This window comes from Castor canadensis, chromosome 13, assembly GCF_047511655.1.
Source record: "Castor canadensis chromosome 13, mCasCan1.hap1v2, whole genome shotgun sequence".
In the NCBI taxonomy this organism is placed as follows: Eukaryota; Metazoa; Chordata; class Mammalia; order Rodentia; family Castoridae; genus Castor; species Castor canadensis.
The window spans coordinates 107598825-108175540 of NC_133398.1; the positions used below are offsets into that span (position 1 = coordinate 107598825).

Sequence of the window (576716 nt, forward strand, 5' to 3'; positions counted from 1 at the left end):
AAAGACTAACACTTAGACCAATGGAATAGAATTAAAAGTACAGAAACAAACCCATCCTTCTCTAGTTATTTGATATTTGACAAGGGTTCAAAGGCCATTCAAAAAGGAAAGAAGTCTTTTTGACAAGTAAGGCACCATTAATATCCACATGCAAAAGATTGAAACAGGACCCCGGCCTGATACCATACACACAATTAATACAAGATGCGTGAACTAAAACTAAGAAAATCTGCATGACTTGGATTTGGAAATGTTTTAAGATATGATACCCAAAGCTTAAAAAACAAAAGAAAAGGTAGACAAATGGGATGTGAGCAAAATTTTAAACTTTTGTCATCAGTGGACTCTACCATGTATCTGGTAAGGGTCTAGTATCCAGAATATGCAAAAAAAAATTTAAAATAACCTAATTGAAAAAACAGACACAGGCCTTGAACAGACTTCTCCAAAGAAACTGTATAAATGGCAAAAAAGCCACTGTAAAGATGCCCAAGACCACTAGTTATTAGTTATTAGGGAATCACAAGCCAAACTGCAATGACACCACTTTAAATCCACCAGGATGGCTTTAAACAACAAAACAGAAGACAGCAAGTACTGGCTATGACATGGAGAAGCTGAACCCTTCCTACACTGCTGCTGATGGAAATTCAAGTGTGCAGTGACTACAGAAAACCTCCCAGTGCTTCCTCAAACAGTGAGACGTAGAATAACCACAAAGCCCAATAATTACACTCCCACATGTACATCTGCTCACACAACCAACTTATACACGAATGCTCACAGCTGCATTGTTTTAACAACCAAAAAGTACACATACACACACACACACATGAATATTGTGTTATTTGGCTTTAAAAAGGAATAAAATTTTGACACATGCTACAATATACATGAAACTTGAAAACATATTAAGTGTAAGAACCAGACTTAGAGGTCACACATTGTATGATCACATTCACATGAAGTACTGCCAAACGGGCTGGGGGTGTGGCTCAAGCAGTAGAGTGCCTGCCTAGCAAGCACAAGACCCTGAGTTCAAACCTAGTGCTGCTGAACAAAAAAAAAAAGAGATATGAAATGCTGCCAAATAGGTAAGCCCCTGGAGATATACGGTAGAGTTCTGGTTGTCAGATGAGGGGGAAGGAAGAATTGGGAATGGCTGCTGATAGATACGGAATTTCTTTTTGGGGGTGATGGAGATGTTCAAGAATTAGTGTGGATAGTCATGTAATATTGTGAATATATAGAAATCACTTTAGAATGGCTAAAGTGGTGAATTTGATAACTTATGCTATGAGAGCATTTAAAAATTGTGATGAAATATACAGAATGTTAACTATTTGAGTCATTTTAGTGGTAACAAAGCATATGCATATTGTTACACAGCCACTACCACCATCCCAGAGCTTCTCATACTGCTGAAGGAAACTGCCTGTTAAACAAGTTCCCTTCTCCCACCCCAACCCCGGCAACACTGTCTCCTACCTTCCGTCTTTCTACACCTGACTACTCTAGGGCCTCACAAGTGAAGTCGTGCAGTATTTGCCCTTTTGTATCTTACTTCACTTAGCACAGTGAACTCAGGCCTTGCACTTGCTGCACAGGTGCTTCACCACTTGAACCACACTCCCAGACCTTTTGCTTTGCTTATTTTCAATATAGGGTCTTACTGTATGCCTGAGCCAGCCTGTTATTTACGCCTCCTGCATAGCTGGGATCACAGATGCACACCACACCCTGCTTTTGTTGGCTGAAATAAGGTCTTGCCAACTTTTTGCCCCACCTAGCCTAGAACCACGATCCCCCTGATCTCTACCCTCCCAAGTAGCCAGGATTACAGGCATGGGCGACCACACCCAGCTTACTTTTTAAAATAAAAATAATTATAATCTGTTTTTCAAGGGAGGGAACCTGTTAAAAACATTTTTTTGAACACACACACACACACACCCCTTTTGTATTAGCTGAAGGATTACCAACTCAATTTAGTTAGCAGCCACCCAAAAGAGTACTGGTACAATTTGTTTTTAAAAAACACAAAAGACATAAAAGTATCCATTGCAAATTTATTATGCATTAGGAAGCATAACCTAAAAACCAACAGCATAGTAAAAAGATATGTTATCTCTGTTCATGGCAGAACAGGTTTCAAAATATATTTTCTTTTAAATGTATTCAGTCAGTACACAATCCTTTATAAAAGTTGTATATATTTTTTCTGTCAATACCTTCATTACATTTATAAATACAAGATTTACACAGCACCCCATCAAAAAAAGTAAAACCCTTACAAATATCTACATGTATTTCACACCTATAAAACTTTCAAAGGAGTGCTTTGTTAAAGGTGGGCCCTAGTTAACGGTCCATTTACTGTGCAGCAAAATACATATAAATCTGTAAAGATTTCTCTGTCCATAAAACATCTCAAAAAGTTAGCAAGACACTTGTTGTGAGCTGAGCATCACTAAACCCCACAGCTCAGAAAGTAAGTTGATGTGCGTGTTCCCATGAGATTCCAAAGTCAGACAAACAGATGAAGATAAAGATGGAGAACAAATGCATACTACACGACAGTTAAGGCAGGAGTGTGATGATGAGAAAAGCCGTGAAGCAGTGCAGGGAGACGTGGGGAGGAGCAAACAGTGACACCGGGTGATGAATCTGAATGTGGACACAAGCTCCATGGCTGGCCTGGCCTAACTCAACACTTTCTTAGAAGCATCCTCCAATTTCTTTGTTGCCACTAGAATGCTTTTTTTTTGAGATGAGGTCTAACTATGTTGCCTAGGCTGGCCTTCAATTCATAATCCTCTTGCCTTAGCCTCCCAAGTAGCTGGGATTAGAGAGGTGCACCACCACACCTGGCTTGATGTATTTTTTTCTTCTGTAAAATCATCTTGGATAGAGTAGGATACTAGGTCCAGGAATTTGAGTTGTTAATTCAACATGATTTGAATTTGTAAGAAGGATTTCCTTTATCTGGCCAAGGTGATCATTGATCAGTATTACCCATGTTCATTTTAGACAAGCATAAGGAGAGAAAATAAAGGGAGAGTAAAACTAGGTTTCCTTTGACCTTTGGACAAAGGAAATAAATCCCAGATCCTGAGTGACTCTTAACAGGGGTTGCTCAACACCTATGGGGTAAGCAGGAATAATTCTGAGAAAAGGGAAGGAAATAAAGGATTCTGTACCTGAAGTTGTGCCCAAGATGGCAGTTCCACTACCGCCTGCACCTTCTGCTAAACAAGGGCACTGAGACCCTGCTGTCACTCCTGCTCCTTCTAGTAGAGACAGGACTTTTTCCATTTGAGTTTCAAAGTTTAGACTCCAGATAACCTTGTGAGTTGTACATTATTTGCAGGGAAGTTTTTTGAATCTTACCTTGTTCTAATGTACAAACATAACGGAAAAGAATGGAAGAAAAAGAAGAGGAGGAGGGGAGGAGTGAGGGTGGGGGACACAGGGTCACTTATTAAACTTGGCCCGAAGGATGCTGCTAGCATCGCCCTCCAGCACCATGGGTCTCCGTGTGGTGTGGCTCCCTGCTCGTCTCAGAGATGATGCCTGCGGAATCCCCTCTTCTGCAGACTCACAGCTCAGTGCTCTGGTTCCCAGGTTCTTCAAAGGAGGAGAGCTCCCAGATGCTGCTGTCTTGCAGCAGTGGCTCAATGTCCTCATCACTGCCCTGTTCCGGGGTGTTGGTCAAGTTGCCACTGATGCTGCTGCTGTGTTTCTGAACCCCACTCGCTTTATGGTATTCAGGGATGAATAAGGCAACCAGAAAAGACATAAGAACTATACATGCTCCAAATAAAAATGGTGGGCCTGGGATGAGAGCTCCCTGGTAGAGGTGGGAAACAAGCACAAAGAGGAGTTTGGTTAGTTTATTTTTTCTTTTTTTGAGATGGTCTCACTGTAGCCCAGGCTGGGCTTGAACTCATGATCTCCTCCTGTCTCCACCTGAGTGCTGGGACTGTCCCAATTTGGTTTAGTTGTTTAACCCAATATTAGCCTTGGATGACCTAAAAAAACACACTACCAAAAAGTGACTTATTTTCTCGTAAGCACTCAGTAAACGTCAATGCACTCTCTAACAGAGCTTAGGGTTTGGAACACAACACAGAGTGACTCATCTCTGCTTCTAGGCCTATAAAAGCAGCAGACATTTACCTGCAATCTTGCTCTGTGGCCTCAGGTCATGTGCATGTACATGAGCATTACCAATTCCAGTGTTACAGAGAAACCTGTACTGAACCTCTCTTTTCAAAAAACAACAGAAAAAGCACTGTCACTCAACTTTTAGCTAGATTTTCAGGTTATCTTATATTTTATTTAGCCTGATCTTAGCCAGAGAACAACATCCTGATCAGAGTGACTGTGTAGGTAAAAACAGAATCTGGATAAAGTTAAGACAAAATGTCTATATAAAGATATTAAATCTCTGAAATGATCCCTTCCTGACTCAGGAGGCAGTGAACACAGAACTTACTGCTGTCAACTTCAATAACGATATACAAGTAAGAAAACTAAATTCAAGGTCCCAAGATTTTGCTAGAGCTGGACTCACTACTGTTACCTGTAGGGCATCATCATCTGAAGTCAACTCTGGGCCCAGCTCCGATAGCTCCACATGGAACATGTAGAATATGAAGCCGTACAGTGCCGGCCCCAGGCCATTGCACAGTCCGCGTATTCCAGTTATGATTCCCTGGGCAACTCCTGAACAGAACAAAGAGGGGGCATCAGCCTTCTCTGGACAGCTTTGCAAGGTGTGCGGCTCAGCACTGCGTACTACAACACACAGATCTGTTGCATCGAGCGCAAAGCGTGCTGAGAAAAGTGGGCTAGGAAGACCTGCTGTTTATCACATCTTCATTCATCACACAAACCTTCTCTCGGTTTTATTATGTCCATTTAATGCTGCCCTCACTCTACCTACTAAGGTCTATGAGAGACCAAATGACAGTGATCTGTTTCTGAAATCTTTTTAGATTAGATCTGCCCTTAAATGAGGAATAATAAAATATGAAATTAGCATTTTCCATTTCAGGTAGTATCCATTATGCTACAGATTGAGATTTCCTTGCTTGGCTCATTTAATGGTGCATTTCCAATAAAAATCTGCCTTTGGCCTCAACAGCCTTGGCCATGTGAATACAAAGCAGCACCTCCTCTCTGCACACCTTCAGGCAGACTCAGTGCTCACAACTGCACCTGCATTCCAGGCCCATTTCAGAACAGGTGTGCACTGAAAAAATTCCACAAGTGCCAATTTTGAGATTTCTCACCTTCCTAACATGGCAGGCAAAAATTAGCCTGAACCATGTGAAATGGGTATCTCTCTGTCTCAGAAATAGTCAAATATGATTTGGCCTAATACAATGTAATCCAAAAGTTTTGTATGTTGATACTTTAAACACTTGTACTAATCTGAATAAGCATAAAAATCATCAAAGACATTTCATGTCCCGAAAGACAGGACAGTCCTCTGCAGATGGCTCAGGACTTCACTCCAGACACATCTCCCTGAGGACACACAGCCTGCTGAGTTCCTGCAGCCAGAAGTGATGCACAGATTTGTGGCTAATTGCTTTCTTTTCTTTTAACTATGAGTGCTTTTCTAGCATGTGTGAGGCCCTGAATTTGATCGCACAAGTTGCATACACATGCACGTATGCACAGGTGTAGACATGTATGTTTGCATACATGTTTGTATACATTCATACACAGTACATCCTCTAAAACTCACTACTTGCTGACTACAGGAAGGTAAGTCATCAGGAGATGAAGAAGGAAAGGGTTAGCTCTGGCAGTGACCACCTGATTGGGAAGTGGAAGTGCAGAAGGTTGATGGCCTGTCTGCCCTCCACACAGCAGTCAGAACTTACCTGTCACTACTGTATCTAATTACCAACAATCACATGGACTTCCCTTATCCTCCAAAAGAATCACTTCCTCAAATAAGTTCACAGACTTTTCATTATTTCAAATTAAAGAAATTGTAGTGATTTAATGAGTACCTCATTGGTAACCAGCTATCATTTAATAGCAATCTGTTGAAATGCGATTACAGTCAGCTCAAACCTGATACAACTGGACAAAAGGAGTCAAAGCTGAAGAAGGAAAACGGGTATTTTCTAACTCTTGATAACATGACCTGTTGAGTTTACGTTTAAAGTATGACAAAGTAAGCAGGTATGCTTCTTGCAGGGACCACTGGGCTGTCACTCTTGCTCTCGATGTGAGAGCTCAGGGCTTCGTGCTTCTGGGCAGGGAAGTCCCAGCTAAAGGTGGAAACAGCAAGGACCACAACCTCACCTTGCTGATCGGACTCTGCGTTCTGAGAGACGAGGGCACTGACTGCCGGGAACGTGATGCTGGACATGGCGGCCACAGTCCCTGCTGCCCACATCATCCTACGACGACAGGAGAGACTGTGGTCAGACCCAGGAACTCGTGGCAGAAGTACAAACGTCTTCTGTTTTCTCATGTTCGCTTTTATTTTTTGCTCTTTAAAAATTCATGTCCAGCTTGTTTTTGAGATAGAATCTAGCTTTTGCCCAGGCTGGCCTTGAACTGTAATCTTCCTGTCTTCATCTCACAAGTAGATGGGATTAGACATATGCTGCCATACCTGATCAATGAAGTTCTTAAGAGGACTTCTCTTGTTTCTATAAATACCACATTTCTCCACTGATTTTTCCAATCTGTTTTGTATTTCTCGAAGGCTCACTTCACACTGCCCTTGAGCTGCGCAGCCTGCTAGCTTTTGACAGTGCAGTGTGCCATCAAATGAACAAACAGAGCCCAATTCCCTCAAATCTTTTCCTTTTCTCAATGAAAGGCTTATGTGTGAGTCTGTAGGCAATATGAAGTGTGAGTGTGAATAAAGTGAGGCCCAAATGCACTTATGACCCACTGGGCCAGACTTCCTTGGAATGGTTCCACTGAAAAATAAAAACTCTTTATGCTGACAAAGTCTTTTTAATACTGCAAGAGTCTTGACTGAATTGGCCAATGACCACGGTTCACAGGACCAAAATAAAAAAGAACCAACCAGGGTTGGCAGAGTGGCTCAAGCAGGAAGAACGTCTGCCTAATAAGTACAAGGCCCTGAGCCTAAGTTCTAAATCCCAATGCCACAAAGGAAAAAAAAAAACCAAGTTAGCCTTAGGCACAACATCACCCAGGAAGAGCGAGTGTTCTGAAGAAATACAGAATTTCCTATTTTTTGTTCCCCAATTAACCAACCTCTGGCCACTGAAGCATATCAATTCTCTAAATTATGCCTGCCATGTATATATGCAAAATGGGGACAACTCTGGTGTCTAAAATGGAGCCAGGGACTGCAGTATTTGGCAACCACAAAACAAAATGGAGCTCAGGATTCTTTTTGTTCCTTTTTATTCCACAGGGCTTATTCTGACCTTGCTTCCTGTTTATGGGAATTAAAACGAGGGACTAAAAACTGCCTCAGGATACACATGGTTTTGGAGGAGATCTAAGTGTTCACCAAACTCAAATGCTTTACTTCACAATATCTATTATTGCTTAAGGTCACTCAGTTAATTATGTGGATGAGGCTTACTATAATCAGTCATTTTTACTTGTCTTTTTGTTTTGAATGTAGGTGATACCCCTAAGAATTAACAAATGTGCTTAAAAAACAGACATAAAACTTTATTGGAGGGCTGAGGGAAGAGGGACACACTTCAGTTAAGCAATGATTCAGTGAAGGCCTGATGAGGTATAGGCAAGCTTTACAAGTCATCTTGAATTATCTAGCTCCACCCTTGCCTAACATGAAGCCTGAAGGTTTCTGAAATGGTGAGTATAGCAAACCAGTGAAATAACCTGATTCTTCTCATCACACTCAGCCAGCTTGAGCTCCTCTCTAAGACACATCAGCTCTGCTAATTTCATGAGAATCTAAGGGTGAGGCTTACCATGCCTGGGATCCAAACCCATACCAGGCCAACTGGAGCATCTGGAAGCCCAAGCCAAGGAGGACAGTATTCTTATTTCCCAACGATCTCATCAAGATGCTAAGAAAGACTGTCTGTAAAGAAAAAGGGGCAACCCCAAGAAATGTGAGCACATGAATGTGAATGCAAGGTTGAATTCAGAATGTGTTCTCTGAGAGTATAACTCATTCGCTGATGACCAAAGACTGCTGAGGGAACGCTGCCTGCCTATGACCTCAGTGGCTGGGCAAGGGGAGAGTTTCAGGGGCTTAAGCCCTGACCTAGGATTCGGGGCTCTTGGCCTTCTTCCAGAGAAGCCTGCTGACACTTCCCAAAAGGTTATGTCAGCCATTTACCAGTTATGATGACTGAGAAGGACTCTGGAGAAATGCCAAGCACTTAACAATGGGAGAACAGTAAACCCTGATGAACATTTAAAGAAGATGTGGAGTTTTGCTGGAGTTTAACAGTCTTACAAAAGCTGGGATTGGTGTAAATTTGATTTTAATAAATACATACTCTGTAACTAGTTGGGATAGTCTGATATGGAGTGAGGTAAAAGAAACCTCTGGGCTAACAGACTAGAGTTAATGTAAAAAACAAACCAAAATCAGGACCAATGTTTAACATTTGCTTATAGAGTAAAAATAACAACAAAAGGCCTTAGAGAAAGAATTTTGCAGCATTCTTGTTCTTCCAGAAAGCATTAGCCACAGAATAGCTCTCCTTGGCCTGGTGGCCATTTCAAGGCAGTCCCCTAGGCTGTCCTGGAACAAATACTGAATGCACCTAAGCACGATAGCATGTAATTAATATAAAGTACATGTGACCTGTCTTTTGTGATTCCGTATTTATAACAGATAGGAAAAATTTAATCCTATGTATATCCTAATATGATGATTCATTTTATTTAGTCCTGGAGACACAGACCTAGAACAGTTATTGCTATTCATTTCTATTTCCTTTTCACTACTAAAGTAATACTGAAACATTCTCTTAGTTAATTTTTCAATATTTAAAAGCTATTTTGTAATTTTTTACAACTTCAGTTATTTTAAAAGCAAATGAAAGAATTGATCTGGCAGAAGTTCCAAATAGTCTTATTGAAAGTTTTATGAAATGAAATTCCTCCTAATCCTGACCTCAACATTATGTCAAGAAGGAATGGGTCTATGAGTCAGATTCCTGGACTTGATGTTATATTCTAGTTGTACAAGTGTCCCATAGCAGGAGATCCTCAGGAAGCAGGGCCTGTCAGATTAAAAACAAAACTTAAAGAAAAGTAGAGGTGAAATAACACTCACCTGAGCTACAATGGACAGAATTCCTACCATAGCTATGAATGCTGCAATTTTAACAGATCCAAAACCTATGACCTATGGAAACGGAAGACAGCACTTTAGTGATAGAGATAATCTGATAGGAGAAATCACTAGAAGCAGGCATAACTTAAATTGTGAAATATTTTTAAACATTTTTATTATACCTATTTTCATCTTCCCCCTCCACCTCCAACCCACCAATCAACAAATGTAACAATAACATGTAGTAAAGACAATATGAAAGATGCTGCCAATCCAGAATGTCCTCATCAGTGAAGCCAGTGCCTCTCAACTCAGGTGGCATTAAAGTCATGTGGGCAGCAGAGAAGGGAAAGGAGGGAAGCAGTAAGATGCCAGAGCCCTCAGGAGACCAATTACTTCAGATCCTCTGGGGTGTTCCCCAGACACGAGGATATTCTAAGAAGCTCCCTCAGCTCTTCTGAAGAGCAAGCAGCTGCAGTAGGCTAGCAACGGCTTCTAAGCCTCTCACCCTAACAGTACCTTTGAAATGCCTTAAATTCTTAAGTTTTAAAATGGACAAATTATTTTATCCTCTACTGAAAGTCTATAAAATACATAAACAGTCCCTTAAATTATCTTATATATTCTTCCCATTTCATACATGAGTGTCTTGTTCCCATTCACACAACTAGGCAGTAAAATCCTAGGCTAGACCCTCTGGCTCCCAATGCAGTGGCAATGACATTAATAGCATTCTTTTACTATCTAAGCCCATGCAATTACAAAAATCAGAACCTAAAAATGTGGCTTTACTGAAGGAATGTCTCTCAGCCTATATTTGTAAATGTGTATATATACAGGTTTATGGAACTAGAATTTAAATAGCATACAATTCACCCACTGTTAGTGTACAATTCAAAGGTTTTAGTGTGCCCACAGAGTTGGGTAACCATCACCAAAATCACTTTTAGAAGACTTTTACCATCCTTAAAAATTTGGTACTCATTAGGAGCTCCTGACCCCCAGGCCCCCCCCCCCGCCCGGCCTCCCCTAGGCACAAACCTACTTCCTGTCTTTATGGATCTGTCTATTCTGGGCATTTTATATAAATGGAGTCATGCAAGATGTGGTTCTTCTGGACTAGCTTCTTTCAATTATGTTTTCAAGGTGTGCTCACCACCTGGGAGCATATATTAGTACTTCCTTACTTTCCATTGCCAAATAATATTCTATTGCATAAAGAGACCACATTTGTTAATGTGTTCATTAGATGGTGCATGTTTGGGTTGTTTCTGCTTTTCTGCTACCATGAGTACTGATCTGAGTACGATTTTCTGCATTTGATGTGTTTTCCTTTCTCACGGAAATATGCCTAGGGAAGACTTGCTGGGTCGTATGGTAACCTCTATACTGAATGTGTTGAGGAATTGCTAGACTTCTCCACAGAGGCTACAGCATTTTACATTCCCACCGGCACGCAGGATGGCTGATTTTTCCACACCCTTGCTTTTTATTATAGCCATTCCAGTGTGTGTAAAGTATCAGCTCATGGTTGTTTTGATGGCTAATGATGTGTGTCTTTTCATATGCTGATGAGCCTTCTGTATATCTTCCTTGAAGAATCAATCTATTCAAAGTTCTTTGCTTATCTTTTCAATTGGGTTATCTTTTTATTGTTGAGTTGCAAGAATCCTGTATGTATTCTGGATATAAAAAGCTGATTGAATATATGAATTTCAGCATCAAATGTAATTTTAATTAAGTTGTCAGCTTGCGTCAACTGCTCTTAAAAGTGTGCACTGGGAAGTGCATTGGTACATGCCTATAATCCCAGGTACTTGGGTAGTGCGGATAGTGAAGATCATGGTTTGAGGCCTACTGGGGTTAAAAGTGAGCAAGAACCCATCTCAATTAATAAGCAGGGCATGGTGGTGTGTGCTGTAATTCCAGCGACTTAGGAGGCTATAGGTAGGAGTATTGTGGTCTGAGGCTGCCCATGTGGAAAACATGTGTGACCCTACCTGAAAAGTAAATAAAGCTGGGGGCATGGCTCAAATGATAGAACACATGCCTAGCAGGTACAAGGTTCTGAGTTCAAACTGACAATAGTCAGTGACCTATTTTGGTGGTCAATTTTTTTAAAGAGAAAAAAAAAAAAACAGAAGAGGAAAACCTCAGATTGTTGCTTGTGGACCACTTTGAGGTCCATGAAGTGCACACACTGTAATGATGGATATGTGCCACTATTCATTTGTCTGAACCCCCAGAACACACAACACCAAGAGTAAACCATAGCATAAACTAAAGAGTCTGAATGATGATAAATGTGTCAATGTAGGTTCCTCAACTGTAACAAACAGACCACTCTGGGATAGGCTGCTGACAGCAGGGAAGGCTGTGTATCTGTTGGGTCAGGGATATACAGAAACTCTTTGTACTTTCCTCTTAATTTTGTGTGACCCTAAACCTGCTGTAGAAAAATTATGATAAATTCTGTTTTTGATAGTACTCTCTCTGTATTACTTGTTAAGGGATTTTTTTCCCCACACTGGATCTCACTATATTATATTTTATTATTATTATTACTATTTTTTTCCTTGAGATTGGGTCTTGCTGTCTTGGCCAGGTTGGTCTCTAACTCCTGGGCTAACTTGACCTTGAGAGCAGCTGGGACTGTGGCTGTCCCACCCTGGCCTTTTCCTATCTTTTAAGTTATCACTGTACTATAGGTCCCTATTTACTAATTCTCTGTCATCACATTTATAACTAAAAGCAAGTTTACATTTTCTTCTCTACAGTGGTTACCCCAAATTAACTGTTGCCAAATATCAATCTTTGATATTCCTCATGTTTGGGGGCAATGAGGCATCTAGCACTTACCTGCCTGAGATAGAGAAAAAAACTGGAATACTGCCCAGCTTCCGGAAGGTATGAAAGGAACACGGTGATGCAGATTAGTAAGACAGTGGAATCTTTGCCAACTTTCTTCAGTGACTGGGAATAAGCAGAAAGCAAACAAATAAAAACATAACAGACCCAAACAAGTATCTCCACGGTTCTGTGATATAGACTTCACTATTTTGTTCTGTTAAAATAGATAATGCAAGATGAATGGATTAGAACAGGAAGTGAACTTAACATTAAATCTACCACTATCTCTATAGAAGTCACAGTCCTCATTTCAAAAGTATTTCAAACAGTTTTTAAAATCACTGCTCATTTTTGTGAACACTGTCTCACATCCATAAACAGATCCTGTAAACATCCCATAAGCAGACTCTGAGAGAATATTTCTACAGAACCCTTTAAGAAAATCACGTCTCTCTTATTTGTATTATAACTCACTTTAAGGTAAAGTTATGTTTGGTTATAGGGCTTTCATTATACATATCCATTCTATCCTTCAAGTTGTTGGTATTCAATTCACCTAGAAACCTGGTAGACAAGTATGTTCCTAACTACTCTGAACTTTGTGAACACTCCTGCTTGTTAAGACTCCTTCACATAGGATTGGTACTGCAGGAATAGAACGTGCTGCAGAGCTTCCAGCCAACCATCCCATAAACTTCATGTAATCAATAGCAAATGTAGCCAATGCTTATTGCAACCTTGCTGCATGCCAAGACACTAGTTAATTTACACATTTTAACTGGAATCCTCCTAACTCCCCTGAAAAAGAAGCCCCAGACTTCACAGGCATTTCTATGTGTAACTCGACCAGTTCATGGCAAGGTGGAAAGATGAACCAACTGGCTCCCCAGCCCACTCTTGCTTGCTTCCCCATATTGGTCTTCTGCTGTCTGACATTATGGTATAAAAAAATAGGCAAGGTCCCGAGGTCATGCACTGAGGAAGCATTTTAGTAAAGAATTTCTGATGAATTACTCTCTTATACATATTTTTCCTAAAAGTTAAATTTGGGGGAATGAAAACCAAAAATAGTCTCTGGTTCTTTTCTTCCTGCACATCTTTTTTTTTTTTTTTTTGGGGGGGGTGGAGTTTCAACTGAGGGCCTCACACTCGCTAGACCTTCACACTTCAGTCACTCCCCTCTCCCCCCGCATTTATTTCTTTCTAGAATCTTTCAAGATTTGGGGAAGGCAGTAATGGTAGGAAATGAGATACTTTTCCTCAGCAGTTTTTCTGGTATTATTGCAACACAATCCCCCAAACTCCCTCAAAATATAATAGAAAACAAAGAAATTTGAAAAATATAAGCTAAAAGCTTCTGGCTGAAGTAGATGTAGATAACTACCTTAGTTAGACAAAGTGCATTTATAATTTTTGAATAAAAGTGAATCCATTTCAAATGACCACTTTCATTTATTCTGTTTAAAAAAAAAAAAAAAAAGATGAAAAGAACCATGTCAATGAAACTTCCTTCCCAAACTGCCATCATCCTTCATTATGACAAGCCTGCCTTAGGTACCAAGTATAGATATTTCTTATTGCACAGACTCTCTCAGCCCCTTAACTTGTAGTTAAAGCTTTCCTACTTTTAACAGAAAATGAAATGGATCCATAATTGTGGGGATCCTTGAGGCTGCATGTATACTCTTATTTGTGTAGCTTAGAGAGATATTTGAGAAGTTAGTATTTCATATTTTAATTTACCGCAAAAGGGTCAGCTTGTTTCCAGGAAATTTGAGCTCCCCAGGAAACAGGTCTAATTTTCTCTGGCAGAGATTCTGGAACAGCCAGCAAGATGAAGCAGATGTCTAGAAGAGCCACCACTGTGGCTACCAGTACAACGAGGCTGTCTCCATAACTGGCAGAAAGGTACGCTCCAATGGCTGGACTGATGACCAGACTAGCTGCAAAAGTGGCTGAGACCTGTAGGAAAAGACAAGGTCACTCAGGGTCCCACATATTTGTTCCCAGGGCCCAACCTCCTGTAGGTGTGTACCCGCAGAAGAGCACATTCTCACATAGGGCCTGCAGGTACACACCTGTGGCCAACCTTTCCTAGCTTTAAACAAGAGAAACATATTGTATATAATTTTTAAGACTGAAGGAGAAATAAAGCAATTCTGTTATGGAATTTGTTCACAGTCATTAATTAACAAGTGATACCTTGAAGGACAATATAAAAAACGATGATATTAGAAATTAAAACTGTGAAAGTCTTCTCCATAAAGAAATCATTCATCTTTGGTCTTCTTAATTGGGGAATGGAGATGTGTAGTGGCTGTGAAAACAATCCCTCCAGAGCTGATGGGGAAAATCTAAAAATTTCTTAGGAACTATACCTGATTTATCTTCCAAAGACATTGCACAAGAGGTGCAAGCAAAGGGAATGTGTAATATATTCAATAAAATAATTACAGAAAATTTCCCAAATCTAGAGAAATCTATGCCCATACAGATGCAAGAGGCCTCCAGAACACCAAACAGACCTGACCAAAATAGAAGTATTCCACAGCATATTATCATTAAAACAAGTACAGAGTCTCAAGAAAGAATACTGAAGGTTGTAAGAGAGAAAAAACAAATAACACACAAAGGTAAACCCATCAAAATCACAGCACACTTCTTAACAGAAACATTAAAGGCAAGAAGAGCTTGTGGTGAGATCTTCCGGGCACTGAATGAAAATAACTTCAACCCTAGGATAACTATCCTAGGAAAACTATCATTCAAAATAGATGGAGCAATAAAACTCTTCCATGATAAGCAGAAACTAAAACAATATGTGACCACAAAGCCACCACTACAAAAGATTCTTCAATGGATTCTGCACACAGAAAGTGAAACCCAACATAACCATGAAAGGGCAGGCAGCAGCAAACTATAGGAAAAGAAAAAGCAAGAAAGTAGAGAGTAACCTCAACTTAGGTACAGACAATCAAACCTTCAAACAACTAAGACAACTAAATGACAGGAATCACTGCATACCTATCAGTACTAACACCTAATATTAATGGCTTAATTCCCCCATCAAAAGGCACCATTTGACGAACTGGATTAAAAAGGAAGATCCAACAATTTGTTGCTTACAGGAGACTATTCTCACGGACAGAAATAAGCATAGGCTTAGGATGAAAGGCTGGAAGAAGATTTACCAAGCCAATGGCCCCCCAAAACAGGCAGGAGTAGCAATACTTATCTCTGACAAAGTAGACGTCAAACCTACATTGATCAAACGAGATAAAGAAGGACATTCCATACAAATAAAAGGGGAAATAGACCAAAAGGAAATAATAATCATCAACCTGTATGCACCCAATGTCAACAAACCCAATTTCATCAAACATACCCTGAAGGACCTAAAAGCATATATTAACTCCAACACAGTGGTCATGAGAGACTTTAACACCCCATTATCATCAATAGATAGATATCCATAAAAAATCAATAAAGAAATCCTAGCTGTAAAATATACCATAGATCAAATGGACCTAGTTGAGGTCTACAGAACATTTCATCCAACTTCTACACAATATACATTCTTCTCAGCAGCCCATGGAACCTTCTCCAAAATAGATCATATTCTAGGGCACAAAGCAAGCCTCAGCAAATATAAGAAAACAGAAATTATACCATGTACGCTATCTGATCACAATGCAATAAAACTAGAACTCAACAACAACAAAGACATAAAGCACGCAAACAGCTGGAAACTGAATAACTCATTGCTTAATGAACAATGGGTCATTGATAAAATAAAAGAGGAAATTAAAAAGTTCCTGAAAGTCAATGAAAATAAAAACACAACCTACCAGAACCTATGGGATACAGCAAAGGTAGTCCTGAGAGGAAAGTTTATAGCCATGAGTGCATATATTAAAAAGACTGAAAGATCCCAAATCAATGACCTAATGATACATCTCAAACTCCTAGAAAAACAAGAACAAGCAAATCCCAAAACAAATAGGAGGAAAGAAATAATAAAAATAAGAGCTGAAATCAATGAAACAGAAACCAAAAAAAACCATACAGAGAATTAATGAAACAAAAGCCTGTTCTTTGAAAAAATAAACGAGATCAATAGACCCTTGGCAAACCTGACTGAAATGAGGAGAGAAAACACCCAAATCAGTAAAATCAGGAATGCAAAAGGGGAGATAACAATAAACACCATGGAAGTCCAGGAAATCATCAGAGACTACTTTGACAACCTACATTCAAATAAATTCGAAAATCTTAAAGAAATAGACAGATTTCTAGATACTTATGATCATCCAAAACTGAACCAAGAGGATATTAATCACCTGAATAGATCTATAACACAAAATGAAATTGAAGCAGCAATCAAGAGTCTCCCAAAAAAGAAAAGTCCAGGACTTGATGAATTCTCTGCTGAATTCTATTAGACCTTTAAAAAACTAATACCAACCCTCCTTAAATTGTTCCACAAAATAGAAAGGGAAGGAAAACTGCCGAACACATTTTATGAAGCCAGTATTACACTTATCCCAAAATCAGGCAAAGACACCTCCAAAACGGAGAACTATAGGCCAATCTTCTTCATGAACACTGATGCAAAAATCCTCAATAAAATAATGGGAAACCGAATTCAACAACACATCAAAAAGATCATTCACCACGACCAAGTAGGCTTCATCCCAGGAATGCAGGGGTGGTTCAACATACAAAAATCAATGAATGTAATAAACCACATTAACAGAAGCAAAGACAAAAACCACTTGATCATCTCAACAGATGCAGAAGAAGCCTTTAATAAGATCCAACATCATTTCATGATAAAAGCTCTAAGAAAACTAGGAATAGAAGGAAAGTACCTCAACATTATAAAAGCTAAATATGACAAACCTATTGCCAACATTACACTTAATGGTGAAAAACTGAAACCATTCCCTCTAAAATCAGGAACTAAACAAGGACGTCTACTATCTCCACTCCTATTCTACATGGTACTAGAATTCCTAGCCAGAGCAATTAGGCAAGAAGAAGGAATAAAAAGAATACAAATAGGTAAAGAAACTGTCAAAATATCCCTACTTGCAGACGATATGATACGATACCTTAAAGACCCAAAAAACTCTACTCAAAAGCTCCCAGACACCATCAACAGCTATACCAAGGTAGCAGGATATAAAATCAACATAGAAAAATCATTAGCATTTCTATACAGTAACAACGAACAAACTGAGAAAGAATATATAAAAACAATTCCATTTACAATAGCCTCAAAAAAAAAATCAAATGCCTAGGTGTAAACTTAACAAAGGATGTGAACCACCTCTACAAGGAAAACTATAAACTTCTGAAGAAAAAGACTGAGGAAGACTATAGAAAGTAGAGAGATCTCCCATGCTCATGGATTGGTAGAATCAACATAGTAAACATGTCTATACTCCCAAAACTAATCTACATGTTTAATGCAATTTCCATCAAAATCCCAATGACATTCATCAAAGAGATTGAAAAATCTACCGTTAAATTTATATGGAAACACAAGAGGCCACGAATAGCCAAGGCAATACTCAGTCAAAAGAACAACGCCGGATGTATCACAATACCCGACTTCAAACTATATTACTAAGCAATAACAATAAAAACAGAATGCTACTGGCACAAAAACAGACATGAAAACCAGTGGAACAGAATAGAGGACCCGGATATGAAGCCACACAACTATAACCAACTTGTCTTTGACAAAGGCGCTAAAAATATACAATGGAGAACAGACAGCCTCTTCCACAAAAACTGCTGGGAAAACTGCTTAGCAGTCTGCAAAAACTGAAACTAGATCCATGTATATCACCCTATACCAATATTAACTCAAAATGGATCAAGATCTTAATATCAGACCCTAAACTCTAAAGCTTGTACAGGAAAGAGTAGGAAATACTCTGGAGTTAGTAGGTATAGGCAAGAACTTTCTCAATGGAACCCCAGCAGCTCAGCAACTAAGAGATAACATAGATAAATGGGACTTCATAAAACTAAAAAGGTTCTGCTCAACAAAAGAAATGGTCTCTAAACTGAAGAGACCACCCTCAGAGTGGGAGAAAATATCTGCCAGCTACACATCAGACAAAGGACTGATAACGAGAATATATAGGGAACTCAAAAAACTAAATTCTCCCAAAATTAATGAACCAATAAAGAAATGGGCAAATGAACTAAACAGAACTTTCTCAAAAGAAGAAATTCAAATGGCCAAAAAACACATGAAAAAATGCTCACCATCCCTAGCAATAAAGGAAATGCAAATTAAAACCACACTAAGATTCCACCTCACCCCTGTTAGAATAGCCATCATTAGCAACACCACTAACAACAGGTGTTGGCGAGGATGCGGGGCGGGGTGGGGGAGGGGCAGCGGGAAAGGAACCCTCTTACACTGTTGGTGGGAATGTAAACTAGTACAACCACTCTGGAGAAAAATTTGGAGGCTTCTTAAAAATCTAAACATTGATCTACCATATGATCCAGCAATAGCACTCTTGGGGATATACCCAAAAGAATGTGACACAGGTTACTCCAGAGACACCCGCACACCCATGTTTACTGCAGCACTATTCACAATAGCCAAGTTATGGAAACAGCCAAGATGCCTCACTACTACGAATGGATTAAGAAAATGTGGTATTTATACACAATGGAATTTTATGCAGCCATGAAGAAGAATGAAATGTTATCATTCACTAGTAAATGGATGGAATTGGAGAACATCATTCTGAATGAGGTTAGCCTGGCCCAAAAGACCAAAAATCATATGTTCTCCCTCATATGTGGACATTAGATCAAGGGCAAACACAACAAGGGGATTGGACTGTGATCACATGATAAAGCGAGAGCACACAAGGAAGGTATGAGGATAGGTAAGACACCCAAAATCTAGATAGCATTTTTTGCCCTCAACGCAGAGAAACTAAAGCAGATACTTTAAAGCAACTGAGGCCAATAGGAGAAGTGGGCCAGGAACCAGAGAAAAGGTTAGTTCAAGAAGAATTAACTTAGAAGGTAACACACATGTACAGGAAATCAATGCAAGTCAACTCCCTGTATAGCTATCCTTATCTCAACTAGCAAAAACCCTTGGTCCTTCCTATTATTGCTTCTACTCTCTCTTCAACAAAATTAGAGATGAGGGCAGAATAGTTTCTGCCTGGTAGCGAGGGGTAAGGGAGGGGTAAGGGAGGGAGCGGGGGCGGGGTAAGGGAGGACAAATGACCCAAACATTGTATGCACATATGAATAAAATAAAATTAAAAACAAAACAAAACAAAAACATCGCACAGTTTCAACAGTCAGTTGGTGACTATTTCATTAGTGCAGAGAGAGAGACTGTGAGTATGTGATACACCCCCTGACATTCTTAGAAGAGAAACAACTGTAACAAACAAAATGAGGGCTAGGAATGTAGCACATTGGTGGAAAGCTTGTCTAGTTACATAAAGCCCTAGATTCAACACCCAGCACTTCAAGGAAAAATAAAAAATGATGCTTCTTCACTAGAAAGCTGTGGATTTCTGTCACCCGTCACTATGTGGCTGCTGTCTTGTTGATGGTGCCTGCAACCTGGAGCTCCTACATACTCCTACATCTCCACTTTTTAGAATGCAATGTGGATATTCAGAAGCTTTGTGAACAGTTTCCAGATTATTAAGAGATTGGGTCCCAAAAGCTTATCAATAAGATTTAGACTTCTAATATATCGTAACAGAAACAACAGCAATCATTATCTACAAGTTATATAATTAGGATTTCCAATAAGTCAATGATATTCTTCCATCATCTATCATCCCTCAACTGAATATAAAAATACACCTGCTATTAGTACTATACTAAAAATACTATACAAGTCAAAGAAAAGCACTGAGAGAGAGGGAGGGGTAGGAGAGGGTTTAGAGAATTCCAATTCAGGGAACAAGATTCCTTCAAATTCACTATTTTCTGAGTATCTACTATCTGCCAGATAAAGATGACAGAGTTCTTGCCCTTCAGATGTTCCCACTTTGAGAAGATAAAGACAACCACACAAATGCTTTATAAATTGCAATGACATGCAAGGACTGTCCTCTCTTTGGGTGTTATGCACACACTGGGGTATTATCTTCAGGTACCATGTGTTCATGACTATGAAGTTTATGACCCACTGAAGCTATGCAAAGTACGGTGTCTTTCTCAATATCTAAAGTAACCTACTTGTTGAGCTTTTTTTTAAATCTAAATTTATCTTTCATGTAACATTCAATAGAACTGTGGTGAGTAACTCTAGAAGGTGACAGGGATGCCTTTACCACCACACACTCTCAGTGAGTGAGTGGTGACTTCCATATTAGTAGGACTATTCATTTCTATGGCTCTCAGTTACCAAATCCTGCTTTACCGGGGGAGTTTCAGTAAGGAAGTTGCACATGTTTTGTATGTTGCTTTAGTGGGTCTCAAAATGCCCCTTAAAATGACCAACACATCCTTCAAGTAACTGCAATAAATTTTTCTATCTCTGTAAGATAGGCAGTCTACAAGGGAACAGTGTCAAGGTAGACTGGCCAAGGTCCTGGTTCCAAGACAAATCCAGAAGCCTGCTTTGCTGAGTCACTCGAGCTCGCTACTAGGCCCACACTTCAGCTGAGACTCACTCAGACTTCTCTCCCATGCCCCATGAATAGGCACTAATCCTCACTGCCATTTTACAATGAGGAGCTGAGCTAGCGAGGGTAAGTTATAGTCACTTTGGTGACTTCTCAGAAGGCTTTCCTTAAAACATTCTGCTTTGCATAGAGGCTTTGTGAACTATTTCCTACTGAAAGCAAGGAACTTCTAATAAAAACTTCACCATATAGAAAGGATAAATGTCTAATCTTTTATGGAGGTAAAATATATTTAACTTTGATAACGTGAAAGATATACAATGAAACATTCCATGGTACCTCCCATTAATATGAACAATTTTGATGTTTTTATGTATCAGTTAAAATGTTTTCGAAACCTAATGAACTTGCAAAGAACTGAGTATCTCCACAGGCATTTGCCATGGTGCAGAAGAAAGCTGCTCTAGAGTGATGAACAGGCCCGTGGCACTCTTCAGCTCTGATGGCCAACCCTAACAGCCCACCTTGGACATCCTGCCTGCTTTGAAGCGTTCCAATTAGCATTTCCCCATTTCCCTTTGTCCTCCACAGCTCCTGAAGATGCCCTTGTTATAGGATGTGTCATGAAAGGCATTCATGGCAGGAAAAGAAAGCAGACAGCAATCAGAGGAGGAGTGGGGTTCAAAGAGCAGTGTTCAAACTACTGATGTCTGAAGTCAACAAAGTAAGTATTTCTTCTCAGTCTTTCATCTAGGATCAAGTGTAAAGTCAAAAGGTAAAACTTGTGTTTTGCGAACAGCAGTAATTTATGTATATGTCCATTACGGATTCATGAAATTATCCATTTAGCCAGCCAACAGTGAATCACAACTTTACTCTATATCAGAAAGTGGGGTCTATATGGGTTGCTGGCATTCATCCTCATGTAACCCACTACCTTCTCTATCCAGCCACATCATTTTTCCTCTTAGAGTGTACATTTATGTGTCCCAACAGCTTCAGGCTCTAATTCTGTGCTTGTGACTGCTCATCCATATGCACATGTTATCTTTCCCCCCAAACCACTTGAAAACCACTTGTAGAATTGTGATCCTCTGGCCCAAAATGTTTCTACTGCCAGCTTTTAATAGATCTTTCTTCTATATAATCATCATGTCATTATCATGCCTGAGAAAATTAGAAAGTGTCTAATACCAAATTATCAAAAACATCACCCATAACTTTCCTTATTTATTCCACAACGATTTGCTGAATGAGTGGTCCCTCTACTAGAGTACTATGTCTCAAATTAGTGCCTGATTTGAAACACACAACCAGCAACAGAGGAACAACAGATTATCATTGCTGAGGTTCCAACACCTCTCCACTTCCACTTAGGAGCTTATTTAAATATCAATTTCTGGTGAATATTTTTTTTCTTTTTTGTACTGGGGTTTGAACTCAGGGCCTCATGCTTGTTAGACAAGTGCTCTCACCAGCCCTTTTCTGTTTTGGATATTTTTGAGATAGGGTCTCGTGAACTATTTGCCTGGGTAGGCTTCGAACCACGATCCTCCTGATCTCTGCCTCCTGAGTAGATAGGATTACAGGTGTGAGTCACGCCCCTTGGCATGGTAAATTTTTTATACAATATTAATTATTATTCCAGTTTAAAAATAAATGTCTAAGCCAGGTGAGATGATGTATGGCTGTAATCCTGGCACTGAGAGGCTCAGACCATAGGACTAGTTGAAGGCCAGCCTAGGCTACAAGGCAAAACCCTGTGTGTGTGTTGGTGGAGATGGGGATGGGGGTGAGGGGAAACTCTATTGTCTTACCCATCCATAAGCAGTGCTTCGCTCGTGCTCCTGAGTGACATCAGCCACATAGGCAAATATCACAGAGAATGTGACTGAGAAGACTCCAGACACAGAAATCATCGCAAAATACCACCTGTAAAAAATTATTTTAATTATCCAGGAAAGACTTTTACAACCAGAGTCAAAGATATCATGTAAAGATTATAAATGGAGAAATAAGCAAATACACATGTATATGTATGTATACTTAGAAAAAATGGAATACATCTAGAAAAATGAAAGAACAGAAGAGAAAGCAGAATTAAGTAAGGGGGTTAAATAAAATTTATAGTTTTAGGTAGCCAACAGAATGAAGTGTTTTCAAATTTCCCAGCTTTAGCAAGTAGAAGACATACAACAAATGACTTTTTTAAATCTACCCAAAAGCTGAAAGCATAACAAAAAATTCAAAACCATTAAGAACAAAACTTTCTACCATATGTATAAATACTGAAAAAAACCTAGTTAAAATATCAGCAGAGTATTACAGAAAAAGTTTATTCCAGAACACATGGATGTTGTAATATTACAAAATCTACTAATGTAATCAATCATACTAACAATTCTTTAGAAAAAGCAAATAATCTTCATTCATGATAAAAGAAAAAACCCCATCTATTAAAGTTTAATATCCAATCTTGATTTTGAAAAAGAAAATCTCTGGATAAAATAGTACTTTCCAACCCAAAAGCTAGCCTGAGTGTATTATTATAACACTCTCTTTGGTACATGGAGATAAGCCCACAATCATCATTGTTTAACATTATTCATTAGTCAACACAATTAGCAAAAGCAGTGAGCAGTATGAAAACTGGAAGGTAAAGGATGAAATTATTTACAGATGACATTAACACACCCAGAACGCCAAGCAATTAGAAGAGCCCATTTTTGCATTAGGTCAAAAAGGTTAACTTACCAACAATGCACAAAATCTAAAGGAAGAATTTGTTTGTTTGTTTGTTTATTTATTTATGTATGTATGTATGTATGTATGTATGCATGCATGCAGCGCTTAAGTTTGAACTCAGGGCCTTGTGCTTGCCAGGCAGGTGCTCTACCACTTGGGCTATGTCCCCAGCCCTTTTTGCTATTTTTGAGATAGGGTCTCGCTTTATGCCTGGCCAGCAATCCTCTATACTTCCTGCTTAGCTGGGATGACAGGCACATGCCACCAAGACCAGCATTTATTGGTTGAGATGGAGTTTTGCAAACTTTTTGCCTGGGTTGGCCTCAAATTTCTATCCTCCTGATCTCTACCTCCTGAGTCCCTAGGATTACAGGCTTGAGGTACTGCACTTGGCTAAAGAAACAAATTTTAAACAAACTAAAGGACATTAAAAAAAACTCACTAGAAAAACATGACATGTTCTTGGACATAAAATAATTATGTTGGGTGCCCAAGAAATTAAGAATGTGACAAATGTTGGCATGATATTCCTATCTGATAAACATGAAAATATTTTTTCATATGAACCATAAAAAAATCTGCTAATAACATTAAACAATCAAAGCAAAAGCTGGGGCTGGTGGTTTACACTTGTAATTCTAGCTTGGGAGGCTGAGATAAGGAGATGGTGGTTTGAGGCTAACCAGGGGCAATAGTTCTCTTGACCTCATCTCCAAATAACCAGAATGGACCGGAGGTGTGGTTTAAGCAGCAGAGTGCCTGTTGTGCAAGTGTGAAGCCCTGAGTTCAAACCCCAGTGCTGCCAAAAAAAAAAAAAAAGAAAGAAACAGGAATACAACCAAGCTCATATCCCCTCTGGCAATTAAATGGGCCTTAGTTACATATAAACACTCTCCCTGGATTTGTCACATTGAAGGAGAAAAAATGAAGTTAAATTTCTACCACGATTTAGAATAGGCTATGTACCTTACTATAGCACAGACAAAAATGACTCCTGTCTATTATAATATAAACTATGTTTATGTCAGTGCTCCAAAGGAATAAGCTAACAAAAACAAGTGGTGAGGACAGGGGAGTGTTAGCCCACTCCCAGGACTGAATTCTAAAAACTAACAACATGGCAACAACAGTGTCCTTACAGGCACCTTTTAAATCTATTTCGACACCTACATAATTTATGTCAGACTTAATTCCATAGTAGCTTCCTGCCTCATACATCAGAGAGAGCGCTTTATGATGAAAGGTAAAACATGATGGTAACTACCCAAACTGGCTGCCAGGATTACTGAGGAGATCAAATAAAAGCACAGGTACAAATGATTTGAAGGCTTGTAAAGTATTCTGCAGATGAAAGTACAGAGTAAATATCCCTTTCTGAAATTCTGGGGATCAGAACTGTTTTGGATTCTGGATATTTCTTTTTTTGGAATATCTACATGTACACAACAAGGTATCTTGGGGCTGGGATCCAAATCTAAACAGAAAATTCATTCATGTTTTCTATACACCTTATACATACAGCCTGAAAGTAATTTTATGCAACATTTAAATTATTTTCTGCATGAAACAAAGTTTGTGTACCTTGAACCATCAGACTTGTGGTGTCAGGCCAGCACTCGAAAAAATTGGGATTTTGGAGCATTGGGTTTTGGATTTTTGGATTATTTACATGTGACTCAAAATAGACTATACAACAGTGAAGGGCTGAGCCACTCACCATGGGCTGATCCTCATCAGTGGAATAGGGAAACAGGTGAAGAAGACTGTACCAAGGAGAAAGGGCTTCCTGCCCCACACATCAGAGAGTGCGCCTATGAGTGGAGCACTCAGAAAAGAGAGCAGGCCCTGGAGAAGAAAGGGAAGCAAAGGTTAGATTCAAATGAGATTACTTGTACTTCTTGTTTTCTACATGCATTAGCCCCAATTCACTTTATTAGTCCCCAAAACAATAATGTGAGATATTAAACTATTAAAAAAAATTTCTAAAAAAAACATAAAAGGGAGGGGAGGAGGATCTCAGCATGATGGCACATGACTGTTATTCCAGGTACTTGGGAGGTGGAGGTAGGAGGACCTTTCTAAGGCTGGTTCTAGCAAAAGCACAAGACCCCATCCGAAAATCAAACAAATCAAAAGGACTAGGAGCGTGGCTCAAGTAGTAGAGTGTTTGCTAGCACAAGGGCCTCAGTTTAATCTCCAGTACTGGGGAAAATAAAAGGAGGGTAAATAACTTCTCCCTCCCCCCCAAAGAAAAAGAGGAAAAAAATATATATATACAGTTTGGCCTTAAAATGGAACACACAGCAAGTAGGAAGAAGCCAGAAGCTTAATTCATTTAAATAAATACACAGGACATATCTCTTCTTTGCAAACCTCAGTATTAACTGGTGCAATAAGGACACCCAATGAATATATAGCGTATATAGGAAGAGAAAAGATAGGTGTGCATACACTAAAAGTCTGAAAGAAAAGCAGATTCTTTATTGATCAAAGACTGATGAATTGAAGAAAAAGGAAATAACCCTGTTTAACAGAGCTATGGCTAAGGGACGGCAGCTCTGAGAAGTTACTTCACTTAACACAGAAACTCATCTACTACTTGCCCATAACTGACCAGTGACTGCTGGCTCTGATCCAATCATTACTAAAGACAAGAGGTGGGAGGCAGTGATAGACGGGTGATGAGTACATGGCATGCATTATATTATTCTCTCCTTTTATGTATTTGAATTTTTATGAATACATTTAGTTAAAAAGTCCTGACAGCATACAAATAGGAAGCATCAAAATCTGCCCCTGGCACACATGTGCTTTGGCTATGTGCAATACTTGCAGTTTTCTGAATATATGATGATGCTTTGTGCCAATGGGCCTGTGTACAGGTCCCTGCTGTATCAGATACCCTTCCCACACCTGGAGCCAGTAAACTGCTAGTTGTGCTTCCTGACCAGGAGCAAAGGTGCATCTCTTTTATGATCTAGTCTGTTAGCTACTGAAGCAGAACTCATTACATGAATTCTTCTCCACGGGAGAAGGAGCACAACAAGCAAACAACCCCTGCCCAGTACATATCATTATAATTTTAACACTCCATTACAATTTCTTCTGACTATCTTCTGTATTGAATTGTGAAAACTGAGATTAATGTCAGAGGGATTAAAAGGACATCTCTGTACCCTCAGATTAATGTCAGAGGGATGAAAAGGACATCTCTGTACCCTCAGTGCTCAGGACAGCGTCTGGCATACAATGGTTTTCAAGGATGCCTGGTCAATTGGATAGGATTTTTAAGAGGACACAGGCCCAACAGAAGTTTCCAAGGTCACATGACTGGGAAGAAATAGGAATGGATTTCAACTCCCTACTAACAGTGGCTACCAGTTAATTCAGCAGAAATGTCCAGGACAAGGACATAGGTGAACTGAAATAAGGGAAATCAAGATGGAGACTCAGTGGAGGAGAGGCAGGCCGAAGAGAAAAACTTTCAGACACCTATGAAATAAAAAGTTTATCCACTGCCCAGGAATCAAAATGTGATTCTTGAGCCATAGTAAACTTCAAGGGAATTTGGTGTGTTCTCACATCAAGAGATAACTGATGGAGGATTAAATGATTTTTCTTTAATAACTGAAAGGCTATAGATGAGGGGCTCAAATTTAAACTTGTGGCAATCAGCTTCATGAATTTTAGAAAACCCTTTATGTTGCTTTAAAATTAAGTACCAAAGACCTGAGCACCTAGTACTGTATAGCTGGTCAAGAAAACAATGTAAAGAAATTTAAGGTGGCAAGGCACTAGAAAATAACAACTATCATCACTACCAAAAAAGTAGCAAAAACTTTTAAGTACAAAGAACCCAGAAACAGTTTTTGGACAGTTTGGATTTCAGATTTAATATAATGCTTAAATATGTGATGTGTTCTCCTCACCCCCCAACTCTTATCATGCTGGGGCTCAAACTCAGGCCCTTGGGCTTGGAAGGTAAGTATAAGTCCTCTTTTTTTTGAGACTGAGTCTAGCACTGTAGCTCAGGGTGCCTTCAACTCTTGATCCTCCTACCTTGCCTCTCAAGTGCTAGAATCACAGGCATGCGCCACCATGTCCAGCTAAAATATGTTCAACAAGTTTGAAAATCATCTATAATGGAAATGGGCAAATATATTATGGTATTGTTATCTAATAGAAAAGCAAATAATCATTGCAAATGCTGGTGATTCTATCTTTCTAAAATTTTTTTTGGTGGTACTGGGATTTGAACTCAGGGCTTTGTGCTTGCTAGGTAGGCACTCTACCACTGAGCCTCACCTCCAGCCCTTTATGCTTTAGTTATTTTTTCAGATTGGGTCTTGCGTTTTTGTCAGTGGCTAGCCTCAGACCATGATCCTCCTATCTAAGGCATTTTGCACAGCTGGGATCACAGACGCAAACACCACCCCTAGTTCATTGATTGAGAAGAAGTCTTGCTACCCTTTTGCCCAGGCTGACCTCAAAGCCTGGTTCTCCTGATTTCCACCTCCTGAGCAGCTGGAATTACAGATGTGAGTCACTGCACCCAGCCAGTCCTTGCTTTATATGGCAGTGTAGGACTGCCAAATGACCATGCAAAGTGATCTCAATAATCAATAAAAATACTTTTCAATAATCTTTAAAACTCTCTTATTGTCCTTACTAACCATTTTTGTGAAACAGTAAAACACACAGCTCACTTATTTTTCGAAATTGAGAATTACAGTACTTCTTTGTAAAAAAAAAAAAAATACTAGAGGAGGATTCTAGGAAGATATCAGAGTAGGAAGCACACAGCGTCTGGGTCTCCGTCTATACCACAATGACAGTACTATTTTGACATTCTGGTGTCTATGGGAGGCTTACAATTTCTAGGGGCGGCTTATACAAGAAAAGTGCAATCAACTGCAGCTCTTAGCAACAGTGTCAGCTGCCTATTTTCTACCTCAGCTTCTGGCAGGCAGCTGAGCAGTGTTCCTGAATAACCTGCACTGTCCTTCAAATACTAGGGAGAGGTGCTGTGGTCACTGACTGCTACCTCTGATCTCAGAGTTCAAAGAGGCCATGGGTGCTACCCCTCCCCCTATGGCTGAAATGATTTTCAGGGGACTTAAAGGGACTTTTCCCCCTTCCCTTTATTTTTCTTTTTTTCTTCTTTTTGGGGGCAGACATTAAAGATTAGGACATTCAAAAACAACTGTACATGTAGGAGTAATTATACACACTCAAAGGAAGGTGAGGTTGAGAATATACCTTAAGTTTATACCTCAGTCTGATCCTGGCCCAGAGCCAACGTAAAACAAAAATAAAACCATTAACAATAACAACAACAAAAAACTCTGAAGAGGAGAATCTGAGTCCCAGACTTAACATATTATTAGACTAAAATATCCAGTTTTCAACAACAATAACAACAAAAAAATCACAAAGCATACAGGAAGCTATGGCACATTTAAAGAAAAAAATAAAAACGGAAACTGTCCCTGAAAAAAACTTGATAGCAGATACACTAAACGAGGATTTTGAAACACCTGTCTTAAAGAGCAAAAAGATGATGTGGGGAAAACCAAGAAAATGCGTATGAACTAAATGGGAATATCAATAAATAAAAAACTTAAGAAGAAACAAGTCAGAAATGCTGGAGCTGAAAAAGTACAAACATGGAAAATTTAAAAATCTCTAGGAGGATTCAAAGGCAGAATTGAGCAGGAAGAATCGGTGAACTAGAAAATTGGACAATGCAAACTACTGGGCCTGAGGAAAGAAAGAAAAAAAAGATTAAAGGAGATGAAGAGAGCTGAACGGCCCCATGGGACTCCATTAAGTGACTAAAATATGCACAGAGGGAGACCAGAAAGGAGAGAAAGGGGCAGAGAGAACACCTGAATAAATAATGCCTGAAAACGTCTAAATTTTGATGAATACAAATTCATCAAATTCATAAATTTTGTTTAAAGAATATAAACAACCAAGAAGCTCGATGAATTTCACAATAAACTCTGAAACCTATCCTGGTGCTCCTTACAGTTAAATTTTAAAAGTCAAGGAGGAGAAGAGAATGTTTCAAGATTCAGCAAGAGGAGACAATGCACGATGATCAGTGCATTTCTCCTGGATACTTGGGAGGCCAGAGGGCAGTGGGCTGATTCATTCAAAGTGCTCAAAAACAAAAACAAAACTTCAGGTGATTCCTTTTCAATTTCTTCTGCACACACACGTGTGTATTACAATCTAATAACATGGTAAGTCTGGGAATGAGATTCTCCCTCTTCCCCAGAGTTGCTGGGGTTTCCTATTTATTGGTCATTTCCAATTTATTGATTATTACTGATATTTCCATTTAGTTCATTTTCTTGACTTTCCCCTACCCCTTAGGCTCTGTAGGCTATACTATTTGTTTATGCTTTTTCAAACATTACATGGTGTTCTTAAAAAAATGTGTTCTTTATATGCTTGTATGATATATGGCTATATCACAATGCATTTAGTCTTACAATTTAAGGGCATTTATATTGTTTCCATGCTTACTAATAAAACAAAACTAAAATAACTCTTTATTAGAATCTCTGAATAATGCTATTGATTACAAAAAGTTTCTAGAAATGCAATCACTTCAATATGTGATTATGGCCCCCCATGGTGGTTGCTAGGGATTGAACCCAGGGTCTTGCACATGCAAGCCTAGGTCTCTCTCACTGAGTTAGATCCCCAACCTAACTTTATGCAGTGGCAGTATCAGTATTGTAGCCAATAAGGTTTATTTGAGGTGCAACTATTGTTCATTGAAAACTTTTTTTCATCTCCATCCCTATATGAATATTTAAATTTTTGGTGGTAGCAGGGAGCAAACCAGGACCCTGTACATGCAAGGCAAGCACCAGCCCATACTGTTGGGCTACATTCCCAGCCTGAATACTATTAAAGGTCTTACAATACAGCATTCCAGAAAGGCTGTACCAATTTATGCTTGTATTAGTACCTTCTTTACTCAACTGAATAAATTAATTCTTGTCAGTTTAAGCTTTTTTTTTTTAAACCAACTTAATATGTAAACTATATTCTGATTGAACTTAGTGTCTTTTGTTACTTTTAGACTGACATCTTGTAAACTGCCAGCTTACATTCTTTGTCATTCTGGGGTTATCAGTCATTTTCTTAGGGTTGTATTCTAAGAGCACTTCCACATCGAGAACAGTATTCTCCCATCTGTTAATGCTACAAATAACATTTTTTTCATTTGTCTTTCAAATTTGATGATGGTTGTTCTGGCTTACTGAAGTTTAGACTATTGATGTAACCAACTCCACTTTTCCTTTATGAATTCCCTTTCTAAAATCTAGGAAAAAATGTTCAGTAATACATATTCCATTCTAGTAAGTTTCTTGTTTCTGTTTACACATTTTCCTTTGCAGCACTGATTTAGAATACTAGACGTGCTCTAATGACTGCACCGTGCTGGTGACTGCATATATGATCTCATTTAATACTCATAACCACCTTAGTACAAAGTGCTTTGGTCTTTCCCCTTTCCCGAATAATGAAACTGAGGCTTAGGGAGATTAAATTACTTGGGAAAAAAATGAATGCTAAAGTGCATTCCACTGTGCTCATATGCATGTAAAGAAATTTTAATGGAGCTGTATACCTCTATCACTGAAAAAAATAACCAATTTAAAAACTTTTAAATCCTTATTGCAGTTGAATTCTTGAAGCTCAGCATTACTGAAGTTCATTAAGCCTTTACTCAAGTCCTTGAATACACTGAAAACCTTTTTCTTTCTTGTTTTCTAGAATGATATGGACATTCCAAGATGAAGCAAAGAATGTTGCTCATCTCTGGTGGATGGATGCAGTTAATTTTGCTTGCAGAGCCAGACACTTATTATTTTTTTTAATAAAATTTTTATTAGGATATATTCATTATACAATGAGAGTATTCATAGTGACAATTCCGATTAAGTTTATATTGTACATTATTTACATTGCCCCTATCATCTCTCCCCCTCACCCTCCTCCTATTCTCTTTTTTTTTAATTTTTTTATTATTCATATGTGCATACAATGCTTGGATCATTTCTCCCCCCTGCCCCCACCCCCTCCCTTACCACCCACTCCGCCCCCTCCCTCTTCCCCCACCCCTTCAATACCCAGCAGAAACTATTTTGCCCTTATTTCTAATTTTGTTGTAGAGAGAGTATAAGCAATAATAGGAAGAACAAGGGTTTTTGCTGGTTGAGATAAGGATAGCTATACAGGGAGTTGACTCACATTAATTTCCTGTGCGTGTGTGTTGCCTTCTAGGATAATTCTTTTTGATCTAACCTTTTCTCTAGTTCCTGGTCCCCTTTTCCTATTGGCCTCAGTTGCTTTTCAGGTATCTGCTTTAGTTTCTCTGCGTTAAGGGCAACAAATGCTAGCTAATTTTTTAGGTGTCTTACCTATCCTCACCCCTCCCTTGTGTGCTCTCGCTTTTATCATGCGCTCAAAGTCCAATCCCCTTGTTGTGTTTGCCCTTGATCTGATGTCCACATATGAGGGAGAACATACGATTTTTGGTCTTTTGGGCCAGGCTAACCTCACTCAGAATGATGTTCTCCAATTCCATCCATTTACCAGTGAATGGTAACATTTCATTCTTCTTCATGGCTGCATAAAATTCCATTGTGTATAGATACCACATTTTCTTAATCCATTCGTCAGTGGTGGGGCATCTTGGCTGTTTCCATAACTAGAGCCAGACACTTAAAATATTTTATCACCTTCTCCACAAGACAAACCATCTGCTAAACAACTTTCCCCAGAACATACTGTCAGGATATGTTTACACACTGTGGTTTCATGGTACTCTCTCTCTCTTACTTACTTTTTCTTTTTATCTATGGTGCTCACAAACTAGTACTAAACAACCCCTCAACAGATTTTTGGTGATATTCTTCTTCCTTTTAGTAAGTATTAAGAACTTGTTTTAACATTTAAACTGTCTTGTTTTACATATGTTATGATTATCAGTATCCTCAATCCTTTCTGAAAATAGGCAAGGACTAAATGATATTCATTATAGCTAATGCTGCTCAAAGCTGGGAATCCAACAAATTCCTATGGCCGAATCCAGCAAATTATTAGGGCATAATTTTAAGTATGTTACTCAGTACAAAGTTTATTTAATGACAGAATAATAGTATCTAAGCTGAGATGGACAAATTAGACCTGATACCCATATTCTTTATGATAAAGCAAGACTAGAATATACCATTATTTTTTAACTTATTTGCAAACTTTTCTGATATATGTAATATTAAAACTGAAATAATGAATTAGCCTAACTAAAGCAAGTGGTTAAGAACTTAGCAAAACCATGGCTTCAGCATTAATCTGACCAGAAGTCTAAATATCCAACTGAATTCTGATTTTCCTTCTTCCTCAGTCTCAAAGTTTACCTAAAAGTGAACAATTGCCTACTTTATTCTGTTGCTAGGCAGAGCAGTTAAGTAAAGGTTCATATAATAATCAAACACTTTATAAATTGCTGTGTACATATTAATAAAAATAAAGTGAGGCCTACAGGGTATTCACAATGCTTTTAACAGCAAACTATTCTACCTATACCTTACATATTTGTGTTTTATTTTATTCTGATTTTGGTAACCCAACTAAAAATTTACATTTAAGTCTCCAGAACAAACAGTAATTGTTTCCCTAAGACCCACTTAAGCCTCCAGAGTTAAACTACTAAGGATTCCTGAATTTGGTCTATTATGATCCACACAAAAATTGTTCTTACCTTTACACCCTGAATGAGACCATTCATAAGGAATGTGTGTTGAGGAAATGTTTCGTGTAGAACCTGCAAAAAAGCAAATAAACATCAGGATATATTCAAAATGTACATTAAAAGAAAAGATTTCTGCCTCTATTAATGGCAAGCTACATAATGAAAAATTATAAACTATTAATGGAAACTTAAAGGCATGAAAAGGTAGTAAGACAGTGAGGCAAAAATCTAATAAGGCAAGAACCCCAAAAGTTCTAAGTTGCTTCTGGAAGGAAGCATTTGTGGCAAAAATGTGTTATTTATTGATTACTCCCTTAAACTCCAACTTTATGTGGATACCCACAGAGGGTATGTACCCAGCTTCATTACACCTACAATGTCCAGAAAGAACTTCAAACCTTACATTTGTATTACAATGGCTCTAGACTGGCACCACCACCAAATGCTTAGAAGAAAAACCTAAAATCACTTCAGAAAAGGCCATGATCTGGCTTCAAATTGAAAACACATATATTCTTTTCAAATATAATTACCAGCACCTTACCAAAGATGAGCATATATAAAAGGAAAAGAGATACTAAGAAACAAATACTAAAAACAAAAATAAAGCAAAATATTTGCAAAAAAAAAATCTGATAAACAATTGCAGACTGGAGTGTGGCTCAAGTGGTAGAGTGCCCTACTTTGCAAGCAAGAAGCTCTGAGTTCAAACCCCAGCTCCATTAAAAAATAAATAAAATTAAAGAACAGAAACAAACAAACAAAATTGGTAGCTAAATTTTACAAAGTAGTACTAAGGCGTAAAATAAGAAAACTAACAACCTGCTTAGCTGGTAAGATGGTAAACAAGCACATGAAAAGAAGATATCATTTAATCAGCAAATGCAAATCAAAACAGATACCACAACACAGCTATTAGCATGGCCAAGATCCAGAATACTGACAATACAAATGCTAATGTGGATACTGACAATACAAATGCTAATGTGGACGTGGGGCAAGCTTTCATTCACTGCTCCTGGGAATATAAAATGGTCCAGACACTCTGAAAGACAATTTGGTGGATTCTTACCAAGGGTGCTCCCAAAGGAGCTGAAAACTTGTGTCTGCACAAAAACCTGCATGCAGATGTTTACAGTAGCTTCTATAACTGCCAAATCATAGAAGCAAAAAATGTTCTTCAGTAGCATAGGTGGCACACATAGATTATTGCTAAGTGAGTTACCAAGCAATAAAGGCATGGAGGAATCATAAATGACTATTCCTGAGCAAAAGAAGCCAATGTGAAAAAGCTACCTACTGTAACATGACAGTCTGGAAAAGGCAACACTACAGAGGATGATAAAAAGATCATTAACTGCCCGGGGTTGGGAAGCAGGATATAGAGGACATTAGCAGTGCAAGTATTCTGGATGATACTCCAATGTGGATACATGTTATTATACATCTGTCAAAACTCTTGAGAATATAAAACACAAGAAGAGAATCCTAGCAGGGTGTGGTGGTTCATGCCTATAATCCCAAGACTAGGGAGGCTGACACAAAAGGATCTAGAGTTTGAGGCTGGCCTGGTGGTGAGACTGACTCAAAAAAAAAAAATTGTTATAGAACCTCCCTTATAACAATTCTACAAATGAAAAATGGTGACCCAAGCATGCAATCCCTTTACGCACTTAATATCCACGTGTGAATGACATGCATTTACTGAGTTGGGCAACAGACTCAATAGATCTATTGGTATTTCTGGGACTGTGGGACTGTTTCTGGGCAAGTAATCCACCATGCAAGCAACTCCTCTAAAAGCTTTCAATCTGCGTTTTGAAAACTTTTCATAGCAGGTGTGGTGGTGCACACCTACAATCCCAGCACTTGGGAGGCTGAGGCAAGAAGGATCCTGAGACTGAGGATAGCCCGAACTACATAATGAGTTCAAGGTGACACTGGGGCTATATAGTGAGACCCTGTCTAAAAAGACAAAACTAAACAATCCTAAAACTAAAGACAAAAACAAACCTTTTCTGTTCTCCATTTCCCCCCTCAATAAGAGAAATGTTGATCCAATTAGAGAAATATGTAAAACAAGTCAATAATTTTTAAAAGGGCTAAAACTTTATATGTAGTGCAATTGTAAATAAAATAGCAATTCTATGCAGTTTATAAATTTAAAATCCAAAATAAAGTCTACAAATAATTTAACTACAAAAGATAATTAATATCAGAATAAAGGGAGCCTAATTTTTAATTTTATTTTACCGCTTTACAGTTACTCACATGTGTATACACTGTCTCCCCCTATCCCGCTTCCAGGCAGAATCTGTTGCACCCTATTCTCTTCCAATTTTGTTGAAGAGATAATAAAGACACAGCATTTTTGCTAGTTTGAGATAATCTCTCTGCTATACAGAGATTCCTAGTGTTGCTTCCATGCACTTGTGTATTGCAACCCACACTGGTTCATCTCTGCCTGACCTCTTCACTATTTCCTAGTCCCCTTCCCACTGTGGCCACTGCCAGTTTAAGATTATTATATTCGCTCCTCTACATTGAGTATATCAACTACATTCAAGTTTTAGGTTTCTTTCCCTTTCCCTATTCCTCCCGTGCGCATTCTCCCCTTCATGTGTGACCCATGTCAATAATATTACTGCATTTGTTCTGGATTTGTATAGGAGGGAGAACATGTGATTTTTGGTCTTCTGAGCATGGCTAACTTTGCTTAAGATGATGTTCTCCAGTTCCATCCGTTTACTTGCAATGATAACATTTCATCCTTCTTTGTGGCTGAATAAAATAAAATTGTGTATAAATACCACATTTTCTTAATCCATTCATCAGTAGTGGGCATATTGGCTGTTTCCATAGCTTGGCTATTGTGAATAGTGCTGCAATAAACATGGGTGTGCAGATGCCTTTGCAATGACCTGAGTTGCATTCCTTCGGGTATATCCCTAGGAGTGGTATTGCTGGATCATATGGCAAATCTGTGTTTAGTTTTTGTTAAGAAGCCTCCATATTGTTTTCCAAAGTAGTTGTACTAGCTTACATTCCCACCAGCAATGTATGAGGGTTCGTTTTTCCTGCATCCTCGCCAACATTTGTTATTGGTGGTGTTTTTTGATGATAGTTATTTTAATAGGAGTGACGTGGAATCTTAGTGTGGTTTTGATTTGCATTTCCTTTATGGCCAAGTGATGGTGAGCATTTTTTCATGTGTTTTTTGGCCATATGAACTTCTTCCTTTGAAAAAGTTCTGTTTAGTTCAGTTGCCCACTTCTTTATTGGTTCATAAATTTGGGGGGAGTATAGTTTTTTGAGCTCCCTGTATACTCTGGTTATTAGTCCTTTATCTGGTATATAGCTAGCAAATATTTTTTCCTACTCTGTGGGTGATCGCTTCATTTTAGAGACCATTTCTTTTGTTGTGCAGAAGCTTTTTAATCTCATGTAGTCCAATTTGTCTCCTTTCTCTTAGTTGCTGGGCTGCTGGAGTTCTACTGAGGAAGTCCTTGTCTATATGTTTGCTTCCAGAGTATTCCCTGATCTTTCCTGTACTAACTACAAGGTTTCAGGTCTGACATTAAGGTCTTTAATCCACTTTGAGTTGGTACTAGTACAGAGTGATAAGCATAGATCTAGTTTCAGTTTTCCACAGGCAGATAACCACTTTTCCCAGCCACATTTGTCGCAGAGGCTGTCTATTCTACATCGTATGTTTTTTGGTGCCTTTGTCAAAAGTAAGGTGGGTGTAGCTGTGTGGATTCCTATCTGGGTCCTCTATTCTGTTCCACTGGTCTTCATATCTGTTTTTGTGCCAGTAACATGCTGTTTTTACTGCTATGGCTCTGTAGTATAGTTTGAAGTCGGGTATTGTGATATCTTCAGCATTGCTCTTTTTGCTCAGTATTGCCTTGGTGGTCCTTTGTGTTTCCAAATGAACTTTAGGGTAGATTTTTCAATCTCTGTGATGAATGTCGTTGGGATTTTGATGGGAATTGTGTTGAACATGTAGACTGCTTTTGGTAGGATAGCCATTTTTACTATGTTGATTCTGCCAATCCACGAGCATGGGAGATCTTTCCACCTTCTGTATTCTTCAGTGGTTTGTAGTTCTTCTTGTAGAGGTCATTTATATCCTTTGTTAAGTTTATTCCTAGGTATTAGGTTTTTTTGAGGCCATTGTAAATATAATTGTTTTCCTATATTCTTTCTCAATTTGTTCACTGCTGGTGTACAGAAAGGCTACTGATTTTTGTAAGTTGATTTTGTATCCTGCTACATTGCTGAAGCTGTTTATGGTATTTAGGAGGTTTTGGGTGGAGTTTTTTGGGACTTTGAGGTATAGGATCATGTCATCTGCAAATAGGGATACTTTGACAGTTTCTTTACCTATTTGTATCCCTTTTATTTCTTCTTCTTGCCTTATTGCTCTGGCTAGGAATTCCAGGACTATGTTGAATAGGAGTGGGGAGAATGGGCATCCTTGTCTTGAGGAAGCCTAATTAATTATGAAAGAATTGTCAAATATCTGAGGTAAGATCAAGGCTTTCACAGGGTGCCATAGCTCACATCTGTAATCCCAATTACTCAGGAAATGGAGACAAGGAGATACCAGTTCGAGATCAGCCCTACCAAAAGTTAGCAAGACCTCTTCAAGATCGATAAGCTGGGCAGCTAGCTACACAGGAAGCTGTAGGTTGGAGGATTACAATCTGAGGCTGACACAGAGCAAAAATGCAAAACTCTACCTGAAAAATAACTAAAGCAAAAAAGGTCTGGTGGGGGGTGTGGCTGAAGTGGTAAAGCACCTGCCTAGCAAGAGCAAGATCCTGAGTTCAAACCCCAGTACCACCCTCCCAAAAAGATCAAGGCTTTCATTTTTAACATCTCCCTTTAAGAAAATCTCAAAGAAGATATTTCTAATTATTTTTGAGGACTACAGTAAATGTAAAATACAATGGCGTTTGTTAATCACTTTAAAAAGTTTTGAGAATGGAACTGTTTACTAGTACAATAAAACATGTGTAAACATATACTACACATCATAGACAGATCTGTGTTTCTTTACTTCCACATGTAACAGAAGAAAAACGAATTCTAAATGTATAGCATCCCTGGAAAGCCTCACTATTGTGAGGCAATTCTGAATGGTCCAGAGTAGATGAGGAAAACCTGACAACAAAACCTGTAAGAGTAGAAGAAAAGTAACGTCTAACAGTGAAAGAGACCTCTGAATAAATAAATTTCAGATTCCAGGAAGAACTCTCTCATATCAAAGAATCAGGAAAAACAGCCTTAAATGAATGCATTATTAAAAGATCACAGAATTAAATCTCTGCTATCTTGCTCTCAAAGCTGCTGACCTTTGTATTTGGACACAAAATAACATTCACAAGTCTAGTTTTCTGAAGTGAGACTTCTAAATGGAATACTTGCAGAATTAAACGGTTAAGATATACTATACAGGAAACCCTAGGCTGCACACTTTCACTGACCAAGAGCTGCTATCATCAGTCCCTGCACTAAATTTTAAGGAATAGGGCTTTCCACTCTAGCTACCAGAAGTGACTAAATCACAAGTTGCAAATTGGTTATGACCTGTCTGTAAACTGATGGCTGATGCACTTCTGGTTCATATTTCAAAGTGTGAATGTCACTGTGTAAATTTCAAAAGTCTCACCAAAATCTGTACAATCTTCTAGCTCTTCATGGGAACCCAGAAGACCTCAAAACACTGGGCTTGAATCACTCTGTCGCTGCCATAGAAGAAGCAGACATTCTAGCTGTAACACCAGCCTACTCTACCCCACTTCGCACGTTTATTCCACCTAACTACAGAAGACATTGTTTTCTCAACCCCTAATCTACATTCGCTTGTAAATATAAACAGATATACAAAATTTAGGAAAAATTTTGAGGAAATCCATTAAAAAGCACAAAAAAGACACACATGCAAAAAGGAAAATATAATCTACCTCACACCAGTAAGTTAATTATGGTAGGAGACTGAAGCAGGCCTTAAAGTAAGCATGAAAGTTCTCCCATAGATTTAAGATGCCATGGGCATTACAAACAACACTACACAGCAGAATTCATCAAAAAAAGTCTTCAAGAATTGATTACAGAAGAATATACAGAAATTCAGAAGGAGGAAGAGCTTCAGAATGGAGAAATATTACAGTAAATCCAACTAGATACTGAATGTATAAATTATTAATAATATATTGTGGTGCTAAAAACCATTCTGAGCAGACATCTAGCACAAAAGCTAGATGCGGCCCATGGACCACAGTCTGCAGAACCCCAACCCAAGGGGAATGACAATTCTTACTATCATATATAATGGATGCCAGGAAACAGAGAAGTGATATATTAAAAGTGCTGAAAAATCTATAACAAAACCAAATGCTCACCAGAATGTTTTGTATATGAAATTTTAAAACAAGGATGCTCACCAATGGTTACCTTACATTCCATGTCAGTTCTTCTTATAATGTCACGGTTGACTAGGAAATGAGCACTGACCTTTAAAGGTATGTGACAGACTACCACACACAACAACAGAACAGAAGTAAATGCCAAGCAAAGCTTTATTGCAGCTGTGTGGTAAATGCTCCTTATAGCAGAATAGTCAGATATGCAAGAGAAAGCAAAAATTTAACAAACAGTGCTGACATATTACAGATACTTTGATGAATGGTATTTATCTGATTTTAATAATTATCATGTAATAAACAGGCCTGTATTCAAAACAATTAGAAAACTTCCAAAACAGGTGAGTCTGAAAATACCTTATGATTCCAGAAAGCAAGACAGTCTCCAAGTGACTATAGTTAGAACATTACTTCCTTTTCATGTAAAGAGCAAACTATTCAACAAAGCGTTTATATATTCTGTGCTCAGAAACCACAAAGAGGCTGTAGAGCAGTATTTCAGCTGGCTATAAGATGCATTGCAGGGTTTGCCAGGGACACAGAAACTCCCAAAAGTTACCTGCTTTGGGCAGTTAGATGGAAGATACATCAACCTCCGGGGGAGTATTAAAATTAGTTAATGAACTGAAATAAGAGCTCTTACCATCTGGCCAAGGATTAGTATGGCTCAAAGGCTGTTACGTGTCTGGAAGAAGGTTTTAGAATTTGATAGGGCTGCATCAAATATACTAAGGTATTTTCTTGGGCTAGAATGTGGCTCAGTGGTAGAGCACTTGACTAGCATGTGTAAGGCCCTGGGTTTGATTCCCCATATGCAAGAAACAAAAGCCCAAAATAAACACACTAAGGTATTCTTTCTTCATCTCAATTTGAATTCCTACTAAGTAAAGGATGGTCATGGGATTATTTCTTTACTGAGAAATCCACTGAACCACTAGAACACAGTCCATCACAAACTCTTAACTTTGTAAGCAAAGAAGCTGGGCAGAAGGGATAATCAGAAAACTAGTATCAAAAATGTTAAAAATAAAAAACAGGGACTGGAACTGTGCCTCTAGTGGTAGAACACCTGCCTAATAAACCATGAGGCCCTGTGTTCAAACCCAGTACCATCCAAAAAACAACAAAAACTCAATTAATTAAAATCGGTATCCTGGTCTGTCTCATACACACTAGAATGGCTACTATCAAAAACAAAACAAAGGGCAGTGTGGTGGTACATAATTGTAATCTCAGTGCTTGGGAGGCTGAGGCCAAGTTCCAGGCAAGCCTGGTCTACATAGTAAGACCCTGTACCAAAAAGTAAAAAATAGGGGCTGGTGTTGTGGCTTAAGTAGTATAGTGCCTGCCTAGCAAGCCTGAGGCCCTGAGTTCAAAATAAATAAAACCAAAACAAAACATCTAGAAAACAACAAGTGCAGGCAAGCAAGTGGAGAAATCTGGAACCCTTGTACAGGGTTGGTAAGAATATAAAATGATGTAGCCTCTCCACAAACAAGCTTGGTACTTCCTCAAAAGATTAAAAATAATTCCTGTATGATCCAGCAATTCCACTTCTGGGTATATAGCAGAAAGAATTCAAAGCAGGAACCTGAACAGGTTTTTATAGACCCATGTTCATGGTTCAGGTTTTTATAGACCCATATTCACTATTATTCATAATAGTGGAAAGGTGGAAACAAACTAAGAGTCTATCAGCTGATGAGAGGATAAACAAAATGTAGCACACATGCAGTGGAGAACTATTCATCTTTAAAAAGAAAGGAAATCCTGACACATGCCACAACATGGATGAATCTTAAGAGCATTACGCTAAGTTAAAAAAAAAGGCAGTCACAAAAGACAACATTATGGTAATCAGTCCTGGAATTCACAGAAACAGACAGGAGAGTGATGGATGCCAAGGGAGGAAAGTAGGGAATTATTGATCAATGGGTATAAGGTTTTATTTTTATAAGACAAAGAGTGCAGTGGTTCACACCTATAATCCTAGCTACTCAGTAGGTGTACATCAGGAGAATCACAGTTTGAGGGCAGACCAGGCAAAAACTTAGCAAGAGCCCATTTCAACCAATAAAAACTGGGTGTGGTGGTACTCGCCTGTCATCTCAGCTACACAGGAAGCAAAAATAGAGGATTGGTCCAGGGCAACTTGCACAAATATGAGAACTTATTTGAAAAATAACTAAAGTGGAAAGGGCTGGGGGTCTGTCTAGCAGGCATAAGGTCCTAAGTTTGAAACCCAGTACCCGCCAACTTCCTTAAAAAAATAAAAAGAGTTCTGGAGACAGTGGTAGCAACTGCCAACATTGTGAATGAACTACACTTGAAAATGTTAAGACAGTAATTTATGTTAGGTTTATTTTAACCCAATTTCTTGGTGTGTCTATATTCATACTAAAATGTGACTCAGAGAAACATTTACTTGAAGATACATGTGTGTGCCTGCAATACACATTATTTGTTAAAAGAAAATAGTTATTAAGCACCAGCTAGGTTCCAGGCTACACAAGGCTCTAAGTGACAAAAGGTCAGAGCTCATGAACTTAAAACGAGGGTCATTTCTCCTCACTAACAAATAACTAATCACTACAGTAAAGCACTACAAAGAACAAGATAGGACAACAAGAAAGAATAAAAGAGGGTCAGAGACGCAGGCAATTTTTTAAGTTCAATACTCCATCCCAGTTATAATTTTAATTAATAAGAATGCATTTTAAATGTGTCAAAGGACTTAAAAACTCTAAAAGTTCAATAGCAAAGTCTTATGTAAGGTTAACTGGCTAATATCCACCCTCTGAGTTCTCTAAACCTAACTGGGGAACAAAGATTACCTGTACCAAAAGGAATTCTCTGGGAAGAGTTAACCTCCAATGATTTTTAAAAACAACTGACAGGGTAATTTAAATTATCTTTATTAAAATTAAGTGTTAAATAATTAGTAGGCACCTAAAATCTGCCCTCCAATCTTTTCGTCAGTACTTGTTTTCCCTTTAACCACACCACATATTAAACATTTAAGTTCTTACTAAGAAACTCATTATTGGGTCTGAAGAAATGGTGGTAGATAAGCTATAAAACCAAAAATGTGGATATCCTTACATTTATTATTCTCAGCTGTTACAAAGTACTTATCAATCTCCTACTTACTATGTCCTAAGTCAAAGGTCACTAATATCCACAGAAAGAAGACAAATTTCAATAATACTTTGTATTTCCTATAGGATATCTAAAAGACTTTCCTAAATATATACAGTTCACCTAAGACTCTGGTTCCATGGCAGTGCAGTGCTACCTGGGAAAATTTAATTGGGTGTTTTCTTGCAGGTGGTTCATATTAAATCATGAAAACAGTCAAAATGAAGTCTTTTTAAAAAAAATTGTTTATACATTTATTTATATATGTATACATTGTTGGGCCATCTCTCCCCCCTGCTTCTGCCCCTTTTCTCTTCCCCCAACCCCCTTCTCTTCCAGGCAGAACCTAGTTTGTCCTCATCTCCAATTTTGTTGAAGAGAAAACATAAGAGATGATAAGAAAGACATAGCATTTTTGCTAGCTTGAGATAAAGATAGCTATACGGAGAGATTCCTAGCATTGCTTCCATGCACATGTGTATTGCAACCTGAATTGGTTCCTCTCTACCAGACCTCTTCACTACTGCCTGGTCACCTTCCCATAATGACCTCTGTCAGTTTATGATTACTTTATTATCTCCTCTACACTGGGCACATCAAACACTTTCAAGTTTTAGGTTTCCTTTCCTTTTGAACACAGTCTTAAATTACTATCCAGAGCTACTCCCAAACACATACACAGACATATAAACATGGAGATGTATGCACAAGCTCTCTTGCCCTCAGTTGTAATACTTACAGTCAACATTGGAGTTGTCAACAGGCCCCACGCAAAGAATTCAAGGAAGATGACGACAGCAGCGTGATAAACTCTTGGCCGGCCAAAGCCTTGTAGCTAAAAAGAAAGAAAGCTAGTTGAAAAATAGTAGAGATATAAGAAACTCACTGTCTTAAAATGCTACAGAAAAATATAAAATAAATTTTGGACCAAAATATTAGATGAATGGAAAAAGAACTTCTTTCAGGGCAATGTCTTTTTACCAATCTCCCATTTTAAACAGTGAAACTCAGAATACAGAAAAAAGTTTGGAGTGAATTGCCCCATTTCTTCAACAAAGAAATGGTATGGGTAAGGAGGGGGGGGGTGAAAACTACATAGTATGTAGATTAAAAGAAATTTAAGAACTATTAACCAAAGCAACAAGTAATCTTTAAGTTTTGACTAAAACTAAGTGGAAAAATGGTAACTTTGACATGATCACAGAATGTGAAAATGGGAGGGGGCATTAGATGACAGTAGAGTTATACTCATTGTGACGTATAAGTTATATCAAATAGTAAGAACGGATAATAAAATGAAGCAGAAGTAGGAGCAGCAGCAGATGAAGAGAGAAGGGTGCAAAGTGGTAGTTAATGAAGATGAATGAGCAGCACATGGAAGGGGGAGTTACGTTCTTCTGTCCATATGTAAAAACCTCTATCATAAAACAAAACAAAACAAAACAAAACAAAAAACCCTCCATCATAGATTGCTTTTTAAGTTGGGAAGACCAATGACAAAGATACTACTTATAAAAAATTCTTGCAAATATGGGTTTAACTTAGGCTTTATATAATTTATCATTTCTCTGGCATTCCTTCAAAACTGGCACTCATATAATACACCACTGTTTAGAAACTAACATTCCCTGTTTTTGGCCCTTCATCTACAGGAAAAGAAGCAAGAACATTTGATCTCAGGAAACTGAAATTTATACTTAGCAGTACTTTAATAAATGTCAATAAAATAATCGCTACTGTAATGCTGGGAAAATGGTACTGGCATTGCAAAGACACATAAAATATCAACTTAAAAAACTGGGTATAAATTGTGAACTGGAAATCAGAGTATGTATCAATTTGATTCATTTATAGCTAACCTCAAAGTGTCAACAAAGGATTACTGAGATAACTACTCAGCATCACCTTTGTGTAAAGAAATTTCAAAGCAATTTATTTTCAATATAAGCTATACAAAATATAGAACACTAAGTTACAAAAACTGCATATACATATGAATACTTAAGTTCTAGAGCAATGGGCAAATTTTTAACTGCTAAATAGTATTCAATTAAGTACTAAGAAAGAAAAAAAAAAAACTAACAATTTCCTATTTGAGTGAAAAATCCTACAGGTATCCAAACCATATTGCAAACCAATTGATTCCACCATGCCTGGGTCATTCATTGAGATGGGGGATCGTGCTAACTTTTTGCCTGGGCCAGCTCAAAATGCAATCCTCCTGATCTCTACCTCCCATGCAGCTGGTACTACAGGCATAAGTCAATGTACCCCCCTAACAAACATCTCCTCTGAAATACATACATTCTTTACTCTCACCTCTGGATAAATTACTTTAATTGAACTGCCATAACAAACATAAATCTGCCTTCATTCAATTTCTTCCTGCGCTCCTGGTGGCCAGTACATCCCAAACGTTTTTTCTTTGAATTAGCTGAACTATTAGAAAGACTATAAAAAATTAACCTTTCTGGGGGGCAGGGTTGAACTCAGGGTCTACACCTTAAGTTCTGGGGCTTCAACTCAGGGCTTTCACCTTGAGCCACTCCACCAGCCCAATTTTTTGTGACAGGGTTTTTTGAGATGGGGTCTTGCAAACTATTTGCCTCAGGCTGGCTCAGAACTGTGACCCTCCTAATTTCTGCCTCCTGAGTAGCTAGGATTACAGGCATGAGCCACCACACCTGGTCAACTATTTTTATTGAGCCTGATCCATGGCAGCCTCTCTAGGTCAATTGTCTCTTCAGTCCATTTTTGTCTTTTCATAAATCAGTACAGAATGTCTTCAGACATCCCAATTCCAAGAAGCAGAGGATGAAGACTGTGTGACAATGTCACTGCCACCTTTTCTACTGATCACCGCAATGGCCTCCACCCTGTCTTAACTCCTTTTCCCCTCAATCTCTGTTGACAATACACTCTGATCTTTCTGAAAATACAAATCTCACCCAACATAGCTGAGGAAGACTGCAAAAATTAAGCTATGTATGAGTTCCTCCCATCTCTGTTGCACATTTTCACAATAAAACTTTGCTGCCAATTCCATCACAAGGTGAAGTCTTGGTCCTGGGATACAGTACAGTGGTAGAATGTGTGCTTAGCATGAGTGAAGTCCTGGCTTGATCCCCAGCACCACAAAAAAAAAAAAAAAAAAAAAAAAAAAGGAAGAAAAGGAGGAGGTCTATTTTTCTGCTTCCCTAGATCTGGGATGGCTCAACAACTTGTTCTAACCAACAGAAGTGACAGGGGAAGTGACAACACAGGCTTGTGAACCTAGACCTCTTGTACTTAAAGACCACCATGTGGAGAAATCTCTTCTAGCCAGGAGGCTGAGGGCAAACGAGGTTCTTCCTATTAAGGCCTACTGACCAACCAGTTTAAAGAGCCACCACCAACTGCCAGACACAGGATATCAAGCCTGAAGATGACTAACTTCCGAACTGCAGAAGCTCCATCCGAATTCCATCCAAACTGCCACCCCCCAAAACTGTTATCAATAGTACTGATTTAAGCCACTAAGTTTTAGGGTAGCAATTATTAACTGATACAAACCTTCCCCTTTGCCTTTGTTACAAAGATGAAACTCTTTCAAGACTTTTTATGAGGTCCCTTTTGCAGCTCTCACATCTCATCTCTCACCACATTGCAAATCAATAAAACATTTGGAAGCCAGGTGTAATCCTAGTTATTTGGGAGGCTGAGACCAGGAGGATCGAGGTTCTAGGCCAGCCCAGGCAAATGGCTCACAACACCCCTTCTCCAAAATAATGAGAACAAAATGAACTGCAAGTTCAAGCCGTAGAGAAGAGTGCCTGCTTTGCAAGCACAAAGCCCGAGTTCAAATTCCAAGCCTGTCAAAAAAAATTGAGATGAAAGAATATATTCTTTTTCATAAAAACTTCATTTTTCTATTATCTTTATTTTATTTTAATGAGTAGATGTATGACGGACATTTATGGTGAGAAAAGGCAACAATTATTTTGAGATACATTTTGAAGGACAGACTTAAAAAACACAAACAGTTCCCAGTGTCAGTGGTGCTAGGGGAGGGTGGGAGGAAGGTGTCACCTGACTTCATATATAAGCATGTAGAGCGTGCTACTACATGAATGAGCCTTGGGAACATTATCCTAAGCAATATAAGCCAGTTACAAAAAGACAAGTACTATGTGGTTCCACTTACATGAGCTATCTGAAGTAGTCAAACTCATGGGAACAGAAAGAAGGGTGGTGGCCAGGGGCTGAGGGAAAGGCTGCTGCTGCTTGAAGGGGAAAAAAGAAGTTGCTTAATGGATAGCTTCAGTTCTGCAAGGTGAAAAAGTCCTGGAGATTGGTTGCGCGACAATGTGAAAGAGCTTAACACCTCTGAATCACATATTTAAAAATGGTTAAAAGGGTAAATTTTGTGTTATGTGCATTTCGCCACAATTTTAAACACACACGAGCCATATATCTAAGTCATGTTATAGACCTCAAAAAGAGCATTCTCCTCCTTTATCTTTCTTAAAAGCAGCTGACATCAAAGGAAAGGAAGTTGCTGTGATAAATGATGATGAGACATCCACTTTGATTAAGAGCCCCCTGGTTTTGAACATAAACCCCAAACAGAAAGACCCAGAGCAGCTGCAGCTTTATACTTGTGTACAGCAGCTGGGTGCTCCAGGGTACAAGCTGCATCTGTTTTAACCTGATGAAGGTTTCTCCAGCTTCCTGGAGCTGCCAGGTGAATAAAAGCCACAGTCCCTAGCACTTCATGTAGAAGACTGTTCCTATACTACTCATGATTAGTAACAGTAAGCACTGAAAATCTGTAACTGAGGAAATATTATTGCTAGAGAAGAAAAACCTCAGGTAAGAGAAAGAAAGAAAAGGCATCCAAACTGGAAAGTAACTTAAACTGCCCGTTTGCAGGCATGATCATATATATAGAAAACATAAAATACGCCACCAAAACAACTGTTAGAATGAACAGACTCAATAAAGTGGCAAGATACAATGTCAACACACAAATATCTGTAGTGCTTCCATACATGAACAACAAACTATCAGAAAAAGAAATCCCATTCAAAACAGAGGTACAAAATATCCAGAATACCAAAAACCTCCTACAATTCAAATACTGAAAGAAAAACAAACAAACAAAACAAACCTCACAACCAAATCAAAAAAGGAGTAAAGGACTTAAAGAGATATGCCCAAGGAGAAATATAGATTTTATAATTGTTTTGATATGGAGACAAGGATGGGGTGGAGTCTCACTACCTTCCTCAGGCTGGCCTTAAACTCCTGGGCTCAAGTGATACTCCTGCCTCAGCCTCCCAAATAGCTGGGACTACATGCTCATGCCATGTGCCAGCTAAGAGAAACACAAATGGCCAATAAAGTACATGAAAAGATGCTTAACCTAAGTAATCATTAGGGAAATATAGATGAAAACATAATGTCATACCACTTCACACTGATTATGACAGCTCATAGTTGTGCTATGACAGAATACCTGAGACTGGGTAATTTATAAAGAATACAAATATTCTTCAATTCTGGAGGCTGGAAGTCCAACAGCAAGCTGTTGGCATTTGGTAAAGGCCTTCTTACTACATCTTCACATGGCAGGGGCTGAGGACATGACTCAAGTGGTAGAGTACCTGCTTAGCAAGCTCAAGGCCCTGAGTTCAAAACCCAGTACAGCCCAAAAGGAGGGGGGCATCTTCACATGGCAGAAGGGCAAGAGAGTGAACCCACTCCCACAAACCCATTTTATACAGGCATTTATTTGTTCACAATGGCAGAGCCCTCCTGACTTTAACACCTTCCCAAAGGCCCCCAGTTTCCAACACCATTGCCTTGGAGATTAAGTTTCCAACACATAAATTTTGGAAGCCATATTCAGACCACAGCATTTATGATCAAAAAACAAAAACAAAAACAAAAGCTGGGTATGGTAGCACATACCTGTAATTCCACACTCAGAACACTAGGGCAAGAGGATCACAATTTCCAGGCCAGGCTAGGCTACACAGCAAGATCCAATTTCAAAACCAGGCACTGGTAGCTCACACCTGTAATCCTAGCTACTTGGGAGGATGAGATTGGGAGGACCACAATTGGAGCCTAGCACAGGCAAATAATTAGCAAGACCCCATCTCCAAAATAATCAGAGTAAAATGGACTGGAGGTGTGGCTCAAGCAGTAGAGCATCTGCTTATGAAACCCTAAGTTCAAACTCTAGTCCCACCAAAAAAAGAAAAAGATCTCAAAAAAAGAAAAAAAAATCAGAAAATAAAAGTGCTAGCAAGGATGTGGAAAAATTAGAATGGTTGTAGAATAAAAAATTGTACAGCAGCCGTGGGAAAAAGTGGCAGTTCCTGAAAAAAATTAAACATATAATTACCAGATGATACAGCAACGTCACTTCTGGATATATTCCCCAAAGAATGTAGGAACTTGAACAGAGTGTTAGACACCCACATTTACAGTGGCATTATTCACAATAACCCAAATGTAGAAAGCAACCTGAGCGTCCACTGACGGGTGAACGGACAGAGGAAACGTGACATATACATCGATGGAGCGTTACTCATCCTTAAAAGGAAATTCTGACATGTTATCACATGATGAACCCTGAAGAAACCAAGCTAAGTGAAACACAGCACTCACAAAAAAGGCACTAGGTACACGAGGTACCTAGAGTAATCAACTTCCGAGACATGACAAGTGCAATAATGACAAGCTGGGTGATTACTGTTTAATAGCTACAGTGTACAATGGTGTGAATTTATTTAGTACCACTGCACTACACACTTAAAATGGTTAAAATGTGACTTTTATGTTATGTACATTTACCACAATAAATATAAGCAACTCAAAACAGATCACAGACCTAGAAATAAAATGAAAAACTAGAAACTTCCAGAAGATAATAGGGCAAAGGAAGATAGGTGTGGTGGCTCATGCTTACAGTCCCAGCTATTCGGAAGGTGGGAGTAGGAGGATCAAGGTCTGAGTCCGGGCAATAACTGGAGACACTTTGCTTGCCAAGGTCCTGAGTTCATGCCTCAGTACTGCCAAAAAAGAAAGAAAAGAGGAAAGGAAAGAAGGGAAAGGCAAAAAGGAAGGAAGGAAGGGAAAAGAAAAGACAGAAATCTGCAAAGGTCCTGGGGGTGTAGTGTGGAAAAGATGTGGGTACTAGGGTTCACTTTAGGGAGACAGAAATGATCTGGAATTAGATTATTATATTGTGAATATACTCAAAACAATAAAATTACATACTTTTTATGGCATGTGAATACACCCCAATTAAAAAAAAAAAACATAGTGGGGGAAAAAAAAAGAGAAGAGATTCTTTTTCTGCTTCTGGATGTTGTTAAGTGTGTGAAGACTAACCCGTGGCAGCCATCTTGAGACAAAAAAAACACTGGAAATGAAAAGACCCTGGGCACTTAATGCTAAATCAAGGACCAATCCTAAGACTGTCCTATCTCAGCGTTCTTATTAAATTAGATCATAACCCCTCCCCAAAACTGCTCAAAAAGGGGAGAGGATAGGATCCAAATAGGTTCCTCACCCAAAGATGATAATACTGATGGCAGATATGTTCAACATGTCATTGCCATTTAAAATGCAAATTAAGAGTAATGTGATTGCTGAATGGCTCTTACATGCACACTGCTAAGTAAAAGAACCAAGTCTAGACTAGTGTGTGATAATATTAATATGACATTCTGGAAAAGGCAAAACTACAGAGATGGTAAGCATATTAGTAGTTGCTAGGAGTTTTGGAGCAGGGTTAAAACAGGTGGAGTCCAAGAGATTTTTTTTTAGGCTGTGAAACAGATCTGCATACCAAAATGACACTATGTTTCTCGAAATCAACAGGACTTCTCAGACCCTTCACATGCTAATTCCTAAAATACATTTAGAAGCAATAGTTCCCACAGTTCCTGTTTTTTTATCTCCGAGTAAGAAGACTGCTGTGGGGTGGACTTGGTGTCCTCAAGTCCTGCATGGACAGAGGTGAGTTCTGAGGAGGTGATGGAGGGAGCAGGCAGTCAGAGGGCCATCTGTGACATGAAGGAAGTTGGGGTGAGCAGTCAGGGGACAGGTATCTCCATTTTCCAGCCTACAGGCTGTGGTGTGTTTTACAGATAGCGCAAGGGGGTGAGTCTCTATGTCTGGTGTAAATGAGTTTGTCACTGAGCTCCCCACGGAGGGATGCCACTGGAGGGGTTGTGTCCTAGAGGGAGATGGCTCCACAGATTCATATGACAGGCTGGTTAATATAAGCCTGAGTCTGATTGGACCAAAGCCTAACTTGTAACTTGGACAAAATAATGTACTCCGTGTGCCTGAACTCCTTATCTACAAACTGGAGATAAAAATTACCAGAACTTATAGGTGAGGAAATTAAACAAATGAGTCTGTGGCCTGCAAAATTCAGAGATGAAAAGTACAAGATTTTGGGACCCTGGCTTTCTCGTGTGATACAAGCAATTTGGAAAGTGTGGGTGATGACAGTGTCAAGTTCATGGATGGTTTTGAAGATTAAAGTAGATAAATCTAATCCATGGATTTATCCCTTAGCAATTATGAGGATTTCCAGAACTCCAGGGATATCTCACTTGCTTGTCAGGGGATCCTGCTCCATCTTTCTTAGGCAAAGAAATGGCGGAGTAGTGAGTGGGGAACTGGGGCCTTTGGATGCCCATGGCATTTCCTCTAGGCTAAATTAAAGGACTCTGCTTTTCCTTCTTTCTTTGAGGACTTAGGATGGGGAGAAAGACACTGGTGGTTCAGAGCCAGTCCAGGCAAATAGTTCACGAGATGCTATCTCAAAAATATCCATCATAAAAAAAGGGCTGCTCAAGTGGTAGAGCACCCACCTGGCAAGCGTCAGACCCTGAGTTCAAACCCAGCACTGCCAAACAAACAAACAAAAAAATTCGACTAATCCACGTGGCCTCAGAGAAAAGAACTCCATCTCAAGTGGATTAGGTTTGAAACACTGCTGCCTTTCCCTGGCTTTGTTCCAAATTGCAGTTAACTTGGAATAACTCACTGAAATTTTGAACTTCAAGTTTCCAATAAAAATAAAGAAAAAACCCAGGTTAAGGAATCCAGAATGGAATACAGAATGTGACAAAAAGGAAAGAAAACAATTATATTAAAATCCATAAAATAACCTCATAAAAGGGGGTGGTGGAAGCACCAAGTAATCTGAAGAATAAATGGAGTCTGTAGGCTGAAGCACCATGCTGTAGTCAACAAACTTGTTCCCCAGAGGGACTCGGGGTAACAATTATGAAACCACTACACCTGTTTACTGGAGTCAAACAAGTAAGTAAATGGACGCTAATGGTGACAGGCAGTTTTCTCACTGCTGGAGAGTGGAAGATACAAAGAACTAACGAAACTCAGTTTGAATGGCCCATGTGATAACAGATTAGAGCTGGAGACACCCTTGTGAAGGCTTTTGTAGCTTGACATAGATGGTCACATCTTGAAATATTCCTAATTATGTGTATTATACACACAAATATTTCCTTACTCTGTCAGCTAAGAGAGCCTAAAAGCATTGATACCCCCCAAAACTCAACAGCAATAAGCACATCTAGCATGAGGTCTTGGTTTCAAGTATAATTCTCCAACAAAATGGACTAGGGTTCCTTAGAGAAATGGCTAATTCTGAGACTGGGACAAAAACCATACATAAGGAGCCCAGAGAATCATGTAGTGCCAGAATATAAGTGCTACTCAAAGCGGGCAAGGGGTAGTCTACATGTCAAAAAGCTCTCAAGGGCCAAAGCTTGACCAAAAATTTCTTTTTGGCAGTAGTGGGCATTGGACTCAGGGTCTTCTACTTGCTAGGCAGATGCCCTCCTACTTGAGCTCACTGACAGCCTCCCCTTTTTTTGCTTAATTCTTTCTGGATAAGGTCTTAAGCGTTTGTTTTTCCCAGGGCTGGCCTCAGCTGGTCTCCTACGGTCTCCTACCAATGTCTCCCGTGTAGCATGGATTACAGATACACATCACCACACCTGGCTTATTTGATAAGCTTGAGTCTTACTAATATTTTGCCCAAGCGGGCTTGGAACCACGATCCTCCCGATTTCTACCTACTGAGTAGGTGGCATGTTCCACCATACTCAGCTTATTGGAACCAAAAAAATTTTTTTGGCAGTTTGAACCCAGGGCCTCTTGAGACATGCCTCTAGCCCTTTTTATTTTGTTTGCTTTTTCAGATAGGGTCTCTAGTTTTTGCCTGGGCTGACCTTTGACTATGTCCTTCTACCTCTACCTCCCAAGTAACTGGGATTACATATTTGAGCCACCATGCCTGGCCCCAAAGTTTGAACAATTTCAGCAAAACCCAAAATGTAAAACATCCCAGACTACTGATAAAATGACTAAATAAGTAAACATAAAGAAGAACAGACAAATCTATTTATATGGGGCCATTACAAATAATTTATGTAGACCCTCTGGCCTAAGGAAGTGGAGTATAACTTCTTGTTCCAAGTGTGGGCTGCACACAGTTATTTCCTTCCAAAGAACAGCAAATGGGGTGGGGGTGGGGGGATAACTTTATAGTAGAGAAGCTTGACCAACTACATCAGCATATGATCAAAGTTAGCACCAACAATGAAATGTACCACTGATGATGTAATGAAAGCCTCTGTAGGACTCTTCCTCCAAACCCACAGTCCCATTCTAATGAGAAAAAGAATTCCAACTGAAGAACCTTCTATGAAATACCTGAAAAACTGTCAAAACTGTCAGGGTCATCAAAAACAAGGAAAGTCTGAAATTGTCAAGGTATGAAAGCTAAATGTAATGTAGTAGAGACTGGACTTTTACTATTGAGTCTTATAGAGAAGTTGGAATATGAATAAACAGAATACAAAGAGATATTCAGCATGATAACTGACATGGCTCACATTCCCTGACTTCTGTAAGCACTGTCACATCCCGGCAGCTTCTGTCTCCTTAAGCCCGTATGCTCCTCTTATACTGCACACACTTCTGGAAGGCACAATCTAATGGTGTTTCTCTAAACATACTCTGAGCTCAGCATATAATAGGCGTAACAGCAGTAAAAGATGACTGGCTGTGGTGCCCAGGAGATACTTGCCAACCCATTCCCAGTGCTGTTCAGATTTCCCAACTGTGTAGTGATGCTGCTGTGGTCACCTTCTTAGGAGGCTGGAGAGTTCCCAAGATCCAGCCAACTCAGCCAAGAGGATTCCATGACTGAAGACAGGAATGAGCCACATGGCCTAATTACGGCAATCAGACAATGAAAGCAAACATGTGGAAGGGCTTCTGGATGTTTCTTCACTATTCAAGGGACAACATAACAAAACATTACTGCTTCCAGTTTGGGAGCATTGTTGTGTTAAGGATGATACCTAGTATTGCTCAGTCATCTTGAGCCCACCAGGGGCCAATCCTGAAGATCAAAAGCCAGCACATGTCCCACTGCTCCGGAGGCAGAGGCAGGAGGATTGCAGTTAGACGTCAGTCTGGACAAAAAGTTAGCGGGATCCTATCTCAAAAACAAGCCTGGTATGGTGTGGTGGAGCATGCCTGTGGTCCTAGCTACTCAGAAGGCAGAGGTAGGAGATCATGGCTCAAGGCCAGTCTGAGATCTTATCTGGAAATCAACTCAACCGGCCCCCTCCCCCCAAAATAGAAAAAAAACACAAAGAATGGCAGCACAGCTCAAGTTACAAAGTGACCTGAGTTCAATCCCCAGCAGTGTGTAGGGCATGCGAGGGTGGTGGGGGGGAGGGGCAGCAGCACACCAGGAAATGCAACAAATAAGAATATAATGTGTCCAGGACCTTGGTGACACCACTAAGCTGTTGAGCTCAGCTCACTATTCTGAGAGTTCCTACTATGTGCAGTAACAAATCCCCTCATTCTCAAACATACCATGTACAAGCATTTTGCACAATGACAACCTATTAAAAATGATGTATTTGGGGTCTGGGGGAAGTTGCTCAAGTGGAGGAGTAAAGTGTGAAGCCCTGAGTTAAATCCCCGGTGGAGGGTGGGGGGAGAAAAATGAAATAGTTGAGCTTGGTTTTTATAAATAAGTAGGGAACCAAGAATATAACTGCAAAAATTGCTGGCGCTCTTGCACTTCTAATAGTTAAAAATATATTCTAATTGTTGAAAACTGAACTCCACAGTCGAAAAAGCTGCCCCAAGATTCAGTCATTTCTGCACTACTACTGAAGCTACATATGAGAAGTATATTTTTCTTTGAGCTATCAGTATTTTAATAATTCACACATTTACTACTTTTTGCCTCATATCATCCATATCTATCTGGCTAAAAAAATGCTCTTCACACACAAAAGTGTGTCTGAAAACTTTTTAATATAAACACAACATAAAGAACATAAATGGTTCTAAAAACCCAAACCAATGATTATACCTGAAGCCTTTTTTCTTCTTCCTACTTAATAAGACTACTGAAATAAAAGAAGGAAAAACCATTTTACTGGTTATCTTTCCAGATGAATTAACTTTTCTACAACAATTTTCTCAGCACTATATTAAAATAGTTGAATGAATGACATGTCTGTCACATTGGGGCAGACTAAGCATTCATTAAATACTTTTAAAATAACCACTTTTCACAACTTTTCAAATTAACAATTTACCAACCACTACTTAAGCAACTTAAGCAAACCAAGATGTCAAGAATTATTTCTATAAATATTTTTTGTCTCTGCCAGGCCATGTGGCTCACACCTGTAATCCTAGTTACTTGGGAGGCAGAGATCAGGAGGATCTCTGAGGTTTGAGGCCAGCCCAATAAAACAGTTCGTAAGACCCTATCTCAAAAATATCAAACGCAAAAAAGGTCTGGCAGAGTGACTCAAGCAGTAGGTGCCTGCTTAGCAAGTATAAAGCCTTGAGTCCAAACCCCAGTACTGCCAAAAAAAAAAAAAAAAAATTCTATCTCTACCAACATTCTTTCACAATAAAAATATTCACCTGGAAGTGAATATTCAGCACATATTTGTTGAATTCTACTTAGTATAAGAGAGACGCAGAGGAATGGGAGGATATGATGGTTAGCAACAGAAGAAATGGTTCCTGCTCGCATTTCATGGACTGTACCATTATAAATGGAAATACACATGTGATGAACAGTGACACAGACTAGCAGAAAATTATGCAAGCCACTGAGCAGTGTGCAGGCAAAGTTAACCTGGAACGGTAGTAGTAACAGACATCATGCCAGGCCCTAATTGAAACACATCATATTTACTGTCACTTTATCCTCACTACAACCTTTTGAGATAGGAACTGTTATTATCCCCATTTGACAGATGACCAACCTCAGATGCAGAGAGTTTAACTAACATGCCCAATTCATACAATGTCTGAGCTGGCATTCCACCATGACGGTCACGCAGTTCAGAGTGTGCACCATTATCCATCACAGTATGTCACTTTTCTTATGGAGCCAGATTCTCCACAATAGAGTTAGCATATACATATGCAGGCATCTCCACTGCAGCAACCTGATTAGGAGGCGACATGGTGACCTGAGCAGTTCAGATGAACGAGGGCACCTGGCTTTTCTCAATCAGATCATCTGCTGTCTGCTGGAAAAAGATAAGATTGGAAGCCATTCCCAATTGTCCTACACATGATCCCAACCCAAAGATCAAAGAACACAGCCAACACCAGCAACTTGCCAGTACAGAAGCAAAAGGACAGTCACTTTCCCTAACATGTCTAGCTGTTCCTCCTCCCTGCCACAGTCTGCACTCATCTACAGGGTGGCCAAGGCTACAGGACAGACAATATGGCCACTTCAGTTAGAGAATGAATTAGCTGCTTGTCATGAGATGGGAATTTTTTTTAAGGGGGAAATGGCAGTGTCATTATCAGTCCTAGACAAAAAAATTATAGTTCTTTTAAAGTAAAATCTAGATAAGATGCTTTACTTGGGGGGGGGGGTTAATAATAAAGCGATCTTTATGTAATCTTAACTTAAAAATAAAGGAAATAACTCTTACTATAATGTAATCTTTCAGTTCAGTTGAAGATCTTGAGATATAGATCAACTTCTAAGAAAAGTTATAATCTTCCTTTAGGCAGTATAAGGTATCCTAAGAGTAGTCAGAATGGGGCTATAGTTAACAGAATGTACCAGCAACTGCATATACACTCTTCAACACTGAAAATACGAAAACCGCCACTGTGAAAGATCAATAACAAGTACAGGTTGAGAATCCCTAATCTGAAATGCTTGGGACTGTTACCTTTCCATTACTGTGACAAAACACCTAAGACAACCAATTGAAAATGAAGAAGGGTTTATTTTTGATCATAGTTTTAGAGGAGGTTTCAGTCCATGGTCAGATGGCCTGTTGCTTTGTGGCCTGTGGTGAGGCAATACATCATGGTGGGACCATGTAAGAGCAGGCTGCTCACCTCACAGTTGCCAGTAAGCAAAAAGAGAGACAGAGCCTGTCACTGGTGGTTCATGCCTGTAACCTATCTACTTGGGAGCTGAGTGGGAGGATCTGGCTGGTTCTAGGCCAGCCTCCCCAGTTTCTAAAACTCCATCTCAACAGAAAAGGGCTAGGCATGGCATGCACTGTCATCCCAGTGAAGATGGGAAGCCTAAAATAGGAGACCCAGCTTGGGCAAAAAGCTAAAAGTGAGACCCTATCTCCAAAATAACCAAAGCAAAACAGGATGGAGGTATGCCTCATGAGGTAGGTCTGCCTAGTAAGCACAAAGCCCTATGTTTAAACGCCAGTACCACCACCACCACCACCACCAACAAAAAAAGCAAACCCAACAAAAACAAAGAGAGAGAGAGAATGACAGGAAGAAGCCACAGTCCCATTATCCCCTTCAAAGGCAATCTTCCAATAACCTAACTTCAAAAGAAGCACTAGGCCCTTCCTCCCAATAGTGCCATGAGCTAGGGACCAAGCCTTCAAAATAGGCCTTGGAGGAATTTAAGTGCCAAACTGCAATACCATGCAAATATACAAACGTATTTTTAATGCTGTGACACTTGTGTGTGACCAACATTTATCATCTTCACAGCAGTAAGTACATTGTTGCTTCATAATGCTTAATAGTAGGTTAATACTTTACAACATGATGTACCACAACTGTTCATCAATTCTCTTTCAAGTTACAATCTTTCAAGCTTATACATCATTGATGCATACATATCTTACAAATATGCCTCTGTGGTCTTGTCCAAATAATGTTTTAGGGTTAGTCCCTTTAAGTAGGATTGCCAGGGCCAAAGGAATGGGCTTTTTAAAAAGTACATATTAAATGCTGGCCTCCATATAGGTTTTATCACCTGTGGAGTATAGTATAAAAGAAAGGAAATTTAACAATTGAAGCAATGCTCAAGAATCCTAATGCTTGGCTGGGCGCCAGTGGCTCACGCCTGTAATCCTAGCAACTGAGGAGGCAAAGATCAGGAGGATTGCAGTTTGAAGCCAGCCTAGGCAAATAGTTCTAAGACCCTATCTCAAAAAAACCCTTCACACACAAAAAAAAGGGGCTGGCATAGTGGCTTAAGGTGTCGGCCCTGAGTTCAAGCCCCAATACTGAAAAAAAAAAAAAAATCCTAATGCTGGGCTGGCAGAGTAGGTTGAGTGGTAGAACACCTGTCTAGCAAGCATGAGGCCCTGAGTTCAAACCCCAGTAAAACACACACACACACAAATCCTAATGCTAAAGTCACCCCCTTATCTTACAATGTATCATCTTACTACTCTCTAGTTCAGATTCATGATATTCACACATGTCAGAGGCTAATAACCTAAAACATAAAGCCATTATCTTTCTTCAGGGAACATCATAATATAGTACCATGCTACAGAGCCTGTATTTCTTTTTATACTTTTACTACATCACACTATCTTACTTGCAAAGGAGCAAATACTTTTAAGTACCTCCTTTATGTACACTTCATAGATCTATCCATAAAAACTATGAATATGTAAAATTCATAATCTTAACTGAATTTGGAAAAAAGTTTTGTTATTTCTAAAGTGTAGGAAATAGTCAGATGTATAGTAGTTGATGATCAAGAAGCAGACTGTCCTCAGAATTCTTTATATTTCAAGATTGGGGATGTAGCTCAACGGTTAGAGGCACTTGCCTAGAATTCTTCAGCTTTCCTCTTGGCTTGTCCCAAGGTAGAAACAGTGTAGTACAGTGGAGCTGCTTAAGCAGGAGCAACTCTGTGACTGCACATGAACAAGAGACAAGGCTCAGATAAGGTGGGAGTTTTTCCCTTCCTCTATTGGTGAACAGGAAAAGCAACATTGACTAAACACTGAGCTGTGTAACACTAGGACTGGAGCTGTCAAGTAAGAATTAGTTTAGAGCATGGAGACAGAGGAGAGTTCCAGCACCACCAGTCAGCCTAGCCATTTTCAGCAAGTCACCTATCTCCATGCACTCATGTTTATCTCCAGTCACACACCTACCTTACAGTCATCGTTAAGAATGGATGAATAATGACCAGTAAAAGCATACTAGCATTCCTTACAACATAACATGTAATAACATTCATCATTTCCAGAAGAATTTCTAACAAAACTAAGTGAATGAAATGAGAACCACTGGTTTGATTAAGGAAGATAACATACCAAAGACAGGAAAACATACAGGTATTTAGGAGCTATGTTACTTCGCTTCTCCAGAAAAGTCCAATGCCATACACAGTATTATTAATATAATTCCTGGTAAGAGTGGACTTCAAAAGAGGACAGGGCAAAAAGGGGACTGGAAAGTACCCCAGAGTGAAGCTGGGGAGGGGAGAAAGAACTTCTCAAGTAGTGCCCTCCCCCCATTTTTCTTTTCTTTTTTTTTTTTTCTTTTGGTGGTACTAGAGTTGATCTCAGAGTCTTGCCTTTGCTAGATAGGTATTCTAGCACTTGAGCCATGCCCCCAGTCCTTTTTGCTTCAGTTATTTTTTAATAAAGTCTCACGATTTTTGCCCAGGCCAACCTAGACCACGAACCTCCTATTTCTGCCTCCCAAGCACCTGAGATTACAGGTGGGAACTACCACACTCTGCCTGCTTCCCTCTCATCTTAATGAATGCCACAGAAGTCAAGATCATTTTCTCTATAAACGTACTGAGAGGACTCATGAGGAAGGAAAGAAAGGGTAGAAAACCACTGAGAATGGAACAAAGCAGTAACATTTTGACTGAGATACTGATTTTATAAGAGAAAGACTTTTTTATGTCTGAGAAAGGCCATTGTTAATTTAAAATTAATGAGATACTAGAAAAGAAGAAAATCTGAAAAGCAATGAAGTTAATCACCTACCTTAGTGAGATAGGGCTACAAAATAAATCTTTAACACAGTAGAAAAAATAAAAGACAACAGAAAATATAACTGTAGGAAAGTAAAGCAAAGCCAAAATCTGGTTTATTTGGAAGGACTACCAGAAGTTATTTGGAAAGACTAATTTGTTCCAAAAAGGATGTGTTAAAAAACAAAGACATTTCTCCTTCAGGTAAAGACAGTGCAACTGAAACCAGATTACCTTCCTACAGTTAGACAACTATGGGGGGGGAGACATGGGAGGAGGGAGGGGGAAGGAGGGAGGGAGGGGGAGGGAGGGAGGGAGGGAGGGAGGCAGGCAGGCAGGCTGGCTTAGACAATGGATGCCAGCAACAAAGGCAGAGATCCCTGAGGGTAAAGAGGCAACAAGCTGTGCTTTATCATGACCCTAGCTTACTGCCTTGGTGGGAGTTCCCAGGCCCAGGCCCAGAAGGAAGAACCCAGGCAAAGCCTGAGGACTCCACAAGTTGAGACAGAGCTGAGAGCCTAACAGAGCAAGGCAGGAAAGTACTGAAGATAGAGATCCTGAAGACAGAGAAGCCAGATCTGCAGAGGATCCACCATGAAAATGCAGAATACTGATAAACACGCTGGAGGAAATTATCAAGAGGCAGGAAGAAAAAACATCATAAAGGTGTCCACATTTGGCCAGAAGCTATACTGGGCTTCTGCATGTCCTACCATCCAGACTTTTAAGAACTCACTATTCAGAGTACTGGGAAGAGTAATAGGAAGATATTGTTTGAGTAGTGAGAGGAAAATAATTAAGTCCCTCAATGAGTATCAAACTCTGAATGTGCCTAATAAACTAATAGCATATTAGACAACACAGAAAAATGACAGAAACATGTAATTACATAAGTTATATACACATATTCACTTAAAAAGGACACTTTAATTATGTATACACTTATTACAGTGAATATGAAAATACAATATATATTATTGCAATTTTGGTTTATAAACTCCACCTTTATTTCCTATACGACTTAAAAAACAAATGCATAAAAATAATTATTTATTGATGTTAGGAGCACAAAAGTGTATAAAGATATAATTTGTGACAAAACAATATAAGGGGGGAGGGAGAAATATATTAGATTTTATATACTTTCCAATCTAAGTTAACATCAATCCAAAATACACTGTTTTAAATTTGGGATGTTAAATGCAATCTCCATGGTAACTGTAGATAAAATATCTGCCATACATACACGGAAGGAAATAACGAAATAGTATACTACAAAAAGCTTCTAAATTAAAAGGAAAAACCAGAGAAAATGAAGGACAAAAAGTTAAAGTATACAGAAAACAAAGAGCAAAATGACAGAAATCAGTAGTCTTTCCTTACCAATATTAACTTTAAATGTAAGTGGTTAGCTCTCTAATCCAAAAGCAGGAAATGGCAGAAAGGATTTAAGAAAGCATATAATCCAACTATATGCTCTCTACAAGAGACTCACCTCAGGTTCAAGACAAACAAAAGCAAAAGAGAGGAAACAATATTCTGCATAAACAAAAACCAAAGGATTACTGGGTGACTATGCTTATTCATTGTACATAGGTCCTCCACATCTGTAGTTTCAACTAACTGTGGATTGGAAATATTCAGAGAAAAAAAAAAATCCAGAAAATTTTCTCATTATTACCTAAACAATAAAATATTAACAACTAGCATTAACACTGTATTAGGTATTATACTCTATAGAGCACACAAGAGAACGTGTGTAGGTTACACGGAAATACCACACCATTTTCGATGCATTCATGGATAGGGAGGGAGACCCTGGAAGTTATCCTGGAACTGTACTTAAAATGGGCTAAGATGGTAGAGCTTATGTTACCTGTTTTTACCACAAAGAAAATAAAAATAATAATAGAAGTAATAGTAGGAAGAAACTTTGGTAGATGACAGCTAGGACTATGGTCTTGGTGGTGGTAATTTCACAGATACATACTTATCCCTAGGCTCAGCATGTTATATATACTAAATATGTAAGCATTTTAAACGTGATTCATAGATCAATAAAGTGGCTGAATTTATAGAAATGTAAGAAATAAAAAAGGATACCACATTAACTGACAAAACATCAGTTTTTCAAGAAGATACAACTGAAAACATACATTGAATGACAGTCTCAAATATATGAAGAAAACACTCAATATTCTGCAGAGTAGATCATATACTAGGCTACAAAAGTTTCAATTAATTGTAAAATACAATCATAAAATCATACAAAGCGTCTTTTCCAATCACTAAACAACGAAGTTACAAATCAATAACAAAAGAAAAACACGTAGAGACTAGAAGTGGTTCAAGAGGTAGAGTACCTGTCTAGCAGTCTCAAAGCCCTGAGTTCAAACTCCCTGAGCTTCCAAAAAAAAAAAGAAAAGAAAAGAAAAACATGTGGAATTTAAAGAACATAATCAATCCACAAATGGGTCAAAAAAAATATCACAAGGGAAATTAGAAAAAATTTAGAGCTGGGCATAGTGACACTTGCCTGTAATCCAGACACTGAGGTGCTGAGGTAAGAGAATCACTTGAGCCCAGGGCAACATAGTGAGACAATGTCTCAAAAAAGAAAAAAAGAAAGAAAGAAAAGAAGGGAAAATAAAGATTAGAGCAGAGATAAAGTAGATAATAGTAAAATGGAATTAATGAGTCTAAAAAGTTGGTCCTTTGAAAGTAAACAAAATTGACCAAATGTAGGTAGATTAACAAAAAAACTGGAAATGAAAGTGGAGATGTTGCCACCACCAATCACAGAAGCACACAGGTTACCAAAAGAACACTATGAACAATGGCTACAACTGTAAACCAGACCACCTATACGACCTGGACAACTTCTTAGAAATAGACAATTTACTAAAACCCAATCAGGAAGAAATACAACATATGAATAAACCTGTAACTTGAGGAGATGGACTGTGTAATCAAAAATCTCCCAATAAAGTCCAGGATAAGATGGCTTCATTGGTGAATCTATTGAACATTTAAAGAGCCCTTCACATTCTTTCAGAAAGTAAGAGAGACCACTTATTTCCTAACTCATTCTGAGTCCAGCATTACTTTAATACTAAAGCCAGAAAAGAAAACTAGAGCCAGGAAAGAAATGACACCATACTAGAAAATTACCAACAAGCATGCCTGTAATCCTAGCTACTTGGGAGGCTGAGATCAAGAGGATCGTGGTTCAAGTCAGCCCAGGCAAAAATTTGTGAGACCACCTCCAAAATGACTAGAGCACAAATAGACCAGAGGTATGGCTCAAGCAGTAGAGCATGAAGTCTCAAGTTCAAATCCCAGCCTCACCAAAAATACATAAATCAATCAATAAAAAGAAAACTACTAACAAATATCCCTGATGAATACTGATGCAAAAATTTTAAACAAAATAGTAGGAAATCAAATGCAATAGTACATTATAGAGATCATACACCTTTACCAAGTGAGATTTATTCCTGGTATGAAAAGGGAGTAAACATACAAAAATCAGTTTAACACATTAAAATGAAAGGGTGAAACCACATGATCATCTCAATGGAGAAAAGGCATTTGATAAATTTCAACACCCTGTGAGTTGGGTAATGTAGATCACGGGTAGAAAGCATGCTTTGGATGTGTGAGGTTCTGGGTTCCAACCCAGAACAAATCATTGCTGAAACTAAATTTCAAAATGCTTAGGTAGAAAGACATTCATGTTCACAGGAAGGCAGACTTAATATTGTTAAGATGTCAGTACCACCAATGATCATAGATTGAACGTACTCCCTATCAAATTCCCAAAAACTTTCTTGCAGAAATGGAAAAGCTGGCCCACAAATTCATACAGAAGTGCAAAGGACACCAAAGAGCCAAAACAATCTTTAAAAAGAGCAAAGTTGGGGGCTGCCTCGTGGCTCAAGTGGTAGACCACCTGCGTAGCAAGTGCGAGGCCTTGAGTTCAAACCCCAGTACTGCCAAAAAAGAACAAAACTGGAGGACTCATACTTCCTATTTTCAAAGCTTACTACAAAGCTATAGTCATCAAAACAACACCATACTGGCATAAGGACAGACATATACACCAATGGAACAGGATTGAGACTTCAGAAATAAACTGATACATCTATGACCAAATCATTTTTTAACAAAGGTGCCAAATCCAGCTAATGAGAAAATAAGTCTCTTCCACAAATAGTGCTGGAACTGAGTTTCCACATGGAAGATAATGAAGCTGTACCCCTTACTTCACATCATATAAAAAAAATTAACTCAAAAGAGATGAGTGGCCTCAATATAAAAACATAAAACTCTAAGAAAACATAGTAAGAGTATCTTCAAAATACCACCCAAAATACAAGAAACAAAACCAGGTAAGTTTGGCTTCATCAAACCTATAAACTTTTTTCCCCCTCTCTTTGGGCGCTGGGGATTGAACCTAGGACCTTGCACCACATGGTTTTAATCCGTAGCATTACAAAAAAACAACAAAACAAAAAAAAACTTCAAAGAAAATATACAAATGGTCAAGAAGGATATGAAAATACGCTCAACACCACTAATCACTAGGGAAATGTAAATTAAAATGACAAGTTATCACCTCCCACCCATAAGATGACTACTATTGCTGGATCCCCAGTGGCTCACACCTGTAGTCCTAGCTACTTGGGAGGATCGAGGTTTGACACAGACCTGGGCAAATAGTTCATGAGATCCTATCTTGAAAATAAACCCTCACAAAAAAGGCTGGTAGAATGGCTCAAGTGCTAGCGCGCTCGCCTAGCAAGCATGAGGCCTTGAATTCAAGCCCCAGTGCAAAAAAAAAAAAAAAAAGGACTACTATTAAAAAATAAAACAGAAAACGACAAGTATTCGTAAGGACGTGGACAAATTGGAGTCTTTGTATACTATGGGTGGAAATGTTAAATGGGATAGCCACTGTGGAAAAGAGCTTAATAGTTTCTCAAAAAATTCAAAACACAATTACCCTACGATCCAGCAATCCACTTCTAGGTATATATCCAAAAAGATTGAAAGCAAGGTCGCAGAGGTATCTGTATACCCATGTTTACAGCAGTATTACTGATAGTAGGTAAAAAACAGAAACAACCCAAGTGTTTTTATCCATTGATAAATGGATAAACACTTTTGTAGTATATACACACAATGGAACATTATAAATATAAAACCTTAAGGGGGTGGGGGGTAGGGGGAGAAATGGCTCAAACAATGTATGCACATATGAATAAACGAATAAAATAAAAAAATAATACCTTAAAAAGAAATTCTGACACATGCCATACATGTGGCACTTATGCTAAGTGAAATAAGTCAGTCACAAGGAAATACGGTATGAGGGTATGAGTCCACAATTTCACTTATATGCAGTATCTAGAGTAGTCAAATTCATAGAAACATAAAGTAGAATGGTGGTTGTCAGGGAAGGGGGGAAGAGAAGAAAATGGGATGCTGTCATTTAATGGGCATAGACTTTGTTTTGCCAGAAGAAAAAGTGAGGGAAACTGGTTGTACAACAATGTGGAAACATTTAACACTAATGAATTCTATGCTTAAGATGGTTAAGATGGCTAACATTGAGAAGAATGTGGTTCCAGGCCACCCTGGGCAAAAAGTTTATGAGATCCTATCTCAATGGAAAAAAGCTGGCACTGTGGCATGTCCTGTCATCCCAGTGATGGCAAGAAGGATAAAATAGGACAGCAGTCCAGAGCATCCTGGGCAAAAAGCAAGACCCTATCTCCAAAAAAACCAAAGCAAAAAGGGCTGGAGGTGTGGCTCAAGCAGCAGAGGGCATGCCTAGCAAGTTTGAAGCCCTGAACTCAAACCCCAGTGTAGCCAAAAAATAATTCAAATGGAACATAAGCCTAACTGTAAAATCTACAGAACTACAAAACTTCTAAAAACACTGAAGTCTTTGTGATACTGGGTTACTCAAGGATTTCTTAAATATGAAACCAAATATGTAATCTATGAAAGATCAAATTGATAAATTTCATCAAAACTTAAAGCTCCTCAAGACATTGCTCAGGGAATTTGAAAAGATGAACCACAGAGTAGAGATAAGGTGTTTGCAAAACATCTGCTAAAGGACCTACATCCCAGATATAAAGAACTAAAAAAACTCAATTACAAGAACACAATGAGGGGGCTTCGGGTGTAGTTTAGTAGTAGATTGCTTGCCTGGCATGTGCAAGGTCCTGAGTTCAATTCCCAGCAAGGAAAGAAAAAAGGAAAGGGGAAGGGAGAGAGAGCAGGAAAGGGAAAGGAAAAGAGGAGAGGGGAGGGGGAAAGGAAAGGAGAAAAGAAAAAGAAAGAGGGGAAGAGAAGAGAGGACGAACAACCCAATTAGGCCTCAGAACAACAGAACAGCCACAAGTCTTTGTCAAGATAAAGTGCAGGCTTGATGATGATAAAGACTTGAGTAATTCTAAATATGAAATATAAATGTTTCTGCCATAAATGCAGAATAGATCTCTTATGAACTGCAGCCTATCAACTGCTCACAAGTGCTGCTGTTTTTTTTTGCTTGTAATTTATTTATTGGCTCCTAACAGTGTTGAAAAGCTGAAAGTTCACCATTACAATGTTCTCCCCAATACAGCTCTAAGTCCTTCCACTTCTTTACAAACGAAACATATTTAGTTGTTTTACCATTTTTTTAAAAATAGAAACTGTACCTCCATTCTGCCTATACTCTTGTTCTGAAAAACCAACATTGTCTGGAACAGTCTGAGGTAAATCAATTCAAGAACATTAAATGCCACCAGAACGACCCTGATCCTGTGTCTCTCTACATCAGTGCTCCTAACTGGTAACCAAGTATTGGCTTCTTGGAGTCCATGAACATCCTGAACACCACACTAAACTTAGTGTATTTTTTCTGCAACAAATCCTTAATTTTCATCAGATGTCCATGAGCAAGTGAATGTAAAAGAACTGTAACCACAGTTCTAGGCCAGAGGTCCCACTGTGGGGGACCCAACATGTCAGGTGTGGTCACTCGCCCCAAACAGAGCAAGTAAATAGAAGCCACCTGTGAAAAGGCAGGAAAAGATTTTAAACAACATAGCTATGTGGGGAGATGAAAGAGTACTACATCTCAATCCATCTTTGGGGCACTGACATGAGCTTTAGGTTTAAAAAGATAAAGAACTGAGACAGAAGGAAAGAGATATGTAAAATTAAGCAGTGTTGCTCAGTTCTGCAAGACAGCTTGAGAGGACAATCCAGTTCCCAGGATGACTTTTCCTGCTAGGTGGTGATCTTAACATGGGGTGGTCTGTCTGGGAGGCTCGCTGTTCCTGGAATCCATGGTGATTGTAGATTTAGGGCAATAACTAGAGACTTTCAGGTGCCTTTTGGGGGATCTGGGACAGGACATTCTAAAAGCTGACTTACAGTAAGACAGGTGTTAGTACCTTTAGTCTCAAAGGGGATGAAATAGGGTTAGGTGTCACCAGTTTTTAGACAGACATTCCTTGAGTTATTAACATGCTCAACTGTAGAGTTAAGTAGGAGTCTGACTCAAAGTCTTCAGACAAGGGAGACACAAGGATGCTCCTGCTTTTAGTTCCCTTGTGGGCCCAAGTGAGGAGTCAGTGCTTTTTAGTAAAAGCAGTTTCTAAGTGCCTGTCACAAAAATTTACCTTTACCTGGCTATGAAGATTATGCATAATGGAAAATTTACACTCAATGATAATGCAAGTATTTCTGATTTTAAAAAAATCAAAATGTGTGTGAATACACAGTAAAGGATAGAGCAAAGAGAGGCCAATAAAATGAGAACTTATTTGATTCACACACCTTCCTTTCCAAGACAGAAATATCTTATGGAGGAATTACTTGATTCCCTTGTATTTTACAGATCATGCCATCTCTTTACCAACATAAGACAGAAAAAAGTTGTCAGGCATCGGTGGCTCATGCCTATAATCCTATCTACTCAGAAGGCAGAGATCAGGAGGATTGTGGTTCAAAGCCAGCCTGAGCAAAGAGTTCACAAAACCCTATCTCGAAAATACCCGTCACAAAAATGGCTGGTGGAGTGGCTCAAGGTGAAGGCCCTGAGCTCAAATCCCAGTACCACAAAAAAAAAAAAAAAAAAAAGGAAAAACTTGGCAGCTGATTTCCTGTACATGGTCAGACTTCCCTATGATTACTAGTGGTACCAAAGAACCTGAAACCATAAAATGGTTAGACACATTAAAATGAAAGCAAATTATAGGGGCTATAGGACACAGCACATGAAAGTGATACTGGAGAGAAACTGCAAGCAGAAAAAAATGCAGGATTTGAGGGTACTGGCATAAGATAAGAACACCTACAGTTAAAAGCACTCACTGCTTTCCCAGCTTGTACACACTCAGAATAAGCACTGGCCAAGTCCACACTAGTCATCTCACTAACCAAGCAAACACCAAGAAAACTCTTCAGCTTCATAGCAGTTTATCAACACGGGACTCCAACTACTCTCAGAGACAAGGATCCAAAGGAGAAAGAATGGGGAATAAACTGAGTCTAAGTTTCTTTGAATAAACATCCTTCAAAAATTCCTGCCCTAAGCACATAAAATTAGCAATATTAATTTTCAGGTTGGCGTTTTGTTCTGCTCTAGGTTAGGAAGCAGGAGAGAACTAAGAACTTTTATCTCAGTCAGGGAGCCACATATAGATTGTGATATTCAAAATTCATACATACAAGAAACACTGAGAATAACACCATCACCTAACATTTATTTAGGGCTTACAAGGTGCCTGGTTGCAGTAGCCCTCACCGCCCTCTGAGATCAATACTATTATGACAGGTTATATAAAGGAACCTGGGTTACTGACTCAAAGTAATCCAGGTAGTAAAGGTGGAAACTGGAATTCCAAGCACACTCACCTGGCCACTACGCTAGTGACGCTTCCACCTGGCAGTTTTTACCCGGTAAGCCAAGGAGCCAGTGAAAAGAATGAAGGACAGCGGTAATGACCACATTTACATTAGCAGTAACGATCGCTCATCAGCAATGTGGAAGGCAGAACTATGGTGAGGTGAGCAAGGGCCTCAAAAGGGATGGTCAATGTCTACGTCAAAAAAGCTGAAAAGCGATGGGGGAATGGCTCAACTGGTAGAGCACCTCCTTAGCAAGCAGGAGACCGAATTCAAACACCAGCACTGGCAAAAAAAAAAAAAAAATGAACCATAGGAACAGGGAGGAGAGGACAAAAGTTTCAAATCTGAGCCTGGTAAATGCGGCGGCACTGTCTGGTTGTTTTAAGTATGGGAAGAAATGAAGGAAGCCACCTGTCAGGTTACTGGCTTAGCCATTGGTTAGCACTTACCGTCCATCAGCTGGACAGAAGGATTTGCTGGTAGTTTAGTTTTGTTTAGTGGGTAGGAAGATGACTTCTCCTTAACCAAAATGAAAGAAACCAATTCTACAGAGTTCCGAACCCTGACAAGATAAGCTTTCCAAGCTGGACTGGCGCATGCCAGCGACTTCGGAGGAAGGAGGTTCCAGGCCAGCCTGGACAAAAATTGTCTAGACCCCATCACAAAGGAAAAAGGCTGGGCGTGGTGGGTGTATACTCGTTATTCCTACTATGGAACAAATCACAGATTAGAAGGATCGTGGTCCAGGCCAGTCAGGCATAAAGTCAGACTGTATCTCAAAACTACCCAGAGGAAAAAGAGCTGGAGGCATGACTCAAGCGGTAAGCCCTGAGTTCAAATCGCGATACTGCTCAAAATAAAAAGTTAAGATAAGTTTTCCACTTTAGAATGATCTTATCTTTAAAATCCTTTGGAAAAAAAAAGAGTCAGGAAAGCCCTTCAACATCGCTAAATTGTAATTTTACAAATTAGGCACTGAATGGGTAGGCTGTGTAATATTCTGCCCAGAGTGGCCCTGTCGTGGTAGAAACAGGACTAGAAACCAGCTCTACTTACTGCTCCTGCTTCCCAGCTTCCCAACTCTACCAATGGGGATTCACATCACCAAATGTGCACATGTAATCACTTAGCATTTTAAACTAAAAGTAAATACAGATCTATAAGCTTAAAATCAGAAGCTGATCATAATTTTTTTTTCATAAAATTCTCATTTTTTTCCTTTGGAAAAACTTTTCCCTAATATCAGAGTATGTATTTATTATAACATTTTCTATGTTTCATTTCCTAAATACACTCCTTACCTGCAAAAAAAAAAACTTTAAATTTAAGATTGAAGAAATGATAGTTCCTCTAGGTTTAGCTTTCCACAATAAAGAAACCAAAGCGCCCTGACATGGTCTGGTCTGCCGAATCCAGGCTTTCATACGCTGCAGTCAGTCATCTCAGCTTCAAGGAACACAGCAGGCTCAAAAGCCCAGTCTAAACTTGCTCTCCGCGGGTCCAGAGAGTAGCAGCTTCGCCTAAGTCGCCTACAGAACGCGGAAGGAGCGAGCAGGACGCCACCCGCCTCCATCGCCAGCTCCCGGGGAGTTCGGCCGAAGGTATGCTTCCAGGACTCTCTCCACACTGTCCAGGCTGGTTTGGGAGAAACTGCACCCCGAAGACTCTTATCAGCTGACACAGGGATAAAGAACCCTGAGACACCCCAATCACTCACATTTACCGTGGCATGCATGCCCGACGCCTTTTGAAACAATAACCAAATCGCCCAAAGTTTTGTTCAGCCATTAGGCCAGCGAGGAATGTGGCTCACCCGGAAAGGACCGGTCATCCCAAGCCGGAGCCCCGCGCGCTCCGGCACCCCCCCAAACCCCGCCTCCCAGGCTGGGACCTCCGATCCGCCAGTGCTCACCCAGCTGCCGCCCGCGGCCTGCGCGCCCGCGCGCTTCTCCGGCATGGCTCCCGCCTCGGGCTGCAACGCCGCCGCCTTCCACTCCAGCTCCCGAGGCGACCCCACGTTCATGCCGCGGCCATGCCCGCACTGGTCCGCGGCGCTGCGGTACAACGGCGACGCCGCGGGGGCGGCGGCGGGGCCCGTGCCTTCATGGGCTCCGCGGCCCGCGGCGGCCTGCGGTTCGGACGGCGGCGCCAGCGGCGACGCCAACTGCCGAAGCGGCGACCGACACTGGAGCCACTGAGGAGGCGAGAACCCAGCAGCTCCAGGACCAGTTGCGCTCGACCACACGACCCCTACTCAACTGCAGCCGGTAGCATCCGTGGCGGGCAAGCAGTCGGGCAGGCAGTCCGGAGGCCGCGCCCCGCCCCGCGCCCGCTCCCCACAGGCGGACGCCGGCAACAAGCCCCGCCTCGCGCTCCGCTCCCGCCTGGAGCTTGGGCACCGCGCACCCAGTCGCCTCCAGCAGCGCACCGCCCACCCACAGACCCCGCCTCCCCGCAGCTTCCGCGCCGTACGGCGCCGCGCGCAGGAAGTGCGTCATCTTCCGGGGACCCCCCTCTTCACACACACACTCCTCTCCAGCCCCCCAGGTCTATAATACTTTTACCGAGACTGGTGGGTGAGTCTCGGGTAGCTGGAGTTTGGGAGTGTCCGCTCGTCTGCTGTTGGTTTGTCGATAACCCACCAAATGAATGGTAATTAATGCACCTAACAGTTATAAAAATGGGCACATTCTGACACGGACAGAGCCCCTGGATCCTGAACCGGGGTAGTGGAATATGTTCTATTAATACTCTGCTCCCCTCCAAAATCTAAAGAGAAAGTGACGGAGCGCTTACCTGGGCCGTGGGATCTGAGTTAAGCGTACAGTCTTCGAAACACACGGGCAGCGTTCCAGTCCAGAGCCTCTGGTTCGTACCAACAGCGTAAATATTACCCTCATCTGTAAAGTAAGGACCATACTTTAGGTAAGGTGATGTAAAAAATGTTGTTATTGTTACTAGCTTCAAGGGACCTCGTAAGACACCACAGCCCATTAAATCCGATCCGTTCACTATTGGTTTGCAACTTGCAACGAGATCTAAATACTCTGTGCAGACTAAGCTTCACAGACTTCAACGTTGTCCAGACATTGGTTCCCAGGGTATGTTGACATTACAACATTGGCCTTTCCTATAAAAACACAACATTTTCTTGAGTTTAGGTAATCTGCCCACACAGGTTGTAGGACTCTACTGCTATTTCATCCTGGCAGAAAACGCTCTAGTCCATAGTGGAGACAGGATTTTGGAGCCTCAGCTTTGCACTGATAGCAGAAAATTCCCCGACAATTCCCCAGGCAGCTTGCTCCTTTAAGTATCATTGGAGAAGATATGTTAAACAGACCCAGTGCATTTATAGATAGTTGTCATTTTCTGGAATTGTATCATTTTATTGAGCCAAAGATTTCTTGCTTGTTTCAGCCATGCGATTACATGGTGTTGTGAAAGTCCCAAGTAAAATGCAGGGCTAAAATTATCACACAGTAAATAATATTTGGTGGTGAGGCCATCAGTGAGGTCTGGTCCCTTGATGTGGAGAGTCATAAAAAATTTCTTTCTTTTTTTCTGTGCTGACAAACACTACCACCAAGCTACACCCTCCCATTCCTTTGCATGGCTCTTGCTTCTTTAAAAAAAAAATTTTTAATTACTTTTGGTGGGATTGGGGTTTGAACTCAGGGCTTCATGCTTGCAAAGCAGGCTCTCTACCCCTTAAGCCACATCTCCAGTCCATTTTGCTAGGGCTAGCCTCTAACTGTGATCCTCCTGATCTGAGCCTCCCAAGTAGCCACTGTGAGCCCTAATGCCTGGCTTTTTATGTAATTTTAAGAGATTGTTTATTGTATTATATTGACAGTTAAACAATAGAAGTTCATTAATTATTCACTAGTTCAGGTAAAAAACGTGAAATTCCACCTAATTTAATGTAATGGTCTTTGCTGAAAGATATATATGTTATCTTGTTTCGTCCATGAGGTGGTTTAGATCTACCTGTGGTTTGAATTCATATCAGAGAAACAATATGCAAGAAGAAGAAGCGTCTGTCCCGTGGTGGAAAATATGTGTTAAATAATAACAAAATTAAAACATTTCCTTTTTTGTTGCCAGATTTCCACAAGTTTTATAAGAATCTCCAAGAAAATAATATAATAAGTTGCGTTTCCCACACTTACTTGAACACAACACTTCTATTCTTGAAACATCGAATTAATAAATTTGTAGAATGTATAGGACATAGTTTACAAAAGAATGCCTATTTATTGTTTTTGAAAGATATGCATTAAATCATAGAAGGATACAACTCTAAAACTAGCACAAAAAAGACTGAATAATGTAACCTTTTTACCTGGGCATTATAATATATGCATGTCATCCTAGCTACTCAGGAGGCTGAGGCAGGAGGGTCACATGAGTCCTTCACTTCAAGACCTTCCTAAGCAACATAGTGAGACCCTGTCTCAATAATAATAATAATGCAGTAATATCATTTTTAAAATAGAAAAAAAAACACAAAAGTTTCCATTAACAGTGGTTGGCTCTTGAATTAAGACTTTTTCTTATAAATTTCAGAAATTTCTCATTTTTTGCTCTGACTATATATAATTTACTTTTGTAATCAGAAAAAGAAAAACAAATTTTTCAATTTATACAAAAAGTAAGTGGAACACAGTGGCACATACCAATAATCCCAGCTACTGGGTGGGTGGACTAAGATAGAAGAATCACTCAAGCCCAGGCTAGCCTGGCAATATAGGGAGATCTGTCTCAAAACAAACAAACAAACAAACAAAAACAACTGTAATGAATCATATACTTTGTATTATTTTCTTCTTGCTACGCAGAAAATTACTGTAAACTTGACTTAAATCAACACTAATGCATTGCCTCTGTACCCATAGGTCTGGAGTCTTGAAAGTGTGGTGTCTTTTTCTGAGGATCTCACAATCCTGGATACTCACCTGGGGACTCTACTAAGTAAAGATCCACTTCCAACTGTCCTCAAATATTATGGATTGAAACTTAATGTCCTGCAAAGGCCCGTGTGGTAAAGACTTGGTCTCCAGCCTAAAGTGCTATTGAGAGGTGGTAGAACTTTGAAGAGGTGGGGCCTAATTAGAGAAATTTAGATGATTGGGGTGTGCCATTGAAGGTGGTATTGGGACCCTAGCTGCTGTGCTTTCTGTCTCTGCTTCCCAACTATCATGAAGTGAGTAGACCTCCACACATGCTCTTGCCACCATGATGCACTGTTACCACAGGCCCAAAGTAATCAGGCTATGTGACCCTAGACTGGAACCTCTAGAACTGTGAGCTTCCTATTAACTTGATTTTCTCAGGTATTTTGTTACAGCAACAGCTAGCCATTGATAGTCATTGATAATATTCAATTTACTGCTTTTTATATAATGTGAATCCTTTTTTAAGTATGACTTTTTCAAGCCTAGTATGATAGTGCATGCGTATAATCCCAGCACTTTGGAGGCTGAGGCAAGACAATTGTGAAGTCAAGGCAAGCCTGGGCTACATAGTGAGACCCTGACTCAAAAAAACAAAAATCAGTACTGGCACTGGTGGCTCATGGCTGTAAACCTAGCTACTCAGGAGGCAGAGATCAGGAAGATCATAGTTCAAAACCAGCCAGGCAAATAGTTTGGTTGACCCTATCACAAAAAAAAAAAAATCACAAGTAAAGAGTTGGTAGAGTGGCTCAAGTGGTAAGAGCACCTGCTTAGCAAGCATGAAGCCCTGAGTTCAAATAAGCTAGGCACCAGTGACTCACACCTGTAATCCTCCCTACTCAGGAGCCAGAGATCAAGAGGATCGCAGTTGAAGGCTTACCCAGGCAAATAGTTTGATAGATCCTGTCTCAAAAATATGTAACACAAAAAAGGGCTATCAGAGTAGCTCAAGTGGTAGAGTACCTGCCTAGCAAACATGAGGCCCTGAGTTCAAACCCTAGTACCACCAATATGTATAATATATATATTATATGGCTGGAGGTGTGGTTCAAGCAGTATAGCACCTGCTTTGCAAGCACAAAGCCCAGTTGAAATCCCAGTCCTACCAAAAAGAAAACCCCCTTAGTTTTATAGATTTTAGTTTAAGATAAAGTTCTAGGGCTGGTGGAGTGGCTCAAGTGGTAGAGCACCTGCCTAGTAAGCATGAGGCCCTGAGTTCAAATCCCAGTGTTGCCAAAAAAAGATAAAGTTCTAATCAAGTTATTGGCAGAATTCAGCTCCTTCTGGTCTTATGACTGAGGACCCCATGTTCCTGCTTGTTGTCATCTGGCTTCTGCTTTCCATTCCTTGCTGCCATTCTGAGGTCCTTGCCTCAGGATCCTTCCCATGACATGGCAGTTTGCTTCTTTTAAGTGTCTGACACATTACTTTCTTCAAAGGACTCACCTGGTTAGGTCAGTCCCATCCAGGATATTCTCCCTTTTCATTAGTCAAAGTCTACTGATCAGTGACCTGATCATAGAAGTGATATCCCATCATATTCACTGTTTCTTCCATACCCGGGGAGGGGATTATAGAGGGCATGTCCAATATCTATATATATATATATACAGGTGTGTATGTGTATATCCATTCACCCTAGCATACATATAAAGTACTTTCAGAATGTCTAACCAACCTGAGTATAGTGTTTATGTATAGTTCTTTTGTTTTTGTCCTTACAGTATTCAGTTGAAACAGTTGTTTACCACCTTCTTTTTTCCCCACTCCTATTTGGGGAGGTTATGTCATACATTTGCAATAAAATTAAGCTAATTTGTTACAGCCTTATTCTATCCTGGAATCCCCCTTTAATTTGCACACAGTAAAGTTAACTCTTTGGATTTTTACAAGTGGATAAAGTTAGCACTCATCTCCATAAGACCATACAGAATAATTCAAGTGTCCTAAAAATTATAAAGTGTAATCACTTTATAATCATCAGTAGGAGGGATTTTTTTATTCAATTTGTCCATTTTTACATAATTTGAATCTTTTCAAAAAGCATAATGCAATTGGGTTGTTCAGTAATACATAGGAGTCTCCTGACACTGGCATTGTCTACTGGGAAGTAAATCCACAGGTGACGCTGGCACAACTCAGCTCCAAGCCACATGTTATGAAGCTGTACCTCCTCATGGGGTCTTTATTGATCTAGTTCTCCACACCCCCAGGGCTCCCCATGTCAGGTGATACCAAAACTGTCTTACAGTATTTAAAAATTTACAGCATACTGTGCTCATTTTTTGTTTATTCTGAGTACTAGTTCATTAGTGCAAGTATAACCTAATATGTTAAACTTATTTTCAAGATGGGCATGAAAAATTACATGCCTCTAATCCCAGTACTCAAGAGACTGAGGCAGGAGGATCACAAGTTGAGGCCAGCCTGAGCTATGTACATAGTGAGACCCTGTCTCAAAATCCAGAAAATTTTTAAAAATCAACTTATTTTCATAGATTTTAGTTTAAGATAAATTTCTAATCAAAACTTATTTTTGATATTTACCATTAGCTACCAGTCCTATTTGAGAGAATTTACTTTAGTTGGCTTATTTTGCGGTACTGGGGTTTGAACTCAGGGTCTACACCTTGAGCCACTCCACCAGCTCTTTTTTCTGAAGGGTTTTTTTGATACAGGGTCTCATGAACTATTTTCCCAGACTGGTTTCAAATCCTCTGCCTCCTGAGTAGTTAGGATTACAGGTGTGAGCCACCGGTATCCTGTTTAGTTGGCTTATTTATTAAATGGAAAACTCTGGTTACTGAATCTCTTCAATTCTTTATGTTCTATCTGGCACTAGGCTAAAAGGCAGGTGTGATTTGCTATATGGAAGAAAGTATGTTGGGCTGGCATACATAGCAAGGTGATCTAGAACCAGAGCAAGTGGGCAAACCTCTGATAAAAAACGGCAGAATTTTGGGTGACCAAGCAGATGAAAGGTTTATTCTACAATGTGTATGAGCCATGTAAGAAGGTAGGAATTGAGGCATATTTTTACTTGTTCTCATCCCTGTTTCATGTGCTGGAAATATATGCATCTGCCACCTGCTGACCCTGTGGCATTTGCACAGTAGTGACACAATCTATGCCTAAAGCCAGGATTGTGGCTGATGTAGGTCAGCCCCTCCTTCTTCTTGCCACCCCCTGGAAATCAATGATCAAATCTTACTTGTACCTCGCCCACCTCCTACCTCTCTGTTCCCACTCCTACATCCAGGCAACCACCATGACCTTTTTATTCCACATCGTTCTGTGTCTGCTTCTTACTACCACCACCTCCTGAATTTGCTGCCTTCCTACTCAGTACTGTGGTGGCTTTATTTGGGGGTTCATTTCCAATGTGAATGCATTATCCAGACAAAATTGGCTTTTTAAAAGCATATCTTATTATGTCACTTTTTTGCTAAAAATTCTTTAAGATCTCCTGTTTTCATTCGGGATAAGACTCCAGCTCATTAGCATGACCTGCATGGCTCAAGATCTGCCTGCCTACCTCAGCTTCATGTGGCATCATCTACAACCAGGTAGATGCTCCCTTCCCACCCCTTCTGCTTCTTCTCCAGAATTAGTCCAACTCCTGTTAATAGGCCAAGACTGCTCAGTTATCTTCTGCACCACACCTTCCCATATCCCTTCTGCATCACCCTCCCTTTGCTCTCACCTTCTATGTACTTTGTGTCTATTACTCTGTCTACTTGTAATTCTCTAAATGTTAAAAATATAAGTCTTACAAACAGAGGTATTGAGCTGGCAGAGTGAATCGAGTGGTAGAGAGCCTGCTTAGCAAGTGTGAGGCCCTGAGTTCAAGTTCCAGTATCACCAAAAAAAAAATTGACCAAAAAGAGCTGTTGAGGCTGAGGGCACAGCATGGGTGGGTAGCATGCTTGTATAGCATGTGTATGGCCCTGGGTTTGACCCCTAGCACCCACCAAAGACTATAAAGACACTGAGGGAGAGAGAGAGAGAGAGAGAGAGAGAGAGAGAGAGAGAGAGAGAGAGAGATATTAAGCACATGCCAACATTTTACTTACCTCATTAGAAAAGGAACCCATAAAATGGTTCAAAAGAGAATTCAGAGAACTAGAATCATTACCATGAATACAAACAGAATGGAATAATGAGCCCAGGGCCTGGTGCATGCTAGGTTAGTTGCTCTACCACTGAGCCGCATCCCCAGCTCAAGATTGCTAAATTTCAGAAAACAATTGCAAGATCAGATGTAGCCCTAGTTAATATCTTACAGGGCATTACAGGTAGCATTTGTTATCTTATTTTTCTACCTTAGAAAAGAAAACCAACTCATCGTTTTTTTATAAGATAACTTTTAACTTTGAGGGGATATGAAATATGTGGGTCTAATCAAAACTATACTGTCATAAATAATCAATTTATTTTCCTAAAGAGTTAGAATTGTTGGACAATTGTCCTGTTGGACAATTTTCTTCTAGAATGACAATGATAGAGGGCTGTGGTGTGGTTCAAGAGGTAGGACACTTGCCTAGCAAGCATAAAACCCCGAGTTCAGACACCAGTACTGCCAAAAAAAAGTCTGAATTTAATAACTGCAAGAACAAAATTAGGTGAATATGGTAATTGCCCTTATTTGATCATCATGCATTGTATATGTGTACCAAAATATTGCACTGTACTAGAATGTCACTGTTAGAAATAGCATCTGTTCATTTTATTTCCAGTTTTGGGGTCATTTTTCTTAGCATTATTTTATTGCCCTCCCCCCCATTCCGTACTTTTTAATTCACTCAGTCCTGGTACACACTGTGAATCTGGGGAACCTATGGCTTTAGTGTTCAAATATCCCCCTTGGAATATGGGGAGACTTTAGGGTTTCATGGCCCTGGATAGCTTGAAATTGACCAATTCCCAGGTCCTCACCCTAGGGTGTGCTCTCTTCTACTACCAACCTTTTCCCAAAGGCTCTGCAAATTCTTTCACACTTCCCATTGCAGTCACCTTTCTGCTACTTCACCAAAGCTTCCCACCCTTCCCATCCCTGATTATAGGGCACATCCTGGGGACCTCGGCATCTCTGGAGGACTAGGCAAGGAGTAATGTGAGAGAGTCTTGCTCCTGACAGTGTGTTTTCATCTGAGCACGAGCCCCATCAGGCCTCCTGTCACAGAGACTCCTAATAGATACCATGCTTATTTAAATTAAACCATAAAATAAGAATTTTCTGTCAGGTTGTGACTTGGATTTGGCCAATGGGTTGACAGTGAGAAGTGGCTTTAGCAAGTAGGGTGATTAGAGTGATTATGCTTCATTTTTTTTAAATAAACTCTTTAATTGCACATTTGCATCCTGTGTTATTCATGGGTCAAGAAACCCCCTCCTTACTCCCAGGTACAATCTGTCATCATGGTCCAGCTGTCAGTGAGGAGATAGGGTGAGTGCAGGGCTATGACCCAGGACTCTTCAGGGTAGGGAGCTCAGACCATGGTTGTACTTGCACTGCTTCAGAGCCTCACTGAAGCCCTCACACAGGGTCAAGTCACTCTGAGTGGTCGAGCAGTCCAGGAACTGCTTAATCTCATAGGAGCAGGGCCCCATCTGTAGGGGCTGGGGGGCAGCATGGGCAGGGGCCTGCTGGACAACAGGCTGAGCAGGTTCTGAGCCTCCCCCACTGAAGGCTCCGGTCAGTGCGCTGCCCACGACATGTCCCACAGCAGAGCCCACGGCTACCCCAGCGGCTGTGGATGCCATCTGTGCCATGAGGCCAGGCTGGCCCGACTGGACGGGAGCTGGGGAGGCTGCTGAGGGCGGTGGGTGCGCGGGAGGGTGGGCAGCAGGGCGGCTGGCTGGTCGGACAGCAGCGCTGCGGCTTCCCCGAGGCATGGTAGCAGCGGTTGGACACGAACGCAAGAGACAGCGACCGTAGCAGCAGATCTATGTTGGGGACAAACACTGCAGCGCTTGTGATTATGCTTCATACGGTGAACAAGCCAAGTGGGCTCAAGAGTTTGACAGAAGTATGTTGAAAACCTGTCTTCAAAACCCTGGAAATTACATTCTTTGCATCTATAAACTAATGACAAATTTAATTGTCCATTTAAAAGTATGGTGGGATTGGATAGTTTGGGTTTTTGTGTTGAAAATTATTCAGAGTTTACCAGGAAAGACATTTAGTATAACAGGATAAAAATGGGGAGAAACATGCAGGAAATGGGAGTAAAGACTCCTGAGTTGTTTTTAAATCTTTTATGGGTCAGTGTTTTAGCTTTCCATCATTATAGCAAAACACTTGAGCTAACTTACTTATAAAAGGAACACATTTATTTTGGCCCTCAGTTTTAGAGGTTGCAGTCCAAGATCGATGAGGCCCACTGTTTTGGGGCTCTGATGGTAGTGCTGGACAGCCATGGCAGGGAGCATGTGACACCCAAACCCACTTATAGCACACACCAGGGAGCAAAGGAGAGGAAGAGAAAGGGGCCAAAAGCCTACAGTCCCCTTCAAGGGCATGTTTCAGTGCCCTGTCTCTTTAAGTTTCCATGCTGGGGACCAAGCTTTCAACACATAGGTCTTTGTGGGACCATCATTCAGGATCCAAATGGTGGAAATCAACAAGCAAAAAAACCAAAACCACTGCCAGGAAAGCAAGCACTGGGCATCTGAACTCCAGCTGAAGCCACAGCTAAGTCCTCTTCTGCTGTAGATCCTGCTGTGGGAGGTCTTTGTAAGTGCTGCCTCTCCTTCTCCCTGGTCAGCTGCTCTTTTTCCAGTGGTTTCATTTTAACTCTCCAAATATTGGCTCCAAACTCAGCTTTCCTTACTGCCTTTTGTGGGTGAATGGAAAGGTCCTAGGATTGATTCCATCCTGGGTCCCTGTGGAGAGTGTTTGGGAAGTGCAGGTCAATGCAGCCTGGATCACATGACTGCGCCATCTGGCCCAGCTCTCTGCTCTTATGGTGTGTCCTCCTGCCTGTCCTTTCCCTTTCAATAAAATTTCTCTGCTGCTTTGTAATTTGTGTCCCTGTCCAGTTCTTTGATCTGAGATCTCAATCAGATAACATAGTTGGAGGAAATTGGAGGCATGCCTTGATGAAAATATCTTGTCTTCAGACTCTTTCTGTCTGTCTCTCTGCTTCCATGCTGCTATGAGGTGAGCAACTTTCCTCTTCCGTGCCCTTCTGCCATGATGTTTCTGATTTGCCACAAGTGAAGAAGCAAGGGATTGAAACCGAAAACAAGCCAAAATAAATACTTCCTCCTTTTAATTTGTTTATGTTAGACATTTTGGCACAGCAAGGAAGGCTAAAATACCAACCTAAAAGATTCTTGCTAAAGGCAGGCCAGGGCAATTAGGTATCATCACTTGGGGGATGGTGTGGAATGAGGAATCTGACAAGATATTGAGGGTGGAACTTTGTGCTAAACTGAATTTTAAACAGGACTTTTTACTAAAAGTTACTTTACTCCACATGCGGTCCAAGAAGGGAGTTCAGGAACCTGACTGCAGTTTGGCCAAGGAGACGCTAATCTTCGTTAGTGTCTGTGTACCTCATGCATGGATTGTGACTTGCTCATCTTTCTCCCTTGGTAGAAACTGACTCATTACCAATTTTTATCTCTTTGCTTATTATGGGGCTTTTTTTGTGCATGTGTTTTGTTTTTGTTTTCCATAATTAGTAAGACTGCACATAAGTGTCTGTTGTGGGTGGCTATGTCTAAGGTCATGTCATCAATTGTATTTAACAGTGCCAAACTGCCTCCCCAAAATGTGGTCATTGAAATGTTACAGATTTACCAGTAGTCTCTATATAATGTTTAATATTGAAAACGGAGACCTTGTATGAGAAGGGAGTACAGGACATTTTAGAAGGAAAGATCACACAGAATCCCACCTCACTGGCTGATAAAGCTGACAGAAATTCCAATTTAGAGGAATTTCTCAATCTCCCTAATGGTTCCATCTATGTTCTGTGGGACTGTGATAGGCTCATACCACATGATACCAAGGAAAATGAAAGAACATATCCTCTTTCTCTGGCTTTGGCCTTCATGTGTATAGCCAGTGAGTTGTACTTGGAAGTCAGTTTCTGTGGCTGGAACTTACCTAGTACTAAAAGATAAACTGTTGTTGCACCTTGTTGAGTGTCTAAGAAATAATGAAAAGAATCACATAAAATAAAACTCCTTAAGTCACATTTTTCTGATTCCCATTTTTTATGTGTGTGTAAAAGGGAATAGAGAAATTTCAAACAAACAAACAAACAAAAAAACCTCAAATGGATTGTAATGAAAGCGTTTCAGTGACAGTCCCACTGAATGGAGGGGCTTGAATGGAGATGGAGTTGTGTCCTCACTCAGTAGACCATCTTTTTTTTCAAAGCTTCTTGGTAGACTCACATTGGAAGATTTGAATCAGGTCTTGTGGGCTGTAGCTTGGATCAGTCATCTCCCTAACCTCTCACTCATTCAGATACTTCTAGTCATTTTTCTTACCTGCTGTGTGGCAGATGATGTTCCTGGCACTTGGAGTGCTGCCATGAGTAAGCTTTGAAGTTATCATCATCAGTCCTAGAAATTGGAGAGCTTCCTGAGCCTGATGTTCCCACATTTGCTTCTAACTAGAGCAAGTGACACTTTCCACCAATCCCCATCCTGCTTAGGTAACTCCATTTGTGACTCATAGCATCTCATTGCAGCTTCTTGGATTTCACTATTCACCCACAAGTGCGACCATGGCAAGGGTTAATTCCAGAGTGAGCTGGATTTCAGTCAGCTGAAATTTCTCTACCCTGATGTGATAGGGTAGTGGCTGCCTAGATGGAAAATCGAGAGCCTCCTCAGGATTGATGGGGGCTGTTGCTGTGGGAATCTGCATTCTCCTCGGGGCTGAGCCTTTCCAGAATTCCGCTCCACAGGCCCACATCTGTTGTGTATGTGTTAATATAAGTCAGATGCCTCCAAAATCTCAAATCTTTAATTTCTACACAAGGGTCTGGTTCCATCTGAGTTCATACTGGAAGTCTAACCTCTTGTCAAGCCTTGCTCCATGGGTCATTCCTGGAAATTGCCTAATTTCTCAGCTCTTCTTTGTTCTGCATTTCTCATCTATACCCTTGCTGCATTTTCTGCATGTCATCTCTGGCCACTTGTTCCTCCAAGGTGATCTGTTTGTAACACACAGTTCCCTATCTTGTCTTCCAGACATCTTAGTTTTGAAGGCAAGATAATGGCTGTAACACTTAAGAATATATTATCACAGACTTGGGGATCACACTAGTCACTTTTGAGAAGAACAAAGTAAAACCTGAGCTTCCAGTGAGGATAACCCCTGCTCACCCTGAAGGAGTCTCATCTGCATTAAAAAAATTGAGATTGAAATCACATAACATAAATTTAACCTTTTTAAAATACATTTTAGTGACATTCATAAGGTGTGGCAGCCATCATCTCTATGTGGTTCCAAAGCAGTCTCATCACACCCTCCTCCCCCAATCCTTGACAGCCACCAACATGCTCTCTTTTTCTATGTATTTACCTATCCTTGGTGTTTCATATAAGTGACATCATACAATATGGAGCTTTTAATATCTGGCTTCTTTCACTTAGCATAATGTTTTCTGAGTTCATCCATATTGTAGCATGCATCAATAATTCATTTCTTTAAAAATGAATTTTTAAAGAAAATTGATGGTAAAATATACACAGAAAAATTATTTTTAAGTGTAAACTTCTGTGCCATTCAGTCCATGTGCATTTTTGTACAACCATCACCATCATCCATTTCTATAACGTTTTAGTCTTCCTAAATCAGAACTCTGAATCCTTCAAAGATTGATTTTCTACCTCCCATTCCTCTTTGCCCCTGGCAACTACCATTTCTTCTCTGTGATTTTGACTATTTTAGGTACCTCAAATAAGTGGAACCGTCCACATTTGTCCTATTGTGTCTTTGAAGGCCATCCATGTGTCCAAATTTCCTTCTTTTTAATCTGATTAATATTCAGTTCTATGTATATACCACATTTGCTTATCCATGCATTGTTTGATGGATATTTGGGTTGTTTCTACCTTTGTCTATTAGGAATAGTGCTGCTATGAACATTTATGTGCAAGCGTTTGCTTGAACACTATTTTAAATCCTTGAGAGTATGTATCTAGGAGTAGAATGGTTTTTCATTTGGGAAGGTAGCTCAGTGGTAAAGTCCTTGCTCAGCATACACAGGGCTCTAGATTCAATCCCCAGCATCACACAAAAAAATTAATAAGACTAAAACCAGCATTATAGTTACCCTTGTGGGTATGAAGTAGTACCTCTTGTGGTTTTGATTTTCATTTCTCTTAATGATGTTGAACACGTTTTCATATTTGTTGTCTACTTGTATATGTTTTCTTGAGAAATGTGTATTTGAGTCCTTTACCCATATTTTAATTGGGCAGTTTATGTTTTTGGTGCTGAGCAGTAAGAGTTCTTCACATGTTCTAGATACTAGACCTAGGATGTCCCTTGAAAAGGACATTCATGTGTTATGCACTGAGTGGACACTCCCCAAGAGTCTCCATGAAGCCTTATGAAAGTAGAAAAAGACTCCTTTCATCCATGCTTCCCTAGGACAAAGGAGATTCTTGGTATTCTAATCTTCTTTTCTTTTCCCACCAAAGGCCTGGTTGCCCTAACTGCTTCCATGAGACTGTCTAGATAAAGCAGTTTAACAACCTGCAAATGTAAGCTAGGTGGTAAGCCTCACAATTTGGACAGAGAGCTTCTTACTGGGGAACACAGCCAACTCCAAATAGAATTTGTCCCAGATCAAAGTGTCCTCTGTAATAGCTTTATCACACGAGATGCTGGTTAGGATTACAGAGTCGGGCCCTAGGGCGTTGGTGTCTGCTCCACCCTCTGCATTACCCAACTCTCAGAATCAGGAAATGCCTGCTTCCTGCTGCTACAGTCAGCCCTGACCACAATTTCAGAATTTTGAAGTCATATGCACATTACAAAAGGCCATACTCAAACTGCTTGTAGATTTTGTGTATTTGTTATAGTGACAGAAAACTAACTAACACAAATGACTTCTGAAAACAGAACCCCAGTGATGGAGGACAGATCTGCGGTTGTCAGGAGATGGTGGGAAGGGTGTGGCTGCAAGGGAGCTGCATGAGCGAGTCTTTAGGAAGTAAAATGTTCTGTTGCTAAAGTAACATTGCCATATGACCTGAAATAGATGTGGGTCACTCTTTATAAGGAACCCTATTGCTCACTTAAAAAGGACTGGCAATGTTAAAGTTTTGACAGTAGATAATATTCCTACTCCTCTATGTAATGAAAACAATACCTTTTTTTTGTTTTGTTTTTTGGATACAGGGTCTTGCTAAGTAGTCAGGCTGATCTCTAACTTTCAATCCTCCTGCCTCAGCCTCTGGAGTGCTGAGATGACAGACATGTACACCATACCTGGCTTTAAAAGTAGTATCTTTTAGTCAAGCACTGTTGGTGCTTAGATACATTAGGTTTCTGAGTTAGACTTTTAAAAAAATTATGGCCATATATCCTAATTGAAGCAATAAATGTTAAATGATTTTTAACATTTCTGTGGAGGATAAAGTAATATTTTTCCTAAAACCAATCATAACAAGAAGGCATTTCTGCTAGTGCAAAGTGACCCTCACAGTGTGGTGTAGGGAACTCTGGGGATCCCCATTTTTTTTCTTAGGGCGTCCATGAGGTCAAGACTTTTTGTTTTTTTTTTTTTTAATAATATGAAGAATGATTTGCCTAATTTATTCTCATTTTATGTAACTTCTTTGATGCAGGGCCTTCCCAAGTCTTTTGCCCATTTTTACTTAAGCTCTTTGTTTTCTTCCTGTTAAGAGAGTTCTTTATGTTCTCTGGCTACTCGTATTTGTCAAATAAGTAACATTTTCTCCTAGTCTGTGGATTGTATTTTTATTCTCTTAGAGTATTTGCAAGCAAAAATTTTTAATCTTATCAAGGTCAATTTATCTTTTTGTTGTTGTTGGAAACAGGGTCTTACTATGTAGCCCACACTGGCCTCTAAGTCATGATCCTCCAGCCTCAGTCTCTAGAGTGTTCGGATTACAGGCAGTATACCACACCCAGCTCAATTAAGTTTTTGGCTAGATCTTGTTTCTGACATCATATCTAAGAACTTTTACCTAACCTCAGTTCATGAAGATTGTCCTCTATGTTTTCTTTTTAAAAATTATAGTTATAGTTTTTAAATTTACATATATGGTCAATTTTTAGTTGTTTTTTGGCATTAGGTGAGATTTAGATCAAGGTTCATTTTTTTTGTATTTTGGAAAGACTTTCTTTTTGAATTACTTTCAGACAATTGTCAAAAGCCAATTGGCAGAAAGGCATGGTGGCTGTCATCTGTAAGCCCAACACTTGGAAGGCTTAGGCTAGAAAATGCCAAGTTCAAGGCCAGCCTGGATTATATAATGAATTCTAGGTCTGCCTGGATACTTAGTGAACCCTATCTCAAAAACGAAACAAAAGAAATAAATTGGTCATTACCTAATACCCATCAGGATGGCTAACATTTGAAAATAATAATAATTGATAAAAAGGGCTACTGGCTGGTGGAGTGGCTCAAATGGTAGAGCCCCTGTCTAGCAAGTGTGTTCAAACCCCAGTATTGTCAAAAATAAATAAATAAATAAACAAACCAAGTTAAATGACATTCTTAAAAGTAAAGGAGGGGGTGCTGCTGGAGTCGTAGCTCAGTGGTAGAGCAAGGTTTGATCCCCAGCAGAAAAGAAAAAAGAAAAAACCCACAAAAATAATGTTGGTGAGGCTATAGAGAAATTGGAACCATTTTACGTTGCTGTCAGGAAAGCAAAATAGTATCCTTCTTAAAGAAAACAATGATTCCTTAAAAAATTAAAACTATAATAACCTGTGACCCAGCAATTTTACTTCTAGGTGTATAGCCCAAATAATTGAAAGTGGAGAACTGAGCAGATATATGTGCACCCCTGATTATTCATAAGAGCCAGATGTGGAAGTATCAAGTTTCCATCAAAGGAAGAACAGATAAACAAAATATGATATAGATATACAACCCGAAAAAGGAAGAAAATTCTGACACATGGTACAGTATGAATGAGCCTTGAGTACATTGTGCTACATGAAATAAGCTAGACACAAAACACAAATATTGTGTGATTCCATTTATATGAAGTTTCTAGAACAGTCACATTTATAGAGACTGAAAAGAGTACTGTGGCCAAGGGCTGGGGAAGGAGAAAAGGGGAGCTGTTGTTTATTGGGTATAGCGTTTACTTTGCAAGATAAACAAGTTTATTTACAAAATGTGAATATGTTTAATAATACTGAACTGTAAACTTAAAAACAGTTGGGATGGTAAATTTTATGTTGTGTATATTCTATCATAATTTTTAAAAAATCAATTGGTCGTTTTTTGGAGGATTCCATGTGTTCCATGGATTCATAGATCTATGTTTTCTTTGGTGACATTAGTTTTATAGTAAGTCTTAAAATTGAAAGTATTTTTTTTACTTGGGGAAGGAGTGAAATAAGATGGGTAGCTGTAAATAAAATATGAACTATAAAAATAGTTGAAGCCAGATGCTGTGGTTCATGCCTATAATTCTACCTACTTAGGAGTCAGAGATCAGGAGGATCAAGGTTCAAAACCAGCCTGGGCAAACAGTTCTGGAGACCCTATCTCAAAAAAACCCATCACCAAAAAGTGCTTTTGGAGTGGCTTAAGGTGTAGGCCCTGAGTTCAAGCTCCAGTACTGTTAAAAAAAGTTGTAAATATATTCTGAAATAAACACAGTAGACCAAGTCTTCTAAGCTTTGTGCTGAGGCAGATGGGTCCGTTCTATGTACATCAGTATGTACTCAAAATGAAGTTTCGACAAAAGCAATGGGCAGAGATACTGTTTTACTCATTGCAACCTAAAATGCAAGAGAAGCGTGGAATATTAGAACTAGAAGCAGTCTTTTGTTGTTGTCACTTTAAAAAAAGTAGTTCTTTAAACATAAAATTTATGTGCTTTAGTGGTGTTGGGGTTTGAACTCAGAACCTCACACTTGCTAGGCATGTGCTCTACCACTTGAGCCACTCCACCAGCCCTAAACCTAAAATTTAACATAAACCTAAACATAAAATTACCATATTGATGTAGCAGTTCCACTTCTTGGCACATATGTAATAGAACTGAAAGAAGGAACTAAAACATATTGTTTTAGTTCTGAATACACTAATGTATTCAGAAGCATTATTCACAAAAGTCAGGAGGTAGGAACAGCTCAAGTGTCCATCTCCAAGTGAAAAGATACATAAATTATAGTGCATGCATGCACTATATAACTAATGAGAAGTAGAATTCTGATACATGCTACAACACATAAATAAACCTTGGGGACATTATGCTAAGAAAAATTAGCTCAATAAAAGGGCAAAGATTGCATCATTCCACTTCTGTGTGGTACATAGATAGCGACATGGATACAGACAGTAAGCACAATAAAGTTATCAGGAGCTAGAGGGAGAAGGACGGGTAATTAGTGTCTACTGGGTACAAGTTTCAGAGTGGGATGATGAAAATTTCTGGAGATGCAGAGTGGCACACCAACATGAATGTATTCAGTATCATTGAACTGTGCATTTAAAATAGGAAAAACGGCTGGGCACTGGTGGTTCACACCTATAATCCTAAGTACTTGGGAGACTGAGATCCGGAGGATTGCCATTTGAGGCCAGTCCAGGCAAATAGTTCGCGAGACCCCACCTCCAAAATAACCAGAGCAAAATGGACTGGAGGCATGGCCCAAGTGGTAGAATGCCTGCTTTGCAAGTGTGAAGACTAGAGTTCAAACACCAGTCCCACCAAAAAAAAAAAAAAAAAAGAACAAGAACAAGAAGAAAATGGTAAAGTCAATGTGTTTACATAAGTTTTTCTTTCCTGCTTCTTGGATTCTTCCCAGTCTTTCAGTCTTTTTTTCTTGGGGAGGGGAGGGGAGGGGACTGGGGTTTGAACTCAGGGCTTTGTGCTTGCAAAGAGGGTGCTCTACCACTTGAACTATACCTCTAGCCCTTCTTCCCAGTCTTAAATAAGGGATTTTAAAAAGTAGGACTCAAATATCATGCTAGACAAGTAGTTTTTATATTTTTATATAGTTAGATGTAGAAAACTTTAAACTAGAGTTTTTGTTGTTGTTGTTTTGTGGTACTGGGGCTTGAACTCAGGCCTACACCTTGAGCCACTCCACTAGCCCTTTTTTGTGATGAGTTTTTTCAAGATAAATCTCATGAACTATATTGCCTAGGCTGGTTTTGAACTGCAGTCCTCCTGATCTCTGCCTCCTGAGTACCTAGGATTACAGCCATGAGTTAAACCATCACTGCAAGCCAGGGCTTCCCCTCCATTTCCTTCACACCTCTCATACTACTCAGTCTGAATGGAAGAGAAAATGACATGATGGTAGAGGTGGGCATGGGAGAAATCAGGGTCTTGAAGTAAAATCTATTCTTGCCAAGGAAATTTCTTAAGAGAGAAGAGCCATTCTGTATCAGATATAGTTTACCACATAATTCTTACATCATTAACAAAGCGACTTTACTTAAATTTGTAACTTATATTCTGTTATGTGTAATATTGAATAGAACAGGGAGAATATATGTTGCCAGATTCCATGTTTGTGGAATTTTCATTTTTTTAACTTAAGAATAATTTCTTACAATATGATTTAATGCAAACTACTAGAGTGATGAGGGCATTTCTGCTTGTGAAATCAACAATTGGGACACCTTGTGTACAACAGTTGCTATAAACCTTGGAAGGCCATTGTGTGAAATCATTGTGGTAATGAAGTAGAACTTGGACATCATATTTTACCTACTGGTGAAAAATCTAAAGACACTGACATCCACAGAGAAGGGAAACTTAATAAACCTGCTTGGCAATGAGATTATAAATTGCTAATTTGATGTGCAGACAGCAGCTGCATCACTCTGTTGGGGAGATCAAGTTGCTACACTTGCTCTGCTCTACCTGGAAAAGAAGGATGCAGTGGCCAGCTAACCAACTGGCACCAAAGACTTTTGTAAAAGACCGTTCTATCCTGTGTGTGTGCATATATGAGTGGAACATAAAGAGAAGAGACTGTTTACATGATTGGGTTTTGGCATAGCCTAATAAAATATACTATTTTACAACAAAACTTGGAGTTCTTCCAGAAAGGGACATAATAATTATTATTCGAAAAAATCATTCCATTAGCTCTGAGGTCTTGTCTTCCTTAAAAAGTTCAAAACTTCATCTTTTTTCTTTTTTTTTTTTGGTGGTACTGGGGTTTGAACTCACAGCTTCATACCATGAGAGCCAGACCTCCAGTCCCTTTATTTCATTTTTTTTTGGTGGTACTGGGGTTTGAACTCAGGACCTTTTGCTTTCTAGGCAGGTGCTCTACCACTTGACCCACACCCCTAACAACCTTCATGTCATTTATAAAAACATTTATGTTAGTAGAAGTAGTCTTGGAAAAAAACTAAATTAAGCCTACAGAATATTTTCAAGTATACACTACAAGGATACACAGTCAAAAATTTTCCATGGGGGTTGGTATGTAGCTCAGTGGCAGAGCACATGCTTAGCATGTCTGAGGCTCTGAGTTCAGGCTCTAGCATGCATACACACAAATTCCATGGAAGTGTTTCTTAAAATGACAGTTGAAAATTTGAAACATCGCTTGTTTGGATGTGGCAACTGTCTTACTCTTTGTCTTTTGAACCATATAATGTAAGAATGTTTGTTTGTTTTGAAGTACTGGGGTTTGACCTCAGGGCCCTACACCTTGAGACACTCCACCAGCCCTATTTTGTGATGGGTATTTTCGAGATAGGGTCTCAAAAGGGTCTTGCCCGGGCTGGCTTCGATCCTTCCGATCTCTGCCACCTGAGTAGCTAGGATTATAGACATGAGTCACTGGTGCCCAGCTGTAAAAATGTTTTAAACTACTTTCTTCTTTCACCTTCAAAGTACTTATTGATAGCTCAATTTTTCTAGGTTTGTGTTCCTTTCTTTCTGAAGAGCTTCTTAACAGATGAGAAAAATAATTGTAAATGTGGTTTTATGGACAAAGATTCTACCTCATCTCTACCGGAATCAGTGTGTGGTTTGGCCAAGTCATCTCTGTCTTCAACTCTTTATATCCTGCATGTTTATAACCTTGTCCTTTCCTGATCTATTAGAAAAGTTATTTCTAACCTCAGGGCTGGAGGTGTGGCTCAAGCGGCAGAGCACCTGCTTAGCAAGCATGAGGCCCTGAGTTCAAACCCCAGTACTGCCACCAAAAAAAGTTAAAAAAAAAAAAAGAAAAACTGCCCATTAAAATCTGCACTTTACAGAACCAGGGAAATGTTTATACTAAGTTATTCCCTCAAATATGGTGGGAGTTTTCTGTGGGAAAACTCATCATTACAATGCCTCACAGCACAGTCATTTGACTGCCTCACTGCATCGTGGCGTATTTTCAAGAGCAAAAGCTTGCTAAAACCACAATAGTGGAAGCATTCACTTGAAAATAAAGAGAAAAGTCACTTAATGCTTTCAAGGGAAAAAACAGTGCTCCTGGTTTTAGGCGTTAACGTTCTGAAGATCCCACCAGGAATAGTAACAAACAAGCAGGGCTTCAGAATATGGAGGAGCTTGGTATTTCAAATCGAACCTCCGTCTGACATTTGCAGGGGCTGACACAAGAATGCAAAGGAGGCATTTAAGTTATAAATCAAGTTAACAAACCATCATATAAAACATGCTCTATCTTTCTATCTTGACTTATGCACCTATAATGTCAAACATTTAAAATAGGTTTAAAGCTCTATATTTCCAAAGAGAAAAATTGGTAAAATGTCAAGATTGGGTGTGATTATAGTTACACATGTCTGGATGTTATGATTATGAGCTGCTGATCGGGGGACATGTAATAAAAGAAAGACACACATACTAATTTTTGGCCTTCATTTCAGCCAAATCACTAATTATATTATTTTAAGCAAAATTTGCATGTAATTGCTGCTCTAGTGACACTACTGATGCTTGTTATATCTAGCCCTACATATATACAAATTTAAGAATAATATATCATTAATCATTGCAAAATGTTTCTCAGACGTCTTGCATAGTTGGCGCGGATTCTGCGGCAATGTGAAGTACCTCCAGAATCAGAACTGGAATGTGAAAAAGAAGCAAGAAAATGAATGCCCAGCATACCAATATTTTAATTAGGTCAGAGCCTATTGCCTTCATGCTATCCAAGTGTGAGTATGTGGCAGGTCAGCAAGTTGTTCTCTTTCCTAAGTGCTTCCTCCTCTCAAACCCTTTCTCTAGTTGGAAGAGTGTCCGCTTTGACATCAGCTCCTTGCCTTCCCATGCAGGGGCCTATGTTTTGAAAACAAAGGGCAAGAGATGTGGATAATCCCGCCCATGGTGAGCCCTGTTCCACACAAGAGTGGGTGTTTAGAACTACAGGTTATGCCATACCAGCACTGAGCCTGGGTCTTGAGAGACAGAGGCACAGCGCCTGTGACAGAGCACTGCAGGTGTCTGGGGTGTGAAATGAGATGGGCTGTCAGGCTCAGGGCAGGGTCCTCTTGCCAGGGTCCAAAGGATATGTTGGAACAATTCATAAACCCGTGAAACACATGTACTAATTATGCCAAGGAAATTCTCTGGTGGTGCTTTAATTCATACAGGCTTGTAGTGTCTAATATAATAAAGTATGATTTCATATATATGTTTTTAAGAAGTAGGCTCTGCATAAGAGTAATAGAGACATGTGGTGATAAGGGCAAACAATAAATCTACCTGTTCATTAACAAACTGTGACTGTTGTTGAAAGTGTGATAATTAAGGCTGATAAAGAATCTCACAAAAAGCTACATTTGGAAGCCTACAATATTACAGCGACATAACTGACTAAAGAATCACTTTAGTACACCATAGAACTTGAGTTTGGAGATTTTCACTTCACTGTTGTTATCGTTTCTTTTTTTAAACATTTTTATTAGCATATATTAGTTGACCAGGAGGGTTTCATTGTCACATTTCCATATATGTTTACAGTGTACCTTTGTTAGATTCATCCCCATCATCATTCTCCCTTGTCCCCTTTGCCCCTACTTAAAATAATTCCAACAAGTTTCATTGTTCTATTTTCATACAAGTATATAAAGAACATCAACCATACTCCCCCTCCTTCACCCTTTTCATTTACTCTCCCCTTCAGTGAGCTGGTGGCATACATGGTTCTAACTCCTTTTAAGTTTTTCTGTGGGGTGCATGTTCTCTGGCTTGTTTGCTCCATGGTTTGTCTGTTCTCTGTCATGGGGAAGAAAACAAGGCATGTTTTCACATAATCACATTTCGCTTTTCTAGTTAAAGACACGTATGTGTCACGAGACCAAGACTATGTGTTTCCTAAGTCCAAAGTAAATTCTTTAGAGGATCTTGCATTCTCTCTGCTGGAAATAAGACATATTAGAATTATTAGAACACAGACATTTAAGCAAATATATTTTTATTTCTTAATGTATTTGAAAGTACCATTTGTAAGAATGCAAATTTTTTGAGAAAGTGACTTACATCCTTATTATATTTAACTGTTAAAAGTTTTCCCTTAGTGAGAGTATCATTTCAAATACAATAAAAGCCTTTCTTTTTAGTTACAAGATAAACAATTAAACAAAAAATAACCTTTAAAATTATTAGTTCAGGCGGCGCTCTGGGCGCGCGGCGCGGCGCTGTGGTGGCTGGCGGCGCTGCGGGGACGGAGCCGCATCTGGGCGGCCATGTCCACAGGTGTCAAACCACAAGGGTTGACAGCAGAGGAGAGGAACCAGGTTCTTCTTGACCTGAAAGCAGCAGGATGGTTGGAATTAAGTGAGAGAGATGCCATCTACAAAGAGTTTTCCTTCGAAAATTTTAATCAGGCTTTTGGTTTCATGTCTCGAGTTGCTCTCCAAGCTGAGAAGATGAACCATCACCCAGAATGGGCCAATGTGTACAACAAGGTCCAGATAACGCTCACCTCACATGACTGTGGCGGCTTGACCAAAAGAGATGTGAGACTGGCCAAGTTTATTGAAAAAGCAGCTGCTTCTGTGTGATTTCTTCCAAAATGCATATACAATTTGACACGTCTTAGCTGCAGTGTGTTTCGAAGGCAACTTACATGAGCAGATGCGGTTGTAAACTAATTCACCCTTACACATTTTGTACAATCATTGCTTAAATACAAGATGATTTAAACTCCAAAAAAAAAAAATTATTAGTTCAGATAATCAGGAGTAGACTTTTAAATCAAATTGAGAAGCAAAGATTTTAGGTTAATTAATTTCCTTATTCGTTTCCATTCGTTTTTAGTTACCAGCTCTCAAGAGCTGTTTCCTGTAGTAAGTAATTAGCAAAGCCCTGCTGCCTGACCTCCAGGAGCTCACATGCTTGGATCAGAGAGGTAGAAGAGATGACCATGATTACTTCTATAAATGATAATGCTAAAATATTCCTTGAATGGTTTATTTATATAATCTTTTGTGTGTGTGTGTGTGTGTGTGTGTGTGTGTGTGTGTGTGTGTTTCTGAGGTTTGAACTCAGGGCCTACACCTTGAGCCACTCCATCAGCCCTTTTTTGTGATGTGTTTTTTTTTTTTTTCAAGACAGTCTCACAGATTATTTGCCTGGGGCTGGCTTCAAACAATCCTTCTGATCTCTGCCTCCTGAGTAGCTAGGATTACAGGTGTGAGACACTGGCACCTGGTTTATATAATCCTTTCTTGAACATAGGTTTTCAGTTTACCAAATGGGGCTTACAGAGAAAACAATCTTCTATTTAATTTTTAAAAAGTGGAATTTGGCAATAATTATAAAAATATTTAAGTTGAAACCTGGAGAAAACCTTGAATAAACTCTCTAGCTTCATTTATTTCTGGTTACTCACTTCTATCCTGATTTTTGAAGTCACTTACCTAAACAAGAAAGTAATAGACTCCTATTAGCTTTACTGTGGAAAACATCTCTGGTATATGGTCATTAAGGTAATGATTGTTTGTGGGGGAATTTGGAGGTAACCTTGTCTAGCTCAAACTGGTCAAAGCCATAGACCCCTTCAGTTGTACCTGCCTAAGTGTTCCTTGGGTGGCCTTTTGATGTCAGAGGGCCAAAACTACCCCCCACAGTTCATGCTAATGCTGCCATTTTCTGTATATACCTCCTGTGAAGAATCATAACATTTGATTGTGTATGCACAAACCACTATTTCACTCCTTACTTCTACCTTAGAACACCTTGTTTTTTTAACCCATAAACATCCCTGAACCCTTTCCATATGGAGGTAGATTTGAGGCTTGTTCAGTTGTCTCTTTTGCAAAAACTCTCTTTTAGTCATTTTGGTGATTGGCATATTGTGTGGTAGGCAAACAAATCTGGTTTGTTGACAATTTATTGCCAAGAATTTCTATCAAGGGTAGAATAGAGCTGGCAGAGTGGCTCAAGTGGTAGAGTACCTGTCTAGCAAGTATGAGGCCCTGAGTTCAAACCCCGGTGCTGCCAAAAACAAAAAAGAAGAAAAAGGAAGGTAAAGTAGGACCTATTCTGATTATGGCTGAGACAACATCATAGCACATTTCCATATCGAGTAAGAAGCCTCAACCCTGATCACGCTAGGTTGAGTTGTCCAAAAACAAATGCCTTGTTCTATAAGGCCAAGGACTTGTGGATATTGCATTGTATCATGAGGCCCATTAATCACTTTAGCATCAAAACATTGCCTCCTGCTCATTATATTGTAAATCTCCCATTTAGAAGCAAAGTATTAGCAGGTTGCAGGTGGCTCATGCCTGTAATCCTAGCTATTCAGGAGGCAGAGATCAGGAAGATCTCAGTTTGAGGACAGCCCAGGCAAATAGTCCATGGGACCTTATCTCAAAAATACCCAACCCAAAAACCAGGGCTGGTGGAATGGCTTAAGTGGTAGAGTGCCTGCCTAGTAAGCGGGGCCCTGAGTTCAAATCCCCAAAAGGATCAATGTATTAAACACCATAGTTATAAAATGCAGGGTTGACTCACACTGAGGAACTTTTATTTGAGGCTGGGAGTGTAGCTCAGTGGTAGAATCAAACTTAACTTTTTCGAGGCCCTGGGTTTGATTCTAGCACTCAAAAAAAAAAATTAAATCTAAGTTTAAATAGCCATATGCTTGGTACTCTATTGGATAATACACAATTATTCAGCTTTTGCCTAAAAATCAATTTAGATTCTGACTTGAATTGTATCTTTCTCCAGGGCCTCGGGCATGCCAGGCAAGCACTCTACCACTGAGCTAAAACCCAAGCCATAATTGTTTTTTTTAAAGACTGATTTTCCAGATGTGGCCTCATAATCAGATCAGATAAACACTCTGTCTGACACTTAGAATAGCTATTTTTTAACTATTTTTCTTTGTTCTTTTCCACTCAGATCACCTGAAACATCATGCTATGGTATCCAAGAAATAGATAACTCTTTGGCGGTAAGCCCAATTCTAGTCAATAATCACACTGGACACAGAATACAAGATACAGGAGTTAGGACAAAGATCCTGCCAGCATTTTTACACATTTATGATGCTGTGTTGAAAAACTCAGAAGAAAGGAAATTACTCAGCTGATTTACAGAGATATATGTACCATGAAGTTGGGAAACATATCCAAGAAAATACAAGAAATTTATTAAGGGCAGAGCTCTGTGGAATGTCCAGATAACCCCCATATTTTTAAAAAATAGAGAAGATACCACTTTTTGTGTCCACTATCACTAAGAAAAAGATGGCACTTACGGATTTGGCAAGAAGATACGCCATATTTGGGCATCCTTCTCTGACTCGTTTATGTGGTAAACAAATGATGCTACCTTTCAAAGGGGACAGAGAAAATGTGGCTTCTGGATAGTCCAGGGCCCAGTACAATCAGTTCTCCCCTTATGACCCAATGGAGCCAAATGGTGTTCAAATATTGTGACAGAGGAGGAAGGGAAATGAAAACAGCAAACTTGATGAGAGCCTCCAGTTTGGGAGTAGACTGCTTATCCACCTTTGCTGAACTTCTGCTCATTTTAACTCTGAGTCCCTGTTCATATTGGCTCATCTGGTCATCAAAGTATTCTAGGAGGTCACCTTTAATCAGAGCTATTTATCAGAGATTATGTGGTTTTGACCTATCCATCCATAAACGTGGGCTTTCAATGTGGTGAAAGGGTCTTTGTCCTAACTCTTATGTCCTGTATTCTGTGTCCTATGTAATTATAGACTAAATTTAGGCTCACAGCCAAAGAGTTTACCTATTTCTTGTGTAACATAGCATGATTTTTCTGGTAATATGCGTGGAAAGGAACAGAGAAAAATAGTTTTAAAAAATAGCAATATTCCAGGTGCCAGGCATTGTGTTTATCTGAACTGATAATAAGGCCGCATCTGGAAAATCAGTCTGTATTGGGGTTAAGTTTTTTTTTTTTTTAACCAATTACGGCTTGGGTTTTAGCTCAGTGGTAGAGTGTTTACCTGGTATGTCCAACACCCTGAGTTGGAGTCCCCATACACGCTTATTTCTCTTTTGTGTGCGTGCACACACACACAGTTAATCAATCCACCAATCACCATTCTGCAGGAGGAGGAGAACTGAATAAAGATGAGACTGGATCTAAATCTGGCCTCGTTCAAGTATTCATTACTGGCGGTGATCTCTAGAATTCCCCCTGGGTGGTGTATTCTCTTAGGAAAGGGAATTTTTCCAGCAGCACCCACCTGTCCTAATTTGCTATAGTCTCTTATCCCCTGCCTTCAATAGACAGTGAGAAGATTCAGCTAGCTCTTGAGGAAAATGAAATTTATCATATAAACAAATTAGAAAACACTCTCAGACTAGAGTCTGGAGCACACTGAGGCAATCCTATTTATCTGACAGCTGTAACATTTATAATCCCAAGGAATTAGCAGTATCTAAAAGTCTCTGACTTGTGCTTATGGCTGCTCTCCAGCAAACCTAGGCAAATAGCCTCAGTGTTTTCTAAGGAAAGTGAAGAGAAAAACTCGACTACGCTGTTGTCCTGGGCAGCTTCATGTGCCAGTCTAGGTGTTTTCTCCATCCCTACTCTGTCCTACTCTGTCCAGAGTAGGAGGTGGTATATGTGGATGATATCTGCATGGTCCCTGGACTTCCGGCTTCCGATAGAGATCAGATTATGGGAAACATCACCCAGAGACTGCAGGGTGGGAGAAAAATGAGGTCAGGATACTTGTCTCCTCCCGTGGCCTCTTAGAGGCTCGATTACAGAATTAATGTATTTATCTGTTGGTCATTTCAACATATGTCATAAGAAAGTAATGATGAGTGCCAAACACAAAGTCTCAGAGCAATTACTATATTGAATCATTCATGTATATAGATAGTTGTGATAAACCCAGAATTTTTTTATTTTCAAAAAAAACTTTATTCATGACACATATTAAAAAATCATACCCTTTGGAAATGAGCTAAAGAAATAAATAAAATCCAACATCTTCCTCCCTGTTCCCACTTCCTCCCATCCCCAACAATTAAAAGGGAAAAAAGGCAAAGGAAACAAAAGACTAAAAAGCAAAAAACACCCCTAAAGACCCAAAACAAGGTAGCACATTTCCCCAGGGGAAGGGGAATTTACAGGAGCTGGTGAGAGCAGACTGAGATCTTCTGGCTACAGAAACCTGCAAAGACACTCAAAACAGCAAAAGAAACACAAAAGGAAACAAAGTAGGTTACCAGGCAATCTGGAGGGCAGGAAGACCAAGAGAGGGGTGGGATGGGCAGTAGAGCTGGCAGGACAGGAGCAGGCTGAAAGCAGGGAAAAGATGGAGGGAAGGTAACAAGCTGAACAGTTTGATGTTTTCGGAGCCCCATAAACCTAGAATTTTAATATATGTCATCAGAGGTTGGTGCACCAGTTACAGATAAGCACAACCATTTCATATAAGTATCACTGTACTATGACAATTGTGTATCCATGTCTGCTAAAGACAGCTTCATCATATGCTACTATACTGGATAATTCGCATGCCTATGTGAGCTTATCAGTGTCCACGAATGTCACTATGGAAGTTAATATGAGCTCCACACACTGTCACCATACTATTTTACACATTTGCTGCTATTGTCATCCAGTCACACATTTAAATCTATGAAAACAGCATCTTACCATATGACTACATGTACCACACAGTGCCAAATGTGGTCTTTCACAGAGATTATTTTATTGAGTCATTCATGTGCTTAGTCCTTTGAACAATGAATTTCCAAATATGTCACTTGAGGAATTAGTTCCTTCACCACAAACTGTTTCTTCCAGCTATCAACAGACTGTACGATTCACACACCCAGCTCTGGTACACAGATTTTTGTATGTGTCACAAAAGAAATGGGCACAAGTATTATTCCACAACACAACTTTACACACAATAGTCATGATTTGTTCATGCATCTAGGTCTCTATTACAATTTCCACATGACTCAACAGAGAAAGTAGTTCGATGCTTCGCAGGTTTGTCGTTATACTCATTCATTCATATGCATAGCTCTAGATCTCTTAAACAGTGTCACATGCCATTAAAGAAAGCAGTTAATGTACCACACAGCACTAAGCAGTGTTTTGTACTGTTGTCACTGCATGGATTCATTTGCACATGAATACACACAACTTCCACAGAATTGACTAGAGAAAGTATTTCATGCACAACACACTGCTGAACACACTCTAGTGACACATGTATATATTCACACACGGAAGCCTATATTTAGTCATTTTGACACACATCACTCGGGCAATTAATACTAACTAATACCACACATTATCAATTGCTTAATACTTAATACATAGTTGATACTAATTAGTAATTAGTTAATACTTAATACACACAGTATTTAATATTTATCAGCACACTGAATCATTCATACAACTTGCCCTGATAAAGAGTTTTATAGAACTAGAGAATGTAGAATCAGCTCCCAACACTGCTGAACATGTCATAAATTGTTGCTGTACTGATTCACTTACAGGGTCCAGGCCCACCTGCCATGGCACCCTCCTTCCTGCAGTCCCAGACCCCATGGAAGCTCACCTGGCATCCTAACCTCCTACTCTGAGTTCCAGACCCCATGGACACACATAAGTGATTGTCACCCTGTTCCATCTGCAGCAGGCACTAGAACTAGACCCTGGTTTGAAGACAGTGTGCTAGAAAGAACGAGAAGACCACTGTCACTGGCCAACCGGGAGAAAGGAAACAATCACTGCTAAGGATTCAAAGTGAGGAAAAACCGTATTCTGTGCCTTATTTACCTTTGGATACAAAAGTCTTGGTGTTATTGTGGTGCAGTATTACCAAGTCAAACAACAAATGCACAAATGAAAACCTCTAGGCAAATGTTCATAGCAGCATTTTTCATGAGACTAAAAATTGAAATTACCAAAATGTTCCCAACACATATAAATATATATGGTATAGCTGTGCAAGGGAATATCATTAGGTTATAAAAAGAAATGAGGTACTAATTCATGTTCTTCATTGATAAACTTTGACAATATGCTAAGGGAAAGAAGCCAGATTAAAGGCCACATACTACATGAATCCATTTGTATGAAACATCAAGAACAGTGAGATCCATAGACACAAGAGTCAATTCCTGTTTGTTTGGGATGATGGGAATGGGGAATGACCTCCAAGGGTATGGGTTTCCATTTAGGAGTGGTGAATATTTGGAACTGAGTAGAGGTTGCATAACCTTGTGACTGTCACCAAAATATACATTTTAAGGGGTTAAATTATGATATGTGCATTATATCTCACTAAGGCTACACTTAAAACAAATTTATTTATTTTTGTGGCACTGGGGTTTGAACTCATGGCTTCATGCTTGCTAGACAGGTGCTCTTTTTTTTGTTTGTTTGTTTAAATTTTTATTTTATTCATATGAGCATACAATGTTTGGGTCATTTCTCCCCCCTTCTCCCACCCTCTCCTTTACCCCCCCCCGCCCCCTCCCTCTCCCACCCTACCCCCTCGCTACCCGGCAGAAACTATTTTGCCCTTATCTCTAATTTTGTTGAAGAGAGAGTATAAGCAATAATAGGAAGGAACAAGGGTTTTTGCTGGTTGAGATAAGAATAGCTATACAGGGAGTTGTCTCGCATTGATTTCCTGTGCATGTGTGTTACCTTCTAGGTTAATTCTTCTTTTTTTTTCTTTTAGTATTCATATGTGCATACAAGGCTTGGGTCATTTGTCCCCCCTGCCCCCACCCCCTCCCTTACCACCCACTCCACCCCCTCCCTCTCCCCCCCACTCCCTCAATACCCAGCAGAAACTATTTTGCCCTTATTTCTAATTTTGTTGTAGAGAGAGTATAAGCAATAACAGGAAGGAACAAGGGTTTTTGCTGGTTGAGATAAGGATAGCTATACAGGGAGTTGACTCACATTAATTTCCTGTATGTGTGTGTTGCCTTCTAGGTTAATTCTTCTCGATCTAACCTTTTCTCTAGTTCCTGGTCCCCTTCTCCTATTGGCCTCAGTTGCTTTTAAGGTATCTGCTTTAGTTTCTCTGCGTTAAGGGCAACAAATGCTAGCTAGTTTTTTAGGTGTCTTACCTATCCTCACCCCTCCCTTGTGTGCTCTCGCTTTTATCATGTGCTCAAAGTCCAATCCCATTGTTGTGTTTGCCCTTGATCTAATGTCCACATATGAGGGAGAACATATGATTTTTGGTCTTTTGGGCCAGGCTAACCTCACTCAGAATGATGTTCTCCAATTCCATCCATTTACCAGCGAATGATAACATTTTGTTCTTCTTCATGGCTGCATAGAATTCCATTGTGTATAGATACCACATTTTCTTAATCCATTCGTCAGTGGTGGGGCATCTTGGCTGTTTCCATAACTTGGCTATTGTGAATAGTGCCGCAATAAACATGGGTGTGCAGGTGCCTCTGGAGTAACCTGTGTCACAGTCTTTTGGGTATATCCCCAAGAGTGGTATTGCTGGATCAAGTGGTAGATCAATGTCTAGCTTTTTAAGTAGCCTCCAAATTTTTTTCCAGAGTGGTTGTACTAGTCTACATTCCCACCAACAGTATAAGAGAGTTCCTTTTTCCCCGCATCCTCGCCAACACCTGTTGCTGGTGGTGTTGCTAATAATGGCTATTCTAACAGGGGTGAGGTGGAATCTTAGTGTGGCTTTAATTTGCATTTCCTTTATTGCTAGAGATGGTGAGCATTTTTTCATGTGTTTTTTTGGCCATTTGAATTTCTTCTTTTGAGAAAGTTCTGTTTAGTTCACTTGCCCATTTCTTTATTGGTTCATTAGTTTTGGGAGAATTTAGTTTTTAAAGTTCCCTATATATTCTGGTTATCAGTCCTTTGTCTGATGTATAGTTGGCAAATATTTTCTCCCACTCTGTGGGTGTTCTCTTCAGTTTAGAGACCATTTCTTTTGATGAACAGAAGCTTTTCAGTTTTATGAGGTCCCATTTATCTATGCTATCTCTTAGTTGCTGTGCTGCTGGGGTTTCGTTGAGAAAGTTCTTACTTATACCTACTAACTCCAGAGTATTTCTTACTCTTTCCTGTATCAACTTTAGAGTTTGTGGTCTGATATTAAGATCCTTGATCCATTTTGAGTTAATATTGGTATAGGGTGATATACATGGACCTAGTTTCAGTTTTTTGCAGACTGCTAACCAGTTTTCCCAGCAGTTTTTGTTGAAGAGGCTGTCTATTCTCCATCATATGTTTTTAGCTCCTTTGTCAAAGACAAGTTGGTCATAGTTGTGTGGCTTCATAGCTGCGTCCTCTATTCTGTTCCACTGGTCTTCATGTCTGTTTTTGTGCCAGTACCATGCTGTTTTTATTGTTATTACTTTGTAATATAGTTTGAAGTCAGGTATTGTGATACCTCCAGCATTGTTCTTTTGACTGAGTATTGCCTTGGCTATTCGTGGCCTCTTGTGTTTCCATATAAATTTAATGGTAGATTTTTCAATCTCTTTAATGAATGTCATTGGAATTTTGATGGGAATTGCATTAAACATGTAGATTACTTTAGGGAGTATAGACATTTTTACTATGTTGATTCTACCAATCCATGAGCATGGGAGATCTCTCCACTTTGTATAGTCTTCCTCAATGTCTTTCTTCAGAAGTGTATAGTTTTCCTTGTAGAGGTCTTTCACATCTTTTGTTAGGTTTACACCTAGGTATTTGATTTTTTTGAGGCTATTGTAAATGGAATTGTTTTCATACATTCTTTTTCCGTTTGCTCATTGTTAGTGTATAGAAATGCTAATGATTTTTCTATGTTGATTTTATATCCTGCTACCTTGCTGTAGCTATTGATGATGTCTAGAAGCTTCTGAGTAGAGTTTTTTGGGTCTTTAAGGTATAGGGTCATGTCGTCTGCAAGTAGGGATATTTTGACAGTTTCTTTACCTATTTGTATTCCTTTTATTCCTTCTTCTTGTCTAATTGCTCTGGCTAGGAATTCCAGTACTATGTTGAATAGGAGTGGAGATAGTGGGCATACTTGTCTGGTTCCTGATTTTAGAGGGAATGGTTTCAGTTTTTCTCCATTAAGTATAATGCTGGCTGTAGGTTTGTCATATATAGCTTTTATAATGTTGAAGTACTTTCCTTCTATTTTTAGTTTTCTTAGAGATTTTATCATGAAATGGTGTTGGATCTTATCAAAGGCTTTTTCTGCATCTATTGAGATGATCAAGTGCTTTTTGTCTTTGCTTCTGTTAATGTGGTTTATTACATTTATTGATTTTCGTATGTTGAACCACCCCTGCAACCCTGGGATGAAGCCAGTTGGTCATGGTGAATAATCTTTTTGATGTGTTGTTGAATTCGGTTTGCCATTATTTTGTTGAGGATTTTTGAGTCAATGTTCATTAAGGAGATTGGCCTATAGTTCTCCTTTTTGGAGGTTAGACAGGTGCTCTTAACTCTTGAGCCACTTTGCCAGTCTTTTTTTTTTCTTTTGAGATAGGATCTTGGGAACTATTTGCTTAGGGCTAGGGCTGGCTTCAAACCATGATCCCCCAGATCTGTGCCTCCTGAGTAGCTAGAATTGCAGGCATGAGCCACCTGTGCCTGGCTTAAAACAAATTCATATACACTTAGAGCTCTAAAACAAAACAGATGAATTAAACAACATAATCAACTGAGTAGACACATTGAGGAAAGAAAGAATGCTCTGGGAGAAATTGTGCAAAGCACACCACAGGTAAATAAAGAGAAACAAAATATGAGAGACAGTTTGTGAGAAGTGGAGACTAGAATGATAACATGCAGCACGATGATACGAATTGAAAAATAATAACCTAAAGAGGATGTAGAAGAGACAATATTTTAAATAATTGTGTTTCGTGGTGATTTAAACATTTTTTCCAAAGGCAGCACAATGCTCAATCTTTGCTTGTAAAATCCTCCAATTTACATTATTTCTCTTCATTTAGCAAAGTGTTTATTCAAAAACTTCTGAGAATCATTTAATTGTCAAAGAGAATGGATATCGCCTTTCATTGCCCAACTAACCCCCAGGCAGAGGCCGAAGTTAAGCCGTTTGCCTAGAGCGCCGCCTAATGGTTATAACTGAGATTACACCAAGGCTTTGGTTCTGCCGACCTTCTGGGTCTTCTTAAAACGGACCCAAGAAGAGTTGTGCTCCCCTTGGTTTGGAAAAAAAGGAAGGAATCATATCGGTACTGACTGACCTCCCACTCTTGGACTATTTTCAAAGTATTAGGAAATTACTTTGAAAAAAATTGAAGTCAGTGACTTCTGTCTAGGGTTAGGATGATCTCCAAGCTGCATGAAACTTTGAGAGCTCAAATTTTAGGTACCCTCCTCTACTCTACTCTAGGAATAGGGGGCATTAGGGGCATTAGGTTTATTTCACTCCATACACCTCAGTTGCTCACCCTCTCCTGAAAACCTTTTTTTTTTTTTTTTTTTTTTTGCAGCGCTGGGTATTGAACCCAGGACTCAGACATGCTAGGCAACCACTCTACCACTGAGCCTCCTCCCCAGCCCCCTGCAAACCTTTTTTGTTAAGGTTTAAGTTAAGATGACCAGTTTCACCCGATTAAAATGTTCATGCTCTGGCCCAGTTAGGCGGAATTAAGATGGACCCCAAAGTTTGCGCCAACAGATTTCTTTCCCAATTGCCTAACAGCTCAGACAGCAAATAGCTTGGGACAGTCAAATTTTTCCCTCTGAACTGCCCACCCCACACCTGTGCAGAGTCACACTGTCATTTTTAATAAAAGCCTCTTTCTCTGCTGTGCTTTTTTTTTATCTGCTTATTTTTCCTCTTTCTACCACCGGGATGGTGTGCTAATTTTAGTCATTGTACTGAAAGAACCAAGACAATGACAACATTGTCGCACTCACCAACCACTGGCAACAAGTAATAGAGAGGGGGAGGCTTGGGGAGGATTCCCAGCTCTACACAGCCCGGGAAATGCTGATCCCAGGCTCTGGTGGTAATGGAGGAGGCCAACCTGTTCCCCTCTGTCAAGCTTGTTCCCTGGGCCCTGGTGCAGAGCTACTCATGTTCTGACTCTCAGACATCCTCAGCTTCTGGAGCCCAGTACTCTCCCCTCCGTGGAGAAAAATGTTCCTGAAACAGAAATGGACATTGATGTAATGTCACGCCTTCCATTGCCTCATTTCCCAGGTCCTTTCTGGTGTCCCTCTTATAAACAGAAGAGCCTGCCTTCTTTAGCCACAGTCTCACAGGGCAGTGGAATATCACATTCAGGGAGTGAGCAGAGGAGGCCTTGTCAATAACAGCAGTGGGAATGCCACTTTCAAAAGGTAAGAAACAAAGTAGGTGACCAATGAAAATGGATGCAGCAGAGAGATCCAATCAGTGGGGACAAGAAGATGTTGCTTTAGGATGGTAACCAATGAATGGAAAAATAAACTGCACTATATATATATATATATATATATACACATACACATACAATGGAATATTATATAGCAATAACTAATGAAATTATTTTCAGTTAAATGGATGGAATTAGAGATCATCATGTTAAGTGAAATAAGCCAGACTCAAAAACACAAATATTACATATTTTCTCTCATTTGCAGAATCTATGTGTAAAACAATGAAAAAAATGAGTAATGATATTTTGCTATAGAAGGTTCAGTGGCATGAAGGGGATAAAGTCATACTACAGAAGACTGGACACATGGGGGTGGGAAGTAGGAAGGGGCAGACGGGGAAGATCTTGCAACAAATTTTGGAAACAGAATGAAGGGCACACACACATGCATGCGCACACACATGCACATCCATACACGCATGCAATGCACACACACGTGCACACTTGTACACACATGGCATAAATACAAATGTGGGAGTGTTTGTGGGGAATCAGCAGGAGGGGGGAGAGGGAAAGGAGAGGCTGATGGAGGTGGATAATATTGAAGTACATTGTGCCTATGTATGAAAATAGTATAATGAAGCTCACTAAAATCTGTAAAAACAGGGGTGGGGAGCATGATGGAGATAAGCAACAGCAATAGAGGAGGTGAATTTGATCAAAGTACAATATATGCATGTATGGAAATACCACAATGAAATAAGTACTAATAAAAGTAATATGACCAGTGGCTCACACCTGTGATCCTAGCTACCTCGGAGGCAAAGATCATGAGGATCATGGTTCGAAGTCATCCCAGTCAAATAGTTCGTGAGACTCTATCTTGAAAAACCCTACACAAAATCGGGCTGGTGGAGTGGTTCAAGGTGTAGGCCCTCAGTTCAAGCACTAGTAACACAATAAATAAATAAATAAATAAATAAAAACAATCTGAAGAGCATAATCTGTGTCAAATGAGCCTTTAATTTCCTAAATAGCTGCGAACATAGAATATATTGAATCTAAGAATTGAAATAAAAAATAAAAAATTAAAATTAGAAAAAAAAAGTCCTGCAGACTCAGTGACAGACAGCAAGGCCAGCTTTTTCTTTGGTGAGCTTGTCTCAGTTGTGAAGGTCACTGTTTTGTGAGCAATTATACAAGAAGTGATGTACAAAGACCTAATGAATACTGAGAAAAAAATAATCTCAGCAGCAGACATAAATATACTATTAATAAAGAAAAGTTGAGGTGCAAAGAGGAGCTAGTTCTTAGCACCTTGGAAATAACATTGGCCTCAGAATAAAACTCACAAATTGACCAGATGCATATTTGTCATAGAGTGGAAGGGTCCTGACCAGGCCAGCAACACTCAACACAGATACAAGGATGTGTTTTGAAAACAGAGCATGAAATACTCCAATGAGAAAGTGTCAGAAGATGGCCTGGCTCAGCGAGTTCACCACAGACTATGTGGCAGGTGGAGGAGGGGAAGAGGGCAAGAAGGAGAATTTTTTGGCTATATAAAAAGATTCTTTTAAAACATTATGTGGGAACCCCAGCAGCATCCTAAGCAGAAACAGTGTAGACAGGAAGAAGTGGGATTACGTGCTTAAAGAATGTCTGAAAAAAAAAACAAAACCCTGAGCCAGGAATCCTATGTCCAGTACAGGTGTGTTTAAAAAATGAAGGGGTGATGAAGACATGCCTAGATGAACAAAACTGAGAGAATTTGCTCTTGGAAGAACTGCTTTACAAGAAATACAAAATGAAGTTCTTCATTCTGGAAGCAAGTAGTCTCAAATACTAATTCAAATTCACACAACACCAGTAAATATGAAATAATAAAATAAGCAGTACAAATGCACACTTTCTACTTTTTTCTGATTTAGTAAGAAATTATATGAAACAGGATATGTAAAAATATATTGCTCTTCCTGTAAGATATATAAATGTAGTACGTTTGTCAACAAGAGTAATGAATGAGGTAGGATGAAATAAAGCTTTGTTGGATAGAAAAAAAAGACTCAAGATAGTAACTCAAATCCATAAACCATATGAATAGATCCATAAATGATAAAATAAGAAGGCTAATGCAGCAAAATCTCTAAATATTTATGTTCTCCTTTCTCCTTAGCTTCTTCAAAACATATAAAATTATATAATGTAGCTGGGCTCCAGTGGCTAACATCTGTAATTCTAGCTACTCAGGATGCAGAGATCAGGAGGATCACAGTTCAAAGCCAGCCCAGGCAAGTAGTTCAAAAGACCCTATCTTGAAAAAAACCATCACAAAAACAGGGCTGGTGGAGAGGTTCAAGTTGTAGGACCTGAATTCAAAATCCAGTACCACAAAAAGTTATATAATGTAATAACTGTAACAATCATTGTTGAATTTGTATATATGTAATTTAAATGTTGAATTTATATATGCTGAATTTATATATGTAATGTATATAAGAATAATTCCTAAAGAAGGTATATATGAAGTTTGTGGAGCTATTTGGGTGTAAATTTTTAAGAAGAAGGGTATACAACTATGTAAAGTAATATTTCATATTTAACTGGAATTAAGTTAGTATGAATTGATACCTGATTCTAATAAGATATACATCAGAGCTGGAGGTGTGGGTCAAGTGGTAGAGCATCTGCTTTGTAAGCATGAAGTCCTGAGTTCAAACCCCAGTCCCACCAAATGAACAACAACAAACTGTTCAGGATAAGCCCAAGTATACCCATAAGGGCAATATGTAAAAACAATGTGGAAAAAATTAGAAATTTAAATGCTATACCAGAGAATTTTTACTTACTGCAAAAGAAAGCAGTAATGAGGAATAGAGCAGTAAAATACATGGAAAAAGAGAAAACAAAAGTAAAATGGCAGACTTAAATCTAACTGTATCAGTAATAATATTACATATGAAGTGATTAAACAATCCAATCAAAAGGTAGAGATTGTCAGCCTCAATAAAAAAACAAGACCCAACCCTTTACAGTGTACAGGAGTCTTCCTTTAGATCCGAAGATACAAATAGATTGAAAGTAAAAGGACTTACGCAGATATAACACCAGCCCTCTGTATTAATAGTTTCTACATCCATGGATTCAACCAACCTTGGGTAAAAAAATGTTCTAGTAAGTTCCCAAATGTAAAATTTGAAATTTACCATGTGCTGGGTACTACCCTGAATCCTCACAATGAAGTGATGGGTAGGCATGGTATTATGTGTCACAAGCAGTGTAAGTGTATTGCAGGTTGTTCCCGTTATGTGCAAATATGATGCCATTTCTACATAAGAGACTTGAGAGTTCATGGATTTTGGAGTCTGCAGTGTTCTGGCACCAATCCCATACAGATCCTGAGGGATCTATCACGCAAACAGAAGGCACAAGAAAGCTATAGTAAAGTATCTATATAATGTCAGATAAAATTGATTTTAAAACAAAAAAAACTTTATTAGAGATAATGAGGAACATTTTATCATGATAAAAGGGTCAACCATCAATAAAAAGAATCAGTATAAATAAATATATATATATATATATATATACTTTAATAAAATATTACTAAAATACATGATGTAAAACTTGATGGAAAAGAAGGTAGAAATAGAAAATTAACAAAATGTTTAGAGGCTTCAAAACAGCACTTTCATTAATGGGTAGAACAACTGGCAGAAGAGCATCAGGGAATAGGAGACACGATGTTATAATTCCATTAGGCTTGAAAAACATGACAGAACATTCCACCAAGAACAGCAAGACATACATGCTCCCAACTGCACATGAACATTGTCCAGAAGAGCCTCTGGGCCAAGCCAAGAATCAAACAAGAACACATGTAACAGGATAGAAATAATACATAGTATGCTTTCCAACCACAATAGGGTAAACCTGGAAATCAATTACATAAAAATAAGGAACTTCAATTTTATATAAATGTGAAATATATTAATGAAACAGCCTATTTGAAAAAAATCAATTTACTTATTTTTAAGGTGCTAGGAATTGAACCCAGGGTCTTAAGTGTGAAATGCACACTCTTACCACTGAGTTATATCCACAGCCCAAAATAACCTTTTTAAACATAGGTAGTTAGCAAAGAAAGTATTTCTTTAATATTTGATAGTACTCAATTTTATAGCCCAATTGATTTTGTTTTTGTTTTGTTTTGGTACGGGGGCTTAAACTCAGGGTCTACACCTTGAGCCACTCCACCAGCGCTTTTTTTGTAATGGGTTTTTTCAAGATTTAGGATCTCGAAAACTATTTACCCAGGCTGACTTTGAACCACGATCCTCTTGATCTCTACCTCCTGAGTAGCTAGGATTACAGGCGCAAGCCACAGCGCCTGGCTGAGCCCAGTGGTTTTACATAGCAGGCATGTATGTAAACATAGGAGACCTGTGACAGTAATGGGTAGTGGAAGTGTCACAGGGCAGTATTGGTAGGTTTGCATGTTTCAGTTATGGGGACAGCCATATTTAAATCTGTTGCTCCATTCTGAAAATTAGTTCTTTTACTCTGAAAAAATATAGATAACTGTTAATACTATACAGCACTTTATATTTCTGAGTTATGTGATAAAAATATAAACTTCAAAGTATCAGAAATTTTATGTAAAAAGTGACTTACTGATCTAGAAAATTGACTAATTTCAATTTCTGTTTGAAACAATAACTATTGAGAAATAAGTTTATCTAGAAATAATTGGATTATATTTTAGATCACTTATTCAGTAAAGAATTGTTATCTTTCTAAAAAAATTAGGAACTTCTATGTGGAATTAAACACAACAGACTCCAAAATTATAAAAAGGGTCAAATAATAAACCAAAATAGACATTAGAAAATATACTCAGATGACTGAAAGTGAATATACAATACACAACATTTTTGGAAGGCAGCTACAGTAATGCTTAGGAGGAAACGTACAGCTAAAAAAATCTATAGTAAAAAAAAATGATTTCAATCAATAACCTAAGCTTCCATGTGAAATGCTGAAAAAACAAGAGCAAACAGAATCTAAGAAAAAAAGAAAATAATGAAAATTACAACAAAACCAATGAAATAGGGAATAAACACACAGTAGAAAATAACAATGCAATGAAAAGCAGGTTTATGAATGATCACAATTGACAAACCCTTTGATACTCCAATAAAGGAGAAGTCTTGAATAACTAACAGCAGAAATTAAAGAGGGGACATTACTACAAACCTTATAAAAAGAAAAGATTATTCAGAGAAGAGTAACAAGAACAATGAGATGCTACTACATTAGATAATTTAGATGAAATAGACAAATTCCTTAAAACACAAACTATCAAACTTGACTCAAGAAAATAATGAATTCCCTGCTTTGTTTTGTTTTTTTTTAAGACAAGTTCTTCTTATATAGTTCAGCCTGGCCTTGAATTCATGATCCTCCTGCTTCAGTCTCCTGAGAGCAGGGATCACAGGTGTGTGCCACCACGTCTAACTGTGTAGATTTATGTTAAGAGATTGTATTAAAAAAAAACCATTTACACACCAATAGAATCCCATATCCAGAAACTTCTCTGATGAATTATAGCAAACATTTGCACTTGTCATTTCTTCCTAAACCCTCCAAAAAAGTAGAAGTGATATACTTCCCAAATCATCTTATGAGGCAATATTTCCAGCCATTCAATAATATCACAAGAAAGTTCAGATTAATATTTGAATCAGATACAAACAAACAGAATCCAGAAACATATAAAAATAAATTTGTTCTCACTCTAATCTGTAAATTTGATTTATCTCTTGGTTAAGAGAAAAAAACCATTAATGTATGTATAATACCATATCAATACAATAATAAAACCAGATGACCATCGCAATAGATACAGAACACAATTTGCTTTTGGTGCTACTGGGGTTTGAACCTAGGGCCTCACGCTTGCTAGGCAGGTGCTGTACCATTTGAGAAGCTCCACCTGTCCCCAACATTCTTTTATGATAGTAACATTTAAAGAAGTAGGAAGAGAAGATGCTCAAACTGATAAAAGGCATCTGAAATCCCCACAGCTAACATCATATTTAATTAATCCTTACTATCACGAACAAAGATAAATAATCCACTTTCAACACATCTATACATTGTTGCACTGGCAGTTCTGGCAAAGACAATTTGGCAACAGACATAAATAAAAGACATCTATATTGGTAAGGAAGAAGTACAATTATTTTTATTTGCAGATGACATGCTCTTCTATTTAGAAATTTATGAAGAACTCATGAAATAGTATTTTAATTAATAAACAAGTTCAGGAATGTAGCAGCATACAAGACTACTATACAAAACTGAATTGTATTTTTGGAATTGCATTTTGCACACAAGAGAACAATCAAAAAATTAAATTAATTAAACAATTTTAGTTATAATAGAACTAAAAGAAAAATACTTAGGAATAATATTGCCAAAAGAAGCATAAACTTGAACACTGAAAACTCCAATGCACAACTAGTTTTGGAAACACCTAGGTATCAACCCTGAGCCATTTCTCCTTGACTCTGAGGACATTACCTTCACTGGGTGAGAAAAGGTATTTCATGGCGTTTATATTATTTGAGGTGGGCTCAGGGTGAGGTTTACAGTTCAGATAAGTATTACTATTGCCATTTTTATGGATAGAAGACTGAGGCCCCCAAAAAGAAATCGACTATCCATATCCTAGAGAGTGGAGTTATCAAGCACTGATCCTACACACCTATCCTCTATTAATCATCCTGTATTTAAAAGATCCCTAGATATCATTCTAATAGATGTTTAAAGGCAGAGATCAGCGTTCCAGGGGTCTAAGAAAAGGGCCCTAAAGATTCCAAAGCCTGAGCCAAGAGGGCTCTAGGAAGATCAACCCTGAATTCCCCAGATATGCTGAATAGTCAGTCACTGAGGATCAGAGGAGGTACAGGAATTTGAACAAGGCAAGAGCATACATTAGAGAAAAGAGGAGACCAGGGATAAGTCTTGGGCAAGAGTCAACTCTGGCATGTCCCCATCTACCCACCCTCAAAATTCACCTGGACCTCCTGGTGCTTACCACGACTGTGTTCTTACATTGACCAAATAGAAAGAGGAGACAAAGTAAACCTATCCCACATACACCTCTGTACACTCTGTACGTGGGTCTGCATTGTGAATGGGGAGACATGGGGGAAAAAACCCCACCACTTCCACCCCATCCTCCATTCCTCAGCTCCAGCCCACATCAAAGCCTGATCACTCAAGCTGGGTATTTCTCTGTTTGTAGAGGAACTTTGGTGGAAGCAGAAGCTCTGAGAAGCCCCTCAAGAATCCCTTGGTTAGTTTGAGGCAGAAAGCAGGGAAAGAAAGGCAATATCCAAGTCCATTTCAATACACACAGACATACAAAACAACACAATAGTGATCTGATAGATAACATGGATGGGTGGGTGGAACTTGAGAACTTCTGGGCAAACAATGATCGGATACTGGAAGAGTAAATTGGCCCAAGGATTATGGAGTGTATCTACCCTATCATTCTGCTATTTTATTCCACCGTATATTGTACAACAGCTTTTTCCAGTTGTGCAGTATAATCCATCAAAGACTCACAGATTAGAGAACAAATGTCTTTTAATGATTCAAAGAGAGTTACCATATTGATTTTGTTTCTTAACAAATTTAAAGACATGATTTCTTATTCTTTAGGATGCACCTATAAAAAACAGACATGGATTCTGTAATAGTAATACCTAAAGCAAAACCAAAAAAATTAAAGTTACTTAGTATCGCCCACCAATTGGCCCATATTCAGATTACCCCATCACTTTCACAATGTGTCCATATGTCAAACTGGGATTTAACAACGAAGCAGAACTCCACATTTCTGCTAGGTCGGTATCGGTCAGATCCCAGTCTTTGGGCAACAGCGCGGTGTTGGGAATATAAACGCTTCCCCCTTTAGTAGCTAGTAACTGGCGCAAATTCTTGTGGGAAATGTAGTTGCCCATCCAGTGACGTCATTTGTACGAGACCCTGGCACGGCTGTTCTACGTTCCTTCTGCGCATGTGCTGCACGCAATTTCCGGAATTCCCTGAATTTCAGGCCTCTGGTGCTGAAATTGTATTTTGTGTTTCTGAAAGTTGGTACGAAGGCAGAGGTGTGAAAGAGCCTTGGAGGGCCCTAGGGAGCAGGACAGGTGTGTTCCCCCTTCCAGTTGGTGGAAGCAGAAACATTGAATCTTAGGACGACCGGACCTGGCGTGCTGGTGCAAGCTTTGAGCCTACGACTGCACTACCTATGTGACAGGTCACTACCTGTGTGACATCAGTTTACCCGTCTGTAAGATGAATCTACTAACAGTACTAGTGAAATGTCCCCAGATTCCCTGGAAATCAGTGTGAAGTGTGTGCAGGCCGAGTCTTGCACCGTGGCAGTTGTACTTTTGGGATTTTGTGGCGTTGCTTTCGCTGGTGAACTTTCTGGTCCCCTCTTGCACTTAATGGCCTAACACTCCTGACTTAGATTTGCAGAAGTTGATACAAAACCTAGTATCCAGGAACATTGCATTTTTGTAAGGGGTTGAGATAATGGAAGATGACCCCTTTTCTTTGGAAAAAAGGAAATTTTCAAAGATTGAAGGAGGATGCCTTTAAATAGTAATCCCACCTGAAAGAACACTTATAAGGCCTGAACCCTCTGGTGCTTTATGGAGGCAGAAATGTCTCAGGAAAAGGAAGATTCTAGTTTTCCACAGTCCAAGCAACTATTGATCCTACTGCTTAGTGCACTATTAACAAGAATCATTTATATTATATATATGTATACACATGTATTTGGCAGTATTGAGGTTTGAGCTCAGGGCCTTCATGCTTGCTAGGCAGGCGCTCTACCAGTTGAGCACTTTTTTGTGTTGGGTATTTTTGAGATAGGGTCTCACGAACTAATTGCCGGGGCAGGCTTTGAACTAGGATCCTCCTGATCTCTGCCTCCTGAGTAGTTAAGATTACAGGCATGAGCCATCGGTACCTGGCTAATCAGACTCATTTTAATAGCTATCAAAGTCAGAGTGATATTGGAAGGGTTTGAAACTGAATTTTAGGCTCAAACTCTAGGGGTTTCACATGTCAGGTTTTGCTACTCACCCCAACATACCAAATAAAGAGAGGAATAATGGTGAAGGTCAGAAAAGGAAGGTTTATTATGCAGCACCTGCATGCCACAAAGAGTTGCAAGGTAATCATTTCAGCCCATTCTTAAATTGAGAAAAGAGTTAGGTGGGGGAATGAGAGGTTTGCCAAGTTTAACAATCCCACTCAAGGTGTGGCCTGGTAGATTATTATTTCAGTCCTGGTTTTGGGAGGGATTCGAGAGTTGTTATAACTGTCATCACTTGAGGGGAATAATCTGGTCAGGATAGGTAAGTCATTGTTACTTCGTGGGTGGTCTGTCCTCTGCTACTCTTTCCTTGATGACAGTTTCCTTCATCTCTCCTTGTGAAGAGATTTTCAGTCCTGCCCTTCCTGGATTCTAAGGTGGCTGCAAGGTGGATGGCTCAGAGCAAAGACAGATACAAATTGGAGACAGATGCCAAGGTTTTCTCCTGCTTTTAGTTAATTTATGGATCTGAGTAAGGAGTAAAAGCAGTTTTTCAGTACCTGGTACGGTCTGGATGAGCATTCAAAAGGGAGGCTGAGGAGGACAGGCAAAAGCCTAGGAAATGGTACTTTATTGGAGGAGTCTAAAGGTGTGTCCTGGTGTGGAGTTGTAAACTGTCCTATCTCAGAGGATTGGTCTACAGTGCTGTCTACACACACTGCTGTTCCTTCAGTTTTCCTTATTGTTTGCAATGTTTGAGCGCTCACACCTAGACTGCATCACCAAATTTGGCATCCAGAGATATGCTGATGCCTCCTCCATTCTGACAGTTCTTCCTGTAGTATGCGAATAGTTTGACAAAGTGTTTGTACCTCCTAAGAAAGATGAAGAAATTGGATTTCAGGAGGTGAGTTGCTTAGGGTCACATGATTTGTAAATGTTAGCACTCTTGGCTTGTTGGCTAGTGGTCCTTTTGCTACACTTAAGTAAAACCAAATGTGTTTTTTTTGTGTGTGTGTTAAGTTGTGATGCTACTGATTTCAATTTAGAACAAACATTGCTTTAAAATATCTTGCCTTAAACATCCGTCTCCTTTTTTAATCCTCAATCCTTTCTGTGGCTTATATGACTTCAAAGGGCAAATAACTTCATGTTTCCCACTTAATATCATTAATCTGTTCTTGAAAAATCATAAGTCCTGTAGGAAAAACGATAGGAGCCTGTTTTACTTGATTTAAAGTAGGGGAAGTAGACGATATCATACTTCTACTCCAAACAAATTTTTAAAAAATGCAAATAAAATACTACAACACTCACTTCTAACAGACCCTTTTATGTTTTTCAAGTAAACAGACCACTTATAATGTAAAAAACTACAGTGAAAATGTAGAACATATTTCACTGATTTGCAAACAATGCTTTTTCGATTCACACGACCTCGATTAGAGGTAGCAAACTCACTTGAATCCTCCAGTTCCTATGCATTGTGATTTTTTGCTTTTGGTGGAACTGGGGTTTGAACTCAGTGTTTCACGGTTGCTAGGCAGGTGATCTACTGCCCGAGTCACACCTTCAGTCCCAGGGAATCTTTATAATGGGGTTTTGCTATCCCATGTTTAGGAGTATGTAATTCTCCCACATGGAAGCTTTCTTGTTTTTTCCCTTTCCAGATATTTTGGAGAAGAATCTCTTCTCAATCCACTGCTTTTGCCTTCTCTCCCAGCTGTGCTTTCAGAGTGTTATTACAAGGAACAAAAAATGAACAACTCACTGGTGAGTCCTTTGCTTTTACCTCACTTTGTTTTATATTGAACTTATGAGGGCAGTGAATTAAAATTGAAAGTAGAAATAGTTAAACACAACTTCAGGGAAATGTTTATAATGAGATGAAGTTGGCTTGGTGATATAGGCAGGCTATAAATCAGCTGGGTGTAAATCTGTCTGTGGTTTTTCTGATGCCACGACAAGGCAGTGCTAGTTCTCATGGGACATGAAGATTTTCTGGTCCCAAGGTCTGAAATGCTGTCTGCAGTGGTCATAGAGATAATGTGCTGCAAAGTTTTTCACTACCAGCCTAGAGATAAATACTTTTGGCAGTCTTCAGTAGATACATTTACCTAGTGCTCAAGCTCAACTCACTGGATAAGGTTTTTCTGAAGTTGTTCAAGGAGTGTGGTCCCAAACAGATTTTGGAAAACTGTACTCAGGGTTAAAACCTGAAGGCTTGAGTCAATCACAGGTCCTTAAATAACTTCATAATTTTTTCTTAGTTCATGTGCACAAGTTGGATAGCAGATCATTCAAAGTTATATTTTTTTGGTAAATATTCCCAGTGCTCTGTGGACTTCAACCCACACATCGTACTGTTAGTTCATTTCTTCTAAAGCTCACCAATAACCTGAATTACAGTCAAATCCAGTGCTTCTCCAGTGACTATTGTCTATTGCCTAGTCTTTACCTTGCTTGAGTCTTTTCCCATATTTCAAATGATTTTCTAGAAATTCTTCTGTGTTAGTTTCTACTGTGGCCTTAGTGATTTTTTCTCTCTCTCCCTGCCAAATCCTACTTTCTTCACCATAGCATAAATTATCTGTGTGTCTTATCCTGTTTCATATTCATCCCTCTCTTCAGTTCTTGACAGATTCAGCTTACTGTGAGTTGACATTCCAACCTATTTCTCTCCAGCTTGGACCTCTTCCCCAGCCTTTAGCTCCTAGGTTCAGTTCACTGTAAAGACTTCATTGTAGCTGTTCCAAAAGGCCTTACAGCTCAACAAATCCAAAATGAAAACTTCATCCTCCTCTATTTCTTTATGTAATGTATTACTGCTATTTAGTTAGTGACCCAAACCATAAACTCTTGAGTTTTTCCTAGATGCCTCCCTCTCTCAGGTCTAATCTCATCTGACGTAAAGTCTTGATACTCCTGTTTGTTCTTTTCATTTTGCTCTTAATGTCTGTATATAGTGCCAATATAGGGGAAGAGGCTGTTAGTGCTCATGAACCAGCCTCTGAAAGGTATACTTGCTGGGTGATGAGGTTCAATCCAGGTGAACTGTGCTTCTAGTTAACATATGCAGTGACATGACATCCTTAGCAATCCACAAACAGAAGGAATTAGTTGGAATATGTTTGAACAAGGGTTAATGAATGTATGCATGAAGAATACAACTAAGAAGCACTGGTATTTTAATTTGTGCTTTTGCTTGTATAAATTTATGTCAGTGATTATATCTGTAGTTTTTATTGGTATAGCATGGTATGTTTTTAAACTCTTTTAACAACTATATTTGATTCTCCTGTTTCAAGGTAAGCAGTTAAAAATGAGTAAGAAAAAAATGTATGTGTGCATAAGTCAACACCATGTTTGTGGACTAGAACTGTAATAGTTAATAAACAACAAAAAGTGGCAACCTAACTAACTGAAAAATTTGAACTCAGAATTATAATTTGAGACCTAACATAAAATGTGGACTATGCTTCATTCATTTATTTTGAACCTAACACTTAATGTAAACCTAAACTCTCTTTTGTTTGCTTGTATTCTCTAATGATTTTTTTTGATGTTCCTATATCTGCTACATACTAAATCTCACAAAAACTTACTGATGGCTCATGCTTGTAACCCTAGGTGCCTGGGAGGCCGAAAGAGGGAGGATTGCTGTTCTAAACCAACCTGGGCAAAAAGCTCATGACACACCCCCCCTCATCTCAACAATGAAAGCTGGGCACGGTGGCACATGCCTGTGATCCCAGCTATGCAGGAAGTGTAAATAGGAAGATCACTGTCCAGGCTGGCCTGGGCATAAACACAAGGTCCTATTTTAAAAAAACAGCTAAAGTGAAAAGGATTGGGAATGTGGCTCAAGTGGTAGAGCACCTGCCTAGCAAGTATAAGGCCCTGAGTTCAAACCCCAGTACTGCCAAAACCAAACCAAAGCAAAACTATAACTGGCTTAAAATATGAATTTACTCTTATTATATACCAGTAAACTGGAGATGCTATCTATGGGTTGTCTGCTTCTAGATGTCTCTAGTCTGCTTCAGGGCAGTGTGGTCTGCCACATGAGATTCTGATCTCTGTTGGAAGGACACGAGTAGCTAAGGACATTGAGTGTGCATCTAGTCTTCTCTTTTGGCCAGCTTGCACTTCTCATGGTCTAGAATTCTCAGGGCACTCAAGTTGTCTGTCTTCTTTTGAGCAAGGTTCAAGAGGTCCAGGCAGATCCCCAAAGCATTTCTCATTCCACATTGTTTTAGTGAAGCACATTACTCAGAAAAGCCCCAGTTCAAGGAGAGAGTGATTACAGTCCACCTCTTAATCAGAGGAATAGTAAGAATCTGCAGTAGTCTTTAATAAACTATCAATTGCCTCTGGCCACAGAGATTTCCATCAGTTCCACGTGGAAAATATATTTTGGCCTTCCCAAGAGCCTCAGAAACCTTTTCCTATTATGACACTGACTGAAAGCCCAACAAAATCCGAGCCTGGTTTTAGCCATCTGCACCTCCACACATACCAGCCCGCCGTGAGGAGACTGGCATAAACATGGTGGACATTTTCCTTCCAGTGGGTTCCTCCAGGGAGGCAATCTGGAGGCAGTGGTCTGCAAAGTCAGTGGTGTCTATTTGGCACCTGCTCCAGTTCACATCTGCTTCCTGGGAACACTGTGAAAGTTGCTCTGTGCCCCTTCATTCTGCTCTCTGGCCTCTCACCAATATTCATTTTCCTTCAGTGCCTGGGTTGATCATTGACCAACTTTCTCTGCCTGTTCATTCCTTATAGTAAGTTAGATATCCAATGGCCTCCTTGTCAGATTTTTATGACTGGCCTTTTGAGACAATAAATGATTCAGTGTAATCATTTCTTTAACAAACATGGGCTTCCCATGTACCCACGTCCATTATACACAGCTCCCTCCACACACCCTTTGTTACACAACCTTTTTTCTGTGACCTCCTCTGCTTTCCAAAGCTGCTGTGAGACAATAGTCTTAGAAGTCCTATTTATTGATTTTTGTCTGTTGGTAATGTGTCCTACAAGTTTGTTGAATTTCATTATTAATTTTAAAACTTTAGACAGGTCTTGCTATGTAGCCCAAGCCTTGAATTCATGCCTTCTGCCTCAGATTCCTGAGTGCTGAAATTACAAGTAAATACTGCTGTACTTAGCTTGATTATTAGGGTTTTCTTTTTCTTTTTCCTTTCATTCTTCCCTACCTCTCCCTCCCCTCTTTTTTTTTTTTTTTTATCACTGGGCTGAATGTAGAGCTGTACACTGGTATGCAAGTGCTTTACACTTGAGCTCTACCAGCCCTTGATTATTAATTCTCATTTTTTTAGGTGGCATCTTTAGAGTTCTAAAAAAAATCCTCTCATCTGTGAAAAGAAATTATTTTACATCCTCCCTTCCAGTTTTTATGCTTTTTCTTTCACTTCCTTGCTGAAAGGTACTGCCGAATTAAGACCACGTCACATGTGGAAAGGAAAGATTTATTAGAAATCCAGACCGTGGGCTGCCCCCCGAGATCAGGGAGCAGCAACTTGGGTGAATTGGGTAGTGGGCTTTATAGGAGAGGCCAAGCCATGGGGGAGGGAGAGAGTCTCTGGTCTCTGATTATCTGTGATCACCAGATGGAACAGGTCGACATGCCTGGCTAGTTGAGTAACTGGAAGTTCCTGAGGTGTTTTGCAAGCTGAGAAACAATCAGGCAGGGAGAAACTAGCAGTCATAAATCAGGGGGCCTGGTTTTAAGGTGTAGTCTCAGGTCCTTCTGCCCACCCCAAGAATGCCAGGGACCTAACATTCCAGCCTTTTGTTGGTATTATGGGCACAGATTGATCTAGCTGCTTCATGCTGAGTGGGGGCATCGCTTAAGGGGGTTTGGCTGGAATTTGGAAATTTGTGAGATCCCCAGGAACGGAGGCTGATGGTTTGTCCCAGGTTTCATTTGCAGACAGCCAGTTGTTGGGAGAAGGTTGTAGTAGCATCTGGTGGGAAGTCTGTCTGCTGAGTTCCCTGAATGATCCTGGAGGCATCTAGGGTTAAAGAGCATTTTCCTGGTTTAAGGGTTTGTATTTCCATAGCATCATTTAGATTTAGGCCCACTGCCCCCACCAGTGTTTTAAATTCACCTATGGCAGAAAATGATCTGTCCCTGTGTCCAATCAGATGGCTTGAGCGCAGTGAAATTTACAGGGTTACAGGTGACTTGGCTGTAGTTAGGGGTAATAGTGCCTTTTTGAAGGAGGGCTAAGGGTGTAGCCCTGTGCCATGTGGCCCATGAAACACAACTCCAATAAGGGCAAAAATGATAACCCTCATTATTACACAGGAGTTGTCTCCCCGGCACATATATTTTTATTTTGATATATAAGTCCTTTTCCAACCCAGGCCTCCACAGCCACAGCCTGTACCTCCACATAGTTTGTCTATAGCCACACAGGCATCAAACAATAATAACACTGGTTTTTCAGGATCAAACACCTGGGTTCGAGTAACAATGTTCCCAGCGAGGTGACCACTCCTGAGTTCTAACCACTGCTCCACAGGGTGATAAGTGGGGTTGAAGCAGGTAAATTGATTATCATGGGAGCACACTTGATAAATGGTGTGATTGTGAGTGCATGACCTGATAACAGAGCCTGCACAGGAATAGTAAGTGTGGAACAGTAAAGTCTTAGTAACAATACTTCCTGCCCTTGCAATGCGCATGCATAGGTCACAGGAGGAGGATTTCTGGGTTGCGAAGGTAAAGCAGATCGAGAGCTTATGCAGGAGTGGAAGAAGGAGAGAGTTTGCAGGGGAGGCATAGCCACCTGGGGCCCAGCAGTATGCAAGAGTACTCATCCTTTCTTGTAGTGGAAGAGCCTGAAGTTGGTGGGCAACATTTTATCCTAGAAAGGTGCTGACACTGGGGGGGCCCATTGAGCTTGATAGCGGTGGGCATTGTGAGGATGACCAGATGAGGGCTGGTCCACTGAGGTCTCAATGGAGAGGGTTGAAGATCCTTTAGGAGAGCAAGATCCTCTGGTTTTAATAGAAATTGTTATGGGGTGGGACAGGATCTGGTCTGCATGCTCTCTGAGAAGTTCCCAGAGGAGGTTAAGATAAAGTAGGTAGTCAGCCAGAGGAGCAGAGTCTGTTGGAGGCAAGTTTTCTAAGAGAAATGGGTGGCCATAAATTATTTAAAAGGGGCTCAAGAAGGAAGGGCTTTATGGAGCCTGTCCCTTTAAGACCACACCTAGGTAGGTGACCTGTGGGAGACATAGTTGAAACTTCTCTTTAGAGACCTTGTATCCCAGGAGGCCAGAAAGTTTTAAAAAGGACTCAGTTGCCCTGCAGATGAGGGACACTCTGGCTCTGCACTGAAGAAGGGTGGCCTCTGGGTAGTGCCAATCTAATAAGTCTTTGATTAGGGTTTGTCCACAAAGATGAGGGCTGTCTTTAAATCCTTGTGGCAAAACTGACCAGGTTAGTTGCTATGTAGCGTTTGTGGGACCTTTAAAGGCAAATAGAGGCTGACTGTCAGAATGCAGGTTAAATGTAGCACTTTTGGATAAAAGAGAGCTTTAGCTCATTATTTTATACAAACTGACACTTTTTTGTATCATATTTAGATAAAGTATAGACACAGAACACAGTTACAAGATAGTCATTTAAGACACATGAGCAAATATGTAAATGACTCTGATTTAGTAGTACTTAAAGCTTGACGGGTTAACAGAAAACACATGTCCTATAACATTTTTTTTGTAGATGTTACTCAGAGCAGAATAATATTAAGATAGCCTTATTATTTTATGGACATAGAGAATTAGATTTTAGTTTGACTTGACCTTAAAAATCTTTTAGGCAACTCTTAGATTATAGTTAACTTTAACTTTATCACACACTGAAGTTTTTATTATACACTTTTAAAACTTACTCAGACCTTCATACAACATACTAAACCCTTTGGTGGTTTGTCCTTATCCTTCCTATTTGAAACAATCTTTAGGACAAACCCTTCTTTACAAAATCCTTTCTCAGGGTTGGGGATTTAGCTCAGTGGAAGAGCGCTTGCCTGGCAAGTGTAAGGCCCTGAGTTTGGTCCCCAGCACCGGAAAAAAAGGAAAAAAAAAAAACCAAAATCCTTTCTCATCCAAAAAACCATTCCTTTTTCCTTCAACTTCTCAAAAATACATTCAATACCTCTCTATATCCTTTCCAGTTATTTACTTTGTAATTTGTATTTTAAAATTAACTTTCGTAAGAATTTTAATTTGAATAACACTGCCTTTTCTTTTTTGGCTGATGGAGGCGACCGTCTACCCCCACCACGGAGATCTGTGAAGGATAAAGCTTACCTGAGAAGTCAGGTAGCACCAAGTAGGTGATTGAGGCCCACCTGCTACTTGGATGGCTACCCTGGGCTCCTCTGAGGTGATCTTGAAGGAGGCCAAGGTTCCAGGCCTGCATCAGTCTTCTGCCGCCAGGCCCAAGAGGTCTGTGAGGCCTTCACTCTGTTGAGAGTGGGAATGGGAGACTGATCTACCTTGCAGAGACAAAGAGGGGCAGTCGTCCTTCCAGTGTCCATTCTGGCCACATCGTGGACAGGGTCCTGGCAGCAGGGGAGGTGAAGGGCAGTGTTTTGCCCAGTGTCTTGTCTGGTTGAACTTGAAGCAGGCCCTGGAGGCCTGTGTTGTTGTCCCGCCCGTCTCAAAGTTGGGGGAGGTGGCCTCAGGGCAGCCATCAAGAGCTGGGCCTTTCACTGGTTTTAAGCCTCATCTCAGTTATTATTTTAAATGCCATTTTCACAAGATCTCCCTGGGGGGTTTGAGGGCCACCCTCTGCCTGTTTAAGTTTTCTTTGAATATTAGGGAAGGATTGGGAAATAAAATGAGAGTTGAGAATAATTGGGTTAGGTATTTAAATTCTTTAATATAGGAGACTGAGTCATTAGAGAAGGAGCCAAGCCTCTTTTTAATTTGGGAGAGTTCAGTCATGGAAAAAGGCACATGGGCTCTGATAATGTCATCAACTCCTGCCACCTCCCAGAGTGGTACAGGTGGGCTGAGTGTGCTTGGAAGGAGGTGTGGGAGTGGGTATGGGACGCAGGTGGGGAGGAGAAGGTTGAGGGTGTAGCAGGGGCTGAGGGTAAGGCTGGCAATGTTGGTTCCTGAGGAGCTGATGGCTCAGGGTCAATAGAGACTACTGTAGAAGGAGAATAGGGTGGCTGCTATTTGGGAGAGCCAGCAGGGGTGGAAGAAGGGGGGTCTGAGTCACGGGAGGATAAGGTGGGAGAAGAGATTGATGTAGAGGACTGGCAAGAGGAGTTGGGAGGTAGGCAGACAGAGCCCATGAGGTCACAAGTATGAGAGTCCAATGGGAGGGAGAGACACAGACTTTGAGAGGGGTTTGTTGTTGGCAAGGAGGATTTGAACAGCATTACAAGATTGGAGCAGGGAGGGTTGAGAGCAGAGAGAAAGGAAAGCTTGGACAAATGGAATTTCAAATCATTTGCCATTGTGATGGCAGAAATTGTCAAGATCTAGAAGAGCATGAAAATCAGAAGTACCGTTTTCAGGCCATTATGAATGATTATCTAGCTTGTACAGAGGCCAAACGGTATTGCAATAATTAATCAGTCACTTAGGTTGTATATCATCTTGGAGACCAAGGGGGAGGGTGCGGAGAAGGCATCCCAGTGGACGCGTCTAATGTAGAGTAGGAGTTCTCCATAACTTAGAAGGAGAGAGAGAGAGAGAGAGAGAGAGAGAGAGAGAGAGAGAGAGAGAGAGAGACAGACAGACAGAGAGAGGGAGAGCGAGAGAGAGAGCAAGGCAGGTGCCTTGGTGAGTTTACTCTTCAGGCCAATATAGATCTAGGTCAAGATCTAGCCTCCCTTATGTGACTCAGGCAAGGAGAGCAGAATCGTCCGGTTGCCGTTTGGTTATAGTAAGCTGGAGGGGCTGTTGAGCTCTCATCCTAGGCAGAGGTAAGGAAAACAGAGAGGGAGAGCAAGAGAGAGAGAGAAAGAGAGTGTGAGTGTCACCTGAACGGGTTCCCAAGAGCGGGCATCCCCAGCCTGGGTTGCTGTCCAATGGAAAATGTCCCAACTGGTTAGCCAGGCGTCCCTGTGCTAAGTGGTGGGTACCAGGTATGCTTCTCGGGCGGAGAGAAGCATACCTGGAGTAGTGGACTTCTGGACCAGGCAGAGCAGGTAGCCCCGGCAGGAGGGTGACACCAAGTCTGAGGAGTAGGTCAGGTGGAGGGCAGGACACAAAGGCCAAGGGAGCAGCCCCAGGCCGGAGTGTCCTGATAACCTCTCCCAGGTTTCGGCACCAGATGTAAGGTACGGCCGAATTAAGACCATGCCACATGTGGAAAATAAAGATTTATTAGAAATCCAGACTGCGGGCTGCCCCCTGAGATCAGGGAGCAGCGACTTGGGTGAATTGGGTAGTGAGCTTTATAGGAGGGGCCAAGCCATGGGGAGGGAGAAAGTCTCTGGTCTCTGATTATCTGTGATCACCAGATGGAACAGGTCGACATGCCTGGCTAGTTGAGTAACTGGAAGTTCCTGAGTTGTTTTGCAAGAGAAACAATCAGGCAGGGAGAAACAAGCAGTCATAAATCAGGGGGTCTGGTTTTAAGGTATAGCCTCGGGTCCTTCCACCCCCCCCCCCAAGAATGTGTTAGGGACCTAACACTTGCTAGTTGCTCTAGGTAGGAATTTTAGCATCATGGTGAATAGAAGTGGTAAGAGGAGACACCCTTCTCCTGATCCTAAAGGCACAGTTTTTAGTCTTTTGCCACTGTGGATGATGTAATTTGTTGACTTTTCATGTAGAGCCTTTATTTATTTATTTTTTTCCTTTCTCCTTTTATTTTATCATTTTTACATTTGCTTACATGTGTATACATTGCTTGTGACACCTCCCTTCCCCCACCCCCAACCCCCAACCCCCTGCATCCAGGCAGAACCTGTTCCACATGTAGGGCCTTTATTATGCTGAGTTTTTCCCCACATCTTATCCTGGTAGAGTGTGTTCATTATGACATCGTCATCTAGCTTTGGTATCAGAATAATGCTGACCTGAAGGAATGAATTTGGACTTCCCTTCTGTTCTAGTTTTTGGAAAAGTTTGAAGAAATTGACGTGAAGTTTTCTCAAAATGTTTGGTGGAATTCTCCAGTAAAGTCTTCTGGACCTGTGATTTTCTTTGTTGGGAGGTTTTTGAATACTGCTTTAGCCTCCTTCCTAGTTACAAACCTGTACAAATTTTTCACTTCATGATTCAGTAGTGTAGTTTGTGTGTTTAAGAAATTTATCAATTTCTTTTAGCTTATGTATTTTTGATCTCACAATTACTCATATTCTTTCGTAGTCCTATTTATTCCTGTGGTATTGTAATATCACCTCTTTCACTTGTGATTTTAGTATTTGAGACCTCTCTCCCCCTCTGTCTCCCATTCTCCCTCCCTCAGTCCCTCTCCTCCTCTCTGTCTCTCTTTGCCTCATCTTCCTTGTCTCTCTCTTTCTTTGCATCTTTGTGTGTTTCTCTCATTAATCTATGTGTGAGTTTGTCAAAAACCAACTCTTAGGGTTTACCCCTGCCTATTATTCTTATTCTTATTCTTATTCTTGATTTCATTTGTGTCTGCTCTAGTCTTTCCTCCCTTCTTAGTTTGCCACCATTCTCTTTCTAGTTAGTCAAGGTATAAAGTGAGGGTTTTGATTCCAAATCTTTCTTCTCATGTTTTAATAGCATCCATATACTGAATCAGAAACTTGGTTTTTTAAATTTTATTTTATCATTTTTACATTTACTTACATTTGAATACATTATTTGGGCCACCCCCACCTCTCCAATCAGAAACTTATAATGATACCATTTCCCATAAGATATAACCTCTTGCTGGGTACCAGTGACTCAGGCCTGTAATCCTAGCTACTTGGGAAGCTGAGGTCAAGAAGATTATGGTTTGAGACCTGGCTGGGCAAATAATGTGCAAGACTCCATGTCTAAAATAACCAGAGCAAAATGGACTGGAGGTCCGACTCAAGTGGTAGAGCGCCTACTTGGCAAGTGTGAAATCCTGAGTTTAAACCCCAGATACACAAAAAGGTATAGATGTTACCTCTTAATAGATATTTAAGTACACAGTGCCATATTTTGATCTGTGTGCATTATTCTGTCCATTAGATATCTAGGACTGATTCATATTGCATAATAAAACTGTACCATTTGACGAAGACCTCCTCAATTCTCCATACATCATGCCCATAGTAACCACCATTTTATCTTATGATAGAATATAATTTTTTTTGTTTTATTATTCATATGTGCATACACGGCTTGGGTCATTTCTCCCCCCTGCCCCCACCCCCTCCCTTACCACCCATCCCGCTATTTGAGTACTTAAAGTTACTGATATAAATGTTGTCTTTTATTCCATTTGTGCTGCTACAACAAAGAAACCTGACAGTGAGTTCTTTATAGAGGACAGAAATCTCACAGTTCTAGAGGATGGGAAGTCCAAGATCAAGGTGTTGTTATCTGTTATCTGTTCAGGATCTTCCTGTTACATCCTTATGTGGTGGAAGGTAGGAAGACCAGAAGAGATTAAAGCCTTTTTTTTTTTTTTTAATCAGGGGCCTAATCCTAATGATATAGTAATTAAGTTTCAGTATATGAAATTTGGGGAACACACACATTAAGACAGTAGCATGTGGGTTCATGTAGTACTTATGTCATATCTTGCTTATTTCACTTAGCATAATGTACTCCAGGTACATGCCTGTTGTCACAAGTGGTGGGATTTCCTTTATAGGGTTGTTACATGTATAGACAACATTTTCTTCCTCTCTTCATTATTATTATTGTTCTACAAAACAGAAGGGTTTTTTTTTTTTTTGGTGTGACTAGTGTTTGAATTCAAGGCTTTGCACTTGCAAAGCAGGCCCTTTGCTGCTTCAGACATGCCTCCAGTCCATTTTGCTCTGGTTATTTTGGAAATGGGGTCTCAAGAACTATTTGCCCAGGCTGGCCTTGAACTGCAATCCTTCCGATCTCAGCCTGGTGTGAACCACCAGCTCCTAGCTAAAATAGAAAGTATTTTTAACATTTTTTTGTTATCATCATCACCATTATTACTATTAGTTAATAAATAATTATTTAATTCAAGTTTGTAGATGTTGGCTACTATTTATTTATTTACTATTTTATGAAAAAGCTTTTTTATTCCAATTCAAAATGATTAGCCCGACACTGGTGGCTCACACCTGTAATCCTAGCTACTCAGGAGGCAGAGATCAGGAGGATCTAGGTTTGAAGCCAGCCTGGGCAAACAATTTGTGGCCCCTATCTCAAAAATACCTAACACACACAAAAAAATGGGCTGGTGAGTGGCTCAAGGTGTAGGCCCTGAGTTCAAGCCCCAGTACCCCCCCCCCACAAAATGATTGATCAATTTCATTAATCATTAGGCTGCTCAATATTCCCTATTTTGGGGTCATTTCTTTCTTCTTTTTTGGTGGTACTGAAGCTTGAATTCAGGGCTTAACACTTGCTAGGCAGCACTCTACAGCTGGAGTCAAGCCTCCAGTCTTTAATTTTTGTTCATTTCCATCACACTCAAGTTTTAGTAAATCTGTCCTGTGTTCCCAGCATCACAGCACCCATGGCCCTAGGACATGGCCGTTCCAGGAAAGAGAAATGATCTAATCCTACCTATTCTTAATTTCATCTAACAAGTTTAAATTTTCTTCTTACAAAGAATCAAACAAAGGTTTCATACTTCTGTTGATTTGGAAGCAAGAACAGGCTCCCACAATAATAGTCTGTTCATCATATAGTATAACTGCTAAGGGAAAAATAGGAAAATCCATTATTTCTTATTAGAACACTATTTTTCTTGAGGTTTTTTTTCAGACCCTGAGTTTCTTTTAAATCTACAGTGACCCAATGACAAGATCCACACTTACTGGAACTGTTTTTCTTGTTTGAGTTTTCTTTCAGATCCTGAATTCCTTCTAAATCTATCATGGCCCAAGCACAGGATTGGAAACATTACATCTGAGGCCATTCTCTGATGAGAATTTTTCAGATTTTCCCCAGTTCTGACTGGGGAAAGTTACCTGAGTCCCAGCCTATTTAGCTTAACACATTACCTATCACCTAGAAAAATAAATCAGCATCCAAGTATCCATCTTGGGTCAAAGGAAAAGAGTTATTTATGCTCCTATTAAAAAATGGAACTATATAATGTAAAATGCCAAAAAGTCAGATGATACTACATAACATGTTTTTGCTTTTTTTTCTTAGGAGAATGGACTTAAATGGAAAGTTGTCTCATTTTTCTCCTCTATTCCTCTTTGTCCAAAGTTGAAGGCAAATTATATTATAGGGTCCATTACTACTACTACTACTACTATTACTACTACTACTTCTCCTCCTCCTTTTTTTTTTGCAGTACTGGGGTTTGAACTCAGGTCTTTGAGCTTGCCACGCAGGTGCTCTACCCTTTGAGTTACTCCATCAGCCTTTTTTTCTGTTAGGTATTTTCGAGATAGAGTTTTGGAATTATTTGCCGGGATTGGTGGCTTCTGCATGCTAGACAAGTGCTCTCCCACTGAGCTACACCCCTGGCTCCTGTCTTTTACTTTTGATGATTTCACAGGCTACAGAACTCTATGTTGGGTGTGTGTGTGTGTGTGTGTGTGTGTTTCCTTTGAACACTTAGGTATTTCATTTTACTGTCTTCTTGGTTGAAGCTTTTAGACTGTAAATGTCACAAATATTCTGTTTATGTTTTTCTCCCTTGGGTGACACAGGATGGTTAGAGTAGGCTAGAATTGAGTATTTCCTTTCTCCCATGTACGCTAGAGCTGGCTGGAGTTGGGTTCTTCTTTTACTATGGTCATTTAGGCTCTGGTAATACTTCCACAGATCAGTAGTTTCTCCTGGGGGCAGGCCTTGTTAAGGACTGAGTGCTGTGGCATATTTCAAAATGGTCTCCCACAGGGAGATGCAGGAGGGAGGTTTTCTCCAGTAGTTACTTTAGAAGCCTGATTGAACTCCTGGAAGGAAACTTTACAATGTTGTAGGGTTGGATCCCCTTGGAACTTTTACTTTTAAGAGTGTCTATACTGAGTCTCCAGGATTTCATCAATTACAGTTCAGTTATGACTGGTTCCATGACCATTTTCACTAGTGAGTCTCTGTTCCTGTAAGCCATAATGGCTTGTGTTGGACTGTCTGCCTCTCTAATTTTAGAGGCAGCAGTTTGTCCCGTGTCCTCTCCACTTTCACATGCTAGAAAAATTTTTTTCAGTCTCTTTACCTTTGTATTTGTCATGGTGGAGTTATTTCTCTCAAGTTCACTCAGAAATAAAAACTTAAAATGTATTTCTAAAAGTACCTTCTCCATGTCTATTTATATAATGAGAGGATGTTTTTCCATGGAATCATGAATGTGGAGAATTATATTAGTAGACTTCTTAATATTGAGCTTTTCTTTATGGAATATACTTAGAATGTGTGTCTTCATCATCACAGTCGGTTTCTCTTTCTTTAAGTGTGTTTATTTTACTTGTTCACTTTTTTCCCATTAGTCTCTTAGAGTCACTCACTATGATAGCTTCAGGAACCATTAAAATTGTGACTCTTTCTTAATCTCCAGCTGACATCTCTCCTCTGAATTCCAGAGTGTTGGAGTTGGATATCCCACATATGAGCACTTAGCCTTTTCCAGTCTGATGTGTCCAAATCTGTGTCATTACTGTCCCATCATATTCTTCCACCGTCCAGATTTCACACCACAGCCCCTTCCTAAGTAGCTGCAATCATATAGCTTACCCTATGCCCTCTGCTCAGCAAGCAAATACCATATTCTGTTCTTGTTCTTAATTTTTATTGCTGTTTTTTAGAATTACTTCTCTGGTATATATTTTTACTGCTCTTTGACCTTTTAAAGGGGAGAGTCTATCACACTGTTTTCTTCCCCCTATGACTGTTGGTTAAGCCCATTTCTATTTTCCTTCTAGAGTTGTCTGTTAAATGAAAATGTGGTCATGTAACTTACATGTTCTTATAGGAAGTCATAATTTACAGAAAATGTTTAGAAGTGACAGTGTTCACCCTGTGGCACACACAAATAATCTGTTGGCACATTGGAAGGACATTTGTGGATGTGTGTTTATTTGTTTTTAATGTATAAATGATTAAATATCATAGACACATACTTTGTTTTTGTTTGGAATCAGGTCAAATATTTAAATACAGACTCACTGGAAAGTGAGTTCCTTCAATATTTTAATTTCTTGTACAGCCCAGTATCCTTCTTCTGGACAGGGTGATTGTGTAATGTGTTGTCTTTGTGGCTTTGCAGCTAGACTATTGTCTAACACATGGTTCAGATGAAATAACTAAACATCTTTGGTGTGTCAGTTAAATGCAACCTCATAGAACTATGTTTTCTCCTTTATCATCCCCATCTCTGTTGACCTTATGTATATTGGTTTGCCTAACACATGGTAACAGATGTGTATTTATACTTATGTCTTCATCTCAGATAATAAGATCCTTGCAGTAACAGAATTTTATTACAGTTCATTTTCCTACCAATAAAATGGTTCTAAATGTATAAAATAAATAATTGTAATAGAATTTATAAAAATAAACTATTTCTATGTCATGGTGCTTCTGTGATGTTTTCCTTCTCCTACCATTTAGAGTTGAACACAAGCTCTATCTTATGTAAAATACATATAAGATGCAGAAGGGTAAACTCCCATATTCTTGTTCTGGTGACCCAGGGGTTAATGAGTTGAGAAATATGCCATTCCAGGGGTTGATCTCATTTTAGGACCTGAGTATGGACTTCACCTGGGACAAGTGGCAGGACCTGTATAATGCTTAGAGGACCCTGTACAGGGATGTCCTCTGAGAGCTCTACAGCAGCCTGATAGTCATTAGGTAAGCAGTAACTCCCAGGAGCAGCAATTTCTTTCTCTGCTTTTGTAAATATAGGAACTATGGATAAAGTTTAATGTTATTTAAGTGTTTTTCATCCCAGTCTCCACTGACCTTGGGTATATTAGTTCACTTCACATGTTAGATGTGAGAGTAGGTGTGGGAATCCTGTCCATGAAGAATGTGTCATGCCTTCTGATGAAATGTTCTCCTGTCTGGAAGTGAGGAGGTGGGAAAGGGGGCAGGGGAGGCAGAGAGATGGTCCAAACAATGCATGCACATATGAATAAATGAATAAATAAACCAATAAATAAAAAAAAGAAAGGTTCTCCCAGCCCCTTCATTGCACAGTTGCTGAAGCCAAGCTGTTTTTCATCAAAGAACCTGAAGTAGCAGTTTTGCAAAATACTACATTATTTTCCATTTACAGGACACTGCATTCCCAGACCTGAGGTGATCTTCAGGCTGCAGCAAGGAGCAGAGCCATGAACTGTAGAAGAACCCCTGTGCCAGCCCCAGCCAGGTTAGTCAGTGTGTAGTGTGCAAGAAGGATGGGAAGGGCAAAGCCCCTCAGACAGTGGTAGTGTTGAGCTATTTCACCACTTTTTCTCTGGCTGCAGAAATGAGGGCAGCTCTGCTGTGTGAAATGTAGATACAAGATAGCCTATAGAAAGAGCTCTTACATATAAATCCTTGCCCCCCCCTTTTCTTTGCTGAGTAATTTTTACATTTATCCTAATTCTAGTTCCTACTTTCCAACTTCTTTGTTGTTCACTTTTTAAATATTCTCAGTCGTCCTCTCTTTCATCATTCCAATGGAGTGTTTTTTCCCTCAGACATTCATTTATTTTTTTAGGACATCTGTTTAAGCAGTGGGTATTTGATCAGAAACAAGGGAAACCACACAGGAATAAGGCCTGAGGGGTTCAGTATGTGTCAGGACACACTTCTGTGGTGGGTCTGATGAGGTGCAGGCTGCAGAGACACCTGATGCCTGTAATGTAACTTAGAAATGCCTTAGATAGCCTCAGCATCTTAGACAGCATCATAAGATTCACATTGGGCTGCAGGAGTTTGAACATAATGGCCAAATTAAAACCTTGAACACAGAGGCAATAGTCTTGAAAAATGTTGGATTCAAGGAGAAAGACTACCTGTAATGATAATGAATATGGGAAAACTTGTGATAATATCATTTTTCTTTGATGGGGAGCCAACTCAGGTAGCGAAGAAAATTTTCTATAAAAAGTCTAATGTTACTGAACATAAGCAAACTCACATAGGAGAGAAACCTTGGCACATATTGAAGATAAGGAAACGTTCACTAGTAGTTTAGACCTTACAGTCCATCAGAGAATATGATGAGACAAAACCCCTTTTACCTGTAACCACAGTGAGAAAGCTTTCATTTTTTAAGTCTAGTCTTACTATGCATGAGAAAATTCACATAGGGGGAAAGTCCTATCATTATAATGAATGTGGAAAAAAGTTTTCCCAGACATCACACCTGATCTAGCATCAGAAAACTCTCACAGGAGATAAACCTATGAATGTAATAGATCTGTGAAAACCTTCAAAAATAAGATAGTCTTCGTAACTCACCAGAGAACTCATAAAGGGTTAAAACAAGATGAATGTAATGAGTGTGGGCCAACCTTCAGAAAAAGAAAATGTAATAAAAAAACTCACAAATATGAGACATTTTATGAATGTAAAGACCATAGGAAAACTTTCAACTCTAAATCAGGCCTTCATGTACACCAAAGAACACAGTGGACAAACACTATGAAGGCAAAGAATGTGGAAAAAACTTTTCCTGAAAGTCACATCTCAGTAGGAATCAGAGAACTCACCCAGGTGAGAAGCTATGAATGTAAACAACACAGAGTCTTTCCATGAGAAGTCACTACTTGCTTTGCATCAGGAAATTAACACAAGTGAGAAATCCCATGGAAATAAAGAATGTGAGAAAACCTACACAAAGAAGCCAAGTCCTCATTGTACACAAGCAGACCTATGCAGGTGAGAAACCCTGTGAATGCAAGGAATTCAGAAAGCCTTTCTCCTGTAAGTCAAGATTTATTATCCATCAGAGAACTCACACAGGCTGTAAAGAATGTGCAAAAGCTTTTTCCCAGAAGTATCTCATTGAGCATTGGAGAATACACAGTGGAGAGTGACCCTATGAATGTAAGGTCTGTGGAAAATCCTTTCACCTGAAGTCACATCTCAGCAGCCATCAGAGAACACACATATGTGAGAAACCACATGAATATAAAAAATACAAAAAGTTTCTATCATAGATCAAGCCTTACTGTCCATCAGAGAAGTCACGGGGAATAAACCTTATGGATGTAATTAGGGTGAAAAAAATCCTCTTTTCACAAGTATAATCTCATTGAGCATGGAAAACCTTCTGAAAAAAGTCATCCCTCAGTTTGCATGCAATGACTCACAAAGTTGAGAAACCCTATGAATGTAAAGATTGTAGAAAAACTTTTAAGCAAAAGTCAAGTTTTATTTGGTACCAGAGTACTCACACAAGAAACTATGGAATAAATTGGGAAAGCCATATCAGACAGGGACAACTCAATCCTGAGAATAAATCTTTGTAAATATCTAATATGTCAAAGCTTTTAATAAAGCATTCAACTTTTTTATATGTTAGAGAATATGTAACAAAGGAAAAGCTAGTAACACATAATATGGATGTGAATTTTTGTATAGAAGTATTAAATATAAATGTTTTATAAGTATTTGCCTACATAGCAGGAGTTAAATATGAGTGCTGTCACACGTTTGGCTACATCTGGTGATAGTTTTGGTTGTTTTAACCAAACATTGAGTTGCTTCTGTCATCTGGTTGTTATTGGCCAGAAATGTTGCTAAATAGCCCACAGTGTACCAGTCACTTAAATATATAGGGGTTATGTTTATGAGTGCTCTCAACAGAAAATTTTCTTTATGGTACCCAGTATAACTGAGTAGGGAATATGGACACTTAGCATAATAAATGTCACTTTTATTAGGATTTTCCAAATTAAATGTCACTGCAGCATCTATATCCTGTTAAGTATCAGTCTGAAATATTGTACATAAATTTTGTGTACTTCTAATGTGTATAACTTTGTATGATTGTTATTATAAATTGCCTCTTTAGTATAGAAGGTAATTCTTCACCCTAACATTTGCAGCTAACACAGCCAGCCACTGGATTTAATAGAAACCTTATTTATGCAGAAACCAGGCACATAACTGTTAACAGCTTAAGATGATTAATTGAAATTGCTCTGGAATATAGCAGTTATTCATTCTATTCAGTGAAAAGTAGCCTAGAAGGAAATTTTCTCCTTTTTTTCTGTTCTTCATATATTTAGATGAAGAGCAGCATTGGTATGAATATGTGAACCAAGTACTATGTGTTTCCAGTGATGGAGTGCTTTGTGTGTGGCTTTCCACTAACAGGGGAAACATGGTTAAGTTCTGGCTCCACTTGTTTTATGTGTGACTTTACCCCCTATTTTTATTTATTTCTTTATTTTTGATGGGACTAGGGTTTGAACTTCACACTTGCAAAGCAGGCTCTCTTCTGCTTGAGCCACAACTCTACTCCATTTTGGTCTGGTTATTTTGGAGATGGGGTTTTACAAACTATTTCCCGGGGCTAGTCTTGAACCATGATCATCCCAACCTCAGTCTGCCAAGTAGGTAGGATTACAGGCACCCGGCCCTAATTTTTTTTCTTTCTGGTCATACTGGGTTTGAACTCATGGCTTCATGCCTGCTAGGCAGGTGCTCTACCACTTGAGCCACACTTCCAGTCCTGCACTTTAATTTCGCCTTAATCTTTATACCTTTAATCTCTGTTTCAACATATTCAAAACACAACCTGTCTTGAAGGGCCATTGTGTGGAGTATGTTAGAGTGCTTTGAATACTGCCTGGCACTCAGCATCCATTGATAAATAGAATATTATCTATAATGGTGATGTGATTAGCATCATTTACAAAATTGCTGTGTAATAAATGGTAGTAAGCAATAACAGACTTGTTTGGCTGCATAAGGGCCATCTTCAGCTTTTTAAGAAAGTTTTGATTTAGCTATATTACTTCTACATAGGGTTGTGAAGTGATTTATATTCACTGAACTTTTTATGATTATTTGAGTCTAATCTTTCCGTTAGTGATCCTTTTAGACTGACTGTGTGACCTAGATCTGTTGAGTGACATACTAGGATTCTATGGCATAGAATGTTTTCACAAAGTAAAAGATGTGCACAAGATGGTTCTTCGATCTTTGTGAACATGTCCTCTGCTTGCATATCGCAACCTTCAGGAGTGGGGCCTATGAAAGGGAGGGCCTGTCACATAGAATCAATGTGAAGGATGTTGTGAAAGACCATAGAAATAGGTAATCCAGGAGCTGCTCTATTTGGGGGAATTTATGTAAAGCCTTAGGTTCCTATCTTACATGAGAAATAGCCAGCAACATACATGTTAAAACAGCATGCATTTACTGTCTCACACAGTTTGTGTGTGTCGGGAGGCACCCTGCCAGAACTACTGGTGTCCATGTGGACAGCTTCAGTGACCCTGATCATCCCTCTTGGGCATCTTCCAAATGCTAACCAGATCTCAAATGCCAGGATAAATTCTAATAGGGGAAATAATGTTTTTCTTATGGAACCAAAATAAAACAAAAATGACTATACAGTAAGCCCTCCTTATTTGTGAATTTATTACATGTGTTTGTGACCAAGTGTAGTCAAAAGAAATAATAAAATTGAAAGAAATTTCAAAACCAATAAATTTTGAATTCCTGCACATGTTACACAGCTCATTTGTACAGAAGCTCTCTCAGTCTCACTATATTCTCATTTGTGTTTAAACTGTGGTCTTCTGTGTGTTTCCCTGACCTGAGTTTTATGAAAATATACTTCCCAAAACCTAAATGGTATCCAAAAGGTAAGGCAAAAGTTATGGTAATTCTCCCAAGGCACAAAGGGCAAGTAATATGCTTAATTTAAGTGATAAAGTGAAAACAATAGATTTGTTAAAAGGAGGTATGAATTTAGTGGAAGTTGTGTGGTGCTATGGGAAAAATGAATCAATCATCCACAGTATTTGGGACAAAAAGCCATGAAATAAGATCTAGTTTTGATGAGCAGTATTAATGTACACAACAGTAATTTTTGTGACAGTAATGTAGCCTATTCCATGCAGTTTCAAGTTATGGGTGTCAAACCTATTATATTTGTATCATAGGCAAATTTGAGTAATCTTAGAGCACCGTTCTTTGTATTCTGAGCATTCATGGTTTTTTCCCAATGGTGGTGTCTTTGGACCATATCCCTATGGCTACCAAGGGTCTAGTGTACTTGACAGAGTTGACTTTAAAGCAACAAGCATTTTTGGAGATAGTGCTAAATTTATACTAATAAGAGATTTGATCTGTTAATGTAAGATAACTTTAAATGCCTGTACATTTCAAAATAGCTTTAACATATACAAACTGAATATTGTATATTTGAATATTTGTACATTTAACATATACAAAGTGAATATATTCAATTTAAGTAGAGAAATGCATGATCCTGGTGGAGATGCAGTCCTCTATCTGGTTCAGAAAGGGAATGCTAGAAAATAAAGGTAAGAAACAGAACAATGCAGACAACTATAATAAATAAACCTGGAAATGTAGTTATCAGGTTGACAAAGCTGAGCCAGGTCACTGCTCAGCCACCTCCCTGGTCCCAGTTGATGGGCCAGCAAACTCAGAGGTCAGAGGTAAAGCATGTTGATGTGACTCCCCTGCGCATGCAATTAAGATTGTGAGGAGGGTCATCACTTAGGCCTTGAATGGCCTTGGTGAATGTTGGTATTGTGAACCTGGTGTGTCCTGATGCAAAGCAGTTCTGGTTTGGGGCAGCCCAGTGGACACAGGGATTACTTCTTGGCATGGAGGTGGGTGCTCAGTGGATTGCTGCTTGCTGTGTTGTGTTTCTACTCATGGTGCTGGAGCAAGGCCCTGGTTTCTGCCACCTCTTTACCCACTGCATGAGAAGCTGCCATATGGACCTCTTGTGTTGCCCTGTGGTTTCCTGAAAAGGGTCATAGGTGAATTTACTGAAGTTGAGTGCTGGGCAGTGAGTAGCTTAGTCCTTTGCCTTTGCTTGGGTCTTGAGTCTCCTGCAAGCAAGCATGAAAGTCAAGCAGGCTCACTGTTTACTTGTAAGCAGGTTATAGTCTAGACACTGAGCAGTGCCTGAGCCAGACAGATGAGCAAACCTGGTGGGCAGCAAGTGGGCAAGATGACAAGATGGGCAAAGGCTGCTCTGAATCTCCCTTGGGCACCATACAGTTTTCTGCACAGCAGAAGTAGCATGGCTGTCCCGGAGTCATGCAGGTGTCTACAGAGAGAAAGGCATCAGTAGAGTGGATGAGATACAGGAGGGGATCTAAGAAGTGTGATGGGGTGCTGGGGCTGGGGAGTCTTGTTGGGCAGAAAGGTCCCTTCCCTTCTCACTTGCCCTTGAATCTCATACCAGCAAGCACTGCACAATCCTTGTCCATTCTAGTCTTTATTTCTTTCTTTTTGTTTGTTTGTATGTTTTTGTTTTGTTTGTATGTTTATAGCTATAAATTCCTCCCTAAGCCTCTTTTTAAAAACTGCATCCCATTAGTTTTGACATGTTGGGTTTTCATTTTCAGTCATCTCAAAATGTTTTCTCATTTCTCTTTTTGATTTCTTGAATGATTCAGACTATTTGGGAGTGTGTTGGTTGGCTTCCCGTTGCTGTGACTAGGCCCCAATCTGAAGAGCTCATTAAGCTCTTCTATGACCTCACCATGGATTAATCCATTAATGAGGTTAGAGCCCTCATAATGCAATCATTATGAGGGCCCCACCCCTGAACATTATTGCTCTGGAGATGAAGCTTTCAACATAGTGCCTCTGGCGGACATTCCTGAACCACTCCATGACAGTTATTTAATTTCTATGTATCTTTGTTATTGATTATCAATTTAAATCCATTGTGGTCAGAGGACATGCTTTGTATCATTGCAACCCTTTTACATTTATTGAGGCTATTTAAGACCTAGCAAGTGGTCTTTTCTGTTGTAATGTTCTATATGCATTTAAGCAGAATGTGTATTGATTATGTTTTACAATGTTCAAATATTCTATATTCTTGCCAGTCCTTTGCCTAACTGTTCTATCCATTATTGAAAGTGGGATATTGGCTCTCCAGGTACTTATTTTGAAGTCTGCTTCTTCCTTGTGATAGTCAGCTTTCTATCACCATGACAAAATACTTGAGATAATCAACTACATGTACAAAGAAGAAGGGCTTGTTTGGACTCATTGTTTCAGAGGCTTCTGTCCATGGTCACTTTTTCCCATTGTTTTGAGCTTGTGGCAGCACAGTATGTTACAGTGGGAGCATGTGCAGGAGAAGGCCTATTCACCTCAGTGCAAATAGGAAGCAACGAGACCACACACCCAGTGACATAATACCTTTCTAGTAGACCTCACTTCTTAAAAAACCCATGACCTCCTGATAGCACCTTATGCTGGAGACCAAGCCTTTGACACATGGCCTTTTGGGGCTAGTCAAGATCTAAAATACAGCTTTTCTTAATTTCTATACTTTAAAATTTCCATTTAGCATTAGGCTTTTTTGGTAGGATGCTGTGGATTTGTCATATATGGCTTTCATTGCCTTTCTTCACCTAATCTGTTGAGTTTTGAGTATTGAATTTTGTCAAAAATTCTTTTTTCATCTATCGAGGTGATAATTGATGTGTTAGGTGCTTTCCTTAGCTGTGACCAAAATACCTGAGAGAACAACTTGAAGGGAGGAATTACTTATTTTGGCTTAGAGGTTTCAGTCCATAGTCCTTGACTTTGTGATTCTGGATTAAGAGTGAGGCAGACATCACAGTGATGGGAACACATGGTAAAGGCTACACACCTATTGCAGTCAGAAAGCAGAGTATGGAAGGTACTGGGGACCATGGGAGATATGGATTGACTAGGGAACAGGAGTAGGATCAAAGGGAAGAACGTAAAGATAACCAAGAAGGAATGGTTAAAGAAGTAGGAACTTACAACCTATGAACTATACAGTATCTAGATGGGATCAATAACTGCCAAATTGGACTTCGTGTTATAAGAAAAACAACTTAAACTATAGATATTATTTCTAATCTCCTAACCCACATCCTGATACAACAAAGAATTTAGATATTCCTTGTCAAATTGCCCTAGGAAACAATAACCTTTGTAACCCTGTATAGCATCTCCCAGATTTAGTAAAAAGTCTACCCCCCAAAACTTGTAAAGTACCACTCTCTCTTAAGAAGTTCACACTCACCCCTGAAGTGTGTACTTTTGCTCTGTAATAAAACTTTCTTCATGTTCATTATTTTGTCTTGTCTCTAAATTCTTTCCCTGATGGGGACTAGAACCTAGAAACATTGGGTAGAGATCTCTTTATAGGCTATCTCTCCATGAGACCTCTCCAGCCTTCACCACTGAACCTTCAAAAGCATACCCCAGTGACCAAGTTCTTCCAGTTAAGCCCTGCCTCCTCAAGTTTCCACCACCTGCAAATCAGTACCACCAGTTGGGGACCAAGTACTCAACACATGAGTCTGGGGAGACATTTCATATTCAAATCATACCATATGGTTTTTTGTCCTTCATTCTGTTGTTACTATGGTAAATCAAATTTAGTTTGCATATTTTTAATCATCCTTACATCTCAGGGATAAATCACACTTGATCATGGTAAATGATCCTTTAATCCTTTGCTAGTATTTTGTTAAGGAATTTTACATCTGTGTTCATCTGGGATAGTTGACTGTTGTTATATTTTTTTGTAATGTCTTTGTCTTTGGTGTCAGAGTATTGATCTTTTGAAATAAGTTAGAAAGTATCTCTTCCCCTTCCATTTTTTTGAAAGAGTTTGAGAAGGATTGGTATTGTCCATTTGTTCTTTGTTATCAAGTTTGTTAACATGTTATTGTTCATAGCTATATTTTATGACTCATTCACTTCTGTTCTCAGTTTTAATGTTTCTTTTATTTGTGACTTTATTTATTTGAATATTCTCTTTTTTCTTAGTCTAGGTGGGGTTTTGTCAATTTTGTTTAGCTTTTCAGAAAACCAACTGTTTGTTTTATTGATCTTTTCTGTTACTTTATAGACTTGTTTCATTTATTTTGAATTTAATCTTTGTTGTTTCCTTCCTTCTGCCAACTTTGGGCTGCATTTGTTCCTCTTCTAATTTTTTGATGTGTAATAGTAGGTTCTTTATCTGAGATTGCTCTTCTTCAATATAGGTATTTAATGCTATAGAATTTCCTCTTAGAACAATGTTACTGTGTCCTAAACATTTTGTATGTATGTTTTCTTTCTTCTTTGACCCATTACTTGTTCAGGAGCATATTGCTTAATTTCCATATTATCTGTGAATTTTCTATCAATCTTCCTGATACTGATTTCTATTTTTATGCCATTGTGATCTGAAGAGAATAGTTATTTCAGTTAAATACCTTTCAGTGTATTTTGTTATGCCACTTTTTTGAAGATGGAGTCTCATGAACTATTTGCCTGGGCTGGCCTGTAACTGTGATTCTCCCAATCTCAGCATCCTAAGTAGCTAGGATTACAGTTGTGACTGGCTGATCCCATGAGGTTCTTTTTTTTTTTTTTTCATTTTTCTTTTATTATTCATATGTGCATACAAGGCTTGGTTTATTTCTCCCCCCTGCCCCCACCCCCTCCCTTACCACCCACTCCACCCCCTCCCGCTCCCCCCCTCAATACCCAGCAGAAACTATTTTGCCCTTATCTCTAATTTTGTTGCATCCATCATTAAACTTGAAATAGGTAGTTTGCCAAAAGCTTGCAAATACTAATTTCTCTCTCACCACTAGGAGCTAATCATTAATATCACTCATAATTTTTATGAACATTGGTTCATTTTTAAGAATAAAATTTTGGTAAATATTCATTTTCCAAGTTTCTAAAATCTTGATTCAGATCGATTGATTGATTGATAGATAGGTAGATAGATAGATGAAATATCTATAAGGTTAACAGTTTGAGAACTCATTCCCCATGCCTTTGTGTGAGGGATCCTCATAGCTAGGCTCCACTAGCCCTTTCCTCTGAGGGACCAGTGCTCCCTTCTTGACCTCTGGGCTCTCATTAGTCTGGCCTGCTTCCTTCTGCTCCAGTGCCATTAGCATTTATTGGAATCTTTCAAAGGACCAATTCCCATTTCACCTTCTTAAAATGCTACATTAGTACCTGGGTGAAATGCCTCCTGTTTCCTGATTACCCCAGCTAACAAGAATTGCACCATTCTTTAAAATAGGAGCTGTCAAACTTTTTTAAAGAGACAGATTAAAAAATGTTTTTGGAGCTGAATGTGTGGCACATGGCTGTAATCTTAGCATTTGGGACGCTGAGAGCAGGGGGATTACCTCAGGTTTGAAGGCAGCCTTGGCTACATAGTGAGATCCTGTCTCAAAACAATGCTTTGAAGATACATAAGTCTCTATTATTTTTCTCCTTCTCCTCTGGTTATTTCCTTCCTTCCTTCCTTCCTCTCTTCTTCTTTTCCTCCTCCTCTTCTTCTTTTCTTCTTCCCCTTCCTCCTCATTATTCCCCTTCCTTCTTCTCCCTCCCTCCTTCCTTCCTTCTCTCCCTCTTTCTCCATCTCTCTTACACACACCTGTACACACATACTACTTTAAAAATGTGAAACCATTGTTTTCTTTCTGTATGAAAACAGGTCACAATCCAGACTTGGGTTGCTTGCTACCATTTGCTTGTCCCTATAAACTAAATGTGTTTAACAGTTTACCACCAACTCTTATGACATTTGTCATATGCTAGCATACTCGTTAGATGATTATATTGTTTTACTCTTTATCAAATTCTAAATTCCTTGAGGGCAGGGTGCAATCTTATTCTTAATGATTTAAGCTTAGAATCAAACATCACTTTTTAAAAAAACCTGCCTCTACCATTTACTTTGGTAAATCCTGTGTGGCTTTGGATAACACTGTTTCCCCCAAATATAAACTGGGATTAGTGATGCTGTCACAAGATAGTTTAATTGTCTGGAAATGTTAGGCCATGTGTGAGTTAATGCACATAACCTAGTTAGGATGTAGCACAACAGTGTTCTCAGCAGCCCAATGTTCACAATAGACCAAAGATGGAAATGTTCTTTGATGGGTGAATGAATGTGGTATGTACCTGCAATGGATATTAGAAGGAAGGAAATTCTACCACATGCTACAATGTGCATGAACCTTCAAGACATTATGGCCAGTGAAATGAGCCAGACACAAAAGAATAATATCATATGATTACATTTATATGAAATACCTTAGAGTAGTCAAGTTTATGGGGACAGAGAACAGAACAGTGGTTGCCAAGAACTAAGGCTGAGCATTCTTCTTCCATGAGTAGAGCGGGCAAAATGAAAAAGCTCCAGGATGGGCGGTGGCGATGGGTGTGCAATATGAATGGACTCAATGCCTCTCAACCGTACACTAAAAAGAGCTCAGGTGACAAATTTTAGGTTACATGTATTTGACCACAATGAAAAGTTAGTGTATGGGCTGGAAGCATGGTTCAAGCCCAAGGCCCTGAGTTGAAACCCCAGTACTGCCAAAAGAAAAAGCTAGTGTATGATCCAAAAGATATTGTATTTATTAAGGGCTTCTGAAGCAAAAATAATTCAGAGTAGTAATAGAAGTGAAAGGTGTAAAGCATACTGTGTACCTTGCTTCCAGAAAGCAAATAATAAGTAATAAATGCTGATGGAATTAAAACTAAGCCTGTGTTGTAAAAGACTTCAGAATAAAGCATGAAATAATGCCAAATAATGTCAGTGGTTACCAAAGAAATGTCAAAACCCTGAAAGAGCTTGTTTAATTCCACATGAGTTTACATGGACTGAATCCTCTTGTGATGTCATATAAATCAGCCACCACATTGCCAATAGTGTGACATTGGCAGCTTAAAACCAAATTCAGTAGAAAACCCCCTAAGAGTACGATTGATGCATTTCTGTCTATTATTGCCAACTGTAATAAAAATACTATAAACAGTATTATTATCAAGTAGCTGTGCCAGTTTTAACTTATGTGTTAGAAATGCAGCATATTTGGGGCCATTCGATTATTTTTATAGGGGGTCCCAAACAGCTGATGAATAGTTTCCAAATCACTATTTTGTTATCATGGAGAGCACTATTTTATTTGTGCTTCACTGAAAATTAAAGTCTAATTTTATTCTTAATTTTTGGTAGAACATCACCATTTGGGATTATTTCTTTCAATGGAATATGAGTGTGTATTTTCTATGTGCAACTAGCTGAGCCAGCACCATTCCTATAATCATAATTCCTTTTGATGTTTTTATGGGTTTTTTTGGCAGCACTGGGATTTGAACTCAGGGCCTCATGCTTACGAGCTGTCTATTCAAATTTTATGTGTGTCAGTGGAATGTAAAGTGAGGGTGATGATAATGATGTGATGGTAACTCCTTTTATATTATAGTTTTAGTTTTTATTTGTGATCTAGTATAACGCTACTTAAGTCAGATCTCTTAGACCATAGAGATAAAATAGTAAAAAATTTGAAAGTCTGTTCTATTTAGAAAGTTCATTATGGGGTTTTAAAAGAATATGTTTTTTCTTATCTTCCCTTTTTTTCAAACCTTCCTATTTTTTTATGAATTCTCAAAGTTGCTTAGATTCCAATTTTTTTTATTGAGGATTTTAAATGCCTGGAGTACCACATCTCCCATGAAGAATTTCATGTGAACCAGTTCAATGTTGCCTCCTTCCCATTATGGGAAAGTTGTAAGAAGATACCTATAATTAGTTTAGATTATCTGCAAAATAACTTTTAATTCTTCTTAAGTTAGAATAAGGAATTTTGTGACTTACGGTGTTAACATATATGAAATTGAATTCACACTACAGTTTACAGACTTCAGAAATTTAGATAAAGTAATGTGAAACACTTTTCAGAAAAGAGGTTGTGACGAGAAGCGACAAAGGCCCATGAGGGATTGTGAGAGGATGGCTCAGAGAAGTAGGAGGAGGACAGGGAGGGGACAGAGGGACCTGGCGCCAAGGAGGAAAAGCCAAAGGGGCAGGTCTTTTTTTTTTCTTGTTTTTCTTTTTTTAATGTGTCATTTCACCAAAGTTACATATCTATAATTTTCACCCCTTCACGTACCAATATAATTAATTATATCATATATTTGGTTAGGTCAGTACAGTGGTCATGTGATTGTGCTTACTAATTACCATCCACATGTGCACCATGCACATTTTTCTCTCTTCATGTTTTTGTTAATAATCACCTTTGTAAAGTATTGAGTTCTTTGGTTTACCACCTCATCCCCAAATTATCTTTCATAAATATAAATTTCCCTGCAGTATGGGTACTCTTTCAGTTACTTCTTCTTGGAGATTTTTTTAGAACATGTGACCTGCCTCTCTGTAGGTCTGCTTTAGAGCCTGCCTCCATTCTACCACCTCCTGGAGACCTTCTTTGCTTCATCTCTCCACTTCGATCCCATTTTTTGTATTCCAGATCTTCCTTCTTCTTGTTTTATTTATCCTCTTGTCTTAGTAGAAGTACATTTCCAGGAGCTTCTTGATACAAAGTATATGAGAGATTGTATCAGGACACTTTTCATGTCTGAATGTCTGTTCTCCTCATCATGAGTACTTGTCCGGGTAGAGAATTCTAGTATGGAAGTAATTTCCCCTAAGGATTTCAAAGCTATTTCTTGTTCTGGTCTTCAACTTATAATGTTGTAATGTGATGCCATTCTTATTTTTAAAATTAAACACTTCATTTAATTTAAAACATGTAAGTGTACATTAATTTGTCAGTATTCTTGTAATAAGGCCAAGGTCTTTTCTTTGAATATAAATTCTTGATTGGCTTTCTTGTCATACTCTCACACAAAACACACTCATGATGTGTTTCCTGTGATTCATGTTTCCTTTCTGTTACACTGTAAGTTTGTTTGTTTTGTTCTTCCCTCAATCACCAATCATTGCCATGTCCATCTTTTAAGCTACTCAAATTATTGCTCCTTGAATCTCAAAGAACTGTGCTGTTTTCATAGCACCACAAACAATTATAGCTATGTTTATTAGTATGGTTTTTATATTTCATTTTGCAGAACTTGAAGATTTCACATATGTTTCCAGGAGAAACTGATAGGAAAGAGAGGAAGTGGGCTTGGAAAGGGAAGGAAACCAAACAAGGGTGTGATGTCAACTGTAGTTACACTAGATGTGCAGAGCACGACTTAGAGCTATGTGACAGGGTCATCACATGACCCCTGACCTACCCACAATTCTTATCAATCTTTTTTTATCAGGTTCCTTAGTGAAACTGATGGTTATTGTGAAGAGATAGTAATTATAAGACAACAGGGTAAAAATTTGTGTCTTGTGAGAGCCTTATCAGTCAAAAGAAGGATTTCAGTGCTCCCAATTTATAGGAGTAACACTTGAAATCTCTTCACTTTTCCTCCAGAAATTCCTGATGTGAAATCTGAATACTAGGTATTCCTTTCCACTCTAAAGTAATAAAAAATAATCACATGGTATGATTAATTTTGTCTATAAAATTTTGCAAAATGATAGACATTAAATACATGTACATAGATAACTTCATATATTATACGCTATGTGTATGTATACTCCCCTAGCTACAAAAAAAAAAGTTGGTGCCATATAAGCTTCTTTAAATTTGTATTTGACTATTAAACCTGACTTTGTTGCCATTGAGCTTACATTGATAGTTCTTAGAATTGCTAATTTTTCTACAAAGCCAAGACTCTTAAAATATGATGGTACATTCCAAACAAACAAAAAAAAGAGAGAGGGAGGAAGAGAGAGAGAGAGAGAGAGAGAGAGAGAGAGATGAAAAGGAAAAGAAGAAATTGAGCCCCTTATTCCATTCTTTTTAACTGTCTCCTTGAGAAAACCGTATGAGGCCAGGACTAGTCAGGCTAAGGCTGGAGGATCCTGAGTTCTAGGCAAGCCAGGCCTGCATGGCAAGATCCTGTCTCAAAAAACCAAACCAACCAACCAACCAACCAACCAAAGAAACAAAAGCCAGTATGATTCAAGGTTATTTACACAAAAGTCTAAACAATAAAGCATATCATAACTCATATTAGTATTTGATGATCCTTTTGGGTTACAGAAATTATTTGCTTTGTTTGATACTTTTACCTTTAACTGTGCACATACATGGCTCAGAGTTTTCTCTGTGACCCCACTCTGCATTTCTAAAGCTACTAACACATTGTCTGTTAGTGTGAAATGCAAGGGCAGGTGTGGAGACATGAGTAGTGTGCCAGAAGCATTGGAAATTGCCTCAGCAAAGGCATGGATGTTTTCATTTTGTTCTCCTTTTCTGTTTTCAATAATTGCTTGTGTTAACTCTGACTCACAGCCAGAAAAATACTTTATTAATGATTGAATGACTTTATGTTCTGTAAACCATGAACTCTGATGTGGAGAATTCAACCAGCAAACAGGCTCATAAATTAGAATGGAAGTTAGCTTGGACGTGTAGGAAATTATCAAAAAAGATAACTCACAAACTTATGTGACTTGTTGCAAACACAAGGCAAGTAGATGTACTGGGTGTCTTCCTCTCCACTCCTCACATGGCACCACTGTCCAAAGGTCCATTCATTTAATCATGCACCCCTAAACAGCAAGTAGGTTCTCTGATACAGTGGCAGAGAAAATATTGCCCAAATGCCTCTGATAAAAAAAAAGAAAGAAAGAAAAGAATGGTTAAAGATATTTGTTAGGGCCATTCAATATCATGCTAGAAATTATAACTCCTAGTGAAAACTTAGCACCATACCTTAAATTTAGATTACTAAATAAAAGAAAAAATCCTTGCATTGGGGGAAATGACTCTTAAATGATTGTTATAGCTTGTGATCTTTAACTGAGAAATAGCTGTTACTCTGCGCAATGCAACATCTCAAAACAGAACTCAGTATGGATTCATTTGTTCTGTGTGAGGAATGCCTTTGCTAAATAGTCATCAGGTCTATGGATAGGAAACATTGTGCTTATCCATATTCACTAACTGATGCACATGTAGGGTGTTTCTAGTCTTTTCTAGAATAGATAGTGTTGTTATGAACATTTACCTTTAGAGAGGACTTATATTTTCACAGTGTGAAATTGCTGGGTATATGTCTACTCTAGGTCTTAAGCTTTCCCAGCAATGTTACATTATATTTAGCAAAAAATAAACCTCCCATACCCTACGGTGTCTTTCTGTGCTGAATTGTTCTTCTCTATTATAAATTATTCTCGTGAAGGAATACCATCAGACTCTTTCCTGGAATTTCCACTACATTCTCTTCCAGCCACATTATGTCTTCTAAAAATGCTGTCCTTTTATTTTCTCTACTTCAAAAATCTAGCGATGTATGTGATAACTGTCATGCAATACTTCATGCACTACTCTGTACACGTGTGAGGTAGAAGAGGAAACTGCCTCTCCGAAGATGACTGGAATTACTCCAGTGAAAATAGATACTATGTCAGCCATGATATTAACAACTTCTGCCTCATGAAGTCCTGTCCTTGACCCATTCCACCTGATTTGTGAATTAAAAAAACAGTATATCATGTATTAAACACACATAAGAATGAAAAACTAGAGAGAAAAAGAAAACCAGAGTGGAGCCTGAGGGTCTGAGGAAATTATAGAAATGGGGAAAGATTAGTGGTTGCTATGTTTAACAAGAAAGAGAGCAATGAACTGCAAAGAGAAATGTAACTACAAAGAGCAGTGCCCTGGTAAGGGAATAGGCCCCTTTCTTGATTGTGGTGGTGGTTACAGGATTCTAACCAGGTTACAGGCTGGCACAGAACCATATAGACACATCAGTGGCTGACACAGAACTAGTTAGACACATCAGTGTCCTGGCTTTGACCTTGTACTATAATTCTTGAAACTGTGACTATAGAGGGAAAGCAGGTGATGAGGACACATCATTTCTCTGCATTATCTTTACCACTTCCTGTGAAGATGATTGTTTCAGCATAAATGTTTTTAAGTAACATTGCATTTCTGACTGACAACTTAACTTGTGCAACAAAACTGATCTAAAACATCCATGACCAGTGATGGAAACTGTGAAATGCAACAATGGGTTTTAGAACCAACTCTCCCTCCTTGCTTATTAAAGTTAGCAGCAATGAAGACATTTTCTGAAGTTCAGCAACACCTGAAGGAGAGTTACCTATTTTCTTTCATATTAATGCTTGGCAACTGGATTCCTGTTTGTTTGGTGGTGCTGGGGATTGAACCTACGGCTTTGCACATGCTAGCCAAACACTCTACCTATGGGATACTTCCCTAGATCAGAACTGCATTCTTTTGATGCTGAATTTTCTCCGAAGAGATCAGTAGGACAAACTTTGGTGGAATTATATTGTCACATTTTCCCCCCTAATGTGCATTAACCTCTAAAAATATGTCTGTGTCAATAACACCTACATTATTGGAATGCTTAGAGCATATTCTCTTTGAATTTATGGTGAAATACTATCATCTTACACAGAATAGTTGTGCTCATATAAGGCCTTCACAGAAATTTTGCAAGCTATAATTAGTTTAACTTCATAACATTCTTAGGAAAATGTAAATATTTAGGAGGAAGACAGAGTGAAGACTTTTAGTTGACGAGCAATCCATCACATATAGATGGCTTGGTTCGATATTCACTGAAATTGTTATTTCTAAGCATTTCACCCTAGAGTTTCCTTGTATGATGCCAACTGGTTTTAAATAACAAAGAAAATTCTAAGAAGTGTTTCATCACTTCCTGGGAAGTGGAATAAAATGGGGGAGGAGGAGTGGAGTCACTTCAGGGCCCTTGGGTTTGGTTCCAGCCCCTCACAAGTTACTGCTCATTGTACTTATTGAGTGAAGATGATGGCTTCCTTGCTTGCTCAAATGAGATTCTGAGATTATACATCCTAGCAAATACTTTGATGAGAGTACAAGAAATTGCATAATGATGGTTTTATTCACTAGAGCACAGTAACAGAGGTGAATGGAATTACACCTATCCAAACTAAGCATGGTGGAGTCAGGGGAGAACCACCTAATCATTATAGAGCTCTTTCTGACATCTTCTGTGAGTGCCCAGTGGGGTTCTCAGTGAAAAGACTATGGGTTTGAACAATGCTCCATGGAGAGAGAGCCTGTAGGAGGGTCTACTTCCCTAAGTTCTGGGGTGCTCAAGGATTTCTCACTGTTCTCAGCCTGTACTAGGTTGGCTTCAGCATTTTGTTAACTATTCTAGCTGATTCTTCTTATGGGTGTCTGGCTGCACTCACCCTGGTGAACTCCTGCTCACAAGTCTCTCCCTGCAGGATCCATCTCTCTTTAGATTTGGGGCCAGTTGGTTGTTCTGAAAGCTCAACTCTCCAATGGGTTTGAAAAAGGTCATGAACTTGAAAATTGTTGTAATGATGGTAGCAAGGCCCCTCATAGCTCTCTTCTTCCTGGGACAGAAGCCAAAAGTCCAATCCTACAGATTTTGATGTGTGTATTTTCATTTTCATTCAGTTTGAAATACTTTCCAATTTTTCTTTTTGTTTCTTTTTAATGCATTAATTAATTTGTGTTATTAAGTTTCCTAATTTTTCTAGATTTTCCAATAATATGTTATTTTTAAAAAATTTCCAGCAATATGTCATTGGTTTCTAAAATAAACTCATTGTATATCACAGAGAATATACTTTGCATGGCTTAAGTCATTTTGACTTATTGAGCCCAGAATATGCTATTTTGGTAAAATATCCAAGTAAACTTGAAAATGATACATGTTCTGATGTTGAATGGAGAGTTCCACAAATGTCAATGAGTCATACTGTTGATTGTGATGTCACAGATTTTTATATTCTGTCTTCTTGTTCTATCAAGTTTGATAGGGGAGTACTAAATTTATCTGTAATTGTCAGTCTACAACTTTCAGTTTTCTCAGGTGTTGCCACTTGTGTTTTGAAGGTCTGTTATGGAGTGTTTATGATTATTATATCCTCTTGATATGTGGGCATCTTTTTCATTGTTAAGTGATCTTCTTTATCCTTTAGAATAATTTCTATGATGAAATCTACTTTGATGAATAAAGCCAATCCAGTTCTTTTTTAAAAACAAGTGTTAGTGTAATATATGTTTCCATTTATTTATATTTAACCTGAGCTTTCTACATAAACAGTGTGTTTCTTGTAGGCAGCATATAGTTGAATCTTGCATTATTACCTAATCTGACAATTATTGCCGCTTAATTAGAAGGTTTATATTGCTTATATTTAATGATTATCTTTACGGTTAATTTTAAGTCTATTTTCTGCTCTTTGTCCTATCTATCATTTACCCATTTTCAAAGAAACTTTTGAGTTTTTTGTTTGTTTTTATTGCCTCTACAGGGATTTGAACTCAGAAGCTTGTTAGGCAGGTGCCCTACTGCTTGAGCCACACCTCAAGCCCTTTTTGTTCTGGTTTTTCTGGAGATAGGGTCTTGTTTTTTGCCCAAACAGTTCTGAACCATGATCCTGCTATTTTACTCTTTCTGCTGTCATTAGAATGACATATGCGCACCACCATGCCCAGACTTTTTTTTCCGTTGAGATGGCACCTTGCAAACCTTTTGCCCAGGATGGCTGGAACTGTGATCCTTCCAGTCTCAGTCTCTCAAGTAGCTAGGATTACAGGAGTGAGCCACTGGCACCTGACCTGCCTTCATTATTTTTTGAATAGGGTTCTCACTTTTATGCCCAAGCTGATCTGGACTATGATCCTTTTATTTACACTTCCCATGTAGGTGGGATGACAGGTCTGTGCCACTGCACATGAGCCAGTGTGCCTGGCTATAAGAGGATTTTTTTGGCTGTATTTTATAAGAGAATATATTTTCCAAATTGTTACAAAATCTCTGAGATCTGGACCACAGTGCAGTTCTTCCTTATGAACTGCGTGTTCACCCTGCATCAACCTGTGAAGGTTGAAGGAAACACAAGTAAAAGAGAATGAGAGAAAAGAGATTGGTTTTCATGCAGGATCTCTGCATTTTTATTTTCAAAAGACTAAAAAAGACTGGTTAAAGAAGACTATAGTTTCTGAAATATATGTGGTTAGAACTATTTTTTTTTCTAATTGAAATTAGGCCTAAAGGAAATGCTAACTACCCCTCAATAAAAAAATAGACTTGGAAGTTTAAATCCCATACATACCAGAAGTGGGCTAAGAAGGTTCATTGAAAGCCAGCTCCCCCTCACCAACCTAGAAATACTTATTATGGTCACTAAGGGGGAGATGGCCCCCATCTAACTTCTCTCTTTGTACCTCCTACTCACTACAGGCAATGCCTGAAATCATCAATGATTCTGCTGTAGATTAAGATTCAATTATATGAGAAAACAAACAAAGAAATATATTAGGATAAAATCACATTTGGAACAATTATCTTAAAGGTCAATTTAGTTATTTGCTAGATATAGGCATAGAAAAGCCCTCAGTGATGGTTAGCTGTAATGTTTACTTGTTTACTTATGTATTGTGTCCTTGGGTATGTTTTAACCCTTGTCCTTATCAAATATTGTGGAAGACGCAGCCCACTGGTGGTGATGGTGACCAGGATGATTTACCTCTGTGTAACTTCCCTATAAAAAAGTCACTTGTGACATTGCACCTATTACAGGTACTGTGGTCATGGGAATTTCATTGCTTTTGCTGATCAGAAGCAATCCACGCTTCTGCTGAGGGGTGTCTGCTCCATTTGCTCCTTTTATACCCACAGATGGTAACATGTGACTGTCAGACCTGAAGTGAATATAGAGCTATAAAGGCAGAAAACTTATAAAATAGGGGCACAATTCAACCAGGTTATGTACAAATGAACAGCACTAAGTGATAGATTAATCATATAAATATGCTCTTAGACAGGTATTAAAAAATGAAAGACAAGCTGAGTTTTAAAATAATATCTTTACATGTATGTAAATTAGCTGCTTTATTTTCTCATTAATAAAGCTGACATGATAAAGTTGAACCACCAGATGCTTTTGCAAATAAAAATGAAAACATGAATGGAAATATATGGTAGTGTTCTCCACACGCAGTAGTTTTTCACTTCTCTTCCTTCCCTTATTTCCCATCGCAAAATAAATGGTAAAACTTATTGTTTTCTCAGAGCCCTGAGGTTTGAAAGTGGATAGAATAGTTGATGAAGTAAGTGTGTGTGAGCTCATTTAGGAAAAAAAGACCTGCAAAGCTCAGCATTTCTGCTATGGTCCCCAAATCAGTCCTCATAAAAATAATGGCCCTTCAAAAAATGACCTGTGTTGTTTCTCAGCACAGCCCAGTCTCATTCAGATACTGAATGCATATGTGAAAATGAACATCATGGACAGGTGATGATGGTTTTGTAACTCACAGGCTCTAAGGACGGTCAATACATGGTGACCCTTTGGCTGTACAATCAGAACACTGTAGGTAGCTTGAGTGCAGTTCATGCAGGAAGCCAGGGGAAGGATGAGGGTAAGGTGGAGAAGAAAAGCTTGTGAGGAGAAGAGAAAGTGAGCAAGGAGGACACACCTGTTTCCTCAGCTTGGTGTCTGAAGCTTTAGTGACCATGACTAGAAGAAACTGTGAGATGTTCCCAGGTTAAATGTGTACAGTACATGTATGATCCTGACTGTGTGTACACAAACACACAAAGAATTTCATCAGTTTTTGTTTAAAGAAAACAAAAATTGAATATAACACAGCATCATATTTCCGTAGTAATTTATATTTACTATCAACTATCATGGTGTCCCTTGCAATCCTGTGAGATAACTAGCTATTAGTATGCTCCTTTGTTTTTCTTTATTATTTCTTGGCAGTACTGGGGTTTGAACTCAGCCTTGTGCTTGCTAGTCAAGTGCTCTACCACTTGAGCCATAACTTCAGCCTTAACCATCTTTGGTTTTTTGGTGAAAGGACAACTTTATTTTTTAATTGGTGGAGTCAGCCAATTTCCTCTTTCTCCATTACTCCATTCTTCTATACCAACCAACAAAGCAGCTTTTATTAAAAGGCAACTACACTAGTGCTGCACAGCAGTGATTTTACATTTCCAAATATTGTTTGGCACATCACTAAATTGTGTGTAGCATCACATCCTTAAAACCCACTGGGAATTGTAGGTTTCCTGAAGCTGTGACATCCTAATGAGATACTCTGCTAATGCCACCACTTCCTGACTTTATCAGGAATGGCCGAAAGCTGTGGCTTCTTCGCATGTGAATACTATCCTTTCATCACAGATACAATTGAGTCACTGAAATGTGTCACATTTGTTAGCAGGCGTGCAATTATTAAAACTAATGAACTGTGAATGATGTAGAGGACTGGGGATGACCCAGGGATCCTGATCCTCAAATGACAACTCGGACCTATGATAGCACACAGGAACATGCTGACTCATTTCTCCTCCTCCACTTCTCCACATGTAGTTCCATGTTAATTTCTTTTCTGGCCCTAGGGTGAGCAAGAATGAAAATATCAAAGAAACATGGCAAAGAAATACAGCTAAAGAATGTGTCATGGATATTAACAAATGAGGATGGGGAAAAATCCAAAATATTTTTGTGATTTCAACTGATATGTATAAAATTCTCAGTGTACAGTGTTGGGATGCTGGGCTACCTGATAACATCTCCTTTACCTTTTCCCAACTCTTCTTTGAAACAATTCTGAAAAAATTAAAAAAACAGAAAAGTTAAGCAGTTTCAGGAATATACCTGGGGCTCTTGCTGCAGACCTTGGGGGGATTTCACACTTACTGATTTACATTATCTTAGGGCAGAACAGCAGAACACAACAGGAAGATGTCAGGAGTGCACCCTCACCCTTGATGTGCACCCACCCCTTAGAAACCTGGACTTCCCCTGAGCAGAAGAATGGGACATCACACTGCTGCCTTCTTCCTTAGGTAGCTAGAACTACTCCCAACGTCTGCTACATCTTCTGGACATTTATTTAGGACCATAGGGCTGGAGGAGTGACTCAAGCAGTAGTGCGCCTGCCTAGCAAGCATGAAGCCCTGAGTTCAAACCCCAGTACTGCCAAAAACAAAAACAAAACCCAAAGGACCACCATATCCCATTAATATCTTCAAAATAATATAACAATATTAGTCAGTAGTACAGATTCTAAACTCAAATACTTGTCCACTTGCTAGCTGCATAAGCTAGACTTGGTGATCAGCATCCCTACAAAAGGATAGTAATAAAGCCTTATCCTCAGGCTGCCTTAGTGTTAGACATATCTTTAAGATACTGGGGTGTCACAAAAGAGAGATGACACAACTCAGAAGTCAACAGGCAAGGCAAATTTTACTTCTGCAGAAAGGTGAGAAAGTCAACTTATATATATATATATATATATATATATATATAGAGAGAGAGAGAGAGAGAGAGAGAGAGAGAGAGGATCAAAAAGGAGGTTTGTCCCTTGTTCCTTCCTATTATTGCTTATACTCTCTCTACAACAAAATTAGAAATAAGGACAAAATAGTTTCTGCTGGGTATTGAGGGGGTAGGGGGAAGAGCGAGGGGGCGGAATGGGTGGTAAGGGAGGGGGTGGGGGCAGGGGGGAGAAATGACCCAAGCCTTGTATGCACATATGAATAAAAAAAAAACAACAAAAAAAACCAAAAAGGAGGTTTGTGTTTATGGTTCATTCCAAAGAAAAAACATTTTTGAATAAGATTGACTATTTTTAAAAAGGATATCTTAGAGAAAGAATCTATACAGTAGCATCTCCCTGTATTTGCCCCAAACACCAACATATGCCCTATTCCTTGTCCTCCTAGCTCTGTTATGACATTATGAAACATTTTCAGCCACATACTTTACATTACACATGGTACTGAGGACTGTACAAATGGGGGACATAATGATTTTTAAAGCTCTTAATAATGATACTCCTCTTTACCATTTTTCTACTGTTTCTGTTCCAAACAGGAGCTGGTGGTTGGACCCCACTTGTGTCAAATAAATGTCAATGACTGCAGATTGACCTTGGAGAAAGAGTGGAGGTCACTGCTGTGGCCACCCAGGGAGGATACGGGAGCTCTGACTGGGTGACCAGCTACCTGCTGATGTTCAATGATGGCGGGAGGAACTGAAAGCAGTATCAGCAAGAAGATAGCACTTGGGTATGTTTTCTAAAAGTAGTAATTACTACCTGTTGTGCACCTGTTCCAAAGACATGTTTTCATCTCGCATAACCATATGTATTTGGGGGCACAGTGTGATGCTTCAACACATGTATGTATCCATTGTGTAATGACCAATCAGGTATTAGTGTGGGTGAGGATCATTTGATAAAACCGCAAAAGCAGAGGCCATGAAAGCAAAAGTGGACAAATCAAATCTTATGAAACTAAAAATCTTCTGCACAATTGACAGAATGAAGAGAGAACCTAAAGGATGGGCGAGCCAGGTGCTGGTGGCTCATGCCTGTAATCCTGGCTACTCAGGATGTAGAAAGCAGGAGGATCAGGGTTTGAAGTTAGTCCAGACAAATAGTTGATGAGACCCTGTGTTGAAAAAGCCCATCTCAAAAAAGGGCTGGTGGAGTGACTCCGGTGGTAGAGCGTCTGCCTCACAAGTGTGAAACCCTGAGTTCAAAACCCTAGTACCACCAAAAAAAAAAAAGGGAGAAAATAACTGCAGACTGTACATCTGATGAGAACTAGAATCTGAAGAATCCCTTGGACAAAATTTTCTAAGTGAAAGTAAGGTGCCTACTTGAAAGAAAACATTGAAAGACCCTCTTGTTATTATACCCTTAAGTAATGTGGAAGTTTAAGAATAATGCACGTTATATATAATTTATGATCTCTTCTTTTGCTTAATAAAATGACTTAGCATTGACTCTGCATTATTTAACATGGGTAGTTTGAATTCATTTTTTTGTTTTCTCTGATTTAATCTTGTATTTCTAAAACATTAAAAATTTAAAATTCTAAAAATGAGAAATTCCTCTGTGTATGACAAGTTCAGGAACACAGACTTTGAACTTGAGAATTGTGTGCTGTCTACTATATGACTGACATTGGCACTTCTGCAGTCTTACCATTGATAATTGAATAATAAATTACATGTCCTATAAGAGCTTTTGTCCTTTTCCTAAGAATAATTTTAGATATGAATGAATGGGGTTAAAATAAGTTAACTTAAAAAGATTTATTTTTGATTCCTAGAATATTAGCATTATTTATTAAGGAAATCTGCACGTGTTCTGAAAGGATCACTTTTCCAGCACAAATTACAGCCATGGCTCCATCACCTGCCTTAGATTCATTGCATTAATTTTTCTCCACCACAAGAACAGAAGGCCTTCCCAGCTCTCCTCTAAGAGGCCCACTTCTTTCACTTTCATGTTAAGGAGATATTAAAAAATTCATTCTCCAGTCTTATGTGTTTCTTGGATGCTCTCCCTATCCTATTTTTAATGACTTTTTTAATTTTTTTGTGTGTAGACATCCATTATCCACTCTAATGTCTTCTATTGTTAAACAGTTGCTAATCCGTAATTCTTAATTCCAGAAGCAAAGTTATTAAAGTGATAAACCCAAGCAAAAAAAAAAAAAACCACAACAAAAGGGCTAAGGGTAAGGCTCAAGTGGAAGAGCACTTGCCTACAATGGGCAGGCCCTGGGTTCAATCCCCAGTACTACCACCAAAAAAAAAAATCAGGTAAAAAAAGCAAGAAGAGATTATTTTGGTAAGTAATAAAGACATTACAACAAGCAAACAGGGTAAGTAGTGAGGAGACTTCACTCTGATAGTCAAAGATGACCTGTAGGTCATCAGAGTTGAGAATGACTGACCTGACAGATGGGAAGAGACAGCAAATGGCTAAGCAGGGTGACTGCAGGCAGAGGGTGTGGCCCCAGCTGTGAGGACAGGCAAATGGTCTCAGTTCTGGCTCTGCACCATTCCGATAGGCAGGCATGCAGCTGAATGACACCATCCTCCAGCAAGGTGGTCCAGCTTCACTCACCCAGTATACTCTCTGCAAGGGACTGCACAAAGAACAGGTGTCCTTGCCAGCTCTGCAGCCACAAATCCTCATGCAAGTAAATAGCAGATAGGCATCGTGATTAGTGGCTGGATTAGTTCCGGGGCTACAGAAACTAAAGTACAAAATCTGAGTTGTTTAAAACAACCACATTTATGGCCTCCTAGGGATGGTGTGAGCAGATGCATGCCCTCACTGGTGGCTCTAGCAGAGAACCTTTCTTGGCTCTTCCTGATGTTTGTGCTCCTTAGCATCCTTAGTGTTCTTTGATTTGTGATGTAGCACTCCAGTCGTGTGGCTGCCTGGCTCCTCCATGCTTTCACATCTTGTTCCTTCTGTGCATGTCTGTGTCTGTGTCTTAATTTTCCTCTTTTTTATAAGGACACCAGTTTAGTGGATTAAGACCCGCCATAATGTCTCCATTTTACCTTGATAACCTCTGTAAAGATCTCACTTTCAAAAAAAAAAAGTCATGTTCTGAAATCCTAGACATTAGGGCTTCAGACACTCTTTTGGGGGACATTTTTTCCAAGTCTGTCAAAGGCTGGTCACTGTGTACAGACAGCAAAAGCCTGTAATTGTGTGGTTTCCTTGACTCCCGGTGAAAAAGTCATGGGACATTTTACCAAAGTGAATAATCAAAAGAGAAAATTGGTGAATGAAGATTAAAGTGCAAGAAACAGGAAGTGCTAACAATGTACATAAAATCAAATAGAATGGCAATGGAGTCACAGAATTTGCTCACTGTGGGGATGTTTCAGACACCTTGGAAATGCAGTGAGAGCAATCCAGTGATGGCCCGCGTGTGACATAAATGAGGAAAGCAGTTGTCATGAAAAGGGGGAAGTCACCTGGGAGGAAGTTAGTGATGTTGTCAAAAATAAGAACCAGCTTCATAGTGCAGGAACTCTTGTACTTACGTCATGACATTGAAAGTACAAAGGATAAACTGTTAGATGCTGTTCCAGAAAGAGAAATGAGGAAGACATTTTGGCAAAGTATAGAAACTCTGCTTGATCCCTATCGCAAATTATCTGACAAGAAGAAGACAAACCATATTCAAACTGTGCTGGTACATTTTCACAAGTGAACAAAACTTTTAAAAAATTCTTAATTTTTTAATGTTTTAAGTGGTGGCATAAAAATAAATAGTAACATCACTACTTTTCATTTTCCTATAATTTATAACCGATAGTAAGAGATTGTTTAATGTTTTGACAAGAAATTTAGAGGACATAGAACAAGCTTGGTTTTTCACATTGACTTTTAAGGTCACTTTATGCATCCTCAGCATGCAGTCGTCTTTATGGTCCTGCAGAGAGAGGACTGGCTGTATTCTTATCCAGTAAGAAGGAGGGTAAAAGAGATGCACAGACACATATGGGTACTTAAAAGAAGACAAGAGAGGGAATGGTGCTTTGGATATGTAAAATACTGTGTGGGGAAGGTAATTTAATAAGAAAATAAACTGTTTAGTTTAGCCCAAGATGGAGTGCACACAACATCCTCTTATTCTTTAAGCTTTCTCATCTGTGACCCCAAAGGATGATTCAATTCCTGGGGTGACAAATAACCATCATGTTCCTTGCCTGGAACTTTAAACTGAGTTATACTGCATCATCCACTCCTGACAAGTTCTCTGTAAATCAGTAGAGTCCAAAGGACCCAAAGACAAATCTCTTTCTTAGAAATGCAAATGTGTTGCACCTTAACCAGATTGCCAGCCTTGCTAAAAGCCTAATGAGGAAATCTAGGGATTAATCTCTATCTTCTTGTCAATAAGTAGATATGTCAATCTTGGTGTGTTGGAATACAACTCCAGAGACACAAAAGGCAAGAGGTTTTTCAAATGCTGGGTGTGCAGAAGGAAAAGTAGACACTGATGTTCAGAGAGAGGTTGTTCAGTGCCATTAGGCCATCTGTGTTTGCTAATTACTGCTTATCAGACAGGCTCCCATCTTCCACTGAGACTGGGAGGCCTGGGCTCTATTCTTCTTGGATGATATCTCAAAGGAATGGCTCCCAGGTCTTTGAGCTTCTGGGTTATAGAAGCTTTACATCAAAAAGGGACAGAAAAAGGATTTATAATTGTAAGTTTTCTGAAGTAAAACTCATTAAAAAAGGAAGTCAGGGGTCTATGGGCAGATTTTTTTTATTTTGCTAGAACAAACATTAAATTCTTTGGCAGCTTTGAACCTTCTCAGGAAGGTACATTAAGGGAGGCTGGGAATGTGGCCCTGAGCTATGAGAGGCTATGTAGGGATTTGGTCATGTCTCTTAGATTGTGTGTGTTGGGGGGAATGTGTGGATGAGATTGACATGGTTTTCTGTAGGTCAAGACAGTGGTATCCAGAATTACCTGCAAGACATGAGTTCAATGTTAACCTCAGCTTCTTTGAAGACTTGTCCAAGAGCACAGATGCATCTGGACCTGTTGATATTAGAGGTCCAGAAGTTGAGGTAGAGAAAACATTTTGTCTCAATAATACCTGAAGTAGTTATGAAAAGCAAATATTTCAGATGAGTTTCCTTAAGGCCTCAGAAAGAAATGCACTCATCTAGTTCCTGCTTTCAGAGTAAATGGCTGTTAAATTAGTTCTTTGTAAGTAACCTTAGAATGATGCTGGGGAAAGGAATGAGATGGAGGACTATTTAAATAAGAGTATTTGGAACATAATACTAGATTAATGTGAAAGAAAGAAGTTTTAGAGAAGCTGACATGGGTAAGAGTCAGAAAAATAAATGAGGTCTGCCAACAGCCACAGATACAATATTGTTTCGATTTTAACTAAGTTAAGCATGTGTTTTTAGTGGATTTTCTACCGGTCCCAATTTTCTTTTAATTTTCTGCAGGAAGGTGCCATTTTCTTAATTTTCCTTTTAAGGAAATGCTAATTAGCTTCTTAAACACTGGTATGTAAACTTTTATTTCTCCCTTCGGATTAGAACGATCCTAATGGCCAAACCCAAGATTCTCATGGCATCTCTGTGGCTCTCTTTACTGAAAGCTCCTGACTGTTACAAAGATCTTGGCCTGTGTTGCTCACACTCTGAGGGTTTGTGAGTTTGTGACTCCCTTGATCTGCTGGGTCACAATTTTTTGTTTTATCACAGCATGGTTCAAAGGGGATGGAAACTTCCAGGAGGTGTCAGTAGATAATCATAAAGCCTTTATATGAATTTCTTGTATGATCATGAGTCAGATAAAAAACAACTCAGCACTCAGAAAAGGAAAAATTGAATTCAAAAAGAGAATTTTGATAGGAAGAACTTCCTGATCACAGAAATCTGCAAGCATCTCAAAGTCAAACAGAAAAAAAAAGTTTTTTATTGTATAGAGTAGGTAGGGGGGATTGAGGGGTAAGGGGTAGGGTGGGCAGAGAAGGGGATAAGTGACAGGGGGACTGCAGGAGTAAGAATTCCACAGATGTATCTCCCATTTACAACTGATGATTGATTCTTGGGACAACCTGATAAGTGGACATGTTCCTCTTGGCTAAAGGGACCTGTAGGAGGAAGAACCCTAACCAAAATTTATGCAAAAAGGATAACGAATAGGTGTTTCTAAGCACTTCATTGCAATAATGCAGAATTGTTGGCACACAGTAACTCCAAATTCCTGCACTGGGATGACTGAACTAACAAGACTTGTCCAAGCATGAAGCTGTGTCCCTAAAATGGCCCCAGCACACTGTAAATGAGAAGATTCAAACTACCAGGAAAATTTCCTGTTTGTTACAACCTAAGCCTGGTGATTGGCAGCTAGACCCTGGGTCTCCTCTTAGAGAGGTTGCTTCAGAAAGCTTGCAGTTATCAATCTCTCCTCTGCCCTTTAAGTCATAAATCTGCAACCCACAATTCTCAAATCCTGGAGAACTGTCTTTGAGATGCAAAATCAGGGAGCTAACTCTGCTTTGGTTTCCAGTCCCTGGGAGAGGGAAGGACCTAGCTTTGGTGGGCACTTTGCTTGAACTTGCACCACTTGCTCCCTTCATTGCTGTCAAAAAGAACAAGACTTCCTTCAGCTTCAGTGGCAGTGCTGTACTTGTAAAGGTCATAGCATTTGAGCTCTTTCAATGCAGGAAGGTTATGGGACAGTTTTCTGAGACCATGATGGCTTTATAACAGGGATGATCATGAGGTAAAACAATTGGGTTGTAGATCCTACTTTAGTTACCTGTGGTATCCACCTCATCCCAACAGATTACAGATCGTTTAAATACAAAAGCCAAATATTGAGCTTTAGATAGATGTCCAATATGAATTTTTAGGTAAAGGGAGAACCTGTCTAAGAGGCTGAGGACACTCACATGTGTACAGGACAGGAAGGACAGGACTGAGAGAGGAGGAGGCAACCTGCACATTCCCAGATCCCTGACTGCCCATATGCACCGCACCTGACAACAGTGCCTTGTCTACAAGAACTCAGAGCTTTTTCACGGGATTCCAACTGAGAAGTGACATTACCTGTAGTTGTGGGATCCACCTGTTTGTAGCTGGTCTTCCTCACCCCTAGGCACTGCAGGTAACACACTGCCAGTGGGACCGCTGGTTCTCTGACCCCAGTGTCTTTCTTGCACTTCATCATAGGGCAAACATGCTGGTGTGCTCCTCAGTGTGTTCCTGTGCTTTGACAAAACAGAGCCAGATTCTTGGGCTTTGGCCTTTTAATTTGCTTCACAGCCAGCCTCCCTGAACTTGAACCAGAGCAAAGCTGCCTCCAGCGTCCACTTGGCAGGTGCACACTGGCAGCTGCTATGGGGTGCACAGAAGTGAACCAAATCACCAAACACTGATAATTTACTAAAGCGACCCCTGCTTCCCAGAACTCACCATCTAGGAAAAAAGTCAGACACACAGAGACAGCTCAACTAGGCAAACAATCATAAGTAGTTTAAAGAAGTTACAGGAGGTCATGGGAAAAGGACACAGACAGATGACTTTTCAGAGTTTAGAAAGTCTGTTAGAAGAGGGGCCATTGATACTGGACTTCACATCATGGTTGCAACATTACAGAGCTGGTGGACAGTGGAGAAAGAAAAGGAACGACTCAGGCAAACTTAGGGTGAAAAGATAGACACTTTCATAAAGTGGGAGGCCCAGATTTTGTTTCAATGGAGGTTATGTGCCAGGAACTTGTAAGAAATCCCTGTGAGAATGCAGAACTGGGGTTTTCTCCACCAGCTGTAATGCATTTCTCAAACCTGCTAGCATATTTTTTGGGGAGCTTCAAATCCCAGAGACAAGTGGCACTGGTGGCACAACTATAGTATATTAACTTGTCAGCAATTAAATGGTTAATTTTTACAAAGCACTGTAAACAGTGTTTGGAACATTGTAGTGCTGTGTTAACTGTCTTTTAAGAGAATTAAATAAAACATCTTCCCAGCATGCAGTTTGCTCTTTGGCTGGAGTCAGTTCTCCATTCTTCCCTGCTTTATTTGATGATTCCAGGTCGAGGCAGGGGGCTTAAGTAAAAGTGTTCAGAATTCACTAAACCAACAGAGATCTTTGATTGATTTGTTTGTCATAAGATATTTTATCTAGAGCAATCCAAACCCTATTTTATTAAGTACTAATTGAAGCAACTATGGAACAGATTAATCTTTAATCCTAAATATGTGTGAATTAGGAACATGTTACATATATAGAGACCAGTCTTTTTGTTTTGTTTTTCGTTTGGGGGCTTGAACTCAGGGCTTTCACCTTGAGCTACTCCACTAGACAATTTTTTTATGATAAGGATTTTTTTCAAGATAGGATCTCTCGAACTATTTGCCTGGGCTGGCTTTGAACTGTGATCCTCCTGATCTCTGCCTCCTGAGTAGCTAGGATTACAGATGTGAACTACTAGTGCCTGGCTGGAGAAGTTTTATGGAATAAAAATGATCCATACAGGCATGGCCTTCTGTGGTATAACCGAGATTGTCTTTTTTATAAAGAATTTAAAAACCAGATACAAAGTATATGGATCTCTAATAGTGATAAAATTGTGTTGAGTGTCTCATAAGGTAAATGTTTTACACTACACACAAAGGAGCAATACCAGTGTCTTCTAGAGTTTGTCCTGAAGAGAACATTATCCACTGGATGCACGTGGGATCTTTAGAGTTTATCACTCACGCGCCAGTGGAACACACAGCAGCAGCCTGACAAAGTCATGGAGGAGGCAGGACGTGAGAAGCCCTCCTCTCTAGGCATGGGCACCCTTGATCTGCTAGAGCTGAGGATCTGGGTGGGAAAGTAAGGAGTGGGTGCTGGAGCCAGGGAGGTTTCTAGGGAGCAGGCTGGGAATTAGAAAACCAATGACCTGAGGTTTCCTCTCATGCTTCTGTATCATCTCAGGCCAGGGCCACTTAAGCTTAGAAATGCAGAATATACCTATTTTCGTAATATTGCCTTGATTTCTCTAGGAACTAAAGTTGAGTAGAAAGGAAGAAGGGGGGAAGGAGAGACAGAGACAGAGAAAATAAGAGAGAGAGAAAGAATGAGAGAATGAGAAAGAGAGAGAGAGAGAGAGAGAGAGAGAGAGAGAGAGAGAGAGACACACACACAGAGAGAGATAGAGAGAGAATAGAGAATGATAGAAGTTCTTCACCCCAGCATATCAGGCAAGATGGCCAGCACCCTGGAGGGAGACAGGACAGGGCAATGTCACCTGAAGGTAAAGAACATGTGGGTAGTTGGGAAGAACCTGTCTGGCTTTGTAAAAAGAGTAGATACATGTAACAAAGAAAAGTTGTGCACTGTTCATATGCTTCTCTACATACACCCTACACATATATAACACACAGCAGATAGTATGAAGCACACATATGTATGAGTGGAAGGTAGTAAGCCTACTGTCCTATATCGTCTTCTAGAGGATTTTAACATTTTTGCATTTCATATTTAAGTCATTTGTCTATCTAGCTCTGACCTTTGAATGGCAGGATTCCATTTCTGGGAGAGGGACCATTTGATTTGTTTTTCCAAAAGATACCAAAGTCCTTGTAGCTCATTTTCCGTTTCCTCTCACGCTACCTCTTGGCATACTTTGAGGTTCCCATAAGCACAGATTTTCACAATAGCAGTTCATACTGCTGTATTTCTGCAGCTTTACAATAAATCTGCTATGTGATAGGTGAACCTCACCTCCAGCCCACACGAACACTCCTTGTCTTCAGTAGTCCTGATGTCCTGGGTAACCCTTTCTCATATAAATTATAGATGTAGTTTAATGACAATGGCATTTTTGTCTTTTTATTTGTAGTAAAAGAAACAATTCCAATGTTTTTAACCACAGAATATGATATGTAACATAAGTTACTTTTGAAATCTTTTCATCAAGTTAAGGACACTATCCTCTGTTTTTTGACTAGATCAAGATATCATGATTATTGAATTTTGTCACACAATTTTGTATACTGTTGTTTGAGACAACTGTATGATATTTTCCCTTTAGTTTCATTCAGATTTTCTGATTCTTTGTGTCAACTTTAAAATTTATATTTTCTAAATATTTGTCCATCTCACATGTTTACAAATACACACATACAAAATTGTCCATAATATTCCCTTGCATTATTTTAATGAAATAGATCACAAATATAAGACCTAATATATGTGCAGCTTCAGAAGAATATAATGAGCATGTATCCCACCATTTAGGTTCCAAGTAGAATGTTTCCAGTACCTTAGAAACTACCGTCGACATTTGTCACTGCCTCTCACCTATTATGCAAGAGGTAGTCACTCTCTGTCATTATAGCTTTCTCTATTGCTCAGTTTCGCACATTTAAATATTTTAATAAGTGGAGCTATTTATCTTATGATCAGATATTATATTTCTATATTTATTTTTAAAGCAGTTTATTTTTAAGAACAGTTTTAGGTTCTCAGTAAAATTGTGCAGCAGGTATAGATGTCCCGTATATGCAGGCCCCCATGCACCGCAGGGCCCCCCAATATTGGATTACACACACACACAGAGTAATACATTTGAACAATTGCACTGGCATCCAGAGTCTATAGTTTACATCAGGGGTCACACATGGTGTTAGGCACTTGATGAGTTTGGACAGATTTATAATGATTTGTATCCACACCATTCTTGGATCATAAGATAGTTTCACTGTCCTTGGCATCCTCTGTGCTCTGCTTATTCATTCCTCTTTCCCCCTGAGTCACTGGCAACTACTGATCTTTTTACTGTCTTCAGAATTCTACTTTTTTCAGGATGTCATATAGTTGGAAGTTGCAGGAACAACCTTTTCAGATTCACTTCCTTCACCTTGTTGTGTGCATTTCAGCTTCTTCTGTGTTTTCATGATTTGACAGATCATTTTCTTTCAGTGCTGAATGAACTTCTGTTGTTTAATGTACATTTTATTTATCAGTTCATCTACTGAAAGGCATCTTGCTTGAGTTCAAGTTTGGGGACAATTAACAAAGCTGATCTAAATATCTGTGCAGGTTTCCGTGTAGATGTAAGTATTCAAATCCTTTTAGTAAGTACCAAGGAGTAAGCTATATAATATGGTAAAAGTAGGTTTAGTTTTGTTTAAAAAATACAAAAGAAAAAAACCCTGCTCTTCAAAGAGGCTGCATCATTTTGCATTCTCACCAGCAATGAATGGGCATTCCTGTTGCTGCATGTCCTCACCAGCATTGTACTGTCAATGTCATGACATTTTCCCCCATTCTAATAGACAGGTAGTGGTACCTCATTACAGTACTGTGTTTTTTAGAATATACATAACTGCCATTCATTCATTTTCAATGTGGTAAAATTTTGTACCCATTCCACTCTCTGCCCATATCAATAGACATTGGGTTGTTTCTAAGTTTCTAAAAATGTGAACATTCTCACATGTATCTAGATGTATAAATGCAAGAGTTTTTCTGGGTCAAATATCAGTTTAATAGGTCCCAATGGGTGGTAGCAGAAGCCCTGGGTCGTACAATATGCATTCTCAGATTTATGTGTTCTAAAAATGTCAGTCCTCATCCTAGCCATGAGCACTCCCACCATTCTTCATCCTTGCTAATACTCCACTTGTCAAAACTCTTTAATTTTCCAAGATGTGTGGAAGGGTATCTAATTTGTGATTTCCATGATTGAAACTATTTCGTGTGTTTATGGGCTGTATTACTGACTTCTTAACAGGGTTGTTTTCGCTCACTGATTAATTTGTAGGAGACCTTTATATATTCTTGACAACAAATCTTTCTAGGTAAGAAGTGTTGCAAAATAAATATCTCTGCCAAGTTTTTTTTTTTAGTACACTTTACAGTATTTTTCAAGGAAGAAAATTTTAAATTTTTATGTGATCAAATTAATTTTTTCCTTGAGGTTTGTCATTCTTCCCTAAACTAGGGTAGCATATATTCTTCCCATTTTTCTTCTAAAAATATTGAGCAGCTGCCTTTATCAATTATTATATTAATCAATTAAATATATTTGTATATTTGATATATGGAACAGGGGTTGATTTCTTTCTTTTTTCCATGGAGAAGTCAATTATCCCAGTTCTGTTTATTGAAAGATTTGCTCTATTCTCTCTCATCAACAGTGATAGCTCCATCAAATACTATGTTTCCAAATATGTGTGGGTCTCCTCCCAGCTTCACTTCCCAGATCACTTACTTACCAGGACTGCAAGAAGCTAAATGTCTACCATATTGTTTTCAAACCACATCTAGTTAATTCAAACCCAAATCTGATCCAATGCTATTGTCTAATATTTAAGAATTATCATAGAGGGCTGGAGGTGTGGCTTAAGTGGCAGACAGAGTGCTTGCTTAGCATATACTAAGAATTATCATAGAAAACTGTTCTCCTTTTTTCTGGTCCTATTGAGGCAAACAAGAAGGCAGATATATATTTTCCCTCTGTTATGGAGGTTGGATTTTCCTAAGCTTGGGCACTTAACAAGCTACTCTAGGGATCCTAGACTGATATAAGAGCTATAGAAGCCTGTTTTCCTCCTGATGCTTGGGCATCAGTCTCTGTCTCCTGAATTAGCTGCTTATGCCTGGTCCTGGGTGGCTAGCTAGTCATCAGGAGTCAGTCCAGGGTAGATGCCAGCCTTGGCACTCATACCTCTGGATCCAAAGCTTCTTGTTCTTCTAGGTCCCTTAAGAGTTCACTTACTTTGTCTTGGGTATGCATTAAAGCAGAAGTTTTAAAATATTTGGACATGCAAATATTTTAGGAAAGCATTTCTCTAGCTAGTTAGTCTTACAAGGTACACTTTCATTTGTTCTTCTTCACTATCCTAAGTACTCATCAACTCCTGCCATTGTGCCAGTCAACAGAGAAATGCACTCTCATATTTGTTACCACTATTTCATTTTGTTCTTATAACTCAGAAAACTGATTCAATTTTTCCTTTGTTACTGTTTTTAGGACTACAGGGTCTTTAAGGATTCATCCCCAAGAACTCTTACTATTTCTATTGAGAGAAAGGCTCATTTGCTTCAATGTTTAACTTTAACATTATTTCCTCATCTTCTCCAGAGACCCTGTCTTTCCTTCTTCGGTCAGCCTCTTACTTTGTAGTGGACGGAATATGAGGGGCCACACTGAGGCTAAGCTACCTGCTATACCATTGAATTTTATTTTCTCAGTTTTCTACACATATTAATGCAATCAAATTAATATTGTTAGAATGGGAGCACTAAAAAGCTTAGCTCTCGAGTTAGAGTTTTGGTTTCTTAGTTGCTCTGATATCCTAATACTAAATAAGGTTCGTGTTCTCTGAAGAAAGCATTTAGAAGTCATAGCAAAACATATGCTGTACTTCAAGGAAAAGTCTATTGCTTCAATCATAAGTAGGCAGTCAATTTTTTTTTACTTAAATGATCTAGACAAACACATTTACAGTTCTGCTTCATTAAAAGATGTTTGAGAATGAATGTTGGAGACAAATTTTGAAGTACCATCACTTTCTAGAATATGAGATTTTTTTTATCTTTTGTAGACTAAACAGTTATTCAAGTGTATATTTCAATAATAGTTGGTGATTTCTCCGTTTTTTACTATGTGTTTCAAAACTAATCTTTATGGTCTAAACCATTCAACACAGTTCTTTAAATGATGAAACAGAAAATTATTGAAATTGTTTATTGTCAAAACTTCTTAAATATCACTTAGCTAATGTGATTAAAAGATAAGAAATTGAAATATTTGAATTCTTTCCTGCTAGGGACTTGGCTCAAGGGATAGGAAAAGAGGCCCAGAGCTCAACCCCAAGTACTATAAAAAATAATTTCCTGTTTGTGATATTTCTCTACATTAAAAAGACAGCAGTACTCTTTGAATCTGATGATGGTACTAGTGGTAATGATCACCACTGCCAGCTCTACATGAGCAATAAGCAAAGCATGAGTAAAACCTGTACTCCATTACACATTCAAAAACTATTCTTGAAAAAAAAACTATACAAAGAGCTACAGTGTAGTTCTTTGATTAGATGCCCCCAAATGTAGCCAAATTGGCCATCACACAAAGAATGGAAAGGAATAGATACTAAGAACCAAACAGATACTTCACAACCTTCTGCACTTGAACATCTTGATAGAGGTATTTGTCATAATACAAATTTGAAAATGTGAATGTTAATATTACTTGACTTTATCCTATTAACAACATAAGGTACTCTACCCAGGTGAAACACTTGTGTTTTCTTTTTAAATGTTCCTTAAACATGAAACTCATCATTATTTTCTTTACAGGAACTTCTCTTACAAACATAGAACATGTGGAAAGACCAAGATGGAATATAGCACAATATATATTCTTCTCTCCAGTCCATGGAACTTTCTCCAAAAAAGATCATATGTTAGGTCAGAAAGCAAGTCTTAACACATATAAGAAAACTGAAATACCCCCCTGCATACTGTCTGATTACATTGCAATAAAACCAGAACTCAACAACACCAGGCAAATTCAGGGAATCATTAGTTCATTTGGAAACACAAAAGACTGTAAATAGCCAAGGTATACTGAGCAAAAAGAGCAACACTGAAGGGCTCACTGTACCTGACTTCAATTATACTACAGAGCCATAGCAATAAAAATAGCAGGACTGGCACAGAAATGGATATGAAAATCAGTGGGACAGAATGAAAGCCCCACATATGAATCCATGTAGTTACGCCCACCTGATTTTTGGCAAAGGTGCCAAAAACATAATGATGGAGAAAAGACAGCCTCATCAACAAATGTTGCTGGAAAACTGGATATCTGCATGCAGAAATCTGAAAGTAGATCCATGTCTTTTACTTTGTACAAGTGTCAACTCAATGTGGATTAAGGACCTTAATATAAGACCTGAAACTTTGAAGCTAGTGCAGGAAAGAGCAGGGATACAAGGCAACTTATAGGCATAGGCAATGACTTCCTAAATGGAATTCAAATGGCTCAGAGAAAGGATAGACAACTGGGACTACATGAAATTAAAAAGCTCTGAACAGCAAAAGAAATGGTCACCAGATTGAAGAGGCAATCCACAGAATGGGAGAAAATCTTTGCCAGCTATACAGCAAGGGATTAACAACCAGAATATACAGGGAGCTAAAAAATACTAAGCTCCCCCCAAAAAATCAATGACCCGTTGATGAAATGGACAAGTGAACTGAACAGAGCTTTTTCAAAGGAAGATGTCCATATGGCCAAAAGCACATGAAGAAATCCTCAACATCTCTGGCCATAAAGGAAATGTAAATCAAAACAATGTTAAGATTCTACAAAACAGAAATCCAAATGCCATGATCTGGCTGTTTGTATGGGTGTGTTTATATCCTTGCAAAAATTATAATTGAATAATGTCTAATTGCAAGTGTCATGACACATTAGATGATTCAATTACTTTCTACGAATGAAACTAAATTTTATACATAAATGCCATAAATGCCATTTTGAACTATTCCAAAGAGATCTAACTTCAAGTAAATTTTTAACATGAAAGCAACATGCATAGGAAAATCCTTCAAACAGTTAGATGGGAAAAACGAGAAAAAAAAAAAACCCAACTCTCTTTTGTTCCTTCCACATAGCTTGGTCCTGATCTTCAGAAGTAAGAAATGTTTACTAGTTTCTGTTTTCAGTAAATACTATTCCTTTGAGCTCTAAATAATGCTGTGTAACTACCTATTTTTTTTCAATTTAAGTAATACTTATTGATTTGAGAATGCTAAAGTAATAGCTTATTTTCCACACTTTCTGCTTCTAAAATACATTTTGTTCTTAATCCATAATTTGGATTGCTTTCTTTTTCTTGTTTTGCTTTCTTTAAATAAATACATATGATATTTAATACTATGCTTAAATAAAATTCCGTCTATACAATTTGAACACCATCAGTAGGTTTGACTTCCCTTCCTTCCTGCACTCCCTCTATCATGGCTTTCAACTTTTGTGAAATACAATTCCATGTTTATATTGTCATTTTTAATCATAATAAATTCTTGTGTGCCCTGTCCATAGGCTAATTCTGATGGTGGGATCTCAAATGAATTGACAGCATCATGGTAATGTCTATTTTCTTTAGCCACAGGTGCAAATGGCACGATTTGATTTGTAAGATGGTAATGAAACCTAAAGTTAATATACCTAAGCCTCCAAAATGAATCCAGGTTCTAAGAATCAAGAATATGAATTGATGGTCTTTCTCTACATTAACTGATTCAAATCATGTCTTTATTTTACTATCTACCATCAACTTTAGAAGCACATTTCTGAAAGGGGGTACAACCTAAAAAAGAAGGCATTTAAAATCTACAAGAACATAGTATTTCCCTGCATTTCTTTTTTAAAATTTTTTTATTTGTTTATTTATCAAGACAGGATCTCCCTATGTATCCCAGGCTGGCCTCAAATTCACAACCCTCTTGCCACCTTAAACACGTGCACCACCATGTCCCACTTTGTCCTCAAATTTTATACGTTTCTAGTGCATTGTTTTTTTTTTCCAGTTTTATTAACCTTTATTTTAAATAACTGGGAAGAAACATGCCAGGGACAGTAACTCACACCTGTAATCCTAGCAATTTAGGAGATGGAAATTGGGAGGATCACAGTTCTAAGCCAGCCTGGGCCAAAAGTTTCAAGACCCCAACTCAACCCATCTGTAGGTATGATGGTATGTGCCTGTCATCCTAGCCTTGCCTGAAAGCACAAATAGGAGAATCACAGTCCAGGCCAGCCCAGGCATGGAGCAAGAACCTATCTCATAATATCTAAAGGCAAAAAGGTTGAGGATGTGGGCTCCAGTGATAGAGCGCCTGCCTAGCAAGTGCAAGGCTCTCTGAGTTCAACCCCCAGTACCATCAAAAATAAAAATAAAAAAAACCTTTCAAGCACATCACCAAAATTCAAATTGTTGTTCTCCTAGATTCATGATTAATTTAGGACAGAAAGCTTGCTACATCTGCTTCCAGCAGCTGGCATTACACGCCTAGTTTAAGCAGACTTACATCTAGCGTCCATCTCTTTCATTAAATTTCTTCTTCATTTTCCTGATTAAGTCCAATCTAGTCAATTTTCCTATGCACTACCATGTCTCAAGAAGGCTTTAATTCTTCATATTGCATTAATATTGTAGTTGTTTGTAGTCCATAGTGATTTACTATTACAACATGGAAGACTTCTTAGTTTTTGAACATTCTGTCAAAATGACGAAAAACCAGATCATCCTTAATGGAAACATGATTTCAATTGACATCGAGCTTTCTAAAGCAATGTTAGAGACAAGAATCCAATAAAATGACATTTTTAAACAGCTGAAAGGAAATAAATGTCGATGCTTGAAGTATGAGTAACCAAAATCTTTTAAAGAGGAGGACATAGAAAAAGACAAGAATACCAGGGTTCAAAAGTTTTATGTTGCATAAACCCCCTTGAAACTATCCTAGAGGGAACAGTCCATTACGATGGAAAATAAACCTCAAGGTATTAGGCTTGTGGAAACAAAAGATGTTAGGGACATTTATTGTACCTAACAATGACATAAAAACATAGCATATCAAAAAGCAACTCAAAGTGTAAGAAAATAGCCTCTTGGACAAACCAGAGCCAGAGGTGGCCAGAGGGGACTACAGAACTTGTTTGATTTCCTAGGATAATGATAAGATTGTCACATATGGGAAATTGGGAAAGTTAACATAAATAGTTGTCTAACCACCATACTAAAAATATTTAAAGTTTAAACAAGAATATTCTGTAAAGTGGAAGGTGCAAATAAAGAGGGGGAAAAGAAATAATAAAGTATGGGAAACAGCATAAAATGGCAGTGGTAAATCATAATAGGAAATAATTAAATAGCTCATAGGTAAGGATAAGATTTTTTAAATGTGAAAAAGCCAAGATCAAAGAGAACATACTGGAAATAAAAAATCATGGAGAAAATATAGCAGGTGATTGGAGAAAATGCTGTAGACCAATAGAAGAAATAGTGGATGTGTAAGATGTTCTCATGAACTGACCACTCATAACTCTATTGCTAAACAGATGCCCCCATTACCATTAAAGTTGTATAAAAATGCCATATACCCACAAGCAGGGGCTACATGTAATTTGTAAACCATATGAAGCATCAAGGCAAGTTTACCACGTGAATCCCCCTGTAGAATGGTATCATGAAGTTCATAAAGGACTCAACACTCTCCTGTATGGTCTGGGCTATACTTGAGTCTAATGATGAGGACAAAGGAGATCCTGCCAGTAAAATCCCTGGGGAATAGCCCAAAACAAGGTCAACATCAGATTTTTAAGGGCTGTAAAATAGGTACACCTCAAGCCAAGATCTGAAATGGTTAAGAGCAATCAGATAATATCTAAGTTAGAAATGGACTAAGGTCTACCTCTGACAGATTGAAGAGTTGGAAGTAAGAATCTAGAAGGCCCAGGAGGATGGAGGATGTGCTAAGCTGGAGGCTGGAGGAGGGGCTGTCATGCAGCCTGTTCTTCCTATGGTACCACCTCCTCCCAGGAGCCCTTTGTGATGAGGATGTCACAGCTCTGTGATGCAGGCCTGGGCCCTCTGCCTAGTCCCAAAGGAAACTCCCAGAGCTCAGTTGACTGACAGCAACAGTGTGATCAAATGAAGAGTCCTCTTTTTCCTGAAAAGTGTTAGTGCACATGGCTGAGCCCCAGGTCCACCACCTGGGCAACGGATGTAGTCCTTGCCTTTGTGTGCGGACTGGGCCTCTTCCTCCTGTTACTGCCCTACCTCCAGGCTAATCCATCCCCACCACTATCACCACCTGGGAAAAAGAAAACTCAGAGGAAGGTAAGAAACCCACAAAAAATGGTTCTCTACTGTTATTTCCACTTTTCCAAATCAAGTCGAGAGACTGTCCAAAAGAGAAATCTCAGGAGAGAACAAGACAACCTTCCCTTAGGCCCTGGCAGGTCAGGACAGGGGTGACAGTGAGCACTAGTTAGTCTATCTGAGTTCTCAGATCATCTGTGTGGTGTGCTTCAGGTGTCAGGACAAAATCAAACACTGTGACTCAGTGGCCAAAGACTGGATTGCTCAAAGACTTGGGGACTTATGGGGAAGCCCAGGCTCTAAGCGCTGGTTCATCAGTGCCCTTTTCATGGCAGCTGCCTGCAGGCACGACTTGTCTCTGTATTGGTATGGTCTAAGGACTATATTGAGCCTGAGAGCCTCCCATCAGAGGCCAAAGGAGGCAGACATCAACTTGGCAGCAGAAAGGAACTTGGAGGGCTGGGTCTGTGATCTTGAGCAGAGGGACAGTGGCATCTGTGGTGGATCTCACTGAGAAAATCCCTCTTTGTGTTTCTTACAGAAGGAAAACAAAAAATATTTGTACTCACTTTAGAAATGAATAAAAGGAATAAGTACACAGATCCACTAATTCAATATAGAATATCATTATTCATGAATAATGAACATCTGCAGCTTGCCTACAAGGAGGAGTGAGAGAGAATTGAGCCCAGCCTCTCTTTTTTTCTTTCTTGTTTCTCAGTGTCAAATGCACATAGGGGCTGGAGAAGAAGGAAGAAGAGTGACCCTGTGAAAGGTAAGGCTCTGCCATTCAATCCTAACTTGATGTCAGAGCTAAGTTGATGTCACCTGCCCCTAAAGGACCAGAGCCATGTCTGTGTCTCCTGGGATGTCAGTTGCAGATCCCTGAGAAGGAGGCTCCTTGGGAAGGAAATCAGAAGCTGGGATACCTCTCAGGTTCCATGCTCAGAAAGAGGCTGTGACGTGCCAGGAAATAATTGTTGCCCAGAAGGGGGTGGTGTGGGCATTGGTGGAGCAACACTGCCTGGATTTGGAGAGTTTTAAAGACCGTGGTGGGTGATGGTTGTGAAAACAACTTGTAAATGAGAAAGCACTGCCCATCCATGATCTTTGCAGCCACTGTTGTCAGCGGTTGTATAATCCTAGTCTTTGGTGCATGAATAGGCTCTGAAATGTAATCTCATATGGTCTTTTCTAAGAGGGCATTCCATTCAGCCTCCTCTAAAGTCCCCATGCCTTCCCCACCATAACCCAGTCTCCTAATTTCCAGCTTCTGGAGATAGACTGGAAAATCCAGAGGAAAAAGACAAAGATGAATCATTTCTAGAACAAATGAACCCAGGATACTACTTCAATTCTCTAGGGAATATGTTGAAGTCACTGAGTGCTGAGCAGGACAACACAACCCCACAACCCTTCTGGGACATGAAAGATAAATCAGAACAGCTGCTGGGTCCTCAGAAGCTCTCATATCCCAAGATCTTGGGGGACCATTTTCAGCAGAAATATAACCAGCTTTTCTGGGGTCTCCCCTCTCTGCACAGTGAATCCTTGGTGGCTGCTGCCTGGATCTCCCAGAATTCTCTGCAGTCTCCCTTCTTCTTATTCAATGGTCTCTCCAATGTTTGCCCAGTGCAGTTGCAGGATAAAATGTCTCCACTGCTTTCCCAGGCCTATCCCCTGTCTCATCTGGAACCCCACCCCCCGCCCCTGGTTCTATCTATGTCTCAATTCCAGCCCCCATTTCTGGGTCAGATTCAGAGTCCGGCTCATCTCCAATCCTCTCTCCCAGCCCTGCTACCTTCTTCTCTACCCCATGTTAGGGACAGTGGAGAATCCTGCCCTACATCCCAAATTAAGCCACAATCTCCCATCCCAACTGAAATTCAACGCCCAGAAAGGCCCTTGAGGAAACAACTAGAAAGTGAGTGGGCTTTTCCCTCGGTGGGCCAAAGATCTCAGGAAGTCTACAGTCTCTTTACTCCCACCCTTTCTCAAGACCACTGGGCAGTCTCCATCCTTCCTGAGAATCTTCCAATTAGCCCTGAGCTCCGGGAGCAACTGGAGGAACACATTCAAAAGTGGCTCATCCAACACCGATGGGACCTGCCCCGCAGAATCCAAGAGTCTCTGGAGCTGATGCAGCTTCGGGAGGAGCTAACAAGGACATGTCAGGAAAGTGGCAAACCTGGCCCCTCACAGCCCTCTGTATCTACATGTGAACCCAGCAAGGATGGACAGAAGGTGAGGTTCCATCTAAAGAAGGATGCGGGCAAGAATTTGGGGCATTTTCTAGGAAAGGTCCCAAAGAATGTACCCAAGGACCTGGAAAGTTCTCCAGTGAAGGCTCTGAGGGTGACTACAGAGACAGAGAGAGACCTGATGAAGTCCTCATTGAAGAGTGACTCAAGAAATGACTTATCAAGAAGCATACACAAGAATCCACCTGAAAATACCCTTAAAGCCCATGTGGGCATTCAGTCAGAGGAGATCAACAAGGGTCTAGTCCCTTTGAGTGTGCGTGAATCCTGGCTTTTTGTGGGGGACGATTTTTCCATGTCTGAAACCCACATAGAAAGCAGAGATCTGGCATCCTCAAAGAGCTGGGAAAACTGTGTGAGGACCACCCAGAGCCTTTCCTTCCTTGATCCAGACACTCAACAGACCCTAGAGACACATGTCTCAAGGTTGTGGGTGAAGCATAAGTGGGGCCTACCCCTCAAAGCACTCAAGCCCGTTAATCTCTTTAAGTTAAAAACACCTCAACCCATGTCCCTGCCACAGTATGGCTGTACCTCCTCAGCCACCTATGTACCTGGGGCCAGCTCAAAAGTTGAGGTTGCCAAGTTCCTGGGAAAACCACCTCAGACATGCTCAAGAGAGAAGGTGATGATTAATGAGTCTGTGCCCCCCATGGAGAAGCCATACCTTGTGTTTTCACCTTCATATAAGGAAATCAAGAGGTCCCTGACACAGACTCCATCCTGGGAGGACTATAGGTTCTCAGAGGCTCCTCCTACCAGACTGGTGAGCAGCCAATCTTCTCAGACTTCTATGTACGGTCATGTGGGCAGAACCTGTCAGAGTAGGACTGTCCTGGGGACTTGGAAAGGCAGCCTAGATGTCTCTTCACTGCCTACAGCATCCGTTGCCCAAGATCTAGCAGAGCCATACCTCCAGGCACAAGATGCTAATGAGTTTCAACACAGAGTGGAGATGAAGCCAGTGAACTACTTTGATGTCTGTACCACTGAGATGTTCCTTCCGGCCTCTTCCACAGACAGTTTGGCTTCACAGGTATGGGGTGACCTGGGGCAGCAGAAGCACACATGGAACACATGGAGGAGCCAAAGCAAGATGTTTGCCCCTACTTACAATGGGGAGGATGCAAGGAGGAGGAGCCCAAGAAGTCATAGAGAAATGTGTGAAGAATTGAGGACCTCCAAGCTCACCCAAGGCAGAGAAACAGAAGACACTTTTGAAGGGGGCCCTCAACCCCTTCCAAAAAACAAACAGTTTTGTCTAGAAAGGTCCTTCCAAAGAGCCATGAAGTGTGTTCTTCACAGGATCTTCTCCAAAAAAGCACTCAAAGAGCAAGAAGAGCACCCAGAAACATACAAGCCTACATCTACCACTGCCCAGAGCCAAAGAAAAGTGAAAACCAGTCCACATGTGGACAGTAATGTGACTGAAGCACAGAAGCTCATGACAACCGTTGGACAGATGTTGGAAAGGAAAATGGTGCTTCAGCATAAACTATGTGGCTCGAAGGCAAACCAGCACAAAGAGCATCCTCATGACTCTCAGATGTCCCCCTGCCACAGGCCTCCCTTCTACCCAGAACAAAGAAGAATGTCCAGTTACATACCCACCCCCAAGTACCGGAGGTCTCCTAACCAGGAAACGAATGCTAGTGACCCACAGTCCTTGAAAAATGTACAATTTAGCAACGAACACCAGGGCCCACAGCATACCCTTCACCTCATGTCCCACAACAAGTCTGTGTCACCAAGGTGTCCCTCCCATCAGGGGCCTACAGTGTCAGGGGCTTCGAGCCACTATCACCACTGCCCAAGGCACTGTCTTCTTCGGAGAGATGTCTTACCTGATTAACCAGAAAGTACCTCTACGGTCTTTCTGAGTAGGAAAACATGTCACCAGGAAAAAATTTAGTCCAAGAGAAAAGAGAAAAATTGTCTTTCTCATCCAAGATATTTAATGTAACCCAATATACATGTTTTTCTAAGAGGGTAATGACTTCTGTGTGTTCCATGCTTGGTGTTGGGCTTTGACTTCCAGAAGAGATGGGGCATGGCAGGAGGTTGATAGAGAGGAGTTGCAAGCCCTCCTCCATTCAGATATTCTTCATTGACCCTTAGTTCCCATCATACCATCCTCACAGAAACAAACAAACAAACAAAAAACAAGATGAGGAGCATCAATGAAGAGCTCATCCAGGATCTGGGTCAGCCCATCTTTCCATTGCTTTCTCTCTACCTTAAACTCACATAGCAGTAGGGACCAGGTTTACAGAGGCATCTTAGGGCTGAAAATTCCATAGGTTCCAAGAAGAGTCACAGTCAAGTAGCTTCCAATGTCACAAAATGGGTGGAAGTTTTGTTGAGCACTGCTGGACCCTAAGTTTAGAAGTGGGAGAACCCCTTCACTTGGCTCTCTTGGTGGGGAACAGTTAATACCTGCTCCTGGGAAGTCCTTTCTCTCCCTGGTAAATCTGGGATGCTCATGGGCCCTTTCAGTTGCACCTTAATGAAAAAGTGAAAGTCACTGCCCTATTGCCTCTGCCTTTCTCATGTCCTACAGCAGCAGTGAGGACAGAACTTCCAGCTCTATGGGGTGGCTGTGGAGATGGTGATGTTGAGGGAAGCTCTTGAGAGCCATGTCCACCCAAAATGTCTACTTCTTCCCTGCTCACAGCTCACCTACCTTGGTCTGTCTCCATCTATCTCAACTCCTGGGTGAATGGAAGTGGGGTGTGACTGTGTGTGCAGTAACCTGACCATCAGGTGCTGTGGACTGAGGTTGGGATGTGGGAGAATTGAAAAGTTGGAGGCAAGGAAGAGGTGGAGTGGAGTGAGGCCACCATAAATGGCATGGCGAACAGGGAGCCATTGAGGTGTCCCTGCCATCCACAAGCCTTATGAGGAAGATGGGGGCCAAGTGGCTCATCCTCGCCCTCCTCCAGAGTCCCTCTTGCTCCAGACTCCAGATCCCAGACCTAGCTCTGACACAGGGACCACACTATGGAGAAAGTGAGGCAAACTAGGGAGATTATTTTGTTTGTTGCCTGTGGTGCTGGAGATCCAACCCAGGTACTACAGATCTGAGTGACAATGGGAATGTGCCCTGCTGCCCACATGTGGGTCTGTGCCAGTATCTGGGTGAAGGGTAGAGTGAGCACAGGCTGCAGGGGTCTGGATACTGGTGTCAAAGGCTTCTCCTGGAGCCAGTTCCTGCTCCTGGGACTTGGATGACTAAGTCAGCCTCTGAAATAGCCCCAACGGTGAGAGGAGTTCAGACTGGCAGGAGAAGCTGGGACCAGGAGCAAAGAAGGGCCCCAAGTCCTTGGAAGCTAAGGAGAGGATGGCAAAGCATTGGTACTCTGACCTCAGGAGGGCCCATGGCTGGCTGCTGCTGGCTTCTCTCACGACACCAAGAGGCAGATGTGGAACATGGAAGAACTGCACACAAACCCATGGCTCCTGCCAGAAAAAGACCCATAAACAGGCTATGGTGACGGACTAGCCAGAAAACAGGAAGGACAAAGTCCCTTTGCCCTTCTGCTGAGCGCTCAGTCTTTCATAAGATGCAGTAAGGCCAGCAATGAAGACTCCACACAGGCCTTCCAGAGAGGTCTCATACAGAGACCTCTCACTGCCATGGTGTGTTTTATATACTGAAATCTCCCACTGAGAAGTGCCACAGGAATCTCACAACTCACATGTTAACCCAAGGAGATCCTCACAGACCCCTCACACAGGTAGACATCTCACAAAGGACCTCCAAAGAGACCCCACAGACACTGCACAGAGACCTCTGAGTCTCCCACAGAACTCCCACAAAGACCTCCCCCAGAAGTCACACTTTCCTTCCTCCTCCCACAGAGACCCCCCCCCCAAGTCAGCACACAGAGAAACAACCCACAGAGACCTTCCAGTCCATGCAGAGACCTCCTGCAGAGATCTCTCAATCAACATACAGACATCCCTTGGCCAACACACAAAAACCTCCCAGAGACCTTCCAGTCAACATGCAGAGACTTCCTATGCCTCACAGTGACCTTGCAAATCCAAAGTCATGTCACAGAAAGTCCACACAAAGAATTCCCTCAGGCTCCTTACACAGAGACTTCCCAAGAGATCCCACGGGGCCCTCCCACAGGGTGCTCCCACCAGTAGACTTTCCACAGAGACCTCAGGCAGACATTGCCCATAGAGCCCTCCCTATAGAGACCCACCACAGAGCATTGCTCCAAACAGAGAGACCCTGGCCAGAGCCCTCATAGACAGACCCCACACACAGACTTTCCCCTGTCCTGCAGAGATCTCTCCTGCAGACCTTACACAGAGACCTCTCGCAGGAATTTCATGTTTCCCCACAGGCCCTAACACAGAAACCCAGCAGAGAGCTCTCTCACAGGAACTTCTCACAGAGAAAGAGACCTCCCCCAAAGTCCTCCCACAGACACCTCATCCAGGGACCTCACACAGAGGCATTCCTCAGGGACTTCACAGGGATTTCCTACAGAGTTCACACATGTGGGAACCCCACAGAGGCCCCTCACATCCTCGGGAGCCTGAGCAGTTGCTTGTGGACAAGTCCTCCATAGTGGGGACAAAACACTCAACAAACTGGCACCATAGTGGGACATCATGAGCTGTGCCTCCCCCAACCCCCAACCCCCCAGCCCTGAGGTGCCCAGACATTGTTGGTATTGCCCCAAATGGGGTTGGCTGCTTGGGGAAGTGCTCTTTTTTTTTTTTCTTTTGTAATGTCATTGCCTCTGGAAAAAAGGATTCTGGATTTACACGTAAGTGCTGCAAATTTGAGTCACTCCCCCAACTCTTTGCTTCAGTCATTTTTCAGATAAAGTCTCACTTTTGCTCAGGGCCAGCTTTGGGCCATGATTCTCCTACCTATGCTTTTCATAGCTGAGATTACAGGCATGTACCTCCATGCTCAGTCCCTAAGAAAATATCTTGCAACATCCTACAAAATTATCTCAATGTCACATGCTTTATTTCATTTGAGACAGATGTGATCTTAGATGGCTTACTTCTTTACTCTGGAAATATGGTAAACACCTGTAGCAAATGGAACTAGAAATAAAATAAACCAGCAAAGAGGCAACTGGCCTCTCAGGGTCTATGGAACCGGCACATTATTTTGCAGGTAACAATTTGCATCAGGTGTGTGGGCTGTGTTTTATTTTTACAAGCCAAGAATCATGCAAACATTGTTTGAAAATAGGTCAGATCTCTGGCACTATTTATATTAGATCACATGGCAAAATTGTATGTCTTAATATTTCATTCTTTTAAATGCATTCATATCATTAAGTGACATTTAATAATGTCACTAGAATCCATGATTCTAGGATATGACAAAATCCTAAGATTCAGCTGACATTGCTTAAACTGACGGGCTACCTAGAAGGATTCATTTTTAAAAATAATTCTATTAAATGTACATTTCCTAAGATAAGAAAAAGGATTCATTTTATATTTACTACAGGAACAAAAAGAGACATAGTTTAAAATAGCTTTAAACTCCTACAAAATTCATCACTTACATATGCATGTGGCCTGATAAAATGACTATGAAAGGGATATGCTAGCATCTGAATTGAAGAAAATGTATGTTTAATCACATTTTTATAGTAATGATAAATAATGAAAGACCTCACTTATTTTACATACGACACTTTTCAAAGGGTACACCTTGGTGCAGCTTCATATTTCTCACTGCTGTTACATGAGTTGTTGTCCTCGCCTTGGTAAAATCTACTTTAATGACAGCTGTTTATACATATCATGAGATCATCAGGACCCCCATGTCACGGTCCTTTCTCTAAGAGTTACAGAGTTGACATAGGGCTCTTAAACCTTCTGTTTCACAAGAAATTGCCTTATCATATTATCAGAAACTTATAAATTTTTTTAACCATTAAATTTTCTACTTTTCTCCTTTATGATGTCATCAAATCACAAAATGAAGGAGCATCACCGTGGATGTTCCCTAGTGTTCTGTCAGATCACACACATATTTTAATTGTATAACCTATGCAAGTAAGTTTAGTGATCAGAGCAAATAGAATCAGGAAAAAATTCACACAGGAAAATAGCCTTCTCAATTGACTATTTTAACAGGGTTACAAGACGTGATGCTGCTTAGCCTTTTGAATTAAAGTTGCTCAGGGTTGTCAGGAAGTCTGCAAATGAGGGAAATGTCCATAACAAAAAGTTGATGGTGACCGTCCTCACCAGTAATTCATTGTTCAATATTCTGTGCAAAATTGCAGTGAACACATGCATTAAAGCAGCATTCCTGTCAATCTCTATACATTTGTAGGTCAGACGTTACCTCCAAAGATTTGTGTGTCTGATTTCTACAGAATAAACTTTAACCTCTATCCCACCTGAAATAATCAAAAGGGTTTGATTCACTGAAAAGACATCATCAGTATTTCCAGGTTCTATTATTATGTGCACATTATTTTTTATAAGACTCACCTCGTAAGTTTTGTAAACATTCTTATCATTTGGATATGTCCAGGTGAAATGGATACCAATAATTAGATAATGAAGAAAACATCAAAACCAGGTCACCTTTGCTTTCACAGTATTTCACATCAAAATACTTTGTTGAAAACACTGATTTTTAATCTGCTGATAAAAGGCTGTCTAAATGATATTCAGGATCTATCACAGGTTTGGATTTAAAATAGATTTATATTTCAAACAGGGCTGACACTACTTTTAATAAATCAGGTGCTCCAGAACACACGGTATGTGGGGGAGGGGGGAGGGGAATAACTATGTGATAGCTTCTTTCTGATCCAAGGGATAAAGATCTTTTCCAAGTCAGCGAAAAGGAGCCATTTGACAATGACAATCCTTAAGAGGGATTCTCCTTTATAGACTGTAATTGCCAGTTTCGCACACTATTAATTTGTCAAGAACTCCCATGAAGAAACTCCTGGAGGTTTACCTGGTGCTTATAGCCATGTTTTCGGTTGTGTTCACACACTGGCCCAGTAGGGCACTTCATATCCTGATAATCAGGGGGAGGGGACCTCACTGTGGCCTCCTTCATATGCTTTCTGAGGTGGATCAGATCCATAGCAATCTTTGTAACTGTGCTCATGGGCATGGCTGTACAGAGGATTGCTGTGACCCCCTCCCTGCCCTATGGCAGGCCGTTTTCCCATGGACAGGCCTTCCCACGCACTGCACAAGCTCATTTCACACCATGGTCCTGCAAATGATGCTGACGAAACCAGAGTGCTGTAAAGTGGTGGCACACAAGGCACAGCAGATGAAGACATAGAAAACACCCGTCCCTTCATAAGTGATGCAGTGACACGTTGCTTTGGTTGTAAGCGTTGCTGTGCTTCTGCTGGCCTCCTGGGTCGGGTACTTTGGGGAACTGTAAGAGGTCCTCATGCTCATTCACTGTCAAGATGTTTGCAGCTTCTCCTTCCTGCTGTGATCTGATGGCTGGAATCCCGCCCACTCCAACCTGCTCATTATGGTCTTTACCATTTTTCGCCAGTGTTCTAAGTTTAAGGTGTTGCTCTTAAACTTGAGGAGCAAAACCACTGCCCTATTTATTTATGCCACAATTCCATGCCAATTTATTTTTTAAAGGGTTATCCCTGAAGTCAGGCTATCTCTTCATCTAACAGGTCTACTGCACAAGTCCTTTACATCCTAGATTTATCAACATTATAGAACTATATTACTGTATCTCAAAAGACTTTGTTTCATGAAATGTTATTTTTCTTATTTTGTAAAATCGTCAATGCAGGGATTTAGTCTTGGTTGATATTTTTAAATGTTGGCATTTTTCTAAATACATAACAATTTTTCTTCTTTACATACATCAGAAACTATGTTAAGAACATAGCTAGGATGGTAGTGTTTTGGTTCATTTCTTTCACTGTGTGTACCAACTCTGCATGAAAACGTGTATTATTACACAGCCGTAAGGAAAAAATCAGTCTTAAGGCTTAGTAGGTCTGCCTCAGTGGTAGAGTGCTTAGCATGTACAAGGTCCTGGGTTCAATCCCCACAACAGCCAAAACAATGAAAAGAAAAATACACTGACGTAAGGCTTAGCCTTTCAGATCTGAGGCTCACCTTGCCTTTCTTTGTTTTTTATTTATTTTTTGGCAGTACTGGGGCTTGAACTCAGGGCCTCACAGTTATCTAGGCCTGCTAATCAAGCACTCTACCACTTGAGCCACTCCACCAGCCCTTCAGCTTGCTTTTTTAAAGATGTTTTTATGGAGTTTGCAAGAAGCCCTAACAGGAACAGAAACAAAGTGAGAATTAAAAGCCGTTGGCATGGAATCACCCAACAAATGTGAGGCTGTCCCGTACCAGTTGCAGGTGGGAACAGTTTATGGGTGGACATGATGGTTTCTCAGCACTTCAGAGAAACCAGAGGGGACCAGGGGATCCCTGAACTGAGAATAGTCCTCACCTGCTTCTCTCCCAGGCTTCAACCCTGAGAAGGTGACAGGATTTCACAGGAGACAGTAGAAAAGCGGACAGTGTGCTCACAGCTCCTGTTACCACAGCTGTGTTTGGCTGTTTGCTTTGCATAATGAACATGATCAATTTTGGTTACAAACCTGATACATCACACTTGAGCTCTCCTTTACCTGGTGCCAAATTCCTTTCCATTGTGGGCCAAACACTGATGGAGGCATGCGCGTCCAGGAAGGTGTTGGAACCATGAACCCTTTCCCAACCATAGCAACCATAAAAATTCACCCACGAGAGATGGAAGCATCTACACCCATACTGCCCTGAACACCCCAGACCTCATCTGATCTCGGAAGCTAAGTAGGATCGGGCCTGCTTAGTACTTGGATGGAAGAAAAGCAATACTAACATTAATAGTATATAATATATTAATATTTCCTACTAGCTTTCTAGTCAGAAAAGTGCCCAACACCACCGTCATCTGGGGACAAAAAAAGGCATTTACAAGAATTTTTCTGCCAGTGATGGGGAGAAATGATTCATCTGGGCCCAGCCAATAAGACTTTATCTTTGTGATCTTACTGTGGCCTCCCTAGGCCTTGTTCTGCTGCACCCATCATGGTCCAGGCTGTGGGCCTTTGTCAGGCTCTGGCCACCAGCGAAGCACCTCGTCTGAAGGTAAGGTGTCCCTATCCTCTCCTGCCCTTTACTGCCCAGATGCATATAGGCATCATAGACAGTGAGTGGTGGTTGCTTTATAAACTAGCTCTACTTCACAGGACATGCTACAGACGTGTTGTTCACTGCCTTCTTTTTAATCTCAAGGTAGAAGTGCATAACCACAGTTAAAATCATCCTACTAGTATAACAAATCCCATGATTTCCCCCAAAAAAGTGTTTGTATTAGTTTACTCAGGATACTGTTACAAAATACCGCAGGCTGGGTGACTTAGACCACGTAAATCTATTTTCTGATGATTACAAATCCAAAATCAAACATGCTGAGGGATATTTGATTTCTGCTGAGGCCTCTCTCCTGGGCCTTTCTGTGGCCACCTTCTTGCTGTCTTCCCATGGTTGCCCCTGAGTCTGTGTGCTGTCTGTGTCCAAGTCTCCTCATCTCATAAGGAAAACTAGTCATGTTGGATTAGGATCCCTCTCGTGACCTCATCTTACTTTCATTACCTCTTTAAAAGCCCTAGCTCCCAAAACAGTGCCATTCTGTTAGGACTTCAATAGATGGCTTTGATAGCATCCAATTCAGTCCTTAACAACTGCCCACCTAAGTTGTGCACTGACCTGAATATGTAAAAATAAATTAAAAAGAAGACCTTAGGAGTGCAGGTGGCAGCTGGTTGCCATTTCGCCTGGAGGTGTGAAGCCCCTGAAGGCTGAGGGCAAAGGCTGCACCTCACAGATTTGACTCATCTCATAAAATCATAGACTGTTAGATCCCCACTTCCAACATGGAGAATCTTGAAAAGAACTTTAACCTCTGAATCCCCACTGTAACAAACCTTTACTACATGCTTCTCCTGATGACAAATGTTTCTGCAGAAACTAACTCAAAAGTACAATCATATAAAAGCAGACTTTCTACTAATTTAATAACTGCATAAGCAAAAAAGTAAATACTCTCATATATTCACTCAGTCTATGAGGCAAATCTTCATTTTATGATCTTCAGGTGAAACGCCACACCAATTTAGTGATATTTTAAGTTACACAGTGTAGAGCAGAGTCTCTTGCAGGGATAGATTCTGCAGTCAGTAAACTTTAGGAAACTGAGATAAGTAAAGGAAGAACTTTCACTTTTATTCATTTATTTAGTGTAGAAAGGCTTCATTCACCATATGGGCATGTAACATAAATATTTCCCAAACCTATTTGAGTTCTAAGACTTTGGTTTTTGTTTTTGTTTTGCTTTGCTTTTTTTTGTGGAGCAATTCCAAAAACTTTGAAAGACCCCTTTTAGAAGAGATTCAGAAGTTTATTAAACAAAATGACAAATACTAAAATATATGTACAGCAAATACGAAATACATTGTTTTGGGTCAACATTATTAAGGGAGACCCAATGATTGCTGGCATAAAATGTTGTTTCTGTCCTCAATAATAGTATATATGTGATCTTTAGTACTGGAAATTTGAAAGTCACTCATATGCCCTAGTATGAGTCACACGCTGTATTTTTAAGGTAGGGGGAAAGAACTTGGTATCTTCTCAGGAACACATTGCAATGTTAAAAAATACATAAACTCCTTTGGATAAATTCTCACTTTCTGTGCATAAGCCAGTCATCTTGGAAAGAAGCCAAATCCTTGTGCTATCAGTGATCTGTCCTCCTGGCCATTGCTGTCCCATCACCGCAATGCCATAGGGTTGGGTGCTCAGGAAACAGAACAGGAAAATGTGGCTTCTGTGCTTATATTTTATAGTCCCAAAGGTTCAAAGAACACACTGCTCTTTACTGCCTACTTGGTTTATTTTGTTTGCTTTTAAGAATCCACTGTTAATGACTGCAGTCACCACAGGATACAATGCTCTCCAGAACCTGTTTACCCCATCTCACCAAAACTTTGTATCCTTTAACCACTGTCCTCCCTTCTCCATTCTCCACCCACCCCCAGTAACACCACCCTACTCTCCACTTCTGAGTCCAACTTTTGTCATATTCCGAATATAAGTGAGATCTACTTCATTTTAGGTCCTCCAGGTTCATCTCTGCTGTTGAAAAATGACAGGATTTCCCACTATTGTTAATTGTATCCAATGTAAATAAGGTTGTCACAAACATGGGAGTGCAGCTGACTCTTTACTAATTTTTCTTTGCATATATATCCAGCAATGGGATTCCTGGATCCTATGAAGTTCTACTCTTAACTTTTTGAGGAACCTCCATACTGTTTGCATACTGATTGTACTAATTTTATTTTCACTAACAGTATGCATTAGTCCTTCTTTCCTTACCAACAGTCATTACTTTGTGTCTTTTAATAATAGTAATTGTGACATCTTGTGGTTTTAGTGTGCAGGTTTCCAATGACTATTGATGTTGAGCACTTTATCACATTCCTCTTTTGAGGGATGTCTTTTAAGATACTTCACCCATTTTTAAATTGGGCATGTCCTTTCTTTTGAGTAATTTAAGTTCTTTATAGATTTTGGTATTAGCCCTTTAGCAGATGTATGGATGGCAAATATTTTTCCCTACATCATCAATTGTCTCTTCACTCTCTTAGTCTTCTTTTGTATAAGACAGTAATGCTGATACATTTCCAAGGTATACAAATAATAGAAAAGAAATTTGTAGTAAATATGATGCTTGAATTTATTAAGACATTTAAACTTTTCTCAGGAAATAATTTCTGTGCACTCTTGCTATAAGGGTGTAAGTTATTTTGCAGGGAAATGGTGGAGTGATAGTCCTAACGTCGAGAAGATGGGTAAGAACACAGTACACAAGGTTCCAGGTATTTCACTCACAGAAAATACTGTCCAAGGGGACTCAGTGATAGAGCACTTGCCTAACATGAGTGAGACCCTGTGTTGGATCCCCAGCATGGCCATAAACAAATAAATAGATAATAAAAGAAGAAACAAAATGCAAGCCAGTTTCTTTGCAGTGTATGCCTGTTCCGTGTCTCTGTCTCTCCTTCTCTCTCTCTCTGTCCCTCTCCATGCCACTCCCCTACTCTCATACACCAAACAGATACCAAGGAACTGCCATGTGGAGGCCCTGAGGCCCTGTGTTAGGACTGGCTATACAGTGGAGACTTAGAAGAGAATCCTTTTTTCATGAAGTCTGTTCCCAGATGGAGAAAGCAAACCCTAATCAAACAACCATTTGATTGCAACTACAGCTAACAACCATAAGTGCTGGGTGAAGTCACCATTGCCAACTCTCTCAGCCTTCAGTAAAGAATGCTACAGGGAAAGGCCTTGAGTGAGTGATATTCTATTGGGAAGATCATGGAAAGCATGATCCCCACATCTGAAGTAAAGCAGTGTGTAATGCTGAAGATGAAAGTAGGAGAGAGACCACCCAGAACTGTGACCAACCCATCCACTGCACCTTGACTACCACTGAAAGTTTCTGAATCCGCTCCCTTTCCCCCTCTGCCAAGTGATTCTGTCAATTGAAGCCTGATTGTGCCAACCCTACTCAAAATCAGTCAGTGGTGTTTCCCTCTAATTATAAATATCCAATCATCCATATTTAAAATATATCCCAAGTTCTCACCTGCAAAGTCCTGCATTAGCTGACCCCACTCTATGTTGCTTTTGGCTTTGCTCCTGCCTGCTGTCCCCTTGCTTGCTGCAGCAGCTGAGGACACAACTTAAGGAAGGGTTTATTTTGCTCACACTTTCACAAGTTTCAGTTCATCATGAAGGAAAGGACATAGTGGAGCAGAGAAGCTGATATCCTGGTGGCCAGGAAGTGGGGGAGGGGGAGGAAGAGAGAGAAAGGGAGGAAGAGAGAGAGAGAATGAGAGAGAGAGAGAGAGAGAGAGAGAGAGAGAGAGAGAGAGAGAGAGAGAGAGAGAGAAGAAGAGAAGAGAAGAGAAGAAAGAGAGAGATGCCTGCAATGGCTCACTTTCTATATTTCCTCTTTTACTCCACCAGGATCCCCAGACTATGGTACAGTGCCACCCACATTCAGAGGGGATCTTCCCCTCTTAGTTAATCCTCTCTAGAAACACCCTCACAGAACATGGAGGAGTGCTTTACTGGTGGTCTAGCTGCATCATTCTCATTCTCACCCTACAGACAATCTGCTTTTACTCTATTGAAAGTGCACCTTCCTAAAAACTTTGCTATCATTTTTACTAGAAAAAAATCTCCTAGATGCTTCTTAATGCAGTCAGATTGACAATCAAGATTAACCATCAAACCAGCCTAACGTGCTTTTGCTCCTGGCTTTTATTCAAACACTACAGATCCATAAAGAACTCTGATAGCTTAATAATAAAGGGACAGCTCAATTAAAATTAGGCAAAATATTTAACAAAGCACTGATGCAAAGAACATACATGAAGTGTCAGTAGGCACATGAAAAGACATTGAGAATTATTAATCATGAAAAAGTAAAAATTAGCCAGACATGGTGGCTTATGCCTATGATACCAGCTACTTAGAAGGCAGAGATTAGGAGGATCACAGTTTTGCCCAGGAAAAATGTTTTAAAGATCCCATCTCAACCAATAATGGGTGTTGTGATATGGGTCTATAATCCCAGATACCCAGGAAGCATAAATGAAAGGACCACAGTCCAGGGCAGCCAGGATATAAACACAAGATCTACTTGAAAAGTAACTAAAGCAAAAGGCCTGGGGTCATGACTCAAGTGTTAGAGTGCCTGCCTAGGTACCCCAGTACTGAAAAATAATAATAAACAAAAATTAACTGGCATAGTTGCACATGCCTATAATCCTAGCTTCTTGGGAAGCAGAGGTAGGAGGATCACCATCTGAGGCCAGCAAAAGCACGAGATACTATCTGAAAATTTAAAAAGTGGACTAGTGCATGGCCCAAGTAATAGAATGCTTGCCTAGCAAAGAGTAGACCCTGAGTTCAAATTCTAGTACTGCCAAAAAAATTAAATTTAAATTAAAACTAGAATGAGATTAATTCCTCACCTACTAGAAGAATATTTAATTAAAATTAAAAAGACTGATAACACCAAATGTTGGTAAAGATGTGGAACAACTGGCCAGGTGCAGTGGCTCACGCCTGTAATCCTAGCTAATTGAGAGGCAGAGATTGGGAGAATTGCAGTTCAAGGCCAGCCTGGGCAAAAAGTTCCAGAGACCCCCATCTCAACCAGTTGCAGTGGCACACACCCAACAGCCCAGCTCTGTGGGGAAACAGAAATAGAAGGATCATTGCCTGGGCAGGCCTGGGCATTGAACAGAAAGAACCTACTTCAAAAATAACCAACACCAAAGGGCTGGAGGCATAGCTAAAATGGTAGAGTACCTGCCTAATAAGCTCAAGGCCCTGAGTTCAAACCCTGGAGTGTGGAACAATGAAAACTCTCATATATTGTTGATAGAAATGAAAAATGATTTACCATGTTGGAAAGCAGTTTGGCATTGATTTACCATATAATCCAAAAAATTTCTTTCCAAGTCATTTATACAAGAAATTGTAAATGGACACCCAAGTGTCCATCAATGAGTAATGAATAAATACATTTTGTTTCACCCATAGTTCTACCTAATTATAAAAGGGATACAACTAAGTAACAAAAAAAGATGAAATCCTTAATGACATAAATGAATTTAAAAAAATCACGTTGAGTCAAAGTAAACAAGCATGGAGTACACACTGTCTATTTGCATAAAATTCACAACTCAGGAAATCAAGTCATTAAAAGAAAATCAGTGGTTGCAGGGAGATGGAGGATGTAAAAAAAAGGTCTGAGGGAAATTTTGGGGTTTGGTAATATTCTGTGTCTTGATGTGGTAGTGATACACAATTATATGCACACACTTATCAAAAGTTATCTGACTATACTATACACATAACAAGAATGCCTTTAACCATGTGTAAATTATGTTTCAATAAAGTTGATATTTAAAGACATATATATACAATATGTTATATAAATATATGTCTACATATGCTACAGATACATCTTATTTATTTTTTATTGTGTTGGGGTGGGGGTACATTGTGGAATTTATAAAAATTCTTACAATTATATCATAGTTGAATTCATTCCCTCCACCATTCTCCTTAAATCCCCCTCCCCACATTCCTGAAATGGTTTCAACAGGTCTCATTTTTCCATTTTCATACATGTGTATACAACATTTACACCATATTTGCTCTCCCATGCCCTTTTCCCACCTCCGCCTCCTTACGTGCACATCATAATAACAGAATGTAATCCATTTTGGTGGCTAAACAGCCTCTTAGCAAACATCTAGAACACTAAGGAACCATATCATTTTTATTTGTTCTGCCTTTTACGTTTAAAAAGCACCATTTTTAATTCAGCCCATCAACATTAAGTTTACAATTATTTGAAAACACAGAAGATTTTTTTCTTTACAATATAAATAAAATCTTCTTCTATCTGCTCTTGTGGTCATTCTGTTCTTACCTAAGTTCTTTACACCAATTAATGAATTGAGTTACACATTCCTTCGCTTTTTCACAAATGTTTGTCTTGTGTCTATCAGTTCTATATTAGGGATCCATCATGACATTGAATAAGAAAAATAGAGGTCCTGTTTTCACAGAGCTCACAACCTAATATGGAGATAGTCAGAATACAGGTTCACAAACATGAATAGATGTGATTTTAAAGTCTGATAGATGTGAAGTCAACAGAAAATTGAAATGAAGAAATAGAAAGGGGCCTGGTTTTGATAAAGATGTCAGACATTCTCCTGTAATCTCCTTTGATGCCAAAAACTATGTTCTTTTCTTCTACACCACTAATGGCCACAAGATAATACTGAAGACAGCTTTTGGTATGACAAGTAAGAAATTATTGTCAAGTTCAATACCATGGAGTATCATGAGGTTTTCTTTTAGGAACCTCACAGTTTTAGGTCTTACATTGAAGTCTTTAATCCCCTTTGAGCTTGTTTTTGCATATAGTACAAGGAAAGGGTCCAAATTCCTCTTCTGCATGCGAATATCCAGTTTTCCCAAAGCCACTTGTTGAGTAGACAGGCCTTTCCCCATTGGGTGATCTTGCCACCTTTGCGGAACATCATTTAAGCATATATGCAAGTCTTTATTTCAGGGCTCTCTGTTCAGTTCCATTGGTCTATATGTCTGTTTTATCCAGCAGCATACTGTTATTTACACTGTATTTTTCTACATGTAGATAACTCTGTGAGATGGATGTTAACTTTTATTCATGCTTTATCTCTCATAAAAGTCTCCTGGACTTCAATGATGCAAGTCTTAGATGGTGCTTCAAAATATATTGATTAACTAGTCCGGATTAGAAATATTATCACAAACATAATTGAGCTGTGGAATATAATAAAAATATTGCCCTTACAGGGAAGGTATAAGAAGTTCAGAAAACATCTTGAAAAAGGAGCGTAGATATTGCTCCAGCTTATGGAGCAGCAGTTCAGCATTCTCCCAATGCCCCGGAAAGTCCACAGGTAGTGTGACAAGGAAACTGTCACCCTCTCACTGTGCACTTGTTCTTATTCTGCTCAGATTAGTCAAACAGGCATGCTCTAACCTAAAGATACACAATAGCCCAGAGTATTCATTCTTTTTAATCTCTGTTTGCATTTCAAAATTATTTTTATCTTTACTCTTTTCTCACTTCTATTCTTTTGCAGTGTTGTGGGACACAAGCATTATTAGGGTTAGGTATAAGGTTTCTCCCATCTTCACCCAATAGCAAAATAAAAAATAGTGATCTTATTCATCAGTGTTGACAAGCCAAGGTATAAGCCTTTTCCAGATGATCATTGCTGTAGTTACAGCATACAGAGAGAAATATAGTGAATGTTTCCTTAGACATTTTGTTTTCAATCTTGAACATCTTTTAAAAATATTGATTGTAAGGATGGAGGCATGGCTCAAGTGGTAGATCTTACTTGCCTGGTTCAAATCCCAGTACTTCCAAAAAGAGAAAATTGACTATAATTACATTTTACAGAGGGCAGAGGACTAGAACTCTGACTGGTCCCTGTGAGTAAATGAAGTTAGCATTGGCTTTTTAACTAGTTATGTTAAAATTTATAAAAGAACAGCTTGCCTTTTGGCTAGGTGTAGAGTTTAATCTGCTGCATAGATTTATATTTGAGTTTATGTTCCATGGATGTAAACTTTGACTAGATACACAAATCACTGGCATCATCAAGCATCCAGCCACTTGGAAATGTTCAGATTTCAGGGTAACCTTTGGGCTCTTCCAACCTGGAGCCTCCAAGCCCCAATCTGCCCAGTCTGTTTCCACATTACACATCTGCTTCCGAAGCTGCAAGAGCCATTTAGGTTCACGACTCTTCTAAAACACAGTTAACGCCTTTGTCCTTATCCTGCAGGCTTCAGCAGCGTGTGGATGTTCTCCCTCTCTTTTTGCTCCTTTGGACCTAAGCCCCTAGAGTACAAGGTCATAACATGATTCCAGGTGCATTTTTTGGTGATACTAGGATTTGAATTCAGGTCCTTCTGCTTGCTAGACAGGTGCTCTACCACTTGATCCACTCCTCCAGCCCCATTTCATGTCAGGTATTTTTGAGATAGGGTCTTGCCAACTATTTGCCCAGGTTAGTTTTGGACTGCGGTCCTCCTGATCTCTGCTTCCTGAGTAGTTAGGATTACAGGCCTGAGCCACCAGTGTCTGGCCCAACTGTATTCTCAACATTAGATTTTCATCATTCAAAATATTCTGTTAAACTAGTGATTAATCATAAACCATTTAACAACTGAATGTTGAGCCCGGGGTGTAGGTTAGTGGTAGAGCTCTTGAGCATGCACAAGGCCCTGGATGTGATCTCCAGCACCACACAAACCCCTGAATATCATGGCTATTGATATGAGTTGTGATGATATTCAAACTAGTAAACTTCCAGAATGGCATAAACAAAAATAATGGAAGGAAGGACAGTGGCAAAGAACTAGAGTGGTTGCTAATAAAAGAGATAGCTGTCCAGAGAGAAAAGAGGTACAGATGGCCCAAGAGAAGTGGACAGGGTGAACAGAGCAGCAGGAAGTATGCACAGTTGTGGTAGAAGCTCTTTATCAACCAGTACTGCAGTGTCATTTAAACTGATGCAGCCTTATATTCATCTTTTCTTCCTTTTTTTTTTTTTTTTTTTGGCAGCACTGGAGTTTGAAATAGGGCCTCATGCTTGCTAGTAGGGCGCTTTACCACTTGCGCTACCCTGCCAGCCCTCATCTTTTCTTCTTAAGTGGAGGGAGATCTTAGTATCTGTCTTACTCTGACTTGTAGCTTTCATAGCACAATAAATATGATTTAGGTGCAAAATAAATAAATAAATAAATAAACTGATGCAGCCACACTGTTGTGTGCCACCTAAATACCAGCTCTTTACATATCAGCATTCAGTCAGTCTAGCGCAACTATATATACTTACACATTTTATTTATGTCAGGTTTTTTTTTGGTATTGGACTTAAACTTGGGGCCTTCACCTTGAGACACTCCACCAGCTCTTTGTTTTTCTGTGTGATTTTTTTTTTTTGAGATAGGATCTCGTGAACTATTTGCAGGCTGACTTTGAACCATGAACACTAAATGTAAATGTTCTTAACATCCCAATTAAAAAAAACAGAAGTTTTCAGGTTGGATTAAAAAGCAACACTTAACTATATTTTACCTACAGAAAAATCACATTAAGTGTAAAGACGCAATTAGGTTAAAAATAAATAGAATGAAAAATATATTGTCCTAACACAAATACAAAGAAAACTGGAGTATCATCAGTTTTTATTGCTATCACACAAAGCAGAATTAGAGCAAAGAGTGTTGCCAGGGATATAGATGGATCACAATGATAACAGGATCATTCACTCAAGCACACTGCTGACTTTTATGACCCTAACAACAGAGCTTCAAAACATTTCAAGGGAAAACTGATGCAATTGCAATAAGAAACAAAGATCCACAGTAATAGAGGTTTAGTTGTAAATTTCTCAAGATGTAACTTGGAGGTAGACATTTAATACGAACATAGAGACTTCGTTAATTTGGTCTAATTGACATTTATACAACACACCCCCAATAGCAGAATACATATTATTTTCCATGTATAGGAAACATTTCATTTTTCTAGGACATAAAAACAATCTCAATAAATAAATGATTCAATTCTTACAGTGGATTTTTTAGCAATAATTGGATTAAATTAGAAATCAGTAACAGAAAGATAGCTGTCATTTTCTCACATATTTGGAGTCTACATAAAATAATTTTAAATAATCCATAGGTCAAACACAATTAAAAAGAGTAGAAGATATTTTGAACTGAGTGACAAAGCAAACAACTGTAAAATTAGTAAGTTCTCCCTCATGTGTTACTAGAGAAAATTTCATTAGCAGGAGATGTTTATATTAGAAAAGGAAAAAGTTCTCAAACCAATTACCTTAGCTTCCACCTTAAGAAACAAGAAAGAGCTGGACCTATAATCCCAGCATTCAGGAAGCTGAGACTGGAGGATCACTAATTTGAGGCTAGCCTGGGCTTCTTAGTGAAACCCTGTCTCAATAAAACAAAACAAAACAACAAAAAAAGAAACTGGAAAAGAAAAAAACGAATAAGGAGACAAAGGAAATTCTGAGAGATCAATAATGTGGAAATCACAGAATATAAGCAAAAAAAAAAAAAAAAAGAAACCAAACTCTGTTCTTTGAAAGTTCCATAATATTAATAAAGTCTTCAAGCTGATCAAAAAAGGAGATAAAAGAAAAACTACCATATACGGAATAAAAGACGTATCATAATAACAGATCTGATAGAAGCTAAACAATAATGAATGATAATTATGAAAATGTTATGTGAGTAGATTTGACAGTTTAGATGAAATGGACAAATTCCTCAACAAAGACAATCATCTAATTTTATCAACAAAAAACAGTCACAATCGCACTGTATCTAATAAAGAAATTGAAGTTTTACCTGAAACCTTCCCCCCCAAAAAAATCTAGGTACATGGCTTCAGTAGAGATTCTGTCAAATATTCAAGAGAAAAAGTAAGACCAATCCTACTAATTCTCACCAAGTCTTCCAAATAAAAAGAGAAGGGAGCACTTCCTACTAGTGTCTTGTACTTGTCTCAGACTTATACAGGTGTGCCATGGTAATTAGCAGTTAATGGGGAGAACTATGCATTCCTCATAGGTGTCCCTGGCCACAGCTACAGGCAGATTTCAGTATCTTTTCAAATTTCTTCATGAGAACATCTAAGGAAAAATGGGACGGTGTTCCTGAAGTGTAAATCCTCTCTAAGAATAAAGAAATGTTAACTTACACATGATTTTGACGATAGCCTTGTGAAACATGAGTGACAGAATGTGACTATAAGTGTAAATGGCTTACACTTTCATAAGAACTCAAACTTTTTATTCCTTTTTAAATAAAGGTTTAGAAGGTAACAGTTGGGACTGGTGGAGTGGATCAAGCAGTAAGAGGGCCTGCCTAGCAAGCATGAGGCCCTGAGTTCAAACCCCAGAGCAGCCAGAAAAATAAAAGAAGGTAATAGTTTAATATGCCACATTTTTAAATTTCATTTTTCCAAATGTGGAAGATACACTGGAAGAGGCTATGGGGGCAATGTAAAACAACTGTGGTAGACATCAAAGAGTAGACTGTCACTGACTAACTGAAATAGACTTATTGGTATAGGTGTCATGACTATTAATAAGCAGGGGGAAGTTTACAAAATAAATAAAATTAAATACTGAATCACAGTGCTTGAGATGCAGTGATTGATCAGGTTCACAACTTGGTACATTAAGGAAGATTCCCAAATGCCTGGCAGAACCATGTCAGTGGGCCATCCACAGCACTGGTAAATCTAAACACTATATGCTGTTATATTACACTAGAGGTGTTAAGGTTTTGGGCCATCTAAGTGTGGCCTGTTGATCCAATAACCAGAAGTTTGCATTGCAGGCAGTACCCATAGTTATAGGTGCTTGTCACAATGTAGGAAGACCTGCAAAGAATGAGTTCAGTCAGACAAATACTTCAACTTCAATGCCAAAGTCAGCCACTCTTTGTCATCATACAGGCATAGATAGTGGTTGCTCCAGTGAACACTGTGCATTAACCTCATTGTTTCCTTCAGTAGAGGTGTTATTGCTTGACTCACTCTTGATGGTGAACAGGTAGTCAGATACATTTATCACGAGTAAGCTAAATTTCCATAGAAGACTTAGTGAAGGTGGTAAATCTGTCAAGTTGCTGGCAGACACTACCCAGAGAAATGAAAACTTCCTTTAACCTTGTTTTCATTGATGTATCAAGAAGGTGGAAAGTTCTTCCAGAATCCTGACTACTCTGAGCCTACAACACTTATCACCAATATGAGACAGAGCCATAGACACTACAGTCATTTCTTGTAAGAGATCTGAGCTGTGGGTTTTAAAACCAAATGAACCCATTTTTCTTCTGGACCTGCATGTGAATACCCTGTATGTATTCAAGTGTCTCCTGCCATGTAGTGTTTGTGTGAATGTGCTGTTCTTTTTGTTATTTGCTGGTACATCAGTGGGATTCAGTGGAGAGGTTAATAGAAACTCCAGTCCTGACAGAACCCAGCAATCGTGGAATGAAAAGCCATGTGGAGCAGAATGAGAGAGTCAAACTCAAAGTGTGCACTTGAAATCACAGTATGTGCACAGTTGCCCTGGTTCTAGCACAACATTTTGTTCTTGTATAGTGCAGAAGTATATCAAATTTTATTGAGCTTGAGAGCAGTATCTTCTTTCACTGTGACAGCCAGCACCTATGTGCAATTAAGACTCTCTAAAGCTATAAGAATAATTGTATTTGACCCAGAAAATAAAAGCCTTAGATTTGATGATTTAGAAGTTTCTTTACTTCATTTAAATATGATTCTTTATTTTTCTGTTCTAACAGATTGTTCCTATTACATACATAAATATGCTGTTGTTTTGGTTTAAAAAAAACCTCTCTTGTGCTGAGCTCAGTAACTCACACCTGCAATCACAGCTACTTGGGAGGACCACGGTTCAATGCTAGCCAGGGCAAAAATTTAATGAGACACCAGCCTCAACAACAACAAAAAAGCTGGGCGTGATGGTGCATGCCTGCCATCCCAGCTACGGGGGAGGCACAGGCTAGCAAAAAGGGCTAGGGATATGGCTCAAGTGGTGGAGTGCCTGCTTAGCAATCTTAAGACCCTGGGTTTACACCTGAGCACTGCCACACAGAAAAGAACTCTATTGTTATTATGTTGGTGTAATTTAGACTTGTGGCAAATTACAAAACATTTACTTGTGTCTATTTATTTGTGAAAATTTACAATAGGGAGTATTTATTGAATACATATAAGAGACATTATACAAAGTGCTGGAGATACACCCCAACAATCTCTAATCTCTGTCTCTTCATATATAATATATACATATATATGCATATGTGTGTGTGTATAATGATTACAACTGCCTCTCCCTATGGCTTTTTTTATTTAGCATTGTGCATTTAAGATTCTTCCATGTCTTTTGTGTCTTGATATTTCTTTTTATCTCTGAATAATATTCCACTGTATGGATTTACCAGTTTGTTTATGTGCTCACCTATTGAAGGATTTCTTAAGCTTTTAAGTTTTAGGACCACTGAAATGTTCTCAAAAGTAATGCTTTTCTACACATTGGAACTTTTTTGATGTTTCTTCACTACAATTATAATGTGATAGTTCATAACAAGGAGAGGAAGCCTTTCCATACTGCTTGCTTCATTAGTCAACTCCTCAATCCAGCCACTGGTAGTGTCAGTGATATGAAAACTGCCATTCATTCATATGTTTTGAACTCGGTTAGGTTGAAACATAGACAAGACTTTTTCAAAACACAAATGTGCTCTTACACTACCCTGCTTGAAGTCTTGTGGCTCTCACTTGCCAGAAGGATGGAATGCTAACTAATGCTTTAGGATGCTGGATCTTTCAACATTCTGTGCTTGCTTTCCTAACTTCATCTCTATGTCTATCCTTCTTGCTCCATTCTTCTTAGAGACAAACTGTTTCTTGTCATGCTTTGACTTCTGCCCTCTTCTCTCCTGAGAAGTTCTTATGTTTCCTCCATTAATCTACATGTAAATATTTCCCCAACATTCATTCATTCTTTAACATCATTTTTTTTTGTTATTTATTAAAAACTTAACACAAAGCTGGGTGCTGGATGCTGGTTGCTCACACCTGTAATCCTAGATACTTGTGAGGCTGAGATTGGGAAAATGTTTGTTCCAGGCCAATCCAGGCAAAAAAAATTCACAAGATCCCATTTCAACAGAAAAAAGTTGGGTGTGGTGGCACATGCCTGTTATCCCAGCTACAGAAGGAAGCCTAAACTAGGAGGATAGTAATCCAGGCCAGACTGTGCAAAAAGCAAGACCCTATCTCCAAAGAAAAAATATATATAGTAAGAAAGCTAAAGGGACTGTAGTCATGGGTCAAGTGGTAGAGCACCTGCCTAGCGAGTGCAAAGCCCTGTGTTAAAACTTCAGTGCTGCCAAAAAAAAAAAGAAAGAAAAAGAAAAAAAAATCTATCAGTGATCCATGGAGTTTCCATTCTAGTTACAGTGATGTTTTAAGTTCAGACAAGAGATTTTCAGATAACATATTTCCAGGGTGAGACTTGGAAGAGAAAAATCCAACCCTTCCATCTAGGAAAGTAGTACTCCAGGTCAATGGGCAGCAAATGCCAAAATCCCCAGGCAGGAATTCCCTACGAGAACTTGGAGTGAACCTGGAGACTTGGCTGGTCACGGTCACGCACAGCATTTCCTCTGTGTAGTCTCCCCTCCTCTCTCAAGCAGAGCTAAATGTTCATAACCTGACAGCTTCCAGCTATCAGGAAGCTTCATGAGCGAAATCTCTCACAAAAAGAAGTTACAACACTCCATGAAGCATTTCCTGAGTAGGTCCAACCCCGTGATGTCTCCCTCGTTTCATCACAGAAATCACCTGCACATCACACCTGGACCACACTTTCATAGGTAGACAGGTTGTCTTGTCAATTGGATAGTGAGCATCTAAAGTCATGTCTGTATTTTCTATCTGTATCCCTGGATACGTTCATTCCTCATGGCCAAATTTTTTTTTTCATAGCTAAGCCTTTAGTAAGCCACTTTTTAAAAAATTTGTTCATGCATACGTTGTGTGGGCCATTTCTTCCTCCTACCCCCGTCTCCTCCCTATACCCCCCACCCCCCTCTCTTCCAGGCAAAATCTGTTCTGCCTTTATCTCTAATTTTGTTGAAGAGAGAGTATAAACAATAATAAGAAAGACAAAGTGTTTTTGCTAGTTGAGATAAGGATAGCTATACAGAGAGATTCCTCGCATTGCTTCCATGTACAAATGTGTAACATCCCAAGTTAATTCATCTCTAATTGACCTTTTCTCTAGTTCCTGATCCCCTTCTCATATTACCTCTGTTGCTTTAAAGTTTCTGTATTAGCTCCTTTGAAGTGAGGACGTCAAATACTATCATGTTTTGAGTTTCTTACCTATCCCCATACCTCCCGTGTGTGCTCTCCCCTTATCATGTGACCCAAGTCCAACCACATTGCTGTATTTGCTTGACCATATGGCAGATCTATGTTTAGATTTTTAAAAAGCCTCCAAATTTTTTCCCCAGAGTTGTTGCACTAGTTTGCATTCCCACCAGCAGTATACAAGTGTTCCTTTTTCCCCACATCCTCATCAACACCTATTGTTAGTGGTGTTTTTAATGATCAGCCAAAATGAGCACGTATTATACACTAGATAAATAGCAATGAATAAGACAGATAAGAACTGTTTTAATAGTTCATATTTTAGCATTGGAGACAGAAGATCAATAAAATACACAAAAAGGTAAGTAAGGATAATTGCTATGCAAAGTAAAGAAGATATGATTGCCAACAACTGAGTAGGTGAGGACCAGTAATGGGCATTTCAAACTACAGTTGGTATGTAATTGACAAGAACAGAGAGCAGAGAGGAGAGAATCTGAGATCACTCATAGTTTAAAAGGATCAGAGGAGTAATCGGACCCAATGAGGAAGCCACCAGGAGAAGACAGACAGGTAGAAGTGCCTACATAGTTGCATTTCACTGTCTTTTTTTTTTTTAAGAAATGTTAACAACAGCAACAACAAAAAGTCACATTAGTAATCGTTCATAATGTATTTTCCATTACACGGCATTGAATCACCTTGTTATGAGGAATCTTGGTAGATAAACCTTTGGACATTCTAGTAATTGGCCTCCTTTGGTGGGCTTCAGGTTTGCTAATAGTTGATTCTACTCTACAGAATTGTCCACAACCAATCCAATTATTCAATGAATAATGCTGTCAGAGGAACCTGATAGTTCTTCACCATAAAAGAACACAATCACCAGTACCCAATGACATGGTGAGACTTTTTTCTGTTCTTACTATTGAACTTTAACAGTTCTTCGTATATTTTGAATACTTGAACTTTATCAAATGCTATACTTTTTTATTTTGTATACTTTGTTTATTTCAAATATTAGTCCTTTATCAAATACTATACTTTGTATACCTAGTATATATACATATATATATATTTTAACTTTTAGGTTTTTTATTTTGTTTCAGAGGGCTTGGCAAGGCAGCTACTTTCTACAGTATCTTCTTAACAGTCACTAGACATGTGAAAGGCTGTTTTCTTATCTGTAGAAGGGCAAGGAGAAGAAGTCATGATTGTCCAACAGGGAACACGAATCCCCAAATAAATTATCTTATAGAAATATCATACCTGCTTTGCCACTTTTCTATTACTGATAAAAATGAGAAAAAAAATTCACATTAAAAAAATCCTACAGGCTGGTATAGCAAGTTAAGGTCACTGGTTTTTTGCTATATATTTTTTTAACATATGAAGTAAATCCTTTAAACAAATATTTTGCACAAATTTAAGTTTAAAAAAATAGGTCAAGTATTTACCCTATATTTATTTGGTCCACTGAAAGACCATTGACGTGACCCTGGATGGTAGTTCACACCCAACAACAGTAACAGGCACATCCTTGGGGCTGGATGTGTACACAGCAGATCACATACATGTGAAGCTGCAGACAATGCTGGCTGCTACTTCCATGACTAGTTTCCACCCTACCACGAATCAAACTGCAATGAAAGAACAAAAGAAAATACTTACCAATTATGGACACTTGTTCAGGCATTATTTAAAACAGGTAAAAATTGGGAAGCTTTTCAGACTTAATAGATTACTGAACACAGGATAAAAGTTAACCCTGCTTACAAACACCTGAACATGGAGCCTGCAGTTGTCATGTGGAGAATGCACAAGCAAATGTGTATTACAGAACTCTGCTTCTATTCCTGGGTTTTTGTTTTGTTTTTTTTTTCCCTCAAGCCAGTCTTGGACTGCTATCCTCCTACATAGCCTCCTGTGTAGCTGGGATCACAGGAATGTACAATCACACCCAGCTTTTTGTTTGAAATGGGATCTCACTAACTTTTTTCCTGGGCTGGGCTGGAATTTCAATCCTTCTGATCTCTGCCTCCTGAGTAGCTAGGATTACATAGGGATGAACCAACATGGCCAGCCCTATTCCTGTTGTTTTTATTTCAGAGTTTTGCACAGCCTTGGATCCAGATGCAGGTTTAACAAAATTAATGATGTCACATTAAGTTTTCCTGCTCTAACAACTTTAAGAAGAAGTACAGTAGAAGGGTATGGAATTTTTGTATCTTACCAGACTTTTAAAGCTCATTCGATTTTTATTATAACGTGACATTTTAGTTAACAGGATGCTAATAACAAAATTGACTGAATTATGGTTTTTCCACACCATCCAACTCTCTTATTGCTAAAATATTACAATGTAAATCCATTTCTAACAGCCTGAGAAATGAATTCAACTTTTTTAATCAGTTAAATTAAACCAGGCTGAGGATGTCTATGTTAAACCCTGCAAACCAGAGACAAGTATCCAAAACACTAAAACACTAACACTTTCCATCCAGGATAGACAAACGAGCATCCAAAGTAAAAAGAACCACAAGACTGATTAAGTAACCAATCAAAAACCACCTCTCTGTTATTGGAGTTAATAGTTACTTGGAGCTTGAAGTTTCTGTCTGCGTTATCCGTGGGTGCTTCCTAGAGTCACAGCTTCGACATCAAATGTGACAGTGGATCCAGAGGTAACAGCAGGCAACTGATTAGTCATTTCTTTCCCATTGACAAAGACTGTACCATTTGTACTAATGCACACAGCTTGATCCTTCTGAAGAGACTCCTATCCATTCTGCTTTTCTGTACGTACTCTTATACTATCTCTTCTGTCTGGTTGTCCCGTGGTTTCAACTCTGAATGTTTGTGTCTGCCCACAAAAAATAGGTAGGAGTGTCGGAGTACAGCACACTGAGGAGTCAGAATCATTCCAGAGCACTGTATTTCTTGATGGTAGCCCTCAAAGCCAGTTGTCTGCTCATGAAGCACCAACATGGAATGACCTATCTGGGGTACGCTCCAAGGACTCCACTCCTGTCGGCCATCTCCTCGGGAGCAGGCTCTGAACTGATAATTGACATTGGGGTCTATGTGCAATACTATGAATTCAGTTTCAGAGCCTATGTATACGTCTTCAAAGTGATTTGAAGTTCATTTTCAGAACTGGAGCCTGTAATCTTGAGCTGTGAATTCGTCATCCACTTTACACCATCTACTATGATGCCTCAGGGTTTCTCTATTAGTTCTTCTATCTGTACTGGTGGGCAAGACGCTACTGTTCTGTGCTTTTAAAAAATGTGGCCTTTCACTATGTTAAGAGTTGAATCATCCAACTGAACAGACAAACAAGCCACATCAACCAGCAAAGTCACTTCTGGTAAGCTATCCAACTGAATATGGGAGGCCTTTTTGGTAAAACTCCACAGTTTCTCATTCTGTTCCTCTATACCACCAAGATTGGTGATCTTCCCTTCTTGGACAGGTCCTCCCAAGTTTTAACTCCATGTTCTGTGAGCTTCTGGCAGTCATCTAATGGCTTAATGACTTTCTGTTCAGTGGTGTCCACTTCTTGCAAAAGTGTTACCAATTGCTCACCTAGGAGCTTCCAAGGAGTTTCCTTTAAATCATTAAAATGCTGTTGGAGAACATCCCTTGTCTGCGATGCACTCTCTTTGGTCTCTGAGCCCCCCAGCCCCTCACCTTCTAGTTGGCCTCCTGCAGCAGCAGCAAGGATCCAGCTTCATGTCCTCTCATCCTGTCATTCAGCCAGTGGGCGGCTGAGGTGCAGGTCCATGGCTGAGCCGGACTATGCCCTGTGTATTTTGAATACTAGTCCTTTAGCAATTATCTTTCCCCAGTCTTTGGTGCTTGTCTTCTCTTTCTTTTAACAGCACTGTTTGTGCAGCAGTTTTCATTTTAATGAAGTCCTACTTGTAAAAAGTTTTTGTTTAACAGATCGTGCTTTTGGTTATACTTAAAACTTATCATCAAACCCAAGGTCACCTTGATTTTCTCCTATCAACTTTTAGAAGTTTCCTGCTTTTGCACTTTAAAATTAGGTCTATGACCCATTTTGAATTGATTTTGTGAAAGATATAAGATCAGTATCTAGACTCGTTATTTTGCATGTGGTTTGGTAGTTCTAACACTATTTAGCCGTTGGAACCTTGCAGAGTCCTTGGAGCCTCTGCAGTGCCATCCAGAGTCTCTGCTCCCTCCTGGCTCAGTTAACACTTCAGGCAGAAGGTGGGTGAAAATGGCTGAGTCTGGAGCTGGACAGCTGTAGGGCTCATCCTGGTGACATGAGAAGCTGTCATCCCTACTCATTGTCCAGTGGTGTCTCTTCAGCAGGGATCAGCAGTCCAGCAGAAAAGTGGACAAGGCAGGTGCTTGGTTGTGCTCACGTTTCTGATGGGATGAAGGGAAAAGAAGTGCCAGAGCTGGTGGAGTGGCTCAAGTGGTAGAGCACCTGGCTAGCAAACAGTTCAAACTCCAGTATCACCAAAAAAAAAAAAAAAAGTTGTTCCAGAGTGGCAGAAGGCTGAAGACAAGTTGGCAACCTCTGGGCCAGACAGGTTGGGGTAAAATTAGAGAAGAGACAGGGTCTAGGGAAAGGAACAAGTGGGTCTGGATGGTCACGTCTTGTAAGAGGAATGAGGGTCTTACAGAGGATGGACTCCAGGGTGTAGCCTCACTGTACTGGGTGGTTCTCAGACCAGGGTCCCTGAGCCCTGTCCTAGAGATAGGGTCACTTCCTGGGCAGGGGTAACACTGTTCCTTCCCAGGAGTGGTCTCTATGAGCTCCCTCACAGGGTGCTGCCTCCAGTTATTGTGAACAACAAGCCCCTGTGTGGACTCCCAGCAGACTCTGTCCAGCCCTGCACTCCTTTGCTCCCTCATCCAGGATCCTCCTGGGTGTCAGCCCAGCATGAAGGCTCACCCTCCTTCCCTCCCCATCGGTCTCCTGGCTAGAGGTTTGGGATTGGGTGGGAATTCACCAGCCTGCTTTGAGAGGTGGGAAGCTCTCAGTCCAGTACAATCCTCAGCTCTGGTTCCATTACCTTCCAGCAGGGAGGGTCTGTCCCACATCAGAGCTCTGGAGGGAAGGTAGCAGCCTGACTCTGCTACATGAGAGGCTGGTCTATGGAGGGGTCACTTGGCCTATCATAGAGAGGCAGAAGGGCCATCCGTGGGATTAGACAGTGGTTAGTGGGAGAAACTCATGGTCACAAGGAAGGAGTATGGTTTCTGTGGAACCTGGTCCTAGGACTTTGTGCCAGATATTGTTTTACTAAACTCACTATCCCCAGAACTCTTCATACAGCAAAGGGCCCACTGAACTCTTCCTGCCTCAATCCCACCTTGAAACAAGACTGGGGGATTCAGTGATCTGAGGACATTGCCTGTGATCAAAAAAACCAGGCCACCAGCACTCCTCGGTCTAGGGGTCTTGGCCCTGGGGTCTGCATCTTTTCAGGCTTTGTCCTATTCAGTCACATCATGGCTGCTAAGAACAAGGGCTACTCAATTATTTCTTATTTTCTAGCAAAAATGTCAGGAGATGAGTTATGCAGTTACATGACTGCACATGGCTGTAAGAAGGTAAAGGGGAGAGTTAAGGATCCCTGTGACTGCTCTCTGCCCCTGAGGGCAGACCTCCCTCCTTCAGGGTTGGCATCAGATTTCTTGCCCAGGAATGGGCCATCCTTCCTGCCTCCCCAGAATCCCTGATATGAAGCTGGGCTGCTCCTGGAGGAGGTGAGAGGAGGAACATTCCAGGGGGAACAAGTTCAGAGACCCTGGGAACATCTGTTGTTATCCCCAGAAAGTCCCTTTGTAGGTAAGAGGTCATTAGGGTTGTGGCTTCTCCAAGTTGGGGATTCATCCCCTGGAGAGTGGGAATGGGAGACCTGAGCTGGATGTGGATTGGTTTGTGTCCATTAAATGAGGTGGGGGCAGGTGAGAAGGTGAGGGGTCTGCAGTCTGGAGGAGCCTTCAAGTCTGACCATTGGTAGGGCCAATCCTCAGTGGTCCCCTTGCCAGGAAGCTGTGCACAGATAAGCTGGGATATGGTGACCCTTCCTGGATTCACTGGGAGGAGATTTCTGCATGAGAAACTCCCTTTCCTTCCAGAAGCACTGATGGTTTTACAATTGCTATTGGTGGCAGTAATCTGACTTCTCTTGGTCCTGGCCTACAGAAAAGGAAGGAGCAAGATGTTCTCCCAGGAAATAAAGAAGATTGACCTGGATGTGAACTGCAGCTCCAGGAAGTACATCGTATTCTGGGATTGCTCTGGTGTTACGCAGGCCTCTAGGAGGATAAGGGATCCTGGGGGTGAGGGGAGGTCCCAGGAGAGAGGAAGGGATTGCAGAGGGAAGGGGGACTCCTCCAGCACAGAGGGAGGCACTATGAACCTAGTACTGGGCACCAAACGCTGGGCAGGTACCTGGAGAATGTCAGGCCGGAACACAGGTGGCACCTGAGGGGAATGACAGCAGCAAACAAAGTCAGGCTTCATGGTAAAACAGTGCTCTCCAAGACTTGTGTTGACCTGGGTAGGGAACAACGGGAATGTGGCAGGAAGAGGGACTCCTGGATCGTCACATGCAGACTGAAATTTACAGACAGGGTGACACAGAACTTGCCTTGTAAACATTGAGGAGACAAATGTTGGGTGGGGGTGCAAGTACTCAGGGAGGGAATGGACCACTTAATAATTTGTAGGGGAGAGACTGATACACGGAGGGCCTGGCCTGAGGGCACTTGTAGGCTCCCTGAGGAGAAAGGGACCTGGGACACAGAACCCCAGAAAGACAGTTTGGGGCAAGGCAGAGAAGAGACCCTCTATGGGTACGCACAGAAACTCCTGCTGTCACACCTCCCTACTCACTCTGATTCACAAGGGCCCTAGTCTGCCTGTGTGGCCTCCTAGTGATGGTGGGAGGGTCCCATAAAGTTGCCTGGACCCACAAAGTCACCTCCACTGTTCCAGGTGAATCCCCCTACCTTCCCCCCTGCTTTTTATCTCCTCGGCTCACCCTCTGACATCCCTTATTGCTCCCCTCCCTCCAACTTGCCCCAAGGAACAAGAAACTGTAAGTTTGGAAATCTATTATTTGGACCACAGAGAATGAACAATTTTAAACACAAAGTCAATTTAGTCATGAGCTAAACACTTAAGAAAATAGACCCACAAGAAATAAAATTTATGGTTCTGCTCATAAGAAATGTTTATAAAACAGTTGTCTGTAGACAGAAAATAGATGAGTGAATGTCTAGAGAGGCAGGACTGTGAAGAAGAGTGAGTACAGAGGGGTCAAAGGATGGACACATCCTAAAGGTTGATTGTGGTGATGATTATACATTTCTGCAAATAAATAGGAATTAAAACATGGAATGATTGTTCTATAAATTGTAAGCAAAGCCTTTCAAAAATAAAAATGGGAAAAAATAGCAGCATTGTCTCTTTCAGAAATCTGTTACACACTCTGAGAACACTTGCTGTGCATGGTGTGGTCTCTGTAATCTCAGCACTATGGAGGCAGAGGCAGGAGCATCTCGAGTTTGAGGCCAGCCTGGGCTATATTGTGCCTCAAAAAACAAGGACTTGAGATGTAATTCAGCAGGAGACCACATGCCTATCATGCTTAAGGCTCTGGGTTTGATCCCCAATACTACAAAAAAACAAAAACACCTATCCTTCTATCACTTGTCCATTTCTATGATTATTAATAGCAGGGAAGGAAGTAGGAAGGGCACAGATACAAAATTAAAATGTTTATAGTGACTGCATTTGCAAAAGAAAAGAAGTTTGTAAGGAGTATGCATGGACAGGATTCACCTGGCTAGTTTCACCAGGCCAGAAAATGAAGTAAATGATAGTAGTTTATGTAAGACTTCTCTGTTCTTTGGTTACAGAGCTTGGATAAAATGTTTTTTTTTTAAAATTAAATCAAGTTTTTATTTTATTTTATTTTTTAAAAATTTTACTAATATGTTTGGGTCATTCTCCCCTCTTCCCCCCATCCCCCTCCCTTAATCACCTCATACCCTCAGTTACCCCCTAACTACCCTTGCTACCAGGCAGAAACTATTTTGCCCTTATTTCTAATTTTGTTATAGAGAGAGTATAAGCAATAATAGGAAGGAACAAGGGTTTTTGCTGGTTGAGATAAGGATAGCTATAGAGGGCATTGACTCACATTGATTTCCTGTGCGTGGGTGTTACCTTCTAGGTTAATTCTTCTAAAACTAACCTTTTCTCTAGTTCCTGGTCCCCTTCTCCTATTGGCCTCTGTTGCGTTTAGTATCTGCATTAGGGGCAACAAATGCTATCTAGTTTTTTTGGTGTCTTACCTATCCTCATATCTCCCTTGTGTGCTCTCACTTTGTCATGTGATCAAAGTCCAATCCTCTTGTTGTGTTTGCCCTTGATCTAATGTCCACATATGAGGGAGAACGTATGATTTTTGAGAGACTAACCTCACTCAGAATAATGTTCTCCAGTTCCATCCATTTACCTGTGAATGATAACATTTCAATCTTCTTCATGGCTGCATAAAATTTTATTGTGTATAGACACCACATTTTCTTAATCCATTCATCAGTGGTGGGGCACTTTGGCTATTTCCATAACTTGGCTATTGTGAATAGTGCTGCAATAAACCTGGGTGTGCGGGTGCCTCTGGAGTAACCTGTGTCACATTCTTTTGGGTATATCCCCAAGAGTGGTATTGCTGGATCATATGGTAGACCAATGTTTAGCTTTTTAAGTAGCCTCCAAATTTTTTTCCAGAGTGGTTGTACTAGTTTACATTGCCACCAACAGTTTAAGAGGGTTCCTTTTTCCCCGCATCCTCGCCAACACCTGTTGTTAGTGGTGTTGCTAATGATGGCTATTCTAACAGGGGTGAGGTGGAATCTTAGTGTGGTTTTAATTTGCATTTCCTTTATTGCTAGAGATGGTTTGCATTTTTTCATGTGTTTTTTGGCCATCTGAATTTCTTCTTTTGAGAAAGTTCTGTTTAGTTCACTTGCCCATTTCTTTATTGGCTCATTAACTTTGGGAGAATTTAGTTTTTTGAGTTCCCTATACATTCTGGTTACCAGTCCTTTGTCTGATGTATAGCTGGCAGATATTTTCTCCCACTCTGTGGGTGTTCTCTTCAGTGTAGAGACCATTTCTTTTGTTGAGCAGAACCTTTTTACTTTTATGAAGTCCCATTTATCTATGCTATCTCTTAGTTGCTGTGATGCTGGGGTTCCACTGAGAAAGTTCTTGCCTATACCTATTAGTTCCAAAGTATTTCCTACACTTTCCTGTACCAACTTTAGGGTTTAGGGTCTGATATTAAGATCTTGATCCATTTTGAGTTAATATTGGTATAGGGTGATATACATGGATCTAGTTTCAGTTTTTTGCAGACTGCTAACCAGTTTTCCCAGCAGTTTTTGTGGAAGAGGCTGTCTTTTCTCCATCGTATATTTTTAGCGCCTTTGTCAAAGACAAGTTGGTTATAGTTGTGTGGCTTCATATCCAGATCCTCTATTCTGTTCCACTGGTCTTCATGTCTGTTTTTGTGCCAGTACCAAACTGTTTTTATTGTTATTGCTTTGTAATATAGTTTGAAGTCGGGTATTGTGATACCTCCAGTGTTGTTCTTTTGACTGAGTATTGCCTTGGCTATTCGTGGCCTCTTGTGTTTCCATATCAATTTGATGGTAGATTTTTCAATCTCTTTAATGAATGTCATTGGGATTTTGATGGGAATTGCATTAAACATGTAGATTAGTTTTGGGAGTATAGACATGTTTACTATGTTGATTCTACCAATCCATGAACATGGGAGATCTCTCCACTTTCTATAGTCTTCCTCAGTCTTTTTCTTCAGAAGTTTATAGTTTTCCTTGTAGAGGTCGTTCACATCCTTTGTTAAGTTTACACCTAGGTATTTGATTTTTTTTTGAGGCTATTGTAAATGGAATTGTTTTTATATATTCTTTCTCAGTTTGTTCGTTGTTACTGTATAGAAATGCTAATGATTTTTCTATGTTGATTTTATATCCTGCTACCTTGGTATAGCTATTGATGGTGTCTGGGAGCTTTTGAGTAGAGTTTTTTCGGTCTTTAAGGTATCATATCATATCGTCTGCAAGTAGGGATATTTTGACAGTTTCTTTACCTATTTGTATTCCTTTTATTCCTTCTTCTTGCCTAATTGCTCTGGCTAGGAATTCTAGTACCATGTAGAATAGGAGTGGAGATAGTAGACGTCCTTGTTTAGTTCCTGATTTTAGAGGGAATGGTTTCAGTTTTTCACCATTAAGTGTAATGTTGGCAATAGGTTTGTCATATTTAGCTTTTATAATGTTGAGGTACTTTCCTTCTATTCCTAGTTTTCTTAGAGCTTTTATCATGAAATGATGTTGGATCTTATTAAAGGCTTCTTCTGCATCTATTGAGGTGATCAAGTGGTTTTTGTCTTTGCTTCTGTTAATGTGGTTTATTACATTCATTGATTTTTGTATGTTGAACCACCCCTGCATTCCTGGGATGAAGCCTACTTGGTCGTGGTGAATGATCTTTTTGATGTGTTGTTGAATTCGGTTTCCCATTATTTTATTGAGGATTTTTGCATCAGTGTTCATGAAGGAGATTGGCCTATAGTTCTCCGTTTTGGAGGTGTCTTTGCCTGGTTTTGGGATAAGTGTAATACTGGCTTCATAAAATGTGTTCGGCAGTTTTCCTTCCCTTTCTATTTTGTGGAACAATTTAAGGAGGGTTGGTATCAGTTCTTCTTTAAAGGTCTGATAGAATTCAGCAGAGAATCCATCATGTCCTGGACTTTTCTTTTTAGGGAGACTCTTCATTGCTGCTTCAATTTCATTTTGTGTTATAGATCTATTCAGGTGATTAATGTCCTCTTGATTCAGTTTTGGATGATCATAAGTATCTAGAAATCTGTGCATTTCTTTAAGATTTTAGAATTTATTTGAATATAGGTTCTCAAAGTAGTCTCTGATGATTTCCTGGTGTTTACCTGGACTTCCATGGTGTTTGTTGCTATCTACCCTTTTGCATTCCTGATTTTATTAATTTGGTTTTTTTCTCTCCTCATTTTGGTCAGGTTTGCGAGGTGTCTATCGATCTTGTTTCTTTTTTCAAAGAACCAACTTTTTGTTTCATTAATTCTTTGTATGGTTTTTTTGGTTTCTATTTCATTGATTTCAGCTCTTATTTTTATCATTTCTCTCCTATTTGTTTTGGGATTTGCTTGTTCTTGTTTTTCTAGGAGTTTGAGATGTATCATTAGGTCATTGATTTGGGATCTTTCAGTCTTTTTAATATATGCACTCATGGCTATAACCTTTCCTCTCAGGACTGCCTTTGCTGTGTCCCATAGGTTCTGGTAGGTTGTGTTTTCATTTTCCTTCACTTCCAGGAACTTTTTAATTTCCTCTCTTATTTCATCAATGATCCTGATTACTTTGGGCCTGTGGTAACAGTGCATCATGGTGGCAAGAGCATGTGTGGAGGTCTACTCACTTCATGATAGTTGGGAAGCAGAGACAGAAAGCACAGCAGCTAGGGTCCCAATACCACCTTCAATGGCACACCCCAATCATCTAAATTTCTCTAATTAGGCCCCACCTCTTCAAAGTTCTACCACCTCTCAATAGCACTTTAGGCTGGAGACCAAGTCTTTACCACATGGGCCTTTGCAGGACATTAAGTTTCAATCCATAATATTTGAGGACAGTTGGAAGTGGATCTTTACTTAGTAGAGTCCCCAGGTGAGTATCCAGGATTGTGAGATCCTCAGAAAAAGACACCACACTTTCAAGACTCCAGACCTATGGGTACAGAGGCAATGCATTAGTGTTGATTTAAGTCAAGTTTACAGTAATTTTCTGCGTAGCAAGAAGAAAATAATACAAAGTATATGATTCATTACAGTTGTTTTTGTTTGTTTGTTTGTTTTGAGACAGATCTCCCTATATTGCCAGGCTAGCCTGGGCTTGAGTGATTCTTCTATCTTAGTCCACCCACCCAGTAGCTGGGATTATTGGTATGTGCCACTGTGTTCCACTTACTTTTTGTATAAATTGAAAAATATGTTTTTCTTTTTCTGATTACAAAAGTAAATTATATATAGTCAGAGCAAAAAATGAGAAATTTCTGAAATTTATAAGAAAAAGTCTTAATTCAAGAGCCAACCACTGTTAATGGAAACTTTTGTGTTTTTTTTTCTATTTTAAAAATGATATTACTGCATTATTATTATTATTGAGACAGGGTCTCACTATGTTGCTTAGGAAGGTCTTGAAGTGAAGGACTCATGTGACCCTCCTGCCTCAGCCTCCTGAGTAGCTAGGATGACATGCATATATTATAATGCCCAGGTAAAAAGGTTACATTATTCAGTCTTTTTTGTGCTAGTTTTAGAGTTGTATCCTTCTATGATTTAATGCATATCTTTCAAAAACAATAAATAGGCATTCTTTTGTAAACTATGTCCTATACATTCTACAAATTTATTAATTCGATGTTTCAAGAATAGAAGTGTTGTGTTCAAGTAAGTGTGGGAAACGCAACTTATTATATTATTTTCTTGGAGATTCTTATAAAACTTGTGGAAATCTGGCAACAAAAAAGGAAATGTTTTAATTTTGTTATTATTTAACACATATTTTCCACCACGGGACAGACGCTTCTTCTTCTTGCATATTGTTTCTCTGATATGAATTCAAACCACAGGTAGATCTAAACCACCTCATGGACGAAACAAGATAACATATATATCTTTCAGCAAAGACCATTACATTAAATTAGGTGGAATTTCACGTTTTTTACCTGAACTAGTGAATAATTAATGAACTTCTATTGTTTAACTGTCAATATAATACAATAAACAATCTCTTAAAATTACATAAAAAGCCAGGCATTAGGGCTCACAGTGGCTACTTGGGAGGCTCAGATCAGGAGGATCACAGTTAGAGGCTAGCCCTAGCAAAATGGACTGGAGATGTGGCTTAAGGGGTAGAGAGCCTGCTTTGCAAGCATGAAGCCCTGAGTTCAAACCCCAATCCCACCAAAAGTAATTAAAAATTTTTTTTTTAAAGAAGCAAGAGCCATGCAAAGGAATGGGAGGGTGTAGCTTGGTGGTAGTGTTTGGCAGCACAGAAAAAAAGAAAGAAATTTTTTATGACTCTCCACATCAAGGGACCAGACCTCACTGATGGCCTCACCACCAAATATTATTTACTGTGTGATAATTTTAGCCCTGCATTTTACTTGGGACTTTCACAACACCATGTAATCGCATGGCTGAAACAAGCAAGAAATCTTTGGCTCAATAAAATGATACAATTCCAGAAAATGACAACTATCTATAAATGCACTGGGTCTGTTTAACATATCTTCTCCAATGATACTTAAAGGAGCAAGCTGCCTGGGGAATTGTCGGGGAATTTTCTGCTATCAGTGCAAAGCTGAGGCTCCAAAATCCTGTCTCCACTATGGACTAGAGCGTTTTCTGCCAGGATGAAATAGCAGTAGAGTCCTACAACCTGTGTGGGCAGATTACCTAAACTCAAGAAAATGTTGTGTTTTTATAGGAAAGGCCAATGTTGTAATGTCAACATACCCTGGGAACCAATGTCTGGACAACGTTGAAGTCTGTGAAGCTTAGTCTGCACAGAGTATTTAGATCTCGTTGCAAGTTGCAAACCAATAGTGAACGGATCGGATTTAATGGGCTGTGGTGTCTTACGAGGTCCCTTGAAGCTAGTAACAATAACAACATTTTTTACATCACCTTACCTAAAGTATGGTCCTTACTTTACAGATGAGGGTAATATTTACGCTGTTGGTACGAACCAGAGGCTCTGGACTGGAACGCTGCCCGTGTGTTTCGAAGACTGTACGCTTAACTCAGATCCCACGGCCCAGGTAAGCGCTCCGTCACTTTCTCTTTAGATTTTGGAGGGGAGCAGAGTATTAATAGAACATATTCCACTACCCCGGTTCAGGATCCAGGGGCTCTGTCCGTGTCAGAATGTGCCCATTTTTATAACTGTTAGGTGCATTAATTACCATTCATTTGGTGGGTTATCGACAAACCAACAGCAGACGAGCGGACACTCCCAAACTCCAGCTACCCGAGACTCACCCACCAGTCTCGGTAAAAGTATTATAGACCTGGGGGGCTGGAGAGGAGTGTGTGTGTGAAGAGGGGGGTCCCCGGAAGATGACGCACTTCCTGCGCGCGGCGCCGTACGGCGCGGAAGCTGCGGGGAGGCGGGGTCTGTGGGTGGGCGGTGCGCTGCTGGAGGCGACTGGGTGCGCGGTGCCCAAGCTCCAGGCGGGAGCGGAGCGCGAGGCGGGGCTTGTTGCCGGCGTCCGCCTGTGGGGAGCGGGCGCGGGGCGGGGCGCGGCCTCCGGACTGCCTGCCCGACTGCTTGCCCGCCACGGATGCTACCGGCTGCAGTTGAGTAGGGGTCGTGTGGTCGAGCGCAACTGGTCCTGGAGCTGCTGGGTTCTCGCCTCCTCAGTGGCTCCAGTGTCGGTCGCCGCTTCGGCAGTTGGCGTCGCCGCTGGCGCCGCCGTCCGAACCGCAGGCCGCCGCGGGCCGCGGAGCCCATGAAGGCACGGGCCCCGCCGCCGCCCCCGCGGCGTCGCCGTTGTACCGCAGCGCCGCGGACCAGTGCGGGCATGGCCGCGGCATGAACGTGGGGTCGCCTCGGGAGCTGGAGTGGAAGGCGGCGGCGTTGCAGCCCGAGGCGGGAGCCATGTCGGAGAAGCGCGCGGGCGCGCAGGCCGCGGGCGGCAGCTGGGTGAGCACTGGCGGATCGGAGGTCCCAGCCTGGGAGGCGGGGTTTGGGGGGGTGCCGGAGCGCGCGGGGCTCCGGCTTGGGATGACCGGTCCTTTCCGGGTGAGCCACATTCCTCGCTGGCCTAATGGCTGAACAAAACTTTGGGCGATTTGGTTATTGTTTCAAAAGGCGTCGGGCATGCATGCCACGGTAAATGTGAGTGATTGGGGTGTCTCAGGGTTCTTTATCCCTGTGTCAGCTGATAAGAGTCTTCGGGGTGCAGTTTCTCCCAAACCAGCCTGGACAGTGTGGAGAGAGTCCTGGAAGCATACCTTCGGCCGAACTCCCCGGGAGCTGGCGATGGAGGCGGGTGGCGTCCTGCTCGCTCCTTCCGCGTTCTGTAGGCGACTTAGGCGAAGCTGCTACTCTCTGGACCCGCGGAGAGCAAGTTTAGACTGGGCTTTTGAGCCTGCTGTGTTCCTTGAAGCTGAGATGACTGACTGCAGCGTATGAAAGCCTGGATTCGGCAGACCAGACCATGTCAGGGCGCTTTGGTTTCTTTATTGTGGAAAGCTAAACCTAGAGGAACTATCATTTCTTCAATCTTAAATTTAAAGTTTTTTTTTTTGCAGGTAAGGAGTGTATTTAGGAAATGAAACATAGAAAATGTTATAATAAATACATACTCTGATATTAGGGAAAAGTTTTTCCAAAGGAAAAAAATGAGAATTTTATGAAAAAAAAATTATGATCAGCTTCTGATTTTAAGCTTATAGATCTGTATTTACTTTTAGTTTAAAATGCTAAGTGATTACATGTGCACATTTGGTGATGTGAATCCCCATTGGTAGAGTTGGGAAGCTGGGAAGCAGGAGCAGTAAGTAGAGCTGGTTTCTAGTCCTGTTTCTACCACGACAGGGCCACTCTGGGCAGAATATTACACAGCCTACCCATTCAGTGCCTAATTTGTAAAATTACAATTTAGCGATGTTGAAGGGCTTTCCTGACTCTTTTTTTTTCCAAAGGATTTTAAAGATAAGATCATTCTAAAGTGGAAAACTTATCTTAACTTTTTATTTTGAGCAGTATCGCGATTTGAACTCAGGGCTTACCGCTTGAGTCATGCCTCCAGCTCTTTTTCCTCTGGGTAGTTTTGAGATACAGTCTGACTTTATGCCTGACTGGCCTGGACCACGATCCTTCTAATCTGTGATTTGTTCCATAGTAGGAATAACGAGTATACACCCACCACGCCCAGCCTTTTTCCTTTGTGATGGGGTCTAGACAATTTTTGTCCAGGCTGGCCTGGAACCTCCTTCCTCCGAAGTCGCTGGCATGCGCCAGTCCAGCTTGGAAAGCTTATCTTGTCAGGGTTCGGAACTCTGTAGAATTGGTTTCTTTCATTTTGGTTAAGGAGAAGTCATCTTCCTACCCACTAAACAAAACTAAACTACCAGCAAATCCTTCTGTCCAGCTGATGGACGGTAAGTGCTAACCAATGGCTAAGCCAGTAACCTGACAGGTGGCTTCCTTCATTTCTTCCCATACTTAAAACAACCAGACAGTGCCGCCGCATTTACCAGGCTCAGATTTGAAACTTTTGTCCTCTCCTCCCTGTTCCTATGGTTCATTTTTTTTTTTTTTTTGCCAGTGCTGGTGTTTGAATTCGGTCTCCTGCTTGCTAAGGAGGTGCTCTACCAGTTGAGCCATTCCCCCATCGCTTTTCAGCTTTTTTGACGTAGACATTGACCATCCCTTTTGAGGCCCTTGCTCACCTCACCATAGTTCTGCCTTCCACATTGCTGATGAGCGATCGTTACTGCTAATGTAAATGTGGTCATTACCGCTGTCCTTCATTCTTTTCACTGGCTCCGTGGCTTACCGGGTAAAAACTGCCAGGTGGAAGCGTCACTAGCGTAGTGGCCAGGTGAGTGTGCTTGGAATTCCAGTTTCCACCTTTACTACCTGGATTACTTTGAGTCAGTAACCCAGGTTCCTTTATATAACCTGTCATAATAGTATTGATCTCAGAGGGCGGTGAGGGCTACTGCAACCAGGCACCTTGTAAGCCCTAAATAAATGTTAGGTGATGGTGTTATTCTCAGTGTTTCTTGTATGTATGAATTTTGAATATCACAATCTATATGTGGCTCCCTGACTGAGATAAAAGTTCTTAGTTCTCTCCTGCTTCCTAACCTAGAGCAGAACAAAACGCCAACCTGAAAATTAATATTGCTAATTTTATGTGCTTAGGGCAGGAATTTTTGAAGGATGTTTATTCAAAGAAACTTAGACTCAGTTTATTCCCCATTCTTTCTCCTTTGGATCCTTGTCTCTGAGAGTAGTTGGAGTCCCGTGTTGATAAACTGCTATGAAGCTGAAGAGTTTTCTTGGTGTTTGCTTGGTTAGTGAGATGACTAGTGTGGACTTGGCCAGTGCTTATTCTGAGTGTGTACAAGCTGGGAAAGCAGTGAGTGCTTTTAACTGTAGGTGTTCTTATCTTATGCCAGTACCCTCAAATCCTGCATTTTTTTCTGCTTGCAGTTTCTCTCCAGTATCACTTTCATGTGCTGTGTCCTATAGCCCCTATAATTTGCTTTCATTTTAATGTGTCTAACCATTTTATGGTTTCAGGTTCTTTGGTACCACTAGTAATCATAGGGAAGTCTGACCATGTACAGGAAATCAGCTGCCAAGTTTTTCCTTTTTTTTTTTTTTTTTTTTGTGGTACTGGGATTTGAGCTCAGGGCCTTCACCTTGAGCCACTCCACCAGCCATTTTTGTGACGGGTATTTTCGAGATAGGGTTTTGTGAACTCTTTGCTCAGGCTGGCTTTGAACCACAATCCTCCTGATCTCTGCCTTCTGAGTAGATAGGATTATAGGCATGAGCCACCGATGCCTGACAACTTTTTTCTGTCTTATGTTGGTAAAGAGATGGCATGATCTGTAAAATACAAGGGAATCAAGTAATTCCTCCATAAGATATTTCTGTCTTGGAAAGGAAGGTGTGTGAATCAAATAAGTTCTCATTTTATTGGCCTCTCTTTGCTCTATCCTTTACTGTGTATTCACACACATTTTGATTTTTTTAAAATCAGAAATACTTGCATTATCATTGAGTGTAAATTTTCCATTATGCATAATCTTCATAGCCAGGTAAAGGTAAATTTTTGTGACAGGCACTTAGAAACTGCTTTTACTAAAAAGCACTGACTCCTCACTTGGGCCCACAAGGGAACTAAAAGCAGGAGCATCCTTGTGTCTCCCTTGTCTGAAGACTTTGAGTCAGACTCCTACTTAACTCTACAGTTGAGCATGTTAATAACTCAAGGAATGTCTGTCTAAAAACTGGTGACACCTAACCCTATTTCATCCCCTTTGAGACTAAAGGTACTAACACCTGTCTTACTGTAAGTCAGCTTTTAGAATGTCCTGTCCCAGATCCCCCAAAAGGCACCTGAAAGTCTCTAGTTATTGCCCTAAATCTACAATCACCATGGATTCCAGGAACAGCGAGCCTCCCAGACAGACCACCCCATGTTAAGATCACCACCTAGCAGGAAAAGTCATCCTGGGAACTGGATTGTCCTCTCAAGCTGTCTTGCAGAACTGAGCAACACTGCTTAATTTTACATATCTCTTTCCTTCTGTCTCAGTTCTTTATCTTTTTAAACCTAAAGCTCATGTCAGTGCCCCAAAGATGGATTGAGATGTAGTACTCTTTCATCTCCCCACATAGCTATGTTGTTTAAAATCTTTTCCTGCCTTTTCACAGGTGGCTTCTATTTACTTGCTCTGTTTGGGGCGAGTGACCACACCTGACATGTTGGGTCCCCCACAGTGGGACCTCTGGCCTAGAACTGTGGTTACAGTTCTTTTACATTCACTTGCTCATGGACATCTGATGAAAATTAAGGATTTGTTGCAGAAAAAATACACTAAGTTTAGTGTGGTGTTCAGGATGTTCATGGACTCCAAGAAGCCAATACTTGGTTACCAGTTAGGAGCACTGATGTAGAGAGACACAGGATCAGGGTCGTTCTGGTGGCATTTAATGTTCTTGAATTGATTTACCTCAGACTGTTCCAGACAATGTTGGTTTTTCAGAACAAGAGTATAGGCAGAATGGAGGTACAGTTTCTATTTTTAAAAAAATGGTAAAACAACTAAATATGTTTCGTTTGTAAAGAAGTGGAAGGACTTAGAGCTGTATTGGGGAGAACATTGTAATGGTGAACTTTCAGCTTTTCAACACTGTTAGGAGCCAATAAATAAATTACAAGCAAAAAAAAACAGCAGCACTTGTGAGCAGTTGATAGGCTGCAGTTCATAAGAGATCTATTCTGCATTTATGGCAGAAACATTTATATTTCATATTTAGAATTACTCAAGTCTTTATCATCATCAAGCCTGCACTTTATCTTGACAAAGACTTGTGGCTGTTCTGTTGTTCTGAGGCCTAATTGGGTTGTTCGTCCTCTCTTCTCTTCCCCTCTTTCTTTTTCTTTTCTCCTTTCCTTTCCCCCTCCCCTCTCCTCTTTTCCTTTCCCTTTCCTGCTCTCTCTCCCTTCCCCTTTCCTTTTTTCTTTCCTTGCTGGGAATTGAACTCAGGACCTTGCACATGCCAGGCAAGCAATCTACTACTAAACTACACCCGAAGCCCCCTCATTGTGTTCTTGTAATTGAGTTTTTTTAGTTCTTTATATCTGGGATGTAGGTCCTTTAGCAGATGTTTTGCAAACACCTTATCTCTACTCTGTGGTTCATCTTTTCAAATTCCCTGAGCAATGTCTTGAGGAGCTTTAAGTTTTGATGAAATTTATCAATTTGATCTTTCATAGATTACATATTTGGTTTCATATTTAAGAAATCCTTGAGTAACCCAGTATCACAAAGACTTCAGTGTTTTTAGAAGTTTTGTAGTTCTGTAGATTTTACAGTTAGGCTTATGTTCCATTTGAATTATTTTTTGGCTACACTGGGGTTTGAGTTCAGGGCTTCAAACTTGCTAGGCATGCCCTCTGCTGCTTGAGCCACACCTCCAGCCCTTTTTGCTTTGGTTTTTTTGGAGATAGGGTCTTGCTTTTTGCCCAGGATGCTCTGGACTGCTGTCCTATTTTATCCTTCTTGCCATCACTGGGATGACAGGACATGCCACAGTGCCAGCTTTTTTCCATTGAGATAGGATCTCATAAACTTTTTGCCCAGGGTGGCCTGGAACCACATTCTTCTCAATGTTAGCCATCTTAACCATCTTAAGCATAGAATTCATTAGTGTTAAATGTTTCCACATTGTTGTACAACCAGTTTCCCTCACTTTTTCTTCTGGCAAAACAAAGTCTATGCCCATTAAATGACAGCATCCCATTTTCTTCTCTTCCCCCCTTCCCTGACAACCACCATTCTACTTTATGTTTCTATGAATTTGACTACTCTAGATACTGCATATAAGTGAAATTGTGGACTCATACCCTCATACCGTATTTCCTTGTGACTGACTTATTTCACTTAGCATAAGTGCCACATGTATGGCATGTGTCAGAATTTCTTTTTAAGGTATTATTTTTTTATTTTATTCGTTTATTCATATGTGCATACATTGTTTGAGCCATTTCTCCCCCTACCCCCCACCCCCTTAAGGTTTTATATTTATAATGTTCCATTGTGTGTATATACTACAAAAGTGTTTATCCATTTATCAATGGATAAAAACACTTGGGTTGTTTCTGTTTTTTACCTACTATCAGTAATACTGCTGTAAACATGGGTATACAGATACCTCTGCGACCTTGCTTTCAATCTTTTTGGATATATACCTAGAAGTGGATTGCTGGATCGTAGGGTAATTGTGTTTTGAATTTTTTGAGAAACTATTAAGCTCTTTTCCACAGTGGCTATCCCATTTAACATTTCCACCCATAGTATACAAAGACTCCAATTTGTCCACGTCCTTACGAATACTTGTCGTTTTCTGTTTTATTTTTTAATAGTAGTCCTTTTTTTTTTTTTTTTTGCACTGGGGCTTGAATTCAAGGCCTCATGCTTGCTAGGCGAGCGCGCTAGCACTTGAGCCATTCTACCAGCCTTTTTTGTGAGGGTTTATTTTCAAGATAGGATCTCATGAACTATTTGCCCAGGTCTGTGTCAAACCTCGATCCTCCCAAGTAGCTAGGACTACAGGTGTGAGCCACTGGGGATCCAGCAATAGTAGTCATCTTATGGGTGGGAGGTGATAACTTGTCATTTTAATTTACATTTCCCTAGTGATTAGTGGTGTTGAGCGTATTTTCATATCCTTCTTGACCATTTGTATATTTTCTTTGAAGTTTTTTTTTGTTTTGTTGTTTTTTTGTAATGCTACGGATTAAAACCATGTGGTGCAAGGTCCTAGGTTCAATCCCCAGCGCCCAAAGAGAGGGGGAAAAAAGTTTATAGGTTTGATGAAGCCAAACTTACCTGGTTTTGTTTCTTGTATTTTGGGTGGTATTTTGAAGATACTCTTACTATGTTTTCTTAGAGTTTTATGTTTTTATATTGAGGCCACTCATCTCTTTTGAGTTAATTTTTTTTATATGATGTGAAGTAAGGGGTACAGCTTCATTATCTTCCATGTGGAAACTCAGTTCCAGCACTATTTGTGGAAGAGACTTATTTTCTCATTAGCTGGATTTGGCACCTTTGTTAAAAAATGATTTGGTCATAGATGTATCAGTTTATTTCTGAAGTCTCAATCCTGTTCCATTGGTGTATATGTCTGTCCTTATGCCAGTATGGTGTTGTTTTGATGACTATAGCTTTGTAGTAAGCTTTGAAAATAGGAAGTATGAGTCCTCCAGTTTTGTTCTTTTTTGGCAGTACTGGGGTTTGAACTCAAGGCCTCGCACTTGCTACGCAGGTGGTCTACCACTTGAGCCACGAGGCAGCCCCCAACTTTGCTCTTTTTAAAGATTGTTTTGGCTCTTTGGTGTCCTTTGCACTTCTGTATGAATTTGTGGGCCAGCTTTTCCATTTCTGCAAGAAAGTTTTTGGGAATTTGATAGGGAGTACGTTCAATCTATGATCATTGGTGGTACTGACATCTTAACAATATTAAGTCTGCCTTCCTGTGAACATGAATGTCTTTCTACCTAAGCATTTTGAAATTTAGTTTCAGCAATGATTTGTTCTGGGTTGGAACCCAGAACCTCACACATCCAAAGCATGCTTTCTACCCGTGATCTACATTACCCAACTCACAGGGTGTTGAAATTTATCAAATGCCTTTTCTCCATTGAGATGATCATGTGGTTTCACCCTTTCATTTTAATGTGTTAAACTGATTTTTGTATGTTTACTCCCTTTTCATACCAGGAATAAATCTCACTTGGTAAAGGTGTATGATCTCTATAATGTACTATTGCATTTGATTTCCTACTATTTTGTTTAAAATTTTTGCATCAGTATTCATCAGGGATATTTGTTAGTAGTTTTCTTTTTATTGATTGATTTATGTATTTTTGGTGAGGCTGGGATTTGAACTTGAGACTTCATGCTCTACTGCTTGAGCCATACCTCTGGTCTATTTGTGCTCTAGTCATTTTGGAGGTGGTCTCACAAATTTTTGCCTGGGCTGACTTGAACCACGATCCTCTTGATCTCAGCCTCCCAAGTAGCTAGGATTACAGGCATGCTTGTTGGTAATTTTCTAGTATGGTGTCATTTCTTTCCTGGCTCTAGTTTTCTTTTCTGGCTTTAGTATTAAAGTAATGCTGGACTCAGAATGAGTTAGGAAATAAGTGGTCTCTCTTACTTTCTGAAAGAATGTGAAGGGCTCTTTAAATGTTCAATAGATTCACCAATGAAGCCATCTTATCCTGGACTTTATTGGGAGATTTTTGATTACACAGTCCATCTCCTCAAGTTACAGGTTTATTCATATGTTGTATTTCTTCCTGATTGGGTTTTAGTAAATTGTCTATTTCTAAGAAGTTGTCCAGGTCGTATAGGTGGTCTGGTTTACAGTTGTAGCCATTGTTCATAGTGTTCTTTTGGTAACCTGTGTGCTTCTGTGATTGGTGGTGGCAACATCTCCACTTTCATTTCCAGTTTTTTTGTTAATCTACCTACATTTGGTCAATTTTATTTACTTTCAAAGGACCAACTTTTTAGACTCATTAATTCCATTTTACTATTATCTACTTTATCTCTGCTCTAATCTTTATTTTCCCTTCTTTTCTTTCTTTCTTTTTTTCTTTTTTGAGACATTGTCTCACTATGTTGCCCTGGGCTCAAGTGATTCTCTTACCTCAGCACCTCAGTGTCTGGATTACAGGCAAGTGTCACTATGCCCAGCTCTAAATTTTTTCTAATTTCCCTTGTGATATTTTTTTTGACCCATTTGTGGATTGATTATGTTCTTTAAATTCCACATGTTTTTCTTTTCTTTTCTTTTTTTTTTTGGAAGCTCAGGGAGTTTGAACTCAGGGCTTTGAGACTGCTAGACAGGTACTCTACCTCTTGAACCACTTCTAGTCTCTACGTGTTTTTCTTTTGTTATTGATTTGTAACTTCGTTGTTTAGTGATTGGAAAAGACGCTTTGTATGATTTTATGATTGTATTTTACAATTAATTGAAACTTTTGTAGCCTAGTATATGATCTACTCTGCAGAATATTGAGTGTTTTCTTCATATATTTGAGACTGTCATTCAATGTATGTTTTCAGTTGTATCTTCTTGAAAAACTGATGTTTTGTCAGTTAATGTGGTATCCTTTTTTATTTCTTACATTTCTATAAATTCAGCCACTTTATTGATCTATGAATCACGTTTAAAATGCTTACATATTTAGTATATATAACATGCTGAGCCTAGGGATAAGTATGTATCTGTGAAATTACCACCACCAAGACCATAGTCCTAGCTGTCATCTACCAAAGTTTCTTCCTACTATTACTTCTATTATTATTTTTATTTTCTTTGTGGTAAAAACAGGTAACATAAGCTCTACCATCTTAGCCCATTTTAAGTACAGTTCCAGGATAACTTCCAGGGTCTCCCTCCCTATCCATGAATGCATCGAAAATGGTGTGGTATTTCCGTGTAACCTACACACGTTCTCTTGTGTGCTCTATAGAGTATAATACCTAATACAGTGTTAATGCTAGTTGTTAATATTTTATTGTTTAGGTAATAATGAGAAAATTTTCTGGATTTTTTTTTTTCTCTGAATATTTCCAATCCACAGTTAGTTGAAACTACAGATGTGGAGGACCTATGTACAATGAATAAGCATAGTCACCCAGTAATCCTTTGGTTTTTGTTTATGCAGAATATTGTTTCCTCTCTTTTGCTTTTGTTTGTCTTGAACCTGAGGTGAGTCTCTTGTAGAGAGCATATAGTTGGATTATATGCTTTCTTAAATCCTTTCTGCCATTTCCTGCTTTTGGATTAGAGAGCTAACCACTTACATTTAAAGTTAATATTGGTAAGGAAAGACTACTGATTTCTGTCATTTTGCTCTTTGTTTTCTGTATACTTTAACTTTTTGTCCTTCATTTTCTCTGGTTTTTCCTTTTAATTTAGAAGCTTTTTGTAGTATACTATTTCGTTATTTCCTTCCGTGTATGTATGGCAGATATTTTATCTACAGTTACCATGGAGATTGCATTTAACATCCCAAATTTAAAACAGTGTATTTTGGATTGATGTTAACTTAGATTGGAAAGTATATAAAATCTAATATATTTCTCCCTCCCCCCTTATATTGTTTTGTCACAAATTATATCTTTATACACTTTTGTGCTCCTAACATCAATAAATAATTATTTTTATGCATTTGTTTTTTAAGTCGTATAGGAAATAAAGGTGGAGTTTATAAACCAAAATTGCAATAATATATATTGTATTTTCATATTCACTGTAATAAGTGTATACATAATTAAAGTGTCCTTTTTAAGTGAATATGTGTATATAACTTATGTAATTACATGTTTCTGTCATTTTTCTGTGTTGTCTAATATGCTATTAGTTTATTAGGCACATTCAGAGTTTGATACTCATTGAGGGACTTAATTATTTTCCTCTCACTACTCAAACAATATCTTCCTATTACTCTTCCCAGTACTCTGAATAGTGAGTTCTTAAAAGTCTGGATGGTAGGACATGCAGAAGCCCAGTATAGCTTCTGGCCAAATGTGGACACCTTTATGATGTTTTTTCTTCCTGCCTCTTGATAATTTCCTCCAGCGTGTTTATCAGTATTCTGCATTTTCATGGTGGATCCTCTGCAGATCTGGCTTCTCTGTCTTCAGGATCTCTATCTTCAGTACTTTCCTGCCTTGCTCTGTTAGGCTCTCAGCTCTGTCTCAACTTGTGGAGTCCTCAGGCTTTGCCTGGGTTCTTCCTTCTGGGCCTGGGCCTGGGAACTCCCACCAAGGCAGTAAGCTAGGGTCATGATAAAGCACAGCTTGTTGCCTCTTTACCCTCAGGGATCTCTGCCTTTGTTGCTGGCATCCATTGTCTAAGCCAGCCTGCCTGCCTGCCTCCCTCCCTCCCTCCCTCCCTCCCCCTCCCTCCCTCCTTCCCCCTCCCTCCTCCCATGTCTCCCCCCCCATAGTTGTCTAACTGTAGGAAGGTAATCTGGTTTCAGTTGCACTGTCTTTACCTGAAGGAGAAATGTCTTTGTTTTTTAACACATCCTTTTTGGAACAAATTAGTCTTTCCAAATAACTTCTGGTAGTCCTTCCAAATAAACCAGATTTTGGCTTTGCTTTACTTTCCTACAGTTATATTTTCTGTTGTCTTTTATTTTTTCTACTGTGTTAAAGATTTATTTTGTAGCCCTATCTCACTAAGGTAGGTGATTAACTTCATTGCTTTTCAGATTTTCTTCTTTTCTAGTATCTCATTAATTTTAAATTAACAATGGCCTTTCTCAGACATAAAAAAGTCTTTCTCTTATAAAATCAGTATCTCAGTCAAAATGTTACTGCTTTGTTCCATTCTCAGTGGTTTTCTACCCTTTCTTTCCTTCCTCATGAGTCCTCTCAGTACGTTTATAGAGAAAATGATCTTGACTTCTGTGGCATTCATTAAGATGAGAGGGAAGCAGGCAGAGTGTGGTAGTTCCCACCTGTAATCTCAGGTGCTTGGGAGGCAGAAATAGGAGGTTCGTGGTCTAGGTTGGCCTGGGCAAAAATCGTGAGACTTTATTAAAAAATAACTGAAGCAAAAAGGACTGGGGGCATGGCTCAAGTGCTAGAATACCTATCTAGCAAAGGCAAGACTCTGAGATCAACTCTAGTACCACCAAAAGAAAAAAAAAAAAAGAAAAGAAAAATGGGGGGAGGGCACTACTTGAGAAGTTCTTTCTCCCCTCCCCAGCTTCACTCTGGGGTACTTTCCAGTCCCCTTTTTGCCCTGTCCTCTTTTGAAGTCCACTCTTACCAGGAATTATATTAATAATACTGTGTATGGCATTGGACTTTTCTGGAGAAGCGAAGTAACATAGCTCCTAAATACCTGTATGTTTTCCTGTCTTTGGTATGTTATCTTCCTTAATCAAACCAGTGGTTCTCATTTCATTCACTTAGTTTTGTTAGAAATTCTTCTGGAAATGATGAATGTTATTACATGTTATGTTGTAAGGAATGCTAGTATGCTTTTACTGGTCATTATTCATCCATTCTTAACGATGACTGTAAGGTAGGTGTGTGACTGGAGATAAACATGAGTGCATGGAGATAGGTGACTTGCTGAAAATGGCTAGGCTGACTGGTGGTGCTGGAACTCTCCTCTGTCTCCATGCTCTAAACTAATTCTTACTTGACAGCTCCAGTCCTAGTGTTACACAGCTCAGTGTTTAGTCAATGTTGCTTTTCCTGTTCACCAATAGAGGAAGGGAAAAACTCCCACCTTATCTGAGCCTTGTCTCTTGTTCATGTGCAGTCACAGAGTTGCTCCTGCTTAAGCAGCTCCACTGTACTACACTGTTTCTACCTTGGGACAAGCCAAGAGGAAAGCTGAAGAATTCTAGGCAAGTGCCTCTAACCGTTGAGCTACATCCCCAATCTTGAAATATAAAGAATTCTGAGGACAGTCTGCTTCTTGATCATCAACTACTATACATCTGACTATTTCCTACACTTTAGAAATAACAAAACTTTTTTCCAAATTCAGTTAAGATTATGAATTTTACATATTCATAGTTTTTATGGATAGATCTATGAAGTGTACATAAAGGAGGTACTTAAAAGTATTTGCTCCTTTGCAAGTAAGATAGTGTGATGTAGTAAAAGTATAAAAAGAAATACAGGCTCTGTAGCATGGTACTATATTATGATGTTCCCTGAAGAAAGATAATGGCTTTATGTTTTAGGTTATTAGCCTCTGACATGTGTGAATATCATGAATCTGAACTAGAGAGTAGTAAGATGATACATTGTAAGATAAGGGGGTGACTTTAGCATTAGGATTTGTGTGTGTGTGTGTTTTACTGGGGTTTGAACTCAGGGCCTCATGCTTGCTAGACAGGTGTTCTACCACTCAACCTACTCTGCCAGCCCAGCATTAGGATTTTTTTTTTTTTTTCAGTATTGGGGCTTGAACTCAGGGCCGACACCTTAAGCCACTATGCCAGCCCCTTTTTTTTGTGTGTGAAGGGTTTTTTTGAGATAGGGTCTTAGAACTATTTGCCTAGGCTGGCTTCAAACTGCAATCCTCCTGATCTTTGCCTCCTCAGTTGCTAGGATTACAGGCGTGAGCCACTGGCGCCCAGCCAAGCATTAGGATTCTTGAGCATTGCTTCAATTGTTAAATTTCCTTTCTTTTATACTATACTCCACAGGTGATAAAACCTATATGGAGGCCAGCATTTAATATGTACTTTTTAAAAAGCCCATTCCTTTGGCCCTGGCAATCCTACTTAAAGGGACTAACCCTAAAACATTATTTGGACAAGACCACAGAGGCATATTTGTAAGATATGTATGCATCAATGATGTATAAGCTTGAAAGATTGTAACTTGAAAGAGAATTGATGAACAGTTGTGGTACATCATGTTGTAAAGTATTAACCTACTATTAAGCATTATGAAGCAACAATGTACTTACTGCTGTGAAGATGATAAATGTTGGTCACACACAAGTGTCACAGCATTAAAAATACGTTTGTATATTTGCATGGTATTGCAGTTTGGCACTTAAATTCCTCCAAGGCCTATTTTGAAGGCTTGGTCCCTAGCTCATGGCACTATTGGGAGGAAGGGCCTAGTGCTTCTTTTGAAGTTAGGTTATTGGAAGATTGCCTTTGAAGGGGATAATGGGACTGTGGCTTCTTCCTGTCATTCTCTCTCTCTCTTTGTTTTTGTTGGGTTTGCTTTTTTTGTTGGTGGTGGTGGTGGTGGTGGTACTGGCGTTTAAACATAGGGCTTTGTGCTTACTAGGCAGACCTACCTCATGAGGCATACCTCCATCCTGTTTTGCTTTGGTTATTTTGGAGATAGGGTCTCACTTTTAGCTTTTTGCCCAAGCTGGGTCTCCTATTTTAGGCTTCCCATCTTCACTGGGATGACAGTGCATGCCATGCCTAGCCCTTTTCTGTTGAGATGGAGTTTTAGAAACTGGGGAGGCTGGCCTAGAACCAGCCAGATCCTCCCACTCAGCTCCCAAGTAGATAGGTTACAGGCATGAACCACCAGTGACAGGCTCTGTCTCTCTTTTTGCTTACTGGCAACTGTGAGGTGAGCAGCCTGCTCTTACATGGTCCCACCATGATGTATTGCCTCACCACAGGCCACAAAGCAACAGGCCATCTGACCATGGACTGAAACCTCCTCTAAAACTATGATCAAAAATAAACCCTTCTTCATTTTCAATTGGTTGTCTTAGGTGTTTTGTCACAGTAATGGAAAGGTAACAGTCCCAAGCATTTCAGATTAGGGATTCTCAACCTGTACTTGTTATTGATCTTTCACAGTGGCGGTTTTCGTATTTTCAGTGTTGAAGAGTGTATATGCAGTTGCTGGTACATTCTGTTAACTATAGCCCCATTCTGACTACTCTTAGGATACCTTATACTGCCTAAAGGAAGATTATAACTTTTCTTAGAAGTTGATCTATATCTCAAGATCTTCAACTGAACTGAAAGATTACATTATAGTAAGAGTTATTTCCTTTATTTTTAAGTTAAGATTACATAAAGATCGCTTTATTATTAACCCCCCCCCCCAAGTAAAGCATCTTATCTAGATTTTACTTTAAAAGAACTATAATTTTTTTGTCTAGGACTGATAATGACACTGCCATTTCCCCCTTAAAAAAAATTCCCATCTCATGACAAGCAGCTAATTCATTCTCTAACTGAAGTGGCCATATTGTCTGTCCTGTAGCCTTGGCCACCCTGTAGATGAGTGCAGACTGTGGCAGGGAGGAGGAACAGCTAGACATGTTAGGGAAAGTGACTGTCCTTTTGCTTCTGTACTGGCAAGTTGCTGGTGTTGGCTGTGTTCTTTGATCTTTGGGTTGGGATCATGTGTAGGACAATTGGGAATGGCTTCCAATCTTATCTTTTTCCAGCAGACAGCAGATGATCTGATTGAGAAAAGCCAGGTGCCCTCGTTCATCTGAACTGCTCAGGTCACCATGTCGCCTCCTAATCAGGTTGCTGCAGTGGAGATGCCTGCATATGTATATGCTAACTCTATTGTGGAGAATCTGGCTCCATAAGAAAAGTGACATACTGTGATGGATAATGGTGCACACTCTGAACTGCGTGACCGTCATGGTGGAATGCCAGCTCAGACATTGTATGAATTGGGCATGTTAGTTAAACTCTCTGCATCTGAGGTTGGTCATCTGTCAAATGGGGATAATAACAGTTCCTATCTCAAAAGGTTGTAGTGAGGATAAAGTGACAGTAAATATGATGTGTTTCAATTAGGGCCTGGCATGATGTCTGTTACTACTACCGTTCCAGGTTAACTTTGCCTGCACACTGCTCAGTGGCTTGCATAATTTTCTGCTAGTCTGTGTCACTGTTCATCACATGTGTATTTCCATTTATAATGGTACAGTCCATGAAATGCGAGCAGGAACCATTTCTTCTGTTGCTAACCATCATATCCTCCCATTCCTCTGCGTCTCTCTTATACTAAGTAGAATTCAACAAATATGTGCTGAATATTCACTTCCAGGTGAATATTTTTATTGTGAAAGAATGTTGGTAGAGATAGAATTTTTTTTTTTTTTTTTTGGCAGTACTGGGGTTTGGACTCAAGGCTTTATACTTGCTAAGCAGGCACCTACTGCTTGAGTCACTCTGCCAGACCTTTTTTGCGTTTGATATTTTTGAGATAGGGTCTTACGAACTGTTTTATTGGGCTGGCCTCAAACCTCAGAGATCCTCCTGATCTCTGCCTCCCAAGTAACTAGGATTACAGGTGTGAGCCACATGGCCTGGCAGAGACAAAAAATATTTATAGAAATAATTCTTGACATCTTGGTTTGCTTAAGTTGCTTAAGTAGTGGTTGGTAAATTGTTAATTTGAAAAGTTGTGAAAAGTGGTTATTTTAAAAGTATTTAATGAATGCTTAGTCTGCCCCAATGTGACAGACATGTCATTCATTCAACTATTTTAATATAGTGCTGAGAAAATTGTTGTAGAAAAGTTAATTCATCTGGAAAGATAACCAGTAAAATGGTTTTTCCTTCTTTTATTTCAGTAGTCTTATTAAGTAGGAAGAAGAAAAAAGGCTTCAGGTATAATCATTGGTTTGGGTTTTTAGAACCATTTATGTTCTTTATGTTGTGTTTATATTAAAAAGTTTTCAGACACACTTTTGTGTGTGAAGAGCATTTTTTTAGCCAGATAGATATGGATGATATGAGGCAAAAAGTAGTAAATGTGTGAATTATTAAAATACTGATAGCTCAAAGAAAAATATACTTCTCATATGTAGCTTCAGTAGTAGTGCAGAAATGACTGAATCTTGGGGCAGCTTTTTCGACTGTGGAGTTCAGTTTTCAACAATTAGAATATATTTTTAACTATTAGAAGTGCAAGAGCGCCAGCAATTTTTGCAGTTATATTCTTGGTTCCCTACTTATTTATAAAAACCAAGCTCAACTATTTCATTTTTCTCCCCCCACCCTCCACCGGGGATTTAACTCAGGGCTTCACACTTTACTCCTCCACTTGAGCAACTTCCCCCAGACCCCAAATACATCATTTTTAATAGGTTGTCATTGTGCAAAATGCTTGTACATGGTATGTTTGAGAATGAGGGGATTTGTTACTGCACATAGTAGGAACTCTCAGAATAGTGAGCTGAGCTCAACAGCTTAGTGGTGTCACCAAGGTCCTGGACACATTATATTCTTATTTGTTGCATTTCCTGGTGTGCTGCTGCCCCTCCCCCCCACCACCCTCGCATGCCCTACACACTGCTGGGGATTGAACTCAGGTCACTTTGTAACTTGAGCTGTGCTGCCATTCTTTGTGTTTTTTTTCTATTTTGGGGGGAGGGGGCCGGTTGAGTTGATTTCCAGATAAGATCTCAGACTGGCCTTGAGCCATGATCTCCTACCTCTGCCTTCTGAGTAGCTAGGACCACAGGCATGCTCCACCACACCATACCAGGCTTGTTTTTGAGATAGGATCCCGCTAACTTTTTGTCCAGACTGACGTCTAACTGCAATCCTCCTGCCTCTGCCTCCGGAGCAGTGGGACATGTGCTGGCTTTTGATCTTCAGGATTGGCCCCTGGTGGGCTCAAGATGACTGAGCAATACTAGGTATCATCCTTAACACAACAATGCTCCCAAACTGGAAGCAGTAATGTTTTGTTATGTTGTCCCTTGAATAGTGAAGAAACATCCAGAAGCCCTTCCACATGTTTGCTTTCATTGTCTGATTGCCGTAATTAGGCCATGTGGCTCATTCCTGTCTTCAGTCATGGAATCCTCTTGGCTGAGTTGGCTGGATCTTGGGAACTCTCCAGCCTCCTAAGAAGGTGACCACAGCAGCATCACTACACAGTTGGGAAATCTGAACAGCACTGGGAATGGGTTGGCAAGTATCTCCTGGGCACCACAGCCAGTCATCTTTTACTGCTGTTACGCCTATTATATGCTGAGCTCAGAGTATGTTTAGAGAAACACCATTAGATTGTGCCTTCCAGAAGTGTGTGCAGTATAAGAGGAGCATACGGGCTTAAGGAGACAGAAGCTGCCGGGATGTGACAGTGCTTACAGAAGTCAGGGAATGTGAGCCATGTCAGTTATCATGCTGAATATCTCTTTGTATTCTGTTTATTCATATTCCAACTTCTCTATAAGACTCAATAGTAAAAGTCCAGTCTCTACTACATTACATTTAGCTTTCATACCTTGACAATTTCAGACTTTCCTTGTTTTTGATGACCCTGACAGTTTTGACAGTTTTTCAGGTATTTCATAGAAGGTTCTTCAGTTGGAATTCTTTTTCTCATTAGAATGGGACTGTGGGTTTGGAGGAAGAGTCCTACAGAGGCTTTCATTACATCATCAGTGGTACATTTCATTGTTGGTGCTAACTTTGATCATATGCTGATGTAGTTGGTCAAGCTTCTCTACTATAAAGTTATCCCCCCACCCCCACCCCATTTGCTGTTCTTTGGAAGGAAATAACTGTGTGCAGCCCACACTTGGAACAAGAAGTTATACTCCACTTCCTTAGGCCAGAGGGTCTACATAAATTATTTGTAATGGCCCCATATAAATAGATTTGTCTGTTCTTCTTTATGTTTACTTATTTAGTCATTTTATCAGTAGTCTGGGATGTTTTACATTTTGGGTTTTGCTGAAATTGTTCAAACTTTGGGGCCAGGCATGGTGGCTCAAATATGTAATCCCAGTTACTTGGGAGGTAGAGGTAGAAGGACATAGTCAAAGGTCAGCCCAGGCAAAAACTAGAGACCCTATCTGAAAAAGCAAACAAAATAAAAAGGGCTAGAGGCATGTCTCAAGAGGCCCTGGGTTCAAACTGCCAAAAAAATTTTTTTGGTTCCAATAAGCTGAGTATGGTGGAACATGCCACCTACTCAGTAGGTAGAAATCGGGAGGATCGTGGTTCCAAGCCCGCTTGGGCAAAATATTAGTAAGACTCAAGCTTATCAAATAAGCCAGGTGTGGTGATGTGTATCTGTAATCCATGCTACACGGGAGACATTGGTAGGAGACCGTAGGAGACCAGCTGAGGCCAGCCCTGGGAAAAACAAACGCTTAAGACCTTATCCAGAAAGAATTAAGCAAAAAAAGGGGAGGCTGTCAGTGAGCTCAAGTAGGAGGGCATCTGCCTAGCAAGTAGAAGACCCTGAGTCCAATGCCCACTACTGCCAAAAAGAAATTTTTGGTCAAGCTTTGGCCCTTGAGAGCTTTTTGACATGTAGACTACCCCTTGCCCGCTTTGAGTAGCACTTATATTCTGGCACTACATGATTCTCTGGGCTCCTTATGTATGGTTTTTGTCCCAGTCTCAGAATTAGCCATTTCTCTAAGGAACCCTAGTCCATTTTGTTGGAGAATTATACTTGAAACCAAGACCTCATGCTAGATGTGCTTATTGCTGTTGAGTTTTGGGGGGTATCAATGCTTTTAGGCTCTCTTAGCTGACAGAGTAAGGAAATATTTGTGTGTATAATACACATAATTAGGAATATTTCAAGATGTGACCATCTATGTCAAGCTACAAAAGCCTTCACAAGGGTGTCTCCAGCTCTAATCTGTTATCACATGGGCCATTCAAACTGAGTTTCGTTAGTTCTTTGTATCTTCCACTCTCCAGCAGTGAGAAAACTGCCTGTCACCATTAGCGTCCATTTACTTACTTGTTTGACTCCAGTAAACAGGTGTAGTGGTTTCATAATTGTTACCCCGAGTCCCTCTGGGGAACAAGTTTGTTGACTACAGCATGGTGCTTCAGCCTACAGACTCCATTTATTCTTCAGATTACTTGGTGCTTCCACCACCCCCTTTTATGAGGTTATTTTATGGATTTTAATATAATTGTTTTCTTTCCTTTTTGTCACATTCTGTATTCCATTCTGGATTCCTTAACCTGGGTTTTTTCTTTATTTTTATTGGAAACTTGAAGTTCAAAATTTCAGTGAGTTATTCCAAGTTAACTGCAATTTGGAACAAAGCCAGGGAAAGGCAGCAGTGTTTCAAACCTAATCCACTTGAGATGGAGTTCTTTTCTCTGAGGCCACGTGGATTAGTCGAATTTTTTTGTTTGTTTGTTTGGCAGTGCTGGGTTTGAACTCAGGGTCTGACGCTTGCCAGGTGGGTGCTCTACCACTTGAGCAGCCCTTTTTTTATGATGGATATTTTTGAGATAGCATCTCGTGAACTATTTGCCTGGACTGGCTCTGAACCACCAGTGTCTTTCTCCCCATCCTAAGTCCTCAAAGAAAGAAGGAAAAGCAGAGTCCTTTAATTTAGCCTAGAGGAAATGCCATGGGCATCCAAAGGCCCCAGTTCCCCACTCACTACTCCGCCATTTCTTTGCCTAAGAAAGATGGAGCAGGATCCCCTGACAAGCAAGTGAGATATCCCTGGAGTTCTGGAAATCCTCATAATTGCTAAGGGATAAATCCATGGATTAGATTTATCTACTTTAATCTTCAAAACCATCCATGAACTTGACACTGTCATCACCCACACTTTCCAAATTGCTTGTATCACACGAGAAAGCCAGGGTCCCAAAATCTTGTACTTTTCATCTCTGAATTTTGCAGGCCACAGACTCATTTGTTTAATTTCCTCACCTATAAGTTCTGGTAATTTTTATCTCCAGTTTGTAGATAAGGAGTTCAGGCACACGGAGTACATTATTTTGTCCAAGTTACAAGTTAGGCTTTGGTCCAATCAGACTCAGGCTTATATTAACCAGCCTGTCATATGAATCTGTGGAGCCATCTCCCTCTAGGACACAACCCCTCCAGTGGCATCCCTCCGTGGGGAGCTCAGTGACAAACTCATTTACACCAGACATAGAGACTCACCCCCTTGCGCTATCTGTAAAACACACCACAGCCTGTAGGCTGGAAAATGGAGATACCTGTCCCCTGACTGCTCACCCCAACTTCCTTCATGTCACAGATGGCCCTCTGACTGCCTGCTCCCTCCATCACCTCCTCAGAACTCACCTCTGTCCATGCAGGACTTGAGGACACCAAGTCCACCCCACAGCAGTCTTCTTACTCGGAGATAAAAAAACAGGAACTGTGGGAACTATTGCTTCTAAATGTATTTTAGGAATTAGCATGTGAAGGGTCTGAGAAGTCCTGTTGATTTCGAGAAACATAGTGTCATTTTGGTATGCAGATCTGTTTCACAGCCTAAAAAAAAATCTCTTGGACTCCACCTGTTTTAACCCTGCTCCAAAACTCCTAGCAACTACTAATATGCTTACCATCTCTGTAGTTTTGCCTTTTCCAGAATGTCATATTAATATTATCACACACTAGTCTAGACTTGGTTCTTTTACTTAGCAGTGTGCATGTAAGAGCCATTCAGCAATCACATTACTCTTAATTTGCATTTTAAATGGCAATGACATGTTGAACATATCTGCCATCAGTATTATCATCTTTGGGTGAGGAACCTATTTGGATCCTATCCTCTCCCCTTTTTGAGCAGTTTTGGGGAGGGGTTATGATCTAATTTAATAAGAACGCTGAGATAGGACAGTCTTAGGATTGGTCCTTGATTTAGCATTAAGTGCCCAGGGTCTTTTCATTTCCAGTGTTTTTTTTGTCTCAAGATGGCTGCCACGGGTTAGTCTTCACACACTTAACAACATCCAGAAGCAGAAAAAGAATCTCTTCTCTTTTTTTTTCCCCCACTATGTTTTTTTTTTTTAATTGGGGTGTATTCACATGCCATAAAAAGTATGTAATTTTATTGTTTTGAGTATATTCACAATATAATAATCTAATTCCAGATCATTTCTGTCTCCCTAAAGTGAACCCTAGTACCCACATCTTTTCCACACTACACCCCCAGGACCTTTGCAGATTTCTGTCTTTTCTTTTCCCTTCCTTCCTTCCTTTTTGCCTTTCCCTTCTTTCCTTTCCTCTTTTCTTTCTTTTTTGGCAGTACTGAGGCATGAACTCAGGACCTTGGCAAGCAAAGTGTCTCCAGTTATTGCCCGGACTCAGACCTTGATCCTCCTACTCCCACCTTCCGAATAGCTGGGACTGTAAGCATGAGCCACCACACCTATCTTCCTTTGCCCTATTATCTTCTGGAAGTTTCTAGTTTTTCATTTTATTTCTAGGTCTGTGATCTGTTTTGAGTTGCTTATATTTATTGTGGTAAATGTACATAACATAAAAGTCACATTTTAACCATTTTAAGTGTGTAGTGCAGTGGTACTAAATAAATTCACACCATTGTACACTGTAGCTATTAAACAGTAATCACCCAGCTTGTCATTATTGCACTTGTCATGTCTCGGAAGTTGATTACTCTAGGTACCTCGTGTACCTAGTGCCTTTTTTGTGAGTGCTGTGTTTCACTTAGCTTGGTTTCTTCAGGGTTCATCATGTGATAACATGTCAGAATTTCCTTTTAAGGATGAGTAACGCTCCATCGATGTATATGTCACGTTTCCTCTGTCCGTTCACCCGTCAGTGGACGCTCAGGTTGCTTTCTACATTTGGGTTATTGTGAATAATGCCACTGTAAATGTGGGTGTCTAACACTCTGTTCAAGTTCCTACATTCTTTGGGGAATATATCCAGAAGTGACGTTGCTGTATCATCTGGTAATTATATGTTTAATTTTTTTCAGGAACTGCCACTTTTTCCCACGGCTGCTGTACAATTTTTTATTCTACAACCATTCTAATTTTTCCACATCCTTGCTAGCACTTTTATTTTCTGATTTTTTTTTCTTTTTTTGAGATCTTTTTCTTTTTTTGGTGGGACTAGAGTTTGAACTTAGGGTTTCATAAGCAGATGCTCTACTGCTTGAGCCACACCTCCAGTCCATTTTACTCTGATTATTTTGGAGATGGGGTCTTGCTAATTATTTGCCTGTGCTAGGCTCCAATTGTGGTCCTCCCAATCTCATCCTCCCAAGTAGCTAGGATTACAGGTGTGAGCTACCAGTGCCTGGTTTTGAAATTGGATCTTGCTGTGTAGCCTAGCCTGGCCTGGAAATTGTGATCCTCTTGCCCTAGTGTTCTGAGTGTGGAATTACAGGTATGTGCTACCATACCCAGCTTTTGTTTTTGTTTTTGTTTTTTGATCATAAATGCTGTGGTCTGAATATGGCTTCCAAAATTTATGTGTTGGAAACTTAATCTCCAAGGCAATGGTGTTGGAAACTGGGGGCCTTTGGGAAGGTGTTAAAGTCAGGAGGGCTCTGCCATTGTGAACAAATAAATGCCTGTATAAAATGGGTTTGTGGGAGTGGGTTCACTCTCTTGCCCTTCTGCCATGTGAAGATGCCCCCCTCCTTTTGGGCTGTACTGGGTTTTGAACTCAGGGCCTTGAGCTTGCTAAGCAGGTACTCTACCACTTGAGTCATGTCCTCAGCCCCTGCCATGTGAAGATGTAGTAAGAAGGCCTTTACCAAATGCCAACAGCTTGCTGTTGGACTTCCAGCCTCCAGAATTGAAGAATATTTGTATTCTTTATAAATTACCCAGTCTCAGGTATTCTGTCATAGCACAACTATGAGCTGTCATAATCAGTGTGAAGTGGTATGACATTATGTTTTCATCTATATTTCCCTAATGATTACTTAGGTTAAGCATCTTTTCATGTACTTTATTGGCCATTTGTGTTTCTCTTAGCTGGCACATGGCATGAGCATGTAGTCCCAGCTATTTGGGAGGCTGAGGCAGGAGTATCACTTGAGCCCAGGAGTTTAAGGCCAGCCTGAGGAAGGTAGTGAGACTCCACCCCATCCTTGTCTCCATATCAAAACAATTATAAAATCTATATTTCTCCTTGGGCATATCTCTTTAAGTCCTTTACTCCTTTTTTGATTTGGTTGTGAGGTTTGTTTTGTTTGTTTGTTTTTCTTTCAGTATTTGAATTGTAGGAGGTTTTTGGTATTCTGGATATTTTGTACCTCTGTTTTGAATGGGATTTCTTTTTCTGATAGTTTGTTGTTCATGTATGGAAGCACTACAGATATTTGTGTGTTGACATTGTATCTTGCCACTTTATTGAGTCTGTTCATTCTAACAGTTGTTTTGGTGGCGTATTTTATGTTTTCTATATATATGATCATGCCTGCAAACGGGCAGTTTAAGTTACTTTCCAGTTTGGATGCCTTTTCTTTCTTTCTCTTACCTGAGGTTTTTCTTCTCTAGCAATAATATTTCCTCAGTTACAGATTTTCAGTGCTTACTGTTACTAATCATGAGTAGTATAGGAACAGTCTTCTACATGAAGTGCTAGGGACTGTGGCTTTTATTCACCTGGCAGCTCCAGGAAGCTGGAGAAACCTTCATCAGGTTAAAACAGATGCAGCTTGTACCCTGGAGCACCCAGCTGCTGTACACAAGTATAAAGCTGCAGCTGCTCTGGGTCTTTCTGTTTGGGGTTTATGTTCAAAACCAGGGGGCTCTTAATCAAAGTGGATGTCTCATCATCATTTATCACAGCAACTTCCTTTCCTTTGATGTCAGCTGCTTTTAAGAAAGATAAAGGAGGAGAATGCTCTTTTTGAGGTCTATAACATGACTTAGATATATGGCTCGTGTGTGTTTAAAATTGTGGCGAAATGCACATAACACAAAATTTACCCTTTTAACCATTTTTAAATATGTGATTCAGAGGTGTTAAGCTCTTTCACATTGTCGCGCAACCAATCTCCAGGACTTTTTCACCTTGCAGAACTGAAGCTATCCATTAAGCAACTTCTTTTTTCCCCTTCAAGCAGCAGCAGCCTTTCCCTCAGCCCCTGGCCACCACCCTTCTTTCTGTTCCCATGAGTTTGACTACTTCAGATAGCTCATGTAAGTGGAACCACATAGTACTTGTCTTTTTGTAACTGGCTTATATTGCTTAGGATAATGTTCCCAAGGCTCATTCATGTAGTAGCACGCTCTACATGCTTATATATGAAGTCAGGTGACACCTTCCTCCCACCCTCCCCTAGCACCACTGACACTGGGAACTGTTTGTGTTTTTTAAGTCTGTCCTTCAAAATGTATCTCAAAATAATTGTTGCCTTTTCTCACCATAAATGTCCGTCATACATCTACTCATTAAAATAAAATAAAGATAATAGAAAAATGAAGTTTTTATGAAAAAGAATATATTCTTTCATCTCAATTTTTTTTGACAGGCTTGGAATTTGAACTCGGGCTTTGTGCTTGCAAAGCAGGCACTCTTCTCTACGGCTTGAACTTGCAGTTCATTTTGTTCTCATTATTTTGGAGAAGGGGTGTTGTGAGCCATTTGCCTGGGCTGGCCTAGAACCTCGATCCTCCTGGTCTCAGCCTCCCAAATAACTAGGATTACACCTGGCTTCCAAATGTTTTATTGATTTGCAATGTGGTGAGAGATGAGATGTGAGAGCTGCAAAAGGGACCTCATAAAAAGTCTTGAAAGAGTTTCATCTTTGTAACAAAGGCAAAGGGGAAGGTTTGTATCAGTTAATAATTGCTACCCTAAAACTTAGTGGCTTAAATCAGTACTATTGATAACAGTTTTGGGGGGTGGCAGTTTGGATGGAATTCGGATGGAGCTTCTGCAGTTCGGAAGTTAGTCATCTTCAGGCTTGATATCCTGTGTCTGGCAGTTGGTGGTGGCTCTTTAAACTGGTTGGTCAGTAGGCCTTAATAGGAAGAACCTCGTTTGCCCTCAGCCTCCTGGCTAGAAGAGATTTCTCCACATGGTGGTCTTTAAGTACAAGAGGTCTAGGTTCACAAGCCTGTGTTGTCACTTCCCCTGTCACTTCTGTTGGTTAGAACAAGTTGTTGAGCCATCCCAGATCTAGGGAAGCAGAAAAATAGACCTCCTCCTTTTCTTCCTTTTTTTTTTTTTTTTTTTTTTTTGTGGTGCTGGGGATCAAGCCAGGACTTCACTCATGCTAAGCACACATTCTACCACTGTACTGTATCCCAGGACCAAGACTTCACCTTGTGATGGAATTGGCAGCAAAGTTTTATTGTGAAAATGTGCAACAGAGATGGGAGGAACTCATACATAGCTTAATTTTTGCAGTCTTCCTCAGCTATGTTGGGTGAGATTTGTATTTTCAGAAAGATCAGAGTGTATTGTCAACAGAGATTGAGGGGAAAAGGAGTTAAGACAGGGTGGAGGCCATTGCGGTGATCAGTAGAAAAGGTGGCAGTGACATTGTCACACAGTCTTCATCCTCTGCTTCTTGGAATTGGGATGTCTGAAGACATTCTGTACTGATTTATGAAAAGACAAAAATGGACTGAAGAGACAATTGACCTAGAGAGGCTGCCATGGATCAGGCTCAATAAAAATAGTTGACCAGGTGTGGTGGCTCATGCCTGTAATCCTAGCTACTCAGGAGGCAGAAATTAGGAGGGTCACAGTTCTGAGCCAGCCTGAGGCAAATAGTTTGCAAGACCCCATCTCAAAAAACCCTGTCACAAAAAATTGGGCTGGTGGAGTGGCTCAAGGTGAAAGCCCTGAGTTGAAGCCCCAGAACTTAAGGTGTAGACCCTGAGTTCAACCCTGCCCCCCAGAAAGGTTAATTTTTTATAGTCTTTCTAATAGTTCAGCTAATTCAAAGAAAAAACGTTTGGGATGTACTGGCCACCAGGAGCGCAGGAAGAAATTGAATGAAGGCAGATTTATGTTTGTTATGGCAGTTCAATTAAAGTAATTTATCCAGAGGTGAGAGTAAAGAATGTATGTATTTCAGAGGAGATGTTTGTTAGGGGGGTACATTGACTTATGCCTGTAGTACCAGCTGCATGGGAGGTAGAGATCAGGAGGATTGCATTTTGAGCTGGCCCAGGCAAAAAGTTAGCACGATCCCCCATCTCAATGAATGACCCAGGCATGGTGGAATCAATTGGTTTGCAATATGGTTTGGATACCTGTAGGATTTTTCACTCAAATAGGAAATTGTTAGTTTTTTTTTTTTCTTTCTTAGTACTTAATTGAATACTATTTAGCAGTTAAAAATTTGCCCATTGCTCTAGAACTTAAGTATTCATATGTATATGCAGTTTTTGTAACTTAGTGTTCTATATTTTGTATAGCTTATATTGAAAATAAATTGCTTTGAAATTTCTTTACACAAAGGTGATGCTGAGTAGTTATCTCAGTAATCCTTTGTTGACACTTTGAGGTTAGCTATAAATGAATCAAATTGATACATACTCTGATTTCCAGTTCACAATTTATACCCAGTTTTTTAAGTTGATATTTTATGTGTCTTTGCAATGCCAGTACCATTTTCCCAGCATTACAGTAGCGATTATTTTATTGACATTTATTAAAGTACTGCTAAGTATAAATTTCAGTTTCCTGAGATCAAATGTTCTTGCTTCTTTTCCTGTAGATGAAGGGCCAAAAACAGGGAATGTTAGTTTCTAAACAGTGGTGTATTATATGAGTGCCAGTTTTGAAGGAATGCCAGAGAAATGATAAATTATATAAAGCCTAAGTTAAACCCATATTTGCAAGAATTTTTTATAAGTAGTATCTTTGTCATTGGTCTTCCCAACTTAAAAAGCAATCTATGATGGAGGGTTTTTTGTTTTGTTTTGTTTTGTTTTGTTTTATGATAGAGGTTTTTACATATGGACAGAAGAACGTAACTCCCCCTTCCATGTGCTGCTCATTCATCTTCATTAACTACCACTTTGCACCCTTCTCTCTTCATCTGCTGCTGCTCCTACTTCTGCTTCATTTTATTATCCGTTCTTACTATTTGATATAACTTATACGTCACAATGAGTATAACTCTACTGTCATCTAATGCCCCCTCCCATTTTCACATTCTGTGATCATGTCAAAGTTACCATTTTTCCACTTAGTTTTAGTCAAAACTTAAAGATTACTTGTTGCTTTGGTTAATAGTTCTTAAATTTCTTTTAATCTACATACTATGTAGTTTTCACCACCCCCCCTCCTTACCCATACCATTTCTTTGTTGAAGAAATGGGGCAATTCACTCCAAACTTTTTTCTGTATTCTGAGTTTCACTGTTTAAAATGGGAGATTGGTAAAAAGACATTGCCCTGAAAGAAGTTCTTTTTCCATTCATCTAATATTTTGGTCCAAAATTTATTTTATATTTTTCTGTAGCATTTTAAGACAGTGAGTTTCTTATATCTCTACTATTTTTCAACTAGCTTTCTTTCTTTTTAGCTACAAGGCTTTGGCCGGCCAAGAGTTTATCACGCTGCTGTCGTCATCTTCCTTGAATTCTTTGCGTGGGGCCTGTTGACAACTCCAATGTTGACTGTAAGTATTACAACTGAGGGCAAGAGAGCTTGTGCATACATCTCCATGTTTATATGTCTGTGTATGTGTTTGGGAGTAGCTCTGGATAGTAATTTAAGACTGTGTTCAAAAGGAAAGGAAACCTAAAACTTGAAAGTGTTTGATGTGCCCAGTGTAGAGGAGATAATAAAGTAATCATAAACTGACAGAGGTCATTATGGGAAGGTGACCAGGCAGTAGTGAAGAGGTCTGGTAGAGAGGAACCAATTCAGGTTGCAATACACATGTGCATGGAAGCAATGCTAGGAATCTCTCCGTATAGCTATCTTTATCTCAAGCTAGCAAAAATGCTATGTCTTTCTTATCATCTCTTATGTTTTCTCTTCAACAAAATTGGGGATGAGGACAAACTAGGTTCTGCCTGGAAGAGAAGGGGGTTGGGGGAAGAGAAAAGGGGCAGAAGCAGGGGGGAGAGATGGCCCAACAATGTATACATATATAAATAAATGTATAAACAATTTTTTTTAAAAAGACTTCAATTTGACTGTTTTCATGATTTAATATGAACCACCTGCAAGAAAACACCCAATTAAATTTTCCCAGGTAGCACTGCACTGCCATGGAACCAGAGTCTTAGGTGAACTGTATATATTTAGGAAAGTCTTTTAGATATCCTATAGGAAATACAAAGTATTATTGAAATTTGTCTTCTTTCTGTGGATATTAGTGACCTTTGACTTAGGACATAGTAAGTAGGAGATTGATAAGTACTTTGTAACAGCTGAGAATAATAAATGTAAGGATATCCACATTTTTGGTTTTATAGCTTATCTACCACCATTTCTTCAGACCCAATAATGAGTTTCTTAGTAAGAACTTAAATGTTTAATATGTGGTGTGGTTAAAGGGAAAACAAGTACTGACGAAAAGATTGGAGGGCAGATTTTAGGTGCCTACTAATTATTTAACACTTAATTTTAATAAAGATAATTTAAATTACCCTGTCAGTTGTTTTTAAAAATCATTGGAGGTTAACTCTTCCCAGAGAATTCCTTTTGGTACAGGTAATCTTTGTTCCCCAGTTAGGTTTAGAGAACTCAGAGGGTGGATATTAGCCAGTTAACCTTACATAAGACTTTGCTATTGAACTTTTAGAGTTTTTAAGTCCTTTGACACATTTAAAATGCATTCTTATTAATTAAAATTATAACTGGGATGGAGTATTGAACTTAAAAAATTGCCTGCGTCTCTGACCCTCTTTTATTCTTTCTTGTTGTCCTATCTTGTTCTTTGTAGTGCTTTACTGTAGTGATTAGTTATTTGTTAGTGAGGAGAAATGACCCTCGTTTTAAGTTCATGAGCTCTGACCTTTTGTCACTTAGAGCCTTGTGTAGCCTGGAACCTAGCTGGTGCTTAATAACTATTTTCTTTTAACAAATAATGTGTATTGCAGGCACACACATGTATCTTCAAGTAAATGTTTCTCTGAGTCACATTTTAGTATGAATATAGACACACCAAGAAATTGGGTTAAAATAAACCTAACATAAATTACTGTCTTAACATTTTCAAGTGTAGTTCATTCACAATGTTGGCAGTTGCTACCACTGTCTCCAGAACTCTTTTTATTTTTTTAAGGAAGTTGGCGGGTACTGGGTTTCAAACTTAGGACCTTATGCCTGCTAGACAGACCCCCAGCCCTTTCCACTTTAGTTATTTTTCAAATAAGTTCTCATATTTGTGCAAGTTGCCCTGGACCAATCCTCTATTTTTGCTTCCTGTGTAGCTGAGATGACAGGCGAGTACCACCACACCCAGTTTTTATTGGTTGAAATGGGCTCTTGCTAAGTTTTTGCCTGGTCTGCCCTCAAACTGTGATTCTCCTGATGTACACCTACTGAGTAGCTAGGATTATAGGTGTGAACCACTGCACTCTTTGTCTTATAAAAATAAAACCTTATACCCATTGATCAATAATTCCCTACTTTCCTCCCTTGGCATCCATCACTCTCCTGTCTGTTTCTGTGAATTCCAGGACTGATTACCATAATGTTGTCTTTTGTGACTGCCTTTTTTTTTAACTTAGCGTAATGCTCTTAAGATTCATCTATGTTGTGGCATGTGTCAGGATTTCCTTTCTTTTTAAAGATGAATAGTTCTCCACTGCATGTGTGCTACATTTTGTTTATCCTCTCATCAGCTGATAGACTCTTAGTTTGTTTCCACCTTTCCACTATTATGAATAATAGTGAATATGGGTCTATAAAAACCTGAACCATGAACATGGGTCTATAAAAACCTGTTCAGGTTCCTGCTTTGAATTCTTTCTGCTATATACCCAGAAGTGGAATTGCTGGATCATACAGGAATTATTTTTAATCTTTTGAGGAAGTACCAAGCTTGTTTGTGGAGAGGCTACATCATTTTATATTCTTACCAACCCTGTACAAGGGTTCCAGATTTCTCCACTTGCTTGCCTGCACTTGTTGTTTTCTAGATGTTTTGTTTTGGTTTTATTTATTTTGAACTCAGGGCCTCAGGCTTGCTAGGCAGGCACTATACTACTTAAGCCACAACACCAGCCCCTATTTTTTACTTTTTGGTACAGGGTCTTACTATGTAGACCAGGCTTGCCTGGAACTTGGCCTCAGCCTCCCAAGCACTGAGATTACAATTATGTACCACCACACTGCCCTTTGTTTTGTTTTTGATAGTAGCCATTCTAGTGTGTATGAGACAGACCAGGATACCGATTTTAATTAATTGAGTTTTTGTTGTTTTTTGGATGGTACTGGGTTTGAACACAGGGCCTCATGGTTTATTAGGCAGGTGTTCTACCACTAGAGGCACAGTTCCAGTCCCTGTTTTTTATTTTTAACATTTTTGATACTAGTTTTCTGATTATCCCTTCTGCCCAGCTTCTTTGCTTACAAAGTTAAGAGTTTGTGATGGACTGTGTTCTAGTGGTTCAGTGGATTTCTCAGTAAAGAAATAATCCCATGACCATCCTTTACTTAGTAGGAATTCAAATTGAGATGAAGAAAGAATACCTTAGTGTGTTTATTTTGGGCTTTTGTTTCTTGCATATGGGGAATCAAACCCAGGGCCTTACACATGCTAGTCAAGTGCTCTACCACTGAGCCACATTCTAGCCCAAGAAAATACCTTAGTATATTTGATGCAGCCCTATCAAATTCTAAAACCTTCTTCCAGACACGTAACAGCCTTTGAGCCATACTAATCCTTGGCCAGATGGTAAGAGCTCTTATTTCAGTTCATTAACTAATTTTAATACTCCCCCGGAGGTTGATGTATCTTCCATCTAACTGCCCAAAGCAGGTAACTTTTGGGAGTTTCTGTGTCCCTGGCAAACCCTGCAATGCATCTTATAGCCAGCTGAAATACTGCTCTACAGCCTCTTTGTGGTTTCTGAGCACAGAATATATAAACGCTTTGTTGAATAGTTTGCTCTTTACATGAAAAGGAAGTAATGTTCTAACTATAGTCACTTGGAGACTGTCTTGCTTTCTGGAATCATAAGGTATTTTCAGACTCACCTGTTTTGGAAGTTTTCTAATTGTTTTGAATACAGGCCTGTTTATTACATGATAATTATTAAAATCAGATAAATACCATTCATCAAAGTATCTGTAATATGTCAGCACTGTTTGTTAAATTTTTGCTTTCTCTTGCATATCTGACTATTCTGCTATAAGGAGCATTTACCACACAGCTGCAATAAAGCTTTGCTTGGCATTTACTTCTGTTCTGTTGTTGTGTGTGGTAGTCTGTCACATACCTTTAAAGGTCAGTGCTCATTTCCTAGTCAACCGTGACATTATAAGAAGAACTGACATGGAATGTAAGGTAACCATTGGTGAGCATCCTTGTTTTAAAATTTCATATACAAAACATTCTGGTGAGCATTTGGTTTTGTTATAGATTTTTCAGCACTTTTAATATATCACTTCTCTGTTTCCTGGCATCCATTATATATGATAGTAAGAATTGTCATTCCCCTTGGGTTGGGGTTCTGCAGACTGTGGTCCATGGGCCGCATCTAGCTTTTGTGCTAGATGTCTGCTCAGAATGGTTTTTAGCACCACAATATATTATTAATAATTTATACATTCAGTATCTAGTTGGATTTACTGTAATATTTCTCCATTCTGAAGCTCTTCCTCCTTCTGAATTTCTGTATATTCTTCTGTAATCAATTCTTGAAGACTTTTTTTGATGAATTCTGCTGTGTAGTGTTGTTTGTAATGCCCATGGCATCTTAAATCTATGGGAGAACTTTCATGCTTATTTTAAGGCCTGCTTCAGTCTCCTACCGTAATTAACTTACTGGTGTGAGGTAGATTATATTTTCCTTTTTGCATGTGTGTCTTTTTTGTGCTTTTTAATGGATTTCCTCAAAGTTTTTCCTAAATTTTGTATATCTGTTTATATTTACAAGCGAATGTAGATTAGGGGTTGAGAAAACAATGTCTTCTGTAGTTAGGTGGAATAAACGTGCGAAGTGGGGTAGAGTAGGCTGGTGTTACAGCTAGAATGTCTGCTTCTTCTATGGCAGCGACAGAGTGATTCAAGCCCAGTGTTTTGAGGTCTTCTGGGTTCCCATGAAGAGCTAGAAGATTGTACAGATTTTGGTGAGACTTTTGAAATTTACACAGTGACATTCACACTTTGAAATATGAACCAGAAGTGCATCAGCCATCAGTTTACAGACAGGTCATAACCAATTTGCAACTTGTGATTTAGTCACTTCTGGTAGCTAGAGTGGAAAGCCCTATTCCTTAAAATTTAGTGCAGGGACTGATGATAGCAGCTCTTGGTCAGTGAAAGTGTGCAGCCTAGGGTTTCCTGTATAGTATATCTTAACCGTTTAATTCTGCAAGTATTCCATTTAGAAGTCTCACTTCAGAAAACTAGACTTGTGAATGTTATCTTGTGTCCAAATACAAAGGTCAGCAGCTTTGAGAGCAAGATAGCAGAGATTTAATTGTGTGATCTTTTAATAATGCATTCATTTAAGGCTGTTTTTCCTGATTCTTTGATATGAGAGAGTTCTTCCTGGAATCTGAAATTTATTTATTCAGAGGTCTCTTTCACTGTTAGACGTTACTTTTCTTCTACTCTTACAGGTTTTGTTGTCAGGTTTTCCTCATCTACTCTGGACCATTCAGAATTGCCTCACAATAGTGAGGCTTTCCAGGGATGCTATACATTTAGAATTCGTTTTTCTTCTGTTACATGTGGAAGTAAAGAAACACAGATCTGTCTGTGATGTGTAGTATATGTTTACACATGTTTTATTGTACTAGTAAACAGTTCCATTCTCAAAACTTTTTAAAGTGATTAACAAACGCCATTGTATTTTACATTTACTGTAGTCCTCAAAAATAATTAGAAATATCTTCTTTGAGATTTTCTTAAAGGGAGATGTTAAAAATGAAAGCCTTGATCTTTTTGGGAGGGTGGTACTGGGGTTTGAACTCAGGATCTTGCTCTTGCTAGGCAGGTGCTTTACCACTTCAGCCACACCCCCCACCAGACCTTTTTTGCTTTAGTTATTTTTCAGGTAGAGTTTTGCATTTTTGCTCTGTGTCAGCCTCAGATTGTAATCCTCCAACCTACAGCTTCCTGTGTAGCTAGCTGCCCAGCTTATCGATCTTGAAGAGGTCTTGCTAACTTTTGGTAGGGCTGATCTCGAACTGGTATCTCCTTGTCTCCATTTCCTGAGTAATTGGGATTACAGATGTGAGCTATGGCACCCTGTGAAAGCCTTGATCTTACCTCAGATATTTGACAATTCTTTCATAATTAATTAGGCTTCCTCAAGACAAAGATGCCCATTCTCCCCACTCCTATTCAACATAGTCCTGGAATTCCTAGCCAGAGCAATAAGGCAAGAAGAAGAAATAAAAGGGATACAAATAGGTAAAGAAACTGTCAAAGTATCCCTATTTGCAGATGACATGATCCTATACCTCAAAGTCCCAAAAAACTCCACCCAAAACCTCCTAAATACCATAAACAGCTTCAGCAATGTAGCAGGATACAAAATCAACTTACAAAAATCAGTAGCCTTTCTGTACACCAGCAGTGAACAAATTGAGAAAGAATATAGGAAAACAATTATATTTACAATGGCCTCAAAAAAACCTAATACCTAGGAATAAACTTAACAAAGGATATAAATGACCTCTACAAGAAGAACTACAAACCACTGAAGAATACAGAAGGTGGAAAGATCTCCCATGCTCGTGGATTGGCAGAATCAACATAGTAAAAATGGCTATCCTACCAAAAGCAGTCTACATGTTCAACACAATTCCCATCAAAATCCCAACGACATTCATCACAGAGATTGAAAAATCTACCCTAAAGTTCATTTGGAAACACAAAGGACCACCAAGGCAATACTGAGCAAAAAGAGCAATGCTGAAGATATCACAATACCCGACTTCAAACTATACTACAGAGCCATAGCAGTAAAAACAGCATGTTACTGGCACAAAAACAGATATGAAGACCAGTGGAACAGAATAGAGGACCCAGATAGGAATCCACACAGCTACACCCACCTTACTTTTGACAAAGGCACCAAAAAACATACGATGTAGAATAGACAGCCTCTGCGACAAATGTGGCTGGGAAAAGTGGTTATCTGCCTGTGGAAAACTGAAACTAGATCTATGCTTATCACTCTGTACTAGTACCAACTCAAAGTGGATTAAAGACCTTAATGTCAGACCTGAAACCTTGTAGTTAGTACAGGAAAGATCAGGGAATACTCTGGAAGCAAACATATAGACAAGGACTTCCTCAGTAGAACTCCAGCAGCCCAGCAACTAAGAGAAAGGAGACAAATTGGACTACATGAGATTAAAAAGCTTCTGCACAACAAAAGAAATGGTCTCTAAAATGAAGCGATCACCCACAGAGTAGGAAAAAATATTTGCTAGCTATATACCAGATAAAGGACTAATAACCAGAGTATACAGGGAGCTCAAAAAACTATACTCCCCCCAAATTTATGAACCAATAAAGAAGTGGGCAACTGAACTAAACAGAACTTTTTCAAAGGAAGAAGTTCATATGGCCAAAAAACACATGAAAAAATGCTCACCATCACTTGGCCATAAAGGAAATGCAAATCAAAACCACACTAAGATTCCACGTCACTCCTATTAAAATAACTATCATCAAAAAACACCACCAATAACAAATGTTGGCGAGGATGCAGGAAAAACGAACCCTCATACATTGCTGGTGGGAATGTAAGCTAGTACAACTACTTTGGAAAACAATATGGAGGCTTCTTAACAAAAACTAAACACAGATTTGCCATATGATCCAGCAATACCACTCCTAGGGATATACCCGAAGGAATGCAACTCAGGTCATTGCAAAGGCATCTGCACACCCATGTTTATTGCAGCACTATTCACAATAGCCAAGCTATGGAAACAGCCAATATGCCCACTACTGATGAATGGATTAAGAAAATGTGGTATTTATACACAATTTTATTTTATTCAGCCACAAAGAAGGATGAAATGTTATCATTGCAAGTAAACGGATGGAACTGGAGAACATCATCTTAAGCAAAGTTAGCCATGCTCAGAAGACCAAAAATCACATGTTCTCCCTCCTATACAAATCCAGAACAAATGCAGTAATATTATTGACATGGGTCACACATGAAGGGGAGAATGCGCACGGGAGGAATAGGGAAAGGGAAAGAAACCTAAAACTTGAATGTAGTTGATATACTCAATGTAGAGGAGCGAATATAATAATCTTAAACTGGCAGTGGCCACAGTGGGAAGGGGACTAGGAAATAGTGAAGAGGTCAGGCAGAGATGAACCAGTGTGGGTTGCAATACACAAGTGCATGGAAGCAACACTAGGAATCTCTGTATAGCAGAGAGATTATCTCAAACTAGCAAAAATGCTGTGTCTTTATTATCTCTTCAACAAAATTGGAAGAGAATAGGGTGCAACAGATTCTGCCTGGAAGCGGGATAGGGGGAGACAGTGTATACACATGTGAGTAACTGTAAAGCGGTAAAATAAAATTAAAAATTAGGCTCCCTTTATTCTGATATTAATTATCTTTTGTAGTTAAATTATTTGTAGACTTTATTTTGGATTTTAAATTTATAAACTGCATAGAATTGCTATTTTATTTACAATTGCACTACATATAAAGTTTTAGCCCTTTTAAAAATTATTGACTTGTTTTACATATTTCTCTAATTGGATCAACATTTCTCTTATTGAGGGGGGAAATGGAGAACAGAAAAGGTTTGTTTTTGTCTTTAGTTTTAGGATTGTTTAGTTTTGTCTTTTTAGACAGGGTCTCACTATATAGCCCCAGTGTCACCTTGAACTCATTATGTAGTTCGGGCTATCCTCAGTCTCAGGATCCTTCTTGCCTCAGCCTCCCAAGTGCTGGGATTGTAGGTGTGCACCACCACACCTGCTATGAAAAGTTTTCAAAACGCAGATTGAAAGCTTTTAGAGGAGTTGCTTGCATGGTGGATTACTTGCCCAGAAACAGTCCCACAGTCCCAGAAATACCAATAGATCTATTGAGTCTGTTGCCCAACTCAGTAAATGCATGTCATTCACACGTGGATATTAAGTGCGTAAAGGGATTGCATGCTTGGGTCACCATTTTTCATTTGTAGAATTGTTATAAGGGAGGTTCTATAACAATTTTTTTTTTTTGAGTCAGTCTCACCACCAGGCCAGCCTCAAACTCTAGATCCTTTTGTGTCAGCCTCCCTAGTCTTGGGATTATAGGCATGAACCACCACACCCTGCTAGGATTCTCTTCTTGTGTTTTATATTCTCAAGAGTTTTGACAGATGTATAATAACATGTATCCACATTGGAGTATCATCCAGAATACTTGCACTGCTAATGTCCTCTATATCCTGCTTCCCAACCCCGGGCAGTTAATGATCTTTTTATCATCCTCTGTAGTGTTGCCTTTTCCAGACTGTCATGTTACAGTAGGTAGCTTTTTCACATTGGCTTCTTTTGCTCAGGAATAGTCATTTATGATTCCTCCATGCCTTTATTGCTTGGTAACTCACTTAGCAATAATCTATGTGTGCCACCTATGCTACTGAAGAACATTTTTTGCTTCTATGATTTGGCAGTTATAGAAGCTACTGTAAACATCTGCATGCAGGTTTTTGTGCAGACACAAGTTTTCAGCTCCTTTGGGAGCACCCTTGGTAAGAATCCACCAAATTGTCTTTCAGAGTGTCTGGACCATTTTATATTCCCAGGAGCAGTGAATGAAAGCTTGCCCCACGTCCACATTAGCATTTGTATTGTCAGTATCCACATTAGCATTTGTATTGTCAGTATTCTGGATCTTGGCCATGCTAATAGCTGTGTTGTGGTATCTGTTTTGATTTGCATTTGCTGATTAAACGATATCTTCTTTTCATGTGCTTGTTTACCATCTTACCAGCTAAGCAGGTTGTTAGTTTTCTTATTTTACGCCTTAGTACTACTTTGTAAAATTTAGCTAGCAATTTTGTTTGTTTGTTTCTGTTTTTTAATTTTATTTATTTTTTAATGGAGCTGGGGTTTGAACTCAGAGCTTCTTGCTTGCAAAGTAGGGCACTCTACCACTTGAGCCACACTCCAGTCTGCAATTGTTTATCAGATTTTTTTTTTGCAAATATTTTGCTTTATTTTTGTTTTTAGTATTTGTTTCTTAGTATCTCTTTTCCTTTTATATATGCTCATCTTTGGTAAGGTGCTGGTAATTATATTTGAAAAGAATATATGTGTTTTCAATTTGAAGCCAGATCATGGCCTTTTCTGAAGTGATTTTAGGCTTTTCTTCTAAGCATTTGGTGGTGGTGCCAGTCTAGAGCCATTGTAATACAAATGTAAGGTTTGAAGTTCTTTCTGGACATTGTAGGTGTAATGAAGCTGGGTACATACCCTCTGTGGGTATCCACATAAAGTTGGAGTTTAAGGGAGTAATCAATAAATAACACATTTTTGCCACAAATGCTTCCTTCCAGAAGCAACTTAGAACTTTTGGGGTTCTTGCCTTATTAGATTTTTGCCTCACTGTCTTACTACCTTTTCATGCCTTTAAGTTTCCATTAATAGTTTATAATTTTTCATTATGTAGCCTGCCATTAATAGAGGCAGAAATCTTTTCTTTTAATGTACATTTTGAATATATCCTGATGTTTATTTGCTTTTTTGCAGGTTCTACACGAAACATTTCCTCAACACACATTCCTTATGAATGGTCTCATTCAGGGTGTAAAGGTAAGAACAATTTTTGTGTGGATCATAATAGACCAAATTCAGGAATCCTTAGTAGTTTAACTCTGGAGGCTTAAGTGGGTCTTAGGGAAACAATTACTGTTTGTTCTGGAGACTTAAATGTAAATTTTTAGTTGGGTTACCAAAATCAGAATAAAATAAAACACAAATATGTAAGGTATAGGTAGAATAGTTTGCTGTTAAAAGCATTGTGAATACCCTGTAGGCCTCACTTTATTTTTATTAATATGTACACAGCAATTTATAGTGTTTGATTATTATATGAACCTTTACTTAACTGCTCTGCCTAGCAACAGAATAAAGTAGGCAATTGTTCACTTTTAGGTAAACTTTGAGACTGAGGAAGAAGGAAAATCAGAATTCAGTTGGATATTTAGACTTTTGGTCAGATTAATGCTGAAGCCATGGTTTTGCTAAGTTCTTAACCACTTGCTTTAGTTAGGCTAATTCATTATTTCAGTTTTAATATTACATATATCAGAAAAGTTTGCAAATAAGTTAAAAAATAATGGTATATTCTAGTCTTGCTTTATCATAAAGAATATGGGTATCAGGTCTAATTTGTCCATCTCAGCTTAGATACTATTATTCTGTCATTAAATAAACTTTGTACTGAGTAACATACTTAAAATTATGCCCTAATAATTTGCTGGATTCGGCCATAGGAATTTGTTGGATTCCCAGCTTTGAGCAGCATTAGCTATAATGAATATCATTTAGTCCTTGCCTATTTTCAGAAAGGATTGAGGATACTGATAATCATAACATATGTAAAACAAGACAGTTTAAATGTTAAAACAAGTTCTTAATACTTACTAAAAGGAAGAAGAATATCACCAAAAATCTGTTGAGGGGTTGTTTAGTACTAGTTTGTGAGCACCATAGATAAAAAGAAAAAGTAAGTAAGAGAGAGAGAGTACCATGAAACCACAGTGTGTAAACATATCCTGACAGTATGTTCTGGGGAAAGTTGTTTAGCAGATGGTTTGTCTTGTGGAGAAGGTGATAAAATATTTTAAGTGTCTGGCTCTAGTTATGGAAACAGCCAAGATGCCCCACCACTGACGAATGGATTAAGAAAATGTGGTATCTATACACAATGGAATTCTATGCAGCCATGAAGAAGAATGAAATGTTACCATTCACTGGTAAATGGATGGAATTGGAAGTCATCATTCTGAGTGAGGTTAGCCTGGCCCAAAAGACCAAAAATCGTATGTTCTCCCTCATATTCGGACATTAGATCAAGGGCAAACACAACAAGGGGATTGGACTATGAGCACATGATAAAAGCGAGAGCACACAAGAGAGATATGAGGATGGGTAAGACACCTAAAAAACTAGCTAGCATTTGTTGCCCTTAACGCAGAGAAACTAAAGCAGATACCTGAAAAGCAACTGAGGCCAATAGGAAAAGGGGACCAGGAACTAGAGAAAAGGTTAGATCAAAAAGAATTATCCTAGAAGGTAACACACACGCACAGGAAATCAATGTGAGTCAACTCCCTGTATAGCTATCCTTATCTCAACCAGCAAAAACCCTTGTTCTTCCTATTATTGCTTATACTCTCTCTACAACAAAATTAGAGATAAGGGCAAAATAGTTTCTGCTGGGTATTGAAGGGGTGGGGGAAGAGGGAGGGGGCGGAGTGGGTGGTAAGGGAGGGGGTGGGGGCAGGGGGGAGAAATGACCCAAGCATTGTATGCACATATGAATAATAAAAAAATTAAAAAAAAGAGAATAAGGAGGAGGGTGAGGGGGAGAGATGATAGGGGCAATGTAAATAATGTACAATATAAACTTAATCGGAATTGTCACTATGAATACTCTCATTGTATAATGAATATATCCTAATAAAAATTTTATTAAAAAAAAATAATAAGTGTCTGGCTCTGCAAGCAAAATTAACTGCATCCATCCACCAGAGATGAGCAACATTCTTTGCTTCATCTTGGAATGTCCATATCATTCTAGAAAACAAGAAAGAAAAAGGTTTTCAGTGTATTCAAGGACTTGAGTAAAGGCTTAATGAACTTCAGTAATGCTGAGCTTCAAGAATTCAACTGCAATAAGGATTTAAAAGTTTTTAAATTGGTTATTTTTTTCAGTGATAGAGGTATACAGCTCCATTAAAATTTCTTTACATGCATATGAGCACAGTGGAATGCACTTTAGCATTCATTTTTTTCCCAAGTAATTTAATCTCCCTAAGCCTCAGTTTCATTATTCGGGAAAGGGGAAAGACCAAAGCACTTTGTACTAAGGTGGTTATGAGTATTAAATGAGATCATATATGCAGCCACCAGCACGGTGCAGTCATTAGAGCACGTCTAGTATTCTAAATCAGTGCTGCAAAGGAAAATGTGTAAACAGAAACAAGAAACTTACTAGAATGGAATATGTATTACTGAACATTTTTTCCTAGATTTTAGAAAGGGAATTCATAAAGGAAAAGTGGAGTTGGTTACATCAATAGTCTAAACTTCAGTAAGCCAGAACAACCATCATCAAATTTGAAAGACAAATGAAAAAAATGTTATTTGTAGCATTAACAGATGGGAGAATACTGTTCTCGATGTGGAAGTGCTCTTAGAATACAACCCTAAGAAAATGACTGATAACCCCAGAATGACAAAGAATGTAAGCTGGCAGTTTACAAGATGTCAGTCTAAAAGTAACAAAAGACACTAAGTTCAATCAGAATATAGTTTACATATTAAGTTGGTTTAAAAAAAAAAAGCTTAAACTGACAAGAATTAATTTATTCAGTTGAGTAAAAAAGGTACTAATACAAGCATAAATTGGTACAGCCTTTCTGGAATGCTGTATTGTAAGACCTTTAATAGTATTCAGGCTGGGAATGTAGCCCAACAGTATGGGCTGGTGCTTGCCTTGCATGTACAGGGTCCTGGTTTGCTCCCTGCTACCACCAAAAATTTAAATATTCATATAGGGATGGAGATGAAAAAAGTTTTCAATGAACAATAGTTGCACCTCAAATAAACCTTATTGGCTACAATACTGATACTGCCACTGCATAAAGTTAGGTTGGGGATCTAACTCAGTGAGAGAGACCTAGGCTTGCATGTGCAAGACCCTGGGTTCAATCCCTAGCAACCACCATGGGGGGCCATAATCACATATTGAAGTGATTGCATTTCTAGAAACTTTTTGTAATCAATAGCATTATTCAGAGATTCTAATAAAGAGTTATTTTAGTTTTGTTTTATTAGTAAGCATGGAAACAATATAAATGCCCTTAAATTGTAAGACTAAATGCATTGTGATATAGCCATATATCATACAAGCATATAAAGAACACATTTTTTTAAGAACACCATGTAATGTTTGAAAAAGCATAAACAAATAGTATAGCCTACAGAGCCTAAGGGGTAGGGGAAAGTCAAGAAAATGAACTAAATGGAAATATCAGTAATAATCAATAAATTGGAAATGACCAATAAATAGGAAGCCCCAGCAACTCTGGGGAAGAGGGAGAATCTCATTCCCAGACTTACCATGTTATTAGATTGTAATACACATGTGTGTGTGCAGAAGAAATTGAAAAGGAATCACCTGAAGTTTTGTTTTTGTTTTTGAGCACTTTGAATGAATCAGCCCACTGCCCTCTGGCCTCCCAAGTATCCAGGAGAAATGCACTGATCATCGTGCATTGTCTCCTCTTGCTGAATCTTGAAACATTCTCTTCTCCTCCTTGACTTTTAAAATTTAACTATAAGGAGCACCAGGATAGGTTTCAGAGTTTATTGTGAAATTCATCGAGCTTCTTGGTTGTTTATATTCTTTAAACAAAATTTATGAATTTGATGAATTTGTATTCATCAAAATTTAGACGTTTTCAGGCATTATTTATTCAGGTGTTCTCTCTGCCCCTTTCTCTCCTTTCTGGTCTCCCTCTGTGCATATTTTAGTCACTTAATGGAGTCCCATGGGGCCGTTCAGCTCTCTTCATCTCCTTTAATCTTTTTTTTCTTTCTTTCCTCAGGCCCAGTAGTTTGCATTGTCCAATTTTCTAGTTCACCGATTCTTCCTGCTCAATTCTGCCTTTGAATCCTCCTAGTGATTTTTAAATTTTCCATGTTTGTACTTTTTCAGCTCCAGCATTTCTGACTTGTTTCTTCTTAAGTTTTTTATTTATTGATATTCCCATTTAGTTCATATGTATTTTCTTGGTTTTCCCCACATCATCTTTTTGCTCTTTAAGACAGGTGTTTCAAAATCCTCGTTTAGTGTATCTGCTATCAAGTTTTTTTCAGGGACAGTTTCCGTTTTTATTTTTTTCTTTAAATGTGCCATAGCTTCCTGTATGCTTTGTGATTTTTTTGTTGTTATTGTTGTTGAAAACTGGATATTTTAGTCTAATAATATGTTAAGTCTGGGACTCAGATTCTCCTCTTCAGAGTTTTTTGTTGTTGTTATTGTTAATGGTTTTATTTTTGTTTTACGTTGGCTCTGGGCCAGGATCAGACTGAGGTATAAACTTAAGGTATATTCTCAACCTCACCTTCCTTTGAGTGTGTATAATTACTCCTACATGTACAGTTGTTTTTGAATGTCCTAATCTTTAATGTCTGCCCCCAAAAAGAAGAAAAAAAGAAAAATAAAGGGAAAGGGGAAAAGTCCCTTTAAGTCCCCTGAAAATCATTTCAGCCATAGGGGGAGGGGTAGCACCCATGGCCTCTTTGAACTCTGAGATCAGAGGTAGCAGTCAGTGACCACAGCACCTCTCCCTAGTATTTGAAGGACAGTGCAGGTTATTCAGGAACACTGCTCAGCTGCCTGCCAGAAGCTGAGGTAGAAAATAGGCAGCTGACACTGTTGCTAAGAGCTGCAGTTGATTGCACTTTTCTTGTATAAGCCGCCCCTAGAAATTGTAAGCCTCCCATAGACACCAGAATGTCAAAATAGTACTGTCATTGTGGTATAGACGGAGACCCAGACGCTGTGTGCTTCCTACTCTGATATCTTCCTAGAATCCTCCTCTAGTATTTTTTTTTTTTTACAAAGAAGTACTGTAATTCTCAATTTCGAAAAATAAGTGAGCTGTGTGTTTTACTGTTTCACAAAAATGGTTAGTAAGGACAATAAGAGAGTTTTAAAGATTATTGAAAAGTATTTTTATTGATTATTGAGATCACTTTGCATGGTCATTTGGCAGTCCTACACTGCCATATAAAGCAAGGACTGGCTGGGTGCAGTGACTCACATCTGTAATTCCAGCTGCTCAGGAGGTGGAAATCAGGAGAACCAGGCTTTGAGGTCAGCCTGGGCAAAAGGGTAGCAAGACTTCTTCTCAATCAATGAACTAGGGGTGGTGTTTGCGTCTGTGATCCCAGCTGTGCAAAATGCCTTAGATAGGAGGATCATGGTCTGAGGCTAGCCACTGACAAAAACGCAAGACCCAATCTGAAAAAATAACTAAAGCATAAAGGGCTGGAGGTGAGGCTCAGTGGTAGAGTGCCTACCTAGCAAGCACAAAGCCCTGAGTTCAAATCCCAGTACCACCAAAAAAAATTTTAGAAAGATAGAATCACCAGCATTTGCAATGATTATTTGCTTTTCTATTAGATAACAATACCATAATATATTTGCCCATTTCCATTATAGATGATTTTCAAACTTGTTGAACATATTTTAGCTGGACATGGTGGCGCATGCCTGTGATTCTAGCACTTGAGAGGCAAGGTAGGAGGATCAAGAGTTGAAGGCACCCTGAGCTACAGTGCTAGACTCAGTCTCAAAAAAAAGAGGACTTATACTTACCTTCCAAGCCCAAGGGCCTGAGTTTGAGCCCCAGCATGATAAGAGTTGGGGGGTGAGGAGAACACATCACATATTTAAGCATTATATTAAATCTGAAATCCAAACTGTCCAAAAACTGTTTCTGGGTTCTTTGTACTTAAAAGTTTTTGCTACTTTTTTGGTAGTGATGATAGTTGTTATTTTCTAGTGCCTTGCCACCTTAAATTTCTTTACATTGTTTTCTTGACCAGCTATACAGTACTAGGTGCTCAGGTCTTTGGTACTTAATTTTAAAGCAACATAAAGGGTTTTCTAAAATTCATGAAGCTGATTGCCACAAGTTTAAATTTGAGCCCCTCATCTATAGCCTTTCAGTTATTAAAGAAAAATCATTTAATCCTCCATCAGTTATCTCTTGATGTGAGAACACACCAAATTCCCTTGAAGTTTACTATGGCTCAAGAATCACATTTTGATTCCTGGGCAGTGGATAAACTTTTTATTTCATAGGTGTCTGAAAGTTTTTCTCTTCGGCCTGCCTCTCCTCCACTGAGTCTCCATCTTGATTTCCCTTATTTCAGTTCACCTATGTCCTTGTCCTGGACATTTCTGCTGAATTAACTGGTAGCCACTGTTAGTAGGGAGTTGAAATCCATTCCTATTTCTTCCCAGTCATGTGACCTTGGAAACTTCTGTTGGGCCTGTGTCCTCTTAAAAATCCTATCCAATTGACCAGGCATCCTTGAAAACCATTGTATGCCAGACGCTGTCCTGAGCACTGAGGGTACAGAGATGTCCTTTTCATCCCTCTGACATTAATCTCAGTTTTCACAATTCAATACAGAAGATAGTCAGAAGAAATTGTAATGGAGTGTTAAAATTATAATGATATGTACTGGGCAGGGGTTGTTTGCTTGTTGTGCTCCTTCTCCCGTGGAGAAGAATTCATGTAATGAGTTCTGCTTCAGTAGCTAACAGACTAGATCATAGAAGAGATGCACCTTTGCTCCTGGTCAGGAAGCACAACTAGCAGTTTACTGGCTCCAGGTGTGGGAAGGGTATCTGATACAGCAGGGACCTGTACACAGGCCCATTGGCACAAAGCATCATCATATATTCAGAAAACTGCAAGTATTGCACATAGCCAAAGCACATGTGTGCCAGGGGCAGATTTTGATGCTTCCTATTTGTATGCTGTCAGGACTTTTTAACTAAATGTATTCATAAAAATTCAAATACATAAAAGGAGAGAATAATATAATGCATGCCATGTACTCATCACCCGTCTATCACTGCCTCCCACCTCTTGTCTTTAGTAATGATTGGATCAGAGCCAGCAGTCACTGGTCAGTTATGGGCAAGTAGTAGATGAGTTTCTGTGTTAAGTGAAGTAACTTCTCAGAGCTGCCGTCCCTTAGCCATAGCTCTGTTAAACAGGGTTATTTCCTTTTTCTTCAATTCATCAGTCTTTGATCAATAAAGAATCTGCTTTTCTTTCAGACTTTTAGTGTATGCACACCTATCTTTTCTCTTCCTATATACGCTATATATTCATTGGGTGTCCTTATTGCACCAGTTAATACTGAGGTTTGCAAAGAAGAGATATGTCCTGTGTATTTATTTAAATGAATTAAGCTTCTGGCTTCTTCCTATGTACTTGCTGTGTGTTCCATTTTAAGGCCAAACTGTATATATATATTTTTTTCCTCTTTTTCTTTGGGGGGGAGGGAGAAGTTATTTACCCTCCTTTTATTTTCCCCAGTACTGGAGATTAAACTGAGGCCCTTGTGCTAGCAAACACTCTACTACTTGAGCCACGCTCCTAGTCCTTTTGATTTGTTTGATTTTCGGATGGGGTCTTGTGCTTTTGCTAGAACCAGCCTTAGAAAGGTCCTCCTACCTCCACCTCCCAAGTACCTGGAATAACAGTCATGTGCCATCATGCTGAGATCCTCCTCCCCTCCCTTTTACGTTTTTTTTAGAAATTTTTTTTAATAGTTTAATATCTCACATTATTGTTTTGGGGACTAATAAAGTGAATTGGGGCTAATGCATGTAGAAAACAAGAAGTACAAGTAATCTCATTTGAATCTAACCTTTGCTTCCCTTTCTTCTCCAGGGCCTGCTCTCTTTTCTGAGTGCTCCACTCATAGGCGCACTCTCTGATGTGTGGGGCAGGAAGCCCTTTCTCCTTGGTACAGTCTTCTTCACCTGTTTCCCTATTCCACTGATGAGGATCAGCCCATGGTGAGTGGCTCAGCCCTTCACTGTTGTATAGTCTATTTTGAGTCACATGTAAATAATCCAAAAATCCAAAACCCAATGCTCCAAAATCCCAATTTTTTCGAGTGCTGGCCTGACACCACAAGTCTGATGGTTCAAGGTACACAAACTTTGTTTCATGCAGAAAATAATTTAAATGTTGCATAAAATTACTTTCAGGCTGTATGTATAAGGTGTATAGAAAACATGAATGAATTTTCTGTTTAGATTTGGATCCCAGCCCCAAGATACCTTGTTGTGTACATGTAGATATTCCAAAAAAAGAAATATCCAGAATCCAAAACAGTTCTGATCCCCAGAATTTCAGAAAGGGATATTTACTCTGTACTTTCATCTGCAGAATACTTTACAAGCCTTCAAATCATTTGTACCTGTGCTTTTATTTGATCTCCTCAGTAATCCTGGCAGCCAGTTTGGGTAGTTACCATCATGTTTTACCTTTCATCATAAAGCGCTCTCTCTGATGTATGAGGCAGGAAGCTACTATGGAATTAAGTCTGACATAAATTATGTAGGTGTCGAAATAGATTTAAAAGGTGCCTGTAAGGACACTGTTGTTGCCATGTTGTTAGTTTTTAGAATTCAGTCCTGGGAGTGGGCTAACACTCCCCTGTCCTCACCACTTGTTTTTGTTAGCTTATTCCTTTGGAGCACTGACATAAACATAGTTTATATTATAATAGACAGGAGTCATTTTTGTCTGTGCTATAGTAAGGTACATAGCCTATTCTAAATCGTGGTAGAAATTTAACTTCATTTTTTCTCCTTCAATGTGACAAATCCAGGGAGAGTGTTTATATGTAACTAAGGCCCATTTAATTGCCAGAGGGGATATGAGCTTGGTTGTATTCCTGTTTCTTTCTTTTTTTTTTTTTTTGGCAGCACTGGGGTTTGAACTCAGGGCTTCACACTTGCACAACAGGCACTCTGCTGCTTAAACCACACCTCCGGTCCATTCTGGTTATTTGGAGATGAGGTCAAGAGAACTATTGCCCCTGGTTAGCCTCAAACCACCATCTCCTTATCTCAGCCTCCCAAGCTAGAATTACAAGTGTAAACCACCAGCCCCAGCTTTTGCTTTGATTGTTTAATGTTATTAGCAGATTTTTTTATGGTTCATATGAAAAAATATTTTCATGTTTATCAGATAGGAATATCATGCCAACATTTGTCACATTCTTAATTTCTTGGGCACCCAACATAATTATTTTATGTCCAAGAACATGTCATGTTTTTCTAGTGAGTTTTTTTTAATGTCCTTTAGTTTGTTTAAAATTTGTTTCTTTAGCCAAGTGCAGTACCTCAAGCCTGTAATCCTAGGGACTCAGGAGGTAGAGATCAGGAGGATAGAAATTTGAGGCCAACCCAGGCAAAAAGTTTGCAAAACTCCATCTCAACCAATAAATGCTGGTCTTGGTGGCATGTGCCTGTCATCCCAGCTAAGCAGGAAGTATAGAGGATTGCTGGCCAGGCATAAAGCGAGACCCTATCTCAAAAATAGCAAAAAGGGCTGGGGACATAGCCCAAGTGGTAGAGCACCTGCCTGGCAAGCACAAGGCCCTGAGTTCAAACTTAAGCGCTGCATGCATGCATACATACATACATACATACATACATAAATAAATAAACAAACAAACAAACAAATTCTTCCTTTAGATTTTGTGCATTGTTGGTAAGTTAACCTTTTTGACCTAATGCAAAAATGGGCTCTTCTAATTGCTTGGCGTTCTGGGTGTGTTAATGTCATCTGTAAATAATTTCATCCTTTACCTTCCAGTTTTCATACTGCTCACTGCTTTTGCTAATTGTGTTGACTAATGAATAATGTTAAACAATGATGATTGTGGGCTTATCTCCATGTACCAAAGAGAGTGTTATAATAATACACTCAGGCTAGCTTTTGGGTTGGAAAGTACTATTTTATCCAGAGATTTTCTTTTTCAAAATCAAGATTGGATATTAAACTTTAATAGATGGGGTTTTTTCTTTTATCATGAATGAAGATTATTTGCTTTTTCTAAAGAATTGTTAGTATGATTGATTACATTAGTAGATTTTGTAATATTACAACATCCATGTGTTCTGGAATAAACTTTTTCTGTAATACTCTGCTGATATTTTAACTAGGTTTTTTTCAGTATTTATACATATGGTAGAAAGTTTTGTTCTTAATGGTTTTGAATTTTTTGTTATGCTTTCAGCTTTTGGGTAGATTTAAAAAAGTCATTTGTTGTATGTCTTCTACTTGCTAAAGCTGGGAAATTTGAAAACACTTCATTCTGTTGGCTACCTAAAACTATAAATTTTATTTAACCCCCTTACTTAATTCTGCTTTCTCTTCTGTTCTTTCATTTTTCTAGATGTATTCCATTTTTTCTAAGTATACATACATATACATGTGTATTTGCTTATTTCTCCATTTATAATCTTTACATGATATCTTTGACTCTGGTTGTAAAAGTCTTTCCTGGATAATTAAAATAATTTTTTACAGGTGGTATTTTGCGATGATTTCTGTGTCTGGAGTCTTCTCAGTCACATTCTCTGTGATATTTGCCTATGTGGCTGATGTCACTCAGGAGCACGAGCGAAGCACTGCTTATGGATGGGTAAGACAATAGAGTTTCCCCTCACCCCCATCCCCATCTCCACCAACACACACACAGGGTTTTGCCTTGTAGCCTAGGCTGGCCTTCAACTAGTCCTATGGTCTGAGCCTCTCAGTGCCAGGATTACAGCCATACATCATCTCACCTGGCTTAGACATTTATTTTTAAACTGGAATAATAATTAATATTGTATAAAAAATTTACCATGCCAAGGGGCGTGACTCACACCTGTAATCCTATCTACTCAGGAGGCAGAGATCAGGAGGATCGTGGTTCGAAGCCTACCCAGGCAAATAGTTCACGAGACCCTATCTCAAAAATATCCAAAACAGAAAAGGGCTGGTGAGAGCACTTGTCTAACAAGCATGAGGCCCTGAGTTCAAACCCCAGTACAAAAAAGAAAAAAAATATTCACCAGAAATTGATATTTAAATAAGCTCCTAAGTGGAAGTGGAGAGGTGTTGGAACCTCAGCAATGATAATCTGTTGTTCCTCTGTTGCTGGTTGTGTGTTTCAAATCAGGCACTAATTTGAGACATAGTACTCTAGTAGAGGGACCACTCATTCAGCAAATCGTTGTGGAATAAATAAGGAAAGTTATGGGTGATGTTTTTGATAATTTGGTATTAGACACTTTCTAATTTTCTCAGGCATGATAATGACATGATGATTATATAGAAGAAAGATCTATTAAAAGCTGGCAGTAGAAACATTTTGGGCCAGAGGATCACAATTCTACAAGTGGTTTTCAAGTGGTTTGGGGGGAAAGATAACATGTGCATATGGATGAGCAGTCACAAGCACAGAATTAGAGCCTGAAGCTGTTGGGACACATAAATGTGCACTCTAAGAGGAAAAATGATGTGGCTGGATAGAGAAGGTAGTGGGTTACATGAGGATGAATGCCAGCAACCCATATAGACCCCACTTTCTGATATAGAGTAAAGTTGTGATTCACTGTTGGCTGGCTAAATGGATAATTTCATGAATCCGTAATGGACATATACGTAAATTACTGCTGTTTGCAAAACACAAGTTTTACCTTTTGACTTTACACTTGATCCTAGATGAAAGACTGAGAAGAAATACTTACTTTGTTGACTTCAGACATCAGTAGTTTGAACACTGCTCTTTGAACCCCACTCCTCCTCTGATTGCTGTCTGCTTTCTTTTCCTGCCATGAATGCCTTTCATGACACATCCTATAACAAGGGCATCTTCAGGAGCTGTGGAGGACAAAGGGAAATGGGGAAATGCTAATTGGAACGCTTCAAAGCAGGCAGGATGTCCAAGGTGGGCTGTTAGGGTTGGCCATCAGAGCTGAAGAGTGCCACGGGCCTGTTCATCACTCTAGAGCAGCTTTCTTCTGCACCATGGCAAATGCCTGTGGAGATACTCAGTTCTTTGCAAGTTCATTAGGTTTCGAAAACATTTTAACTGATACATAAAAACATCAAAATTGTTCATATTAATGGGAGGTACCATGGAATGTTTCATTGTATATCTTTCACGTTATCAAAGTTAAATATATTTTACCTCCATAAAAGATTAGACATTTATCCTTTCTATATGGTGAAGTTTTTATTAGAAGTTCCTTGCTTTCAGTAGGAAATAGTTCACAAAGCCTCTATGCAAAGCAGAATGTTTTAAGGAAAGCCTTCTGAGAAGTCACCAAAGTGACTATAACTTACCCTCGCTAGCTCAGCTCCTCATTGTAAAATGGCAGTGAGGATTAGTGCCTATTCATGGGGCATGGGAGAGAAGTCTGAGTGAGTCTCAGCTGAAGTGTGGGCCTAGTAGCGAGCTCGAGTGACTCAGCAAAGCAGGCTTCTGGATTTGTCTTGGAACCAGGACCTTGGCCAGTCTACCTTGACACTGTTCCCTTGTAGACTGCCTATCTTACAGAGATAGAAAAATTTATTGCAGTTACTTGAAGGATGTGTTGGTCATTTTAAGGGGCATTTTGAGACCCACTAAAGCAACATACAAAACATGTGCAACTTCCTTACTGAAACTCCCCCGGTAAAGCAGGATTTGGTAACTGAGAGCCATAGAAATGAATAGTCCTACTAATATGGAAGTCACCACTCACTCACTGAGAGTGTGTGGTGGTAAAGGCATCCCTGTCACCTTCTAGAGTTACTCACCACAGTTCTATTGAATGTTACATGAAAGATAAATTTAGATTTAAAAAAAAGCTCAACAAGTAGGTTACTTTAGATATTGAGAAAGACACCGTACTTTGCATAGCTTCAGTGGGTCATAAACTTCATAGTCATGAACACATGGTACCTGAAGATAATACCCCAGTGTGTGCATAACACCCAAAGAGAGGACAGTCCTTGCATGTCATTGCAATTTATAAAGCATTTGTGTGGTTGTCTTTATCTTCTCAAAGTGGGAACATCTGAAGGGCAAGAACTCTGTCATCTTTATCTGGCAGATAGTAGATACTCAGAAAATAGTGAATTTGAAGGAATCTTGTTCCCTGAATTGGAATTCTCTAAACCCTCTCCTACCCCTCCCTCTCTCTCAGTGCTTTTCTTTGACTTGTATAGTATTTTTAGTATAGTACTAATAGCAGGTGTATTTTTATATTCAGTTGAGGGATGATAGATGATGGAAGAATATCATTGACTTATTGGAAATCCTAATTATATAACTTGTAGATAATGATTGCTGTTGTTTCTGTTACGATATATTAGAAGTCTAAATCTTATTGATAAGCTTTTGGGACCCAATCTCTTTATAATCTGGAAACTGTTCACAAAGCTTCTGAATATCCACATTGCATTCTAAAAGTGGAGATGTAGGAGTATGTAGGAGCTCCAGGTTGCAGGCACCATCAACAAGACAGCAGCCACATAGTGACGGGTGACAGAAATCCACAGCTTTCTAGTGAAGAAGCATCATTTTTTATTTTTCCTTGAAGTGCTGGGTGTTGAATCTAGGGCTTTATGTAACTAGACAAGCTTTCCACCAATGTGCTACATTCCTAGCCCTCATTTTGTTTGTTACAGTTGTTTCTCTTCTAAGAATGTCAGGGGGTGTATCACATACTCACAGTCTCTCTCTCTGCACTAATGAAATAGTCACCAACTGACTGTTGAAACTGTGCGATGTTTTTGTTTTGTTTTGTTTTTAATTTTATTTTATTCATATGTGCATACAATGTTTGGGTCATTTGTCCTCCCTTACCCCGCCCCCGCTCCCTCCCTTACCCCTCCCTTACCCCTCGCTACCAGGCAGAAACTATTCTGCCCTCATCTCTAATTTTGTTGAAGAGAGAGTAGAAGCAATAATAGGAAGGACCAAGGGTTTTTGCTAGTTGAGATAAGGATAGCTATACAGGGAGTTGACTTGCATTGATTTCCTGTACATGTGTGTTACCTTCTAAGTTAATTCTTCTTGAACTAACCTTTTCTCTGGTTCCTGGCCCACTTCTCCTATTGGCCTCAGTTGCTTTAAAGTATCTGCTTTAGTTTCTCTGCGTTGAGGGCAAAAAATGCTATCTAGATTTTGGGTGTCTTACCTATCCTCATACCTTCCTTGTGTGCTCTCGCTTTATCATGTGATCACAGTCCAATCCCCTTGTTGTGTTTGCCCTTGATCTAATGTCCACATATGAGGGAGAACATATGATTTTTGGTCTTTTGGGCCAGGCTAACCTCATTCAGAATGATGTTCTCCAATTCCATCCATTTACTAGTGAATGATAACATTTCATTCTTCTTCATGGCTGCATAAAATTCCATTGTGTATAAATACCACATTTTCTTAATCCATTCGTAGTAGTGAGGCATCTTGGCTGTTTCCATAACTTGGCTATTGTGAATAGTGCTGCAGTAAACATGGGTGTGCGGGTGTCTCTGGAGTAACCTGTGTCACATTCTTTTGGGTATATCCCCAAGAGTGCTATTGCTGGATCATATGGTAGATCAATGTTTAGATTTTTAAGAAGCCTCCAAATTTTTCTCCAGAGTGGTTGTACTAGTTTACATTCCCACCAACAGTGTAAGAGGGTTCCTTTCCCGCTGCCCCTCCCCCACCCCGCCCCGCATCCTCGCCAACACCTGTTGTTAGTGGTGTTGCTAATGATGGCTATTCTAACAGGGGTGAGGTGGAATCTTAGTGTGGTTTTAATTTGCATTTCCTTTATTGCTAGGGATGGTGAGCATTTTTTCATGTGTTTTTTGGCCATTTGAATTTCTTCTTTTGAGAAAGTTCTGTTTAGTTCATTTGCCCATTTCTTTATTGGTTCATTAATTTTGGGAGAATTTAGTTTTTTGAGTTCCCTATATATTCTCGTTATCAGTCCTTTGTCTGATGTGTAGCTGGCAGATATTTTCTCCCACTCTGAGGGTGGTCTCTTCAGTTTAGAGACCATTTCTTTTGTTGAGCAGAACCTTTTTAGTTTTATGAAGTCCCATTTATCTATGTTATCTCTTAGTTGCTGAGCTGCTGGGGTTCCATTGAGAAAGTTCTTGCCTATACCTACTAACTCCAGAGTATTTCCTACTCTTTCCTGTACAAGCTTTAGAGTTTAGGGTCTGATATTAAGATCTTGATCCATTTTGAGTTAATATTGGTATAGGGTGATATACATGGATCTAGTTTCAGTTTTTGCAGACTGCTAAGCAGTTTTCCCAGCAGTTTTTGTGGAAGAGGCTGTCTGTTCTCCATCGTATATTTTTAGCGCCTTTGTCAAAGACAAGTTGGTTATAGTTGTGTGGCTTCATATCCGGGTCCTCTATTCTGTTCCACTGGTTTTCATGTCTGTTTTTGTGCCAGTAGCATTCTGTTTTTATTGTTATTGCTTAGTAATATAGTTTGAAGTCGGGTATTGTGATACATCCGGCGTTGTTCTTTTGACTGAGTATTGCCTTGGCTATTCGTGGCCTCTTGTGTTTCCATATAAATTTAACGGTAGATTTTTCAATCTCTTTGATGAATGTCATTGGGATTTTGATGGGAATTGCATTAAACATGTAGATTAGTTTTGGGAGTATAGACATGTTTACTATGTTGATTCTACCAATCTATGAGCATGGGAGATCTCTACTTTCTATAGTCTTCCTCAGTCTTTTTCTTCAGAAGTTTATAGTTTTCCTTGTAGAGGTCGTTCACATCCTTTGTTAAGTTTACACCTAGGTATTTGATTTTTTTTTTTGAGGCTATTGTAAATGGAATTGTTTTCATACATTCTTTCTCAGTTTGTTCGTTGTTACTGTATAGAAATGCTAATGATTTTTCTATGTTGATTTTATATCCAGCTACCTTGCTATAGCTGTTGATGGTATTTAGAAGCTTGTGAGTAGAGTTTTTTGGGTCTTTAAAGTATAGGATCATATTGTCTGCAAATAGGGATATTTTGACAGTTTCTTTACCTATTTATATTCCTTTTATTCCTTCTTCTTGCCTAATTGCTCTGGCTAGGAATTCTAGTACCATGTAGAATAGGAGTGGAGATAGTAGACGTCCTTGTTTAGTTCCTGATTTTAGAGGGAATGGTTTCAGTTTTTCACCATTAAGTGTAATGTTGGCAATAGGTTTGTCATATTTAGCTTTTATAATGTTGAGGTACTTTCCTTCTATTCCTAGTTTTCTTAGAGCTTTTATCATGAAATGATGTTGGATCTTATTAAAGGCTTCTTCTGCATCTATTGAGGTGATCAAGTGGTTTTTGTCTTTGCTTCTGTTAATGTGGTTTATTACATTCATTGATTTTTGTATGTTGAACCACCCCTGCATTCCTGGGATGAAGCCTACTTGGTCGTGGTGAATGATCTTTTTGATGTGTTGTTGAATTCGGTTTCCCATTATTTTATTGAGGATTTTTGCATCAGTGTTCATGAAGGAGATTGGCCTATAGTTCTCCGTTTTGGAGGTGTCTTTGCCTGGTTTTGGGATAAGTGTAATACTGGCTTCATAAAATGTGTTCGGCAGTTTTCCTTCCCTTTCTATTTTGTGGAACAATTTAAGGAGGGTTGGTATCAGTTCTTCTTTAAAGGTCTGATAGAATTCAGCAGAGAATCCATCATGTCCTGGACTTTTCTTTTTAGGGAGACTCTTCATTGCTGCTTCAATTTCATTTTGTGTTATAGATCTATTCAGGTGATTAATGTCCTCTTGATTCAGTTTTGGATGATCATAAGTATCTAGAAATCTGTGCATTTCTTTAAGATTTTAGAATTTATTTGAATATAGGTTCTCAAAGTAGTCTCTGATGATTTCCTGGTGTTTACCTGGACTTCCATGGTGTTTGTTGCTATCTACCCTTTTGCATTCCTGATTTTATTAATTTGGTTTTTTTCTCTCCTCATTTTGGTCAGGTTTGCGAGGTGTCTATCGATCTTGTTTCTTTTTTCAAAGAACCAACTTTTTGTTTCATTAATTCTTTGTATGGTTTTTTTGGTTTCTATTTCATTGATTTCAGCTCTTATTTTTATCATTTCTCTCCTATTTGTTTTGGGATTTGCTTGTTCTTGTTTTTCTAGGAGTTTGAGATGTATCATTAGGTCATTGATTTGGGATCTTTCAGTCTTTTTAATATATGCACTCATGGCTATAACCTTTCCTCTCAGGACTGCCTTTGCTGTGTCCCATAGGTTCTGGTAGGTTGTGTTTTCATTTTCCTTCACTTCCAGGAACTTTTTAATTTCCTCTCTTATTTCATCAATGATCCATTGTTCATTAAGCAATGAGTTATTCAGTTTCCAGCTGTTTGCATGTTTTTTGTCTTTATTTTTGTTGTTGAGTTCTGGTTTTGTTGCATTGTGGTCAGATAGAATACATGGTATAATTTTTATTTTTCTTAATTTGCTGAGGCTTGCTTTGTGCCCTAGGATATGATCTATTTTAGAGAAGGTTCCGTAAGCTGCTGAGAAGAATGTCTATAGTGTAGAAGTTGGATGAAATGCTCTGTAGACATCAACTAGGTCCATTTGATCTATGGTATATTTTAGATCTAGGATTTCTTTATTGAGTTTTTGTTTGGATGACCTGTCTATTGATGATAGTGGGGTGTTAAAGCCTCCCATGACCACTGTGTTGGAGTTAATATACGCCTTTAGGTCCTTCAGGGTTTGTTTGATGAAATTGGGTGCATTGACATTGGGTGCATACAGGTTGATGATTATTATTTCCTTTTGGTCTATTTCCCCTTTTATTAGTATGGAATGTCCTTCTTTATCTTGTTTGATCAATGTAGGTTTGAAGTCTATTTTGTCAGAGATAAGTATTGCTTCTCCTGCCTGTTTTTGGGGACCATTGGCTTGGCAAATCTTCCAGCCTTTCATCCTAAGCCTATGCCTATTTATATCAATGAGAAGGGTCTCCTGTAAGCAACAAATTTTTGGGTCTTCCTTTTTATTCCAGTTCATCAAACAGTGCCTTTTGATGGGAGAATTAAGTCCATTAACATTAAGTGTTAGTACTGATAGGTATGTGGTGATTCCTGTCATTTAGATGTCTTAGTTGTTTGAAGGTTTGATTGTGTACCTAATTTGAGGTTACTCTTTACTTTCTTGCTTTTTCTTTTTCTGTGGTTTGGTGCTGCCTGTCTTTTCATGGTTATGTTAGGTTTCACTTTCTGTGTGCAGAGTCCCTTGAAGAACCTTTTGTAGTGGTGGCTTTGTGGCCATGTATTGTTTTAGTTTCTGCTTATTATGGAAGACTTTTATTGCTCCATCTATTTTGAATGATAGTTTTTCTGGGTAGAGTATCCTAGGGCTGAAGTTGTTTTCATTCATTGCCTGGAAGACCTCACCCCAAGCTCTTCTTGCTTTTAATGTTTCTGTTGAGAAGTCTGCTGTGATTTTGATGGGTTTACCTTTGTATGTTATTTGTTTTTTCTCTGTTACAACCTTCAATATTCTTTCTCGAGTCTCTGTACTTGTTCTTTTAATGATGATATGTCATGGGGTAGTTCTATTTTGGTCTGGTCTGTTTGGTGTTCTGGAGGTTCTTGCACCTGTATGGGCAAAGAGTTCTCTAGATTTGGGAAATTTTCTGTAATTATTTTGCTGAATATATTATGCATTCCCTTTGCTTGAACCTTTTCTCCTTCTTCAATGCCCATGATTCTTAGGTTTGGTCTTTTGATGGAGTCAGTAAGTTCTTGCATTTTCTTTTCACAGGTTTTGAGTTGTTTAACTAATAGTTCTTCAGTTTTTCTTTTAATTACCATTGGATCTTCGAGTTCTGAATTCTGTCTTCTGCTTGTTCTATTCTGCTGGATTGGCCTTCCATTTTGTTTTATATTTCTGTTTTGTTCTTTTTTCTGAGGTTTTCCATATCATGAGTCCCTTCTTCTTTAATATTGTCTATTTTTGGCCTCAGTTCATTTATCTCTTTATTTATCCTGTTCTTTGTTTCACTTTGGTGTTTATGCAATGCTTCTATAGTTTCTTTTATTTGTTCTTGTGCTTTCTCAAATTCTCTATTTTTGTTGTCTTGGAATTTCTTGAGTGTCTCCTGTACATTTTCATTGACCATATCCAGTATCATCTCTGTAAAATTCTCATTGATTATTTTCAGGATTTCTTCACGTTGTTCTTGTGGGCTTCATTGGGTTCTTTGGCATAGTTTATCTTTGCTTTGTTGGAGTCTGGATCTGAGTATCTGTTTTCTTCATTTATCTCTGGTTCTTGTAGTAATTTATTACTGGGGGGAAACTGGTTTCCTTCTTTTTTCCATCTTCCCATCATTGCCCTTGCTATTGTTACTTTCCCTGTACTGTGTGTAATTCAGTATTGTCTAGCTTGTAATATAACAATGGTGATATCTAGAATGGAAGGGTGAGAGGAGAGGGAAAGTAAAGAAGGTAAAGAAAAAGGGAAAAACAAAGAAACAAACAAACAACTAAAAACAAACAAACCACAACAACAAAAAACAGTGCCAAAGAAATAAGCAGGGAGAGATAGTTACCAATCCATGGTAAGCTAAACAGGCATTAGAGAGACAGAGAGAGGATTAAAAAAAAATCCCCAAGTTCAAATGCAATAAAGTTTCAGTCTTCATAATTTTGGTGTTAGTCCCTCAGCCTCCCATCCTGGAGATAGTGTCTCAGAAGTAGTTTGGTCGTTGTCTTCATCAAAGGGGAAAAAAACAAAAAACAAAACAAACAGACAAACAGAAAAAACAACCCAAAAACCAAAAACCAAAACCAAAACAAAATAAAAATCCCAAGTTCAAATGCAATACAGTTTCAGTTAGTCCTTCAGCTTCCAGTACTAGTTCTGTCATTGTCTCATCAAAGGAAGTGGAAAAAAAAAAAGAGTCTGGAGACAGCTTTGTGAATGTCTATCTGAGCCTTTGGCTCACCTGCCCTCTGCTGCTGGAGACTTTATTGATTGCAGATCTCAGGAATAAGCTTAACACTCACCTAGCCCTGCAGGCTTTGTTTATTTAGAGTTCTACTGGGTGTGACGGCCACTGTTACTAGCCTTCCCTTCTGCAAGCACACTGGGGGAGGTGGTGCAACACCTGCCTTCTCTGGCCAGTTTGTTTATTTACAGATCATATGGGAAGTGCCCCTTCCCTGCTCTCCAGTGAGACCCTCCTCAGGACAGTCACACTGTTACAAGTTTTCCCACCTCAAGTTTGCTGGGCGGGGGCTGCCACTCCTGCCTTCTCCAGCTGTCTTGTTTATTTACAGTTCTGTGAGGGATTGCCCCTCCCCCACTCTTTGGAACTCAGGGTGCCCCACCCTCTTTGCTGTGTGTCTTTTTGTTGTTGTTTATTATTTAGTTTTTTTTCTCTTTTTTCCCTGGGTGGGGGTCAGTCTGTCCAGGGGTCTATGCTGATTTGGCCCAGGGTTGTCTGTGGGAGTACCATGTGCCTCTTAGTTCACCTGGTGGTCTGCTTCTCTCAAGCTGGTAAGAGCTGGCGTCTGGTGGCATGGGAGCCCTCCTGGTTTCTCCATTCACCGTGGAGTGGGGATGCTATGCATGGGCTGGGGTGTGTGGCACTGTCAGAGTTTTACCTCTTTTTGGTGGTTTTTCCTGCAAGGTGTATCTTCATCATCTCTCCAAGATTTTACTTTAGGAATCATGCTTTCTGCTTCCTCCCTCTAGTTGCCACCTTGGGGATGAAACTTTTTTTAAGACAGAGTAGCTGCCTAGCCCAGGCTTGCCTGGAAATTGCTATTTGGCCCTGGCTGGCATCAAACTTGTGATCTTCCTGCCTGAGCTTCCAAAATGCTTGGATTACAGGCATACACCACCAACAGGGACTAGCAATGAAACTGTTTTTAAGTATTTGTAGTGCATCTGTTGTTCTGGCCAGTGCTGTGTCCTGAGGGGAGGGCATAGTTTCTTTACCAACAGAGCCCAGGGACAAGATGGGGGATCCCTCTCAGTATTCCTATGTTTTGTTCAAAGTCTTTGGTCTTGTCTACTGAAATTGTGCTCTTTGGAGACAAATGCTTTTTAAAAAAAAACATGAAAAGTACTCTAGAAGAAAACATAGGCTGCAGGTGAAAGTACTTTTGGTAGAAGGCCACCCAACTTTTGCATCCTGATTGGTTGATACCCATGAAGAAAATGATCCAATCAAAGTTGGTCTAGGGGGTTCCTTCTTGTCCAATCAGAACAAGCCTCCTGGGAGCCTCCATTTGAATACATAGTCTATAAATGTTTCTACCTCCGCCATTTTTGCTCTTTTTTTCCCTGTGGTGCGTTTGTCTGTCCTGTGTCCCTGCCTCCAGCAAGAGAAGTGAGCAGCTCAGTGCCGCCTCCCAGAAAGTGTCCAGTGCTTCATCATTCTCCAGCGTCTCATCCCTGGTCAGTCTCATCATTATTAAAGTTTGCTAGGGTATCACAGGGAGGTTGTGACCACAGGCCCTGGACTCTCCCTTACTGGAGGGCAGAGTGGGGAAGGAAGTGCCACCTGCTTTCCTATCTGTGTGTGGATGTTTTCCTGGAATGGGGTGCTGGTGGTGCCAGGTGCCTTCTTGAAGGAACTGCCTGACCTCCCTGGAATCTCTAGGTAAGGAGAGGAACCTTAGGCTAGGCATGGAGAAATATTGGCTCCACTGGTCACTAATTGTCCACTAGCTTGGTCCCAGATTTATCCCCTTGGGGCCATTCTAGGCATAGGGAATCACCTTGCATTGTTAGAGGTTCAGGTTCAGTGTGTCAGGAGCATACCCAGCAGGTGGGTGAAACACCAGGTAGGTCATCTCCTCCTGTTAGCCATGGGCACTAGGATTCCCTGACTCTTGGTTCTTTCTGCATTTGTGAGTTCTCCTTTGAATGCTTCTCTGGTGGTTTCCCCAGTTTCTTTTGTGGAGAGGTGGTTTCTGTTATATCCTCTTTGTTGGCTCAGGAGTCTTAGGTTGTCATTGAAGGTCCTCTGACACAGTAGAGGCAACATTTACTGTGCAAGAGATAGCATTTCCTGCAGAATTCTGATTCTGCCTCACTGATGATTCTGCCTCTCCCAAGTTCAGGCTGCTATTCCATAATTGCCTGAGTTGAGTTTCTGAGGAGTGTGTCATGTTGTATTTGTTGGTTACTTGCTAAGGTTCATGAGTGAGCATTTTAAATATAAATGTAACTACACATATCATGTAAAAATCATTAGGCCTTGCATTTGCTCTTCCTTCTAAATTAACTCAGAGTACCACATCTTATTGCTGGGTCACAGGTCCCCTGTGGTGTTTCTGCATTTGAGAATCAATGTTATTGGTTATGAATTTTGTTGCATACATTAATAGCATGTTAAGACTTTGGATGCCTTAAGAGTACATGTTGTTTCTTCTGAAATATGTTCTTAAAACCCTGAAATCATTTTAAGTATTGTATTTTTAGGTCCATGTAACTGAAGTCGGACTTTGTAGATTCCACATACAAATCAGACACAAAGCATCTTTCTGTGCCCAAATTATGTGATTTAGTGAACATCTCCAGGTCCTGGCTTTTTGAGTCTGTGTTGCCATAGTGGTGGCATTTCCTTTTATAAGGCCAAACTGTATTCATAATGTGTGTATGGCACGTTTTCAGTGTATTTGTGGAGAAATGCTGAGGTGGCTTCCATGTGTTGCTATTGCACACAATGTTGCAATGAAATGGGAGTACAAGTACTTTTTTGAGATAGTGATTTTTTTCCCCTTTGGTTAAAAACTTGTAAGTGAGATTTTTGGATGATATGATAGTTTTACTTACATTTTTTAAAGAAACCTAACAGGTGTTAGGTAGTATAGCTCATTATAGTCTTTATTTGCATTTCCCTGATAATTGGAAATATTGAGTATCTTTTCATGTACTGATTGACCATGTTCATGTCTTTGTGGGAAAATATTTAAACAGGTCTTGTGTGCACATGTGAGTGTTGCTGGGGATGCAACCCAGAGCAAGTACTCTACCACTGAGCCACAGTCCCAACTGTTTTCTCACTGTTAAAACCACTTTTTTGCTATTGAATTGTATGTGCATGCTCCTTATGTATTTTGGATATTGCTCTTTTATCAGATACATGCTTTGAAAACATTTTTCTTATTCTTCCTTTGCCTTTTCATTTTTCTGGGTTTTTTTTTTTCCTTTGCTGTTGTCCAGTTTTGCTTCTATTGCTTGTGCTTTTGGTGTCACATCCAGACATCATTGCTGAGACCCATGTCATGGAATTTTCCCACTTTTTAAAGGAGATTTATGGATTCGGGCCCTATGCATGTCTTTGGTTCATTTTGAATTGATTTCCATGTAATGTGTCAAAGGAGGGTCTTCGATTTCCAGTTTTCCTGCCTCAGATGAAATCTCCCTGGTGGAGGGCGCTTGGCGGCCCCCAGTGCATCCAGCTGGCCACATGCATCTCCTGTTGAACCCCATGGCCCAGAAACTGCCGGATCCTACCCTCAGCAGAAGTCAGCTATGCCCTTTCCTGCCACTGGCTGAACGACTGCAGCTTTGGAGGTCTAGGCCACACCTGCCACTCTGCTGCTCTGTGCAATGCAGACAGCAGAGCCAGCTGTGTGTGCAGAGAAAGGGGAGCAGGCAAGATGGTGGAGTTCAGAGCAGTGGCCCACTGCTGCCCTCCTGGATGCCAGCGTTTTGTTACATTTTAGGTGTCTTTCTGAAGCTTCCGGCTCAGGATCCAACAATCATGTTTTCAGTGGATACATCCCATGCTTGGCCTAGTGTTTTTGCAGAGCCATGTGACCATAATCATGGGATAATTTAAGCACATTTCTGTTAATTGAAGAAACACTTTGTGGTATTTGCTGCCATTCCCTGTTTCTCCTCCAGCCCTAGACTACTGTGCATCTACACCATCTCTAGACATTTGCTTTGTGAGTCCTACAGTGTGTGGTCTTTTGCTTCTGATTACTTTCTCTTAGTTTTTTTTAAGTTTCATACCTGTTATAGCATATCTAGTTGCTTCATTTTGCTTGCTGAATGGTGTAAAGAACTACATTTTGTCTTTTTCTTTTGTAGTCATTGATTAACATTTCTGTAGTTTGTATTTGAATGTGACCTCAGCTGCAGTGAATCCTTTGTTGAGTGTTGCCCTCAGGACACTGGCTGATTGTGATCTTCAAAAAAGTGTGGGCAATCCACCTTCTGCTCAGATCAGTTGGAGTACACAAATACACAAAATGTACACATTTCAAGGATTTGATTTCCCAAATTGAAAATTTTGAACCAGGAGGAAATCACTAAAGATTCATGGATATTAGATTCTCAAATGGTCAGATACTGGAATTATGCTTAAACTGTTTAAATCAATAAAATAGAAAGAAATTTAAAAAAATACATAACACTCAGAAGAGTGCCTACAAGAAAACCAGTGCCTGAGAAGCAAGTGTTGGGGAGAAAGTAGGCTTTATTGTGGAAGGAGGTAGACTAATTTCTCCAGACCCTACTTCCAAATCTTTGGGGAAGCAGGGGATATTTATATGAAGATCAGGTTAGGGGCTATGTGTAGTATTTCCCAGAAACTTGAGCTGTCTGATGTTTTTACTCTGACCAGAGATAACCTAGTGATGGACTGTTCTTACCACGAGGGCAAGAGGGTGAGGGATGCAGAGTGAAGGCCATATTCTGTGAATAGGGATAAAGCGAGATGGAATCTCTGATTGCAATAACCTGTTACACAAAGAGCAAGAAATTCCAAATATTTAAAGTCATGATTGCAAAAGAAAAAAAAAAACAAAGTTTAGACATTTGAAATATAAATTTAATATAAGATCATGAGATATTACAGGAAATTAAATTGATAATAGGATTAATGAACTAGAGATGGAGCTGCCAAAATGCATTGAAGAGTGACAACATTAGTGAACTAGAAGTTTAGACTCAGTCACAGTGGGGTATTTTTGCAGTTCTGGGGTTCAAATCCAGGGCCCGCTTCAATGATAGGCAAGTGCTGTACCACTGATCTACAGCCCCAGCTTCCCCACCCCACACAGACTTTTGAGATGGAGTTTCATTACATTGTTCAGGCCAGCCTTGATCTAGATTCAAGTGATCTTCTTACCTCAGCTTCCTAATTAGCTTGGACTGCAGGCATACGCCCCCATGCCCAGCTCCAGTCAAATATTCAGTTTTTCAAAAATATGAAAATGAACTCAACAAAGATGACTGTGCTATTGAGATTTTATTCCATGTACTGTTGAAAAAAATAATTTTTTTCTAATTGGTTGATACCCACAAAGAATATTAACCAATCAGACTTAGTCTATAGGAGTGTGCCTCATCCATAAGCGTCTTCCAGGATAGCTCATTTGAATGCATTCTTTTTTCTGATAGTCCTGTTCCTCTACATTGGGTTTTGCCATTACCCAAAAGTTCTCCAGAGCACCAGTCCTGAATTCTAAAATGAAGAGGTGAGGAGCACAGAGTGATGGCAGGAAGACAGGCTGTTCTTCAAGTGTGTGTGCAGTACAGGAGCAGGTTCACCCTGTATTGGAAGAGATTCCTGTTCTTTGTGTTCTCCATCTTACTCAGACATCTGAGTCCTGTTGTCGCTGTCTGTATGTGCATGGTTTAGGGGTGGGGCCTGTTAGCATAGACCCTGAACACACTCCTCCTGGAGGACAGGATGAAAGAATAGTGAGATATACAAGTGTGTATATATCCTCCTGGAATAGGCTACTGGTTGGGTCAGGTTCCTCCTGTGGGAACTGCCTGACTGGTGCAGCATCTCTAGATAGGAAAGGGTGTCTCAGACCTGGTATGGAGAAGTGTGGTTCCATTGCCTGGACTTTGGCCTCAGGGTTCCACATCTGTCACCCTCAGTTATGCCTGGGCATTGAAGATCACTTTGTGCTGTCAGTGGGATCCAATTCAATTCCAGGAGGAATGTGCCTATCTGCCTAATGTAACCAGGTTGGGAACTGCCAGCTGTCATATTTTGTTGGGGAGGTACAATAAGACTCCCTGCTACATGTTTCTTCTTACAACATTTCACAGTTCTTTGGGTGCTTTTTCTATTATTTCAAGGTTTTGTGTTCAGTGGAGAGAAGGGAAAACTAGATCAATGTTCTCTTTGTCCAGACTGAAGTTCAAGCTTTTGTTGATTCAGTTCTGCCATCCTGAACTCATTTATGTTGGCTTTGAGGGTCTTCCAACACAGAAGAAGCAAGTCATCCCAGTGATTTGTTGACTAGATGGCAAAATTTCCCCCATTGAACTCAGGATTCTGCCTGTTTTGGACTATGTCCCCTTAACTATATGTGTAAGTTTCAGGGAAAAACCCTCTGTTCTCAGTTGAGGTCCATGTGAGTAGTTTTAATAAGATAACTGCCATATTAAACCTAGCATTTGCTCTTCATGCCACATGAATTGTGAAAACCTGGACCGTGTTGTCTAGTTTTTCCAATCATAGGCAATGTGTGTTGATCCTTGTTGTATTACAGCTGCTCCAAATATTTAAGTTTTAATGTTGTTTGCTGTAGATTTTGTAGCAAGAACTTACAATGTGTTAAGACTTTGGAGTCCTTTGATACATGATTTTTGTTTGTGCTAGAATATTTTTAAAACCTTGCACCATTTTAAAATACATCTTTCAGGTCCATCCATGTCAGTATGATAGAGGGCAAGGACCATTTTTTTCAGTTGTATCAACAATGAGTGTTACATAATTGATGCTAAAATGTTAATGTGAAAAGACATCCCAATGTGAGCTTGGTTTAAAACAAAAAGGCAAACTGTGAAGATCCAGTCAGTACCATTTAATCTTTGAAAATGAAAGATTTTGAAATTTAAGGCAATGAAATTTGTGACTATTTTAAGTATTTCTGTCCTATGGAAACATCTATTGCCAGGGACAAACCTAAATATAATTTTAATGTATTTTAACACAGAAAGTAGTTTATTTTTCACATTTGTTGTGGCAAAGTTAACAAATGAAAGTTGTTCATATTCAGTATGTACCTAGTGATTTGATATGTGTATGCATTCTGCATGAATGCCACAATCAGGTTAATTAACATGTCTGTCACATGGCAGTTACCTTTTGAGGGGTGGAGATAGAACCCCAGGCCTTACCTTTGTTGAGCAATGCTCTTTCTCTGAGCTACAGCCCCCAGCTGTTTCCTTTTCTTCTTCCTGTAGTGAGGACATCTCAGATCTCTGGGCAGATTTCAGTTACACAACGCATCAACTAGTTTGACTCATCATGCTGTACAATAGGACTCCAGCACTTCTCTTACAACTGCACGTTTGTTCCCTTTGACCAGCATCTTCCCATCTCCCACAACCTGTGAGTGGACCATGTCCTTCTCTGCTTCTGGAAGTTTGACTTTCCTAGATTTTGTATGAAAATGAAATAAGATGGCATTTTTCTTTGTTGGGCTATGTGAAATGTCCTTAAGATTCCATCCTTCTGGACATATGTTGTCATAAATTGTGGAATTGCAGCCTTTTTTAAAAAAAAAAAAACAAGGAATGGCATTAGAATTTGTGTGTGTTACATTTATTCATCCATCTACAAACAGTTAAGTCATTCCCTTATCTTGGTATTTTGAACAATGCCGCAATGAGTATAACAGTGCAGATACTCTAGTGATTTTATCTCCTTTGGATATACAGTTCGAAGTGATACTCCTGGCTCATCTTTAACAGATGGTAGGGACCCACACCTCTGGGGGTCTGGGGTAGAAGTTAAGAATTGTTTGAGCACTGTGAAATACACTGTTAAATACTGGTAAAGCACTGTTAATGATTAATCTTCATCGTAAGCTCCTCTTAGGGTATTTATTTTTCTTCTTTAAATATGTTGGGAGTTGGGGAGGATTGGCAAATGTTAGACCCTATTCCAGGGCCATAGCTTCTTTGAACCAAGGGCTGCTAGCCAGGCAGCCATATTTCCCTCATGTCAGAACCAGTTTCTTTGACTCCAAAGAATGACTCCAGCTCCTGAAAGTACTACCCCAACAAGCAGCTTGCATTGGACTTTTGTCACCACAAGCCTCAGAGAACTGTAGAACACTTTGTATCTAATTCCACCCAGGCCACAGGGGAGGGCACTTCTTTCTCCAGGTGATCCAGATGACCTGTGAGAGGTGCCAACACAATATTGATAGTTTGGGAGATTTGATGAGTTTTGGTTCTATAGATTCCACATTGGAATGGTAGATCAGTTGTACCCACCCTGGTTTTTGTGGCCTTTTTCTGGTTTCAGAAACTTTGTTTTGAGCAATTGGTTATATATATACTACAGAGTGGTTTTTTTGTTGGTTTCTGAAATCTTCTCAGGTTTTTGTTTGGTTTCTAGGAACTTTGTATACGCTTTGTTAAGAAGTTGTTTTGTGAGCACTTCAAAGACTCAGTATCTACAGTGAATATTTGTAATGGCAAAAAAGTAGTCCAAGACAGTACTGTGGCATTTTTTTTTTGTCTCATGAAACTTTATTTCACTCTCCACTGCATAAGAAATGTAGAGCTATGGGGTACACTCCTGGTATTCCAAAGGATTCTCCCACTGGATATCTAATGGCTAACTGGAGTCAATTTAAGTCAGAGAGACTCAAGAAAAAGAGATTAGCTCTCCTTTGTAACAATGCCTGTCCATAGTACAAAGTAGGGTGCTAGTAAAATTGGCAGAGAATGGGTCTCTAAGTTACAGAACTATTTTCAAGTGAGAATTATCTTGTAAAAATGTGGAAAACCTCCCTATGGCCAGACCTTTATGAAACCATGTACAAGAACCCTACACTAAAAAATTCCTGTTGTGTTTGTGTAATCACAATACCTAAGGTCCCTGAACCTGAATATCCTGAGCTATACACCCAATGGGGGCAAAGGTTAAAGATCCCAAACTCCTTTAAGCCCCTTGATAGAGGAGTCCAGAAAGAAAGAAAAGAATATAGCTCATAGGCATCCTAACCATCATGTCAGGATAACCTTAAGAGTCCCCCCAGAGTTTACCCAATCAGAGCCACAATGCTTGAGCAGGAACCAGTATGCATATTGTTAGAAGGAAGGGCACTGTAAAAGGGACTATCCCAACCTTACAAGAAAGGCTGAACAGGAAGCAAACCCTGTCAAGCCAAGTCCAGGCAGGGTTTCCGGATGGGGGAGATTGGCCCTTGGGTTGTGGAGGTCCAGGGAACCTCAACATTATCTTGGCATGGGGCAGTTCTTGCCATGGCAGGTAATTGTGATTTCCTGGATCTCATGGGGTAAGAAATCTCTTATGTGTGTGCAAGTGTATATTGTATGTCTACATTCACATGTTTACAGGGCAACAGATTGACCTAAGGAAAATTGAGTGTTCATTTATCAAAAACTAGGACCCAAATGTTAAAGGAAAATTGTAGGTAGACAAGACTTGTTTAATATTGGCAAAAAAATCTGATGTGCCTTTGATTAACCAAGTGCCCCTAAATTTAACTTTTTTAACCTTACTAAAAGTGGGTCTCCTTGGGCCCATGGGCCTACCAGACAAGGTTCCCTCCATGCTGAAGAAAAGCATCTGCCCCGACCTTCTTGGTTCAGTTTTCTCCATGGTTGCTGAGTCCTTTGGCTTTCCCTGGGTCCTAGTGCCCCTGACCTCAGATGATATTATATGGTATCATGCAGATGATAAAATGCCACAGGGAATTCTTTTCAAATCATCTACAGACATGTGAGCACTCATAGAGTTAATACTGTTAAATTAACCCAAATGCTTTATGGTTCATGTGACTTAAGTAAATCTTCAGATGAACTAACCTAAAACTGCTAGAAATTTTTCACATAGGTTACTGGCCAAATACTCTGAGATTCTCAAAATACAATATATTTGGGTCCTTTGAAGGGGTTAAAACTCATAATTAGTACGTAATTGTAAAAGCAAGAAGGTGCAAAAAAGGAAACCTAAGCTGTGATTTGATAAAGGAATTAGAAAAGTTCTTATTGGCAGCAAGCATAATTTCATGATTGTTTCAAATGGTTATGAAGCTAGGCAGAAAGGAACCAGTAAGTAGGAAACAGAAAGGGTGCAGAAGTTTGAGAAATGGGGGTATATTTCAGTTAAGAAAGTGAAAAGGAAGAGAGTGTGCTTATGGATTGGAAAGGATTTGGTAAAGTAAGATTTTTGTCTCATGACTACTGGATGGCTAAAAAAGAAGGAAAAAGGCAAGACAGGTTTTAAGTAAAGTTTCAGAAGGTCTGTGAAGGGTAAATCTAATTGTTAGCCATAACTGTTAAGTCTCTTCTTGTTCACAGTTTTGGTTTTTATAAGCATTAACAACCAGGTTTAGAGAAAGATATCAATGAGTGCTCTTACAATTGGCTTTTAACAAAATTGAAGTGCACTATAGTTATGTTGGGTCCCTCCTAAAACTTGGTAATTACCAAAAATAATTTGTGACTAAACCCTCACTTATGGAGCAGATGAGGTCAAGCTTAGCAGTGAACTCCAGACTGGCAGAACTGACCTTCTGGGTGTTTACAACCAAGAGTTGGAGGTCAGAACTGGGGACTATAAAAGGAGTACAGTCAGCCTTTGACCTTCATCCTCAAAGACCAGCAGGACCCAGGGGACAGTGGGACCATTCCAAAAGAGAAGGGTCCTGCAACTCTTGTAAACCACTCAACTTCCCCATTGGGAGGAACCCTAGACACTAGGAGCCAAGAGGCCCCTCATGAGACCTTAAAAGTGTCCCCTAAAGGAACACAGGCTGATCTTAAAAGTAGGAAGAAAAGGTCAAGTTTGCCAACATAGGGGCCCCCTAGTCTGTCTTGAACACTTGGCAGAGAAGTAGAACTAGAAGCTAGACTATTACAAGTCTGTAAGAAATTACCCAGTGAACTTGTAACTTGTGCATGTGATGAACAAAGGTTGAATGGGAACAGGGGTTAAGAAAATGTCTCAGGTTATTTTGAAGGTAATAAAATTAAGGTTAAAAACAATGGATTAATAGGAGCCCACTATAGAAAAAAGAAGGGGCAGATAAAGGCTAGCTAAGTCAATTTGATGGACAGACTAGATGTGTTTAAGAAAACTAAGTTCTAGTCTAGCTAGAATAGCTCTTTGCCTAAAACTATACTGTGTCATGGAAATACTGAGAGTGAAAAGACATCAATAGTAATAAGTGAGCAGCCACTTTCCAAGCCAGTGGCTTTTCCTTCCTTCAAAAACATCCCAAATGATTCTAAGGTCTAGCCAGGTAAGAACCTCTGAGTTAGATCATAAGCATAGGAAAATTATAGGAGTTTAAAATGGCAAGGTGAAAATTTAGAAGCCTGTTAAAGGTATCATGGTCTTACATCAGCTTGTAGGTTAATGTGGAGAGTGGATTATGAGAAGCCTATGAGAACTGGACATAATAAGCAAGGCAAGATGCAGCTCAACTGCTTTTCCTAAGATGTTTGTCTGTAGGCTGAGATTGGCAAAGCCCCGGCCACAGAAAAGGAAAATGCAGAACAGTTGCTTCTCTTATGTTGTTTATGTTCAGAGAAGAAGGAATTCAGGTTTCTCCTTTTACAATGTCAAGCCCCTCCCCAAAAACTGCTGCTCCATCCTCTTTACCACTGGATATGAAAGATTCACTGAAGGAAGACAGGGTTTTTTGCTTTGAGCTTTATGCTTGAGGATTTTGCTTTTTTGGCTTTTGGCTTTTTGAGGGGGAAGGCTTTTTGGATGAAGGGAAATTGCTGGAGGGAGATTGCTGAAGGGGGAAAAGGAATTGAAGGAGAATTGCTAGCAAGTCTGAGGGCTAAGCCTTTAAGAAAGCTAAAGGGAGAACATGGTACAGTGTGAGTCTGCACCAAGAAATTTATACCTAGGCTTTAGAAAAGCTAAGCTAAAGAGAATATGGGACAGTACAAATCTAAAGACTGGGACTTAAGGAGTTATGCATATGCAGTTTTTAGGTGTGGCTGTTGTTTGCAAGTCTGAGCACTGAGGCTTTAAGAAGCTAAGCAGAGGACAGTGTAAGATTGGGGAAAGACTTTATGCTAAAGAAATGCTAAGAGAAAACATGGGACAGAGTGAGTCTAAGGAAAGAGACTCTAAAGAACAGAAAAGATGACTTTAAAAGCAAGGTTTTAAAGAATTGTAAAGGAGTAAGGCCTTAAAGAATAAAGATAAAGAAGCAGAGTAAAATGGAGAGAATCTGTCTTTCTGTATCCTTTCTCCATCTCCTGTTGCCACCCTGTTAGGTTTGGTAGTAAAAAAGGGATGACAGAGAAAGCTCGCTCTGGTTAATAGAAATGGGAAGAAGGAAGACAACATGACCAGGGAAAAGGATAAGGAAACACCGGAAAAGGGGGATGGCAACTAAGACTGTTAAATGAAGGCCCCTCCCACAAGCTTCCAGGATAGCAAAGACTCTTGCAGCACAAACCTCCCACTGGTTAAAGCCTTACAGCTAAGGGAGGGTAAAATGTTCAGTGGTCACTCCAGTTCTTGGGATGGGTTTTGGTGCCATGTGCCAATGCAACCCACTCAGAAAGAAGGGGACTATTAACAGTACCACTTGCCTCCCCAATAAAGGACAGGAAGTTATTGCTTTTTTTTTTTGGTGAAGGCAGTGATGGTCCCTAGGAGGGTGGCTGTCATCAGTCATACTGGTGACTAAAAGAACAGTTCCCTCAAAAGCCTGGGGAAAAACTTAGCAGGTAAAAGTGGCTGAATGGGCAGCCTTGAACAACACAGGTGAAAATCTCTGAACTATATGGTACTCTAACTTCTCCAGTGCCCTGAAAATCATGGTGGTTATTACCACTAAAAAAAAAAAAAGAATCAAAGGCAATTTTGTTTTCTGGGCAGCATCACCAAGAGAAGGGAAGTGTTATCAGACGTCACCAGCAACTTGGTGACATTCTTTGATTGGTTTATTTCCACTTCAGCCAAGGCCAGAAATTAAAGAGGAATATTATTATTCATGAAATGTATGTCCTTCAAAACACTTCTTACAGAGTAGTTCAAAGAAGTATTTCTTTTTGGGGTTGCTTGAAGAAAGTGATACAGCATGCTGTCCCAGAGAGTACAGTGTGAACTCCAGAGAGATTTAAATGCCACTGAGCAGATGAGGCCTATGTGAGCCCCCAGTGGGAAACTTACTTAATGCAAACATTAAGAAACAATTCTTCACATACTGTATAGACAGTTCTTGGTGACCTTGAAGGACCCCGTCAACCTGAAGACAACCTCACATGTGGGGAGGCTGTCAGGAGATTTGTGCTGATGGTTTACCGGTATAACCAGGGTCCAGAGCTGGGCATGAAGCTGCCCTTACCAAGTTAGGCTGGCTTCCCACCCTTGCTTGTCCCTCTAGTTATAATCATTCTCCTGGTTGTTTTAACTCTGTATTTCTTAGTGTCATAAAAGTTTGAAGCTTTATCAATTTCATGTTGACCTGACAGTGAAGCAGGGTCTTCAATGATGACACTTGGGTATCGGGGAAGAGGGGGAATTGGCTCGTGACAAAAATTCAAAAATCATCCACAGACTTTCATGCATTAAGGGAGCCCTAGGGACACCCCCCATGGTCAGCCTGAACACATTACAGAAGAAACACCCATGACCACCACCTCAGGAGGATGAAGTCTCAGAGGTGGAAATGAAACAGGTGGTAGGGATTCACCTTTTCCTGGAGCACTGGGGCAGTACTTAAGCATTGTTAGAACACTGAAATATTGTTCATGATATTGTTGGAAAAACCCCTTGGTTGTCAGTTGCTCTGAGCCCCAATCCAGAGGCACTAGGGTTACAAATAACCTGCCAAAGCCCAGAATAACTGAAGGAACTCCTCCTTTCCTTGTTTCAGGAGATGTTCCTTATCTTGTGCTGAGATGTTGGAAGTTGGATAGGGTTGATTCCTTAATTGACAGCTGTTAGATCTTTGAGCAAGAGACTGCCAGTCAGCCTTCCCTCATACCAGAACTGGTCACTTTGAGCCCAAAGCATGACTCCAGTTCCAGAAGGCACTGCTCCAGCAAGCAGGTTGCACCGAACTTTTGCCGCCACAAACCTCAATAAACTCCAGAGAACCTTGAAGCCACTTGCACCCAGGCCACCAGGGAGCACTTCCTTTACCAGGTAGTACAGCAAATGCCCTGCAACTGTAGCAAACACAACCCTCCATTTGCAGAAGGGACTGCCATAATTGGTACAGACTCTGTTGTGACCATCTCTTTCTGCATATATAAGCAGGCTGTTTGATTTACTTTGTGAGCAGCTGGGCAACGTCCTCGAGGCTGTGCTGCCCCTTGGTGTTGCACCATTGGGTCCAAATAAAGACATCTCAAGTGACTTGCCTTGCCTACTTTTCATTCTCATTGTTTAGTATAGTGGTTGAGCTAGTCACACAGAGAAAAGAGGTGGTGGCAGTGGTGGGGCAATGGGGCCAACAAGCTGTTCATAGTAATGAGAGCCATTGGGTCAGTAGCCAGTCAAGGCCTCTGCTGTAGGAACATCATTGGTCTCAGGCTGATTGTGCTCCATTAGGCCTGTGATAGAAGACTGCTTTGGGGTGGCTGGAGCTGTTGCCAGCAAAAGCAGCAGCAGAGTGGTCTGCAATTGACCATGAATGTCAGAAAGTTGCAGGGCAGCCAGGGTTGTGGCAAAAAACAGCATCAGGCCTTCCCATGGCAGCAATGGCAGAACATCAGGAGCCAATAGGCCTGCAGTGGCAGTGGAGGCAGAGAAGGGAATGTGGCTGTGACAGCAACCAGGTTAAAAGTGACAGAGGCAATGAGAGATGGCAGAATTAGAGAAAACAAGATTAGTAGAGAGGCACACTGGGAACCCTGCTCGAGAACTGTGACACTTGCACCTCTGCTGCAGGCTGTCCAGTGTTGTGGACCTGAATCCAAAGTGCAAGGGCTGTAATGCTTGCCCCCACCATTGCCTGTCAGTCACTCTAGGCACTGGGCTTACTACAAATAACCTGCCAAGAGCTCCGAATAAGTGAAGGAACTTCTCCTTGCCTACGCTCCATATCTAGGAGAGTAGAAGGACCCTTGCCAGCTGGTTTGAAGCATTAGGCAACCAGCAAGGGACCATTTTTTGTGGTTCATAAGATGACAGCACAATGGTGACAACTGGCACAGATCTTCATCCAGGATGACAAGCAGATAGGGGCTTCTACCTTTCCTTCAGTGTCAGCCATGACTGGTGAAATTCTGACCCAACCACCTCCTGGTGTATCCTCCTCCCCACTCAAGAAGTCAGTTCCTTTCCCTCCCTTGTCCTTTAGTTTGGAGTACTGCTAATTTGGTTGCACTCATTGACTTGTAGTAGTCCTAGCTTGATTACCATGTTGGACTGTGGACTGGTTGTACCAGTTCCATACTCTTCATAGGTTTGGTCTAGAAACTTGGATTGGCTACAGGTTAGATGCCTCAGAAAGTGTTTTGGATTTTTGGTTAGGCCACAGTAGTGGTTTTCATTTTGGTTTCTGATGTGGCTCTGGATTTTACTCAGGTCTTGGGAACTTCACTTTGTATTGCTAGTCAAATCATAGTAGTGGTGATAAATTTCTGAGATTTTATAAACTTTTTGGTTCTGTAGGTCCAGGATTGAGAGAGTGGGTTGGTTGCACCACTCCATGGTCTCTTACTGCCTTGTTCTGGTTTAATAAACTTAAGTTCATGCTATTGGGTATAACACAGTACTGGTCTCTATCCTGGTTTCTGAAATATTTACTGGTTTTGCTTTGGTTTCTAGGGACTTTGATTTAGTGTGTATTCAGATCAGTGAGTATTTGTAAGAATTTGTTTTGTGAGCATTTGTAAGAACTGAGGAGCAAATATTTGTGTATGGTAAAGAAGTAACTCAAGGAAGGACTAAAAATTCTACTTGTCCTTATGTTTTCCCAGTCTCATGAGACAATTTCCCTTTTGTAGATGATGGATGTGGAAAGTGCTCCAGAAGGCACTCCCTTTCAAACGTAAAATTGATATTTGGAAGCAGTTTGTGCAAGAGGGTTTAAAGAAACTTCAGAAAATTCAGCAACATGTGTAAAATAGAATGGGCCTCAGCATAAGTCGAGGGATAAGAACACTGACTGGAGAATGTATCTCTGAATTAGAACACCATTCTCCCACTAGATTTATTTTGTAAAAGGGGAAATTTGGGGAGAGTCCCCTATGTTTTTATGAAGGTAGACTTAGGCTTTCTTGTCATGTCTATGTGGTTACAGTCTCCAAAACCTCTTGGCCACACAAAACCTGACTTGACTGTCTTGATGCATCTTGTCAGTGCCCACAGGAAGGGTGCTGGGCCTCCCTGGAGTCTAGCACAGAAACAAATGACACAACTGCTTGATCAACCAACAATTACTTTCCCTTGACCTTCCCACTCCTTTCATTTTCATCAGAGACAGGTGCTACCTCCTGGTGGAAGAACAACTTCACTTCATGCTGACATATATAATCAATTTAAGGCAGGTCTAGAACATAGCATGTAGGAATATGGGAACAAAGTTATGCCATGCCCAGTGGAGATATACCAGTGCCTTCAAGCTCTCTCACACCCAGAGACCAGGCCCTATTCAAAACTTAACACTACTAATGATGAGAACCAAAAGTAGGCAAGAACGATCACTGGAGAGAAGTCTTTATTGCATCTGCTGTTGCAAAAGCTCATTTGAACAAAGGACCATGGCTGTGTTGGTGCAGATACCCTTGCAACACCCCCTTTCTGGATGTATAAGTGAGGATGTTTGGCTCACTTCGTGAGCCAGCTGGGAGACAGCCTCCTGTGCTGCCCCTTGGCGTTGCAACATTAGGCCCAATAAAAGCCTTCTTGTGATGGTCTTTTCTTGCCTTCTTTGGATCATCCTTAGTAAAGTGGGGGCTGAGGTGGATACAGGAAGAAAGGAGCAGAGACAGGAGCAGTGGCAGGGAGACAGCATCAGTGACAGTAGCAACAAAAAGGCAGCTGAAGAGTTTCAGGGAGTGGAAGCAACAGAAGTAGAGGGAAGATGAGAGAAGGCAGAGGGCTGAGGTTGAAGAAAGGCGGCTGGGAAAAGCCAGAGAATAGAAACTGCCCAAGTTCCAGAGAGCTGCTAAGCCTCAAGGGCCAAGGGACGAAGACATTCTGGGCCTGAGACCTGAAACACCAGCTGCTGTCAAAGACTGAGGACTCCAGTACCCTAGGCCTGAGAGCTGTTACACTTGTCACTGTAAGTCTAAAGGTCCCAGACCTGAGGCCTGAACAAGAGCTGCATCACTAGAAGGCTCTGTGCTGCCACCACCCACTGCTGCTGGAAGCTGAGTACTGGGACTGCTCACAGTCCCAGTACTGGTACTGGTTAAGCCCACAGTGAGAAGCCTCCAACCTGAGTCTTGGAGCCATAGGTCCTGGAGTTCTCAAGGCTTAGAGCTTCAGCCTGGGATTGCCAGCACTAGAAGAGCTTCTCCTCATCCCCCACAGTTCCTATCTGGGTAGAGCAAAAGGACTCCAGCCAGATAATTGGTAGCAGTCCCATTTGCCTATTTTTCCCTTTGTTACATGTGCTTTTGTCAATATATTCATGAATTCATTGTCGAGACCAATGTCACGAAGCTTTTCCCATAGAAGTTTTTTATCTAGTTTGGTCGATTTTTGTTTATGGTGAAGGTAAGGGTCCAAGTCCATTCCTTTGCATCTGGATATCCAGTTTTCCCAACAGAATCAGTTGGAGAGACTGTCTTTTCCTTGTTGTGGATTCTTGGCACCTGTATTGAAGACCAGTTGACTATATTCATGTGGAGTTCTTTCATGGCTCTTAGTTCTGTTCCATTGATATATGTATGTCATGACGTATGCATGTCTCAGTTCTGTATGTCTGTCTTTATGCTATTACTACATTGTTTTAATTACTATAGATTTGCAATACATTTTCAAATCACAAAGAACGTTATAACTTGCTTTGCTCTTCTCAAAATTGTTTTCGCTCTTTGGAGTCCTTTGTGATTCTGTGTTGACTTTTAATTAAAAATTGCCATTGAGATTTTCACAGGCACTGAACTGAATCTTAAGATGCCTTCAATAGTAGGGAAATCTTAATGATATTAAACCTTCTAATTCATGAATATGGGATTTTTGCCCATTTTTATATCTTTTTTTTCTCAGTGTATCTTTTACCTCCTTGGTTCAATTTGTTCCTAAGTAGACAGTTGGCTGGTGATGCATGTTTTTCTTTCTGGGTCCTCTATTATACTCCATTGGTCTAGGTGTCTGTTTTTTATTCCATTACCATGCTGTTTTGTGACAATGACTCTGTAGCATGTTCTGAAATCAAGTATTGTGATACCCAGCATTACTCTTTTTGCTCAGGATTGCAGTGGCTATTCTGAGTCTCTTGTGCTTCCATATGAATTTAGGAATTGCCTTTTCTTTCTGTGAAGAATGTCATTGCTATTTTGATGGGATTGCACTTAATTTGTAGATCAGCATGGGTTGTATGTGCATTTTAACAGTATAAACTCTCAATCTATGAACATAGGTCTTCCTACCTTTTAGTGTCATCTTCATTCTCTTCAGTGTTTTATAATTATCTTTTTAAAACATTTTTTTAGTTGTGCAGGGAAGTTTCATTGTGACATTTCCATATATGTTCCCAATGTACCTTGCTATGTTCACCCCCACCATCACTCTTCCTTATCCCCCTCCCTACTTCTTAAAACAATTTCAGCAGGTTTCATTGTTCTATTTTCAGATAGATATATAAAATACATCGATCATACTTGCTCTCCTTCGCTCTTCTCCTCCCTGTAGTACCCATCCCCGACCAGGACATTCCTGTCCCTTATTTGTTTAAGTGTACATTCGTTGTTCTGAGAAGTTTCACCATGGCATTTTCCCCATGAATATATTGTGATTAATCAGACTAATCCCTACTCCCCTCCTACCTTTTCCCCTACCTCTCCCTGCTATTCAGCAGCTTTCAGTGCATTTTAATTATGCCATCTTCCCACACAGATGCAATGTATTTCTATATTATTCATTTTCTATCACTTTCTTTTCTTCTCCCTCCTCTGCCTAGTCCCCATTACAAATGTCATATTTGCACTCGCATGCTCTCTCTCTCTCTCTCTCTCTCTCTCTCTGCCTGCTTAGCTTAACCTGATGATCTTCAGGTCCATCCATTTCCTTGCAAAAAAAATTCATTCTTCTTTATGGCTGAATAATAATCTGTTGTGTATACCATACTTTCTTATTCCATTCATCAGCTGTAGTGCATCTGGACTGTTTCCACAGCTGGGCTGTTGTGAATAGAGCTACAGTAAACATGAGTGTGCAAGTGTCTCTATTGTGTCCTGACTTACCTTCCTTCATAGATAGCCCAGGCGTGGTATTGCTGGATTGTAAGATAGTTGTATTCTTAGTTTTCTTAGGAACCTAAGTTCCTAAGTAAGTATGTAAGTTGCGCTTACATTCCCACCAATAGTGGATAAGGGTTCCTTTCCCCCACATCCTTTCCAGCCTTTGTTGTTGTTTGTGTGGTTGATAGCCATTTTGATTGAAGTGATGTGAAATTTCAGTGTCATTTTGATTTGCATTTCCTTTATGGTCAGAGACACATGAACATTTTTTCATGTATCTATTGGCCATATGTACCTCTTATTTTGAAAATTGTCCATCACGTTCATTTGTGCTTTTATTCTTTGGGTTGTTGATTCCTTGGGAATTTAGTTTTTTGAGCACTATGTATATGCTGGTTATTAATCCCTTGTCAGTTGTATAGCTGGCAGAGATTTTTCTCCCATTCTGTAGGTTGTCTCTTCATTCTGATTACTGTTTCCTTTGCTGTGCAGAAGCTTGTTAGTTTGATGCAGTCCCATTGTCAATCTTTTCTCTGATTTGCTGAGCTATTGGAGTTCTGTTTGGACAGTTACTGATTAGGTCTAGATGTTACAGCATTTATCCCTATTCTTTGCAGTAGTAGTTTTAAGCCTTGCATTAAGATTTTTTTTTAATGAATACAAAGTGTATTCTCCAAACAACGAAAGAAGATTAGAATTTAGTAACATAAGAAAATTTGCAAAAATCATAAATAGGTACAAATTAAACAACACATTCATAAATAACTAATGAATTGAAAGAGAAATTGCATTGGGAAATTAGGAAATATTTTTAATTGAATGAAAAGTACAACATATCATAACCTATGGGAAACAAATATTCAAACAAAACATGCACATAACAGCTTTAGTCACAACAGTCATCAGGTGCAAACTTAAATACTGAATAACTGATAAATATTTAAAAGTGATTAAAAGTATCTAGTATAGCCATAAAATGGATTATTCAGCTATAAAAAAATGGAAGTATTGATTCATGCTACAACATAGATGAACCTTGAAAATACTAGGGTGAGTGAAAGAACCAGATACAAAAGGCCAGATACTATGATTCAATTTTTATAAAATATGTACAATAGGTAAGAAAGCAAATTAGTACTTGTCCCAGGCTATGAAGATGGGGGTCCGAGGAGCGGCTACTAATGGTGCAGTGTTTCCATTTGGTGATGAAATTTCTGAACTAGACAGGACGGCTGTACACAACATTGTGCTTGTACTCAATGCTAACGCTTTTGACAGTCAATGGTAAGTGTATTTTACAACAACAAAAACTATTTTGGAAAAAGAAAATAATATTAGAAAATACATTAAAGGTCAAATACTTTAAGTAAATACTCAGAATCCACAGAATATTGCAATGTAAAAATTGTCAATAAGAAACAATAAAATAAAATTAAAAACTAAATAAAAAAATTGTCAATACATTATTATGTTCCATACTTGTATATGAGGTCAAGAGGCCTCAAGTGTGGGTTCATCCTCTTCTGGATCAAAATCTGGATGGTCACTTAGAGGAAGAGCACGGAAGATGTTAGCACTGATCATTTTTACTCTATCGGAATACGCTGATTCAACAATTACACCTCGGTTAGTTGAAACATACGCAACCAGTTCATTCAGCGCTGCTCTTTTAATTTCTTTGCTCTTCAAGTCTGAGACAGAGTCCATGAAATCAAACAGTGTGCAACACGGCTGTAACTTCTGACAGAAAAACTCTTGTTCATTTCAAGTGGCATCTTTGAGCCGGGGCAAGGGGTGCAGCTCCACCTGGCTGCCCTGGCTGCAGAACTGCGAGGAGCCCTGGGAGCGCTGTTGCCTCTGCGCCTTGCGCACCGATTTCCGGGTGAAGCCGTCCACTTGCTCCGAGGCCGAGATGGCAGCGCTGGCAGCCCCCGCCGCCGGCGGCGACGAAGACGACGACGACGACAAGGACATCTCCGCGGCATTGGCGCTTGGCAGCTCCGGCTGCTGCTCGCACCGCACGGGCGGCGGCAGCGGTAGGAGGGTGAGGCGGGGGAGCGGCGTGGAGAGCTGGCGCCCCTGCGCCCCCCGACCACACCGCCCTCCTGCTCCCGGGCACCACCGAGCTTCTCCTCGCCGCCCGACGACGCTTCACGGCCACATGTCCGCGCCGGAGATGCCTGGTAGGTCCCGGTGGCGGGGCGAACTCCCGGGGTGGCCGAGGGAAGGGCGGGGGCGGAGGGGTGAAGAAGTTGTTGACTCCGGGCGCGAAGGGCGGGTGGAAGGAGCCTGAAGTTTGGACAATTGAGGTGCGGTCGCAGCGGTGCGCACGCTGAGCGCGCTTCTCGTCCCTTCAGTCCTGGTGGCCAGCCGGCCGGCCACCTAGCACCTCAGCGGCCGCTGACAGTGCCTCCGCCCTGCCTGGAGCCTCCTCCCAGGGCGCTGCCATCGCGGGTCCGCTCGGAGCCACCGCCGCGGTGCCCTCTCTTCCCTGTCAGCGCCGGTCTGGGACGGCGGGTGACCTGCAGCCCCCACTCGCTCGTAGCGCAGTGCGGTCCGAACCCCCTCCCCTGGGCGCCCGCCGGCCGCCCACGGAGAACCCCCGGCGAGCGACCCTACAACTTGAGAAGGTGGTTGGTACAGGCAAGGGGGAATGTGTGTGCGTGCGTTAAGATTTTTGATCCACTTTGAGTTTATATTAGTACAGGTGAGACACAAAGATCTACATTGCTTTCTACATATGTGACTATCCAGTTTTCCCCAACATTTGTTGAAAAAGTTGTCTTTTCTCTATCATATCCTTTGGGGACCTTTGTCAAAAATTAAATGGCTGTAGCTGTGTGTCTTTATCTCTGGGTCTTCTCTTTCTGTTCCATTGGTCTTCCTGTCTGCTTTTGGCCAGTACTGTGCTGTTTTATTGCTCTGGCTTGATACTATAGTTTGAAGTCAGGTATTGAGATACTTCCAGCATTGCTCTTTTTAAAAGCTCAGGATTGCTTGGCCCTTTCGTGATCTATTGTGCTTCCGTATGAACTTTAGGATTGATTTTCCTTTCTCTGAAGACTGTCATTAAAATTTTGGTTGGGAGCATTCAACTTGTAGATTACTTTTGATAGTAGAGCCATTTTCACAATATTGAGCCTGCTGATCCATGAGCATAGGAGATCTTTCAATCTTCTGATCTGCACTTCTATTTCTTCCTTCAGTGATCCATAGTTTTCATTGTAGAGGTCTTTCACATCCTTTGCTAAATTTATTCCTAGGTATTTTTTGAGGCTAATGTGAATGGGATTGTTTTCCTGATTTCTTTGTCAGTCTATTCGTAGTTGCTATATAGAAAAGCTACTGTTGTTTGTATTGTGAATTTGTATCCTGCTACTTTGCTGAAAGCGTTTATAAGATCTAAGGGGTTTTTGGTGGAGTTTAAAGGTCTTTTATGTATAAAATCATATCATTTTCAAATAGGGAAGGAAGTCAAATTATCCCTATTTGAATTCCTTTTAACTCTTTTTCCAGTTTTATTGCTGTGGCTAGGAATTCCAGTACTATATTGAATGAGAGTGGGAGAGTGGATACCCTTGTTTTGTTTATGTCTTTAGAAGAAATGGTTTCAGTAACATTTAGTATGATATTGGCTATAGGCTTGTCATATATGGCCTTTAGTATGTTGAGATACATTCCTTCTATTTCTTGTTTCTTCAAAGCTTTTATCATAGAATTTAGCCAAGACTTTTTCTACATCAAGAAATGGTGTGATTTTTGTCCTCAATTCTGTTTATATGCCATATTACATTTATTGATTTGTGTTACATTTATTTATTTGATCATGGTGTATGACCTTTTTGACATGTCAAATCCAGTTTGTAAGTATTTCATTGAGAACTTATGTGTCTATGTTCATTAGTGTTGTGTCCTTTTCTGGTTTTGGAACAAGTGTGATACTGGCATCATGGAATCTGGTGGTGTTCCTTCCTTTTCCAGTTTGAGTATTAATGTTAGTTCATTTTTAAAAGTCTAGTAAAACTCAGTTCTTGGGTTTTTGTTGAGAGACTATTACTGCTTCAATCTCATTCCTTGGTATAGATATATTTATGTGGGTATTGTCTTCTTGGTTCAATTTTGGTAGGCCAGATGCATCTAGGAATTTATCCATTCTAAATTTTTATTTTTTAATATTTTAATAACTTAATATAGGGTTTCAAAGTATTTCCTCACGATCTTCTGGATTTCATTGGCATTTGTTCTGATATTCTCTTTTTCAACTCTAATTTTATCTATTTGGGTCTTTTTCCTCTTCCAAGTCAGATTGGGTAAGGGTTCATCAATTTTATTTATTTTTTAAAGAACCAATTTTTTTCCATCAATTCTTTATGGAGTGTTCTATATGTCATTAATTTCTACTCTAATCTGTATTTTCTTTTCATCTGCTAGTTTATGGTTTGGCTTGTTCTTATTTTGTTAAAGTTACTCAAAGCTATACACTGTCCTCTCAGCACTGTGTTGGCTGTATCTCAAAGGTTCTGTGGTTGTGTTATTTCATTACATTCTACAGACTTTTAGCCTCCACTCCACCCCCACCACCCCCGGTTCTTCAATGACCTATGGGTCATTCAACAATGTTTTGAGTCTCCATGTGTTTCAGTGTTTTCTGTTGCTGCTGAATTCTAGTTTTATTGCATATGGTTTGGTAGCATACAGGGAGTTTCTTACATTTGCTAAGACTTGCTTTGTGTCCTAAAATATCTGTTGTGTAGAAAGTTCTATGGGCTGCTGAAAAGAATGTGTATTTGCAGTAGGTGGATGAAATACTCTAGATGTTGGTTAAGTTCATTTGGTCTATCGTGTTCATTAACTTTGAGGGGTTTTTTGTAGAATTTTGTTGGTCTGGATGAACAATTGGTGAGAATTAATTTTGTGTTGAAGTCTCCCACTGTTGTGTTAGAGTCTATCTGTGCTTGTAAGTAAGTAGTGTTTTCAATGTAATTGGGTGCACCAACATTTGGCACATATATATTAAGAATAATTATTCTCTCTTGATGGATTATGTTCTCTGTATTCATATGAAGCGAACCGTCATTGTCTTTTCTAACTTTGGCCTAAAGTCTACTTCATTAGATATGAGTATAACTACTCCTGCCTGCTTTAGGCGTCCATTTGCTTGGAAGATCTCCTCCCCCGCCACACACAGTCCTACCACCCCTTTCACTCTAAGCCAATGTTTATCTTTGTCAGAGAGATACATTTCTCATAATCAAAAAAAGCTTTTTAATACAAGTCCTCACTTTGTTATTTAGTTGGAGAATTGAGGCCATTATATTGAGTGTTACAGTCCAGGGAGAGCCTGGGATTGCAGTTTTGCAAATGCTTCCAGGACAGCGTAAGTTCTGTGGAATAGCAGGGACCCTGTCCAAAAGGCTGACACAAGCCTGTGACTTATAGCACCTCTCATAATGGTGACCTCTCTGGGGACAAAAATGGGACCTTCCCAAGACTCTGTTCTTGGATATTTTTGCTGTTTCCAAGGATCTGAAGAACACAGTGGCTCCAGACTGGCCCAGGCTAAGGCCTCCACCCAGAGAGTCTCTAGCCACTGAACCAGCACTCAGAGGCCATGAATTCAGGGAAGGTTTGGTGCCACTGAGGCAGCACATGTCATGTCCTCAAAGTGCTAGTGGTGTGCCAGAGGCACGTTTCTCCAGGCCTGAGATGGAAGCACAGGTGAGGCCCCTGTGGCCACATGTGCCAGCCCACCTTCCCCACCCTTGGCCCCAGGTGATGCACAGGGGACTTCTCACAGCCAGATGCTCCAGCCTTCCCAAGATCTGAATGGCTGTTGCAAAGTTCCTCTGCTCATAGCAAGATTTTGCAAACAGCGGAAATTTGGAGAGTAAGTTCACCCCTAACTGAAGTAAGAAAAATGACACACTCAGTGTCTTTAGAGATGAACAAACAGGGCTGGGGATGGACTCAGTGGCAGAGAACTTGTCTAGCATGCATGAGGCCCTGGGTTTCATCCCTAACACCAAACAAGAATATTTGAGAAGCTTCAATCCACAGAATAGCACTGCCAATGTCATCTTTGCCAAAAGAAGGTGGTGGTGGATGCAGGTCTCTGAGTGGTTGCTTTTAGGAGGTCTCTGGATGGTGCACTGGGTGTTACTCCAAGTATTAAAGTTCCTTCCCCCCAAAAAAAGTGGGATAAGAGGGACAAGACACCACTTAGGGACCAATGTGTGCATGGGGAAGATAGAACCACTGAATCCAGAGGTAAAGGGGACAAATGGAACACTTCTTGCATGCACCCATCCAGTCTGCATTACAGGGGGTTTCTGCCCAGTGCAGGGCATGGTCCACTGAATCCCAGGGCTGTACTTGCCAGGTTTGAGCAGAGCACTCCTGGGCTGCCTGTGGCTTACTCCTGTTCAGAACATCCAGGGGGCTGTGCTCACACACCCACTTTCAGACACCTGGGAGATTCTGGAGAAGCCACCTGAGGCCTCATCTCAGAGCTGTATTGTCCTTGTCACCATGCTGGGTATCTTTTGGGTGTGGACAGGACTGCAGACTCTAGCTGGACAACCTCCCCCTAAATATGCACACTGGGCTTGCCCGGGCCTGCTGTGGCCCTGCTGCAGTCAAGCATCACTCAGATGGCTCCTGGAGGTCATTCATGGCTGAGACTTGAGCCTTCCACTTGAGCCTCTTGGAAAGACCCTGAAAGGTTTTCACCTGCTGACTCTTTTGAAATTAACACCTCAATTTTTTTCTTCATAGGCTTCAATAGATGCAAAGAATACAATTTCAAGTACTTTCAGATAAAACTCCTCCATCACTTTTTTATTTTAAATTGGAAAAAATACATAGTATAACATTTGCCATGGCCACTTGGCCCAGTCCTGAGACACTGAGCACAGCCACACTGCTGAGGGACAGATCTCTGGAACTTCATATTTGTGAAACGGAAGCTTTGTTTAAGCAAGGCTCCCTCCTCCCCCAGTGCCTGACAACCCCCATTCTGGGACTCCAGCACCTTACAGACCTTATGAAAGTGGACTCATGCAGTATTTGTCCTAGGTTTGGCTTATTTCACTGAACACTGTATGTCCTAGGATTCATCCACATTGTAGCATGTGTCAGAATTTCCTTCCTTTTCAAGGCTAAATAAGATTTCCAGGTATGGATGTGCCACACTTTGCAGACACAAACTTTTAGGTGCTTCCTGCCCTTGGCTACGGTACCCTGTCACTTTTAAGCACTTCTAATGAAATAAAAATCCAGTTTTGCTTCCAAAAAACCCATTCAGTGTTAATATTGAGGAGTATGTAGTATTTTCATCATTTTTCTGTTTTTCTGATTTTTTTTCCTTATTTTGCTAATTTTCTTGGCTAGTGGGGTTTATTCTTTTTGCATTTTCTTGGCAGCACCTACATTCTTCTTCTATGTGTAGAATTTCTCTATGAGTTTTCTGCAGTGCTGGTTTGGTGGTCATGAATTCTTTGTTTTTCTCCATTGTAAAAGATTTTTTAAATTTCTTCTTCAATCAGGAAGGATAGTTTTGCCAGAGAGACTAGCCTACATTGACAGTTATTTTCTTTCAGGATTGAAATACATCATTCCTTGTGCTCCTTGAATTTAGAATTTGTGTCAAGAAATCTGTTGTTATTCTGATGGGTTTGCATCTATATGTGACTTGTTGCTTCTCTTTTGTAGCTATCCATATTCTTTGTTCTATATTTTTAGTGTTTTAACTGTAACATGTTTAGGGGAATGTTTCTTTTTGCTCTTGCCTATTTGCTGTCTTAAAGACTTTTGTAAGTGGACATCCATCCCTTTCTCAACATTGGGAAGTTTTCTGCTATTATGTTACTGAATGAATTATCTATACCTATAGTTTGTATCTCTTCTTCTATACCTGTGATTTGTAGGTTTGGTCTTTCGATGGTGTCCCAGAGGGCTTACATGCTCCATTTATGTTTTCTTAGTATGTTTTTCATTGTTTTTAATCTGATTCCTCTACTTTATTTTCAATCTTTGTTACAGTTTATTTTCAACATGCTTCACTCTGTTAGTAAAACTTTAGATTGAGGTTTTTAGTTGGGATTTTGAGCTAATCATTGATCATTCTTATCTTTTTTAATTCATTGGTTGAGATTCCATCCTCTTTATTTTGCAATTGTTGGTTTTAGAGGCGACATATTGGTTTGTTTTTTCATGGAATTTGTTCTTTTTGCATCTGAGGCCAAGTTTTTTGTTTCAATCTGTGTCCATTTAGTTAGCAATTTCTCAAAGATTATTTAAGGCTCTATGGTGTCTGAGTCATGGTGTATTTTCTTGTCTTTAGACTTGGGGTGGTCATATGGCTCAGTAGTCAAACATTCAGCCTTAATTCTTGGAATGCAGGGTGCCACACCCTGCTCTATCCAGGGAGAGGAAGCTTAGCTGTTGGTAAATTGCAGCCTTGAGATTACGGCAACTCCTAAGGAAGAACAGTTATTGCTTCTGCTTTTCAGTTGTGTAGGAGCAAAGATGAATATTTGTGATCTAGGAAGAGTCAAGGTCCTAAGACTGGTAATGGGAGGGCAATGAATACTGTAGGTATATAATTTTATGTGGCAGAAAGCGGTGTTGTCTAAGATTAATAGAAGGGTTAATGAGAAAGTAGAGTGAGATAGGTAGAAGAAGTCTAGTTAATATTGTGTGAGGAAGAGAGGAGAAAGAGAAATGGGGAAAATTTAACAGAGAGACTGTAATGCCATTTACCAGCGGAACCTGGGTGACTGAAGCTGTAAAAAGATGAGGGGACTACTGAGTCCTTCTCAGTAGCCAATTTAATGAAGTATACATTGCTTTTTATAAACTCCTTTTACACAGAGAGCATTTGGTCAGAAAAAGCATGCCAAATAAATATTACATGTCAATGTTGCATTAGTACAGGGAAGCATAGTTAAAATTAACTCTTTGTTATGCCTCCTTTAAAATGACAGAGAAGCAGGAGAAGCACACGGACAGCATAACTTTCTTATTTACATCTGAAGGACACGAAGCCATCTGGGAACCTTGAATACTGTTTTTCTGGACATCTGGCTTTCTCACAAGGTGAGATACCAACTCACACAGGCAAGGTCTGGTCTGAGACTTTTGCCCCAGTTCCTTGGAGCTTTCTCACAAGGTCAGATGCCAACTCACATAGGCACAGTTTGGTCTGAGACTTTTGCCCCAGTTCCTTGGAGCTTTTTCACAAGGCCAAATGCCGACTCACACAGGCAAGGTCCCACTGCTGGCTCTGACAAGAGACAAACAAAAATAAAACCAACCAAAGACAAAAGAACAACAAAAAAAGAGAACCTGGCAATTTATGTACCAGATAAAACTATAGGTAACAAAGAAGGATTGGATTAGGTAAACAGAAGAAACCCTGAGAGTAGTTCTAGTTGTACAGAGGAGGAGCATAAACTGGGAATGGGTAATAGGAAAGGGAAGAGGATATGGTTTAAGATTGATGCTGAAAGGAAGTCTGCTGCCTGTTCTTTCAGACTGGTTTCTCTGTAACATTACAGTCTTTACATCAGATGGAAGCATGGCATGGGGGGTTCTGGGTTTCTGCATGGTCTGTGTGCAGAGAGCAGCACTGGTGAAGCACATCACAGGAGCTTCTGGGTGCAGCAGAGGGCCAGGCTCAGTGGGCTGTGGCTTCTGGGCCCACATCAGGCTGTGGGCATGGCAGGGGATCATGCATCAGGCTCATTGAGTTGTGGTTTTTGGGCATTGGGCTGGTGTTTCTAGGTCTGTGGTCTGTGGATCCTCACTGCCATGATTACCTTCTGCCTCTGGGTGTTGATTCCTTGCAGTTCTGCAGGGAATGCTGTGCAAGGATTACTGTTGAGTAAGGTGCACCTGCAAGAACAAATGCCTATGGTGTCACTAAGTTGCCATCTTGCCTCCCTCCCTGTGTTCTGTAGTTTTCACTGTGGAGGTCATTCATTTCCTTAGTTTTGTTTATTCACATGTATTTTATTTTTTTTTGTGTGTGTGGCTATTGCAAATGAGTTTGCTTGCCTGATTTCATTATCATGGTTCATTACTGATGTATTAAAAAGCCACTGTTTTTTAAAATACGATTTTGTATCCTCCTACTTTGCTTAATTTGTCAGTTCTAAGAGTCTTTTCATAGAGTCTTTAGAAATTTCTGTGTATGGAACATGTCATTATGTCCCCAAATTTAATAAACAGGCCAACCTAAAAAAATCTCAGCCTTACTGGTAAGACAGTGTGGCAGCAAGAGTTACAGAATGTACTATGTGTCTAGAACAAAGGGGGAACATTCATCCAAAGGTAAATTAAGGTCAAGTCCCCATTCTACTTTTGCACCATAAATATCCTTGATGTTAGAGCAGTCTTTGCACCTGTTATCAGATGTGCCCACACCTGTGTCTGGGCTGTGTACTGTATTTCTGTCTTTCCTTTGCTGGTCTCTAATGTGTCCTTCAGGTCTCCTCTATGTCTCTACTGCTCTGGGAGAATTACTCTGACCTCCCATGATTTTAATTATCTTGATGGTTTGAAGGAGTACTTACCAAGTGTTTGGAGAATGTCTTTCAATTTGGGTTTATCTGAGGTTTTTTCTTCTTTTTCTTTTAATGGGTGCATTGGTGTTATGTTCTTGGTAAGAAGTCCACAAAGTTAAATGCCATTCTCTTCATATCAAGACTGTATGCTGTCACTGATGCTAGCTAGCCTTGGTCTCTTGTTTGAGGTGGTGGTTTGCCAGGTTTTTGTAAAGTTTTTTTTCATTACACTTAAAAAGGTTTTGCTCATATGACAATGTGTGCTGTGTGTGCAAAGGGAAGGTTTATAAGCAGTCTCCAGTTAACAAATAGGATGCATGGTATGATGCTCATTCACTGGCTATTTGGAACTTTGCCTTTTCCCCAGAAACGGTGCTCCATGTAGTGCTTAATTTCACAAAAGCCTGTTTTCCCTGTTTTTTCTTATTGATAGTACAAGGCTAGTGGGAATACAGTACTAGTCAATTGTCTTAATGAAGAAATGCAACAGTGTAAGTTAGGGTTTCAAGAACCCAAGCAGGCTAACGTGAAATGTGAATGCTTTCCTAGCATCTCCATACCCACAGGCAACCAAAACACTTGAAGTTAGGATTCCAGCATAAAGTCTCTGGTGAGGACTTTTTGGTTCTTTAAGGGCCAGCTAGAAACTGGTGTTTCAGTGAGAGGGCAGATGACGGGTGTCTGAAGAAAGTAAGAATCGCCAGGACTATTTCTCAGTCCCACACCACCAACTTCATGCTTTTTTTCTCCTTTTTCATGATTTCTCAAAAGTAATCCATCAGAAGCCAATAAACCTACTTCTCTGCCACTTCTGTTGGCTCTGCCCTTTGACTTTGACTTGGAAACACAAAAGTTTCCCTGCTTTAGCTCTTCAAAAGGGATTTGTTAGCATCCACCATAGTAGTACATGATAAGTACTTAATTTACAAGTTATTATAGTCTTATTAGAGTGTTCCTAATTAGATCATAATTTCTTTTATGTTTCTGGTTTTATTTATTGTTTAAATTTTTTCTTCTTTCATATGTGCATACAATATTTGGGTCATTTCTCCCTGCCCCCCCTTACCTACTCCCCCCCATTACCAGGCAGAAAGGTTTTAATGTTGACAATATTAATGCAAACAGCTTAAAATTACAGCACTCAAAATTTAGTCTCATAATGATCCCAGTTCATGGCCCGTAATTTTTTTGCTTTTTGGTGTTCATTAGAACATCTGTTGTCTTTGCTGCCCAGAATTTATTTGATTTGGAGAATTTTACTTTTTAATCTCTTCATAAGAGTGACTCTCAGTTCTTCCATATCTCTTCATCCCATGAGGGCGAAACTAGTGAAACATTAGTGTTACTTCATTATGACAAATGTACCACAGTAACAGTTTATGTTAATAGGGGAATTTAAATTTCTAAAAGTACTCTGGATCAGTTTTCTTTTCATCTGTACTTTTCTGAAAAATTGGACATGTCGATAAGAGATGGTTTTTGGCTCTTGGTTCCCTTCGGGCACTGAGCAATAAGTGCATGTTGCCCGAAGGGGTGAGAACCTGAGGAGAGGCAAAAATACTCTTTGCTGTGGGCACCTTCTTGCTAAGTGTGAGGATCCAGTCTCTGGTGTCTCATCCATCCATAATGGTAGTACAGCACAGCTCTCATCCAATGGTGAGCTCTTACTGGCTCTTTACTTTGGCACAGATGCCTCTAAATTAACTGATAACTACCTGGTGTCAAAGAACTACTGTTACAGTGTGGATATGAAGTGTTCTGGAAATAGGCTCGTGTGTCCCATATTGTTGGTGCTATTGAGAGGTGTGTGGCTAGTGAGGGTAACTAACCGCATCGATGGATGAATCCATTGATTAAAAGAAAGCAGGGCCTGCTTGGAAGAAGTGGGTTACTGATCTTCCCCCCTTTTCCATCCCCCATGAGGTGAACAGCTCTTTTCCACTCTTCTACCACATGCTCTCTGCCTTGACATTGGTCTCATTATAGGCGGGAAGCAAAGGAGCTAATGATTGAAACCTCTGAAACCATGAGCTAAAATAAATCCTCCCTCTTAAGTTATTTATCTTGAGTGGTCTGTCAGGGCAATGAAAAATAACACATATACCTATTCTCCACTTAATCCAAAAGTTATGCCATATTTTTCTCAATTGGTTTATTGTCCTCATACTCAATCAGATCAAACTTACAGAAAGCAACATTTAATTGTTTTAATGACTTTACATTCTTCTCCCTGCTGAACAAACCATTAGCCTGAGATGATGATAGAGTACACAAAGAGAGTTTCTTGGTCAAGACTGTACTGCACTGTATCTTTTCCCCAAAGTGAATCAGTACCAGTGCTATGCTTCTGGTATGATGTAGTTCTGTTGCAGTTCCAAATCCTGCTATCTCAGTTGATTTGAAATACCACTGGTTTGCAAAGTTGTATGGTGTGAGTGCAGACATGATGACTGAAAAATACATAAAAGACAGGACATTCAGATTCAATGCATATAAAAGGGGCAGAGACAAGACTTGTGTTTATAATCACTCTTTAAAAAGAGTAAGGACCAACACTGCCACATACATAGAAAATCTCATGGTTCTTCAAGATTGTAGAAAAATAAGGCTAGACTAACATTCAGTCACAGCAGGCAGGCCAAACTCTAACAGCACTGAGTTAAACAACACCAAGAGAACAGAGATGCCACTAAACATATGGAAGTGAACAGGACCAGCGCAGATTTGGCTGCTGGCTCCTACTAGAATTCACCAGTAACAATGAATCATGTTTATAAAAGACTCATCCAGATGCTCCACATAGCTCAGAGACTATCCACAAACATTTATTGATGGTATTGATGGTGTCCACAGAATGTATTCCTCCATTTTCAAAACTCCACATTCTATAGTGAGTTAGTGTAGGGGTCATTATTTTCTTACATTATCTTATGATAAACCTTCAATATTTATTGAAAAGAGTCATTTACACAAAATATAAAATTTCAGTCAAACCATTTGATGTATAATGCAGTTCTGTTCATAGTAAGGCTTCTGTGTTTTCCCTGAGATATGTCTGGTTTTTAATGAAGATTCAGGATGTTGACAGAAGTTTTCTTCCTCATGTGAAGTCTTGGATGTACAATAATTCTTTTGCAGAGGGTGTACAGGGGTTTGAATTCAGGGTCTTATGCTGGCTAGGCAGTTGCTCTACCACTTGAGTCACACCTCCAGCCTAGTAAGTTAAATTCTTATGTCTTCCGATGTTTATTATATTAATACTTTCATCCCACTAACAGTTGGATAAACTATGTACATTTAACTAATAGAACAAACATGTAAGAGCTCAGCTGACTACAAACTTGTTCTTCTTAAAAAAAAAACAATGAGGCTCTGAAAGTGGGGATTCTGTTCCAGTTATTCCCTCTGGTATCTTTCACCCTGTGTTCTACCATGTGTCAGCACACAGTTCCATGTTTTCTGTGGCTGTCCTATTTCATTTTGCAATGGACCAGGAAGAATGTAAGGTAATTGTTTAAAGGTCAGGCTCAACTATAATATCATTAGTGTCATACTGCATGGCCAGCTCCACCTGGATGAATGACTGCTTGGAAATTTTTATCAACATGTATCCCTAGTGGAAAAGAGATGGATAAAGGAAAAAATAATGCCTTTGTCACATGAGGTTTTTCCACTGTGTAGTTGTTTCAGGACTTTCCAAACTCATTACATATTAGGGTTTTCTCTCTGGTGTGCATTCTGGTATGGTGTACTCTAAGAGCTGCCTTACGGACAAAAGTTTTCCCACATTCACCACATTCAAAAGGTTTCTCCCCTGTGTGAATTCTCTGGTGTACTCTGAGAGTTGAGTTTTGGGCAAAAGCTTTTCCACACTCATTACACTCATAGGGTTTCTCACCTGTGTGAATTCTCTGGTGTGCACTAAGGTGTGATTTCTGGGAGAAAGTTTTCCCACATTCATTACATTCATAGGATTTTACTCCAGTATGAATTCTCTGATGTACCCTGAGGGTTGAATTATAGGCAAATGGTTTCCCACATATATTACATGTGTAAGGTTTCTCACCTGTGTGAACTCTCTGATGTGCACTGACATAAGACTTCTCAGAGAAAGTTTTTCCACATTCATTACACTCATAGGGTTTCTCCCCTGTGAGTTCTCAGGTGTGCTCTGAGATGTGATGTCTTGGAGAATGTTTTCCCACATTCATTACATTCATAGGGTTTCTCCCCTGTGTGAATTCTGTGATGTACCCTAAGGGCTGAGTTATCAGCAAAAGTTTTCCCACATTGATTACACTCATAGGGTTTTTCCCCTGTGTGTATTCTCTGATGTGCACAGAGGTGTGTTCTTTGAGAGAAAGTTTTCCCACATTCATTACACACATAGAGCTTCTCCCCTGTGTGAATTCTTTGATGTACTATGTGAGCTGCCTTATAGACAAAAGTCTTCCCACATATGTTGCACTTATAGGGTTTTTCTCCTGTGTGAGTTCTTTCATGTCCTCTGAGGTATGACTTCTGAGAGAAAGTTTTTCCACATCCACTACATTCATAGGGTTTCTCTCCTGTGTGAATTCTTTTGTGTGTACTGAGGTGTGTCTTCTGGGAAAAAGTTTTCCCACATTCGTTACATTTGTAGATTTTCTCCCCTGTGTGAATTTTCTGATGTGCTCTGAGTGCTGAATTATGGGCAAAAGTTTTCTCACATTCATTACACTCATATGGTTTTTCCCCTGTGTGGATTCTCTGATGTACTTTGAGAGCTGAATTATGGGTGAAAGTTTTCTCACAGTCACTGCACTCATAGGGTTTCTCACCTGTGTGGATTCTCTGATGTGCTTTGAAGGCTGAATTGTAAGTAAAAGTTCTCCCACATTCATTACATCCATAGGGTTTCTCTCCTGTGTGAATTCTCTGATGTGTTCTGAGAATGGAATTATGAGCAAAAGATCTCCCACATTCATTACATTCATAGGGTCTCTCCCCTGTGTGAATTCTCTGGTGTGCTCTGAGGGTTGAATTATCAGCAAAAGCTTTCCAACACTCATTACATGCATAAGGTTTCTCCCCAGTATGAATGCTCTGATGTGCATTGAGGTGTGTCTTGTGAGAGAAAGTTTTTCCACACTCAGTACATTCATAGGGCTTTTCACCTGTATGAGTTCTCTGGTGTGCCCTGAGATGTGATACCTTGGAGAAAGTTTTCCCACATTCAGTCCGTTCACAGGTCTTCTCTCCTGTGTGAACTCTCTGATGTTCTTTGAGATGTCCCATCATGACAAATGGTTTCCCATAGTCGCTACCTGGATTGAGCTTCCTCGCTGTATCTGTTCTCTGGTGTTCTAGGAGAGGTGATTTGTTATCATAAGGCTTCTGCTTTGTGTGAGTTTTCAGATGTTCACCAAGGTTTGGCTTCTGACAGAATGTTTTCCCACATTCACTGCATTCATAGAGTTTGAACCCCATATGAGCTCCAGGATGATGAATGGGGCACGAATTTGAACAAAAGAATTTCCCACATTCTGCACATTTATAAGGACTCTCCCCTGAGTGGGTTCTCTGATGCTGGGTGAGGTGTGCTTTCTTGTATTTCCCATGCACAGTAGATTGGTAGAGTTTCCCTTGACTTCTCTGATATATTGTAAGGTGTGATTTCTGGTAGAAGGCATTTAGACATTATCCCCAGTTTGTTTTTCCTGATGCTTTATACAGGCTGGACTGTGGCTCAAGTTTTCTTCACATTTATTGCTTTCAAAAGTACTCTGTCCTTTAAGAGGTCTCCGGATTTGAATAAGAGGTGACTTCCCACTGATAACAATTTTATTACATCCATGGTGTGGTATAGCCATATGAACTTTTTTGTATTTTACAATGGTGTTTTTGTTGCAGGATTTTCCACAGTTAAGATGAGAGCTTTTCTCCTGTGTGTCAGTTCTCATGTGGTTTAATAGAATTGTTTTATCACTGATTTGCCTACATTCATCATCCTTGAAGAACTTCTCTCTTGTTGGAGAACTCTCAACTGCAATACAAACAGTCTTTCCATATAACATTCTTCCAAACTCACTGCAGTCAATACATTGAGCCAAAGTTTGAAAATTCTGATGTTGACCTTTCTCATAATCGAGACCATTCACATCTTCATTATACTCATAAGTATCTTCCTGTTTAATATCAAGCCACAACTTTTCACATACATTCATGTAATCAGTCATCTCTCTTGAACAGTTTCCCTCACTAATGATTAACTCAGAAACACCTGGCAAATTCATTCTATGTGAGTAACAATTACTTGTAGAAGCCATGCCCAGATGAAGTGGTTTTCCTAAAACTTTCTGTCCTTCTTCACTTAGTGTTTTGTCATCAGTAAATAGTGCTTGCCTCAGAGGTTTCTCTTATTTTTCCTGGTCTCCCTCGATGTGGACATCAACTTTATGATACCCTAAAATGAGAAAAATTGAAAACATAAATGTTATACTTCCAATGGAAGGGAAGATATAGATATGTCTTGTTAAGTATTTTATTTTGTTGCTTTGGATCATGTTTCCAAGAACTAAATAACTCATGTACAGACATTTTCTTATCAAAACAAAAACAGGTAGTTTCAGTACCTCCCAGAGGCTCCCTTTTATAAGTAAAAGCCTTGGACCACTGCCAGGCGCCAATGGCTCATGCCTGTAATCATAGCCACTTGGGAGGCTCAGATTGGGAGGATCATGGTTTGAGGCCAGCCCAGGTGAGATCCCATCTGCAAAATAATCAGTGCAAAATGGACTGGTAGTGTGGCTGAAGCAGTATAGCACCTGCTTTGCAAGTATGAAGCACTGAGTTAAAACCCCAGTCTCAAAAAACACCCAAGAAACCCAAAGATGAGGATTACACTTTTACAAAGAGGAATTCAGGATTTATGAAACAATACAGTGGGAAATTTCAATGCTTTTCTATCTGTTTCCCATATATCCCATTTGTGTCCTCAAGCCTGCAATCTGGAGTTGACATTGTGCAGAGACAAAAAGAGCTCCAAGAAAAGCTTGTTTCTTCTAGCTGAGGGTCTCAGGAAAATGTAGTCTAACAGAACAGAAACCTTTCAGGACAACAACCAGCAAACATAGGCCAAATAAAAATGGAAGCCATGTTATGTTCTACAGAGACTGAGCAGGGAATGAGTCTTCCGCTGCCACAGACACGCAGGGTCTGTGCACACTTGCAATGTTTTCCTCCATGAGCCAATGGGGCGTTCAGAGAAAAGGTCATGAAGAGCCTTGAGAAAGTTGTATTCTTTTTATATGCTGGGAATTGTAACAGCAGCCACTGTTGAATTCTTTCATTTTCAAGATCAAGAACAAGAGATGTGTAGCTTTAGGTCACTGGTGGCAGCTCACGGATACCAGGGAAAAGGAAAGAAAACCATAGAAACAAGAGGCAGGCATATATCTGGGGGGTTGTTGTTTGTTTGCTTGGAGGGAGATTCTTTTGGTAGTACTACATTTTGAACTCACTTGCCATGCAGGCACTCTACCATTTGAACCCTGGCCCCATGGCTGGACCACATTAGGCCCAATCCTACAGGCACAAAAGATGGAGGAGCACTTGTGATAACCACACCTCCCAAACCTGAGGACACTACACATTGGACAACAGTTGGCTTCACATTCTTTTCAAAAGCACACGAAAGATAAATCTTTACAAATATAATAGAACAGAAATCATACAAAGGATGGTTTTGAGCCATAGAAAAATCATAGTAGAAATCAGTAAGCAAAATTATGTGGAAAACTATATATTTGTAAATGATACACTTTTAACCCATGGATATAAAAGAGGACGTCTACAGAAACTTAAGATATTTTGAAGTGAATGCAAGGGATTTGTGAGTTGCAGTTAAAGCAGTGCTCAGATGTAAAGTTCCTGGAAGCTTAAATTTAAATTAGAAAAGGTTCTCCATTTAGATAGTTAAGTTTCCCCTTTAAGATGGTAGACAAAAAGAAATTAAAGAAAGATCTTCTTTAGAGAATAACGATTACAAAAGAAGCATTCTAGGCAGTGACAATCCAAAAAAGAAACAGACCAGTGTTCTTCATGAAATAAATGCAGAAATTGTCAAAAATTCTGTACACAGCAATATATAAAAACATCATAAATCATGGCCAAGCGAGATTTACCCAAAGGATACAAAACTGACATATTTTAAAAACTCAATGTTAATCCATCATATTAAGTGTAAAGAATTAAAACCACATGATTACTTCAATTGATGCAAAAATTTTAACAAAATTTAAAATCCATTCGCTAACTTAATAACAGGAATAAATAAAAAGCCGACAGTTAGGACTGGGAAAAAAGCTAGCAGAGTGGCTCAGGTAGTAGAGCACCTGCTTAGCAGGTTGAAAGCCCTGAGTTGGAACCCCATCACTGCCAAAAAAAAAAAAAAGATTGAGAAAAACAAGGTGTTCACGCTTACCACCTAACCCAAGATTGTATTAAACATCTCCGCTAGTGCAACAAGGCATGAATAAAAACAAAAAGACACAGAGTACATCTATGCAAAAATTAATTTTGAGGATTCTAGAAAGGAACTCAAAGATATCCATAAAACATTAATAAATTATAAAAAGTTAGAATTTATCAAGATTAATTCACTTTTAGTGAACATTCTCTGAACCCCTGCCAGTATGAGAAGTATGGTGCACTGTCACTACCTCCAGGGTTCCCCACTAATCTCTGCAGGACACGCTGGGGTGGAGACAGCATCTATATTAACACTGGGCTCAGACTGAGTATGAGGCTCCAAACAAGGCATCTGCTGGTACTACCACCTTGTATTTCATCAGGTACCAAGGCCCAGAGTTCTTCATTCTTCCTTCCACCTTTCAGAATCTGCGTGTGCATTTTTGTGTGTGATGTAAGTGTGTACATACATATATCGTACTTAGTGGTTAGAGTAGGAAGGAGTACATTTACTCTGACGTTCCATTGGTTAATGCCTTCTGTAGCTTATTAAATCCCTTCCTAAAAAGTCCTGAACCTATGCTCTATCATCTTGCAAAATATTTCAGTATGTCTTTAAACATTTAAATCCAAGTTTTTGTTTTGGTCTACATGGATACCTTAAGATCCTCTCTCCACTGTTCTGCAGTGCCAGCTGAGACCAAGTATCTATAAAGCACATGCTTTTTCTTAAGCTTTCCACTGTTTCTCAGCTCCGTACTGCTTAACGGCTCAGAAACCTTACATGAGCCTTGGTATCTGACAGATACTGGGATTTTGGGAGGTACTGAGTGAAATCTTTACACACATATTCCCACTTGAATTTATTATAAACCTATTTCCTCTCTTTTCTTTGTTAGGGTTACCTACAATTTGATCCATTTTATTTTTTATTCTAAGAAATAGTCTAGTTTTCAGTTCTACTTTATATCTAATTTGATTTTTAAACTCTACTTTTGTTCTTTATTTAAAATAATGTGAGACTACAAATTTACTTCTGTTAACAGAAAAGTTAGGAATAAAAATGTATCTACACAGAAATTTACAAATGAATGTTAATATAAGCATTCTTCATAATAGCCATAGGTAGAAACCCAAATGTATATAAATGGACAAACAAAATGTGATATAGCCATACAATGAAATACTAGCTGTTCATAAAAAGGATAAAGGGTACTGACAGATGCCCTAACATGAATCTTGCAAACATTATGCTAAGCAAAAAGGAACCAAGCACAAAGACCACACAGTGATTTTATTTATGTGAAATGTCCAAAAATAGGCCAATCTGTAGAGATGGAAATAGATTAGTGGTTGCCTAGGGATGGAGGGAATAGGGGAAGAGAACAGTGATGACCGAACAGCACTTTTTTCTGAAGTGATAAAAATTTATTGTGATATTTGCACATAGTTGTGAATATACAAAAAATTGCTGAATTATATACACTTCAAATCGGTGATATATAAATTATATTTCAATAAAGCTGTCAAAAAATACTTTCCAAGGGGTTTTCCCTCTGCTGTAGTTGAATACAGGTAGTTTCTCACAAAGGTGCATGTGGTAAAAGCTTGGTCCCCACAGTGGCACTGTTGGGACGTGGTAGGGCTTTTGAAGGTGAGGTCTTATAGGAGTCCTTTGCTCCCTGGGGCTTAAAAGGTGACCTCACCCCTCCTGTCTCCCCCTCTGCTTCCTGGCTCCTGAGGTAAAGGGTATCTGTACCATGTGTTTCTGCTTTGATGTGCTACTCTAGCCAGTGGTCCAAAACCATGAGCTACTTTATTTTGGACTGAGCCTCCAGAACCATAAACTAAAATAATCCTTTTCTCTTTGTAAGTTAATTATTTCAGATATTTTGCTATAGTGACAAAAAGCTGACTAACATCCCCAACACACACACACACACACACACACACACACACACACACACACACACACACACACACGGTCTAATATCCTAGGTCTCTGTCAGTGCTCACTCACCTGGATACTTCTGGCTTAGGAATTTGTCCCCTAAGGACCACAGCTCTTCTCCTCGCTCCAACTTGAATATCACCTCGGGTTTGGTAATGCAGTATCCTGTAAATAAATAATTGAGGGTTCTCACAGAGCAGATCCAAAACCTTTGGGGTTTCCAAAGGTGGATAAGATACAGCAGCAAGAGAAGCAGAAGTTGAAGCTGTCAGTGGGAAGTATTGACACATTGCTTCTGTTTCTCTAAAGGTGTCAATGACTTTAGTATTCTTAATGCAAACCTTGGTAAGAGTCCATGTGTTTTGATCATTAAAAATAAAAAACCGATGTATCCTCCTGAAGGAGTCACATGTAGAACATCTGCTCACCCAGAGAGATGAGGTGGCTGTAGTTCTCCAGCATCACGTCTCTGTATAGGGTCCTCTGAGGAAGGCACATGTGCCGCCACTCCTCCTGCGTGAATTCCACAGTCACGTCTTCAAATGACACTGATCCCTGTTACAAACATTTTGTTCAAGGGTTCAGAACTGACATAGAAAAAAATCTCTGAGAACTACTAATTTTTACTCTTCAGGATCTCCAAAAGAAAATGGTCTTATAAAAGCCAACTATGCACCTAAATTTGTAGTAAACTTTAGTGTTTCTCAATTAGCTAAGCAATTTTTTTGGCAGCATTGGGATTTTGAACTTGGGGCCTCACACTTACTAGGCAGGCACTCTACCGGTAACTTGAGCCACTCTGCCAGCCCTGTTTTGTGGTTGGTATCTTCAAGACAGGGTTTCCAGAACTATTTTCCCAGGCTGGCTTTGAAGAGCAATCCTCCTAAACTCTTCCTCTCAAGTAGCTAGGATTACAGGCATGAGCCACTGATGCCCAGCACTAAGAAACTTATTAACATGCCATAATTCATTTATATACATGCATGAATTAGTTTGGTGTTTTGTTTTGGCAGCAATAGGGTTTGAAGTTGTCAGGGCTCTGAGCTTGTTAGGTAGGCACTCTACCACTTGAGCCACATTCCTGGTCCTGTTTGCTTTGCTTATTTTTAACGTAAGGTGTCTCATTTATGCTTAGACTTAGCCTGGACCTCTGGTCCTCCTATTTACATTTCCTGCATAGCTGGGATGACAAATGTATACACCACCACCCCAGCTTTTCATTGGCTGAAATGAGATCGTGCAAACTTTTTGTCTGATCTGGCCTCAAACCCCAGTCCTCCTGATCCTCCAGATCCCTGCCTCTGAGTACAGGTGTGAACTGCTGTACCTGTCTGTGAATTACAGATCTTTTAAGAAAAAAAACTGAATGTAGACAGACTTCCTACAACTCTCCTTCCACATCCCAAAGAGTTATTCTAGGTGAAATTCTTTAAGGATGTTCGCATTCCTTGAACATCATCACTGTAAATGGGAGTCAACAAAGAGATCCTTATAAGCTCTGGGGCTATTAGACCTGACAGAACTTAAATATAAAAATACATAATCATGAAGAGCAGCGAACATACTACAAAGGAGTTGGCACCAAAGAGACTGGTGTAAGAGCATACTACCTGTATTGCAACAAATGTTAAAACAGGAACATAATCACATAGGAGAAGCAACAATCACTGGATAACTACTTTCCTGTGCACGACCCAGTCTAGCCATATGAGCGGCTTCTCTTTTCTCTCTTTTCTTTTTAGTTGTCAGATAGGCAAATATCTCAAATAAGCTCTCACTTATAATATAAATAGAAAAAAATCAAACTTCTAGAAGTAGAGTAGCATAGCAGTTAACCAGGAGACAGAAATGGAAAGGTATTGGCCAAAGGGTACAAAGTTTTGGTTAGAAAGGAGGAATAAATTTTTCAGATCTATCACACAGTAGAGTGATTGTGATGTATTTATAAGTATATACATTATATAATTTCACATTTCTAAATGAAAATGCTAAAATTTGATATGATGGTGCTAAAAATTGTCATTCTGGAAAAAAAGGAAGAAAATGCATTGGAAGTTTTACAGGACTAGATCTGTTCATGTTGCTGCTACATAGGGTGTATAGAACAGGAACCAGGATACATGGGATTCTACAGCATGTAGGAGGTCTAACGTGAAGACCACATCTAGGAGTGACCGACCATTTGTTACCTGACATTGTTAGAGACCATGAGACAGTTCCTTGAGCACATATGGACTAAGGAAGGAAAAGTCCCCAAAACATCAGCTGAGGAACCACAGATAGGAAAAGACTGGCAGAAGATATATAGGTCACAGAGCCAGAGGAGTTTTCTGAAAACAGTGTCTTGGAAACTGATAAAAGGTCAATTTCCTGTACCTATAAACTTAAAAAACAGTAAAGAGCCAACAAATTCTTCCATAAAAGCAACGAGAGACTACCATAATTATAGAATCAACTTTTTCAGAAAAAGTAGGCTAATCCAAGGCTTGCAGAAATCTGAAGAACAGTTACACCAGAAAATAGCTACGTCAAGAACTGTGATCTTGTGTCATTTTAACTTGCTCTGTTTCCATCGCTCCATTTCCGTGGTAGCTCTGAGAACCAGCAGTCTGAAATAACAGTGAAATCAGCAGCCTAGCAACTAGGAGGAGGTAGAATGGGATTAAACTTCTGTCAAAGCCTCATTCTCAGAAAACTATCATTATGTGACTTGCCTGGAGGTTCCCTAAAGACCTCAATGGCAAGGCTATTTGAATTAACTCAAAGCTCACCCAGGGTGTACAGTCTGATTCTCAGGAACATTAGTCAAAAACATTTAAAGACAGTTGTTTAACTTCTCAGTCTACTGGAAATAGTGGGTAATGCCTGGGGCAAACAGTAGCCTGATCAAAAACAAAAAGTTCCTATGTATTCCTGAGAATCCAGAAGGTTCCCTACATGCATAGAATTGAGCATATGCTCAGGGCAGATAAGGAAGGACCTAAACTGTCACCTGTGGGCGACCTTCGGTATGGAGTAAGAGAAGCAGGGTGCAGAGTTGTAAATTAGACAGCTACAGAAGGAATACCTTAATATCCACAGAGCCCTTTGGCAAAGGCTGGGACTTACTGGGTCCAGGCCTTAAGGAAATTTCTGCCAACTTTAGCTGCAAACATAGGTTCTACAGAATTAGTTTTCAAAAATCAGGGAACAAATAAATTTCAATACTACCTGTACAGGGAAGAAATTCCTGATTTCTAGTGCTGTCAGATTATTTTGCTTAAAATGTTAACTTTTCCACAAAAAAAACTTGCAAACCAAAAAAAACAAGACTGACCCATATGGAAGGAAAAAGATGAAATCAATAGGAACTACTACTCAGAGGTACAGCACTTGTTTGGCATGCAGAAGGGCCTGGGTTCATCCCTAGCATTGCCAAAAAAAAAAAAAAAAGTGCTGAAAGAAACTCAACCAAGAACCACATGCATTTGGCAAGAACAGAAATTAAAAACTTCCCTGATGAACAAAAACTGAGAGAATTCAAAACATGCAAAATTGTCCTATAAGAAATAAGGGTATAGTTAAACAAATGTATAGACAGCAAATTAGGGGTTGCTTGGGACTTGGAGAGAATAGTGAGAGTTAAGGTGTTTAGTGTCTTTTAGGCAATAAAAATATTCCAAAATTGACAGGGGTGATGACAATACACTGAAAGTCTACTGAAAAATCACAGAATTCTACAATTTAAGTATGTGAATGGTACAGTATGTAAATTGAATCTCAAGAAAGCTATTAAAAAATCTGAGAATGAAGTAATTCTGAGACAACAGAAGAGATGAAGGGGCCAAGGATGGAAGACAGGGGGGTGAGGCATGAAAACATGAGAGAAAATAACTCCAAAAGATATTGGCAGGGAAAGGACAGGGCTAGTGTCACTAACAAAGAAACTTTCCAGGGCAGAGTGAGAAATGTAGAAGCAAGTGTTGTGGAAAAGATAAAGACAACACCCATTGGATTTGATTACAATCAAATTAGATCATAATCCAGTCAGGGTCCTTACATTTCTATTAAAAATTGACCCATTTTATTATTTCATTAATGTGTAGACACAGAAATCTTTATAAAATCCATTGTAAAGAAAACTTACTAAAAACTGACTTCACCTGAATGGAGTTCATTTTCTGTTGCTCCTGGAAGAGTGCAGAGAACTGTGAGGGTTCAGCTGCAGAGGAGGAAAATAGAAAAATGGATTCATGCCTTCTATTCCTATATCATCTGCCCAGTGAGGGCACTATCCCTTTGACTCCTGAGAGAGAACAGGAAAACCACCATTCAGAGGCAGCAGCAGTGGAACCTGTGCATCTCTCTGTAGGCTTGCATTTTCACCAAGCCAGTGAAACTGCATTTTGTTCATGAACTAACTTCCTGACTGATGAAACAGAAAACATTGCTCAGCCACACAAGAGACAGAACTCTCTACCTTCATTAAAACTGCTCAGCCTGACTTACTAATCAAGTTCTTACTGTACCACCTGTAGCCCCAACTTACAATTTTGGCTAAGCTCTGAAATAAAGATGGGATGGTTTTTGCAAGAAATACTTCCTTTAAACTCTAAATCCATTGTTGATTCTTAAAAGATTTTTTGATAAGATAAGATGCTACAGCACTTACCTGTGAAAGAGAACAGCACCAAACTTAAGAGTTCCTGGTGCTGCCCTAGTTGATTCTACAAAAGTCACTCATGTTAGGCCAAAACTTTTGAGCTTCCAACACAAAAAACTCTTTCCTCTAGTACCATTTGTTATTCTCTTTGTTTCCGAAAGACAGAGCATTAACACAACTCTAAATGCCACAGGTGATGGACATGGCGTGATGAGAGTAGCTCAGTGTGAGGGGAGAAGGAAGGACATGGGGTGCTATTTAGAATTCACCAGCTGGCTGTCATCTCAGTTACCATACCCTCACCAACTCTCCAGTAAAGTTCCTTTTACTATGCAGCCTGACAGTGGTGGCCCATTCCATTTACCCCAGCTTATCACCTTCAGCAAGTGTATCCACAGTGTCTGTGGTCACAAAGCCTGGGATGGCTTCTGGACTAGGTGACATTACCAAATCTGATTCACGTGATAGGGGAAATCAATAACGGCCTCTGGGCCAGGTATGGTGGATGGCTGTAATCACAGCATAGCGAAAGTTTAGGGAGGAGAATTTTGAATGTGAGGCCAGCCTGAGCTACATAGACCCTAGCTTAAATCCTTTCTAAAATCTTCTGCTCAGAAGCTCTAGCAGGAGTCACTTGTCAGAACAGGTGTTTTTACAAGTGGCAGTAGTCCCTGTGACTCCCTGTTTCCTTCAAGAGCTACTTTGCTCCAGAAGAGATGGGATCTGGGCCTGAAATAAATTCGTTTTATTTGAAACCGTCATCTGACACCCTAAACCTCTGGGAATTCACCAGAAGTGTGCTAGCCACATGCAGCTACTAGATATCTGAAGAATGAACAGCGCATTAAGCCAAAATATTTTGCATGTACTGAGTTAAATAATATTGCAGACAGTGAAAATTTCCAAATTACAATTTTTTGCATGTTTCTAACAAGTCTGTATGGCTGAGAATGAAATGCAGCCTACACTTAACACGGTGATGGATTACAACTATAGGCTTTTGACAGCACCAGTTACTGCTGCTCTGCTACTCTCTGGCGGAGGCCGCGGCCTGAGCGCACAGGAGCTGGGGAAGACAAGGACCCGCTCGGGGATCACGAGGCTGCCGCTCTTGTCGCTCGTGCACGGCCACCTGTCCCGAGGCTCCAGGCAGCGAGAAGCCTTGTCCCCGGAGTGCTCCACCCACAACCCACCTCAGTGGCCTCACGGATTCTAAGCTGTGGCGACCTTGTCCCGCTGGGGCCAAGCCCAAAAAGGAGGAAGGGGCGGGGCGGGGCATGCGCAGACCCTGCGGGCCCGGTGGCGCTGGAAACTACAGTTCCCGTGAGGCCCAGGTTCTCCCGGTCCCGGTGTCTGCGGGTAAGAATTGTTAACTCACTTTACTGCTACTCGTTCTGCGTATTTGATTTCCCCCCCCTTTTTTAATTTACTCAGTACAAGATCTATGGGGGAATGGAGAAACTGTACTGCTGCTGTATTGCCCGTGCAGACGAGTGCCGATAAACTCACAGCTGCCAAAGTGTGTTCAGATACCGAACAATTCATAGAAAACAAAGTGACATCTGCAACCAGCCGGATTTGTCTGGGAGAGAGGAGGGAAACTGGCTGCTCAAAATTACCCAAGTAATGCACAAAAACACACGCAACCCAAATAAGAAAGCGATTACTGCATCAACCATGCCTTTCCATCCCTACTTGAAACTTAAATGTATCTGACTTTTAAATTTATTTTTAAAAACATTTTTATTAGTGTACATTACACAAAATGATAGGTTTTGCTATGATGGTTTCTTATGTCTGTAAAATGTACTTTGATCATGCTTATCTTTTACCGTTTCTCGTTCCCCTTCTCTCCCGCCGGTTATCTTCCTCTTCCCAAGTAGTCCTCCTCTTACCTTCAACACATCCTTTTCACAAATTGAGAACATATGGGCGTAATGACGTAGTTTTCTTTTAATCAGTAACTTTTTTTAAAGAGCCGGCTTAGCCACACAGAAAACACAAAGACATCCCAAATAGCTCTAGTCACTCCCCCTACAGCGTTTCTATTAGCATTTTGAGTAGTGTGGTGTATTTTGTACAATTAAGTTCTTTGTTTGCATTTGCTTTCACTCTGTGTTGTGCAGAGTGAGATTTCTACCAGTACAATGATAGATCCGCCCGTTGCTATACAAAATAGTTTCACCCTAAAACCTCTATGCTTTATTACCCTCCTCTCCTGAACTACTGACAACTACTCTTCTTTTTACTATCTTCATATTTTTGCCTTTTCCAGAAAGACATATTGTTAACATCATACGGTATGTAGCCTGCTAGACTGGCTTCCTTAATTTAGCAATATTTGTTTAATAATTTTCCACTTCTTTTCCTGGATTGATAGTTTGTTATTTTTTTTAATTTGTGAACAGTAATCCCATGTATGGATATACCAGTTTATGCCTCATCTATCAAAGGACATCTTTGCTGCTTCAAGTGTTTGCACGTGTGAATAAAACGGCAATAAACATTTGTATGCAGGCTTTTGGGTAAATAACAGAGCACAATTGTTGGACTGTGTAGTGAAACTGTTTTCTGCCAAGCTGTCTCCCAAAGTGACTGTCATTTTGCATTCCCAGCAGCGGTGAACAAAAGTCCCTCTTGCTTCACATCCTTGACAGCGTTTCTGATTTTTGTCATTTTAATGAGTGTATAGTGGTATCTCATACCAGGTCTCACAGTCTGAAATTCTACAACATGATCAGGCTTCTTTTCCTAGGATTATTTTCCATAAGTATATCTTCTTTGGCAAAAGTGTCTGTTCACAAACTCTTTCACCCATTTTCTTATTGCTGAATTTGAAGGTTTTTTTGTGTAATTTGGAATGAATTACTTTATCTGATATATTTTACAAGTATTTTCTATGAATCTGTGATTTGGTTTTTCATTCTCTTCAGTCTTTCAGAGAGAAGTTTTTAATTTCGATGAAATCAGATTGATCAGTTTGTTCTTTCCTGGATCATCTTGAGACGTCATCTAAAAATTAATTGCTAATCCCCAGGACATTTAGATTTTCTCCTATGTTATAACCTAGAAGTGTTATGTTTTGCCTTTTGGAGTTATTTCTATGATCTATTTAGAGTTAATGTTTATGAAAGATATGATGTCTGTGTTTGCATATATTTTTACTGTGGATGTTCCATTGTTCTGACATCATCTTTTCTCCATTATATTGCCTTTGTTCCTGTGGCAAAGATCAGTTGATGATGTTTGTGTGAGTTTATTTCTATTTTAGGCTCTCTGTTTTGTTTTTTAGATCTACTTGTTTGTTATATAATCAATATCACACTGCGTCCATCACTATGGCTTTATAAGGATTCTCCAAGCCAGGTAGTATCAATTATCTTTCTGACTTTGTTCTTCTATGTTGAGGTGGTTATTCTGGAACTTTTGCATCTCCACATAAACTTGAGAATTAGTCTTTCAGTATCTCAAAGTAACTTCCTGAGATTTCGTTTGTGATTGTTTTGAATCTATTAACGTAATCGTAGGAAATAACATTTTAACAATATTGAATCTTGCTATTTATTAACACTGAATATCTCATTTACTTAGTTCTTTATTTTATCCAAGTTTTGAGTTTTCCTTATCCAGATCTTGTATGTATTTTGCTAGATTTTTACTCAGTAGTTCATTGTTTCAGTGCTAATATAAATGGTGGTATATTTTTAATTTCAAATTCTGATTTTTCATTGCTGGTATATAGGAATGCAACTGAATTTTCATGATAATCTTGTCTCCTGAAACCTTGGTGTTCTTCAAGGTGTTCGCTTGTTTTGGGTCAGTTCTTTGGGGGTTTTACATAGAATACACATGTCATCTGTGAACTAAGATAATTTTTCTCCTTTCACCCCAGGACTGTTCTGTTTTACCCCAGGACTGTTTAGTATTTCCCCTGCCACCATGCAAGTTTGATGCCTCTTTTAAAATCAGCTCTTCTGGTGGCACATTTGCCTAGCCTTCATAAGGCCCTGGGTTCAGTCTCAAGTACAACAGTAAGTAAAAAAAAAAATATATATATATATATATACATCAAACCCCAGTGTTGCCAAAAAAAAAAAATCATCAGGTCCTTATGGAGAGGGGCCATATCTGGGCAGTCCTAGGTTTCTCCCATCTATGGAACCTCCTAGGGGCTTCATTCCCCTGGGAGAATGGAGAGTGGGCAGAAGCATGGATTCACTGAGAAAGAAGAACAATTTGGAGGGTTTAAACTTACTACAAAACTATAGCAATCAAGCCATCATGCTAGCGGCACAGAGGCTGACATACAGATAAACAAAATAGAACACAGCACTCAGAAACCCTTGCATGTATGTTCAAATGATTTTCAGCAAGGGTGCAAGACAATTCAGTAAGGCAATACCAGTCTTTTAAGCAGATGATCTGGAAAAACTATAGTCGCATGCCACAGATTCGGAGGCTCCAAATACAAGAAGTAGTCAGAATGGATCAAAGATCAAATATAGGGGTAAAACTATGCAATTCTTAGAAGAAAACATGGGGAAATCTTTGTGATGATGGATTTGTTGGTGTTCTAAACTATCAGTTCTGGTTCTGCAAGGCAGCTCTAAAGAAATCATTATTGCTTGCGGGAAAATCTGGTTCCCCATGCTTGAGGGTGATTTCATCATGGGAAGATCTGTCTGCAAGACTCTGCTGTTCTGGATCCAAGGTGACTGCAGTTTTACAACAATGAAGATTTTCAGGTGCCTTCTAGGGGAGTCTGGAACAGGACACTGTAAATGCTGGAAGTAAGATGCATCAGTTACTCTCATCTTTGTGCCTTGAGGGGCTGAGATACATTAGATATCCAGTTTTTAGACAGACCCTCAAGAGATTAATAGCCCTATCAGCTGGAGTCTGACCCAGAATTTTAACACGAAGGAGACAGATACAAAATGCAGGCAGGGATGTTAGGCTTTTATCCTACTTTTAGTCATTTTGTGGGGTTGGGAGTCAGTGCTTTTGTTGGCAGCACTGGGGTTTGAACTCAAGGCCTCTTGCTTGCCAGGCAGGTGCTGAGTCAGTGCTTTTAAGCAAAGTCAGTTTGTAAGTACCTGCTATACATGTGACACAAAAATCACAGGTACCAAGAAAAAAGTAGAAAAACTGGATTTCCACAAAATTACAAACTTTGGTACATCAAAGGTTGTTCCTATCAAGAGAGTAAAAACACAACCCACAAAATGGAAGAAAAATACTTGCAAATCATATACTGATAGGAATTTAATATCTATGATTTATAATGAACTCTGACAATTTAACAACAAAACTACTCAATTTTTTAATGGGCAAAGTCTTGGATAGATGTTTCTTTAAAGAAGATACATAAATAGTAGCTGATAAACGTGGAAAGATGCTCAACATCAGTAGTAATTAAGGAATTGCAAATCCAAAACACAATTGGAAACCACTTTCCTCCAGTTCAAGACGGTTGTGATGGAAAATAGCAAGTGGCAATGATGATAAAGTGGAACCTTTGTACAGTTGCTTGTGGGAATGCAAATGGTAGAACCTCTGTGGAAAACAATTTGTTGTTTTCTCACAAAAGTTAAACATAGAAAACTCATTGCGGTGCCACATGCCTGTAATCTTAGCACTTGGGAGGTTGAGGCAGGGAGACCACTGCCTCAACATGAGGCACACAGGAGCAGTCATTCATGGAACCCAGATTTCCCCACAAGCAATAAAAATTTCTTCAGAGCCACCTTGCAGAACCAGGCCAGTCTGGGCTTTAGTGAGACTTACCCTTTCAACTTTCATCCCCTTTTCTTTCTCAAAATCAGCGTGGCCAGCAAGAAGAGGCTCCTCTTCCAGCTGATTGGCATTTACCAAGCCTGTTACTCCTTATTATTTGGAATTGGCCTGCTTTTGTAGGACAATGCAGGTGAAGTGATTGCTGTGGAATACAACTTATTAGGGATACTTCCTTATTGTTTTTGAAATATCACTGTATTAAATCTGAATTCATCATGTTACATTTGCGTGTGACTGGTGTCACAATTTAGTCACAAACAACACTAATTTAACAATATGCTTTTGCTCATTTCTTTCACCTATCATTTGCTAATAAATCCTTTCTTACTTTCTAGGAGACTGTGCACACTGAGAAATGAGTCATGTGTTGTTTCTGTCTTTGAGTCTTTCCAAAGTGGATGTGAACACCTTTACAAACTATCCAAGTGCTAACAAGTTTGTATATCAAATTCTGCATTTTCTCTTAAAATAATTTTATTTCATTTATAATAAATGAATAGATTCTTAAAAGTTATTAATTCAATAGCATTAATGAGTCTTTGGTAGATAAGCCATGACATATTCGTTCTGTTGTTAAATGATTTCATTATAGCTTATACCTGTTGAAGTTTATAGATCCTCTAATGTGTTGATCAATCCCTCATTGGTCCTCAAGTCAATGTAAGTGGAGAGATTTTCAAGCACCACAGACCTGATGAACTTTGGGGGAGTTTTCCATTCTCTTCGTACAGTGGGGTTTGCAACTGGACTCAATGTGGCTGAATTCTTTTTAATACAAGTATTACAAGGACTCAAACAGAATTTACTGTTAAAGTTTAATGCTGTACTTTACTCATGATGTACTGAAAATACTTCTTTAGCAATGCAATAAGATTGTTCCAAATGCCTTAAGAATATCATCTGACTCTAGTTATAAATTTGTATATGTTTCACTAAATCCACTTCCTTCTTCTCTGAGTACCATAAGGACACAAGGACTTGCAGCTACCTGCATTACTACTTTTGAAGGTGGTGGGTGCATGTGGGTGGGGGGAAGGAGGCAGGCACAGACAAACATGGCACACAAGGCTACTAACATTGTTTTTCCCTAGAGGTGGCCAATGAATGAACTGGGTCCTCATCCTCAAAGCCCTTCTGGCCAACAGCACTTTAGACAGCGCAGGCAAAACCTGACCTGAAGCAGCTGGCAAGAGAGGCTGGGAACGTAGTTGGCACAGGCCTGCTTTTGCATACAGGAGGGTGAGAGAGGAAGAGCTTTATCTAGCACAAAGCTCACAGCAATCACCTAAGCTTTGTGCCTTGTAACATCTACTAACAAAGGCCTTTTTATTTTTCCTTTCCAGTGGGGAAAAATCTAACTTGGCCACCATGGGTCCTCCTTCTGGGACCCATGGCTGTGTTTGAGGATGGTAGAGAAGGAGTACAGGAGACGATCAATTCAGTTCGGGACAGATACCGAGCACCTATGACCAGTGCATGGAGTCAGGCAAAACCCAGGTAATTCCTAGTGCAGTCTCCAGGATGGCTGGCGAGTGGCAGATCTGATCTGAGAGGGCCAAGTAGGGCTGCGCAAACCATGCCTGTAAGACTCCTGTTTTCTCTCCCACTCTAGAGCAGACCCTTTGCTCTCCTCTCTGCCTCCCTCTCCTCCCCTGGCTTCTCTTTCTCATCTGTCCCTTACAAAAGGAAGGCAGGCAATTATAATTGTTTGTACCTTAAATACTTAGTGAAGCATGCGGTGTGCTGGGTGAGTCATTCACAACTTTGTACTTCTTGGATGCCCCTCAGATATCAACAATAAAATTCCTTTAATAAAATAGACTGTTTTAGTTTAGGCCTGTTAATTCACCCTTTAGCTTCCTGCATGGATGGGGGGCTCAAACCCAGATCCTCATGCATGCTTAGCATGCAGTCTACCATCGAGCTGTATCCTTTGTGCGTGCTTCTTGAGCCTGCTGTAAGAAGTTCTTTACCATGCCTGTGTGCCATCCTAGCCACCACCTCTCTTTGCAGCTGCATGGTCTTTGAGAACCTGACTCCTGACAGCTGCACCCCAATGTTTGTATAGATGAAGAGAGGGACTCCCCTTGGCAGGCAAGGCTCTAGTGGAAAAAGCACCAGGTTTCTTACCTAATTACTTTATCAATAATTTCCAGACATTTCAGAACTTAGATATAGCCATGTTTTCCATAATCAGTGCTTTCTCTAATAATAATTAGGGATTTATTGCTTACATTAAAAACTTATTAGAATTCTAATTTGAAAAGTAAACTACTTCGCAACGATTTCAACTTGGGAATTGCTATTCGAAATTCACTGAGGTCTTAAAATTTAAGAATTTTTCTTTTCTACTGTGTAGGTTTTTCATATTGTTGGGTCTGGAGATCTAAGGCAGATGAGTGAGTAACCCATCCCCTATGGAGAGTACTGTGATTCCTGCATCCTGAGAAGGGGTTGTAAACCTGCATTCTTGCATCCTGAAGAGGAGATACAGGGTCTGATAGATCTGCGGCAGGGCTAATGAGCAAAATGCTTTCAAGATTGTTTCCCCTCCCCCATAAGGGGCAAAAAAACCCAGTTCATCGAAGAAAGTCCACGAATCCACAACCAATGAAAAGAGCCTACCTAGCCCTTACCCAAATGTCCATACAAGCCCCAGCCTTCACCTGAGCAGTGAGCCACCGGCTTCCAGGCTCCACTGCACTTCTCTAGCTGTAGCCTTTCCTTTCTCGCTAATAAATCCTACTTCATATACAGATTTTGGATCACAAGTCAATAAACTGCCTCCTGAGCCAGTTCCCTGGCCTGTGAAGGCCAGGACCCTCGACACCTGCCTGCAACACTTCAGACCAGCACATAACAGCATGGAGGGTTTTATTTTTGCCAAAACAGAAGTTCCTAGAACATCCTTGGAATATGTTTATTTTAGAGGAAAAATTAAAAGAAATTATTTGGAGCAAATTTAATATTTATGATAAAACAGTGCTTCATTTCATTGATAGGTATTTTGTTTGCTTTGAAGAAAGTACCACAAAGGAAGAGTTCCAGAGTTGGGATGTAACTTCATGTATTTTATCAGATCAGTGTTTCCACACATTTGAGAATACTCTGTTCTTTAGGACAGAGAATGTAAATTGTGGGTAATAAAAGCAGATCTTATTTGTATGGTGACTTGTTTTGAAATAGTATATGAGTCACACATCAGCCATAAATCAAAGCGTAAGATAAGAGTCCTCTGAATTTAGGTTAAAATACTAAACCACTGCAGCTGGCATTTGCTGAGAACATACTGTGCAGCAAATGAATGCTCATTTCAGTGACAGATCTGAGGTTTTATGTCACCGTCATAATGTCATTCTTATGGTTGGTTTATGATTTAAAAAAAAACAACTGAGGCACCGTGAGGTTGTCAGTAGCACAGTGTTGCATTGCCAGTTGAGATGGAGCAAGGATTTAAACTCAGAGCTGAGAAGCATAGGTGGGGAGGTTATGGCCTTGAGGCTCTGTGTGAATCCTGCAGTCAGTCCTCTGAGTACAGTCTCAGTCCCTGACAGTGTCCTTGCTTCCTGCATGCCTGTCACAAGCTTTGCTTTAGGTGTCCCCACCAAACATGGACTGAGGAATGGGAGTATAGATGTGGCACAGCTGTCCTTTCCCCAGTTTAGCAATAAGAGCAGGAGGAGTTGCTTCTAACTATAAAGTTAGTACTCCTGATTAAGGAGAAGGGATGGTGATGATTCTAAGGACTTGAGGCATTTTTATGTAAAGCAAGACATTCCACGTTATAAGCTTGGGAGCTGCTTTACTTCTATAATACTTTGTTGGCTGACTTTCAGCAGGTCGCAGCTTCTTAGACAATCAGGTTTCTCTGTTGTAAATTCAGAAATTCAGCTTGGTGACTTTGAAGATTTCTTACCTTCTAAGTTCTGCATTCAGGGAATGTCTTCCCCAGAATCCATCCCCCAATCCATAGGCATCACTGTTTCTGACATCTATCACTATATATATATATATATAAAAACTCCCTCACAATTGAGTGAATTAATGTGTGGCATGAGTTTAGCAGAGGTAGGGTGAGAGCTCCACTGAGCAGCACTCACTCGCAGTCATGGAGGTCAAGGGTGTGACCAAGTGCACTATGTTCCCACACCTCTGTGCCCTGCATCTGGAATGGGATGACTGAGTAGCCAGGGCTTGCTGGGCATTCTGCCTTCCCTACAGCCTCTCTGGTGACTAGTTTGGGATTCCTCACAGCCTGGCACACTCAGGCTAGCCAGAGTTTTTGTGTGGAATCCACCTTCCCTCAGGTTTTACCTACATTCTGTGAGATCCAGGAAAACCTGCAAGGCTTCTAATGACCTAACCTTGGGACTTGTGAAGTTGAGTGCCATATTCTGCAGGCAAATCCAGTTTCATGGGTTTATAACCACCTCATAAAGGGTGGGGTAGGGGTGGCATATGCAGAGAAAGGGAAGAAAGGGGTGGCCATCTGGAAGGCAAGCTCGCAGTCACACTGTCTAAATAATTCTGAATCCAGGTTACTAATCCTGAACAGAGGGTCCGAACTGAAAGATACAAAGGGCAAAAAGGAGAAAGCGGTTTGCCATTCCAAAATAGACTGAAATTAACATAAATACTGATGTCTTAATTTCAAAAACCCCATGTTTGGAGATGAAATCACTTAATCCTAGCCATTTTCCTTGTAGTCATAACTTGCTGAGTCAATTAATTTATTTCTCATTTAATTGTCCTTTAGGGTTTGAACTTGTTTTCATTTTCCTTCTGCTCTGTAGTGTCTCCAAATTATGATTTTCTCTTAGTTTTTACTTGTGTCGTTAACACTTTCCCTTTGCTGCTCCTTTGTATGTTGAGGACAAAGGCCCTACCCTTCCTTTTAGGACTTGTAGTTAGAAGCAATTTGAGACATAGCTACTAATTTACTTTTTCTTCTCTGTGGAGCCAGTGGCATGCCAGCCCAGTGGCTGTTTTGACTGGGAGGCAGTTTGATAAGACTGCTGATCTTTACATGTTTATTTAACCACTAGAGAAATAATAAAAGGGGGAGGCCAGCAATCTTTTTCTTTTACCTGGAAATATGGGTGTATAATTTCCCAGATTTCTTTTCTCCACTTGGGTTAATGGTATGATGGTTTCTGCTAACTCAGTGCAAACATTCTCATCTGGACAGTGGTGGGTATTTTGTGAGCCCCACCATGTGGAGTCAGCAACTAAGGAACTTCTTAGCTAGTATGTGTTCAAAGACCAAATGAAAGGAACTCGAATTACCTAATCCTTGTTACATGGATGGATGACTAGATGGTTTTTTATCACCTAGTATGAAGATGAGGTTCTGGGTCACAACAGATAGCAGGTTCCTTATGGGCATTCAGAACCGAGACCTGCTGTGATGGTTAGGAAATCTCCAGGCTTTTTGCTTAATTATACTAAGGTCTGAGCCTTAGTGGAAATTGGGGCGGGCAGAATTGTAATGATGACCATGAGGTGCCTTTGAGATGGAATGTGGTCAGGAGTGCTGTGTTACTTCTAAAAGTAATTCATTAATTGGCTATTTATGATTGGAGATGCTTCTACAAAATAGCTCAGCTTTCTCCCTCTGTTACCCTGGAGAGTGCTTATAGAAGGACAATGTGAAATTTTGTGTCATATTAATTGATACTTCACAGACAGCTACAGCAGCTTTCCCTCATGCCTCATGAATAGAGATTAAACCTGAGAAAGCTCCTATTTTATTTTCTTTAATGTCCCCACACCTAGGCTTTTTTGTCTGTTCTGTCCCTGAGCTCTGCAACTTCCCCAGCTCCTCCAACTCCCAGTCCCTCCTTATGTCCCCTCTTAAGTTATCCACAGTTACTTCCTTGACTTTTTTGTTAATGACTTCGATCCAGAGTTTATGCTTCATGCTGAGAATTTAAACCACTCTGATCTTCCCAGAGGAAGCAGTTCTGCTGGTTTGTCATTCTCCAAACCCCTGCATTCTATGAAGTGTTTTCTGGCAGCCTCTTAAGTGGGTCTCGAAGGCCAGCCAGGCTGTTAAGAGTTCAGCCTCTCAGACCTCATATGCCCAAGTAAGTCTCTCCAGGAGCTTTGCAGGGATGCATGACTCACCCCAGGAAGAAACTGGAACAATTATACTCACCTGGGCCCATGAAAGAGGACCTAAGCAAGCAGTAATGCCTGAGAAGTCAGTTCTGCAAGTCAGATCTGGTCTAGGCTGTCCTGGAATTGTGCCTTCCTGTACAGTGAGTCTTGTCCATTTAAGGAGATGACACTCTCCATACCTGGATCCCTCACCAGGGAACACTGTTGTTACTGCAAATTTATTGCAACTTTGATTTAACTGTAGCTGTTAGGGACTTGATTTTGCACCAGGAAATAAAATAATTGCAATTTCAGATTTTTAAAGAATTAGTATTCAGTAGTTCCTAAATGAAGTGATCTCATTAAAATTTTCATCAATTATCTTTATCAAATACAACATGTAAAAAAGGGAGAAACCCCTCTATGCACAGGTTCTTATTCTGGTTTTTTTTTTTTTTTTGTTATTTTTCCTGTGATGGGAATGCAACCCAGTCCTTGTGCAGGCTAGGCAAGCTCCCTACCACTGAGCTATATCCCCAGCCCCTCCGTTCTGTATTGGAAGCTAAACCTCCTGTCTTGTCTCTCTGCTGGCCCCTTATCTATTCTGGAATACATACAACAGCACTGTTCATACCATCTTCACACAAAACTAATCACAAAACCCTGTTCATGCCACATGACCGGGGGTGCCAGTGCCCCTTCCCCAGCTGTCCATGTCTTGATGCCCAAAATCTGAATATTTGCTTGTTTACACACTTACCTTACCATGGCAAGGAGGAATTAATGTTGCTAATTAGCTGACTTTAAGGAAGGGAGTCATGTTGAGTCATCTCAGTGGCCCACTGTAAGCACAGAAGTTCTTCAAAGTACAAGAGAAGCCAGATGCAGGGGTGCACACCTATAGCCCCAGTGCTCGGGGAGAATCACTTGACACCTGGAGTTTAAGCCAGCCTGGGAATCAAAGTGAGCACCTTCTCAAAAAAAAAAAAAAAAAAAAAAAGAAGGAGAAGCAGCAAAGGTCAGAGTGATGTGACTGCTTTTGAAATGGACTGGCAGTTCTTATAAGACAGAAAGGCAGCTAGAGGGATTCTACCCTGGTCTGCATGACACACTGACTTACAGCCCAGAAAGACCCAGGTTAGATTCCTCGTCTATAGAATCGCTGTTCCCTCCCTTTTCTGAGCTTCCTGGCACGATGTTTGTTTCCATGCCTGTGTCTGGCAATGGACCATGACCACCCTGAGAGAAGATCCTGGGTAGCTGATCTCTGACCCAGAGTGTGGCCTCAACAGAGCCAGTCTTCAGAACTCGAGGATTCATTGCACTCGAGGCACACACAGTTGCTCTGTTGTCTGCAATCTTAACTAGATGCTGTGTACACTTAGCATCCATGCCCACGACAGTTGATCTATTAACACTAAACCACCAGGTTTTGAAAGACTACATGTAATTAATATTAGTTAATTACTTCCTAAATATGACCTCAACAGAGCAACGCTTAAAGTCAAACACCACTTTGTATTTCTTGCAATATCATTTTTACTTACCAACAACCACTCATTATAAGGCTGGAGAGTTAAATGTGAGCTTCCCATATGGTGAGACAGGCAAACAAGCAAATCTTTATAGTGGCTAAGAGCTTAGTGATGCATTCAAATCCTTTTTGAACAGATTGGCACTTCTACTGCATTAATCACTTCTGAATAACTGATACTGTGAAATGACATGGGCTCGTTCAGGTTTGTAAAATGAAACTTAAAAGTCACAGTGACTACTTAGATTCAACTTGAAAACCACTATTCACTTTTCTCCTTGGAATGTTACACTGTTTCCCTAAGCTAAGACAGGTTAAGTGTAGACAGATCATAGGAGGCATGCAATCACTCAAGCCTGTATTTCTACCTACTGGGAAGACAGAGATCGAGAGGATGGAGGTTTGAGGCCAGCCCAGACAGAAAGTTCAGGAGACCCCCTTTCAGCAAGCTTGGTCATCTACCTAGTTGGGGAAGCACAAGCAGGAGGATCTCTGTTCCAGCAGGCCTAAGCATAAAGCAAGAATCTATCTCAAAAATAAACAGAGCAAAAAGGGATGCCAAGAGTGGCTCAAGTGGCAGAGTGTCTGTGCAGCAAGTGCGAGGTCCTGAGTTCAACCCCCCACTACCACAATAAGAGGGAGAAGGAGGGAAGGAAAGATGGGCATTTTGGCTCTGCCTGTGGAACAGAAGCAAAAGGCAGCAGCTCTGGAAGGCAAAATAGCCAAGGAATTCCCACTGTCCTTGAGAGTTCCTGCCACTCTCCTGGGCTGACAAGAAGACCATGTAGAGCTAGTCATCTGGCCACCTGAGATGTCCTTATTGGTCCAACTTTGAAGGTTGATATCATGGAAAATGTGCTGCGCAGAGGTCTGTGCACACAGAAGATGGGAGGCATGGAAGCTACTGCTGGCTACTTAATTGAATCTTTCAGAAATGTATGTTAAGTTACCAATTTGTAAAGAAAAACATTCCTAGTGATTGCACACACTCCTAAATTTATGTGACTCCTAATCCACCCTGTGAAGTGTCATGCAGTTTATATGCTAGAGTCTAAAAATTATCAAAACACCCATTTTCTTGACACTGTACTGATTTTTATTGCTTTTCTTAAGTGTTTGAGATTTCTCCCTGAACTGTTCTTCTAACATGTCACAGCTACACGGTAACAGTAAACAGGCTATGAAATCATAACAGTGGTTTAGAAACACTCAGCAAACGAGTGTTTCTAACACCAACTCAAGCATTATCATTCTGTCCAAGAATGGACCTGAACTTAAAAAAGTGGTGGACAAATTTGATTTTTGTAATTTCCCTTTCACCTTCTTTTGATCTTTATTTTTACATTAAATTGGAGGCAGATAGTCTCCGTCAGATATAAACAAGGTTAAAATTAAGTTCCCCAAAGACGGGGCTCATGTTGGCCTTGTTCACCTTTCACTTCCAGAGTTCAGGACCAGGAGTTAGGCACTAAGGACATCTTTAAATGGAATGGGTGAACAGCAATAAACAAAAAGACTCCGTACAGACGAGCGTTTACATCTTAATATGGGAATTATTTATAAAGAATATAAGTGCATCTTCATTTCTATAATTTCTGGCTCTAAGCTTGCATGTTCTAGGAGGATAAAGTTCCATATTGAAAAAAAAAAGAATTTACTTTTAATACTGGAGCTCTAACTCTGTGCAATAATCTAGTAGAGAAGTCATGAAAGCCAGTTTGGTTTATAAATCAGAGACATCCACAAAATACTTCATACTTCAACTAACCAGCTTGATTTAACCGCAGTTGAAGTGGCAGTGGCTATCTTGTCATGGTAATTAAGCGAGATCACTCATGCAAAGTACGTAACAATCCATACCCAGGAAACATTAACAATAGCCTTGATTGACTTGACTAATACTGTTACACAAAGAACTTGAAAATGCATCTCCCATCTCAGAGTATGCCAAATTGCACAGAAATATTTTAATTAATGTAAAAGTCACTGGATTTCAAAATCTGTTTTGTTTAACCCATCATTACCTCAATTTATAGTCTTTTGTGGTCCAGAGTCCTCCTGTGTCTGGCTGTTGATTGCTGACCTGGACCCATGTTCACAGCACCCCACATGCAGGCGGGGTATGGTGAGTGGGAAAACCTGAAGATGAAGATGACTTGCCACCAGGAATTTTCTTACAGAAGCACAAATAAGGACAAAATTTCCCCCAGCACACAACAGAACATCCGTTGCATCATTGTTTGACATGATGATGGAGTAGTACTTCATACCTGACAACTCCCTAGATAAATCATCCCCAAGTCCTTGCGATGCAGCTGTTAGACTTGTCTGTGAACTGAGGTGGGAAGAGCCCCAAGACACAAACGATGTGAGGAAAAGAAGATGGAGAATAATGCACAGAGTAGCATCCTACTCATGCTAAAGTGCAAGAGGGTGTTTGAAGAGGTATAACATACATAAATTCAAAGATTGGAGGTACATCCACCAATCTAATTAACCTTGGAGAGAAGAGAGGACAAGTAGGTAAGAAAACATGCCTGCTTTACTATACATACTTAGATATTCTTGGACACTTTCATAAGGATGAACTCAGCTATAATTGAATAACAGTAAAACATGGAGCAGTTACAGTGTGCAGGGCACCACTCATGGCATCTCACTGAAGTGAGCGCCTTTGTAATTTCACAGATGGGGAAACTGAGGCACAGATGGGGTAAGGTATTTTCCAAAGGCCACACTTAGTGAGTACAGATTTCTAAGGCTGCAGAGTCTTTGTTCTTACTAGGTGTGCAGTAGTGCCCTCCATGTAAGTAAATCAAGTCAGAATTGTTTTTAACAAATCTGCTAAATAAAACAGTTGGGATGAGGTCAGCTTTAGGATCTTTTGAGCTACTGTATCTCAACATAGTTTTGAGGTCAAGTGGCCTGGCTGCAAATCCAACTCAACACTGATACTTGCCTGTGAGCAGTGCACTGAGTTCCTCCAAGCTGGTTTTGAAGCCCTGAATGGTAAATGTAAATAAATAGTAGGCCCTGCTTCACTGGGCTACTGTGGTGGAAGGAGCTAATCATGAGGTCCTAGCAAGTGCCCAGGAATAATATCACCATCCCCATGACTCAAGAATCCCAGGATTCTAGTTTTTCCTGTGTATTGATTCCCATGCTCAACCTTTCCTATCAACTGGCTTACCAGGCACTGCTGCTTGGATGAGCCAAAATCCAATAATGCTGAGTCTATTCTTTTCTACAGTTAATAGATGCCAAAAAAAAAAGACTCCATCTGTTTGAAATCAAATTATCTCCTCTGTTCTCATCCAAAATTGGCTTATTTTCAAAAGTCCCCCACCTTGACAACAACAAATTATTCGTTGCTTAAGTCAGAGAAATCAGTCTGCTGGCATTCAGTCCACCTCCAAGCCCTGTGGGTATCACATCCAAAATGTGCCGATTATTCTGTCTGGCTGCTGTGTTGCATAGGGTGCCACCATCCTTGGCATAGCTCCTACATCCCACCCAAGCCTCAAGTCCCAGTCCTTCTAAGTTGGCCTCATACTGCTGTCACAGCTCTCTCTAAACTGCACAACTGATTCTCTAAATGATAAAATTTCTCTTATGCCTAAGGTATGCCTTCGAGTTAAATCCCAAATTCTTTGTGCTCTCTTCTGTGTTCTCCTTTAACCTTGTCTCATATTTCATGCCTCTTCTGAACTCTGCAGCGGCTCAGGAAGTAGAACACTCAATTTCAGACACACTGAATCAATTTCAGCTCTGAGCATTCATCATTTCTCTGGTTTCATGGACTTGGCACTCTCCACCCCAGACACCTGCAACATTGTCTTTTAATCCATGGCATCTCTTTACCAGCTAGTTCTTACTCGTTCTCCAGGCCTCAGTAAAGAAGTAGTTTCCTTTCTGACAAAATCCCTGAAAGCCCACGTCCAAGACAAGTTTCATTCTCATCCTCCCATACTTGTGCTGTCTGCACAGTACCTGTCATAGCACAGCACATAGCCTAGCATGTCACATTTAGTCTTCTGTGTGCAAATCGGGCCCAAGTGATGTGTGCAGTTGATCAGTGTGCCACATATCCACTGCAGTCCTGGGGCAGACCTCTATAAATGACCTTTTAAAAGAGGCCAACATGATTTCTACAGGAATGAAGTCTAACTCCTTTATTCCGCTTTTTAAAATCTTTAAGCAGTTTTTCCAATTCCCCCAAAACAGCATTCACCTCCTGTCCAGCCCCCAGCATTCAGGAAACCCTCCCTCCCTCATTTCACTGTGCCTGGCCATCCAGTGACCCAGTCTTATCCACAACCCTTCTGACTCAGATTCTTTGATTTTCTGGTTTTCTCCCTCCCTCTCTGGATTTCTTCCTTTGGCAAATGCCCACTCATCCAGCTTAAGTGTCACTTCCTGAAAAATGACTTTGATGAGAGTCTAGATTGGATCTGCCAACCCTAAGAACCCTGCACTTTCCTGTGTTCCCTGAGGTGTTCTTTCCAGCTATACATCAGGGTCCTGAAAGCTGAATTTTCTTCACTGTTATCACACCAGCACCTAGCAAAGAGCTCTGAGCAAACGCTATGTTACCCAGAGGAATAAATCACTAAGGGACAAATCTGGTTAGTGGAAATCGAGCACACAGAATCTTATTAAATTCCCAAAGCAGTCTGGCTCTTAACAGGAAATGACTTGATTACAATTTATATGTTTGTGAAAAATACTAGCATATATAATAATTTACAGATTTAATGGCAGCATCATGTTGTCTGTGCTTTCACTTTATGAAGTATTGTAGAAAACACTGTCTTTATCATCCAAATGATTGAGTAAAGAAACTGAAAATGTTGAAGTGCCTTACTTAGCATTGCTGTAGCTGCAAGTGTGAGCAAAAGGTAGGAACAGCATCTTTTTCATGTTAGATGGTAGACACTACCGAAACTGTCAAACAAAAATTAGATTGATAGTTAGCAGTCATCCCATTTATGCCATAATCTTCTAGAACTAGTTATTGATTCAGTCTGCACAAATCTATGATGTAAAAATGATCTTTGAAGATTATATATATGTATGTGCACAGTGAATATATGTTTATCTATCTTCCTCTATTTTATTTTACTGACTTCCATTGCTTTGAACTTCAATGTCTTTTTAAATCACTCTGCTTGCTTTTATGTTGTCACAAAAAGATAGAAGTCTTATCCTGTTGCTTTCTAAAGTGCCTGATAATATAAATTTAAAATGCCTACTTTCCATGTTACACTAAATTATTTCATAGTGACAGTATTTTCTGATTGCCTCCATTCCTTTGTATAGCATGGGCAAGAAGTCATAAGTAACATACAAAAAAGTCAGTGGTTAAATCTGACTTCAATCACAGCTAAGAAAAGTTTGCTCCACAGTTCTTCCTATAAGTGGTATAAGATCTGTTTTATCTCTCAGATGAAATCCTTTTTCCTTTCAGTGTTGGGAGCTATGCTCACATGTTTAATAAGAGAACACCCAGTTTGCCTAATAAAGCAGAAATCTCAGTTAAGTGAAATTCTCATTACTCAGGGGTTAGTCAATTTGGGCATTTTCTCTAAATTTTTATTCTTCTAACTTCAGATAAGCTCTACCCACCTCCTCATTTAAGGGGCACTATCCGTCAATCATATCCAGTCCAGAGGTGGCGGTCTGAGAGGACACCACCAGAGCAGAGCTCTCTGCAGATTGAGGGTCTTGAACCATCTTAACATTCCAACATCATTTTTGAGAAATACTGAGACATCTGGAGATCAAGGCGGATTTTGATCAAGTAGAAGCTTTGCTGGGGGAAAATGCCACATGTGTGAGTAAAGAATAATGAAAAAGCTGGCACTATCAGGAAGACAATCTCTGAAGGAACTTCCTACAAGAAGACAATCCAGAGGAATTCAACAGTTTTCCATGGGGCATAGTGAAAGGGGAACTGGCACAGAAGAAGTACAAGACATTGTGGGCATGGAACATGAGATTCCTGACCAAACCTATTAAATGAGCACTTGTGTTGAATTAATTTCCTTGGGCCATTGTGACAAAGCACCACAAACATGTGACTTAAAACAATGGAATATGGTCTCTCCTTTCTCTAGTCTACAAGTCCAAAATCCAGTGCCAACAGGACCCGCAAAGGAGGGTCCTTCTGCCTTCCAGCTTCCCTGGGCTTGCTGGTGTCCTTTGGCCTTCCTTGACTTGCAGCTGAAGCACTCAGCACCTGCCTCTGTCACCATGTGTTGCTTCCTCCTCATTGTCTACAGGTGACATTTTCCTCCTTCTAACCATACCAGGCATATTGGATTAGAATCCACCCTAACAAGTTGACCTTAATTCCAATACATCTGCAAGGACCCTATTCCTAAGTAATGTCACATTCACAAGTGCCAGACTTTAGGGTTTCAATACATCTTTTGGGGGCACGTTTCAACCTATGACACATAGGAAGGATGTTGAAAAGCAGAAATAAAAGAGGTCAAGGAAGACATGGTAAGAATTTAGAAACCTTGATAAATCACTGCTAAATGAGAGAACAAAGAAGTGTAGAAAGCACCTGTGTAAAACAAGCATCTGGACAGATTAGATGTGAGGGAAAAGGCAGAATGGAAGAAAAAGAGTAGGTGTTTAGCTTGTGCAATGATGGAATGACTGTGCTAATTACTGAGCTAGGGAAGACTAAGGAGGGAATGTATTTGGAGGAAGGAATTGCAGCTTTTATACTGAATATATTTAATGCACGAATATATAATAAATGCTAAATGCATTTGTGCAAACCTTAACTAATGAGGCTGTTGGCAATATGTGCCTGGAACTCAGGGGAGACAGATTAGCAGTAGGAGATACTCTCTGTAAAAAAAACCCATCAGTATTTTTAGTTACTGTGATGCTGTGTAAAAAGGGGGTAGGGGGACAGAAAAATGACCAAGATCTGGCCTCACTGCTGTTATCATGGGCCTTGATTGATCAGCTTCAATAGAAAGATGGTAGCTAAAAATTGTTTGTTATATAAAAAAGTAAAAGTGAGTTGAAGATATGACAGTGACTATAGATTTTTGTTTTGAAGAAGTAGAATATTGGATTGAGAAGAATAAAGATCAGGGAGATATAAAAATACAGTTAGCCTCCTTTTTCTGCTGCAGATACATTCCATGCCTGGCCTCATGGATGCCTCAACCTATGGCCAGTACAGAACTGAATACATAGTATTTTTTTTAACTTACAAACTGAACAAATAATAAAATAGCAATTATAATTTCCACTAATAAAAGTTATGTGAATGTGGTCTCTCTCTGTTTCCCTCACCATATATCTTTGTCTTCCTCTTTCACTCTCAAGATACCCTACTGCACTGTACTCAGCCTTTTTTGTGTGACTGTTGATACAAGACAATGTCTGTGACAAGATGAGATCAGGTGAATTATTCAGGCACTCTGATACAGAATTATGCAACTGTGGACATGAGATGATTTGTGTCAAGAAGAACCATCTGTTTCTGGTGATCCTTTATCATTCACCCATGATGATTCCATAGCTGGATGTAAACAGCAGATGACTGAGTGTTTGCAGTATTTGAAGATTTTTTTTAAACCAAAACCTTTGGAAGAGTACTCCAAGTGGAATTTTCTTTGTGATAAATTCATTAAAGTGTTTTAAAAACAAGCAGTTAATTGAGGAAGTAGCTACAAAAATGGAGGAATCAAAGAATCGTAAGAATCTACTCAGTTCAGTTTATTCAAATTAAGTTGATAATCTTAATAAAATATCTGACTTTTCCAGGAAAATGCAACAAAACTGTCCCAGAAAAACTAGAAATATCCAAATGGGTGGACATCCATGCAAAGAAACAGAGATGTCAGCCCATCAAAATATTAGTGGCAATTGGTTTCTAAGGCAATTGTCATTTAAAAAGCAGACACTTCAGGGCTGGAAATACAATGCAAGTGGTAGAGTGCCTGCATGCAAGCATGAAGTCCCAAGTTCAAACACCAGTGCTGAATAAAAAGAAAAAGATTCCAGTGCATTTTAAACTGCTCCAGAGAATTAAAAATTGGCAAAAAAAGAAGTCTTAATTCATTCTATGAGATGAGTTTTACATTGAAGCTAAAAAATTTTTAAGACATTAAACACAAAATTATAGACCAATCTCATCCTTCTGTGCCCCCAAAATACTGATAAAATATAAGGAGTTCATTACAGAATCAACTTCATGATCAACTACTTTTAGTATAGAAATGACAGGATGGGTTAATGTTAAAATTCAATGTGATCCAATTTCTGCATGCAGTTGATTGAAGTCACACAGAGGTAAGTCAAGGCACTGTCCAAAGGATAAAAGAGTTTTTAGGTTACTGTTCTGTTTCTGTTACCAGGTATTTTCTCTTTATAACATTTTAGAAGATTTGAGTGGCAAGAGATGTTACATGCCATGGAAGATAAATATTATTACAATCTGCCAGTTAAGATCAGGAAAGAACAAAGAATACATGAAAATGACCTAGAGTAAGTTCATCTCATAGCAATCATTTTAGCATTAGCTAAATTGCACAAAGTTTAATCCTTTTCCAACACATTACTCTTATTTAAGACATTCATAGACCTTTTAAGTCTTGCTAGAGGTTTTCTTAGGATTTTACAAATAGCAGTATGTTTTTAGGTTTTTGGTGGAACTGAGGTTTGAACCCAGTGAGGCTTCACGCTCACAAAGCTACACCTCCAGTCCAGTCCATTTTGCTCTGGTTATTTGGAGATGGAGTGTCAGGAACTATTTACCCAGGCTGGTCTCCTGATCTCAGCAGGATTGCAGTCATGAGCCACCAGCACCCAGGAAGTGACAGTAATTTTGACATCATTTGTGTTTGACATACAGTTATTTTCTGTCTTGCCCAATTGTTGTGTATGGAGAAAAACTTAAATCAATATATTATTTATATTTAACATAATGCTCATTCATTGCATACTTGGTAAGTGAATTGTTTAGAGGTACCTTAACAGGATGTGAGAAAATGAAAACTCTGATTTGTAGAAAGAAAACTAGGTAAAGATTTTTAAACCATGAATGTAAATTGTTATAAATATGATAGATTTTATGAATGAAATCCATACCTTTACATTCAAATGTTAGTGACTTCAAATCAAATTAAATAAATAATGAGGTAGTGCCATTTCTTCAACTTAGCACCTATACAAACATACTTCCAAAGCATGTCTGCTTTAACTCTGTATTTCCTTTATCCAGACCTTAATGGCACATAAATATTTCTAATTTTGTACATACAGTATTTGCAAATATAAATACAATATGGTCTATCTTTATCTTCTAGAATTCTTATATGCTATGAGCTCTTTACGCATACCGTATACAAAATGGATGGCAGATGGTAATTGGATAAAACTAATATACTGTCACACATGCAGAAAAGTATCTAATGGGTACTGTCTTCCATCCCCTCCCTAAGGATGTTGCCATTACAGAAGATATGATTTCAATAAATATAATGAATTATTTTCATTATACACACACCACTGCCAATGTTTTTACAAAGCAATGTTTACATAAACACATTCCCAAAGCAAAAAAGAAATACATTCAAATTTAAATTGAATTCATTCTGAAATCTATAATCACAATGACCTTTCAGAAACTTTCCTTCAATGTTCAAATAAATGAACATCCACAAATTAGATCAAAACATCCATGATCTTTTAGGAGACAAAGTTTCTAATCCATTTGAGTTTTCTGTTCTGGTAACATATTTGATAGAATATCAAGCTCCTTCCATCTTCTGAGTAACTCAAATTAAAATATAGCAATAGCCAAACCATTATCACATAGTATTAAAATATTATAAAAACACTTATGTCTTAGAGTGGATTAAAAGCATCCCTATTTCCTTATGATTTCTAAACTTGAAGAATAACATGGGCCATGGGTGAATGTTTGTCCCCAGAATTCTTGTGTTAGAAGCCTAATCCCCAAAATTATATGTTAATAATATTTGGAAATGGGGTATTTGGGAGGTGATTGGGTCATGGGGCTCTGCCCTTATAAATAAATCTATCCACTTAACCGATTAATGGATTATCAAGGGAGAGACTTTGTTACAAAAATGAGCTCTAGCACACTAGCTCTGTGTTGCCACGTTGATTCCCTCCACCATGTTATGACTCAGCATGAGGCTCTCACAAAATGACAAGCAGATACTGGCACCATGCTCTTGAACTTTCCAGCCTCCCAAACTGTGAGCTAAATAAACCTCTATTATTTAAAAATTCCCTGGCCTCATGTATTTTGTTATCACTACAGAAAGAGGCTTGAAAGACTTAGCTATCTGCACATCATTCCTACACTAATTTTAAGCTTATCCTTATCAAATGTTCAGTTTATAAATATCTTTTCAGAAGTTTTTTCTTCAGACTAGCTACAATACGAGATAAGGTAGAGATGAGGACATTGAAGCAGCTGATACAAGTTTCACTATTGGTTCGTTTGATCCAATTTAGATAAATCATTGGGAAACTACTTGATGCCAGCAATTGTTTAGGTACTAAAATGCAAAGATGAAAAAGTCACAAGACCCGGTTTTCTGGGAACTCGTACCCACTTACTTCCAAAAATTTTAATGAGTCATACCTAGACAAATGATAGAGTGTGGGAGAAGTACATTAAAGAGGAAACTCCATGCTGCATTAAAAACCAGCCCCTAATCTCCTTGGGCGAAAGAAACCATTTTGTGCATAGGCGTCTAGAACATTTTGAGTACAGTTTTCCCTCACATGTACTCATTTGCTAGTCATAATATCTTAAGTTAGATTTTATAAATTCCCTCTTAATTCAGACTATTTACATTTTGGAATCTAGACTGAGATTAAACATTTAGCATACACTTTATGAAGTATTGCAAATTCTATCAATAAAATTATAATGGCATTAATAGGTCCTTAGAAGACAAATTGATTTTTAAGCATGTGAGAAACATTTTACTAACAGGCAATTTGATTAATCATCCTCCAAAATTATAATTCAATAAAACAACTCTCTTAAGGAAATCTATTACATAGGAAATTATTCACATGGATTTTAAAATAATAAAATTTTGAGAAAATACAAATCAAGAATTGTTTTTCGACATATGGGCTAGGAAGGAGTTAGGAAACCAGATGGCTGAGATCCATGGGTTGGGTGTTGATACAGAATCTCATCCTAGACTGTCAATGTTAACGGAACAACTTGTGACATGTAGCAGGGTCCTGCTGATCCACAGCTGCTGGAACTCATAGAAAATAGCAGCCCCAGTCAGAACTACTCAAGGCCAAAAACTCCCCATACCCAATAAGTGGGAGGGGTTGATGACACATTGGCCAGTCTCCAAAAGTTAATGACACATCTCCTGTTTTTCCCCATGACCACCCTCATGTTCACAGACCCAAGGAAAGTCTGAGTTCTTAGGACCTTCTGCACAGCTGTCCCTCATAAGCCTGCTCACCTAACTGTCTGGAGGGAGCACTTTTTCTTTGCTTAGCATTAATAAACCTGCTCCTGCTTAAGTTTCCTTTGTGTCCATCTTTCAATTCTTTCTCTGATGGGACCCAAAACTTTCTGGCACTTGGACTTAGTGAGCTGGGTCCAGTGACATATTTGCCAAACCAATCCAGGAGACTCAAGGAGACCCCTACTCAGAGTAGGTGACTTTATTTTTCTCTGATTCTGGCAGGCTTAGCTGATTCCTTATCAATATGGGGTGGATTGGATCACCTTTTCAGTTTTACCCTCATTCTGGACTATTATCTTGCAAAAGTTGCTCAACAGTCAAGATTTACTTTTCCTCTCTCCTGTGTCAAGAAAAACCAAAAATCACCCATCAATTTGCCTTTCATATCCTAAACTGTAACCATATGGTGAACATTTAAAGACTTTTGGGCTCTCTGTGTATTTTCTTTCCCTTGTACCTTCTTTTTACTTGTTACTGAGGTAATTTTGCTATTCAAGGTTGTTTGGAAGTGTTGTTACCTTAACCAGCCCTAGCTGAAATGCAACATCCCATAACTCTTAGACTCCTTTAAGACCAAAAAAATTTTTACAAATACACTCTTTTAAAAATCAAAAGTGCAGCAAAGTTTGTGTAATACCTATAGTTATGTGAGGGTAGGTGACAAGGTAAAAACAACCAGTAAGTAGGAGGTAAGGAGATTAAAAATAAAGAAGAAAAAGAAGGTTATAAAGAAGAAGAACATTTTGGGATAAGAACAAATTTTGAATGTAAAGCCAAGGATTGTTCCAAAGTGGAATCAGGCAGATAAGGGCAAAACCAGAAGCTTAAAAGCATGTCACAGAAGGATTGTGTTATCATGCTGAGATACAATTGATGGAATGAGGTGGAGCATGAGGAAGCATAAGAAAGTTGTAAGAGAATATTTTCTGGATAAAAAGTTTTTACCCGGTTAAATAAGTTTCCTCTTAAAGGATTGTTCCAAAATGTAAATAAAAAGATAAGGACAAAACCAGGAAGGTAAAAGTATGTTATAGAAGGTTTGTGTTAGGATTTGTGATGAGATCTAACTGATAAAGACCCAATGTTGTCTTGATACATTTATGAAAGTCTCTCTCAAAACTTCCCCTTAAACCACAACAAATACGGGAAACAAGAATTGCACCATCAGTCTCCTCTCTAAGACAACCTGCTCTCCTCTATAAAAATGTATCCTCACTTCTCTTAATTGTTTTCACTACATTCACATCTTGCTTGAAATCTTCTCTTGCGGGAATGCAAGGACTGAGGATCTGAACTGAAACTCCCAGTAACATTGTGGGAAGTTTTCTTTCTTTTCCTTTTTTGTTTTTGGGAGGGGGATGGGTGGAGGGTGGAGTGAGGTGGGACTCTGGTTTATCTAAATGAGTGACTTTTTTGTAATTAAAGGTTAGTATCTTTTTGCCTTGTCCAAGTGAAATGGTCAATTGAAAAGATCTCAGTATTTCCAAAGGTATAGCCTCTGTGATAGGAAGGCATATGGCACCATGTAGGAAACTGCACATGGGGTTTGGCCCTCAGTTCCAGACTTGGGACAAGTTATTTAATTTTTCTAAATCTTGTTTTGGTTTTTTTCCCCTCATCCCTTAAATAAGGTGATAATGATTCTTATGAAGCAAACGTGGCTTGAGAACTAAATGAGAGCATGCATGACAGCTCCTGGATCAGTGCCTGACAAACATAGGCACACGCTCAACACAAAACTATTACTAAAGTTCTTTCTGCCTGAGATTGTGCAGGTCTTACAAGTGACATTTCTCATGGTAATAAAAATACAATGTTGTTGTAGAAATCCTGGAAACAGAGTAATATAATAAAACGAACCATACTTTTAGTCAAACTATAGCAATTAAAAATGTTTAATATATATTGCTTTCATTTGCATCATCTGTGAAATTGTATCAACTGCCTTGTGTGCAACAGAGAAATTGCATCCTGATTCAAAAGCAATAATCATATCCAAAAACTCTATTAGTATATTTTTAGATTACTTTTCTGGAAAGATAGGAAGCACATCATACATTAACACAAGCGTGTCTTAATATAGTTCAAAATTTCAAATTAATCCTATTTTTCCTTTTCAAAATTTCTTGATTGTTCTATATATATGTGTAATCAACTCATTTACATATCACAGAACATGTCACATTGAAGTCATAATGAATTCATACACGATTAGTATATAACACTTTGCGGTATTGAGTTTTCTCTTCTCGGGGTACATTTTGTTTCTCTTTAAGTCTTTTTTACATGCCTCCAATATTGTTTTCACATTTTCTTCAAAGAAGACTGGAATATTTGTTGAGGGTTTTTTTTCCTTGCTAGCTATTTTATGGTTTGGGTTGCTAATATCAATGGAGTCTTTTTTCCTTTATTGTGATTTATACACTGGAATTAGGACTTGGGGCATAGCTCAAGTGATAAAGCTCTTGACCAGAAAGCATGAGACCCTGAGTTCAAACCCCACTGCCACCAAAAAAAAAAAAAAACCATTGAAACAAATTTTCGCTAGACACTGGTAGTTCTCATCTGTAATTCTAGCTACTTGGGAGGCTGAGATTGGGAGGATCTCAGTTCAAAGCCCACTTGTGAAAATATTTGGCAAGACCCCCATCTTCAAAATAGTCAGAACAAAATGGACTGGAGGTATGGTTCAACTGGTAAAGCGCCTGCTTTGCAAGCATGGAGAAAAAAATTATATATATATATGTGTATGTTATATATATGTGTTATATATGTGTACACACAGTAGAATTAACTCATCTAAGTGTGTTATATGTATGCCTAACCAATAATTATACTCAATTTAATGAATGAATTATATTGAATTTCAGTTTAAATGCTGTTAGTGTTTCAATGTTTTTATCATATAGGTAAGTCATATGTATCATCTATGTTAATGTTAAAATATACCTCTTGTATATTGCATTGTCCTTTCAGATTTATCAGAATATCTAGAATAATTTCACATGCTATTGGTGAAATTGGGAACTATTGTTTTCTCCAGTTTTAATAGTAACAGTTGTCAAGTTCCAACACTGAATAGATTTTAGCTGTTGAATTAAGATAGATACTATAAAGTTAAGGAAATGTCTATTTCCACTTCACTGAAGAATATTTAATATCAATAAAAATGGTATGTTAAGTAACTTTTTATCATTATCACAAGAGTGACATGCTTTTGCTCCTTTGACCTATTGCTGTTATTAATTCCTTTTCTATTTCTAATATTGGAATGATTTTATATCTTTGCAATAAATCTTACTCAGTCCTGTGATCATGGTACATTGTTTTTTTAGTTTATTATTGAATTTACTTGCTGGTATCACTTTTCTGGTTCACTAGTTTCATCTTGAATGTTTAGTAATTTCTTGTCTTGACTTCCATACACCTATACACAAATAAATATGTGGAATGTATTTTTACTTAACTAATATTCCAGGTAAATGATAGATTCATTCATTTTCATTCTTCCTTCTGTACTAATGTCACGAGTTCCCCTAAATGCATTTTAATCATCTATAAGACCTGCAAATGTTGCTCTCATTTAAATTACTTCCAAACAAACCATAATTACAAAAGGTTTAATTTCTAACTTTAATCTGTGACTAAGAATGTTTTTAAATTCCTGTGATTTGGCAATTTACTATCAGTTTCATTTTATTTCTGTGTTATCAAAAATTATGTCTTTCCTTGTAGGATTTTTTGATCTCCCTCTTGCTAACTATATAATCAACTTTTATAAACTGGCCAAGTAAAGAAAATACATAGTCTCATTATGCATAGTCCAAAATTATATAAATTGTATAAAATGGGCACTATTTTATTCAGTTTCTCCATATTCGTATTTATTAATTAGTAATTTCATCAGTGCATCCAGATTTTCTAGAACTACTTTTCAGTTAATTTCATTTACATTTCTAGTCATATTTTAAAGTGTTGGTGATAATTTTCAGCACAATTTCAAATTTTTTATCTTGTTTATGGACCATGCTTTTGCCAACTTTTTTTTAAAACTTTCTTTGCCCTATCTAATGAGTCTCTTGAATTGTTCTTAATATATTAGCTATTTGAGCACTGGAGGCTCACATTTTTCTGGTGAACATTTGCCAGGCCTTTAACATTAGCCTGTTTGAGTCACTGTACTTGAGATGCTTCTCTTATATACAACATGTGGATGGGGTTTCATTTTTCTCACACAGTATAAATACAGCTGGCCTCTGCAAGAAGAATTTGATCTTTTCATATTCACAAAGAACATTTCACTCCAATAATTTTATTCTATGATTTCTAAGTAATTGAGATTTATATTCTACTTCACCAATTTTCTATTATTTTTACATGAAATATTTTTCTTTTTTAGTAATTAAGGAAACAGAATCTATTTTAAATTATACTAGTAACACGGCATTACTTTAAAATATTTTCACATGTATTGCTCTAATCTTTAGTTTCAATGGCAAGATCCTACTGGCTACCCTATGTATAACAGAAAACAAACTTGTTACAATTTCCTTCCATCTCTCTTTTTCAATCTTATTAAGATTGGTATGCTAAAATTTAAGGCTCAGGCATCATTGCCAAATTCCCCTTTATATGATGTCTCTTTAAGACATCATATATTAAATTGAATATTTAAATTGAATGTAAATGGTCTACATATATCAATTAAAAGAAAAATGTTGGCAGTATGAATTAAAAACATGAAATAACAACTTTATGCCATCTATAAGAAAATCCCTTTGAAAAGATCCATAAAATTGACATATATTTAGCAAGACTGACAGGAGACACAAGTACACAAAGTTATTAATATGTAATAGTATACCAAATGCACCAGCAGTAGGAATACAACAGGTACTAGCATCAAAAACATCAAAAGATTATAAAGGAAAGCTATGAACAACTTTACAACATACACAATTTATAGCTTAAATGAGAACTATTTTCTGTGAAAATATAAACTACCACAACTCACTCCATTTGGCATCAATGACTTAAATAGCCCTATTTCTACTTAGGAAATTGAATTAATAATTGAAAATCTCCCAGTAAAAAAACTTCAAACCCAGAGAGCTTCACTGAAGAAGAATATCAAACAGATTAAGAAGATTAAATGCCAATTCCATAAAATTTCTTCAGAAAATAGACTTCCCAATGCTTGTACCAAGTTATTGTCCTGATACAAAACCCACACAAATGCAGAAAAAGAAAACCACAAATCAATCTCCAATGTGAATACACACACAGCACCCTTAAAAATGCTAATGGAATTGAGTAATATGTAAAAAGAATTGCATGCTATGACAAAATAGGGTTTATTCTAGGGATGCCAAACTGATTCAATATTTGAAAAGTAAACAGTGTTATCTACCATATTAATAGGCTAATGAAGAAAATTCTCAACTTAACTAAAGCAGAGAAGTTATCTGACAAAATCAAAATTTATTCATGGCTTTAAGAATTCAGAAAATAGGTTTCTATTTAATCAAGAGAAGGAGGAACTTCTTTCTTTTGATTAAGAGCATCTATGAGATACAGTTGACATTAGATTTAATGTTGAAAGGCTGAACACTTTCTCGGTAAGAAATAGTTCAGGAAATTTCACTTTTACCAACTCTGAACAGGAAGATAAATCAGATTTGAAAGAGCAAAAGGTGATAGCAAATATAAATCTTTTTTAGTTAATATTTTGGGATAGTAATGAAATAAAGTTGTAAGTAATATACACTAGAAGAGTATATTTCCATGAAAAGGTTTATATATGATTTTATGTCATGTTTTCATGAAAAGTCATTCTAATTTTAATAAAACTAGAGTAACCATATTGTGTGCCTAGAAAGCCTAATACTTGATTTAAGAGAAATTCTTCTCCAATGACAAAGCACTGTCATAAACAAAGCATTTCATAGCCTCTACTTAAATTCTATAGTTTCCATGGAAATTAATCAAAGTGTATAGCCAGGCACACTTTTCAAATTGAAATATTTGCTAAGTCCTTAGCATGTACCACAGACTTGTGTCTAATGCAGTCCCCTCCCAAGACACGTATGTCTTACCTTCTCTCCTTTAATCAGAGGTAATGGAGAAAGAAACTTATCACATTTCTATCACATGCTTGCTCTTATTTTGTAATACCTTTTCCTCCTAAATACAAATGTATATAGCTTTTCTTTCTAAATTGTGCATTTCATTTATCAAATTACTTTCCTTCCCTCTAGCAGAATCCTACAAATAAGATGTAATGATGGCATTTACGGACAACCAGGTTAAAATGGAATTAGGCCTAAAATATTTCTGCCCAATTTACTATTAAAATACCTATGAAGATATTTTTTAAAAACACACAAAAACTGGCAACTACATCGCACATGATCTAAGATATATATATATATATATATATATACACACACACATAAGAGAAGATTACATTATCAAAGTCCAAGTGGAATCAGCACCAATTGCAAAATTGATTAAGATGGATTCATCAACCAGTTCTAGATTATGGACCACTATATACTCTACCCTCTGAATCAAGGCAAAGAAATTCACTTCTAAGGAATTTCAGACAACCATTTTGAAATGTCTTCAGATTCTTCAAGGAGCTATAAACTATCTGGCTGCATTAAAAAATCCTATAGCTGAATGGCAAGATCCCACCTCAACTCAGAAGATTTTCATTAGAGAAAGGCCAGGCAGCCAATGTAAATTCCACCAACTTAGAATCTAGGGTTATATGTGGAAGGAAAAACACTCTAGCACAACTATGTATTAAAGGAATTAGGATTATTCCACTATGTCTATTAGAAACTCCAGAAATAAATATAGCTCTCCTGTTTCAATATGAATAAACAGCTGAGCTCTTTGCTTCTTAACAGCCATGAGCAGTGCCTCTTAGTGAACCTGTGGTAGGCAACTTTCCCACAGGCAGCTCTGTCAGGGTCAGGTATCCATAGACCAGTCACCCAGTCTGGGGATGAAGAACGATTATCTTGGATTTAAAGCTGCTCTGCCCTCTACCTTCTGGGGAGTTGGTTCCTTAACCACCATATGGAGAGAAGTTGGATTATTTTATTTTAACTATATGCCTGGAAACTGCAACAAAAGTAAAATCACCTGACTTGGACTATATTTCTGATTTTGTACAGACTGTCATGGATCATTGTACAATGAACATTCACCAAAAGAACTGTGCAATATCAACAATGCTCGGGGTGCCAATCTTCTATTGTATGCTACTGTCTCTTGCCTTGTCTTGAAGGCTGGGATGGATCTGAAGATAGCGGTTGTCACAGGAGATGGGTGCCAACATTGTGGAGTTTTGGTAGAATGTCAATGAAGCCTTGTAGGCCGTTCTATGGAATATGGTACCAGAGTACTAGTGGGATATTCAATGATTGAAATTTAGTACCAAACTGAAAGAAACAATAAATATAAATGCTACAGCCCAAAACATTTATAAATATAAATGTTTCAAGATTATCTGTTTATTAAACTATAATTAATCATTGCCCTCTGAAAATATGATTATATTGTGAAACAAATTTTATGCTTTAGCCATTATTACCTTGTTAGGATCCAGAAATTAGTTGCAGAATTCTTTTTGGCATCTCAAAAATCATATTTCCTCAAAATTGCATGTAATATTTTATACTCCTATTATTATGGTCTCTAGTTCATTTTTAAGCTGAACACTTACTTGAATGGGTTGAATTGTATCTCAAAAAAAGATAAGTTTAAGTCCTAACCCCCAGTACCAAAGAATGTGACCTTATCTGGCGATAGGGTCTTTAGACAAGTAATCAAGTTATAATTAAGTCATTAGGGTAGACCATAATCCAATCTGATGGGTGTCCTTACAAGAAAGGAACATTTTAGACAAAGAATTAAAGTGATGCATCTACAAACCACAGTAATACCAAAGGCTGGAAACCGCCAGGAACTGGGAAGGGGTCAGAAAGGATTTTTCCCTGCAGCTGTCAGAGAGTGCATCACCCTACCTGTTGACACCTGGATTCCAATTTTATAGCCATAAGAACAGTGAGACAATACATTCCTGTAGTTTTAAGTCACACACCAAAAATATATACATATACATGAATAAACAGAAAAGAATGGCCCATTTTGTAGACATACAAGAAAAAGGAATCATTTTCTCTGAAGATTAAGAGGATCATATCTGATTTTCTTTTGTAATGACAAAAACTTTTAAAATAAACTTGATAAGTGTTGTCTGAAATCACAGGAGATAATGAACCATGTAGAGAAAAAATTGTGAACCCATAAATTAAAAAAAAAAAGTCATGAAGAAAGATTCAAAGTGAGCTGACTGGAGTATTAAAAATAATACATATTTTCAATGATAACAACCATTTAAAATAAAGGACTTAAGATACATAAAAACATTATATGTAGAATTTGAGACAAGTGAATAAATTTGATTATACAGTTGGTAATGTATGACATTAAAGAACTGTTTGGGGTATTCAAGATGACCTAACAGAAGTGCTTAGCATCCATCTCCTTTTCCACTAGGAAGAACCAAAGCACCAGGTATATAGCTGCATTTTTAGGTGAGTGACCATGACAAAACACTGGAAATCAGTACTAGAGAGACTGAACTTTGGAAGATTCAGAGACCTAAGATGATGGCATAATAAGAGAAACAAAATAAAAATACTCCAGCTTCTGCCACTGTGACTCCACAGCAGGCAAGCCCCACTTGCAGGGGTAAGCGTGAAAGAAAGAGTCCACGCTAACTCTTCAGTACAGGTGCCAGCAATCCTAATTACTGGAAACATATCCAGTTGCTATCCAGTTGGATGAGTAGCCTGATATCTGCAGAGTAGCCTTGCTTTGAAAAAGGGTCTCATATCATCTCTCAACATACCCCTGAAGGTGCTGTTGCAAAGAGCCATCTTGACAAATTATCATCTGGATTTGGACTGCTCTAGGTGGTCAAAAACCCTTGCATATTTCCATTTCTGAGATGCCAAGGACATTCCATTGCACTATCTTGGGAGTAGCTGTCTTGCAAACCCAACTTGGCCCAGCAGAATGGAATTTTATCTTGTTGTGTGCCCTGTGCTATAGGAGGTGAGCCACCCTGAGAACCTGGAGATTCAGATGTTCACCCCTGAGACTAAGGACATGACCATCCATGTGTGGACTTGCATGGGTGGTGGGACTGGAGGCAGGTGCTCACACAGTTTCTACCGCCCCTTGCCTGCTCAACACTCAGGTGTCTGATATTGGCAAGGCAGGAAGGAACACTGCAATTTCCACTGCTGTTTACCTGTTTGCTTAGGGGGTATTTAGCAACTCCATGACTCTAGCCATCACACTGCCTTTGAGCACACATAGCTAGGTGGGGCTGAGAACCACTATGCCTAGCTCTAGCTGAGGTCCTACTTCAGGCAGGTGCTACCACTATTGCAGCAGAAATGAACACCATGATTCCTAGTGCTACCTGACCTATACAGTTAACAATAAACCATCCACCCTTGCATATTATCTGACCACATTCTGCCATTAGAACTAGATGTGAGCACCACAGAGGGACTGCTGTGGTTCCAGCTACCACCTCTTCTATGTACCATCAGGGCCTAAACCACTGACTGATAAAGGACATGACTTCATCCCCAATACTGTAGCAACCAGGGATCTTTATAGTTGCAGAGCATCAGCAATATCTGATGAAACCCCCACTACCCAACAGGAGTCACCACATCCATCATAGAAGTAGCCACACAGACGATATCCATACCCATTGCTATCTACACCATACTTGCCTGAACTGCTATGGTTTCCCCACTTTCAGTGCAATGCAGAGATACTTGGTCTATCTGACTCATTAATGCTCTGTGCTGAACTCACCAATTACAGCTAATGAAGCTTCAAGGAGACTACACTATGTTGCCAGCCGGAAGCAAAGCCAACATAGTATAACAAACTGACACCTAACATAAACCTTCAGGAAAAACTCACTAAGAAAAAACCCTGTAAAAGTGGTAGAGATATCTGATCCCCAAAATGCATAGATCTCAACATAGGAGCACAAAAAATACGAAAATATGAAAAATAAGGTAATATGCCTCTGAAAGATTATAACTCTTTAGCAATAGATTCTTTAGAAATCCAAATGGATGGAACACCTCATCTATAGAGAATTTTAAAGAATGCTTGTAAGAAAGTTCAATGGTATCCAAGAGAATACAGATAAACAGTTAAGTGAAAATGAGAAGACAATGTGGGATATGAATTAAAAATTCACCCCATAGAGATTTAGAAAAAGAGCAAAACAGAAATGTTCAAAATAAAGAGTTCAGCAAGTCAAATGAAAACTACAGTCTGTTATCGTTTGAACACAAAATGTATCCCAAGTCTATGTACAAAAGATTAGTTGCCAGATTACAGGATTTTGGAAGTTGAATGACTCATGAAGATTCTGATGTCATTTGATTAATCTACTGGTGGATTCATAATTTGATGGACTTACTGAGACATAGTAGAAACTTCAGGAGGTAGAGCCTAGTTTGAGGAACTAGGTCAATGGCAGCATGCATTGGGAGGCTCTATCTTGTCCCTCGTCTCTTGTGTGTGCTCTCTCTCTCTCTCTTCCCCTTCCTCCCTCTCTCTTTCTCTTTCCCTACCCCACATTCCTCCTGGCCAGCATGAGATGAGCAGTTTTGCTATATGCTGCCCTTCCACCATGAGATACTGCCTTATCACATGCCCAGAAACAATGGAGCCAAATAACCATAGACTGAAATTTCTGCAACCATGAGCAAGAATAAAACCTCCTCTTTTTGTGATGATTTTCTTAGGTATTTTGTCACAATGATAGAAAGTTAACACATAGTTGAAAGCAACAATAAAATTTCTTCTAAAATAGGAGAAAGAATATCTGAACTGGAAATATAATGCTCATGTACAGAATTATAATAAATACCCTCATATTAATGTATGCTAATTCAAACATAAATAATTTTAAAAGAGTATCTGAACTTGAACATAGGACTTTTAAATAACTGATCCAGAGAAAGAGAGGGAGAAAAAGTGAGAATGAGAAAAAAGAAAGAGAGAGACTATAAATGAATGAATGAAGAAAGCATTTAAGATTTTTGGGACCCCATTAAATGAATAAATACCTCCATCTTTGGAATACCCAAAGGTGAGGAGATGAAACTTCAGGGCATAGAAAAGCTACTTAATAGAATAATACCAAAAAACTTTCCCAATTTTGGAAAACATATGTATATCCATGTATAGGAGGTATATAGAATCCCCCCAAAAAATGACCAGAAAAGATCTTTTCATAGCACATTATAGCCAAACTGTCAAAAAGCACAGGACAAAGACTGTTAAAAACAACAGGAGAAAAACATAAAGTCATATTTAAGGACACACCCATTAGAGCAACAATAGATTCCTCAGCAGAGGTCTTTTTTTTTTTTTTTTTTTTTTTTTTTTTTGTTGCTTTTACTGCATTTGTTACAGAGCTTTCTTTTTTTTTTTTTTTTTTTCATTTTTCTTTTATTATTCATATGTGCATACAAGGCTTGGTTCATTTCTCCCCCCTGCCCCCACCCCCTCCCTTACCACCCAATCCACCCCCTCCCGCTCCCCCCCTCAATACCCAGCAGAAACTATTTTGCCCTTATCTCTAATTTTGTTGTAGAGAGAGTATAAGCAATAATAGGAAGGAACAAGGGGTTTTGCTGGTTGAGATAAGGATAGCTATACAGGTCAGCAGAGGTCTTGTAGGCCAGGAGGGAACAGAATATACCCAAAGTTCTAAAAGAAGATCACAGACAACCAAAATCACTCCAAGTTCTAAAAGAAAATCATGGACAACCAAAATTACTATACTCAACAAGGCCATCCTTTAGCAACACAAGAGAAAAAAACACCTTCCAAAATAAACAAAAACTGAGAAAATTCACGACTACCAGAGCAGTCTTACAAAAGATGTTTAAGGGAGTTTTATACCCAGAAGTAAAAGAAAGATAACTACCGTCATGGAAACATGTGAAAGAATACATCCTACTAAAAGACTAGGTACACAAAAGAGAAATAGAAAAAAATCAAATATTATCAGTATAGTAAACTATCAAGCCACAAAGAAGGACCAGAGAGGAAAAAATGACAAGAATATTCAAAAAACTGGAAGAAAATTAATGATTTGACAAGAGTAAGTCCTAACCTACCAATGACATCTTTAAATGTAAACAGACTGATTAAATGGCTGAACAGATTTTTAAAAATAGACCCAACAATATGCTGTCTAAAAGAAACTCACTTCACAAGTAGGCAGGCTGAAAGTGAGAAGATGAAAAAGGACATTTCAAGCAAATGGAAATTTAAGTAAACAAGAGTATATATACTTATATCTGAAAAAAAGTAAACTTTCAGACAAAAATTAAGAAGAGACAAAGAAGATCATTACATAATAATCAAGGGATTAATTCAATGATAAGATACAATGATAAATCTACCACACCTAATATAGGAACACCCAATTTCATAAAATAAACACTATTAGGCATTAAGGGAGAAATAGGATTCCATATGTTAATAGTGGGGGATTTAAACACCTCAGGACAGATCATCCAGACACCCCCGCAAAAAAAAACAAACCAGAATTAACCTATACTCCAGAGGAAATGGATTTAACATTTACAGAACATTGAATCCAATGGCTGCAGAATACACATTCTTTCATCAGTTCACGAAATTTTCCTTAGAATAGAGCATATATTAGGCCACAAAACAAGTGTTGAATTTTTAAAAAATGAAGTCATATCCTTTATATTTTCTGATCATGGTGGAAGAAAAAAAGTCAATAAAAAATGTTTAGAAATTATACAAACATATGGAGACTGAACAACATACATTTGAGTGAAGAGTGAATACTTGAGAAATACAAGAGGGAAAATTAAAATTTTCTCAAAAGAAATGCAAATGGCTGCACAATATACCAAAACGTGTGGGATGCAGTAAAATTAGTGCTAAGGAGGAACTTTATAGCAATCAGTGCCAACACAAAAAAATAGATTTCATGTAACCAAAACATGCATCTCTGGGACTTGGAGAAACAAGAACAAACCAAACCTCAAATTAGCAGAAGGAAAGAAATAACAATGACCACAGAAGGAATAAGTGAAACAGAGTCTTTAAGCAAACAAAAGATGAAATGAAACAGAGAAATGGCTCTTTAAAAAGATAAAACTGGCAAAGCTTTTGCTAGACTAACCAGGAAGCCTAGAAGAAATGGGTAAATTTCTAGACACATGTCCTAACAAATTTAACAGAACACAAATAGTTCAATTGAAAAATCGGCAAATTACTTGAATAGATAATTCTCAAAACAAATACAAATAGCCAAAAAATAAGGAAAAATGCTTAAATTATTATCTATCAGGGAAATGCAAATCAAAGAACAATGAGATTTAATCTCACCACAGTAAGAACGCCTATTACTTTTTTAAAAATTAAGAAATCCGGTCAAGGATGTACAGCACCCTTGATATGCTGTTGATGGAAATGTACATTTATATAGCCATTATGGAAAACACTGTGGAGGCTCCTAAGAAAACTAAAATTAGATCTGCCAAATGGTTTATCTATCCCACTTCTGGATACGTGAGTAAGGGAAATGAAATCACCATACCACCTGTATTTATGGAAGCACTATTCACAAAAACTAATGATAGGTAGAAATTTACACAAGAATTGCTAAAGAAAATGTGGACTATATACAAAAAAGTATTATTTACCCATAAAGAATGAAACCCCAACATTTGCAGCAAAATCCTTTCCACCTAAGGTTCTCCCCTAGGTAGAAATGCCAAGGAGGTCAGGCAGCTCCTTCAAGAGGGCACCTGGCACCACCAGCACCCATTCCACGAAAACGTCCACTCACCGCCAGGAAAGCAGGTGGCTCTTCCTGCCCCACTCCGCCCTCCACTTGGGGAGAGTCCAGGGCCCGTGGTCACGGCCCCCCTGTGATACCCTACCCAACTTCAATAACGAGAGACTCACCGGAGACGAGAAGCTGGAGAGCGAAGATCACTGGACGCTTTCTGGGAGGAGAAGAGGACTCACGGGAGACGAGAAGCTGGAGAGCGAAGCACACTGCGCACTTTCCGGGAGGAGGAAAACACGCTCTGCGTCTCTGGAACGAGCGGAGTCCACCGGAGCTGCTCACTTCTCCCGCCGGAGACCGGGACGCAGAACAGACGCGCATCGTCCTCAGCAAGAGAAGAGCAAAAAATGGCAGGAGAACCCTCCAGCAGCCCTTTTATAGGCTCTGTATTCAAATGAGGGCTGCCTGGAGACTTCTTCTGATTGGACGAGAGGACCCCCCTAAACCAACTTTGATTGGATGGTTTTCTTCTTGGTACCAACCAATCGGAATGCACAAGTTGACAGGTCCTCTACCACAGGTTTTTCCACCTGCAGCCTGTGTTTCTTTTAAAGTAATTTGAATGGGTTTTTTGTTTTTTCCCCCCCTCTAAGCTTTGATTCAGCACAATGCTGAGTGAAAAACCAAACTTATTCTATACCTTTAACATTTCTTGTCAAAATATTAATCTCTTACTGTTGTTTAGAAATTATAGTGACATGAAAAGTAGTGATGTTACAGTTTATTTTTATAGCATCACTTAAAACATTAAAAAATTAAGAAGTTTTAAAGTTTCATTCACAACCAATTATACAGGTGTGGAGGTGCATGCCCATCATCCCAGCTATGTAGGAGGAAGAGGCAGGGAAGATCACAATCCCAGGCAAATCAGGCAAAAAGGCTCATGGGACACCCATCTCAACAGAAAAAAAACCTGGGTGTTCTCCCAGCCCCAGCTGGAAGGGTGTAATTGAGGGACTGTGGTCCAGGATGACCTGGGCAAAAGCAGATCCTACTTACAAAATAATGACAGCAAAAGGGCTGGAGGCATGGCTCAAGCACTAGGGTGCCTGTCTAGCAAACATGAAGCCCTGAGTTCAAACTCCAGTAACACATTAAAAAAAATAAAGGGAAAGGCCAAAATGTAAAAGCTTTCCAAATCTTACAGAGCTACTCAACAGTGAAAGAAATTTAGAGTTTTCCAAATCAGACAACAAACCTAAAAAGTATGCATGGCATTTCAAGGGAAAGCTAAAATTTTAATAAATAATAATCAAAAAATAAAGTTCAATCAATCTTGCTGGAGGAAAGAGATTAGTGTGTCTGTAGATACTATTAGAGAAATCATTATATGAACTAATCAAAAAGCTTCAAATTATAGCTAATGATTTCAGGCTAAGCTACTCAGGAAGCAGAGATGAGGAGGATCACATCTTCAAAGCCAGCCTGGGAGAATAGTTTGAGAGACCCTATCTCAAAAAAATCCTTCACAGAAAAGGGCTAGTGGAGTGGCTCAAAGTGTAGGCCCTGAGTTCAAATCCCAGTACTGCAAAAAAAATCGTATGAGCTAAGATTCTTTACTGCATATCTAAAGCTTCAGGGCCATCATTTCACCCATCACACAGAAAAGTATTCATCCTTGAAATTGCTGGTATAGACTTTTTGAGCCTACCATACTTCATACCAAACACTGCAAGCTCTTAGGATCATTACCCATTTAGCCTGTTTCCCTAAAATATGTTCAAGAAGAAATTCCAGATGTTTCCAAATCCTAGCAGTTAGATTTTGGGCTAACTAGGTTTTTATCATAAGAGTAATTCTAGGGGGATGGTGAAAAGGGTCTAGAATTACACAGAATCCCTCTCTAGTGATCTCAGTGTGTGTAACTCTCTCCTGAGGTTCACTTTGTAATTCATAATCAGTTTTATGCTTCATAAAGGCTTGAAGCGCTTGGTAAACCTTGAAGCCTCCTGGACCGGTGCTGGAAGCCAGCATGCCTCAGCTACACTGGCATTCTACGTGTGTCCCATCTGGTCCCAGTCAGAATGAACTGGAGGCTCTTTGCACTATACTGAATGTATCAATTACTTTTTGGAAGAAGAATCAAAAATGTGTATGAGTAAAGTTACACTTCAAATGATTTAAGTGTGGACCACTTGTAAAAAGGCAATGAGCAATGACACACTCATTGCCAACAGATTTGATCAATCCTTGCACAGATCTGAGTTTTTGTTCTAAAAAAGAAAGTCAGAAATAACAGTATCATTTGTTAAAAAGATCTGCCCAGGATGCTAGCTTAAAACCTATTCTGCAGCATTGGTTAGAGGTGGCGAGAATCAGAACTGGCAAAAACATGGGGCCTAAGGGGTGATGGAGGAGGGTTAATCACTATTTTTAGGGCTGTGAAGACTGTTCCATTTTAGAATAGCGTTTACTTCTCAGCTGGAAGTAGCGCAGACCAAGCCCATGAACATAGTTTATTGTCCATAATTACATATTAAACTATCCCTACATTGCACTTCATAAAAAAGATAAAGGCTGTCCTCATGCGTGCAAACACATGGACACTTACAGGGGCGATAATCCTCAAAGATTCTATTCTCCCCAGGGAATGGTTCTGACAGCTACCTGCTTTTTCTTCAAAGCAAACTACACCAGCCTCTTTAATGTTCACAGTTGTTTAGACTATTTTTCATGTAACAACACTTGAAAAATCTGAGTTCACTACTAATGTATCTTAAACTCCATCACTGAACAACTTGCGATATTCTTTTTTTTTGAGGCTATAACTAAGGGTGAGGGCTGTTACTAGGTGACAACAGCAGCCACAGAGAAGCAAAAAGACAACTAAAGAAGCTCCAAGAAGAACAAGAATCATGAAGCTTCTTAACCCCGGTAAGATTCTCAGTGAAAATTAAAAACCATGAGGCTAAATCTACAATCGTCAAAGCTTCCTCTATTTTATTTCATGTAAGTCACAGCTAATGGGTAGCTGTGTTAATAGGACCCTTCTTCACAGCAGAGATTATTCTAGGTAGTTGGTTCAAACACATCTGGCAAGTGGTATATGAAGGACAGCCTTTTTTTTCCTATAGCTCAGTCTTTCCCTTTCAAACTCTCTTCTTTCCTCCTCTTCCCTGTTCCTTCTCCTTGTCTGAGACTTTGAAGTCAGGAACACCTGTGAGCAATGTCTGATTTGTTGGGACATTAACTCAAAGAGTGGGAGGAGCTTTGGAGAAAAATCAGGGAAGTAAGGGTCAGCGGTGACATTAGGAGTGAGGAGACTGCATTGTGCTATTCTACAGAGGCATGTCCAGGAAGGTTGCCTTTTAAAATGTGACATTTTTCCAGAGACCTGAATGGCATAAGTGTCTGAATCACGTGACTACCTGAAGGTGAGAAATAGAGGTAGAAGAGTACTTATAATGACTGAAGAAGAAGAATGTAAGGATGGCCTTCACAGGAATAAGGGAGAAGGAGAGGCTGAGAGGTAAGGTCAGAGAGAAAGCAGAGATTAGATCACAAATTTCTGTTTTCAAACTGAAAGAAGGGAAGTCAATCAGGAGGACTATGAATAGAGAGGAGATTGCTGTGTTGATAAAAAAAGTAGAGAGCAAGGTTATAGCAGGGAGACAAATTAGGAGAAAATTGCAATAATCCAGGAGAGAAATAAGAGAGGCTTAGACCAGATGCTAATGTAGGTTGGGAAAGGTGATCAATTCTAGATATATCCTCAAGGAAGAGTTGGTGAGATTTGCTGTCTGTCTGGATAGGAAATTTGAGAGACAGATAAGATATGAGAGAGTCAAGGGTAACTCCTAGGATCTTGGTCTTAGAACCAGAAAAGACCTCTACTGCTAAGACTGGCCAGGAAACCAGAGGACTAGGTATGTGGGTGGGAGGACATGAGAAGTTTGGTTTCAGACATATGAAGTTTGAAATCCTATTACATATTTAAGAAGATATGTCAGCTAGGTAGATAAAATAATCTGGAGTTCTAGAGGACGACTGAAAGTGGAAATAAAATTTGAGAGTTGAAAGCATGGAGATGACATAGAAATTGGGTTGAAAACATGGGACTGAAAGAAACTACCTAGGCATTGAACATTTACAGAGAAAAAGTAAGAGAATAAAGGACTGAAACTCCACGCACTTCAGTGTGGTAGTTAATAAGCTGGAGGAGATGAAATCACCAAAAGAGGCTGCTGGTAAGGAATCCCACCTAAATTACCCCATTTTCCCTACTGTAAAAGGAGAATGGATCACCTCCAGGTTCCCAAGAACTGTGTTCCCTACTGTAGAAAGAAGACAGCTCAAATGTCACTCATCCCACTTGTCCCTCCTATGGTACAAACTTAGGATAATACTTGGGACATATTCACGTGTGCTCCCCTAGAACTACCAGGAAAAAGTCACTACATCCACTCACACAAGCAGACAGGCAGAGAGGGGGCAGTGAAATGGCAAACTCATTCCAGAATTCTGTGATCTTGCCCCAATTAAATTATATAGAATGTTTTTCCAAAATGAGCAAAAGCCAAAAAAAAATGCATTATGATTACTCCACATATTCATCCAAGTTTTGAAGAAGAATGGACTTCCTGGTAGAATTTTAGTACTTAAAGAAATAAACACTAACTAGAAGCTCTCTTTAAACTGACAGTGCAGGGTAGAAAATGCCAATATAGGCTCACCTGCCTTGATACCCCTTCTTGCAATGAATCAGGACTGCAGCAATCCTAGGGGTTCTGGGTTCTCTGTAGGAGATATTCTGTGCCTCTGGGCTAGACTGTATTTCTGTAGGATGTCATAGTGCTTGGGAAAGGTCCAGTTGTACACCTTCTAATTAAGTACTTTCACTTGCTTTGGGTCGCTTGCAGTATTTCTAGTGCTATTGTGAACTAAATGTTCATTTGGGCCCCACTGGTCTCATTGTTAATTAATCAACACTTTAAGTGGTCTTGAAAAAAAATGTTCTCTGATGCACTTCTCATTTTCCCTGCAATAGATTTGAAGCTGTAGCTATACTTTGCTCAAGTAACAGAGTGATCCAGTGGGGGCAGAAGTATGAAAAGTATATGCCCTGGTAGAAACAAGTGGCTGACTACTTAAATTTTCTATTTATGAGCTATTGTGCAGACCATAATTATATGGACATTTTCTGTACCAAGGAGTTTGTCTGAGCTGCCTCTATTAGAAAGCATAATACTGACAAAGAAGAGGTCGTGATGCTCTGTCTTACATTATTTTAGACGTGAGGACTGACCCTGCTGTGGTCTCTCACAAACACGTTTGCCACTTGCTACCAGATACCACAGAGAATTCAATGAAAACTTAACGTACAGCTAGTTTATTGATAGCCACCACTGGGGATGAGTATCTCCCAGGGAGGCGAAGACAACTCTTGACTACCTACAGGCACTTGACTCAGACCAGTTGAGCCAACAGCATCTACTCTCCCAGTCTGGGGGCCTTCTCATGCAGAAAAAGCCTTTGAGCCAAGGAAACCTGGTCGAAAGCCAATTTGTATTATACTGAAAAAAGAAACATACATTTCCAGCACTTAGTCACAGAAAGGAGTGAAATAAATCCCTTAGGAGAAAACCTAATTATTCTGTTAGCAGTCAATTCCCAGAACATCTGATTTATTTCTACTCTTATCAATATAGCAACAAAAATTCAAAACCAACAACGCATTCTAAATGATCTACCCTTCCATTATTCATACCTCAATCAAGGATTAAATGAAGAATAAGTTCAGCATATTACACAATTGCATAGCTGCAGGAGACTTGCTCTCCTTATTGACTCCTCAAATTCCTCAACAACTCCTGGCACATGAAATTTCACCACCAGAATGAAACTGGGCTCAGGCAGTTGTCCCTTCTTAATTTTCAGACATTCCAAAACCCTACAGCACAGCATATAGAAGATGTTTACTAAACACTTATTGGATGGATGGATGGATGGATGGATGAACAGCAGATTTCATTAGCTTTTTCACAGTTGCCCATCTGGATACCGGATACTAAAAAGGTATTGCCTGGGCAGTTGAGAACTACCTAATTCATGAGTAGAAAGAACCACAAGACCATGGAAAGACTGCTTCCAAAGCTCACTTCACCACTTTCCCACAATTTACCTTGAGCCACTAGCCTTTTCTCTGCTTTTCAAGTAGGAAATCTATGGCTAGCTTATTTTCATTTCATCAAATAGTAAGGACCTGAGGACAAGGGCGAAGCGATTCCACTCGTATTTTTGTATCTTGCACATACTAGATGCTCATTCAGTACATGTTAAGAAAGGTGGACTAAAATGAAGCATCAATTGTGGGAATACAGCTAAAGTGATCCTACTAGCATGCAGCACTTGGTGAATTTCAGCTTGGCTTAAAGGCAGTAAGTCTTAGTATATAAATTTGGCTAACTGATGAGTGAATGCTCAAAAGGGCAGCAGGTCTGTGCCAGAGTCACTTTTACTGGATATACATCCAAATGCATTAGTGGTGTGCATGCAACACCAACAGAAGAAAAAAGGGAATGAAAACACCACTGCTTAGAAATTGTATTTTTTCAGCATGCTTCTCTTTGCAAATTTTGGTCTTGGTTCTAAGCTCAAAATAGTATTTTTGTATAGCACTGGGGTTTTCAAAGTGTTATCACAGTTTCTCTCATATTCTTTCTGATGAAGGAGGCTTCATTATCCTCATTTAAAAGATGAGGAGATTCCATTTCCAAGAAGCTCTGCAAATTTCCCAAGATCACCCAGGACAAAAGCGATCAAGGACACAATACCGAGCTCAGGATGATATGGTCAATTTCATTAGCAATTCAGATTGCTTTCAGGTCTTTAAAGAAACCTGAAAGATGTATTTTTTTAAACTATTTTAGTTTTGTGAAGGCGACGCATATGAGAAATAAGACATTTAATAATTAACGTTTAAATGCCCTGGAACAACACAGGCAGAAATCAAGGACTGTACAAGGGGGTGGGATGCTCACATAGACCTGTAACCTCAAATATTAGGGGATGGTGGAGGGGATACATTACAGACAAAGCCCTGGAAAGCCATGAACACCCCTAAGGTTTTAGACACCCCATGAAAAACCTTGCTCAACAGTGAAAACATACTGCCAAGGCTACCTTTCACCAAATTGACTAATTCTTAGATTGAAACCAACAAACTAAGCCAATGGGAAGTTCCAGGGTATTTTTTTCCATTTATTAGCATAAAATAGTTGTTCGGGGGAATTCACTGTGACATGTATATATATGCTTACAATACGTATTCATCAGATTCACCGCCCTCCATCATTCTTCCTCATTCCCCCTCCAAACTTCTTAGAATTTCAACAGGTTTCTTTGCTCTATTTTCGAGCACATAGACAAAGTACCTCCACACTATTCATCCTCCTTTACCCTCTGTTCACCCTATCCTCTCCTCCTATTATTCGCCCAAGACGGGACCCGCTTTACCTTCCTATGGTTCATTTTTAAGTGTATGGTGATTATTCAAGGGGGGTTGTCTTGGTATTTCACACTAACACTTTAGTCAGATCAGTCTCCTACTATTACTTTCTGTAAGCTGTTGAATAACAGGGGAGCAGGGTGATACTTTCAATTATTATAATAGTCTCTTCTCTCATCCATAAAGTTTTTGTTTGTTTCCATTCGAATGTGTCCTTTTTTCATACAGTGGAATCACGTACACTCAAAACTCCAACTGTCACACTGAATTCTTTAAGGGACACTTTGAGGAGGTGTGCAAAGGCCTAGGCTCCTGAGGGACTGCCTATACTCAGCGACCCAGATAATTTATTACTTTACCTAAAACTTTTACTTATATCTCAAGTGTATGGGGGTGGGGGGAATATGATTAGCATAAGGTGTTTTACCAATATGGCAGTTGGAGATTTTTATTCTTCCAAATTCTTCAGGAGACACTCTGGTGTCATGCTAATTGTATAAGCAGCCAGGAACCGTCAGCCCCTATGGAGTCAAAATTTGCTAATGACAAAGTAGCACTTAAGGAAATATATTTTCTCAACTTTGGTTGGCACGTTGCCCTTTATTGTAAGAGAAAGATACCTACCTATGTAGGGCAAGGTTTGTGCATCTTTTTTAAAAAAAATGTTAATTTACAGAATTATCTGGATCATGCTTTGCAGCTCTACAAAATAAGACAAAAGCAGAGTATGAAGCCAAAGTGGTTCATTCTTGTTCTTTTATATCTTCCATCATCTGTGCACCAGTGTATTTTAGCACTAAATGAGGAGCCGAAACAGGAGGCAAGACTACTCCTACAAAGTAGGAGTAGACACGGGAAAGAGTTTCAACAGGTAGTTCAGCAGTTTAAGGAACACCAGAATGAAACAAAAAGTTGGGTCTCTGAAAAAATAAACAATATTGGCAAACCTCAAGCCAAATTAACCAAGAGAAGGATGGAGAAGACCTGAACAATAAAATCAGACATGAAATAGTGGATATTATAATACACACCGATGAAATTTAAAAGATCATACAGGAATGCTTTGGAAGCAGAAAACTGGAAAATTCAATAATAGCTCTATTTCTTGACACATATGACTCATGCTAATTGGCCCAATGGGCCAATAAAAACTTAAATGGATCTATACCAAACAATGAGATTGAGATAGAACCTCTGAAAAATAACAGCACATGTCCTGATGGATTTACTACTGAATTCTACCAGACCTTTAAACAGGAAGAAACACCAATGCTCCTAAAATTATTTTATAAAGTACAAAAGGAAGGATTACTGCCAAACTCACTCTACAAAGCCAGTATTATCTGAATACCAAAGTCCTGTGAATATGCATAAGAAAAAAAAGTTACAGGCCCTTATCTCTGATGAACATAAACACAAAAATCCTGAATAAAATACTTGTTAACAGAATGCAACAACATATTAAAAAGATCATACTCCATGATCAAGTAGGTTTCATTCCAGGGATGCAAGGATGGTACGACATACTGAAATCAATAAATGTAATACAACACATAAATGGAATAGATGACAAAAACCACATTATTACCTCAACAGAGGCAGAGAAAGCCTTTGACAAAGTTCAACATCCATTCATGATAAAAGTTCTGAAGAAAGCAGGAATAGAAGGCATATTACTCAACATTATTAAGGCTACATATGACAAACCTATAGCTAACATCATACTAAATGGGAAAAAGTGAAACCATTTCCTCTAAAAGTAAGAACTAAGCAATGGTGTCCACTAACTCACTCTTATTCACCATAGTACTGAAATTCCTATTCACAGCAGTAAAACAGGAGAAATAAAAGACAGGGATTCAAATAGGGCATGAAGAAGTAAAATTATTCCTATTTGCAGATGATAGGATCTTAGAATTGAAAAACCCTAAAAACCCAACTTGAAACTCTTAGATCTCAGAAACACATTCAGCCAAGTAACAGGATACAAAATCAATATGCAAAACTCAGTACCATTTCTATACACAAACAACAGACAGTCTGAGAAAGAAATCAGGGAAACCTACCTTTCTCAACAGCTGCAAAAAGTCCAAAACCTAGGAGTAAATTTAATGAAGGAAGTGACCAACCTATACATTGAAAATTATAAATTACAGAAAGAAGTCAGGGAGGACATTACTAGATGGAAGGACATCCCATTCTCATGGATGGGCAGAATCAATATTGTGAAATGGCTGTATCAAAATTCCAATGATATTCTTCGCAAAGATAGAAAAGTCAATCCTAAAGTTCCTATCCAAGCACAAAAGACTCAAAATACCAAAGGAGCATTGCTAGAGCTATCAAAATGCCAGACTTCAAATTATATACAGAGTCCTAATAATAAAGACAGCATGGTTTGGACACAAAAACAGACACGACGACCAATGGAATAGAATAGAAGACACTGACACAAACCCAAACAGTTACAGCCATTTTATTTTCAACTAAGAAGCACAAAACAGGAAAAGATAGCCTCTTAAACAAATAACATTAGGAAAAGTGGATATCCACCTGTAGAAGATTGCAATGGGATCCCACGCTCTCACCTTGTACTAGTACAATTCAAAGTGTATTAAACATTTTAATGTAAGATCTGAAAACAGTAAAACTACTCCAGAAATAATAGGAAAACACTGGACTAAATACACATAGGTAAACTTTATGATAAGAACTCTAACAGCACAACTAACAGAGGGAAAAGACTGAGAAACGAGATTGCATCAAGCTAGAAAGGTTCTGCGCAACAAAAGAGTCACTAGGCTAAAGAGACAGCCTAAGAATGGGAGAAAATCTTTGCCGGCTATAAATCGGACAATGGATAAATCACCAGAAGTATAAATGACCAAAAAATATATGAAAAATGCTCAACATCTTTGGTCATAGGGGAAATGCAAATCAAATTGACATTAAGATTCCACCTCAGCCCACTCAATATGGCTGTCATCAATAACACAAACAAGTTCTGGCAAGGATGCTAGGAAACAGGAACACTTCTACACTGTTTGTGTGAATGTAAATTAGCACAATCACTATGGAAAGCAGTATGAGTGTTCCTCAAAAAACTAAAAATAGAACTACCATAGGATCCAGCTATACCACTCAGAGGCATAAATCAGAAGGAATGCACACCCATGTTTATTGCAGCTGTATTCACAATAACCAAGTTTGGAAAGATTCCAGATGTCACAGTACTGATGAATAGATTAAGAAAATATGGAATATATACATAATGGAGTTTTGTGCAGGCATAAATAAGAATGAAAATTGTTTGCAGGAAAACAAACTGCAAAATGTCATGTTAAGCAAAATAAACCAGGTTCAAAAACTGAAAGGTCATATGTTTTCATTTATTTGTGAATCCTGGACCTATAAGCTAAAGGTATATATAGGTATATACATATATATATAGAGAGAAACACATGGCAGTAGTAGGTGCATTTGAATGAACAATGTGAGGCAGGAGAGAGAAGGAGAACATTAGAGAAAAAAATATTTAAACATTCCATCTATATGTGACTATATAAAGTAATGCAGTGTACGCTGTTGAATGATAGAGGAACAGGAAGATACAGTAAGAGTATTAATGGCATGGTTAATCTGATTCGACCATGGTGTCAAATTGCCTGGAATGCCAGGCAAAACCACATGGGACTATCAATATACACTTTAGACACTGAAGAACAGGAGGGTAAAATATGTCTTTCCATGGGTGGGTATCCCTGGGAGGGGATAGAGGATAAGGAAATGGTTAATATGGTAAATATATTTGGTTTTCATATTTGAAAAGAGAATAATGGAACCTGTTGAAATTGTTCTAAGAGGTGAAAGGCGAATGAGCAGAATCATAGAGGGAGTGGTTAAAACAATTGAAAAGATTATATACCATGAGCAAGTCCGTTTCATTCCAGGGACTCCTGATTGGTTTAATATATGTGAATCAATAAACAGAATACAGCATGTAAACAGAACCAAGAACACACAACACATGATCATCTCATCTATTGCCAAAAAACAATGACACCATTCAACAACCTTTCATGATAAGAGTTCTGAAGAAACCAGGAATAAGGAATGCATGGAAACAAAACAGAGGCTATGTATGAGAAAGCTAGAGCTGACTGTGTGCAAGCACTTTGGGATTTTTCAAGATTAAAGATCTCTTTGTCCAGCCTTTGCATTACAAGGTTGGTAGCAGCAGCAACTGTTGCCTGTTGCCCTGTTGGTGATAACATCCCATTGTCTGTAGCTGCATCCCCAAAGTTAGACATCACTTGATGTGAGTGTGGAGTGTGTGGTGTCAGGAAGGAATAAACCTAATTTTCTCATGATGTACACTTTGAAAGTTTAAGCTGGTAGCAAATGAAGTAAACCTTCAACATCATTCCAGTGTGATAGATTGTAGTTGGCCAACCAGAATAATCTTGTTAAAAAAACAACCAGAATAATTATGCCTGTAGTCCAAGCTGATTGGGAAGCTGAGGTAGAAAGTTCACTTGAATCTAGATCAAGACTGGACTGAACAACATAGTAAAACTCCACCTCAAAAGTCTGTGTGTGGGGTGGGGAAGCTAGGACTGTCGATCGGGAGTAGAGCACTTGCCTATCAGTGAGGCAGGCCCTTGGTTTGATCCCCAGAAGTGGAAAAAAAAATACCCCATTGTGTCTGACTCAAAAGTTGCAGTTTACTAATGCTGTCATGCTTCAACACATTTTGGCAGCTCCATCTCTAGTTCGTTAATCCAATTATAAATTTAGTTTCCTGTAATGCTTTGTGATCCTGTATTTCAAATGCCTACACTTTGGTTTAGTGCTCCATGACTACATTATCACTAGTCAGATGGAAAACATTAGACAGATCAAGTTTCTGGGAAATACTACACGTACATAGCCCCTAACATGATCTTCATATAAATATCCCATACTCCCCCAAAGGTTTGGAAATAGGGTCTGGAGAAATCAGTCTATCTCCTTCCACCATAAAGCCTACTTTCTTTCTCACCACCACTTGCTTCTCAGGCATTGGTTTTTCTGTAGGCAATCTTCTGAATCTTGTGTATTATTTTTTAATCATTTTCTCTTTTATTGATTTAAACAGTTTAAGCATAATTCCAGTACCTGAACATTTGGGAAAATATCTACTATCTATGAACCTTTAAAATAGTGATTTCCTCATGGTTCAATAATTTCCAACTTGGGAAATCAAATCCTTGAAATGGGTACAGATCAGGTATTTGTATATACCACTTGATCTGAGCTTTGCCCACGCTGGTTTGAGGATCACAAAATCAGCCAGCATCCTGAGGGCAACACTCAAAAAAGGGTTTACTGAAGCTGAGGTCACATTCAAATACAAACAATGCAAATGTTAACCAGAAACTACAAAGGAAAAGACAAAATGTAGTTCTTTATACCTTCAACAAGCAAAATGAAGAAACTAGATATGCTACAACACGAATGCTACAAAATGAAGCAACTGGATAGAAAAAAAAAAAACCAAACTAAAAGTAATCAGAAGTAGAAGACCAAACACTGTAGGCATGAAAAAAGCAAATGTCTAGAAACAGTGTAGATCCATGGTAGTCTAGGGCTGGAGGGGAAATGGAATGGCAGCAAATACCATAAAGTGTTTTTTCATTAACAGAAATGTGCTTAATTTACCCCATGATTATGGTCACATGGCTCTGCAAAAACACTGTGCCAAGCATGGGATGCATCCACTTAAAATGTGATGGTTGGCTCCTGAGCCACAGGCTTCAGAGACACCTAAAATGTAACAAAAACAACCCTGGCATCCAGGAGAGCAGCAGCGCACTGCTGCCCAGCTGCCCGGCTCCACCGTCGCACCTGCTCCCCTTTCTCTGCACACACAGCTGGCTCTACTGTCTGCATTGCCCACTTTCTCCTCCTCTGGCTTGCACAGAGAATCAGCAGGACAGGCATGGCCTGGATCTCCAGAGCTGCAGTCGTTCAGCCACAATGGCAGGAGAGGGCACAGTTGGCTTCTGCTGAGGGCAGGATATGGCAGTTTCGGGGCCATGGGGTTCCGCAGGAGACACGTGGCCAGCTGGACACACTGGGGGCTGCCAAGTATACTCCACCAGGGAGATTTCATCTGAGGCAGGAAAATTGGAAATCCAAGACCCTTATTTGACACATTACATGGGAATCAATTCAAAATGGACTAAAGACTTACCCACAAATCTCCTAAAAATGGGAAAATTCCATGACATGGGTTTTAGCAATGATGTCTGGATGTGACACCAAAACCACAAGCAACAGAAGCAAAATTGAATCCCACCAAAGGAAAAAATATAAGTGAGAAAGCAAAACAGAGTAAGAAGAATGTTTCAAACCATGTATCTGATAGAGGAGCAATATCAAAAGGCACACATCCCATTCAACAAAAAAGCGGTTTTAATAGTAAGAAAACAGTTGGGGCTGTGGCTCAGTGGTAGAGTGCTTGCCTAGCATGCTCACGGCACTGGGTTGCATCCCTGGCAACACACACACACACACACACACACACACACACACACATCACCTGTTTAAATATTTCCCCACAAAGACATGAGGATGGTCAATTAGTATATGAAAAGAGACTCTATTTCCAATTATCAGGGAAATGCAAATAAACACCACAGAGAGCTGTATTACCTAACACTTTATTTCAGAAGAAACAACATGTACTCTCTAAAGGCATCCAAAGTCCTAACACACCAAATTCATAGCCAGTATTCGTAGTCAAATTCATTAATTCTAAAATGCAGAAACACCATAGGGGACCTGTGACCCAGCAACAGGACTTGGCACTACCCGTTAATTTAGAAGGAAAAGAAAATGCAAGGCCTAATGATTTTTACAGGATACTTGTAGTTTTAAAAAGCATGCTCAGGAACCTTAGCAAGTAACCAACAAATATGACAGAACACAATCCTCCAAAACTTAACTTAGGCAATTATGGGATCACAGCCTGAACTTGGGAGAGGCAGAATCAGAATTCTGGGGCACATGCTATCTACTGCACAGTAAATGTTACCACTACTGTGTCAGAGGACCTTCAATGACAACTTAAGACTCCAGAGTCAACAAAGACGACGGAACAGAAGAAACCTCCTCTCCACAAAAGAAAACTAAGCCTGGAAACAACCAGAGAAGCAGCCAAAGGAGAACTCACAAATGCAGAAAGAACAAAGTCTTAGGACACCCTAGTGTCCCTGGCCAACAAGAGGGAGGCAGTGACCCACCTGGTGTTTTTCACCCACCTGCCGGGTAGGCTCCTGACACACTGAACCTCAACCTCTAACAATACGAGGTGACTCCTAAAAAACTAGCTAGCATTTGTTGCCCTTAATGCAGAGAAACTAAAGCAGATACCTTAAAGCAACTGAGGCCAATAGGAAAAGGGGACCAGGTACTAGAGAAAAGGTTAGATCAAAAAGAATTAACCTAGAAGGTAACACCCACGCACAGGAAATCAATGTGAGTCAATGCCCTGTATAGCTATCCTTATCTCAACCAGCAAAACCCCTTGTTCCTTCCTATTATTGCTTATACTCTCTCTTCAACAAAATTAGAGATAAGGGCAAAATAGTTTCTGCTGGGTATTGAGGGGGGCAGCGGGAGGTGGTGGAGTGGGTGGTAAGGGAGGGGGTGGGGGCAGGGGGGAGAAATAAACCAAGCCTTGTATGCACATATGAATAATAAAAGAAAAATGAAAAAATAAAAAATAAAAAAAAAATACGAGGTGACTCCCTGTGTCCAGAATGGCCTCGGGATAAACCTGGGACCCAGCTAGTGGACATTAGTGGCCAACAGAGCCCCTCTTTCTCCCTTTCCACCTAAGGTTCTCCTCCCCTAGGTAGAAATGCCAAGGAGGTCAGGCAGCTCCTTCAAGAGGGCACCTGGCACCACCAGCACCCATTCCACAAAAACGTCCACTCACCGCCAGGAAAGCAGGTGGCTCTTCCTGCCCCACTCCGCCCTCCACTTGGGGAGAGTCCAGGGCCCGTGGTCACGGCCCCCCTGTGATACCCTACCCAACTTCAATAACGGGAGACTCACCGGAGACGAGAAGCTGGAGAGCGAAGATCACTGGACGCTTTCTGGGAGGAGAAGAGGACTCACGGGAGACGAGAAGCTGGAGAGTGAAGCACACTGTGCACTTTCCAGGAGGAGGAAACACGGTTTGCGTCTCCGGAACAAGCGGAGTCCACCTGAGCTGCTCACTTCTCCCGCCGGAGACCGGGACGCAGAACAGACGCGCACCGTCCTCAGCAAGAGAAGAGCAACAAATGGCAGGAGAGGCCTCCAGAAGCCCTTTTATAGACTCTGTATTCAAATGAGGGCTGCCTGGAGACTTCTTCTGATTGGATGAGAGGAACCCCTACACCAACTTTGATTGGATGGTTTTCTTCTTGGTACCAACCAATCGGAATGCACAAGTTGACAGGTCCTCTACCACAAGTTTTTCTACCTGCAGCCTGTGTTTCTTTTACAGCAGTCCCAGTTCTGCCTTCTTAACCAAAAGAGATAGATGCCTGGTCTTTGTTTGGGTTCTCCTTCCCTGTACCACAACCTGGGAATGTTTTTTAAGATAGTAAAAGCTGAATATTCAAAGGACTCACCCCCAGTTTTCCCTAACTTTCAGGATTACTGTCCTTCAGTGCTTAGTATCCAATATTTTGAATGCTAATGTTTCATGTATTTTATGAGTTTTTTTCCACTGTTTCAAGAGAGTATATATCTAGCCCTGTTCGCTGATCTTGAATAGAAGCCAAAAACCCCAGTGATTTTCAGATTTTGCCCTAGTCTTACTTTCTGGTATAAACTCTACTTGACCATATTGTATTACCTTGTTTATATAAAATGCATTGGGTTTGCTAAGAGCATGTTGAAAAATTTTGCATTTCTGTTCATAAAGGATATTGGTTTGTTCTTTCTCATAATGTCATCTTCAGTTGTTTCTGTTTTGGTGTAATATTGACTTCATAAAATGAATATGGAGGTGTTCATTTCTAGTTTGTGGAAGAAGTCATATGGAATTTATATTATTTATTAAAAGTTGACTGAAATTACATTGGCCTGACATTATCTTTTATAGAAAGATTTTAATGACCATTTCCATTTCTTTAATAGACATACCAGTTTTTGGGTTATTATTTTCCTCTGGAGTGAGGTATGCATCTTTTAAAGAAATAATCAATTTTAGTTAAGTTGTCAAAAAATTTTTTCTAAAGAGTACCTCAAATGAAAACTGACTATGGTGTACAATTTATATTATGTGATTACACATTTTTCTTTTCAATTAGGCAATTTCTGTACTAGGATATGCTCACCACTATGTATCCTCTTATTTCTTTTATATGTTGTATATTTTTCATCACTGTGACAAAATACCTGAGCAAATCAACTTAAAGGAGGAAGTTTTTTTTGTTTCTTGGTTTCAGAGGTTTTAGTCCATGATCACCTTGCTATGGCCTATTGTGAGGCAGAGCATCATGAAACAGATGAGTGTGGTGAGGCAAAACAGCTACCTAAAAGGTCTTCTGAGGAGTTTTAGTGCAACTGGGAAGTATGTAATACGGTACTATTAGGGCAGAAGTGGGTTTAAGCAAAGGCTTTTCATTTTTTAAACATAAGGTGTTGTTGTTTGATACCCCCCAAAAGGCTCATGTGTTGAAGGTGCTTGCTCCCCAATAGGTGGCACTACTGAGAGGTGACCAGGAGAGCACTAACCTCATCAATGGGTTAATCTCATTGATTAGGAGGAGGCCTGGTTGGAGGAAGTAGGTCACTGGGGGCATGCCCTTGAAGGATGCATGCTGTCCCAGGCTCTTTCCTGTCCCACTTTCTGCTTCCTAGCTATCAGGAAGTTAGCAGTGTTGTTCCACCAGCCCTCCTGCAGGTATGTTCTGCTTCACCTCAGGCCTGGAGCAATGGATAAAGCTGACAATGGACTTCAGATACTCTGAACCAAAATAAATCTTTCCTTCTTTAATTCTTTTGCTCAGGTATTTTGTCACAGTGATTAAAAATGACTTACAGCCAGGTGCAGATAGCTTATGCCTGTAATCCTAGCTACTCAGGAGGCAGAGATCAGGGGGATAGCAGCTCAAAGCCAACCCAGGCAAATAGTTCATGAGACCCTATCTCAAGAAATCCATCACAAAAAAAGGGCTGGTGGAGTGGTTCAAGGTGTTGACCCTGAGTTCAAGTTCCACAACCACAAAAGAAAAAAAAATGACTAACGCATAAGAAAAGTAGAAGAATATATACTAATGAGAATAACCCAGTAGAGAATTTGCTTGATTCATAGGACAAATGTGTAATCAAATGAGATAAAAAGTATACAAACTGCTTTTATTTTTGGTTTTATGTCATTACTGGTTTTTAAACTGAGGACCTTGTGTTTTATAGGCTGGCACTCTACCACTTGAGCCATACCCCCAATCTATTTGGCTGTAAATATTTTTCAAGTAGGGTCTTGCAGTTTTGCCCTAGGTCAGCAGTTACCATGATTTTCCTACCTGTACTTCCCAGTAGCTGACATTACAACTATGGGCCACAACACCAGCTTTTTTGTTGAGATGAGGTTTTAAAAACTTTTCATCTGACTGACCTCAAACCACAATCCTCTTGATCTCACCTCCCAGGGAGCTAGGATTGCAGGTATGGATCACCATATCCAGCCCTACAAATTGGTTTCAAGTGACAGAATGGTAAGCAAAAGAATTTTAATATTAATTTAGTTCATATTCTTGATCTTGCAGCATTGCATCCAAGACTAAGCCAGATCACTGAATTGTGTTAAGAATCATTCTACCAGCTTGATAAAAGCAAGCTGTCAAGTAACCATTGCTAGGTCTACTTTGAAATGAAGATGATTGTAATTGAAGGGTGTGTTAGTCAGCTTTCAATCACTATCAGTAAACCTGAAATGATCACTTTATAAGAGAAAGGTTTACTTTGCTCAACTTTTGGAGTTTTCATTCCATGATTGATTGGTCCCATTGTCTTAGGATCTGTAGTGAGGAAGCACTTCATGAAAAGAGTAAGTCACAGGGCAAAGTATTCACCTCATGCTTGGGAAATTAAAAAAGAGGAAGAGGCTTGCTACCCATTATCCCTTTCAAAGCCATGACCACAAGGTCCTGAAGACTTCCCACAATGCCCCACTTCCATGAGAAGACTAGAAAGCTTAGGTAGTAAATGGCAGCTAACAGGAACAGGAATCATTCTGAGGAATAGCAACAACAAAATATTAATAGCAACCTTGAAGTCAGGATGTCACAGTGCATTTCATAAGTAGGAATAAGTTCTAAGTACAAGTAGTCTGGCTAAGGAAAGGGGTTATCATGATTGCAAAAGCAGACCAGAATCCTCTTGTTGTAGTCACTGTTGCAAAGAAATTGCAGATTCTTATATTATACATGGATGCTTCCAGGCAGGATATGTGATGGCAAGGATAATAATAAGTTTATTAAATGTTAGGGGAAAAATTTTCCAAAGGCCATGATGTGCCAGGTGGGAGGCAGAAGAGGGAGTGAGCTCTCTATTACAAAGTGTTTTTTAAAAGATCTCTTAGCCTGTGTTAGGGATAAAACCTGAGCAGTTTTTTGATCTCCAATAATCAGTGCATGGAAAGGGTTTTGGGTGATCTCTGGGCTAGGATTTGGGAGATCCCTGGCCAGGCCAGTGGATGAATAATCTGCATGTATTTGCAATTGGAAAAGGGAATGAGAGACAGAGAGAGAGAGAGAGACAGAGAGAGAGACAGAGAGAGGAGAGAGAGAGAGAGAGAGAGAGAGAGAGAGAGAGAGAGAGAGAGAGAATGTTCAACCTGAAATACAATGTTAACTCTTATATGCTTAGGAGTCTAGATCTTTTCTATGCCCTGGCCTGCCTCACTCTCATGACTTGTTGAGGTTCATACCAAGATTCCAGTTCAACATTTTATGTATGGAGCCTCATGGAACAAGGTGAATGTGTAACATGGTATTTGGAGCCAGGTAACCCACAAGAAATTAAAGAGGGAGAGTAAAGCCAAAACTCACCTTGGGGGGTTAGGTCAACAGCATATAGCTATGTGATTGCCCCAGGCTTATTCCTAATTCTCTGAACCTGGGTTTGGTTAGTGATAAAGGAGGCCATAGGTGTAAAGTAATCTAGCTGTCAGTGCTGGATACTTAAATCTGAAAAAGTCAGTATGATCACGGCATTGAGGTTGTAAACCACTATGTGGCCTAACCTGCAATAATAGTGCATTTGGCTTTGGAGGAGAAGCAAAAAAAAAATTCAGCAGAGTACAGTAAAGATTTCATATAATGTCTCCACCCTCTTGAAAACTCTTTCATGGCTTTTGTGATAATGTTCAAATGCAGTAGCTACTATTTAAGTCCCCATACAATGTTGAATAACTCTGTAACTTGTTATTTTTTGTATTCACTATATGGATTACAGTTGCCAGTAAATTGAAGTGAGGGGGGGAGAGGGAGGGGTATGGGGCTGGGGAGGGGAATGGCCCAAACAATGTATGCACATGTGAATACATGAATAAAAAAGATGACCTTGGCAGAGATGAAGGAGAATGATGCAGGGGGTGAATTCAACTATGATATATTGTATGAGCTTTTATAAATGTCAAAATTTACCCTAGTACAACAATATGATGGAAAAAAAAGATGGCCTCACTTTTAATAAAAAAAGTATTTTTAAAAGAGTTTTTATAATCAGATGTTGAGACATTTTGTAGAAATGCTTACAAAGAAAGGAGACATCATAAAAAGCAATATTTGGGAACACCCTAAGGGATATTTAGTAACATGTGACATATAATATGCAAGTCATAAAAGGAAATGTATATTGTGCCTTCATGTTCTGGTATACATATTTACTGAAATAAGCATTTTTGTTTGGAAAACAATACCTTGGTTTTCAGGTTCATATACATCTTTGTTTAGGAATTATTTTCTTTTTAGGTTATGGAAAGGACAGAATTCTAGAGTAGTACATCATGCTATTGCTAAAAACCTTAATTTTTTTCCTGGGCTGTTCATATACATCAAGTTACCTTCAAAATGAGGAAAAGCAAAGACTCTAAGAGATAGTCCATACAATCAATAATAAACCTCATTACCAACTTATCCAAGAATAAAAATTTCAGAAGTAGAGATTTGAGCACTTCCTGAATATTTTAGAAAATAACTGATGAAAATAAACCTTCTAAAATGCCCTTCAGAATGTGCTTGGGACTGTGGTGTTGTGACAGGAGTGTTACATTTTGTAATGTCAAAGTTAGACTCTTAGAAATTTTCCTTATTGAAGAGACTAGGTTCGAATGTTTTAGAAGTTTATTTACAGGGCTTCAGATTCACAACAAAATTAATCGTTAACCAACTATCACTTGTTGAGATTAAGAGTAATGTTAAAGAAAAATATCCATAATCATTTAAAAAATTATTAAAATACTCCTCCTTTTTCTATCTACACATTTGTGCAAAATCAAGTTTTCTTCATACACTTTTGCCAAAATACCATATTAGAACCAAATGAATGCAGAAGTAAGACAATCCAGTTGTCTTCTATTAAGCTGTAAATTAAGGTCATTTACAAAAATGTGAAACAGTACCACTCTTCTCACCGTATGAGTATTTGTATTCCATTTCCTTTAAAATACTATGTTGCATATGTTAACATGTACTATATTTTCATTGTTATATTTAAATGAATTGCTAAGTATTTCTAAAATTTTTGCTTTAATATCTAATATGGTAAATAACAATAGACATGACTTGCATAAACAAAAGCTCTTTAGTGATCTTCAATAATTTTAGGAGGTTTGTAAAGGGGTCCCAGGAGCCTGGATATGTACAATTTCTGCTTATGATTTTTTTTTTGTGGTACTAGGGCTTGAACTCAGGGCCTTCACCTTGAGCCACTACACTAGTCCTATTTTTGTGAAGGGTTTTTTGAGATAAGTTCTCATGGAACTATTTGCTCAGGCTGGCTTTGAACCACTATCCTTTCTCTGCCTCCTGAGTACTAAGATTACAGGCTTGAGCCATGGGCACCTGGCTTCTGCTTATGATTTTTACTGCTTATAATCTTTCATAGCTCGACAGGTTGTTTAAGCACAACATTCTCCTTACAGTTTACAATTAATATGTTATGACTTCCACTGAGCAGTTTTACTCAATGCCCTGAACAATGTAGTAATGCCCAAGAAAGAACAAGCTATTTGTCTTTGCAAGTCTTTACAGATTCAGGAAAAATTGCCATCAATTTTATAAAATTATTGTCTAACTTCATACCACCTATGATGGGATTATAATGTATACATTTTTAAAAATTGCAAATAACGATACTATATTTTCCCTAATTATAAGATCATTAGTAACTCTGTATAATGTGAAGATTCTGTAAGTCATCCAAACCTATCCACCCAAAGATATAGCTAACATTTTGATACCTTTTTTAAATAATTTTTTCCATATTATATTGTGTGTGTGTGTGTGTGTGTAAATCACCCATGTATAAGGTTATCTGTAAGATCTCCATGGCAAGAAATAATTTTAGTTTGAAAATTTCTGGAATCTGAGCAGTCAGAAAACTGTATTAACCTACGTGTTAATTTCATTAAATCAAATATGAACTGCCTTACATACTATAATAATTTAATTTGTTCTAAATCTAAAATGCAGCTGAGAAACAGACCTGCACAACAAACTGTTTTACAGTTTAAAATGCTAAGATTTCTTAATATACCCAAGCCATTCTACTAAGCAGATTACAATGTAGTAAAATATTGGAATAAACAAATACATTTTTGCATTGATTTTTGGTATTTTTAGTGTGAAGAATATTTTTTAAAATCCTGTATAGACATCTAATTATCTCATGAATCTCTTATCTTTCCTAGTACTTTAGCCTCAAAATCTCACTTAAAAAGTCATGTAATACTGTACATTATTGACATTTGAGTTGTATTAAAGGGAAGAAGTAATTAACATGAATTAATTTTCCCTCAGATGTCTTATCCACCTTCAGCATGAGAAATATTAACTTTCCATAGATTAGGCAGATTGCAAGTTTTTTTTGGCAGGACTGGGGTTTGAACTCAGAGCCTCACGCTTGCTAGATGAGCACTCTACCACTTGAGCCACTCCTCTAGCCATTTTGTTGGTGTGTGTGTTGGGTATTTTTGAAGTAGTGTCTACTTCAAACTACTTGCCTGGGCTGGCTTCAAACAACAACCCTCCTAATTTCCGCCTCCTGCATAGCTAGCATTACAGGATTGAGCCACTAGTGCCTGGCAGATTGCAACATTTTTTAAGAGGAGACAGAAAATGGTAAAACTGATGACTATGCCATAAAATTGAAAAGAAAAACTCCAAAATAAGCTGGTGAATGTGAATGATGATTTCTCATTTGCCTTGCAAGTATTTCTACTGGATACTTTTGATTATATAACCTGCTCTGCTGAAATAGAAATATGTGCTATGTGGCCTCCTGAGCTATTTAATAGTTCAGGTATCAATGACAAGTTCTCAAATCAAATTTTGAACAATAATTATCTAAAATAACTTATTGAGACCTTCCCCTCACGTTAAAAGAATAAAAAAAATCTAAATTAAATGAGCTGGAGTGATAGCAAAATAAGTCCATGGTTTTGACTTAATACTTATTATTTGTAGACTAATTTTAACTAAATTAAATTTCAATTTTAAACTAGTTCTTCTTTATTTTGAAGTTGTCTAGCACACTGTCTATTTACTTATAGTATGAATATGGACTGAATAGTCATCAGATATGAAAAAGGCATTTATAAGCTAATACAAAGGTCGTCTGGACAATGAAAGGTTGTAAAAGTAGTCCAAATAAGGCAAATACCAGAATCATGTTAACTTATGCTTTCAATTTAAACAATTCTAGTCTAATAATTCAGTTATTAACTGGAATTCTTAATAAATATGAGTACCCACTGAAAACCTAGACATCAGGTTTAGATTTTATACAGATAGGTTTCATTCAAATGAACACTTAAAAGTGGACCTCAAAAACTTCCATTTATATGCATATAGGTGTTCTCAATGGCTTTATGAATTCTCTACCATGTTCATTTCAATATGGATACATAGAGTATTTGCTTCAGTTCAATAAAAATGGGTCTAAAACTATCTCTAGAAGTTTTTATAGCATTTAAAAGACTTCTAATCATCCATGCCAGCTGCACTCCTTCCTCACACAAAACTGCTTTTGAAACCAAGCATTCACTGGCTAAAACAAGACATCTGCTCTTAAGGGGATTGATCATCCTGGGGCCCGACCTAATTGAGAGATTAGATATGGTTCTCTATTCTGGTTAACATTGTTTGTGCATAAAACACTGATGGCAAAAAGAGCAACGTTCTTTTAAATACAAATGACCTTTCATTTAATTCTAATTTCCTTTACATAGAAACCAAACAGTCTTGTAAATGTCAGGTTGCTGTGTTATGAGTTCTATATTCATTGAGTTGACTAGGTCATTTCTTTACTAACAGGTATATATCATCACATAAACCAACCATTCTCAAAGAAATGACTTTTTAGTCAAATCCCACAGTTCCATGGAGTTAAGATGATGGTATAAAACACACACACACACACACACACACACACACACACACACACACACACACTGTAATGTGTTTTGCTGATGGTGTCATTTTAGTGTTTCTATTGTCAGTTAGGCATCAAATTCTTCCCCAAATGCAGGCATAACCTTTTTCTGTGGCTATTTGCATTTTTCTTCCTAACCTTTGATAACCGGACCTTTGTTAGTGCTATTCACCAATACATGAGACTCAGATCATCCATCCAAAACACCACAAAAGACCCAGATGCTCATAAAAATTGCAGTCCCACAAAGTACTAACCTCCTCCTCCATGCAGATACACATCATGACCTCTCCCATTTTTGTTCAGCCCCTTTGTTTTCACATAATGTGTCATGCTTGGAAAAAGTGGTTACTTACAGGCTGTACGATACGTTATTGTTGTTTACATAACAAATCAAACAACATTTCAATTATGAAGTTAGATATAATTTTTTAAAAAACATGATAGCTTACTCCATTTGGCATTCCAAATGGATTCTTTTTCCAGAATGGTTTCTTTCTATTCACTTTTTTTACCCCTTTCTGAACTCTTGAGATAAAAGGAGTTTAAATTGGCCTCTTCCACCTAGGAAAAATGGGGACAAAATCTTTAGAATAGAAGTATTAAGCAGAAGTATAGGATGGAGTAATTCATAAAATATTGCCTTTGTCAGTTTTACTATTTATGCTTTAATGTGCTTTGCATTAGGCACTAATTACTCAGAATTTGTACCTTCTAAAGCCTGAAGTAACTTAAAAATAATTTTAAGATATTTAGAAACTGCTAGAGTGATGCTTTTAAAGGAAGGTCATTACAGATTCAAATGTGGATGTAAATAAATCTATACCCCAGAACTAGACTGAATTCTATTAATTCTATTAATTTCTCATCCCTTATATATTTAACCTCATATATTTCAATATTAACTACATTTAGACATAAGTCACTGTAAGAGAAGGTAGAAAGAGACAATTTTCAGACAGAAACCAACAGCAACACTTTGGTATTTTAAGTTGCCTTAAAAACATTAAATTAACATAGATGAGTTTTGGGGCCTTTACTTTAAAGACCTTCAGCTTTAATTAAACTTTAGTAAACAGGTAAGAAATATATAAGGTAACAAGCATTAGTCTCTTTCTGTTCAGCCACAAATATAACTACACTAAGTTTAATATACTTGTTAGGCAAAATATAGTAAAGCACAACAAATACTTTACTGAGCTTATGTGATATGGTGGCATAAAACATTAGTAATCATTAAAGCTTATCAAGTACTGTGGAGTGCACCGATAACATTTGGAAATTAATGTCACAAGTCATGAGTTTATTGGAATTCTTTATGGTGAGGATGAAGTACACTTTTCTACTGTCAAATGAAGTGTAAACAGGGCAGGAAAGCTCATAGAAAAAGAGCAATGGACACAAGTATGAAATGGGGAGACCGTTTGAAGAGGGAATAAGCAGGAGGGTAAAAGAAAAGAGTGAAAGGGGATTTTGTAAGAGCAAACTACTTCATATGCAGGTATAAAAACTGAATAATGAAACTCATCAAAATTGCTTTAAAAATAGTTGACAGAAGGTGAGCACAATGGCTCACACCTGCAATTCCATGTGCATGGAAGGTAAAGATTGGGAAGATTGTGGTTTCAGGACAGCCTGGGCAAAAATCTACTGAGACCCCATCTCAACTAATCTAAGCTGGGAGTGGTGGCACATGACTGTCACCCTAGTTAAATAGGAAGCATAAATAAGTGGATTAGTTGAGGCCAGTCCTCTCAGTTTGAGACTCCATTCAAGTAAAACTAAAACAAAAAGGGCTGGAAGTATGGCTCAAGTATACAGTTTCTGTCCAGCAAGAACAAAAGGCACTGAGTTCAAACCTTAGTACCACCAAAAAAAAATTAAAAATAAAAAAAGGGACAGAAAAAGGGCATAAGAAAACCCTTATTGGAGGGTGAATTTGATCAATTTACATGATATGCACATATGGAAGTATCACAATGAAATTCTTTTGTACAAAAAATATATGCTAATAAATAAATTGAGCAAAAAAAAAAAAAAAAAACCCAAAACAAAGAACAGCGGAAGACAGTCTAGGTCAAGAGGACAGGACAGGAGCTAAAAGGGACAAAAAAAGAATCAATGACACTGGCAGATGAGAGTGGGAAACTGGTGAATCTATGATAATGAAAGAAAACCAAGAATTTTTCTTGGTAATTAAAGCACTCACTGGAAATAATGAAGAATAATTAAAATAGTGAAAGTCTTCAGTATTTCATACCTAGAGTGTAACCATACCTTTTTAATCTGTACTTCACATCAGCTATGATAAAGTTACTAAAACACTACTTGAAAATTCCAAACTTTTAGCCTGCCACACAGACTCTACAGAGAAGACTCAGATGTGATCTGATCACATGAAGATTGTCCCAGGGAAAAAGTGAGTTAGTTTGATGCTTCCATGCTTTTCTTCCATTGTCTTTAAACTATGGATCTGTGACGCCCTCTCCTACATTTTTACACCTACAAATACTTTTTCCTACCTTTAATGGCACAGACTGGATTTCATGCTCTACATTAAATCTTCCACAATAACCACTTCTGTTAAACCACCCATCTTTGCCTGACAAAGTACTGTTTAAGTTTTAGGTCCTTGCAGACCTACATAATTTCTTTATTTAATTTTTTTAACTCAGAGCTTAGTGCTTGTGAGGCAGGTACTCTACAACTGGTGCCACTCTGTTAGTCCTTCCTTTAGGCTGTTTACATTTTACCACAAATGCATGTACTCACTCAGTTCTCATCTCATTGCTCCTTCTGTGCAGTGATTTTTGTGTACTGAATCTCCAACTACATTCACCTAGCATAGTATGAATTCATTTTCTTTTTCTCCTTCTCATTTCCCCCCGTCACCTTCCCCCTCTTTTTCCTCCTCCTCCTCCTTTCATAAACACAAAGCAACCCACTGTGAGTTAAGCAGTGCTTAACTTGTACTTAATAAATGTCCACTGAGGAAGTAGGCTTGTATTTTCATTGTGGACTTCTCATGCCATTTTCCATCAGGACTGCTATAAATGTCTTTCCAACTTTTTTCACGTATCTGACTCCATCTCTCCTCTTCCCCACTTTCCTATCTTGTCACTTCCTCCACTAAAAAGCTAAAGATAATTTTTCACTTATGTTTTGCAAAAAGTAAGAATTTTTCTATTCTAACTTTTCCTTTCTTCCATATGTCCATTTTCATTTGGGTCCTTGATGTGTCTGGCTCTATTAGATATACCTTTCCAAACTTTCCTCTAAATATACCAAAAATAAATTCATGGCCAGGAAAGATGCACATGCCTGCCATCCCAATACTTAGAGGCTGAGAAAGGTGGAACATGAGTTCAAGGCCAGCCTGGGCTACATAGCAAGGCTTTTGTCTCAAATCAATCAATCAAGTTCTCCAGACCTAGTGAGCTTATCCCTACTTTTTATTTCTCTTACAAGTCTTTCACTTCCGTTCTTTGTCCCTCATTTCCAAACAATTTCCAAGAAGTCCATTGTCTACCATGTGACATAAATTGCTTCCTCTTTGTTCATAAAAGATCTTTTAAATACAAATTTTAATGACATTTTCCCAGTCATTCATTTGTGGTGATTGTGTACTAAACTACTAAAATAGTATTCTTTTCTTTTTTTTTTGGTGGCACTGGGATTTGAACTCAGGGTCTCATACTTGCTATGCAGGTGCTCTTGCCAGTTGAACCACTCCACCAGCCCTCAAAAAGTATTTATCTACCTAACACAAGCTCATTTTGGTGGTCTTTACAACACTTGTCTTCATGATTTGTTCCCTTCTATTTGATCTCTTGTAAATTTCCATCACTGCCTCTTATCTTTCAATGTGTTATTTTATGAGTGACTACACTTTCCATGAAAATCCCTCCCTTCCTGACCTAAAATCACTGGAAAGCAAACTTGGTCATCATCTCAATGTAGATAGCTCCATTATAATCTCTAAGAACTCAGGCTTTGTCCTCAAGGTTCAACCAAAACATCAAACACATTTTGAAATACCTCTTAAATTTGTCATCTTTTAATATTCATGCTTACTGTTCATTCTCATTTTCTTTTGTTGGAACCACTAGCAGAATTGACAGATCAAACAATAAGTTGGATTTCAACTGCCATTCTACACTTTGCTTAGAATATTTGTGTAATGTAATGGACAGTTTTTTTAAGTTTTTTTCTATTATTTTTATTTATTTATTTTTATGGACTCGTATTAATGGCACATATTAATGAGGTTTAGTCTGATAGTTCTGTCCATGCACACGGCACACACTGACCAAATCCAGACACTCTTTCTCCCCACTTTCCACGACCCTTTCCAATACCTATTAGTCACTATTCTACTTTCAGGTCAACTATTTTTAGCTTCCACATATGAGGGACTATGCAGTACTTGTATTTCTGTGTCTGTCTTATTTCACTTACTATCCTTTAGTTCCATCCACTTTGCTGCAAGGGGCTTCATTCTTCCTTATAGTTGCCAAATGCTTCATTATGTGTATACATTTTCATTATCCATTCAGGTGCTGGTGTGAACCTAGGTTGATCCCATATCTCATCTATTGTGAATGTTGCCATAATCAATATGGGCATATAAATATCTCTTTGGTATGTTGATTACATTTCCTTTTATACTAAGAAGGGGAATAACCTAGGTTACCTGGTAACTCCCTTTTTAAGGTTTTTTTTTTTCTTTTGGAAGTATTGAGGCTTGAAGTCAGGGCCTCAGTCTTCCTAGGTGGGTGCTCTATCACTTGTTTCACTCTTCCAGCCCCCCTTTTTAGTTTTTTAGTGAACTTCCATACTTTTCTCCTAATGGCTGTACTGTACCCCAGCACTGTATAAGGTTTTCTTTTCCCGATAGCCTATCTGACTGGCATTTGATATTTTTATAATAGCCAATTTAATGGGAGTAAGATAGTAACTCATTACAGTTTTGATTTGTATTTCTGTGGTGGCTGATAAGTGACCATTTTTTCATATGGTTTTTGCCATTAACATTTCTTCTTTTCAGAAGTATCTATTCAGCTCTCTTGCTCAATTTTTAATTAGGTTACTTGGAAAAAACTATTGCTGTTATTGAAGACACACCATTAAGATTATTGGGCCCCTTATAATTACGTGCAATAATCAGTACTGTGCTAATAGGAATTTCAGAAAAATTATTACTCATTCTGGCTTTCAAAGAAAGGTGACTTTTAAAAATGAATAGAATTATTAGTTTTCAGTATTTTGTTCTAAATCGTCACTAAAGATAAAAACTTAATATCCTGTTTATGCAACTGGATCCTTAAATATTACAAACTCTGTGGAAATATATTTGTTGATTTTTAAATTCTTGTTAATTAACGTGTTGTGATTCATATTCATCTTGTCCTCTTTTGGAGCACCTGCACCAACAAAGAGTCCTTAAGAGGAAAGTAAATTGCATTGTGCAGTTTGGTTCTTAAGTCATGAAAAAACAGAAATTCATTATATCTACAAAATGAACTTTAAGTCATCAGAATAGAAAATTACTTATTTACTTTAATTCCTGTCCTTTACATAAAAATGAAATATAATCAGTTGGACAGAAAAGCAGACGATTATCTCCCAGGAGAAGCCCCTTTCCACGCAGAAATCAGGCTCTTCTCACGCAGCTCCTCTGGAAATCCCAAGGCATCTGGCAGAAGTTTCTAACATCCACTAGACATCACTGCGGCCATGCCAGACGCAGCTGGTAGACAGTTTACGTAAATTTGAAAATAAAAAATTTGAAACTGAGAGATTGTGCTCCCTGATTGTTCAACCACAGGAATAGGAAGCGGCGCTCCACTTCAACCTTCCAACAGACACCTGCAGAGTTTGACAACCTGAGTGCGAATGTCCACCCACTGCGCCTGCGCAGACAGCCTGTTCCGCGGTGGGCGGGGAGACCCAGGGAGGCTCGGGGGCCGCCTGCGCTTGCGCAGAGGGCACGGCGGCGAGTTCCGTCGTTATTTTTGAACCGTCTGGCGGGAAAACTGATGTGGAAGCCTCTGCTGGAGGGGTCTGCTCACTACAGCCCGCATCGTAGTGAGTGGACCTCTCCATGGCAAAGAAGCAAGGAATCCTTCTGCGGGAAGCCGAGATCGTGTCCGATTTCTTTTGCGAGTCCTCGCGCAGGACACGGCGAGGAGACCTGGGCTCCGGCGGCCTCGTGGGCCTGAGGCTCGGCCTGGGCGACCCGGAGGCCCTGCCCGCCCAGGTACCGGCCCTCTGCAGGAACCTGGGAATGGGATGCGGGCTCCTCCTGAGGGACTGATGTGCTGCTCAGATGGGAGGAGCGGCCCGCACGCTGCTGAGGCCCGGCTCACAGGGCTCCCCCTTCTCCTGGGCTGTTTAAGTTTCCCGCCACCGCCCGCACCCCCAGCTATGTCCTTAGGTTTGGCGGGAACTGCTGGGGAAGCTCAGTGAGTCCTCTTGGGACTCATATCGCTCTGAAGCTCATCTGAATCATGCATAGCCTGCAGGAGTGCAGAGAGATCACTGCCTAGCTCTTCTGTGAGGCCTCGCGCATGTGCTGCCAGGAGATCTGGGCTCTGGTGGCCTCCTGGACCCAAGGCTCTGACACCTGCAGAGCTTGACACCCTGAGAGTGCAAACTTCCACCCATTGCGCCTGCACAAACAGGCCACTCCGAGGTGGGCAGGGAGACACAGGGAAGCTCTGGACTCCCCTGCACTGTGCACAGGGCCATGGGAGACCTGGAGGCCCTGGCCGCCCATGTACTGGCTCCCAAGAGGAACCTGGGAGAGGGTTGCCCGCTAGTCCTCACTACTGACATGCTGCTCAGGTGGGAGGAGAGGCCTGCATGCTGATGATGTCTGGCTGGCAGGGCCTCCTCTTCTCCTGAGCTGTTCTTTAAAGTGCACACCCCCTCCCCCAGTCTTAGGCCTAGTGTGCCTGGTGGGGTCAAGCGTGGATTTTTACCCAGACTCATCCCCACTCAAGCTATGGGAGTTGCTGTGCCCCTCCAGGACCCCTGCACATTCTAATGGAGCCTGAAGAGATGAGGAGGAATTAGAGGGTCAGGCTTGCCTGGGAAGTGGGAACAGTCAGTTGCTAATTCAAACAAGCAGCCTGATTTGATCTCTGACCATGTGCTCTCAGTTTAGATGGATTGTAAAGAGGTGAGATTTGGCAGTGGTAGTTTAATGTCCTTTGACATTTTTCTCTTACTGCCATATAAATGCCATTTAGTTTTCCTTGGATGGAGAATTTTAAGGATTTTTCATGCCACTTTACTCTACTTTCAGCAGACATACAAGCATGTGTTTAGACATTTATAGCTTTACCATTTCTTTTACTTTAAGCATTTGGTATTAGCAGCATTTTATATCAGCGTGGACCACATACATCTGAAACCTTACTGAAGTGCAGAAATACAGACCCAACTTGCTCATCACTACTGATCCTGAGCTCGAAGAATATCTGAATAATATGGTGGAACAGCTGAAAGGTATTTAATCACTACAAACAGTGAGTTTTGCCTGTCTTCTAGGGTCCACATTTTTAAGCATCTCAAGTGGTCATTTTTCAGCTCTTTTTGTAGAAGTGAAAAACTACCATCTAAAATACACTGATTTTCAAGGGGCCCAAGGAAGCAAAGATACAGAAATTGAAAAGCTCACCTTCCCCCACCCCCCCAACCCAGTACATTTTAAGTGGACTGAGTCGTTTGATTTTGCAGAATCTTATGTCTTCACAAAACAATCTCCTATCATTTCTCTTTGAAATAGCTTTTGCAGTTAATATGTCCAAATGAAAGAGGCTGGAATTTTTACACAATTGTGATGATATCTGTTATCTGTTTGAGAAAATACACATCGTATGTTCTTTGTCTCATTCTGTCTATTCTTACTATGATAAATTAATTTTCTGTAACTTGTGTCTATTGTCATAATAGTAAGATCAAAGAAAATAAAATTGGATCCAACTAGGGAAGCAAATTAAGAACCATTTACTAAATAACAGAACACCCAGTAGAGTTTTATTTTTCAACTATTTCCATTTGATTTTTAAAAAAATATTCCCTTTGATTAAATCTAGGCAACTTTTGTTGTTCGGGAAATTTTTGTTTCACCTTTTGGATCAGTGCTTGTTCATCTAATTTTTTTTCCTTCTAGAATTCCTCCCACTTCCTCATGGTTGTCTCTGCTCAGGAGTCTCATATCTAATTTGTTGTAGCTTGCTTCTCTCCATTTAGTCTTCCATAATTCCATATAGTGTTGCAAGTGTCCATCTTTTTCCCTTTTGAGTGTTGGAATTCAGAAACCATTGTCTTTTGGGATTTTGAAGTTTTTTTCAATCAGAACTTTATGATTTAAATTATACTTTTCATTGCATTTATGTAACCATCAGTCTTAGAAGGACCTTCTGTTGATGGCCATCTGAACTTTGTTAGCTTGACATCATTTTTGTAGTGGGGTTGAACAGTGAAGGGAAGTTTTACACCACTTGAGCCTTGGCCCGGCCTTTTTGTGTGTACTTTTTTTTGAGACAATGTCTGGCTAACTTTGCCCAGGCTGGACTTGAACTCAGTACTCTGCTCTCAGGAACATGGGATTGCCATGTACACCATCATGCCCTGCTGACTTTTCTCTTTTAAGCGGTATTCTTTAGTGGTTCCCTACCCTTCATATCTACAAAAGTTGAGTCCCTCGATACTTGAGCAGCTCAAGTCCCAAGACTGAAAGGCAAAGGAAATTCATTCTCCAGTACAGGCCTTCTCATCTGAGTGCTGTTGACATTTTGGCCTGGATATTATTGCAGGGTGCTTTCCTCTGCATGATAAGATGTTTAGCAACATCCTTGCCTCTACCCTCTAGATGTGTGTAAGCACACCTAGCTTTCACCACCACCAACGTCTCTGAACATTGCCAAATGGGTGCTGGGGGCAAAATTCCACTTGATTGAAAACTTGTGCTCTCGTAGGTGAGTACTGGCAGAAGAGCAAGATGACGGCTTTGTGGGGATGATGATAGACGTCTGCTTGTAAGTGTAAACAGGAAACACATAGATAAGAGCAGCCCACCTCTCTCAAAGTACTTTAAAAAATGGAGGTCAGTGCTAAATCATCTATCGTCATTCATATTCAGATCATCTGCCCAAGGTCCTCTAGGACACTATGGGTCTTTGTCTTCATTTTGACAAACTTCTCATTGCTATCTTAGTTAAAATAGTCAAATTGCCCTTCCTTTTAGGCAAATTATTCCAGTTTTTTTTTGAATCCCATTTCCTGTAGTCTTTTTAGAGGATTTATCTTATTCTTTTCTCTTATATTTTCCATGTATGTGGTGATTTGAATTGTTCCTGTTGGTTTCATCTCTTTCCAGTTTTAATCTCTCTAAAAAACTTGTTCTGAATATGCTGTCCCAATTTCAAGATTAATTCATTACTCATTCTGAAACTCTTCTCTTTATAACCTGTGTCTAGGTTATCTCTGAAATGTGCTGAGCTTCGCTAACAACTTTTGTGTAGTCAACCCACACTTCTAACCTAAGTCTCATTTCAGAGCTGTATATCCAACAGCTGTATCTGGATATGGCTGTCCTTAAGATATTTTGTACTCAGCATACTAAAAGCTAAATTTCAGATGATCTCCCAAATTGGTTCTCAATAGCCCAACCAGAAAGATAAGTCAGAATATTAAGAGCTACTGCTTACTGTTATAGCCAATGTGGTAAATCTTAACAATGATAACCATGAAATATCTTGGCACATCTCTATTTATCCTATAAGCTTTCATTCCTTTTTTGCTCAAATTACTAGTGAACTAACCAATGTACCTAGATCCCCTTTCTATATTCTGTAGTCCCTGTCTACATGATAGTGACCATGATAGTTTTGGAATTCAAGTCCAATTCATCACATTCTGCTTCAAACACAGTAGTGATTTAATTCATTCTCCCTTTCTTTATTCTTGAATCAGCCTGTTTCAACTGTCTGGTCACACATTGTTCCCTTCAGAGTATACAAAACCTGTACTTTCTTCTCTGTCCTTTTCCATACTAAATGATGTTAACCCTCAGGACTAAAACCAATACCTTTATCTCCCTTGTGAATGGGTCACATTTTCCTTTTTTTTTTTTTGACCCAGATTTTCACTCTTTAGTTTGCATTTATAAATGAGCTATAAAAAAAAAGAATTAGGAAGAAGAACAGAAGGCACCATAGCACTATAAACAGGACTTGTCTAAGAGATGGGTAACCTGGGACTTGATGTAAGCTTAGTAACAATCATCTGTGGACCTCCTGGCTTCCTTAATGTCACTTCACATGGACTTCCCTGTACCTTACTGGCTGTGGCTACTCACCCTTTGTTCTTTTTTTTTCTTTTATTCATATGTGCATACAATGTTTGGGTCATTTCTCCCCTTTCCCCCCACCCCCTCCCTTACCTACCTCCCTCCCTCTCTCTCCCCCCCACTCCCTCACTAGCAGGCGGAAATTATTTTACCCATATCTCTCATTTTGTTGAAGAGAGAGTATAAGCTATAATAGGAAGGACCAAGTGTTTTTGCTAGTTGAGATAAGGATAGCTATACAGGGAGTTGACTTGCATTGCTTTCCTGTGCATGTGTGTTACCTTCTAAATTAATTCTTCTCAAACTAATCTTTTCTGTCGTTCTTGGTCCCCTTCTCCTATTGGCCTCTGTCATTTTAAAGTATCTGCATTAGTTTCTCTGCATTGAGGACAACAAATGCTATCTAGTTTTTTGGGTGTCTTACCTATCCTCATACCTCCCTTGTATGCTCTCGCTTTATCATGTGATCACAGTCCAGTCCCCTTGTTGTGTTTGCCCTTGATCTAATGTTGGCATATGAGGGAGAACATATGATTTTTGGTCTTTTGGGCCAGGCTAACCTTGCTCAGAATGATGTTCTCCAGTTCCCTCCATTTACTTGCAAATGATAAGAATCCATTCTTCTTCATGGCTGCATAATATTCCACTGTATATAAATACCACATTTTCTTAATCCATTCATCAGTAGTGGGGAATCTTGGCTGTTTCCTTAACTTGGCTATTGTGAATAGTGCTGCAATAAACATGGGTGTGCAGGTGCCTCTGGAGTGACCTGTGTCACAGTCTTTTGGGTATATCCCCAAGAGTGGTATTGCTGGACATGTGGTAGATCTATGTTTAGATTTTTAAGAAGCCTCGAAATTTTTTTCCAGGGTGCTTGCACTAGTTTGCATTCCCACCAGCAGTGTAAAAGGGTTCCTTTTTCCCACATCCTCACCAACACCTGTTGTTAGTGGTGTTTTTAATGACGGCTATTCTAACAGGGGTCAGGTGGAATGTTAGTGTGATTTTAATTTGCATTTCCTTTATGGCTAGAAATGGTGAGCATTATTTCATGTGTTTTTTGGCCATTTGAATTTCTTCTTTTGAGAAAGTTCTGTTCAGTTCACTTGCCCATTTTTTATTGATTCATTAATTTCGGGAGAATTTAGTTTTTTGAGTTCCCTGTATATTCTGGTTATCAGTCCTTTGTCTGATGTGTAGCTGGCAAATATTTTCTCCCACTCCGTGGGTGTTCTCTTCAATTTCGAGACCATTTCTTTTGTTGAGCAGAAGCTTTGTAATTTTATGTTGTCCCATTTATCTATGCTACGTCTTAGTTGCTGAGCTGCTGGGGTTCCATTGAAAAGTCCTTGCCTATACCTATTAGTTCCAGAGTATTTCCTACTCTTTTTGCACCAACTTTAGAGTTTGTGGTCTGATGTTAAGATCCTTGATCCACTTTGAGTTACTATTGGTATATGGTGATAAAGATGGATCTAGTTTCAGTTTTTTGCACACGGCTAACCAGTTTTCCCAGCGGTTTTTGTTGGAGAGGCTGTCTTTTCTCCATTGTATATTTTTAGCACCTTTGTCAAAGTAAGTTGGTTATAGTTGTGTGGCTTCATATCTGGGTCCTCTATTATGTTTCACTGGCCTTCATGTCTGTGTTTGTACCAGTACCATGCTCCTTTTATTGCTATTGTTTTATAATATAGATTGAAGTCAGGTATTGTGATACCTCCAGCATTGTACTTTTTGCTGAGTATTGCCTTGGCTATTCATGGTCTCTTGTGTTTCCAAATAAATTTAATGGTAGATTTTTCAATCTCTTTGATGAATGGCATTGGGGTTTTGATGGGAATTGCATTAAACATGTAGATTGCTTTTGAGAGTATAGCCATTTTTACTATGTTGATTCTACCAATCCACGCGCATTTGTGATCTCTCCACTTTCTGTAGTCTTCCTCAACCTCTTTCTTCAGGGGTTTATAGTTTTCCTTGTATGGGTCATTCACATCCTTTGTTAAATTCACACCTAGGTATTTGATTTTTTTTGAGGCTATTGTAAATGGGATTGTTATCATATATTCTTTCTCAAATTGTTCATTATTAGTGTTTAAAAATGACAATGATTTTCCTATGTTGATTTTATATCCTGCTACCTTGGTATAGCTGTTGTTGGTGTCTAGGAAATTTCGAGTAGAGGTTTTTGGGTCTTTAAGATATAGGATCTTATCATCTGCAAATAGGGATATTTTGACTGTTTCTTTACCTATTTGTATTCCTTTTATTCCTTCTTCTTGCCTAATTGCTCTGGCTAGGAATTCCAGTACTATGTTGAATAGGAGTGGAGATAGTGGGCATCCTTGTCTCATTCCTGATTTTACAGGGAATGGTTTCAGTTTTTCTGTGTTAAGTATAATGCTGGTTGTAGGTTTGTCATATATAGTTTTTATAATGTTGAGGTACTATCCTTCTGTTCTTAGATTTCTTAGAGCTTTTATCATGACATGGTGGTAAGCCTTAACAAAGGCTTTTTCTGCATCTATTGAGATGATCAAGTAGGTTTTGTCTTTGCTTCTGTTAATGTGATGTGTTACATTTGTTGATTTTTGCATGTTGAACCACCCCTGCATTCCCTGAATGAAGCCTACTTGTTGTGGTGAATGATCTTTTTAATGTGTTGTTGATTTCAGTTTGCCATTATTTTACTGAGGCTTTTTGCAGCAATGTTCATTAAGGAGATTGGCCTACAGTTCTCCTTTCTGGAGGTGTCTTTGCCTGGTTTTAGGATAAGTGTAATACTGGCTTCATAAAATGTGTTAGACAGTTTTCCTTCCCTTTGTATTTCACGGAACAGTTTAAGGAGGGTTGGTATTAGTTCTTCTTTAAAGGTCTGATAGAATTCAGCAGAGAATCCATCAGGTCCTGGACTTTTCTTTTTGGGGAGACCCTTGATTGCTGCTTCAATTTCATTTTGTGTTATAGATCTATTCAGGTGGTTAATTTCCTCCTGGTTCAGTTTTGGATGATCATATGTATCTAGAAATTTTTCCATTTCTGTAAGATTTTCATATTTATTTGAATATAGGTTCTCGAAGTAGTCTCTGTTGATTCCCTGGACTTCCATGGTGTTTGTTGTTATCTCCCCTTTTGCATTCCTGATTCTACTAATTTGGGTTTTTTTCTCTCCTCACTTTAGTCAGGTTTACCTGGGGTCTGTCGATCTTGATTTTTTTGTTCAAAGAACCAAGTTTTTGTTTCATTAATTCTTTGTATGGTTTTTTTAATTTCTATTTTGTTGATTTCAGCTCTTATTTTTATCATTTCTCTTCTTCTATTTGTCTTGGGATTTGGTTGTTTTTGTTTTTCTACGAGTTTGAGATGTATCATTAGGTCATTGATTTGGGATCTTTCAGTCTTTTTAATATATGCACTCATGGCTATAAACTTTCCTCTCAGGACTGCTTTTGCTGTGTCCCATAGGTTCCAGTAGGTTGTGTTTTCTTTTTTATTGACTTCCAGGAACTTTTAAATTTCCTCTTTTATTTCATCAATGATCCATTGTTCATTAAGTAATGAGTTATTCAGTTTCTAGCTGTTTGCATGTTTTTTGTCTTTACTTTTGTTGTTGAGTTCTGGTTTTAGTGCATTGTGATCAGATAGTATGCATGGTATAATTTCTATTTTCTTATGTTTGCTGAGGCTTGCTTTGTGCCCTAGGATATGATCTATTTTGGAGAAGGTTCCATGGGCTGCTGAGAAGAATGTATATTGTGTAGAGGTTGGATGAAATGTTCTGTAGACATCAACTAGGTCCATTTGCTCTATGGTATGTATTAGGTCTAGGATTTCCTTATTGATTTTTTGTTTGGATGACCTATCTATTGATGATAGTGGGGTGTTAAAGTCTCCCACGACCACTGTGTTAGAGTTAATATATGTTTTTAGGTCCTTCAGAGTATGTTTGATGAAATTGGGTGTGTTGACATTGGGTGCATATAGGTTGATAATTGTTATTTCCTTTTGGTGTATTTCCCCTTTTATCAGTATGGAATGTCCTTCTTTATCTTGTGTAATCAGTGAGGGTTTGAAGTCTTCTTTGCCTGAGATAAGTGTTGCTAGTCCTGTTTTCAGGGACCATTGGCTTGTAAATGTTCTTCCAGCCTTTCATCCTAAGCTTATGCTTATTTCTGTCAGTGAGATAGGTCTCCTGTAAGCAACAAATTGTTGGATCTTCCTTTTTAATCCATTTCGTTAAGTGGTGCCTTTTGATGGGTGAATTAAGTCCATTAACATTAAGTGTTAGTACTGATAGGTATGTGGTGATTCCTGTCATTTAGTTATCTTAGTTGTCTGAAGGTTTGATTGTGTGTCCCTAAGTTGAGGTTACTCTCTACTTTCTTGCTTTTTCTTTTCCTGTAGTTTGGTGCTGTCTGTCCTTTCATGGTTATGTTGAGTTTCACTTTCTGTGTGCAGAATCCCTTGAAGAATCTTTTGTAGTGGTGGCTTTGTGGTCACATATTGTTTTAGTTTCTGCTTATCATGGAAGACTTTTATTGCTCCATCTGTTTTGAATGATAGTTTTGCTGGGTAGAGTATCCTGGGGTTGAAGTTATTTTCTTTCAGTGCCCGGAGGATCTCACCCCATGCTCTTCTTGCTTTTAATGTTTCTGTTGAGAAGTCTGCTGTGATTTTGATGGGTTTACCTTTGTATGTTACTTGTTTATTCTCTCTTACAGCCTTCAATATTCTTTCTCTAGTATCTGTAGTTGTTGTTTTAATGATAATATGCCCTGGAGTGGCTCTATTTTGGTAGGTCTGTTTTGTGTTCTTGAGGCTTCCTGCACCTCTATGGGCATAGATTTCTCTAGGTTTGCAAAATTTTTGTTATTATTTTTTTGAATATATTATGCATTCCTTTTGCTTGCACCTCTTCTCCTTCTTCGATGCCCATGAGTCTCAGGTTTGGTGTTTTGATGGAATCAGTAAGTTCTTGCATTTTCTTTTCACAGCTCTTGAGTTGTTTAATTAATAGTTCTTCAGTTTTTCCTTTAATTACCATTTCATCTTCGAGTTCTGAGATTATGTCTTCTGCTTGTTCTATTCTGCTAGACTGGCCTCCCATTTTGTTTTGCATTTCTGTTTCATTCTTTTTTCTGAGGTTGTCTATGTCCTGAGTCGCTTCCTTTTTAATATTGTCTATTTTCGTTCTGAGTTCATTTATCTCTTTATTAATCGTGTTCTTTGTTTCCCTTGGTGTTTATACACTGCTTCTATAGTTTCTTTTATTTCTTCTTGTGCTTTCTCAAATTCTCTATTTTTGTTGTCCTGGAATTTGTTGAGTGTTTCCTGTACATTTTGGTTGACTATATGCAGTACCAGCTCTATAAATTCTTACTGGTTACTTGCAGGATTTCTTCTTTCAGGTTGTTCTTGTAGGCTTCTTTTGGTTTTTTGGCATAGTATATCTCCGTTTTATTGGAGTCTGGATCTGGGTATCTCTTTTCTTCATTTCCCTCTGGATCCTGTACTAATTTATTATTGGAGGGAAAGTGGTTTCCCTCTTTTTCCCTCTTCCCATCATTGCCCTTGCTATTGTTACTTTCCCTTTACTGTGTGTAATTCAGTATTGTCTACCTTCTAATAATAACAATGGTGATTTCTAACGTGGAAGGGTGAGAGGAGAGGGAAAGCAAAGAAGGTAAAGAAAAAGGAAAAAACAACCAAAACACACAGACACACAGACACACACACACACAGACACCCACCCCCACACACACACACACACACACACACTCACAAAAAAATAGAGGCAAAGAAATAAACAGGCAGAGATAGTGTACTAATAAATGGTGTGCTAAACTGGCATTAGAAACACAGGGAGAGGATAGTAAAACAAAAAGAAAAATCCCCAAGTTCAAATGGAATAAGTTTCAGTTTTCATAAATTTGGTGGTAGTCCTTCAGCCTCCAGTCCTGGTGTTGGTGTCTGAGAAGAAATTTTGTCATTGTCTCATCAAAGGGGAAAAACCAACAATAAAAAAACCCCCAACAACCAAAGCACAACAAAACAAATAAATCCCAAGTTTAAATGCAATACACTTTCAGTTAGTCCTTCAGCATCCAGTCCTAATTCTGTAGTTGTCTCATCAAAGGACAAAAAAAAAAAAAACAGAAAAAAAAAAAAAAGAGTCCAGAGACAGCTTTGTGAACATCTATCTGAGGCTGTGAGTCAATTGCCACCTACTGTCAGCCTTCTGCTACTGCAGGCTTTATTTATGCAGCTCTCAGGAATGAGCTTTACATTCACCTAGACCTGCAGGCTTGTTTGTTTAGAGTCTCCTGGCCACATGACCCTTTTGTTTTCTCCAGTGTATAGCCGTACCTTTCTGTTGCAGTTGCAGTCTTTTTTGTTTATTGTTTAGAGTTTGCATGGGGATGTGCCACTCCCTCACTCTGCAGTAGAGCGGGCTATGCTTTAGCCACTTTTACAAGCCTTCCCCTCTTCAAGCGCACTGAGGAAGGTGCTGCAACTCCTACCTTCTCCTGCTGGCTTGTTTATTTACAGTTTGAGTGGGGAGTGCACTCTCCGGAGCTCAGGGTGCCCTGCCCTCTTTGCTATGTGTCTTTTTTTTTTTCCAGCTACTTGTTTATTATTCAGTTTGGGGTTTTTTTTTCCTCTTTTTTCCCTGGTTGGGGGTCAGTCTTTCCAGGAGGCTATACCAATTTACTGTGTGCCACTTAGCTCACCTGGTGGTCTGCATCTTCCCAAGCAGTCTAGGTGCTGGTGTCTGCTGGCGTGGGAGCCCTCCTGGTTTCTCTGTTTAATGTGGAGTGGGGATGCTATGCATGGGCTGGGGGTGTGGAGGAGTCAGTGTTTTGCCTCTTCTTGGTGGTTTTTCCTGCCAGGTGTATCTCCAGCATCTCTTCAATTTACTTTAAAGCATGCTTTCTGCTTCCTCCCTCTAGTCACCATCTTGGAATCCCTTCCACATTTCCCTATTATGTATTTATTATCCCATTTGTTTTAATGCTCATAAGATTAATGCCCATCTCCTATGCTCTTACAGTTGGATTTTGGTGGAAGCACACAGGTTGACTGTTCTGTCCTCAGCAGCCAGTATTACACCTGCTAGTAATGAAAATTCAAAACTAGAAGCTACATTATTGATTGGGCAAATTTCCTTACATGTGTGAGGCAGTCCACAATATCAGTGACTGAAATTTCCTAAAGATAACAAGTGGGATCTTACAAAGTTGCTTTGCAATAAAGTGAACCACAAAAGATGCCTTGCTCTGTGTTGCAGATTGGCTGTACCAGTGTTTCTTTAGATAACTGGTGGTAGTTATCTAAAATATTGAAAGTAGTGAGATCATTGAAAGATGGCGGTTTGATATTGAGTGTGACAAGACTGTAAAAGGTATAAAATGTAAATCATTGTTACTTTGATATATCTTTTCAAAACTTACTTTCATTGCTATGAGTTGTAATTATACTGAGCTAGTTTCATATAAGTATAGTGTGTTCCTTAGGTATATTTTCTAAGATACCTCAAGGAAAATTTCTTGCATTTATGTTAGTATATCATTGATTCATATAAATATTCATATATTTAATATATATTCATATATTAAAGTCACTATTAACATAAGTGACTTTAGTGTCAATCAGTGACTTTTTTTAAATTTTCTTTTTTTATTAATCATATGTGCAAACAATGCTTGGGTCATTTCCCCGCCCTGCCCCCACCCCCTCCCTTACCACTATCCCTCTCCCCCCAAACCCCTCGATACCCGGCAGAAACTATTTTGCCATTATCTCTAATTTTGTTGAAGAGAGAGTATAAGCAATAATAGGAAGGAACAAGGGTTTTTGCTAGTTGAGTTAAGGATAGCTATACAGGGAGTTTATACTCACCCTTATTGCCTGCTGAGTTTTTCTTACATTCTTAAGCATCATGGTTATTCATTCGCCTTCATTACTACACTCATCAGCTATATTCTCTCCATTAGTTCTTACCAGAATTTCCAAGATCAATTTAAAACTTTAAAAACAGTTCTAATCTCCATTCTACATCATAACTTATTTTGAATTATATTCATTAATACTTAAATTGAAGACTATTCTAAGATCTTCATGCATTTTGACTCATTTAAACTTTACTATAACTTAGTGTTCATAGCCTATATCCAGTCATACAAAAATTATGTATTTAGCATTTATTAATGTACAGAATACTGTGTGTAAACAAGTTCTTCACTTTTCTGAAGCTTGAGACCTTATAAGACAAAGGAAAGAGTATGGCAAAGAATCAGAAATAACCAGATGGAGTCATTTAGGTATGCATTTCTCCCTCTTCATTATCTCTGGATGAATCATTATTTTGATCCAACTGTGTGATTATTAAGAATGAAGGGTAGTGTCTTATGGGTGTTTTTTTTCAACATCTTAGTGCTGGAAAAATAGATTTCATTATTTAATGATGAGTAGATTGTATGCCATAATACAAGCCTCTTCCCTAAAGAGTAATTAGAGAAGAGTGAAGCTTCCTGTGACCCAGTGGTTTAGAAAGGGTCACCAACAAGTGTGTCTTTCTAATAAGGAAAGTAGTCATGCATTAATAGAATTTTTGTTGTATTAGGTATAGTCAAATACCTAGGATTCATACAACATCAAGTATAGTACTAAAATGGATACACTTGAGATTAAAACATTCATTTGACTAGATGGCCAAGTGGCTCAAGTTGGTTGAGAGCTTGGAACTCTGAGTTCACTTCATACACTAGTACTGCCAAAATGAAAAAATATATAGCATTTATTTGAATTCTTTGATTGTTCATAGCCTCTCTCATTTGAATTATCAGGTGGAAAGGAAAGCAGAAATAGAGCTCCACTAAAAATACAGATATGAAAATTCTTGTCCTCTTTTTAGGAACTACATCTGAAATTTTTTATAGAGAGAAATGAATTCCAAGAAGTATAGATTACCTCTTTGTTAATCAGTAGAAATAATTATAAGAGTCTTCCCTTTCTAAAAAGAACACCAGGAACAGCATTTCTACATATTACTGATCATACCTAAATGTCAGTCATGTGTGCCTTTCATGTGGCACAATAAAACTACATGACTAAAATGGTATCACTTTTGTGATCCATAAATTAATGTCGATAAATTAATGCTCTGGGATTTCAATGTTAGACTCATAGTAGTAGCGGTCACAAATTTTGATGCCTACAATTCATTTTGTAGTACCAGTTCTGCATTAGCTGCACCAGCTTGTTATAAAACAGCAAAACCCGGCTGTGGAAAGACTTAATGTGAGATTAAGTAATGCCATCAAGAATCAAATAAAAACTTGAAGTTCTGAGGCCAAGGGCAACTACCAGTTTCTGTGACAAATTTGTGATGTTCATTATCCTTTTGGAATAAATGGACTACAGATGTTTTTCAGCTTGATGATTTCAAGAAGAGTAACATTGAAAAGATTTGTTTACAGTCTAATAATTTAAGATGTAGGACTAAGCATTATGTAAAACCACAATTTTTAAGGTTTAACATATACTTGAATTATTTCATCTCAATATTGTTAACAGATTTAAATTCTTGAAATTTTATCATTTTAATGTAACTGTTGCTTCTTGTGAAGTTGCTGAGGAACCAGTCATGATATTTTTTACCCCTTAAAAATAAGCATTTGGGAGTAATGAGTAAATTATAATCTAAATTGCAAAAGCTTTGGCCTAATGCTCCAAGTTCACTTGTGCCTCCTCTTTCTACTATTTGAGGCTTAATTTAGTATCTAGACATGTAATCCAACAACAGAAAAAAATGTGACTGACTTCCATACCATTTTAAACTTTGTGAAACTATGATTCTCCAAGTCTTGTGGCCTAAACTCTGACTTAGTTTTCCTTACCATATGTAGAGGAATGAAAATTTGTTCTTTTGTGCTCATCAACGTGTGAAATAAGACTCCAGGAAGGAATAAGCCACTTCTGGTCTTCAGGATCCTTCCAGTGTCATCAGTCACTGAAATCAAACCTCCATGAGAATACTTAAGCAGAGGTATGACACTCATCTGTATTAGTTGGCTTTTCTCCATAGCAAACAACTATAGTGTACTAAAAATGAGGAATTATTTTTCTTCACTCACACAAGTCTGCAGGTCAGCTAAGTTGGTTCTGTTCCATATAGCTCATTCTACATTTCAAGGACAATGCCTAACCAGGACTTGGGACTTAGCTTCAAACTTGTACACTGACATTTCTCCAGCATTCAAACTAAACAAACGAAGTCTTATGACTAAAACAAACTTCAATGGAACTCATTGTCCCTTAGTATTCTCAGGGGATCAGTTCAAGGGCCCAAACAATCATGCATGATACCAACATCCATGGGTTCTTAATTCCTTACAAGAAATAATGTAGAATTTCTATATAACCTATACTCATCCTCTCACATACTGTAAGTCATCTGGGTTACTTGCACCTAATACAAAATGAATTTTTGTGAATAGTAGTTACAATGTCCTATTATGGGAAAAATGGCAAGAAAAATCTGTACATATTTAGTAGAGCTGCAGTTTTTAAAAGCTATTTTGATAAGACCTTTTTGAATCTGTAGGTGGAGAACTTGAGATATCAAGAGCCAACTCTATATTCTCTCATGGTAATGGGGCTTAGAGCAAACTGTAGGTTTGAAGCAAGTGATTTAAGGGATCATGGGAAGCAAACTTGGTGTAAATGGCCAGACAGTAAGTAGTACAGGCCTGGTTTCTTGCACCTTAACTCAGTCATTGTAGCTTGAAAGCAATCAGACAATATGTCAATGAATAAACATGGTTGTGTTCCAACAACAAAAACCAGATGGCCTGGATTTGTCCTGACATCTTAAGTTGGCAACCATTAGATCACAGTTTGCTTTGGGTCATGAATATTCAAGCCCCTCCCTTTTTTAAGGCTCACTTGTTAAAATATCATTTGTTATTGCTACAGATTCTTAAATTGAGTGTCTCTCTTAATTCATATTCTGTGCAGCTGAACTGGATATTTCTATGAAGTAATATCTTGACACCCCACTGAGAATTTTGATGTAAAAGCTTAGAAAAGGGGAAGTTCTTTTGTATGCAATGCATAAAAATTCCTAAGAGTTCCACAATTCTATTTTTAATTATGTTCTAATTTCATACATACATGCTGAAAAAATGTTTCTTATTAGAATGCACTAGAGTACCTTATGCTCTTTATTAAACTCTTTATTTTACATTATAAACTAAAAACTTCCTAGCATATTAAGAGAGATATCCTCCAGGATATTATTGGTTCACCTTTGTTTCCATTTAGTTACTTAATATGTAAATTGTATCTTGAAATTACTATTCATAAAAGATCAGAATAGCTATCAAAAGCTATGTTGTAACTTTTGTTATTATTCTCCAGATGTCATTCATGCTATAATGTTCAAATTAAGGTGAATTTCTTTTGACTCTGAAGAATATGATACTCAGTTTTTCTTATTGAAAAAGTTAGCATGAGAATTTCTGCATACAAAAGTATAAATACATCAGGGGAATAACACTGCCTATTTTTTGCTAGGTACTTTACATAAATGTTCCCTGTAATTCTGTTCTAATAGTGCCAAAGTAGAATTGGAGAGTCAGTGGTCCTGTGAACTGCAGTACTTCCTGAGATTTAGGTGTTCTCTTACTTCTGTTCTTAATTAAGAAAGCTCACCCTTTGATTTCCCAACAGGTTCATCCAAAGCAGTGCTCCCCACTGTTTCTCCTTACCTTTCATACACATCTAGCAATAGAATATCTAGAACAAATCCAGAATTAAGTGAACAGTGTGATCTTGGTTGACACAGCAGTTGTCAGTCAAAGAACATGGCAGGTAGCTTGGTGATACCTGTGCTGTTGACAGCAAGGACCTGGGCACAGTTGGCTTTCAGTCCCATGGAAGACCAGTCAGCTTCACTAGTGTCAAGTGCCTTTGGATCTACATTGATGAAGCAAACTTCCATAGACAATTGTGTTTCCACATGTTTACTCTGTGTGTGTGTGTGTGTGTGTGTGTATTTCTTTTCGTGTTTTGGCATTTATATATTGATGATTCTTCTGGGAAATGCCGTATTTATCTCCAGCTTTCTCCACGGGGTGACATTTGAGACACTGTTTTAAGAAAATTTACATGTTCAGATTTCTTTATTTTCATGCATCTAATGTGCCATGCTTTTAGCAATTCAATGTGAGGATGATGATTAATTTAGGAAACTGTCTACTCCCACAAGCCTCCAGGTGTGTTCTCACTAGGATTCACAGGGAAATCCACTCTTCTCCAGGCAAACGTGAAGGGAATGGAGCGATGATGCTAACCCTACCCACCTAACACTGTCCTAATAATGTATCAGGTTTTGCTTATTCTGATAGCAGTAATAGTCATCACTCTTTCACAGACTTTTCATTCTTACCAAGACAAGGCAGGTTGGAACCAGATGGTTAGTACTAGAGAAAAGTGAATACTTCTCTAAATTTTTTAAAAATCATTTAAAGGATCACAGAAAAGTGTGGTAAGTCAAGATTACTGTTACCAAGATATAACAGATTCAAAATTTAGCAAAACCTTAAAGAGATTCTAGATATCATGGATTAAAATAGTGAAAGGAAATATTTCAAAATGCTGGGCCATTGAAAATATAGAACACTCACACAAAGAACAAAAGACCTCAGAAAATGTGAACGTGAGAGAGGGAACTTACTGTGTCACCCTCTTTTCTTGTTTCCTGTTCCCGTAACATCTGATCATGACCATAGGAAAGTTGCTTGCAGCTGTGGAAGGTAAGAGTGCCAAGACCTGCAGCTGCACAAACTGGGATTTTCTCTTCTTTTTTCTTCTTTCTGGGATGAAATTAAAAGATACACAGGTTTGAAAAGTCAAACGATGCAGTGATACCAAATGAAAGTAAATTCTCTGCCTGAGTTCTTCAGTCCCCACTTACTATCTAGCTCTCTGTTATAAGACACTGTATTTTGTTGGTGTTCATCAGATAACAATACTCCCATTACCTATTATTTAACTTTAGGTAGTGTGTTGATTTCTTGTCTGCTGCTATAACAATATAGAGACTGTGTATGTTGTAATTTGTATTCAATAGTAGTTTATTTGGCCCATGACTCTGGAAGGTGGAATGTTTAAGTTTGAGGGTCCACATCTGGTGAGAGCTTTTTCACTGTGCCATCCTGTGGTGAAAAGTAGAAGGGCAATCTAGTAATTAGAAGAGTGAAAAAGGGGGTCAAACTTGATTTTATACTGAATCTAATTGCTGGGCACAGTTCCTCATGTGCATGGTTCTAGCTACACTGAAGTCTGAGGTCAGACGGCCTAGGTTTGGGGCTAGCTCTGGCAAAGGGTTTATGAGATTCCCTCTCAACTAATGACTGGGCTCCATGACACGGGATTGCCATGCCCACTATGTACCAATGGGAGGATTTTGGCCCAGGTTGGCCATGGCATAATTGCAAGAACCTAATTGCAAAACACTGAGAGTAAAAAGGGCTTTGGGTGTCTTAAGTAGCAGGTAGGTCACTTGTAAACACAAGGTCCTGAAGTTTAACACTCAGTATGATTTCAAAAATCAATAAGCAGAACTAAGAAGCAAAAAAAAAAAAAAAAACAAAAAACAAAAAACAAAAAACCAAAGTCAACAAATCTAGGTCACTCCTGAGATAATATACCCACTTTTAGTGTAAAGAAATTATCCTTTCATAAGAGTGACTAAGATCACTAGTTTTTAGGCTCCACCTTTTACACTGTCACTTTGGGAGGGATTAATATATGACATATAATTTTGGGAAATACATTCAAACCATAGAAAATAATATCTATTGAATGAGAGGACTCATTCATATTTCTTGATCCATCAACATTTAAGATATATTACTTTTGCTCCTCTGGTGGTTAGTTTTACAATTCTAAAGATTATGATTAAACTAGATTTTCTTACAGAGGTTTAAGTACATTTTGAGTCCTTGCTACACAAGGTAGGAAAGCTTGTTTCTAAACAGCCTGGCCACATGTCTGTGCTTGTATAACATTCAGACTTTCTTTTTCTTGCTTTACAAATGTTAATATTAATAACATTCTTATTGGCATTATTGCTGTCATGCATGTTTTGTTTATGTGTTGACTATACAAACTGAAACTCATTTACATTATTGCAATTATTAACTTATCCTTTACTGAAGAATCAAATAACGTGGGTCTACCTATTGAGGAATAAACATGTGAACTTATGTTTTTAAAAGTGAAAGAAGAATGTTCTGAGTGATCTTTTTAAACTTAATTTTAAGCCCTTCTATCAAAGTATTCATTTGGACAATGATATTATTTCTAAGAAATTAAACATAAAACATTGAATATCTTTGATTGTTCTTCATTCATATTCTACCTATTGTTAGATTTTTGACTCTGAAGATGTTTATTTTTAATCAATTTTTCTTTATTCTCTTAATTATCTAGATTTTCATAATTTAACTCTTATATCATTTCCATTTGGATCATCTCAGTTTTGTTGTTGATGTCTCCTAAATTTTATGAGTATTTTTTCATCAACTTGAATGCTGGAAAACATTGACCAACACCAGTAGGATGACTTTATCCTCTGTGGAATTAGAACTCCCCCTTTATTTATTATCTTTATTGTTGTGTTGAGGGAGTACATCATAGCATTTACAAAGGCTCTTACAATGTATCAAGTGTATCATACTTGAATTCACCCCTTCTACTGATCTCTTTCATTCCCCCTCCTCTGATTCCTGCAACAGTTTCAGCAGGTATCATTTTTACATTCATATATATGTACATTATTTGCATCATATTCATCCTCCTATCCCTTTCCCCGCCATCTCCCCCCACCCACCAGTGCCGATCCCCCATCCTCTTGCAGAACCTGTTCCATCCTCTTAGAACTCTGCCTTTAAGCAAAAAATGGATTTCATTGCCAGGGTGTAGTAAGTTACAAGTCCTGTTTTTGATATATTTAGATGTTTTGTTCATCATGTACTTATACAAATAGTTTTACATTTTAAATTATCTCCTTGAAATATCTTATTCACTTAGGTTTTGTGCACATCCTTAAATTTTGTGACTCATGCTACACTCCTCTCACTGTCGTACCTTCCTTGGGCCAAAGGCCTGGAGGTTAATTTCCAGTTACAGTCAGGAGAGAGCACCAAAGGGCGGTGGAACAAGCATTTTCTGTCAGTGTCTGGATATCCTTAACTTTGTGGGGGCAAAAATTTGTTTAAATGGAGCTAGTAGGTATTAAGTGACTCAGAGTTCCAGGATCAGGAGTGAAATTACTCATAGTGACAGTGACTCAGATTGGAGATCAGGGTGAACACGGACTGGAAATTATTAGTCCAAAGGGAACAAATTTACAGTCTGTTAGCTGTCACAGAGATGTGAACAAGTAGGGGCCAGTCATCAATTAGAGAGCCTTTAAGCAGTTCTGACTGCTATTTCCAGCCTGTTGAGGGACGAGGGCCTAGCTTCTTAAAATGACAGGCATGTACTATCCACCAAAGGAGCTGATGCAAACCTCCTTTCTGACAGTTGATAATACCATGTCAACAGCTGCTAACTGTTCCAGAGTCAGCCATATGGCAGAGGAGAGATTGAGTGTGGTAAGAGCACCAAATACACACTTTCTTTCTTATACAGACATTTCATTATCAATTCAGATAGTTAAGGAAAAACCAGAATTAAGAAAATAATTTTGTCTTTGTAACTTGCTTAAATATTGGTATCACTGGCATACCCATCACCTTTTCCTAACTCTTCTTCTTGGTGATGAAGGCAAAAGTTCAAGGTGCAATGAAAATAGACTGCTATATGCTAAGTTGTATCCTTCAAATTCTTAACATTGGAACTCTAACATATCTTTTTTCTCTCTTTCTCACCACCAAGGAAAAACAATAAGAACATGGTTGTCTACAAGTCAGAAATAAAGCTCTTACCAGAAACCAACTGTGCTGACATCTTCTTTTCCCCAGAACTGTGAGAAATAAATTTCTGGTCTTAAACCCATCCAGTCTGTAGTATTTTGTTATAGTAAATAGAACTAAGAAATGTCCCTTCTCACTATTATTCCCTGTAGAGCTCTATCATTAAATTTAAAGAAATAACAATGACATTTTATTGAATTAACGTGTTTTCTTTTTCCCCAGGTTTTTATTGTAGCAACAAGTACATAATGTAAAATGTAATCATCATATTATTTTAAATTATATAGTCAGTGGTAAGAAATACGCTCATAATGTTGTACAACCATCACCACCGTTAATCTCCATAACTTTTTTCACGTAGTAAAGCACAAACTCTCTACTCATTAAACAACTCACCATTCTCCTTCCTCCAGCTCTGGCAGCTACCATTCTCTTTCTATCTAAGATTTTGATTCTTGAAGTATCTCCTCTTCATGGTATTCTGCAGTGTTTTGTTATGAAAATAGTTTTTTTCACTTAGCATAATGTCCTCAAGGTTATCTATCTTGTAACCTATGTCAGAATTTCTTTCCCTTAAGAGTAACATTCAGTAATATTGTCTCACATTTTGTTTATCCATTTACTCATAGATGGACACCTGATATATTTCCAAGTTATAGCTATTGTGGATATTGCCACTATGTCATGAGTACACAAATATGTCTTTGAGACCCTCCTTACAGTCATTTTGGGAATATACTCAGAAGTCAAATTGCTATATCATGTGATAATTCTGCTACAAATTTGTTCAGCGGCCACCATGCTTTTATCTGCAGTGGCTAATCTGATATTGTTGGGTACAATGTTCTGTGTAGATCTGATTGATTACTCAATTTATATGCTGTTTAAGTCCTCTCTTTTTAGCTTCTTTTCTCTCTGTTATAGTCATTATTGATGGCAGTGAGGGGGTTAAAGGTCCTGATTTTGTAGCAATGTCTATTTCACTCCTCAGTTGTCAACTTTTGCTTCAAGTATTTTAATGGTCCATTTTTAGGTGGACAGAAGTTTATACTTGTTAAATCTTTTAAAGAATGAACCTTTAAACATACAATGTCATTTTTCATCTCCTTTGCCTCTCACCTTTCTTGTCTTCCTTTGGTCTAGTATAGCCACGATTTTTGTCTGAATATAGTCACTATTACTCTCTTCCGATTACTATGTATATAGAATGTCTTTTTTCCATGCTTTCAGTTTTCAATATTTGTGTCTTTAGGTCAAAAGTTTCTGCCAGTGCATTGCTGACTAGACAGGAGATAAATTGCTAGTACTTCCTACTCATCCCTGAGTGCCCACAACAATGGTTTTGAGAAGAAATCATTATCTATTATATAGAGAGTAATGGTTACATGACATTGAAGATGCCCTTGACTTTCTAAGAAAAGCCATTCACTACAAGAGCTCTACCTGGCTCTTAATGGCTGTCTTAAAATATCATGAATAATTCTGGACATACAAGAATTGCTTTGGAGAACTTTTTTAAACTGCAAATTTTCTGGGTCTGGTTAATTGGAACCTGCAGGGAGTAGTGGTGGTCCTACAAATTCACCAGTTTGAATCTAATGCATATTGGGATACTTTACCAGTGATTAGGTTCTAAAAGCACAGGTCTGTAACCTCTCTGCTGCAGAGACAGAGAGTAGCAGACTGGTCCTGCAATAATCTGGGAACTGGGAAACATACAGCGATAAGTGCAGCCACATTCCTCACCTTAAATAGGTTCTGACAGAAGCTTCATGGGAGTCCAGTGTTCCCCATGAGCCTCATTGTTCTAAATACTGTCAAGATTTACCAGACTAGTATTGTCCCTTTAACCCTGTTATCCCTGTCTCTTACCCTGTTAAAAATCTACTCAAAGATGGACCAAAGACCTAAATATAAAACACGAAACTCTGAGAAAACTAGAAGAAATCATAGGGGAATCATCTCTAGACATTGGCACAGACAATCATTTTCTGGATAGGACATGGGGAAATAAAAAAAATTGGTGAATTAATTACACTAAACTAAAGTCCTGTATAGCAAAGGAAACCAACATAATGAAGAGACAGCCTACATAACAGGAGAAAATATTTGGCAGCTATTTGACAGAGGGTTAATATTCATAACATAGAAGAAACCAAAAAAAGCCATAACAATTAAAAGCTAATAATTTGGTTTTTTAAATAGGCAAATGACCTGAATGGGCTCTTCAACAGATGAAGTAGGAATGCTCAACAAATATGAGAAAAATGCTTAGTATCATTAACTGTTATAGAAATACAAATCAAACCTATAATGAGATACCACATCTCCCCAGTCAGAATGGCTATTATCAGAATAATAATAATAATAATAATAATGATAATATTATTATTAATAATAAAGGCTGAAGTGTGTGTAGACAAAAAAAAGTTCCTACACTGCTGTTGAGAATATAAGTTAGCACAGACATTATGGAGAATAGTATGCAGGTTCCTCAAAAACAAAAACCTGATGAAAGGACTAAGATTGTCCACACTATATAAATGCTACATTTCTGCTAATTTGTACTGAGAGGCTTTAGCAAGATCAGGAAGGATAAATGGGACTTACATTTCTGGCCCCTACTGACCTCTTCAGCATTTCAATTCCTATAACTCCTATGAGTATCTCCAATCCAGTAAACTCTTTTTTTTTCCCTCAGTGTTTCAACCCATAGACTTTGCTTTCTAGGAAAAATTCTACCACTTGATCTATGCCCCCACTCACCAACCCCCCCTCTTTTTTTTCTTCTTTTGATATAGGATCTTTAGAATATTGCCCACAGCTGGTATCAAATTCTGGATCTTCTGGTTTCTGCTTCTTGAGCCCTGGAATTTTAGATGAGAGCCACCACACCTGAAGCGGAAAATCCAATCTAAAAAGCCACATACTCAAATTCTATGTGCTGTCTGTGAAAGAGTGTAATATTCCTCTTAACACACATTATTTTCTCACACTCTCTCTCTCCCTCTTTCTCTGTCTCTCTCTCTCTCTCCATCTTGTGTCTCTCCCCTCCCCCATCTTTAGCTCTACATCTATCTTATTAATTCCAAACTATAGTTTAAATTTAATTTCCAGTGAATTACTCAAGAAGCATTCCTTGCCACCATCCCTGAAAATCTGTCATATCAGGTCCTTCTAATCTCTCACCCCATCTTTAACTTTGTGCACTGTCTATGGCAGTCTGGTGTTACACAGTTATCAGGGTTATTATGGTGAATTTCAGTTCCTCCCATTCAAAACTCACTTTCTGACAGATGGTCCTGAGTACCTTCTTTCTATGCTGCCCAGACCCATCCAAGTGCCTTTACCCTAGTGCAGGTTCAGACATCGTGTGTTAAGTGAATGAAGTAAGTGACATAGGTGCAATTTTAAGACATCTCGTTATCCTCCCCATCCATGGTAGAAAATTGTTTCATTTATTCACTCAACAAAGTTTTAAAAAATTCTCAAAGGGCAGAGGTCTGTAGACATTAAGTCAGAGGTAGACTTTTGCCTTAAAGTTCTTAGATGCTGGTAGGAATTAACAGATATGTATTCAAATAACTATTAAACTGGAAGGGAAACCACAAACTATTAGTAAAATTAAATGGCAGTCTTGTTTGGTGGTTATAGGAAGAAAACACTTCATGTAAGAGGACTTAGGTTCCCTCCCTGTCCTGTCTTCGTGATCCTAGGACAGCTGGATTTGAAATCCTATTGTTTTATTTGTAATCACCCAGTGTAGGAACAGCACAGAAATCCTCCAAAAGGCAAAGGGTTAAACAAAATTGTGAATTATGCAAATATGTTATATGTATGTATGAAAATAACATAATAAACCACACTAAAATCTATAAAAAGAGAGGAAGGGAAATGTGACACAATGAAGAGGTGAATGTGATCAAAGTACATTATATGCATATACAGAAATACCACAAGGAATCCCCATGTAAAATTTTACTCATGTAAAATGAGTATATGTTAATAAAAAAGAAAACAAATCAAACTGCTGTAGAGCATATTGAAACAAACTGTTGTAGAGAATATTACTGATAGAAAGAAATGAACTTGTAATTGCCCGCAACAGTATTAAATGATCACCAATTATGCTAAGTGGTAGGAAAATTCAAAAATGCAATATAGTATATGGTCCTGATTATACAACGTTCTTAAAAAGACAAAATTACAGAAATGAAGAAGGTAGGAATGGGTGCTAAGTGATAGAAAGTTGGTGGAGGCGAGAAGGCACTTGGTGTGGTGGCAAAAGGGTAATATAAACCATATATTCATATTTATATGAATATCCTGGTGGTATGGTTTGATTTGATTTGTCACCTGAGGATTCATGTGTTGTAAGCTTGATCTACAGTCTGACCATGTTGATGGTAAGATGTTTAAGAGGTGAATCCTATAGGAAGATCATCAGGTGATTGGAGTGCTGCCCTCTGAAGGGATTAAGTCTGTAGAGACCCTGATGAGTTCACACAAGAGAATTGCTACAATAGAGAAACTCTAGCCCCACTCCACTCTGTGTCACTTTCTGTCTCACCTTATGATCTCTCACACATATTCCTGCCATTTTACCATTCATTATGATATGATACAACCAAGGTGACCCTGATCAGAGACCAAATTGAGGGATCAATCTGATTTTGGACATTCAACAACCCTCCCCCAACTATGAAGAAAATAACCTCTTTACTTCATAATTTACTGACCCTCTGGTATTTTTGTAGCAGTGGAAATTGGACTAATACACTTGGTTATGATCTATTGTACTACAGTTTGGGGATATATTAGGGAGAGCTGAATAAAAGATTGATGCACTTTATATTATTTCTTACTGCATATTATGGTACCATTATTTCAAAAAGATTAATTTTAAGTAAAAAGAAGTTAACAAATTAGGAGTGAAATAGATGTGTTAATCTGTCAGTTATGTCTCAGCCTTAGAACTCTGACATCACAATGGTCAATGAACTTAACTGCCACAGCCTTCACAGACTTCAGATGCTTGTCTACAGTGCTCTTCTAAGTGCTGTAGCCATGGGCTGTGTTCAGAGTCAAAAATTGGAGGAAAGTGGAAATCCTTTTCCAATACTAAACTCTATACTCGATGCTTCACTGGGCAAGGTAGTCTTTTCCTATACTATTTTTTAGTTTGATTGTTAAAATTGTCTGGTGGTCCCAAGATTGGTTCTGTCCTATCTCCTCTCAAATATGTGAAGTAATTCTTGCCTTCAGCAGTGGTGTCATGAAAAGTTACTCATGTTCATACTATTTACTGCTGTTGAACTCAACATGATAGGCTTTGTATTATAAGGGAAACTCATCCTTGGCATCATGGGAGGTAATTTTGTACGTGTCTATGAAGATTACTTCCCAGTTAATGCATGACATTTCATGGTCTGTTCAGTCTAGTTGGTTTTAAGTTGTTCACAGAGTCCTGTTGGAAAGGCACCAAAGCTCAGGCAAAATTTGAAGAAATTTTGGATATTTCCAACATTATTTGTGGTTCTTTAGCAACTTCCCCCCATGATTTGAAATTGATATAGATAAAATGGGAATCAATTTCCTAAGTCTTCATGCTAACATTCCACCAATTTGAAACTACTTCTTCATAGGTCTTCATATTGTTCCACAAACACTGTTGCCATATTTAGCAGTGACTGTCATGTTGATGAAACCAATGTTCACTTCTCAGTAGTCAACTGCCTTGGTCTTTCTATAGCATTTGTCATGGCTTATTGCTCCCATATTTTAATACTCTCAGGACAAGCAAGTCCCAGGGGTCTGTTGTGAATCTTTTCTTCATCCCCATTACTAAGGGACCTCACTTCTTTGCTAGCTATTTAAACTGGTACTCAATGACTCCCGAATTTCAGTGATTGAGTCCTGCTTTGGGAAATAAGACAATCATTTTTAGCATACTGTCCTCTTTCAAATTTGGCATAATTAATTGTCCCTTATTTTGCCATTGATTAGCTGTTGTGTGTTGTTTAATGTATATCAGGAAGACATCTATACTGAAAGGGAAACTAAGAATGAAAAAACATCTTTGGAGGTCACGGAGAGAAAACACCTCATCCATGGCCCTGTGAAGCTGAAAAATGGCTGGCATAGGAAGAAGAGGCATCTGTTCCTATTCAGCGATGCATTACTTATATCGAATAGCAGGTACATATGCACTAAATCCTCCCCTGATTGTCACAAAATGCATTTTCAATAATATGGATTTTTACTAACTATATAAGAAATCAAAGTTTTTTGTTATTGTATGCAAATGTTTTGATTCCTCCATTATTCCACAAGCATTTGTAGAGATCCTGTTCTGTGCCCCAACAGAGAATCAATCAAGAATCAACAGAATCAGACAGACATTGTATGTGTATCTGTAATCCCAGCCCTCTGTAGGTAAAGGCAGGACTATTTTTAGTTTCAGGCAAGTCTGGGCCACATAGTGAGGAACCATCTCAAAAGAAAAAAAGAAATCAAGCGAAAGGACACGCAGTGACCTTATTCCCAGGTCTTATATACAGATAAGAAACAAAAGGGAAAATTTTAGGCTTTGCTTCTAATAAGAAGACATTTCAGAAGATAAGACAGTGTTCAGACAAGGTCAACCACATGTGTCTCTATGGGCTGGTGACATTTAAACTCTACCTAAGAGATGAACAGCAGCAATCATCCTAACACCAGGCAGAGGAAGCAGCAGGCCTGAAGTGGGTTCAATTTGGCCCTCTAGAGAAAGGGGGTCATTGAAGTCCATATGTCATGTGAGCATAATAAATGGGCACAACATCAAATGGGAGATTTCAGAAGTCGGAGATCTGTTAATACAGGGTCTCCATAGGTCACAGCAAGAGGTTGGGATATTATTCTGAATTGCTAACTAGAGAAGTACCCAAAGAAGTTAATTTTTAGTGTATTGTTCTTGCTATTATTGCATAGATAATGGATGGGAGAGCAGGCAGCATTGGAAGTAAGCAAACAGTCAGGTGAGGCAGTATTCTTGATCACCAGGGGATAATATTCCTGATTTTCTGTCTTGGGCATGACACTGGCTATGAAAGACGCAGGCGATAAGTTAACCACCTGGGCACACTGTCATTTCTATACTGAACACAAATACCCAGCCTAAAACATGGTGATTACTTAGTTGTCTGAAGACAGGGAAATGGAAAGAATTGACTGGCCTGGTCATCTATTTACCTGTCTACTCTCTTTTCATTATTTCTCACATATCATGAAAGACAAAAGAAATCTCATCCAGAAGCCCTTTAGTTCCTCTGGAAAAACAATTTCCCCTACTGCCCTTCTACTGCCTTTCAGCTCTGTTATATTATAGGAAAGACATGAAAGATAGTGTATGGAATTTGTAAAATGCTTTATTTCGTCTAAGTGACACTAATAGGTATGATTCACCAGGGGCATATTTCCTGTGATGTATTATACTAAGCCAAACTGTTTAGACAAATATAACAATATTAAGGGATGTGTAGGATGAAAGAAATAGCTTTCAGACATTGTACAGGTGGCAATGTTATAACGGAGACAGAAAGACCACATAGGCCCTGGCAGGAGGTCCTGGGTAAATTTCCTGACAGAGCCTGACATAGGACAAGTCTTAAATCATTAGGCTACTTGCATTCACCTTATTATCAAGGTAAAATCACTGTGGGGACCATATTAGGACTGCTCCAGCAGCGGCTTCTACGGCAGTTTTCCCGCCAGACATTTCAAAAATAACGGCACAGCTCCGCCCTCGGCCGCTGCGCATGCGCGAAGCGCCTCCCAGCCCCGCCCCACACAGCCTTCCTGCGCTCCCCTGTGTCCCCCACCCACCTGTAGCAGCCCTCTGCGCAGGCGCAGGGTGGACATTGGCACTTGCTTCAGGGTTGTGAAGCGCTGCAGGTGTCTGTTGGAAGGCAGGTTTTTAGATAGGAAAACAGGCTGAGAAAGGCTCAGTCAATGGTCCCAATTCAGGCCCTGGGAAATTGCAGGAAGTCACTCAAGTCCAGGTCACCTCATCCAAACTTGAAGCCTCCTCTGTCTGTCTGTGCCCAGTCTGACAGATAAACTACCACAGTGCTCAATCTTGGCTTCTTAGGAACTTGCAGACCACTCACATTCTATTCTTAAACAGAGCATATTTTTCTCCTTTTTATTAAGCTTTGTAATTATGAGAGTATTTAGGGAGAGTACACCTTGCATTTCCTACCAGAGGCCATTTATTTTCTTGAATACTGCTGATCCCTTGAGTTTACAAAACTTAGTGCTCTTCGGAAACCTTTCATATAAAGACTATGTCCTTTCAGTTAGAAAATTCGTTTACTCAAGAACTGAATTTTTATTTTGATTGGCCAATTATCCTTAAAGATGTGCAACATTTTTCATTTTTCACATACTGTTTTTGAAATCATCTAGTGCATTCACTGAAAGGCTTTTCATAATGTTATTAAATTTATATCCATTTACTTATTCCTTGTTTCAAAGACTCAGTTCTTAAAAGAAGATTTTCTGCCAGGCTCCAGTGGCTCACATCTTAATCTTAGCTTCTTGGAAGTTTGTGAGGACCACGGTTTCTGGTCAACTTGAGCAAAACCTTTGTGAAATTCCATGTCCAATACTAGTTAGGTGCAGTGTCTGACCCCTTTCATGCTTCTAGCCATGGCAGGAAGCATAAAAAGATAATGGTCCTACTTGGCTTGGGCACCAAACAAGAGCGCTCTCAAAGTAATCAGAGCAAAATGGGTGAGAGATGGTGAACAAGGGGTAGAGCACTTGCCTACCTAGCCAGAAGTCCTGAGGTCAAAACTTGTACCACCAAAAAATGACTAATATTTTATGTATTCTCTGCATGCATTTGTAATATTAGAAACTATAAGTGATTTCATGCATTTGAAACAAGTTTATAATTGCAAGGCCCTTATGATCCAGAAAACAGAATTATTTTTGAGACGATAGCTATCAGAACCGAATGCAGCTAATACTAGCATTTATCACAATGTTTATGAAAGTAGCCATAATTATTTTCATTTCAGTATGTTCATGATCACCATTAATATGACAAAATATGTTTTTGAGAAAAACATCTACTCAGTCTCTGCAATAACAAACACTTTTTTCTCTTATGTGTTCCCCTTTGAGAAAGCATGTGTTGTGACCTCAATCAATTCCTTCAAGTTAATGATCAGAATTTAGTGGCTTGTTTCCTTACTTATCCACACACAGACTCAGTTCTTAAAAGAACTGATTTGTGTTCCATTTTACCTCGGCTCACCTCAGGCTTCATTTGGAAACACTATTGAGATTGATGAGGCAGTAACCGACTCAAGTGAAATAAAGACTTGATCAATTGCCCCATGTATTTTGTGGAAATGAGAGAATTTCACTTTGTGTGCAGGGATTCAAGGGAATTTAAATGTTTGTTTGCTTACAAGGCATTATATTGGCTCCACTTGTGCAGCATGTTAATAGAATGTATTAGTATGAGGTTATTGTAATTTTTAATGAAGAAAAGAGTTTGAGTTAGCTCACGAGATTGTCATTGTTTTAATAGTTTAGGTTGAGGAAACAACCTTATCCAAAATACTTGTGACCAGAAATGTTTTGGTTTGGGGATTTTTTGTTTTCAGTTTTGGAAATTTCAATACACACTCAAGGTATCTTAGGGATGAGATTCAAATCTAAATGTGAAATTCCTTTACATTTCACATAGAACTAATAGATGTAGCATGAAGACAATTTTATATTACATGCCTTTATTTTTATTTTGACATGTCACATGACATCATGTGTGGAATTTTCTACTCATGGTATCATATTGGTGGTTATAAAGGTTTGCATTTCAGAGCATTTCAAATTTTTAATTTTTTGATGTGGGACTCTCAACCTGTACATTAGAAAATTTTGTTCCCTTGAAGATGGAACCTTCATGACCACTTTAGATATTCATTAGAACACTAGATAGGACAAGATTCTTTTCACTTCAACTCACTTGTTATTTTTAAAACATAATCTGCTTTATAACTATTAAGATACTAATAGTATTAGAGTCTCACGAAGTATTTACAAAGGGAGAAGACCATATACATATTGAGTATGCATCATTCACATGGAAGTCCGTGTAGTCTCTGCTGTGATTTGCCTTGTTCTATTTTTTTTGTTCTCTGTTTTTTAAGTTGGGTTCAGGTTGTAGGCTATGGCTTTTCAGCATAAACAGAAACAATGGGAAAATAATATGAAGAAAATCTTAATTAGATAGGTAATGTAAAATACTCTGTTTGCTAATGGTAATAAATGTTATATGAACTAAGACTGAAATGTATTTTAAAACCCCTGAATACAAGGATAAATATATTTCTAGCCCTGTCTGTCATATGTAAAAAATTGTTTTCAGAAATCATACTCTTTGGAATCTTTATTTAGCCCCTGAAATTCTTTTGAAACAAGACAGAGAAATTAAATAAACTAATGGTTCTCTAAAAATATCTTTAAGTTACAGAGTATGATGCTTGATCAATACTTAACATCAAGAGAAACAGTGCGGACAGGTCTTTACCTGTTTGTTCAGTGCTTCCTGGGTTAGGCTTCACCCACCTGACCCTTGGTTGAGCCCCATCTAGCTTATCACTGAGCAGTCCCTAAGACTGCTAGAGATGGAATGGTCATGCCTAGTTCTAGAATAGGGAGAATTAGTGTCTTCCCATGATCACAGCTGTTCCCACATTTAAGACATAAATAAAGGCTGTGCTTGATTATCTTTCTAGATATAAGAAAATCTTCAAGGTCGAACACATAATCCCGGTGCAGAACCTATGGATGGACAAAGTGGAGGAAGGCCACAACAGTGCCAAGAAGTCCTTTTACTTGGGGTGGCCCATGGAGAACTTCAGGGCCACCTTCCCGTAAGACCCACAACCTGGCCTTGTGTTTACTGGTTACCTGTGACAAGATACAATCACTTTTATATTGTCTAGCACAGATAAAAAGTGCAATTAAAGTTTTCCCACAAATTATTTAACACAGGAAAATATTTTAATCTGGTTACATATTAAGCTGTGAGCTCATAAGATCCTTTGTTTGCCTTGCATTTTCCCCTAAAAGATTTGTGCTTGTCAATATATGCAAGGGAATCAATAGTCAAAAAAGTTTTCACCAGTGGTTTTTCATTAGAGCTCCAGAACCTGTACGGGTAGGTGGGTGATTGGGGACTGGGGAGAGAAACTAGGGATCAAGGGACTAGGCCTCTTTTCTAATATCCTCTCTCTATAATGATCAGGTATTATCTGTGAAGAAAGTAGATCTTTCCTCAACAAGGATTATTGAATAGTCCAATTAAGTGTGAAAAATTCATTTTGTTTTCTCAAATTAGATCCTCAAAGAAATAATATTTAATGACACAAATAAAAACAATCATGCCATCAAATACTGGGATGCCTTTCTGACTGTGTGACAGATTATCATATTTATTGTTAATAGACAATATACATCATATGTGGTACCATTAGACAATCTGAAATAGTGGTTTATTCATGCAATTCAGATTACTTTTCCAACACATTCTTACACTGACATGAAAATGAGAATTTGGTTGTCTACCTAGCCATCTTCAGCTCATACTCTTTAATTCACAGAGATTTCACAACACAGGTCTGATGCTCTAAACAGCTGCACACCAAGTTTCATACATATTTTACACATGGATGGTTCATCTCAGGCACTCAACATCTTTACTGACCTCACCCCTGTCTGCCAAAGCATCATGCACCATCCAAAGATTGAGACAACTAGCTGTTGCCTTATCTGTTTGCTATTGTTAGGCTGCTTCAAATTGGCATAATTAGAAGTGATCCCCATGCACATAGGCAAGTTAGGGGCTGTGTGGGTGCTCCATACTCCTAATGAAACAGGTCCCAGTAGCAGACAGCTGCAAAGTGAAGGAGCTGCTGCTGATAGAAATACAAAATGTTGCAGGCATAAATGTTCCTGGCATAAAAAGTCTGATGATTCCATATTAATTTTGAGATAGGACTGCCAAATTACACAGCAATTCACTTTTCAATGTAGACCGATGAAAAATTCAAACAAACCTCCACACTCAAATTTGTACATAAATGTTCACAGCAGCATTGGTCAAAATAGCCCAAAACAAACCAAACAAATGTTTAATTAATGAGGGGATAAAGAAATGTGGTGTCAGAAAAGGGCAAGGGAAAATGGGGAGAGTAATTAATAGGTAAAGGACTTGCTTTGGGGAATAAGATATGACAGATACAAAATAATGTGAGTTTACTAAAAGTTATTCATGTTCAATTTCATGTTAGTTTTTAAAAATAGCTAAAATGTGATCAATCCATATATGAATTCTTATTAAAATATTTTAAACATTTAATACAGCTGCAAAATAGAAAAGGAGATACTAATCTTTAGCAACTTAGCTACAGGTGAATTTATATTGGTCAGTGGATCACACTAATGAAACATGTTTTCTAAGAAGAAATTTGTATAAAGAAATAAAACATTGTGGGCTTTTGTCCTGTAAAAAGTTATTATTGTTTCTGATGCAAGGGTAGTCCATCAAAAGGACAAGTTTCTTAAGTATTATTGAATCTGAATAAAAGTATTTTTTATGTTTGAATAGTACTTCAAGTTCCTGAGGTTTAATTGCCCTCTTTATCAGTGGTGGAAACTGAAGCTTAGAGCACTTATGTGATGTGCCTGTGGCCATATAACTTCCAGGGCACAGTGCAATCCAGTGTTTAAATCCCAAACCAACATCTCTTCCACCATAACATCCACTTCCCATAACTGGAAGATCACCTGTAAAGAGCAAAGTCCCTTAATCCATTTATCAGCAGGATCCTACTCTCACCTGTACACACGGCAGTAACAATGGGTTGCTAATATTTTTATGTGAAATGATGATCTTAAAATCTTAGCATAAATATGTTATATTGTTTACTTTTTCTCACTTTTTAAATTGTAGCTCTTCGGAACAAAAAGAAAAATGGCACTCATTCCTTGAAAGGTATTTTGCTAATGTACATATCTGAATTTTTTAATTTGTAATAAAAGAAGGAATGTCTCTCAAAGCCAGTACCCCCAAACTGTTCCACTTTTTCTTCACAGAAATTACTAGACTATCCTCAAATAAATTCTTACTTGCCTCTACCCTGGCTGCTACTATAGAAAGTGTTCTCAAGTTGGATATATACTTTTTTGATATTTGAGGAAGTTTTGTTTACAACTGTTACCCTTTTATTCTCTTCAACCTATATATTGGAGCCAATGTTATTCTTGAAACATATACTAAATTCCCACAAACATATGTTAGTTATCCTACTGAGAAAATTCAAAGATAATGCAGCTTCCTACCCTTGAATCCAGGAAGGTGCTGGGTCATTGCATCCAGGAAAGAATGCTTAAGGACTGGATTTTCTTCTCAAATATCACATCACAGGGAAAACTGTTATCCACTGGGGTACATCTCATTTTCGTGAAATATTTTTGCATATTTTCAAACACATAATTGATCTGGCTGAATCTCTTCATATGCTTTTAAAAATAATATAATAAAGATGAATAATTTTAACAACATAGGTTAATTAGAAAATAAGCAACTAGCTCTTTTATATTACTATTTGTATCAAATCCTTAGAAACATCAGTCTAATAAAAGAGAAGGACCACCAGAAGAGTGTTGAGCTCCAGATTTTCACCAAAGACATCCAGCACTCTGTAAGTTTTTTTCAGACCAAAAAGAAAATTTCAAGTTCCTGACTTAGGCATAATGACAGAGAGGGAGGGAGGGAGGGAGGGAGGGAGGGAGGGAGGGAGGGAGAGAGAGAGAGAGAGAGAGAGAGAGAGAGAGAGAGAGAGAGAGAGAGAGAGAGAGAGAACTTATCAAGTATCACATGGAATCTTTCCTTAGGAAAGCATTTAGTTACACTTATTTTTGAAGGTCAGTTACATGCACCATGGCTCTCTATTCTTAAATACTTATGTATTTCATTAGAGTGAGGATTTTCTTGTTCGTAACTCCCATTCTGCAACTTCAGCAAATTCAATATTGTTTTTCTATATGATATGTGATATAGATTTGATATAATGTGTGTATGTGTGTTTGTACAGTGCTGGTGTTCACCCCAATAGTATTCCCTTTTCCAGGACAAGATCCTCTAGAGTAAGTCATTGCATATAACAATTATTTCATACGCAGTTTTGATAGGTCTTTCCTTCTTAAAAACATCAAGATTCAATAGAGCCAGCTAAGAGGGATGAAACTTTGAAGGGATCAGCATATGTCTACCTCATCTTTTTTAATACTATTGAGAAAAATCCTGAACCTTCAATAGTACATAGCATTTAATTTCTAAAATTATATTACAGTAGCCAGGATGTTCACAACGATGAGTAAAATATTCTAGATATTTTTATGTTCCTTAGTTCTGTATAGTGGTTCTAAATTGCACAAAATAGTACTGAAGGAGGAAAAGGATAGTACCAAAACATTCTTTCCCAGTCAATAGAAAGCCACAAGATTGTTCTGACCTTTTTAATGCACCAAATGAATTGTGGATAGTTCTCATGTAAGGAAGCACAGGTTTGTCTCTGCCTGCTTGATTTCAGTGGTGACAAGTGCTTACATTTAGAATTTCTCAAGGAAAACTTCTTGACATTTTAAAAAGTCAACTATAATTAGGTCCAATTTACAAAACAATAAACATTTTGAGTGCACTGGTTTTTGTCTCATAATATGAAGATCTAGATCATCTTATGCATGGCAGCCCATTCAAATGGGAAAAAGTCACATTTCCATATTTGCAAATGTTTTAATGAATATTTTTAAAACTTTATTTGTTGTTGGGTGCTGGTGGCACATGTCTGTAATCTTGGCTACTTGGTAGACTGAGATCAGGAGGACTGCAATTTGAGGACATTGCAGGCATAATGTTAATAAGACCATATTTCAAGCAATAGCTGAACATGGTGACATGTGCTGGTTATCCCAGCTAGGTGGGCAGCTGTGATCAGGAGGATTGTGGTTCCAGGCTAGCCTAGGGGGAAAAAAAAGTTTTTGAGGGCCCATTTCAACAGAAGAAAAGATCAGCATGGTAGCACATGCCTGTCATCTCAACAATAGCAGAGTCATAAAATGGAAGGATTGCAGTTCACTTGGTCCTGGACAGACATTGAGAACCTATCTCTGAAATAACTAGAGAAAAATGGTCTGGAGACATGATTTATGTGGCAGAGTGCCGGTCTAGCAAATGTGAAACCCTGAGTTCAAACCTCAGCATCAAAAAAAAAAAAAATCACTTAATTTCTCTCTTTTATTTTTTTTACAAAGAGCTTTGACTAGACAAATTTACCCATTTTGTCTACAAGAACACAATCTGGAATAAATACAAATATTATTGGATTATTATTTTACTTACCCTGTTCCAGCTTTCATGAACACACACTGTCTTGCAAACCATATAAATTAAAAAATGATTAGCATTTCAAAGAGTTTTTTTCTCTGTAAAACATTTAATGGTGGAATTTTAAAATTATAAGGGAGACTTTCCTGACATGTTAAAAACTGCAGAATCTTCTAACTAAATTTGAAGCTAAAGCTCAGTTGTACCCTCTAGATATTATAGCATAAAAAACTCTGACTTCTCACAGTTTTGTTGCTCTAAGCCATACTTTTGGGTTCTTAGAAAAAATTTCACAATTCTTAGGCTGTAAGAATGAATGTAATTTAAGACTATTTGTTTATAAAAATCCAATGAATCCTGGCCAGACTTGGTGGATAGCCTGTATTCATAGATATTTATAAGCCAGAAATTGGAAGCATTGTGGTTCATGGCTTGGCTGGGTAAAAACGAAAAAAAAAAAAAAAAACAGTGAGAGCACTTTCAGAGCCAACTTTCATGTCAGCCAATTAGACCATAATAAAATAAAACACAATGAATTACAAAAGACTTTCCATAAATTTATTTTAGTACCATTTAAAAGCCTATGGGTGCCCACCTATGCTGTTTGTCTTTTTAACCAGAGTTTTGGTATATAGCTCAGACTGTCCTCAAACTCACAATCCTTTTGCCTCAGCCTTTGGAATGCTGGCTTTTGAGAGAGTGACACTATGTCCAGCCATTGTTTTTCTTCTTTAAACACTGCCTATCAGATGATACAGAACTCATTGTGGATTTATATGTTATAAAATCTACATGCAGAGTATTTTTCTTATTTTATGATAATGTGTTTTGAAATTTAGATGGTTCAATGGTATCAACTCAGAATTCCTTTAATTATTTTCAGATTTTCTAGAAATTGTCTTTCTATTTTTATAGAGTATATCTGAATGTAATATGTACAAGAAATGATTTAATTCAGTTGAGAATGAGAATGGAGTAAAATGTATGAAAGATTTTATTTTTGATTTTTAGATTATTTTAATAAATATCAAAAATGAAAATCTAACAAACTCTGAAAAGAAACTGCTCTCTCCATTGTGGTTTTTTGAAAATGTCCTTAATAGTCAGGTTTTTTTGGATTTTAGTGGAACTGAATACATAACTTGCAAAGGAATAATGCCATAATATCAAAACACAAATTGGGAACACAAGGAAAAGGATTCAGCTCCCCCTTTTAAAACCATTGGCCCAAGATTATGGAAGTAACCTCACAGTGCTCAAGACCAGTCCCCATGCCCTCTTTGAATACTGAAATTTTCTCTTCCTTAACAAAGATGTTATATTTCAAATCCTTTATTTGAAAAGAAATGTGTTATACTGAAATGCTCCCTAGTGACTTTCTGTTATATAAGGGACTGAAAAACATTTATCAAGTGTTTGTGTTCTGCATGTGCTTTATGAAGTCATCACTTGAAAGCAAGCTTTGTGTTGAATATGGATAATAATTTGACAATAAGTATGTAATCACATGCTTTGGAATTTTTAATTTATAGCATTTTTCTCATTTATTTTTCATAGCCTGTTGCTGTCACTGCATCAAGTACTGATACAGTGAATGATATTATCAAGAAAACACTTTCAATGCTAGGAATAAGTGTAAGTTACTTACAAGCAATTTTTAAATTGAAAGAAACTTAGATTTTTGAGATTCATAAATTTGTTTTTATGTATACATATACATAAATATCATCATATGATATTTGATTATTATAGATATCAATGTCAAGTGTTGTCCCAACCTCACTTTTAGGAACTGAAGGCAGCTATGAGATAAGATTAGTCTATATATGAACACTCTTCTTGCATTCTCATTTTAACTTTCATGCCAATTGAAAGTCATAGCATAATGAATTGTGCTATATCTGTAGAAAACTAATAACAAGCATTTTGATTTTATAGATTATAAGCATATACAATAAAACTTGTATGAGATTTGTAATAGAAAGTTCTCACCTCCTTCATTAGAGTGTTCTTTTTGTATCATCTTTTCCGTTTTCTCCTTTCCCATACTTGTTTACTCAGATTCTCACCAGAAGACACAATCTGAATGTGATGAAACCTACAGTACACGTTTTATTATACATTTTTACATAAAGAATATGTGGCTAGGAGCCATGTTCACTGGATATTGGTCCCAAGAATTAGATAGCTGATACCTTTAAATAACTGATAAAGAGAGAAACAAGTTTGGATGAGACCATGGACTTGGGGGCATTTGTGTGTGCACCACTTTCATCCTGTTTCACTTTTAGGTGTCTATTGCTTTATGTTTTGATGGTGCTGGAATGTGCAACTAAGCACTTTTGGTAGAAAAGGTGCACATATTTGAGGATAAGGCTGGAAAAGAGGAGGAAGATACAACTCAGTTTTATTCAATTAAATGACTTGTGGACCAATAGGAAGTGAGAGAAGCATGGGTTAACATGGTTGCTTATATAAAATTCTCATTGTAAAAATTCCTTGATATTGTGACACAATCTCTAAGATTTGTATTTAAATTTGACTGGGTGGTATAATCAAATCCCTTAGAAACTCAGGGTAGCCAGAATTTGGAATAATACATAAACCATTTTTATAGGAGTAGAATTTATTAATACATTGAAAAAGAGCCAAATTTATAACTTCTTAGTAAAGCAGACACCTCCACACTAATTTCTATCTGTAGGATGTAATCTGCATAAAATTAAATCTTGGAAGACAATGAGTAGTTTTAGGGACAGAGTGGAGAGAGTCAATTAAAATACAATTCATTTAGTTAATATTTGTGAATTTCCTTTGCTTAACAGCTCAGTACAAATGAAAGAATTTCTATTTTAATAAAGAAGTGAGGTTATTTGGTTATGTATGTATGCCTGATGTAAGTGACTTCAACAAAAAATATCCAACGCCTGTCTTGTGAGAAAATATGCTTTATGAGGTCTTACTTCCTATTTGCCACGCAGTACTGAGCTGATGTAGCATGCTCATATGTGTACTTTTCACCAATATCTCCACTTGCAACATGTTTATGCTTTAACTCCTCCTTTAGTACTCCAAAATAATTCAATGGAATGTATGTAACCTAGGTTTTTTTAAGTGGAATTTCAATATTGTTGGCCAATAGTTCTGCTGGCCCATTTCCCAGGTAGAGTTCCTATAAAGCTTCTCCCCCCAGGATAGGGCTGCTCTGACTAAAAGTTAACAGCTACTTCCCTCTGACATCTTCTGAAGGTCTCTTGAGCATCTGTCTCTTTTGCCCAGAGTTGGTTAGCTTGCAATGACTTCTAAGTTTTACTTTTGCTCAGGTGTAGTCATGGCATGTGTTTGGCTCTCTGAGCAACAAGTTTGTCTGTAGAAGGACATGTGGCGGCAAAACCCAACATTCTCCTCAAACTGTGGAGATATCAGAAGGAAGGACACTGGGGATTAGACTTTCCATCCTTACTGAAGGAGCATGAGCTTGATTTCTTATTCCCTGGGTAACTCAGAAACTGATAGCTTGTTTGCATTGTGGAGAGTAGATCCGTGGTCCTTCAGAAGCCACGAGGCAAGAATCTGGAGCAATCAACTGGAGGCTTGAAAGTACACAGAAATTACTAAAATCAGTACTGTTGAAACTGTGGCCACCACATGCATACAATAGCAATTATACTGAAACAAATTCCTTTCCTTTTTCGAAACACATAATTGTTGAGGAACTGTGTTCTTTAAGAATCTATTGTCAATGATTTTTTGTGATCCTTAGTTGTTTTGTCTCCCAGGGCTGTGAGAAGGAGTACCTGCTGTCCTTCATTTCTGGAAAGGAAGAAGCCCCATTCACACTCATTGGTAAATGTCAAGAAAAATCTAAAATATGATTGATTGGGTTCAAAGTTGTACCTCTTAGTCTCAAAGTATTGATTGTTCTCTGACACTTAAATACCTCTTGTACATTTAAGAAATAATTACCTAGCACTTACTCTATAAAGGTACCTGGAAACATCTCTTTACTCAAAAATTTCTGGTATAGTTGAACAGAAAAATATGAAGCTGTCTTCTGATTTTTCACACAAAAATGTTTTCTTAAAAAACAAGAACAGAACTATTTTGGCCAAAAAATATAAATTAAATTGCAAATTCATTGTCCCTATTTATTGTTCCTGTTCAGTAAAAATCCACTGTCCCTTTTTCTACAGACTAGGGAGCCTCTATTTTGTAAGGACCTTCTAAAATTCAGCCAGGATTGTATATCCACATACAAATATTTAACTGACACAAGCTCTATTGTCAGGACTTTTCTCAGCATAAATGGAAAAGGAGATAATCAGGTTCCCAATGGCTTCCCTGACTGATCATCCTGAATTTATCATTTATTAGGTTGCATTTTCCAGCAGGTCTTTTCATATATACTGATAGTCTACTCATCTTTAAAATAGTCATTAGAACAAATTAGCTGGAAACAAAATTCATAGGCCATCAAGTGTGGTTGAAGAAACAAAACCATTCCAGCATAGGAAGGGCCAGACAAATAGTGTATGCTGTAGTGAAAAGGAGATGATTTCTGACGAAAATCATAGAGCACTCTTCTTTTTAATAATGTAGACACTACTATATAATTAGGACAATGAAATACATTGGAGAACGATATATTGAAAACGTATTTACCTTAATATAATGTATTAATTTGATAAGTAACATTGTCTCACTGATAATTTTAAGGATGGGAAAACCTTCACATATGGCTGGCTCTGAAGAACTCTAAGACCCCAGTATTCATGAGGACCCATTATCAGCTTTTCTGATTCTGTACTTTTGATGTAACCTCAGTTCTCAAGTGTGAGTCAACTGTTGGTCATCCTGACGCCTTGGCTTTATTACATTGATGCCAGAGGCATTTCTTTTATTCTAAAAATCAGAAGTTTCCATATTTCTTGTTCTGAATGCAGCTTCGACTTGTATCTGCCAGATGGAAAGGAAAAGCAAGAGGTCACCAAGTAACATCAGTAAAAAATGAGGAATTAATGAATGGGAGCTTATATGCTCTTCCTAGATATTGAAATTCAATTCTCATTACAATACCTTTGAGAATTCTTTGTAAAAGAAGTAATTCAAAGGATGAAAGAGCAAAACAAGTCACTAGCCATGCCGCTCCTGATGACTCTGGGTATGGTTTCCCTCCTTGCAGTGTTTTGCACATTGTTTTTGATTTCTAATACCCTGCAGTCTTCTTTCTACTCCCTTTCTGTGAGGAAACACCAGAAATACAACAGTGGGAGAGAAAGATGAGGAAAACCTGTCCACTACTCAGGAGTAGCCTTGACTTGAGAACTGACGAGGGAAATAAAATATCCTTAGATAAAACTGACATCATGTATAACAAAATGCTAATCTTAGCAATTATTGGCATGTATAGTTCGATTATTAAAGAATATTAGTAGCTAATGTCCATCAATATATTTTCTTACATCTTTATAAGTCTCTGCAATTGGGATGACAGATGTGTAAAATGATGACTACAAGGTTAGAGGAGTCAAGCAAAATGCCTAAGATATCAAAACCTGTGTGATGTCAATGCAGGAACTAGAAGGCCTTAAATAGTCTTAGATGGGAACATAGCAAAAGTCACCATTAAACAATGCAGTGGTGAATCTATGCATTCCAAGCAAGGCAAAATATTTGAGTTTTTAAAAATCTCTTTATTAAACTCCTGTGCTTTGGCTCCTGTTTTCTGAATGGTCTCTTCAGTGAGTGTGCATAATTCATGCAGGAAACATAGCCTTCTTCACTCCATAGGCCCCAAGAGAACGATGCTCATATCACTGTTCATGAGCTCAGCAAAAGGTAAATTTGATCACAACCATCACCATCAGTTTGAATCAATATTTTAATTTTCTCCACATAGGACATGAGTATCCGTACACTATTAAAATGAACCATCTCAGATATAAGGTGTCTATGCCGCAAGGACCAAGAAAGTTAACCTCTCGGACCCTCCAGGATTCCTTCCAGAAGCAGATGTCCCCAGATCTGGAAGGATATTTTTTCTTCAGCCAAAGCACCCACCCAAAGGCAAGTAGGGGAACAGTGAGTACCTCCTTCCCATCTTTCAAGTGTCATCTCTTAGCTCACACCTCCATTTCTGACCAACAAAATCCATGACACATAAGTATTCTCCCTATGGCAGAAGATGATATATGCAGAAACTGAGTACTCACTCAGAATCAGGCGTAGAATGCCTATAAAGACTGAAGTTAAGACCCAAGTCCTGTCTAGGAGGATTTTTTGATTCCTCCTCCCTCAGAGATAATTGCTCTCTTAGCTCTCTTATCTGTTTTCCCAGAGCACTTTAGACAAAGAGTTATGCATGCACACATTTGTGTGTCTCATTACAGGATGGTCTCTGAGTTCTGGACTCTCATATCTTACCCACCCCACGTGCCATTATCTGGGATGAGAGTAGTCATGACTGCATGACTTAGACACACTTGGAACTGATGGTCTTGAGCAAAGTATTATGGTTTTACATGGAATCTCTCTTTTATCTGGAGTGCCTTTTCGTCTAGAACTCTACTCCATGGCAAGTTTGCACTCTACAGGTAGAATTGTAGAGAACTTTATCAATTCAGGGACTTTTTATTCATCCTTCTTACCAGTTTTTTCCTCTAATGTTACAATGTTCTCCCACTGATATTTCTTTCTCTGATACAAATATGTTATTAATTTGGGATATATTTTGGCTGGAAAAGAGTTTCTTATTTTGCTGTTGCCAGTGTTATTCTGTAAGCTCACAGCTTATAATTTTTACATTTTCTCATACCCTAATTCATTCTGGGACACTTTAAAACAGGTTGCTTTTTCACCCTATATTTTCATGGCACCCACATAAACATTCATTCATAATACGATATTTCCCATCAAATAACATACATCATAAAAGGTCTGACTAAGTTTGAAAATATTTTTGAGAATATATTGGACTCGGTGTTCACTTTGCTTTCAGTCTTTTCTCATAGAATAGCTTGCACATACAGCTTTATATCAAGGGACAGGGCATTATTATTATTTTTTTTCAAATTAAGACTAGGTAATAGAATACATTAGGGTAATTTTTTAAATAATAAAATCAGAGAAATCAAGTTGAATACCATAATTTAACTTGTGTATTTACATTCATAGTCATCAAATTTGTACATATTGTCATCCAGGAATATCCTCCAGGATTGAAGAATGTGCGTACTTTCTTCTTATCTACCTTTTGAATTGGTGGGAGTGTGTACAACAGATAGAGAGTTAATTTTGATTCAGTTAGAGGCTGCTAACTGAAATGAAGAGAAGTAGAGCTTGTTTTGTTGGGAGATGACTGTTTCCTAGGCTGCCTTAAACTATCTGAGTGAGGGATAAAGTAAACCTCATCAAGAGTGCTATGAATCATTCCTTGTTCTGAGGAGTGCACTAGTCCAATGAGGTATAGATGGTGTCATACCTGCAGGTTAAATCAAGGAATTAAATCTAAAGGAGATTTTATTAAATAGTCCAAGTCAGTGGCAGAGTCAGAAACCCACAGTGGCATCTCTGGCATCTCTGTTCCAGCCCCACAATCATTGCCCCTGTGTTTATAGAAAAGCCAAGTGAGCAGTTATTTAAAGATTTGTGGTCAAATGTCAATATTCTTGCAAATCTTGGCTCATCTATTATCTTTCTAAATGTTTGGTACATGCTATTTATTTAATAAACTATGAATGTGCCATGATTGGGAAAACATTCATAGCTCAGGAGTAGAAACTTTGGACTCAGTTTTGAACACAGACTACCTGGTGAAGTGACCAGAGGCTGACTGAGGATTAACTCAGGCAGGCTGTTTCATTAAGGCTATTCCCTTGATGAGATAGACTTGACCGTGGTTGCATGTTTGGGAAGTAAACAGAAGGAGTTTTGCTTTGAAAGTAGGACATTATAAGACAACTGCAGTTGATACCAAATAGTTTTATCTTTCAAAATGGGATATGGCATGTCAATTCAGGGATCATATTTACCCTCCAGAATCTTGTCCAACTAGGTGTTAATGGTCTGATTATACCATACCATAGACCAGAGACAAATCTGTCTAGGATACATTCACATGGAAAGAACTAAACTGAGTCTGATCAGGCCACTAGGTCTAACCATCAGTTAATTGGTTTTGATAAAGAAGAATATATTAACACTACAAGGCAATGAACCAATTTCAGAAGGTCGTACAGTTACAGTACAAATGGCTCAGTTCCTCTACTATGCACTGCACCTAGCATACTAAAAAAGGAAAATGGTGGGAACAAGGTGAAAGGAATGACACATTAAATGCAATAATCTCCCTTCTTCCTCTACTTCAGAGCCAACCACAGATAAAACAAGATGCCTTTTCATGAATTGTATATCTCATCGGCATTCTAGATCCTGCCACAATATTTTTTGGGAAGCCCCACCACCTGCAAGGACAGGACTACATGTCAGAACTTCTCCCACGGGTATTTATGAGAATAACAGTCCATCATTTACAATTCTGGGGAAAAGAGCTTGTTGTTACATATTATGTTTAAAAGTTTACTGCCCTACAGAAGCAAATTCTGTTCATGATCTAAAGATTTAAGTGAAAAAACTCCTGATAAAAGCCTGAAAGTATTAGGTTTATGGGACATGTGTATCATTTCCCAGAAAGATCCCAAATGGAAGCAAGAATCCCTCACACATGAAAAGGCAAATGAAGTGTCTAAGAAAAATGGACCCTTGCACTTTCAATACAGGACAGTTCAACAAAGACTGACTTTCTATAAATTGAGTTTGTTTCATCACCTCATATTTTTTAATGCAAGAACATACACCTATTTCAAGGCAAGAACCTCCACTTTCATTGGTCACATAGAGAACATGAATTCTCATATCAAAAAAGATACATCACAAAAGACCTAGCTGAGTCTCAAAATATAATTTGGAAAGCACCAGACTCAATGGTACTGAATAATTTTCCTCACTGAATTGCAACACATAATAGCTTTGTATCAAGGGACAGAGCATTCTCAATTTTCCCACTGAAGCAAAATACAGAATAATTTGGGCAATTTTACACATAATAAAATCAGAACAATAAGACAGAATACAATTCAACATGCATATTTACATGCACAGTAATCCAACATTTGCTCATGTTAAGAACATCCATCCTCCAGAATTTAAGAAGGTGTTTCTTTTTTCTCACCTTATGAATTGTTTGTGGTGTAAAGTCATGTAGAGAGGAGGCATTGTCTAAAGGCTATTTATTCAATGAATGGTATAAATTACAAATTATGTTTGTAATAAATGAAGATTTTTTTTTCAAATACTCCTTTCCTTCACCATTCACCCCTTAAGAAAGGCAGGGACTTGCTTCAGAGAATTTATCATACCAAGGAAATGTAAATTTGATTGCCAGTTATTACAAATTAACTTTCAAGAAAATTACTAACATAGGGCAATGTTTAGGCATCTTCATGGCCTAAAGATTTATGTGAAAACCTCATGATGAAATACTGAAAGCATTAGGGTTATGAGACTTTGGTATGATTTCCTAGACGGATTCCTAACAGAACCAAGAATCAGTCACAAAATAAATAGGTAAATTATGTGTCTAAGAGAAATGCAGCCTTGCACATTCATACAGAGTTTTTTTAAACCTCAGAATAGATGTGTGTTGATGCAGGTGAGCACTGGAGAGGCATCCCCTCTTCTGGCTGCCCACTCTGACCTGTCTTTCTTCTCTCCCAGGTGTAGATGCTGACAAACTTGGTGTGGATGACTACAACTCAGAGTCTGGTGTGCTTATTACACACTCTGCCCTGGACTTTGTCTCAGAAGATGAAACGTTGACACCACTGGGGAGACTGGAAAAGTACTCTGCAAGTGAGGACGTACTTAACAGGCAAATTGTGGCCCAGAATTTGCTGAACACGTTGAGGGAAGTCAGTGACAATAAAAGACATTGTATTACAGTTTGGGAAATAATTACCCAATTAGCTGATGATCCAGAACCAATTGTGAGAGCAGAGCTGATGGAACAGGTGCCTCAGATTGCATTGTTTTGTCAAGACAACCAGACTTTCATAACAAATGCTTTTTCTAAATACTTACTATCTGTTTTGATTAGATATCTCTCAGATCAGAATAGTGTAGTGTGGAGAAAAAGTCAGGAAACTTTGATGGCTTTGCTGGAGGAGGAGTTGACTGAAAGATTTGACTTGGAAACCAAGGTGTGCCCTGTGCTTATGGAGCTGACTGCCCCAGACAGTGATGAATTTGTGAAAGCAGAAGTTCTGCCTATCATGTGCAAGATGGTTCCCATGGTTGGGAAGTATATTACAAAATGTTTTATCCTCCCCAGATTTTGTGAGATGTGCTGTGATTATGGAATGTTTCATATTCGAAAGGTCTGTGCTGGTAATTTTGGAGACATTTGCAGTGTAGTTGGCCAGCAAGCTACTGAGGAAATGCTGCTGCCCAGGTTTTTCCAGCTGTGTTCGGATAATGAATGGGGAGTCTGCAAGGCTTGTGCTGAATGCTTCACGGCAGTTTCAAATGCAACAAGTCAAGAAATCCGATGGGACAAGCTATCAGCAATATTTGTGGACTTGATCAGTGATCCCTCACATCGGGTTCGCCAAGCAGCTTTTCAGTCTCTGGGACCTTTCATATCTACTTTTTTTAATCTATCTAGGTCAGGACAATATTTTGAAGGAGAAAGCAATCCTTCAGAGGATGTGTCAGAAGATAAGTATAGCATAGGAGATCAAGACATCCCTAAGTATGGGCAGATCAGACCAGAGGCTGTTCCTTTGAATCTCAGCATCACTAATTCCAGTTTCAAACTGGGAAACGCACTGGAAGATGGTGCTGCTGAAATTTGCCAGAACTGTACAAGTGAAATAAACATTCCAGTGGATAGCTCTTTACTCTGTACTTTGTCCTCTGAATCTAATCAGGAGGCAAGTAGCAATGAGAAGGATGGAAATCTTAATAACAACCAATCTGCACTCCAACCAAAGGTTGGCACCAGTCCACAAGATTACACTCTCTTAGGTAAGAAGTTACCCAATTCACTCAATTTCTGGAAGACTCTTAGTTTTGAAATTGATCTAGCTGAAGAATTTGAACAGGACTCTGGGAAGAGTCTTAGCCCAGAGAGATCAGAAGAAGCACCTGAAGTCACCATGCCAGGTTCTCCAAACATCAACATGACTACAAGGAATGAACTGGAAAAACTGACAGAAAATCTGGAGCCCCACATTGATGGTACAGATGTCAAAGCACAGGTGGAAGAACTGTCAGCTGTGCTGCATGCTTCCAGTTTGGATGCTTATGAGGAGACCTTTCGTATGGAAGAGAGGCATGAGCTGCAAGAAGATGTGGGTATAAATGAGCTACCAAATTCTAATGTAAATCTAGATGATTCTGTCCCTTTAATCAGTGATGCTGATGAGAATAAAGACACCACTGCTCACTATGTCCACAGTGATGCAGATGTGAACACCATCAGTGACTTGAACCCTGAGGAAGAGAGGAGGCCTAAAGTGCAAGATGTTGTACCCCAGGCTTTATTAGATCAGTACTTGCCAATGACAGATCCCTCTCTTGCAGAGATGGTTGATACTGAAATTGTTAAGCATTGTGCCTACAGCCTGCCAGGTGTGGCCCTAACACTTGGAAGGAGGAATTGGCACTGTCTGAGAGAGACTTACAAGATTCTGGCATCAAACACACGGTACGAAGTTCGAAGAACTTTGGCATTCTCGATCCACATGCTTGCAATTATCCTTGGAGATGAGTTAACAGATGCAGATCTGGTTCCAATTTTTAATGGATTTCTAAAAGATGTTGATGAAGTTAGGATTGGTGTTCTTAAACACTTGTATGACTTTCTGCATCTTCTTCATATTGACAAAAGAAGAGAGTATCTTTATGAGCTTCAGGAATTTTTAGTGACAGATAACAGTATAAATTGGTGTTTTCGAGCTGAACTGGCTAAGCAACTGATTTTCCTTCTACAATTGTATAGTCCCAGAGATATTTATGAGTATTTATGTCCCATCGCTCTGCATCTCTGTGCAGACAAAGTTTCTTCTGTTCGTTCGGTTTCCTACAAGCTAGTCAGCAAGATTGTGATGAAGCTGCACAGAGAGACACCTGTGACCTTTGGAATAGATTTCCTCAATGAGCTGGTGGAGAATTTTGGGAGATGCCCCAAGTGGTCTGGTTGGCAAGCCTTTGTCTTCATGTGCCAAACTATCATTGAAGATGACTGCCTCCCCATGGACCAGTTTGCTGTGTATCTGATGCCACATTTGCTGACCTTGGTGAATGACAAGATTCCAAATGTTAGAGTGCTACTTGCAAAAACTTTAAGACAAACTCTCCATGAAAAAGAATGCTTCTTAGCCTCTGGCAGCTGTCATGAAGAAGCTGTGGAGCAAGCCATCATGACACTTCAGATGGACCAAGATAGTGATGTCAAGTATTTTGCAAGCAAACATCCTGCCAGTAGCAAAATCTCTAAAGATGTCATGAGCACAGCTTCCTCAACCTACTAGACAACCTGAACCTTGGGGTTCTTCTGCTTCCATGACAGCTGAAGTTCAATCTCCCCATAAAAGTCTGGAAGAGCTATGGGGGTAGAGGCCTTCTTCCCACTGACTTCTTCCAGGTTCCAGTTGCCTACACCCACTACCAGGGCTTTTAAGAGTCAGGAGAAACTTGAGGACTCTTTAGTCATGCTGTTAAGGTTATCAGGGTACAAGTTTTCCGATCTAAGTGCAATTTATTAATAAGATGTATAAAGAGAAAGATATATAAACTTTTGATTACTTTCTAGATGTTTATGAATAAATGCGATTTGTGAACAAATGTGAGTTATGACCTGTATGAATGATTTCGTGTATAACAGGAAAACTAGATAAACATACTTGTCTTTAAAAATATAGACTTCAATATTATTCCCATGCCTCCATGAGTGATAATGGATTTTAAAGAGACATATCTTAGAGAGAGTTTTAGTTGTCAATTACCCAGTATTAGATAAAAATAGAACATCTCAACAGCTGCCAGTGTGCAGAGAGGAGAACCAGGCATAAGCTAGATGACCATCTAAGTCTTCAGATGGGAGCCTAGCAATAGTCTTCATTGTACAATGCACTAACACATCTATGCATTCCAAGCAAAGCAGTGCATTTATATTTATTTCTCTATTTTATGAACTCCTATGCTTATGCTTGTACACTTGTTTCCTACAGGGCTCCCCAGTCAGTGGTCATGATGCTCAGGAACCTGGCTTTTTTTGTTCACAAAGCTCCACAGAGCCATGCTTACACCAGTGTGTGCACATGGTCATACTGAACTAGAATTGATCACATAGTCAATATTTTCCAGAATCTGAAAATCTCAAAGGAAATGGAATGAACCACATTGGAGACTCTGTGTTCCTTTCACTGGAAATAAGGAAGTCCCCCTTCTTTACCTACCCTCCAAGAGCCCATCCGGGAAAAACAGTTGCTCCCTATATGCAAGACCAACTCGTCATGAAGCCAGGGCTTTGAGCCAAAGGAAACAGGAGCAATGACTCCTATCCCCAACTTTGAGTGCCTCCAATGATTTCACACCTCCATACAAGAAGGTCATGACACAGCTATTCTCCATACAGAAGGAGGGTGTAGCATAGGCAGTATTCCAGTACCCATCCAGGATCAGGCTTAGAGTAAACTCCTCCTAGGAGGAGTTATTTTTTCATTTCTCTGGGGAAATAGTTGTTCTCGGTATGTCCAGAGCACTTTAGTTTTTTAGTTATGCATGTGCACATCTGTGTGTCTCATTAGAGTAGCATCTTTTAAAGTCTGGGATCTCATATGTTCTCTCTCCCAGAGTTTCACCCAGGATCCTGGGCCAGAACAGGACATGCCAAAATGACTAAATGACATAGGCATATTGGAATGGAGGGGCTTGAGTAAAGAGTTATGGTATTGAATGGAACCCATTCTTTGAAATGACATTGAGATTCTATCTGAATTCAGATCTAACTCTAACCCATAGGAAGCTCACTTCCAACATCTGCTTCAGGTTGAACTCTATACTAGAGTCTGAAATTTTCACAGTTGTGGACTTTGTAATCTTCCTTCTTTCCATTTTCCCCTGCCATTCCAATATTCTCTCACTGCTGTTCTCTCTGACAGAAATTTAATGTTTATTCAGGAAGTATTTTCACTAGATTTATTGTTATTAATTTCTAATTTTAAATTTTAATGACCCAAACCACTAACCCAAATCATCCCAGGAATGTTTAAAGGGGGTTGGGCTTATATACATTTAAATAACCTCAGCACATATTTTCATTGGTCACATAGACAATGTCAACTCTCACATCAAATATGATGCATCACAAAAGGGCCAGCTAAATCCAAAAGTATGTTTTTTAAAATACGAGATTCAGTGCTTACATTGATCTGGTTCTTATCTTACAGAATTTCAGCATGTATAGCTTTGTATCAAGAGACAGAACACTCTCAAATTGCCCATTGAAGCAAAATATAGTATAATTAGGGCGATGTTGTGTATAATAAAATCAGAACAACACAATGGTATACAGCAGTTCAACATGCATCTTTACACGTGTAGCAATTCACCATTTGCACATATTGGCATAGAGGAACATCCCCGAGGATTTAGCAAGGTGTCTTTGCTCTCTTCTTTCTCACCTCTTGAATTGGTTGTGGTTTAAAGCCATGCAGAAAGGGGGCATTGCTGAAAGGATATTTATTCAAAGAGTGTTACAATCTGTCTTTGAGTTAAATGAAGACTTTTTCCCCAAATATTCCTTTCCTCCATCCTTTACTCTTTAATAAATGTAGGGCCTTGTCTAAGTAAACTGACGATACCAAAGAAATATGAAGAGAACATTGCTTGTTGTTACATATTATGTTTAAAAATTTACTCTCCTAGGGAAACAATCTATTCATAACCTAAAGATTTTACATGGAAAACTCATGCTAAAACCTGAAAGTATTAGGTTTATGGGACATGTGTACAATTCCCTAGAGAGATTCCAAATGGAGGCAAGAATCCCTCAAAGAATGAATGATGAGTTCAAGAAAAATGGAGCCTTGCATATTCATACATACTTTTTACTGCCTCCAAATACAGGTCAGCAGAATTTATCCCATGCATACAAGAGTGATAATGGAAATAACAAACAACCCACTGGATTTGAAATTGACCTATGTTCAAAGGAGAGCCACACACCAGTTAGGATTAGACAGAAAATAGAATATCTTAACTGATGTCGATGTGCATAGAGTAGATCCAGGCAGATCCTAGAAGGTCCTAAATAGTTTCAGATGGGAAAAAAACAAAAGTCATCATTGTCCAGCACACTACCAGATCGATGTACTCCAAGCAAGGCAATAAATGTAAGGATTTTTTCCCTCATTGTTTGAATTCCTATCCTTTGAACCTGTTTTATGCATGGCCTAGGATATACTCATCATGCTCAATCAGGAGATGGCCTGGTGATGCAATTCTGTATACCACAGTCAGCACTGTCTGAGAAGCATTCCTATGGGAAGAACCTAACTGATTTTGATCAAACCACTTAGCTTAGCCATCAGCTTACTGTTTTGCAGAATTAATATATTAACAATGCAAGGCAATTAGACAGTTTCAGAATGTGGGTTATTTATACTACAAATGATTCAGTTTCTCTACTATGCATTGCAACAAAAATGCTATAAAATAGAAATATTGTCAACAGAGGTAAGCTATTTAAACCACTCTATACTATAATCTTCTTCCTTAGATAGATTTAGAGCAGAAGAAAGTTAAAAGGATGTAATTTTTATGAATTCGATATCTCAGTGGAGGCTCTAATACCTGCATGGCCACCATATCCCCAAAGATAGGAAAGGTCTTTGGAAATTCTCTCATGGCTGTTTGTGAGAATGACAATCAGCACACCCCAATTCTGGTTGGTTTATTTTTGTTCTCTGTACTTCTCCTGAGGAGCAAAAAAGTGGGCTAGTGTGTCCATTGTTCTCACTGAACTCCACCCACAAATAGAGAAATCTAAACTTTGGCTTAGAAGTTTGTTAATAATACTCATGGAATAAAAATTTGAGGCATTTCAGAAGTATGTAAGGCAAGCACCACAGGAAAATACTCATCTATTTTGCTGGTTTCAGTTAAGTCCCACATATACGTGATGGACAAATCCAATGGGATCCGTGAATATGAACATCTGAGTCCCCCTCCACTCACATTCACATTCTCCCTGTGTATTAGTTGAAAATATCTTTCAAGGATATTTTTAACTTTGTTTTTTGGATTTCAGTCATTTAAACATAAAGATTCATCAGCTTGGCATCTACCAATCCTTTAATCCTAACACAATGCATCAAATGAAAGCCATAGGGATTGGATTATATTATCTGAAATTAGTGCCCTAAATTGTCAGTGGACATTTATTGAATGTCCAGTATCCCACAAAGCAGTATACTGGATGCAGAGAATTTTATAGCAGATTCGAATGAGTATATTATATCAAGTACTTGATAGTGAATACCCCATGTCTTGCATCTTTCACAAAATCCTGTGTGTCAGATATGGTCTCCGTCATTCCAAATTCACAACTGGAATGAAGAAAATCTCTGTAAAGTTATTTACTGTGCTCAAGGCCAGTCAGAAAATCCTCTTTGGTTACCTCCCTCTGACACTTTCACCACCAGAAGCAGAAGACAAGAATAAAAGGAAAGAAAAGGCTGTTGAGAAGGAAATGTAATCAAGAAATTTTCATATAAGGGATGGATTTTGAGCCTGATTTGAAAAGAGTCTTGGAAATACAGGAAGTGGGAATGGGGATGTAGTCACTTACAGGAGAATAAAGAAATGGGAAATGAGTATAGCAATCTCCATTTTGGGGAAAGACATCCACATCAGGGTACAATGAAAAATGAATAGTGGAGTAGGAGAGGGAGACTCAACAGAAGCCTGCAAACAAAAGTTTGAGGTAAAAGCATCCATTCACTGAAAAGAAAAACCTGATCCAGAGTTTAAAGTTTTTCAGGGTATGAACATAGAATGAATTGATGACAGAGCATATATTTAAAGGCACCAAACAAATTTAAAATTAACTTCATTGCTCTTAGCTTTAGGACTATAATCTCTCACTCCCTCATCTGGGCTTTCAAGAAGGGGTCAGGTTCGTTCTCTGTGCTTATGTACAGGAAATACCATGAACTTTCCTTTTCCTTCCTTCTGCAAAGGATATACTTTTCCTTATCAATCAAAAAGGGTCTGTCACAGAAGACATCTTCAGAAATACAAGCAGTATAAAGTTCTGCAGAGGACTAAAGTAGGAACTAAATTCTGGAGTCAGCATGGATATCAATGGGGGAATATGCCTTTTTGGTTGCACAAATATTAGAGTTAGGGAAAGTTCTAGAATTATCCAAGTAGAGCTGCATAACTTAGAAACTGTATGGATGGTTTCCATCATCATCATTACTCAGTAAGAATAGGCAAAATACACTACTGAAAATCTGGAAAATTGAAGAATGCATAACAAAGTCAAAACTCAGGGAAGCTACTCTGATTGTTACAAAACCTGATATGTTAGACATGTGGGGTATAATGACTCCAATATTGTTGACCCACTTGGTGGCTGTCATCAATAACTTTTATGTTTAACCCACCACTAACAGTTGCAGTTACAAAGCACACAACTCCTGTAACAATTCATTTCTTCTAAATATGACTCTTGACCTGAGTGTAGTAGCCAAATGTAGCTCAGAATTCTGAAGATTCAGTTGAATTATACAAAAAGTAGATAAGCTTTAAATGATACAACTAAGTCTCTGTAGTATTTTAAAACAAAATATTACAAGTGAGAAAGAGTTTAATTAATCCATATTTGTGCTTTTTAATAGTTCTGAAAGCATATGATAATGTGGTAATGAGTGCAAAAAGTTTCTTAAAAACATTTTAGAATCTCTGCTGAACTTGGTCCTTCCCTATGTTTTCTGAGTGCTTGGCTACTGTTCATTAATGGTTTATTGCTGACAGTTCAGTAATGGTTTATGGTCAGTGAGTACTATGCTGAAACTATAGCAATATAGAGTAGGGATCCAAATAAATTGATTGTTGACCTCTAGAAAGTACACACTTGAAATGGATTTCATTTTCTAGCAAGATATAGAGTTACCATTTTCAGATTTTCCAACTTGGCCTGGATAATACTATATCAGATAATTGTAGAGTTAAGCTATCCTAACCTAGAAATGAATATGTAACCATGGCAACATTAAATATACTTAAGCTTTCTATAACCAGTAATAGTGAATGCCCTTGGATTATTTTTCTTGGGTCATGTGCTGGGTTTACCACCAAACACCACCAATGAATTCTGTCTCACAGATCCCAGGAAACCATAGGGGAGACACATATGATTGGTTTTGAAAGTTCAGTGTACAGCAGGCAAATGTGTTCCAGAAACCTTCCAGAACCCAGAGCTCAAGTTCTTTCTCTCTACATACTGGGCACATTCCATGGGAATCACAGTGAGAAACCAGAGCCACAACAGGAAGGGATTCCCACACATAACATGTTTCAGCAGCAGAAGGACTGTGACTTTGTCTATTGTCTTCACTTTTCAATCTCCAGTACTACACCCCTGCTTGTTACAAACAGCAGCTCATAAGGTATTAGGATCAGTGAATAATTTCTATAATAGATGTATTTGACTATTTGGTAAAAACTATGTTAACAAGGTGTGCCTTTGAAGCTAGCATGGTGATATGTCAACTTCTCATTCTTACAGAAAAATTTACACTTCACATTTTTGCTTTTTTTCTTGATGGTTCTGGGGTTTATGCTCATGGCTTTGCACTTGCTTAGCAGGAAATCTACCATTTGATCCATTTCCCCTGACCCTTTTTCCTTCTGTTTATCTCTTAGACAACATTTCATGCTTTTTCTCAGGCTGGCCTTAGATGAAGATCATCATATCACTCCCTCTCACCACACCCAGTTTGTTGAGTTGGTGTCTCACTAATATTTTGCCTGGACTTTCCTTGAACTATAATACTCTCATCTCTGCCTCCTAAGTAGCTGGTACTACTGGGATACACCAAACTCTTAATAAATTTTAATAGGCCTAGTATTATAGTATTGAGATATATTAATCAACCATTTAAACTAACTATGTAGGCAACTAAGGAAGAAACCTACACTTGTATTTCTGTAGCCCTGGCATTCAGAAGTCCAAATGTTGGATATATCATCATGCAGATTAAGTTTTCATTTTGTGGAGGGTTTTCATATGTTTTAATCCTAGCGATTGAAAATAGTAATGTGTAGTTAATACAGATTTGAGGGCCTTTCCATGTCTTTTGCTTCCTAGTTTAAGAGTTGATAGTTTATATAGTTAAGAGAATTGAAGAATGAAGTTGTTAAAAGAATTTTCGCCCAAGGAATACACATTGCTCAAGTTGTAAAATCCACCCCTCACTTAATATGTGTTCATAAGTATTCAGTTCCATTGTTCAGAAAGTTTATTGCTAAGAATTAAAAGCACTGCATTCAAGAAATAATCAACATGTGTATACATATTTCTTTCAAGAAAATAGAATTTAGGATGATTTCTCACTTGTGAATTTTAACCCATCTGACTTATGTCAACGAGAGGAAGTTTCAGATGGTAGCTGTATCTTCACTCCCATCACTTCCCAGACTATGCTTTCATACTTATAGTTTGAAGTGGAAAGTTTGAGCCAAGGTCTATATAGGTCGCTGCTGGGGTTGCTCTGAAGGAATTGGCATCTAAACTGAATTTTTCTCTTAAATTCTTTCCCCATAAGTTTTCTAATTTAGATTTTTCTATAAGAATAATAATATTTTGCCTATATAAAGATTTTCTACAAACTATCAGCAGAAATATCAAGGCAATGAAGAGAACATAACTGCAGTCTAGAGGTAATGATGCAGCAACTTGTCTATTCTACACATGACTCAAAATTGCAATTAGTATATTCTTAGAAAAATATTATCTTATGTCTTATAGTTTGAGCAGCTAAAGTAATGTCCAGTGCCAAAAATTTCATGTGGTCATGCGTGGAAGCCAGTTCAAGAAGATATGTATGTCTCACTACTCTAAGTTATTGTTTCTCTACTAATGTTGTAGAATATTTGACCATGGGTACACACTTTGAGTACCCATGCCACTGATGAAGAAATTCACTGATATCCTAAAGAAATTAGAATAATAATGTACCCCAACTTTGTTTAATAGTTATCTAACCAAAGAAGTTCATGTCTAATTGAAGAATTGAACTCAAGTAAACATTTTTGTATGCATTATTTCCTAGCATGAATGGCATTGATAACAGAGCTTTGGGCTTTTGCCAGTAAGCAGCATTCCAAAGTTTTACTTTAAAAATGAACAGAGAATTTCCTATTTAATTTTTTAATTTTATCCATAAGCTTTTAGTTGAGCATATTGTAGAATGTTACTGGAGTCTTAAACATCCTGATATTAAATTAGATGTTAGTGACATTTTCTAAGGGTAAATACACTGTAGTGACATACAGGATGTATTCTAAGTCATATTTTTAAGACATGATCTCATTGCTGTTGCATTTTCAATAGCATATGTCACTGAAATAGAAAATTTCCTTTTCCTTTCTCCATATTTACAACTTCCTAAGTAAAATTACTTGGATTAAGTGTGTGTTTTTCTGTATTTTAGAATAGTTGCCAAAGTACAACATTCCTCTATTAAACCAACTTTTGGTAATGTTGTACAATGTTCAGAAAAATGCCTCAGCAAATAAAGTGTCATCATAAAATTTATTCATGTGCTTATTAGCAAGTCTTCTGTGGAGGCATACTTCCTGAATCACAGTAGTAGAAAAGATCCTATCCACAAAGATAATGGGGTTTCCTAATTTTTTCCATAGGGAAGCAGTGACCCCAATTTAAGGCTGAAATTCAGGATAACTACGACTGATGTTTTCCTTTTTCTAAGTACATAATAAGTTTCGAACCTCTGGGTTGGCCCAGTCATTTCTCCCACTTTGCTGAGATGTTGGAAGATAGCTTGTTAAGGAAAAATTGACAGAACCCAATTCTTCATTTCTGTTCAAGAGGCAGAACAGTAGATTGACTAATGGAGTAATGGTAGAGAAAACACAGGCTTTGGTAGATTTCCCCCTTCCATATTCACTGACAACAACTCTTGTAATTTTATCATTAGCATACTTTTAAAGTATGCTATGCTCCATGGTACTGTAACTGCTGTCAGGGAAGAGACTATCCTGCTCTTCACTGTATCCCTAATAGTTGGCAAAGATTTTGGGCTTCTCATGAAGTCCAAGTTTGTTGAAGATGCCATGTAAAATGAAAAAGAAGGGAGGGGAAGATTGACTACCTGAATTATCACTCTGCCCATTGAGCATGTTCAACACTGACCCACTGCCCTCAATTGAAGGATCAGAAAAGGATATTAACCTAGATCCAAAGTACCTCACAAAGACATTTGTTTCTGGTGATAATGGGTTTTGAACTCAAGACCTCATGCTTTCTAGGCAGGTGCTGCACCATTCGGCCACAAAGAAATTTTTATTAAAATCCAAAAAGAGCAAACTGAAGGTGTAGAATGATTCCTTCTTCCTGACAGAAATAAAATTTGAGATGGCTATGCTTAAAATTGAAACCCAACTTGTTAATGAAAGTTTTGTTATAAGCATAAATTTGTGGAAATTAAATCTCTCTTGCCTTTAAGATGATGACTCTACAAGGAGGTTGCTAAATTCTTTATTCAAACAGACTTCATAAAATCTGTAGACATGTTCAGAACATATATGAACTTAACAGTAGTCATAACTTAGCCTCAAGTACAGACTTTCATTATACTTTGTTCACTCCTTCATTCTCTTATCTGTTCCTCCTCTTCTTTGACTACATCATTTCAAGACTGTAACTTCTTGACTTTCTAGAAAAAATTATCATGCTCCCAAGCTTTATATTGTAAAATTACCCTCAGGCATGGCTTGTTTTTCCTTTCTATCCTCCACTTTTAAAAAACAGACTTTTTTGTTTCACATAGCTATATAAAGAGTTTCAATATGACATTTCCATGTATATATGATTTATAAGTCCTATTAGTACATCCCTTCCATTTTTATCGATTTTTTCTCCTTTTTGCACCTTAGTCTCCTTCTTATAGTGATTTCAACAGGTTTAAAAATTCTATGTTCCTTCTTGTATAGAAAGCTCATCAGTCATGTTTCCCTTCTTTACTTCCTTCTTTTACTCTCCCTCTCGTGTGTTTTCAGTCTGTCCTTCCTTGTTTAGGTGTCTGTTTGTTGTTCTCTAGGTATTGTACCCATACCTATACCTATTGGTATGTAAATCAGTGTATCCTCCACTCACTGCACTTCCTTGCCCTTTCCACCTATCCTGTGTTAATCAGCACTTTCAGTTTGCTTCTGGAGATCAAGAAAATTCTTTCTTCTTTGCTAGAGATGAAAAACCAGTGATAGATGACATGAAAAATGCAGAGACATTGAAGAGTTTGACTACAAATTTTTACTGAAAAATAATACACCTAGAGGAAAGAATACACATACATATGTATAAAACTCAGTGAACTTTTTTGAAAGAACACAGTTGAGTTAACCTCTATCCAGATCAACAAATAGAACATTTCCAGGACCTCAGGAGGTCTTGCTCTGTCACTAACCGTACTCACTAAAAGCAACTCTTTCAACTTTCTCTTTTAAAAAAATTTTTCATTTATTCACATGTGCATACATTGTTGGGGTCATTTCTCCCCCCTCTCCTTTTCTCCCTCCCCCACAAACTCCCCCTGTCAGTTCCAGGAAGGTCCTGTTCTGCTTTTATCACTAATTTTGTTGAAGAAAATACACAGGCCTAATAAGGGAGACAAAGCATTTTTGCTAGTTGAGGTGAGGCTAGCTATGCAGAAATATTCCTAGCATTGCTTTCGTGTACACATGTGTTATGACCCATGTGAATTCATCTCTAACTGATCTTTACACTGGTTATCGATCCCTTCCATTATAACCTCTGTCACTTTAAGGTTTCTGTATTAGTTCCTCTGGAGTGGGGACATTGAACACTTTCATGTTTTGGGTTTTCTACCTATTCCTATATCTCCCGTATGTGCTCTCCCCTTATCATGTGATCCAAGTCCAACCACATTGCTGCATTTGCCCTAAATCAAAGTCTGCATATGAGGGAGACCATATGATTTTTGGTCTTCTGAGCCTCGCTGACCTTGCTCAGAATGATGTTCTCCAGTTCTATCCATTTACCTGGAAATGATAAGATTTCATTCTTCTTCATGGCTGAGTAAAATTCCATTGTGTACATTTTCTTGATCCATTCATCAGTAGCGGGGCATCATGGTGGTTTCCATAACTTGGCTATGGTGAATAGCACTTTTCCCAGCAACATTTGTTTTAGAGGCTGTCTTTTCTCCATCGTATGTTTTTGGCCCCTTTGTCAAAAATGAGGTGGGAATAGTTGTGCGGATTCATATCCAGGTCCTCTATTCTGTCCCACTGGTCTTCATGTCTGTTTTTGTGCCAGTACCATGCTGTTTTTATTGATATTGCCTTGTACTATACTTTGAAGTCAGGTATTGTGATACCTCCAGCATTGCTCCTTTTACTGAGTATTGCCTTGGCTATTAGTGGTCTCTTGTGTTTCCAAATGAACTTTAGAGTAGATTTTTCAGTCTCTGTGATGACAGTCATTGGGATTTTGATGGGAATTGCTTTAAACGTGTAGATTGCTTTTGGTCGTATGACTACTTTTACTGTGTTGATTCTACCGATCCATGAGCATGGGAGACCTTTCCATATTCTGTAGTCTTCCTCGATCTCTCTCTTCAGGAATTTGTAATTCTCCTTATAGAAGTCATTCACATCCTTTCTTAAATTTTGTCCTAGGTGTTTCATTTTTTTGAGGCTATTGTGAATGGAATTGTTTCCATATATTCCTTCTCAGTTTGTTTGTTGTTGGTATATAGAAAAGCTAATGATTTTTGTATCAGCATTCTAACATTTAGATCAGATTTGCTTGTTTTTGGCCTTCATATAAAATAGAATCATTCAATGTGTATCTTTATGTCTTACTTCTTTTGCTGAGCATTATGTTCAACGAACAATCTGATTAATCAGTGTTTCTGCATACATCAGGTGTTCATATTCATTTCTGAGAAGTCTATAATTATGTATCTGACATTTGGATTGTTTTCAGGTTTGACTTTTGAATAATTAATATGTATTCACATTTAGGACTTTCTATTGTTCCCATGTCTATTACATATATGCCCAGGTATGGAATTGTTGAGTTATTGGCTGTGTTTGTGCAGTTTTCATATTTACTGCCACAAGGCTTTCCAACATTTCCTTTAAAAAAATTATTCAGGTATAACAGTTGTACTGGGAGACACATTCTGATTGTTACATATGTGCTTATGATAGCTTAGTTAGATAATTCTTCCTCATACTTTCTCCCTTTCCCCCTCCTCCACCTCTTAAAATAAGTTTAACAAGTTTCATATATGAATACAATATATGTATGTCATATTCACCCTAATTTACCCTTTCCTTGTACCCAATCCCATCCCACTGGTAACCATGGCCAGAAAAGGCCTATTTTACCCTTGTGTCCTTCATTTTTGAGTGTAGATTGATAGGCCAAGGGCATTTGTCATGGTACTTCAGGTATGTATATAGTGTACTTTATTCAAATTAATGCTGCCCATTACTCACTGTTTCTTTATTACCATGCTCTATTAATATTCAACAGCCCACAGTACAGTAAATTATATTATTACTATTATTAAGTACAAGGAGAATGGTATCCTCTACACCAATACTGTACAAAGGATTTGAGAGTGAAGATTTTTAAAATTGAAAAAAATCCACACCCATAAAGAACCCATTGAAGGAGCTTAGACAAATAGACCATTTCACTCAACTTTACAGTGAAAAGCCATATTCAGAGTAGATAGAATGGTGGCTCAAGCAGTAAAGCAACTGCTTCATCTTCATAAGGCCCTGAGTTCAATCCACAGAACAATCATAAAAAAGAATGAAAACCCACATTCAGAAGAAACAGTAATTCTCAAGCTTGAGAACCAGACTTAACACTGAAATGGCACCCCACAGAGCAATAGTACTGAGACAGAGACACCGAGTCATTCTGGGGCCACAACATGCCTCTTTTCCCCTCTTCCTACCATGGTAATAATTCTCCCTCCTTCAACACCATAGTAGACAACAGAGGGACTCTCACATAGAGTCATCCAAAGCTCTGAGAAAAAGACCCTGTCTGTTTCATAAACTCATTCTTCATGAGCATGCTTACATAATTCTTTCTCTAAGCCTGACTTTTTAGACCCTATTAACATACAAAGACTACAGTCCAACCCTAAAGACTCTATGTATGCCAAATCAATACTGTCCAGACAATAGTCCACCACTACAATCTTGGAATGTGTAGAATGCTAATCACATCTGCATGTATAGAACATCACACTCCTTATTGTGACTGTGCTTTTCTAGCAACTGACAAACCTCTTCCAATTCTTTCTTACCTGGAGTCAGTGTAACAAATGTCACCCAAAGGCCAATGTGTGAAGGATTCTGTCCCTTGCTTGGAAGTGTTGAAGCTGTTGGAACGTGTAGGAGGTATTAAGTCTTCAGATATCAGGAAACATGTCATCAAGAGAGTTAGTTCATGGGGGCATACTCTCTTCTTCTGTTCTTTTGCCCCCTTCCATGATGTGAAGCGTTTTGATGCACCACATGCTTCCCACCCAAAATACTTCCTGGCCCTGTTTGTAAAACCCAGCAAAGCCATTCAATCATGTATGGGGACTGACATAACTAAGGACCACAAAGCAAATTTAAGTCTTACAGCTTTACTACAGCATGAAAAGTCAACTAATACACTGCTGGCTGGTCTCCCAGCACCTGAAATCTGCCATTTCAAACATGAAGAGACCAAGTTTTGAGTAATTTGCTACACCATTTTCATCTTATGAGTTCTTCACCAGTCTTTAAGTCATCATCTTCCTTCTACCCCTGCACACTCAAAATTATCAGCTGAAGGATCTTCTCTCACTTTCCTTTCTGCCCTCTGGCTAAGAGACCCCAGAATCATCAGGTGTAATCACCATACCTCCCATTTTCAGGGTCCTTGTATACTTTCCATAATCCATTACTTAGGTGGAGTTATCAGAATCTTCCTTCTCCTATTTGTTTCTCTCTACCCATTTCCCTATCTATATGAGCATCGCTCAGTGCAGAAACAAGGCCTTTTGTAGGAAGCATCATCCTTCAAATCCAGGAAGACTGCACAAATACCAAGCCATTTTGTTCAGGTACAGTGTGTTTCTCTTCATAGGTCCTGGAAAGAGCTAAACATAGAGTCTTGTTGGTGTTAGACCATTTTCTCTTGTTAATTGCAAAATAATATAGTCTGGGAAAGTTTTATATATATATATATATATATATATATATATATATCTTCTATTTTTTGGCTTTGTTTGGATTGTGGGCCTGCAGTTTGAACTCAGAACTTAGCACTCCTGAAGAAGGTGCTCCACTGCTTGAAACACAAATCTACTCCATTTTGCTGTGGTTATTTTGAAGATGTGGAAGTAGGAATTATTTGTGCAGTTTGATCTTGAGACACACACTCCTAATCTCAGCCATACAAGCAATTAGTATTACAGAACTGAACGATGGGTATCAGGCAAAATTAGTATATATTTTTTCCAGGATTTCCAAGGTCTAGGATCAAGGGGATGCATCAGTGAAGAGCTTCTTACTTACCATTTTCTATATATATGTTTGTACACAGAAATTTATTTTGTGTGTATATGGCATATAAGAGCATATATTTGCCTTCTGCACATATCTATAATTTGTGTTTGTATAAATACTTCTGTTTTATATGTCCCTCTGTAAAACTTTCTATTTATATGTATCTATATTACCAAAATTTACATTAATGTCTTTCAATGTATATATAATCAAAATAGATTTATGTTTTTCAATATTATATACATGTATATATATATAAGAAATGTGTATCTAACTCTATAAAGGCACAGATTTTAGTTATTATATAATGATTATTTTAAAAGACTTGAAAGTTCTGAGGACTGCCTGGGAATAGAAAATGGAAAAGCTGGAGGATGAGAAGAGAGTGTAGAGGAAGGAGAAGTTAATCAAAGTGCTTTATACAGACGTGTGAAAAGGTCATACTGAGCCAGGCACCAGTCGCTCATGACTGCAATCCTTGTAACTGAAGGGATTGAGATGAGAAGGATCATGTTCCAAGGCCAGCACAGGCCAAAACATAAGGGCAAGACACTATCTCAAATACAGTCACAGAAAGAAGGGCTGGAGATGGAGACATGGATGAAGTTCCTGAGCAACTGCTTTTCAAACACAAGGTCCTGAGAACCATTATTGTGTATAAATTAATATATGCTAATAAAATCTCACTGATTTTCTTTCTTTCTTCATAATAAATAAAGAGTTCAACATTGAATAAGAAAATAAGTTAACCAGGTGTTGATGGTTCATGCCTGTAATTGTAGTTACTCAAGGTGAAGAGATCAAGAGGGTCACAGTTCAAAGCCTGTGAGGGCAAATAGTTTACAAGAACCTGTATTGAAAAAACCCTTCACAAAAAAGGGGTGGTGGAGTGGCTCAAGGTGTAGGCTCTGAGTTCAAACTCCATTCCACAAAAAAAGAAAAGAAATTGAACACAGTAACCTCTACTTCTTTGAAGTACTCTACTTCTATAATAAAATCATTCAAAATAATGCTTTGAGCAATGATTCACAAAGAGGAAAACAATAAAACCGTGTTTAGATGAGGACAGCACTAAAACCTACACATACTTATTGTGGTGTGGATTCTCCAGCTTGTGCAATAAACGCAAGCATTTATCAATGTTAATGATCTGTTTAAACATATTCTGTGTTTGTCCTCCATGAGAAGGTGGTGTGACAGACTACAGGTGACAAACAAAATAGGGCCACTATTCTCACCTAAAATATCACAGTCTCTCCTGTATGATGTTTCAAACAAAAATTTTAAATCAGGAAGCATGAAAGAGCCTGTGGTGATTAAGCCTGGTGAAAACTAAGAGTCTTTTAATAAACAAAAATATTGTGTAAAGTTTAGGATCAGCCACAGAAATGACTGGATTCATCTCCTGGAGTGGAATTGGAACTCAAATAGAATTCAAAATTGTCAAGAAGATATAAATATACAGGAATAGACTATCTAATCTCCATCATGAAATGTGAATGTCAGGCGAGTAATGAAGCAAGGGTCTAAGAGGAGGTAATATTTGGTGAATTACCATATATTAACCAAACATTACTTAAGAATTTGTTAATTTGAAAATAATACCATCCTATCATCTTTCTTCTCAAAGGAATATTATCTTACTGTTTTTAAGTACACATGAAACATCTTGCTAGTTTTCTTTCCTACCATATGCATCCGCAAATGATGCATCAGAGACTGCTAGTGCTTCATTCAAAAATGGGATTGTAAATTTTGTCTTTATTAAATTATTAATGTTGGTATGATACTATGAATAAACTACAGTAGAAGGTAGAGGGCTGAGTGCAATGACTCTACGCCAAAGCCAGTCTTTAGCAAAGAAGTTCTCCTTGGTGGTTTCTGCACAGCTGCCCTCCTTTTTTAACTGGGCTCTTACTACTGAGAACACCTAAAGAGGAATGGTGACTAACAGTGAGAAGCTGCAGAGCACTAACTATTTGGCGGGCCTTGTCCTGCCTGAGGTTTTAACTTTAGTGACTGTGGGCTGTTTCATGGAGAGTATTTGTTTTTTCATGCTTAGAGTTGGTGGAGTCACACTAAAATATTCCTATATTACTAAAATATGTGAGGAACAGGCCTAGAGAAAGACAGATTCTGGTATTTTCTTGAAAAAACAGCTCATAATTTTTGCAGTTTGTTCAGGTCATAACCTTAAGCTGACTCCAGTTGAGAGTTCCTGGATGGCAAATACTAAGGGGTTGAGGGAGAGAACATTTCAGCCCTTGATGGAGGGACAATAGGGCATGGAAAAACCCAGAGTTAAATCCTTACCTGATCCTAACGGACCACAGAGATATATCCTCTGTGTGCTGCATCCAAGCAGGATGTCTTGGTGCAAAACTAGGTAATTTGTTTAACCTCATGAATAGGTGTTTTATTGTGGCCTTCGGTAAAGCAGTCTGATTTTTTGAGCTAGTTAAAGGTTTGGTTTCTGTCCATCTTCATTTCTGTGTAGAATGTTTTGGGCATGTAACTCCCATTTCTGCATGCATGCAATAATTATAATCCTGAATTGGTATATTTTAACTTGCTAGAGTAAAAATAGGTAGATTGTACAAGAAGATATGTAGTCAGAAAGTCTAGGCTATAAAACCAACTTTCTCTTTCCAGCTCCTTGTAATTTGACCTCAGGGTCTCTTTCATATTCCAGCACAGGCCTTACATAGAAGAAATATTAGGGGATCCATCACCATGAGTTCAGCCTTACATAAAATGGCAACAATGCTTACACTTTGTTTAAAGTGATCTTGAAATGATATTAGTATGTGACAGTTCTAATCCCACTGGGAAAAGGCAAATTTTGGTCATATTTAGAATACTCAGGGCTGGCGGAATGGCTCAAGTGGTAGAGCACTTGCCTCACAAGCATGAGGCCCTGAGTTCAAACCCCAGTACTGCAACAACAAAAAAAAATTAATAGAATACTCAAACGGTATAAAGCAGAGTGTAAAACTCTTTTTAACTTCAATAAGTTAAAAAATCATTAAAAGTAAATAGAAATACAATTGTTTTCTTGGTATAAAATACAGAGAGATGTAAAGTGTGACATAAATAGTATTAAACACATGGAGTGGGAATGAAGTTAAAATGAACCTTTTAGTCCAATTAATAGTAAGTTTTTGCATTTAATAAACAAGATATTTTATGTAACTATTATAGCAATGATAAAAACACATTTTTCAATTATTTTATTGCTGTGTTTGGTGGGGGTACACTGGAGTATTTACAAAGGTTCCTACAATGAATCAAACATATCATACTTAAATTTACCCCTTGCACTGCTCTCTTTCATCCCCCTAAAAACACATTTCTAATAGAGACACGTGACATAAAAGAAATCACAGCATATAGTATCAATAAAAAGTAAAATACTAAATAAGGCAGCATGATTGAAAAAAAGGAACATTAACTACAAAATTTATTTTTCAGATAGGGTCTTACTTTCATTTTGGTCAGGCTGATAAAACGGCTCATAACTGAACTCTGAGCATCCTTCTTTCTGCCTCCTGAGTAACTAGAATTAGAGATGATAGTCATAGGTGCCCAGATCCACTTACTTTTCACTGACACACAAATGACAGTGACTCAAATGCTGCATAAAACTTAAGCCAACTGAAAAATTACCATGTATAGGAATGGACTCATCAATTCAACACAGTTATAAATCAAAGTATAAGTACCTATTTAGCTGATTCAAGATGGTACCTATGAAATGCAAACACAATGCTTTAACACAACTTACAGAAGCAAGTCACCTTGATACACTTAGTTTTCTCTTATTGAGCTGTTATTGTTTTAAACAGGGTGTTGCTAGTGTCCAAATATTGGCTGAAGTTTGGTCCTGCCCAGGTTTCCATGCAGCTGAATTTATAAGCAGACTTCAGAATGAATCTTATTCTCTGGAGTAAAAATTGAAACAAATACTTCCCAGTTCATTAAGAATGATACATAATACACTTACATCTTCTAAAATATTCTATTTTATTCTGTGGTTTGGAAAACTCTACACAAATTCACAACTTAATCATTTTACTTATTTTACAGCATTCAGCTGCATGAAGAATTTTTACTGCTCCATTACTTATTTTATAAAAGTGTGCAATATTATCACATTTTTCCAATGACATATTTTCTGTTGTTATTCATCTTTCTATGCAGCCCATGTAGCCCAGGAACTTGCTAGATACCTTGATGGGTCTCAAACTTGCTATCTCCCTGCCTCCACAACCAAAGTGTGAATAACCACAGAGTGTAATGAACCTTTTAGCACAATATTTATGTCACATCCTCTTTTTTACAACATCAATTATTATACTTGTGGATGGAGTGAAAGTAACATTTCATGTTTCTCTAATAAAAGTTATAAAAACTGTGAACTCTCATGATGGCTAGAATGAACTTCTTTCATGTGGGTAAAATGGAGTGGGATCAATGAAGGTTTTCCCTCACTTTTTCTATACATAGGTTTTCTGCCCAGTGTTCTTTCATGTATTCGAAAGCTTTCCCACACAGCTTACATAAATAAGGTTTGTGCAAGTGTGAATTATTCCATGTGTTTGAAGGGAAATGGAGTGAATATATTCAGCTATATTTTCCTTAAATCTATAATTTTTCTCAACAGTGTGAGTACTTTCATCTTTTGAGGGCATTGAAATGAGTGAAGACTTTCTCACCTTGCTTACAGATGTGTGGTTTACATGCTTTGGAAGGGCATTGAAACATGTGAAGGCTTTTGTACATTGCTTATATCCCCAGAGTTTCTCTCCAGTGGGAGATTTTTCATGTCATCTCGGGGTGCTAAAACATGTAAAGGCTTTCACACATTTCTTAAGTCAACAATGTTTATCTCCAGTGTGTGGCCTTTTATGTACTCAGTCTATGAAAAATAATGAAGGATTTTCACACTGTTTACATCAATATATTTTTGTCTCCAGTAAGTTATTTTATGTTGTTAAGGGACCATGAAATATTGGAAGCCTTTCTCAGATTGCTTACACCCATAGGTTTCTCTCCAGTGTGAGTTCTTTCATGTTCATGAAAGTCACTGGAATGAGTGAAGAATTTCCCACATTGCTTATATCCATAATCTTTCTCTCCAATGTGAATTTGTTCTTGTTTTTTAAGGTGACTTGAGTTTTAAAGGATTTCGCACGTGGCTTTCATCCATAGGGTTTCTCTCCAGTGTGAGTTCTTTCATGAGTATGAGGACAGTAGATACAAATGAGGGTTTTCTCACATTACGTACTTCCATATGGTTTCTCTCTGCTGTGGGGAGAAACCATCTGTTTTTGAGGGGAACTGGAATGTATGAAGGCTTTCCCACAACACTTACATGCATAGTTTCTCTACAGTGTGAGTTTGTTCCTGTTTCTTAAGGTTGGAAGCTAACAAAGGATTTCCCACACTGCTTACATCCATATAGTTCTCTCCACTATGAGTTCTTTCATGTGTTTCAAGGAGAGTGGGATATGTGAATATTTTCCCACATTTCTCAATCCGTAGGGTTCCTCTCCAGAGTGAGTTCTTTGATGATTTAAAGTGAGCGGGAAGAGTGAAGCTTTATCACAATGCTTACATTCATATTGTTTCTCTCCATTTGTTTTTATGAGCCTGAAAGTGACTGAAAACAGTGAAATTTTTCAGCATTCTTTGGGTCCATTTTTTAGGTTTCTCTCCAGTGTGTCCTTTCATGTTTTTGAAACTCGCTGGTGAATGTGAAGGTTTTTCCACATTTCTTACATCCACAAGTTTTGCCTCAAGTGTGTCATTTCATGAATTTAAGTGGCACTGAAACATATGAAGTATTTTCCACATTGCTTACATACAGTAGGTTCTGTACAGTGTGTGAATTCTTTCACAACTCTGAAGTTGATGGGAAATAATGAAGGCTTTACCATCCTTTCTCTTTATCTCCTTTTACCAGGGAAACTGGGATTCTTGCTATCACTGGAAACATATAATGTAAAGAAATATGAAAACTTTAAAATGGCATTGTTTTCCTTTGCAATGAAGCAGGTTATTAATATCAGTGGTTTTTCCTGACAAGATGATTTTTACCAGGTGACCATCCATCCTGAGTGAATTATTATAAATGAAACATAGAAGTAAATGACCACAACAAATACAGACCTATAAAAAATGCAGTACCTGGGAAATGCAAAATGCCTTCAAATTTTTGGCATAGCCATGTGAAATTGTAGAAATAGAATTTAATTTAATATATGTTACTACCATGGAGTGAAGAATACACTGCTGCAATCAATAAACAGGGTTCCCATTTTTACAGAACATATTTAAATTCTGCATATCATTAATTAATCCTATTCACCAATAAATAAAAATGTATTGTAGCCATGACTACCTATATCTTCATGTCTCTTGCATTTTTAGTTTTCAGAGTGAAAAAAAGAACACTTTTTACATTTTTAATCAAATCTTTCTTATATCTTGAGGAATATAGTCACATTTCAAATCATGATTTGTAAAGTAGCAAATTTCCAAGTCAACTTAACATTGGCAACTAAATCCTTGCTCTTATGTCTCTCAGGAAGTTCCATATTCTTTTCTCTTCCTCTTCACACTTTCCTGCTCACCTCTCCTTTCATTGTTACACTCAGTTCCTAATTTTAGCTAATTTACTAATACTTATAATCTTTATTTGTTAGATATATTTTAATTTAGAATTCATATATAGCCTGAAATAATGTCTTTTGGTGGTTCTGAGGATTTTGTTATTTTCTATACAATAAGCAAAAACAGAGTTCAACAAAATCAGTGTCTGGAGTTAAATTACAATATCATGCCATACATCCAGTCCTTGGATACCCAAAAAGAAGTGTGAGCATGCATATCAAACTGGAAGCTAGGGAATATAAATTAATCACAATACTTTTAATCTTTTCCGTGCCTTTTAATCATGAATTGGTATTATTTCAAACTTTTATAAAACCATTCTATCTTATTTTCCAGAGGTATCAAAAGAAGGCCCACTCATTTGTTCATAGTTTCTAAGCTGTACTAAGATAATATGAAGGATGTGTTAAGTGCATCTGTGATGATCAATGAAAGTGTACTGATAATGAACTCATAATGCATGATGGAAATGTGAGATAAATAGCAAGATATATTGATCACCTTCCTTAGAAAGATCTCAAAAAGTCTCTGTTTTTGGCACTACAAGGTTTTGAACTAAGGACTGTGTGCTTGCTAGGCAGGTGCTGTTTCACTTGAGCCATGCCACCAGCCCCCACACCCCTTTATTAAGACAGGAACTCAGTATATAGCTCAGGCTGGTCTCAAACTTGATGACTTCCTGTCTCATCTTCTTGAATGCTGGGATTACATTTGTACACCAAAATTCTTAGTTTTTATTCTGCCTTGTTTTTTGTGACATGAGTTGAAGTACAATAACTGCTGAAGTAGGCGAGGCCAAGTGTATGTCAAAATGAAGCTCCAAAGGATAGGACTGGGATGGGCTATCAAAAGGAAGCTCATAGCATGGTACTGGGCTGGGGTGGTTAACATCCTATAGACTGAACAGTTAGCCCTAGGTGCCCCTCAAGTAGTTCTATTTCTACAAATTTCCCAGCATCCCAGCTACTGCACTTATTACAGAATGAATTAACAAGTGGATGGATGGAGATGATGGCTCCTTGCTGCTTGCCTTCATTTACTCCACTATGTGCAACACAGTTGGGAAGTGTGAAACTACAGTGGCTATCTATGATCCAGTTCACACCTCATTGACATTCCTCCATCCATGCTTTTCCTATCATGTACAGAATTTAAAGGTGTGTGTTGGAAAAACTTAAAATATTACTTCAACATACAGCATTCTCATAGTAGTGATTGCAGAAAAAATATATATTTCATCACAGTCAGACATCTAAAATTCACAAGCATTTCTAAAGAATAACACAGGTAGAAAAAATTCAACCAGTCTGCCTCAGACTGAGTTTTTAATAGCATGAAAAATTGATTCAAATGATCTGTCTGCATAGCCTTTGGATCCTTTTTTCTCACTAAATCATTTTCCACTTAATCTTCTATTTGTACAAGTTTCCATGCTCTGGATATTGACTTATGTGCCATTAGTTCTCATAGTAGTGTTTTGTTAGAATGAATTGCAATTGACTATGTAAATACTTTAGAAGCAGGAATTAGATATCTTTTCATTTTACGTTTTCCACCATGTGGAACTAATGTTACATCTGAGGTTTACCTTGGTAAAGTATCAGAAATGAAAATGAGACACAAAAAAGAAACTGTTTTTTCAGATATTAACTACTAGAATATTCTTTTTTTTCTAATGGACTGAGGAATTTTAATAATTTTCCAGGAAAAGGCTCCTTAAGTAGAACATAACCGGGCTGGGGCTGTAACTCAATCACAGTGTGTGTGTCTAGCATGAACAAGGCTCTCAGTTTGATCCCCAGCACTGTGAGAAGATAAGTATTCGCAGAGTTTGCCAAAGAACATCTAGTATAAAATTATACTGTTTATATCAGCTTAAAATTGCTTGATTACTTACTGAGGCAGAACACTGTCTTGGGATTAGTATATACTTTTTTCTCCTATCTTAAAAGTTATGGCCAAGTTGACTGAAGTTATACCTTTTCTACTTTCCACTTCTCATGATGCTGGAATATTACTCAAGAAATAAACATGATGGAATCTGTTTTTTACTAAACCATGAGAAAAATGTGAACTGCTTGAAAAATTGTGTCCAAGGGAAAAGGGTCCTTCTCAGGTCATGGATGAATATAAACGTTTTTAGTCACTTTTCTCAAGAGTCCACTTCTTTTCACTGAGTTAGGAAACCTGCAGCTCTTAGAGAAATAGCCTGCAGTTTCAAAGTGAACAGAATGGAGAGAAAGCACTGAGATTAATAGATCTCCCCAATGAGCAATTGCCCTGACTGTGGCAGCAACATGCACTATACATTCTACCTCTTTTGGCTCCATCTCAGTGATGAATTTAACATTTTAGAAATAATTGACTAAATGATTTCAAACCTAATCAAAACATCAAATTAAATTTCTTTCTTTCTCCTGATCTCCAAGCTGTCTTTGTTTACAGCCATTGCCTCAGCTATTGTAGAGCTAATTATTTGTTTATCTTGCTTGGAGTCAAGTTTTAAATAAAGTGGCAGACTACTTACAGATTCTTGAGGACAACTGCTGTTATGTGAAAAGGTGTTGACAGACAGAGAAAAGTAACCAGCTCTGCTGTGTAGTAGGAGAGCAGGAAAATAGTGGCGTGGGGAGGAAACCTATGAGGGAAATGGTGGCAGGGAGAGAAGGGAACAGAGAGCCAGTAGCTGTGAAGAGTAAAGAGAGAGCCCAAGGACACAGAAACCACACAGTGGGGAAGGGAAATCAAGAACTTGCACTATTAGGATGCAGAGATGTTGCAAGGCTCCAGTGAAGGGACAGGTGGGAACTTTCATAATTTTTAAAATATAATTCCTATAGGCTGCATGTGGTGTCTCAATCCTGCAAATCCAGGTACTCAGAAGATGGAGATCAGGATGATGGCAGTTTGAGGCCAGCTCAGGAAAAAAGTTATGGAAATCCCCATTTCAACAAATAGCTGGGCATGTTGGTGTGTATGACAAAAAAACCCAGAAATCTCTATCTGGAAAATAACTAAAGTTGTGGCTCAAAGAGTAGAGCACCTGCTTATCAAGTGCAAGGTCCTGAGCTCAAAGTCAAGCATCTCCCAACATAAAAGTTCCTATGTCCAGAATATTGAGCAACTGCCTGAGAAGTGAACTGAGTGTGAAGGCAGAACTTATGGAGAATGACGAAAATTCAAATGAATCCTTTGCAAACATTTTGGTCTAGATCCTGTAAACCTTGAAGGAAAATACATTAAAATGAGGATCCAAAGAACACTTCAAATATTTTTCAAAAAAGAACATTTTAGAATCTTCTTTTTCTTGAGAGTGTTTTGTTTCCTCTTTCTTTCCAGCTGTCCTTCCCAGCAGCCTGATGGACACACCCCTTTTGAGTTGGGCTTTGTTAGCACTTCCCACTTTGTGGCAGAGACCATGGTAGTTCTCTGGAACCCACACACTTTCCACTGGATATTTCATACCTCAGCTCATAGCTTCCTGTGTTTTGATCATGTTACCTCTGCTGCCACTGTCTTTTTTATCCATAGTAAATTTCCAAGAACAAAGGTGGAACTAGAATGAGTTGTGGGAACATAGCTTCTTGTAATCTTACAATAGTTTTAGACTCAGTTTTGGTATCATATTGTAACCAGTTAATTTTCCCCATAATAACTGTTGAAAATTATTCAGTAGTCAATCTTGTCTTCTATTCTGTCATTAGTCACTTAAACTTTTAAAAAAAATTTAAATGTTAATAAAATGCAAGTGAAGAAGTCTAGACAATGCCTCCATGTCTTAAAAGTTATTTTGATCTGCATACACCATGAACAAGTGGGTTTCATTCCCTAGATGCAAGGATGGTTCGTCGTATGTAAATCCATAAAAGTAATACAGCATATAAACAGAAGCAAGGAAAAAAATCACATGATCCTCTCAACAGATGCAGAAAAAAAACCTTTGACAAAATCCAATACCCTTTCATAATAAAAGCTTTGAAGTAACTAGGAATAGAAGGAATATTGCTCAATGTAATAAAGGCTACATATGACAAAACTAGAGCCACCATCACAATCAATGGAGAACAACTGAAACCATTCCCATTAAAGTCAGTAACAAGACAGGGCTTTCTGCTTTCTCCACTCCTATTCAAAATGATTTTAGAATTCCTAGTCAGAGAAATAAGAGAAGAGCAAGATAAGACAGGGATTCAAATAGGCAAGGAAGAAGTCAAACTTTCCTTTTTGTAGATGATCCTATACCTAGGACACCCTAAAAAAACTACCAAAAAACTATTAGATATCAAAAAAACATTCAGGAAAGTAGCAGGATACAAAATCAGTAGCCTTCCTATATATTAAAAATGAACAAACTAAGAAAGAAATCAGGGGAACAATCCCATTTCTGAAAGCTTCATAAACGATAAATACCTTGGAATAAATTTAATGAATGAAACCAAAGTCTCTTTTAATGAAAACTATAAATCACTGAAGAGAGAAATCAAAGAAGACATCAGAAAATGGAGAGACCTTCCCTGCATGTGTATTGGTAGAATCAACATTGTGAAAATGGCCATACTACCAAAATCTATGTGTTCAAATGCAATCCTTATCAAAATTCCAATGACATTCTGCATGGAAATTGAAAAACCAATCTTGAAATACACGTGGAAACATAAAAGACCTCAAATAGCCAAAGAAATTCTCAGCAAAAAGTTCAATGCTGAAGGCATCACAATACCCAACTTCTAGCTATACTGCAGAGACATAACAATAAAAACAGCATGGTATTGGGACAAAAACAGACAGCAAGACTAATGGACGAGAGTGGAAGACCCAGGCATAAACCCACACATCTATAACCAACTGATCTTTAACAAAGGAACCCAAAGCACACGATGAAGTAAAGACAACCTGTTTAACAAATGATGCTGGGAAAACTGAATATCCACATGTAGAACACTGAAACTAGATCCCTGTCTTTCACCGTGCACCAAAATCAACTCAAAGTTGATCAAAGACCTTAATATAAAGTTTGAAACTTTGAAACAACTCATGGAAGCAGTACAAAGTACACTGAAGGAGATAGGTATAGGGAATGAGTTCCTAAACAGAACTCAAATGATTACACATTTAAGAGAAAGAATGAACAAAAGGGATGGAATTAAACTAAAGAGCATCTGCACAGCATAGGAAATAGTGCCCAGACTCAAGATACAGCCCACAGAATGGTAGACAATTTTTGCCAGCTACTCATTTGATAAAGTACTAATATCCAGAATCTATAGCGATCTCAAAAAACTCAACCCCCAAAGAATCAACACCCCAATAAAGAAACGGGCACATGAATTAAACAGGGAATTCTCAAAAGAAGAGTTGTAAATAGCCAGTTAATACATGAAGAAGTATTCAATTTCCCTGATTATAAAATAGATGCAAACAAAAATAACACTTGGATTTCATCTCACCCCAGTTAGAATGGCCATAATTAAGGGCAATAATAACAACAAATTCTGGTGAGGATATGGGGAAATTGGAATTCTTATACTGTGTTGGTGGAAATGCAGATTAGTAAAACCCCTATGGAAGCAGTATGCAGATTCCTAAAAAAGCTAAAGAACTGTCATGCGATTTAGTGATACTGCTCCTGGTCATCTACCTAAAGGAACCTAAGACAAGATATAATAGATACACCTGTTCACTGATGTTCATCACAGCACTATTCACAATAGCCAAGCTTTGGAAACAACCCAGTTGCCCTAAAACTGACGAATGTATCAAGAAAATGTGGTATATGTACACAATGGAGTATTGCTCAGTCATAAGGAATGATGACATGTAGCTTGAAGGTAAATGGATGTAATTGGAGGATATCATGTTAAGTGAAGTAAGCCAGGCTCAGAAACAGAAAGGCCACATGTTTTCTTTTGTACATGGGAGATATATCTATAAGATGAAAATATACACAAAAGTAAGCATGAACATATACAATCTCAGATGTAGAACATGTTTGTAATGGTGGAACGACTCTGTAGAACTCAGAGAAAGAGGGCAAGGAAAAGAGTATGTTAGAGCATCAGTAATATCACATAAGATGTAAAGGTAGAAGATATAAGTATGTATATTGAAAGCTGTTGAAAAATGGGGGTAGAAGGTAAAGGGTAAGGGAGAGTAATGGAAGGGGATGAACAGACAAAATAAAGTATACCCATAGTGGGCATATATTGAGACACCCTATTGAACATCAACTGAAATATTGATAATGAAAAACAGGACTGTAACATAGGTACAGTGTGTATGTATGTGTGGGGGTACTAGTGGGAGGGGAAAGGGTGAATGGAGATATAGGTGATGGTGTAAGGTAGATGGGCTTCATAAACCTATATGAAATAGAACAAAGAAACCTCTTACAATTGCTTTAAACGAGGCAGGGAGGAGGCTGAAGGGGAGACATGATGGAGGGAATGTAACTAATGTACAATATAAGTCTAATTGGAATTGTCACTATGAATCTTCCCTGTAAAACAAATACATCTTAATAAAAATTTATAAAAAAATTTCGATCTGAAGGGATTTGAGAATGTGCTTTTTTTCTAAACTCCCTTCCTTATCTGTGTAAAAGTAAAGTCTCTCAGAAGAACTCAATTATCATTAATTCTTTCCCCCGGGAAATTTAACCAGGGAAGGCTGCTTCTTATCACCAACGACTCAGACCGACATTGTCATAGAACTATTCTCTCTCATGTTCGCCTAAGGACCCATTTATCTTTCTTCAAAATCACTTTTTTCTGTTAAGTGCTCTTTCTCTCCCTTATTAAAATGTTATATAAGTCCCAAATTCTAACTACCTCATGGAGTTACAATTTTCCTGTGAACTCTTGTACATGTCATAAATAAAGTTTGTCACTTCTCTTGCTAACCTGTCTTTAGTTTAATTTGCAGGCCCTCAAACATTAAACAGAGGAGGATAGAGGAGCAGTTCTTCCTCTCCAACACAGGGCTCTCAGCATGAGATTTTGGATGTTCTACCAACACAGCCTCAAGATACCTGGGTATTTGCCTATCTCTTCTCCATTCTGCACTGGTTCCCAAACTTCCTACTTACCACTCTACTGGGCCTCTCTGCTTGTCAACCTCTATTGCAAAATACTTAAGAGTTAGTCCTAGATTGTTTCTTTCTTTCATGTGGTTAGCAAAAGTGGAGGATACCTGACCTCTTATTGAGACTTAACTTACCATGCCAGGTAGTCTTCCTAGTCCTTTGGGTTAGAGGTTAAGTCACTTGCCAGAGTCTGCTCAGCCCAGGTAGCTTGATGGCAATTCCAGTTCAGGCAGTTTGGGAACAGAGATCACTCTCTTAATCCCTACACTTCTCTGTATTTTCTCTCTTGCCATCAGGGCAATTTTACTAAACATAGGAAATTACATGTTCTGTGATTTATTAGAGTGGTCATGCCCTATAAAAGGCATTGAAATTTAAAGACACTGTTTTGTCAAATAAAACTCTCAGCATATAAATTACTAATTAGGACTACTGGCCAGGATGCTAGTTTATCAACTACAACCCGAATAAATACAGATTCTGTGCTCCATACTCCATTTTTCTCCACAGACCAAAAGTCAAAGAACAGATGCAATGGAACAGATGTTCCCCCTTGATATTTCAAGATCTTAAAGGTCCAAATTGAACTCCACAGCTCCACAACATCCTTCTAATATCTTGTTGGTGCTTCTGGTTCCATTAGTCAATAATTTATGTTCAAATCATTAAGCTATTTTTGACTTTTTTCTTTTCCTCCTGTCCCAAATGCCATCACTGCCAAAATCAAGTTTCTTTTTAGTATATATCAAGTAAATTACTCATTTTAAAGTGCAATAGACAAAGACCAAGTTCAGGTCTTATTCTTCACATCTAAAATAACCTTTTAAATATTATCTGTGCTTCCAATCTGTCTTTCTCTATCATCCAACTCATCCAATTGGTACTGGATTTATCTTCCACAAGCATTTTGTAAATATTCTCATCTGATACCTCAGTTGTTCCTCTGCTAAATAATGTTCCAGAAGGTATTCTTTGGTAACAATCAATAAAGCCTAAAAGGGGGTGTGGGTATGTGTACGTGTGTGTGTGCCTGTGTGTATGTGAAACCAGAACAGATTACACAAGCAAAGGCCATTAGAATAAGAGGTCAAGGTAATTCTAAGATTGAGCTGGTCTCTTCCTTTCCTGACCTCTCTACTTCTCTCCATGAATCAGCCACAAGCCTACACTATGCCAGAACCATTTGACCTCTAAGGTTCAGGGATTACCAGCAGCTGCAACAATCTCAGGTTCACAATTTGAAAGCTCTGAAAAACATGCTGACATGCTTATCATTCCTCACTCTGCTTTTAGGAGGAAATCTGTATTTCTCCCTCCTTATGTTTCTTTAGAATACGCTGCTATTTGTCCCCTTCAGTGGGAGAGTATATAAGTGAATGCTTCCAGCTTTTTCCCTATACTTCAACTGTCCATCATCCTGAAAGTCCAACATCTTAACTCATTGATGAGACTATTAAAAACCTGGCTTCTTTGGGCCATCTTATTAATTGGAAGTGTTGTTAGGCTCCCCAAACTGTCTATACCTTTGTTCTCTCTCATCTTTTCTTTCTCCTCATCCACTCTCTTTTCCTATTCTCTCTGTTCTCTTCTTTCCCCTTCCTTGCCATTTCTGCTATTTTCTCTCTTCATTCTTCTTCCCCTCAGATGCACTTAGAGAGGTCATCTCCTTTTGTATATCCAAACTCTGTGAAGTTAACAAATTAATACACCTAACTAGATCTCCAATTTTTAGTTTTACTTTTCTGCCTTCATCTTAGTGCAGTGGATCTACCTTCAGTGTCACAAACAACTGGCTGGGAGTTCTTTTGCTCTATCCAGATAGAAATTGTGGCTAAGCATTTAGCAGCTTTAATTGTGTTGGTGCTTCACAAACTGGGTTTCCAATCCCAGAGGCTTATTTTTCTAAACCTTAAGGACTAGTGGTTCATGGATCCATGCTTTCAGAGATGGAGGCTAATTGCTCTAGGTACTCAAGGCAGAGACTTGTCATTCTGGGCTGACAGTGTTAGCACTCAGTAGCTAGAGTTATATATATCCTGACCTCTGGATGTTGGGACATTTGGCCCTTTTATCCTCAGCAACTCTCTCCTACTCTTCTAGTGACCAGGACTTTCAGAGTGATTTGTAGTCCCAACTCTTGCCTTGCACCTTCTGCAGTCTCAGCTTCTCTACTACTTCTCACCACCTGAATACTTCCACCATTGTTTGTAGTCTTAGTTTCTCACAGATTCTTCCCTTGGCCATTCTTTTGAAATCTTAGCCACCTACTCGCTGTTGCTGCCAGGTCTAGATGAGCTCAGGTCTTGTATGCTCTTGTGAAGCCAGTTCATCCTGCTCTACTCATGACAGTGATCACAATGATCTGGCCTGATATTGGAACACAGGGTGATGGAGGTAGTACATAAGAGAGAAGCCTCCAAGTCTAACCAGACAAGACTGAGGAATAGCTTGCTTATATAGATAGAAAAGTGGCATGGCAAGCTTGTGTTCAGATTGTCATTCTACTAGTCAGAGCCTTACTGTGCATGGCTTCCAGTTCCACAAATCACAAGTCTTAGAATATATGTCAGTCATAAGTCTCACACTACATTAATCACAACCTTTGTGCAGAGTGGGGCCCTCCTTTTTATCCTTAGTGAAAATAGCTGCAGGGTGAGTAGGGTCCTCTAGTCTTCACCAAAACTTATCATGCCTAGAGTGGAGCCTTTCAAAGCCAACAAAAGTTGCCAGGACTTGTTATTACTGGGGCATGGCCTCCTGAAGTAAGCATCATGGTTTTAGGAAAGATTGCAAGTATTAAGCATGATAATTTCTAAGTCTACATTGCCACCCTCACAGTGTAAGAAAAACCTAGATTTTTCCCCCTCAAAAGTCTTCACATGGATGTACCATGTTAAACAAATATTAAACTATTAAAATCATCTGACACTCAAACCACATTCATAAACTTTTTAGTACCTTTTTACCTCCCCACCTCTGTATATCATGATTGACACATCCAGGCTAAAAAAAGCAATGATGCTATTAAATTTATCCCCTTTTCTTTGCTCTTTTCACTGAATATACATCTGAGTCCTGTCAATTCTACTGCTTCATGGACTCTCCTGATCTTCCCTTTTAATCCTGATGGTCACTGACCTATGGTTCTGTCTTAATTGCCAGGCTCTGCCCTGACCCCCTTTCACTCCTTATTTTATTCAGTAGTCACCACAGTATTGTGATTTGGGTTATTTTCCAATAGTATTACATATCTATATATCCTGAGGGTTGAAAAGGTTAATAAACATGTTCAAGGCTAATGATGTAGTATGGGAACCAATACTCAGATTCAAGCCCAAGCCATTGTTCTGTAATACAAAGCTTAGGCATTCAAGACACATAATTATGTATTTCTTGTTCTACTACTTATGAGCGAGATTTTATTCAAGTTTTTTAATACTGCTAAGATTTATTTTATTCACTCAGAAAATAAACAAAATGTTACCTCTTAGTGTTATGTGCCTGTATATTATTAGCAAAGTGTTTGGCACATATTGATATGCTAAAAAACACTGTATTCTAAAAGTCATAATGATTATGCATTGTGATAAATATGGTTGTCACAGATTCCTTAACTATATCCTGAAATATATGTTTGTGGTTCAAACGCATGGTTTTTCTTCGATCTCAACTCTAATCATGTTACCTTCAGCAACTGAAATGGTACACAATTTTCAACAGAAGAAAGTCCAACCTTGTGCAGCCTAGTAAGAGTTCTGCATACTGGCCACAACTAACCCCCAAAGCATCTGTTCCTATGATCCACAATGTTTTTGTCACAGCTTACATTGTGTTCTGCCTTATAATGCAGATTAGTGTGAACATGTCCTGTCTATAATACCAAATTAGAAATAATATATTTTATACATTTGTGTAAACTTTGTAAAAAAGTGATAAAGAGTGCATGGGTGAGAAATAAATGATTTTGGTATTACAATAAATTATGTCAAGGTAATATATGCCAAAAAATATTTACAGTTAAATGCTCAGTTTTGTAGGGATAGTTCTGGCATGTGTTTCTTTACTTTTTATTCTTACTTAAAAGTACACTTTTATATAATTTTGACATTTTCTTTCTAAGTGAAGGAAGACCTTTTTTCCTTACATGAAGGAAATTTTTGGAGATGATGCTTCTTCTTTCCATTGACAGAATTAAAATATATGGTGCTACTTGGAAATCAGAATACAACAGTAATCTCGGACAATTACATTAAAATTTTAAATAAAAGAAAAATTATGATTAAATATATCCTTATGATTACTGTCCTCTTCAAGCCAAAGGCTGTCTTACATCACTGCCAATATGGCCAAAATGCTAAATATGGAGCTCCTTTTTCAGTTAAGTTAAACTCTACTTATTTAAAGATGTCAATTAATACAATGATTTCCCCAGTGTTCATGTGAAAAATGAACCATTCTGCTTATAAGCCTTAGATAGTGACTGCTTTTCTTCTGGAGCCAGTTGAGGGTCTTGATTTCATATTAAATATAATAGCATATTTAATACTCTTAGCTGGGCACCTGTAGATTCTTTAAGGTTGTAAGTGCAATCCCTCCTTTGCAATAGAGATCTAAGCAATCCAAGATGAGGATGTCAGGGCTGCAGTATCAAACAATTCCTACTGATGATTCTCCTGCCCAGAGTTGTTGTGACTGACCTCCTGTCTCCTAGGTTCCCTATCATGTGTCTTAGGCTGAACTCCATGGTGCCAAATATTGTCAAACTTCACCATTCCTATAGGTCTAAGCCAATGCAATCTGCTTTTACTCAGTGTGAAGATTACTGCTCACAAACTTGAATACAGGTATTATATAACTTCAGTCTATTGCCAAATATCTTTGATAAATGTCGACTGCCAACACCCTGGGCTACTTCTACCTCTTATGCTACATTTAGTGATGGCCTGCTTGAGTGTCACTCTGTAATCTCCCAAGGAACTCTCAGACACTGCCTACTTGATTGGCAGATGGAGACATCCACCCACCTCTTACTACTTAACTCTTCAACATTGCTAAGTCTATATGTGTTGGATTCCATCTAACACATATCAACTTTTCTTTTGTAACTCTACTTTTAATAGCAGTTTCATTAACTAAGAGATATGAAAGTTTAAAGATATATTTTTACCAACTGGCAAAATATAACAAATTTATTGTAATTATTATTGTAAACTACAGAAAACTGATCCTTTTCATTACCAGTGCAGTTGTTCCTCTCTCTACTGATGTTTGTAGCATCTGTAATTGCCCATTTTCTTAGATCACAATTTTAGAACTCATAAGACTATTTTTTTTTCTGTAAGTTTATTTTTATTTATTTATTTATTTATTTATTTTTCATTTTTCTTTTATTATTCATATGTGCATACAAGGCTTGGTTCATTTCTCCCCCCTGCCCCCACCCCCTCCCTTACCACCCACTCCACCCCCTCCCGCTCCCCCCCCAATACCCAGCAGAAACTATTTTGCCCTTATCTCTAATTTTGTTGTAGAGAGAGTATAAGCAATAATAGGAAGGAACAAGGGGTTTTGCTGGTTGAGATAAGGATAGCTATACAGAGCATTGACTCACATTGATTTCCTGTGCATGGGTGTTACCTTCTAGTTTAATTCTTTTTGATCTAACCTTTTCTCTAGTTCCTGGTCCCCTTTTCCTATTGGCCTCAGTTGCTTTAAGGTATCTGCTTTAGTTTCTCTGCATTAAGGGCAACAAATGCTAGCTAGTTTTTTAGGTGTCTTACCTATCCTCACCCCTCCCTTGTGTGCTCTCGCTTTTATCATGTGCTCATAGTCCAATCCCCTTGTTGTGTTTGCCCTTGATCTAATGTCCACATATGAGGGAGAACATACGGTTTTTGGTCTTTTGGGCCAGGCTAACCTCACTCAGAATGATGTTCTCCAGTTCCATCCATTTACCAGCGAATGATAACATTTCGTTCTTCTTCATGGCTGCATAGAATTCCATTGTGTATAGACACCACATTTTCTTAATCCATTTGTCTGTGCTGGGGCATCTTGGCTGTTTCCATAACTTGGCTATTGTGAATAGTGCCGCAATAAACATGGATGTGCAGGTGCCTCTGGAGTAACAGTCTTTTGGGTATATCCCCAAGAGTGGTATTGCTGGATCAAATGGTAGATCGATGTCTAGCTTTTTCAGTAGCCTCCAAATTTTTTTCCAGAGTGGTTGTACTAGTCTACATTCCCACCAACAGTGTAAGAGGGTTCCTTTTTCCCCGCATCCTCGCCAACACCTGTTGTTGGTGGTGTTGCTGATGATGGCTATTCTAACAGGGGTGAGGTGGAATCTTAGTGTGGTTTTAATTTGCATTTCCTTTATTGCTAGAGATGGTGAGCATTTTTTCATGTGTTTTCTGGCCATTTGAATTTCTTCTTTTGAGAAAGTTCTGTTTAGTTCACATGCCCATTTCTTTATTGGTTCATTAGTTTTGGGAGAATTTAGTTTTTTTAAGTTCCCTGTATATTCTGGTTATCAGTCCTTTGTCTGATGTATAATTGGCAAATATTTTCTCCCACTCTGTGGGTGTTCTCTTCAGTTTAGAGACCATTTCTTTTGATGAACAGAAGCTTTTTAGTTTTATGAGGTCCCATTTACCTATGCTATCTCTTAGTTGCTGTGCTGCTGGGGTTTCATTGAGAAAGTTCTTACCTATACCTACTAACTCCAGAGTATTTCTTATTCTTTCTTGTATCAACTTAAGAGTTTGGGGTCTGATATTAAGATCCTTGATCCATTTTGAGTTAATCTTGGTATAGGGTGATATACATGGATCTAGTTTCAATTTTTTGCAGACTGCTAACCAGTTTTCCCAGCAGTTTTTGTTGAAGAGGCTGCTATTTCTCCACCGTATATTTTTAGCTCCTTTGTCAAAGATAAGTTGCTCATAGTTGTGTGGCTTCATATCTGGATCCTCTATTCTGTTCCACTGGTCTTCATGTCTGTTTTTGTGCCAGTACCATGCTGTTTTTATTGTTATTGCTTTGTAATATAGTTTGAAGTCAGGTATTGTGATACCTCCTGCATTGTTCTTTTGACTGAGTATTGCCTTGGCTATTCGTGGCCTCTTGTGTTTCCATATAAATTTAACAGTAGATTTTTCAATCTCTTTAATGAATGTCATTGGAATTTTGATGGGAATTGCATTAAACATGTAGATTACTTTGGGGAGTATCGACATTTTTACTATGTTGATTCAACCAATCCATGAGCATGGGAGATCTCTCCACTTTCTATAGTCTTCCTCAATCTCTTTCTTCAGAAGTGTATAGTTTTCCTTGTAGAGGTCTTTCACATCTTTTGTTAGGTTTACACCTAGGTATTTGATTTTTTTTGAGGCTATTGTAAATGGAATTGTTTTCATACATTCTTTTTCTGTTTGCTCATTGTTAGTGTATAGAAATGCTAATGATTTTTCTATGTTGATTTTATATCCTGCTATCTTGCTATAGCTATTGATGATGTCTAGAAGCTTCTGAGTAGAGTTTTTTGGGTCTTTAAGGTATAGGATCATGTTGTCTGCAAATAGGGATATTTTGAGAGTTTCTTTACCTATTTGTATTCCTTTTATTCCTTCTTCTTGCCTAATTGCTCTGGCTAGGAATTCCAGTACTATGTTGAATAGGAGTGGAGATAGTGGGCATCCTTGTCTGATTCCTGATTTTAGAGGGAATGGTTTTAATTTTTCTCCGTTAATTATAATGCTGGCTGTAGGTTTGTCATATATAGCTTTTATAATGTTGAGGAACTTTCCTTCTATTCCTAGTTTTCTTAGAGCTTTTATCATGAAATGATGTTGGATCTTATCAAAGGCTTTTTCTGCATCTATTGAGATGATCAAGTGGTTTTTGTCTTTGCTTCTGTTAATGTGGTTTATTACGTTTATTGATTTTCGTATGTTGAACCACCCCTGCATCCCTGGGATGAAGCCTACTTGGTCGTGGTGAATAATCTTTTTGATGTGTTGCTGAATTCGATTTGCCATTCTTTTGTTGAGGATTTTTGCATCAATGTTCATTAAGGAGATTGGCCTATAGTTCTCCATTTTGGAGGTGTCTTTGCCTGGTTTTGGGATAAGTGTAATACTGGCTTCATAAAATGTGTTTGGCAGTTTTCCTTCCCTTTCTATTTCATGGAACAGTTTAAGGAGGGTTGGTATCAGTTCTTCTTTAAAGGTCTGATAGAATTCAGCAGAGAATCCATCAGGTCCTGGACTTTTCTTTTTGGGGAGACTCTTGATTGCTGCTTCAATTTCATTTTGTGTTATAGGTCTATTCAGGTGATTAATTTCCTCTTGGTTCAGTTTTGGATGATCATATGTATCTAGAAATCTGTCCATTTCTTTTAGATTTTCAAATCTATTTGAATATAGGTTCTCAAAGTAGTCTCTGATGATTTCCTGGACTTCCATGGTGTTTGTTGTTATCTCCCCTTTTGCATTCCTAATTCTACTAATTTGGGTTTTTTCTCTCCTCATTTTAGTCAGGTTTGCCAGGGGTCTATCGATCTTGTTTATTTTTTCAAAGAACCAACTTTTTGTTTCATTAATTCTTTGTATGGTTTTTTTGGTTTCTATTTCGTTGATTTCAGCTCTTATTTTTATTATTTCTCTCCTTCTATTTGTTTTGGGATTTGCTTGTTCTTGTTTTTCTAGGAGTTTGAGATGTATCATTAGGTCATTGATTTGGGATCTTTCAATCTTTTTAATATATGCACTCATGGCTATAAACTTTCCTCTCAAGACTGCCTTAGCTGTGTCCCATAGGTTCCGTTAGGTTGTGTTTTCATTTTCATTGACTTCCAGGAACATTTTAATTTCCTCTTTTATTGCATCGATGATCCATTCTTCATTAAGTAATGAGTTATTTAGTTTCCAGCTGTTTGCATGTTTTTTGTCTTTACTTTTGTTGTTGAGTTCTACTTTTACTGCATTGTGGTCAGATAGTATGCACGGTATTATTTCTATTTTCTTATATTTGCTGAGGCTTGCTTTGTGCCCAAGGATATGATCTATTTTGGAGAAGGTTCCATGGGCTGCTGAGAAGAATGTATATTGTGTAGAGGTTGGATGAAATGTTCTGTAGACATCTACTAGGTCCACTTGATCTATTGCATATTTTAGATCTTGGATTTCTTTATTGAGTTTTTGTTTGGATGACCTATCTATTGATGATAATGGAGTGTTAAAGTCTCCCACAACCACTGTGTTGGCGTTTATATATGCTTTTAGGTCTTTCAGGGTATGTTTGATGAAATTGGGTGCGTTGACATTGGGTGTGTACAGATTGATGATTATTATTTCCTTTTGGTCTATTTCCCCTTTTATTAGTATGGAATGTCCTTCTTTATCTTGTTTGATCAATGTAGGTTTGAAGTCTACTTTGTCAGAGATAAGTATTGCTACTCCTGCTTGTTTTTGGGGGCCATTGGCTTGGTAAATCTTCTTCCAGCCTTTCATCCTAAGCATATGCTTATTTCTGTCGGTGAGATGAGTCTCCTGTAAGCAAAAAATTGTTGGATCTTCTTTTTTAATCCATTTTGTCAAACAGTGTCTTTTGATGGGTGAATTAAGTCCATTAACATTAAGTGTTAGTACTGATAGGTATGTGGTGATTCCTGCCATTTAGTTATCTTAGTTGTTTGAAGGTTTGATTGTGTGTACCTAACTTGATGTTACTCTCTACTGTCTTGCTTTTTCTTATCCTGTGGTTTGGTGCTGTCTGCCTTTTCATGGTTAAGTTGGGTGTCACTTTCTGTGTGCAGGATCCCTTGCAGAATCTTTTGTAATGGTGGCTTTGTGGTCACATATTGTTTTAGTTTCTGCTTATCATGGAAGACTTTTATTGCTCCATCTATTTTGAATGATAGCTTTGCTGGGTAGAGTATCCTGGGGTTGAAGTTATTTTCATTCAGTGCCCAGAAGATCTCACCCCACGCTCTTCTTGCTTTTAATGTTTCTGTTGAGAAGTCTGCTGTGATTTTGATGGGTTTACCTTTGTATGTTGCTTGTTTTTTCTCTCTTACAGCCTTCAATATTCTTTCCTTAGTTTCTGAACTTGTTGTTTTAATGATGATATGTCGTGGAGTAGTTCTATTTTGATCTGGTCTGTTTGGTGTCCTGGAGGCCTCTTGCATCTGTATGGGAATATCTTTCTCTAGATTTGGGAAATTTTCCGTTATTATTTTGTTGAATATATTATGCATTCCCTTCGCTTGCACCTCTTCTCCTTCTTCGATGCCCATGATTCTCAAGTTTGGTCTTTTGATGGAGTCAGTGAGTTCTTGCATTTTCTTTTCACAGGTCTTGAGTTGTTTAATTAATAGTTCTTCAGTTTTTCCTTTAATTACCATTTCATCTTCAAGTTCTGAGATTCTGTCTTCTGTTTGTTCTATTCTGCTGGATTGGCCTTCTGTTTTGTTTTGCAGTTCTGTTTTGTTCTTTTTTCTGAGGTTTTCCATATCCTGGCTGTTTTCTTCTTTATTGTTGTTTATTTTTGTCCTGAGTTCATTTATCCATTTATTCATTGTGTTCTCTCTTTCACTTTGGTGTTTATACAGTGCTTCTATGGTTTCCTTTATTTTTTCTTTTGCTTTTTCAAATTCTCTATTTTTATTGTCTTGGAATTTCTTGATTGTCTCCTGTACATTTTGGTTGACCCTATCCAGTATCATCTCTATAAAATTCTCATTGAGTACTTGTAGTATGTCTCCTTTTAAATTATTCTTGTGAGCTTCATTGGGTCCTTTGGCATAGTTTATCTTCATTTTGTTGGAGTCTGGATCTGAGTTTCTGTTCTCTTCATTCCCCTCTGGTTCCTGTACTAATTTTTTGCTGTGCGGAAACTGGTTTCCTTGTTTTTTCTGTCTTCCTGTCATTGTCCTTGGTGTTGTTACTGTCCCTGTACTGTGTGTAATTAAGTATTTTCTAGCTTGTAATAATAACAATGGTAATATTGAGAATGGAAGAGTGAGCTGAGATGGAAAGCAAGAAGTTAAAGAAAAGGGGAAAACAAATATACAGACAAGAGGGAGAAAGCAGAACAAGGTATCAGACAAGAGAGTTTCAAAGGTATAAACAGGGAGTGTTAGTGTGCTAATCAACAGTAAGCTGAACAGACAATAGAGAGACAGAGAGAGGATTGAAAATCAAAGATAAAAAAAATAAAAAATAAGTACATGAAAGTAATATCTATATATAAAAATGAATTAAAATAAAATGGAAAATAGAAAATTAAAAAAAAAAACCAAAAAACTTCCAAGTTTATATGCAATGCAATTTCAGTCTTAATAATTTGGATGTCCGTCTCAATCTCCAGTCCTGAAGTTGCAGGTGTAATTCGGTTGTTCTCTCATCAAAGGTAGGGAGAAAAAGAAAAAAAGGCGTCTGGAGGCAGTTCTGAGAGTGGTATCTGCAACTGTGGCTTGCCTGCCTGCTGCTCTCAGCCTGTAGCTGGTGGCGTTATTTATGCAGATCTCTGGGGTGAGCTTAGCACTCACCTGGTCCCACAGGCTTTGTTTGCTCAGAGTTCTCCTGTGCGGAGGCCTCTGCCACAGCCTTTCCCCTTTCCAAGCACTGGGAAAGGTGACACTGCCCCGCGTTGTCAGGCCTGCGTGTTTATTTACAGTTCACGTGGGAAGTGGGTCTTCCCTCCTCTCACAAGCGTCCCCGCTCCTGGTTGCTGGGCGCGCCCCGCTCCCTCCAGAGCCTCTCCAGCCCGCCCGGCTCGTTTATTTACAGTCCCGGGAAGGCTTCCCTTCCCCCAATCTTCAGCGCTCAGGGCGCCCCACCCTCTTTCCAACGTGTCTTAACTGTTCTTATTGCTTAGTACTCAGTTTCTCTTTTTTTCCCGGGTGGAGGTCAGTCTGTCCAGAGGGCTATGCTGCTCTGGCCCAGGCTTGTCTGTGGGGGAACCGCGGTACCGCGAAGCTCACCTGGTCCGCGTCTTCCCAAGCCGTATGGGCGCCGGCCCCTGGCGGCCCGGGGGCCTCCTCGGTTCTCCGTTTAACGTGAAGTGGAGATTCTCTGCACCGGCTGGAGATGTGGAGGGGTCAAAGTTATGCCTTTTCTCGGTGATTATACCTGCAAAGTGTGTCTCCAGCGTCTCTCCAAGATTTCACTATAGGAGGGTCGCTTTCTGCTTCCTCCCTCTAGCCGCCATCTTGGAATTCCTCTCATAAGACTATTTTTTCTCTTTTACCTCTAACCTTAATTCAAATTAGTAAGGAAAATTTTCAACAATAGACTTTATTTTTCCTGCTCATAGGAATCTGTCTCTTGTTTAATGTCATAATTCCTGCAACAGTTTTGTACTTGAAATTTCCTGAGATATGTATATTGTGAATAGAACACATTTTCTTAAATATGTTTGTCCTATCATTTCCTTTTATTTATTTCAAAAGAGGTAGAGACTTTCAAATGTATCAGAACTTACCAAAACCAATTTCCTTGTGTTTCAAGACCTCTATTATCTGATTTCTTTAGTTAATAACCTGAGTCTCTTTGTTTTAGAAATCAAACTTGCACAACTTGTTAGTTTTGGCTTTCATATATTTGAACACATGGCTTTTAGCTCAGGACATATATAGTCAAACAAATGCATGAAAATATTCAAGTTATAATCTTGCTATGAATATATTGTCTCTGTATCAGGTCTTAGACCAGCCTAAACCCAGCTTCATTTAAAACACTATATGATATAGGATTACAGCAGTTAGTCTCAAAGCAGATTATTTTTGGACTTCAGCATTATAACAGATTTTTTTCTACTTTTGTACCACACATAACATATGCAAATCATTTGTCATCAGATAAACTCAAATTTATCTTCAAATTAATATTTCCTTAACTAGTAAATCAATTGCTATGTGATTTATTAATTTTGCACTTTCCAGACAGTTAAAGGCCAGCACAATAATTGTCAAATATTTTCAATTCATATTGAGGATTGCTTTTTATATACTTTGGGACATATTTAAATATGTCCCAAATATGATGAGAAAATTGACTCATCATCTGATTTTATAGTTGACTACATACATGAAGATGCTACATGATGGAAGATGGGAGCTCAAGGTGAAGAGAAAACAACATCTTTGGGGGTCAATAAGGAATGTGTCACTTTCTCAAAAGAACTAGGAGTTGGGATACCTTTTTTTAAATTTTGTTTTTCTTTTTAATTAACTTATTCATGTATAATTTCATCTTATATCTTGAGTTTTTAGGTACACAATAAAATTTTGCTACAGTCGGATAATACCTTAACTGAGCTTAATTTTCTTGCCTTATAAAGGAGCATAATTTTGATCTCTGTGGCTTTGGATAGGGGAAGGCATGATAAAATAAGGCATGAAGAATTATATATGGCGACTAGATCCATGGTAAGAAGCTTAGGTCAAGCAGAATCATGTAGTAGAAAAATGAATTTTCAACTCTGGTGAAAAAAAAGAGCTCATATTAGGTTCATCATGTCTAAATACTATAACTTAAAAACACTTTTTATTTAATAGTATGATCCATGATTTCTCTTTCAAAGTAGAAAGTTGGACTTACATGAAAATACGCTTATGTGTATGCATATCAGTACATATACATCTTGATAGAGTCAATTGGTGCTGTAGACAAGACTCCTTCTGTACTTATTGTTAAGTACTCCAAGTTATTTTAGTCAATTTGTGGGAGTGCCACAGAAAGTGTCCAATTAAATACATAACCACAAATTGTCATCCATAACTTTTCTGCTTTCCTCAATTGGTTATATTGAAGAACATAATACCTCTACTTTCTATTTCAGAGTAATATAGAAGAATAGAGGTATGGCTCAAGCAGTAGAGTACTTGCTTTGCAATCACAAAGCCTTGGGGTCAAACATCACTAGCACTAAAAGAATAAGAATAATATAGAAAATACCAGTAGCCATGCAACACCCACACACTATAAAAAAGGATTTTGAGGGAGTCTTGCCTATTAATGTTGGATAAAATGTTATACTCTCAGAAAAAGAACATAAACATGAAGAACATTGGGCTACAAAATCTTAACTATTTAAAATGAAAAAATTATTTCTTACAAAATCTTATCTATCCAAAAATAAAACTGAAACCAATGTTAATGGCAAACTATGGCTAGAATTTTTATCCTGAAAAACAATGTTTCCTACTGATGTGCAAACCCACATCAAAAGGTGAATATTCTTCAGTTCAAGCTGGTGGAGTGGCTCAAGTGGTAGAGCACCTGCTTAGTAAGCATGAGGTCCTGAGTTCAAACCCCAGGTACCACCAAAAAGGAAAAAGAAAAAATCAAAATTTTCATATTCTTTGGTTAATAATTCTGAAAGAAATGTATTACTTACAAATGCTCTTTGAAATTTTCCTCATCCATGAAGAAGAATGAAATCTTATCTTTCGCAAGTAAATGGATGGAATTGGAGAACATCATTCTGAGCAAGATTAGCCAGGCTCAGAAGACCAAAAATTGTATGTTCTGCCTCATATGCAGACTTTAGATCTAGGGCAAATACAGAAAACTGGTTGGACATGGGTCACATAATAAGGGGAGAGCACATACAGGAAGTATGGGGATAGGTAAGAAACCCAAAACATGAAAGTATTTCATGTCCCCACTGCAGAGGAGCTAATACAGAAACCTTAAAGTGATAGAGGTCAATATGAGAAGGGGATCAGGAACTAGTGAAAAGGTTAGTTAGAGATGAATCAACTTGGGATGTAACACATTTGTATGTGGAAGCAATGTTAGGAATCTCTCTATGTAACTGTCCTTATCTCAGGTAGCAAAAATACTTTGTATTTCTTATTATTGCTTATGTTTTCTCTTCAATAAAATTAGAGATAAGGGCAGAACGGGTTCTGCCTGTAAGCAAGGGGGGATGAGGGGAGAAGGTAGGGATGGGGAGTAGGGGGGAAGAAATGGCCCAAACAATGTATGCACATGTGAATAAATGAATTTAAAAAAAACAAAAACAAAAACAAATGCTCCTTGACTTACCATACAGTTACATCCCAACTAACCCACTGTAAGCTGAAAATATCATGAGTCAAATATGTATGTGTTAACATCTATCCTACCTACCAAACATCAGAGTTTACTGTAGCCTAGCTAATCAATGCTCGAAATATTTGCACTACTCTTAAGTTGGAAAAAGTTATTTTTAAAAAAGCCTATTTTATAATGAAGTGCTGAATATCTCATGTAATTTATGCACCTAAAATGAAAACTAGGATGGTTGTACAGGCAAACTTTCACCCTATTTCAAAGTCAACATATCATAGTCAAACTGTCATAAGTTGGCGATGATCTAAATACGAGTTTAAAAAAAAGAAAGAAAAAGGTTGCATAATCATGTACAGAGGTAGCTTACAGAACTGTCCAACTATGGATATGGAAAAAAGGTATAAATATCAAGGTACAAGAAATATGAAGGTCTCCAAACAGATTAAATCTAAACAATCCAATAATAAGACATATTGTAATCACAAAGTAGAAAGTCAAAAAAGGAAAGAAAGGATCCCACTGAAAGCACCACAAGGAAAGGAAATATATCACATACAAAGGATTCCAAAAAGGATCTGATTGGACTTCACAGTAGAAACTTTATAGGCCAGGAGACTGCAAAGTAGTCATCAAAATTAAGTAAACATAAAGACTTTCTCAGATAAGCAAAAGCCAAGGAAGTTCATCACTTGACCTATCTCATAAGAAATGCTAGCTGAAGGAAAAGGTTACTTAACAACTTAAAAGCATTCAACAGTATGAAACTTACTGGAAAAAGCATGTATGTAGTCACACTCCAAAAAATGTAATAATGTGGAGTATAAATCACTTATATGCTAGAATGAAGTGTAAAAGACAATGGTATTAAAAATAACTGAACCATCCTCAGAGAAATGCAAGCCAAAACCACAGTGAGACATGGCCTTACACATGCTTAAATGACTAATATGAAAAAGCTGAAAGATAACAAGTGTTTGTGAGGATGTGAAGAAAAGGAAACTTTTTACACTGTTGGTGGGGTTATAAATTAGAAACTCATGGGAAATTGTAAGATGGTTCTTCAGAAAAATCATTTCTTCAACATAGAATTATAATATGATCAAGCATTTCTACTTCTAAATATACATCCAAAGGAAATGAAATCAGCATTTTGAAAGGACATCTGTTTCCCCTAATTCACTGCAGCAATATCCACAATAGAAAAAATATATCATCACACTAAGATCAGACAAGTGTCCATCATTGGATGAATGAATAAAGAAAATGTGCACATATATGCATATGTATGCACACATACATTGAGCTATACAATTCATCTTTAAAAAAGAAGAAAACCCTATAATTTCCAACCACAGGTATAAACCTGGCTGACAGAGAGACAAGTACTACATTACCTCCTTTATATGAAGCATCCAAACAGTTGGAGTTCATGGAAGCAGAGAGTAGAATGGTGGTTATACCAAGGCTTAAGGGGCTTAAGGTTGGAGAGTTGTTCATCAAAAGATGCAAAATTTCAGTTAGGAAGAATAGGCTCAACAGGTCTGTTGTATATTGTGGTGACTAGAGTTAATAAAAATTTATGCTCTTGAAAATAACTAATTGAGTAAATTTTGTATGTGCTTACCAAAAAAAGCAGATAAGTATGTAAAGTAAGGCATATGATAATTAGCCCAATGGGGCCATTCCAAAATATATACATATTTCAAAATATGTTGTATGTGATAAACATACATAATTTTTAAAATAAATTTTAAAAGCAGTTCTGAGGAATCAGAAACAACAAAAATGCAGAGAAGAGTGCTCTCTTCAAAATGACAAACTACCTATGTGTATGTATATTAATAAATATGACATATTACTTAATATATAGTACATAAGTACTATATATGTTAGCGTCTATATACAAATCGATGCATGTTTATACGTGCACACAACCTTTTTGATTCTCTCTCTACCCGTGATATTCTCAAGCATTTGTCAATTTAATTATTCTGTTATTTTCTTTGCAGATATGCAATAAGAAACTATCAGCGACCTTTGAATATTTTATGAGTACCCATGAATAGCTGTTTTTCTATTGAGAATGAGTGCCATAGCTAAATTTGAAATGGCCAAATTTGTTTAAAGTTACAAAGACCTTTTTGATTTATTTTATCTCTTAGATTGAAATGAGAAAATCCTGGTCTTCTAGGGTTTTTGATTAGGAATCACACACTCAGAGAGTGCTTTGAAGCACATGACCTATTTTTAAAATGGAGATTGGCATTTATATTATTTAAAAGGAACATTAAATACAAAAAAGTAAGAAAAACAAAACAGAAGAGAATCTATACAGAACTCCAGTGTGGGCACTTAATTCCTTTCTAGCAGTCCCAAATGGAATATTTGAGAAACAGTGAAGTAGTGGTTCATTCAGTAGCTCATTAAAAACAGAGCTCACTGGTTCATGTTACTTAGACAATTTTTAAAAAGTGAACTTACATTTTACTGGTTTCCATCATGTCATTAGACAGTGGTTATAACGTTACAGAACGTGAAAGAAAGCTTTTATTTTGAAGTATTACCCAGGTTTCATCTTTGGAAGATAAGCAACTTAGCAACAGAACATTAAAAAGGATATCAAGATCATAATAATCTTCAGTCCTTTTATAATTCTAATTTGTGTCCTGTAATTTTTCTTGACTTTTGCCAAAATTATTTGTGCATGGAACGAATTTAGTTATATAAAGGAAAATGTAGGCCAGTTCTCCGCTGCCTCTGCTCTTCTCCTGTTCATCATGCCATTCATTGAGCTGGACACTAATTTGCCTGGCAACTGCGTGCCTGAGGGACTAGAGAAGCGACTCTGCTCGGCCACCGCCGCCATCCGGAACAAACCTGAGGAGGGACCCGCTGGTCTGCTAACCTCTGACCTTCTGTGCCCCATGAACCCATGGCCCTCTCTCCCCACGAGTGTCCTTCGTCGCTTTTCCCACCATGACCCCGGTGTGACTTCCAAGCACCTTGGCGGGTGCCCTGAGCCATGACCCCGTGGGCCACAAGCGTGCGGTCTCTCACACGTCCCGGTGCTCAACGCCAATACTGCGGGCGCCAGCTTCAGGCGAAACTTTTGTGTCCATCGCAGCTCATAAATATGACCGTGAGGCCTGGCCTGACCATGACCCTGGGCGGATCCACGGAACCTTGTGCCCAGCGGTTGTCTCCTCCATTGGTGTGGTGGGGACCGCTGAGGAGAACCGTGGCCACAGTGCCTGCTTCTTCGAGTTCCTCACTAAGGAGCTGGCCCTAGGCCAGGACCGGATAGTTGTCCGCTTTTACTCATTGGAGCCCTGGCAGATTGGAAAGAAAGGGACGGCCATGACATTTTTGTGATTGGCACAGAGTATCATGGGCATCTGTGAGCTGACTCTCCATTCCAGAGATGCCTCCTGGCAGAGTGAAGGCCTGTTGAAAATCACATTTGGGCATCCCTTCTGCAGATATGTCTGTGATTCACCTAACATTTTTTTCGTCTTCCCTAACTTCAATGCTAAATAAATAAAGAGAACCTCATTATGCAAATATGATTTATTTACCTCTAAACTCTCTCTCCAGCATCCTGGGACATATGGGCAGTTGGCTTGGTTTATGAAGAATATTGAACTGGTGATATCCTGAGAGTTCTAATCTCAGCCTAGTTTGGCCTAGACCATCACTTTCTGCTGATTGCTATGCTGGCCTGGCACACAGGGCTGCTTGCATTTCAGGGATCTTTCCTGGACTCACTTTGCATGCTGACTCTTGTTGACAAATGACTGGAGCAGAGAGCTGTGCATTATGCAAAATGCATGCCAATCATGGGGAAAGTAAAGTCTACCAGCAAGCCAAGCATGGAAATGCAATGTCATTATAAACATGACGTTGAATGAATGTTGTCCCTGTTCTCCAACTGAAATAACATACTGTGCTTTTGCATTTCAGAGTATTTCCAGGTGGGGTAGGGAGAACCCAAAGGAAGTGTCCATCTAGGTAATTTTCCAGATGTTTGCACACAGTTAAACTCAGCTCATGACCCTTAGACACTGGTGAAAGGTGTCTCTCTGCCAGTTAGATATCTGATGATCCGTGTCTTTAGTGTACCAGTGAAATGTCAAATTGAGATTTTTATTCTGTTAGTCTACATAGTTAATAAAGTTAGTTTCCAAATTAAAAAAAAAAGAAAATGTAGGCACAAATAAAAGTGTATATGAGAATGTTGAACTGGCATGATAAAAAAGAATTATTCTCAGAATTACAGAATTAGCTACGTGGTCTTGGGCATCATATTTGGCTCTTTGTTTCTTTTCTCTTTTCCCACTTTGGTTAAATTGGCTTTGAACTCATGGACTCAAGTCTTCTTCCTAACTCATTTTCCTAAGCAGCTAGCATTGTGGGTTTGCACTTCCATGCCCTGTTCCACATTTGCCTTTTTGTTTATCTAAGAGCAATCACAGGATGAGTCTGTATGCAGTCAGCTGATCATAACCTAAGTGCTGCCTGTAACACTACTGTATTCACAAAAATAGTATGATAAATTAGCAGAGATAAAAATGGGAGACTCTTGAGGTCAAGTCCCTCTAAAACTATAGTTTTGGTTAATATCTGTGTTAACAAGTGTATGAACATTTCATGCAAGCAAATACTTTACTTACTCTAGGTTACAGAAAAGTCTTGGGATACTTTTCCATGTTCTATCTCTACAGTCAAGATCAAATCCAATATAGGCAAAGTGATTGGGTAAGAAACAGAGTTCTAGGACTGTATTGTACCCACTACTACAAACTACCATGCATATTGTGATAAGGGGTTCTAGCAAAGCACGATAAGATGTAAAAGGATCAAGTTAACTACTCTTTGAGTTATTTTAGTTCATTATCCTTCTTAAAGGATGTGCACATGTATGCATGTGTGTGTGTGTGTGTGTGAAATAATTAAGGACTAGTCTAATTTTTAAATTCCTGTCTTATATCAGACCTATGGCACCTAAACATCACAGTGATTATTAGGAACCTAAAATATTCAGAATTATATTTTGCCAGAAGTCAGTGAACTATAAATTATGGTATTATCTATAAATGTTCTTACCTTCACATCTTTGACATTCATCCTCATTTCTTCCTTTCCCACAAATATATCATCAATATCCACCAGGACATACCTGTCCAAGAACAATGTCAGCCTCTTTCCTGATAAGAAGCAGGTGGTGCCTATGAAGATCACCTTGTGCAGACATCATGAAGTACCAGATCCGGAATTACTGTTGCATAGAGTGTTTTGCTGGACAAAGGTGAAAAGCATTTTCCTGCATGCAATTCACTTAAAAGCACAGGTTGGTAGGTTGAATGGTTATATCAGAAAATAGTCCTGTCTTCCCCAGAAAGCAGTCCCTTCTTGACCTTAGGGACTTTGGTAACAGGCAGCAAAGGAGACTGAGGGTTGACAAAGCAGCCCTTTAGAGCTAGATTATTAAAAAGTTTTAATGGAAAGCCTTTTAATTGTGTACTTAGTAAGCTGTTCTCATCGGTTTTATGAAAACCAATTTTATTAACACTGTATTCCACACAGCATTTTTGCAAAAGCTCTTCCTTCCATAAGTCCATGCTGACATACTTCAAAATATTTTCATAAATAACTGTAGTATACTTCTCTTTGCCATTATCTGTAAGAGGAGGCATGTCTCCCTTGCCAGGGGCGATGAGCATGTGGTACTGAAATCGAGTGGACTCCAAGATCGCTATGCGTTCTTTTTTTAAAATTAATTCATTCACATGCACATACATATTTGGCTCATTTCTCTCCCAGTGATATCTTGACCAAATTGAGACTATTGGCTCTTTATAAAGAGGAAGATAATAGGGTCAGTTTTGGATGTATCCATAAGTTTAACTGTTTTCAAATCCATGGATGGATAAGGTAGAATTTTGATGTCAGCACATTCTGCTTCTGCAGTGGTTTCAATAAGTGTCATTTCCTGTAGAGGAACTAGGCATAAATGACAATGCTTACAAAATAAAAAGTATCTAAAGGAAAAATCAATGCTTGAAAACTTCTCTGAAGCCTCACAATAAGATTCATTTTTTAAAATAATGCCTTGCAAGTATTTTCCAACTCTTTTCCTAAAGTGCCATAGTGAATAAAGTATGAGATGGTACAAGTATCAATTTCCAAAAGTTCATGTAACCATTGTAAATCATGTAAAATATTTGAAAGGATCACAAATGAGGGCAAAAGTAGAAGAGATTTTGAATATATCTGATACCAAGAATTGCTGCAGAATCCTTTAAGCATTGTCTGAAAGAGAAGAGAAATATATTATCTAAAACAAAAGTAGGAACATACACATTTATATTTATATGCATGTTCAAATATATATGCCATTATTTTGCATTTCAACTTTAACAAACCTTTGGATTTGACAGAGTTTTGAATACTTAGAAGAGAAAATAAAAAAATAAAGATAGCTACATTAGCTTTAAAAGAAATATTTTCATGTCATGTTTAGGCCAAATTCATTGGCAGCAATGAGTTTGATACTGCTGAACATGTCAGGCGTGGTGGTACGTGCTTATAAGCCTAGGTCCTTGAGAAGCAGAGATCAAGAGGATTGCAGTTTGAGACCAGCCTAGATAAAAATTTAGTAAGACCCCATCTGAATCATTAAGCCAGTTGTGAGGTGTAGGTAGGAGGATCTCAATCCAGGCTGGTCTGGGCATAAAAATGCAAGAATCTGATACTTTTAATTAAAGTGTGAATAATGGATGGAGAGGTTACATTCACAAACCACAGAGGGTTTGTCAGCTTAGCTCTGGCATAATCAGCCCCCCATGCTTAGTGAGAGGCTGTACCTCTGAGGACCTGTTCCTCAGAGTGTTCTTGCTGTTGAAGGGATTTGCCTCTGCTCCCAGGTGACAGCCAGGGTACACAGCCTTTTCAGTTAGGAGATATCTCTTAGTGCAGCCATGGCCGGATCACCATACAAAACATACCTCAATGCTGTTTTTATCATTGTCATTGTTAAAAAGCACAGGAAATAAGATTTGCCAGTAGACTTCATAATTTCCTCAATGCCAAGAATGTTATATAACTCCTCTGATAGGATGTTAATTCTGAGTGATTCACAGATATGAAGCCCATGGTTGTGAGAGAATGTAATACCACAACCTTAATCCAACTAGTGTCAAAGAAGTATGAAGCAATTATGTAGGTTTAATGTCTGTGTATTTTTCTCAGAACACCTATTGGTGACTTCAACTCCAGGCCTACTGCATGGGGTCCCAACTGTACTAACTTAGCTCCAGGACTTCTGTAAGATTTTGTTTTTTATTTCCAAAAGCTTTTGGATTCCCAGAAATGTGACTTACATAGCTCTCAAAGAATACTCCACGGCACTTCCAAAACTTCTTCCCCTCCAACCTCACCTTCATGAGAAACCATTTGTGGAAGAAAAGGGGACCCCAAATTTTCCTGGAGCCTTCCCACTCTACCTGTAGATTCAGATCTATTGGTTGCTGTACATCCTCTCTTTCTGTAAGGTAATGTTGACTAGACAGCTAAAAGAAGGCACGAGGGATGAGGATGTAGCTCAAGGGGAGATCATGCTTAGCATGCTCCTGTTTACGTCCTGAGTTCAAACTGCAGCACCCATAAAAGTAAACAAGTAACATTTTAAGCTGATTGAACATCAGGTAAGGAGAACTAGCCACCATGCTCATGATATGAAGGGGACTGGTAAGTCACAGAAGCCTTGGTTTTCAATGTCTTAGCCTGAAGCCACACGGGAGACTTAACAGAGGTGAGGCATTTGCAGGGCCAGGTGTTTTCCCAGAATCACAGCATCAGAATCTTATGACCTGTTTGTTAAACAAGCAGGTTGCATGCTCCCTCCCTTCCTTAGTGGGCACCCTAGGCTCATTTCAGGGCAGGCTGCACTGCTGGGAGAAAAGCAAGCAGAAGGGAGCACATTGCAGGTGGTCCCAGAGGACCAGAGGAGCACCAGGCTGAGACTACAAGAACCCTCCAGGAGCTGCCCTGTGAGCTGGGTCATTTTTTCCCCATGTGGGGAGGGGAGAGGAATGTGTCCTTATCAACTTGGGTCAATTTCAGCCTCCTCTGTCGTCCTTTAGTCACTCCTGCCCTTTTTTCCTTCCTACCCACCCTCCTGGCCATGGGACAGGTGTCCCCATGGTCCTATGTGCTCTCTGGGCTCCACTTCAAATCTAATAAGAATCTCTACAAATCTGCTCTCTGTATGCATCCTGGGTCACATTTCTGCACAATGCTGTGGTTTGAATATGCTCTGTCCTAAACAAACTCATTCAGGAGTTTAATCTCCTGTCTTAGGCTATGATAGTTAAGGGAAACTTAATTTGACTGTAGATTTTAGAGGTGGAAACTGATTAGATTGGACAATTGGGATGGAGCTCCCATGATTGAATCTTACAGACTTTATAAAAAAGGAGGGAGGGAGGGGGAAGGAGAGGAGAGGAGAGGAGAGGAGAGACAGAGAGAGACCAAGAGAGAGAGAGAACCCTAGATCTGTGAACTCAGTGACACACATGCTCTCATCATGATAGAATGCAACCAAGGGGACCTCACCAGAGACTGCACCAGAATTGTGACCTAACTAACTGCTTTCCTTACAAAGTATCCTGCCTTGCATATTTTATGATAGTTAAGAGAGAAGCTGACTAAAACACATTAAAGTCTGAAAATGACAGGTGGCTATTCACTCAGTATAGCATCCAGAACAATGGTAGCCTCTGGCAGGAAGAGAGATACATGCTCATCTAAAGCCCTACAACCTGGTACATCTGTGCCTTGCCATGTCAGACTTGGTCTTGGAATCAAGAGTGAGCCGGTGGTGGTGGTGCAGGAAATTAATGAGGTAAAGAGGATGAAGCAGGAGGATCTCGAGTTTGAGACCAGCCTGGGTTAAATTTTTGTCAAGTCATGTGGAGAGGGGAGTGGTAGAAGAGAAAGAATAACGGAGCAGGGTCTAATATATGTACATATGGAAATTTCATGACACTCTTTGAATAACTCTAGTAAAAATTGTTTTTAAATGTCAAGAATGATATTGCCTAAGTATATTAGTGGTTGCTGCTATGGAAGGGTTTGCATAGGTTTGAGGTTTGTAGTTCACATTTAAGGCATCTTCCCAGAAGTACTACAGCCTCAGCTCTGTATGCCTGGCGCTCCCAGTATATTAAGGTTCTGTGTCTCAGAGGTTCCCCACAGGTCCCACCGTGCTAAGATCTAAGTGCTGCCAGCACTATTTTCCTGCAGCCAGGGGAGAATGTTCCCCGTCTGGCTTCTAATGGCCTCATGTATGTTTTGGCTCATGGCTTCTTCCTCCATCTTGAGAGCCAACAAAGTTTTGTCTTTCTGTGCCTTTCTCCCATGGTCATCTCTTTTTAAAAGTACTTTGGTTTCATTCAACACACTGGAATCATCTAGAATAATCTGGCCATCTCTGTCAGCTGACAGGAACCTTACTTCTATCTGCGCAGTCATTCCACCTTACCCACGAACAACATGCTCACAGGTTGTTGAGGTTAGAATGTGGACTTCTTTGTGGGAAGAGGGACTTACTCTGCCTATCACAGGTGCTTAATGACACCAAACCAACAGGTAACACAAGAAGCTACTTTTCTCATGGGGGTGATTGATTCTGAATATCAGGGGGAATTGCTTCTGCATATGGGGCAAAGTGGAGTATCCCAGTATCACTGGAAAAAGACAAATTTTTGAGATTGTATTAATCTCTATTTATCTTTTTCTAGGTCAAGGGATGTAATTAGTTTTTGTTAAGTGTTGTCTTGTGCTTTTAACTACAAATGGAATTGTATTTGACTCTACAAAGCCATCTTAAGTATTTTAAATCCCTCTGTAGATTAGCCAACACCTGTGCTTATCTCATGTCTAATATTACAAAACATTCCTCAAAAAGCTTGTCAGTTTTCCAGCCTGTATGGAAAATCAGACAAACTGATAAGTGATAATATGTATACTTTAATAACTTGACTGGGATAATTTGCTAGACTTGAATTATTTAATGCAACTGCATAAATTCTATACTATTTTAGAGTTTAAAGCTACAAAAGTATTGTCAGGAATTGCTTGGATACTGAATAATAAATAATAAATTTCTGAACATCTTTTCTTATCACTCATACAAGAATAACATAGGTAATGTCTATTAGTAAAAGCTGTGTATGTTTTCACCAATTTTAATGTCAAAAAGCTACTATTTGTCCCCAGTTTTTCTGTGATTCCTTCAGGAAAGGATTTTTTCTTTCCTAATGTGCAATGTTAGATAAAAACATTGGGCTGGATGTATGGCTCAAGCACTAGAGTACCTGCTTAGCAAGTGTGAAGCCCTGAGTTCAAACTCCAATAGCAAAAAAAAAAGTAAATGAGTGAAAAGAAAGAAGCAAGAAATCTTAATGTCCAAGTGACTCTCAAAATGAAAGTCATAAGGAAATGTCACGTTATAGGACTTTTAATCTCTTGGGTTGGGTTTTTTCAACCCTTCTAAATATCTAATTGAAATTTTATACTATGTACTTCCCTCTAGTTACAATAACCTACACATTTTTTTTTCACTATCTGAGAATTTTTTTTTCATTTTTCTTTTATTATTCATATGTGCATACAAGGCTTGGTTCATTTCTCCCACCTGCCCCCACCCCCTCCCTTACCACCCACTCCACCCCCTCCCGCTCCCCCCCCAATACCCAGCAGAAACTATTTTGCCCTTATCTCTAATTTTGTTGTAGAGAGAGTATAAGCAATAATAGGAAGGAACAAGGGGTTTTGCTGGTTGAGATAAGGATAGCTATACAGAGCATTGACTCACATTGATTTCCTGTGCATGGGTGTTACCTTCTAGGTTAATTCTTTTTGATCTAACCTTTTCTCTAGTTCCTGGTCCCCTTTTCCTATTGGCCTCAGTTGCTTTAAGGTATCTGCTTTAGTTTCTCTGCATTAAGGGCAACAAATGCTAGCTAGTTTTTTAGGTGTCTTACCTATCCTCACCCCTCCCTTGTGTGCTCTCGCTTTTATCATGTGCTCATAGTCCAATCCCCTTGTTGTGTTTGCCCTTGATCTAATGTCCACATATGAGGGAGAACATACGATTTTTGGTCTTTTGGGCCAGGCTAACCTCACTCAGAATGATGTTCTCCAGTTCCATCCATTTACCAGCGAATGATAACATTTCGTTCTTCTTCATGGCTGCATAGAATTCCATTGTGTATAGATACCACATTTTCTTAATCCATTTGTCTGTGCTGGGGCATCTTGGCTGTTTCCATAACTTGGCTATTGTGAATAGTGTCGCAATAAACATGGTGTGCAGGTGCCTCTGGAGTAACAGTCTTTTGGGTATATCCCCAAGAGTGGTATTGCTGGATCAAATGGTAGATCGATGTCTAGCTTTTTCAGTAGCCTCCAAATTTTTTTCCAGAGTGGTTGTACTAGTCTACATTCCCACCAACAGTGTAAGAGGGTTCCTTTTTCCCCGCATCCTCGCCAACACCTGTTGTTGGTGGTGTTGCTGATGATGGCTATTCTAACAGGGGTGAGGTGGAATCTTAGTGTGGTTTTAATTTGCATTTCCTTTATTGCTAGAGATGGTGAGCATTTTTTCATGTGTTTTCTGGCCATTTGAATTTCTTCTTTTGAGAAAGTTCTGTTTAGTTCACATGCCCATTTCTTTATTGGTTCATTAGTTTTGGGAGAATTTAGTTTTTTAAGTTCCCTGTATATTCTGGTTATCAGTCCTTTGTCTGATGTATAATTGGCAAATATTTTCTCCCACTCTGTGGGTGTTCTCTTCAGTTTAGAGACCATTTCTTTTGATGAACAGAAGCTTTTTAGTTTTATGAGGTCCCATTTATCTATGCTATCTCTTAGTTGCTGTGCTGCTGGGGTTTCATTGAGAAAGTTCTTACCTATACCTACTAACTCCAGAGTATTTCCTACTCTTTCTTGTATCAACTTAAGAGTTTGGGGTCTGATATTAAGATCCTTGATCCATTTTGAGTTAATCTTGGTATAGGGTGATATACATGGATCTAGTTTCAGTTTTTTGCAGACTGCTAACCAGTTTTCCCAGCAGTTTTTGTTGAAGAGGCTGCTATTTCTCCATCATATATTTTTAGCTCCTTTGTCAAAGATAAGTTGCTCATAGTTGTGTGGCTTCATATCTGGATCCTCTATTCTGTTCCACTGGTCTTCATGTCTGTTTTTGTGCCAGTACCATGCTGTTTTTATTGTTATTGCTTTGTAATATAGTTTGAAGTCAGGTATTGTGATACCTCCTGCATTGTTCTTTTGACTGAGTATTGCCTTGGCTATTCGTGGCCTCTTGCCTACACATTTTTTCTAATCCACTTTTATTTGAAACCCTTTTTCTTTAATAGCTTTAGCTTTATACTTCTTCAGAAATGTCAAGAATTGAACTTCATTGAGAAAAACAGATGTCAGGATTTGACAGTGGTGAATAACCAGGTCTATCCTTTGTCAGTCTTTGGATTTTAAGTGACAGAGACACTGTGGAGAACTGCTTCTTTTCTTGAAATCCTTGTTTTGTACATGTTGTGCCATAGTGAATGAGTGGATGCTAAATAAATTTAAAACATGAATCTTCCCAAATCATCTGATTCATTACAGTGAAAATGTCCAGTTAGCATGCTGATAACATTGAACATTCTGAAATAATTCTATAGAGTTTTACCCTTTTTTGGTTCTTTCTAATCTGTCTTTATGCTTAGGTTTTAATATTGTGTCTAATCACATTGGCTTGTGAAAGTAACTATAGTAATTACAAAAATACTGTTCAATGTTTAAATTATTTTTCAACAAATCACATTTGCTTGATACATACTATCATAAGGGACTTACAGAGTTTCTAGGATTGAAGTTCATTTTCTTTTGGCAAACATATGTATTTGTGCTGAGTCTTTTTGCCAATGTTATTATTATTATCTATAAGGATTTCAGAATTTAAGTAAGAGAGAATCATCCTATCCAGTGTGTTTACATCAGATTATGAGGTTATGGCACATGGGCCATATCTTAGAATTACATTGGATTTGATAAGAACTTCATTTGACATTAACAATTGAGCATTTTCTGCATTTTTCAGATGAAAATAATAAAAATGTGGTCTTTGCCCTGACTTGGCTAGTAGTCACATGATTTATAAGTATGTTTTCCATGCAGGACAGTTTGCCAACCTTGATAAAAAGTCACTGTGTAAATTTTTTCTTTCACTACAGCCTATAATCTTCAAAATAGGATAAGCATCTTGTCAGTTTTGATGGGATATGACACTAAGTCTACCAGATGGAAAAGCCTGTTAAGAAGTAGAAAAGCTTTAGTAACTCACTGAGTGTGATGGTTTATCCCTTTCTGTCTCTTTGTTACAGCAGGAAGGAAGGGAAGGAAGGAAGGAAGGAAGGAAGGAAGGAAGGAAGGAAGGAAGGAAGGAAAGAAGGAAAGAGAGAAAAAAATAAAGTCCTGTGCATTTTTAATAGACAGCAGAAAACAAAACAAAACAGGATAGACTGTTAGTGACCCTGACCATTCAGGCATGAAAGTTATGGAAACTATACCAGATAGGACACTTTATATAACTGAAGCGATTGCTGAGAAAAGGAAGAGGGAGTGTGGAGCAGAGAGTGGAAGAAGAAAATTAGGATGTCTATTTCTTGTGTTAAACCTCTTGTTTCCACATAGCACCTGTGTGTCCTGGACTGGAGCCTAAGTGGTACAGTTGTTCAAGCTAACTATGAGAACTGTCCTCTGTAGCAGAGAGGTTGGCCCGCTGCCAACATCACTCAGCCTTTGCCCCAAGGGTAAAGCTGAAGCAGGGAAGCAACTGCAGGCCAGGGATTCTGTTTCCTAAGCCCCTTGATTCTAGATGGAGTGTGTGATTAGTTCTTAGCAATGAAACAAGAGAGAAAAAGATGTGCTTGAAGACTTAGTACAAAAAATAGATTGCAAAAACCTCAATAATTTTGTATATTGGATATATTACTAAATAAAATAAAAGGAATTATTAATCTCACCTGTTTGTTTTTACTTTTTAATATGATTACTCAATAATTTAGTGTACATATGTGCTTCACATTGTCTTTCAATTGGGCCAGGCTGCCCTGAGGGTTACAAAGCACAGTTTGATGTATAACCATGAAAACACCAACCAGAAACATTTGCACTTCTTGATACATGAGAAAAGAATGAACTTCTGTCTTGCTAATTCTCTGACATCTGGGTTTACTCATTAGAGCAATGAATATTAGTCTGTCTAATATACTATATGTACTGCCACATGAAAAGGAATAAACAAGCAAACAAATTTTAAAAAAACTTCCTGCAAATAGCAGCAAGCAGAGTCAAGAGATCAAAAGGGAGAGTCAGAGGCCTGTCAGCCTTGGATGAGCCTTCTGGATCCAGTCATGCCCAAAGCCAGAAAGGACATGGACTTCCCAATTACTTAATTTGATAATTATCTTCTAGCTGGAGTTAAGTTGAGTTAGGCATCTGCCGTTTGCAAAGAAATGTTCCTGATCAAAGTCTGTGTTTACCTAGAATCTTTTTTTAAATTCATTTATTCGCATGTGCATACATTGTTTGGGCCATTTCTCTCCCCCTATTCCCCACCCCCGCCCTCTTCCCCCCAACTCCCCTTGCTTCCAGGCAGAACCTGTTCTACCCTTATATCTAATTTTGTTGAAGAGAATACATAAGCATAATAAGAAAGACAAAGTATTTTTGCTAATTGAATTAAGGATAGCTATACAAAGAGATTCCTAGCATTGCTTCCATGTACAAATATGTTACAACTCAAGTTGATTCATCTCTAACTGATCTTTGTCAGTAGCTCTGATGCCACTCACTCAGTGACCTGCTCTCAATATCCGTGCAGTATCAAAGTGAATGGGACTATCACCACCCAAGTGCCTAGTGTGAGACCTTTGGCTTTCCTCATCTCTTCCATACTCTGCCTAAAATCCTGTCTCCTTGTCATAGATGAAACTCAGACTTACTTCTCTGCCCAGGCACATCCCCTAACCACCTCACCCAGCCATACTGCCTCAGGACCTCCAATGTTCCCTGTTGATTCCACCTAATGGGCATCTAAGTTTTTTTTTCTCATTTCCTAAGCTTTTGTATTCTATACTTGAACTCCTGTAGTTGTAATACACCATGGTTATCATATCACTTACCATGTCATTGAACATTTTTTATTTTAATTGTTTCTTTTTCTAGTAAAGCTTTAAGTTAAAGGAAGACAAGTGCTATACTCTCCTCTTCCTCATGTATCTCCATACCTGGTACTGTCCACAGTAGGAGAGCAACACATATTTGCTAATAAAAGAATTGATGAATGAATGGCTAAAATAATAAAATTGTTCTAACAACTAATACAAGAGTTTGTTTTTAGAAAATCTTATGTGTCTTCAGAAATTGCATGATAAAAATATAAGACTAACTCGCACAAGTTATTTTTGTCACAGCAATTTTAACAATAAAGGTCTTTCCAAAGTTATAATTAACATAGCTCTTATGCCAAAAATAAAATTTCAGGCTTCTTAGTACATGCAGTTTTTGCTACAGTAATAGGTTTTCCTTTCCTATCATTACTATAATGCTTCCATGTGTCTTATATGCTATCATCCATTGCTACAATAAACAAAGTACAAGAAAAGTCAAAGGTAACTTAACATTCTCTTTGGTCAATGCAGAGTGTCATTTCCAATCTCAAGGTTATCATCAATTTTGAGTAGCTCAATGTGAGTAGGATACAATTAATTGTCTAAGTTAAGTTCACATTTGGAAAAATCTTATTAATTTCATGAAATTGACTGTACATTGGTATGGCAACAAGGCCAACTAAGCATGATCATCTTTTCCACATTCTACCTTTTGTGGAAAGGTAAAAGAAATAAGCAGTCCATGTTGATCCCCATCCTTACCTTCTACCCTGCTTTACTTGTGCCTATCACTTAATGCATTTTAAAAACAATATCATCAAGTACTACCTAATTTCTAACATAGTAGCATTCTGATATCTCTGGAACCTTTTATTTTAGGGTCTTTCAATCAGGAAACAAGGTGGCTGTTAATAGAGATAGGTTCTCTCATTCGAAATCGGGCCACCACTAGCAGATATATTTGTGGATGGCTATATGCAGGGTCTACTAAGCAAGGAAGCCACAGAATTGACAAAAACTACCTATAATACCCAAATGTAATGAACAGCGCTTTCTCACTTCATGCATGTACAAATGACCCAGTGGAAGAAAGGAAATTATAGGTTAATTAATTCAGTTTTCTATTCTGATCTTTATAAATATGGTTGCTGTCATATAAAACCAGGATAAGTTCCTAGAAGTGAACAGCTACTTTGGTGTCCAGTATTTACTTTAAAATAAAATTTGAATACATTTTTAGCATAAATCTGGATGGTACTTTGTTAAGTAATTCAAAAGCAGTCTGTTTTCTGGAGGATTGCATTGTTTTTAGTGGTACTGGCATTTGAACTCAGGTCATCTTGCTTGCTAGGCAGGTGCTGTACCACTGAGCCACATTCCTAGCCCCTTGGAAGAAGATTTCTTTACCAACTTGAATGTGCACATCCAGAAGTGAATTTTTAAGTCACACCATTTATCCCTGGATGTTCAGGTGGACAAGACCAGCAATTAAACTGCTGCACAAAGCCCTGATTTGCAATCTGTCCTTACACCTTCCCATCCAGACTTCATATCACTCAGACCCACCTGAAAACTTGGTGTGTTTCCAGTCATAAGACTAAGCTCTGGGCCAGAATTCAGAGAACCTCATGTTGTAAGAGATAGGCCCAATTCTTCAACCTTCTTGAAACTCATTAACTTTGTCTAAGTCTTTGCACTTTTGCCCCCAAGGACCTCATTTCCCAGCTCCTTGACCCTGCCCCTCATCTTGTGTCTTGGTTGCACCCATGGGTGAGTAAAAATGAAGGGTGATGAGTTTTGGTATGTCTTATGTATCCTTTCTTGCCCCTTTCCACCTTTGCCATTGCTGAAGAGACAAACAGCCCAAGGGTCTCCGGAAGAGAGTCCCATGGACTACAGTTAGGTCTCCCTAGTTGGGCCCAATCCACAGCAGCTAGTACTTAGTCAACTCTTTGACCCAAGAACAAGGCTTCTTGAAATTAAGCAAGCAAAGCTGAGATCAGCAGACTGAGCCAACCCACAGATCCCTGAGAATCAATGAGTATTTGAGTTTTGCACTAATTTGTCCCATAGATTTATTGTGACAAGGACTAATTAAGTCACATGCCAAAATCTTGCAGCTGCAAATCAGGTCAAAATTCAGGATGGCGCTACTCCCTCCTCCCACCTCGGTTCTACTAAACGATCCTTCCTGTCTTGTGTCCTGGCACTCGCCTTCAGCACTAAGTTGGCAACTGAAGCCATGTTCTTTATACGCTGCTGACCTCCTAAGTTGAACCTTGGCCCATGTCCACAGTTCTTGAAACATGGAGGTTCTATTTCTGCACTTCTGCAAAGCAATGTTCATGGCCAGGCCAGTACTGCCACGCTTCCCTACTGGCCACAACCTGACTACCTGATGCCACCTATGCAGACTCCTATGTAAAGCCTCAGGCAGGTTTTCCAGCTGGCTTGAATTTTGGTTTTCTCAACCGTGACATAAGCTAATGCTCACAGCATCCTGATGGGAAGCAGTGAGAATTTAATGAAAATGCAGGTAAAGCATGTGGCAGAACTACACACCCTTTGTTCTCAGTAAGAGTCAGTTGTGGTTCAGAAAGCATTAGCACAGCAAACCTTGGGTCATTATCTTCTGAAAAACATGCTGCAAGGCTGATCTTTGGTTGGTGTCTGAGAACTTGAGCTTGACCCATTATGTAAAAAATAAGGGTGTCCACTCTGCATATGCCATTAGATTAACATTTGATAAACATTAGATTATTCAGAACACCTGTTTTCCTCCATGTGCTAGGCAGAGGGTGACTATATGATCATCCCTGTGACAGGGATAACAATGGCTCCATCCAGAATGTCCATCCTAGTCCCTACACCTTGTGAATCTTTTGTGTTACATGGAAAAGGGGAGCTACAGTTGCCAGTGGAATTAAGGTTATTTAAAAGCTGACCTTAAAATAACTATCCTGGATGGCTCAGGTGGACCCAATAAAGTTACAAGGGTCAGACTATGAAGAAAAGGCAGTGAGATGCTATGACACTGCTCTGAAGATAGAAGCAGGGCTGTAAGCCAGGGAAAGCAGATGATCCCTAGAAGATGGAAAAGATAAGGAAACAGATTCTCCCTTTGAGCACTCAGAAGGAACACAGTCCTGCTGGCACTCGACCTTAGCTTAGTGAGACCTGCATCACATTCTAAACCACATGACAGTGAGGTAATGAACTCATGCTGTTACTGTCTGTGGTCAGTTGTTATAGCTGCAATAGAAAGCTTACATGAGCTTCCAATAAAAATGTTGGGCACTGAGTATTTAACAAACTTTCCTGGATAGAAACATATTACAAAGATTATATCAAAATTTATGGTTCTGGAGAAAGAGGCATGCCCAAGAGTTACCCAGTCAGGAAGGAAAGAACACAGACAACCTGCACTATGATCCCCGTGAGTATCCTTTCTCTATCACTGTGATAAAGCTGGTCTTTATTATAACCATCCCTATTAACTAACAGCAAACTCCCTTGTCAGCCTTTCAGCTGAGTTACTCATTCATAAAAAATACATTATATAATTCTTCTGTGACTTTCTTAGCCCTCTTAAACAATGATACTAACTTTAGTTCTCATTTCACATGAGATGTTGTAAATTCGTATGTCCCACTTATATATCCACTTTCACCTATCAATGATTCATTTTAGTTTTTCCAAATACATATCTAATTTAGCAATAATAGCATACACATAAATGAAAACTGACTATCTCTGGTGTATAAGATGCATATGCTTCCAAAACTTGGGATGAAGTTGAAATATTTATTAATAATAAAGAACAGACAACAAATAAGCCTTCATTCGATCATTAATAAATGAAACTCTTTTTTGAGGTTTCTTTCATGCTTCAAGTCATAAGAGCACTAAAATTGGCAGCTACATTGAGGCAAGGCCCTAAATCCTAATCTGATATCCTGGCGGCCAGATGTGCTCCAGTGTTCACAGTTTTTCAGATTTTAGAAACATACATTAATCCTATACCATGAAACAATCCCAGTGGGGTCTGCCATCCCATTATCAAATATGCTGATATGTCTGCATCAAAACTGAGCAGTCACACAAGGTGGAGGAAACATAGGCCATACTCTGCTCACTCTGCAATACATCTGTTTAGATGTTGTCACTATTACTGGCAAATAAACTTCCTTTTATTGCTGTGGTTAGAATCTATTTGATTTCAAAATTGTGGATAAGGAATTATGGGCCAGAAATTTCAAATTTTACCGTGAATAGCTACCATTTACACAGAGATTGGCACAGAATAATAATGAGGATACCTGTGGAGCTTATGGTCCTCACTCCTCACACAGCTGCCAGAGCTAGCAGGAAGCTCCCCAGCTGGAGTACCCCACTGCATTTCACTGTGCTTCAAAGATTGGCTTAGGTTAAATGTTATCCAGTGACCTCAGTTCTCCTTTTCCCATCCACCTGCCAAGTGCTTTTGAAGAGCATAAATCAAGAATCAAAGCAAAAGATAATGAATTTACAAAGAGTATCTTTCTTATGATAACAGCACAAGAGGATCCTTTGTCCTAATTATAAACTAAATTCACAAAGTAAATTTGATGAATTTATGCATCTCAAACCTGTTTTTGAGATTAAAAATTAACTGGCAACACAAAATAATTATTCACTACTTCTAACATTTACATGATGCTGTCTCATCTTTGATTTGTCAGAAAAATAATTTTAAGAAAATATTTATTTCTGAGCTTTGATTCCTTAAGTTATATGATATAATTGCTTTACTATATAAAATAATAATAAAATATTCAAAATAGTAATAGAATGTATTTTATATATAGGCTCTGTCAATACTGTAGCATACTTAATGAGGCTCTCAGGGGTTGTGATGCTCACAAGAATAATAAACCTCAAAGGAGAAAAGTAATCTTAGTCCTCTGGTCAATTCCTTTTTGATCAATCATACTTATTTTATTGCTTTTGCTGGATCAGACAAAAAACAAGATAAACTTGATGAGGATAGAAGAGGATTTAAAAAATTTCTCAAACAATGTTCACATTGTCTAATTATACACTGATATAATTGTTAATATTTAATATTTACAGAACAGGTACATTTAATTCTAACATTTTATAATTGGCTTTCAATAGAAAAAAATTTCAACAAGTCAGGTCTGACCTTTCAGAAGGGAAAATAACATTCCTCATTCCTTCTGAGAAACGTAGAAAGATGTAAGGATCTGGATAATTTGATTGATTGTTTTTCCTGTTAGCATTATTATTGTGTTTTTTAATCCACCTCACTCTGCTCATGAGGATAGTCTCTTTGTGGGGGATATTGTAAAAACATTTTCCTTGATCATTAATTGAAACCCAGATACTTGTGGTATAGGCTTATGTTGTCCTCAGTATTAATGATTTTGTGAGCATAAAAACAACAAAGTGATATCTTTCCAATATTTAAAAACCAAAACAGAACATGAACTACAATCCACCAACTTCTAGCCCTCAAGCAGAATGCTTTAGAGCAGAGGAGAGAAAATGAGAATCTAATCACCCTACAATTGAGCAAAGAGAAGTTTATATGAAACTGCTACATTATGAAAAAAGTTTTTTGGATAGCAGTAGGGTTTGAACTCAGCACGTCATAATTGCTAAGCAGGTGCTCTTACCATCTGAGCTACTTCACCAGTCCTATGAAGAATTTTAAAGTACTTAAACAAATATATAAAAAAAGCAAAAAAGAAAAAGAAAAAGAAAAATGTCATATGTGAAAATAAATCTATTTTAGAAACTATGTGCACCTCCTACAAATAACTATTTCAGTTGCTTACAAGCATATAAACGTTTACAATATCAACAAGAGATGAAAAGGCTCATATTTTTACAAATGTGTAAAAGAGGTTGTTTATCTCATTGGGGTAAACAACCACCACAACTCAAAATTTTAAAATAAACTTCAAAGAGCAAGAAATAGAATCAGCACAAGAAATAAGCCAAGACAATGAAGCAGAAGACCAGCTAGAGAACAGCAAAGGAGATATAAAGAAAGACATGAGATTTAAAATTTTACAAAAAAATTGAAATGAGAAAAAGTATAGAAATATGACTACAGGCAAACAACATTCCTATGGAATGAAAGAGAAAAATATATGGCAGGGATTAAAACCAAGTGAGTAATATAGGAATAGAAGGTATTTCTCAACTTGATCAAGAATAACTACCAAATACTATAGCTAATATTATACTTAACAGTGAGAAACTTGAAGATGTCCCAGTGAGATCAGGAACAAGGCAAGGATGTCTGATCTCATCATTACTTTCAACATTATATTGGAAATCCTAACTAACACAATAACACAAGAAAAGGAAAAAAATGTACAGATTGTGAAGGAAGAAATAATATCCTTGTTTACAGCTGACATGGTCATATAAAATCCAAAGAATCAAGGAAAAACCTATTGGAACTAATAAGCATTATAATTATAGCTAAGATGAACAATGCGATGTTAATTTACCACCTACATAACACAAATTTTTAAATTTGAAATTAAACACACAATGCCATTTACATTATTATCACTTAAAATGAAATATTTGGTATAAATCCAATAAAACATGTGTAAGGTATACTTGAGGAACACTACAAAACTCTGATGAAAAAGTCAAATGACTAAATAAATGAAGAGAGAGAGTCATGGACAGGAAAGCAAATGTCAAGAAATCCAAGTTATTTTATGAGTATGGACAAATTGATTCTGAAGTTTTATACACAGAAGCAAAAGACCCAGTGTGTTAGTCAGCTTTCTTTCACTGTAACAAATACCTAAAGTAGTCAACTTAATAAAGAAAATGTTGATTTTGGCTCACAGTTTGGGAGGTTTCAGCCCATTGTTGAGCAGACCCATGGCTTTTAGGCCTCCAATGGTGACGTGGGGACAGCACATCATGGCAAAAGCATGTGGTGGAACAAAACTGTTCACTTCATGGCAAGAAAGCAAAAAGAGAGAAAAAGGAAAGGACTAGGGCCCCACAAACTCCCTTGAGATCACACCCCAATGACATAAAGATTTCCCACTTGGGAAAAAGGAACCCTCTTACACTGTTGGTGGGAATGTAGACTAGCACAACCACTCTGGAAAAAAAATTTGGAGGCTACTTAAAAAGCTGGACATCGATCTACCACTTGATCCAGCAATACCACTCTTGGGGATATACCCAAAAGACTGTTACTCCAGAGGCACCTGCACACCATGTTTATTGCGGCACTATTCACAATAGCCAAGTTATGGAAACAGCCAAGATGCCCCACCACTGATGAATGGATTAAGAAAATGTGGTATCTATACACAATGGAATTCTATGCAGCCATGAAGAAGAACGAAATGTTATCATTCACTGGTAAATGGATGGAATTGGAGAACATCATTCTGAGTGAGGTTAGCCTGGCTCAAAAAACCAAAAATCATATGTTCTCCCTCATATGTGGACATTAGATCAAGGGCAAACACAACAAGGGGATTGGACTATGAGCACATGATAAAAGCGAGAGCACACAACGGAGGGGTGAGGATAGGTAAGACACCTAAAAAACTAGCTAGCATTTGTTGCCCTTAATGCAGAGAAACTAAAGCAGATACCTTAAAGCAACTGAGGCCAATAGGAAAAGGGGAACAGGTACTAGAGAAAAGGTTAGATCAAAAACAATTAACCTAGAAGGTAACACCCACGCACAGGAAATCAATGTGAGTCAATGCCCTGTATAGCTATCCTTATCTCAACCAGCAAAACCCCTTGTTCCTTCCTATTATTGCTTATACTCTCTCTACAACAAAATTAGAAATAAGGGCAAAATAGTTTCTGCTGGGTATTGGGGGGGGAGAGGGAAGGGGCGGAGTGGGTGGTAAGGGAGGGGGTGGAGGCAGGGGGGAGAAATGAACCAAGCCTTGTATGCACATATGAATAATAAAAGAAAAATGAAAAAAAAAAGATTTCCCACTTGGCCGTACTTCTTATAGTTACCACCACTTAATTAAAAAGTGGACCAAAGACTAGACTCCTGAACAAATAGAGTATACACAGGAAAACACAAATATTAAAAGATGCTCCTGCCAGGATGGTGGTGCACATCTGTAATCCCAGCTACTGGGGAGATGAAGATTGGAAAGATCACAGTTCAAGGCCATTTCATTTTCCCACTAAAATGGCAAAAATCTAGAACAAAGACAACAGCAACAACAACCCACGGTGTGACATGGATCCACATATGCTCCCATCATTCACTGCTGCTGGGCACAGAATGGCACCACTTGGGAAGGTAGGTTGGCAGCTTCTTACAAACTGAATGTCCTGTTAACAAGTGACTCAGCAGTCATGCTCATTGGCATTTCCCCAAAAGAGTGAAAACCTATGTCTGCAAAAAGGACCTGCTCACTGATGTTCGTAGCAGCTTTATTCATAATTGCTGAATCTTGGAAAACAGGGATGTTTTCAGTCAGTGAATTTGAAAAGTGAATTGTGGCATGTCCTGACAGTGGACGTTTTCTTAACACTAAAAACAAATGAGCCATGGAGGAGCCTGAACTGCATATTTTAAGTGAAAGACCATGAGATATTGCAATTTTGTAATACTCTGAAGAAGGCAAAACAATAGACACAATAAAAAGAACAGTAGTTGGCAGCGATGAGAGGGTAGGGAAAGGGTACATGGAGTTTTTAGGACAGAAAACACTTTGTGACATAATAATGGTGACTACGTGTCATTGTACATTTGTCCAAATCCATAGAAAGGAACCCTCATGTAAATGATGGACTTGGGTGAGAATGATGTACCAGTGTGGGTTTGTTTAACAACTGTTCCACTCTGGGAGGATGTGGATAAGACAGGACAGTAGGTTTATGGACAATGTCTGTACTTTCTGCTCCATTTTGCTATGAAGTTAAAACTGCTCTAAAGCTAAAGAGTTGTTTTAAAAACACCTTAAGCAAAGAAAAAAACCCCAAAGAGTGAATATAAGAACATTTCATGTATTTAAACCACAAGGTTTTGGATTATGACAGAAGGAAAATATGTATGCATAAGGAAAGTTCTGGAAACAGAATCAAGTCAAAAGATTATCAATAGTAAAGAAAGTGCAGGTGTTAAAAACAAGCATACTAACCCTTTCCTTCAACAAAGTAAGTGTTATGAAATAATTTAGTCACAGGAGAGGGTAGAACAAGAGGTTCCTTCAGGTAGAGTGCCAGGAAACTGTCTGAGATGGCTCGGAATGCAAGACTGAAAAGACTTCACACCAGAAGGAAATGTGCTGCAGGCAAACAGCATGGCAAGTACAATGGTCCTGAGGCAGTGATGAGCTTGACAACTCAAGAATGGAAAACTGGCCAATGAAGAGAGAGGGGGGAAATAGAGAAAAGTGGGTTCCTAACATCCTAACAATTAGGATGCCTACAGGAATTCCGCACCAAGAGCCCTGGTTTATCTCCCTGGAGAAACACTCGCAGTTCTGATAGATGTGTGTGGGGGCCACAACTAAATCTAAATCTGCACATACAAGTTTCCTGGCCGTCGTGACATCTTTTCTATAACTTGTCGCACTGCTAAGAGCAAGGTGGAGACAAATGTACATCATCCTGGTTTTGGGAAAAACTGTAACGAAATGATGTAAAAGCTCTCAATACATTATGTCTTTTTCTCTTACTGCAGATGAACATTTGGAGGCAGAGCCAAGCTTATGGCCAGAAGCCCCAGCAGCAGTCTGAGATAAGATCAATGAGAAGAGAGAAGCCACATCATGGGGACCTTTGTCAAGTACTGTGGTAAACAGCTGCAATCCCAGCTACTCAGGAGGAAGTGGCTGGAGGTTCATGAGTTGGAGGCCAGGCCAGGCAAAGATAGTGGAAAGAACCTGTCTCCAAAACAACATTTAAAAAAGAATTGAAGGACTAGGAGTGTAGCTCAAATGGCAGAACATTTGCCTATCATTTACAAGACCCTGGGTTCAAACCAGAGCACCACAAAAAAAAAATGGAGTTTTTTAGCTTTCCAACAAAAAGCTCCCAAATGGGTTTGATCGCAGTCATAAATTGATCTTGTTTATTTTGAAATAAAATCAACCATATTCATTAATAAATTAAACAACTATTTAATACCAAGGAGAGGCATCCAAATATAATACAAAATTTTCTGTTTAGGATGCAAAGCACAATGAAGTCAGAAGCCCTGAGCACCAGCCTCAACCCTGGCCCCTGTCACTTCCTTTCTGTGAGGAACACCAACTTGCTGCACCTTGTTTCCTCATCTGGTAAGATTGTTTCTAAGGTCCAAGTGTTCACATCTACCTTAAAAGTTATTTAATTTTAGGTACTGTATTCACATGATGCAGAAGGAAATAATAACCTGTTTTAATTCCTCCCAGTACTCTCTCAAGGTGACTGCTTTTATCTTACTCTGTGTCTTAGTCAATTCAATCTAATGTGGCAACCTTCTTTGCCTGGGAAATTATAAACAGCAGAAATTATTCACAATTCTAGAGGCTGGTAAGGCCAAGGTCAAGATGCAAATTCAAGGTGCAAGAGATCCAGTGTCTGACAAGGGGTGGCTCTCTGCTTCAAAGAAGATGCCTTCTTGCTGTGTTCTCACAAGGCACAGGGGCAAACAGGCTCCAGCGGGCCTCTTCTGCAAGGGCAGTCATCCCACTCTTGAAGCTCTACCCTCACAACCTAGCCACTTCCCAAAGGCCCTGGCTCTTCATAGTTTCACATCAGCTGTCACTGAATAAGACATGATTGTTCAGTATTTGAAATTCAGAATACATATGGAAATACTAAAGTAATAAAATCTCTGTATTTTAGCTATTATAATAGTGGTGTACACATTGTTTTCTGCAGCACCAAGGCTGGTACCTAATAATAGTAGCAACACCTATGTATTAAATGTTTTATATATATTAAATGTATTCCATCACTTTTCTGAATTGTTATACTTATTTCTCACTATGGCATTATAGTCACTGTACCAAGGGCAGACATGTCTGTAATGGACAAGAACCTTAGGAATATTTCTTATAATATTCACTAATTCTTTACAAATCTTGATGGACAGAAAAATGTGTCTATATCCATTTTAACACTGCAAGAGAAATAGCCAAAGACAAAAGCCATTGCTAAGGGAAATTCACATGAATCCATCGACTTGAAGTGCCTGGATTATGCTGACTGTGAATTCTACTCTACTTCTAGACTTTTAGTTATATGACTAAATGCATAAATGATTGAGTGAAGTTTCCTGAGACTTGTTACTTGAGCTGAAAAGGAAAATTGGTTTAGATACGATGATCTGTTTATACTTTGTCAAAGCCCTCCCAGCCTTTACACATTTCTCTCTCTAATAGATTCTAAGCTACTCACAAACTGTATTAAGCCTTTCATGATGTCTCCAGTCAGAAGTAACTAATTACCCCTTTGGCTTCCACTGTATTTAGTGGGCACTGATCTAAGCATGTCTTGTGTTATAGTTAGCTGTTTTTTGTGAAGATTTTCTCTCTGGTCTTATGGATTAGAACAATCAGGTTCAAATGTCACTCCTCCAATTACAAGGTGGAAGTTCATTCAACTTCTTTGACTTAGAGCTTCCTTATATCTGTAAAAGAATAATGATACTAAAAAGTAAATCACAGGATTAAATAGGATGAAATGAGAGACCATGTGCGTTAAGTATTGAATTTGTTACCTACAAAAAATATATGTTGAAATTGGAACTCCCAGAACCTCAAAAATGTGACTTGATTTGGAAATAGGATTATTACAGATGTCACAGGTTAAAATGAAGTCATAAAGCAATGAAGTGGGCCCCTAATTTAATATAACTGGTGTTATTATAGGAGGAGGTCATATGTGCAAAGACACAGAGAGAGAGCACTATGTGACAATGACACCAAATTTGAAGCTATGCAGCTGTAAGCCAAGGAACAGCAAAGATTTCTGGCAAATCACCTAAAGCTAGAAAGAGGCAAGGAAGGATTCCAGAGAGAAAACTACCTTGCCAACACCTTGGTTTTACACTTTTAGCCTTCAGAATTGTGGTGATAAGTTTTTATTGTTTTTTCCTATGTGTTTCAATTGGTATAAAATAATTATGCTTATTAATGGAGTACTGAATAATAATTCAACACTTGTACATAATGTGTAATGAACAAATCATGGCAATTAGTATTTCCATCTCCTTAAAGATTTATCAGTACCTTGTGTAGGAAAACATTGAACTCCTTTCTTCTAGATCTTATTGTATGTTTTTTAACATATATATGACTATATATATATATATCTGATTTATGAAATTTCTTTATTGCCTCAAGGAGAAAGTTTTTGGTCTGAATTATCTAAGTATTCACAGTAGTGAATACAGCTTTATTTTCTGGACACAATAAAACATGAACTCTGAATGTCTTATAAATTTTGCTCCCTGAAACTGTGTGGATTATATACAAACTTGGCTCCCAAAGTGTGTTTACTCTGTACTTAAATATTGAGGCACCATACAATTTATATACTTGTATCTCAGGATTGAACACTACTATATGAAGCTATTTATTGCATAGTTTCAAGTGAAGACTTGGTCACTGTTTGTCTAGTTCAAAAGGTATACTTTGTGTGCTCTGGTGTTTTAAATAATATACGCTGGAAAAGTAAACCTTGAATAATAACAGCAATGTTACTTTGAACATGGAATATGCTGTCATATCAGCTTCTACCTGCTTCCACTTTGGTACTTAAAGTATTAAAATTGTTCCTTGTAGTTTCCTTATACATTTGTATATAAAGCTATACCAATAGGGCTTCAGATATTTATTAAACTTTTCTCTCATTCCGAGGCATAGTTTTAAGGCATATATCTATGCATGCATATGTGTGCAGGCAAACAGTTTGCCCATTATTTCATTATTGACTTTTAAATCTCTGCAATTTTCCATGACTGATTAGTTTAGATGGGAAGATTTAGATGTTAATGTAATCAAGTTCCTATGTTGAGGACATGCTGAGGTATTAAAAAGAAAGGCATCGATTTATGACTAGATATGTCTAAATTAACAGAACTACTGCAATAACGTACAATCAAATCTATTTCAATCCAATTCAGAATACTCACATTGAAGACTGGTCTTATGCTACCGAAAGATATAAAAATTAATGGTTTTGAATTTATCCTCTATAAAGGAAATGATAATAAGACTTGTAAGTCTTAGTGTGGGGTTATAAAAAATAATTGATTAAGATTATTTGAATTTGAATTAAAACTGTAAATATTGTTCGGAATAATGAGTGAAGTATCTCATAGGCACATTTTCTTCCACAAGTCTTTAAGAATGATGTGGACTTGGATGATATGTAAGGCATTATTTCAGGATTCTATTAATAGACAAGTGGTCATTGGGGCCCTGGAGATTTCTATGGTGTGGATCCTTTCTGTAGAAGGCGGCACACTTGTGACCTCATCTAATTTCCTGATTTACCAGGCCAGCATGTTTCTGCTGTATTGAAAAGACTAGGTAAAGAAGCACTATTCACTCGGTAATTTTATTTACAATGAATTTTACTAAAATGAATGTTTATTACTTGCATTAATAAATTAGGGGTATTCATCAAAGTACAGTGAGAAACCAGAGTTCTTAAGAGTTTAGCAAGCTGTTTGTCCTAGTAAAGTTCAGGACACAGTTGGGGCAATGCATCGCTATGGCGAGGAAGCCTCCTGTCCTGGCTCCCCTGACTCTGGCTGTCAGGGGCCCTGCAGGGAGCTGAGCCAGAGGCGCCCAGGCCACGGAAGTGGAGGGCAGGGGGAGGGAGGGAGTGGGCGCCTGCAGAGACGCCTCATCACGCTGAGTTAGCTGCAGCCCAGGACTGGCGGTCCTCTGGAGAAAGCAGCAAAGAGGGGTAGGCCGCCGGGCCCTCCTCCAAGTTCAGAGCATGGATAACACCTGGCGGCGTCCAGAGGGGAGGTACCTTTTCCACAGTGCTTCTGGGCTTCAGTCACGCTGGCTCAGGCTTCTGATAGGCTTTACTTTCTTAGGCTGCCTGCTGCCATGGCGACTCCTCACTGTGTCCTTTGCCACCCTGACTTGCATCCCAGGGAGCTGCGGAATGGCTTTGGAGGTGAGTAAGGGGGCCCGAAGGGCTGCAGCAGCCATTGGTTGGGGACTCCATCCTGGGATGGGCCTTGCGGGCAAGTCAAGGCAGCTAGGTGGGCCAGTGCTGCCTTGCTGCAGGGACTGGCACCTAAGACCAGGCACCCGCTAGTTCAGCCATGAACCTCGCCAGCAGCCTGCGAGTGGGGCCGCCCTGGACTTGCCTCACCCAGGTTAACTTCACCTCCGGTGGGCAGGGAAGCCTCTGAGCCTCCCAGGCTCCTGGCTTGCTTGGTGTGCTTGGCTTCTCATTGGGTGCCCAGGAATCCTAGGCTTGATTTCCAAGTGTCAGCGGATTTTCTGTTCCTTAGCTCACCCTTTACCTGCCCAGGTTATGAAGGGTTTTAAAAAGAAATGAGGAAAATCAGTTGACTTTTTTGCTTTGTACAATATTGCCAACAGATGTGTTGGTTTCTTGGGGGTGGGGTGGGCGAGAAATCAGGTCCTGGCATTTTCTAGGCAGGCAATCTATCCCTTCAGCTGTGCTTCTAGCCCTTTTTGTATTTTTGTGATTTATTGATTTATATTTGTTGACTTATATGCATTGCTGTACTTTGCTTATTTTACTTTAGTCCTTTTCCGGATAGGCTGTGCCTTTTTTCCAGGGCAGGTGCGGACAGTTCTATACACTTTATGCTTGCTTTATATAGCGTTGGTGACAGGCCCCTGCTACCATGTGCAATTTTTCTTGGTTAAGAAGAGAACTAAGAAATTTTTTGCCCCAGCTGGCCTTGAACTGTGACCCTCCCGATGTCTGCTTTCTCTGTGACTGAGATGAGTGGTGTGAGGTCCTGGACCCGACTTGTTTCTTTTTGAGGTAGAGTTTTGTCTTGTAGCTCAGGCTGGTCTGGAATTTGGGATTTGGTACCGACCCCCCCCCCCACAGTGTGCCTTGTTTTCAGTTCTGATTTTGGTTATTAGTATTTAAGTTGATATTCAAAGGGGTGTCTCAATGTATGCCCTCTGTGGGTGTGCTTTACTTTGATCTGTTCAGTCACTTTGCATACTCTCCCTTATCTCTTTACCTCCCTCCCCCCATTTTTCAATAGTTTTCAAAACACATCCTCATATCCTCTACCTTCTCATCTTAAGGTATGCAATATAACTCATGCTCTATCATTCTCTTTCCGTCTTTCCTTGAGTTCCGCAGAGCAGCTTCACTGTTACAAACATGTTCTACATTTGACTTTGTATATGATCATCCTTATTTTTTGGGATATGTTTATCTTTGGATCTATCTTCCCTGTATGTTGGAAAACATGAGTCTTTTGTGTTTCTGATCCTGGCTAAGTTCACTTAGCATGATGTCCTCCAATTGCGTCCATTTACTTTCAAACCCCAGGTCATTATTCCTTGCTGCTGGGTAATACTCCATTGTGCATGTGTACTACAATTTCATGATCCATTCATCAGTTGTGGGATATCTGGGTTGTTTCCAGAGCTTGGCTGTTGTGAATAGTGCTGCAATGATCATTGGTGTACAGGTGTCTCTACTGCATCCTGTCTTACGTTCTTTGGGGTAGATGCCCAGGAGTGGTATCACTGGATCATATGCAGTTCTATCTCTAGTTTTTTGAGGACTCTCCATACTGCTTTCCATAGGGGTTGTACTCGTTTGCATTCCCACCAGCAGTGTATAAGGGTTCCTGTTTTGCCACATCCTCACCAGCATTTGTTGTTGTTATTACCCTTCATTATGGCCATTTTAACTGGGTTAAGAAGAAATCTGAGTGTTGTTTTGATTTGCATCTCTTTTATAACCAGGGAAGTAGAACACTTCATGTATTTCCTGGCCATTTGTGCCTCTTTCTTTGAGAATTCCCTGTTTGATTCATGTGCCCATTTCTTCATGGGATGTTGATTCTTTGGGGGCTGAGTTTTTTTAGTTACCTGTAAATTCTGGATATCAGTCCCTTGTCAGATGAGTGGCTGGAAAAGATTTTCTCCCATTCTGTTGTCTGACTCTTGAGTCTGATGACTGTTTTGTTTGCTCTGCAGAAACTATTTAGTTTGATGCAATCCCATTTGTTCATTGTTTCTCTTAGTTCTGTTTAGGAAGGTGTTCCCTATACCTATCTGTTTCAGTGTATTTCCTATTGCTTCTTGGAGTTCTTTCAGGGTTTCAGGCCTTATATCAAGGTCATTGATCCACTTTGAGTTGATTTTGTTATAGGGTGAAAGACAGGGATCAAGTTTCAGTCTTTTACATGAAGATATTCAGTTTTACCAGCAGCATTTGTTGAAAAGGCTGTCTTTTCTCCATTGTGTGTTTTGTGCTCCTTTGTCTAAGGTCAGTTGGCTGTAGATGCATTGGTTTATGTTTGAGTCTCCTATTCTGATCCATTGGTCTTCCTGTCTGCTTTTGTGCAAATACCATGCTGTTTTTATTGTTATGGCTCTATAGTATAGTTTTAAATAAGGTATTGTGATGCCTCCAGCATTGGACTTTTTGCTCAGAATTGCTTTGGCTATTCAAGGTCTTTTATGTTTCCATATGTATTTCAATATTGATTTTTCTATTTCTGTGTAAAATGTCATTGGAATGTTGATAGGGGTTGCATTGGACATGTAGATTGCTTTTGGTAGTATGGCCATTTCTACAATGTTTATCCTACCAATCCACAACCATGGAAAGTCTTTTCATCTTCTGATATCTTCTTTGATTTCCCTCATCAGTGGTTTACAGTTTTCATTAAGAAGGTCTTTGTTTTCTTTTGTTAAGTTTATTCCAAGGTGCTTTATTATTTCTGAAACTATTGTAAATGGGATTGTTTCCCTGATTTCTTTCTCAGTCTATGCGTGGTTTGTATAGAGACAAACTACTGATTTTTGTATGTTAATTTTGTATACTGATACTTTGCTGAAAGAGTTTATGATCTCTAGTAGTTTTTTCTTAGAGTTTTTGGCGTCTCCTAGGTGTAGGATCATGTCTTATACCTTCCCTATTTGAATCCCTTTTATTTCTCGCTTTTGACTTTTGCCTCTGGCAAGGAATTCAAAAACAATATTGATTAGGAGTGGGGAGAACGGAGAGCTCTGTCTTGCTCCTGACTTTAAGTGGAACGGTTTCAGTATTTCTCCATTTAATATGATGTTGGCTATAGGTTTATCATATATAGTCTTTCTTGTGTTGAGGAACATTCCTTCTATTCCTAGTTTCTTCAGTGCTTTTATCATGAAAGGGTGTTGGATTTTGTTAAAGACATTTTTGCATCTGTTGAGAGGATCATGTAGTTTTTGTCCTTGCTTCTGTTTATGTGCTGTTTTACATTTATGGATTTATATATGTTGACACATTCTTACATCCTTGGAATGAAACTGACTTGGTCAGGGTGTATGATCTTTTTGATGTGTTGTTGGATTCTGTTTGCCAGTATTTTGTAGAGAATATTTGTATCTATATTCATGAAAATATTGGTCTATAATTCTTTTTATTGGTTACACCTTTATTCGGTTTTGGAATGAATATGATGCTGGCTTCATAGAATGAGTTTGGTAGTGTTCCTTCCCTTTCTATTTTCAGGAAAAGTTTGAGGAGTATTGGTATTAGTTCTTCCTTAAGGATTTGGTAAAATTTGGTCATGAATCTGTCAGATCCTGGGCACTTCTTTGTAGAGAGACTATTACTGCTTCAATTTTATTGTAAGTAATAGGACTATTTAGGTGGTTAATATCTTCTTGGTTCAGTTTTGGTTGGTTATATGCTTTTAGGTTTTATCCATCCCATCTATATTTTCCAGTTTACTTCTATATAAGTTTTCAAAGTACTCTCTAATGATTCTCTCGATTTTTTTGGTATTTGTGGTTGTGTCCCCGTTTTCATCCCTGATTTAGTTAATTTGGATCTTCTCCCTTCTCTTTTTTGTCATGTTGGCTAAGCGTTTGTTGATCTTGTTAATCTTTTCAAAGAGCCAACTTTTTGTTTCGTTGATTCTTTGTATAGTTTGTTTGGTTTAGATCTCATTTATCTCGGCCCTGATCTTTATTCTTTTTCTCAGTCTTCTGGTTTTGGGTTTGGTTTGTTCTTGTTTCTCTAGGAGCTTAAGGTGCATCATTAGATTGTTTATTTGAAAGGTCTCTCTCTTTTGAATGTAGGCACTTGTATCTATAAACTTTTCTCTTAACAGTCTTTGTTTTGTCTCACAAAATCTGGTAGGTTGTATTTTCATTTTCTTTGGATTCCAGGAACTTTTTGTTTTCTTTCCTTATTACTTCACTCACCCATTGGTTTTCAGTCTCCATGTGTTTGAAGATTTTCTGTGGTTTCTAGTTTTATTCTGTTGTGGTCTGATATGATGCAGGGGGTTACTTTGATTTTCTTGAATTTGTTGAGACTTGCTTTGTGTCCTAAAATATGATCTATTTTGGAAAAAGTTCCATGACCTGCAGAAAAGAATATATATTCCATCCTAGCTGTTGGGTGGAATACTCTGTAGATATCAACCATGTTTATTTGGCCTAATGTGTGGAGTAGCTCTGAAGTTTCTTTGCTGATTTTCTGTCTGGATGACCAATATATTGGTGACAGTGAGGTACTCAGGTCTCCCACTATCACTGTGTTAGTGTCTATCAGTGCTCTTAGTGACATTCAAGTTTTTTTTTTATGTAGATGGGTGCCCCTGTGTTTGGTGGATATATGCTAATGATTGATATTTCCTCTTGATGAATTATTCCTTTCATTAATATGAAGTGACCTTCATTTTCTCTTCTGATTGATTTTATTCTGAGATCTACTTTGTCAGACATGAGTATAGCTACAACCTCCTGTTTATGGGGTCCATTTGCTTGGAAAACTTTTTTTTCCCATCTTTGAATCCAAGCAAGTGTTTTTTTTTTCAGTGAGATGAGTATCTTGCAAGCAACATATGGTTGGATCTTATTTTTTAGCCCAGTTTGCTATTCTATGTCTTTTAATTGGGGCATTGAAGACATTTATATACAGTGTTAATATTGAAGGTGTTTGCTGTTTCCAGTCATTCTTGTTTCCCTGTTGCTTAGTTTTACCTATTTCTTGTTTATTTGTCTGCTTGCTCAAAAGGCTTTGTTCTTTCTTGAGTTTTCCCATCTCACTCTAGTTTATTCTATAGGTATAAGTCCTTTAAGTATCTTCTCTAGTGCTGGGTTGGTGGTCACAAATTCCTTTAGTTTTTCTTTGTCGTGAAAGGTTTTAATTTCTCTTTCAATTAGGAAGATAGTTTTGCTGGGTAGACAAGTCTAGGTTGATGGCTGCTTTCTTTCAGGGCCTGAATTATGTCTTTTCATGACCTTCTTGCATTTAGAGTTTGAGTTGCAAGTCTATTGTTATTCTAATGGGTTTGCCTTTATATATGACTTGTCTTTTCTCTTTTGCAGCTTTCACAAGTTTTTCTTTGTTCTGTGTGCTGAGAGTTTTCATTCTGATGCATCTGAAGGTGTTTCTTTTTTGGTCCTTTCAGTTTGGTGTTCTGTAGGCTTCCTGCACATGGGTGACTCTCTCTTTCTCAAAGTTAGGGAAGTTTTCTGGTGTTATTCTATGGATTAGGTTGTCAGTGCCTTTAGTTTGTGTCTGTTCTTCTTCTACACCCATGATTCACAGGTTTGGCCTTTTCATGGTGTTCCAGATATCTTTCATGTTCCATTTATATTTTCTTAGCATTCTTTCATGATCTTTTACTGTTAGGTCTAATTCTTCTACTTTGTCTTCATCTCTTAAGATGATGTTCTCCCATTCCATCCACTTACCTGCAAATGACAAAATTTCATTCTTCTTTGTGCCTGTATAAAATTCCATTGTATATAAATATCACACTTCCTTATCCATTCATCAGTGGCAGCAACCTGCCACATTGCATATCATGATGGCTCAAAGGTCTCAACAGTTATGTGAACAAATCTACACAGCTGTCTGTAGCATGTGTTATTTTCTCTGTTTACATTCTATGATTCTGTGTAATTCCTTAGGGTATTCTTTATTGTGACAGCAGAAGTTTGGAGGAAAATGAATTGTTACTTGTAAATACTGAGCATTATGTACAAGAGGCAGCCGAGTAGTCAGACATGCTCCTGGGAGAATCATATTGGATGTCATCATATCAAAGTACTATGTCAGAAAGGCCATTGTCAGTGTTCCATGTTACATAAATAAATTTTGAGAGCGTCTAGAGGTTTGTGGACAACTGAGAAGGTGCTAATCAAAAGCAAATTGAGGAATTCTAGAACTGTCAATTCTTATTTACTTTGAGTTCTTTGAAATTTTTGATGCACAAGTTTAAAAACTGTAGTGTTTATTTATGTCCCATGCATGGTTTTGTGCTATCCTCTATTATGAAATTGTTTTATATAATTCCTGACTGGATGTAATACCACATAAGTATTTTAAAGGGGAATAAATTAGACCTTCTCATATTAACCTTTATTACTGTGTCTACAGTCACTGTTCATTGTATTTCCAGTGCTTTGCCTTATTCCTGGTCTTCAAAGTCATAATAAAAACATATAAAACATAAAAATGTCATTAGTTTCCTTTTCCCCATCTACAAAGTGAGACAACATTATTGTGTCTTTTGATGGTATTGGAGATCAGTAATTTTCTCCTCTAATTGTTTTACCTAGACATCAGTTTTTAGTACTGACATAATAATAAATTGTGTCTGAAGTTGACTGAATAGTAAAAATTTCAACACATTTCTCCTGTGTTACATGGGGTCCATAATGTGTACATCAATCTTAGTTTTAAAATGTGCTTAAGTTATTTTTCCTTGTAGTGTCAGTAGGGTTCATAGTTTAAAATTCAGACTCTGGAGTTTGAATGGTTAGGATCAGACCCTAGTTTCAACTTTATGCCTATGCTTTCTTATTGCAAAGTGGAGAAAACAGTGCCCAAGGATTTACAAAGTGTAGACAACAGTTCCCAAGAATTTTGTAAGATAAATGGATAAATGAGATAAAACCCTAAGAACAGTCCATGGCACTAAATAATTATTATTGGTGCTGGTGTAGTTATTAAATGTTAATTGTGTCAGTAGTAGGAATAATATTACAATCAATGGTAGAGTAAATAGTGGTAAAGTCATAGAATATATAATGAGACAAATCTGAGTTTCAATCCAAGTTTTGCATTAATGATATGAATCACCTTGGAAGTGTAACATTCCAGGCTTGTATGTTGTTACTACTTCTTCATCTTTGCTTTCTAGATCTTCATTGTTAAATTTCACTGAGTAATTTTATTCAAATTTATTCTGGCAATTTTGTTCAGTAATACATTTGCTGTTGTTGTGGTGTTTTAAAATTATCTTTTTAGATTTATAGCCCACAGTTTGTGAAAGAAGATATTGCAACCTGCTACCTTCTGACAAGACACCAATAATTGTTAATCAAACTCCTATTGAAACAAATGAATTTCCTCCATTACCAGAAGGCTTAGAAAGAATCAGCCTATTGTTCTCCAGCCCAGTTCCATGTTAGATGGGATCTCCATTGAAGCAGCATGTTCACCATCTCTAAAAGCAGAATGCACGGTGGGAAGAATAAGAAGTCATGGAATGACAGGTAACATCATATTTTGTATTCAGCTTCTTAAAATTTATGACACTTTTGAGGACAGAGTAATATGCTAATGAAAGGTAAATTTGGTTTTATAAAAATGACACAAAATTCTAAATAATTTTGATCAAACAATTTCATTTATATCTTCTTCAATCAAGTCAAAATTTCAGTGCACCTCCTTGAATAAGGTTAGAATGGATGCTGTTTTGAACTCTTCAAAGTTTATTTAGTTGTGTAGGCCATTTCTCCAATTGAAAAGGAAATTGAATGAATCAACCAGGTTCTACACCTGTTAAGTCTCTATATTTTCAATTGCTTGGCTTGTTTTCACATTGAGTACATTTAGCTTAATTCAGAGACAATTTGATTTCTTAAAAATAGCTATTTCTAGATGATTTTGTGAACTTTATGTATCATATCCAAAAAGTTTTTGCTTTTTAAATGTTTATTGTGAAATGTATCATCTATGCAAATGTGTGTAAATCACATACACACACTATAAGGGATAATTAAGTATCATGACCTTATTAATCTGTTACATCCCTAAGAATTAAAACATAGCTAGTACTTTGAAGCCTCGTTCAAGAAAGTCCCATGACTACTTGTGGTTTAGCCACTATTATGAATTTTTTCTTACCCATTGCTTTGCTTTCCTTTATACTCTTATTTATGTGTATGCTCATAAATAATTTAAAGTTTGCTTTTTCTAATTCTGAACCTTATTTATATGGAATCAAACAGTTTTACTAGATCTTTTTAAAGATTCATCCATGTTCTTTCATATATCTTGTTTATTTTTTTAATGAAATATAACAGTCCATTAAATGATTATGTCAGAACTTACTTATTCATTTTATTATTGAGGGATCTTTGGCTTCTTAGAGTTTGTGCTACTGTGAACATTCTCATACAGATTCCCTGATTTACAATTTAAGGGTTTCTCAAGGATAGCCACTTTCTTAAGTGGTACAATTAGAGTGTAAGGTAAGTGCACTTTCAGTTTTACTAGGAAATACCAAACCATTTTCTGAAGTATTGTGGCCAACTTACTCTTTTTCCACCAGAAAGAAGTGGGTGTTCTCATTGCTTCAGTTCCTGGGGAACACTTGTTCAACTTTGAAATTTTTGCTTTTCTGGTATATGTGGAGTGATATCTCATTGTGGCTTTAATTTGTATTTCTGATTGCTAATGAAACTGAATTTTCTATATGAGTAAGAAATTCTTAAATTTTTTCTTATATAAAGTGCTTTAGGATTTTTTCCTTGCATTTTTGCACATTTTACCATGAAGTCATTTGTGTTTTCTTGATTTAGAAGGATTCTTTACACCTTTGATATTATAATCTTAATGTATGTTGTCACCTAGTTAGAGGCTTATTATTTTACTTGTCTTGATAAGCAGATATTCTTAATTTTAATGTAGCTAAATTTACCAATATTTTCATATGCTTTATGTATTTTGATGTCCTGAAGAAATTCTTCTTTTCCCAGCATCCTGAAGACATTCTATTACTTTTTTCTGAAATGTTCTGAGTTTTTCTATTCACATTTAACTACTTACCATATCCAAAATTGATTATATTTTTTAAAAATTTGGTGCTAAGATCTATACATTCCCAACTATCCTAACATTATTTAATTCAGTATTCCATCTTATTTTTCAGTGATACATAATCCAAAAATTAGTCACACATTTAATGTTGTTGTCTGTGGGAGTTTTTTTTCAAAATTTACTTTTTGCTTCATTTGCCAATTTGAATGAGTGACACATTGCTACCTGACACTTTTTTTTGAGTAGTTTTTCTGGTTGGTTTTGTTTTTTGCTCTTCCATATGTTTTGTGATCAGGCTGTCAAATTCCCTGAAAAGGTCAGTGTTTTAATATAGAATTTAAATCAATCTATAGATTCATTTGTGATAAAATTTTAAAATGAGTTTTTATTCATTTACACTCATGACAATTCAGATCAGGCTTATATTATACATTAGTTACATCATCACCATTGTCTCTCCCCTCAGCCCCTTTCCCATCCCACTTAAATCAATTGCAAAAGGTTTCTTTGTTCAATTTCAATAAGTATATGAAGTCCATCAACCATATACCCTCACCTTAATTTCCTTTATTTACCATCACACCTCCTACTAGTATCTCCCCAACACTATACCTATTTTACAATCTTGATTTTCATTATTACTTAAGTTGATGTTCAAAGGGGTTTCTCAACATTTCCCCCCTGTGAGTATACTCTACTTTTGGTCCATTCAAACCCATCCATTACTCTCCCTTATCCCTTTATCTCCCACCACCCATTTCCAACTTCCTTATATCTTCTATATTCACAGATACTATGTTTTACAATGTTACTGATGATCTGTCATTCTCTTTTCTTTTCCCTCCTTCCCTGAGATCCATAGACTAGTTCCACTACTACACACATGTTCTACCTATGAGTTTGTATATGATTATGCTTGTTTTTCTGTGTATGTTTTTCTTCTGAATCTATCTTCCACATATGAGAGAAAACATGAGCCTTTGTCTTTCTGAGACTGGCTTACTTATGATGTTCTCCAGTTGCATCAATTTATCCACAAACTACATGGTTTCATTATTCCTTATGGCTGAGTACAACTCCATTGTAGATATATATAGATATCTATCTATCTATCTATATATATCTCTATATATCTATATCTGTCTATCTATCTATCTATATATATATATGTATCTACATCACATTTTCTTGACCTAATCATCAGTTGTAGGGCATCTGGGTTGTTTCCAAAGCATGGCTGTTGTGAATAGTACTGTGATGAACATCAGTATACAGGTGTCTCTATTGTATTCTGACTTAAATTTCTTTTGAGGAATCTACATATGGCTTTCTACACTGGATGTAATAATTTGTATTCCCACCAGCAGTGTATAAGTGTTTCTGTTTTGCTGCATCCTCACCAGCATTTGTTATTTTTATTACCCTTGATATGGCCATTCTAACTGGGGTTAGATGAAATCTAAGTGTTGTTTTGATTTGCAACTCTTTTATAAATAGGGAAGTCAAACTCTTCTTCATGTATTTATTGGCCATTTGTATCTCTTCCTTTGAGAATTACACATTTAATTCTTGTGCCCATCTCTTTGTTGAGGTGTTGATTCTTTGAGGGTTGAGTTTTTGAGTTACCTGTAAATTCTGGGTATCAGTCCCTTGTCAGATGAGTAGTTGGCAAAGATTTTCTCCCATTCTGTGTGCTTTCCCTTGAGTCTTGTGACTGCTTTTTGCTGTGCAGAAGCTCTTTAGTTTGATGCAGTCCCATTTGTTCATTTGTTCTTTTAAATGTTGGGCCTTTTGAGTTCTATTTAGGAGGTGGTTCCCTACACCTATAAGTTTCACTGTATCTGCTACTACTTCCTGGAGTTGTTTCATATTTCAGGCCTTATATTAAGGTCTTTGATCCACTTTGTGTTGATTTTGGTATGGGGTGAAAGACAGGGATCTAGTCTCAGTCTTTTACATGAGGATATTTGGTTTTCCCAGCAGCATTTGTTATTTTGCTCCATTGTGTGTTTTGTGCTCCTTTGTTAAAGATCAGTTGGCTGTAGATGCATGGGTTTATGTCTGAGTTTTCTATTCTGATCCATTGGTCTTCTTGTCTGTTTTTGTGCCAGTACCATGCTGTTTTTATTGTTATGGCTGTATAGTACAGTTTGAAGTCAGGTATTGTGATGCCTCCAGCATTGGACGTTTTGCTCAGAATTGCTTTGGCTATTCAAGGTCTTTTATGTTTCCTTATGTATTTCAATATTGATTTTTCTATTTCTGTGCAGAAGGTCATTGGAATTTTGATAGGGATTGCATTGAACATATAGATTGATTTTGATAGTATGGCCATTTTCACAATGTTTTTTCTACCAATCCACAAGCATGGTGGGTCTTTCCGTCTTTTGATGTCTTCTTTGAGTTCTCTCTTTGGTGGTTTCTGTTTTTCATTAAAAAGGTCTTTGTTTTCTTTTGTTAAGTTTATTCCAAGGTACTTTATTATTTTTGAAACTATTGTAAGTGGGATTGTTTCCCTGATTTCTTTCTCAGTTTGTTCATTGTTGGTATATAGGAAGACTACTGATTTCTGCATGTTAACTTTGTATATTGCTACTTTGATGAAAAAGTTTATGATATCTAATAGTTTTTTGGTAAAATTTTTAGGGTCTCTTAGTATAGGATCATGTCATCTGCAAAAAGGGATAGTTTGATTTCATCCTTCACAATTTGAATCCCTTTTATTTCTTGGTCTGGTCTTATTGGTCTGGCTAGGAATTCCAAAATCATATATAATAGGAGTGGGAAAAGTGGACATTCCTGTGTTGTTCCCAAATTTAGTGGGAATGGTTTCAGTTGTTCTCCATTTAGTATAATGTTGATTATAGGTTGTTTATACATAGCCTTTATTGTGTTGAAGAATATTCCTTCTATTCCTTGTTTCTTCAGAGCATTTATCATGAAAGGGTTTTGAATTTTGTCAAAGGCTTTTTATGCATCTTGTGTGAGGATCACCTGGTTTTTATCGTTGCCTCTGATTATTTGCTGTATTATGTTTATAGATTTACATATGTTGATCATCCTTGCATCCCTGGAATGAACCAACTTTGTTCTGGAGTATGATCTTTTTGATGTGCTATTGAATTCTGTTTGCCAGCATTTTGTAGAGAATCTTTACATCTGTATTCAATTAAGATATTGGTCTACATTTCTCTTTTTTGTTTCCATCTTTATTGGGTTTGGAATGAATGTAATGCTGGCTCCATAGAATGACTTTGGTAGTACTCCTTCCCTTTCTATTTTCTGGAAAAGTTTGAAGAGTACTGGTTTTAGTTCTTCTTTAAAGGTTTGGTAAAATTTGGCCATGAATCCATCAGGTCCTGGGCTCTTCTTTGTAGGGAGGCTCTATACTACTTTTCCAATTTTTTTGCTTGGAATATGTCCATTTAGGTGGTTAATATCTTCTTGGTTTGATTTTGGGTAGTTATATGCATCAAAAAATTTATCCATTTGTCTAGATTTTTCAGTTTAGTAGAATATAATTTTTCAAATTAATCTCTAATGATCTTCTAAATCTCATTAGCATTTGTGGTTATGTCCCCCTTTTCATCTCTGATTTTATTTGGGTCTTTTTCTTGCTTTGTTTTGTCATATTGCCTAAGGGTTGTCAATCTTTTCAAAAACCCAACTTTCTCTTTCATTGATTCTTTGTGTGGTTTTTTTTGGTCTTGACATCATTGATATTGGCCCTGATCTTGTATTATTTCTCCCCATCTGCTGATTTTGAGTTTCATTGTTCTTATTTTTCAAGGAGCTTAAAGTACATCATGAGGTTGTTTGTTTGAAAAGTCTGTTTTTTTTAATGTAGGCACTTATAGGTATAATGATCCATTTTGAGTTGATACTAGTGCAGGGTGATAAACATGGGTCTACTTTCAGTTTTTTGCAGACAGATAATCACTTTTCCCAGCAACATGTTGAAGACACTGTCTTTCCTCCATCATAAGGTGGGCATAGTTATGTGGATTCATATCTGGGTCTCTATTCTGTTCCAGTGGTCTTCATATCTGTTTATGTGCCAGTACCATGCTGTTTTTATTGCTATTGCTTTGTAATATAGTTTGAAGTCGGGTACTGTGATACTGCCAGTATTGCTCTTTTTGCTGAGTATTGCCTTGGCTATTTGTGGTTCTTGTGTTTCCAAACAAACTTTAGGGTAGATTTTTCAATCTCTGTGATGAATGTCATTGGGATTTTGATGGGAATTGCATTAAACATATAGATTGCTTTTGGTAGTATAATCATTTTTACTATGTTGATTCTACCAATCCATAAGCATGGGAGATCTTTCCATCTTCTGTAGTCTTCCTTGACCTCATTCTTCAGGGGTTTGTAGTTCTTCTTGTAGAGGTCATTCACATCCTTTGTTAAGTTTACTTCTAGGTATTAGATTTTTTTTGAGGCTGTTGTAAATGGAATTGCTTCCATACATTCTTTCTTAATTTGTTCATTGTTGGTGTGTAGAAAAGCTAATGATTTTTGTATGTTGACTTTGTATTCTGTACCTTGCTATAGCTGTTTATAGTATCTAGGAGTTTTTGGGTAGAGTTTTTTGGGTCTTTAAGATATAGGATCAGGTCATCTGCAAACAGGGATGTTTTGACAGTTTTTTTCCCTATGTGTATTCCTTTTATTTCTTATTCTTGCCTAATTGCTCTGGATAGGAATTCCAGTACTATGGTAAATAGGAGTGCGGATAGTGGGCACCCTTGTCTCATTCCTGATTTTAGGGGAAATGGTTTCACCTTTTCTCTATTAAGTATGATGTTGGCTATAGGTTTGTCATGTGTAGCCTTTACAATGTTGAGGTACATTCCTTCCGTCCCTAGTTTTCTTAGAGCTTTTATCATGAAGTGGTGTTGAATCTTATCAGTCTTTTTCTGCATCTACTTAGATGATCAAATGGTTTTTTGTCTTTGCTTCTATTAGTGTGCTGTATTACATTTATAGATTTGCATATGTTGAACCACCCCTGCATCCCTAGGATGAAACTAACTTGGTCACGGTGAATGATCTTTCTGATATGTTGTTGAATTCACTTTGCCATTATTTTATTGAGGATTCTTGCACTGATGTTCATTAAGGTGACTGGCCTATAGTTCTCCTTTCTGGATGTGTCTTTGTCTGGTTTGGGGATGAGTGTAATACTGGACTCATAGAATGAGTTAGGTGGTATTCCTTCCTTTCTATTTCATGGAAAAGTTTAAGGAGAGTTCGTATTAATTCTTTACAGGTCTGATAGAATTCGGCAGAGAATCAATCAGGTCCTGGACTTTTCTTTTTGGGGAAACTATTGCTGCTTCAATTTCATTTTGTATTATAGATCTAGTCAGGTGATTAATATCCTCTTGGTTCAGTTTTGGATGGTCATAAGTATCTAGAAATCTGTCCATTTCTACAAGATTTTCAAATTTATTGGAATATAGGTTCTCAAAGTAGTCTTTGGTGATTCCCTGGGCTTCCATGGTGTTTTTTATTATCTCCCCTTTTGCATTTCTGATTTTACTGGTTTGGGTTTTTCTTTCCTCATTTTAGTCAAATTCACCAGGGGTCTGTCAATCTTGTTTCTTTTTGTGTGTGTGCATGTGTGTGTGTGTGTGTGTGTGTGTGTGTGTGTGTGTGTGTGTTAGATATTTTCTCTTTTTTCTTTTATTCATATGTGCATACAATGTTTGGGTCATTTCTCCCTTCTTCCCCCCGCCCCCTCCCTTTGTTTATTTTTTCAAAGAACCAGCTTTTTGTTTTGTTGATTCTTTGTATGGCTTTTTCTTGTTTCTATTTCATTAATTTTGGCCCTTATATTTATTATTTCTCTCCTTCTGGTTGTTTTGAGATTATCTTGTTCTTGTTTTTCTAGGAGTTTGAGATATAGCATGAGGTCATTGATTTGAGATCTTTCTGACCTTTAATATATGCACTTATGGCTATAAACTTTACTCTTAGGACTGCCTTTGCTATATCCCATATGTTCTGCTCAGTTGTGTTTTCATTTTCATTAACTTCCAGGAACCTTTTAATTTCCTCTTTTATTTCATCAATGACCCACTGATCATTGAGCAGTTCAGCTTCCAGTTGTTTGCATATTTTCTGCTGTTGTTTTTGTTGTTGAGTTCTAGTTTTAATGCATTGTGATCAGATAGAATGCATGGGATTAATTCTATTTTCTTATACTTGCTGATGCTTGCTTTGTGCCCAAAGATATGATCAATTTTGGAGAAAGTTCCATGGGCTGTTTAGAAGAATGTATATTGTGCAGCAGTTGGATGAAATATTCTGTAGACATCAGCTAGGTCCATTTGATCTATACTGTGGTTTAGTTCTAGAATTTCTGTATGGATTTTTTGTTTAGGTGATCTATCTAATGGTAATAAAGGGTATTAAAGTCTCCCACTACCACTGTGTTGGAGTCTATATATGCTTTTTGGTCTTTCAGAGTATGTTTGATGAAATTGGGTGCACTGACATTGGTGCATATAGATTGATAACTGTTATTTCCTTTTGGAGTAGTTCTCCTTTTATTAGTATGGAGCATCTTTCTTCATGTCATTTGATCAATGTAAGTTTGAAGTCTACTTTGTCTGAGGTAAATATTGCTACTCCTGCCTGTTTTGGGGGCCATTGGCTTAGAATATATTTTTGCAGCCTTTTACCCTAAACCATATTCATGTTCTCTATGAATTTGTGATCATATTTGAGCACAATGGAAATCACTTCAGACAACCCAAATATTGATGAAAACAAAGTCTTGAAACTTTCTTCTACACTGTTGAAAAAGTAAGACACATAGCAATGAACAACTTTCAACATTAAAAAGTCAAAAGCAAAAACAAGTCAGGGTTTGATCTAACACAGATATAAAATGTCACTATAAAATACATTCATAGTAAGCTTCTAATAATTACTTGTAATAAAAATTCTGAGTAGATTTTTCTGTATGATATTTAATAGAAATTGTTCTCTTAGATTTCCACAAACTGGTGCCAATGACTAGCCAGCTTTTCTGAAGTTATCATGTGAAAACTCACTCAATCAGCAGAAGACCAAAGTCCTATCACCATATCCATGCCTTTCTCCTAGAAGGATAAAAGTTCAGAGTTCAATTTTGTAGGTGTTTTAGAAATTTAAATCAGGGTTTCTAGAGTAGAACAGGACTAAGAATAAAATTATATACCCACTTCAAAAAGTATGTACAGATGTACTCCTGGCAGCATCATTTGTAATGAAATAATTTGCATTTAGAATAAAAACAACCTAAATATCCAGGAAACAGACTAAATATTTGGGTACATTTAGATAATGGAATGCTGTGCAACCATCTGGGACAAATGAAACAGATTTATTTTCAAAACAGTATCAGAGATATATTAAGCAAAAAAAATGTAGCAAGTGTGAAGTATTCCATCATTTGAAAAAAAGAGGTGGATATAAATAATTATATTGCTTTTTATGTGAAAAGTGTCTCTGAAAGTATCTGAAAGAAACCACTGCTTCTGGGAACTAAGGAAACTAATACCCTACAGATCCAGGCCAGGGAGGGTCAGACATCACTAAAGATATCTCACTATGTGAATTTTTTTGTTATAAGAACATTAGTTGTCCCTTGTTATTTGTGTGGATTGGTTACAGGACTCAAAATGGGCATCAAAATCTGTGGATGTTTAGCTGGGTGCTGTGGCTCACACTTGTTTTTTTTATTATTATTATTCATATGTGCATACAATGCTTGGGTCATTTTGTGGCTCACACTTGTAATCCTAGCTATTTGGGAGGTGGAGATTGACAGGATCACAGTCTGAGGCTAACCCAGCAAACAGTGAGACCCAATGTCAACCAATAGCTGGGTATTGTGGTTGTGCCTGTCATCCCAAGATATGCAGGAAGCATAAATAGGAAGATTACTGTCCAAGCTAGCTGGGCACAAAATTGAGACTCTATTCACAAATTTACTGAAGCCAAAAGGGCTGGGGGAGTGGTTCATGTGGTGGACCAACTGCCTAGCAAGCCCAGAGTCCTGAGTTGAAACTCCAGTACTGCCAAAACAAACAAAGAGACAAATGAAATTCTGTGGATGATCAATTAAGTCCCTTATAAAAAATGGCAAAGTATTTTCAAATTACTTATGCATATTGTCCTGAATTCTTTAAACTTTCTCCAGATTATTTATACTACCTAATATAATGCAAATGCTATGCAAAAGGTGGTTATATTGTACAGGGAATATGACAAGAAAAAGTATATAGTTTCAGTACAGACACAGTTTCTATTCTTTAGAATATTTTTGATCCACAGTTTGCTGAATCTGCAAATGTGGAACACATGGATACTGGGACCGATTGTATTACCTCCCTGGAAATAATATTTCAGTGAAAAAGAATAGGAGTCAATGGGAGGAAAGATTCCCTATATAATCTACTTTCTGATCCTTCCATCACAACGATTAGTACTTTGACCCTCACCAGACTAATTACACAGTTTTGTCCCTTAAATGACTTTTGGCAACATGTATTTGACTGATTTTGTCATATGACCTAGTTATAATCACTGATTTGTGAAATGAATAAACAGTTCTTAAATGGTCAGTCCTTAAGCACATCAAATTCCATTACAAAGAAGAATTCAAAAATAAGTCATTTTTTCAGAAAATGATTTATGGAAACAGTACTTAAAAAATTTTTTTACAAATTCTAAATAATTATGAATCTTATAGATTTGTAGGTTTAAGTACTAATTCACATATCTATTCATTCATTTGACAAATATTGATAGAGCATCTATCATGTTCTAAAAATTTTGCTGGATTCTGGGGGTAGAGAAAGGTTTCTATTCCTATAGATTGTTATCTACATTATGAAACATTTGATGTGTGATGTCATCACCAGATGCTAGTAGGAGACTAAGAAAAACTTCAACATCTTGTTTCTGCATTTATTAACCATTTCACAACATTTTCCTGTGCCTTCCTCTTACTCCTTTGCAGACTTTTCTGCCCTACCCTCACTTTGTGTCTGTGTGGTATGCATGTGTAGGGAAAGAGGATAGTAAGAATGGAAAGAATACTGGCAGTTCTGAGAGCCTACTGTGGGTAAGAGCTTTACATAACTTGCTTTATGTAATCCTCACAACAACCTTATTTAAACCTATTGTGTTTATTTTTAAAATAAGGAAATGACACTGAAAAATGCACAGTAATTTAACTAAAAGGCACAGCTAGAAAATAGCAGAAACTGCATTAAAATCCTGGTTTCCCTGATTTTTTGGCCTATGTTCTTTCCACTAACCCCATGTTATCCCCTGCACCCCCTAAAAAACAGTGAAGAAAAGGTAATGTATAAAATGAGTTATCATAGAGTTAAAAGGAGAAAGAGAGCTGTGGTGGAACTTTGTGTAGGATCACACATTTCCCAGTGAGTTTGAACTGATTTTTTTCCCTTCATTATAATAAAGTGAGTTTCAGAACTTTTTAACCTTTAAGACCTGCTCTGTATTTACTACTTAAAAATTAATTTCAGAACAATCTAGACAGCTGCAAGAGATTGATATTCTACTTTAGTCTACAGGGAACTTACTGAACATGAAGTTGGTTTTCAATGATATCATTATAGAGAACAAAGGAAGAACAAAGAGGGCTTGTGATCTTCCCACCAGCCAGGACTAAAATATAGAGGGAGGGCCCCATCTCCATGACAACAAAACACCAATGGGTGAGAAAGAATCTCACACTCTGGACACCTTCATGCAGAAAGGAAGAACAATCAAGGAAGACTTCAGGGAGAGGATAATCTCCAGTGCAGAAGCCAGAATGATCAAGGGAGGAAATGGTCTGGCCTTTCTGGTGGGCTGTAAAACACATAGCTCTCTTTTCTGCTTACTGAACTCCCTATACTGATTAATGATGAATCTGTTAAAAATAAAAGCTGGTGCTTTTCTGAAACGGTGGTATTGGCTACAAAATGATGAAACTAAATTTAGTATTATACATAACGTAAGAGACATCCAGCATAAAAATTGTTATCCCATTCTCTTAAAATAGCCAGTTCATCTGGAATTTTCCCCAAGTCCTAATCAATTTTGTGGTCAAATCTTACTAAGCTAAAAGAGATGAACCTGTGGAGTAACGTAATTGCATGTGAATGCTAACTGTTTTAATGGATTTCTTTCTGTTCTTAAAAATACCTTTGTTATAATAATTGAAAAGTTTCTTTGCCTCATCTAAGCCTATTATAATTTCTCTTCATTGTACCTTTTACTAAGATGCTCTACTTATGTGGTAAAAGCAGGATTGACTTTGGCCCCAAGGTAGTAAGAGTAAGTATGAACATGCCAATCATAAAGGCCAGAAAAACCATAATGAAGAGGACCATGAACTTGAATATGTCCTTCACAGTCCTTCCCAGAGAGATCTGCAAAGGGCTGAAGCTCTCATTTGCAGGGAGGATGTACGTGATCCGAGAGAAGCTGAGCACAACAGCTATGGCATAAAGGCCTTCAGATATGATCTGAGGGTCAGAAGGGAGCCATTTATCTCTGGCTGGAAAGAAGAGAGAAAGGGATTTTAAAAATGGGGCTTCTTGATCATTTACTTTGCTAAGTCTGCAAAGTAAACACTTTAAATAGTGTCTATCTTGTAGATGGGTGGATATTACCTCATTTGACACTACTACAGATCTGATCAACTGTCCACATACTATTTTTTATGTTAAACCAGAAACATAAATTCCTCATTATTTCCAATAGAGGAAACACTATTATAAAGACACTAAAATGACTTCACCTGAAGATAAGGAGATTAAAATACTTCAGAGACAGACTGTGTCCAGAATACTGAAACAACTGAATGACTTGTCAGTTGGATTTATTGACCAGTTATTTTGTCATCCTATAGACACAGCTGCAGGGAAACTTTCTTTTCCATATTGTTTTGGGGAAATTAGATGACCTAACAATTTGTCGAAGTAAAATGTTAGCGACGAGGGAGAATGTCAGCAAATCACAATGCTATTGACCATGCAGTATCTGATCCATATAGCTTGTTCCTGGAAAATGTAAAATGTTACAAAATGTAAAATTTTGGATACAGATTTTGAATGAAAACTACTAACAATCTCTAACAATCCTTTCAAGATTACTTTTTCCAGTTTGCAGCAGATTCATTTCCCTGACTAGTCAGCAAACATCATGCAGTTAATTTTATGCAAACCAGGTCATTTCCAAAAGAATAAATGCATTATGAACATTCACAGCAACAACAAAAATGAAAAATTTATTGGATGTTTAATGTTCATCAGAATGTTTAATGTGCTTTTGATGACCTGTGGAGTCAATGCCATCCTCTTTTAAGTGATGCAGAAACTAAGACTTAGAAAAGTTAAAAACTTGATCAAAACATACATATAGAACCAAATTCACAAACTCCCTTCTAGTCACCAGTCCTTAAATACACAGGAGTAAATTTAAATACATAGGTTATGGAAATAGTCAAGATATGCATCACATCAAAAAACAATATAAGTTAATCCTTCAATTATAAATGATGATCATTTGCTCATTTGAACCAGCATCCTTGGTATATTAAAATGCTTACTTGCTACCAATGACAGATGATCATGTGTTTAAATTTCATGCATTGCAAATTCTTATGTTTTGGAGTGGGAGCCCTGTCTTCTTCAAAAATGCTAACATGCTACTTGTACTCATCATAATATAAGCCTTAATTATACTTCTAAAAGTTATTCTTCACAGACAGAACCACATTTACATTCCATGCCTAACCTTTCTTATCTGTAAAATGAATGTTAGGCAAATAATTTTATACAACTCTATGAAAATATGGGACATTACTTAATATGGTCTTGCACTGGGCAAGGAAGACATCAGTATCTTCTCACCAGCATGACAACTGGGATCTCCTGGCTCCCTGCTCTTCATGACACAGACAAGTGTTGCATGATCCCATTCTATGCCATGCAAAAAGCACATCCTCCCCAGTGTTTCCACTGGTTCTGCAGAGCTTATATTCTCATGGTTTCTTTAGGTTCTACTTCCTGCCTTTGCCTGCAGATCAGTTTAGTACCTTTACTTTCTTATCTCCTCAAACCCATGTTCTTAGGAACCTAGTCCCCAATAATCTAGGTTTGTGGAGTTCCAAAACTCATGCTCTTTCCACTGTCCACAGATTTTTAACATATTTCCCATACTAAACATACAGTAGTTGAATCTTATCTAAGGTTTATTTTCCCATGCTTTTAGTTACTGATGATTAACTGAAACATTAAGTGGAAAATTACAGATTTCCAGTTCATGAATCTTAAATTGTACAGTATGTTGTATAGGCTAGGTGTCCAGGTTATTGGATTGACTGTCATCATATCTGTATCTACAACCATAGCTATTTTTCTCCTGCAGTGCTAGGGCTTGAACTCAAGGCCTTGTGTGTGCTAGGCAAGTACTCTACCACTGAGATACTTCCCCAGCCTGAATGTCACTATATTGCAGTGTTTGTGTTCAAGTAACCTTATTTTGCTTAATAATGGCCCCAGGGAGCAAGAGAAGTGATGCTGGAAGTTTTATTACAGTATATTGTTATAGTTGTTCTAATTTATTATTAGTCATTGATAATTTCCTACTGTGCCTAGTTTATAAATTAAACTTTATCATTAGTAAATATCTCTTTGTAGGTAGGGAAAACATAGCATATATACGTTTCAGTACTATCAGCCATTTCAAGTATCTACTGAGGGTCTTATAACATATTCCCCTCAGATAAGGGGTGGGGGGAAGATACTGTCCTTTTAATTGGTATTTCTTTCCGAAGTGCTCTTCCTGAAACATAAGAAGACCATGTGGCTAATAACTTACCATAAGTGAAATACTGTATGTCTGGCGGGAGTGTGACTTCACTGAGGTCGCTCTCTTGGACATAACTGTCCATGTACTGCTGTGCTTTTGTCGCCTGAAGGAAAGCTAAAAATCTGGCTGTGAAAGCAGCAATGGAGATGGAGAGCATCCCAAAGTCAAGCACATTCCACAACTGCAGAATGTACTCCCTAGGTCCTTCCAGCCAGAGCTCCTTACATTCAGACCACATCATTCCTGTCATGACAAACACAAAGGGTATGGATTAGATTTTGTAGTTGAGGGTGAAGAGTCATCATTTTGTTCTCCTTCAGATGACATCTATAAATGTAAAGTGCACCTGCAATTACAAAGCACCAGTGATGTGTGGCCACCAAGGCACTGACAGGATTAAAGCCTCCATTCAGGGAATAATTCACCCTGCCAAATCAGAATCGGGAGAAACATGGATCTATTTCCAGCACCAGAAATGTCACTGCTCAGCTGGGGGCATGACTCAAGTGGTTCTGCATTTGCCTAGCAAGCACAAGGCTCTGAGTTCAAATTCCAGTACTGCCAAGAAAAAAAAACACACAGAAATGTTGCTATTTATACAAAGATTGCATGAGAAGAAGGTGCAGGAATGAGAAAAGGAAACAAACAAGGAAGGCTCTTTAATTCCAATGATTTTTTTCCTCATGAGACTTTTGGAGGGGAGAAGAAAATACATCCTTACAAAATCAAAGTAGCTAATTATTAAATCACATTGATTTAAGGGAAAAATAAGACCTCAAATGAGAAACTTACTGTAGCCTTTTAACAAGAACAACTTCCTAGGCATCTGAGAACACTCATGTTGTTCCACTACCCTCTCTTCTCATTTCCACTGCAGTCTGGAGAGAGGGGAGGAGCATCATTTGAAAAAGATGAAATCCTGAATTAGGAGGCTTCACTTAGAAACAGAAAGCAGAAAATGCCATTTGGAGAGAAAAAAGCAAAATATTCCAATTTAACAAATTGTTCTGACTATGTGAAAGGAAAATATTGTAGAATTTTAAAAAGAAATATTATAAATTTTAAAAAAGAAATATATGGTCCAAATAAAATTCACAAAATAGTTACTTGATGCAGGTTGAGGCCCTAGGGAGAGTGAAGAGAAGAATTAATTCAGGCAATGAGAAGATACCAAGAAATTCACTGGATAAAATAGAATATATTAAAATGACTCTAAGTTAGTAATCAATGGACAGAGGATCCAAGATGGTGACTACACTACAGAAGCAGATAGCCTGAGCTCTGACTCCAAAACCTCACTGAGATGCTGGAGCTATACTTGGCAGAAGTAAAGCACCAACCAGAATTGAGCTTTTGACACCCTGAGTCCCTAGCCCATGGAAGGCATCCCCACATGTTACGTTGAGAAAACTTGAGAGTTGCCACTGCCACCACAGCTGCCACCGCTGGCTCCAAACCTGCATGTGAAACATTCCACAGGCCAAACAGGTGAGTGCCATGCATCACTCAGAATTCCACCAGTCACCCTGGGATATACCAGCACAGCCTCTGGGCAGACTGACTCCTCCCACCAAAAAAAAAAACCTGAACAATAAACAGTGAACTGTAATCTAGCACAACAGCAGAGGAGGCAGGAATGCTGAAGTGCCCTGGAGAAAAGGTGAGGAGCAAGGAGCTAATCTCAGCAGAACTATCAGTAAACAAATGCCAGAAAGGGAAGAAGGCCAAGAGCAGGTGGGCAATAAGCTACTCCCTGAAGCAGGGCAGGTAGCAGATCACAGAGATCATCTCCTAAACCAGTAAGCAGCACCCAAAGTCAAACTGCCCCACAAAACTGAAAAACAAACAGTGAACTGTCATAACACACTGACAGCATGGGGCTGAAGAAACACTGATTCTGCCCCAGAGAAAGGGGGTGGGGCAAAAAATATGCCCACAAGTCCCAGTAAACAAGCACAGCAAAAAGCCACCTCCAAAGCAGGACAACAAGTGGACTACAGAAATGATCTCTTGAACCTGAGAGCAGATTTCAAACTTAAACAGCCACACCTCACTGGGGGAGGAGCTGACCAAGGAACTGCAGCTGAAAGGTAACATAGCTATCAGCTGAGGAAATCAATATCCCAGACCACCCTGCATGATCTGGCAAACTTACCTAACCTCATAATTTCAATTACACTAGTGTACAGAAGAACAAAACACTACTCACAAGCCAATCACTTGGTGAGACCATGTCAGAGCTTCTGCTTATATGCCAATACCAGGATGGATGCCAGAGGAGTAACTCCAGAACTTAAACTAAGAACGAAATTCTATGTTCCTGAACCTGGTGTTTTTCCTTTTTGGTTTTGTTTTTTTGTTTGTTTGTTTGTTTTTGTTTGTTCATTTTTTTCCTGTTGATTTCTTTTGGTTTTTTTTCTGTTTTGTTTTGTTATTGTGCATTTTCTATTTTTATTTTTATGCCTATTATATTTTTTCTTTCTATTTCTATCCTATCAACTTTACCATCATCATCCTCTCAACCCTATTCTCATCCCCTTCACTCTCCCTCCTCCTGTGCTAAAATCCATTGCTCTTCTCCCCCCAAAATTGTTCTGCCCCCTCTGATCCCCTCTCTTCCCCCAGCCCTCACCTTCCCCTGCCATTCTCCCCCAATCTGTCATGAGACTACCCCTCTCTCCTACACACATATCACCTGCTGACCAACCTACTATACCAACTTTACACAACCCCAAACACCTGTAGTCCCTGACACACACACCCTACACTACAACAGAAATACACCCAAACACACACAAGGAGCACAAAACCAGCAGCCCCACACTGGTTTCCCCACTCACCACCCCACTTCCTACCTTCCCCTTTTGTGCCACCCTATCAAACTCCCCAAATTTCTATAACTAGCCTTATAACAGCAACTGCTAACTCCCACTGCTTATAGATATTACCACCAAGGGGTCTCCTAAATAACATTTAAACTACTGGTCAGGTATTGAGCCTGTGAATTAGTTATTACTAAATTACACCCAGACCAGGGACAGAAATAGCACACCACCTTAGCTAAAAACCCAAGGTAGACACAAAACAAAAATTAAATCAAGGGAAAGAAAACAGGTGACTGAAAACACGAAGTAACTATGAAGAACATAATTGCACAGTACCAAGTGGAGTGATGGGAAGAAGAAAAATGGATGAAAACCATTCTCCTCCCCAAAATAATTTAATACAGCATTCAGAGGGAAATGAAGAAAACAGATACTCTAACAAAACAAAGATAAGTGACACCAAGGAACCCAATGATGTCCACAAAAACATCCTCAAAGAAGAAATTCTGCAAGTAATCACTGAGAATTTCATAGAGATGATACTAGACACAGTTAACCAAACTGTACAAGATGTGCTCAAGAAATTTCAAGACATCAAAAATAAAGAATATGAGAAGACACAAAAACAAATAAGTGAACTCATAGGAGCCCTAAATAAACAACAAAATAAAACATAGAACACTATAAATAGATAACTGAATTAAAGATGAAAATAAACATTATTAAAGAGGAAGTGATGAATAGCATGGAAAACCTCAGAAAAAAAGAATGAAACAGAAACACAAAACACAGTGGAAGGCCACTCCAGCAGACTAGAACAAGCAGAAGACTGAATCTCAGAACCTGAAGATAAAACAGAAATTAAAGGAAAAACTGAAGAACTATTAATCAACTCAAGACCTCCAAAACGAGTATGCAAGAACTCATCAACTCCATCAAAAGACAAAACCCGAGAATCATGGGCATTGAAGAAGGAGAAGAGGTCCAAGCAAAAGGGATTCATAATATATTCAACAAACTAATAACAGAAAATTTCCCAAATCTAGAGAAAGTTATGCCCATTCAAGTACAGGAAGCATCCAGGACACCAAACAGACTTGCCAAAATAGAACTATCCCACAACATATTATCATTAAAACAGAGAACAGAGGAAGAATATTGAAGGTGGTAAGAGAGAAAAAACAAATGGCATATAAAGGTAAACCCATCAAAATCACAGCAGATTTCTGAACAGAAACCTTAAAAGCAAGAAGAACTTGGAATGAGGTATTCTGGGTACTGAATGAAAATAACTTCAACCCTAGGATACTCTACTTAGCATAACTATCATTCAAATAGATGGAGCAATAAAAGTCTTCCATGATAAGCAGAAACTAAAACAATATATGACCACCAAAGTTACCACTACAAAAGATTCTCAAAGGAATTCTGCACACAGAAAATGAAAGCAAACAACCATGAAAGGACAGGCAGCACCAAACCACAGGAGAAGAAAAGACAAGGAATTAGAGAGTAACACTGATTCAGCTGCACACAATCAAATCCTTAAGCAACAAAAACAACTAAATGACAGGAATCACCACATACTTATCAGTACTAACACTGAATGTCAATGGACTCAACTCCCCCATCAGAAGACACCATTTGGCATACTGGATTTAAAAGGAAGATCCAACAATCTGTTGCTTACAAGAGACCCATCTCATTGACAGAAACAGGCACTAGCTTAGGGTGAAAGGCTGGAAGAAGATTTACCAAGCCAACAGCCCCCCAAAATAGGCAGGAGTAGCAATACATACCTCAGACAAAGTAGACTTCAAACTTACATTGATCAAATGAGATAAAGAAGGACATTCAATATTAACAAAAGGGGAAATACACCAAAAGGAAATAACAATTATCAACCTATATGCATCCAACATCAATGCATTCAATTTCATCAAACATACCCTGAAGGACCTAAAAACATATATAAACTCCAACACAGTGGTAGTGGGGGACTTTAACATGCCCTGTCATCAATAGACAGGTCAGCCAAAGAAAAAAAATCAATAAAGAAATCCTAGATCTAAATTGGACCATAGATCAAATGGACCTAGCTGATGTCTACAGAATATTTCATCCAACTTCTGCACAATATACATTTTTCTCAGCAGCCCATGGAACCTTCTCCAAAATTGATCATATCTTAGGGCACAAAGCAAGCCTCAGCAAATATAAGAAAATAGGAAGAATCCCCTGCATTCTATCTGATCACAATGCATTAAAACTAGAATTCAACAACAAAAACAACAGCAGAAAATATGCAAACAATTGGAAGTTGAACAACACATTGCTCAATGATCAGTGGGTCATCAATGAAATAAAAGGAAATTAAAAGGTTTGTGGAAGTTAATGAAAATGAAAACATGACCTACCAGAACCTATGGGACACAGTAAAGGCAGTCCTATGAGGAAAGTTTATAGCCATGAGTGCATATATTAAAAGGACAGAAAGATCTCAAATCAATGATCTAAAACTACAGCTCAAACTCCTAGAAAAACAAGACTAAGCAAAACCCAAAACAAGCAGAAAGAGAGAAGTAATGAAAAAAAAGGCCAAAATCAATGAAATAGAGACCAAAAAACAAAAACAAAAACAAAACCATACAAAGAATCAACAAAACAAAAAGCTGGTTCTTTGAAAAAATAAACAAGATTGACAGATCCCTGCAAATCTGGCTAAAATGAGGAGAGAAAAAACCCAAATCAGTAAAATCAGAAATTCAAAATGGGAGATAACAACAAACACCACAGAAATCCAGGGAATCATCACAGACTACTTTGAGAACCTATATTGTTATAAATTTGAAAATCTTGAAGAAATGAACAAATTTCTAGATACTTATGACCATCCAAAATTGAACCAAAAGGATATTAACCACCTAAGTAGATCTATAACATGAAATGAAATTGAAGTAGTGATAAAGAGTCTCCCAAAAAAGAAAAGTCCAGGACCTGATGGATTCTCAGCTAAATTCTTTCACCCCTTTAAAGAAGAACTAACACCAACTCTCCTTAAACTTTTCCATGAAATAGCAAGGGAAGGAATACTGTCTAACTCATTCTCTGAAGCCAGTATTACACTCATCACAAAACCAGACAAAGACACATCCAAAAAACAGAACTACAGGCCAATCTCCTTAATGAACATCGATGCAAAAATCCTCAGTAAAATAATGGCAAACTGAATTCAACAACATATCGACCAAGTTGGCATCATTCCAGGGATGCAGGGGTGGTTTTGCATACCCAAATCTATAAATGTAATATAGCACATTAATAGAAGAAAAGACAAAAACCACTTGATCATCTCAATAGATGCAGAAAAAGCCTTTGACAAGATTCAACACCACTTCATGATAAAAGCTCTAAGAAAATGAGGAATAGAAAGAATGTACCTCAACATTATAAAGGCCATATATGATAAATCTATAGCCAACATCATACTTAATGGAGAAAAACTGAAAGCATTTCCCCTAAACTCAGGAATGAGACAAGGGTACCCACTCTCCGTACTCCTATTCAACATAGTACTGGAATTCCTAGCCAGAGCAATTAGGCAAGAAGAAGAAGTAAAAGGAATAGAAATAGGTAAAGAAATAGTCAAAATATCCCTATTTGCAGACAACATAGTCCTATACCTCAAAGACCCAAAAAACTCTACCCAAAAACTCCTAGATACCATAAACAGCTTCAGCAATGTGGCAGGATGCAAAATCAACTTACAAAAATCATTAGCTTTTCTATACATCAACAATGAACAAATTGAGAAAGAATATAGGAAAGCAATTCCATTTACAATAGCCTCAAAAAAAATCAAATACCAAGGAGTAAACTTAACAAAGGATGTGAATGACCTCTACAAGGAGAACTACAAATCTCTGAAGAAAGAAAAAGAGGAAGGTGGAAAGATCTCCAGTGCTCAAGGATTGGCAGAACCAACATAGTAAAAATGGCTATACTACCAAAAGCAATATACATGTTTAATGCAGTTCCCATCAAAATCCCAATGACATTCATCACTTAGATTGAAAAAATCTACCCTAAAATTCGTTTGGAAACACAAGAGACTGCAAATAGCCAAGGCAATACTTGGTAAAAAGAGCAATGCTGAAGGTATCACAATACCCGACTTCACACTATATTACAGAGCTGTAGCAATAAAAACAGCATGGTACGGCACAAAAACAATATAAAGCCCAGTGGAACAGAATAGAGGACCCAGATATGTATACACACAGCTATGTCTACCTTATTTTTGACAAAGGTGCCAAAAACATACAATGGAAAATAGACAGCCTCTCCTACAAATGTTGCTGGGAAAAGTGGTTATCTGCCTGTAGAAAACTGAAACTAGATCCATGCCTATCACCCAGTACTAGTATCAACTCAAAATGGATCAAGGTCCTTAATATCAGACCCAAAACTCTGAAGCTAGTACAGAAAAGACCAGGAAATACTCTGGAAGCAATAGGCATAGGCAAGGACTTCTTCAACAGAACCCCAACAGCTCAGCAACTAAGAGAAAGAATGAACAAATGGGACCACATGAAATTAAAAAGCTTCTAACAGCAAAAGAAATGGTCTCTAAACTGAAAAGACCACCCACAGAGAGGGAGAAAATATTTGCTAGCTATACATCAGACAAAGGACTGATAACCAGAATATACAGGGAGCTCAAAAAACTAAATCCCCCCCCAAAATCAATGCACCAATAAAGAAATGGGCAACTGAACTAAACATAACTTTTTCAAAAGAAGAAATCCAAATGGCCAAAAATCATGTGAAAAAATGCTTACCATCTCCGGCCATAAAGGAAATGCAAATCAAAATCACACTAATATTCCACCTCACTCCGGTTAGAATGGCTATCATCAAAATCACCACCAACAATAAATGTTAGTGGGGTTGTGTGTAAAGAGGAACCCTCATACACTGCTGGTGCAAACTAGTACAACCACTCTGGAAAACAATATGGAGGCTTCTTAAAAAATTAAACATCGACCTGCCATGTGATCCAGCAATCCCACTCCTAGGGATATACCCAAAGGACACAGGTTACTCCAAAGGCACCTGCACACCTATGTTTTTATTGCAGCACTATTCACAATAGCCAAGTTATGGAAACAGCCAAGATGCCCCACTACTGATGAATAGATTAAGAAAATGTGGTATTTACACACAATTCTATTTTACTCAGCCATGAAGAAGAATGAAATCTTGTCATTCGCAAGTAAATGGATGGAACTGGAGAACATCATCTTAAGCGAAGTTAGCCAGGCTCAGAAAACCAAAAATTGTATGTTCTCCCTCATATGCAGACTTTAGACCTAAAACAAATGCAATAATATTATTAGACTTGGGTCACATGCTAAGGGGAGAACACATACATGAGGAATAGGGAAAGGTAGGGAACCCAAAATTTGAAAGTGTTTGATGTGTCTGCTGCACAGGAGCTAATGTAATAACCTTAAAACTACAGAGGTCAATATGGGAAGGTGACTGGGAAGTAGTGAAGAGGTTTGGTAGAGATGAATCAATTCGGTTTGTAATACACATGTGTATGGAAGCAATGCTAGGAATGTCTATGTATAGCTATCTTTATCTCAAACTAGCAAAAATGGTACGTCTTGTTATTGCTTATGTCTTTTCTTCAACAAAATTGGAGAAGAGGGCAGAACAGTTCTGCCTGGAAGCAAGGAGGGGTGGAGGGGAGAGGGAAGGGGTGGGGGGCACCAGGTAGAAATGGCCCAAACAATGTATGCAGATATGAATAAATAAAAAATAAATAAATTTTTAAAAAAGTAATTGATGGATAAATTAGTTACAATTTCCTCTTACTGGGATGCAGAAAAACCATTTTTTGTCATACTACCTCAAATTTTTATTTAAACACCAGCTACTCAAAATGGGTAAGGGAAAATAACAAACCTTTTTTTGTTGTTTGTATTTTTTTTCCTAAGGTAATTTTTTTATTCATTTATTCATGTGTGCATACATTGTTTGGGCCATTTCTCCCCCCTACTCCCCGCCCCCTTCTTCTCCTCCCAAACCCCCATCGCTTCCAGGCAGAATCTGTTCTTTCCTTATCTCTAATTTTGTTGAAGAGAAAGTGTAAGCACTAATAAGAAAGACAAACCGTTTTTGCTAGTTGAGATAGGATAGCTATACAGAGAGATTCCTAGCATTGCTTCCATGTACAAATGTGTTACAACCCAAGTTGATTCATCTCTAACTGATCTTTACACTGGTTCCTGATCCCCTTCTCATGTTAACCTCTGTCGCTTTAAGGTTTCTCTATTAGTTCCTCTGCAGTGGGGACATCAAGTACTATCATGTTTTGGGTTTCTTACCTATCCCCATACATCCCATGTGTGCTCTCCCCTTATCATGTGACCCAAGTCCAACCACATTGCTGTATTTGCCTAGATCTAAAGACCACATATGAGGGAGAACATACGATTTTTGGTCTTCTGAACCTGGCTAACCTTTGCTCAGATTGATGTTCTCCAGTTCCATCCATTTTAAAGTAACAACCTTTCTGAGGAAGGAAATTCTCCTAAAATCTTTGAAAATAAAACAATATAAAGGTTCTTTAGTCATCAGTTAATAGCCAATAAATTATTTTCACAAAGTTAAATAATTATCACAGTGAATCACATTTTAAAATCTTAATATTTGTTCAATCATTGAAGTTACATTTCTGAACATAAGTTTATAAATAGGTTCATGTTAATAATAATTTTTTTTCAATGCTGGGATTTAAACTTAGATCCTCCTCCTACCTATGCCCCCTGTGTAGCCAGGATCACACATCTGTACCACCATGCCTGGTTTGTTAGTTGAAATGGGGTATTGCTAACTTTTTTGCCGAGATTGACCTCAATTTGTAATCCTCCTGATCACCTTCCAAGTATCTGGGATTACAGAGATGTACTAGCATGCCCAGACCAATAATAAATTTTTATTTGGTGTTAAGGTATCCTTTAGCATTATCTAGCTACTAAATTGTTCAGTGATCTTGCTATTTATTTTGTCCTATAATAGTGACTTTCTTACCGTATAAGGTGTAACACTTTTAGTAGACAATGACAATCATTTATATAATTATTTTTTGGTAGAAATTAGAGCACTTAAAATAAAAGGCTTACCAAGAACCCTGACCATAATTAGCATTTCAGTCCATGTGAACTGGGTGGTTTTCACCCTGAAGATCTGTTTGGGGTAGTCAATGACAGTGATATTTGGCAGTGTGGCGATGCCTTCAAACCTGTCTGAGGCATTGAACACAAGCAAGCCCAGGAAGATGATGAAAGAAGCAGTGTGTGCCACAAACTTCATAAAAGGGCTTTGCAGAATTTTCCCCAGCTGTAATGAGAGAGAAGGAAAGGAAGAAGGAGAGGGAGAGACAGAAGGAAAGAGAGAGGGAGAGAAAGAGGGAGAGGGAGAACGAAACTTTTAGAAAATCTAATTCCACTTATGACAATTAGTATATAGGATAATAAATAAATAAATAAATAAATAAGTAAAGGAAATGGGAACACTTAAAAAATGTATTTCTGAAAAGGGGAGAACATATATGGGAGGTATGGAGATAGGTAGAAAACCCAAAACATGAAAGTGTTTGATGTCCCCACTCCAGAGGAACTAATACAGAAACATTAAAGCAACAGAGGTCAACATGAGAAGGGGATCAGGAACCATTGTAAGGATCAGTTAGAGATGAATCAACATGGCTCATAACACATTTGTACATGGAAGCAATGTTAGGAATCTCTCTGTATAGCTGTCCTTAACTCAACTAGCAAAAACACTTTGTCTTCCTTATTATGCTTATGTCTTCTCTTCAACAAAATTAGAGATAAGAGCAGAACAGGTTCTGCCTGGAAGTGAAGGGGGGGAGGAGGGGAGAGATGAGGTAAGGGGGCAGGGGAGAGAAATGACCCAAACAATGTACGCACATGTGAATAAATGAATAATAAAAAAAAATTATTTCTAAGCCAGATGCCAGTGGCTCATGCTTGTAATCCAGCTACTCAGGAGGCAGAGATCAAGAGGATTGAAGTTTGAGGCCAGCCTGGGCAAATGCTTTGTGGGACCCTATCTAGAAAAACCTTTCACAAAAACAGTACTGGTGGAGTGGTTCAAGGTGAAGGCCCTGAGTTCAAGCCCCAGTACTGAAAAAAATCTTATTTCTATTTCTGAAGAGCTATACATTATGAAAACTACTCTTTTTAGGGAGATTCTTTCACAAAAGATAATTTAATTTAGTACAAAGTTCATTGTTTCCTAATGTCTGATTTGTCTTAGGATGTACTGCATCAGCAGATGCCCTTTTGGGAATCACAAGGCATATACTCGTTTTTTTTTTTTTTTTTTTACCATTTTAGAATTTATAAATTTTGCTTTTTTTTATTATTCATATTTGCATACAAGGCTTGGGTCATTTCTCCCCCCTGCCCCACCCCCTCCCTTACAACCCACTCCGCCCCCTCCCTCTCCCCCCACCCCCTCAATACCCAGCAGAAACTATTTTGCCCTTATTTCTAATTTTGTTGAAGAGAGAGTATAAGCAATAATAGGAAGGAACAAGGGTTTTTGCTGGTTGAGATAAGGATAGCTATACAGGGAGTTGACTCACATTAATTTCCTGTGCGTGTGTGTTACCTTCTAGGTTAATTATTTTTGATCTCACCTTTTCTCTAGTTCCTGGTCCCCTTTTCCTATGGGCCTCAGTTGCTTTTAAGGTATCTGCTTTAGTTTCTCTGCGTTAAGGGCAACAAATGCTAACTAAAGTTTTAGGTGTCTTACCTATCCTCACCCCTCCCTTGTGTGCTAAAGCTTTTATCATGTGCTCAAAGTCCAATCCCCTTGTTGTGTTTGCCCTTGATCTAATGTCCACATATGAGGGAGAACATATGATTTTTGGTCTTTTGGGCCAGGCTAACCTCACTCAGAATGATGTTCTCCAATTCCATCCATTTACCTGCGAATGATAACATTTCGTTCTTCTTCATGGCTGCATAAAATTCCATTGTGCATATACTGGTTCTTGCTCTTACTTTTACATGAAAGACTGCAAAGTCAAAGTTCTTAGGGACTGGAGAAAAAAAGTTCAAGTTAAGCCAGCATAATTCTTTATTTGTAATTGCAAATGTTATGATGAGTTTGTAGACTTAATACAGGCATTAAAAACCCTCTGAAGAATGAAGAAGTTACTAAAATCACAGTAAATTTTAGTTTTTATTTCTAAATATGTTTAAAGGTATCCTCATATATGTTTAAAAGGCAGAAAATGTTAGAATCAAGATAAATATTCTATATGCTACTACTCTAATAGGGAGATACAGAATAGTTAAAAACTTTAGGTTAACAATCAAAAGTCATCTGTCAGTTTGGAAAGTCATGTTATAGTACAAAAGTGTTTCTAAAGTTGTTTATAATTCTTTTGAATTAACTCCTTAAAAATCTCCTGTGACATAGTGTCCTTAAAAGTCCCATATTCTAAATCAAGAGGCCCTGAGTTTAATCCCCAGTACCACATATAAAAAGGTCCCATGTTCTAGTAGAAATGAAAAATAATTCCTCCTGTTTCCATGGCCTCCACAGTGTAAGAATTAGGTACATTTAGATGATTTATCAAATAATTTCTCTATTCTACATACTCACAAACTGCCTTTTAATTCAGTTGGTGATCTTAAAAAACATTCAAGTTCACATTTAAAAGACCTTAAGTTGCCATGTGCTGGTGACTCATGCCTATAATTCTAGCTACTCTGGAAGCAGAAATCAGGAGGATTGTGGTTCAATGTCAGCTCTGGAACCCTATCTTAAAACTAACAACACAAAAAGAGGCTAGTGGAATGGCTGAAGTAAGTGGTAGAGTGCCTGCCTAGCAAATGTGACAAACAAACAAACAAATAAATAAATAAATAAAAGACTTTAACCTTTTCTTTCTTTCTTTCTTTTTTTTTTGTGTGTGTCTGGACTGGGCTTGAACTCAGGGCTTTACGCTTACAAAACAGGAACTCTACTGACAGATCCATACCTCTAGTCCATTTTGTTCTGATAATTTTAGAAATGGGAGTCTCATGAACTATTTGCCTGGGCTGGCCTAGAACCACAACCCTCCTGATCTCAGCCTCTCAACTAGTTAGGATCACAGGCATGAGCCACTGGCACCTGGCAAAGATCTTAACTTTGAACAAATATCTAATATCTGAATTTGATGTCAACAAATGACCAAAGAATGCCAAGTATTTCTGGGATTAAACATGAGTGCACACAGACAAATGTCACATCTTCCATAATAGGCACAGAAAAATAAACAATACGGCTGCACATCATTGCTGTCACAAAGCTGGAAAGAAGGTGCCTTAGGAGTAGTTTATCCATGGAACAAGTAATTTCTTGGGAGTGGTTAAATCTGTTTTTTCCCAAAGGTTCTCTTAAAACTAAATACAATTAATAGAAAGCAACATGCTTATCTTTGAAATGGTATACATGTGAAGAATTCTTGCTATGTCATCTTTGTAATGTAGGATAGGTGGTATGTAGAAACTATAAATGGAGTTTCCAGAAATGACTCAATTCCCACCTTTCCTTTTGCTACTCAGCAAAATTCACCACACAGTTAGTTGCACTTGTAAAAATGAACAAGAAGACAAAAGAGTAGATTCCAAGATTCTTCTTTCAAACTTAATGTAATGCTTTGACTGATTAAGCTGCCTGAAGAGACAAAATGCATTGGAAATAGAGATTTTCAAATTCATTTCCTCCAGAAAGGGAAATTATGTGAGTGGATTATGGTTTTTGTCTTACTGCATGCTGTCTCATATTATTTATATTTTAGTCTTTAGTGTTTATGTATTTGAAGAATCATAAAGAAATTTTCCATGATACATAACAAAAGAACTTAGTCTAGTCATCAAACTTTATCAAAATGACAAACTTTCTGCCTTAAATTGTACTGGGCAACTCAACATTGAAGTAAGATGGATGAACGTTTTCACACATATATGGTGCCTGTGGAGGAGGCAGCCAGGGGAGACTGCAGAGCCAGAGGGTTGACAGATTTCCAGGGTCATTTATAAGTGGCCTTGACTCATTTTGCCTGAGACTGCCTCTGATTTAAACAAAACCAGATTTCAGAATATAAAAACAGGATTAAAGGCTCTCAAAACAGATCTCTCTCTCTCACACACAGTGCCCTTTATTAACTGAATACAGATTCTGTTAGCAAGACCCCTGTTCCTTTCCATGTCTTCCATAAGAGATTTCTTAAGCTCAACCAAATTTGCTCTACATGGGCAAGTTGAGAGGAGAAAAAAGGTAGTAAACAAATGATCAAATCAAAACTAACCAATGTAAAAAATACAACCCCCCACAAACTCAAATTCTATATTTTAAAGAAACTTCCAAAAGTACAAAGGGCTAAGGGAAGCTGACAGGCACCTATTTGAAGACTGGGCATTACTGCTGTGCTCAATGTGCTTAATATACTCAGTCTTAGGTTGCTTTGTACAGGTTCAAAGTTCAAATGAGCTCCCAGGTTAACTATTTCTTGGGGCTATGTATGTGGAGCTGTCTATTTCCCTTTCCAGCCAGCCCAGTTGAGGTTTGGCTTATTAAACTGTCAATAGATTTGCACAAAGACTACTTTACTCAAGCTGCTTTTCTTCTTTTGTGTTGACCATGGGGATTTTATCTGAAAAATCCAAGTATTTTATGCCTACAAATGTGATCTATCCTGCTAGTACCAAATCCTTTCTCACCCGTTTAAATTGATCCAGTTACTAAAAAGCAGACTCCATGTTCTTGAGTAATTAACATTCAGGGTAAAAGAGATGGGAGACTTCACTATCAAGCTTTTTTCTTTTCCTCCCAAAGGTACACACTACATCCACCACAGATAAACAAGTGTAGCGAGCCAGTAAGGTGCAATCCAGTAGCCGATGGTGAGGAATGGAAGACCCAAGGCCACCACCAGCACAACCAGACACTTGATGGCTGTAGTCTGTTCCTACAGTCCTGAGAGGTTCTCATACCAGATGGTCAAAAGCTGCTGCTGGCAGTTGGGGTGAGCTACAAACTGTTGGGAGGTGGAGAGAGAGAGATAGGTTACCATCCACTGTTGACAGGTCAGCAAGTGAGTCCTAAGAATATTAATACATGTTTTCCAGAATACAGTTCTGGTAACCTTCCTTTGCCTTCCCTCCATTTTCCAAAATTTACTTCATAACTATTGGAATAACTAAAGTGAAAACAAGACAGTAAAATCAATGTCATCCTTACTAGTTATTTCAGATAGAAACCTTCCAAAATTTATTGATTCCCCTGTGAACTGAGGGTGACATTGATTTCTTTGTGAAAATATGGCCCATCTTGTTCCAGCTAACTTGCCTTTGGTTCAAAACTGAATGCAAAGTCATTCAGAAAAGTACTTGGCAGTTGACTATTGCTGAAAGAGAAATGTCATTAAATATCATGAGTAATCCCTAAAATCTACATGTATGAAAAACATATCTCTGCTGTGCCCAGTGAGTAGGGATGTATCATTACTGAAAATGTGGAAAAGATCTGCAAAGTTATCAGTGAGCCCACAGATATTATGCTGGGTCCACGCTGTGCTGTCACTTCTCTCCTATTTTAGAGATCTGTCCTTTTTCAAAAAATTATTTAATACTTCTTTTTTGGCCATACTGGGGTTTTAACTCAGGGCCTCATGCCTGACTCTCTACCACTTGGGCCATGCCCCCTGTCAGAAAAAAGGTGACCTATCCCTCCACCTTTTTAAAAAAAAAATTTCCTCCTCTATCAGAGGTCACAGGTCAAAAGAACACAAACATTTACCACCAGCAGGTTTTCTTTTCCTTTTCCTTTTTCTTTTGAGACAGGGTCTTGTTATCTACCCAAGACTATCCTTGAACTCTCAATCAACCTGTCTCAGCTTCCTGAGTGCAGGCATGTACCACCACACCTGACCCAGAAGTTCTTTTATAACCACAATTCTAATCAGAAAAAATAAATACATTATACTTATTTCAGCTCTGCCATTTAATTTATTTCATTTTTTGCCATTTGAATATGTTAAAGTCATCTGCCTGTATCATGTAGATGGAGTACATTTCTTTAAGGCCCATCCTTATTCAGGTATCAGGACGTATTTGTAATTAGGCCAGTATATATAGGTTCCTATGACAAAAAGTTGCCCATTTGTGGCTAGATATGTATTTCTTTGAATGACCAGGTATAGTTTGCCTAAGTTCAGGAATTACAAAAAGTCATTAAAAAATCAACTCTGAATGCCATCTTACTTTTTCAAAGGAGTGTTTAGCTGCAACACTAAAAAAAATCAAAATACCACTTTCTTCTACAAAATAAAATAAACAAAAACAATGAACCTTATGTGATGGACCTTGAAATGTTTTTGGAAACTTTGAGAGGCATAGAGAGCAGCTGTAGTTCGTATTTGTTAAAAGAGTTCATCTTTCATCAGTTCTAGCTAATAATTCTAATGATGCTTAGCAACTCTAGGCAATTAATTCCTCAGCTGTTCATAAATAGTACACTCATAACGAATGAGTGTAATTTCCTTCAGCAATTTTAATTGAAAAAACAGAAATCATATGTTTTGGGCAACTTTGTCAAAAATCAGGTGGGTCTAATAGCAAGGATCCATATCTGGGTTTTGGATTCTGTTCCATTGGTCTTCACATCTATTTTTGTGCCAGTACAATGCTGTTTTTATTGCTATGACTCTGTAGTATAGTTTGAAGTTGGGTGTTTTGTTACCTCTAGCATTGCTCTTTTTGCTCATATTGCCTTGGCTATTCTCAGTCTCATGTTGTTTCCAAATGATCTTTAGGGTTGATTTTTCAATCTCTGTGATGAATGTCATTGGAATTGCAATGGGAATTGCACTGAACATGTAGATTGCTTTTGGTAGTATAGTTTAGTCATTTTTCACAATATTGATTCTGATGGAGAAAAAACAGCCTCTTCAATACATGTTGCTGAGAAAACTGGATATCTGCATACAGAAAACTGAAACTAGATTCATGTCTTCCACTCTATACATGTATCAACTCAAAGTGGATTAAGGACCTGAATATAAGATGTAAAACTTTGAAACTTGAAGGAAAGAGCAGAGAATACACTAAAACTAATAGGAATAGGAATGAGTTCCTAAATAGAACACAAGTGACTCAGCAACTAAGAGAATGGATTGACAAATGGCACTACATAAAACTAAAAATCTTCTGCACAAGAAAAGAAATGGTTACCAGATTAAGAGGCAGCCCACAGAATGGGAGAAAATCTTTGACAGTTATACATCTGACAAGGGATTAATAAACAGAATATACAGGGAGCTCAAAAAACTAAACTCTCAAAAAAATCAATAACCCAATGAAGAAATGGGCAAGTGAAAACAACACAGCTTTTTCAAAGGAAGAAGTCCAAATGTTTTTTTTTAAAAATGAAGAAATGCAAACCAAAACCACCTTAAGATTCCACCTTACCTCTTTTAGATGGCTACCATCAAGAACACAAACAACAACAAATGTTGGCAAGAATGTGGGGGAAAAGGAACCCTTGTGCACTGTTGGTAGGAATGTAAATTAGTGCAACCACTATGGAAAACAGTATGGAAGCCCCTCAATAAACAAAAAAAATAGAACTGCCATGTGATCCAGCAATTCCACTTGATGAAATATAAGTCAAGATGCAATAAAGACACTTGCACATTGGTGTTTACTGCAGCACTTTTCACAATAACCAAGCAATGGAAACAACCCAGAAGCCCTACAACTGATGAATGGATTAAGAAAATGTATACATATATAGACACATATATATGTATTAGAATTTTATGGAGTTTTATTTAACCATAAGGAAAAAATGAAACCATGTGGTTTGAAGGTGATGCATACAATTGGAGGACATCATGTTCAGTGAAACAAGCCAGGCTCGGAAAGACAAAGGCTGCATGTTTTCTCTCATATGTGGGAGACAGACACAATACAAATATAAGCAATATTATGAAAAGCAGTTTACAATAAGGGGAGGTCAGTAAAAAAAGGATGTTTAAAAGGTGAATATGGGTAATGTACTTTCTACACATGAATGAATTATAGAAATTTTGAACCTATTGAAATCAAGATAAGAAGGCAAACAAGGTAAAAGAGGGAAAATAGACAGCATGAGCCAATTCGAGTTATAGTACATATATACATAGAAATTCACAAGGAAACTCCCTGTAGTGCTATCTCAAGGAAAAATGACTTTTTTCAAAAACAGAGAGCAGGAAGGTAAAGCAGGTCTTGTCCAGGGTTAGTACTAGTGGGAGCGGGTAGAATATAAGGAAAGGGTGAAGGAGACTGAATGTAGTGGAAATGTTATGTACTCATGTATGAAAATGGAAAAATGATACACACTGAAACTATTTCAGGAGTGGGGGGAGAGGATGTAAAGAAGAATGAGGGTGAATTCAACAATGATGTATTGTAAGAACTTTGTTAAATGTCACAGTGTACCTCCAGTACAACAATAATATAAAAAAGTATGGAGAAACAAAACAAAACAAAAATTTTAAAAAGGCCAGGCATGGTGGCTTATGCCTGTAATTCTAGCTCTTTGGAAGGCATATGTAGGAGGATCATGGATCTGAGGTCAGCCCAACAGCAAGCACAAGACCCTACCTGAAAAAATAACTAAAAGCAAAAGGGACTGGGGACATGGCTCAAGTCAAGTATAAGGCCCTGATTCAACACTACCAAAAGAAAAGAGGTTCACCTCCCAAGGTATGAAGTGGAGGTACAATCTTTCTTACATCTCCACCCCTGAACTGAAGTTCACACCCTTGGGGGCCAGCATGTAGGAGGACTTGAAGGCCCACTGACAGAGGTAGTGAGAATGCGTTTATAAATATTATACTTGAAATATTATTAAGTATTTCAATTAATTCAGTTATCAATTATTTGCACTAATATTAACAGGGAGTATTTGGGGATTTAAAGAAATGTTACATTTTCTTGTTTGATGAGCAACCTGAAAAAAAAAACAGATTCCTATGGACTGAATGTTTGTGTCCTGCTCCAAATTCACATTTTGAAATCCTAACCCTACTTGTGATGATATCAAGGGGTGAGGCTTCTGGGAAGCCTTTAGGTCATGAGAGTGGGCTCTCATGATGGGCTTGGTTCTCCTGTAAAAGAGACCCCAGAAAGCTCTCTGGCTTTTTCTTCCATGTGAGAGTACTATGAGAAGTCGGCAGTCTGCAACTCAGAAAAGAAACCTCACTAGAACCTGGCCATGCTGGCACCCCATCTCAGACTGCCAGCTTCCAGAACTATGAGAAAGGAAAATTCCATTGTTTATAAATCACCCAGACTATGGTGCTTTGCTACAGCAGCCCAAACTGATGAAGACTCATATTTGATTGTAAGTTCTTTTCAATTCAGTTATAAAAATTCCAAGGCCTGATGCTCACTGCTAATTATATATTAGATTAATTAGATAATATTTATTAATTATTAATTATATGTTAGAACACTGCTAACTATTAATTATATATTAGATCTCCTTTCCAAACCAAGAGTTTGCCATTCTTCCAAAGTTTGATTTTTTTTTTGTTGTTCTGGGTTAGGGTACATTGTGGCATTTACAAAAGTTCTTACAATATATCAAATATATTGTACTTGAAATTGCTCCCTCCACCATTCTCCCACATCCTCCCTTCCCCCATTCCTGGGATAGTTTCAACGGATATTATTTTTTCACTTACATACATATATACACAGTGTTCTGATTTTTGCTGTTGTTGTTTTTGGAGACAGGGTCTCACTATATAGCCCAGGTTGGTCTCAAACTTTGGGTCCTTCTGCCCCAGCCTCCCAAATTCTGGTATTCCATGCCTAGAAAGATTCTAGTTTTTGAAAATAGAGTTTCACATTCCAATGGAATCATTACTTGAACTCACAAGAAAGACTGTGGATATAATCAAGATTGAAGAATCCCTGTGTCTATGTGAAACTTCCTTGGATTCTTGTTGAGAGTCCCAAATTTCCATTTCTGCCCCATACTATATTTGGATTATTTCCTTCTTGCTTCACTCCTCCCTCTGTAGCTCCTAAATGTCTATCTCATTTATTTATTCACTCTTCAAAATGTCTTAAACCCTAGTATGAACCAGGCAGTGTTTTGTACATTTGACAGAAGATAAAAATAGGAGTTGCATTAAGTCATAGGCAGTCATTGCTCTAGGGCATAGAGTAGGTGCTCAGTAAATGCAATATAAGCTATTATAATAGGGACTCCAAATGTTGGTCAAGATAATAAGAATCTAAAATAGAGTAGTCTTAATTTGAATTTGATCAAAATGTATAAGTGTTTGGAGAATTTGCATTTGTGGGAAGTTGGACAGATGCAAATAAAAGGCATCCTTTGTGATTCCCGCAGGCTTGGCTTAGGGTAAGGAATTGGGCATATTAAGAAAGCTACAGGTTAAGCATATCATGTCATCAAATCAGATTACTACTTGAGAAGTCAACTACCCACTTTTTTATTTTATATAGTCAAAGGCTTCTGCAAGACACAAAATACCCATGAAGTTAAGAGACAAGTGGGCTTGTGTCCATTGGGATTGATGAACTAATTTTCCTTTGGGAAATATCTTATTATGGTTTGAAAGTATCTCCTCCAAAATTCAGGTTTTGCCAATGTGATATTCTCAAGACATGAAGCCTTAAAGAGGAGATGACAGCTGGTGTTGGGTTCCTGTGTTCCCAGCAATCTGGAGGCTGAGGCAAGAGAATCCCTTGAGTCCAGGAGTTTGAGGCAAGCCTGGGCAACATAGCAAGACCCTGTCTCTTAAAAAACAAGACAGAAACACTCTACCAAGAAGTGACTCATCCATGAGGGCTGCTCTCTAGTTAAAAAAGTTTCCATTAAGTTTTTAGCTAGCTTGCTCGTCCACTTTTCTGCATGTGAGGACTCAGTGTTCCACCCCTCTGGATTATGTAGCCCTCAGGGCACCACTGAACCTACCAGTGACCCAATCTTGGACTTAGAAGATCCCAGAAATGTGAAAAAATACATTTCTGTTTCTATAAATTACTCAAATCCACATATTCTTTTATAGGAGCACAAGTGGACCAAGACATTACTCTTTCTTAGGTTTTAAACTCTTGAGGACAGAAGTATTAATTCTGTGATATGGCTCTCTTTTCTGGTTCCTCCTCTGTAGGCTAATCTTTAAGTTGGAAGATGTGCTTTATTGCATTAATCACATCTACATTAACATTGCAGAATCTCAAAGACTTGATTAAAATCAATCCTTTCCACATGGTATACATGTGATGGGCAAGATTTGTCTCATTGTGACTTGCACAATGCAGTGCCAGCACTTACTGTAGGGTAATACAAGCCCAATCACGGTGTTTGCATTCTAATTGTTATACCTTAAAATTGAGCTTTTCTGGTACATTTCCCATACTACTGACTCTATGCTCTTTGAGATAATACACTACATGTCGATTCCTTTTAATCCAGGCATATGGATTTTTCTCAATGATTTAAAGTCCAAGTACAAGTACATAAGTGGCATCTTGAAAAAGAAATAAAACCAATACAATATCAGCAAGTGAGGGTTTTAAAAAAACCCTAATCCCTCTTGGAGACGAGTCTTTCTCTTTTCAACTACTTCAAAATAGGACAGTAAACTTTATCTCTTAAAAATATTTTGCTTCCTAAAAAACTCCTTATGCTGCCATGTCACTCATAGCTGAATGGATCAAATTTGTATGCTGCGTCCTAACTTCAGTGGACCAGCAAATTGAAGTCATTACAAAAATATAACCCTTATTTGAGGTTTTCTGATTTGAAGGGAGACTGCTTGACACAAGAAAATTTCTATCTTTTAGTGGAACAAAACTCTCACGGCATTACAGAACAGACATTGTTTTCCTGCCCAATGACTAATAGATTTTAAACTGAACCACCAATCATGGCAGGTGGTTAGAAAACAAATAACTTTAAACTTTTAAAAATCATATTACACTATATTTTCATCAAATCAGCTTTCATAAGAAATGTCTTCATGGGAATACTGTTGTGTAAATCACAATAGGGACATTGTTCTTGTTTTTAATGACATTGATAGAGCTGTAACTTATATAATTTAAAAGGAAAATGTTCTTGTGAGTAACTAGACAATTTGACTTCCTTTTAAAGTTCATTGGATTGTGAACTATAAACTGAAAATTTACATTTTACAGGTTTTGTGGATTTTTTTTTAACTCACTGAGTTAAAAAATGCTGTGTTATCTCTTGGTGTCTGAGCATAAACCAGGACATGAGAATTGCAGGGCAGGAACTGGAACTCTGGTGCCCAGCACACACACCCCAAAGTCTCTGCAGTAATTCATCCTTCCCATTGCTTTGCTCAAATGCTGGGCTTCCCCTGCATGCTTTCTGCACAGAGTGGATACACCTTGGATACTTTTGTGTGTTTCTTTTGTCTCTTCATTAGATGATTTTTCTGCAGTCCCATTATGGATGAAATAGGAGCACAGGGAGGAAGAATTCAGGAAATGTTCTTCTTTTTCTCAAGAGCCCAGTTTTGCAGATGTAGTAGCCTATCAAGTTTTGTACCTTTTGTCAAGAAGTTTCTTACAACAGACATGGATCACAATGAAGGAGGTATTACTCTTATTGTTCTATAAGGAATAGGGATTGAAGTTCAGATTCATATCATAGAGCCATACAGAGATGCAGTCAAAATTAAAAGTCAAGATTTTGAGGGACAAATTTACTCCCTGATAGAAAAGAGGCAAGAGTATGATTGCCTGTTTCATTAGTAGCATTGAAAATTATAACTTTTTATTGTTTGATAATTTGAGAAATGGAAAACAACATTTGAATATTAGTATATGTATTTATTTTTTGGGGAGGGGTGAGACAGTGTCTCATTATGTAATTCAGGCTGGCCTTGTGATCTTCCTGCCTCTGCTTCTTGAGTGCTGGAATTTCAGCTGTGCACACCACACTGACTAATACACTATTACTAGAGGGTTTGAAAATTTTAAATATGGTAATTGGCCACTTGATTTTTCTCTTTTGTGAACCACATATTCAAGCCCTTTGCTTGTTTTTCTATAGCACTCTGTATGTTTTCTTATAAATTTGAATTCTTTCAATAGTGACAATATCAATCCTTTATAAGTTATAATTTGGAAAACCAGTTCCCCAGCTTGTCCTTCATTTCTTTGTTCATGATCTTTTTTTTCCCAGTACTTGAGATTGAACCTAGGACCTCATACTTACTAGAAAAGTACTCTGCCACTTGAACTCCTTTTCAAGCCCTTTTATTTTTATCTTGTTTCTCAGATAGGATGTCATTAACTTTGCCCTGGATGGCCTTGAACCCTGGGTCCTCCTGTCTGACTCCAGAGTGTCTGGGATTATAAGCATGTGCTGCTACCCCAGTTTATACATCTCGTATGTAAGTTGTATGTAGTCAAATTATTTATATTTTTGTTTTCTTCTATGACTTTTATATCAGAAAGCCCATATAAGCATTAAATTTATGGTTGTGTAGCTCCTCTTCTGGTCTTTCATATTTTCATTTTGTCAGTTAACTGCCACTAAGCTCTGTAAGATCTGGATGGAACTTCTAGAGGGAATTCAGCCCAGATAGCAACCAATATACTTGGAACCAAGGCTGGTATTGGATCATGGGCAGGTAGTAGAAGAAAGACTACCTGAGCCTTATTTGGGGTCTAAGCAGTTCACCATTACACAAATTTGGTTTCTTGGTGGAATTATGGTTTGATTTGAATAAACATAACTTTATTATGTTATCACAGGGTAAAAAAGTACACAAAATAGAAAGTAATTTTGGAATCGCAATGGATTGCATATATCTATATACTACCTCTGTGCCACAGCGGGTAGAGCCATTATTATTATTATTAGGAGGTGGTTTTGTCTGGGGACTAGAAATCAGATGGTAGAAAAAGAAATCAGCAAGAATGGGTAGGGATATTTTTCCTCCTTTCTAGAGTGAAGGTGGGTGAGTGCTGACTGAAAATGAAGGAATCCTTAAGAAGAAAGAAAGGAGGAACAGGGGCTTCAATGGAAATTCTAGAATAGAGTTCTTATATACATTTATTGAATGAAGATTCCAAACCAAGGACTTTAATATATTCCTTTTATGGCATAAGACAAACAAAACCAAAAATGCTTGCAAAGTCATATATCTCCTTTCAGTTCTAAATACTTTTTATTTGGTTTCCTGATGGTTGACTGATAGCAAATTTATAAATGACACCTCATGCATTGTAACCTACACACCAATTTGTTTAACATGAACATGCAGTAAGGCATTCACTTTGTAAGATGGTTTGGTTAACAGAAGCACATCTGTAGATGAGCTGTCTCTGTAACATGACACTTTCAAAGCAATGAAAAAAATTCAGTGACCACTGAAATCAATTCTCTCCTCTCAGGTGCCAAAGACGTGAGTAGATGGCCAGACAATTTTCTAAACATGGCTTACTGTCAATCTTGTTTAAGATAATTGTTTCCCCCAACCTAGCAAAACTTCAACCAGCAAGAATGGTCTGAGAGGAGGGCAGTCTAGTCAACTTAATTATCTTGTAGCTGATTTATTTCCACAAAAGTTATCTTATTTCAATCTTAATCCAAAACATTCACATTTGATTGTCTTACTAAACAGTGAGATCTGATATTAAGGCTTAACCAAAATGTTTTAAGTACTATATGTGGAAGTTTTCTGTGTTGTGGTAGATGCATGTGAGTGTGTGTGTGTATGAGAGAGAGAGAGAGAGAGAGAGAGAGAGAGAGAGAGAGAGAGAGAGAGAGAGAGAATTCAAAGAAATGGAGCAGGTTGTCTCCATTCCTACTTGGTGATAGGATGCAAACACTGGCTTTGGTTTCCAGGCATGTGGCAGTGTGATTTGGAAGGTCTTGTGATAGCAGGGGGAGGATACAGAGCATTCTTCCTATTGGTGCTGAAGCTGGTCAATTCAGCAGAGGCAGAATTGTTCTGCTGGGGACCCAGAAACTCTCTTACAAGGTCAGTTTTAGGCCTGATTCTGAGTGAGATTTCTGGAAGCACAGTTTGTATAAGCTTGTTCTGCCACTTCTCTTTAAGCTTTCTAACATCACTTGCTAAATTCCTTCCTGCTTAAATTAACTATGGTCAAATACTAAGGCATGGAACTAGTACAAGGAATATGAAATCTGTCTTTGATGCCTGAACTTGCTAAAACTATGAGTTTTCATAATGTAGAAATGTTACTAGCTAATATTTAGTGATCAATTACCACATTCTACCCTATGCTGCTTACTTCACATGCATTGTCTCATGTAATTTTCAAACAACTAAATTAGTAGGTACTGTTATTGTCCCTATTTTACTGACAAACAGACAGACCAAGGCATAGATGAACAGGTAACTTTTGGATGGTCACTCAGGGAACCCATGATAACATCAGGACTTTCAGGTTAGTTGTAAGTACCTTTTTTTTTTGTAGTACTGGGGATTGAACTCAGGACCTTCACATTGAACCACCCTATCAGTCCTATTTTTGTGAAGGGTTTTTTGAGATAGGGTCTTGTGAAGTAGTTGCCTGGGCTGACTTCGAACTGCAATCCTCCTGATCTCTGCCTCCTGAGTAGCTAGGATTACAGGGGTGAGCCACCAGTGCCTGGCAGCACCTGCCTCTTAAGCACCATGGCACAGTGAAGGAGAGAGACTTGGCTGGTCATTGACCAGATCATAAAACCAGATATTTTCTTGATGAGAGCTTCCTTCTTTGTGATTTACCAGCTTCTCTTAATGTACAAAAAACCCCAGAAACAACCTCTCTCAGTTATATGACATAACATAAACTATTAGATTCCAGATAACTGAAATTTTATTGTAATGAAACATTTTGACTACAATTTTAGTGAATTATTCAACAGTTCCATATAAGTTAGCAAATGACTACACATAACAGTTTTTCTTTAGTAATCAGAATGAAAGATAATTGAAAATTTTATTTCTGATTCTTGCATGACCAGTTCTATAGGTATGTGAATTCAGACATGTCATTTAAGCTTGGTAAACTTCGTTTTCCTTGTACAATAGAAATCTCATCATCTACCTTACCTATTTTAAAATAAAATAAATAATAACATAGGTTTTCTGCAAAAGTCAACATGAGAAACTGGGTAATAGTGCCTTAAAATTGTATACAAGTATTGGATATTAATATGCTGAAAATAAGTTTCCACAGTGCTTTTTATATATCGTGATTCATTTAAATTCCACCCCAAACCTTAAGATAGGTAAGAGATATCATCCCCCCTTTTATATGAGGAAACTGAAATTTAGAGAAGATTCATGTCTTGTCCAAAGTCCCACATGGGTAATAAGTGGAAAGGATTAGAACTCACACTTTTAACTTGTAACTTTGTCATGATTCTTCATTTAATCTCTGTCATGAAGAAAAAATTTCTTTAATCAATAGCATCTACTCTAATTACTTTTTAAAATGTCATGGATTATGTCATCAATGCTATGTGTCTATGGATGAAAGTGGACTCACCTTTTTGACTTCATACTTAATAGCAAGTTTGATGTGACTCAATGAAGCTTTATGCCTGTGCACCTCCAGAGGCTCCATGGATTCTAGATCTCCATTCAGAATGGCTTCCACCTCCTCTGAGTCCTGGCACAGATCGAGTACACCCACAACAAAGCCTTTGCATTGCATGGAGAGCTTCCTGTAGTCATTCTAAAAACAAGGTTTTGTGTTTAGTGCAAGAATTTCCCCTAACTCAATGGAAAATGTGTAGTATATATGTGGATTAGAAAACTGTGTTGATTCTTCTTGGTAGGAAGCTCCTTGCAAGGCTTGCTGAGTTACATACAGGCCACATTTCCCCACCAGAAGCCAATCTAGGTTCCTTTCTGCAACCTGCCCAACCATATGAAACAGCTCTGAAAACAGTATGCACCTGCACTTATATGTAGAATCTAAAAACTGTTGAATGCTTAGAAATGAAGAATCAAATGGTGGTTAGCCAAAGACTGGAATTGGGGAAGGAATGGAGAGATATTGGTCAAAGGGTGTAAAGTTTCAGTTAAAGATGAGGAATGAAGTTTTGAAATCTGTGGGGTAGCACAGTGACAACAGTAACAATAATGTACCATATACTTCAAAAATGCTCAGGTGATATTTTAAATGTCACACCACAAAAAATGATAAGTGAGGTGACAGACATGTTAATTTACTTTATTTAACCATTCTATATTGTACACACGAATCCAACCATTACATGGTACCCCCCTAAATATATACAATTATGATTTGTCAATTAAAAGTTGTAGCCGGAGACATAACTCAGTGGTAGAGTGCTTGCTTAGCATGTACCTGGCTTTTACTTCAATCCATAGCACTGCAAAAATAAAAAATAAAAATTTAAATTTACTCAAGAAAAAGTGGTATGCATTCAAGTCACTGGTTTGTATTAAGTGATGTTGGCTAAATGCCCATGGTGACAAACCAAAGGATCAGAAACAGTTTTATCTCTTTTGTACAAACAACAGTTACTTTAAAGCTAAACTAAGACCATTTCTATAATGGAAAATTTTTCTAACATGGCAAATAACATAGAAGATTGACTACGTGTGAAAATATTGTATCCAGTTTACTACCCCTTGCCTTGTTGGAGACATTGCTTCTGAAACCATAGTCTTCAGTCCAGCTGCAGCAGCAACAAAAGCAAAATCTCAGACTCTGCCCCAGATGTCCTGATGTAAAAACTGTGGAAGGACCCAGCAATCTGGCTCAACATACCTTTCAGGTGATTCTGATACAAGTTAGTGTTTAATAATAATTGTTTTATAAGTGGAAAGATGTGGATGGGTACTCATCTGTATAAAGAGGCTTTTTCTTGGTTTGTCTGAAGGGCATTTTATCATGCCCTGCAGAACTGGAAAGAGAGAAGTGTCTGATTATATGTTATGGAATTCTCAAGGGTTGCAGAATATCAGTACCTGAGAGAAAACTTTCCAGGCCACTGGAACTAACACTTTGCTAAAAATAATCTGTGAATTTTTCATTTCATTTGCATATTTCCATAGTGCCAAGGACTTGGTAGTGCTCACTGTTGCTTCTGAAGGGAGCTCTATTTCTAGTCCGTTGGTTCCAGCTGAGGTGCCAGTGACCAGCTCTTGGGAAAGTGTCTCACTTTTGGAAACCCCAGTTCTACCTCTGTGACCTTCATTAAAATTCTAGCCCATTAAGAAAGTGAGCCAGATAATTTTTTTTAGTTAGACAATAAAATGTAATGAATGCTTTTAATACAAACTGCTATAGGCAGATACTGTCTACACAGCCTCTGCTTGCAAACTAGGAACAAGCTGAATTCCATAAAAGAAAGTTTTCTTTTTTTTTCATTTTTCTTTTATTATTCATATGTTCATACAAGGCTTGGTTCATTTCTCCCCCCTGCCTCCACCCCCTCCCTTACCACCCACTCCGCCCCCTCCCTCTCCCCCGCCCCAATACCCAACAGAAACTATTTTGCCCTTATTTCTAATTTTGTTGTAGAGAGAGTATAAGCAATAATAGGAAGGAACAAGGGTTTTTGCTGGTTGAGATAAGGATAGCTATACAGGGCATTGACTCACATTGATTTCCTGTGTGTGGGTGTTACCTTCTAGGTTAATTCTTTTTGATCTAACCTTTTCTCTAGTACCTGTTCCCCTTTTCCTATTTGAGCCAGATAATTTAATTAGGTACACTGGAGGAAAATCGAATTCCTTACTTCAACATATTCTGAGATACCATGTGTGTCTATATAACCAAGTAATAGCACAGCAGAATTTCTGGACTTCTAAAAATCATACTTCAAAACAAAACTGAAGGATTACAATTCTCTTCCCTTAAATAATTAATTTGATTTGGTAGGTAAAACCATATCACCAACTAAAATAAACAAGAAGAGCAGAGAGAGAATGTTTAAAGACTACATGGATTAGAATAGTTTCCATTTCAGATATCAGAAATTCAGATAAAGAACAGTTACAGTTAATCCTTTTTCCCTCATAAGGGAATGGATACAATGAATACAGCTTCAGTCTTTGGCTTCCATTCAAGTTGATGCCATGCAACTGATAAAATTAATAAAATGTTCAGACTCTGGTTTCTATGCAGAGTGTCAGTTAAATATCCATCTGCCTTCCATTCCTGAAAGACTAATGAAATATTTTATTATACTGTACAGAAATATTAAATCCATGCCTGTTCCTATATAAAGCTCCCTTTTTAATATAGCTTTTTATATAAAATTTTTTCATGTTACTCTTCAGGTCCAACTATTTTGTGAGATTTGGCACAACATAGGATCACCATTTCTCCATTGATCAGAAATAAAAGAGGCTACTTTCCATGCTTTGAAGAAAACTTACTACTCACGCCTGCAGTAATACATAATGACTCAATACCTTTTAAAATTATAATTTACAAACTGTACAGTTTTAAAGAAAGCTGTGTATTTTCCACATGCAGGGAAAAATCAGTAAAGAAACAAGTAAAATATGATAATCAATACATGTTACAAGAACAATGCTTTGACTTCATAACAATTTACATTTCCTGCTGGAAGATGTTTGTTACCCAAATGCAGAAAGCAATCAGAGCTGGAGATAATGGTGATTTTTTAAACATGGGTCTACTATGATACATAGGCTGGTGTCGAACTCCTGGACTCAGCCTCCCAAGTAACTGGGACCATAGGCACCTGCTACTGTGCCTGGCTAATGATGATTTATTTTATTTCAGTCCTGGGCATTTTTTAAACCTATTCAGAGCTCCAGTGAAAGATGCAAAGCTTTAGCTACATACAGCTTTTCCTCTGATGCAAAAGTAACTATCCATCTAAAGTCTGCACTGACTGTTAGGTCCACCACAAGGTCCTGCCTCATGTGGTTTCATAGCTCAGACCAAATAATGAAGAAACTAAATTCGTCTCAATCGAGTTACTTAATGGTCTTCATGGTATCACTGTTCTGGTGTCATGGCCCTCCACAAAGTTAGCAGGTAGACCTACTGCATAGAATACAGAGCAGGAACTCAAAACCCCAAGGTCCTGCTCAAGCCCAAAGAAGAACAATCAATGAAGTTTAGTCTCACCACAACCTGTCTACTCCTCTTTTAACATATATGGATTAATCTCCATTCTGGTTCCTTTTCATCCTAAAGAGGAAAATTGAAATTGAACTGTATCCAGGCTTGATTCTATAGGGCCTTTTCTCTAACAGCAAAAGAGTCAGGGTAGTGTAGTGACTAAAAGCATAGATTCTGAAACCAGACTTCCTGGGTTCAAATACTGCTTCTGTCACTTACCAGCTGTGTAATGTTGTAGGATTTACTTAACCCCTCTCATGAGAAAAATTCTACTTTAAATTGGTACTATGAGGATTACATGCTTACAGAATGCTTGGTACACATAAAGTAGTATAGAAGTGCTTCAAAATGATCAGGAATATTATTTTAGAAATTATACCTAGGATTGGGACTCAAGATTCTCAAATCCAGGTTTAGCAGATGGGACTTTGGGTATAGGCTTTGTTTTCTGACCTGTAAAATGAGAGGCCTATATATTCAGATGCTTCCTAGAGTCTCCCTCTGCTATAAAATGCTGTCCCGCTTTTTGTATAATATTCATTTTATCTTTCCTTATAGCTCTACTGTGACATGAGTTGAAACTGCTTTTCTACTTTAAGGCAAGGAATACTGAGGTACAGGGAAGGCACATGGCCTTGTTTTCTGTTTTGTTTTATTTTGTTACAAAAAGAGTGCACCATGGGCTCAGTCAGAATTAGGAAATTTCAGTTTGCACTTTGAAGTTGTAATAAATGGCTGGCTTCCTGAGCACTGACATTTGGATGATTAGACATGGAGCCCATCCTGTCCAATACTCTGATCCTCAGACAACATTTACACATCCAAGATACTTCTCTAATAACCTATCACTGGGCTATCCTCCATACGTTTATCTAAATCTATATCCTTGAATGTTTGACCTCTGTGAGTAACAACCTTTGTATATTTTCAGCACTGTGCCTACTGTGTTCTTCAAAGAACTTTGAAAACTGCACAGTGGCTGAAAATCTATTCTGAAGCACCCATATGAAGGCAATTTCAGGGGTGAGATATTAGATATGACAGACCATTAATAAAATAGGTATATGTGTCTGAAAAGGAAAAAAATCACCTCTTTTTTCACTAGGGAGCACATTATCTATCTTTTCATTTCAAGGCTGGTACTTTGAGCTCCAAGTTCCTATGGAGAAAGAATATAGCAAACACCATGGAACAGGGCAAATTAGGTCACCTGCTTTCCTCAGAAATGAACTTCACTTTCCCTGCCCTTTCAGAGCACAGAGTCTCTGGGTCAGTGCTTGAAGCGCTATTTTCTCTGTCTGTCTAAAGCCCTGCTGGATGGACCCAAGGATGGGATGAGAGGGCAGAGGGGTGAAAGAAGGGCAGATGAGAAAGGATCAACAAGGACAGGAGAGAAGTGGGAAGAAAAGGCACATCCAGCTGGCGGGGGGGGGGGAAGACTCACAGTCTTTTCAGACTATAACTTCTGACAAACTGTCCTAAAATGAGCCCAGAGAGGGTTATACCTATTCAAATGCTTGCCATATAATCCAAAGAGGGGACGGTGAGATTCAGAAGATTTCACATATCCTTAGCTTAATGGGCTCTCCCTCCTTTTGTCTTCTATTTTTGCTTCTTACTTATGATATTTTCCCACCTTGAAAGGTTTTCAGAGACAACTCTTCATGTCAGAGTAAAGGAGAATCTAAGCATAACTAATATGGATATAGCTAGCTTCAGGGGAAAACTATGAATAACAAATTCTCTTACCATGGCTTCACTGAGATGACTTCTCTGGGTAGAATTGCAAACATCTCCATCTTTAGTAAATTTTAAAACATAACATTAGAAAATGTTCCCTTTTATAGGATTTCTTTTGCAAAATTTCAATATATACCAAGGAAAGGATGTGAAAATAATGTCTGTGTGACATTTGAAATAACAGGCAAATAAATTTGAATTGTTTTTATCACTGTCTCAAAAGCAAAGAAGTGATTTTTAGAATTATTTTGCCCAAATACTTTTCTACTATCTATAACCAATTTGAAATTGTCAACTTGCTCTGTATGAGTTCTGTCTGCAAAAATTTTTATGCTGAGTCCAAGGAAATATTTATTTTCAAATTCCACATAATAAATGCCTTTAAAGGGAGTAGATACAACGTGATACTTGTTTTCTTCATTGTATTCGCCAAAATTTTTTACAATAAATATATGTAGCTTTTGCATCAGAAAATGTTTTAATGGATTAACAAGATTATTACATTAAGGCCAGCTCTCCACCAGGACATAATGAGTGTTGATGAATATGTAGGGAAGTTGGTGTGGATGGAAAGGGGAGAGAAGACCACTTTCCTACCATTTTATTGCAACCCCGGAGTTAAGTAGATTTTCCTTCACCTGACTTATATTACTTCTTGCATTTTAATAAAGCTCATTTAAATATGAAAAACTATATTCAGATGTGAAAGGCAGAATAGCTACTCTTTCTGGGATCTGACACTACAATATTAAACTAAAAAGATTAACTCAGCAACCAGAAAATAATTCCAGGATTTGGTGTCTGCAATTGTCTTCTTAGGTGGAAAATGGGAGGTGGGAACCTTCTGAGAAGAGCTGATGGGTTTTTACCAGAACTCCAAAGTGTTCTTTTGCTCTAGATTTAATAACTAGAGACATTCAAATGCCCAGAAGGATGTAGCAATTGAGTAAGAAATAAAAATGGTCCTATCATAAATATATGACTTACTTTAATTAAATAAAATTGACTGGAAAAGAAAGATGTCTAGAAAAAATTTTTACTCATTATAAAAACCCATTAAAGCAGAAGAAATAGTTCACTCATTTAAAAAAAATCCATATCTTTCTGGGTTAACCTGACATCTATGGCTTACCACTCTGAATATACAGTTGGAGAATTCGAGGAGAGACATTTGCCACATTCATAAATTGATTTTAATAGCATTGTATGTTGGTCTTTTGGCTCTTGATTCAAAAGGGATATACAGATGCTTGGGCCCACAAAGAGGCTTTCCAAGACTAACACTATTGCAGAGATGGAATAGGGAGTGGACTTGGTATTGCAGCACCTCTAGGGACAATGCACCCATTTAGGAGAATACAACAAACAAAACTATTACCACTTCTGTGTTGGGCACTGCCAAAAAAATAACTACAAACCAGGAGGAATAATTTGGAAAGGAGGTCACCCCAAATCCCTCCTTTTGACATGTTTTTCTTTACTACTTACCCAGACACAGAGTGGCACCACAAGTGTAGCTTTCTGAACCAGGATATACACATGGCCAAAGTGAATTTATCGCAGCTCTCCTTGGGGCAGTAACGGGCCAACTTCTGTGTGTGATATCATCACAGCCGCTCTGAAGGTGATTTAAAATCCACTGGGCAAAACTGATTCCAGAGCAAACTAGGGAAGGGGCCAAACACCGGGGAAGTGGGTGAGTGCTCAGAGCAGAGCCGCCTGGTGGAGCGCAACGCTTACCTTGAACTCCTTCTCTATGTTGGCCAGTTTGGCCAGTTCGTTGCTGAGCTCCAGGGCGTTGAGCACCTGGTCCTCGCTGGACAAGGACAGGTAAGCAGGGCTGGCTAGCCCCTTGTAGGCGTTGATCCTGGAGCGGGAGTGTCTGAAGGAGTCATGCCTCTGTTTCTCCATGCAGTCCCCGCATTTGCAGAAATAGTCGTGCGGGCGCTCGATCCTGACGCCCTTCAGCAGCAGCATGCGTACCACCTCGTACTTCTGGCAGTGCGCAGCCAGGATGATTGGGGTGATGCAGGGCGAGAAGCGCGTACCGTCCTCGTCGTAGCCGTAGAAGTCGTCGTCCTGCAGGTCCTGCTCACAGGGGCTCAGGGTTAGGCGCTTGCTGGCCGCGAAGCCCGGGTGGTTGAGGATGGCCTCCACGATGCGCACTTAGCCCTTACTGATGGCCAGCAGCAGGGCGTCGCCGATGCGCGCCAGGTTCTCCTTTTTGAGCAGGAGCTCGGTCACCTCCAGGTGCTCATTGCCCACGGCCAGCTGCAGCGCGTTCTGGCCCATGTAGTCCACGCAGTTGACGTTGAGCTTCTTGGACTCCTCCAGCATCTTGCGCACCACGGGGATGTTGCCGTACTCGGCAGCGTCCAGGAAGCGCTCCTCCTCTGCTGTGAGGCTCATGCCCCGGTCATTGAACATGAAGGCCGGACCTCGGGCGGCCTGTCGCCGGCCCTTCTCCCGCATCACCGTCATGCGCCTCAGGGACGGGCTTCCTTCCATGGAGCTGATCAGTAGAGATAAGAAAACAACTCAACTGGAGGGCATGTGGCTTTCTTCTGCCTATCACAGCACCCACTGAAGAGCCCCTGCAGGTGGATCAGACTGACCCCAGATTCACCATTGGGCTGCTGGACACGGAAGAATAGCTTTGGCTTTCCAAACAACAGCTCCTGTTCTCTAGAAAATGGCATTCAGAGGGAGTAATACTAAAATGATACCACACACCTATCCCTCCGTTGCGACCCTGGTAAGGAGGGTACCTTGCGGTAATAATGTGACTCCTGCTCTTAAAAATTGTGGAAGTAGACGCAAATGGGTAGTGGGCACCAAGGCAACAGGCTAGAAGCTAATGTTTTTCAAGAATTAGGACAGAACCCCCTCCTCAAGTCATTGGACATTTTTAACGAGAGAGAGAGAGAGAGAGAGAGAGAGAGAGAGAGAGAGAGAGAGAGAGAAGCAGTATATTTAGCCCAAGTTATCAAGCTTGAATGCGCTGAGTTCCAAAAAATTTTAACAGAATTACTTTTTCAAACGACTCAGACATGACTTAGCAAATATAAAATTCAAGCATCAATTTACTTGATTCAAAAATCACTGTTTTTATAATATGAATCGTTTAATTACCAATACTATATATTTAACGTTTGAAGGAAAAGAATATGGTTTTAAAAGCATTAGTGTGGTTTTTTTTGTGTGTCTGTTAATTGTATATCCAGAACAATGTGCACTAAAATCCTAACACCAACCACATCAGTTGAGATTTAACCGTATTGTAAGTCAAGTTCTTAACTGATGTGGGCAATGATTTGAGTTCACATCTTAATCTTTATGATGTTGGGCAATAATTTCATTTCCTTGTGCTTCCTTACCCTATAAGGAAAAATGTAAATTTATCATGCTCTCTAGATTTTCCTCATAAGATTATGACTATTTTTAGAAAGTTTTTTTAAAAGAAATTCTGAGTCTCTGAAAAATGATGCAAAATAATCAATATAATTTTAACCTTGTGGTTATCTGTAATATCACAATGAGTGATAATATTTCAGTGGCTATTGAAATACTATACAAATATTGTGCAGCTCTGCACCTTTACCTTTATCCAGTTCCAAGATTCTTATTGATTAAAATGTTCAAAATAACTTCCTTTAAAAAGAATCTGTGATTGTTTCTTCTGGTTTCAGTTGCACCAAATGTTACCTGATAAAGCTTTTTTCACATTACTGACTTTTGAAGCAAACAAAGCAAAGTTAAAAGTGAATGGTAGAAAAGAAAATGCTTTATTTCTGTATCATATATATATATATATATATATATATATATATATCAAAAATACTTCCTACTATTGAGAAAATCATATTCAAAGCATCAGGGTTGAAAATTCACCAAAGAGGACACTGGCTTCCTGGGGGCCTGGAGGCATACAACTCAATGAGGGCAGGCAGGAGGAATGAGGGTGGATTGTCAGTTCCCACTCAGGCCTCAGCCCTGCTCCCTGCTCCCTCCCCAACCAAGAGAGGAGCACAAAGGCTACCAGCAGAGGGTTTCTCAGATACAGAGGAAAGCTAATGTGGCCAGGCAAACCTGGGTCTTAGATAGGAGGAAACTGAAGTTTGCACAGAGGCTTGTTTATTTATTCAAGGGCAGTAGAGTCTGTGAGTGGTAGCCCATCCTAACTGTGCAATGGTGTCAGGTGATCAACTGACACCATGTTCATTGATACATATAAATATAAACATACATGCACCTACATGTAGTTAGCAACCTTAGAAAGCAAAGCAAAAGGGCAGGGAATATAGATCACTGGCAGAGTGCTTGCCACAAAAGCAATTTGAGTTTTCAATTGACCTTACGAGGCTTTGGGGATCTGGACTGAGAAGCCACAAAGGAAGGGGAGCTTTGACCAGATTCTTCTTACACCCTTCTGCACATTTTGAATAGCTTTATCCATCATTAGAAAATTAGTATTTAAAATAAAATTGCTTCTAAATATTTATATGTTTTTATCTCATAGTTGATAACAAATTAAAATGTAAGTACTTTTGGCAACCATTAGAATATAATCTTTCTGTGGTCAAATAAATGCCATATGTGTGGCTGTTATTAGTGGAACCCAGATGTGTGGTATGGAGGGCAGTGTGTAGAGTGGGGTATGTGGTAAGTGGTGTGTTGGGGGGAAAAGGAAGTGTTCAAGGCTGGGTGAGTGTGTGCAGGTATAATGATGATACTTGAGAAATAACATTCATTGAAGAGTATAGAAGAGAATCTCAAAATCTATGACAAGGGTTTTAAAGAAGTTTTATAAATATTATTATAAGTATGTTTTATTACTATTAATATTCTACTCACGTCATTGTGTTATTTGTTTGCTTATTTATTTATTTTTGCACTACTGGGGTTTGAACTCAGGGCCTATACTTTGAGCCATCCCACCAGCCCTTTTTTGTGATGGGTTTTTTTTTTGCGATGAGGTCTCTTGAACTAATTGTCCTGGCTGGCTTTGAACGGCAGTCTTCCTGATTTCTGCCTCCTGAGTAGCTAGGACTACAGGCATGAGCCACTGGCTCCCAGCTCATTGTGTTATTATTATTATTATTATTATTATTGTTTTTACTACTGAACTATAAGCTGGCACACTTCAAGTGGCTAGAATTTTCATGTGTATAAAATATTAACTTTTTGCTTCTACTGATAATATATTAACATTATCTGTGGTTAACGGACTATATCAATAACACAGAATATATAGGTAGGGTGTATCTAGCTATGAAATTCCAGTCTGTACTCAAATGGGTTGTCTTCAGGAAAATAAAAGCTTATTAAAGTGTCACATCTTAATGAAAGAGCTTTTTTATTTCATGGTAGTTACCACTTATAAAAAAAAATCCACCATTTCTCCCAAGAGAGAATTTGAGAATACTAGAGAGTGGTAGTTATGTGAACTTTTTCTTGCTATTTCTTAATACAGATAAAATTTTATTTTATATCCTCAAGGTATACAACATGGTAATATGGGATTTGTATAGGTAGCACAAAGGTTATTATAGTGAAGCAAATTAACACATCCATCATCTCACATAGTTACCCATTTTTCTTTTGATGAGAGCAGCTAAAATCCACTCATTCAGCATGAATCCCATACACAGTATAATTTTATTACCTAGAGTCCTATGTTGTAGGTTAAATTTCTTAGTATTTTAAAGTTTTTAAAAAATATTTATTCTTTCAGAGTCTCTGCTTCCACATTGTGCATTTGAACTGAAATATCTGATTTCAGTTACTACCTAACATAAATCACATGAGTCATTTTCTGTCTTAAAAAGATTCTAACACTGAGTTAAGTGTGAAATCAAATTTCTCATTCAGAACAAATTTATATTGCTATACAAGAGCTGACTTAATGCTACTTATCTTCATGGTAAGTCCACAATAGGAAGTGTATTTTTTCCTTTTAACTTTCCTTATTGTAGTAAATAAACTTCATTAATCTGGACTGAGGCAAATGGTCTGAGGCAACATTCAAATCACTCATGATGCATAAACATGGCTCCAATATCAGCTGGTCTTGGCAATGCATCACTTGTTGCATGAGAAATAAGGAAGGAATGAGGATGAGTAGGAGAAGATGCTGAACTCTAGTAATGCCAATATTCAAATTTTTTTTCAGAAAATTTCCTCCTTTCAGAACTTTATGTAATGGGTCCATTTCATGCAGCACTACAAGAGTACATTCTGTAGGGTCTTTTTTCTGATAAAACCATTGGAGTACCACTGACTTAAAGTCGTATGTTCTAAGGTCTGGTAGAATTCATCTGCCTAGCAAGCACAAGGCCCTGAGTTCAAGCCCCACTACTACCAAAAAAAATAAATAAATAGACCACATGTTCTATAAGGGCCGTGGTAATTCTCTTTCATCAGGGCTAATATGGTTGACTAGTAATATCTGACTGCTACGGACTGAATTGTGTCCCTCCAAAGTTCTTATGGTGAAGCCCTAACCCCTAATGTGACAGTATTTGGAGATGGGGCATTTGGGAGATTATTAGGCTTTAATGAGTTCATGAGGGAGGGCTCCTGTGATGGGATTAGTGTCCCTACAAGAAAAGACAGAGCTAGTTCTTCCCCATTCCCTTACATGAGGACACATGGAGAAAGCAGCTATCAGCAAACCAAGCAGAGAGCCCTCATCTGAATGTGACCCTGCTGGCACCCTGACCTCACACTTTCAGCCTCTAGAACCATGAGAAAATAAATTTCTGTTTTAAGATACACAGTGTATAGTATTTTTTATGATAACTATTAATGACTAAGACTCTGACATTTTAAGGCAAAATGTTTTGTTTCATGTGCCTTGGAGTCTTAGTATTTGCACAAACACATAAGCAGATGAAAAGTTCTTTCTGAGAATATTTGGTGTATTCATTGGGAACCTTCTTCTCCCCTCCATTCAGAGGTAGAAGTGCAGTAACACACCTCAGTTATCATAACTTTGTCATCAACTCATCTGACCTCTAACAGTGCTTCCTTAAGTGTGCCCTGAGGACCACTGCCTGTTAAAATTCAGATTTCTGGATCTCATTCCAGATGAACCCCAGAATCTCCCAGGGATGGAGTCCTGGGACATATATACTTTAAACAAGCCTGTGGCAATTTCTATGTATAATAAAATTTAGGAAACTTCAATATAAAAACAACAGAGCTATCCTAGGTAATGACTGCAGATTATGATGCCTGTAAGCACTTGTCACACTGGCCCTGCCAAAAGAGAAGATGAAACTGTTGCAGGAGGACTCAGATACTGAGAGGGACAAAGCTCTCAGGAAGCAAGTTTATTAAGCAGGCTGGCAGTGACTCAGCGGACTCCTGTCCAAAGGCTGAGCCCTGGTAACAAAGGGGGCTTTTAATATGCCATTTACAGCAGGTTACAGAAATGGGGGATACAGCTTGTCCCCGCATTGGCTGTTTTAACCTCTGGGGCAAGGTGACCCTCCTCTGGTCTCCAGGCAACACTCCCCAACTCTGGTGTTTCTTTGTTCACTGTAGCACTCATTAATCTCTTTTTCCCTTCCCTGCCTTCCTACCACAAAATAACATATTTGAGTAGCACAGGCAAAGGATCCATAACCCTACATTTGGATCTCTATGCTTTGTCCTGTTTAAAATTTGATCTCCAGAAAACTCCTTATCACTGTAAATAAGCAACCCATAGAAACGCCTTCACGGGTGACTATATAATGTCATGCCCTTGCTTTCCTCAAGGAACAATAATTTTAAAAGATTACTGTATCTTCTCAGAAACTGCAATTAGATAGTTAAAGAGACTGTATATTATGGCATTCGTTGTGCCTTTTAAGGATTCAAGTTCTAAAGTCAACCTAGAATTGTGTATGAAGAAGCCTCTCTCCCCAGATGAGTTTTGGTTCTTTATCCTGTACTCCATGGAAATTAAGTCTATTTTAAGTTATTTAATTTTTCCTTAAAAAACAGTGTTACCAAGTGACACCTCATCTGTGCCACTATTGCATATATTCTGATAGAAGTGGGGTGTAATATTTATCATTACCCACAGGGCATATCCCAGTGCCCTGTAGAGAATAGGTACCCAGTAACTATGTGTTCAGTTGAGTTCCCTGTCTTCTCACCTGACCCACAAGTATAACTATCTGTACCTGGGTCACTCTAAAATACCCGAAATAGTAAACCAGCTGCCCCTCCTAACATTTGTGTTAGGGTGTAGAAATTTCAAGGATGTTTGTGACTCACTGTCTTTGACCCCAACATTCACAAAATTCTGAAGCTTTCCCTTGGGAATGTTCCTTATACTAGACGCATCCTGCCCATTCTCAGTGCCTACACCATCCTCCAGGTCTTTATCAAATCACTGATGGATTATTACAACAGCTTTCCTGCAGAGATGGCATGAGTAAAGGCAAGTGAACTTTACTGAGTATCTGATATGTATGTATGTATGTTTAATTGTCACAACAATGCTATAACTCAGGTATTATTTTCTCTCCTTCACAAATAAGAAAGCTGAGTTCAAAGGAAACTGATGAAGGTCGCAATGATAGTAAAATGCAGAACTGGGTTTCAACCTGGAATCTGCCTCCCATTCATTCCAATATTTCCCACAGTTTCTGCTTCTTTTCTTTTTACTCTACAAACACCCCCAGCAGCTTGTTCTTTTCAAACCCTACCTCTCATTAAAAAAAAATAAGCTGTCTACCAATGCATCTTTTGAGAAGTCTTGACTCCTCTGACTGACTTTCAGGGATGGTCATAGCCCACCCTGCTCAGCCTAGTCAGCCTTCTTTGCCTATTCCTCAGATTCATTCTTCACTGTTCTATAAACATATTATTCCGTGTCATCTGGTGCTATCAAGGGTATTCCTGCATGATTAAGTATATTTTGTAAGAAATGTGTCAAGGTACTCTTCTCTTTTGTCTTTCCAAATATAAGGTCTTTGCCTTGTTGACTCAGGACATCTTTGGCTTGGAAGTAGAGGGGAGGTGGGTACAGTACAGAGTTGGGTAGGTGTGTTTAGCAGGAAATTGATGAGAAATGGATGAGATAAATTTTAGAAAAAGAACACAAAGAAAAAGATCAAGAAGACATTCTGGCTTTTGCAAGAAAAATCAGATTTTTGCCAGCAGAATTTTAGAAAAGAAATAGTGTCTCATGGAAGAATTTGCTCTATTCCTTTATTTCTGCAATTCATTCTGAAAGAAACTGAACACAGGTTCTCTTCATGCAACAGGACAGTTCTCCCACTTCCCACAGCAAAGCCATGATGCTTACTGTCCTGAGAGAAGAAGGAGGTAATAGAAGGAAAGCTCTAAGGCCTGGAAGTCCTGAGGGTATGGACTTCTTGCAAGGATAATATTTGGAACTCTGGGACAGACCAATCTGGTGTGGGCTAAGAGCTTTCTGGAGGCACCTTAGCGCTCATCATTGTGATGAGAGCAGGGAGGGCATCAAGGCTGGGACAGAGCACTGGTATTGCAAACTGATGCAAGAAGTTGTAGGTCCTGGGAGTCCAGCTGTAATGCCAGCGAGCACATTGGAGTTTCTAACAAAGGCAAGTTACTTCTGCTGACTTGCAACACCCAAGTAGAGACCAGAATAAACAGAGAACACCAACTTTTTTCCCCTCACCAGGGACACATTAGTCCCCTCCCCCAATGTTTACAGAAGAGTAGAGAAAGGCATGGCTTCCTGGGAGCCTGAGCAATTTTATTCAATGGAGAGAGTATTTCTTAAAAAGAACATTTGCACAGTAGCATCAAACTAAGATGACTAAGATTGGCCTCCCATTGACTTTCTAGAGTGTGCTCACTGATGGGGTACTGGCAGACTCCAGAGACTCTAATGTCTTTTGAGACTTAGGGGGCAGAATCAACAAGCAGCAGTCCCTTTTGCACTGGTTCAAGACACAGAGAGAAGCAGCACTATTTGACCAAGTTCCTGTGGTAATGCAGGACATGGCTTCGTCCTTGTTAACTCATCTAACTGCTTAATTGCTTAATTAACTTAATTGCTTGATTTATGGATTGCTTAATTTGATGCTAAATCAGTGTTTGTGTAATAAGCAAGTAAAACAAAAATTTAACAACTAACTTAAACAAGAGATTGGACTTTTTAACTTTTTCCTCTCTTAGTCAGCTGGTGAGAGGCTCAGGAGAAAGATTTTGTTATAGGCAGGTGACCCGAACTGCATGTCGCTGCTCATCTAAGTTGTGAGTGACCATGTTACACCTATTTCTAGGATGTTTCTCTTCTTGGTTCCATCCTTTCATCAGTTCATATCCTTCTTACTGCCTGTAGTCCAGTTCACATTATACCTCTGTAAACAGAGGGTTAAATTTCAAGGGATAAGCCTAGACTGACCAGAAAGATCTACTCATTCTGAAAGATGAAGCCTTTGGATCCTTTCTGTAACCATTCCTAACCACATGAACCGGAGCTTTTCTAACATTGCCAGTCTCTTGCTAGTCTTCCTATAAATAAAGATAATTTCATTTCATCTCCTTGATTATTCTCTGACATTCTTGCCCTCAGGTTTGACTGCGGGTAAATGAGTCATGACTATCTTGTTATATAACTTCTTATGTCACCTCTGCAGTGCCTAACACAGGACAGCCCATGTTCAAAAATGCAGGTTAATTAATACTACTAATCCTGCAAATAAAGATTTCACTATTACGCTAAGTAACTTCCTAAAGGTTTCTGAGGAGTAGAGAATTAGATCAGAACTCAGACATCTTCTCCCACACGCTCTCTACTTTACCATGTCATCCCAAGGGAATTAGGAAATTGAATAGCAGGTTGAAAGCAAAATATTATTATTATTAAGTATGTGCTGAGCTTATGTGTTGGAACATTTTGATTCTACAAAGAACTGCTTCTAAAACAGCTCTTTGGATTGAATTCCAAAGTCTTTAGCACTCAGTAACAAATGAACATTATTAAAGAAGTCACCCCAAGTTCTTCATGAAATGAGGTAAAGAATTGATCCATGTAGCAATCCATGTAGCAAACAAAAAGTACCACTGCCAATGTGAGTCAATGCAATGACAGTAACACAATTTTTTGACTGATCAGTCACCACTCTGAAGAAAGGACTGTGCCAACTGGCCAGGATCTCGTCCAACATGTTGTGAAGGGCAAGAAAGCAGAAGGAGCCCCAGAAGTCCGGGAATGAAAAAGAATTAGAGAGCAGCTACTATGTTAGCTGTGGTATTGGAGATGGTGGTAGTTGGAAATAGTAATTAGAGGACAAAGCAGCAGGCATTGGGAAAGAACAAGAAAGAAAGCAATGAAAGGTCAAAAAATAGAAAACCACTTGGTTTCCCTGGCAAGTACGCACCTGCCAATCAGTGTAGCTGCCTCTAGAGACATCTGACATCTGCACAGTATGCCTCTGTGTGTGTGACTGGAAGGAGGAGAGGGAATCTGACAGGCAGCCAGCTGATGTCATAAAAAAAACACATTTTGAAAACCTCCTAATTGATGAATTTGTAGAGGGGAGGAAGTGGAGTGGGGGCAACTCTGAACTTTAGTGGCCCCTGAGTGCACCAGGGTGCAAGGCTGAAGGAGGGTAGCTGTCAATTCAACTGTCTAGTGTGGAGGGTCCTTGACTACACATAATCCTAAGACCTGCTGCCGAACCTGTGTCTACCTACACATCTACAGCTTCCAGTATACTGTGACCAAAAAAATCAAATCATCAAGAGAAGATACTCCATTTAAGAATGAGGAAAGCTCAGCTTTCATTTCTACAGATGCCCAAGCCATGAAAAATTAAAATGTAGATTCCAGTATTTATAAGCCTCGAGAGACACCTGGGTCTCCACAGTAATGAATTCCCTGAGAATTTCTGTTGGTCTGCATTGTATTCAAAATTCTTAATGTATAATAAACCTATGAGATAGATGTTCATTTTGATATTTTCACTAATCACTGTGAGGGACAAGAAGCTGTTGTAGGTTGAAGATGGGCAGCTCAGGTCTCCTATGTGCTTCACTTTCCCTTCATCCTTCTTATGAAAGCATGAACACTTCTTTGCCAGACTCAGCAGCTAAAAGCAGAAAGATATTGAGCAGAGTGTTGTAAAAGCCCATCAGGAGCAGAAATGAGGACTCCCAGTCATTGCCTGAAATACCTTTTGGTAATGCTTAAATGTATGTGGCCAAAAAAGTATTCAAGCAAAAGTCTTTTTGGAGCTTGGATATTTATGTTTCCAAGAGCTGCATTTTGTGTCTAATGTCATTAAACCAACTACCATATTTCTTCATATTTGTCCATTTTCATGTCTGCCTTCTTGGAAATAATGCCCTTAGGAGCAAAGATTCCCTTTCTGTATCCCTACATACCCAGGTTTTAGTACATGGCTGAGAGTATCTATTGGAGGAGGGATGCACAGATCCACTATTCTAATCCTCCAGGCTGAAGAGCTAAGGAAGAGACAGTATCCCTCCAGACCGAAGAACACCTTTGGTCACATATGATAATGTGTGGAAGTCGTGGTAGAGGAGAATTGAAGTAATTCTTCTATAAAAGAGAGTATCACAAATACATGAAAGAAAATTAATAATCAGAAATTAAAGTAATATAATCAATCATTCTTTTACTTAAATATTCAAATAGAGATTTCTGCTTACTCACATTCAATTTCTTAGTTATACCATGGAAGTATTTAATAATTTTTTATGTCTTGATTTTGATTTTCTATGAAGTTTTATTTTTGGGGGACAATTTGAGGACAAATAGGGGATAAATCTTAAAATTAATAACCTATAATAATTGATCATTATAATTAAGCTTACCTTCAAAAATACATTAATTTTAGCAATACTTTTAAAAGTGTTTTTTATTAGTTTAGGAAGATTCAAGACAATGAAGTTAAAAGTCATATGAATTTAGTCTATAATTGAATAGGAACTCAGACAAAATGAACTCAGATAATAAAAAACTTACACTGACTCAATAGTTCATATCTATCTATTTAAATATATTAATCACTATCAATTATGAATACATATTTAACTTCTAATGTTATTAGAAGCAAGAGGATCTGGTTTTCTATCATTATCATCTACCTAAATCAAAAGTCTGAGGTTTTTAGAGGTTCACGTCTACCTCATCACCCTGTAAGCTACACTTTAGTAGAGAATTCACATGCATCAATTTTGTCTGACAAAATGTCTCTAGAAATGCAAAGCTGGAGTAGAAAATCAGCACTGCCAAACCCTTTCCTTAACAGGGCATACATTTGTAGACATTTAAATCTCATTTTTTGGAGTCTGGCTACATTTCCTGAATGGAAACAAGGAATGTTTCTCTTCCCCTCACCTCGTCTGTACTTTATCTTGCTATACTGAAAAAAATCCTTGCTAAAACTTCAAAAAAATCTCATTTTTTGAAAAGGTCTAGGATCAAATATGTATTATCAACCTGCTATTTGAATACTGCAAAGAAAATAGGAGAGTCATCATAATGAGAGTTTTACTAGATAATTGTAGACAAGTATCCCTGGCCTACATGCTAAATAAAAGGCAGAGTGTGACTGTCAACTAATGGCAATTGAGTTTTAATTGAGTGGCAGTTAACTGAAGAGTGGCTACTTAGCTGGACCAGTCAGATTGCTCTCAGCATTTATTTTGGGACCCAAGCACTGTGGCTCTTAGGAAGCATACCAGTCATGTGGCCAAGACCAACTCTATTGAGCTGCAGGCTGGCCTCCTTTCTTAAGGACTACATGAAGTCCTTGGAGGAAACAGGCCCTGAAAGAGGCAGCACAGCAGCTGACATGAATATCACAGAGATAAATTAACAGCAGAAATTATTTGAACACTTCTGGAATCTTCTAAAAGTGAAAGGTAATACAAGTGGATGAAATGATAAAAACAGAAGAATATAAACATAAGAATCTTCAAACCACAAGAGTCTTCTTGTAA

At 38.8% G+C, this 576716-nt stretch overlaps 5 protein-coding genes, 2 long non-coding RNA genes, 4 other non-coding genes and 4 pseudogenes across 13 annotated transcripts; 9 read left to right on the top strand and 6 right to left on the bottom strand.

The window, feature by feature from the left end:
* Positions 1–2049: 2049 nt before the first annotated feature.
* Mfsd14b (major facilitator superfamily domain containing 14B) lies at positions 2050–72109 on the bottom strand. 3 transcript variants are annotated; one of them, XM_074052441.1, is made up of 12 exons: positions 71897–72109; positions 43595–43690; positions 33296–33358; positions 25226–25353; positions 22581–22695; positions 13871–14089; positions 12137–12250; positions 9278–9349; positions 7956–8068; positions 6328–6425; positions 4586–4728; positions 2050–3850 (listed from the first exon to the last, which is right to left on the bottom strand). In XM_074052441.1, the coding sequence occupies exons 1-12, from the start codon at positions 72092–72094 to the stop codon at positions 3599–3601; spliced, it is 1611 nt and encodes a 536-aa protein (XP_073908542.1). In that variant the 5' UTR covers positions 72095–72109; the 3' UTR covers positions 2050–3598. The 3 variants fall into 3 exon arrangements, with proteins under 3 accessions (XP_073908542.1, XP_073908544.1, XP_073908543.1); XM_074052443.1 differs by lacking the exon at positions 71897–72109 and adding an exon at positions 71013–71400; XM_074052442.1 differs by lacking the exon at positions 71897–72109 and adding an exon at positions 70402–70945.
* Positions 30230–30363, top strand: LOC141415873 (U4 spliceosomal RNA). The gene has a single exon (XR_012440824.1). It is a non-coding gene; the product is annotated as a U4 spliceosomal RNA (small nuclear RNA).
* Positions 71507–74838, top strand: LOC141415561 (uncharacterized). Its single transcript, XR_012440546.1, has 3 exons — positions 71507–71752; positions 71876–72025; positions 73999–74838. It is a non-coding gene; the product is annotated as an uncharacterized lncRNA (long non-coding RNA).
* Positions 74839–75221: 383 nt separating this feature from the next.
* On the top strand, positions 75222–75294 carry Trnat-agu (transfer RNA threonine (anticodon AGU)). Its single transcript has one exon. It is a non-coding gene; the product is annotated as a tRNA-Thr (tRNA).
* A 4101-nt stretch (positions 75295–79395) lies between these two features.
* LOC141415559 (coiled-coil-helix-coiled-coil-helix domain-containing protein 2 pseudogene) lies at positions 79396–80029 on the bottom strand (annotated as a pseudogene).
* Positions 80030–93844: 13815 nt separating this feature from the next.
* Positions 93845–94374, top strand: LOC141415560 (pterin-4-alpha-carbinolamine dehydratase 2 pseudogene; annotated as a pseudogene).
* An 18733-nt stretch (positions 94375–113107) lies between these two features.
* LOC141416011 (small nucleolar RNA SNORA51) lies at positions 113108–113237 on the top strand. Its single transcript, XR_012440947.1, has one exon. It is a non-coding gene; the product is annotated as a small nucleolar RNA SNORA51 (small nucleolar RNA).
* A 7392-nt stretch (positions 113238–120629) lies between these two features.
* LOC141415562 (uncharacterized) lies at positions 120630–125558 on the bottom strand. Its single transcript, XR_012440547.1, has 3 exons — positions 125317–125558; positions 123495–123650; positions 120630–121184 (listed from the first exon to the last, which is right to left on the bottom strand). It is a non-coding gene; the product is annotated as an uncharacterized lncRNA (long non-coding RNA).
* Positions 125559–175917: 50359 nt separating this feature from the next.
* On the top strand, positions 175918–178662 carry LOC109684630 (spermatogenesis-associated protein 31-like). The gene has a single exon (XM_020161100.1). The coding sequence runs from the start codon at positions 175918–175920 to the stop codon at positions 178660–178662; it is 2745 nt and encodes a 914-aa protein (XP_020016689.1).
* A 25267-nt stretch (positions 178663–203929) lies between these two features.
* On the bottom strand, positions 203930–216183 carry LOC109684631 (cytokine receptor-like factor 3 pseudogene; annotated as a pseudogene).
* LOC109684638 (rho GTPase-activating protein 20-like) lies at positions 215809–430228 on the top strand. Its single transcript, XM_074052201.1, has 13 exons — positions 215809–216303; positions 243624–243719; positions 253956–254018; positions 261920–262047; positions 264578–264692; positions 414414–414577; positions 419173–419310; positions 421392–421433; positions 422064–422142; positions 425385–425462; positions 427607–427673; positions 429727–429893; positions 430217–430228. The coding sequence occupies exons 1-13, from the start codon at positions 216193–216195 to the stop codon at positions 430226–430228; spliced, it is 1260 nt and encodes a 419-aa protein (XP_073908302.1). The 5' UTR covers positions 215809–216192.
* LOC109684637 (uncharacterized) lies at positions 306091–320320 on the bottom strand. The gene is given in 8 exon segments (XM_074052444.1): positions 306091–308094; positions 308096–309620; positions 309623–310384; positions 314411–314506; positions 314770–314896; positions 318484–318542; positions 318993–319047; positions 320177–320320. Coding segments are annotated over 6 exon segments (2994 nt in total). The 5' UTR covers positions 318499–318542; positions 318993–319047; positions 320177–320320; the 3' UTR covers positions 306091–307625.
* Positions 430229–433753: 3525 nt separating the features above from the next.
* Positions 433754–436685, top strand: LOC141415564 (serine/threonine-protein phosphatase 4 regulatory subunit 1 pseudogene; annotated as a pseudogene).
* A 42060-nt stretch (positions 436686–478745) lies between these two features.
* On the top strand, positions 478746–478819 carry Trnat-agu (transfer RNA threonine (anticodon AGU)). Its single transcript has one exon. It is a non-coding gene; the product is annotated as a tRNA-Thr (tRNA).
* Positions 478820–524746: 45927 nt separating this feature from the next.
* On the bottom strand, positions 524747–565362 carry LOC109701607 (short transient receptor potential channel 3-like). The gene is given in 7 exon segments (XM_074052202.1): positions 524747–524858; positions 528336–528405; positions 528408–528623; positions 530951–531184; positions 540960–541176; positions 557427–557615; positions 564495–565362. Coding segments are annotated over 7 exon segments (1806 nt in total). The 5' UTR covers positions 565263–565362.
* Positions 565363–576716: the final 11354 nt, after the last annotated feature.

What these genes read in the sequence shown, in the direction of transcription:
- LOC109684638 (XM_074052201.1), top strand. Translation starts at nt 216,193, where the DNA reads ATGAACGTGGGGTCGCCTCGGGAGCTGGAGTGGAAGGCGGCGGCGTTG. An exon ending in TGACAACTCCAATGTTGACT is followed by an intron (nt 243,720 to 253,955) that starts GTAAGTATTACA and finishes GCTTTTTTGCAG; the next exon opens with GTTCTACACGAAACATTTCC. An exon ending in TTTCAATGCTAGGAATAAGT is followed by an intron (nt 425,463 to 427,606) that starts GTAAGTTACTTA and finishes TTTGTCTCCCAG; the next exon opens with GGCTGTGAGAAGGAGTACCT.
- LOC109684630 (XM_020161100.1), top strand. Translation starts at nt 175,918, where the DNA reads ATGTTGAAGTCACTGAGTGCTGAGCAGGACAACACAACCCCACAACCC.
- Mfsd14b (XM_074052441.1), bottom strand. Translation starts at nt 72,094, where the DNA reads ATGGGCTGTGGTGTCTTACGAGGTCCCTTGAAGCTAGTAACAATAACA. An exon ending in GTCTCATTCAGGGTGTAAAG is followed by an intron (nt 25,354 to 33,295) that starts GTAAGAACAATT and finishes TTTCTTCTCCAG; the next exon opens with GGCCTGCTCTCTTTTCTGAG. An exon ending in CTGATGAGGATCAGCCCATG is followed by an intron (nt 22,696 to 25,225) that starts GTGAGTGGCTCA and finishes AATTTTTTACAG; the next exon opens with GTGGTATTTTGCGATGATTT.